The sequence below is a fragment of the Macaca mulatta genome, chromosome X (assembly GCF_049350105.2).
Source record: "Macaca mulatta isolate MMU2019108-1 chromosome X, T2T-MMU8v2.0, whole genome shotgun sequence".
NCBI classification, from domain to species: domain Eukaryota; kingdom Metazoa; phylum Chordata; class Mammalia; order Primates; family Cercopithecidae; genus Macaca; species Macaca mulatta.
Window position 1 is genome coordinate 83,718,939 of NC_133426.1, and position 576,716 is coordinate 84,295,654.

At 39.0% G+C, this 576,716-nt stretch overlaps 4 protein-coding genes, 4 long non-coding RNA genes, 1 other non-coding gene and 1 pseudogene across 57 annotated transcripts; 5 read left to right on the forward strand and 5 right to left on the reverse strand.

Annotated features, from left to right (window-relative positions):
- Nucleotides 1-246: 246 nt before the first annotated feature.
- Nucleotides 247-285,475, reverse strand: ATRX (ATRX chromatin remodeler). 37 transcript variants are annotated; one of them, XM_077989467.1, is made up of 37 exons: nucleotides 285,241-285,475; nucleotides 220,729-220,841; nucleotides 201,338-201,375; nucleotides 200,392-200,447; nucleotides 199,397-199,449; nucleotides 198,397-198,524; nucleotides 195,639-195,752; nucleotides 190,654-190,760; nucleotides 186,676-186,743; nucleotides 185,276-186,330; nucleotides 183,260-185,188; nucleotides 177,644-177,716; nucleotides 166,034-166,167; nucleotides 164,658-164,834; nucleotides 158,210-158,303; nucleotides 155,759-155,861; nucleotides 153,774-154,010; nucleotides 137,326-137,467; nucleotides 135,952-136,061; nucleotides 134,923-135,069; nucleotides 134,588-134,765; nucleotides 118,582-118,719; nucleotides 117,002-117,177; nucleotides 114,820-114,937; nucleotides 95,121-95,251; nucleotides 94,420-94,508; nucleotides 94,101-94,270; nucleotides 88,394-88,547; nucleotides 84,601-84,707; nucleotides 68,731-68,839; nucleotides 53,162-53,339; nucleotides 51,931-52,125; nucleotides 17,887-18,036; nucleotides 16,897-17,022; nucleotides 16,058-16,153; nucleotides 15,442-15,570; nucleotides 247-3,146 (listed from the first exon to the last, which is right to left on the reverse strand). In XM_077989467.1, exons 4-37 carry the CDS (start codon nucleotides 200,413-200,415, stop codon nucleotides 2,868-2,870), a joined length of 7,218 nt encoding a protein of 2,405 aa, XP_077845593.1. In that variant the 5' UTR covers nucleotides 200,416-200,447; nucleotides 201,338-201,375; nucleotides 220,729-220,841; nucleotides 285,241-285,475; the 3' UTR covers nucleotides 247-2,867. The 37 variants fall into 37 exon arrangements, with proteins under 37 accessions (XP_077845593.1, XP_077845591.1, XP_077845594.1 ...); XM_077989465.1 differs by having other exon boundaries at nucleotides 190,654-190,763; XM_077989468.1 differs by having other exon boundaries at nucleotides 285,104-285,475.
- LOC144338771 (uncharacterized) lies at nucleotides 171,232-273,949 on the forward strand. The gene is made up of 3 exons (XR_013413143.1): nucleotides 171,232-171,932; nucleotides 269,917-270,412; nucleotides 273,609-273,949. It is a non-coding gene; the product is annotated as an uncharacterized LOC144338771 (long non-coding RNA).
- A 43,000-nt stretch (nucleotides 285,476-328,475) lies between the features above and the next one.
- Nucleotides 328,476-389,593, reverse strand: MAGT1 (magnesium transporter 1). Of its 11 annotated transcripts, none has more exons than XM_028842515.2 (10): nucleotides 389,309-389,593; nucleotides 375,586-375,755; nucleotides 370,922-371,039; nucleotides 356,352-356,492; nucleotides 355,421-355,561; nucleotides 354,186-354,275; nucleotides 352,583-352,646; nucleotides 343,189-343,263; nucleotides 332,881-332,971; nucleotides 328,476-331,360 (listed from the first exon to the last, which is right to left on the reverse strand). In XM_028842515.2, the coding sequence occupies exons 1-10, from the start codon at nucleotides 389,504-389,506 to the stop codon at nucleotides 331,345-331,347; spliced, it is 1,104 nt and encodes a 367-aa protein (XP_028698348.1). In that variant the 5' UTR covers nucleotides 389,507-389,593; the 3' UTR covers nucleotides 328,476-331,344. The 11 variants fall into 11 exon arrangements, 4 of the variants coding, with proteins under 4 accessions (XP_028698348.1, XP_077845608.1, XP_077845611.1 ...); XM_077989482.1 differs by having other exon boundaries at nucleotides 328,476-331,383; nucleotides 332,854-332,971; XM_077989485.1 differs by having other exon boundaries at nucleotides 356,352-356,557; nucleotides 370,876-371,039; nucleotides 389,309-389,477.
- On the forward strand, nucleotides 338,891-338,993 carry LOC114675151 (U6 spliceosomal RNA). Its single transcript, XR_003726248.1, has one exon. It is a non-coding gene; the product is annotated as a U6 spliceosomal RNA (small nuclear RNA).
- LOC144338772 (uncharacterized) lies at nucleotides 364,546-369,267 on the reverse strand. Its single transcript, XR_013413152.1, has 3 exons — nucleotides 368,660-369,267; nucleotides 365,680-368,493; nucleotides 364,546-364,604 (listed from the first exon to the last, which is right to left on the reverse strand). It is a non-coding gene; the product is annotated as an uncharacterized LOC144338772 (long non-coding RNA).
- Nucleotides 389,594-393,465: 3,872 nt separating the features above from the next.
- On the forward strand, nucleotides 393,466-399,719 carry COX7B (cytochrome c oxidase subunit 7B). The gene is made up of 3 exons (NM_001258140.1): nucleotides 393,466-393,604; nucleotides 396,686-396,810; nucleotides 399,519-399,719. The coding sequence occupies exons 1-3, from the start codon at nucleotides 393,565-393,567 to the stop codon at nucleotides 399,594-399,596; spliced, it is 243 nt and encodes an 80-aa protein (NP_001245069.1). The 5' UTR covers nucleotides 393,466-393,564; the 3' UTR covers nucleotides 399,597-399,719.
- Nucleotides 394,289-399,863, reverse strand: LOC144338773 (uncharacterized). Its single transcript, XR_013413153.1, has 2 exons — nucleotides 398,955-399,863; nucleotides 394,289-396,520 (listed from the first exon to the last, which is right to left on the reverse strand). It is a non-coding gene; the product is annotated as an uncharacterized LOC144338773 (long non-coding RNA).
- A 5,618-nt stretch (nucleotides 399,864-405,481) lies between these two features.
- Nucleotides 405,482-549,327, forward strand: ATP7A (ATPase copper transporting alpha). 3 transcript variants are annotated; one of them, XM_015127720.3, is made up of 23 exons: nucleotides 405,482-405,752; nucleotides 470,313-470,453; nucleotides 487,522-488,011; nucleotides 488,517-489,242; nucleotides 497,965-498,171; nucleotides 502,908-503,071; nucleotides 508,883-509,044; nucleotides 510,916-510,992; nucleotides 511,196-511,421; nucleotides 512,606-512,839; nucleotides 514,375-514,466; nucleotides 515,473-515,600; nucleotides 519,618-519,772; nucleotides 520,313-520,447; nucleotides 528,621-528,815; nucleotides 530,694-530,876; nucleotides 532,910-533,126; nucleotides 538,113-538,259; nucleotides 539,980-540,122; nucleotides 541,963-542,166; nucleotides 542,690-542,807; nucleotides 544,861-544,963; nucleotides 545,691-549,327. In XM_015127720.3, exons 2-23 carry the CDS (start codon nucleotides 470,334-470,336, stop codon nucleotides 545,965-545,967), a joined length of 4,503 nt encoding a protein of 1,500 aa, XP_014983206.3. In that variant the 5' UTR covers nucleotides 405,482-405,752; nucleotides 470,313-470,333; the 3' UTR covers nucleotides 545,968-549,327. The 3 variants fall into 3 exon arrangements, with proteins under 3 accessions (XP_014983206.3, XP_077845612.1, XP_077845613.1); XM_077989486.1 differs by lacking the exon at nucleotides 512,606-512,839; XM_077989487.1 differs by lacking the exons at nucleotides 510,916-510,992; nucleotides 511,196-511,421; nucleotides 512,606-512,839.
- Nucleotides 405,607-409,164, reverse strand: LOC144338774 (uncharacterized). Its single transcript, XR_013413154.1, has 2 exons — nucleotides 408,882-409,164; nucleotides 405,607-408,576 (listed from the first exon to the last, which is right to left on the reverse strand). It is a non-coding gene; the product is annotated as an uncharacterized LOC144338774 (long non-coding RNA).
- Nucleotides 459,928-463,288, forward strand: LOC100425044 (uncharacterized protein C4orf46 homolog pseudogene; annotated as a pseudogene).
- Nucleotides 549,328-576,716: the final 27,389 nt, after the last annotated feature.

Genomic DNA, 576,716 nt, shown 5'->3' on the forward strand with positions numbered 1-576,716 from the left:
AAGACATCCAAAACTAACACAAACACACATGGGCTTCCTGGTATGTAAATTCTCTTTGAGATTAGAGATCTCCCTTTACAGAATTTAGTATAACAGATTCAATAACCAAACTTTGTGACCTCTCAATATTAAATAACTAAATGTGCAAAAGAACCACCATTATATAGGATAACAAAAGCTATACATTTTCTATGAAACATGTGCACATATTTTCAAAGCTGTGAAAATACAATAAAGAGCACAACACATTTTGGTCACTTTATTAAATGACATTAAATAGTTTAAGTTTCAACTACTAAACAGCACTTTGAATGGTGAAAACACAGATAGTATATTGTCATACTTGAATGCTTTTCTTTAAAAACACAATTCCAGTCCTTATATATATTACAAAACAGCCTTAAAGGAAGAAGTGACATCTTTTCTACAGTACTTAAGATACTCAATACAGAACTGAAAAGCAGTCTAACAGAAACAAAGGCAAGTCTTCACAGCTGTATGATTTCAGCAGCCAAAGCTGGATGATGGACTGAAACATTACTATACAACTGGGACAAAACATATACAATATCACAATACTAAGCAAAAACGCTTTACACCCAAAGAAATAAAACAGGTTACAAAATGTGGAGAATTTAGCAGGCAAAACTGTATTACAAGCAACATTTTAAATCATCATTTTTAATCCATTGCAACTATTTAAAACATCTAAAACAAATATAAAAATGAGCCTTTTAGTATTTTATTGACGTGATTTTTTTGTCTTTAAATATTTGTTAAAGCTTGATGTTATACTCAAAGTACATATTATGTAGCTAAAATGTCAAGTGAGAAGAGTGTATACAAAGTGGTCCAAGTTTTATTTCAAACTCTGATTTCCAATTAATCCTTCTAAGTATTATTCTTTAAGTTATAGTTTCATCCATGGTGAAAAAGGTTTAGAAGGTTGCCTAAAATTTTCACATCTATGTCTTTGAGTAAATAATTAGACCGTGTTGAAAATTCCCAGGTCTAGTAAATCAGGTTTAAAATATTCTGAACTTGTAGAAATACCAACTGATAACAGTTGGCCAGAGTGTACTGCCTTCAAATATTTCTCATAAATCTTGTCTTTTTCATTATTTCTAAAGTAAATACACACCTGCCCCACCCAATTAAATAAATCTGATTACATGGCTAGCATAATATCTAAATATACAGAATTTATTAGTGATATTTCATCATGGGAAGGTGGGGGGGAGGGGCGTGGATCCACCAAACCTCACAAATTCTGTATCACAATCCTAGTGCTCTTGGATGTTTTACCACTAGTTCTTCCAAGATAAAAATGGCAATCTCTTAATCATCCAAACAACTCAAAGCAGTTTTAGCTAATGTTAAACTCATTCTAATCCAGTGATACCTAAAGCAAAGCCTACACCCAGTTTTCTTTTTTTTTTTTTTTTTCTGGAATTCTTAAGCTGTTTCACTACCTGTTATATCATCATCTCAAAATGGTTTTGCCATGTTGAGTTGACTCCCATAGTCAAAAACAATGTTTTCTTTAAGAATTCAAGTAATCAAAATTGTACATGAATAAAATTATAGGTCATTTTTACAGAACTGGATTAAGAAAAAATAAAATGTAATACATTTTCTAGTAAAACTTCTAGTAAAGGGGTATTGGATGAATTAATTTTGATTTAATAATTGCCTCATGATCTAAAGAAAAAACAACTCTGACACAATTTTTAAAAATGTAAGGAAACTGGGGTAAAAGAACATGATGAGAGAAAAGAAGCGCATAGAAGCCAGTGATTCTTATCTTTCAGAGGAATTATTTCGCAATACTGATAGTACTGGGAATTGTTAAAGCACATTCCTCATGTGAACTTAAAGTCAGCAATGGTTCTGCCATTTTGATGTTGTTTATAAAACAGGGTGTGAACCTAACAACCACAACTTCAGTGTTAACCTCCTAAAATGCTAGAACTTGATTTTCTAAGTCCACATCCCACTGCCAGCAACAGGATGAAGCACTAGCACTGGCACCATGCAGTTAAGAGATGTGCTTTATATTCGTGCCAGGAGAGAGAAAATTCATGTGTGGAAGATAATCCACAACCCTGAAATTTTACCAGTAATTATTTCAGCACATATAACTGAAAATAAAAAATGGCAGAAGGACTAAAGAAGAAAAAGGAATTCTCTTCTTAGGCTATACTTAAGGCTGTTTATACAATGCTAAGATAACTGTAAGACTCCTCCAACTTTTAGAGCAGTAGTATTTAAGAATATTGCACACAATTCTGTGTCAAAGAAAACCCTCAGTTTCTAACTTTCAGTCACAGAGACAATAAAAAGCAGGAGCCCAGTTTCAGACTTCAGTCAAAAGAACATTAAAACCATTTCAATCACTTTAATCAAGAAATGGATTAAGTACAAAAGTATTTCATAACTTGAGGAATCAACTCTAAGAACTCAGCTGTGTGTTTTTCTATGTAAAGAATGAATATATAAATCTTTATTCTTTCCTAAATTTATTAACTTTATGACAATTTTATGGTTGCTAAAAGCAGGCATAAAAATTTAGAGAGGAAATCTGTGGAGCTGTTACTATTATGGAAGAAGGATTTGTTTTCACTGAAAACAATTTGAAATATCTTCTGTACTCAATGTGTGTAAGAAGATTCTAGGCAACATCACTGACAAATGTCAGGAAGAAATGGTATGCCCTATTTTTTAAAAAAAAGTAAAACTAATATGGAAGATTGGCATTTAAGGGGACCAAACTATTTATACAGTTGAGTTCTGTTAAGTCATTGATTCCTAAAAAAATAAAAGATCTTTCTATGATTTTAACAATCCATTAAGCTTTTAGTGCAAAATCACATTGATTTCCCTTGGGAAGGTCCTGGATTTTTGCTTCTCATTGGGGGTGGTGCACGCTGTAATGGTGGTGGCTGCATACCACCAGCCACTGGCTGATACATTCCTCTCATATCAATCTGCTGGTAGTTAGAAGGATTCATGATCAAATTTGGAGGCTTTGGCATCATGAGGTGACCCAGTGTTGCTTGTTGATAAGTCATTTGTTGCTGTTGCTGCTGATTGTACTGCTGCTGGAGCCTTCTGTTCATAAGTATTCGCTGAACACAGCTGATTAACTATAGAGAAAAAATGGGAGTCGTTACAAGTGCATGACCTGTCTCAAAAGAGGTATCAAGTTTTGACTTAAAATCAATTTGTTAAGGGGGTACCATACCAAAAGGAAAATACATTATTGTTATCACCATTACTAATTTGATGGCATTCACAGGACCATTACTGTAGAAACCAGTTAGTAAGACCATTTAGGGCTAAATTCTCTTAATGTCTTGACTATTATATTGCAAGCAGCATTTAGGTTAGTTGCCGTAGTAATGTGTTCTGTACTGTGAGTAGTCTCAAGTATTAGTTACAACACTTTTTGTTAAGACTCCTTTCTTTGTCATTCTTTTGAGTATTTCACATGATGACAGACAAACATTTTAGTGACAAACACCAAAGGGAAAGGCACTTGCAGTAGGAATAATTCTGACCTGGAATGTCTCAAGTTTCCTAATATAATGTAAAACCACATAACCCTGCAGTACCTTCTAAGTAAAACATATGCCACAGAAATAGATTCCCTGGTGTCAACAGTTGAAATTTCCAGGTATAAGGCAGAAGGCTGGCAAACAACTGTGTTGGGAAACATTATCAAGGATCCTGGAATACGGTACCCTTTTAAAGAATTATATAGCTTAGTTAGCTCTACTTTTTATTCTCAAATTAAACACACTGATAAGTGTACTACTGTTTCGAGGTTGTTTAACAATGCCAAATGTGACTGGAGGCAGAGCAAGATGGCCGAATAGAAGCCTCCACTAATCGTCCTCTCTGAAGGAACTCCCAATTCAAAAACTATCTGCAATAAAATCACCTTCATGAGAACCAAAAATCAGGTAAGCAATCACTGTACCAGATTTTAACTTCATATCACTGAAAGAGGCACTAAAGAGGTTAGGAAAGACAGTCTTTAACTGCCAATGCCAACCCTCACTCATCCCCTGGCAGCAGGCGCGTGGCAGGGAGAGAGAATCTGTGTGCTTGCAGGACAGAGTACAGTGATTGTGGGACTGCACTGGAACTCAGTGCTGCCCTGTCACAGTGAAAAGAAACATCAGGCAGAACTCAGCCGGCACCCACAGAGGGAGCATTTACACCAGCCACAGCCAGAGGGAAATCACCTATCCCAGCAGGCAGAACCTGAGTTCCGACAAGCTTTGCCACTGTGGACTAAAGAGTTCTGGGGGCCTAAATAAACCTGAAAGGCAATCTAGGCCACCAAGACTCCAAGTCCTGTGCTGGGCTGAAAGCCAGTGGACTTGGGGGGCACATGACCTAGTGAGACAACAGCCAGGGTGGCCAGAAGATTCCTTCTGCCACACCTTCGCAAACCCCGGGCAGCACAGCTCACAGCTCCAGGACAGACTCTTTCCTTTTGCTTGAGGAGAGGAGAGGGAAGAGTAAAGAAGACTTTGTCTTGCAGCTTGAATATCACCTCAGCCACAGTAGGATAGGGCACCAGGCAGAGTCCTGAGGCCCCTGTTTCAGGCCCTAGCTCCTGGATGACATTTCCAGACATACCCTGGGCCAGAGGAAACTCGTTCTCTTGAAGGAAATGACTCAATCCTGGCAGGATTCAACATCTGTTGTCTAAAGAGCCCTTTTGGGCCCTGAATAATCAGCAGTGGTACCCAGACAGTACTTGCAGTGGGTCTTCAGTGAGACTCAGAGACATGCTATCTTCAGGTGTGACATAGCACATTCCCAGCTGTGGACACTATGGGAAGAGACTTCTGCTTGAGAAAAGAAGAGGAAATAGTAAAGAGGACTTTGACATACAGCTTAGGTACCAGCTCAGCCACAGTGGGCTAGGGTACCAAGCAGACCCTCGGGGACCCTAATTCCAGGCCTTGGCTTTTGGATGGCATTTCTGGACCTTCCCTGGGCTGAAGGGGAGCCCACTGCCCAGAAGAGAGAGACATAGTCCTGGTAGCATTTACCACAAGCTGACTGAAGAGCCCTTGGACCCTGAGTGAACATCAGCAATAGCCAGGTAATACCTGCTGTGGGCCTGGGATACTAGTGATCACAGGGACAGACTCCTTTGCTTGTGGAAAGGGGAGGGAAGGGTAGAAAGGATTTTGTCTTATGGCTTGGGTGCCAGCTCAGCTGAAGTAGAATAGAGCTCCAGGCAGATTCCTAAACATTCTGACTCCAGGCCCTGGATCTTGGATAGCATCTTGGGACAGGCCTAGGGCTGGGGGAAATTTGCAGCCCAGAAGGGAAGAACACAAGAGCTTTGCCACCTGCTGAATGTGGAGCCTTAGAGCCTTGAGCAAACAAAGGCGGAGGCCAGGCAGTAGTTACTGTGGATCTTGGGTGAGACCCACTGCTATGCAGGTTTCAGGTCTAACCCAGTGTGGTCCCCGTGAAGGGAACCAGAGGGGTGGTTGTGTCACCTCTCCACCAGCTTTCCAGACAGCTTAGCACAGACAGAGAGAGATTCTGTTTGGGAGAAAGTAAGGGAAGAGAACAAGAATCTCTGCCTGGTAATCCAGACAGTTCTTCCAGATCTTATCGAAGACCACCAAGGCGGTAGCTCTATGAGTCTACAAGACTACAACAGTCATAGCATTACCCAGTTTGGGATGCCTTCCAATGCAGATACAGATGGAGTGACCAAGAACTTAGATCACAATATCTATCTCCCTTTGAATACCTAGAAAGCCTTCCCAGGAAGGATGGGTACAAACAAGGCTAGATTACAAAGATTATAATAAATACCTAACTCTTCAATGCCCAGACACGAATCAATGTCCACAACCATCAAGACCATCCAGGAAACACGACATCACCAAACGAACTAAATAAGTCCTAAGGGACCAATCCTGGAGAGACAGATACATGTGAATATATGTGACAGAGAATTCAAAATAGGTGTCTTGAGGAAATTCATGAAACTCAAGATAATATGGAGAAGAAACTGATAATCCCATCAGATAAATTTCATAAAGATATTGAAATAATTTAAAAGAATCAAGTAGAAATCCTGGAGTCAAAAAATGCAATTGACATACTAAAGAATGTATTAAGAGTCTCTTAATAGCAGAACTGATCAAGGAGAAGAAAGAATTAGTGAGCTTGAAGACAGGTTATTTGAAAATGTACCATCAGAAGAGACTAAAGAAAAATGAACAAAAAACAATGAAGCACATCTACAAGATCTAGAAAATAGCCTCAAATGGGTAAATCTAAGAGTTATTGGCCTTAAAGAGGAGGCAGAGAGACAGATAGGGTATAAAGTTTATTCAAAAGGATAACAACAGAGAATTTCCCAAACCTAGAGAAAACTATCAATATTCAAGAAAAAGAAGGTTATGCAACACCAAGCACATTTAACCCAATGAAGACTACCTCCCACCATTTAATAATCAAACTCTCAACGGTCAAGGATAAAGAAAGGATCCTAAATGCAGCAAGAGAAAGGAAACAACATACAAAGGAGCTCCAATACATCTGGCAGTAGACTTTTCAGTAGAAAACTTACAGTCCAGGAGAGAGTGACATGAGATATTTAAAGGGGTAAAGGAACAAACAAACAAACAAACAACTTTTAACCTAGAAGAATATATCTGGTGAAAATATCCTTCAAAAGCGAAGGAGAAATAAAGACCTTCCCACACAAACAGAAACTGAGGAATTTCAATACCAAACCTGTCCTACAAGAAATACTAAAGGGAGTTTCTCAGTCTGAAAAAAAGGATGTTAATGAACAATGAAAAATTACATGAAGGTATAAAACTCACTGGCAAAAGAACATTAGTTTTCTCTTTGTTTGTACTTTATTTGCTTGTTTATGCAATCAGTGTTATCATCAGCTTAAAATGATGTATTATATTATTTGCAAGCCTCATGGGAACTTCAAATAAACAAACATACAACAGATAAACAAAAAACTATCAGCAAGAAATCATACCAGGTGCGGTGGCTCAGGCCTGTGATCCCAGCACTTTGGGAGGCCAAGGTGGGCGGATCACCTGAGGTCACGAGTTCAAGACCAGCCTGGTCAACATGGTGAAACCCTGTCTCTAGTAAAGATGCAAAAATTAGCTGCGCGTGGTGGCGGGTGCTTATAATTCCAGCTACTTAGGAGGCTAAGGCAGGAGAATTGCTCAAACCCCGGAAGGCAGAGATTGCAGTAAGCTGAGATCACGCCACTGCACTCCAGCCTGGGTGACACAGTGAAACTCCATCTCAAAATAATAATAATAAAAAGAAACTAAAACATAGAACCACAGAAAATTGCCTTAACTAAAAGGAAGACAGGAAGGAAGAAAAGAAGGAAGAGAGGGATCACAAAACAACCAGAAAACAAATAACAAAATGGCAGGAGTAAGTCCTAACTTATCAAGAATAATGGGGTTGGAGGCTGGGCGCAGTGGCTCACGCCTGTAATCCCAGCACTTTGGGACGCCGAGCGGGAGGATCACAGGTCAGGAGATTGAGACCATCCTGGTTAACATGGTGAAACCCCGTCTCTACTAAAAATACAAAAAATTAGCCCGGTGTAGTGGTGGGTGCCTGTAGTCCCAGCTACTCGGGAGGCTGAGGGAGGAGAATGGTGTGAACCTGGGAGGCGGAGCTTGCAGTGAGCCCAGATTGCACCACTGTACTCCAGCCTGGGTGACAGAGTGAGACTCTGTTTCCAAAAAAAAAAAAAAAAAAGAAGAATGGGGTTGGGCAAGATGGATGACTAGATGCATCAAGGTGGAAAAGCTGCCACCGAAAGACAACGATGACTGGCACACTCCTAACAGATCTTCAGAGACAAGGCAATGAGAGTGGATGGAGGGAAGACACAGAAGCTTGGTTGAAGGAGGAGGAAGCTGGGAATCCTGAATGGGGCTACTGCACACCAGGACTGGTTCCTGGCCCACAAGAACTCCAGGGGAATGAGTGAGTTGAACTGGCAAGAAGCAACTGGCTCTTGCCTCGGGCCTCTGGAATTCCGGCAGGAGACCCACAGCCAACATTATAATGAATGGGCAAAAGCTGCAAATATTCCTCTTGAAAACTGGCACAAGACAAGGATGCCCTCTATCACCACTCCTATTCAACATAGTATTAGAAGTCCTGGGCAGAGCAATCAGGTGACAGAAAGAAATAAAGGTCATCCAAATAGGAAGAGAGAAAGTCAAACTATCACAGTATGCAAATGACATCATTCTGTATCTAGAAAACTCTAGTCTTGGCCCAAAAAGCTTCGTAAGCTGATAAACAACTTCAGCAATATCGCAGGGTACAAAATCAATGTACAAAAATCAGTAGCATTCCTACACACCAACAAAAGTCAAGTAAAGAGGCAAATCAGGCATGCAATCCCATTCACAACCGCCACAAAAAGAATAAAATACCTAGGAATACAGCTAACCAGGGAGGTAAAAGGTCTCTACAGTCTTTTGGAGTACAAGACTCCAAAGAAATTAGAGATGACAAAACAAATGGAAAAACATTCCATGCTCACGGATAGGAAGAATCAATATTGCTGAAATGGTCATATTGCCCAAAGCAATTTATACATTCAATGCTATTCCTATCAAACTACTAATGATATTCTTCATAAACTAGACAAAATTATTTTAAAATTCATATGGAACAACAACAACAAAAAAGGCTGAATAGCCAAGGCAATCCTAAGCAAAATGAACAAAGCTGGAGGCATTATGCTATACAACTTCAAACTATACTACAGAGCTACAGTAACCAAAACAGTGTGGTACTGGTACAAAAAACACACACAGACCAATGGAACTGAATAGGGAGCTCAGAAATAAGGCCACACACCTACAACCATCTGATCTTTGACAAAGCTGACAAAAACAAGTAATGGGGAAAGGACTCCCTTTTCAATAAACAGTGCTGGGATAATTGGCTAGCCATAAACTGGACCCCCTCCTTACGCCATATACAAATTATCAACTCAAGATGCATTAAAGACTTAAATGTAAACCCCAAAACTATAAAAACCCTGGAAGACAACCTAAGCAATATAATTCTGGATATAGGAACGGGCAAAGATTTCATGATGAAGATGCCAAAAACAATTGCAACAAAAGCAAAAATGGACAAATGAGATCCAACTAAACTAAAGAGCTTCTGCACAGCAAAGGAAACCATTGACAGAGTAGAGAGACAACCTACAGATTTGCAGAAAAGTTTCGCAAACTATCCATCTAACAACTAATAACCATTATCTATAAGGAACTTAAAGAAATATACAGGAAAATAACAACCACATTAAAAAGTGGGCAAAGGACATAAACAGACACTTTGCAAAAGAAAACACGCACATGGCCAACAATCATATGAAAAAAAGCTCAACATCACTGATCATTAGAGAAATGCAAATCAAAACCACAATGAGATACCTTACACCAGTCAGAATGGCCATTATTAAAAAGTCAAAAGATGCTGGTGAGTTGTAGAGAAAAAGTTATGCTTATACACTGTTGGTGGGAGTGTTAATTAGTTCATCCATTGTGGAAAGCAGTGTGGCAGTTCCTCAAAGAGCTAAAAACAGAACTACCATTCAACCCTGCAATCCTATTACTGGGTATAAACTCAAAGGAATATACATTGTTCTATTATAATGACACTGTATATGTTCATTGCAGCACTATCCACAAAAGCAAAAACATGGAATAAAGCTAAATGCCTATCAATGGTAGACTGGATAAAGAAAATGTGGAAATAAAAAATAAAAATAAAGAAAAAGTTCAGGAGGGGTAAAAAAAAAAATCCATGTGTGTAAAGGTGTATTCTAAATGTGCCTTTCTTCCTGATACCTACAGTGACTGAAGCTCTAGATACATGTGCCCTCTGCCTACTCGTACTCATGTCCCCTTATAAGGCATTCATTATGGAATGCCCTATTATCAAGTTCCACAGCAAAAATTGAGATGTTGCATCCTGTGATTTCCAAACCTCAGCTAGCAGAGCCATAGCCTGCTACTACTGCCTCTGCATTTGGTTTATTGAATGCAGCTCATCACAAAGAGTCTGACAAATTCAACATGTTATAGACAACTAGAGCTTTTCGTATTCCAACAGCAGCTGACTCAACTATTAGAAATCTCAGAGATCAAAAATCTACTTTCTAACTCTCGGTTAGAGCCCAGACCTCAGCACACATCTTCAAGACTGCTGTCAATCTATTTATTTAATTTTATTAATATACTTTATAAACCTAACAATAAGTACAAGATCATGTCCTCTGCAGGAACATGGATGGAGCTGGAGGCCATTATCCTTAGCAAACTAATGCAGGAACAGGAAACCAAATACCATATGTTTTCACTAATAAGTGGGAGCTAAATGATGAGAACACATGAACACATAGAGGGCAATAACAGACACTGGTGCTGACCAGAGGTTGGAGGCTGAGAGGAGGGAGATGATCAGGAAAAATAACTTATGGGTGCTAGGATTAATTACCTGGGTGACAAAATAATCTGCACAACAAACCCATGACACAGATTTACCTATATAACAAACCTGTACATGTATCCATGAACTTAAAATGAAAGTTTAAAAAAAGAATAACAGTGAATATAAATGGACTAAACTCTACAATCAAAAGACATATAGTACCTGAATGGATTTTTAAAAAAGACCCAACCATCTGTTTCCTATAAGAAATACATTGTACCTATAAAGACACATATAAAGTTAAAATAAAGGGATGAAAAAAGATATTTCATGAAAATGGAAACCAAAAAAGAGCAGGACTAGCAATACTTACATCAGACAAAATAGATTTCAAGACAAAAAATATAAACAGAGACAAAGATGGTCATTTGTAAATATATGTGTACCCAACACTGGAGCACCAGATATAAAAAAGCAAATATTATTAGAGCTGAATAGAGAGACAGACCCCAAAATAATAATAGCTGAAGACGTCGACACCTCAACTTTACACATTGGACAGATCATCCAGACAGAAAATCAACAAAAAAACCAATGGACTTATTCTGCACTATAGACCAAATAGATATTTACAGGATTTTTCATTCAATGGTCACAGAATATACATTCTTTTCCTTGGCACATAAATCATTCTCAAGGAAAGACCATATATTAGGCCACAAAACAAGTCTTAAAACATTCAAACAAATGAAATCATATCAAGTTTCTTCTCTGACCACATGGAATAAAACTAGAAAACAACAACAAGAGGAATTTTTGAAACTATATAAACACATGAAAATTGAACAATATGCTCCTGAATGACCAGTGGGTCAAATAAGACATTAAGAGGAAAATTGAAAATTTTCTTAAAACAAATGATAAAGGAAACACAACATACAAAAACCTATGGGATACAGCAAAGGCATTACTAAGAGAAAAGTTTACAGCTCTAAGTGCGTACATCAGAAAAGAAAAAAAACTTCAATTAAACACCTACCAACGCATCTTAAAAAGAACTAGAAAAACAAAAGAAAACAAAACCCCAGATTAGTAAAATAAATAATAAAGATCAGTGCAGAAATAAATACAAAGTTGGTTTTTTTGAGAAGATAAACAAAATGGACAAACCATTAGCCAGACTAAGAAAAAGAAGGGGCTGGGCGCAGTGGCTCATGCCTGTAATGCCAGCACTTTGGGAGGCTGAGGCGGGCGGATCACGAGGTCAGGAGATCGAGACCATCCTGGCTAACATGGTGAAACCCGTCTCTACTAAAAATACAAAAAATTAGCCGGGCGTGGTGGCGGGTGCCTGTAGTCCCAGCTCTCGAGAGGCCGAGGCAGGAGAATGGTGTGAACCCAGGAGGTGGAGCTTGCAGTGAGCCGAGATCGGGCCACTGCACTCCAGCTTGGACGATAGAGCGAGACTCCGTCTCAAAAAAAAAGAAGATTCAAATAAATAAAATCAGAGATCAAAAAGTAGATATTAAAACTGATACCAAAGAAATTCAAAGGAGCATTAGAGGGTCCTATGACAAACTACATGCAAACAATTGGAAAACCTAGAAGAAATGGATAAATTCCAAGACACATACAATCTACCAAGATTGAAACACTAAGAAATCCAAAATCTGAAACAGACCAGTAACAAGTTGCGAGATTAGAGCTGTAATAAAAAGTCTTGCAGCAAAGAAAAGCCTGGAAACCAATATCTTCACTGCTGAATTTTACCAAACGTTTAAAGAAGAACTAATACCAATCTTCCTCAAACTACTGTGACAAGGAGAGGAGGAGGGAATACTTCAAACACATTCTATAAGGCCAGTAACACCCTGATACCAAAATCAGACAGACACATCAAAAAAAGAAAACTACAGGGCAATATCTGAGATAAACATTCATGCAAAAATCCGCAACAAAATACTAGTAAACACAATTCAATAACACATTAAAAAGGTGTTGAACATGACCAAGTGGGATTTATCCAAGGGCTTCAAGGATGACTTAACATATGCAAATCAATCAACGTGATACATCAAATAACAGAATGAAGGACAAAAACCATATGATAATTTCAACTGATGCTGAAAAAACATTTGATAATATTCAACATCCCTTCATGATATAAATCCTCAAAAAACCGGTTATAGAAGGAACATACCTCAACACAATAAAACCCATATATTGACAGATTCACAGCCAGTATCATACTCAATGGGGAAAAAAGTGAAAGGTTTCCTCTAAAAATTGGAACACAACAAGGACGCCAGCTTTTACCACTGTTATTCAACATAGTTCTGGAAGTCATAGCTAGAGCAATCAGACAAGAGAAAGAAATAAAGGGCATTCCAGTTGGAAAAGAAGTCAAATTATCCTGTTTGCAAATGATATGATCTGGTATTCGGAAAAACCTAAAGACTACACCAAAAATATTTTAGAACTGATAAACAAACTTAGTAAAGTGGCAGCATACAAAATCAGCAGCATTTCTAAATGCCAGCAGTGAATAATCTGAAAAAGAAATTGAGAAAATAATTCTATTTACAGTAGCCACAGTCAAAATTAAATATCTAGGAATAAACTTAACGAAAGTGAAAGATGTCTACAACGAAAACTACACAATGCTGATGAAAGAAATGGAAGAGGGTACAAAAAAATGAGAAGATATTCCATGTTCATGAATTGGATAAATTAACATTGTTAAAATGTCCATATACCCAAAGCAATCTATAGATACAATGCAATCCCTCTCAATATACCAATGACATTCTTCACAGAAATAAAAAAAAAAATCCTGAAATTTTCATGGAACCACAAAAGACCCAGAATAGGCAAAGCTGTAGTGAGCAAAAAGAACAAAACTGGGGGAATCATATTACCTGACTTCAAATTATACTATAGAGCTACAGTAACCAAAACAGCATGGTACTGGCATACAAACAGACACACAGACCAAGAGAACAGAAGACAGAACCCAGAAACAAATCCACACACCAGTGAACTCATTTGTGGCACAGGTGCCATGAACATGCATTGGAGATAGGACAGTCTCATTCATAAATGGTGCTGTGGAAGCTGGATATCCATACACAGAACAATGAAAAAAGACCCCTATCTCTTGCCATATACAACATTCAAATCAAAATGAATTAAAGACTTAAATCTGAGACCTCAAACTATGAATCCGCTACAGAAAAACATTGGGCAAACTGTCCAGGACACTGAACTGGCAAGGATTTCTTGAGTAATATCTCACAAGTACAGGCAACCAAAGAAAAAATGGACAAACAGGATACCATTAAGTTAAAAAGCTTCTGCATAGCAAAGGAAACAATCAACAATGCGAAGAGACAACCCACAGAATGCGAGAAAATATTTGCAAGCCTTCCAATTGACAAGGGATTAATAACCAGAATATATAAGGAGCTCAAACAACTGCATAGAAAAAGAAATCTAATAATCAGATTTAAAAATGGGCAAACATTTCTCAAAAGAAGACATATGAATGGCAAACAGGCACAAGAAAAGGTACTCAACATCATCAATCATTAGATAATGCAAATCAACACTACAATGAGAGGCTGGGCATGGTCCTCACACCTGTAATGCAAACACTTTGGGAGGCTGAGGTGGAGGATTGCTTAAGACCAAGAGTTTGAGACCAGCCTGGGAAATATAGTGAGACCTTGTCTCTAGAAAACCAACCAACCAAACAAACAAAAAAGACAATGAAATATCATCTTACCCCAGTTAAAATGGCCTTTATCCAAAAGACAGGCAATAATTAATATTGGTGAGGATGTGGAGAAAAGGGAATTTGCGTACACTGTTGTTAGCAACGTATATTAATACAAGCACTATGGAGAACAGTTTGGAGGTTCCTCAGAAAACTAAAAATAGAGGTACTATATGATTCACCAATCCCACTGCTAGGTCTATACCCCAAAGAAAGGAAATCAGTATATTGAAGAGGTATCTGCACTCTCATGTTTATTGTAGCACTGTTTACAATATTAAGACTTGGAAGCAACCTAAGTATCAACCAACAGATGAATGAACAAAGAATACATGGTACATATACACAATGGAGTACTATTCAGCCATAAAAAAGAACGAGGTACTGCCATTTGCAATAACATGCATGGAACTGGAGATCATTATGTTAAGTGAAATAAGCCAGGCATAGAAAGACAAAGTTCACATGTTCTCACTTATTTCTGGAAGCTAAAAACTAAAACAATTGAATGGGGATAGAAAATAGAATGGCTGCGAAGGGTAGCAGGGACTGGGGTAATGGGGGATGGTTAGTTAATAGGTACAAAAGTATAGTTAGAATGAATAAGATCTAGTATTTGATACCACAACAGGGTAACTACAGTCAAAAATAATTTATTGCACATTTAAAAATAACTAGAAGAGTATAACTGGATTGTTTATAACACAAAGAAAGGATAAATGCTTGAGGTGATAGATATCCTTTACCCTGATGTGATTATTATGCACTGTATACCTGTATCAATATACCTTATGTGCCCCAAAAATATATATACCTATTATATACTCACAAAAATTAAAAGTTAAATAAAATACAAATGGCAAATGTGGTAAAACTCTGGCAAAAATTCCTATGTAGATGTTCAGAATATATGAGAAATAAAATTATATGGACTAGATCCTATGTAAACTTCAAGGATTCCCATTTAGGTAGCTGTTGCATTTTTGTAACAAAATATATTACTTTTACTTGACATTCCTGGGTTTTTTACATTTCTTCCAGAATTATCAATGACTATCCATCCCTCCATAGCAGGAATAATTACTGATGTAGATGTCATACAAACTTATTATTATAAATTCAAGAAAATTAAACATAACCTAGAAATAGTCAGAAGTCAGAATTCTTACCATCTGTTGTTTTGTCAATACATCATTGTAGATTGCTTCTCTTCGTTTAACATCAAGCTCCTGGCTGGCTTGTCTACTTAATGCTAACGCCTGTACTTGGGCCTCTGAGAGATTCATGTTCTCCTTCCACTAAAAGAAAAATTTTCTATTTACTCCTTATTACTGTACAATTGAAGAAAAAATAATTAAAGTATTTTAAGATATTTGGGATTTTCCAAGGTCCCCCCCGCTTTCCTTTATTCTTTTCTAAAGAAAAGCATGATGCAAAACAGGGTATTAAGTTGTTCACTGCTATACCTGGGCTGGCTATCTCTGGAATGAAACAATAATTTAGATTTAATTTGTGCAATTGGTAATTAAAATGTTTATGTAAACAATGCATACATTTCCATGTTTGATTTCTCAATTCTTACATTTTATCCATTTCTCTTTTGTGCCAACATCTATGTAAAATTGCTGGGTTACCGTTTGGCACTATTATCCATCCATTTTACCAGTATTTTACTATTGCAAATCAATTTATAAGATGGAAACAATTAAAAATTTTTAAAAATGGCAGTAGGGGGTAGAGGGCACAAATTTGAGGTTGGAATAAGACAATTGCCAATTAGCTTACTACAGCTGAAATTATATCTTCAAGAGGTTGAATCCTCACTGCTGTCACACTGTTTGTTGCTTCTACAACTTTTTCTCTTCCTTGATTAATGAGGTCCTAGAAGAATGCAAGAAATAAGTTATATAAGGCAGAAAGACAGCATAGTGTTAAAGTATAGGAATCCTTCCATTTGCCAATTTATAGCAGTTGGTTTTAAAACTCTTTAAATAATTGAAGAGAACAGAAAAATTCAGTATCAATAAAGTGGAATAAAACATACCAATGCTCAAAGAGTCTTGTTAGGAAGATTAAAAGTTTGAGTTTTATCACACCAATAATTTAATAATTTAGATGAATCCATAAGCACATTTTATAATGTGTTTCAGATTCAATTAAGTCATTATTGGTATAATAAAAATCCAATCTTTCCTATTTAATTTACAATTGATTCTAGCTTTAAATCATTTATTTCATAATATTGGGCATTATATATTTAATTGTACATCTATAATGCACTTGAATAGAAATTAATGAGTATATTTATCTTACTTTCAAACAGTAAGATAGCAATTTATTATAAATATTTTATAACTGAAGAAGGTGCTACTTCCCAAGCCAGTCAGCAGCCCTATTGTTTCTTAATTAAAATAATTCAAACTACATTAATTCACCAACTGATTCCTTTGTGCTCTGAACAAACCACATTTTACAACATTATGTTGGTTCAAAACAGTCAACAAATAAAATAAAAATTTATTGGTCTATTCAGGGGTAATCTTTTGGAGAATGAACCCTCAACAACAAGGCACTTGAAACTGCCTTTAATTCATGTTAAACTACTTTTGTACTTCACAACTCACCTCCAGCTGTTGATTACTCATTGCTGACAGGGCTCCCAAATTGAAAGGAATATAAGGAGTTTGAGAGTTGAAACTGACAGGGGGTAAATTGGTCCCAGTTGGTATGTTGAAACGCATGGTCAGTCCCTAAAAACAAAAAAATTACGCACTTTTCACATTGTGATTTAAAACTTGAAATTCTACATCACCTACTGGTTTAGAAAAGAATCCACATTCTCAGATCCAGGAAATTATTAACACTCTTCCACACACAAACAAAACACCCTTTTCACCCGAAACCAAGATCTTATTACATGGAAAGTTTTAACCCCTAAAGGTGTACTTTTTTTTTATGATAATTCCCACAGAATGGGGGCAACTCAAAAGAATTCTGATGAGACTCTGAACATCACATTAATGTTAAAGAGGTTTGGTACAATAAGTTAGGAGTTTGAAAAGGATTCAGGTATTAGGATAAGGTTTCTCATGCTCAGGCACACTTTTGCTCAAGTGGGTTGATGTTTAAAACAGACATAGAAGGATCTTAAATAAAGCTGCTGCTGGAGCAAATGGCATTAATTTCTAATAATGAAATATTTTTGTGTTCTGATATTCAGCCAAAATTTAGATTTCATGGTATACATGCAAAGCTACATTTACTACAACCTCCAAACACTAAGCTCCTATATGTTTGTTACTACAGAGAGGGTACTGATGGGAGGTTCGTGGTGCTAAATATATGGATTCCCACTCATCTCTCAATTCAACAAATACTAATCACAAATGGGGTTACTACTCTTTAAGTGTAAACTGTTTTCTTCTGTCTCCTCCTCCTACTCTACCACCAAAGGTAGCTGAAACCAGCCCATAAAGGGATTCTTGTAACTGGGGACTGTGTTCCTAAAACCCACTATATTATTATTACCTGTTTCAAATGTGACCCTTTTCTTCTTCATTGCTCTTTCAAATCACTAACATAACAAAAACGAAAACGCATTTTGCATCAACTACCTTCTTCTCTGCTTCATACTCAGCCCAAGCTGCTTTTCTTTCTTCTTCAGTCAACTCTTCTTCTTCTTTGTGGTCCAAAAGAGAATCATGTTCATGATATCCTACAATGTGTTCCTTATGTATCTGAAGGAGTTCTGCAAGTATGGTATCCTGTTTAGAGGGGTTGAAATAAGAGACAATTATTTTTCCCCTCTGGATAGTATAATACCTCCATAGTTCTATGGTCAACTGTACTAGAAACTAAAACCTGATTGCTACATATATATTTCTGATATATATGACAGATTACCTAAAAAACAGCAACAAAACATGTAACACCAGTCTCTTATGTAAGACTTTCATGTTTATACAGTATGTTTTAGGCATTCAATTTTTTTTTAATTACTAGTTTTCAGATTTCAAGGTCCTTCCACCAACTTAACATTTTTTTTTCACATGCATTTTATTTTGTGCTTAATTCTGAGTTGATAAATGCTAACATAAGTCTGCTTAAATTAGTGATGATATTGGATGCCTGTGCTAGAAATCAAGGCTACTCCTATTTATACATAATAAACAACTTTATTTTCACAATCATTTTAGCTGCCAACCACTATGTTAACAAAAATCTAATCTAAATTAATCTAAACAGTTATAGGACAGTTTAACTGAAACATATAGCCCTTATACTTCAACTGCAGGAAGGTCAAATGTTAAATTACACTGTAAAGACCCATGGGTCAAATTTAAATTGATACATTTTTTGATTTATTATCATAGTATATATATTTTAAAGAAATCATGGTATCTTAAGCCAATCTTTTAAGATTATAAAAAATTGGGATCATTTATATACTCAGTAAGAACACTAAACTCCTGCTCTGTGTAATTATGACTGTGAGAGTGAGACACAAAGATAGATGGGGTGGGGGTTTAACGTGAATTACAGATACGTTACTTTTAATAAATTTAAAATATTCACAAGTTGTTCATTAAGAAATCACATAAGAAAACCTGGATCTATAAAAGGCAAATTAATTCACTTTACAGAAGGATTTTCCATAGCTTTTAACAAGTTTTCCTAGAACACGCTTTCTAAATTGAGTGTGAATTTAGTGAAGGGACATAATTACTGATCAAATGAAGGTAGTGGAGGTACATATATAGCACACTGAATTCAAATTTAATCTGCATCTAGTGATGCTTAATGCACTCATAAATTTTTGCATAGACAAAGCCCACATTTGAAAATAATTATGCCTTTACACACGTTGAGTATAGGGTCCAAAAAGTGGTAGGAACTCAAATGTGTATTAAATAACTCAAGATGAAAAATTCAAATCATGAGGCCCTAAGTTTTTTTTTTCTATACAATAGCAAATACACTAATTCCAAATATTCTGATATTTAATATCTTGTAAACAACTTTTTATCTTGCTACCCCAATAAACATTTTTCAACAATTATTTCCTTTCTTAACAGAACTGATTTTCTTAATAGATATAACCATAATAGAGACTTTACAATTCTTGTTTATTTTATTTTATTTTTTTTAGATAGGGTCCCATGTTGTCACCCAAGCTGGAGTGCAGTGGTTTGATCACAGTTCACTGCTGCCTTGAACTCCTGGGCTCAAGTGATTCTCCTGCCTCAGCCTCCCGAGTAGCTAGGACTACAGGTGCACACCACTGTACCTGGCTAATTTTAAAAATTCTGTAGACATAGGATCTCAGTATGTTTCCCAGGCTGGTTTCAAATTCCTGGCCTCAAGTGATCCTCCCACCTTGATCTCCCAAAATACTGAGATTACAACAGGTATAATCCATTTTGAGATGTATGTGTGTGCTATTTCCCTTGTTGAAAACAAAAAACAATAAAAGACCATACAAATGAGAGGACCCAATAAAGTCTACTGGTAGAATACATGGATGCTAACAGGCTTAGTTACTTTGAAATTTGAAATGTTAACTAAATGCTTCTCTCTCACGCCAGTGTAGAAACCTGTGATCAAAGCTGACTTCTCTGGCTTATGCCACATACAATAGGTTTATCATCACTAGATCAATCTCCAAAGTCCACTGTTACTGACCAGGCAGGCAGGAAGACAGGCCAATATTCTACTAAAAGATAGGGCTTTCTTAAATGTGTAACTCCTACGCTCACTCCCCCAACACATACATGCCAAACACGACTCAAGAGACAGATAAAATAATAAAACCAGATAACATTGACTAACATTTTTAGTACATTTACCAAATACAATGAGAAAAGTCAGCTGTTCTACAACACACCAAATAAATTACAAGATTAAAATGTTCTATGGATAATCTCTAATTTTACTTCTGTGTAGCAATAAATGATCTTAATCATAGTCAGATCAGTTCATTTCTCTAAGAAAGCAATCTGGATGAGAGAAAGGCCAAGAAAACTGTATACTAGGAACTAATTCATTTCTATCTATGCCACTGATTCTTTCAATAACACTGGATAATAACTTAGTCTAGCTATGACTGTAAATTAAATATGGATGATACACTCTCTGCTCACGTGTGTAACAGGATGATATGAAAATAGCAGGAATAAACAAAAGCATGAAAACACCCAATTCTTTGGAAATAAACACTGTCAAGTGCGGTATTTATTTCTCAATTCTAAACACCACAATTTATAACATTAATTATGTCTTTAATGGTTGGAGGGAAGCCTTTCCAGAAACGCATATACACATAAACATATACACAAACTCATATACAGCCTTTTAAAAAATGTCTGAGATACCAGGAAAGCTTTATTAAGTCAGTCCTTAGCATTCTATAATTTCTAAGTCCAAATGTATCATCATGGAATTAGTAGAAATTGAAGCCCAGAGAGGCAAAGTAACTTTTTCCGATTACACAGCTAAGGACTACCTGGGACTGGAAACTAAATTTCCTGGCTCCTATGCAGTGATGATTCCATCACACCACAAAGAATGTCTGTTTTCTTTATAGTTCCTCTACTTCCCAGACCTATTCCCTTAGGTAAAAAAAGATAATTCACTGAAAGATTCCAGGGGAGGGGGAACTTACGTCTATTTTCTTACTTTTAGCACTTTTTAACTTTTATTTATTTATTTAGAGACAGAGTCTCGCTCTGTTGCGGGGCTGGAGTGCAGTGGTGCTCACTGCAACCTCCACCTCCCAGGTTCCAGCAATTCTCCTGCCTCAGCTTCCCGAGTAGCTGGGACTACAGGCACCCGCTACCATGCCTGACTAATTTTTGTATTTTTAGTAGAGATGGAGTTTCACCAAGTTGGCCAGGCTGGTCTCGAACTCCTGACCTCAAGTGATCCACCCGCCTCGGCTTCCCAAAGTGCTGGGATTACAGGCATGAGTCACTGAACCTGGCCTGCACTTTTGTACTTTTTGAACTTTTTAAAACAAGCATGTTAATTTAATGAAAGAAAACATAAAAACTGAAAAAACAAGTCTCAAGACAAACTTGTGAAAGGCCAGTTCATGCTTATACTATACCTGAAAATAATACCACGTACTGTTTTACCATTTGCATCTTCAGGAGATACTTATTTTTGAGAAACGTCATTTCTAAACCCCTTTAATGTATTCACTCCACTAATTCTAGATTTAAAACCTATCCTATCAAGTCAGACATGACTGTCTAAGGTCAGGTTATGGTGAAGGTTCAGCCTTTAACCATGCAATAACTTTCCTTTTGACTTGCTAGTCAACTGAAATGCCAATGTAAGTCACAGGAAAAGTACATGTAAATTTGTTTGTTTTCTATCCTAGAAAGTTTCAGATTTTTTGCCTAAAACATTACCTCCATCCTGGCTACTGTAATCCCTCTTTTCAAAGAACCAAACAAAACAAAATGCAAACAATACTAACATCCAATTACAAAACCAGGAAATAACTACCAGTAACATTTGTTATGTATTCCTCCACACATTTACACACACACACACCCCTTTGCATAAAAATGGAATTGGACAAATGGCAAGATGGCTGATGAGAAGCAGCTGTGGTCTGTGGCACTCACAGGGAGGCATGAAAAGGGGTGAATGAATCCAACACCTTCAAATGAAATATTCAGGTTCTTACATTGGGACTGAATAGGCAAAAAGCACAGAGAGCAAGGAGAAGGTGCGGGGGGGCTATGGCCCATCCAGGAGCCACGTGGAGCAAAAGGAACTCCCATCCCCAGCCAGGGAAGGCAGTGAGTGAGTGTGCAACCCGCTCAGGAAGCCAGGCTTCTCCGATGGATCTTTGCAACATGTGGAGCAGGAGATCCCCTTGTGAACCCATTCCACCAGGATCTTGGGTCTGATACACAGAGCTGTGTGGAGGCTCGGCAAAACAGCAGCTCAGGCGCACACAGAGACCCAGGAATTTTGCATACTCCTGCCACGGGATCCCTGCCAAGGCATAAAATCCATCCATATACATCCCTAGGAAGGGGTCTGAATACAGGGAGCCAAGCAGCATGGCTCGGCAGGCCCCATTTCCATCGCACCTCACAGACTTGGAATCCAGCTAGCCAACAGCAGAGGGCTGAAGTCCGCCTGAGACAAGACCAAGTTCCAGGGGGAGGGGCGGTCACCATCTCTGCAATTCAGGGGAAATAGCCAATCCAGCCTGCCAGCTGTGAAGAGTGGGCACAGCCCAGAGGAGGAGGGGCCGCCCATGGCACAGTGCAGTGGCCTTGCCAGATAAGGGGGCTAGACCGCTTCTTTAACCAGACGGACCCACTCCAAACTGAGTAGGACTTACTATGCAGGGTCAGAGATCTGATCTCTCGCTGGGAGGGAGCTGGGGGTAGCGGGGAGGGGCGGCTGATATCTCTGTGGTTTCTGGGGACTCAGTTGTTCCAGCCTGTCCGTTGTGGAGAGTGCAGATCACCCAGCCAGGAGCACCGCCCCCGCTCCCCACAAGGCATACTGCAGCCGCCTTGCCAGATTGTAGCCAGACTGTTTATGTGACAGGCCCCGACCCACTCCTGCAGACAGAGATCTGATATCTCCATGGGAGGGAGCTCCCCAGGGGAGGGCCAGCGGCCATCTCTGTGCTTCCGTTAAATCAGCCATTCCAGCTTGCTGGCTATGGAGAATAAAGGTGGTACAGAGGAAAAAACCCCAGTGCAACACACCTGCTCTACCAAGAAGCAACCAGACTGTTTCATTGGGTGGGTCCCTGATCCCATCCCTCCTGACTGGGTGAGATCTTCCAGTGCGGGTCGCCAGCCGCCTCCTGCAGGTGCGGGAGAGGCAGAAGAAACTGGGGTCTGGAGCAGACCCCCAGCTAACCACAGGAGCCCTACAGTAGAGTGGCGTGACTGTTAAAAGAAAAACAAACAAACAGAAAACAACAGCAATGTCAACAACAACCAAAAAAAAAAGGCCCCGGAAAAAAAAAAACCCATTCAAAGGGCAGCAACCTCAAGGATCAAAGGTAGATAAGCCCACAAAGATGAGAAACAATCAATGCAAAAACGCTGAAAACTCAAAAAGCCAGAGTGCCTTTTCTTCTGCAAATGACTGCAACACCTCTCCAGCAAGAGCACAGAACTGGGCTGAGGCTGAGAAGGATGAAGTAACAGAAATACGCTTCAGAAGGTGAGTAATAACAAATTTTGCTGGGCTAAAAAAGCATGTTTTAACCCAAGGCAAAGAAGCTACGTATCATGATAAATCAATACAGGAGCGTATAGCAAGAATAGTCAGTTTAGAGAGGAACATAACCAACCTGATGGAGCTGAAAAACACAACACGAGAACGTCACAATGCAATCAAACTTCACAATGCAATTAATAGCAGAAGAGACCAAGGTGAGGAAAGAATCTTAGAACTGGAAGACTATCTTTCTAAAATAAGACAGGCAGACAAGAATAGAGAAAAAAGAATGAAAAGGAATGAACAAAACTTCTGAGAATTATGGGATTATGTAAGGAGACCAAATCTACGACTGACTGGGGTCCCTAAAACTGACAGGGAGAATGGAACCAAGCTGGAAAACATACTTCAGGATATCATCGAGGAGAACTTCCACAACCTAGCAAGACAGGCCAAAATTCAAATTCAGGAAATGCAGAGAACCCCAGTAAGATATTCCATGAGAAGATCAACCCCAAGATACATAATCATCAGATTCTCCAAGGTCGAAATGAAAGAAAAAATGTTGAGGGCAGCCAGAGAGAAAGGCCAGGTCACTTACACAAAAGGAAGCCCATCAGACTAACAGCAGACCTCTTAGCGAAAAACCTGTAAGCCAGAAGAGATTAGGGGCCAATATTCAACATTCTTAAAGAAAAGAAATTCCAGCCCAGAATTTCATATCCAGCCAAACTAAGCTTCACAAGCAAAGGAGAAATAAGATCCTTTTTAGACAAGCAAATTCTGAGGGAATTCATCACTAGCAGGCCTGCCTTGCAAGCGGTCCTGAAGGAAGCACTAAATATGGAAAGAAAAAACCATTATCAGCCACTAAAAAATACACTGAAGTACACAGTCCAGTGACACTATGAAGCAACCACACAAACAAGTCTGCAAAATAACCAGCTAGCATCATGATGACAGGATCCAATTCACACATAACAGTACTAACTTAAAATGGAAATGGGCTAACTGCCCAAATTAAAAGACACAGAATGGCAAGTTGGATAAACAGTCAAGCCCCATTGGTATGGTGTCTTCAAGAGACCCATGTCATGTGCAAAGACACCCACAGGCTGAAAATAAAGGGACACAAGAAAATTTACCAAGCAAATGGAAAACAGGAAAAAGCAGGGGTAGCAATCCTAGTTTCTGACAAAACAGACTTTAATACAACAAAGATCAGAAAAGACAAAGACAGGCATTACATAATGGTAAAGGGTTCAATTCGTCAAGAAGAGCTAACTATCCTTAATATATACACACACAATATAGGAGCACCCAAATTCATAAAGCAAGTTCTTAGAGACCTATAAAGAGAATCAGACTCCCATACAATAATAGTGGGAGAGTTTAACACCCCTCTGACAATATTAGATCATTGAGACAGAAAATTAACAAAGATATTCAGGACCTGAACTCAGCTCTGTATCATGTGGACCGGATAGATACTTACAGAACTCTTCACCCAAAAACAACAGAATATACATTCTTCTCACTGCCACACAACACATACTCTAAAATTTATCACATAATAGGAAAATACTCCTCAGCAAATGCAAAAGAACTGAAATCATAACAGTCTCTTAGACCACAGCGCAAGCAAATTAGAACTCAAGAATAAGAAATCCACTCAAAACCATACAACTACATGGAAATTGAACAACCTGCTCCTTAATGACTCTTGGATAAATAATGAAATTAAGGTACAAATCAAGAAGATTTTTGAAATTAATGTGAACAAAGAGAAAACATATCAGAATCTCTAGGAGAGAAATTTATAGCACTAAAATGCCCACATCAAAAAGCTAGAAAGGCTGGGCGCAGTGGCTCATGCCTGTAATCCCTGCACTTTGGGAGGCCGAGGTGGGTGGATCACTTGAGGTCAGTAGTTTGAGACCAGCCTGACCAACATGGTGAAACCCCATCTCTACTAAAAATACAAAAAAATTAGCGAGGTGTGGTGGCAGGCGCCTGTAATCTCAGCTACTTGGGAGGCTGAGGCAGGAGAATCCCTTGAACCCAAGAGGCGGAGGTTGGAGTGAGCTGAGATCGTGCCATTATACTCTAGCCTGGGCAACAGAGCAAGACTCCATCTCAAAACAAACAAACAAAAAAACAAAACTAGAAAGATCTCAAGTTAACAACCTAACATCTCAACTAAAAGAACTAGAGAACCAAGAGAAATCAAACCCCAAAGCTAGCAGAAGACAAGAAATAACTAAGGTCAGAGCTGAGCTGAAGGAAACAGACACATGGAAAATCCATTAAAAAAAAAAAAATCAATGAATTCAGGAGGTGATTTCTTAAAAAAAATTAATAAAATAGATAGACTGCTAGCTAGGCTAATGAAGAAAAGAAAGAAGAATCAAATAAAATCAGAAACAAGGGGGACATCACCACTGACCCCACAGAAATGCAAACCACCATCAGAGAATAATATAAACACCTCTATGCACAAAAACTAGAAAATCCAAAAGAAACGGACAATTTCTTGGACAAACACACCCTCCAAGACTGAACCAGGAAGAAATTGAATCTCTGAATAGACTAGTAACATGTTCCAAAATTGAGGCAGTAATAAATAGCCTACCAGCCAAAAAAAGCCCAGGACCAGATGGATTCACAGCCGAATTCTACCACAGGTACAAAGAGGAGCTGAATACTGAAACTATTCCAAAAATTACAGAGGAAGGACTCCTCCATAACTCATTCTATGAGGCCAGCATCACCCTGATATGAAAACCTGGCAGAGATACAACAACAAAAAAAGAAAACTTCAGGCCAATATCCTTGATGAACATTGATGCAAAAAAATCCTCAATACAATACTGGCAAAATGCAACAAGCAGCACATCAAAAAGCTTATCTACCACGAGCAAGCTGGTGTCATGCCTGGATTGCAAGGTTGGTTCAACATACACAAATAAATAAATGTGATTCATCACATAAACAGAACTAAACACAAAAACCACATGGTTATCTCAATAGATGCAAAAAACTTCTTCAATAAAATTGAGCATGCCTTCATTGTTTAAAACTCTCAATAAACTAGGCATTGAAGGAACATACCTCAAAATAGTAAGAGCAATATACGACAAACCCATGGCCAATATCATACTGAATGGGCAAAAGCTGGAACCATTCCCCTTGAAAACTGGCACAAGACAAAGATGCCTTCTCTCACCACCCTTACTCAACATAGTATTGGAAGTCCTGGCCAGGGCAATCAGGCAAGAGAAAGAAATAAACCGTATTCAAATAGGAAGAGAGGAAGTCAAATTATCTTTGTTTGCATATGACATGTTCCTATGGCTAGAAAACCTCACTGTCTCAGCCCAAAAGCTTCTTAAGCTGATAAGAAACTTCAGCAAATTCTCAGGATATAAAATCAATGTGTAAAAATTACTAGCATTCCTATACACCAACAACAGGCAAGCAGAGAGCCAAATCATGAATAAACTCCCATTCACAATTGCTACAGAGAGAATAAAATACCTAGGAATACAGCTAGCAAGGGGGAAGCAAAGGACCTCTTCAAGGAGAACAACAAACCACTGCTCAGAGAAATCAGAGAGGATACAAGCAAATAAAGAAACATTCCATGCTCACAGATAGGAAGAATCAGTATTGTGAAAATGGCCATACTTCCCAAAGTAACTTACAGATTCAATGCTATTCCCATTAAACTACCACTGACAATTCTTCACAGGATTAGAAAGAAAAAAAAAAACTATTTGAAAATTCATATGGAACCAAAAAAGAGCCCAAATAGCCAATGAATCCTAAGCAAAAAGAACAAAGCTGGAGGCATCATGCTACCTGATTTTATCTATACCACAAGTCTACAGTAACCAAAACAGCATGGTACTTGTACAAAAACAGACACATCGACCAATGGATTAGAATAGAGAACCCAGAAATAAGACCACACACCTACGGCCATCTGCTCTTTGACAAACCTGACCAAAACGAGCAATGGGGAAAGGATTCCCTATTTAATAAGTGGTCATAGGAGAACAGGCAAGCCATATGCAGAAAACTGAAACCAGAACCCTTCCTTACACCATATACAAAGTTTAACTCAAGATGGATTACAGACTGAAATGTAAAACCCCGAACTATAAAAACCCCAGAAGAAAATCTAGGCAATACCATTCAGGATATAGGCATGGGCAAAAATTTCATGAGAAAAACACCAAAAGCAACTGCAACAGAAGCCAAAATTGACAAATGGGATCTAATTAAACTAAAAAGCTTCTGCACAACAAAAGAAACGATCATCAGAGTGAACAGACAACCTACAAAATGGAAGAAAACATTTGCAATCTATCCATATCACAAAGGTATAATATCCAGAATCTACAAGAAATTTAAACAAATCTATGAGAAAGAAACAAACAATGCCATTAAAAAGTAGGCAAAGGACATGAACAGATACTTCTCAAAAGAAGACATACTTGTGGCCAATAAACACATGAAAAAAAGCTCATCATCACTGATCGTTAGAGAAATGCAAATCAAAACCACAATGAGATACCATCTGATACCAATCAGAATGGCTATTATTAAAAAGTCAAAAAACAGCAGATGTTGGAAAGGTTGTGGAGAAAAAAGAACACTTTTATACTGTTGGTGTTCAACCATTGTGGAAGGCAGTGTGGCGATTCCTCAAAGACCGAGAGGCAGAAATAACATCTGACCCAGCAATCCCATTACTGGGTATATACCCAAAGGAATAGAAATCATTCTATTATAAAGATACGTGCATGCGTATGTTCACTGCAGCACAAAAGCAAAATCATGGAATCAACCTATATGCCCATCAATGATAGACTGGATAAAGAAACGGTGGTACATATATCAGATGGTACATATATACACTATGCAGCCATAAAAAGGAACAAGATCATGTCCCTGGCAGGGACATGGATGGAGATAGGAGCCATTATTCTCAGCAAACTAATGCAGGAACAGAAAACCAAACCCCACATGTTCTCACTTATAAAGTGGGACCTGATCGATGAGAACACATGGACACAAGGAGGGGGACAACACACACTTGGCAACTGTGGGGGGTTGGGTGAGGGAGGGCATCAGGAAGAATAGCTAATGGATGCTGAGCTTAATACCTGGGTGATGGGATGATCTGTGCAGTAAACCACCATGGCACATGTTTACCTATGTAACAAACCTGCACATGTATTCCGGAACTTAAAAGTTGAAAGAAAAAAAATGGAATTGAAGTATATGTAGTTTTGAAACATACTCTTATCTCTTAATACCTTTCCGAGGATATCATTTTACATCAAATCCAACCCTTCATCATTTCTAATAGCTGTACAGTGCTTATACAGTTACACTTTATCATCTATTTAATCATTCCCTTACTTAAGAGTTTATTAAAACATTAAGACTGCTTCCAGTTTATATTACCAAATCTGCAAACAAGGGTTAATGAATAAAGTTTAATGTATTTCAATCACTTATTTATATGATTACGCCAAAAATATTCAAAGACTCAGATAAGCATGCTTTCCATAATTTTCATTTTAACAAAGAAAAGACCAGGCAAATAAGTTAACTGGTTTTTTAAATTGGAAATCATTTATGTCGTTCATAAGCAGGAAGGCAGAAGTCTTTCTTTCCTCCAGAGTGCTATGTAAGACATGAATAAGAGAAAAAAGATAGCGGATTTGTGACACAAACCGTTTCTAAATCTTCCCCTTTTAATTAATAGCAGCATACCATCAATATAAGAAACAAATAATGAAATTAAGAGGATAAAAAAGTATTTGTAACAGAATCTTCAGATTATTTCTTTGGGAAAAAACAGTTTTGCAAAGTCCAGAGCAAGTTATAAAAGTTAATAAAGAAAATTTCTTCCCAATACACAACACAACTGGTGGAAAGGTTTTTGTTTTATCCTGTAAAAGCATGCATTTATATTAGTTGCTAGAGTAACACTATTATTGAAAACAATACTGGAACAGAATCTATAATCACTAGGCCAACAGTCATCAAAATGAGATTTAAATTACATCCAAATGTGTACCTTTACTTTTCTTTGTCTAAACTTTTTCCTGTTTAAGTGAAAAAGCTTATATACTGGGAAAAGCGAGGTCTATATTCTAGCTCACAATCTAAATTAGCTTAAGCTTTTAAAATGACTAGTTCAATTAATAAAACAAAATTAATGATAAATTAAAAGTTTAAGTTAATTTACTTAGAAGTTTAAAGTAGTTGGCAAGCTGACAAAAATTCCCATCTAATTAATTCTGAAATTCAACCTTGAAAATAAAATATCTAAAAAAATAATCAAGGCTTTGCCTGGGGGTAAGGGAGGGGGTTTGCCACGTTTCAAAAATATTTTGCTTGCCATTACTTTGAATTTGAGTTTTATAATATCTGGAAATAAAATCACCAGAATACTTAACTGCCACATGACCCACTCAAAAAGCTATGAAAAATTCCTTTTATTGCTTAAATAAATCTAGCTTCTTAGTAAAGAAATTTAATATTCCTGGTCAAAAAGCGTCTACTTTCAAATTTGAAGGCTCTTTCTTCCCAAACTACACTGGAAAAAATGCAGTGAATTTGATAAGTAACTAGAGAGCTTATTGAATGAAATTCTCATAACACCTTGTATCAGATTTTTTGGTCACAAGCACATAACCTTTGTCAAAGAGCATTTATAAATATATCCAGATTCCCAAATTGTTGGTATGAATAAGATAGTGACAACTACAGAACTTGTCACTTTAAATGAAAGAAAAGGCAGGCCTGCCAAACTGACTTAGGTGGAAGGTAAAAGCCTCCTTTGATAAGAATGTTTTCTCCTTAACACTTAAAGAACTAGATACTACATTTAGCAATTTACCTTTAAAAATTGGATATCCAAAAATTAGCCGGGCGCGGTGGCGGGCGCCTGTAGTCCCAGCTACTCAGGAGGCTGAGGCAGGAGAATGGCATAAACCCAGAAGGCGGAGCTTGCAGTGAGCCGAGATCGCGCCACTGCACTCCAGCCTGGGCGACAGAGCGAGATTCCGTCTCAAAAAAAAAAAAAAAAAAAAAAAAAAAAAATTGGATATCCATTACAACCATTACATATGCCACATGCCACTGAGGTAGAAAGTCATCATTCTAGATTTTATATGACTGCAGTGACATTCTAGAAGTTGCAGCTTTCCAAGGATAGCCTCGATCGAAACTCAATTTTCATTCTACACAATCTTGAGTTAACATTATTTCACAAACATTGTTACATTCTCTAACTCAACTATAGGTGCAATGTAAAAAGGAAACAGAAGATATGAAACAGGAATGAAAGCAGCTACTTAGCAGTTCAAATTATGTCTTTTTTTTTTTTTTTTTTTTTTTTTGAGACAGAGTCTCACTCTGTCACGCAGGCTGGAGTGCAGTGGCACAATCTCAGCTCATTGCAACCTCTGACTCCTGGGTACAAGCAATTATCTTGACTCAGCCTCCCAAGTAGCTGGAATTACAGGTGCCTGCCATCACCACATGCCTGGCTAATTTTTTTTTTTGTATTTTTTGTAGATACAGGGTTTTACCATGTTGTCCAGGCTGGTCTTGAACTCCTGACCTCAAGTGATCCGCCTGCCTCAGCCTCCCAAAGTGCTGGGATTACAGGTGTGAGCCACCATGCCTGTCCACATCTTTTGTTTTTTAAGAGACAGGGACTCACTATGTTGCCTAGGCTGGAGTGCAGTGGCTATTCATAGGTGTGATTATGTGTTGCATAGCCTCGAACCCCTGAGCTCAAACAATCCTCCTGCCTCAGTCTCTTGAGTAGCTGGGACTACAGGGGTGTGCCATCACACCTGGCTTTCAAATTATATCTTAGACAAAGAAAACATTAATAAAAGATAAGAAGTACAATAATAAAAAAGGAAATAAGGCCATCTAGTAATTCTTACACTGATCAAAATCTCTCTTGCAATTTATATTCCTTTAAGGGTCCAAAATAATAAATCTGATATAAAAAAACTTGGTCATGCAAACACTAGTAATGGAAGAGACGAAAGTGAGGTATTCACCTACTTAAGCCCTTAAAAGGATTATAGCTTCAATTTCTTGCTACTCTTACTCCAGGAGTGTTAAAAGACTTACATGTATGAATCAGTCAACCTAACCAATACAGTAACACCACTTTAGGATATTAATATACAGATACTGTGACACTCAAATATCTACATTAATTCAGAATCATTAATCATTCCAACGTGTTATGTTCTTCTGAACTGTAAATGAAAATGGGGGAAAAAATTGAAGGACATATAGCTTTGTTTCCCAGGTTTCTCTCTACAATGGATAATTTCACGAGCAGGTTGCCTGAAATGTAAACACCAAATAATCAACTTATTTGATAAAAAAGAAGATCTGTTCCAGCCTTTCGAATTTCAGAGGTAAATTTAATGGAATGATTTAAATTATATATACTTACACACACATGCACGCACACACACACACACCAAAAAAAAAGGTGGTAACTTTGTCAACTGGGAGGCTTTAGGTGTAGTGATTAGGATCATAGGCTCTGGAATACTGCTCTCTAATAGTACTCTCTGCAACGATGGAAATGTTCTGTGTTTGCACTATCCAAGAGAGTAGCTACAAGCCACATGCGACTACTGAGTATCTGAAGTGTGACTAATGTGACGGAGAAACTGATTTTTTAACTTAATTTTAATGTAAATGTAAATAGCCATATGGAGCTAGTGGCTCTTGTATTGAACAGTGAGTCTCAAGCAGATTTTAATCCTAGTTCCACCACTTATTAGCCCTTTCTCCTTGAGCAAGTTACCTCGCTGAACCTCAGTCTTCTGGTATATAAAACGGGCTACTAAGTATCTATTTCATGGGATTATTGTGGAGATTAAATACTACACATGAAGTGCTTCGCACAGTACCTGGTTTACCACTGACCTTTGTGTCACTAAATCTAATGGTCAATTCTCAGACCTGATCCTGTCTTACTCATCAGTAACATGTGACAGAATTTAATCACTCTCTTCATCAAAATACTCTCCTCTCTTGGTTGGCTTCTGGGAGAACTATACTGGTGTTATTTACCACTTTCTATTATTTCTAACACCTTTTCTAATAGTGTTAAAGCTGACCCTCACCTTAAAAAGAAAAAAAGAAAAGAAAAGAGCCCAGCATGGTGGTACACGCCTGTAGACTCAGCAACTTGGGAGGCTGAAGCAGGAAGATTGCTTGGGCTCAGGAATTCAAGACCAGCCTGGGCAACATAGTGAGACTCTATCTCTTTAAAAAAAACATATTTCTATACAGAGGCATTTTACACCCTAACCAAGTTTTTCTAATAAAAAATTGAGGAGATGTTTGACAGGACAAATTATCTGATATTGGAGTTGTCCAAGAAAATCCTAGATATATGGCTGTCATAACTTTAGAAAGACCAATAGTTATTACCTGTCCTGAAAATGTATATATGTATTTTTAAAAACTTAGCAGATACACAATAGCAAAGTCATGGAATCAGCCTAAGTGTCCACCAATGGATGATTGGATAAAGAAAATGTGGTATGCGCATGTTCTCACTTATAAGTGGGAGCTGAATGATGAGAACACATGAACACGCTGAGGGGAACAACACACAATGGGGACTGTCGGGGTGAGGGTTGAGGGGAGAGACAGCATCAGGAAGAATAGCTAATAGATGCTGGGCTTAATACCTAGGTGTTGAGGTGATCCATACAGCAAACCACCATGGCACACGTTTACCCATGTAAACCTGCACATCTTGCACATGTGACCCTGAACTTAAAAGTTGAAGGACAAGAAAAATGTGGTGTGTATACACACACGTGCACGCGCGCACACACACACACACACACACAAACACACCATGGAATACTACTCAGACATAAAAATAAATGAAATCATGTCTTTTACAACAACATTGGTGGAACTGGAGAGGCCATTATCTTAAGGAAGTAATTCAGAAATACAAAGTCAAATACTACATATTCTCACCTATAAGTGGGGGCTAAACAATGTGCACACATGGACAAACAGAATGAAATAATAGACACTGGAGACTCCAAAAGGCGGGAGGGTAGGAGGGAGATGAGGGATAAGAAATTATGTATTGCATACAATTAACACTATTCAGGTGATGGTTACGCTAAAAACCCAGACTTCACCACTGTGCAATATATCTGTTTAAAAACAATGCATTTGTACTCCCTGAATCTATAAAAATAAAGAAATTTTTAAATTAAAAAAGTTAGCTGATGCATAAAGAACACCTCTCATTACCTAAAATGAAAAACACAGCAAGCCTAAGCAATTTTGAGGATCAGATAATGTTGGAATTATAAGAAACTTCGGAATTAAGTTAATTTGCTGCTCTTATTTTACCAGAGACTGAGGCACAGACATTAAGTGATGTGTCAGTAATTTTTATGTTTATGTAAAGACAAAGGGCCTTGCTGGATTTTTTTCTTCTCTTTATGAATGCTAACTTTGCTCCTTTTTCTTTGAGACGGAGTCTCACTCTGTCACTAGGCTGGAGTGCAGTGGCGCGATTTGGCTCACCGCAACCTCCGCCTCCCGGGTTCAAGCAATTCTCCTGCTTCAGCCTCCCAAGTAGCTGGGACTACAGGCGAGCGCCACTACGCCCAGCTAATTTTTGTACTTTTAGTAGAGATGGGGTTTCACCATGTTGGCCAGAATGGTCTCGATCTCTTGACCTTGTGATCCACCAGCCTCGGCCTCCCAAAGTGCTGGGATTACAGGCGTGAGCCACCATGCCCAGCCACTTTACTCCTTAATGGTTGGGTGATCCTTTACTACAAAGGAATAATATCACCTATAGCTCAGAGCTACTGTAAGGAGTAAATGAGACAATGTGTTTAAAGGTACATAGTATAAGCACTCAATATATGTATTACTCCTTTTCCCATACCGGTTTTCAAAAAAATATTAACCCCTTTAAACATGTCATGCATAAAACATTCTTGCCAAAAATGTATGTCATGAATCTCATCAAGCCTTTACATCTAATTTCTGATTTCAAGTATACAGAATATATAAGAGGCAGAATAAGTTCAAACACTGTCAGGAAATAATCAAACAAATCCAGAATGGAGGGTGAGAAAATGAATGTGCTAAAATAAAAGAGACATAACAAAGAGAAACAACCACCACAGACTAACAGTGGATCTCTCTGCAGAAATCCTACAAGCCAGAAGAGAATGGGGGCCAATATTCAACATTCTTAAAGAAAATAATTTTCAACCCAGAATTTCATATCCAGCTAAACTAAGCTTCATAGGTGAAGGATAAATAAATTCCTTTACAGACAAGCAAATTCTGAGAGATTTTGTCACCACCAGGCCTGCCTTATAAGAGCTCCTGAAGGAAGCACTAAACATGGAAAGGAACAACCAGTACCAGACACTGTAAAAACACGCCAAATTGTAAAGACCATCGACGCTATGAAGAAACTACATCAACTAACGGGCAAAATAACCAGCTAGAATCACAATGACAGGATCAAATTCACACATAACAATATTAACCTTAAATGTAAATGGCCTAAATGACCCAATTAAAAGACACAGACTGGCAAATTGGATAAAGAGTCAACCCCATCAGTTTGCTGTATTCCGGAGACCCACCCCACTTGCAAAGACACACATGGGCTCAAAACAAAGGGATGGAGGAATAATTTACCAAGCAAATGGAAAACAAAAACAAGCAGGAGTTGCAATGCTAATCTCTGATAAAACAGACTTTAAACCAACAAAGATCAAAAGAGACCAAGAAGGGCATTACATAATGGTAAAAGGATCAATGCATCAAGAAGAGTTAACTATCCTAAATATATATGCACCCAATACAAGAGCACCCAGATTCGTAAAGCAAGTTCTTAAAGGCCTACTAAGAGACTCAGACTCCCACTCAATAATAGTGGGAGACTTTAACACCCCACTGTCAATATCAGACAGATCAATGAGAGAAAATTAACAAGGATATTCAGGACTTGAACTCAGCTCTGGACCAAGTGGACCTAATAGATATCTTCAGAACTCTCTACCCTAAATCAACAGAACAATGCATTCTACTCGGCAACTCCTTGCACTTATTCTAAAATTGACCACATACTTGGAAGTAAAACACCCCTCAGCAAATGCAAAAGAATGGAAATCATAACAGTCTCTCAGACCACAGAGCAATCAAATCAGAACTCGAGATTAAGAAACTCACTCAAAACTGCACAACTGCATGGAAACTGAACAACCTCCTCCTGAATGACTACTGGGTAAATAACAAAATTAAGGCAGAAATAAAGAAGTTCTTTGAAACCAATGAGAACAAAGAGACAACGTACCAGAATCTCTGGGACACATTTAAAGCAGTGTGTAGAGGGAAATTTATAGCACTAAATGCCCACAAGAGAAAGCAGGAAAGATCTAAAATCGACACCCTAACATCACAATTAAAAGAATTAGAGAAGCAAAAGCAAACAAATTCAAAAGCTAGCAGAAGACAAGAAATAACTAAGATCAGAGAAGAACCGAAAGAGATAGAGACACAAAAAAACCTTCAAAAAAAATCAATGAATCCAGGAGCTGGTTGTCTGAAAAGATCAACAAAATAGATAGACTGCTAGCCAGACTGATAAAAAAGAAAAGAGAGAAGAATCAAATAGATGCAATAAAAAAAGATAAAGGGGATATCACCACTGATCACACAGAAATAAAAACTACCATCAGAGAATACTAAAAATACCTCTGCACAAATAAACTAGAAAATTTAGAAGAGACTGATGAATTCCTGGACACATACACTCTCCCAAGTCTAAACAAGGAAGAAGTCGAATCCGTGAATAGACCAATAACAAGTTCTGAAATTGAGGCAGTAATAGCCTACAAACCAAAAAAAGTCCAGAACCAGATGGATTCACAGCCGAATTCTATCAGAGCTGGTACCATTCCTTTTGAAACTATTCCAAACAATAGAAAAAGAGGGAATTCTCCCTAACTCATTTTATGAGGCCAACATCATCCTGATACCAAAACCTGGCAGAGACACAACAAAAAAAGAAAATTTCAGGCCAATATTCTTGATGAACATCGATGAAATCCTCAGTAAAATACTGACCATCTGAATCTAGCAGCACATCAAAAAGCTTATCCACTACAATCAAGTTGGCTTCATCCCTGGGATGCAAGGCTGCTTCAACATACACAAATCAATAAACATAATCCATCACATAAACAGAACCAATGACAAAAACTATGATTATCTCAATAGATGCAGAAAAGACCTTCGATATAATTCAACACCCCTTCATGCTAAAAACTCGCAATAAATTAGGTATTGATGGAACGTATCTCAAAATAATAAGAGCTATTTATGACAAACCCACAGCCAATATCATACTGAATGGGCAAAAACTGAAAGCATTCCCTTTGAAAACCAGCACAAGACAAGGATGCCCTCTCTCACCACTCCTATTCAACATAGTATTGGAAGTTCTGCCCAGCGCAATCACGCAAGAGAAAGAAATAAAGGGTATTCAAATAGGAAAAGAGAAAGTCAAATTGTTTGCAGATGACATGACTGTATATTTAGAAAACTCCATCTCTCAGCCCAAAATCTCCTTAAGCTGATAAGCAACTTCAGCAGTCTCAGAATACAAAATCAATGTGCAAAAACCACAAGCATTCCTATACACCAATAACAGACAAACAGAGAGCCAAATCATGAGTGAACTCCCATTCACAATTACTACTAAGAGAATAAAATACCTAGGAATACAACTTACAAGGGATGTGAAAGACCTCTTCACGGAGAACTACAAACCACTGTTCAAGGAAATAAAGAGAGGACACAAACAAATGGAAAAACATTCCATGCTCAAAGACAGGAAGAATTAATATCATAAAAATGGCCATACTGCCCAAACTAATTTATAGATTCAATGTTGTCCCCATCAAGCTACCACTGACTTTATTCACAGAATTGGACAAAACTACTCTAAACTTCAAATGGAACCAGAAAAGAGCCTGCAAAGCCAAGACAATCCTAAGCAAAAAGAACAAAGCTGGAGGCATCATGCTACCTGACTTCAAACTATACTACAAGGCTCCAGTAACCAAAACAGCATGGTACTGGTACCAAAACAGAGATATAGACCAATGGAACAAAACAGAGGCCTCAGAAATAACACCACACATCTACAACCATCTGATCTTTGACAAACCTGACACAAACAAGCAATGGGGAAAGGATGCCCTATTTAATCAATGGTGTTGGGAAAACTGGTTAGCCATATGCAGAAAACTGAAACTGGACCCCCTCCTTACACCTTATACAAAAATTAACTCAAGATGGATTAAAGACTTAAACGTAAGACCTAAAACCATACTAAAAGAAAACCTAGGCAATACCATTCAGGACATGGGCAAAGACTTCACATCTAAAACACCAAAAGCAATGGCAACAAAAGCCAAAATTGACAAATGGGATGTAATTAAACTAAAAAGCCTATGCACACAGCAAAAGAAACGATCATCAGAGTGAACAGACAACCTACAGAATGGGAGAAAATTTTTGCAATCTATCCATCTGACAAAGGGCTAATATCCATAATCTACAGAGAATTTAAACAAATGTACAAGAAAAAAACAAACAACCCTATTAAAAAGTGGGCAAAGTACATGAACATAAATGTCTAATTCACATAAAATATTTAATTTTTCATAATAACTCTATGAAGCAAATACAATTATCATCCCCATATTATGGATGAAACTACTCACATGGCAAACCAGCATAGGCTGCTAGCTCCCGCCCTCAAAACCAACTCTGCAGAAACTATAGAAGGGAAAAGGAAATATGAATTCCAGAAACTTATAATGTGTGCATATGTGCATGTGCACACACACAGACATCCCTGGGGTATCAACTGGCATCATATGCTATCTGAAATACAGTTACTGAAACAGATGAAATAAGGGAAGATACTACCAACATGGAATTCAAACTAATTTAAGAGTCTAAATGAAATATTAGGAATTTTAAAAAAAAGTTGAAAAACTAACTCAGTATAAACAGCAGGAGGGGTACACTTGAATATCTTATTGAATTAAGAGATAAGACTGAGATACTCTTCCAGAAGATAGTAAGAAAGAATAAAGAAATAGGAATGCAAAAGAAAAACTAAAAGATATGGAGGCTAAAAGAGCAGGCATTCAGATAACAGTCTCAGAAAGAAACAAAAAATGGAAAGGATGGTATTTTTGAAGAACTAATGGACATACATTTCTCAGAAGTATAGATGAAAAAAATGAGGCACAGAAGTCAGATATTTTGACTAAGATTAAGATTCAAACGCTGGTCTTGCCCCAGGACCCCTGTTCTTAACCACTTTGCTACACTGACTTGGGGCTAAGGATAAGTAAGTTCAGCACCAAAGACAATTCAGGAGGACTAGGATCAGTTCTGACACCATAAGATTGTGTAGTAACTAGATGAAATCTGTACCTTCCCCAATATTATACACCCTGATAACATTGAATGTGCCTTTCCATAAACCCACAGTATTGATTAAAGCAGTGTAAAGTCATATCAAACCTCAATTTACTTCTCCACAAGCTTAATCATATAGAATATGAATGTCAGGATAGCATAGTGTAATGGTTAAAGAGTGTGGAAACTAGAGTCATAGCACTGAGTTCAAGCCCCAGTGCCACCACTTTCCATGTCATAATTTCATCAGAAAATAGAAAAATTTGTACCTGCTTTGTAAGGATTAAATAAGATAATGCTAGTAAAATCCTTAGCACAGTGCCTGTCATAAACTTTGCTCAATAAAGGTTAGATACTGTTTGTTTTTTTTAATTCAAAGATTTAGCTGATAACTATTGTAAAGTCAAATTATACTACTACATACCTTGTACACACAACAGTGGTGGACCTGGTCAAAAATAGATTCCCAAGGCCTACCTCCAGAAATTCTGATTCAGTAGGTCTTAGATGAAGCCAGGAATCTGCATTTTTTTTGAGACAGAGTCTCACTCTGTCACCCAGGCTGGAGTGTAGTGGTACAAACTTGGCTCACTGCAGCCTCGACCTTCTGGGTTCAAGGGATCCTCTCAACTCAGTCTCCCAAACAGCTGAGACTACAGGTGCATGCCACCAAGCCTGGCTAAGTTTTGTAGAGACAGAGTCTTGCCATGTTACCCAGGCTGATCTTGAACTCCTGGGTTCAAACAATCCTTCCAACCCGGCCTCCCAAAGTGCTGGGATTAGAGGTGTGTGCCACTGTGTTCGACTAGGAATCTGCATTTTTATCATGATTCTTGATGCATGTTAGTCCAAGAAGTACACACAAGGAAAAACACTATTTGAAAGGCATGTCAACTATTGCCTCACAACATTCAGCTTGCAATTTTAGCACAAAAATTCATTTGTTCACATAGCACATTTTTATTGAATACTTGCTATGTGCTATATTATGTATTATGCCAGGTATTGGGGATAGAGTGATGAAAATGCATTGATATAGTTCTTGCCCTCCTAGGCTAATAGGAAGTTTATATTCTAGAGAGAATATTTTAATTTGTCTATTAAGTAAAAAAGCTTACCATTTAATTCATTTATTAAATGAGCATTTACTAAATACAAACCTGGTATCTTAAATTTCAGGATTTCTATGATCTTAAGCAGCAAATATTTCTAGTACTTCCAGCTCTCCATAAGGAGACACTTTTTAAAGTCTATCCTAAACTCTCCCCAGTAGAATCCTGCATACCATCCCCAACTCTGCCCTCCACACCAACACTGCCAGCAAGGCTGCCTTATCTACATTGATGTTTCCACTGACAATTATTTGTAAGACAACTTGCCAGATTTAGGGAGGCTGCCATCTCAGGGTATCATTGGCTCCATGGTCTCTGTAACCCAAATGTTTTCCCTAAAAGGCTAGGTAAATGGCTCCTTAATAGTTTTTCTTGTGTCATAAGGTGGTACAATAAAAAATAAGACAAAACAGCACTATAAATAAAGTATGGTCAGTCTGTTAACAAGTATTTATTGTGTAGTTTGTGGAGGGAAAATAGAAGCATCTCTTTACTTTTGAAAATTACTACAGAAGCATCAGCTGGCTATAAGGTAGACTTTCTTCTAAAGTTGCCTATATTATTTAAGAAAAAAAAACCCTTTCCATGTTCTTTGTCAACCGTAGGCTAACTTTTTGAAAGTGAAGATCAATATCTAATAAATATTATATTCCTTCCTGATTACAATTGATCTCTGAGGGAATGCAAGCCTCAAATACCTATGTCTTCTACAGCTTAGCTGAGATGATCTCCTCTGGCTCCTAAATGTCTTTAGTTTTTTACTGATCTGTCATACATCAAGCTTAACTTTCTACTCAGGATCAGGACCTCACATGACTCCTCTGAAATTCCAAAAATGTGAGTCCATACGTATTTCAGAGAAATTAACCTAGTATAATGGTAATATTAATAACAATTATGGAAACAAAAACAGCAGCTAACATTTGAGCACTTACTATGCGCTAGGTAGCATGTTTACATGAATTACTTTCTCTGCGAGAGAAGTACTGGCACTATTCTTATCTTCTTCAGAAAAATGAGGCTTAGAAAGCTTACATGGTTTGCCTAAGATTACATCTGAAAAAGGGTGGTTGGCAAGTTATTTAGGAGAAGGCTTAAACAAACTGCTCTTTTTACTTGGCATCAACCACCCCAGCAAAAAATAGGAGACTTTTGTAATCTGCAAAGAAATGGTAGAATTCAAACAATTTTTCTGATGCTTGTTATTTTTTCTGGTGGTCTATTCATATTCAGATTAATAACAATCATTTTTCTACTAGTAAATACAAATATAGGAATAATATTCAAACTTGTTTTATTAAACAAAAAAAAAATCCTAAACCTGTGATTAAAAAAGGCAAAGAAGTAGGAGACAATGACATCAAACCTCATATATGCTTCAATTATGAGCATGGCTTCCTAGAGGTATATGACAACAAATATTAGGTTCACATACCACCATAGGTTCACACCCCATAGGCTACTAACACCTACCCTACAATTAAATGTGTCATTTTGAACCTTTATTCTCAAAAGTAAATGTATGCAGGTTAACAGAAAGTTCCTGATATAGGTGGATTAGCTATTTCATACTTTACATCAAATTATTTTAATGGAATGTATTTCACTCTGGTATTAAGAATGACTAAGATGAAACCTTATATTACCATCTGCCAGCTAATAAAACTGTATAATAACATCTCTGTTCAGTAAATTATGCTTTGAAGCATTAAAGTTTGAATACAGGACTAAAGAAAGGAGAGAACATTGCACACAAATTCAGCGTAGAGAAAGCAAACCTAAAGCCTCATTTAAGATACTTTAATTTAAATCCTCATTTTGTTCTCCCTGTAATCATCAAGTAGTTCACATTTAAAAAGGCATACATAGTACAGTGCTGGAAAAGGGAAGTATAAAAAAAATTCTATGCCAGTTTTACTGGCTTTTGTTTTCTTAAAAAAGGGTACAGAGTAGGCTGTGTATACTGTACTTAAGAGGAACAAAACACCCACTTAAGCATATTCTGAAATATAACCTTGGCTGCACATGGTGACTCATGCCTGTAATCTCCGCACTTTGGGAGGCCAGGAGTTCGAGACCAGCCTGGCCAACATGGCGAAACCCCGTCTCTACGAAAAATACAAAAATTGAGCCAGGCATGGTGGCACATGCCTATAATCCCAGCTACTCGGGTGGCTGAGGCATGAGAATCGCTTGAACCACAAGAGGCGGAGGTTGCAGGGAGCTGAGATTGCACCACTGCACTCCAGCCTGGGCGACAGAGTGAGACTGTCTCAAAATAAAATAAAACATGACCTTGACCAAGATTTTCGTCTCTGATATCTGTATAATTAGTAAGTTTATTACCAGAAAATGTACTTTCTCTAACATAATTTACATAAATGATAACAGGTTAGCTATCAATTTAGCATTTTAAACACAAGCCATTAAGAATAAGTTAACAAATCTAAATTGCTAGAAACTTGTGTTAAACTACTTATAAGTCTAGATCGTGCTACAGTTTCAAAATGGCTGAGAAACATTATCCTGAACAACTAAAGAGATGCACAGATACTTTTGGTAGAGATGATTCAGGAGGCCTTTAAATCAACTTATTAAAAAATAGGTTCGCAGGACTTCAAGGCTATTATATTTCCAAAAGGGAAAAGCGGTAACAGTAAGAATCCAATGAGGGGATTTAAAATAATAAAGTGAACAGGCGTAGTGGCTCATGCCTGTAATCCTAACACTTTGGGAGGCCGAGGCAGGAGGATCACTTGATGCCAGGAGTTCAAGACCAGCCTAGGCAACAGAACGAGATCTTGTCTCAAAAATGAAATGAAATGAAATAAAATAAAATAAAAATAATAAAGTAATAAGCAGAGTGGTGAATGAAGCCGACTAAGATAGCAAATTAAGCATATAACTGAAGATACAAATTAAAGCTCCAATTCTCTTCCTTCCACAAACCCACTGTGACAGACTAACCAATCTTCATCTCAATTTTACTGCTTGAAAAGTAAGTCTAATTCCAATACTGCTTTTCAATGATATATGAATCACTAAGGAACACCATAAAGGCAACTAGAATTTCAAAAGTCCAGATAAAAGTGCCAAGCATTGCATTATTCACTAAGGATAGTGAAGGAAGCACAGAATGCAGTTCTTGCCTTTAAAGAGGTACAAAGACAAAGACAAGGAAAATAGTCAAGTGGCTAATTACGTCTGAGGTATTAAATCAAATTAGAAGTAGAGAAGTGAAAACTGAACAAGAACAGAAATGGAGAAACAGGAATTAAGTAATAATGACCTAAAGAGGAAGTGATGAAGCAGAAAGAGATATAGTAATCACATATCAAGTAAGTTAAAAAGAAGTGCTTTTGGGACTACCACAAGACAAAAAACAAAACAAAACAAAAAAAACCTCGTAAAAGGCATGGAATTTAATTATTACTTAGATAACAGTAACTGAAAGGATGAAAATGTATCATTTTTAGCAGTCTTTCATCTTAAAAATCATGGACAAGAAGGAAGGTGTTTGCAATTGTACTATAATAACAGAAACCAACTTCAAAATACCTTGAATAAAAGCAGCTTCAAATACCAAAAAATCCCTCGCCATGAATATCAAAACGTACCAAGAAATCCCTCGCCATGAATATCAAAATGTACCCATTTCAGATGACCAATTTTCAAATTCTATTAAAATAGTGGCAATGTTACATGAAATTCTAATTATAAATCAAGGGAACATTAATATTTACTGAGTATCTACATTATGTCCAGTACTTCTCTGTCTCCATTGCTAACACCTCATTTCAGGCCTGCATTACCTCTCCCACCCGAATCATTTTAATAGCATCCTAACAAGTATCTTGATATCCATTTCTTTTCTCTGATCCATCCTCCACACTGATACATAAAATGATTTATTTCTAAAATGAAAATGTGACAGTAGTCTCTTGCTTAAAATTTTTGTTAAGTAGATACCACAACCTATAATACAATGTACAAACTAACTTCTATTATTTGATTCCCACCTACCTTTCCAGTCTTTTCTTTTATCTCTTCCCACACTCACCCTTACTTTACCACTATCTCCTTATACTCTTATTCATTTTTAACTACTTGAGGTTCTTCAAACTTATCATGCCATGTTATGCATGTTTCTTTTTTTCTATTCCCCATTTTGAAGGGCCTTTTGCTCTTCTGCCCTCTTAGCAATGCAGTTACCCAGTTCTACTTTCAACATCTGTTCAAGCATATCAATATCCATCCCCAACTTTCCAAGAAAGAAATGAATATTCCTTCCTTGGTGCCTCTACAGATTTGTTATAGGATCTGTAACTCTTACTATATTACTTGTTTAAGGTAAGCTTTTTAGACCATAGCTTCTTGGGAACAGAATCCTAGACTTATTTATCAGTGTATCCTTAGAGACCAGTACAATTGGCATATCATAGGCACCCCAAAAAGTTTTAAATCAATGAATGAATAACCAAGCTTCATTATTCAAGATAAAATTTTTCAGCTGGGCAAGGTGGCTCACACCTGCAATCCCAGCATTTTGGGAGGCCGAGGCAGGTGAATCACCTGAGGTTGGGAGTTTGAGACCAGCCTGGCCAACATGGTGAAACCCCATCTCTACTAAAAATATAAAAATTAGCTGGGTGTGGTGGCACATGTCTATAATCTCAGCTACTCAGGCTGAGGCACAAGAATCATTTCAACCCAGGAGGCGGAGGTTGCAGTGAGCCAAGATCACGCTGCTGCACTCCAGCCTGGGCAACAGAGCGAGACTTTGTCTCAAAGAAAAAAAATAATTTTCGCTGCCTATCCCTTTAAAAGCTAGTCTATTATCAGTTGAGTCCTACCATTTATTTTCATGAAATGTCTGATTGAGCCCAAAATAATCACTCCAGGCCAATTTTCTAAAAGCCCAGATTCATCATACAACAGTCCCATTCAAGAACTTATAGTAAACATTATTTTAAAGCGCAGTGCCTCCATTTGCCTTTCATGGTTTTCCTACTTATCTAACCTCCACTCTTCATCAATGCCAGGCCAATTTCATCATCCCTTAAGCCTGGTACATAAATTCTTACCTCTGCCCCTTTGCCCAAACTGTTCAATCTCTCATTCACACTTGATTCTTCCCTTTATCCAATTAAATATTAACCATCTTTTATAGGCCAACCAAGTCTGATTTTTCTCCCATCAAAATTGTATCTGAATGCTCCATCCTTCCCCTAACTATTATAAGCAAAGATACTCAGTACCAGTCATATCGGCACTTCATTCTTTCCCTTTTAAGAATGTTACTTTTTTTTCCCCAACCGGATTATCAGCTCCTTCAGGTATCTGATTGTACTCCCTTTATAGATCCCTCACAGTTTTTAGTTACTGTGATAGAAAGGCAACATGGCAAAGTGTTTTAAAAACTTTTTTTAAAAAAAGCAGGCATGTCCTCTCTTTGAATTAAATCTTATGTTGAAGTCCGATACATTAAAAAGATAAAAGAGGGGCTCTGACTGAAATGGGATGTGGGGATTAGAGTGTTGCTTGCCTGGCCCCTCTGTACTTGCTTAGCCACATGGTAGCAGTCCCTAAAGCATCTCCTGGGGTTCCCTGTAACACAGTTTGAAAACTACTGGGTTCACAATGAGATGCCATCTCACACCAGTTAGAATAACGATCATTTAAAAAGTCAGGAAACAACTGATGCTGGTGAGGATGTGGAGAAATAGGAATGGTTTTACACTGTTGGTGGGAGTGTAAATAAGTTCAACCATTGCGGAAGACAGTGTGGCGATTCCTCAAGGATCTAGAACTGGAAATATCATTTGACTCAGCAATCCCATTATAGGGAATATACCCAAAGGATTATAAATCATTCTACTATAAAGACATGCACACATATGTCTATTGCAGTACTATTTCCAATAGCAAAGACCTGGAACCAACCCAAATGCCCATCAATGACAGACTGGGTAAAGAAAATGTGGCACATACACACCAAGGAATACTATGCAGCCATAAAAATAACGAGTTCAAGTCCTTTGCAGGGACATGGATGAAGCTGGAAACCATCAACCACAGCAAACTAACACAAGAACAGAAAACCAAATACTGCATGCTCTCACTCATAAGTGGGAGTAGAACAATGAGAACACATGGACATAAGGAAGGTCACATCACACACTGGGGCCTGTCAGGGGGTGGGGGAAAGGGGAGGGAGAGCATTAGGACAAATACCTAATGCATGCAGGGCTAAAAATCTAGATGACAGGTTGATAGGTGCAGCAAACCACCATGGCACATGTATACCTATGTAAGAAACTGCATGTTCAGCACATGTATCCCAGATCTTAAAGTAAAAAAAAAAAAAAAAAAAAAAAAAAAGGACCGGGTGCAGTGGCTCACACCTGTAATCCCTGCACTTTGGGAGGCCAAGGCGGGTGGATCACGAGGTCAGGAGTTCAAGACCAGCCTGGCCAAGATGGTGAAACTCTGTCTCTACTAAAAAAACAAAAAATTTAGCCAGGCATGGTGGCAGGTGCCTGTAATTCCAGCCACTTGGAAGGCTGAGGCAGAGAATAGCTTGAACCCCGGAGGCGGAGGTTGCAGTAAGCTGAGATCACTCCACTGCACTCCAGCCTGGGCGATAGAGCGAGACTCGTCTCAAAAAAAAAAAAAAAAAGTTATAAAAGGAAATGTCCTCGACACAGTAAAGGCCATTTATGAAACCCCACAGGTCATATCACACTCCATGGGGAAAAATTAAAAGCTTTATCTCTAAGATCAGGAACAAGATAAGGATGCCCACCTCTCATCACTTCTCATTAACACAGTACTGGAAGTACTAACAAGAGCAATTAGACAAGAAAAACAAATAAAAGGCATCCAAATCAGAAATAAAGAATTAAAATCATCCTAGTTTGCAGAGGACATGATCCTATATATAGAAATCCCTAAGGACTCCACTAAAACACTATTAGAACTAATAAGTTCAGTAACATTGGAGGCTACGAAATCAACATACAAAACTCAGTTTCATTTTTTTACATGAAAATAATCAGAAAAAGAAATCAAGAAAACAATGCCATTTATAGTAGTATGAAAACAAACAAAATGCTTAGGAATAAATTTAACCAATGAAGTGAAAGATCTGTACACTGAAAACTGAAAAACACTGATGAAAGAAATTGAACACAAATAGTCTACGTTTTGTGTATTAGCAAAATTAATACTGTTAGAATGTACACACTACCCAAAGTGACATACAGATTCAACACAATCCCCATCAAAATTCCGAAGAAATTCAACTTGAAAAAAAGAAAAAGCAATCCTAAAATGTGTATGGAACCACAAAACACCCCAAATAGTGAATACAATTGTGACAAAGAAAATCAAAGGTGGAGGCATTTCCTGGTTTCAAATTATATTACAAAGCAAAGTAATTAAAACATTATGGTGGTCAGGTGCGGTGGCTCATGCCTGTAATCCCAGCACTTTGGCAGGCCAAGGCGCGTGGATTGGTTGAGGTCAGGAGTTTGAGACCAGCCTGGCCAACATGGTGAAACCCTGTCTCTACCAAAAATACAAAAATTAGCACTCCAGCCTGAGTGACATAGTAAGACTCTGTCTCAAAATAATAATAATAATAATAATAATAATAATAATAGGGGCCAGGTGCAGTGGCTCACGCCTGTAATCCCACCACTTTGGGAGGCTGAGGTGGGCCGATGACCTGAGGTCCTGAGTTTGAGACCAGCCTGGCCAACATGGCGAAACCCCATCTCTACTAAAAACACAAAAATTAGCTGGGCATGGTAGCATGTGCCTGTAATCCCAGCTACTTGGGAGGCTGAGGCAGGAGAATAGCTTGAGCCTGGGAGGCAGAGGTTGCGGTGAGCAGACTATGCCATTGCATTCCATCCTGGGCTACAGAACAAGACTGTGTCTTAATAATAATAATAATAATAATAATAATAACAAGAATAATAACATTGAATACAAATGGACTAAATTCTCCAATTGAAAAACACAGACTGGCCAAATGGATGCAAAAACAACGGCCATTGGTCAGTTGCCTACCAAGAAATACACTTCTCCTATAAAAACACACATAGACTAAAACAAAGAGATGAAAAAAAGATATATTCCATGCCAATGGAAACCGAAAAAGAGTCTATAAAAAAGTCACTATACTTAGACAAAATAGATTTCAAGATTAAAAACTGTAAGAAGAGACAAAAAAGGTCACTACATACTAATAAAGGGGTAAGTTCAGCAAGAGGATATAACTATTTTATTTATTTATTTAAAGATGGAGTCTCCCCTGTCGCCCAGGCTGCAGTGCAGTGGCGGGATCTTGGCTTACTGAAACCTCTGCCTCCCAGATTCAAGCGATTCTCCTGCCTCAGCCTCCAAAGTAGCTGCGATTATAGGGGCCCACCACCAACCCCGGTTAATTTTTGTATTTTTAGTAGAGACAGGGTTTCACCATGTTGGCCAGGCTAGTCTCAAACTTCTGACCCAAAGTGATCTGCCCACCTCAGCCTCCTGAAGTGCTGGGATTACAGGTGTGAGACACCATGCCCGGACAGGATATAATAATTTTAAATATATATGCACCCAACACTGGAGCAGCCAGATATACAAAGGAAACATTATTAGAGTGAGAGAGAGAGATAGGCCCCCAGTACAGTAATAGCTGGAGACTTCAACACCACAGTTTCAGTGTTGGACAGATAATCCAGACAGAAAATCAACAAAGAAATATCAGACTTAATCTGCACTATAGACCAAATACACAAAATAGATAATTTAAAGAATATTTCATTTAATGGCTGCATTATACATACTCTTCTCTCCAGCACATGGATCATTCTCAAGGAAACACCGTATGTTAAGCCAAAAACAGTATTTAAAATTCCAATAAACTGAAATCACATCAAGTATCTTCTCTGACCACAATGAATTAAAACTAGAAATCAGTAACAAGAGAAATTTTTGATATTCTGAACACACGAAAAGTAAACAATATACTCTTGAATAACCAGTGGGTTAGTGAAGAAATTGAAAAAGAAGTTAAAAATTTCTTGAAACAAATAATAATGGAAACACAACATACCAAAAACCTATGGGATACAGTGAAATCAGTACTCAGAGGGAAGTTCATAGCTGTAAGTACCAACATCAAAGAAAGTAGAAAAACTTTGAATAAACAACCTAACGATGCATCTTAAGGAAGTAAAAGCAAGAGAAGAAAAGTAGAAAAGATCAATGAAACAAACACTTGGTTTTTTGAAAAGATAAAGTCCACAAACCTTTAGCCAGACTTCTTAAGAAAAAAAAGAGAGAATACCCAAATAAATGAAATCAGAGATGGAAAAGGAGACATTAAAACTGATACCACAGAAATTTAAATGACCATTAGAGGCTACTATGACCAACTATATGCCAATAAATTGGAAAACCTAGAAGAAATGGACAAATTCCTAGACACATGCAATCTACTAAGATTGAACCAGGAAGAAATCCAAAACCCGAACAGACCAATAACAACTAATGAGATCAAAGTAATAATAAAAAGTCTCCAAAGCAAAGAAAACCTAGAGACCCCAATTTACCTAAATAATTTTCATTCTAGGTTCACGGGTACATGTGCGGGTAAATTTACCCCAATTTATGTGCACGTGTACCCCTGAACCTAAAATGAAAATGTAAAATAAAATAAACATATTATGGCATGTAAAGCCCCAACCCCACCCCCCAAAGAAAAATTAAAAAATGAAAAGCCAGGTACCTAATACCTTCACTGCTGAATTTTACCAAACATTCCAAGAAGTACTAATTCCAATCCTCCTCAAACTATTCTGAAAAATAGAGAAGGAATACTTCCAAATTCTTTCTGAGACCAGTATTACAACGATACTGAAACCAGACAAAGACACATCAAAAAAGGAAAACTACAGGCCAATATTCCTGATGATCATTCACACAAAAATCCTCAACAAAATACTAGCAAAACAAATTGAACAACACATTAAAAAGGTCATTCATCATGACCAAGTGGGATCTATCCTAGGGATGCAACGATGGCTCAGTTTATGGATATCAGCCGAGTGCGATGGCTCATACCAGTAGTCCCAGCACTTCGGGAGGTCGAGGTGGGAGGATCCCTTGAGCCCAGGAGTTCAAGACGAGCCTGGGCAACATAAAGAGACCTCACCTCTACAAACAAACAAACAAACCAGAAAAACACATACATACATACACACATATAAATATATACACACACACACACACACACACGGAAAATCAATGTGATACATCATATCAACAAAACGAAGGATAAAAACCATATAATCATTTCAATTCATGCTGGAAACGCATATGATAATATTCAACATCCCTTCATAATAAAAAGCCCTAAAAACTTGGGTATCAGAAGAACATACTTCAACATATTAAAACTATATACGACAGACCCACAGCTACTATCATACTGAATGGGAAAAAACTCCAAAGTCTTTGCTCTAAGATCTTGAACACAAGAAGGTTGCCCACTTTCAGTACTGTTATTTAACATCATACAGGAAGTCCTAGTAAGAGTAATCAAAGAAGACAAAGAAATAAAGCACATACAAATGGGAAAGGAAGAAGTCAAATTATCCTTGTTTGCAGATGACATGACCTTATATTTGGGGGAAAAACAACAACAACAAAAAAACTAAAGACTCCAGTGGGGAGCGGGAGGGCAGGGGAGTGGGGAGAGAAGAAAAGAGAAGAGAGAAAGAAAACTACTGGGTTCAAATTCTAGCTGTAACACTTACTGGTCATGTACCCTTGTGTAATCACAAACTCTAAGTCTCAGCTTCCTGAGATAATGTGTATGAGACAGGCCTTTATAAACCTTAAAGTTTTCCATAAATTTGAAGAATATTTAAACTTCACAAGACATAAGCTAAGCTGACTACATTATACCATCTTAACAGTTTTATCACACAATATTACTGATTGTGAAAGCATTCTGTATTTTAAAGTCCAGATTTATTTAAACTAAAATAAAGCATCCTAAATGTTATTCAATTCTGGAAATCCCAGGTCCTCGGCTTTGTTTCTTCTATTTGAAAATAACTTTCTAATCTCCATTTGGAGGACAAATATAATGATTAAGAGTAATGCTTTTGAGTTGGTCAGATATGATTTGAAGGCCAGCTTCATGATATGGTATGTAAACTCGGGTAAGTTCCCTAACATCTCTGAACCTCAATTTCCTCATCTTGAAAATGAAAACAGGACTATCTGCTTTTCAGTTGCTGCTGGATTGAGGGAGATAATCTGAACAATGTCTTGTTTTTCTTAGTATGCTCTCACAGTATACCTCTCAAAGTCAGCAAATAATAAATGTTTATAAAATTAATTGGTTTCTTGCAACCCGAAATTCACCATAAGAATAAATTCAAAGTAATTCCCCCTTTTCTAATTGGAAAATTTGTCTGCTACTTCTCATAAAAGTTGAAGTGTAAAGTATATTAGAAAATATGCTAATTAGATATATGTGGCAAAAAATATGTGTTTCAGAACATACTTTTTGTGGTGCTATATGGAGAATTGATCAAGCACCCTATCATTTATAATTTTCTAGACAAAATTCATTAAATATAATTTTATTCTCCTTGAAAAATTCTGAAATATAGCCTTAATCAGATGACTAACTTTCATATTAGTAGTAAAATTTCTTTAGTCCATGTTGGTTTGTTAAGCCAGTGATCTAAATATTTTTACCTTTGGCAGCATGGGAGTATCCCTCTTCTTCTTCTTTTCTGAATTAGGGTCATCTAATAAGTCTGGCTCAAAAGTATAAAGTTCAGTAAGCTCATTCATAGTAAAATGACGCTCCACCTGCTGCTGATCAACAACTCGAAAAGACAGTGACTGCTTAGTTACTTGCCGATCATAAATCTTATCTTCCATGGTTCCCTTTGTAAAAAGAAGGAAGAATATACAAAAAAATTAAATTTTGTAAGCATGAAACTTAATCAAGGATAAATACAGTTACTGGTTAATATGAAATGGTAAAACTTCATGGTAATATATTGCCATAAAGAAAAACTCATCAGCAATTTTGCTTAATTCATGAAAGATTTCATCTGTTTAGCATAGTTTACCATAACAAATAAAATTACATTACTGATAATTATTCTATATTATCTGACCAAAACGCATTCATGTGTTGCTTTATTTATTTCTGCACTCCGTAGAAGGAGGACAGCAGGCAGATACCAGAGTAAATAGAAATAAAGGGACAGACACAAAAAACATTTAGGTAAATATTGAAGTTAGAAGGCAAGAGAGCAGTTTGATTCCTTTTCAATGTAATATAATAAGCTATCAACAAACACCATAAACTGCCTTTATATCATCTTATTGTCTACGATTTCAAGACAGAAAACAAATATAAAACACCATATCCATTACACATAAACTACATTAATTAAATGTATACATATTATACTAAATGTATATTAAATATAAAAATTACATTATAAATGAGAATGTATAGAAGTTATAAGCAGGAAAGAAAAAATAAAAGAAAATTGAATAAATAAATAACAGGAAAGAGTTTACATAATGCTGTCAATCAACTTATATACTAAAGAAGATCAAATAAGCAAGGATCTACCAAAAAAAAAAAAAAAAAAAAAAAAACCAGTCTCTGGTTGAGAAGCCCAGATTTGGAGGCAGGTTGAGAGGGTTGCATCTGCTGTGGGTAGCATCCACTAAATCTGTTTACTCATGCAAAACAATCTCAACATGAGAAAGATGACATTACAGAAATGGATACACTACAAAACAGAAAATCAAGAAAAGCCAAAACTGACTTCTGCTGCTTTATGTACAGAAATGGTATTTCCAACTTTATTTCCCTCTCTGTAATACATATATGTTTCATACCTCTAAAATATTATCAGTTTCACATGAACTTTCAATATGAAAAAGAGAATTATAAACCTACCTGAGCTAAGAACCTATATACATAAACAGGCTTAGTTTGTCCAAAGCGATAAACTCTGAATATACTCTGGATGTCATAAGATGGATTCCAAGAAGCATCAAATATAATTACTCGATTAGCAGCTACCAGATTAATTCCTAGAGATCCTGCTTTAGTAGAAATGATAAATAATCGCCCTCTGAAAATGAAAATATAGAATGCTTCAGTAATTAGTACTTTACAAATATTTTAATTACAATATGACTTTTTGATACTTAGGCAGTTTTTTTTTTTAACTATCAAGAGTTCAGAGAATTCATTTCTTTCTTACTGAAGAAAATAAGATATTATATAAGGAGTCAGGATGATAATACATATGCCTAGGAAGAATCCTATTGTTGGAAAATAAAATAGTCTGATTTAGGAATAAAGATGAAATGAAAAATTAAATATTTACAATGTAGTCAAGGTTTTATTTACAGGTTTCTGAATAAATTTAGAGAATTTATATTTAACTTCAAAGTCTATATTGTATTGGGTACAGCTAGGGGCACTAAGTACATCAAAATGAAGGACAATGCAAAAGTAGGTGAATATGTAGGAGTGACTGAACATTTATAATACAGCATAATGAATATAAGGAGAGACGTTAGATAGATGCAAGGTACTGGGGTAGATAAAACAGGAGCAAGAAGACAGACACAGGGCTCCAGGAAGGGTGTGTCTAAAGAAAAAAAAAGAAACCGATAGATTACCTGATTTGTTGAAACACAAGCATTTATAGTTTTTTTCTCTTTTTTTTTTTTTTTTTTTTTTGAGACAGAGACTCGCTCTGTCAGCCAGGCTGGAGTGCAATGGCGCAGTCTCAACTCACTGCAACCTCCGCCTCCTAGGTTCAAGCGATTCTCCTGCCTCAGTCTCCTGAGCAGCTGGGATTACAGGCGCAACACCATGCCTGGTTAATTTTTGTATTTTCAGTAGAGATAGGGTTTCGCCATGTTGGCCAGGCTGGTCTTAAACTCCTGACCTAAGGTAATCTGCCCACCTCAGCCTCCCAAAGTGCTGGGATTACAGGTGTGTGCTACCATGCCTGGCCAAGATTTATAATATTTCTATAGTAGAATTTAGAAATGAATTGGTGATAGGTATATAGAATACTAAGCAAATGGTAAAAACAAATCACTACTTCAGCAAAATATAATAAATAAGTACACAAAAAAAGAAAAACACAGTATTCAAGTGGCTTACAAATATTTACATAGCCACAATAAAGAAGACACTGCAAATTAATTTAGGCAAATATTATGAAAAATTATACTGGGTAAACGAATGAGGAAAAGTGTGCATGTACTTGTGGTAAATTACTACCTTACACTTTAGAAAGGATGTAGGTAAGTAAGAATTACCAAGAGTTGAAGTTGGTTACCTCCAGAAAGTAGAAATCACAGGTAGAAAGAGATTTGGTCACGGGACTGGTTTTTATTTGAAGCCTTGTAAAACTATCTGTTTTTTAAAAATATGTAAATATATTACTTTGATATTAATGAAAATTTAATTTGAAAAAGATTAGATAAACACTTTTTGAAAATAAAAACAACTCTAAGGACAAAAATTCCTCAGTTCTACTCCCCAGAAACAACCTCCATTCAAATCATGATATATTTCCTATAGGTTTCTTTTTTTCTGAATATATACTTTTTAAATTTTGCAGTCAGGATAATATCTGTATATACAATATGTATTAAGAACAGTTCCCCAAATTTCTTGGTAAACATCATGCTTGGTAGCTGCATAGTATTGCATTGGATGACTGTACAATAATTTAATAATTTGCTCATTGCTGGTAACTTATAGAGTGACAAAAATCCCTGGAATATAATAAGCTCTCAATAATCAACACAAAATTTCTTTTCTTTCATGAAAGAAAATTAATTACTAAAATGCCATACTAATTACATTTATAGCATTCATTATACACTAGAATGCAAAGAAACTCTAAATTTAAATGATGGGGAAAAGTTTACAATTTAGTTTACCAATCATATTATATACTAAAGAAAAATCCTGGTATAAAATAAATAGAGATACTAAATTCATATTTTATGTCAATTTGGAACTACCACACATCTATGAATATAGACTACAGAAATTATCACAAAAGTTGACCAATTTTGAAGAAAATGTATTTATCACAGTGTTATTTTATAGCAGCATAAGGTTGAAAATTAAACAATATGTACAACATAGAGAACTAAATTACACTCTGGCTATGTTACCATTAAAAATCCAAATACTACATTATGTGGAAGAAAAGCAGAATATAGAGCCTTACTAAATACAATTGCAAATGCATTAAAAACAAAAACATATACACACAATGTTAACAGTGGTTCTCTGTGGTCAGTGGGATTATGATGACAAGTTTCATCTTTATACCTCTATAACACATATTCATTACAGAGAATAAACTGTAGCTTCTTTAATTAGAGGACACACTTGAAGGTATATGGGTAAATGCTTGTCCAAAATTATTCCAGTTATTAATATCTATCCCACATAAGCAAAAGATGGCATAGAGCTATACAAAAGAATCAAGCATATAGAATGGTATAAACTATGTAGGTTAAAAAACACACAGACATACATACACACACAACACACATGAAACCTTAAATAACTTCAATATGCAAGTCCATATTGAGATAAACTACCCAATACATTTTTTAGATATTCTTAATACTAAGTATTAGTATTAAAGTATATACTCAAAACAAACATAATTAAAATATAAAGGATTATTTGCACAGTGCTCATATAAACCATCTTATACATGTCTTTTGATAAAAGCATTTCTGTCAGGTACATATCTAAGAGTGGAATTGCTGAGTCATAGGGTATTTACATGCACTGCTAAACTGAACAAATAGTTCTGTAAAGTAGTTATTCCAATTCATATTCCCACCAGCAGTATATGAGGCTTCCAGTTGTTCAGGTCCTTGACAACTCATGGTACTGTCTTTTTGTTTTTATTATAACCTTCGAAAACAGTTTAAGGTTCACAAAAATTATACCAGTTGAGTTCCCATATATCCTTCACTCTCGGCTTCCAATGGTAACCTACAACTTATATAACAATACATTGTCAAAACCAGGAAATTGATGTTGGTATGAACTCAAGTACAGAGCTCATTTGGGTTTCATCAGTTTTTGTTTGATGTATAGTTCTACAAAATTTTATCATGCATGTAGAATCATGTAACCATTACCAAAGCAGGATACAGAACTGTTCTATTATCACAAAAAAAGAAACACCTTTCTTGTGTTATCCCTTCGTATTCATGCCCTTCCCCTAACCCTAAACCCTGTCAACTACAGATCTGTTCTTTATCATTATACTTCTGTCAAATTGCAAGGTTATATGACAAGTATGTTTAGTTTTGTTTTTTTGAACTGTCAAATTGTTTTCCAGAATGGTGGTTATCATTTTATATTCCCACTAGTAATGTAGGATAGATCTAGTTTCTCTATATCCTTACTAGCATTTAACGTTGTCACTATTTTTTATTTTAGCCATGTTGATAGGTGTGAAGTGACAACTCATGTGGTTTTAAATTACACTTTTCTTTTGTTTCTAGAGACAGGATCTCACTCTGTCTCCCCGGTTGGAGTGCAGTGGCACAATCACAGCTCACTGCAACCTTGAATTCCTGGGCTCAAGTGATCCTCCTGCCTCAGCTCCTAAGTAGCTATGACTATAGACATGTGCCACCATGCCCAGCTAATTGTATTTAATTTTTTGTAGATAGATTCTCACCATGTTGCCCAGGCTGGTCTTGAATCCGTGGCCTCAAGTGATACTCCCACCTCAGCCTCCCAAAGCCCTGGGATTGCAGGCCTGAGCCACCAGCCTCACCTAAATTACATTTCCCTAATGGCTAGTGATGCTATCTTTTCATATGCTTATTTGCATAGCCTTCCTCAGAGAACTGTCAGTTCAAGTCCTTTGCCCATTTACTAACTGGGTTGTTTTCTTTCTGAGAGTTCTTTACACATTCTGAATGATTCCTTTGTTAAATATGCAAATTGCAAATATTTTCTCCAAGTCTGTAAGTTGTCTTTTCCTTTCCCTAAGAGTCTTTCACAGCCAAAAGTTTTTAATTTTGATTAAGTCTAATTATTGATTTTTTATTTAATGGATTATATGCCTTTGGTATCATGACTAAGAACTCTGCCTAACCCTAGATGCAGAAGATTTTCTTCTGTTTTCTTATACAAGTATAATAGTTTTACATTAGATTTATGATGCATTTTGACTTGATTTTTTAAAATATGGGTAAGGCTTCAGTAAAGGTGTTTTTGGCCTATGAAAGTCTAATTGTTTCAATACCAGTTTTTGAAAAGGCTATGCTCTCTCCATTTAATTGCTTTTGCATCTTTTGTCAAAACCATTTTTAACTTGAATTTCTTTGATGATTAATAAGGATCACCATGCTTTCATACATTTACTGGCCATTCGGATATCATCTTTTGTAAAGTCCTGTTCAAGTTTTTGCCCATTTTTCTATTGGGTTGTCTAGTTTATCCTACTGATTTTTAAGAGTTCTTTATATATCCTGGATGAGACCTTTTTAGATGTATATATTGGGAACAGCTTCTCCAACTTCGTGACTTGCCTTTACACTCTTAATGTGAAATGACATTTGTATTAGTCAGGGTTTTCCAGAGAAACAGAACCAACAGGAGTTTAGAACTTCTGTGTACATGCGCGTGTATGTGTGTGTGTGCATGCGTGCAGACATATTACGAGATTTGCCTCACTGTGATTATGGAAGCTGCAAAGTGCTACAATGTGCTGTTCACAAGCTGCAAAACCAGGGAGCTAATTGTATAAATCCTGGTCCCAGTTCAAAGGACTGAAAATCAGGCAGCCCTAGGCTGTGGGTGGGGGCAGTTGGTATAAGTCCTAGTCTGTCTGAGTCTGAAGGCTGAAGAACCACGATTACCAATCTCCAAGGGCTTGATAAGATGGATGTCCCAGCTCAAAGAGAGAGAGAGAGCAAATCTGCCCTTCTTCTGCATTTTTGGTCAATTCAGGCCCTCAATGGATAGGATGATGCCCACTCACACTGATGAGGGCAATCTTCTTTACTCAGTCTACTAATTCAAATGCCCTTTCAGGAGCACCCTCACAGACATATCCAAAAGTGTTTTATCAGCTGCATGGGCATCTCTTAGCCCAGTCAAACTGACACATAAAATTAACTATCACACCTTTGGTGAACAGAAGTCCTTAATTTTAATGAAGCCCAAATTACCAATCTTATATATATACAAGGAACAGAAGGCAGCTCTGAAAAGTGAGAAGGATGAGGCAGATGGGTAGGGCCCTCAGGATATAAAGGATAATGTGGTACTGAGTTTCATGGGCTACCTTTTTATTTTTAAAATCTTATTTTTTTTGAGACAGGGTCTTGAATTGTCACCCACAATGGAGTGCAACTGCATGATCACAGCTCAATGCAGCCTTGACCTGCTGGGCTCAAGCACTCCTCTCACCTCAGCCTCCCAAGTAGCTGGGACTACAGAAATGCACTAATGCACCCAGCTAATTTTTAAATTTTTTGTGGAGACAGGGTCTCGCTATGTTGCCCAGGCTGGTTTTCAATTCCTGGGCTCAACTGATCCTCCTGCCTCGACTTCCCAAAATGCTGGGATTACACGTGTGAGCCACCGAGCCCAATGTTATAGACTTTCTTTCTGCCTCATGTATCCTAGATTGGTTGCTAAAGAACTCCAGAAGGTGCTGTCAAAAAAATCTCCAAGAAAAGCCAACCCTCCAGCCACAGGACCAGGAAAGGGGCAGCATAGCAAGACAGAACACGTTAGGATAACCACTCAATTGCAACCAAACAGTACAGCAAAAACTGTAGCTGAACCTCATCCTTCTACTGTAACCAAGTTATAACAAGGCACTGCCAGGGTGGGGTCAGAAAAGTCTGATTTAACAAGGTCCTCCCTATGATCTAACAGTGTCAATGAAGGCCATGTAGGGAAACAATACATCCACCCACACCCACGAGTTACAAGAAAACCCCTTCCCTTCCTACTGGAATTATACCACCATCCAGTAACTAATGAGTCACCCCCTGTGAGTGGAGGCCATCTGGAAAGAGGTAAACAGGTAATCTTGAGCCTCTGTCCCCCAACCCAGCCAAGGTAATACCAGTAGAGGCCTAGTGAGGAGACTGAACTCCCACTATCAACTGGCAAAAATGTGGTAGGGTACCTCAAGCTCTGCCAAAACATTTGTCAGAAGATGCCTACTATAACAAAAGATTTAAACAAAATCCAGCATCTCATGATATAGTAACCAATATGCCCAGTTTAAATAGAAGAACTTTTTCATAATAAGAACCAGAAAAATCTCAAGTTCAATGAGAAAAGACAATCAACAGACACCAACACTGAGATGACATAAATGTTAGAATTGTCTGACAAGGATTTTTAAAGTAGTCATTATAAAAATGCCTCATAAGCAATTATTAACATACCTGAGACAAATGAAACAAATATTCTCAGCAAAGAAACAGAAGACATAAAAAAAGAACCAAATGAAAATTTTAGGCTGGCCACGGCAGCTCAGGCCTGTAATCCCAGCACAGTGGGAGGCAAAGGCAGGCAGATTACTTGAGATCAGGAGTTCCAAACCAGTCTGGCCAACGTGGTGAAACCCTGTCTGTACTAAAAACACAAAAGTTAGCTGGGTGTGGTGGTGCATGCCTGTAATCCCAGCTACTTGGGTGGCTGAGGCATGAGAATTGCTTGAATCTGGAAGGTGGAGTCTGCAGTGAGCTGAGATCTTGCCAATGCACTCCAGCTTGGGCAAGAGTGAGACCCTGTCTCCAAAAAAAAAAAAAAAAAAAAATTAGAACTGAAAAATAAAACAGAAATTAAAAACTCAGAGTGAGTTGAGTAGAATGCAGAGAGCAGAAGATTTGGTGACTTTGAAGACTAAACAACAGAAATGGCCTAATCTGAACAACAGAGAAAAATGGAATGGAAAAGAAACTCAGGTATCCATGGGACTATAACAAAAGATTTAACATTTTTGTCATTAGAGTCCTAAAGGAAGAGGAGAAAGGAGGAGGGGCTGAAATTCAAAGAAATAATGACTGAAAATTACCAATATGCATTAAGAAACATAAATCTGCAGGTTTAAGTAGTTGAATGAACCACAAACAGGATAAACCCAAAATAATCCATGACAAGATATATCAGTCATCTTCTGAAAACGCAGAAAAATAATCTTGAAAGAAGAGAAAAACAACACCTTATCTAAGGGGAAAAAACAATTCAAACAGCAAGTTTCTCGTAAGAAACCAGGGAGGCAAGAAGGTAGTGACACATATTTTTCAAGTACTGAAAGGAAAGAATTGCCAACCCAGAAATCTACATCCAGCTGAAATACCATTCAAGAATGAAGGGGAGGCCGGGCGTGGTGGCTCAAGCCTGTAATCCCAGCACTTTGGGAGGCCGAGATGGGCGGATCACGAGGTCAGGAGATCGAGACCATCCTGGCTAACATGGTGAAACCCCATCTCTACTAAAAAAATACAAAAAAACTAGCCGGACGTGGTGGCGAGCGCCTGTAGTCCCAGCTACTCGGGAGGCTGAGGCAGGAGAATGGCGTGAACCCGGGAGGCGGAGCTTGCAGTGAGCTGAGATCCGGCCACTGCACTCCAGCCTGGGCAACACAGTGAGACTCCGTCTCAAAAAAAAAAAAAAAAAGAATGAAGGGGAAATCATTTGTTGCCAGCAGACTTGCTGTTAAAGAATGGCTAGGCCAGGCGTGGTGGCTCAGGCCTGTAATCTCAGCACTTTGGGAGGCCAAAGGAGGCGGATCACTTGAGCTCAGGAGTTCAAGACCAGCCTGGGAAACATGGTACAACCCCATCTCTACAAAAAATACAGAAATTAGCCAGGTGTGGTGGTGCGCACCTGTAGTCCCAGCTACTTGGGACGCTGAGGTGGGAGGATGGCTAGAGCCTGGGAGGTCAAGCTGCAGTGAGCCAAGATTGTACCACTGTATGCCAGCCTGAGTGACAGAGCAAGACCCTGCTTTAAAAAAAAAAAAAAAAAAAAAAATGGAATGGCTAAAATAAGTTCTGTAAATATAAAGGAAATGATAAAAGAAGGATTGCTGAAACGTTAGGGAGAAGTAACAATGAAAACAGCAAATAATAAATATGAGTCAATACAACACTTTCCTCCAGTTGTGTTTTCTAAATTATATTCTATGGTTGAAGAAAGAATAATTACACTGACTGATATGGTTAAACACTTGAGACAGTCATATTATAAAAAGGGAATCAAAAGGATATAAAGAGTTAAGGTTTCTACCAGTAGACTGTAATAAGTGTGTGTATATGTATGATGTAACACCTACAGCAACCACTATCAAAGCTATACAAAGAGAAACACTAAAAAAACTATAGATTAATCAAAATAGAATTTCAAAAATATAAAACTAACCCACAGGAAAGGAGGAAAAAGAAATCATAAACAAAAGAAAATAGAATGAAAGAGAACAAAGTGAGCAAAAAAATAAAATGGTAGACTGAAGCCCTACACTAAATATAAACGGTCCACATACATCATTTAAAAGAAAGATTGAGTGGATAAAAAATAAAACAAAAAACATGACCCAACCACATGCTGTTTACAAGAAACTCACTTCAAATAAAACAACATAGGTGAGTTGAAGTAAAAGGATGAAAAACTATATACCATGTAAACACCAATCAAAATAAAACAAGAGTGGTTATATCAGTATCAGATAAAATAGATTTCAGAGCAAAGAAGATTATGAGGGATAGAGAGGGGCACAGCAATACTAAACGTGCATAATAAACAACAGAGCTGAAAATATCAGAAGTAAAACCTGACAGAACTGAAGGAGAAACAGAAAAATCCACAATTATAGTTGGAGATTTCAGCCTTCCTCTCAAAAACTGATAACCATATAGACAAAAAAAATCAGCAAAAGTAAAGAAGAATACAAGAACCTTATCAAAGAACAAAATCTAATCAATATTTATAGAACACTCACCCAACAACAGCAGAGTACATATGCTCTTCAAGGGCCAGTCTACTCAGGGCATAAAACAAAGCACAACAAACTTAAAAGAATTGAAATTATACAGATTATATTTCCTGAACATAATTGAATTAAACTAGAAATCCACAAAAGAAAAATAATGGGAACCTCCAAATGCATGGAAATTAAACAACATGCTTCTAAGCTATGAGTCAAAGATGAATTCTAAAATAAAAATATACTGAACTAAATGAAAATATAACATATCGAAGTTTGTATAACTAAAGCAGTGCTGAAAGGGAAATTTGTAACACTAAATGCTTACATTAGAAAAGAAAAAAAGCCTCAAATCAAATTAGTAATCTAAGCTTCTACCTCCCAAAAGTAGAACAGTAAGAGCAAAACAAACCAAAAGCAAGATGAAATTAAAATAGGAAAAAAAAAAAAAAAAGAAAATCAAGGGAATAAAACACTAGTTATTTGTAACAATTAATGAAATTGACAAACCTCTAGCAAGACTAATAAAAAGAAAACACACAAATTACCAGTATCAGAAGTGAAACAGAAGCTATCACTATAGACCCTAAAGACATGAAAAGGATATTAAGAAAATGCTATGAACAATTCTACACATACATTTGAAATTACAATGAAATGAACCAACTCTTACAAAAGCACAAACTACCACAAGTCATTCAATATAAAATAGATCACTTGAATAATCCTAAAACTACTGAGGAAATTTAATTAGTGATTTCTAAACTCCTCAAAAAAGAAACCTTCAAGGCCAGAACTAGTTTCACTGGCAAATTTTACCAAACATTTAAGATTAACACAAATCCCCATAATCTTTGTCAGAAAATAGAAGAGAAAACAATTACTGACTTATGAGGTCAATATTAACCTGATACCAAAACCAGACAACGAAAACAACTGAATATATAACAGTAACTCTCATAAATATCTCTCAACAAAATATTAGCAAGCAGAACCAAGTACTATATAAAAACAATTATCCTTATGATCAAGTGGAGTTTTATTCCAGGCATGAAAGGTTGGTTCAGTATTCAAAAACCAATCTACATAGCATACCATATTAACAGATTAAGAAGACAAAACAGATGATACTGAGGCAGAAAAAGCATTTGACAAATGTAAACACCCATTCATCATAAAAACTCTGAGAAAATTAAGAATAGAGGGGAACCGCCTCAACTTGATGAAGAGTAATTACAAAAAAAGTACAGCATGGCTGTGCATTCCTACTCAAAGAGGCTGAGGCAGGAGGATCCCTTGAGCCTAGGAGTTTGAGGCTGCAGTGAGGTATGATCACACCACAGAACTCCACTCATGGTGACAGACAGAGACCTTGTCTCAAAACAAAAACAACCCCCCGACCCAAAAAAACAACCTTACAGCTAACAACATAGTTAATGAAGACAGAATGCTTTTCTCCTAAGATCAGGAAGAAGGTAAGGATATCCACTCTCACCATTGCTACTAACTATATTACTCTTAAGTTTTAACCAGTATGAGGTATAGGGAGGGACACAGCAATATTAAACGTACATAATAAACAGAGCTGAAAATATCAGAAGCAAAATCTGACATAACTTAAAGGAGAAACAGACAAATTCACAATTACAGTTAGAGACTTTTCTTGCAGTAAGACAAGAAAAGGAAACAAACAGCGTATAGATCATAAAAGAAGAAATAAAACTATCCCTACTTGCAGATAGTATAATGGTCTTAGAAAATCCCAAGAAATCTATAAAACAAACTCCTAGAACAAATCAAGTCAGCAAGTTTACAGACAAAAGATTAACACAAAAACCAACTGCATTTCTATATTTGAGCAATGGACACATGGAAACAAAAGTTAAAAATATAGTATCATTTACAAGAGCTAAAAAAAAGAGAAATATCTGGGTGTAAATCTAACAAAAGACCTACAGGACCTGTATACTGAAAACTACAAAACACTGATGGAAGGAATCAAAGATCAACATTAATGGAGACATACACTGAGTTCACTGATCAGAAAACTCAATAAAGTTATCAATTCTCTGCTGCTAAAAGTATTACAATCGAAAAACGATATCAATTCTCTCCAAATTAGTAACAGGCTTAATAAAATTCCTATTAAAATTATTGCAAAACTTTTGTAGATTTAGACAAGATTATTCTAAAATTCATATAAAAAATTAGCTAAAACAATCTGTGAAAGGTAGAACAAAGTGGGAAGAATCATTCAATGTGCTTACTACACAGCTATAGTAATCAAGACTATGTAGTAATGATGCAGAGAAAGACATATGGAATAAAGGAATAGAATAGCAAACTGAAAAACAGCTCAACACAAGGATAGCCAACTGATTTTTCACAAAGGTACAAAACCAATTCAGTAAAGGAAGGATGGTTTTTTCTTTGTTCTTTTTATTTATTTATTTTTTTTGAGACAGGGTCTTCCTCTGTCGCCCAGGCTGGAGTGAAGTGGCACAATCATGGCTCACTGCAGCCCCGACCTCCTGATCTCAAGTGATCCTCCCACATCAGCCTCCAGAGTAGCTGGGACTACTGGTGTGCATCACCATGCCTGGGTAATTTTTTTATTTTTGGAGACAGGGTCTCACTATGTTGCTTAGGCTGGTCTTGAATTCCTGGGTTCAGCCTCCCAAAGCACTAGGATTACAAGTATGAGCCACTGTGCACTACCACAGATAGCTTTTTTCAACAAATGATGCTGCAGCAATTGAACATCCACAGTCAAAAATAAGAATCTTTAAACTTCACACCTTATAAAAAATTAACACAATAAACCATGGACTTAAACATAAAAGGTAAAATTATAAAACTTGTAAAACACAACACAGGAGAAAATCTTCAAGACCTAGGGCTTTGAGGAAGAGTTCTTAGACTTGACACCAGAAGCATGATCAAAACAAAGAAACAAACATTGATAAACTAGATTTCATCAAAATTAAAATCTTTGTTCTCTGAAAGACCCTGTGAAGGGGATGAAAAAACAAGCCATAAACTGGCAGGAAATATTTGCAAACCATGTATCTGACAAAGGACGCATATCTAGATTATATAAAGAACTCTCAAAACCTACAATAAAAAAACAAGCAATCCAATAAGAAAATGGACAAAAAGACATAAAGGGATTTTCACCCAAGAGGATACACAATATCTGATGGCAAATAAACACATAAGATGCTCAATATAACTGGTTGTTAGGAAACTGCAAATTAAGACCACAATAAGATACTACTACATACCTACCAGAACACCTAAAATAAAAAATAGTGATAATACCAAATGCTGGTGAGGATGTAGAGAAACTTATTTCTCACACATTGCTGGTAAGACTATACAATGGTACGGTCATTCTAAATGAGAGTTTGGCAGTTTCCTAAAAAAGTAAGACATACTTACCATATGACCTAGCCACAGCACACCTGGGCACTTACCCTAGAGAAATGAAAACTTAGGTGCACATAAAAATCTGGAACACAGTGTTCACAGCAGCTTTATTTATAATAGCCAAACCTGGACAAAATGAAAATGTCCTGCAATAAGCGAATGATTAAACATCTGTGGTACATCCATTCCATGGAATACTACTCTGTAATAAAAAGGAACAAACTACTGATACATGTGATAACTTGGATGGAATTCAAGGGCATTAAGCTGAGTGAAAAAAGCCAATCTCAAGAGGTCACATATAGAGAATGATGCCATTTTTATGACAGTCTTAATATGACAAAATAATAGAGATGGAGCATAAATTAGTCATTGTCAGGGGTTAAGGTTAGTGACAAGGTTGGCAGTAAAAATGGCTGTGACTATAAAAGAGTAGTGAGAGACAGAGCTTTGTGGTGACGGCATATTTCTGTATCTTGATTGTGTACGTGTGGAAAAAAGATATATGCAAACATTGAAACACTGTCAACTACTTAGTTTTGATATTGAAATATAAGTACATAAGATTTAACCATTGGGGAAAATTAGGCAAAGGGTTCACAGGACCTCTCTGTACTTGCAAGTTCAGGTGAATCTATAATCATTTCTAAATTAAAAGTGAGACAAACAAACCAAAAATAGTATCAAGCTAACCAGGCACTCTGAGACGGCTGAAAACTACTTCCAGGTCACACAAAACAACGTTAGAAATGGTCACTATCTTAAAGTTTATTTTAATGTGTCTTTCAGATTGTTTTGGCATAAATAAGGATTATATTGATATCCTATTTATTGAAAATTACTGAGTCATGAAAAATTAGAATATACAGAGATATAATCTAAAACATTTGTGGATTTTTTCTTTGCTCTTTTCATTTTGTTTTTTGTTTCATTTTCTGTTTGTTTGTGGATTTTTAGAGACAGCATAACATTTGTGGGTTTCATGTGTATGGGTTCAGCTACTCAAGAGCAACTCCCCAAATCCATAATATACATGTACAGGTTGAGCATCCCAAATTCGTAAGTCTGAAATCCTAAATTCTCCAAAGAAAATGCTCATTGGGGCATTTTGTATTTTGGATTTTCAGATTTGGGATGCTCAACAGGTAAGAATATAATACAAATATTCAAAAATCTGACAAAAAAATCCCATATCTGAAATGCTTCTGGTCCCTAGCATCCCCAAGCATTTTGGATAAGAAATACTCAACCAGTATATGCCTGAAGCATGAATTTGAATGAGATGCTTTTTGGCATATGTTTAGGGGTAATTCACTAGTGAGTTAGCCAAGCTGACAGCTCAACATCTAAATTTCAATGTTTTTCCCTACTAGTCATCAAGTACAAATGTCATGTGACAGATTATATGCCACTGTCTTATTTTAAAATTTGGGAAACCGAGCAAGCCAAAGGTTTAGATTATGTTTGAAAAATTTGGGTTACTCAATAAAATTACTTCTTCACACTCATGCACAAATAATAATTTGTTTAAACATGGAAAACAGAATATAAAAATGTATTTATTCTTTAAGCAGTTATATAATCAATCATATACATTTATAATTTAACTGTATTCAAATCATCCCTTTGTAAGCTCTCTTAGGCTACAGGTTTTCAATAATTAATAATCTTTCTAAAATGTAACTGAAATTTCTCTAGCCTTAAGCCTAGGTTTAGTTCATGATGCTGCTAAAATTAAAACATGTTTTAAACAAACAGTATAATATTCTCCGTAGTTTAAAATATTTATTAAGGCATACTTCAGCCATCTTTCTATTAAACTAACCCCATCTCTTTTATCTTTTTCTTAAATGCCATGCTTTCTTACATTTGTGTATGTGTATATGTATGCGTATGTGCATATGTTTAGATGTATCTATAGTCATGTGCCACATAATGTTTTGGTCAATAACAGACAGCATATGCAAAGGCAATCTCATAAGATTATAATACATATTTTTACTGTATCTTTTCTATGTTTAGATATGTTACATACACAAATACCATTGTGTTCCAATTGCCTACAGTATTCAGTACAGTAACATGCCGTATAGTTTTGCAACCTAGGAGCAATAAGCTATATCACAGAAAGCCTACTGGTGTACAGTATACTCTGTGATATTTGCATAGTGACAAAATTGCCTAATGATGCATTTCTCAGAATGTATACTGGTTGTTAAGCAACATGTGACTATAGATAAAACTTTTCCTTTCCAAATGTAGTTTGATTTTGTCAATTAGTAACAGCTTAAAACAATATCAACAATACACACACAAAATGCCTTGTATCTACAGTTAACAACATTAAAATGGTCAATAAGCACATGAAAAGATGCTCAACATCATTTATCATTAGGGAACAGCAAATTAAAATCACAAGAGATACCATTACACATACATTAGAATGAGTAAAATAATTTTTTAAAAAAATGACAATACCACATACAGACAAGAATGTAAGGAAACTGGAACTCTCATACAACTGCTGGTGGGAATGCAAAATTTTACAGTCACTTTGGAAAACTGCTTGATAGTTTCTTACAAAGATAAATGTAAACTTAGTATATGACCCAGCAGTCACAATCCTAGGATTTCGTTTCATTTAAGTAAATACTTATGTTCACACAAAAACTTGAACATGAAAGCTTAGAGCAGCTTTGATTTTAATTCCAAAACCTGGAAACAACTCAAATGTCCCTCAAGCAGAAGTAGCTAAACAAACTGTGATATATCCCTATAATGGAAGACTATACAACAATTTTTAAAAAGTATTGGTATATGCAACAACGTAGGTGATCCTCAAATAAATTTCACTAAGTGAAAGAAATAAGACTCAAAAGGCTACAAGTTATATGATTCCATAAGTGAATTCAGTGGGTAGGGAGTGATGACACTGTTTTGCATCCTGACTGTATCTTGCATTTGCTAAAAACATTCAAATACACAATAAAAATATTGAAATTTACTGTATATAAATTTTAAAATTAATTATTTTAATGTTTCTATATATACAGAAGATTTTTCCTACCTCACATTAGTTTCATCGTTAAATTCTTCAGCCCACTTCTTCCTTGACTGTGCAGTAGTGGAACCATCTAAACGGTAATAGTCAATGTTTCGAAGCCACTTCCCCTCACCTGAAAATTTAACAAAAGAACACAAAAGGAATTTGATATATCACTCTGCTTACTAGTAAGAACAGATTTTCCACCTTGCTCATCATTTAAAAGTAGGTTATATACATTCTATTTGTATAGCAAAATACATTATATACTTTTCTTAATCAAGGAATAATTATATTACAAATAAATTCACCACAGATTTCATTCAAATAGATAGTGATGAGCACAGGTATTTTTAAAACCTATTTCATCTACACGAGAATTTCTTAAAAGGGTTTCCTTAATTAGAATCCATAAAACTGTCAAAAGAATATGATTAAACTTATATTTTGTTCATGAGGCATGCTTTTAGTTGTATCTGTAAATGGCCATGTTTTTCTCCTTATCAACAACTTGATAATGATCAAATAAAAATCAGAGATAAAGAATACCTTTATTCATTCACTGAACAAATACTTACTGAATGCCTACTATGTGCCAAAAATTATTCTATGGGGTATACACAAATTTCAGTGTATGTTTCCATTTCAAAAGTGGTGTGTGTGTATGTGTGTGTGTAAAGGAGTACGACTTTATGAGTTAACGATATGACATGACAATTTTAGACAGTGAGGGAAAGTTTTTTTTTGTTGTTTAATCTATACCAGGAAGAAGTGAGGTGAAATTTTACCCAAGACGTGCACTGATACTAAAATACCAAGAGATTAAGGGCATATGACATTTTTATATTTTATCATACGTAATTTCTATTCTAATTATTTAACTGTAAACACAATGCTACTATTTCCCATCCAAGCAAAATTCTATCATGCCCCAGAGCCTTAAAATAAAAGTTAACAAAACTGAGATTTATTTATGTCTTTCCAGCAAGCTCTTTAAATTTAGTACATTAGTCAAAAAAAAGATGCTTTTCCACATGTTTCTTACCTATATCTTCACTGTTACAGAAAATCCAGAATTTCCTTGTTAAAAATTCATTAATGCTTATGAAAGTCATTTTATTTATGTTTTTTTTTTCCAGTTAGAAAAAAAGGCATACACATCCAAGGAAAAAAGAATTTGAGATGGATAGTTGGATAAAAAGGTAAGAGGCTGGAGTCACATTTGCATTAATTGTTCACTTGAACAGGATAATTATTAAAACAAACAATCATAAATGAATGGAAAATGATATGACTATTTTAAAAAGCATTTCAACATACTCACCTTTTATTATAATGCAAATGAATATGTCTAATACCACCTCGATGAATCCAACACTTAAAAACTGATAGAGTCACTATAGGTTAGTAGTTAAGAACACAGACTTTGGAGTGACACTCCCTGAGTTTAATCTCAGTTTCACCATTTACTAACATTTTCACTTATGGCAAGTAATTAAACTCCTTGTGCCTCAGTTTCTTTATCTGTAAAATGAAGATAATCAGAGTACCTATTGCATAGGGTTGTTATGAGGATTAAATGAGATAATATTTTAAAAACTACTTAGAATGGTGCCTGTCACACGGTAATTAAAAGCTTACTGAGTACTTAATATTATCACTCAAGATCCCATGACAAATTACACCTGCCTCTATTACGGCACATAATATATGTGTCTGATCCTCTTCCACACCATGATTTCCTGTAGTACCCCTTAAATCTTGCTCAGTAATCAATACACAGTAGTAGTGGTAATGGTAGTGATAGTGGTAACAGTAGTAACTCGAAAGCAGACCAATCTGATAAGTAAACATTTGCTAAAGATAATTTACAAAATCAGAAATAAACTAGCAAGCATATAAAAAAAAGTACAACCCTATTAGTGGTCAAAAAATTATGGACGAAAACAATGACAACTGTTTTTACCCATGAAAGATGAAGAAAATGCAGTTACAATACACATTAAAATAAGCATTTTCCATTTATTGATGGTAGTATATTGGCATATTTTTGTAACATAGGTTTTTCAATAATGAAAAACTGCCAGAACATAGAATCTAATCAAATTTATAGTGATAATAGAAAAAAAATATATTTAAGCTTATATTTAACTACAGTCAAATGTAAAAATACACAAAAATATGTTAAAGATATGCCAATAAGTGACTCTAGAAACAAAGAAAGCGGGGCAATGAGAAAGATAAAAAGTGCAAGTATATACCTAGGAAAATGCCTAACTGGGGCATCATTCTCTGTATAAAAAAACTAGGGAAGATCCAGATAAGGGTAATTTATTTCCTTACCAGTTCAACAAGTATTTACTACGGACCTACTACATGTCTAGCTTGGTGCTAGACAAAGAGTATACAAAAATGGGTAGTAATGAACCTGTCTTCAATGATACAGATCTGTATGAGACAGACATAATTCCCATACAACATGGAGCACTCTGGGAAGTCCCGTGGAGTTATCTGTTCTCTCACACTCCCTATTTCCCCTTACCTACAGACCCTGGCAAACACCATTCTATTTTATGTCTCTACAAATTTCACTACTCTAGGAACCTCATAATAGGAATCAAGTAATATTTGTCCTTTTCAGACTGGCTTAGATCACTTAGCATATTGTCTTCAAGATTCATACATGTTCCACCATGTGTCAAAGTTTCCTTCCTTATTAAGGCTAAATTATGTTCCACTGTATGTATATGCCGCATTTTGTTTATCCACTTATCTGTCGATGGACACTTGACTTTCTTCCATGATTTGGTCATTATGAATAATGTTGCTATAATGTGGGTGTACAAATACAAATACTTCTCTAACACCCTGAACTCTATTCTTTTGGGTATATACCCAGAAGTGGTACTTCTGGATCTCATGGTAATACTATTTTTAATTTTTTGAGGAACACCACACTGTTTTCCACAGCAGCTATACCATTTTACATTCTAACCAACAGTACACAAGGGTTCCAATGTCTCCATATTCTCACCAACTCTCATTATTGTTTTTTCATAGTAGCCCATCCTAATTGGTATGTGGTGGTATCTCATTACAGTTTTCATTTGCATTTCCCTAAGGATTAGTGATGCTAGGCATCTTTTCATGTGCTTCTTGGCCATTTGTGTATTATTTTTAAAGAAATGTCTATCAACTCTTTTGCCCATATTTAAATCAGGTTATTTTTATTGTTGTGTTGTAGGAATCCTTCATGTATTTTTGACATTAACCCCTTACCAGATATATGATTTGCAAATATTTTTCCCATACGGTAGGTTGCCTTTTCACTCTGTCGAAATGGTAAATTTTATGTTATATATATATTTACCATACTACTAAAAAGAAAAAACTACCTATAAAAAGAGCCCAGGCCAAGATGGCTTCAACGCTGAATTCTAACAAACATTTAAAGAATAATTAAGCTCGATGCTTTACAAACAATTCCAAAAAAACAGAAACACGAACACACACCAACTCATTCAATCAGGGCAGTACTGGGGAAGGAGGTAGAATAAGATGGCTGAACAGAAGCTTCTACTGATCAACCTCCCAGCAGATATGGCAAATGTTATGACTATCTAAACAAAAAAGCACCGTCATAAGAAATAAAAATCAGGTGAGCAATTATAGTACCTGATCTTAACTTCATATCACTGAAAGAGGCACAGAAGGGGGAAAAACAATCTTGAATTGCCAATGCACCTGCTACCTCAACCCCCAGAAGTGGCCACGTAGCATGGGGAGAGAATCAGTGCACTTGGGTGCAGTGATCAGAGGGCTTTGAATTGGAACTCAGCCTACTCCCATGAAGGGAGCACATAAACCGCCCAAACCAGAAGGGAATCATCCATCATAGTGATCAGAACTTGAGTTTCGGTAAGTCACGCCATAGTGGGCGAAAGTGCACTGGGGTCCTAAATAAAACTGAAAGGCTATCTAGGCCAGAAGGACTGCAACTTCTGGGCAAGTCCTAGTGCTATAAAGGACTTGGAGCCAGTAAAATGGGGGCACTCGACCTAGTGAGATACCACTGGGGTGGCTAAGAGAGTACTTATGCCACCACTCCTCACTCCTCCAATTCCAGGCAGTGCAGCTTAGAACTTCAAAAGAGACCTCCGCTTTCTACTTGAGGAGAGAAGAGGGAAGAGAAAAAGCACTTTGTTTTGCAACTTGGATACCAGCTCAGTCACAGTAGGACAGGGCCCTACGCAGAATTGTGAGGCCCCCATTTCAGGCCCTAGCTCCCTGGGCCAGAAGGCAACCCATTGCCTTGAATCAAGGGACCTAGTCATGGCAGGATTCATCACCTGCTGACCAAAGAGCCTGAATAATCAGCAGCAATAACCAGGTAGTACACATTGTGGGCCATGGATTAGACTGCAATGTGTTAGGTTATGGTGAGACCCAGCATATTAAAAGTTGTGGTGGGTACAAAGAGAGACTCTTCCTGCTTGAGAAAAGGAGAGGGAAGAGTAAAGGGGACTTTATCTAGCAGTGTAGGTACCATGTCGGCCACAATGGGCAAAAGCAACAAATGGGCTCTTGGGGTCCCCAATTCCAGGCCTTAGCTCTTGAATGATATTTGTGGACTGAGCCTGGGGCAGAGTGGAGCCCACTTCCCTGAAGGATGAGTCTCTGGCCTGACAGCATTCACCAAAAGCTGACTAAACAGCCCTTAGGCCTTAAGTGAACACTGGTGGTACACTGGCAGTACTCTGTGGGCCTGTCCTGGTAGTGGCCATGAAGAGAGGCTCCTCTGCCTGAGGAAAAGAAAGAAAAGAGTAGGAAGGACTTTATTTTGTTACTTCCATGCCAGTTTAGCCACAGTAGAATAAAGCACCAAGTATATTTCTAACATTTCTGGCTCTCAGACAGCATCTCTATACCTGCCCAGGGACTGAGAAAATTCGTCAACGTGAAGGGAAAGACCCAATACTGGCAGGCTTCACCGCCTGCTGAATGTACAGCCCTTGGGCCTTGAGCAAACATAGGCTCAAGTAGTGGTTACAGTGGGCCTTGGGCAAGACCCACTGCTCTGCTGGCTTAAGATCTGACCAAGTGCTATACCAGCAGTGGTAGCCACAGGGGTGCTTGTGTCACCCACCCCCCCCCATCCCCAGCTCCAGGCAACTCAGCACAGAGAGACTCCATTTGTTTGGGAGAAAGTAAAGGAAGAGAATAAGAGTCTCCATCTGGTAATCCAGACAATTCTTTTGGATCTTACCCAAGACCATCAAAATGGTACCTCTACAAGGCTGCAAGAACTACAGCGTCACTGGCCTTAGGGTGACCCCTAATGTGGATACAGCTGCAGTGACCAAAAAGTTAGATCACAACACCCAAGTCCCTCCAAATACCTGGAAAGTCTTCCCAAGAATGACAGGTACAAACAAGCCCAGACTGCAAAGACTACAATAAATACCTAACTCTTCAATGCCCAGACACCAATGAAAATCCATAAGCATCAAGACCATTTAGAGAAATATGACCTCATCAAATGAACTAAACAGGGAATGGGGGAAAATCCAGGAAAGATAGAGATATGTGACCTTCCAGACAGAGAACACAAAATAGCTGATTTGAGGAAACAATGAAATTCAAGATAACACAGGAGGAATTCAGACTCCAATGAGATAAATTTAATGAAGAGGCTGAAATAATTAAAATGAATAAAGCAGACATTCTGGAGTCAAAAAAAAATGCAATTGACATACTAAAGAATACGTACGAGTCTCTTAATAGCAAAACCGATAAAACAAAAGAATTAGTGAGCTTGAAGATAAGCTACTTGAAAATACACAGTCACAGGAGACAAAAGAGAGAAGAACAAAAAAGAATAAAGCATGCCTACAAGGCCTAGAAAATCGCTATAAAAAAAAGCAAATCTAAGAGGTATCAGCCTTAAACAGGAGGTAGAGAGAAAGACTGGCATAGAAAGTTTATTCAAAGGGATCATAACAGAGAACATCCTAAATCTAGAGAAAGATACTAATATTCAAGTAGAAGAAGGTTATAGAATATCAAGCAGATCTAACCCAAAAAAGATTACTTCAAGGCACTTAATAAACTCCCAAACGTCAAGGATAAAGAAAGGATCCTAAAAGCAGCAAGAAAAAAGAAACAAGTAACATACAATGGATCTCCAATATGTCTGGCAGCAGACTTTTCAATGGAAATCCTTCAGGCCAGGAGAAGAGAGGCATGAAATATTTAAAGTGCTCAAGGAAAAAACTTTTACCCTAGAATAATATAAATGGATAAAATATCCTTCAAACATGAAAGAAAAATAAAAACTTCCCAGACAAACAAAAGCTTAGGGATCTCATCAACACCAAACCTGTCCTACAATAAAGGCTAAAGGAAGTAATTAATCAGAAACAAAAGGACATGAATGAGCAATAAGAAATCCTCTAAAGGTACAAAACTCACTAAAAACAGTAAGTACACAGAAAAATACAGAATATTATAATAGTGTAACTGTGGTGTATAAATTACTCTTATTATAAGTAGAAAGACTAAATGTTGAAGCAACAAAAATAATAACTTCGACAACATATCACGACATAGTACAGTAAGATATAAACAGAAACAACAGAAAGCTAAAAAGTGGGGGAACAAAGATAAAGTGTAGAATTTTTATTAGTTTTCTTTTTGCCTGTTTGTTTCTCTGTTTATAAAAATAGTGTAAAGTTATTATCAGCTTAAAATAATGAGAATATAAGAATTTCCAAGCCTCATGGGAGCCACAAACCAAAAAACATATAATGGATAAACAAACAAACAAAAAGGAAGAAACTACACCATACCACTAGAGAAAATCACCTTCATTAAAAGGAAGACAAGAAGGAAGGAAAGAAGACAAGCCCAAAACACAACCAGAAAACAAATAACAAAACGGCAGGAGTAGGTCCCTACTAATCAATAATAACATTTAGTGTAAATGGACTAAACTCTCCAATCAAAAGACAAAGTGGCTCAATGGATTTTAAAAAATACCCAATGATCTGATGCCTACAAGAACACACTTCACCTATAAAGATACACATAGACTGAAAATTAAGGGGTAAGAAAAGATATTCCATGCCAATGGAAATCAAAAAAGAGCAGTAACAGCTATACTTATATAGGACAAAATAGATTTCAAGACAAAAACTGTAAGAAGAGACAAAGAAGGATACTACATAATGATACAGTTCAATTCCACAAGAGGATATAACCATTTAAAATATATATGCACTCAACACTGGAGCACCCACATATATAAAGCAAATATTGTTAGAGCCAAAGAGAGAGATAGACGTCAATACAATACTAGCTGAAGACTTCAACACTACACATAGAAAATCAACTAAGAAACATCGCACTTCATCTACACTATAGACCAAATGGACCTGATACATATTTACAGAACATTTCATCCAACAGCTACAGAATACACATTCTTTCTCCTCAGCATGTGGATCATCCATATGTTAGGTCACAAAACAAGTCTTAAAACATCAAAAACAACTTGAAATAATATCAAGTATCTTCTCTTACCACAGTGGAATAGAAGGAGAAATTAATAACGAGGTATTTCAGAAACTATAGAAATACATAGAATTTAAACAACACATTCCTAAATGACCAGTAGGCCAATGAAGGAATTAAGAAGGAAATTGAAAATTTTCTTTAAAAAATGATAATGGAAACAGAACATACCAAAAAATATAAGACAGAGGGAAAGCAGTACTAAGAGGAAAGCTTATAGCTATAAATGCCTGTATCAAAAAAGTAGAAAAACTGAAAATGAACAGTATTAACAAGGCATCTTAAAGAATTAGAGGCTGGTCACAGTGACTCACGCCTGTAATGACAGCACTTTGGGAGGCCGAGGCGGGTGGATCACCTGAGGTCAGGAGTTTGAGACCAACCTGGCCAATATAGTGAAACCCTGTCTCTACTAAAAATACAAAAAGTAGTCGGGTGTGGCGGCAGGCGCCTGTAATCCCAGCTACTCAGGAAGCTGAGGCAGAAGAATCGTTTGAACCTGAGAGGCGGAGGTTGCAGTGAGCCAAGATTGTGCCACTATATTCCAGCCTGGGCGACAAAGCGAGACCTTGTCTCAAAAAAAAAAAAAAAAAAAAAAAAGAGAGAGAAGAGAAGAATTAGAAAAGCAAGAACAAACCAAGCCCAGAATTAGTAGAAGGAAAATAAAGATCAGAGCAGGAATAAATAAACTTGAAATAAAGAAAACAATACAAAAGATCAATGAAACAAAACACTGGCTTTTTGAAAAAAACAAATGAAATTGACAAACTTTTAGACAGACTAAGCAAAAAAGAGAGAAGACCCAAATAAGTAAAATCAGAGATGAAAATAAAGACATTACAACTGTTACCGCAGAAATTCAAAGAATCATTAGTTACTATTATCAGCAACTATATGCCAATAAATTGGAAAACCTAGAAGAAATGGATAAATTTCTAGACACTTACAACCTACCAAGTTTGAACCGTGAAGAAATCCAAAACTTGAACAGACCAATAAAAAGTAATGAGATTGAAGCCATAATAAAAAGTTACCCAGCAAAGAAAATCCCAGGACCCGACAGCTTCACTGCTGAATTCTATCAAACATTTAAATAAGAAATAAGACCAATCCTACTCAAAATATTCTGAAAAGTAGAGAAGAGAATACTTCCAAACTCATTTTACAAGGCCAGTATTACCCTGATAACAAAACCAGATAAACACACATAAAAAAAAAAATTTAAACTATATGCCAATATCACTGGTGAATACTGATGTAAAAATCCTGAACAAAACAGTAGCAAACTGAATTCAATAATGAAATGATCATCCATCATGACCAACTGGGGCTTATCCCAGGGATGCAAGAATGGTTCAACATATACAAATTGATGTGATACATCATATCAACAGAATGAAAGACAAAAACCATATGATCGGCTGGGCGTAGTAGCTCGCGTCTATAATCCCAGCACTCTGGGAGGCTGAGGCAGGTGGATCACTCGAGGTCAGGAGTTCAAGACCAGTCTGGCCAACATGGTGAAACCTTGTCTCTACTAAAAATGCAAAAATTAGCTGGGTACGGTGGCACACACCTATAATCCCAGCTACTCGGGAGGCTGAGGCAGGAGAATCACTTGAACCTGGAAGGCAGAGATTGCAGTGAGCCAAGATCACACCATTGCACTCCAGCCTGGGCAACAGAGCGAGACTCTGTCTCAAAAAACAAACAAAAAAAACAACAACAAAAAACAAAACCATATGATCATTTCAATTCATGTTAAAAAAGGGTTTGACAAAATTCAACATCCCTTTATGAAAAAACACTAAGTACATAAGGAACATACCTCAAAATAATAAAAACCATCTATGACAGACCCATAGCTAGTATCATACTAAAGAAAGAAAAATTAAAAGGCTTTCCTCTAAGTTCAAGAACATGACAAGGATGCCCCACTTCCATCACTGTTATTAAACACAGTAGTGGAAGTCCTAGGTAGAGTAATTAGACAAGAACAAGAAATAAGGGGTATCAAAATTGGAAAGAAAAAAATCAAATTATCCTTGTTTGCAGATGATCTGATCTTAACTTGGAAAAATCTGAAAACTCCGCCAGAAAACTATTAGAAATGATAAAGAGATTCTGTGAAGTGGCAGGATATAAACCCAATATATACAAATCAATAGCATTTCTATATACCAACAGCAAACAACCTGAAAGAGAAATAAACTTACAAATTAAAAAAAAAAAATTTTAAGACATCAAGAAAGTAATCCCATGTACGATAGCTATAAATTAAATACTTAGGAATTAATGAAAGAAGTGAAAGATCTCTACAGTGAAAACTATAAAACAATGCTGAAAGAAACTGAAGACACAAAATCATAAGAGATATTCCAGGTTCAGGGATTGGAAGAATCAATATTATTAAAATGTCCATACTACCCAAAGCAATCTACAGATTCAATACAATCTGTATAGAATACCAGTGACATTCTTCACAGAAATACAAAAACCAACTCTAAAATGTATATGGAAGCATAAAAGACCCAAAATAGCCAAAGCTATACTAGGCTAAAAGAACAAAACTGGAAGAATCACATTACCTGACTTTATACTACAGAACTGTAGTAACCAAAACACTATGGTACTGGCATAAAAACACATACATCAACACAATAGAGAACGCTGAGATAAATGCATATATCTGCAGTGAACTCATTTTTGACAAAGTTGCCGTGAGTATACCCTGGGGAAAAGACAGTCTATTCAGCAAATGGTGCTGGGAAAAATTGGATATCCATACACACGAGAACAAAACTAGACTCCTATCTCTCATCATATATAAAACTCAAGTCTAAATGGATTAAAGACCTAAATGGATTCAAGACCTTAGACCTCAAACTGTAAATCTACTACAAGAAAACATTGGGGAAACTCTCCAGGACATCGGACTAGGCAAAGATTTTTTGAGTAATACTCGACAAGCAGAGGCAACAAAAGCAAAAACGGACAAATGTGATTTCATCAAGTTAAAAAGCTTCTGCACAACAAAGGATACAGTCAACAAAGGGAAGAGACAACCCACAGGATGGGAGAAAATATATGCAAACTACCCATCTGACAAGCGATTAATAACCGGTATAAAGAACTCAAATAACTCTACAGGAAAAAAAATCTAATAATCTGGTTTTAAAATCGACAAAATAATAGTCATTTCTCAAAAGAAGGCATACCAATGGCAAACAGGTACAGGAAAAGGTGCTCAACATCATTTATCATCAGAAAAATGCAAATCAAACTATGAGATATCTTCCCACCCCAGTTAACTTGGCTTTTATCCAAAAGTCAGGGAGTAACAAATACTAGAGAGGACTTGGAGAAAAGGTAACTCTTGTACACTGTTGGTGGGAATATAAATTAGTAAAACCACTATGAAGAACAGTTCAGAGGTTCCTCAAAAAATTAAAAACAGAGCTACCATAGAATCTACCAATCCCGGTCAGACGCAGTGGCTCACTTCTGTAATCCTAGCACTTTGGGAGGCCAAGGCAGGCAGATAACCTGAGGTCAGGAGTTTGAGACCAGCCTGGCCAACATGGTGAAACCCTGTCTCTACCAAAAAATACAAAAATTAGCTGGGCATGGTAGTGCACGCCTGTAGTCCCAGCTACTGGGGAGGCTGAGGTGGGAGAATCCCTTGAACTCAGGAGGTGGAGGTTGCAGTGAGCCAAGATCACACCACTGTACTCCAGCCTAGGTGACAGAGCAAGGCCTTGTCTCCCCCAACCAAAAAAAAAAAAAAGAATCCAGCAATCCCACTCCTAGGTATATACCCAAAATAATGGAAATTGGTATATCGAAGACATATCTGCACTTTCATGTTTATTGTAGCACTATTCACAACAGCCAAGACTTGGAGACAACCTAAGTGTCCATCAACAGATGAATGGATAAGGAAAATGTGATACATACAATGGAGTAGTATATAGCAATAAAAGAGAAAGATCCTGTCATTTACAACAACATGGATGAACTGGAGGTCATTAAGTGAAATAAGCCAGGCAGAGAAAGACAAACTTTGTATGTTGTCATTTATTTGTGGGATCTAAAAATAAAAATAATTGAACTCATGGAGATATAGAGTAGAAGGATGGTTACCACAGGCTGGGAAGGGTAGTGGGTGGTTGGGGTGGAAGTACGGATGGTTAACAGGTACAAATATATAGTTGGAATGAATAAGAATTAGTATTTGTTAGCATAACAGGGTGACTACTGTCAAAAATAATTTAATTGTATATTTTTAAATAACTAAAAGAGTATAATTGGATTTTCTGTATCACAAAGGATAAATGTTTGAAATGACAGATATCCCATTTACCCTGATGTAATTATTATCCATTGCATGCATATATCAAAATATCTCATGTAACCCATGAATACGTAACACCTACCATGTACCCACAAAAATTACAAGGAAAAAATCAGACATATTATTGGAGTCAGGAGGAGGAAAGTCGGTACTGAGGAGTCTCACTGGACATGAAAGATGAAGAATGGATAGGAATTAATCAGGTGAAGAAGATAGTGTGGGTGGAGAGAGCATTGCAGGCAGACAGAAACATAGTCATCAGTCAGCAGTAAAAGCAAGAAGAGATTAGCAGACAATCTATGTTACTGGTTATAAAATAAATGCAAATTAAAACAAATACAAGATATCATTATTCACCTATTAAGAAAGGTTTTAGTTATTATGGCAACGGTGTAGTGATCATTCAAGGATTGCTACTAGGAGTACTAATCCAACTGTTCTGGAAAGTAAGTTGACAATGTTTCAAAAGGCCTAAAAAAGATCATACCTGTTGGTAAATGATTTCTCCTCTTAGGAATCTATCTTAAGCAAAAAAGTTTAAAACGCAGATATAAATTTATGTATAAAAATTTAAAATGTTAAAAAATTAGGCCAGATGTGGTAGCTCATGCCTGTAATTCCAGTGCTTTAAGAGGCCAAGGTGGGCGGATCACTTGAGGCCAGGAGTTCAAGACCTGGCCAACACGGCAAAAACCCCATCTCTACAAAAAATACAAAAATTAGCCAGGCGTGGTGGCACACACCTGTAATCCCAGCTACTCAGGAGGCTGAGGCACAAGAATCACTTGAACCCAGGAGGCAGAGGCTGCAGTGAGCCAAGACTGCTTGACTGCACTTCAGCTTGGGTGACAGAGTGAGACCCTGTCTCTTAAAAAAAAAAAAAAAAAGTTGAAAAATTAGAAAAAGCAATCAAATGATTAAGCAAGTTATGTACAGCCATATGATGGAATATTATACAGCCAATATTATATATGCAAGATATAATAATACTTTCATAATCAGTACAAATAAAAAAAGCCAATTAAAACATTCCATTGCCAACAACAAAAAACAATAGCAAACTGAATCCAGGACCATATAAAAAGAATTATACACCATGACAAGTGGGATTTATCCCAGGTATGAAAGGTTGGTTTAACAACTGAAAATCAAAGTAATACACTATGTTAATAGAATGGGGGAAAAAAAACCATGACATGATCATCTCAATAGCTGCAGAGAAATCAAGATAGTATGTCACACTCTTTCATGATAAACACATTCAACAAACTAGAAAGAGAAGACTATTTCCTCAACTTAACAGTATCTATGAAACTAACATCATACAAAATATTGAAAAACTGGATTCCTTCACACTATGATTAGAGACAAGACAAGGATGTCAGCTCTTGCCACTTTAACTCAACATTGTACTTGAGGTTTTAACCAGGGCAACTGGATAAGTGAACAAATAAAAGGCATTCAGATTAGAAAGGAAATTATCTGTAATTGCAGATGACATGATCTTGTATACAAAAATCCTAAAGAATTCACTAAGAACAAATTTCACTCAGCCTCAGAAATAAAATATGTACAAATACATTTAACAAAAGTGTAAAATGTATACTCTGCAAAATATAAAATATTGGTGAAATAAATAAAAGACCTAAATAAATGGCAAAACACCCTATATTCATGGATAAGACATAATATTATTAAGATGGCAGTACTTCCTAAAATTACCATACATTCAACACAATCCCTATTAGCATCTAAGCTGACTTCTTTGTAGAAATTTATAGGGGATTCTAAGGTTGATGTGGAATTCCAAGAGATCTGGAATAGCCACACTTTCCAATTTCAACATTACTTTCAAAGCGATGGTAATGAAATAGTGCAGTATTAGCACAGGGACTGACATATAGATCAATGGAATAGAATTGAGGGTTAGGAAACAAATACGTATCTCCATCATCAATTCCTTTTTTTTTTTTTTTTTTTTTTGAGACGGAGTCTCGCTCTGTCACCCAGGCTGGAGTGCAGTGGCCTGATCTCAGCTCACTGCAAGCTCCGCCTCCCGGGTTCACGCCATTCTCCTGCCTCAGCCTCCCGAGTAGCTGGGACTACAGGCGCCAGCCACCTCGCCCGGCTAAGTTTTTGTATTTTTAGTAGAGACGGGGTTTCACTGTGTTAGCCAGGATGGTCTCGATCTCCTGACCTCGTGATCCGCCCGTCTCGGCCTCCCAAAGTGCTGGGATTACAGGCTTGAGCCACCGCGCCCGGCCCATCAATTCCTTTTTAATGAGAGTGACAAAAGCCATTCAATAAAGAAAGAATATTTTTTTCAACAAACAGTCCTGGGACAAATGGATAACCACAGCAAAAGATTGAAGTTGAGCCTTTACCTCATATCATGCATAAAAATTAACTCAAAATGGATCAACGACCTAAGTGCAAGCACTAAAACTATAAAACTCTTTTAAGCAAACACAGGGGTTAAATCTTCACAACTTTTTATTTCGAAATGGTTTCTTAGATATGACACTAAAAGCACAAGCAACAAAAGAAAAAATAAATTGGAGGTCAACAAAATAAAATATTTTTGTGCATCAGAGGACACACCAAGAAATCAACAGATGGCCAGGTATGGTGGCTCACACCTGTAATCCTAGCACTGTGGGAGGCCAACGAGGGAGGACTGCTTGAGCCCAGGAGTTTAAGACCAGTCTGGGCAAATAGAGGGAGACCTCGTCTCTACAAAAAATTAAAAATAAATAAATAAAAGAAAGTGATACAGATCACAGGAACTTTTTTTTTTAATGAAAGCAAAAGACAACCCATAGAATGAGAGAAAATATTTGCAAATCATATATATAAGGGCCTAGTATGTAGAATATACGTTTTAAAACACTTACATTTCAACAACAAAAAGATAAACAATCCAATTCAAAAATGGGCAAAGGATCTGTATATCTATTTTTTCCAAAGAAGATAAAGAAATAGCCAACAAGTACATTAAAAGATGTTTAACATTATTAGTCATTGGAGAAATGAAAATTAAAATCATAAGATATCACTTCACAATCATTAGGATGGTTATAATAAAAACAAAAATGAAAAATAACAAGTGTTGATAAGAATGTGGAGAAACTGAAAGGCTTGTACATTGCTGGTAGGACTGAAATAGTACACGCAGTGTAGAAAAGTTTGGTATCACCATTTATTTAAATAAATGAAAACTTGTATAACAAATGTACACAACAGTACTATTCACAACAGCTGAAAGGTGAGAACAACCCTAATATCTATCAAGACCACATATTACATGTTTCCATTTATACGACTGGTCCAGAATATATCAATCTATTAGAAACATAAAGGAGATTAGTGGTTGCTTATGTGAGGCAGTTTTGGGCTAGGTAGGGGAGTACTAGTTAAAGGGTACAGAGTTTTATTTGGTAGTGATTAAAATGTTCAAAAACTGACTCTAGTGATGTTTGCACATCTCTGTGAATAGATATATTAAAACCATTGAGTTCCACACTTTAAATGGGTGAATTGTACAGGATGTGAATTATCTCTCAAAAAAACTGCTTTAGAAACCAAAAAATTTTAATTTATCCTACAATTTCAACATCAAAGACTACTGTATTAGGAATTTTTCTTAAGTTGATATTAGCTGCTCTTGTCATCAAAAAAACTATGAGAGATGATAGATATGTTCATTTGCTTCACTACAGTAACCATTATACTATCTATATGTATCCCATAACACCATGTTGTAAACCTCAAATATAGACAATACAATTTTATTTTGAAAAACGCTACACATATATATGGATAAGGACAAAGAGACATTGCAAAAAAATGTTGATATGTTAGTGTTGTGAGACTCTGGGTAGTTTTGTTTCTTTTGTTGTTAAAATGTTTGTATAGTATGTTTAAATCAGTATTTTAAAAATTACGATACAGAAATATTTGTAGCTCACCTTTATAAATAAGGGGTTTATCTTTATCTTCTGTCTTCTCTCTACTAGCTAATTCAAGAAAATCTTCAATCAAGTCCAGAGATATGAGGGACTGGCTGAAAACAAGGCTAAAAAAACAGATTAGTGTTTATGGATTAGAAGATTCCTAGTAAAGATATCACTTCTTCCTAAATCAATCTACAAATTTAACACAATTGTAACAAAAATTCCAGCAGGATTTTTTTGTAGACATTACATGGTGATTGTAAAATGTATATGAGAATGCCACATCAGAGGAGGGAAGAAATTCTGAAAAAGAAAAACAAAATTGGAGGGCTGACTCTTCATGATTTCAATACTTACAAGGTTACAGTAACCAAGACAGTGCAGTACCGGTAAAGGGACAGGCACAGATCAATAGAACGGAATAGAATCCAGATAGACAGCCACATAGTATAATTAATTGTAGGGCCCAGGCATTTCAATGGTAAAACGATAGTGTTTTAAACAATGGTCTTGGTAGCCGGGCGCGGTGGCTCACGCTTTTACAATCCCAGCACTTCGGGAGGCTGAGGCGGGTGGATCACAAGGTCAGGACATCAAGACCATCCTGGCTAACAAGGTGAAACCCCGTCTCTACTAAAAATGCAAAAAAATTAGCTGGGCGTGGTGGTGGGCGCCTGTAGTCCCAGCTACTCGGGAGGCTGAGGCAGGAGAATGGCGTGAACCCAGGAGGCAGACCTTGCAGTGAGCCAAGATTGCGCCACTGCACTCCAGCCTGGGCGACAAAGCGAGACTCTGTCTCAAAGAAAAAAAAAAAAAAAAAGGTCTTGGTAAAACTGAACATCCACATGAAAAAAAGCGAACTTCAACCTAAACTGCATACTTTTTGCAAAAAATAACTTAAAATGGAGCATAAATCTAACTGTAAAAACAAAGTTTAGAAGAACACAGAAGAAAATCTTCATAACATGGGTTAGGCAAAAAATTATTTACACATGACACAAAGTATGATTGCTTTAAAAGTTGATAAATTAGACTTCATCAAAATTTAAAACTTCTGCTCTACAAAAGACACTGTTTAGAGAATGTAAAAAGTTTTCCTATTACAAGTATTTTAGTAATTTAAAATTACATGCATTCTATAACACTTTGTCATCACATTTCAAATATGTCTGCAAATTCCTGATTCTCTGCCCTAGTAATTTTCTAACTCCTTTTTAGCCATGAAAACTATTTGTTCACATCAAGTTTTGTGTAGAGTTCAAATAAAATAAATTATAAAAGCAAGCTGTTTTAGGCATTGTGGGAGAAGGAGGAAAAATGTTACTGTGCCCTTACCCTCTCCTCTTGGTCATCAATTTGCAGGGGCTCTGAGAAATAGTTTTAAAATTATTATTCTAGTCTAACCCACTGGTGAGAATTTATAACATACTTATATACTAGAAAAGAAAAAAATCTCGAAAAAGAATATAAGAGGTCTTCTATTGTCCTTTATATATGCAAAGAAAGTAGATCAGTATACAAGAAACAATATACCTGTGGCAAGTATGCTTTAAGTTTTATTTTTATTCTAAAAGCTATACTACAGGAGATGAAGGTGCTTATGACTCTTGAAGATCCTTCAACATTCCCTGCTACATATCTTCAGAATTAGTAGAACAGAAAACTGAACCTATGAAACAGCTGTTGGAGTTAACCACATAAGTGTTTTCTATTGTATGACTTCCTGAGCTCCACATTGTCAGAGTCTAGTATCTCCCAGTTAACTACGTCTAGAATGCTGGTAAGAAAATGAATTGATTCCTAGTGCTCAGCTCAAATGACCAAGGCCTATGCTTTGACCCCTCAGTAGTTTATCTTTCCCAAAATAAAAAACATAATTGAATCAATTCTTTCTAAGCTACAAATTAAGTTCTTGAAAGTTCCTGTAAGTGAGAAACTTAAAGTCTTAGAAATACTAATTATTAAATTGGAATTAATCTGTAATCTGGGTTTCTATATTGGAAACAGGTTGATTTTAGTCAGTTAGTAATTAAGGCTGGTTCTGGGAACCACTGAACTCAGAGAAGTCTTACGGTGAAAAAGGAAAAAAGTTGTTAGGATTAAATGTCTATACGAATGGTTCTCTCTATTAACCTTTTCCAGTTGCAGACAACATGAAGAACTCTTTTGTTTCTGAGACCATATTTTGAGATTTTTTTTAAACATAAAAGATTATTTTAGCCTTATTTAAAAATTTTATTAAAAGCATCTCAAGCTGAGCGCGGTGGCTCATACCTGTAATCCCAGCATTTTGGGAGGCTGAGGCAGGTGGATCACCTGAGGTCAGGAGTTCAAGACCAGCCGGGCCAACATGGTGAAACCATGTCTCTATTAAAAATACAAAATTAGCTGGGCATGATGGTGTGTGCTTGTAATCCCAGCTACTCAGGAGGCAAGGCTGGAGAATCACTTGAACCCAGGAAACGGAGGTGATTTCAGTGAGCTGAGATTGCACTGCTGCACTCCAGCCTGGATAACAAGAGCAAAACTTTGTCTCAAAAAAAAAAAAAAAAAAAAAAAAAAAACCAAAAAAACAAAAAGCATCTCAGATACCTTTTAAAAATCATTTATAATCAGATGTTGGGACCTAGCAGCCTAGACAATAAGTCTGGTTCAAAACTTTAAAAATATGTTTTTGGAGGCCAGGCGTGGTGGCTCATGCCTGTAATCCCAGCACTTTGGGAGGCTGAGGCAGGCGGATCACCTGAGGTCAGGAGTTCGAGACCAGCCTGACCAACAAGAAGGAACCCTGTCTCTACTAAAAATAAAATTAGCTGGGCATGGTGGTGCGTGCGTGTAATCCCAGCTACTCAGGAGGCTGAGGCAGGAGAATCACTTGAACCTGGGAGGTGGAGGTTGCGGTGAGCCGAGATCGCACCATTGCACTCCAGCCTGGGCAACAACAGCAAAACTCCGTCTCAAAGGGGGGTGAAGATACAAAGAAGAGAATGGGCAAAAATGTTAGAAGTGGAACAAAAAACTAAGAATAAATGATAAAGAAAGAATAATTGGGCTGGGTGTGGTGGCTCACACGTGTAATCCCAGCCCTTTGGGAGGCTGAGGCACGCAGATTACTTGAGCTCAAGAGGTCAAGACCAGCCTGGGCAACACAGTGAAACCCTGTCCCTGCTAAAAATAAAAAAACTAGCTGGGTATGGTGGCATGTGCCTGTGGTCCCAGCTACTGGAGAGGCTGAGGTGGAAGGATCACCTGAGCCTGGGAGGTCAAGACTGCAGTAAGCCGTGATTGTGCCGCTGTACTCCAGCCTGGGCAACAGAGCAAGACTCTGTCTCATGATGAAGAGAAAAAAAAAAAAAAAAAAGAAGAAGAATAAAGAATAATCAAGCAGGTGAAATAAAATACAGCCTGAGAGATGTCCACTGGATTTGAGGATTAGAAGGTCACTAGTGACTTTACAGGGGGAAATCTCAGTACAGCAACAGGGTAGAAGCCACACTACATAAACCGAAAAATGATTTTGAAGATGGAGAAACACAAATTTCAACTAAGAGCTCTACCCAAGGAAATAAGTTCAAGTTGAAATAGCTAGAAGCAAAAATTTACACTGAAGAAATAACCTGAATATGCAATCAAAACTAGTGGCTTACAAAAAAGATAGTTGCTTGTATTGGCCTAGCACTACAATGATCAAATAAATCACATCTTTAGGAAGGAAGGAAAAGCAACAGATTTGTTCAAATACATTGTTTAAGCAATAAAAACATTATCAAAAGATTCATTTATATAATAAATATGGTAAAGCACTTACACTTTATCCCCAATTTCCTCTGCCATTCGAAGAATTTCAAAGAGAAGTACCATTTTTCCAGAATGCTCTAAAACCTCAGCATCAGCATCTGTAACAAAATCTTTGTACCAGTCTGGAGCTGGGCTGCTTGGATTAGAAGAGGAAGTAGCTTTACCTAAATAAGACAAATGGAACATAAGTAGGTAAATTAGAAAAGAAATGGAAAGAGAGCAAGAGAGACAGAAAAAGACCTACCCATGGGGAGAGTAAGAAACTGATGGGGACTTGGGAGAGGGGAGGGAAAAAAGACACAGGCAGGCACACACACACATACAGCACAGAAAGACAGAGACTATCCCAGAAGAGTGAGCTCTAGATAGAAAAAGGGAAAGGAAGGAGATGCCAAACAAGAGAACAAGCAAGAGATTGACTCTGAGAGAGTGCAAGTGTAAGAGACAAACCCTCGTGGTAGGAGTAGAGTTCAGAAAGACAGAGACCCAAAGAGATGAGAAACCACCCCTCCCACCAGGCCCTAAGAGAGTAAAACGCCCCCAAACATACTCCATGAGACAGCAATCAACAGAGATGGAAAGGCTCAGTCATCACGACAGAAAAGACCTCGGGGGTAGAAAACATTTCACTGTGCTACTAGGATCTGGAAACCGCCAACAAGAATTGACCCCAGAATGAGTATATCATAGTAAATGATTTTGTTCTTATATATTTTCCCCACAAACTTTGACTATGAAAGGTGGAAGGAGAAAGTAGCATAAAATAATGTATTAAAAGATTTCAACATAGTTTGATTCAAAATAAGAAATATGCAGGTTTAGCATGTTTATACACTTTCCCAATTGCTTTTTAATACAAAGTATTTTAAAATATATTTTTGTTACAAAAATTTAAATACTCAGAAAAGTATTTAAGAGATAAGAAACAAATGTGCTTCCACATTCCATCTTCATCAAATTTTAACACTGTTAAAAATTCGGATGAAGCTGAAGCCTAATAATCCGAAGCCTAATATAAGATCCTACATGATCCCATTCTCTTTCCTTCCTTCTTTTCCAATAGGTAACTAAACCCCTAAATTATATATTTACCCTTTTTTGCATGTGTTTTATGTTTTTTACTGCATGTGTATCACTAAACTATACAAATGGCTATACTGTTTGTAAAATCCTACAAATTACTTTTTCACTCAAAGCAAGACTTACTCATGCTTGTCATGGAGTTCCCGTTCAATCATTCTAACTACCATGCAGTATTCCACTGCATGAATACACTATCATTTATTAGTTCTCCTCATAGACATCTAGATTGTTTCTTGTTTTTGGCTGATATGAAATGACTGCAATGAATGCTAATTGCTGAGTATATTTTTCTTAAATACTGTGTATTTTAAGTTTTAAATTTTCTGGCATAAAGTTATGATTGGAATTTTAAAAATACCATTTTAGACATATGTATAGTCTTTATCAAATACTTCTATCATCAGAAGTTCTTGAGAATCTAATCATGCCATTTATTTTGTATGCTAACTTTCCTCAGGTTGACTACTAATACTTTCTGTTCCTAGCTTTTCCTAAGGTTATTTTCACAGGTGTAGCTACAATTTGTGAAATTTCTGGGTAGCCCTAGTTAATGTCATATTATTCCAGAGTGATTCTACATTTGCTTCTACCAGGTCTCTAGGGAATCACCAACTCAGAATTACTTGTGAAGTTAATATTTCAGCTTAGGATTTTTTAAGAATATATGAGTAACATAAATTCAAACCATAAAGTATGTGAGGTGAAGGTCATGACCGTAAATTCAATGAAACTATTTTTCCCAACCAAGAGCCCTGGCTGAAATAGATAAACTTCCGTGTCAACTCCCTGGATTGTCCATGGGATTGTAAACTTTAAAGGGATTCGGCTTTGAGAAGGGGTCACAGAACTCTCCAACTTACAGAGGGCTCGAAGCCTCAAATTCTGTCCCTGGATAAATGAAAATCAAAGCTGCTAGTCTCAAGACTAGCATCTCCCTAGGATTTCCATAGCATACCTTCTTCAATTTACCATTTAGGCTTATCAGTTCCCTCCTTATGTCTGGGCATATAGTAAGCACTTTATAAATATCTGTTGAGTGAATAAATATGGTATATTAGTACTAATATTATGGCTCTACATCATATACAAGGATTCTGTCACAAAAGTTTATATCTATGCAATTAATTACATGTTTTAAAATGCAAATGCTTACCAATGAAGCTTACTCTAAAAATACTTAATAATAAATCTACACTTTGAAGTAATTTACATAGTCATTTCGTGATCACAAACTCTCCTTCTAATAAAACATTTAAAACACAGAAATAGGGATGATGTAAGCTAAACTTAAATGACTCATTCAAGATGCTGCTTCTCAGAAAAATGAGAAAGCTACTACAAAAGGATTAAAGCAAACAGTAACTCTTTGACGTGAAAATAAAATATGTGGCAAAAATCATATTGTAGCACAATTATAGCTAGTTAATTATTTAATATCCATTTCAAATTCCAGGTACAACATTGTCAGCCCCTTAATACTTCCCTCAGATTATGAGACCGACGTGCTGTCTACTGCGCTAAGGAGGCAGACTAGCCCCTTAATACTTCTTATTCAGGTTTTCTTATATTTACTGTAAGAAAGTAATTTTTTAAAAGTTATACAGTACCAGCTATGTATGTCCATACATTATGATACACTCCGTTTTATATGGAGTTAACTCAGATGCAAAGAAAAAAATAAATTCTTATTATCTATTAGTTCTGGAGAATGCTTCTAATATACTATACAGGTACATAAGCTACAAAAATATATAAAATATATCCATATACAAATGACTTATATTTGATTGCACACAACTAAAATGAAACAAAAATCCTAGACAAGTGGTCAAAATTTGTCTTTTGGAACTGATGGCCTTCCCTGCATGTTTTCGGGCTCGTGACATGTAGCCTCCTACATTCTGCCCTCAGTGCTTTCCAACCCATTCACATTATGGCATATGTAAAAACTGTTAATGCTTATATAGTAGACCAGGAAAAATAGAAGAGACTACTCATTTATGGAGGCAAACCAGCTGCCTCAGATTCCAATTGTACTCCCAAGTGATGAAGGATCAACATCTCAGTACACTTAAAAAAAAAAAAATCTCAGTATACTCTTACGTAACCCATTTATAGCACAGGACAATGCACACTGACTGGTCTACTCTTCTGCTCCTCCTAGCCATAAGTTATGAGAAAAAAATTCAACAAGAGTATTTTAAGAAAATAATTTCCAGGAATATGTAAACTTTATATATTTTTAACTATGATATGAGAGACTGAGGAATTTATGTGGAAAAGGCAGATTGGGGCAGCAGTGAAGGAGATACAGGAACCTCTCACTGCCTTAAATTACACTATAATAATGTATTATTCTGATAAAAATATTCTTTATATCTATCCAGAAGATGAACACTGATAGTAAACTGCTTTTATGGGGTAACAGAAGAGAAGAATGAGAAGAGAAATTTTGTAGTTTAATTTTCACTATTCCCCTGATTTCTTAAGAGAAGTCAGAGTCTACTGTTAGACTGCCATCTGTCTATTACATGGAGGTACTGAAGAGAGAAATGTTTATAAAGAAATCACCAAGTTATAAAGAATTTATGACTAATTTCTCAAAAACAATTGCAATAGAAACAAAAAGTGACAACTAGGACCTAATTAAACTAAAGAGCTTCTGCACAGCAAAAACAAAAAACAAACAAAAAAACACAAAATAACAAAAAAAACTATCAACAGAGTAAACAGACAACCTACAGAATGAGAGAAAATACTCATAAACTATGTATCCAACAATGGTCTAATATCCAGAATCTATAAGGAACTTAATTCAACAGCAAAAAAACAAATAACTCCATTAAAAAGTGGGCAAAAGACAAGAACAGATACTTCTCAAAAGAGAACACACAAGCAGCCAACAAACATGAAAAAATGCTCATCATCATTAATCACAGGAGAAATGCAAATCCAAACCACAATGAGATACGATCTCACACCAGTCAGAATAGCTATTATTAAAAAGTCAAAAAACAGCAGATGCTGGAGAAGGGGCAAAGAAAAGGGAACATTTATGTTGTTGGGAATGTAAATTAGTTAATCACCTATGGAAGGCAGTTTAGAGATTTCTCAAAGAACTTAAAGCAGAACTGCAATTTGACCCAGCAATCTCATTACAAGTATAAAACAAAAGGAAAATAAATCTACCAAAAAGACACATGCACTCATATACAGCACTATTCACAATAGCAAAAACATGGAATCAACCTAGGTGCCCATCAACAGTGGATTGGATAAAGAAAATGTGGTACATATAAACCATGGAATATACACAGCCACAAAAAAGAACAAAATCATATCCTTTGCAGCAACAAGGATGCAGCTGGAGGCCATTATATACTAAGTGCATTAACACAGAAACAGAAAGCCAAATACTGCATGTTCTTACATATAAGTAAGAGCTAAACACTGGGTACACATGGATATAAAGAGGAGAGCGACAGACATAGAGGACTACTAGAGTGGGGAGAGAGAAAGGGGGCAAAGACTGAAAAACTAACTACTGAGTACTATGTTCAGTACCTGGGGATGGAATCAATCACACCCCAAAGCTAAGCATCATGCAATATACCCATGTTAACCAACTAGCATATGTACCCCTGAAAATAAAAGTTGAAATTATAAAAAATAAAATTAAAATAATTAATCACCAAGTTATTTCAGCTGTAGGCCTGAGACCAGCCAAGTTTATTTGATCACAGGATCACTAACCTAGTTAGCCCCCACAACTCTCTTCTCCTTACAGACAGTTAACTACTTTGCTCCACAACTCCCAAATGCCAAATATTTAAAGCCACTACCTTGTTCTCTCTTCACAGTATCTGCTATTTCAAATAGGCAGATATTTGGTCCCAGTTTTTAAGCTCCTAGACATACAGGCTGCACTAGTAGGATACAGTGTCTCAACACTAATCCTTCAACTCATATATAGGTAAAGACAACTTAAACCACTGCAGAGTTCAGTCTAAGACTTCACTTTCATGCACAAGAGAGACAGAAAGAAAACAAAGGAGGTGATACAAACTGTACATAATATACAGGAAACCTAAAGTAGATAATTGCAGATTATGAAGAATCACAAAGGAAAAAGACTAAATGCTTAAAATAGTTTTACTGTATAATACTGACTAAAACTTAACTACAATCACAACTGATCATCTGAAATGTTTCCATTTATTCCCATACAGTTAAGCGAAAATATTATGGTGACTTTGAGATTAGACATATCTAGGTCTGAATTCCAGTTCTCCTACTCATTTTTAAAACTATCAACTATACTGCAAGCCTGCTCAAGAATTCAGTTAGCTAACACATGTAGTTAAAATAATAGAGTTTAGGTATATACAAGTAAATAAACATTAGTTTTTCTTTTTACCTTTCCTCCCAAATACCAGAGAGCACAGAGTAGCTTGCTTATAAATTAAAGATTCATCAGATATTTACTGTAATTATGAGTACTTGATTAGACTCATCAATTGAGGAAAGAAATTCCATTGAGTCAATTAGTCAGGTAAGTGACTGAAAGAAGGACTAACGACATGACATTTTCCAAATCACTGTTCCATGATAAAGACAACATTCATTAGACTCACTTTCTTCCAGCTTTAAAGAAACAGAAGGATTGTTTCCTGTTTCATCCACATTTCCTTCACCACCTCCCCGAGATCTTGAATTCCACACCTTAATCACTTCAACATCATTGTCACTGCCACTTCCACTTGAGCTACTATCTTTTTTCCCCTTTTTCCCTTTTTTCTTCTTTCTAAAAACAAAAACAAAACAAAACAAAAAACCATTCAGATTGTTAGAAAAGCATAGGAAAGATATAAATGCCAATTATAAGAGGTCAATCAGCAAGTAGGGGTTTTAACTTTGTCAATACAGGAGAGCACGAAAAAGTATTCAATTTACTTTGTATAATCATCGGAGCTTAAACTCATGGAGGTTTCATCAGAATCTGAGGCTATAAATTCATCCATACTGTCTTCGTCAAAATAACCCTAGAGAAAAAAAAATGACCACTATTTTAATAGAATATCTCAACTTATATTGGAAGTTATAATGATGTTCATTTAAGAATAAGTTAATTGGCATGAGCTAAGGAAGGACTGAGGAACTATTATAGATTTTAGTAGACAAAGAAGACAGGACAGATACGCTTACTAAATGCAATAGGAGGTCCTAGATTGGATCATGGAAAACAAAAAAAGACATAAGTAAAAACATTGAAGAAATCCAAATAAAGTCTGCCATTTAGTTAACAGTATTGTACCAAAGTTAATTTCTTAGTTTTGATAACTTTACTAATGCAACATGCTGATATTAGAGGAAACCGGGTCAAAGGTATAGGGGAATTCTCACAACTATTTTTGCAACTTTTCTATAAGTATAAAATTATTTCAAAATAAAAAGTTTTTAAAAATGGGCTCAACAAAATAACATTTAACACTCCTTCTATAATCATAATACATGCAAGACATATAGAAGTTAGAAATAAGACATAGAATAGAACAAAGCAATAGAAAATTTGAATATATAGTCTGTAGGTCAATTATTCTTCTAAGTTTATTCTGCTTTGAATAGATGCCTTTAAACTAAGTTACCTGACTTACCTTATTTTCTTTGCTAATGTAGTCTAGCTGCAAACACCAAGGATGAGTCCATATTCTACTTAACATCTGAAAATCTTGGAAAAGCTTTGCACCTGCCTTTCCTCTTCCACCTTCACTATTATTGCCCACACCTGATCAAAAGAAATATGGTTAAAGACACAAAAATTGTCTATATCAACCAAGTTTCTAGATTAGGAGTTTTAATCTTGTGACATAAACCCTTTTGGCAGTGTAGAGAAGCTTATAAACTCTCTTTCTTAGAATATCGTTTTGAAACACGTAAAATAGGATTGCAAAAGAAACCCATCATATAGAAATTATCAAAACATTAAAGAACAAATTTGTACTACAGAAATATGTGCTTTGTAAAATTAGTGCATTAAGTAACAAAATATGCACAGGTTTAATAAATACCTAAAATTCTGAAGTAAACATAAATGATTTTGAGGTATCAGGAACAACATGTAAAAATAGTTCTGATTTCTATTGGTAACAAAGTCATGGTTATCACTAACACTACTATAGATTGCTGCCTCTATTCATCACTGGAAAAAATGCTGCTGCTTTAGCTAGAGGTTAAGGGAAATTAATACATAACTTTTTTCTTATCCAGGTACATATAATCACCTAAATTCTATCCATGGATCCTAGATTACAAACGCCTGTTATAAATAAACTTCGCTCCATGCAGATCATCCTTTACTGACTCTCGCCAACCATGCTCACTCAAAAAAATTACTCCTAGGGCAGTGACAGTAGCTCACACCTGTGATCACAGCACTTTGGGAGGCCGAGGCAGGAGGACCGCTTGAGGCCAGGAGTTCAAGACAGGCCTGGACAACACAGCGAGACTCCGTCTCTACCAAGAAAAAAAAACCCAAAAACATTAGCCAGGTATGATGGCACACAACTATAGCCCTAGATACCCTATATATTTGGGAGGCTGAAGTGGGATAATCACTTGAGCCCAGGAGTTTGAGGTTACAATGAGCTATGATTGCACCACTGCACTCCAGCCTGGGTGACAAAGCAAACCTTGTCTCAAAAAAAAAAACAAACAAACAAAAAAAAAAAACCAGACCTTCCAAAAATTATGCTTTTGATGTACATAAAATGTAAATATTAGCTTTGCTCTATCCAGAATAATTTCAACAGAATTATCATTTTCCTACAAAACATAAAGAAAATGAATGCACATTTCATTAATATAATAATATCAAGAAGGTAACATGCAAAAGAATAAAACCGATCAAAAGGAAAAAACAGCATTTAAGCAATAACATATTTTCCTATTCATGGTTTTAATCAATGTAAGTTGTTTAAATAATTAGCAAATTTTGCCTCCATGAGTGAATGATAGAAAATTTAGTAGTGATATGAAACACTAATAATGCATAAAAACCTGCCGATTATTATTTTGCCTGATAGAGGTATTTCTATTGTGTAACAGAAATCACTGCTATGAAAATGAGGTATATAATTTCTTGGCATACAGCTGTTGACAATATTCACTTATAATTCTTTTTATTTCTGTCAGGTAGGTAGTGATACTCTTTTATTCCTTACTTTAGGTCATTTTTCTGTTGTTTTTTTTTTTTTCTTTTTTGATACAGGGTCTTACACTGTCACCCAGGCTAGAGTGAAGTGGTGCAATCACAGCTTACTGCAACCTCGAACTCCTGCGGGCTCAAGCCATCTGCCTGCCTTAGCCTCCCAAAAGCTGGTACTACAGGTGCATGCCACTAGGTTTGGCTAATTTTTTTTTTTATTTTATTTTTTGTAGAGACAGGGTCTTGCTTTGTTGACCAGGCTGTTCTTAAACTCCTAGCTTTAAAGGATTGTTCTACCTTGGCCTCCCAAAAGGCTGGGGTTAACAGGCATGATTCACTGTAGCCAGCCCTTATTTTAGCTGTGCCTTTTTTTTTTTTTTCCATTACTTTGTAAGTGAAGGAAGGTTTGTCCATTATGTTAATCTTTTCAAAGAACCTACTTTTGGTTTCAATGATTTTCCCTACTGTTTTTCTGTTACCATATTTCTTTATTATTTCCTCCCTCCTGCTTGTTTTCGGTTTAATTTGCTCTTATTTTACTTTCTCAAAGTAGAAGGTTGGATTATAAATTTGAGATCCTTCTTCTTTTTTAATACAGGTATTTACCACCATACATTTCTCTCTAAGTATTACTTAAGTTATATCCCATATTCTAGAACCCTGTGTTTTTGTTTTCATTAACCTCTAAGCATTTTTCAATTTCCCTTGTGATTTCTTCTTTGGTCCATTGGTTACTTAGGTATATGTTGTTTAATTTACATGTATTTGTAAATTTTTAAACTTTCCTTCAGTTATTGGTTTCTAATTTCATTTGAATGTGGTTAAAGAAAATACTTTAGTAATAAAAGGAAAATTTTAATGATAAATGCCTACATTAAAAAAAAAAATCTCAAATAAGGAATCTATCTTTACACCTCTAGAAGCTAGAAAAAGAATAAGCTAAACCCAAAGCTTGCAGAAGGAAGGAAATAATTATCAAAGCATTAGTAAATCAAATAATAGATGATATAGAGAAAAAATCTGGTTTTTTGAAAAAAAAATAAGGCAAGCCAACAAACCCTTAGCCTATTAAGAAAAAAGTGAGAGGACTCAAATAAATAAAATAGACATGAACACATTACAATCCAATGCCTCAGAAATAAAGAAGGATCATAAAGAACTAGTATGAAAAATTATATACCAAGAAGTTGAATAATCTACAGGAAATAAATTCCTACAAACATACAATATATCAACACTGAATAAGAAAGAAACAGCCTCAACAGACCAATTACAAATAAAGAGACTGAGGCTACTGGGGCTCTTATTTGGTTCCATAAGACTTTTAGGATTTTTTTTTCTAATTATATAAAAAATGACATTGGTATTTTGATAGAAATAGGTTTGAATCTGTAGAATGCTTTGGGTAGTATGGTCATTTTAATAATATTAATTCTCTTTTTTTTTTTTTCCCTAGACGGAGTTTCGCTCCTTGTTGCCCAGGATGGAGTACAGGGGCACGATCTCGGCTCACTGCAACCTCAGCCTCATGGCTTCAAGCCATTCTCCTGCCTCAGGCTACCGATGGGACCACAGGTGCCTGCCACCATGCTTGGCTTATTATTTTTGTGTGTGTGTATTTTTAGTAGAGACGGGGTTTTGCCACGTTGGCCAGGCTGGTCTCGAACTCCTGGCCTCAAGTGGTCTGCCTGCCTCAGCCTCCCAAAGTGCTGGGATTACAGGCGTGAGCCACCATGCCTGGCCAATAATATTAATTCTTGAACAAAGCCGAAGGTATCACATTACTTGACTTCAAATTACCCTACAAGGCTACAGTAAACAAAACAGCATGGTACTGGTACAAAAACAGACACAAAGATCAATGGAACAGAGTACAGAACACAGAAATAGAGACACATACTGACAGTCAACTGACCTTTGACAAAGTCAACGAAAACATATACTCAGGAAAGGACACTCTTTTCAATAAATGGTTCTAAGAAAATTGGATTCCCACATGCAGAAGAATGAAACTGCACCATTATCTCTAACCACATGCAAAAATCAACACAAGATAGATTAAAGACTTAAATGTAAGAGCTGAAACAACAAAAATATTAGAAGTAAACCTAGAGAAATTCATTCTGGACATTGCTCTAGGCAAATAATTCATCACTAAGACCTCAAAAGCAAAGCCACAAAAACAAAAATACACAAATGGGACTTAAATAAAAAGCTTCCGTACAGCAAAACAAATAACTAACAGAGTGAACAGACAATCTGCAGAATGGGAGGAAATATTTCCAAACTATACACCCAACAGGGGACTGATATCTAGAATTTACAAGGAACTCAAACAACAACAAAAAACAAAACAAATAATTCCATTAAAAAGTGGGTAAAAGTCATAAATAGACATTTTTCAAAAGAAGATATAACAAATGGCCAACAAGCATATGAAAAAATTCTCAACATCACTAAACGTCGGAAAAATGCAAATCAAAACCACAATGACATATCTTCCCCAGTTAGAATGGCTATTATTTAAAAGTCAAAAAATAAATGCTGGCAAAGATGGGGAGGAAAGAGAATATGTTTACACTATTGGTGGGAATGTAAATTAGCACAAACTCCATGAAAAAACAGTATGGAGATTACTCAAAGAACTAAAAATAGAACTAACATTTGATCCAGCAATCCCACTACTAGGTATCTACCAAGAGAAAAAGAGATCATTATATCAAAAAGATTTTAAAAAAAGATACCTGCATTTATATGTTTATTGTAGCACTATTCACAATAGCAAAGCTATGGAATCAACCTAAGTGTCTATCAAAAGATCAATAAAGAACATGTAGTATATATACACAGTGGAATACTATTTGGCCATAAAAAAGAACAAAAGCATGTCTTCTGCAGTAACAAGGATGGAACTGGAGGCCATTATCTTAAGTGAAACAACTGAGACACAGAAAGATAAGTAGTGTCATGTTCTCCCTTATAAATGGGGCTAAATAATCTGAACACATGGATGTAGAGTGTGTAATGATACACAATGGAGACTTGGAAGGGTGGGGGAAAAGGAGAAGAGTGAATGAGAAACTACTTAATGGGTAGAATGTACATTATTCTGTGGGTACACTAAAAGCCCTGACTTCACCACTACATAATATATCCATGTAACAAAATTACACATGTACCCCATAAATTTATACCAACAAAATTAAGATGGCTCACGCCTGTAATCCCAACACTTTGGGAGGCCCAGGCAGGTGGATCACACGGTGTCAGGAGTTCGAGAACAGCCTGGCCAACATGGCAAAACCCCGTCTCTACTAAAAATACAAAAAATTAGCCAAGCATGGTGGTGGGCACCTGTAATCCCAGCTACTTGGGAGGCTGAGGCAGGAGAACTGCTTGAACCTGGGAGGCGGAGGCTGCAGCAAGCTGAGATCACGCCACTGCACTCCAGCCTGGGAGACAGAGCAATACTCTGTCTCAAATAAAATAGAATAAAATAATTAAATTAAAAATAAAATTAAGAAAAAAGAAATAAGTAGTAATAAAAAAAAAACCTGCCAACAAAAAAGAGCCCAGAACCAGATAGCTTCAAAACTGAATTCTACCAAACATTCAAAAAACAATGAATACCAATTCTTAAACTCTTCCAGAAAACAGAATTACAGGAAATACTTCCAAACTCTTTTTGCGAGGTAAGCATCACCCCGATACCAAAGGCAGACAAAGACACCGAAAGAAAAGAAAACTATAGGCCAATATCACTGATGAACATAGATATTAAAACCCTCAATAAAATACTAACTAACCCAATTCAACAACACATCAAAAAGTTTATACGCCAGGCCCAAGTGGGATTTATTCCTGGGATGTAAGGTTGTTTTAACACATGCAAAGTAGCCAATGTGATACATCACGTTAACAAAATAAAAGATGAAAACGACATAATCATCTCAATAGATGCAGAAAAAGCATTTGGCAAAGTTCAAAATCCTTTCATGATAAAACCTCTCAACAAAATAGTTACACAAGGCCGGGCACAGTGGCTCATGTCTGTAATATCAGCATTTTGGGAGGTCGAGGTGGGTGGATCACGAGGTCAGGAGTTCAAGACCAGCCTGGCCAAGATGGTGAAACTCTATCTCTAGTAAAAAAACAAAAAATTTAGCCAGGCATGGTGGCAGGTGCCTGTAATCCCAGCCACTCGGGAGGCTGAGGCAGAAAACTGCTTGAACTCCAGAGGTGGAGGTTGCAGTGAGCCGAGATCACACCACTGCACTCCAGCCTGGGCAATAGAGCGAGACTCGTCTCAAAAAAAAAAAAAAAAAAGAAAAAGAAAAAAGAAAAAAATAGTTACAGAAGGAAATTTCCTCGACATAATAAAGGCTATTTATGAAACCCCACAGGTCATATCACACTCCATGGGGAAAAATTAAAAGCTTTACCTCTAAGATCAGGAACAAGATAAGGATGCCCACCTCTCATCATTTCTCTTTAACACAGTACTGGAAGTACTACCAAAAGCAATTAGACAAGAAAAACAAATAAAAGGCATCCAAATCAGAAATAAAGAATTAAAATCATCCTAGTTTGCAGAGGACATGATCCTATATATAGAAATCCCTAAGGACTCCACTAAAAAACTGTTAGAACTAATAAGTTCAGTAACATTGGAGGCTATGAAATCAACATACAAAACTCAATTTCATTTCTTTACACGAAAATAATCAGAAAAAGAAATCAAGAAAACAATGCCATTTATAGTAGTATGAAAACAAACAAAATGCTTAGGAATAAATTTAACCAATGAAGTGAAAGATCTGTACACTGAAAACTGAAAAACACTGATGAAAGAAATTGAACAAAATAGTCTACGTTTTCTGTATTAGCAAAATTAATACTGTTAGAATGTACACACTACCCAAAGTGACATACAGATTCAACACAATCCCCATCAAAATTCCAAAGAAATTCACCTTGAAAAAAAGAAAAAGCAATCCTAAAATGTATATGGAACCACAAAACACCCCGAATAGTGAATACAATTGTGACAAAGAAAATCAAAGGTGGAGGCATTTCCTGGTTTCAAATTATATTACAAAGCAAAGTAATTAAAACATTATGGTTGTCAGGTGCGGTGGCTCATGCCTGTAATCCCAGCACTTTGGCAGGCCAAGGCGCGTGGATCGGTTGAGGTCAGGAGTTCGAGACCAGCCTGGCCAACATGGTGAAACCCTGTCTCTATCGAAAATACAAAAATTAGCACTCCAGCCTGAATGACATAGCAAGACTCAGTCTCAAAATAATAATAATAATAGGGGCCAGGCGTAGTGGCTCACGTCTGTAATCCCACCACTTTGGGAGGCTGAGATGGGCCGATGACCTGAGGTCCTGAGTTTGAGACCAGCCTGGCCAACATGGCGAAACCCCATCTCTACTAAAAACACAAAAATTAGCTGGGCATCGTGGAGTGTGCCTGTAATCCCAGCTACTTGGGAGGCTGAGGCAGGAGAATAGCTTGAGCCTGGGAGGCAGAGGTTGCAGTGAGCAGATACTGCGCCATTGCACTCCATCCTGGGCTACAGAAGGAGACTCTGTCTCAATAATAATAATAATAACAACAACAAGAACAATAACATTGAATACAAAAGGACTAGATTCTCCAATCAAAAAACACAGACTGGCCAAATGGATGTAAAAACAACAGCCATTGGTCAGTTGCCTACCAAGAAATACACTTCTCCTATAGAAACACACATATACTAAAGTAAAGGGATGAAAAAAAAATATTCCATGCCAATGGAAATCGAAAAAGAGCCTATAAAAAAGTCACTATACCTAGACAAAATAGATTTCAAGATAAAAACTGTAAGAAGAGACAAAAAAGGTCAGTATATACTAATAAAGAGGTAAGTTCAGCAAGAGGATATAACTATTTTATTTATTTATTTAAAGATGGAGTCTCCCCTGTCGCCCAGGCTGCAGTGCAGTGGCGGGATCTTGGCTTACTGAAACCTCTGCCTCCCAGATTCAAGCGATTCTCCTGCCTCAGCCTCCAGAGTAGCTGCAATTACAGGGGCCCACCACCAACCCCGGTTAATTTTTGTATTTTTAGTAGAGACAGGGTTTTACCATGTTGGCCAGGCTAGTCTCAAACTTCTGACCCAAAATCATCTGCCCACCTCGGTCTCCCGAAGTGCTGGGATTACAGGCGTGAGACACCATGCCCGGACAGGATATAATAATTTTAAATATATATGCACCCAACACTGGAGCAGCCAGATATACAAAGGAAACATTATTAGAGTGAGAGAGAGAGATAGGCCCCCAGTACAGTAATAGCTGGAGACTTCAACACCACAGTTTCAGTGTTGGACAGATAATCCAGACAGAAAATCAACAAAGAAATATCAGACTTAATCTGCACTACAGACCAAATACACAAAATAGATATTTAAAGAATATTTCATTTAATGGCTGTATTATACATACTCTTCTCTCCAGCACATGGATCATTCTCAAGGAGACATCGTATATTAAGCCAAAAAAAGTATTTAAAATTCCAACAAATTGAAATCATATCAAGTATCTTCTCTGACCACAATGAATTAAAACTAGAAATCAGTAACAAGAGAAATTTTTGATATTCTGAACACATGAAAAGTAAACAATATACTCTTGAATAACCAGTGGGTTAGTGAAGAAATTGAAAAAGAAATTAAAAATTTCTTGAAACAAATAATAATAGAAACACAACATACCAAAAACCTATGGGATACAGTGAAATCAGTACTCAGAGGGAAGTTTATAGCTGTAAGTACCAACATCAAAGAAAGTAGAAAAACTCTGAATAAACAACCTAACGATGCATCTTAAGGAAGTAAAAGCAAGAGAAGAAAAGTAGAAAAGATCAATGAAACACTTGGTTTTTTGAAAAGATAAAGTCCACAAACCTTTAGCCAGACTTCTTAAGAAAAAAAAAGAGAGAATACCCAAATAAATGAAATCAGAGATGGAAAAGGAGACATTAAAACTGATACCACAGAAATTTAATGACCATTAGAGGCTACTATGACCAACTATATGCCAATAAATTGGAAAACCTAGAAGAAATGGACAAATTCCTAGACACATGCAATCTACTAAGATTGAACCAGGAAGAAATCCAAAACCCGAACAGACCAATAACAACTAATGAGATCAAAGTAATAATAAAAAGTCTCCAAAGCAAAGAAAACCTAGAGACCCCAATTTACCTAAATAATTTTCATTTTAGGTTCACGGGTACATGTGCGGGTAAATTTACCCCAATTTATGTGCACGTGTACCCCTGAACCTAAAATGAAAATGTAAAATAAAATAAACATATTATGGCATGTAAAGCCCCAACCCCACCCCCCAAAGAAAAATTAAAAAATGAAAAGCCAGGTACCTAATACCTTCACTGCTGAATTTTACCAAACATTCCAAGAAGTACTAATTCCAATCCTCCTCAAACTATTCTGAAAAATAGAGAAGGAATACTTCCAAATTCTTTCTGAGACCAGTATTACAACGATACCGAAACCAGACAAAGACACATCAAAAAAGGAAAACTACAGGCCAATATTCCTGATGATCATTCACACAAAAATCCTCAACAAAATACTAGCAAAACAAATTGAACAACACATTAAAAAGGTCATTCATCATGACCAAGTGGGATCTATCCTAGGGATGCAACGATGGCTCAGTTTATGGATATCAGCCGAGTGCGATGGCTCATACCTGTAGTTCCAGCACTTCGGGAGGTCGAGGTGGGAGGATCCCTTGAGCCCAGGAGTTCAAGACGAGCCTGGGCAACATAAAGAGACCTCACCTCTACAAACAAACAAACAAACAAACCAGAAAAACACATACATACATACATACACACACACACATATAAATATACACACACACACACAGAAAATCAATGTGATACATCATATCAACAAAACGAAGGATAAAAACCATAACCTCAACTCTACAAAAAAAAAAAAAACATACATACATATATACACACATACACACATATAAATATATATATACACACACACATATGGAAATCAATCAATGTGATACATCATATCAACAAAATGAAGGATAAAAACCATATAATTATTTCAATTCATGTTGGAAACGCATGTGATAATATTCATCATCCCTTCATAATAAAAAGCCCTAAAAACCTGGGTATCAGAGGAACATACTTCAACATATTAAAACTATATACGACAGACCCACAGCTACTATCATACTGAATGGGAAAAAAACTGAAAGTCTTTGCTCTAAGATCTTGAACACTACAAGGATGCCCACTTTCACTACTGTTGTTCAACATCATACTGGAAGTCCTACTAAGAGTAATCAAAGAAGATAAAGAAACAAAGCGCATACAAATGGAAAAGGAAGAAGTCAAATTATCCTTGTTTGCAGATGACATGACCTTATATTTGGAAAAAGAAAAAACAAACAAACTAAAGACTCCACCAAAAAAACTATTCAAACTGATCAATAATTTCAGTTAAGTGGCAAGTAACAAAATCAATATACAAAAATCATTGGCATTTCTATATGCCAACAATGAACAATTTGAAGAAATCAAGCAAATAATCTTATTTACGATAGCTACAAATAAAATAAAATATTCAGAAATTAACTGAATTAAAGAAGTGAGGCAGGGCACAGTGGCTCATGCCTGTAATTCCAGCACTTTGGGAGACCAATGCGAGTGGATCACTTGAAGCCAGGAATTCAAGACCAGCCTGGCCAACATGGCAAAACTCTGCCTCTACTAAAAATACAAAAATTAGAGGAGTGTGGTGATGCACACCTTTAATCCCAGCTACTCAGGAGGCTGAGGCACAAGAATCACTAAAACCAGGAGGCAGAGGTTGCAGTGAGCCAAGATTGCACCACTGCACCCCAGCCTGGGTGACAGAATGAGACTCTGTCTCAAAAAAAAAAAAAAAAGAAAGAAGAAGAAAGAAGAAAGAAGAAGAAGGAGGTGGAGGAGGAGGAGGAGGAGAGGAAGAAGAAGAGGAAGAGGAGGAGGAGGAGGAGGAGGAGAAGAAGAAGAAGTAGTAGTAGTAGTAGTAAAAGAACTCTACAATGAAAAATATAAAACATCGATGGAAGAAATGGAAGAGGACACCAAAAAAATGGAAAGACATTCCACGTTCATGGATCAAAAGAATCAATATTGTTAAAATGTCCACACCACCCAAAACAATCTTCAGATTCAAAGCAATCCCTGTGAAATAAATACCAATGATATTCTTCACAGACATTGAAAAAACTATCCTGAAATTTATAAGGAACCATTAAAGACCCAGAACAGTGAAAGCCATCCTGAGCTAAATGAACAAAACTGGAGGAATCACATTACATAACTTCAAAGTACACTACAGAACTACTGTAATCAAAACAGCATGGTACTAGCATAAAAAAGACACATAGGCCAATGAAACAGAATAGTAAACCCAGAAACAAGTTCACACACTTACAGTGAATGCATACTCTACACAGGTGCCATGGACATGCATTGGGGAAAGGATAGTCTCTTCAGTAAATGGTGCTGGGAAAATTGGATATACGTATGCAGACGAATGAATCTGGACACGTATCTATTGTCATATTCAAATGGATTAAAAAGTTAAATCTAATACCTCAAACTATGAAATTACTAAGAGAAACCATTGGTGAAACTCTACAGGACACTGGATTGGGCAAAGATTTCTTGAGTAATACCTCAAAAGCAGAAGCAACCAACGCAAAAAAATGGACAAATGGGATCATATCAAGTTAAAAAGCTTCTGCACAGGAAAGAATACAATCCAACAAAGTGAAGAGACAACCCACAGGATGGGAGAAAATATCTGCAAACTACCCATCTGACAAGGGATTAATGACCACAATATATAAGGAGCTGAAACAAGTCAAATGGAAAAAAAAAACTCTAATAATCTAATTTAAAAATTGGCAAAAGATCTGAGTAGACATTTCTCAAAAGAAGACATGCAAATGGCAAATAGGTATAAGAAAAGGTAATAAGAAAAGGTACTCAACATCACTGATCATCTGAGAAATGCTAATCAAAACTACAATAAGATATCATCTCACCCATTAAAGTGGCTTTTATCCAAAAGACAAATGCTGGCGAGGAGGTGGAGAAAAGGGAACCCACATACACTGCTGGTGGCAATGTAAATTAGTACAACCATTATGGAGAAAAGTTTGGAGGTTCCTCAAAAAAGCAAAAATAGAGCTATCATATGACACAGCAATCCCACAGCTGGGTATATACTCAGAAGAAAGAAAATCAGTATATTGAAGAGATACTGGCACTCCTATGTTTGTTGCAGCACTGTTTACAACAGCCAAGATTTGGAAGCAACCCAAAGTTTATCAACAGATGAATGAATAAAGAAAATGTGGTAGATGTACACAATGGGGTACTATGCAGCCATAAAAGAGAATGAGATCCTGTGATTTGAAACCACATGAAACAGCAAGAAAGACAAATTTCACATATTCTCACTTATTTTGGGGAGCTAAGATTTTTTTTTTTTTTTTTTTTTGAGGCAGCTCTGTCACAAAGGCTGGAATGTAGTGGCATGATCACAGCTCACTGCAACCTCTGCCTCCCAGATTCAAGCGATTCTCCTGCTTCAGCCTCCTGAGTAGCCAGGATTATAGGCACATGCCACCACAACTTTTGCATTTTTTTGTATAGACAGGGTTTCACCATGTTGGCTAGGCTGGTCTCGAACTCCTGCCCTTAAGCCATCCACCTGCCCTGGCCTCCCAAAGTGCTGGGATAACAGGCCTGGGATTACAGGTGGGAGTCACCATACCCAGCCAGGAGCTAAAATTTAAAACAACTGAACTCACAGAGATAGAAAATAGAATAGTTAATAGAGGCTGAGAAGGGCAGTAGGGCAGGGGGAAAGGAGAGATGGTTATTAGGTACAAAAATATAGTTAGGTAGACTGAATAAGAGCTAGTATTTTATAGAACAGGGTGACTACAGGCAACAATAATTTATTGTACACTTTAAAATAAATAAAATATAAATTACTTGTTTGTAACACATTTAAGGATGAATGCTTGAGATGGATACCTCATTTACCCTGATGTGATTATTATGCATGGTATGGCTGCATTAAAATATCTCATGTACCCCATAAATGTATACACCTACTATGTACCCAAAAAACTTAAAACAATAATTTTTTTCTCTATATAATATCATGTCACTTGCAAATTGAAATAGTTTTACCCCTTCCATGACACTGTGGAATACTTTTAGTTTTCTGGTGTAATTGTCCTGGCCAGAACCTCTAGAAAATGTTAAATATAAGAGGCAAAAGTGACATCTTTGTTTTGTTCCTGACCTTAGGAGAAAGTCATTGAGTTTTACATTTCAATTAAATTCCTCTTAATAGCATAAGACACACATCCAAAGACAAAAACTACTTAGCTGGAAGATGTGTCAGAATATACTAACTTAATGCAGCAGAGTTAAAATGATCAGGAATATGGAAGAGATCTTAAGAGACATGGTTGATGGAGTAAGAAGAGCTGATAAATGTCATATCAAAACAGAGAGAAAGGGATAGAGCCAAATTTGAAGAGGTAATTTAATACATAATACACATTATAGACACAATTCTACTAATTTGAAAATATTAGAGTGAACACTAAAAAGTATTTTGTGGCATTATCTTTTTGATCACTTTGCTATGCATTTTCATACACATCCTTTTTATTTCACAGAAATGGGTACGATTTCATCTTTATTACATAATATACTTATTCTATATATTCCTAATTATTAACACACAATATTCCATGTTATAATATTTAATGTATCTTCCTGCATGGTATTAGATTATGGTGATATACCATAATATAAACTATCCCCAAAAGTTGAGGATTTGAGTTAATTTCCAATTTTTTGTTATTATAAATAATGCCACAACAGGTAACAGTTCACTTTAGGTCACAAGCTGGATAACATAATTCCAGCCATTAAAAAAAAAAATATATATATATATATACACACACACACAGTATATAAACACAATGTATATGTATTGTGTGTTTATGTAGTGTGTGTTTATGACATTTAAGTGTCACACATACATTTTAAAAACTGGAAAGCAAGATATCAAATATTAAATAAGTAGCGGTTCCAAATTCTAGTTTATGAGATTATAGGTAGTTTTTAATTGTATCAGTGCCTTTCAGTATTTCATATATATTTCACAATGAACACACATTGCTATTTCTGCAGCCAGAAAACTAAGCTTTGAAACAAACCCTGAGATTAACATCCTTTACTATAAATCTCTGCATACATTTCTGACCATTTCCTGTGGAAAAAAGCATACAATTGAAATTAATGGCCGGGCGCGGTGGCTCAAGCCTGTAATCCCAGCACTTTGGGAGGCCGAGGCGGGCGGATCACAAGGTCAGGAGATCGAGACCACAGTGAAACCCCGTCTCTACTAAAAATACAAAAAATTAGCCGGGCGCGGTGGCGGGCGCCTATAGTCCCAGCTACTCAGGAGGCTGAGGCAGGAGAATGGCGGGAACCCGGGAGGTGGAGCTTGCAGTGAGCCGAGATCGCGCCACTGCACTCCAGCCTGGGCAACAGCGTGAGACTCCGTCTCAAAAAAAAAAAAAAAAAAAAAAAAAAAAAAAAAAAAAAAAAAAAAAAAAAAAAAGAAATTAATTTTGAGGTCCCTTGCCAAATTACTGTCCAATTTATGCTACCATCAAGAGAGCTCATTTCTCTGTAGCCTCAACAACACTTAGTATCATTTTATCTTTGCCAGTTTAGGAGTGTTCTGCGTTTAATGGTGATTCTGACAGTACAACCACATTTGGAAATTACTATTATACATTATTTTCGCAGCTTGAAGTGCACTATTCCAATGTTAGTCATAATATTTTTAAACACTAAATTTAACTTAATATTTTTTTAAACTTATTGAAATAGCTAGATGAGGCCGAGCATGGTGGCTCACACCTGTAATCCCAGCACTTTGGGAGGCTGAGATGGGATATCACTTGAGCCCAGTAGTTCAAGATGAGAGCCTGGGCAACATAGCAAGACTCCATCTCTCTATATAAAAATGTTTAAATAAATATTTTTAATTAAAATAAATAAAATTTTAAAAAATAGCTAGAAGAGAGAATTTTGAATGTTCTCACCACAAAGCAATGACAATTAAAAGAAATAAAAATTTAAAAAATAGCTAGAAGAGAGAATTTTGAATGTTCTCACCACAAAGCAATGACAAGTGTTTGAAGTGACAGATACACTAAATTACCCTAATTTTATCATTACACAATGTATACATGTATCAAAATATTACTCTGGGCCTATTAATATGTACAATTAATGTGTCAATTAAAAACAAAATGAAACTTTAAAGTATTTTTCTGATTATGAAAGTTTTACATATATGTATATTTCTTGGATTTTGTGATTTTGCAGAAATGTATATAACAAGTAAAATACAAAAGAATTAATATTTCTACCACTTAGAGAAAATCACCAAAGTTAACACTTCAGTGTCATTTCTCCACGTTCCCCTTGTCTAGTTCACTCATCTCGGGTCTCAGCTCACCCCTTACCAAAGAAAAAAATTTGGAGCAATGGTTCTTAAGCTGATGGTCCATCAGAATCACCTGTAGGGCTCATAAAAATGCAGATGCATGGGCCCTCCTCCAGACCTTTTGAATCAATCTCTAAAGAGTGGCACTTGGGTCCATGTATTTTTAGAGACAAAAGCATATTACTGTGTTCCATTTGGGAGTACTTCTTAAATTATGGTAAAATATACATTTAAAAAATTTACTGTTTTAAATGAGAACACATGGACACAGGGAGGGGCACATCACACACTGGGGCCTATCGGGGGGTTGGGAGCAAGGAGAGGAAGACCATTAGGACAAATACCTAATGCATGTGGGGCTGAAAATGACAGCTTGATAGGTGCAGCAAACCACCATGGCACATGTATGCTTATGTAACAAACCTGCACGTTCTGCACACGTATCCCAGAACTTAAAGTAAAATAAAAATAAAATAAAATAAAAAATTTACTATTTAACCAGTTTTTAAGTACACAATTCAGTGGCATTAAGTATAATCACAATGTTGTACAAAAATCAGCACTCTTTATTTCTAGAACTTTTTCATCATTCCAGACAGACACTTAGTACTCATTAACAGTAACTTCCCATACCCTTCATCCCCCAGAACCTGGTAACCACGATTCTACTTTCTACTCATAGAGTTTGACTACTCTAGGTACCTTTAAGCAGAATTATACAGTATTTGCCTTTTTGTGTCTGATTTCTTTCACTTAGCATTAATTCTTCAAGCTTCATCTATGTGGTAGCAAATGTCGGAATTTCCCTCCTTTATGAGGCTGAGTAATATTCCACTGAAGTATGTCCATACCACATTTTGTTTATCCATTCATCCATCAGTGGACATTTGGGTTGCTTCCACCTTTTTTTGCCATTATGAACGATGCAACTATAAACATAAGTGTCTCAGTATCTGTTTGAGTTCCTGCTTTCAATTCTTTTGGGCATACCTATAAGTGGAACTATTAGATCAAATGGTATATATTTAACTTTCTGAGTTACTACTACAATGTTTTTCCACATCTGACATTCCTACTAGCAATGTACAGGGTTCCACTTTCTCCACATCCTCTTAAGCACTTATTTTCCTTTTTTTTTTTTCATAATGGCCACCACAATGGGTGTGAAATGGTATCTCACTGTAGTTTTGATTTGCATTCCTCTAATGAGGAGATATGTTGAGCATTGTATATCTTCTTTAGAGAAATTTGTATTCAAATCTTTTGCTTCTTTTTGAAACAGACTGTTTCTCTGTTGTTGAGTTGCAGGAATTCTTTACATACAGTTGACCCCTGTGCACCAAAGGTTTAAACCACATGGGTCCACTTATACACAGATTTTGTTTCAACCAAATGTTGATTGAAAATACAGTATTCACAGAATGTGAAACCCATGTTTGACTTTTCATATATGCAGGTTCTGCGGGATTTGTGTATGAGCAAATTTTGGTATACACAGGCAGGTCCTAGAACCAATCCCCCACATATACCATGGGACAACTATATTCTGCATGTGAATTCCTTATCAGATATATGTTTTGCAATATTTTTTCACATTCCATGGGCTATCTTTTCCTGTGTTCTATTTTTTTGCACAGTTGTCAAAATAAGACAGTGTGTGGATTTTAAGTTTAAAGCCAGACTAATATTTAGTTATTAAAAAACTAAGTATCCACATGCTTATAAAACCTTAAGTGTTTACTGAATTGCAGAGGCTTACATTTTATTATAAACTTCTGATACCTGACAATAAAAGGCAAACCATAGAATTACACTGAAAAAAAGAGAACTAAGAAAAATTAAGAGGATTTTAGATTTCCTCAATATTCTTTAACAGCCAGTCTCTTAGGACTTTCATTCTGCAAATATTAAACATATTACAAATTATCACTAAAATTAACATGAAACTGCTGTTAATGTTAAAAACAAAATTTGGGTGAACTTCTTAAAAGTAACCACAGTCTAAAAAAGCCTAATGTAGAAACAAAAAATTTCTGGAATATTTAACAGATAAAATACCAAACATTTTAAATGCAAGTAAAATAGGCAGGTGATATTTCAAGAGAAATACTGTGAAGATTTGTACTGAGAAACAAGACAAGAGTAGCCATTAATATAACCCACTTGGCCTTTTATGAATGTTTTTAAAAGGGGTTATTTAACTCAGGCTATTCTATTCTACAGGTAATATTGCATTTGGTAAGGGGGAACCCCACACCCTAAAACTTAAAGATTCATGGTACCAGATGATAATTTAACAATCGCATCTTTCAGATTTTAGCTATGGCAATTAGCGCTTTAGATATTTACTCCTATCAATGACAGTCACAAAGAATAAAGCAAAGCCCCCTAAATTCTTAAATAATTGCATTGTTCTCAAAAAGAGTAAGTTTTTAAAAAATTTTAAAAATTGATACATAATATTTATACATATTTTGGGAGTACATGTGATATTTTGTTACATGCATAGAATACGCAATGATCAAGTCAGGGTATTCAGGCTATCCATCACCTTGAGTATTTATCACTTTTATATGCTGGGAACATTTCGAGCCCCCTCTTCTAGCTATTTTGAAATATACAATGCATTGTTGTTAACTATAGTCACCCCATTCTGCCATCGAACAGTAGAACTTATTCCTTCTATCTAACTACATGTCTGTACCCATTAACCAATCTCTCTCTATCCCTCCCTCAACACACACATACTTCCCAGACTCGGGTATCTATCATTCTACTATCTACCTCCATGAGGTCAACTCAAAAGGGTAGAGCTTAACATCTATACCTGAGCTGTTAACATTTGTGATTGGTTGTTGTTGTTGCTGAGACAGGGTAGTGCTCTGTTGCCCAGGCTGAAATGCAGTGGCACAAGCATGGCTCACTGCCGTCTTGACCTCTCAGGCTCAAGCAAACCTCCTGCCTCAGCCTCCCAAGTAGCTGGACTACAGGTGTGCATTACCATACCTGGCTAATTTTTTGATTTTTTGTGGAGATGAGGTTTCACTATGCTGCCCAGGCTGGTTCTGAACTCCTGAGCTCAAGTCATCCTCCCATCTTGGCCTCCCAAAGTGCTGTGATTACAGGCATGAACCACCATGCCCAGCCTAAGATTGGTTATTAAAGACAGCCAATTCTATAAAATCTGAAAACACTATTGTGAGCATTTTCCCTAATATAAAACATTTTAAAAGGAAAAAATATTAAATGACCAAATTTATTACTCCTTATCACTCAGAGATTAATGAAAGACAGATCTGAACATCCCTCTCTTAAACTACACAGCAACTCTCTCATTGGGATAACTATTTGGTTATTTAATTATGCCTGCAATTTTTATTATTCAAAAAAGAATAGTATAGTAAATCTACCAGCTTCTGATAGATATACAAATGAAAATGTGTGCTTTATTAGAACTGATTTTCTTCCAAAAGTCAATACAAAAATTGTTTTTATAAGAGCAAAAAAGCAGTTCCATAAAATACTAAGATTCAAATACTGTTTTCCCCAGCAGAATGTTTCTTGAGAACCATCATCATATTACTCTCTAGGATGCACTGCTATTACAAAAAGAATACCACTTTAGCTATAATTATCATTTTAATATGTGTGTACATACTTCCATCCTCCTCTATTCTTTTGATCAATTACTGTATTCACAATGAGCCAAAAAGCACCCTCTAACCTGTATCTCCTAATTAAATATGTAATATCATTTGGGGAAATGTACCAGAATAAGTGACCAACAAGTAAGAAATCTCACTCCAGTCCAAAGGTTTTGTTGTGTGAAGACAGACATCTTCAGGCACAGAGGGACACAGACACACACACGCAAAAGCTTATTGATGGTAAAACAATAACTACTCATTGTATTTTTTTAAAGCATAGAAAAATACAAGAAATAAACTAGAAGGTCTTCATAACAAAAACACCCAGAAAACAACTTCTGTTAGCATTTTGTTGTATTTTAGGCATTTGTGTGCATTTTTATAATAACATGGAGTGCATAATAACATGGAGTGCATACTACATGCCTTGCCTTCCATGTTACCTTTTCTGCCTTCAACCTTTGTTAATTAAATAACTGAGAAACAAACTCATGAATTTAACTTACATGCCTTTTATTATTAATGTGGGTGAATACTTTTAAAAAAAATACTCTGGAATTTTGTATATCTTCTTTTATGGATTTATTCACATTCATAATTTTTCTGAAATAAAAGCTCTTTACAAATTAAGGGCATTATTCATATGTGCTGTATATCTTTTTCATCAGTTTGCTTCTTGATTTTAATTTTGACAGCATCAGTGTTTTTTAATTAGAAATATTTTATGCTTTTAAGCATACCCATTTTATTCAAATGGAAAACTGAAAAAGAACAGACATAGTAAGATGACTGGAATAATCTTTGGAAAAAGAATGTCTTTATAGAGAAGATGAAATCAGCAAGGTGTATTGGTTACCTGTTAAGTGATCTAAGTAGTACTGATAGAGCTTGCACTGAATAGGAGTCATTCTCACAGCTAACACATATTCGTGTTTTGGAGGCAAGAATTTTGTTAATGCTGTATAATCTTTCCTCTGTAATTAACAAGAAAGAGAATGAAAATTAGTCTAAATATTTAACAGGAATGAACTACAAATTCTCATTGCTTATAACTGAAATATACACATAAATAAATAGGCACTAAACATATAAGAAAACATTTTCTTAAATATATTTACCCTTCCTAAACCCACAATTTTCTACACAATGTATTTCATATGACTATACAATATGGTACACTGGTAAAAAGATACTGCAACACACCAGGTAGGTTTTAAATTGAAGCAGTCACATTGCCAAGTGAGCATTTAAGTTTTCGAAATAGTCTTCTCTGTACAGAAACAAAAATAACAAAAGATGTGGAGAGGATGTAGTAGGTAGTGTTAGCAAAATGACTTGCTTTAATCATATAGTAAAACCTAGGAATAAAAGTCTAATGCAGCCTGAGTTGGCTTCTGAGAAGGATATGCTAATACGTCAAACAATAACATATAATTTTAGAGGGACTATTTGCCCAATTAAGAAAGCAATCCATCTACAAGCACTCTTGAAACCATTTTATTATAAGAATAGAAAAATAGAACACCAGTGTGCTAAATAGAAATTACTACTTAAACCAGAAGGAAAAATGCTGCCTGGGTAGTAGCAGCAATACAGAAACACAGTACTTGCTAGCACGTGTAGCCAATCTGACCAAATGGAACAGCTACTCCTTATAATGATGGCAAGTACAGTCATCCCTCAGTATCTATGGGAGACTGGTTCCAGAACCCACCCCCACCTCCACAGATATCAAAATCCATGAAAGCTCAAGTCACTTATATAAATAATGTAGTGTTTGCATATAACCTATAAACATCCTCCCATTAAATCATCCCTAGATTACTTATAATGCCCAACACAATACAAATACTATGTAATACTTGTTATACTCTATTGTTTAGGCAATAATGACAAGAAAAAAGTCTGTACATGTTCAGTACAGACACAGTCATTCATTTTTTTCTTAATTATTTTCTTTCTTTTTTTTTAAGAGACAGGGTCTTACTCTGTTGAGGCTGAAGTGCAGTGGCATGATCTTAGCTCATTGCAGTCTTGAATTCCTGGGCTCTAGCAATCCTCCTGCCTCAGCCTCGCAAGAGACTGAGACTATAGGTGTGCACCACCGTGCCTGGCTAATTTTTTAAAACTTTTTTTTAGAGACAGGGTCTTGCTCTGCCATCCAGCCTGGAGTGCAGTGGCATGATCTTAGCTCACTGCAGCCCTGAACTCCTGGGCTCAAGTGATCCTCCCACCTTGGCCTCTTAAAGTGCTGGAATTACAGGTGTGCACCACTGTACCTAGCCTCTGTCCATTTTATCTATTTTTTAAAATATTTTTGATCCATGGTAGGTTGAATCCATGGATACAAAACCCGCAAATATGGAGGGCAAACTATATATCCAACCAAAAGAATAGCCTGTCTCATTTGTTAAAACATCTTTGAGGCTATCATTAGTACCTAACGTTTGCAGAGAAAGTGCATATCTTGAGATCTATTAACTGCCAGCTCAGTCTCTAGATATTTATCCATTCATTAATATAGATTCACTGAAAATCTGTATGTAAACGACACCACTAATCTGTTCAGGTTATTATATATAATTGAAAGCAACAAAACTGTTTCTCCAGGATTACTTTAAAAATGACTCCTCTCTTAATTCGTACTGGCCTTTCCTATAACCATTTCAAAAATGTGAAATTTATAATACTATACTATAGAATTAGGGTGAGCATAGGAACTTCATCATAATAGTTGTGTTCCTCTTAAGGAACTCCCTATCTTAAGGATGAAAAATCTAAACATTAACATAATAAGATATGAGGCTTTACACTTGGCAAATGAATTAACTATGTTTTAAACTTCTCAGCGGAACTTTTTTTAAAAGTTGAATGCAGCAGAAATTTTTGAAGACAATGCAAGGAGATATAACTGTAAAACTATCTACTGAAAGAGTGGGAAAGAAAACACAAAATTATTAAACTTTAAGCTCAGAAAATATGTCAGATTGTAATATTAAAAAGTAAGAATATTTTACCACTATGGAACATATCTGTACCTGAACACATCCAGCTAACATCTCATAGAGAATGTGAGCACGTTTTTTCATCACTCTGACATCTACCATGGTAGAATCTGCACACTGACCATTTTGAATTGGATTTATAAATCTATTCCTGAACTCCTTAATGGATCCAAGTAAATTTTCCTTGATAAAATTAACCATACAATGATCTAAGAGAGAAGACATTATTCATTAACAACATTAACAATGGTTGAAAAGACTCAGAAAAATTCCCCAATGAAATGTTCATGTCAAAAACACATGCATTAGAATTAAGCTACAAAAAAAGAATATCAAGCTAAGTATAGAATAAACATGGTTATAAGTCTGATCTACAAGTGAATTACCAAAACGAGAGAGAAAACTGAAGTAAAAACCATCCCTAAATACTAGACATGAATGTTTTTTAAAAATACCTAAGGACATTTTATTCAAGCTCACTATTCTTTATAAGAGATATGAAGTACAAAACATGTGGTCCATTAATCTAACCATGATTTATGGTCTGTGAGGCTATCTTGTGAAGAAAGGAGATACTAAGTCAAAACAATAAAAGGAGGTAATAAGCTACTATGCAAGTTAATTTATATTAACTGATTCATTTCCAGAATAATCAAATAATATTTGAGAGATCAAATAATAACAACTGTTATTCAGTATTCAGTTGGGGCTACACAAATAGTTAAAAATAAATTAATTACTAATGTATTTTGTAAGACTAACCCATTTTGTAAAAATTAACAGAGCTATCACTTGTCCCATACTATATAGGACCACAATATGAAACAGCATTTCTATAAATATGGTAATAGAACAGAAAAGAGGAAAACTGGAACAGATAAAAACAAACATAAAGTATAGGCTAAAGTGAAATGACTAGTATTACAAACGATAAAATAGCAAAAAGTTACCATAAATACACTAAAGGAATGTAACACAGAGAAAAATAACAAAAAGCCATTACAGTGGGAAAAAAAGTGAGCGATTACAACAGGAAATTTCAATTTGTTACTTGCTGAATAATCTCATGTTCCCTTCTTTAGTGTCACCACAGACATATGAAAATGAGGGAAATTCACAACTTACTTCCCTAGGTTTACATCAACTACCTTTAACCTCAGCAAATTGTCCTGCCATGGATTCAGCAAACCTCTCCTTCTCCCATCTCCACTTTACTGAAATGTTCACAGTTCCCATTTCTTCTTGATTTCTTAACAGTACGTGCCCCAAAACTGGAATATCTCCTTAAAATTATCTGGAGTAATCACATATGCTTATGTACTTTTTAAAGCAATCATTAAGAGTTCTGATACTCTTGCAATAAATCACATTCCATATTTATATATGAACATTCACAATGGCGTATCTCTTGACTGTCTTTTACCACTCATATTTATAAAACATCTCATTTGAAAAGTATGTTATTCTTTCACAGCAGACTAAGATGAACCTATGTAGATCATGGTCTAGGATTATACTAGAGTAAGCAGAAGAAAGGGCAAATGGTAAAGTTACAAACATATTATCCGAGGAAATACCGATATTATACTGCATAATCAGAGATATTAACTCACACTCAATTAGGTTATTTTGAAGTGGTGTTCCTGTTAAAATAATCCTCCTCCTTGATCGTATAGAATTCATAGCTTTAGAAACAGCAGATGCTTCATTTTTTAGAATGTGGCCTTCATCACAAACAACAAAATCAGGGCCTAAAAAAAAATACAGAAAAATAACACAATTAATATACAATAAAACTGAAAATGTGATCCATTTAAGTAAATAAAGTCAATCCCTTTAAAGTGCTGATCTTAAAGGAAGATAAAATGACATCACTGTAAGTATAAACATATTTTATCTGCTCCTGTATCTGGTTAATACAACACTAATTATACTAATTATATCCAAATGGTAGAGCATTGAAGTACTACTATAAATGGTACTCAAAGTCCTCTGAGTATACAAAAATAAGCAAAAATAAAAACAACAAGAGGGAAAAAGTTCCCCCTAATAGATATAGCTTATTTTTAAAAATGTCTTTTAAAATTGAAAAGTCTTTAAAGCTATTTCAGCATAAGTATATCAACTTAAACTATCAGCAAAGACTAAGAGCAATGTATATATACTTGAAAAGACAAATTTCAAAACTTACACTTTTAAGAATAATATATGTCACAATAGACCATATAATATTTCCCACTTAGTTCAAATAACATTCATTGCTGAGGAAAAATTTTAACTGATAAAAGAAAGTGAAACTAGTTGTTACATGGGTACAGAGGGTAGGGAGAACAGCTTTCTAGCTATAAAAGATCTTAAAAGCTTAAACTCAGAAAATATTTGGGATTGCAATATAAAAAAGCAACAATATTTTATTACTATGGAATACATTTGTAACTGAACAAATAAGTTCCACAGCATTTGTGGACTCTTTTAGAAAGGCTTATTTGTTAAAATAACAGATACATATATTTTTTCCTTTTTTTTTTTTTTATTTGAGATAGTGTCTCACTCTGTCGCCCAGGCTGTAGTACAGTGGCGCAATCTTGGGTCACTGCAACCTCCACCCCCTGGGTTCAGGTAATTCTCCTGTCTTAGCCTATCGAGTAGCTGGGATTACAGGTGCCTGCCACCACGCCTGGCTAATTTTTTGGTCTTTTTAGTAAAGATGAGGTTTCACCATGTTGGTCAGGCTGGTCTCGAACTCCTGACCTCAAGTGATCTGCCCGCCGTGGCCTCCCAAAGTGCTGGGATTACAGGCATAGGCCACCAGGCCCAGCTGATATATATTTTTTCCAGGGTATAATACATACTCATTTTGCTTGCTGGTTAACATATACACACATATTACTTAATTGTTGATTTCAACAAAGCAGCTGTCAAATTATCCCCCATCTGGTAAGCATTAGAGAAAATGTAACTTTTACATGACTTCAAAAGTAACTGCTTCAGTATGACAGACCAAATAATAACAACTGTTATTCAGTATGCAGTTAGGGCTACACAAATAGTAAAAAAAAAAAAAAAAAAAAAAAACCACTACTAATATTTTGTAAAACTAAAATCTCTAGCTTTGTATTTAAAAATTATGCATGCCTTACTTTGAATCTGAAAATATTTTCTACAGAGAAAATAATGCCTTTTACAGAAGTGATTTAAATGGTTTTACCACTTAATACTCCATATCCATGAGGATGCGTTGAAATGGGTACTCTCATACACTCTATGGGTGTCTAAATTAGTATCAAACATTTTGGAAGTCAATTTTACAATAACTATCAAAATGCAAAATGTACAAACCCTTTGACCCATATTTCAATTTCTAGGAATTGGTCCCAAAGATATTCTTCCACAGGCACCCAAAGATACACAAAAGAATGTTCTCCGTAGCACGGTTTGTTATGCAGGAAAATTGAAAACAACCTAAAAATTTTTCAGAGGGGATCTGGTAAATGGGGCTTAAACCATGGAATAATGGAATAAGTCACAGAGTTAAAATTAATGATGTAGACACACCCACACTGGCGAAGCTGAAGGTTTGTTTGCAGGAGAAATTCCCGACTTTACCTGGAGTTGAGTCAAGTTAGAGAGCCAAGCCAAGCGAAATACAGGGGTAGAGGAAGTAGCAGAAAGGCACTGGGAGCTCGCTGGATCCCCAAGCAGCCCATTCCTGCCTGGCAACACAGGGATCCATCAGGAGGGTGGCCATCAGAGCAGGGGATAAAACTCCACAGGAAGAAGGACTTCTGTAGCTGAACTTCTTAACAATTTGAATGGGGCAAGAAGCCTGGCGGCCAGAACTCCGGGGGAGGGTGCAAATCCAGATTGCAGACTTCACAGGTGGGGGATGAACTAAAGCCCTTTCTTTTGCAGCTTGGAGGTGGAAAGCCTCTGGCAAGTTTTCAAGGCAGACTCGCCCTCCCCGAGGAAACACAATCTGGGCTGTTTCGGTGGTGGGGCGGGGCGGAGGGGAGAGGTGCACGGTGGGAGTGAGACAGACCAGCCTTTCAGTTTGCGTGGGAGCTGGGTGAGGCCTGTGTGACTGCTGGCTTTCCCCCCACTTCCCTGACAAACTGCATGACTCAGCAGAGGCAACCATAATCCTTCTAGGTACACAACTCCAGTGACCTGGGAATCTCACCCCATCCCCCTCAGCAGCCTCAGCAAGACCCACCCAAGAAGAGGCTGAGCTCAGACACGCCTACCCCCGCCCCCACCTGATGGTCCTTCCCTAACTACCCTGATAGCAGAAAACAAAGAACAAATACTCTTTGGAGTTCTAGGGCCCCGCCTACCACCCACACTACTATAGCTGATGCATTCTGGAAAGCGCCACCTCCTGGCCGGAGGCCAACCAGCACAAAAACAGAGCATTAAACCAGCAAAGCCAAGGACTGGCATGGAGTCCATTGCATCCTGGGCCACCCCCACCAGTTCAGGCGCTAGTATCCATGGCTGACAGACCCATATACGGTTCACATTACAGGACACTGTGCAGACAAACCCCAGTACCAGCCTGGAGTCGGGTGGACTCGATGGGTGGCTAGACCCAGAAGAGAGACAACAATCACTGGAAGCCATATCCACAGGAAAAGGGGGAAAGTACTACATCTAGGGAACACCCTGTGGGACAAAACAATCTGAACAACAGGCTTCAGCCCTAGACCTTCCCTTTGACAGAGCCTACCCAAATGGGAAGGAACCAGAAAACCAACCCTAGTCATATGACAAAACAAGGCTCGTCAACACCCCCCAAAAATCACACTAGTTCACCAGCAATGGATCCAAACCAAGAAGAAAGCCCTGATTTACCTGAAAAAGAATTCAGGACATTAGTTATTAAGCTAATCAGGGAGGGACCAGAGAAAGGCAAAGCCCAATGCAAGGAAATCCAAAACATGATACAAGAAGTGAAGGGAGAAATAGTCAAGGAAACAGATAGCATAAACAAAAAACAATCAAAAATTCAGGAAACATTGGACACACTTTTAGAAATGCAAAATGCTCTGAAAAATCTCAGCAATAGAACTGATCAAGTAGAAGAAAGAAATTCAGAGCTCGAAGACAAGGTCTTCAAATTAACCCAATCCAACAAAGACAAAGAAAAAAGAATAAGAAAATACAAACAAAGCCTCTAAGAAGTCTGGAATTATGTTAAACGACCAAACCTAAGAATAATCAGTGTTCCTGAGGAAGAAGACAATTCTAAAAACTTGGAAAATATATTTGGGGGAATAATCAAGGAAAACTTCCCCGGCCTTGCTAGAGACCTAGACATGCATATACAGGAAGCGCAAAGAACACGTGAGAAATTCATTGCAAAAATATCTTCGCCTAGGCACACTGTCATCAGGTTATCCAAAGTTAAGGCGAAGGAAAGAATCTTAAGAGCTGTGAGACAGAGGCACCAGGTAACCTATAAAGGAAAACCTATCAGATTAATAGCATATTTCTCAGCAGAAACCCCCGCAAGCTAGAAGGGATTGGGGTCCTATTTTCATCCACTTCAAACAAAACAATTATCAGTTGAGAATTTTGTATCCAGCAAAACTAAGCATCATATATGAAGGAAAGATACAGTCATTTTCAGACAAACAAATGAGAGAATTTGCCATTACCAAGCCACCACTACAAGAACTGCTAAAAGGAGCTCAAAATCCTGAAACAAATGCTGGAAACACATCAAAACAGAACCTCTTTAAAGTATAAATCACACAGGACCTATAAAACAAAAATACAAGTTAAAAAACCAAACCAAAAAACAAAATGAAAAAACTAAAGTATGCAGGCAACAAGGCGCATAATGAATGCAATGGTAGCTCACATTTCCATACTAACATGGAATGTAAATGGCCTAAATGCACCACTTAAAAGATACAGAACCGCCGGGTGCGGTGGCTCATGCCTGTAATCCCAGCACTTTGGGCGGTGGATCGCGAGGTCAGGAGATCGAGACCATCCTGGCCAACATGGTGAAACTCTGTCTCTACTAAAAATACAAAAATTAGCTGGGTGTGGTGGCACGCACCTGTAATCCCAGCTACTCGGGAGGCTGAGGCAAGAGAATCGCCTGAACCCGGGAGTCGGAGGTTGCAGTGAGCCAAGATCGCCACTGCACTCCAGCCTGGTGACAGAACAAGACTCTGTCTCAAAAAATAATAATAATAATTAATAAATAAATAAATAAATAAAAGATCCAAAATGCATAAGAACTCACCAAACAACTATCTGCTGTCTTCAGGAGACTCACCTAACACATAAGGACTCACATAAACTTAAAGTAAAGGGGTGGGAAAAGACATTTAATGAAAATGGACACCAAAAGCGAGCAGGGGTACCTATCCTTATATCAGACGAAACAAACTTTAAAGCAACAGTGATTAAAAGAGACAAAGAGGGATATTATATAATGGCAAAAGGCCTGGTCCAACAGGAAAAGATCACAATCCTAAACATAGATGCAACTAACACTGGACCTCCCAAATTTACAAAACAATTACTAATAGGCCTAAGAAATCAGATAAAAAGCAACAAAATAATCAGGGGAGGGTTTCACTCCACTGACAGCACTAGACAGGTCATCAAGACTGAAAGTCAACAAAGAAACAAAGGATTTAAACTATAACCTGAAACAAATGGACTTAACAGATATATACTGAACATTTCATCCAACAACCGCAGAATATACAGTCTATCCAAGAGCCCATGGAAATTTCTCCAAGACAGACCATATGATAGGCCATAAAACGAGCCTCAATAAATTTAAGAAAACTGAAATTATATCAAACATTCTCTCAGGTCACAGTGGAATAAAACTGGAAATAAACTCCAAAAGGAACCTTCAAAACCACGCAAACACATGGAAAATAACCTGCTCCGGAATGAGCAGTGGGTCAAAAACAAAATCAAGATAGAAATTAAAAAATTCTTCGACCTGAATACAATAATGACAGAACCTATCAAAACCTCTGGGATACAGCTAAGGCACTGCTAAGAGGAAAGTTCATAGCCCTGAATGCCTACCTCAAAAAGTCCGAAAGAGCACAAACAGACCATGTAAGGTCACTAGGAACTAGAGAAACAAAAACAAACCAAACCCAAATTCAGCAGAAGAAAGGAAATAACCAAGACCAGAGCAGTACTAAATGAAATGGAAACAAAACAAAACAAAACAAAAAAATACAAAAAATAAATGAAACAAAAAGCTAGTTCCTTGAAAAGATAAATAAAATTGATATACCATTAGCAAGATTAACCAAGAAAAGAAGACAGAAAATCCAAATAAAGTCACTGAGAAACGAAACAGGAGATATTACAACTGACACTACTGAAATATAAAAGATCATTCAAGGCTATTATGAACACCTTTACGCACATAAACTAGAAAACCTACAAGAGATGGATAAATTCCAGGAAAAAATACAACCCTCCTAGCTTAAATCAGGAAGAATTAGATACCCTGAACAGACCAGTAACAAGCAGCGAGATTGGAATGGCAATTTAAAAATTACCAATAAAAAAAAGTCCAGGTCGGGCGCGGTGGCTCCGGCATGTAATACCAGCACTTTGGGAGACCGAGGTGGGTGGATCACCTGAGGTCGGGAGTTCGAGACCAGCCTGACCAACATGGAGAAAACCTCTCTACTAAAAATACAAAATTAGCTGCGCGTGGTGGTGCATGCCTGTAATCCCAGCTACTCGGGAGGCTGAGGCAAGAGAAGTGCTTGAACCCGGGAGGCGGAGGTTGCGGTGAGCCGAGATCATGCCATTGCACTCCAGTCTGGGCAACAAGAGTGAACTCCGTCTCAAAAAAAAAAGTCCAGGACAAGACCAAGTCACAGTAGAATTCCACCAGACAATCAAAGCATTGGTACCAATCCTTCTGACACTATCCCACAAGATAGAGAAAGAAGTAACCCTCCTTAAGAAGCCAGTATCACCCTAATAGCAAAATCAGGAAAGATCACAACCAAAAAAGAAAACTACAGACCAAAATCCTCGATGAACATAGATGCTAAAATCCTTAACAAAAATATTAGCTAGCTGAATCCAACAACATACCAAAAAGATAATCCACCATGATCAAGTGGGTTTCGTATCAGGGATGCAGGGATGGTTTAACATATCCAAGTAAATAAATGTGATACACCACATAAACAGAATTAAAAACAAAAAATCACATGATCATCTCAATAGATGCAGAAAAAGCACTCAATAAAATGCAGCATCCCTATATTATTAAAACCCTCAGCAAAATCGACATACAAGGGACACATCTTAATGTAATAAAAGCCATCTATGACAAACCCACAGCCAACATAATACTGAATGGGGAAAAGCTGAAAGCATTCCCTCTGAGAACAGAAACAACACAAGGATGCCTACCCTCACCACTCCTCTTCAAGATAGTACTGGAAGTCCCAGCCAGAGCAATAAACAGGATTCCAAATCAGTAAAGAGGAAGTCAAACCATCACTGTTCGTTGATGATATAATCATTTACCTTGAAAACCCTAAGGACTCCTCCACAAAGCTCTTAGAACTGATAAAAGAATTCAGCAAAGTTTCCGGATACAAGATTAATGTACACATATCAGTAGCTCTTCTATACACCAACAGCAACCAACTAGAGAATCAAATCAAGAACTCAACCCCTTTTATAATAGCTGCATACATACATACATACATACATATATACATAAATAAATAAGATAGGATATACCTAACAAAGGATTCAAAACACCTCTACAAGGAAAACTACAAAACACTGCTGAAAGAAATCACAGACGACACAAACAAATGGAAACACGTCCCATGCTCATGAATGGGTAGAATCAATATTGTGAAAATGACCATATTGCCAAAAGCGATCTACAAATTCAATGCAATCACCATCAAAATACCATAATCATTCTTCACAGAGTTAGAAAAAACAATTCTAAAATTCATATGGAACCAAAAAAGAACCCGCATAGCCAAAGCAAGACTAAGCAAAAAACAAAAACAAAAACAAAAAACAAAAAACAAAAAACAAATCTGGAGGCATCACACTACCTGATTTCAAACTATTCTGAAAGGCCACAGTCACCAAAATAGGCACACAGGCCAATGGAACAGAATAGAGAACCTAGAAATAAACCCAAATACTTACAGCCAACTAATCTTCGACAAAGCAAAGAAAAATATAAAGTGGGGAAAAAGCCACCCTTTTCAACAAATGGTGCTGGGATAATTGGCTACCCACATGTAGGAGAATTAAACTGCATCCTCATCTCTCACCTTATACAAAAATCACCTCATGATGGATTAAGGACTTAAACCTAAGACCTGAAACTATTAAAATTCTAGAAGATAGCATTAGAAAAACCCTTCTAGACATTGGCTTAGGCAAGGATTTCCTGATCAAGAACCCAAAAGCAAATGCAATAAAAACAAACATAAATAGCTGGGACCTAATTAAACTAAAGAGCTTTTGCATGGCAAAAGGAACAGTCAGCAGAGTAAACAGACAACCCACCAAGTGGGAGAAAATCTTCACCATCTATACATCTGACAAAGGACTAATATCCAGAATCTACAACGATCTCAAACAAATCAGTAAGAAAAAAACAAACAATCCCATCACAAAGTGGGCTAACAACATGAATAGACAATTCTCAAAAGAAAATATACAAATAGCCAACAAACATATGAAAAAATGCTCAACATTACTAATGATCAGGGAAATGCAAATCAAAACCACAATGCGATACCACCTTACTCCTGCAAGCATGGCCATAATCGAAAAACAATAGATGTTGGTGTGGATGCAGCGATCAGGAACACTTATACACTGCTGGTGGGAATGTAAACTAGTAGAGCCACTATGGAAAACAGTGTGGAGATTCCTTAAAGAACTAAAAGTAGAACTACCATTTGATCCAGCAATCCCACTACTGGGAATCTGCCCAGAGGAAAAGAAGTCATTATTCGAAAAAGATACTTGCACATGCATGTTTATAGCAGCACAATTCACAATTGCAAAATTGTGGAACCAGCCCAAATGTCCATCAATCAATGAGTGGATAAAGAAATTGTGGCATATATATACGATGGAATACTACTCAGCCATAAAAAGAAATAAATTAACAGCATTTGCAATTACCTGGATGAGACTTGGGACTATTATTCTAAGTGAAGTGACTCAGGAACGGAAAAGCAAACATCAAATGTTCTCACTGATATGTGGAAGCTAGGCTATGAGGACACAAAGGCATAAGAATGACACAATGGACTTTGGGGACTTGGGGGTAAGATTGGGAGGAGGGCGAGGGATAAAAGACAACATATATGGTGTAGTATATACTGCTCAGGTGATAGATGTACCAAGATCTCACAAATCACCGCTAAAGAACCTACTCATATAACCAAATACCACCTGTACCCCAATAACTTATAGAAAAATAAAATAAATAATAATCTGAAAAAAAGATGCGTATCTCTATGTGCAAACCTTGAAAGATATGACAAATCTATTATTAAATAAAAAGGAGTATGTTACAGAATAGTTGTCTATATTATGATCCTATTTGTGTATTTTTGCTGTAATAAATCATAACCATGAGTCTAATGGATTTTCTGAGTTCTGTGAGTCCTTCTAATGAGTTACTAAGCCTGAGGGTGGCTTTGAGGACCACCTAAATGTTGCAATACCAAATACATGCTTCTGTAAGCACAAAAAAATTCCTATAAGGATGTAAATGAAACAATAATGGGACTAGGAGGTAGGGAACTTTTACTTTTCAATATACAACATTTTCTTCTGTTTTTATTTTGCTTAAGGATATGTATTACTTTTATAATTTAACTTAAAAGAACTATTTGTTAGCATGGCAATGGAAGGAGAGTGGTAGCCCTATCGTTAGTAAGGATATCTGAAGAACTAGAAGAATTAAGAATAAAAGTAGGCCAGGTGCGGTGGCTCACACCTGTAATCCCAGCACTTTGGGAGGCCGAGACGGGCGGATCACAAGGTCAGGAGATTGAGACCATCCTGACTAACACGGTGAAACCCCATCTCTACTAAAAATTTTTTAAAAATTAGCTGGGTGTGGTTGTGGGCGCCTGTAGTCCCAGCTACTCGGGAGGCTGAGGCAGGAGAATGGCGTGAACCTGGGAGGCGGAGCTTGCAGTGAGCCGAGATCTTGCCACTCCAGCCTAGGCGACAGAGCGAGACTCCATCTCCAAAATAAAAAAAATTTTTAAAAATTAAAAAAAATAAAAATAAATAAAAAAAGGCTGTGCGCGGTGGCTCACGCCTGTAATCCCAGCACTTTGGGAGGCCGAGACGGGTGGATCACGAGGTCAGGCGATTGAGACCATCCTGGCTAACACAGTGAAACCCCGTCTCCACTAAAAAAACAACAACAACAACAACAAAAATAGCCAGGCGTGGTGGTGGGCGACTGTAGTCCCAGCTACTCAGGAGGCTGAGGCAGGAGAATGGCGTGAACTCGGGAGGCGGAGCTTGTAGTGAGCCAAGATCGCACCACTGAACTCCAGCCTGGGCGACACAGTGAGACTCTGCCTCGAAAAAATAAAAAAATAAATAAATAAAATAAAATAAAAGTAAATGCACTCATTAATAACCCTCAGTCAATGAAAAAGTTAAATTGTTATTCATATATCAAACATGTTATTCATCATATTAAATAGAATATGAATTATTATAAGATAGGAATGTATATAACATTTACTAACATAAAAAATTACAAATAAGTATTTTTAATGTTCGAAAAGAGTAAGTTTTAGCTGGCCGTGGTGGTTCACACCTGTAATGCCAGCTACTACTCAGAAGGCTGAGGCAGAAGGATTGCTTGAGGCCAGGAGACCAAGACCAACCTGAGCAACATAACAAGACCCTCATCTCCAAAAAATTAGTTGTGTGTCAGGAGTTCAAGACCAGCCAGAGTAACACAGTGAGATCCTTATCTCCAAATAATTATCTGGGTGTTGTCAGAAGTTCAAGACCAGCCTGGACAACACAGTAAGACTCTGTCTCTACCAAAAAAAAAAACAAATTTTAGTTGGGCATGGCGGCACACTCCTGTAGTCTTAGCTCCTCAGAAGACTGAACTGGGAGGATCACTTGAGCCCAGGATTTGAAGCTACAGTGAGCTATAATCATGCTACTGCACTCCAGCCTAGGTAACAGAATGAGATCCCCATCTCCCTGCCCTCTAAATACATATATACATACATACATACATACATACATACATACATACATAAAATACATAAAATGAAATGTTTTAGTTACCTTTTATACTTTCTAGAAAACTTCATTCCCAAACAATGACATATATATATCAGATAGGAGGGTTTCAAAATACCTACACTTAGAAATACTTATACAGAAACTACAGGGGGAATGGCAGTCATGAGGCTCTGGAGAGCAGAAGAACAGGAATTTAGAGAAAGACTTGAAGAGAATTTCTTCTGTTCAAAAAATCAAGTGTGACTAAAAGACTATGTTAACTTAAGATAGTTCAATACCCTATGGAAACTTGTCATTATTTTATAAAACTACATAGATCTATCTTATTTCTTAAAGCAAAGAGTACCTTGAATTAATATTGTGCATATGCACATTCACACATACACATAAAAATTATGTCCTCTCAAGCTACAAAATGTGGAACATTCTTCTAAAAACAGTAATGTGAATTAGAAAACTCCACCAGATCAGTTTAAGTACATTAAGTAGAAAAATATGCCTCAAAACAAATGGTAAATTAGGGAAGAAAGGTCAAATAAAGGTTTTGTCACATACTATTATAGTTAAATGTAAATTCTTTTTCAGTGTTACATTGCCACCTATTGGTGAATTTTTTACATAAAAAACCATAAAGAGAAAAGTTGATAAAATGTTTAGAACTGTCCAAGTAAACCTCTATTAAATCCCTGATCCAGTAGAAATAGGAAAGGTAACAAAATGTTGTCACTTTCTTGTTCAAGAAACTGGGTCTCACACGCCGTGATGATTACGATCTCCATGATCATAGTTCACTGCTTCCTTGAACTCCTGGACTCAAGCAATCATCCCATGTCAGTTTCCTGAATAGCTGAGACTACAGGTGTGTGCCACCACACCTGGTTAATTCTCTTATTATTTTTTTTTTTTTAGAATGGGGTCTCACTATGTTGCCCAGGCTGGCCTCAAACTCCCAGCTTCAAGCAATCCTCCTGCCTTGGCCTCCCAAAGTATTGGTATTACAGGTGTGAGCCATTGCACCCAGCTGATTCTTGTCACTTTAAGCTACTAAGGCTTGGGATAATTGTTATGCAGCAATAGATAACCAGAGCAGCTAAGTTCAAAGATGAACACTACTATCTTAACTCTGGTCAGCTCTAAATACTGTTTCCAATCCTAATACATACTCCCAATTTTCCAGGCTTCTGATCTAATAGCCTACCTTTTAAGTTTACGACCTCAGCTCATCCTTAAGAATCTCATACCCAAAACTGTCTGGTTCTGACATTTTGCTTCCATCTTGAACTTCAATTTAGACTTTTCTTTGACATTACACCCAAACTTCAGTCTTCACATACTCTGCTGCCATTTGTATGATTCTTCACTACCACTAATTTGTTCCAAATCAGAGAAAATAAATTGGGCAGAAAATGGAAAACATGTACTGGAAAATTAAGTGTTATACTTAACAGATCCCTTCTAATAAATTTAGAAGTACTTAACAGATCCTGACACTTTAGACTTCAGTGGCAAAGAAAATTATATCTAAATACTACCACTAAACAGATCCTGACACTTTAGACTTCGGTGGCAAAGAAAATTATATCTAAATACTACCACTAAACCTTAAAACTTACTACAGTTTTAATATATTCCATGTTATACATGATGGATATTAGAAGATTCTTGTTGTAGATGGTTACCCAGCTATGGCAGAGGAACTATCTCTAATACTCATATATACTCTGGAAAGGAAAATAGAAGTAGAGCTTCAGTTTCCTGAAGAACTTCCAAAAAAACCTAATGGAGAAACCAGCCCCGCTTAAGTTTTAACAAGGGTAATCTAGGTATTTATTTTTTTAATTATCAAAACAAACAAAAAATATAACTTACTCAACTTGATAAAAGACACCTATTAGAAATCCACAGCTAATGTCATACTTAATGGTGGAGAACTGAAAGCTTTCCCTGAGATAAAAAACATGACAACCAACTGCTCTCACCACTTACATTCAACATTATATGGAAATTTCTAAACAGGGCAATTATGCAAGAAAAAGAAGTTAAAGACATTCATATTGGAAAGGAAAAAGTAAAACTATTTCTACTCATCGACTGTATGATTTTCTTAATAGAAAACCCTAAATCACGTGCACACACACACACACACACACAACTATTAGAACCTATAAATGGACTCAGCTAAATTGCAGGATACAGAATCAGAATACAAAAATCTGTTGTATTTCTATATACTAACAAAGAACTATCTGAAAATAAAATTAAAACAATTTCAATTCCAATAGGCTCAAAAAGAATAAAATATTTAGTAATAAATTTAAGAAAATAAGTCCAAGACTTGTACGCTAAAGAAATTAAAAGACCTAAATAACATTTCATTACTAAAAGAAATTAAAGATCTAAATAAATGGACAGAAATTAGATGTTCATGGAGGGGAAGATTTAATATTGTTAAGATGGCAATATTCCTCAAATTAATCTACAGATTCAATGCAATATCTAACAGAATCCCAGCTAGCTTCTTTGAGGAAATTAAAATTTCAAGGAACCTCAAATAGCAAAACAACCTTGAGACAGAAAAATAAAGCTGTAGGACTTCCTCCTGATTGCAAAGCTTACCACAAAGCTACAGTAATTAAAACAATGTCACATTGGCATAAGGACAGACATACAGATCAATAAAATAGTATTGAGAGCCTAGAAATAAACACATACATCTATGGTCAATTGATTTTCAATAATGGTGTCAAGACTCTTCAATGAAGAAAGAATAGTCTTTTCAACAAATGTTGTTAGAACACCTGGATATCAAAATGCAAAAAATGAAGTTGGACTCCTACCTCATACCATATACAAAAATAAACTGAAAATAGATCATAAACATAAAATACAAGAGCTAGAATTATAAAATCAGAAAACATAGGTGAAAAAATTCATGACCTTTGATTAAGCAATGAATACGTGGATATGCATTAAATGCAAAAGCAACAAAAGAAAAAATAGGTAAATTAACTGTCATCAAAATTTTAAAGATTAGTACTAAAAAGATTATATAAAAAAGTAAAAAGACAACTCACAGAATGGAAGGATATATTTGCAAATTATATGGGTGTGTTTACATCTGTAAATGTCAATTTTCAATAAAAGGAATCATGATATCTTCAAGAAATGGCTGACTCTGGGGCCAGGACAACATAACATGAACCTGGAGCATCCTGTAATGCCAGAAAGTAATAAAGTGCTCAAAGCCAAAAGGATAGGGACATATCAAAGGGTAGAGGACCTAACCTTAAAAAAAGCTCCCAATGGCCAAGGTAAAACAATTTGAGCAAAAAAAAAAGTAGTAATGGTTTATAGTCCAATGCACAAACTAAAAATAGATGAGTATATAATTATATAAATCAAAGGCTAAAATAAATGGGTGAGAAAAGATAAATTTTTCTTTAAAAAATCCAAATTTGATGTGTAGATACTACCCACTATAGGAGATGGAGCTTAATTTCTACCATCCTTGCATTCAGGTGGGCTAGACCGAGTGACTGGATTCCAATGAACAGATGAGGGACAGGTAAAAGTAGCAGCTCTACAGGAGAGAAACCTGACAAACTCTACCCTAACCAAGTGATGAAAATTAACATCATCAGTGACAGCATGTGCTTATCATGTACCCCCGATATGAGGTATGATGTGACAAAAGGGTATGTCACCTCTGGCATATTCTTTCAAAACCTCAGTCTAATCTCAGTCTAATCACAAGAAAAACTATAAATTCAGATTAGTAAACACTCTACAGGATATCTACCTGGACGGTCCTCCTTAAGATTGATAAGATAATGAAAAAATAAAGATTGAGAAACTCTCATAGACCAGAAGACTGTTAGAGACATGGTAGCTAAATACAATGTAGTACCCCAGATAGAAAAACTGGTGCACTACAAATGCAGTTCAAGTTATTAATAATAATGTGTCAACAATGGGTCAATTTCTTAGTTTTGAAAAATCTACCATGGCAATGTAAGATGTTAACAATGGAGGAACCAGATGTTGGGTATATGGGAACCTTTTCAACTTTCATGTAAACAGAAAATTATTCCAAAATAAAAAGTTTTTTTTTTTTTTTTTTTTTTAGATGGAGTCTTGCTCTGTCACCCAGATGGGAGAGCAGTGGCACGATCTTGGCTCACTGGAACCTCCAGCTCCCAGGTTTGAGCGATTCTCCTGCCTCAGCCTCCCGAGTAGATGGGACTACAGGCGTGCAACACTATGCCCAGCCAAAATTTTTTTTAAATGTCACTAAATGATAAAACATGGCAATGACAAATGTTACCCTTCGTGTTAGAAGCTTTAATTTCTTTTTTTCTTTCATTTTTTCATGAACAAATAAGTACACTAAGCACCTGAAATTGTTATATTAAACAATTTCAAGGAAATCTTGTGGAAAAAATCTGCTACAATGATACTAGACACTAGCTTATAATAATTTTTCAACAATAAACCAGCCACAGGATTTTTAGACACCTATTTTAATCGTGGGAAAAAGATAAACTTATTATTAGGCCTTAGATTTGTGATGGCAGTTATTTTGCTATGTATTAACTACCTCATTATCTTTAAAAAAGAGGCAAAGCCATGGATTCTAAAGATTACTATCACTTTGACAATGACAATTACCCAGACTTTCTCAACAAAAATAAAACCTCAATAGTGTCTTAAAGTAATATGATATGACAAGATAAACATATGAAGAAAAAATTGCACAAATTAATAATCGTAGATTAAAAATTAATTTTAGTTTTGCAGACAGTACAACGTGTTGCTTTTCCAAGTGTCAAATATATCAACATCTGGCTCTCACATCAGATTACTATCACATAAGGACAGATAGTATTGAAAATACTAACCTTTCACACTGATGGCCCCTTAAAAGGAGATAAGCAAGCAGCAATTCTTCTAATGACATGAAGTTTGGAAAGACACAAACTGTTTTCAGGATATGGAGAGAGCTCTTGTTATCACCTAGTATTTGGATAGCTGGAAGAATCTTTGATTGCAACACAGGCATCTGATGCATTTTTAAGTGTTTACAAAGTATCCCCTAAAACCCTAAACACTTTCAGACTCAGCAAATAAATTCTTAACAGCTGGCGACATTAAGGGTGATTTTATCTTATTGAAATACTAAGAATTTTTTAAAAGGTAAAAACCTGAAGGATAACCAAAACAAAGACCAGATACTTAGTAGTGGTGCAATTAGTATTTGTTAAATAAAATATAAACACATCTTTGATTCAACTTGCTTCTTTATGTCACTCTCTATTAATACCTTACCTGGATCAACCAAAGCTTTGTTAAATATTTCTTTAAGTTTCCGACTCTTCACATTCCTTCCTTGAGCAAGATTTCTATACATCTCATAGCCTATGATCATAACACCACCATCTTCTTGCCACCTCTGCAGCATGTAGCTTCTCTCCTGAGGACGTTTCACAGTTGCTAATTCAGAAACCTTTTGTAGGGAAATAAAGATTTTTTTAAGTAGCTACTAAAAACATGTGAATACTAAATATTCCCATTGAAATATGCATCGCTAGTAATTAAAAACAGTTTACGATATGAATTTCATGTGACTATTTTAATAATAGAAAACATTTAAAATAAGTTACCTCAAGCTTCTCATCATCTTTTAATCCCTCTTGCCACTTCTCAAATTCATTCATCCAATTCAAAGCAGTATTAAGAGGACAAACCACTAACGCCGTGCTGAAATCCAGTTTGTCACACAAAAGAACTGTATGAAGAAAACTTACCACCTATAAGAAAACAGATTGTCACCTTCGTAAATATCCAGAAAAAACGTAATAAATTAAGCAATCTTACAATGTTATAGCTTTGTTTTGCTTTAAACAATAAAGCAACCAACCAAACTGCCAGAATTTCCAAACCAGGCAAGGCAGAGGGAAAGAGATAGTAAAATGCAGAAGTTCAAATAGATGATGTATCAGGCTCTCTATAAAGCTCCATGATTCTATGAGCAATGTGAATAGTATAAAATGATCCCATACCAATACTAAGTCCTAGGTCTCCATAAAATGTCCCTATAGTCTTTCAGAAAATACCATGGCTCATTTAGAAGAGAATCATGTTACATAATATTTTTCCACTTTAATGTGTTCTGACCCATTAAATCTATAATTACTTTATAGTTTAAAAGTACAAATACATTCACCAATTTTACATCTGTTACAACTCCTGCCATTTGGAAATGCAGTAATTTTAATAGTAAAAGATACTTTACATCATACTTTACTTTTCTCATTACTTTAACATCATAAGCCATTAAAAGTTGCAAAAAAAAAAAGTTAATTTCTACTTTAGAATCTTTGCAGTTGTTGGTCATACCTGAAACCCCACAGGCTCGCTTCATTAGGACCTCTGCTCAAACATTACCTCCTAAAAGATGCCTTTCCTAACTCAATATCCTCCCTTAACATTCATTTTCTGAAAGTACATATTTTTTATTTGATTAGCAGCTCTCTCCTCCACTAGAATATAAGCTCCTTGGAGACAGATCTTGTTATTCTTGTTCACTGCTTTATCTTCAGCCCCTACGACTGTGCCTGAAACATAATAGAATCCAATATATATTAATGAATCCACAAAAACAGGATACTTTCATATTCTTCAGCTCTTACCTGTAAAGTCTTACCAAGGCCCATACAGTGGGCAAGAATGCATCCTGAACCTGGAGATTTCTTTGTTTTTTTCACAGACTCACAGCAGCAATCCCACATAAACTGAACACCTAAAAATAACAGCTTCATTAAGTTAAATTTAAAGGTCCAAGTTAAAAACTTCCTTTATATAAACACATCAAAAACATAACCAAAACTTCCAAGAAACAGCATTAAGAAAACACTTAGCTAAAGAATTTCTTATACGTAAATGGGATTTTTTCCCACCAAAGTAAACCAGAAACAAGTTAACACAAATATAGGACAGGGGGACTTTCCTTCATCCTCTCTAAGCTATCCACAGCAGATGTTCTCTATTCCCTGAGATGGTTCAAAGAAACATAAGAATACTCTAAAAGAGAAACATGGCCGGGCACAGTAGCTCACGCCTGTAATCCAAGCACTTTGGGAAGCCAAGGCAGGTAGATCACTTGAGGTCAGGAGTTCGAGACCAGCCTGGCCAACATGGTGAAACCCTGTCTCTACTAAAACAAAAAATAAGCTAGGTGTGGTGGTGGTGTGCACCTGCAGTCCCAGCTACTCAGGAGGCTGAGTTGGGAGAATCACTTGAGGCCAGGAGGCAGAGATTGCAGTGAGCTGTTACAGCACCACTGTACTCTAGCCTGAGTGACAGAGTGAGACTCCATCTCAAAAAATAATAATAATAATTTTTGTAAAAAGAGGACAACTTTATCCAAAGACAGAATGGCTTCCTATCAAAAATACCTTTGAGTTTACTGAGTCAATCAGGAAAAAAAAAACCCAGGAGATAATTTCATCATCTTTTCCTTTATTCAATAGTAAACATTGAGAAAGAAAGGGGCCTAGCAACTCAAAAAGTAGGAACTACAGAACCTCCCTTACTAATTAATTCACATAAACACTCAAAACTGACTTACTGATTCAACTCTAATAAAGCAGAGGGTAGGAACAGTTTGGTATTGTTCTAATACAAATGTAGGAATATTATTTTAAAAATACCTGAAAATGGCTGAAATAGCATTTCTAAAACAGGCTTTTAGCTAGCTACAGCTCTTCCCAACCCCTAGCTGCCCTTAGGCCAATCTTCGCTAACTAGGTGAAACCCACTTGCTATATCTACCAATTTTTAAGCAGCACTTCTCTCCCTTTTTATAATACTCATTGTGTTTGCAATCACCCAATTTTTTTCTTCCTCATTTGTTTATGAGCTCCATAAAGGCAGGGGGATTGTGGATTACCCGCCCCAATCAACAATTTACCTCCAGCACTTAGCAGGATGTAAGGCAGCTGCCTCACATCCAAATATTGGTAAAATTTAACTAAAAATTATGGAATCATCTAATAGTTTCTTACCATCTACTTGATGGGGTTTCAATTTGATAACCATATTTCTGTGAACCTGCACTAAAGGTTCTTTGGTTTCTTCATCTTCATCTAAAACCAACTTGGTTGTTATTGGACACTTGGTGGGTGAAGCATCTTCAATTTCTATCACCTACAAGAAAAGGAGTTGTTGATAGGTAAGCTCAAAGAAATCATTCAAGCAATGGTCATTCTTACTAAGGGAGATTTTCCAAAATATAGACATATTTACTCCCATACCACAAATCCAATTGGTATGATTTGGATATGTGTACCCACCAAATCTCATGTCAATTGTAATCCCCAGTGTTGTAGGTGGAGCCTGGTGGGAGGTGGTCGGATCATGAAGGTGGATTTCTCACGAATGGTTTAACACCATCCCCTTTGGTGCTATTCTCGTGACAGTGAACGAGTTCTCACAAGATCCAGTTGTTTAAAAATGTGCAGCACCTCTCCCTCACTCTCTTGCTCCTGCTCCCACCATGTGAGGTGCCGCACTCCCCCTTTGCTTTCTGCCATGATTGGAAGCTTCCCGAGGCCTCCCCAGAAGCAGAAGCCACTATGTTTCCTGCACAGCCTGCAGAACTGTGAGTCAATGAAAACTCTTTTCTTTATAAATTACCCAATCTCAGGACTAATACACCACTATTTTGCTTCAGTAAAGCCAGGACAGAGCCCAGGGTTTTATGTCTTCTAAAATCAAAACTCTCCAAAAAATTTTAAATCACTTTGATAATGTCAGTAATTTAGCTCAACAGATCTCACCCTGGGTATTTCGACACACATTTATTACGCAGAGTTGTGAAAAAAGCAGTGTTCCCTGTTGCTGGTTACTATGCCAAAAACAAAAAAAAAAAAAAAAAAAAAAGAAGAAGAAGAAGAAGAAGAAAAAGAAATAAGAAAAAGAAGAAGAAGAAAAGAGGGAGGAGTGGGGAGGAGGAGGAGAACTCCAAACTAATCTACGGTAGTACCATTACAATTTGAATGAACATGTGGCTCCCAACAAAAGATAGTTCTATTCTTCTAGAGGATATTTGAAAATGTGCAATCGTATTTATGATTGTCATAATTATTGGTCAGAGCTGGTATTTAATGTAGGAGGAAGGGAAGGCAAATACAAACATTCTATAATGTGAAAGACAGTCCCAAACAAGAACTGTACGACTCAGGATGTCAACACGACTACCACTGAAAAACACTATGAATACATGGTGTGAAAAGAAAAAACATTTAGAAACACTGGTTTCGGAACCACAGGCTCAAAAATCATGATAGGAACATATAATACCTTCTAATTACAAAAAGGAAACAATTATCACAAGTTCCTTATTTAAAATAAAACTTAAGTAGATATAATATATGCACACAGGTAACAAGTGTATGCTTGCATATATTTTTTGCTGTCTTATCCTAATCTCTACCCATTACATAGTATATTCAGTAACTACATAAGATAGGTACAAGTATTACCATTTGACAGATGAAAGAACTGAGGGACAGAGAAGTTAAGTAACCTGCACAAGGTCATACAACTATTGAGTATCATGACACTGAGATTTACATAGAGGATTGATCCCCCGAGTCCATGCTCTTAAACATTACAAAATACTAGTTTAGTAAAAGAAATGCTTGTAATAAACAGTTTTATGGTTCCACTGAAAAAAAAATAGAAACTTGTGATTTTAAAATCACAAAAACATTACGCAGTTGGGTGCGGTAGCTCACTCCTATAACCCTAACACTTTGGTAGGCTGACGGGGGTGGATCGCCTGAGGTCAAGAGTTCAAGACCAGCCTGGCCAACATGGTGAAACTCTGTCTCTACAAAATATACAAAAATTAGCCAGGCTGGTGGTGGCTGCCTGTATTCCCAGCTACTCCAGAGGCTGAGGCCGGAGAATCGATTGAACCTGGCGGCAGAGGTTGCAATGAGCCGAGATCGTGCCACTTCACTCCAGCCTGGGTGAAAAAGCAAAAGCTCCATCTCAAAAAAAATAAACAAAAAAACTTAAAAAAATTTTAAAAACAAAAACATTACGATGGGGAAGAAATAAAATTTTAGGAACTTTTTTTCTTATTTACAATTGAAACTAGTAACAAATAAATTTGTTAAATGTTCAATATAGAAATTTTCAAAAAAGTAGATGGAAGATAATAATAAATCCTATTACCCATCACTCAGCTTCAAAAATTATCAACTTAAGGCCAGGCGCGGTGGCTCACACCTGTAATTCCAACACTTTAGGAGGCCGAGGTGGGCGGATCATGAGGTCAGGAGTTCGAGACCAGCCTGGCCAATATGGTGAAACCCCGTCTCTACTAAAAATACAACAACAACAAAAAAAATTAGCCAAGCGTGGTGGCGCGCACCTGTAGTCCCAGCTACTAAGGAGGCTAGGGCAGGAGAATTGCTTGAACCTGGGAGGTGGAGGTTGCAGTGAGCCATGATTGCACCACTGCACTCTAGCCTGGGTGACAGAGTGAGACTTCGTCTCAAAAGAAAAAAAAAATTATCAACTTAAGGCCAGTTTTGTTTACTGACAGCATCTTACCCATTGTCCAACTCCCCAGATCCCACAAATCATTTTGGAGCAAACACAAGAAAGTATGCAATATCATCTATAAAATGTTTGTAAATGTCTCTTTAAAAGGATACTTCCTCTTTGTAAAACCATAAGATCATTGTCACATCCAAAAAACTACAAACAAGTCACAGATTTGCAGTAAATTATCTGAATAGATATTGTACTTACATAAAATTGTGATATCCAAAACCAAGATTAACACTGAGAAATAGTGTGGTGAAGCAAAAATAGCATAGGCCATTTAGACCCAAATTCCGTTTCATCAAGCTATCTAAACCCTCTTAGCTTCTGTGTCTGAATCTGCAAACTGGGAACGATTATCAATAGTTTCCACAAGGTTGTTCTGGAGATTGAATAAGGCAATGTATGCAAAGTATCTGGCATAGGCTAAGTATTCACTAAATTATTACTGTGTCCTAACCTGATGTGTAGTAGCTTCATATTACTGGGGTAAAGCCATTATATAAAAATGGAAGATTCCCTAAATATCTTATCCTGTTTACAAGGTGTGGTACACAGAATCCTGAAGTGGCCCCAGAATTACCAACATCTGATATAAACACCTTGCATAATCCCCTCACCTTCTACTATGTGAGGTATGGTTGAGACCTGTAAATATAATTGGGCTATCATTCGCATAATTGGCCCACTAATAAGCTGACTCTGATTTAATCAAAAGGGAGATAGTCTAGGTGGGCCTGACCTAATCAAAGTGAGCCCTTTAAAAGACTGAAATGCTTTCCTATTGATCTCAAAGATGATGCAATCTGCCATGTTGTGGAGCGAGAACTCTAGTAGCTAAGGACCTAAGTGTAAGAACTGAAAGGAACTAAATTCTGCCAACAAGTGAACTGGAAAAGGATACAAAGTCTTACATGAAAGAAAAACTCGAGTTAACATCTTAATTTCAGCGTGGTGGGACACTAAGCAGAAAACCCAGTAGAGCCATGCTCAGCTAAGCCATTCCCAACTTCCTGACCTGTGAGACAAATCAATAAATTTGTCTTAAGAGGTTAAGTGTGTGGTACATTTTAATGCCGCAATAAAAAACTAATATACAAGGCTTTAATTAAGATTTCTGAACCATATATTAATCAGTGACTTGATGATACTTTTTTTATTAAGTGCTGTCTTCAGGATTGAGGATTAGTGTATCTTCATCCTAAATGTAAGAGGAAATAAGTTATAAAGAAATCATCTACCTATTAGTGACTAAGTAGATCTGTTTATGCACTCAAGCTACAATACAAGGAAACTTTATTTAACTAATAATACTGGGTATACACCCAAAGGAAAATAAATCATTCTTCCAAAAAGACACAAGTACTCTTATGTTCATGCCATGCTATTCACAATAGCAAAGACATGTAATCAGCCTAGGTGACCGTCAATGGTGGATTAGATAAACAAAATGTGGTACATATACACCACAGAATACTATGCAGCCATAAAGAAGAAAATCATGTCCTCTACAGCAACTTGGATGCAGCTAGAGGCTATAAATCTAAGCAAATTCACATAAGAACAGAAAACCAAATACCACATGTTCTCACAAGTGGGAACTAAACACTGAGCACACATGGACATCAACATGGGAACAACAGACACTGTGGACTACTGGAGGGGGAGGGAAGGAAGAGGGCATAGGCTGAACAACTATTGGGTACTATGTTCACTACCAAGGTGATGGGATTCACACCCCAAACCTGAGCATCACACAATACACCCAGTAACAAACCTGTACATGCACCCCCCACCCCGTATCTAAACTAGAAGCTGAAATTTAAAAAATAATAAATACACAGCAGTGAAACAGGAGAAAAACTTAGGACAAATAAGTAAAAATAAATACAGACATGAAATGTCTCCCATATCTGAATTGAAGGGAAAATAAAGGAAAAAAATCACCTGACCAAAATATTAAAAGGTTGAGCCAAACTTCTGCTTCCAGTCATGATAGTTTATTAGGAACCAGGTTTACCTTCCTGCTGTAATCAAGTAGAAAAGTGGGCAAAATATACGAAAAAAATTTTTTTCAGACATTGAATAACGACACCACAGGACCCTAATCCCTGAAAGTAGGAAAACCAACAAGAAGACCCCTATATTCCCCTTGAATTGGTGCCTAAAGGATCAGGGAAAAACGATTCCCAAGGAGAGCACTGTAGATATATTAAGTTGAAGAAACAAAGATCAGGCTGAGATGACTGAAGTTGCAGGGCAGACTACAAAGAAAAAAGAGCCACACAAAAAGAACTCAAAATCGAGACAGGATTCACTGTGAGTCATGGCTGAACATTAAAATGCACACATGAGGAGTGAAACTTTGTGAAGCCAGGCAGAGCAAGACCAAGAAGCTGTGAGCTAAACAGCTCCCAGCGATCACATGGTACTGGGAGGCATTTGATTTCAGAGGGGGCACAGTAGCCTCTTCATGTATAACCCAGGGCATTCAGTAGAGACCACAAAGGGACCAAACCTTAGCAGTGGGAGAAAGCAATTTGTAAATTAAAGAGTATTGAAGAAACGCATTAACCAGGCTTTTTTAAAAGCTTCAAAATTAAACTGAACTTTTAAATAAAACATTACTAGGTTTCTCAAGAAGAAAAAAAATATGAAGAATAACCAGGGAAAAAAAGAGTCAACAAAAATGGGCCAAGAAGTAACAGAAATAATGAAATAGGCAGACAAGTAAAGTGAGACAGCTGATTAAAAATGCCCAAATAGGCTGGGTGTGGTGGCTCACGCCTGTAATCTCAGCACTTTGGGAGGCAGAGGTAGGTGAATAGCTTGAGCTCAGGAGTTTGAGACCAGCCTGGGCAACATGGTGAAACCCCACCTCTACTAAAAATATACTAAAAATTAGCTGGGCATGGTGGCACACGCCTGTAGTCCCAGCTACTCGGGAGGCTGAGGCAGGAGAATCGCCTGAACCCAGAAGGCAGAGGTTGCAGTGAGCCAAGATCACACCACTGCACTCCAGCCTGGGTGACAGAGCGAGCCTCCATCTCAGAAAAAAAAAAAAAAAAAAAAAAAAAGTCCAAACACTGAAAATATGAACACAATGAAAACAAAAATAGAAGATATTTTTAAAAACTAAATGGAATTCCTAGTGATGAAAATTATGGTACACTGTAATTCACTAAGTGGATTAATATCATAATAGTGCAGAAGAAAAGATCAACAAAACTGAAGACAAAGCAAGAAAAACTATCCAAAATGAAATAGACGGGGGAAAATAAGAAACCTATGGAACAATATTGAAGAGCATAATATGTAAGTCTCAAAGAAAAACAGAACAGGAAAAAATTATTTGAAAAAAATAATGATGTGAACTTTCCAAAAAATTTGATAGAAGCTGGATGTGGTAGCTCACACCTGTAATCCAAGATCTTTGGGAGGCCAAGGTGTGAGGATCACTTGAGGTCACAAGTTTGAGGCCAGCCTGGGCAACATAGCAAGACCTTGTTTCTACGAAAAACTTTTAAAATTAGCAATAGGGCATGCCTCTAGTCCTAGCCACTCGGGAAGCTGAGGCAGGAGTATCTCTTGAGCCCAGGAGTTTGAGGTTACAGTGACCAATGATCATACCATTGCATTCCAGCCTGGGCAACAGAGTGAGACCCTGTCTCTAAAACGAACGAACAAAAGTTTGATGAAACTATAAATTCACAGATGCAACAAGTTCAAGGAACCCAGAGCAGGATAAACAAAGAAAATAAAAATCTTCAATTTCCGAAAGCCAGGCATTAAAAGAAAATCTTAAAATCACTGAAAAATCTTTTAAAACTATCTTTTCAAGAAATAAAAGGTGCATGCAGAGGAGCAAAGATGAAGGAAAAAGGAGAAAGATAACAAACAAAATGTCACAAAGAAGTAACATCTTTAAAGAGATTTCTTAAAAGTATCAATTTAGAATTCTATACCCAGGGAAAACAACTATCAAAAATGAAGAGATTAGCTTGCTCCTGTACTTTCAGCTACTCAGAAGGCTGAAGTGGGAGAATTGCTTGAGCCCAGGAATTCCAGGCTACAGTGATCATGTTTCTGCATCATTCCAAGCTGGGTGACAGAATAAGACTGTCTCCAAAAAAAAAGAAAGAAGGGAAAATGTAGATATCAACAAAACAATAGACTAGGAAGCTCCAAGCTCTAGTCACAACACAGAACTATTTTAGAAACAAGTAGAAACTTTCTGAACCAACTTTGTCAGAGTTCTGGAACATAGTCAAAGGTTTACAGCAACCAAGCAAATATCCAATCAAGAAAACAACATCTTAGCCAGGCATGGTGGTGAGCGCCTATAGTACAAACAAGTAGGCCTAGACAGGAGGATCACTTGAGCCCAAGAATTTGAGGCTAGCCCAGGCAACATAGCAAGACTGTGTCTCTAAAATAATGAAAAAGAAAAAAAGCCATCTTCAATACAATAGGAACGTTTTACAGCATTTTTACTTGCCCTTGCCCCACCACATACCAGAAGGTGACAGTTTTAGTCTCAAAGCAGCAGCACCCTGTTTTCCAATATCCTCCCACAAACCAGAGGGAGCAAAGCAGATGTTATTTACAAATTATTGTGTAAATGTCATCTAACCTGTCTGAAGGATACTTGAAGGACTGACATAAGGCTCTCATCTTTTCTTCACCTAACTCAGAGCTCTGGTGAGAAAGACAGCAAGAACAGCTTTAACACACATACACACAACAATTGCAACGTGATGACAGACCCATAGAGGCCTGGGGCAAGGCATTACAGGAGAACACACCCGAAACACCACCTAAGGCACAAATAGCTGGAGATAGGATACTTTTGGAATTTTTTTTCCCAAGATACAGGGTCTTGCTTTGTCACCAAGGCTGGAGTGCTGTAGTGTAATTATAGCTCACAGCAGCACTGAACTCCTGGGCTGAACTAATCCAGACACCTCAACCGATCCAGTCACCTCAACCTCCAAAGTAGCTGGGACTGTGGGTGTACACCACCAGACCCAACTAGTCTTTATTTTTGTAGAAACAGTGTCTCACAATGTTGCCCAGGCTGGTCTCACACAACCGGGCTCAAGCTATCCTCCTACCTCAGCCTCCAGAGTAGATGGGACTACAGGTGATGAGCCACCACACCCAGCTGCTTTTCAAATTTGGGACACTCAAAAGCAGCCAGGTATATAGGATAATTCAGAAAGCCATATGTATGTCCAGGCAAAATACATGCTCAGAAAAGGTCTTTATTAAAATCTTAAGTTATCCCCTCAGGCTTATCTTTAGGTTTAGTGGAAGCCTAGTTATGGATTAAAGGAGTGCACCAGCATAGTCAATCTACAAACAGAGAGAGCAGGCATTTTAAAAAAAAAACAAAACAAAACACCTTTTTTTTTTTTTTTTTTTGAGATGGAGTCTTGCTCTGTCGCCCAGCCTGGAGTGCAATGGCACAATCTTGGCTCACTGCAACCTCTGCCTCCGGGGTTCAAGCAATTCTCATGCCTCAGCCTCCCAAGTAGCTGGGATTACAGGCACGTGCCACCATGCCTGGCTAATTTTTTGTATTTTTAGTAGAAACAGGGTTTCACCATGTTGGCTAGGCTGGTCTCGAACTCCTAAGGCAGGTGATCTGCCTGCCTTAGCCTCCCAAAGTGCTGGGATTATGGGCACGAGCCACCACACCCAGCAGACATTCAAAAAAATCTTTCAAAACATTAGTTGAACATGAATGACAGGGACACAGACTTCAGTGATGACACACAACAAGAACACTCTTTGAAAAAATAATGTGGGGGAGTCTTAAAACAATAAGTCTACTACAATTTATATATATTTTAAAACCCCAGCAAACCCTTGAAAAGGGAGAGAACCTTATATGCAGAGTTACCAAGTTATAACAGTCAAATGCCCAATATGCAATTTTTAAAAAATCACACGAGTTGACGGGTGCAGCAAACCAACATGGCACATGTATACCTATGTAACAAAACTGCACATTGTGCACATGTACCCTAGAACTTAAAGTATTAAAAAAAAAAATCACAAATAGGAAAATGTGGCCCAATCAAAAGAGGATTAATAGCAGATTTGAGCAGGCAGAAGAATCAGCGAATATGAAGATATTAACTGAAATCATCAAGTCTGAAGATCAAAAAGGAAAAAAAAACTAAAGTGAAAAAAGAAAAAGGGATGCAAGGAAAACCATCACGAAGAACATCTTATGTATTATGAGAGTCACAGAAAGAGAAAAGAAAAAGAAAGAAGCAACAATTATTTGATGAAATAATTGTGGAAAACTTCCCAAATTGAAGGAGAGAGACTTAAATCTACAAATACAGGAATGAACTCAAACTGGAATAACTCAAATACATATAGATCAAAACACATTACACACAAACTGTCAAAGGCCAAAGACGAAGAGAATATTGAAAGCAGCAAGAGAGAAGCAAGTCAACACATACAAAACATCTTCAATAAGATCATCACCTAATTTCTCATCAAAAACTTAAGAGGTCAGAGGGCAGTGTGACAATATATTTCAAAGTGATGAATGAAAAAAAAAGTAGCTGAGAATTCTTTTTTCTTTTTTAAAAAATAGACACAGCATCTCACTCTGTCATCCAGGCTAGAGTGCAATGGCATAATCACAGCTTACTGTATCCTCGAACCCCTGGCTAAAGCAATCCTCCAACCTCCCAAGTAGCTTAGACTACGAGTGTGTGCCACCACATCCAGATAATTTTTTAATTTTTTGTAAAGACAAGGTCTCACTATGCTGCCCAGTCTGGTCTTCAACTCCTGGCCTCAAGTGATCCTCCTGCCTTGGTCTCCCAAAGTGCTGGGATTACAGGGGTGACCTACTGTGCCAGGCATCAGCTGAGGATTCTATAACCAACAAAATTATCCTTCAAAATAGAGGAACAAGTTAAGATAATCCTAAGCTGAATGAATTTATTAAAACTAGACCTGCCCTATAAAAAAATGCTTCCTAAAGGGAAGTCTTTGGGTTGAAATGAAAGGATGCTAGAAGTTAACTCAAAGTCATATAAAGAAATAAAGATCTCCTAGAAGATATACATACAGGGGCAAATACAAAACCTAGTATCACAAAATTTTGTTTCATAACCTCACTTTTTACTTTCTTTAGGATTTAAAAGACAAAATGATAAAATACAATTATGAATAAATGTCACCATTCACAACATGTATAAAAATGTGATTTGTGACATCAATAATTGTAACAGAGTCACCACATAATATGCAGGGGAATGGAACTGTGGAAGAGTAGAACTTTTGTATGCCACTGAAGTTGAGTTCATATCAATTCAAGTAAAACTCTCATAACTTTAGAATGTTACATGTAATCTCCATGGTAACCACAAAGAAAATACAGAATATACAAAAATGAAAGTGAGATGGAAATCAAAATATGTCACTGCAAAAAATTAACTAAACACAAAAGAAAGCCGTAATGGAGGAAATAATGAACAAAATAGTAGTAAGAAAACACAAAATGGCAGAAGTAAATCCTTATTTATCACTACTTACCTCAAGTGTAAATGAATTAAACGCCTGGATCAAAAAGACATAGACGGACATAATGATTAAAAAAAACATGATCCAAATACTGGTTATCTAAAAAAGATTCACTTTAGATCTAAAGACACAAATAGACTGAAAGTGAAAGAACGGTAAAAGACATTCCATGCAAATAACCACCAAAAGAGAGCTGAGATGACTATATAGACATCAGACAAAATAGACTTTAAGTCAAAAACTGTTACAATAGACAAATAGGAAATTATGTATTGATAATACAGCCAGGTTCTCAAAAAATATAATTATAAGCATATATACAACAAACAACAGAGCTCCAAGACATATGAAGAAAGCACTAAAAGAACTAAAAGGAGAAATATACATCAGTGTAGTGTGGGAAAACTAAAAAAAAGGGAGAAACAGTTGGAGACATAAATAGCTCAACATCAATAAATGCGTAAAACAAGTAGACAAAGATCATTAAGGAAATATCAGACTTGAATAACACTATAAACCAATTGGAGCTGGCCACAGTGTTTCATGCCTGTAATTCCACCACTTTGGGAAGCCAAGGCAGGAGGATCACTTGAGGCCAGGAGTTAAGACCAACCTAGGCAACACTGTGAGACCCTGCCTCTACAAAACAGTTTTAAAAAATTAGCTGGGGTGGTGGCATGCACCTATAGTCCCAGCTACTCAAGAGGCTGAGGCAGGAGTATCACTTGAGCCCAGGAGTTCGAGGCTACAGTGAGCTATGATCACGTCACTGCAGTCCGGCCTGAGCAACAGAGCAACAGAGCAAGACACTGTGTCTTTAAAAAAAAAAAAAAAAAAGACCTAACAGACATATAAAGAACACTCCACTCAACAATGGTAGACCATACATTTTCTCTCAAGTGCACCTTCTCAAGGACAGACCATATGATCAGGCACAAAAAAGCCTTAATAAATATAAAAAGACTGAAGTATCTTTTCCAATCGGAAGGGAATGCGACAAAAAATCCATAACAGAAGACAACTGGAAAAAACACAAATATGTGGAAATTAAATAAGTAACTAAAGGATCAAATAAGAGATCACAAGGGAAATTAGAAAACACCTTGAAACAAATGAAAGTTAAAACACAAAATACAAAACCTATGGGATGCAAAGAAAACAGTACTAAGAAGAGGATTTACAGTGATAAAGGTATACATTAGCAAAGAAGAAAGATCACAATCAAGAACCTAACTTTACACTTTAAGGAACCAGAAAAGGAAGCACAAACTAAACCCTAGCTAGAGAATAAAAGGAAATAATACAGATTAGAGCAGGGACAATTAAAATGGTTGATAGATGTATAGATAAAACAGATATGTAATAAAGCAAGTACAGCAACATGTTAAGAAATGAAGAAGCTACATGGTAGGTACATTCGTGTTCACGTTTATAATTCTCTCCATATATTTACAAATTTCATGATAAAATTGTGGGGGAACAAAATTACTAGAAAAAATGAGAAAATATATACCATGTATTATTCAAAAACAAATCTACACAAGATTTGTGCATTTCATTTTAAGTAAATTTCCTTTTACATAAAAAGGAAAACATAAATATTGAACTTTAGCTAATGATATACATGCTAAAGCATTTGAGATAAATGAAATGATGTATGGAACTTACTATGAAATGCATAAAAAGATGTACTGATGGATAAAGATTAGTACATAAATAGGAATGTAATAAGGCAAATATGAAAATGAAAAAAATCTAGGAAGTAAGTTTATGGGAAATCAATGAAATACTTTCAACCTGGCTGTAGAAATGAAACTTTTCCTAAGATGTTGGAAAAGAAAGATGATGTCGTTACATTATTATCAAATACAGCAGACTTCAGGTGAAAGAAAATTACCAGATAATACAGAGTCACATTATATGTTGTTAAAGGGGGAATTAACCAGAAAGATGTAATCCTAAATGTATATGTACCTAACAAAACAACTTCTAGCAAACATGAAGCAAAATCTGAGACCTACAAGGAAAAACAGATGAATTAACAATTATAGTTGGAGACATCAACACTCCTCTAATTGGAGAGAATACCATTAAAACTATAGAAGATCTGAATATAATCAACCATCAATATAATCTGATCAAAATTTATAGAATATGTCACCTAACAACAGCAGAATATAAACAATGAACATCCACCAAGACAGATCATATTCTGGCTCATAGAAATTAGAAAAGATTCAGAGCAGAGTAAAAATGAACACAAAATACCAAAATTTGTAAGATGCAGAGTTTAAACAGTATGCACAGTGGCAAATTTTATACCTTTAAAAATGCTATGTTAAAAAAGATCCAAAATCCACCTTAAGTAGCTAGAAAAAGAAGAGAAAATAAGTCCAAAGAAGGATAAACACAGTAAAAATAAGAATGAAAATCAATGAAATAGAAAAGGGTCAAACAATAGAAAAAAAATTAATAAAATCCAAAGCTAGGTTTTCTTTTTTGAGATAGTGAAATTGTGAAATTTTTGCACAGATTAATCAAGGAAAAAAAATGATAAAACACAAATTTCTAACAGACACAATAAATGACAGAACCCACAAAGTATAACGAAAGACTACAAACAAATTTACATAAATAATTTGACTACTTAAATGAAAAGGAAAAATTCCTTAAGGATGAAATTTACCAAAACAGACCTAAAGAAAAAGAAAAGATCTAAATAGTTCTACATGTATTAAAGAAATGGAATATGCCAGGTGTGGGGGCTCCCAACTATAATCACAGCCCTTTGGGAGGTTGATGGGAGAGGACCACTTGAGGCCAGCAGATCAAGACCAGCCTGGGTAGCATAATGAGACCCAATCTCTAAAACAAAAAATTAACCAGGTATGGTGGTACATGCCTGTTGTCCCAGCTACTTGGAAAGTGGAGGCAAGAGGATCGCTTGAGCCCAGGAGTTTGAGGCTGCAGTGAGCTATGATCACACTACAGCACTCTAGCCTGAGAGATAGAGGAGACCCTATGAAAGAAAGAAAGAAAGAAAGAGAGAGAGAGAGAGAAAAGAAAGAAAGAAAGAAAGAAAGAAAGAAAGAAAGAAAGAAAGAAAGAAAGAAAGAAAGAAAGAAAGAAAGAAAGAAAGAGAAAGAAAGAAAGATCAGCAAATGCAATACAATATATAAAAGGAGCAATACAACACGACTAAGCAAGGTTTATTCAAGGAATCCAAGACATTTTCTAGGTCACTCCAACAGACGCAATGAAAAGCATTTGAAGAAATTCACCATTTATAATTTAAAAAGAGAAATAAATGATAGATTGGAATGGAATTAGCAAAATAGTTTTTCTTCACAGACAACACAAACGTATACATGAAAGTCATAAAGAATTTATCAAAAAAGAGCTACTATAACAAGTAAGTAAATTTAGAGCTTAGGACACAAGGTCATTATGCCAACATTACTTGAAACTACATTTACTATATGATATGGCTTGGCTGTGTCCCCACCCAAATCTCATCTTGAATTCCCACATGTTGTGGGAGGGACCCAGTGGGAGGTAACTGAATCACGGGGGCAGGTCTTTCCTGTGCTGTTCTTGTGATAGTGAATAAGTCTCACAAGATCTATAGTTTTAAAAAGAGGAGTTTCCCCGCACAAGTTCTTGTCTGCCACAATGTGAGATGTGCCTTTTGCCTTCCACCATGATTGTGAGGCCTCCTCAAGCCACGTAGAACTATAAGTCCAATAAAACTCTTTGTTTTATAAATTGCCCAGTCTTGGGTATGTCTTTATCAGCAGCATGAAAATGGACTAATACAATAGAACATCAAAAACCATGAACTACTTGGGGTTAAATCTTTTAAAATATGTACTAGACCTATACAGTGAAAACTACAAAACATTCCTAAGAGAAATTAAAGAGAAGGTAAATAAATAGAGGTACACTATATTCATGTAATAGGAGACAAAACACTGTTAAGATGTCAATTCTGGCCACACTACAAGAAAGATTCAACAAAATTCCAATAGAAATTCCACAGGGAGTTTTGTAAAAACCAACAACATAATACTATGTGGAAATGCAAAGAACTGAGAATACCCAGAAAGATTCTGAAAAAGTGGAACAAAGTTAGAGGAGCTGTACCACAAAAAGGGGACAACCAGATTTAAAGTACCTCTTAAATGAGATGCAAAAGGAAGTACTATTACTGCCCATGAGTATTTCTACCAAAAAAAGAACTGAATCTAAATCTGCTCGGGACTCTAGATCCTATTACTAGTTTATAGGAAATATAGATGCCGCCGGGCGCGGTGGCTCACGCCTGTAATCCCAGCACTTTGGGAGGCCGAGGCGGGCGGATCACAAGGTCAGGAGATCGAGACCACGGTGAAACCCCGTCTCTACTAAAAATACAAAAAATTAGCCGGGCGCGGTTGTGGGCGCCTGTAGTCCCAGCTACTCGGGAGGCTGAGGCAGGAGAATGGCGTGAACCCGGAGGCGGAGCTTGCAGTGAGCAGAGATCGCGCCACTGCACTCCAGCCTGGGCGACAGAGCGAGACTCCGTCTCAAAAAAAAAAAAAAAAAAAAAAAAAAAAAAAGGAAATATAGATGCCAGTGAAACTGTACTACAGGGATGCAAATAACAAAACTCAGAATATAGAAAATTTTACAAAACTAATCTGTTTTCTTAAACAAATGAACTGTAAGAATGGGTAAAGAAAAAGAAAGAACCAAAGGGAAACTAGGTTAAAATTAGGTAAGAGATTTAGCATTCAAATACAACAGAATATGCAGATGGCCCTTGTTAAGACCTGATTCAAACCAACTATTTTTTTTTTTTTTTTTGAGACTGAGTTTCGTTCTTGTCACCCAGACTAAAGTGCAATGGTGAGACCTTGGCTCACTGCAAACTCTGCCTCCTGGGTTCAAGCAATTCTCCTATCTCAGCCTCCCAAGTAGCTGGGATCACAGGTGTGCACCACCATACCTGGCTAATTTTTTTGTATTTTTAGTAGAGATGGGATTTCACCATGTTAGCCAGGCTGGTCTCCACCATCTGACCTCAGGTGATCCACCCACCTCAGCCTCCCAAAGTGTTGGGATTACAGGCATGAGCCACCACGCCAGGCCCACACCAACTATTTTTTAAAACTACTATGTGAGGCAATGAGAGAATTCAGTGTAATAATGCTACTGTAGTAATGTTTAAAATACTATTATCTTTTAACAATACATTCCCAACTATTTATAAACAGAATATGATTTCTGAGATTTGCTCCAAAATAATCTGAAGGAAAAACGGCCGGGCGTGGTGGCACTCACTCCTGAGTATGTAATCTCACATACTCAGGAGGCTGAGACAGGAGAATCACTTGAACCCAGGAGGTGGAGGTTGCAGTGAGCCAAGATTGCGCCACTGCACTCCAGCCTGGGTGACAAGAGTGAAACTCCATCTCAAAAAAAAAAAAAAGATGAAACAAGACTTGTACTGTGTTAGTAACTGCTGAAACTGACTTCATAGATCCAGGGAGAATTATTACACCATTCTCTCCACCTGTGAATTTGAAAATTTTTGTAACATAAAGTCCATTTAAAAAACTGAAATCTTTTATGGATTTAAGAAGTAATTTTGAAACATTTCTCTACCCAAAATACAACATAACCATTTTGGTGATCATTCAAGAATCTCAATTCTTTCCATGCACTTAATTAAATCAATAAAGCTTAATGACTATTTTGAGTTGCATGAAATAGTGACAGTAGGAAAAATCAACTGCAACTAGAAATCCTGTGGTTGAGGCTGGTCACGGTGGCTCACACCTGTAATCCCAGCACTTTGGGAGGCCGAGGCGGACAGATTACTTGAGGTCAGGAGTGCAAGACCAGCCTGGTCAACATGGTGAAACCCCGACTCTACTAAAAAATACAAAAATTAGCTGGGTGTGGTAGTGCATGCCTGTAGTCCCGGCCACTTGGGAGGCTGAGGCACAAGAATTGCATGAACCCAGGAGGCAGAGGTTGCAGTGAGCTGAGATCATGCCACTGCAATCCAGCCTGGGTAACAGAGCCAGATTCCATCTAAAAAAGAAAGAGAAATCTGTGGTAGATTACAACATTCTACTCTTAAAATGCTGAAATATATTGAAGTCATATACCAAATAAAATAAATCATTAACAGAAATAAATTAAGGCTGGGTGTGTTGATTCACGCCTGTAATCCCAGCAGTTTGGGAGGTCAAGGTAGGAAGATCACTTGAGCCCAATAGTTCGAAGCCAGCCTGGGCAACATAGCGAGACCCTGTAGCTACAAAAGAAAAAGAAGAAGAAATAAATTAGTCACCTCTCTCAATTTTTCTCGCTCACGCTCCCTCTCAGCAATACGTTTTCGCCTCTCTTCTTCTTCCTTAAGAGCATTTTGTGTTTCTGTTCTCAGTTTATCATCTTTAAGAATCTTCCGAATTTTCTTTCTGCCTTTTCCAGGAGACTTGGAATCATCATTTTCATCTTCTTCTTCCTCCTCCTCCTCCTCCTCCTCCTCCTCCTCTTCTTTTTCCTCCTCTTCCTCCTCAGAATTACTCTAGGGAATTTAAACAATTAGAGGTAAATGGTACAAAGTCATTTAATTTATCCATTTCATATTCCATTAATTAATACACCAGGAAAAGGTGGAAGAAAACATGCTGAAAACCTTTAGAATTATATTTAGCAATAAAGAGTAGTATTTAAAAAAAAAAAAAAAAGTCTTCGGCCGGGCGCAGTGGCTCACACCTGCAATCCCAGCACTTTGGGAGGCCAAGATGGGCAGATCACAAGGTTAGGAGATCGAGACCATCCTGGCTAACACGGTGAAACCCCGTCTCTACTAAAAATACAAAAAAAAAAAAATTAGCCGGGCGTGGCGGTGTGCGCCTGTAGTCCCGGCTACTCAGAAGGCTGAGGCAGGAAGATGGCGTGAACCCGGGAGGTAGAGCTTGCAGTGAGCTGAGATCGTGCCACTGCACTCTAGCCCGGGCCACAGAGCAAGACTCTTTCTCAAAAAACAAAACAAAACAAAAACTCTTCAATACGTATTAAAAAAAAAAAAAAAAACTCAATTAAAAATGGGCTACCGACTAGAATAAACATTTCTCAAAAGAAGATATAAGCATATGAAAAGATGTTGAATATCACCAGTCATTAGGAAAATACAAAGAAAAACCACAATGAAATGCCACTTCCCACTCATTAGGATGTTTCTTGTTGAAAAAGAAAGAAAGAAAGAAAAAGAAACAAAGGAAGTGTTGGCAAAGATGCAGACAAATTGGAATCTTGGTTCATTGCTAATAGGAACGCCAAATGTTACAGACACTAGAGAAAAACAGTGTGGAGTTTTCCAAAAGTTAAACATACAACTACTACATGATGTAGCAATTCCATTTTTCCATATATACCCAGAATAATTAAAAACAGGGACCCAAACAGATATGTAAACACCCATATTCATAGCAGTATTATTCAAAATAGCCAAAAGGTAGAAACAACCCAAATGCCCATCAACAGATGACTGGGCTAACAAAATGTGGCACACACATACAATGGAATATTATTTGCCTTAAAAAGGGAATGACATTCTGATACATGCTACAACATGGATGAACCTAGAAAATATGTCAATGAAATAAGCCAGACACAAAAGGACAAATATTGCATGATTCAACTTATATATATGAGGTACTTAAAATACACAAATTCATGGAGACATAAATGAAAATAGAGGTTACCAGAGGATGGGGGATAGAAGGGAATGGAGTTAATGTTCAATGAGTGAAGAGATTCTGCTTGTGAATATAATTAAGGCCACTGAATTGTACACTTTAAAATATTTAACAAGTTAATTTTCAAAAGATAAATACCCCTCTGGAAGAGCACTGTTGTTGACAGAATCAAACATATTTCAGACCTTTTACTTTTTGTAAGCCTGCGTATATACAAAAAAACTCAAACTGGCTAATTTCACTACGTGATTTATTCCCATATAAGTCATCATTCAGGATAGTATTTTGTCTTCAGAAAACAGAACACTCACATCACTACAAATATAAAATCATGAATTAGAATGGCTTAAAATTCCATTAGAAATTAAGGAATAGGAAAAAAACTGATGTCAAATTAATACTTTTACATATATATATACACACACATACACAATAACCAATCCTTCCCAAGTGTAAAATGTAAATAAGCCAGTAGAATAAAATGAATGAATGGAACAGAGAGGTGACAGCATGATTACCATAGTCTACTGTACCAGTTATAATTCAAGCACGTGGTAAATGTCATTATTACCTTGTTTTCACTGGATGAATCTTCTTGAACCTTAATACGTCGCCTTTTCTTTTTCTGTTTATAGCTCCGCTGATTTTCTTCCAACTCTGCTTTCTTTGCAGACCTGAAGAAAATTTAAAACACAAAATAAACTATTTCATGATTAACTTCCATCAATAAGTTATGTACTATTTTAAAACTGTTCTACCTCTATATGCATTCCTAAAAACAAACAGGAAAAAAAAAATCAGTAGGTTAAAAATGGATATTCCAGCAGAAGCATAACCCTTCATTTTAATCCAATGATCAACAATTTACAGTATCCTGAGGGGAGGTTTGTTATATGAGTAAGAAGATGCATTAAAGGACAGTAAGACTATTCTTCTAGTCTAAAATACAAACAGCCAATAGACATACTAAAAAACATTCATCATCACTAAAAAAAGCAGATTACAAATTTGAACACTGTTTTCTTCATAACAGGCCACAGAGATTTAAAAACACAGTAACAACTTTTGGTGAGAAAAATATTTCTGGGTTTAGAAATTTGTACACAAAGCTACATTAATCCAGACAAAATAACTACTGTCAGTAAGGATGTGGAGAAAGTGAAACCCTGTTCACTATTAATGGAAATGTAAAATGGTGTAGCTGCTATTATGGCAGTTCGTCAAAAAATTAAAAATAGAATTACCATGCAATTCCTTTTCTGGGTATATACCGAAAAGAAATGAAAGCAGGAACTTGAAGAGATATTTCTACACCCATGTTCAAAGCAGCATTATTCATGACAGCCAAAAGGTTACAAATCAAATGTCCATCAACAAATAAACTGACAAACAAAATGTGGTATACAATGGAACATTAAGCTTTTAAAAGGAAGAAAATTCTGAAACATGACTCAATATACATGAACTTGGAACACATGATGTTAAGTGAAATAAGCCAGTCAAAAAAGACAAATACTGTATGATTCCACTTATATGAGGTTCCTAGAGTAGTGAAATTCATAGAGACAGAAAATAGAATGGTGGTTGCCAGGGGCTTCAGGGAAGAGGAAAAAGAAAGTGGTTTAATGAATAACATTTCAATTTTGCAAGGGGAAAAGGTTTTGGAGACTGGTTCAAAAAAAGTAAATGTACTTAACACTACTAAGCCATACACTTAAAAATGGTTAAGAGGAAAATAAAAATCCCCAGTAATACCATGAAAGAAAAAAAATGGTTAAGATGGTAAATGTTATGTGCATTTTACCACTATTAAAAATAATCATTAAGGAAAGAATGAAGTACTGATACAGGCTACAACATGGATGAACCTTGAAAACATTATACTAAGTGAAAAAAAAATCCATGAAAGGATATATATTATATGAATCTACTCATGCAAAATGTCCAGAACAGGCATATCCATAGAAAGTAGATTTTAGTGTTTATTAGAGTACGAGGGCATGGAGAATGGAAAATGACTGCTAATAAGTACAGGATTTTTTTCTTGGGTGATGGAAACGTTCAGAAATTACAGAGTGGTGTTTTTTGCACAACTTTGCAAATACTCTGAAGACCACTGTATTCCACAGTATAACATGTTGAATTATATCTTGGTTTAAAAAAAAACTCTCAACGTATCTTATCATTTTCATTTTATATTGACTTAAAGTATAATATATTGCTATACTCTAAGCACAACCTGGTAAGTATTAACCTAAAAAATCTCAAATGTTTTAAAACTTACAAATGCAGATAGACACCTTTGTAGACATATATACACAAACACACACAGATTGTTCATTTGATAAACTGTAGAAAGATTATGTTATTCTGGGGGAAATAAAGAAATTGTAGTAGTAGTATTATCTAACATACCATACTAAGAAGGAAGCCAAATTTTAAATTACAGGTAATCTAGATCAGTGACTGTTCATGTTACAAGACCAAGCATATCATTATTACTGTAGTACTCCTAAAACCGATAATTTATATATCGAGCACTTACTATTTGCCAGGTAGGTACTGTTATAAACCTTGTACATGTATTGTCTCATTTAATGCCCACAATAGTCAGTCAAGTATATTGTAATCCCCCACTTTACAGATGAGGAAACTGAAGCATAGAGTATTTATACAAATAGAAAGTAGAAAAGCCCAGAGTTAGACTGAGGCAGTTTTTCTATAAAGCCTCTTCACTATTACCCTACAATTTCCCCCATAACAATAAAAAACTGCAGCCACGAGTAGTTTTGCAGACTGAAAATCTACCCAGGTTAGAATACACAAAAATATGCTTAGAATACACTACACATAAAATATGCTTAGATTCTTTTTAAACTATTAAGTATAACAATTAGTTTCAAATCAAAATATTATATATTGCACTAACTTAACTTTATTGGTAACAGTAACCATACAAATCATTTGAAGGCATGGTCATTCAGATTAACTCCTAAAATTTTTAAAATATCAATTATAATACCTTGTTCTGGGCCGCTGTTCATCTTCAGATTCACTAACTTCTTCACTAACTCCTGATTCCTGAAAATCAGAATCTTCTGAATCTTCACTGCTCACTTGAATTTTAAAAAAATACATAAAATTATTAATCATTTTTTCAATAGAAACCCAATTCACTTAATTTACCAATGACTTGACATTAAAACAGAGCATTATAAGAACGTCAGAGGTATATATGTGAATGGATAATACATAATATAGAATATATCAGTTAATGCTTTACATGATATACATAAATAAAATTCAAACGTATTTCAAATGTAATTATAAAACTGTGGTTGTACATTAAAATATAAGTATCAATTGTATATGAATTGACAAAATAAGAATAAATTACCTGTCAATAAAATATATGTAATTACCAAAGGTAAATTAATGAAAAAGAAGTTTGGCTATTCAAAACAAGCAAGGTAGGCTGGCCAAGATGGAATAAGATTACAGATTCTCTCCTCCAATGATGACACAACCGAAGAACTCGAAAAGGGAAATAATAATAGGCAGATTGGAGACTGAAATCAAAACTTGAATAATGACCCCTCTACAATTGGTGGAGGGGAGACAGCTGTGAGTGCATATGGTTATTTTCTTTCTTTGTTTCCTGGTTTTGACCAGAAGGCAGGCTAAATTCCAAAGGTATGCAGAGAGTACTGACAACAAGACTGTGAAGAAAATCCCTATTTCTAGCCACAACACCAGGAAATCAGGTTCTACATGTGGAATCCTCAATTTTTTTTCTCACAATTAATGCAGTAATGGAAGCATATAAAACTCCAGGAGAAAACCTCTTTTTGGCCAGAGGAAGCAGGGCAGAAAAAATACAAGATAAGCTTAGAACATCTTATAGTGCCAGAAAATAAAGCAGTGTTCAAACATGGACAGGCACATGTTGAAAGGACACAAGATTCAACTTGAAGGAGCTCCCAACAACCAAAGCTAGAACAATTTGGGTAATAAAATAAATGGTACTATTGGATTATAATTGATAAAATAAAAATCTATAAGTCATATTGATATAAATAATGCAATAAATAAATAGGGGAAGACAACTCTTCCTTACAATTACTAAATGTGGAAGTAATGAAATAAACAGAAAATTACAACTAGGCAAATACCACAGTACTAACGGCTTCACCCAAGATGAATACTAAAATTAGTGGGCTTAAGTATGATAAGAAACAGAATATATGCATGGTCACAAAGTATCTCCCGATAAAATACTAAATATACACAGAAAAATAATGTCTTCTTTACAGTGGAAAAATACTAGCAGACACCAACTTAAGCAAGTAACAAAAGTTAATCGTGAGAGTAGTAAGACATATTGATGGCTGGGCATGGTGGCTCACCCCTGTAATCCCAGCACTTTGGGAGGCCAAGTTGAGAGGATCACTTGAGCCCAGGAATTTGAGACCAGCCTGGGCAACGTAGGGAGATTCTATCTCTACAAAAAAAAATTAAAAATTAGCCAGGCATGATGGTACACACCTGTGGTCCCAGCTTCTTGGGAGGCTGAAACGAGAGGATCACTTGAGCCCAGGAGGTTGAGGCTGCAGTGAGCCATGATCGCACCACTGTACTCCAACCTGGGCAACAGAGTGAGGTCTTCTCTCAAAAAAAAAAAAAAGACATACTGACATCATCTATTCTTGGTATCATGCACTGAAGACACAACATCACTTCTGTGGTATTCTGTCAAAATGCATAATAACCTCAATTCAATCATGAGAAAACATTAGACAAATACATATCAAGGAACAGTTGAGAAAATAAGGAATCAACACTCCACAAGTGTCAAGGTCATCAAAGGAAAGACTGAGGAATTGTCACAGACTGCAGTAGATTAAGGAGACATTATAATTCAATGCAATGTGAGATCCTAGATTGAATCCTAAAGCAGAAAGAAAACATTAGTGGGAAAACTAATCTCTGAATAAGATCTATAGTTTACTTCAGAGGTCATAAAACGGTTTATGTAAAAAGCTTGATAGTAAATATTTTTGACTTGTGGACAACATGGTCTCTGTTGCAACTACTCGTCTCTACTCTGCCATTGTACATATGTGAAAACAGTAAATTAATGAATATGGCTGTGTTTCAATAAAAAGCTTATTTATAAAAACAGGCAGAGGATCAGATGTGGCCCACAGGTGCAGTTTGTAAACCCCTGGCTTAGTTGATAGTATCGTACCAATGTTAATTTCCCGGTTTTGATCATTGTACTATGATAAGGTATTAAATCAGAGAAGCTAGGTGAAAGATACACAGAACTCTGCACTATCTGTGTAACATTTCTGTAAATATAGAATTGTTTCAAAATAATTTTTAAAAAATCTATCATAACCTGAGATCAGAATCAAAGTTCTATTCCAGTGAAAAAATGGGAGAACATAAATGCTAACAGAAATGCTATAAATGGGAGAACATAAATGCTATATAGAATATGTGGGGGGAGAAGGGAACAGAGTTATTGTTTAATGGTTAAAGAGATTCCATTTGGAATGATGACACGTTTTGGGGACAGATAGAAGTGATGGTTGCATAAAAATGTGAATGTACTTAATGTTACTGAATTGTACACTTAAAAATGGGTAAAATGGTAAATTTTATGTTATGTATATTTTACCACAATAAAAAAAACGAATAGTTAAGCAACTGGAAAGCTGGGAGAATATCAAAAACACACATATATCCCTGCATTCACACACAAAAAAATCCTGTAATTAAGTATAATTTTAAGCCTAGTATTAATTTTTCACCCAACAATTAAAAATTTTTGAAATCTACCAAAAATTTGAAAGAATTATTGAATGAACACTTGTATGCCTTATCCTAAATTCACTTATTATTAGCAGTTTACCACATTTGCTTTTTTCCCTCTCTCTACACACACACACACACACACACACACACACGCACACACCTTTTCTTACACTGAACCATGTGATATTAAATGCGGAGGATGACACTTTACCCCTACGCATAAGGATACTACCCTACATAACTAAATACCATGATCACATCTGAAAAAAAATTACTATCATCTAATAAAAAGGCAATATTTACAGTTTCAAATTGTCACTAAAATAATTTTGTAACATTTTTCTAATTTAGGAGAAAATTAGAGTTCATATGCTGCACTTTGTTCTTATGCCTCTTCAATGCATTTCAATTTAATTCAACTACATTTAATAAGTAGACTATTCACTATTGATTTTTCCCATCTCTCAATTCAAATTTCCAAATAATATAGGAACACCAGAATTTACAAAACTCAGAAAATCATGCAACTTCAACTATATATCAACCACTATGATCATAATCCATATTAGAAACACAAATATGATGGGATTTTAGAAGTTTACTCTCTCCTACACAAACAAAAAACAACAACAACAAAATCACCTGGGTAATAAATTACCCACAGAATCAGGCAGTAGAAACACAGATCATAGAAAATTCAGGTTTTAGGCCGGGCGCGGTGGCTCAAGCCTGTAATCCCAGCACTTTGGGAGGCCGAGACGGGTGGATCACGAGGTCAGGAGATCGAGACCATCCTGGCTAACATGGTGAAACCCCGTCTCTACTAAAAAAAAAATACAAAAAAACTAGCCGGGCGATGTGGCGGACGCCTGTAGTCCCAGCTACTCGGGAGGCTGAGGCAGGAGAATGGCGTGAACCCGGGAGGCGAAGCTTGCAGTGAGCTGAGATCCGGCCACTGCACTCCAGCCTGGGCGACAGAGTGAGACTCCATCTCAAAAAAAAAAAAAAAAAAAAAAAAAAAAAAAAAGAAAATTCAGGTTTTAATAAAGCAAATCTCAAATGTAATCATATATAATAAAAGGGTCTATATATTGAACTAAGCCTCAGAAGCAAAATCAATATTGCCCCTTTTGTTGAAGAGGCACAGGAATCCATGTTGTGATATATATAACATGTTAAATCACACAGTTCCTTTATAGAATCTGTAAGAGCTTGCAGCCATATTGCAAAGAACTTTATAAGACAGGCCGGGCGCAGTGGTTCACGCCTGTAATCTCAGCACTTTGGGAGGCCGATGCAGATGAATCACGAGGTCAGGAGATGGAGAACATCCTGGCTAACATGGTGAAACCCCGTTTCTACTAAAAATATAAAAAATTAGCCAGGTGTGATGGCGGGCGCCTGTAGTCCCAGCTACTCAAGAAGCTGAGGCAGGAGAATAGCGTGAACCCGGGAGGCGGAGCTTGCAGTGAGCTGAGATTGCGCCACTGCACTCCAGCCTGGGCGACAGATCGAGACTCCGACTCAAAAAAAAAAAAATACATAAAAAATAAAAATAAATAAATAATTTTTAAAAATGTATAAGACAAGTAGTCACAAAATGATGCACTATTATTTATTAACATGAAAATGTCCATAACATATATTAATTGTATATGCGTGTGGCAAGAACTTCTTCCTCCTCATCTTTAGTGAATAACTCTTGCCCAAAAGCCTTATAAATGTTTAGGATTCCAAGACTATGTCCTTAGCTTTCCATTTGTAAAACATTACAACTCCACTGAATAACCTCAACTATTTTTGTGATATTGTACATATACCATGAAAACTCTAAAAACCTGACACTCATTGTAGACTTTTCCCTTTCATATCAATTAAGAAGACCTAACAATTCAACCTCCTATAAGACTTAAGTCAATCTTCCTCTTCTCCAACAACCCCATTTGTTGTTATGTATATTTTACCACATCAACTACAGCAATACCTTCCAAACATTCAGTGCCTTCATTCTCACTGAATAATAAAGAACTAATCTAATCATATGATATCTTTGATTAAAATCTTTCAATAGGAAAAAAAGTGGTCATGCTGAGGTTGTGATTCTTGGGTGTTAGTAATCAACACCTTGTTCCTTGATCTCGGTGCCCTACGTTTTCACCAAGATGTCTACCTATTGATAACGTGCACTTCTTTGTACATATATTTCAAATAAAACATTTTTTAAAGTGGTGGTAATCCTCTATGATTATACTAAAAACTGCTAAATTGTATACTGTAAATGGGTGAACTGTGTGGTCTGTGAGTTATATCTCAATATAGCTGTTATACAAAAAGTTTAAAAATAAGACCAGTACAGTGGCCCACGCCTATAATCCCAGCACTTTGGGAGGCCAAGGTAGGTAGATCACCAGAGGTCCAGAGTTCAAAAATAAATACAGTAATTAAAAAAATACATTTTCAATGGCTCTGCATCCTTTAGAGCCTATTATATTTCCCAAACACTTGCAAAAATGCGTTCCTATTCCTAGGTGGCAAAAAAGAGTTCATCTGCCATCCGTGGGTTGGGTACTAACAATAGTCTTCAAAATTTACCCCTAGTCATCAAAAAGCCAAACAACAACAACAACAAAATTCTTTGTACTTTTTGTTACCCAAAATTCACAGGCAAAATTTACCCAAATTAATTGCAACTTCTACCCTTCTACAGGAAAGCACTATGTTTTTGCAGTTTTATATGCAATCTTATACTTTCTACATAATGTTTATTTTATTAAATCATATTTACTTTTCTTTATAATCTAAAGGTTAAAAATATTCTTTGTGTCATCTAAAGTTTCTGGTTTATCTTCCCACTCTAAATTATTACTTTTAATCTCATGTGATAGTATACCTGTTGCCAGTGTACTGACATTTGCTTAATATAGTTGGTCAATTGTTTGAGTAGATATGCTTAAATTTCTTTCTTTTTTTTTTTTTTTTTCTTGGAGACAGAGTCTCACTCTGGGGCCCAAGCTGGAGTGCAGTGGTGCTATCTCAGCTCACTGCAACCTCCGCCTCCCGGGTTCAAGTGATTCTCCTGCCTCAGCCTCTCGAGTAGCTAGAACTACAGGCGTGTGCCACCACACCCAGCTAATTTCTTGTATTTTTGTAGAGACAGGGTTTCACCATGTTATCCAGGATGGTCTCAATCTCCTGACCTTGTGATCCACCCGACTCAGCCCCACAAAGTGCTGGGATTACAGGTATGAGCCACCGTGCCTAGCCATATACTTAAATTTCATTACTATAATTAGTTTACAAAACCAGCATGGTTTTTTTGGTTTTTATTTTTGAGACAGGGTCTCACTCTGTCACCCAGGCTGCAATGCAGTGGTGCAATCACTGCTCACTACAGCCTTGACCTTTGGGGTTCAGGTGATCCTCCCACCTCAGCCTCCCAAGTAGCTGGGACTACAGGTGCACACCACCACGCCCAGCTATTTCTTCTATTTTTTGCAAAGATGGGGTTTCCCTATGTTGCCCAGGCTGGTCTTAAACTCCTGGGCTCAAGCAATCTGCCCACCTCAGCCTCCCAAAGTGCTAGGATTACAGGCATAAGCCACTGTGCCTGGTCCAATATGTTCTTTACATTCAGCATTAAAATGTCTTACCCTTTCTTCTGTTTCTGCCTTTGACTTCTTTATGCTCTTTAGGCTTTGTCTTTTTTTCTTCTCCAGATTCTCCATCACTCACAGTCAGTTTGTGCCTCAAAAGCCTATGTCTGTATCTTGGCTTCTTAGATTCTTCAGAATCTGAATCTGACTCAGAATTGATTTGATTTTTTGCTTCTAAATGAAGAAAATAAATCAATAAAACCTTCTTCAGTCTTTAAAATGTCTTGTAAATCTATCTGACTCAGAATTGATTTGATTTTTTGCTTCTAAATGAAGAAAATAAATCAATAAAACCTTCTCCAGTCTTTAAAATGTCTTATAAATCTATTTTGCCTGTTGACAACTACTGCAACTTACGAAAAAAATCAGAGTTATACACATACTTTGGTATCATTGGTGTTATCAGGTAATCTCACACATCAGACCTGACATATTACTATTATTAAATATTGACTAAATATCACCTATATATTTATAGAACCTTTTATAAGGTATAAAATATTTTGCTTTGAAAATCATCTGTTTAGGGCCTGGCGCGGTGGATCACGCCTATAATCCCAGCACTTTGGGAGGCCGAGGCAGGCAGATCACTTGAGTTCGGGAGATCAAGACCAGCCTGATCAACATGGAGAAACTCCGTCTCTACTAAAAACACAAAATTAGTAGGGTGTGGTGGCACAGGCCTGTAATTCCAGGTACTCGGGAGGCTGAGGCAGGAGAATCACTTGAACCTGGGAGGCAGAGGTTGCAGTGAGCCAAAATTGCGCTACTGCACCCCTGCCTGGGCAACAAGAGCAAAACTCTGTCTCAAAAAAAAAAAAACCAAAAACAAAAACAAAAAACAAAAAATATCTGTTTATTGGCAGTAACTGATAAAATTACAGTAACTTCCATAATTATTACAAGATATTCAAGAGAAGTCATGGTAACAAAGTTTTAAACATTTTCATGAACTCTAAATGCTTGTATTAAGAGATTTCTTTTTTTTCTTCTTCTTCTTCTTTTTGAGATGGAGTCTCGCTTTGTCACCCAGGCTGGAGTGCAGCAGCACAATCTCGGCTCACTGCAACCTCTGCCTCCCAGGTTCAAGCGATTCTCCTGCCTCAGCCTCCTGAGTCGCTGGGACTACAGGCACGCGCTACCACACCCAGCTATTTTTAGTAGAGACAGGGTTTCACCATGTTGGTCAGGCTGGTCTCAAACTCCTGACCTCAACTGATCCACTCGTTTTGGCCTCCCAAAGTCCTGAGATTACAGGCGTGAGCCACCACACTCAGCCATAGTAAGATATTTCTTGGTCAGATATTCTTCAAAGACTAAATTAGTCAAGGAATCAAACTATGACATTATAAACTTCTCTTTGGGGAGCTCACCCTCATCTCCTGGGTTTTCTTCATTTTGTTTTCCAGTTCTTTTTTTCCCTTCTTCTGGCTCATCATCTGAAGATCCATCCTCATCAGAGGAAAGATTGGCTTTAATTTCTTCTAAAAGCATCTTCTTGGCAATTCTTGAGAGTAAAAAAACAATAAAAAAAGAACTATATATCTGGGGGTGAAATATACCAAATTAAAAACAAAAGCAGACTTCTTGGCATCAAAATAGAAATAAATGTGCCAATAGATTTTATATTGTAAATAAACAATTAGCAAAACCATGTTTTAACCTAACCTATAAACAAAAACTTTTGAAAATGTTCTTTACACTTATTATTTCTCAATTTTATACAATTCTGCAATATACTGAAAACTCTGAAGGACATATTCTATTGACTATTTTTACTAATTGCAATTCGATGCTGGATAACCTTCCAATCCTCTATTTGCTTTGCTGACATCATCCTACAACTACAATGTCAGACAGGTCAACAATAGTAAATGAACTTGTTCAGATACATGGCATTCCAAGATAAAACTCCACGAGAGGTTTAATTCAACAGCAAAATATATTCTTGGAAAACCAATGTGTAATAAACCACTATATAATAACACCTTGCCTCAAACTAGAGGATGATAGTTTTGGACCTTAATTTCAATGTACTACATAAATTCTGTTAACCAGATGAAAGTATACACAAATGTTAAGTATTGCAGCAATAAATAATCTCTAATAATATTCAAGACAGGGGAAAGAAGGGACATGATTGCTATTAATTACATACATGGTAAAAAGAACACGAATTACCATAAATGGGTTACTTTAAAAAAAATAGTGCAGTTGTTTCACTCACAACAAAATTTTTCAAGATGCTCCTCAAAGACCAATTTGCTAATGGAAAAATCAATTACTAAAAGCATAAGAAAACACTACTTTTACTCCTACCATCATATGTTAAAATAAAATATATTCCTAGGAAATCTCCATGTTTGTAGTCAAGAAAAATAACTGAAAAAGTAAGATAAAAGCAATCATACAGCTTTTGTGCAAGACAAGATGTTTTGATAAGTCTGGGTATCCTTTCAATACAAATTCACAAATCACAGTAACAAGAAAATAGTTTATAGGAAAGTTCAAAAAGAAGATGGCATGATCCTGACAGTCTGCCATGAGCTAATCTGTATGGGATAAACATGTTCTCTGCAATCAGGACTGACTCTCTAGCTAAGTCAAAAACTTGTAGCTGGGATGATGGAACATTTGTTATTTCTGGATCTGAAACCCCTCTTTACACTTCTTAGCACACACCCACATTTCAATGAAGAATTCATTCAATGGCAGGAGATATTAATGCATGTTAGCTGCCTCCTAAATTTTATTTGACAGATAGATTGCTCATTACTATTCTTATTCAAAGATGCATAGCAAAGGCATCTAAATAGACTGAAGCAAAATAGCAATCACTTCCATAAATGTTTATTATATGCCTTTTGGTGCTTTCTCCCTCAAACAGATGGATCAGAAATATTTAGACAACACAGAGAATCATCAATTGCTAAAGGAAGCCACAGATGCGTTTGTTTTTCTAAGGATTTCTGCCCTGATTTGTATTTCAATAAAGTGAAGATTAGACCACACCAATTTAAATCTTACTAAAGTTGAGCTATAAAGTTTTGCTCTTACATTTCTAGATCAATGGTTTGCACACTGTAAGCTTTTCTAAAATGGGACAAATACAGGGTTGCCAACTTTTCATTTTGCCAAAAAAAGAAGTTTAAACCCAAATTCCATTTACTTTCATCATTTTATAAAATAAAGACTATTTACAACATACCCTCCCCAAATTAGGAAACAGTTTCAGAATAAAGGGAAACCCTTTAAATTGAAGAAATATATCTTTCTGGAAAAATTCTCTAAAATCATCTTTTTTTAAAAAATTTCAGCCAGGCGTAGTGGCTCACGCCTGTAATCCCTGCACCTTGGGAAGCAGAGGCGGGCAGATCACCTGAGGTCAGGGGTACGAGACTAGCCTGGCCAACATGGTGAAACCCTGTCTCTACTAAAAATACGAAAATTAGCTGGGTGTGGTGGCGCGCACCTGTAATCCCAGCTACTCAGGAGGCTCAGGCAGGAGAACTGCTTGAACCTGGGAGGCGGAGGTTGCAGTAAGCTGAGATCATTGCACTCCAACCTGGGCAACAAAATTCCGTCTCAAAAGAAAAAAAAATTTTCATGGATGTTTATTACAATGTTGTCTGCAATAGCAAAGGGTGAGAAAATGTTTAAACATTCAATATCAGAAACTGATTAAATAGTATTATCACATGATTATCCATAAGAGATAGAAATTAAAATGATACTCTAAATAAGATTAATATAGAAAATATTTATTAATATTAAGTGAAAAAGTAATTTATAAACCACAATATAGTTCTATTTTATATATAAAAAAAAAACTTCTAAAATTCGTATGTCCCTAAAAAAGACCAGAAGACTCTAAAATAAAATGTTAGCAGTAAATTTCTACGTCTGGCATAGCACTTTTTTTTTTCTGTTGGTATATATTAAAACCATCTTTAGTAATACTACACTGTCATTTCTCATGAACCAGAAGAAACTTCCTCAAACTAATATGAATAATGAATTTTGGGACGAATAAATATATGTGTGTGTGTGTGTGTGTGTGTGTGTGTAAAATATATCAAGCATTGAACACTAGATTAGAAATGGAAAAACATAGGTTACTTGCAAGTACAAGGAGATCTCATACCACTATTTGAGTTGAACACTAAACAGCCAACAAAAATACAATTCCTAATCTAGTTACTTGAAAGGCTAGTTCAACAACATGATTTCAGTTTGTGTTTACAAGTTCGAAAAAAGTCTTTAAAAAATTCTTATTAACTATAAAGATTTGGTTGTTAATAGTAGGAAATCACATAATTTTTCTTCTTTCAAATCCTAGTCTCCAAAGAATATGTCTACTAAAAAATGGAAGGTCACAATATGTAAACCTACTTAATGCATTCTCAAGTTCTGGATTGTCATTAGACTAAGAAATGTGATGTACATGAGATAAGATACAATTGCATACCTATTAATAAATCATATAAAGTGAAATCAGATCCACATACTGTAGAATTACAACTTAGCGACAACTTTCAATAAGATCATAACATATAGAACAATCATAGTACATTCAGAAGCCAAAAAATTACAAACTTCAGGTCATTTTTCTCCAAATCACAAATTATATACAGAGTGATGGAGACTACCTGGCTAAAGGTTTTATTTTTGCTCTTTTAACACCTTCTGTCCAAAGGAAAACTTAATTTATAGCTATGTAAATTAAGCCCTAAAAAGAATAAATTGAATCATTTTGCATAAGTTATTACTGAAGTCCAATATGTCAAAGACCCAGTCTACCATAAACCTAGCCTGTAACATAATAACCTACATTTCAAAATTAGAACTTAATTTAATGGACCTAAGGGCTGAGGCTGACCTTCAACCTGAGTAGTCAGCAAGCATGTTGAAGTGAGATGTGTCCCATCTACAAAGCCTGCTGTGAGATGCTTTAAAGGGAAACTCCACTACCTTAACTCTGGAGTCACGGGCCACAGAGACTTCAAGGATATCATCACTTGAGAACCAGCTGAGGCTGGCAAAGCATCATTTTGGAGGCCTCGGCTGGACCCATGCTGGTATGCATGTGATGGATGTATAGTCATGATCCCTAGTTGATTCTGTTTGCTCTGAAGTTTCCTTTCTTGAGGCTTTCCAGGACGATGTACTGCCCCTGGAATCTCAATGCTCAATATTACATCTTGGGGCAGGTGTAGCATCCAAAGCAGTCACGACTCTATCAGAAGCATTAGAGGCACAGGCCGTGCCACTCTTGTGGCAGAAAACCTGGGCAGAGCCAGAAGTAATGGAGCCACTCCTCCATTTTCCTGAAAGGGAGGGAAGGGAGAGGGGGAGAAAGCAAAACAATATGGGAGGAAGGGTAAAAAACCCACAAACAAACAATGATCGGAACTGGCGCATGAGAAAATAAATAGGACCCCAAAACCCACATATACTAAGTCTTCCAAAGTACATAATGAACACCAAGATAACACCATTACTAAAAGAAAGCACAAATAAAATAATAAGAAGTGAGCCCAACAACACAATGACAAACAAGCAATCGGAAAAAAAAAAAATAGGAGAAAGCCAAGAAAGCCTTTATTAACTCCAATCCTATCTAGAAAGGAAAAGAGTAATGTCTCTTGTTTAAGCACTCAAACAGGAAAGGAAAGTAAACCACCTCTTGCTGATAGGTAAATCAATAATTCAAAATATTGAGTTACTTAAAATGCAATCAAGAGAAGGACCTCTTGCACCAGGGAGCTTTTGAGCCATAATAAAAGCAATACAAAATATTAGAGCTAAAACGATGAACCTTAGAGTACAGCTTTGTCATTTTACAGACGATGAAACAGGCTTAGATACAGGAAATGACTCAGTCAAAGAAACAAAGCTAACTAGTGGCAAAGTCAGGAGTAGAACCTAAGATCCTAAATCCCAATCTGCTATTAATTTTACTGTGCCAGCACTATATCCTCTACTTGTTAACACTTGTACGCTAATGAGTGCCTGGGCAAATACAGATGATCCCTTTTTTTTAGACAGTCTTGTTCTGTCACCCAGGTTGGAGTGCAGTAGCGCGATCTCAACCTGGAGTGTGAGAGGCTCACTGCAACCTCCGTCTCACAGGTTCAAGCAATTCTCCTGCCTCAGCCTCCTGAGTACCTAGGACTATAGGTGCATGCCACCACACCCAGCTAATTTTTGTAGTTTTAGTAGAAACAGGCTTTCACCATGTTGACCAGGAAGGTCTCAAACTCCTGACCTCAGGTGATCCACCCACCTCAGCCTCCCAAAGCGCTGGGATTATAGGCGTAAGCCACGGCACGGGCACCCATTTTAAAAAATATGTGTATTTCGCATATTTCAAATTTGTGTATTCAGAAATGCAAGAATTCAAGCTTTAATTTTTATTTTATTTTAGAGACAGTCTTGCTCTGTTGCCCAGGCTAGAATGAAGTGGCACAAACACAGATCCTTGTAACCTTGAACTCCTGGGCTAAAGCAATCATTCTGCCTTGGTATCCTGAGTAGCTGGAGCTACAGGTATGTGCCACCATGCCCAGCTAATTTTTTTTTTTTTTTTTTTTTTTTTTTTTTAGTAGAGACAGGGTCTCACCATGTTGCCCAGGCTGGTCTTAAACTCCTGGCCTCAAGTGATCCTCCCACCACAGCCTCCCAAAGCATTGGGATTGCAAGTGTGAGCCACTGCACCCAGTTTGATTTTTTAAAGACTAAAAAGGAGTTTTAAACATATTTAATCCAGTATGCACTCTAAAATGCACTGATAGGCCATTTGAGATACATTCTACAATTACCATTTTATCTTTTAAGAGGTTCTGAGAACAGGTTTGAAGAAAATTGCTGGAAAAAAAATATATTTTTAGAAGGCCAAAATACTGGGCATCCATAAACAAGGTGATAAAATTTGCTTAAAAATTTTTTGTGTACAATATCATAATAGAGTACTTAATTAACAGAATTCTATATAAGATAATAGGTTTAAATGCATGCACTTTAGAGGTACCTAAGTATATGTAGTACTAAAGCATCACACCATATTTTAAAGTTTGATATGTAAAATAATTCAAAGGAATATAGCCAAGGAATGTTAAATATTTTAGTAGGGTGTGAGGCTTTGTTTTAATAAATGTCATATATCTAAGGGATAGGAATTAAAAAACAAAACATGTGGCCGGGCATGATGGCTCGCGCCTGTAATCCCAACAATTTGGGAGGCCAAGGCAGGCGAATAACCTGAGGTCAGGAGTTTGAGACCAGCCTGGCCAACATGGCAAAACCCCGTCTCTACTAAAACTACAAAAATTAGCCGGGCGTGGTGGCAGGCACCTGTAGTCCCAGCTACTCAGGAGGCTGAGGCAAGAGAATCGCCTGAACCCAGGAGGTGGAGGTTGCAGTGAGCGGAGATTGTGCCACTGCACTCCAGTCTGGGTGACAGAGTGAGACTCTGTCTCAAAAAAAAAAAAAAAAAAGTTATAGCATATGGAATTATTCAAAATTCATATTAGTATATATTTTAACTCAGGTTCAAAATTAGTATCAATATTAAGTTTTCTATTAAAAAATATGACTGGCCAGGAGTGGCGGCTCATGCCTGTAATCCCAGCACTTTGGCAGGCTGAGGCGGGCAGATCACTTGAGGTCAGGAGTTCAAGATCAGCCTGGCCAACGTGGTGATATCTCGTCTCTACTAAAAATTCAAAAATTAGCCAGGTATGGTGGTGGGCACCTGTAATCCCAGCTACTCAGGAGGCTGGGGCAGGAGGATTGCTTGAAACAGGGAAGTGAAGGTTGCAGTAAGCCGAGATCATGCCACTGCACTCCAGCCTGGGTAACAGAGCGAGGCTCTGTCTCAAAAAAAATATATATATATATTATATTTTTATATATATTACATATAATATATATTATATATTATATATAAATATTATGCATATATAAAAAAATTAAGGCACAAGGATCTGTACCCCAAAATGGTGGAATTCATGAGGTAATAATGAAGTCGCCAAATAATCAAAACGCTAAACAATGGTTTGAAACATTTTTTTTAGTCACAAATCCTGCAATGTGGGTAGTTAATTAAAAGCAGCTCTGTATCCTTTTTGGTGAGGGTACCAGGAAAATTAATATCAAATGACTTTTTAAAAAAATCTTGGGAGTAGAATAAAAACTATGAAATTAAGAACCCACAGTTATTAATAATTCATACAGACTCTTATGTTTCAATAGGCCTGAATTATTACATGTGTATTCCCTCATTTTATACAAAAATTTAAACCAGTTTTAGAGGCATTTTAACAAGAAAAAACATATTCAAATTAATATGGGAAATTTGATCATATTAAATAACTAGTTCAATATTTTTATACTTGAAAAATGAAAACACAGAATTTACTCATCTCAATTTATTTTGAAATTTCAAAGTTAAAGACAAAGGATATTAAGTCAGAAAAATGAATCACTTTTGCTAACACTAGCAATCCAAATTCTCTCCTTTTTCTTTTTTCTTTTTTTCTTTTTTGAGGAAGACCTATTTCTTATTTTCTGGAAGTTCCAATATCACCAAAGAACAGAGAACAAGAAAGAAACACTGGTTATAATGTTTAAATTTTGACCATAAAAGGACAAAGGTCACCACTACACATCATATGTCTTTCCTTACTTGGAATTCTAGTAGAAAAAAGAAAGCCAAAAACAACTACAGCCAGTTTAGATATCTACAAGTAGATCCTATCTACTGGCTGGACACCTGTGTTGTACTTAAATGACTTGCAATACTTACCTGCGCTATATAGACAAAGGAAATTGAAAAAAATTACCATAAAATTGCTAGATATTTAAATCTCTTACTCAAATGGAAAAACAAGTAAAATATTTAATTTAAAATGCCACCTTTGTCTTTCAAGTACAATAAAGGAGAATCAAAGAAGTTTTGCTAACGAAACAGAACTACCACAAAAAAAATCAGGAAAAAAATAATTCCAAATTTAGCAAATTTGCATAGAGAATAGACAACATGTGTAGGAGAGAGACATTTGAAAAAGTGTTTAAAATGAAAGCAAAGTGAACATCAAATGATTAAGGGACTTGTGATATACCCATGCCATTAACTGTGCTGAAATCAAGTAAACAATCATTAAATATCTTCTTAGGCATAAATAACATCCAGAAATCATTAGTTTCCTCCAAAAATATGCTAGATTAACAGTATAGAGCCTTCATCAACAGAATACCCACACCAAGCCAGTAGGAAAAAAAAATCATTAGCATATTTTCTAGTTTGAAATGCAAAATTATTATCAAATGATACAACAATAGTTAGTTGGAAATTTAAAATGCTATGGTCTTGTCCCAATATAATTAAATAGAACAATGGGGCAATTTTTTTTTAGCAATCTCCACATCAAATTTAGCTTCTATGAAAAAAAAAGCATTCAGTCGCACCCACAGAGAAATTATGAGAAAAAAATGTGGAGTATTACTAGACCCAATTAAGCACATTTCAACAATAAAATAAATGTGTTTGTTGGGGGAGCAGACATCCATGTAGAAATCTCAGCTCTTAGTCAAAGTTGTCAGGGAGAAAGAATGCTAATTTAGAAAAACCTAGCAATTTGGTCTCTTGCTCTCAAAAGTTCAACTGTAAATATTTTTCACATCCTGCAAAATAAACGAATAAAGAAATTTCAAAAGATAATTTTTGGGGGGATAAATGGTCTCTTCAGTGATTGTTCGGTATGCAGTCTCTAAAGACAAGCCTAGTTTAATGACCTCAAAACTAATACTGTTAACACTTGAACACACTACTATCTTATTACTTGAGGCTCATTCCCAGTACAGATATTAAATTAAAATATATGATATTATTAGAAAATGTTTGGTCAAAATATCCCCATTTATATTGAACATATAGGAATTATGATGTATTTTCAATGCCAGCCTAATTACTGAATTGAAATAAATTATATGAATGGATGTCTTTTCAAAGAAAGAACCAATTTAAAATCCAATTAACAAGTATTTGAAAGGCCAATGAAACCCTATCCTAATGGTACATTCAAATATATTACTTTAAAATTACGTGTATATATTTGAAAACCTCACAACCTATTTGGTATTATTATTCTGCCATTGAAAAACCACATAAAGCCTAAGCTCTAAAAATTTGAAATAAAATTTCAGTTATATAAAATTCAAAATATATGATTAGTCTACTTTTTTTATAAAAAGCTAAACCAGAAACATACAAGTGTAGATCAACCTATAATATTTTGTCCTTGTTCACTAAGTAAATGCAATTAAATAGTAATTAATTTACAGGTTAGACCACTCTGTCTCATAATAGTATACATTTACTTTCAAATATGAGTGATGCTACATAATAGTATGCTAAAACAGAAATTTATTCACATTTACTAAAATATTCAGGATATGACTAAGTTTTTTAAATGACCTCAAAAGCTATCATAGCTTTAAAACTGAAAAAGTAAATAGTTAAATCTATTGCAAAACTTCCACACAAATATATTTAAGTATGTATGTTAGGGGAATTAAAAGCATTTACGTCCTAAATTTCAAAATTTCAAAACTTCTTTGGCTACAAACTAGCCTATATATTGTAATAACAAATTACGTCAACTCTCATGATATAAAAAAGTAACATTATTAAAATTAAATGCTTGAACAAGAAAAAAGGTTTACAAAAATTTATTGCATCCAAATAGTTAACCATTTGCAATAATACACTATTTATCTCTTCATAAACACCAACACTGAAAATGTATTACAATACTGCTAAAAAGGCAAAGCATATAAGATTTATGCACAATTTATACACAATTGTGTACAAATTTACATACAATTACAATATGCTGTCTACCAAAATACAACCTACTAAAAAATTAGGAAGTTAGAAAAATAATTCTAAGACTTAATCGTGATCTGCAAATGAATTTTTTAAGTTGCTTAGTGCATATTCAACTATGCTCAAATATATAATCTATACTAAAATAGTGCAAGAAAGTATTTGTATCCCCATCATGACTACATAACCCATGGGTATTAGATCTCTCTTTGGTATAGTGAATATTAAACAAGTTAATGAATTGTATATTTTATGAAAACACATTAAACTGAGTATAGAGACAGGCTCAAGATAAAATTCAGTTCTTCTCAAAAGTACTCAACAGGGTTGTATTTTTTAATCACAAATTCAAGATGGAATTAAAGATACTTTCCAATAAAATACTTGCCAGTTACAAAGAGACATGATCAGGTAACTTAAAAGTTGAAAATGATATTTATATTTTGACAAGCTCTAACACACACACACAAAAATTATACCTTAACAACACTCTTATTTGGTGGTTGAATATGAAATTAAAGTAATCATTCACAGTTAAATTAAGATGCAGACTGTTTAAAACATTATTAGCCTTTGAATAACATCTGAGGCCTCATGATGTATAGAAAATCAAATAGTAGCAAATACAAATGAAGAAAGAGTAAAGTATCTTAAAAAAGAATAAAATTTTAAATGCTTTCAGTATCTGGCTGTGATGATGTAATATAAAACCCCTGATGAATAAATTGTATGCCCTTATTACTCCATTCTGGAACCTACCACCTATCCCACAAAATAAATGGATATACATTTTTAAATTTAAAAAAGTAGGCAAGCAGAATCTGAATCTTTGTGTCCACAATTAAGCTCTATTCAAAAGTGTAAAATAAAACTGTTCATTCACCTTAATAAAAACATTATTCTGTTAATTAGCAGAATGCTGACCTTTGCAACAGAGAAACCTAACAGCATCAGCAAGATATAAAAGAGTGAGACTAACAGTTGAACCCAGGGCATTTACTAACTCAATTCATTTCTTACAAAATTATGACATAAAATTACATGTGTATTTTTATGTTTTCTTAATGTTAGAACTTACTATTAGGAATAAATGAATGGTTAATGTAGTGCTCTTTAATGAAATCATCTCAAATCTATCATGGATTTTTTGGTACAAGAATTAGAGAAAATTTCGCCCAACTTTTTCTTCTTAAATATAGTAAATTTTTGACAAAAAGTAAAGTCACTTGCCCATGATGACACAGACAGTTGTTAAAAATGTTAGAAATCAGATACCCTTATGCCCATTATTCCAAAATTCCATGCACTATACCACACTATCTTCTTGTTGAAGATTATGAGCATGGGGTATGCCATTGTCCAGGAAGTGTTTAAAAGTTATGTTGAAACCTTATAGCTATATTCTTTAATACCGTTGTTTTCCTTATTCTTCACTATACTGACAGTGTCTTTTTTTTTCTTCACCCAGCCACTCCTTACTTAAGTATATCTGTATAGGCTACACTGTTGATATTTAAACCTATTAAGTCTTACTAAAGTAAATGCTCTCATACCGTGTGTTTCTATTTTATTTGAAAACTGGTTTAACTCAGTCTAGATACCTTGCAAATTTACACTTATTTTGAAAGCAATTTCTTAATCTTAAATATCTGAGTAATCTCTCCTTTTGTTTACTCTCAACAGGCCTTAATAAATAGGACCACCATATTCGATGGCAATTAACAATAGTCAAATATAGAGGAGATGTCTGTTGTTACCAATTTATTGAGATATGATTTACTTTCATCAATAATCTGTCAAAATAAATTATTCCAAAAAAATTATCGCAGTTTACACAGAAACATAAAATTGACAGTTCTGTATTTATAACACACCCTATGCTAGGTGTGTAAATAATATTACTTTCTCTTAAGGTTTCTGAGTTTTAGCCCATTTTCTGGCCTTTCTTTCAAACTTGCAGGAAGACTGTGAGCGAGTCTTTCTAAGGCAGGCACTCCTGGTTTTTACAACCTGCTTGCTGTTCCGTTGCTGCTGTTTGTGCCCATGCCTAGGGTGTGTTATAATCTTTTTAAAGTCCTTACAGATGGAATCATACCTATTCTCAGGATCATTGTCGTCATCATCATCATCCACTGTGACAGGCACTGATTTAGATAAGGCTTCATCTCCTTGAGGGAAAAAAGTGTACTTAAAATTAGCTTTAAATAAGCTATATAATTAAAACCATGTAAAATAAAACTGAAAGCCAAAAACTTTAAAGCAAACTAAGTGGGGTCTAAGCTCTGGACTCCAAAATATGAGTAAAAAGCATTCTTATAGAAAACATAACCGAGTATTTGTGAAGTGCCAACAGTAAAATGATAAATAGCTGGCCCTTATATATTTCAGAGTTCCTTCCCAGGGCACAATGCTTTTAAAGTCCACCCTTCTCAGTAATAATTCTGTATCAACAGTCATCATATTAGCACAAGTTTCTTGCCGCAATAACCTTTGTACTGATCCATTTTAATTTTGACATTAACAGGTGCTGTAACTTCGAGGAATAGCAAAACCGGTATTAATGTTTTGGTAGTAGCAAGTAATTTTAAAATGCAGTTGAATGTGTATGGTATTCGTGATCTGAGTTACCCAGTGATACAGTTCAGTACAGTAAAACTTATTTTCTTATAAAAAGCTACATTTCTATCTTCTGATTAAAAATCTAAAGAGGGCCAGGCAAGGTGGCTCATGCCTGTAATCCCAGCACCTTGGGAAGCCGAGGCAGGTGGATCACCTGAGGTCAGGAGTTCCAGACCAGCCTGGCCAACATGGCGAAATCCCGTCTCTACTAAAAACACAAAAATTAACCAGGCATGGTGGTGTACACCTGTAATCCCAGCTACCAGGGAGAAAGAGGCAGAAGAATCACCTGAACCCGGGAGGCGGAGATTGCAGTAAGCCGAGATTGCACCACTGCACTCCAGCCTGGGCAACAGAGTAAGACTCTATCACAAAAAAAAAAAAAATCTAAAGAGGTTAAGATTTGGGCATTTCATTCTACATAAATTTTACTTAAAAAGAAAAACAAACTGAAATATCAAACTGTAGGTTAATATTATGCATGCTTAAGTATTTCAGGAGAAGTATGCTGATGTGTACCATTTAATTTGAAATGCATCAAAGATTTTACGGGTATTATACTAAGTGAAAAAAGCCAATCTCAAAAGGTTATATACTTCATGATTCCATTTCAAAATAGCAAAATTACAGTGATGAAGAACAGATTACTAGTTGCCAGATGTCAGGAATGGAGGTAAGGACAGCAGTATCATTAGGGAGCCTTGTGATAATGGAACTGGTTTGATATCTTAGTTGTGGTGGTGATTATACAAAGATACACATGGGGTACAACTGCATTGAACTATACTTGCACACACACAAATGAGTGTATGTGAAACTGGTGAAATCTGAATAAATCTTCAGTTTTCTGGTTTTGACACTGTACTACAGTTACAAGATGTTACCCTTGAGGGAAACTAAGTGAAGTGTATCTGAGACCTCCCTGTATTTCTTATTTTTTTACAAATTCTTGTGGATTTATAATTATGCAAAATGAAAAGCTAAAAAGGCAAAAAAAAAATACACTGATGGATAGACAGAAGGATATATAGATATGTTATCAAGAAAATACAGTATAATATTAATGGTAGATGCTTTGATGTATACTTCAATGTTTTTCACAATAAAATGTTGAAGAGAAATGGAGGAAAAAAAATCTATAAAGAAAACAGACACCTACAGGCTCAGGATAGAAATACACTAAATAAGGCCAGGCATGGTGGCTGAAGCCTGTAATGCCAGCACTTTGGGAGGCTGAGGCGGGCAGATCACTTGAGGTCAGGAGTTCGAGGCCAGCCTGGCCAATATGGAGAAACCTCGTCTCTACTAAAAATACAAAACTTAGCCGGTGTGGTGGCATGTGCCTGTAATCTCAGCTACTCGGGAGCCTGAGGCACGAGAATTGCTTGAACCCAGAAGGCGGAGGTTGCAGTGAGCAGGGGTTGTAGTGAGTCGAGATTGTGTCCAGCCTGGGTGACAGAGTGAGACTTCAACTCAAAAAAAAAAAAAAAAGAGAGAGAGAGAAGAGATTTCATAACATCCCAGCAAACTCACAATAAATATCTCATCCAAACAGACCAATCTTCAAATGAAATATAATTAGCACTGTCACTCCCTCTTTACTACACCTTTCAAAATCTGACCTATCCTTTGAGGTTCAAATGCCAACTATTCTTCTACGTATTCCCCCAAATATTTAAATATCTCACTGCTATTTATTGTGTAGCCCCATTATAGACTGTCGTTGTTTTTGTTTTGAGACGGAGTCTCGCTCTGTTGCCCAGGCTGAAGTACAGTGGCGTGATCGCGGCTCACTGCACTCTCCATCTCCCGGGTTCAAGCCATTCTCCTGCTTCAGCCTCCCAAGTAGCTGGGATTACAGGTGTGTGCCACCACACGTGGCTAATTTTTTTGTATTTTTAGTAGAGATGGGGTTTCACCATGTTGGCCAGACTGGTTTCGAACTACTGACCTCAGATGATCCGCCCACCTTGGCCTCCCAAAGTGCTGGGATTACAGGCCCCAATCTAGTTTTATATCTTTCTTCTATTACCTTTTTTAATGATTTCTCTATGTCTGTCTTGCATTAAACTGCAATCTCCTAGGACCATGTTCTTCATCTTGGTTATTCATGCCATTACCAAGCCCATATTTCTAGGAATATACTGTAGCTGTAATATGATACCCAAATACTGCAAATAAACTGGAATCCTCTAAACTCAATAGGGGGCAGGGTTTTTGTTTTAACCTTCTAAAACTGTGACCTAAAATTAAGCTAGACAGAGGAGTACATAAATTCAGCATGCTTATATAAGCATGTAAGTAAATTCTGAAGGAATATCGTAACATTGGCTCACACACAAACTTATCTTTAAAAACAGAACTTTTTACACAGTGCTTATTTTCTTTTTTTTTTTTTTTTGAGACGGAGTCTCGCTCTGTCGCCCAGGCTGGAGTGCAGTGGCCAGATCTCAGCTCACTGCAAGCTCCGCCTCCCGGGTTCACGCCATTCTCCTGATTCAGCCTCCCGAGCAGTTGGGACTACAGGCGCCCGCCACCGCGCCCGGCTAGTTTTCTGTATTTTTTAGTAGAGACGGGGTTTCACCGTGTTAGCCAGGATGGTCTCGATCTCCTGACCTCATGATCCGCCCGTCTCGGCCTCCCAAAGTGCTGGGATTACAGGCTTGAGCCACCGCGCCCGGCCCACAGTGCTTATTTTCAAGGCACTCATATTCTATTCTACTTGTTTTTATTGACAAGGCCCCATTTTTGACAGGTTAAATTCCCTAACAAATTTATCTTCTTTCTTATTTCATCCCAAATAATCAGCTTAGCCCCCAAAAATATCCAGGGTAAAGAAAATCTCAACAAGGCATATTTCACCAAGGAGTTGAAGGATTGGCATTTGCTGAAGTAACAGATTCTCAAAGTTTCTCTTGATACACACCTCAGGAAAAGTTTACCTCCCCATCAGCCTATTTGTCCTTCAGATCAAAGTTAAATAAATCAAAATGGAACACAGTGATCTAGATCAGTGCTGAGATAAGTAATTATCAGGAGATGCATCAATTGAGTATTTGCCATATATCACCATCCCTTCTTAAGGCCTAATGAATGTATATTAATTATTACACCAAAAATTAATAATTCTCAACATGAGAGGTGTGTAATACTTTCATAGGTATCAATAAATCAAGTGAGATCTTGAGAAAGTAAAGTAGTAAAATACTTGAAATCAAACATATTGATTTCACCAGTGAAACTGTTTAATCACAGAAACCAATTTTCCAAAGTTTAAAATTAGCCATACTAAGAAAAAAAGAGAGAAGATCCAAATAAATAAAACCAGAAATAAAATTAGTTGTGACATATAATTTTTAATGGATTTTTAACTAAATTTTTAAACACCATTTATTATTCTTAAACTCTAATCCTTAATAAGGATTTTCACAGCTAACCTAACAACTAAAACATTGATTTGACATCAAAGTAACTATTAGATTCTGTATTTTTAATATAAGTCCATAATCCCTTATACATAATTTTGAAATCTAAAACACTCTCAAAACGGAAAGTTTCTGTAAGAGGGTACCAAAGACAATCTGGCAGCAAAACCTGTTCTAAACTGCTTATTCACATGAAGAAAACATGTGAATCTTCAAATGTTTTGCTGCAGAAATACTGTGTTTGATTATCTGGTGTTGCATCAGGCCGCACTGGGGCTTTTATAAAATATATAGTAACTGCTCTCTATTATTTTTCTAAAAGACAAAAAGTTGTAAATTCTGAAACACAATAGACCCCAAGAATTTCAGGTAAGAAACTGTGAACTTGAATTACAATAGCCACACAAACAGAGCTCCATCTAGTCATCCGATGCAGCAGAGCATTCAACTGAAGCACACACCATGCATATCACATGTGGTTTTCAAGTCAAGTCATAAGTACTCCATAAAAGAAATGAAAAGTTTTATTAAAAAAACAAGATTTTGCTGGGCACAGTAGCTCATGCCTGTAATTCCAACACTTTGGAAGGCCAAGGTGGAAGGATTGCTTGATGCCAGGAGTTCAAGACCAGCCTGGGTAACATAGCAAGACTTCATCTCTACAAAATTAAAAATTTAAATTTAAAAAATAGCCAAGATTCAAATTAATTCCATTAAAATCCAATTGGGATCAATTGAAAACTGTAACATAAGAACTGAAAGGAAAAATTTTTTAATTCTACCTATGTTGGAAATACAATTTTATGTAAAACCCACTTCATAAAAATTTTTAAATAAATTCTGAGTATCCATAGTTAACTGACAGGTCTTACTGACTAAAAAAAAAAAGACAAATGACCAATACACATGTATTATACAACTGATTTTTAAAGTAACTTTAATAATAAAAACCTCTTTTTAAAATTATTTTTCATAAATTTTTAAAGATTAATTTTAATTAATTCCTAAGAATATTTTTATTCACCAGCTGACCCAAACTTTAATGTTCCTAGTACTCTACCTCATCAGAGTAGGCTAATCCAGCTAATGTTTGGATTTTCGTCCTTCCTTTATTTTGACAGTGTTTTTAAAAGAAAAACGTCTGTTCATGTCATTAGAAACTAGTTAATAAGCACCAACAAAGGGTTTTAATTAGGTAAATTAAAATAATTAAAGGGAATTTCATAAGACACAAAGTTATCTGTTCAAACTTAAAAAGCCATATGCATGGCAGTTAAAATTTTGACACACCATGTCATACCAGTACCAAGGATTCACTTCCATTATATAAATAAATAGCTACTGAACCACTGGTACCAATCGCTTTTCCTTCATAAACTACTGCTCATTACTCTAGAGAAAAGCACTAAATATTGATAAAGAAATTTTGTCATTTACTCAACAAATTTGGGATCCCTGATACTGAATACTAGCGATGTTCAAAATATCTTCCAATGGCAGTAGAAAAATAAATGGGGAAATGTTTTTTTTAATAAACTCCTAAATAATTTTAAGTGGTATTCTCCTTAGTAACCCTAAATTTGATTAGCTTCAGGGAAAATTAAACAATGTAGTAATTCAAGAGGGGGAAAGTACAAATTATGAATTTTTTATTTATTTTTGCATACCTGAAGATTGGCAAAATCCAGTATGTGAAGACAGCACTAAATTTTCAGTCACGGGCTTAATTTTCTGTTCATCACTGCTTCCCTCGCCTATAGAATTCTGATCATCATCTTCTATATCAGAAGATGAGGATGTAATGTCGGCTTGCTTCCTTTTAGTGCTTGTTCTCAGGGAGTTTCTCTTTTTCTCCTTGACAATGACTGCCTTCTTTTTAGATGAAGTTCTTTGCTTCTTCTTTTTATTATCTTCAGAACTTTCCTCAGCATCAGATGATGATGAGCCACTTTGTATTTCCTTAGTATTTCTCTTTGAACTTAAATTTCTTCTTTCCCTCAATTCTATTCTTTTCAATCTCTTATCAGAAGAGTTACAACCATCTTCTTTCATGGAATATTTCTCAGTATCAGATGATGAACAATCTTGTCTCTTCCTTGAACTCTTTCCAAGCAACTTGCACCTTTTCTTCTCTCTACCATATGCTCCATTCTTACTCTTTTTATCCTCTGAAGAGTCACAACTATCTCCTTTCCCTGTTGATTTCTCAGCATAATCAGATAATTCATCCTTCTTTTTAGAAGTTTTCTCTCTTATTTTTTTACTTTTCTTTTCTCCATCAGTTGTTTCATTCTTATTTTGTTTTATGCCCTTAGGAAAATGACAAATTTCTTCTCGCTCAGGTAACTTCTCAGTGCCATCAGATGAAGATTCATACTGTTGTTCCATTTTAATTACTTTTTTCTTAAAGTCTGAAATTTCCTTTTTTTCTTCAGCTCCCTTTTTGCTCTGCTTTTTATCATCTTCAGAAGTTTCATCACTCTGGTCTTTCTTTAGGAATTTCTCAGCAATATCAGATAAGCCATCCTGTACTTTTTTACATGTTTTGGTTTTGAGATGCTTGCTCTTTTCTTTAGTTTCAGCAACTTTTCTGACATCCAAAGAAGTAAAACTCTCCTCTTTCCCAGAAAGCTTACTGACACCATCAGAGGAAGCACTTGCTTGCTGCTTCTTAGGAAGTCGATCTCTTAATTCCATGATGGTCGTGTCTTTATCAACTGTGCCTTCTGCTGAAGAGAAATTCTCTCTGTCTTGTTTCCTTTCAGCATCATCAGACGATCCTTCTTGCGAGGTCTTCAAACCTTTGTGCCCTTGATTATCCATTCCTTTTTTGCTGTGTTTTTCATCTTCGGAAGAGTCAAAATCCTTTGTATTTGGAATTCTTTTTTTGGTGGTTCTGGCAGCACCAATTTTACTCATGCTCTTTATCTCTTTTTCTAATTCTGAGTCATAATTAGAAGACTCAGACTGGGTTTGTCGTTTCTTTTTAGAAATTATAGCGCTCTTAGCTGATTTGCCTTTTTTAGTATCAAAATCTGAGCCAGATGTAGAACTTTTTCGTTTCCTTTTTCCTTTATCATCTTTCCCCGCCTGAGTCTTTAAATCATACAAAGTCTTATGGTTTGTATGGATTTCATTAACATCAGTATCTGAAGAAGAACTGTGACTCATCCTGCTTACCTCTTTCAGGATTGCTAGCATTTCATCAGAATCTGAATTTTGATCCACAGTCTCTGATTGCTTAGATTTTGGCAATTTATTAGGTTTAGGATTATCTATAGCACTGTCAGAAGAATTCCGCTTATCCTTTTTTCTCACTGGAACGGGTAGTTTTTGTTTCTCCTTAACTGTTTCATTACATTCTTCATCTGAATTAGATGTTACAGGGTTGGTTTCTGTCTGTCGCCTCAAGGGTGTGGTCTTTACACGTGGGGATCTTCGAAGATCAGATTCCTCTAAAAGTAATGAAACTTCATTTTCAACCAAATGCTCATTATCACTGTTTTCCTGTCCAAGTCCACATTTCTCTAACTTGGGGTTCAGACCACAACTTTTATAGCCATCTTTATCTTGTGGAACTTCCTGACAATCAGCACCTTTAATTGGGGAATTAGAAAGGGAAACAGGGGTGAGTTTAACATATAATTCTTTTGTTACTTTAGCTGTAGTTTTTGATTTAATACCTCCTCTGTTGTCTTTTGAAGAAATATTTAATTTTACAGATGCACTCTCCAGTTCTTGTTCAGTTCCACTGCTGCCATCCCCTTGATGATCAGCTGAACTCTGAACTTCCATTGCAGTCTCAAGATTCTCAAAAATGTCTTCTGGAACTGAGGAAGGAACAGACACAATATCCATGTCTAAGTCTTCCGAAGTGTTGGCAGGTTCATACTGAGGTTCTTCTTTTCTATCAGATTTCTTATGTTCACCACCGGTACTTTTATTTGCTCTTTGTTCCTCTGTTGGAACATTCTGATCCATGTGCTCACTATCTACCTGTTTTCTTGAAAGTTTAGCTTCTGACTTTGAAATATCCTTCCTTTCCAAAGCACAAGGTTTTTCTCCTTTTCGTGCTTTTGTTTCAAACTTAGCATCTATGACTTTATGCTCTTTGGTATTTTTCTCTTTATTTACAGCATCCAACGCTCGAAACTCTGAATTTAAGTCTTCTTCCAATGCAAGATGAGCTTTCTTGATATCAGCCAACACAGACTTAAAAGCTTTAAGCTGACGTAATTTTGTAGCAGAACTGATTTCTGAATTATCTGTTGCCTGCTTTAAAAATTTAACATAACTGGAATTCATGTTGGCTGTGGTCTCGATCAGTTTTTTTGCCTTCTTAATCATTTCTTTGGGCACAATTAGTGCGGAATAAGAGTAGGTTACAGAGCCAGAACAGGAATCATCTAATTTCTTTTCTTCTCCATTACAATTTGAACTAGTCTTCTTTGGAGAAAATCTGGATGTATGTTCATATACTTTATTACTCTTTTCACTGTCAACTTTTATCTTCTTCTTATTTTGCTGCAACAACTGTTCCAAATTCTCAAATACGCTGTTACATGCAGTGACCAAGTCCAACAAAGGCTCTGGGTGACAAATGTAGCAATACCATTGGTTGTTTTCATCCATTATTGTGGACAACTCCTTTCGACCAAGGTTGCGCAGAATGCATTTCTTGCAGAAAGCATTATGGCAAAAGTCACAACAAATCAAGTTTCCACCTTCTGCACACCATCTGAAATGTTTTAAAGATTAAAACATTATTCCCTTCTTTCAGGAAACTGAAAAGATAGGTAAAAAAATAAAAATAAACACTATTCCCAACAAAACTCATTTTAATCTCTTTGTTATAATGCGATTTAAATTTTACTCCCAGTAATTTTAGTAGTAATTTATGTCATCTGCTTATTCTTTACTAGAAACTTAAACTACACATAAACCTAGGGTTTGATAGAAAATAACAACCTTTCATTAAAGACATCAATGATGATACTATGAAAGACAAACCTCATAAAAGATTATGTAACAATTCCTCCCAAAAGTAGGAAACACTGAATGTTAGCTCATCTATATTACCTACCTACATTGTTCATCCATTCCATCTGAGTCACGGCTAATATCATCACTCATGTAATACTTAAAGCAATTCTATTAAAAGAAAAGAGGAAGGGGAAATTTAATTCAAAATTGATAGCATCATAAAGGACAAAAACTTTACTTTTTTAAGTAATTAAAAACACTGGGGAAAATCTCCAGAACACTGGTATGGGCAAAGATTTGTTGAGCAATATCACACAAGTTCAGGCAACCAAAGCGAAAATTGGCAAATGAGATCACATCAAGTTAAAACGCTTCTGCACAGCAAGGATACAATCAACAAAATGAAAAGACAACCCACAGAATGGGAGAACATTTTGCAAAGTGCCCATCTGACAATGGATTAATAACCACAATATATGAAGAGCTCCAACAATTCTATAGGAAAAAAATCAAATAATCCAATCAAAAAATAGGCAAAAGATTAGACTGGACATTTCTCCAAAGAAGACATACAAATGACAAATAGACATATGAAAAGCTGCTCACCATCACTGATTATCAGAGAAATGTTCATCAAAACTATAATAAGATATCATCTCACCCCAGTTTAAATGGCTTATATCCAAAAGACAGGCAATAACAAATGCTGGCAAGGATGTGGAGAAAAAGGAACCCTTGTGTACTGTTGGTAGGAATGTAAATGAATACAATCACTATAGAAAACAGTTTGGAGTTTCCTCAAAAATACTAAAAATTGAGATACCCAGCAATCCACCTGCTGGGTATATACACAAAAGAAAAGAAATGAGTTTATCAAAGAGATACTGGCACTCCTATGATTGTTGGGCCACTGTTTACAATAGCAAAGATCTGGAAGCAACCTAAGTGCCCATCAACAGATAAATAAATAAATAAATAAAATGCGATACATATACACAATGGAGTACTATTCAGTCATAAGAAAGAATGAGATCCCGTCATTTGTAACAACATGGATGGAACTGGAGATCATTATATTAAGTGAAATAAGCCAGGCACAGAAAGACAAACATTGCATGTTGTCACTTATAAGTGGGATCTAAAACTCAAAACAAATGAACTCATGGATGAACTAATGAAGGATGTCACGAAGGATGGTTACAAGAAGCTGGGAAAGGTAGTGAGGGGATAGGGAGGAGGTGGGGATGGTCAACGGGTACAAAAAAATACAAAGAATAAGACCTACTATTTAATAGCACAATAGGGTGACTACAGTCAATAGCAACTTAATTGTACATTTTTAAATAACTTAAAGAATATAATTAGATTGCTTGTAACTCAAAGGATAAATGCTTGAGGGGACAGATACCCCATTTTCCACGATGTACTTATTTTACATCACATGCCTGTATTAAAACATCTCATGTACGCCATAAATATATACACCTACCAAGAACCCACAAAAATTTTAAAAATAAAAACAATTTAAAAAAAAAAAAAAGGAGTATGTGTGCATGTTTCAGAGACTCAAAGCAAAAACACTGTACTACCCCAGCCGAGCACAGTAGCCCATGCCTATAATCCCAGCACTTTGGGAGGACGAGGAGGGTGGATCACCTGAGGTCAGGAGTTCAAGACCAGTCTGGCCAACATGGCGAAACCCAGTCTCTAAAAAAATACAAAAATTAGCCGGGCATGGTGGCAAACGCCTGCAATCCCAGCTATTCTAAAGGTTGGGGCAGGAGACTCACTTAAACCCAGAGGCGGAGGTTGCAGTAAGCCAAGATCACGTCATTGCACTCCAGCCTGGGCAACAGAATAAAACGCAGAAAAAAAAAAACAAAAAAAAAACAAAAAAAAAAAAACAAAAACAAACAAACAAACAAACAAAAACACTGCTACCCACTATCCAATGTCTGTATTGTACAGACATCTAACTATCTCAAGTCTCAAGAATTAATGCCTTGAAATAGATTTCCATACACTCAAGTACCACTATTCCTTATTTAAAAGTTTATAAAAGATTTTTGGCTGGGTGTGATGGCTCATGCCTGTAATCCCAGCACTTTGGGAGGCTGAGGTGGGTGGATCACTTGAGGTCAGGAGTTCAAGACCAGCCTGGCCAACAGGGTAAAACCCCGTCTCTACTAAAAATACAAAAATTAGCCAGGTGTGGTAGCGGGCACCTGTAATCCCAGCTACTCGGGAGGCTGAGGCAGGAGAATCGCTTGACCCAGAAGGTGGATGCTGCCGTGAGCCAAGATTGTGCCACCGCACTCCAGCCTGGGTAACAGGGCAAGACTCCATCTCAAAAACAAACCAAAAAAACAAAGTTTATAAAAGATTTTAGTAAAGCTAATTTCTGGTCTCATACAACTAGCTACTAAAGCTCTACATAAAAATGTATTAGATGTGGGTACTTAGCAATTTTAATAGCCACCATATACAAACAGCTACTATACATACAGCAAAAGAATTAATCCATATTATCTCTAAATATCGAAATACCTACCATGCAAGGTAGGACGTATTATGAGGCTAACTTTCATTAATACGTAAATAAATCTAAAGTCATACAACTAGTAAGAGGCAAAGCTGTTATTCAAATCCAAGTTTGACTGACTTCAAAGTCTTTCCAGTGGGACTGCAGAAAGGGAAAAGGTGCTCACTGATACAAACTACAGATGAGTGAAATGGCCTAGGCTCAACAGACTGGTTCTTGAAAAAAGACAATCATATAGGTAAGAAAACAGAAAGGCAAATATATGTCACAAATCCAGCAATATTAGATTCTACTGTCAAAATTTAAAATGAAACTCTCTAATACATACCCTAGATAGGCCCCTGCTGAACTGAATTCAAGGAAAGGAGGGATACGAATTGCTAAAGAACAAAGTACAGTTCATTTAAGCATGTCTGAATCTATCAAAAATTCATTCAAGAAAAGATCTAGAGCTAGAATTCCAAGGAAAACACGGCCTGCCACTGCATTTCAAAGGCAGCTTTTTATTGGGAAACAAACTAACATAGGATTAATCTTAGCAGGAATATGAGTTAAGAAAACCATAACCATGACATTTATAGGAAGGTAGGTAGTTACTGAGAGGAAGTTTTGCTCTTGTTGCCCAGGCTGGAATGCAATAGTGCAATCTTGACTCACAGCAACCTCCACCTCCCAGGTTCAAGCGATTCTCCTGCCTCAGCCTCCCAAGTAGCTGGGATTACAGGGACCCGCCATGCCCGGCTAATTTTTTGTATTTTTAGAGATGGGGTTTCACCACGTTAGCCAGGCTGGTCTCGAACTCCTAAGCTCAGGTGATTCACCAGCCTCGGCCTCTCAAAGTGCTAGGATTACAACCATGAGCCACCGTGCCAGGCCCACATTTATAGATATTTAAAATTAACTCCAAGGTATTACTAACAAAAATGTGGCACAGACCGTTAAAACTATAATCAACACATAAAAAACATTATTTTTTTATTATTATACTTTAAGTTCTAGGGTCCATGTGCATAACGTGCAGGTTTGTTACATATGTAAACATTTTTAATTCTATTATCTCCAAGTTACGTCAAAACCCTGCTCCACATAGATAGTTTACATTTGGGGAAGTAGGATATATAAGGGGAAAGATTATAAAACACAAACATTTACACACATCCACTCTTGAGATTTTCAAACACACCAACCTCTCCCTCAACTACCAGTATCTAAATACCATGTTGCCTCTTCCCAGAACATGATGAACCAATCTCACTTACCAGGCTAATTCTTATTCATATTTCACATATCACCTTTCCGCTAGAAAGCCATCCGACCCAAATCATATTTACACAGGCTTCCTGTGTGCTCCCATAATCACAGTATCTCCCCTATCATGACACTTAGGCTTTGTATGTCTATCTTCCTCACTACAATAGAAGTCTTCCAAGGGCAGATACCATTTCCATCTTTCTTCAAGACTGTGCCCTCAAAGGCCTGGTATATGGTAAGCATTCAAATATTTATGGCATGAAATATCAACAGATCATTACGTACCTTACAAATAAGAACTTGCAATGAAGGGTGTCTATAAATGGAATCTTTTTGAAAATGATTGACCTGTTGTCCACAAGCAGTGCAGCTCACAATTCCATGAAGCCCATCTTCTAGGAGAAAGGAGTGACTATTATTCACACATTTACACAAAGAAAAAGATATTTACTTTAGTCAGCATTTTGTAACTTTTGTATTAGAAATGAAATACCTCATAATCCTTAGAAAAAAATGGCATCTTGGATACAAGTAAAAAAAGGTTAATATTTTATCGACTTACTAAGCACATGACAACCTTGGCAAATTCCAAGTTACAAATCCTAATTGTTTCCTTTTATAGATGCAAATGCCATTTTTTACAACTCGAAATAACATTAAGAGAACCCACAAAAATTTCTAAAACTAGGGGCCAAGAGCTCTTTTTTATTATTGCTTTGCAAATAAATTCAGTATCAGTCCTTACAGAACAGGGAAGTAACATATATGGAACAGATTCTTTTGCAATCCTATACTTAAGTATGCCATAAAGGTTTTTATTCTCAAAGTGGAATTGTCTGCACAGATCCTATCAATATGGTATGTAAAAACTTGGTAATTTTATGATATTACCAATTTCCTTCCCAATATTTACTTCAACACTATCCATAATTGTCATTAACCTGCCTTTTTTCTATGTGTACTCCACTATCCACTCCATACCAACACTGTCAACTATTTTCAAATAAAGACAAACAAGATATTGCAAGTATATCTATTTTGGCAGCAAAACATCAGAACAACTAGGGGTAAAAGGCAGAGTCCCATTCTGTACTGTCCCCTGAAAAACAGACTGAAGAAAACCTACAGAAACCTCTCCAGCCTCCTACTTGTCCCTAGTTCTGCTAAGGCAGTGTTTCACACCCTGAGCTAAACATTAGAGTCATCTGAAGAACCTTTTTAAAAACAGCCATTCCCACCCCTAAACCACTGAATTAAAACTTCTCAGACATTTTCTTAAAGTTTCAAAGATGATCCTGATGTGCAACCAAGACCTTGATCAAAATAAGATGGTAGATTATAATTCAGAAGAAGCCACTCAAAATGCTTACATTCACAAATAAAAAGGAGACAACTAAAAAACAAATTGGCACCATACTTAAATAAAAAACAAAACATCACATATATTTCTCACCCTTTTAATTTTCTCTTTTGGGTTTCTATTAGGTTTAAGGTCCAAAGCACTATGGACCCAAATATTATCATGAATATTTTTATTTGTAAAAACTTTTTTAAAAATTTAAGAGCTAGAGCTCACTCTGTCACCTAGGCTGGAATGCAATGGTGCAAATTCAGCTCACTGCAGCCTCTACCTCCCAGGCTCAATCGATCCTCCTACCTCAGCCTCCTGAGTAGCTGGGACTACAGGCACACACCACCACACCTGGCTAATTCTTTGTAGAGACTGGGTCTCACTGTGTTGCCCAGGCTGGTCTCCAACTCCTGGGCTCAAGTAATCTTCTGGCCTCAGCCTCCCAAAGTGCTGGGATTACAGGTGTGAGTCACTACACCTAGCCAGAAGCTAAAAGTTTTAAAGTTTAAGAACACCATCATACTGTTTTAGAAGATAAAAGTAAACTTGAAGGTTTACTATTTATGTTGCTAAAATTTTTATTTATTTATTTTTTAATTTTAAAGATGTGGTCTCAGTGCATCACCCAGACTGGAGTACAATGGCACAATCACAAGTCACTGTAGCCTCAAATGCCTGAGCTCAAGCAATCCTCCCACCTCATCCTACCTAATAGCAGGTATTACAAGCCTAATTTATTATAATCACATTATTTACAAACTCCAGTTTGATCTTGGGTATTCATATATTCTGTATTCGTTTTAACAGAAACAAATACACCACAGCATACTTTTTCATTTCAAATAATTATTCCATTCAGATAAACTAACAAGATAAATAAAATGTAGAATCTGAATGTTCATCCAATGTTAAGTAATGCTTACTAAGCATCTTCTGTGTGCTTTGGTGCATATATCACTCAAGAATTAAACAAAACTAGGTAATTCTTTGGAGATTTTCTCCCACATGTGCACAAGGAATCAAATATAAGGATATTCACCACAGCACTAATTAGAAAATTAGAAAATGAAAAATTGGGAATAGCTTCCTATGCGGGAAATGAATAGTGACTTATTGATACCACATAATTCTATAGAGCAGTGAAAAATAAGCAAACTAGATGTACATTTACTGACATGAATACAATTCAAAAACAATGTTAAATGAAAAACGTTCCCAAATGATATATACAGCATATTATTTTGTTATATTTTTAAATGAAAAATGTTTTATGAATACATATATAAAAAACATAGAAAAACATGCACACACATGCACATGCATAAAACTTCAAGATAATCATTACCTGTGGGGTGGGAAGAAGGGGAAATGGATGAGAGTAGGACTGAACCAATATTTTACTTAAGTGAGATCTGAAGCAAATATGGTAAAATGTTGAAATGTTACTTTATGTACTTGTTGCTGTACACATGTTTAAATTTTTTATTTTTAGTTATGAAATATATTTAAAATTGTAACACAGGGTATAAATGAAAAAGAGGCATTTTCATTTCTGAGCTCAATACATTTTAATGGTTTTAAAGAGAACAAAATTATTGTGTCATGTAAAAAAGTTAGGTGTAAAATATACTTTCTAACAATTAAAACTGGGAAAAGAATGTCAAAACAGGGTATGATACTGAAATTTTTTTTTAAAAAAATCCGCTCCTGAAATGTTAACTTTAGCCATATCTTTGTGTTATAATATTATTCCAAATCAATATAAGACTTTGTATATAAAGTTTACATTCTTGACAGTTTCCTACGTTAGGCTTCAATTTTGGAACTAGCTTTCTTAAAAAGTTTAAATATTATCTACACCAATTCAGCATTTCAGATCACCAATTTATCTATATATGTGTATATAAAGTAAACCTAGTGTTAAATTTCCTGTGTGATTTCTGACAGCTTAAAAATGTAACAAATCATTAAGATGAAAATAGGCATGAAAGATTTAAGTGCTACTGATAGCTATAAATGTTATGTATTCCCTGAAGCGTGATACCAAAACATTCCTACACAGAACATTCAATAAAATGTTCCTGAAACTTATCAGCTGAGACCAAATGCCAGCAGCATACCAAAGTAGCACTAGGAATACCCTCATCAACAACAGTGGTTCTTTTATTCTTTCAGCCCTTATCCACATTTCAGACACTGACTGCTCCAGGGTCCCTTCCCAAAAAAACACCACTTAGACACTCTGTACACTAAGTGTACACAATGCAGAACACTTAGTTATTTGTCTTCTCTAGAGAACCTATGATCAGAGGAAAGAAACTCTTACTACTGATCTTTACCATCACTTTCTAATTGAGGATTCTCTTAAATTTTAAGACTACTACCTTAGCTTTAATGAGCTCTGTTGCTGCAATGGCAGTTTCCCTACTATGAACTAGAGTCTCAGAAAGATTCCTTATGCTCAAAAAGAGTTGACTACCCCTTTGTGGACAAAAGACTAAACACTATTTCCTTTATTTTTGCCAACAACCTTACAAATTATTTAATCTGACAATGAATATATATAACATTTTATAAGTATAGATATATTTTACTGGTTCCATCAAGATAATCATAGCATTAAAATAAAAATCCACACAAAAATTTCACCAATATAAGAGCTTCACTTTAATTTCACAATTATATAATCTGATCAATATTAAATGGATATGCTTTCACTACACTTCTACTTAGAAATTTAGTGTCATGTTCTATCATTTGGAGATTCATTCCTTTTATAGTTATGAATTCTGGCTCTGTTAAGCTGCCCCAAAATATATATACACACCATCTAAGAATCACACACAAACAAGTGGGACACATAGTCCACTATCATACATTTCTAAATAAATACAAACTTTTTATAGATGGTTAGCCAATATTGAGAGAGAGAGAGAGAGAGAAAGAGAGTGTGTGTGTGTGTGTGTGTGTGTGTGTGTGTGTATATGCATGTGTGTTAATTTTTTTGAGACAGGGTCTGACTCTGTCATCCAGGCTGCAGTGCAGTGGTACAATCACGGCTCACTGCAGCCTTGATCACCTGGGCTCAAGTGAGCCTCCCACCTCAGCCCCCAGAGTTGCTAGGACTACAGGCATGCGCCACTATGTCCAGCTGATATTTTTATTTTTTGTAGATATGGGGTCTCACCATATAGACCAAGCAGGTCTCGAACTCCAGGACTCAAGTAATCCTCCTGCCTTGCCTTCCTAAAGTGCTGGTATTACAGGTGTGAGCCACCACTCCCCACCGTTTGTGTGTTTAAGGGAGGATAGACAGACAAAGGGAGAGGCGCCTCCGGCAGACAGAGGGAGGGTTATCAGCTCTAGCTCCCTACTCCTTCCTACTTATGTCCATGTTGCTGTTCTTAGATTAATGGATCTGAAACTTCAGTGTACACAAACTGGGGTACATTCTTGACCTCATCAACAGAAATTCTAATTTGTGAGGAGTGGAGTCAAGGGACTTGCATTTATAATACCCCAACTAATACTAATGCAGATGTATGTCACTCTATGCAACTCTAACTATATATAAAGTTACCTGGAGGCCACAGACAAGATTTTGCATAAATCTAAAATTCTTTTAGGGTTGGGGGGGAAACATAGTATTATGGCATATATGTATTATAGAACATGTGGAAGAAGGAAATGCTAAGCTTCTTGAGATAACTTAATAGCCACTGAAGGCAAAGGTGTTTTGATAAATAGTGTTTAACCTTTTCTGCTTCAGAGCTCAGAGAGAAACAGAAGTTATATTTAAGTAGTGCTTTTAATAAACAAAAGGCAGAAAAGTGGAGGTATTTTTAGTAAGCACATCAGATTTTCCAATATGGTCATAAACAGCAATTTAAATTCATGTTTCATTTTCACTTGTATTTACCTCCGCGTTTTTTGAGATTTTCAGTTTTCATTTTACTTCTGCTTCTAAATTCAGGCCCTTTAAAATCATCTTTGTCTTCATTCAGCACTGGCTCTGGCTGTACAATCACTGTACCTAGAATGATTTCATTTAAAAAACCATTACACATATTAAATGTGCAAGTGAAGTACAAGACTTCAGTTCAGATAAAGCCAACATTGCTGGTACATAGTTTGTTTCTTTCAAGCTTTAGATATTGGTATAAGGACCTCACAAAAGTAAATAAAACAGGGAAATAGTATAAGGGCCAGGTGTCAACAATCAGTTTATTTGTTGAAATATAGTTCATAAAAACAGGAAAGGGAGGTATTATGGCGTGATTAAAAAAGAAATGTGTGAATCAAATAGAAAGCCTCAACCCAGTTCTGAATTTTTATAGTGCCTATCACAAAAGCTGTTATGAATATGAACATCTATGCTAACTTCCATAAAGAATTCATAAAATATGTGGTTCAGAGGGAAAAAATTTTTAAAGACATCCTATTTTCATAATCCAAATCATAAACTCAGAAAGATTTTTAAGGGTAGTTTTATACTGCAAGGGAGGGGTATTGGTGGGAGAAATGAAGTTCATTCTATTACTCCTGTATCTATTCTGCAGCATTTCCCAACTGGTATGTCAAAGCTTCAGTACTCTGTAAAGTCCTTAAAGAGTTTTTAGAGATTAAGATACTTTAGCTAAAGTACCCTGACAATAAATTGTAGAATGAGATCATTTGTTGATCCCTATGTTAATATTTTAGAAAGAATGTCCTTCCTTAACTATAAAACATGTGAATTGAGGAGAGAGGCTGTCGATTTAAGTTTTCATTAGTTCTCTCAAGAGCAAATAAGACAGGCATAGTAAAAAGGGTTTAGGTCTCAATGTTTACCTACATTACTTGGCTTAGTAACTGGCTATCATCGGCAACAATCAAGGAAGAAAAAGCAGGTAGTCGCCAGGGGCTTTCTCTGAAACATGGCTCTATGTTACTCAACAAGCAAATTTTGACAAGTTATAACATCTAGTTGGTAAATGAGTTTCTGAGTCTCTGAAAGGGTGTGGGGAGAGGACACAGAAGATTGAGATTTTAAAGATTGTAGTAAAATTAAATAATCCCCACCAAAAAAAGTTATTCACAGCAATCATTCCATGTATATACTCTCAGAGAAGCCCCAGCATTTGAAAAGAACTAAAGATTTTAAATTAACAACAACAACAACAACAACAAAAAAAAACCTGAATTCTCCCTAGAGATTCTTCTAGGGAGAATTGGAAGCAAAGCAGCAGAGTGAAAAGAGCACTCACTAGGCTTTGGATTCAAGCAGACCTGGGTTGAAATCTTAGCTTCTCAATTTAAAGCTGAAAAAGTTCCTTGGGTTCTGAATTTGTTCCTTTATCTCTACAAGCAAAATAATAACTACCTTACAGTGTTGTTTTGAGGATTAAAGGAGTTAATTTTGTAAGAGCCTGGTACTTATTATATATACTCAATAAATATTACAACAATAATATAAACACCCAAATTTAACCTTATGAAATGGGTTTGTTTTTGTTTTGGTCTGACAGAATTAGGCATAGTTCAGGTTAGTAACATCATATGCTGACTTTCTTCCACAGTACCATTAAAACAAAAGTTTGAATTCCTATTTCTTACATCATAAACACTCCCAGTGACAACCACTGAGAATGTAAAAATCCAAAGTAAGTCACCACCTATGGGACTTAGACTCCCATGTTAGTTGTTTCTGCCCTTGGCCACCAAAACCATTATGTAAAATTGTCATAAATGATTTGCAAAGCTAAGTAAGTGGTAGGCCCCTATCTCTCATCTTTCATTAATTTCCTTTCCTCATTTCATTTATCACCTTTTATAACTTCTAATTTATCCTAGTCAAGGAAAGTCCCATCCCTCCTACCTACCGTATTTTTTAAATTTCCATAATTTGAAAATGTGTCATAAAAACATAGGCAGGGAACAAGGTTTAATAAGCACTGCTATAAAAGATCTATGAGAATGAATTTGAAAACTCTGCCAAGAGACTACAACATATTATTTAACAAAGAAAAAAAAAATAAAATTTGACTCTTTGAACCAAGTCCCCTGTCATTCTCATCATCCAATTATATTGCTCTCAGATTTGAGCTATGAAGAGTCCAAGATACTCATGTGGCTTTTTCCCCCATTATTAACAAAGTTTTATGGTTAGAACTTCAACAGTTGAGAGGTATGTGACAAAGTTTTTTTAAAAAGATAACAGCAAGAAATACAACTAAATCTATCTATGATAGTTAACTTCAGCTTCTAGCCTTAGGGAATTTAAGAATGCAATAAGACTAAACTAGACTGTAAATGATTTTTAAGTTTTCAGGAACGGTCATTACATTTTTGTATAAAGCAGGCACATTAACATTGACTGAACCAAAACCTAATATAATAAATTTTTAAACTTGCTTACACATTGAAGTATAATTTGGAAACTAAAGCCCCTTGTCTAAAACTCGATGGAAAGAAAAAAATAGATTTCATTCTTTACAAAACTAACTGAATATTCCAAATTTTTAACTTCGATAACACACATTATCATCAGCATACAAATACATTTCTAGACAACCACTAGGAAAATGCCATGTTTGGTCTTTTGTACATAGCTAACAGTAATCAAGTTCCAATTTTATAAAAATGATGTTTAAAAATTCATTTCAACTTTAACTTCATGAAAAATTAACACACATTACCTTTTGGCAAGCTTTGCATAGTAATATCATTTTCTGAATTTTCATTAGATGCATCTTCATTTACAGTTTCGTCATCCAAAGGTTTTTCATCATCTGATTCTACATACTTTGTTACAATTGAAGGTTTCCTATGAAAGAATTAAGTTCATAGAATTATGAACATTTCTGACAACTGGAACAATACCCAAAGAACATAAATAACATGTTGAGATTGAGCAGTGGGTCTCAACCAGGAAGCATATCAGAATCACCTAGGGAAGCATGTGTGTCTACACTGTATCACTGAAGATTATGATTCAATAGGTCTGGAGTCAGACCTATTGAAGGCATACGCATTCTGAAAAAGCTACCAGGGAGACCTTGGAGGACACTCTTCTTTAAGAATCACTACTTTAGAGAATAAATTAATATCAAGCAAGCTTGGTTTTTAAGAGACATTCCCACTGCTTAGAAACAATGAAAGTCCAATAGACTAAGCGGCAAACTTCTAATAAGAATTATACTGCACAGTATATTGGGAATTATATTATGTTAGAAAATAGTTTCAGTTTTTATGTATGGCTTCACAATTTAGCAGAAAAAGGTGTTTTTTACCACTCTTTTTTCTCCTTGTAACTTACAACTATGATGACTAACTCCCCATCCTAGACAATTTCAAAAAACCCATTGTCTCATAAGGCATTCAAAAATTATTTTCTCCTTTTTCAAAGACATATATTGTCTAATGAAATAAACTACATATTGCAAGGGCCACTAATACATAATAAATCCTTTAAAAACCCTTTAAAATTCAAAGTTGGAATGAAAAATAATTGTTAAAATCAGGTGACAGATACAAAGGGATTCATTATATTATACTTATCATTTTTAAATATGTATATTTGTATAGAATAGTTAACTCAGAATAGTGCTTGACATGAGTTCAGAAAAAATTTGGTTCTAGAAACAGAAAATAACCTGAAAAAGAAAATAACTTTTTGTCCCTTCAACATCAACCAACCTCTTTGATCGTGACGATCCTGAAGACTTGGATTTTTCTGAAGAGCTAGTTCCCTAGATGTGAGACATAAATATAAAAGTGAATAAAACTCTCAAAACAGCACCCCTACAATTAGCTATTTCCCTATAGCAACTTCAATACAGGGATATAATGAGATGCTATTTATGTGCCTAGAATATTTTTCTAAAAGGAATTCCAAAAACTAATTATCTACCACATAAGGAACACAGATGCAAAAATAAAAATAAAAATAAAAACTAATTCTCATTGACTGCCAGGTTTCCTTGGCTGAAGATTAAATTTCTCGTTTTTCACATGGTTGCTGTCACATGCTGCAGGGGATACACTGCTGTAAAATGATCATGGCCCCAGTCAACAAAGACAAAACAAAGAAGCAGAAGTAATCAGATCTCAACAGAAGTAGGGAGTTTTAAGGCTCTAAATATGTTTCATTATTCTCTAAGCTAACATCTGGCATGAAGTAACTTCTACAACTTGCTTTGAGATACTAAACTTACCCTCATTTTGCCAGTATAATCAATATATTTTACTGGATTCAGTTTTTTTACAATAAGTAAAAATTTCCCAAAACCATAGTTGTAGACCTGTGTATCAGGCAAAGGACCTTGTTATGAGTTGCTAATAATAATGCTTAGCAGACTCTAGATACCAAGTTTTGAGAGATTTCACAACCATGAAGTTCATGCCCATAACATCCACCTCAAACACCTCTGGGGTAATATAAAGACAGTTAAATATCTATCTGTTGGAAAGTCTTCAGCTGTCTGACTTTAGGTCAACTGCTGAAGTGAACCACAACAATAACAGAAACAATGAACACCTTCTCAAACTGGAAAATAACGAAACTGAAGTATCATAATGACAACTGGGTATCAGTAGCCTTCAACACATACATGTGTCTAGAAGCAATCTAACGACATATGCTCTAGTCGGTTAATAGTAACTAACAAATATCTCTAAATAATTATCCTTACCTCTTCCTTGCTGTTTTCCATCATATCAGAGTTACTTCCAGAACCACTGATTTTATCTAAAAAAGAAGAAATAAAGAACATTATTTATCTCTTTGATGCATTATCAAATAGAACATCAATACTTATAACTCCATAAACCCATTCTCACACTATGAAGTCTGGCAGTATTGTTAACACACTACTCACATTAAAATATTCCTAGAAGAGTTCTTTCACTAGAATCACTCTCCTTTTGCATACTAACCCCTCCTTATAAAGCATGAAATCTCTATAAAGATTACTTTGATATAAAAACATTTCCAGTTGCAGTTTATAAATATTACAAGACATTTCCCAGTAGAAGAAAATTTAAACTATTACACTGAAAATAAAAAACATACTACCAATAAAGTATATTTCATTTCACCATAAAATACTGGGAAAATAACAGCAAACTAAACCAAAATCAAGGAGAAGGAAATAATAAAGATTATGGCAGAAATTCATGAAACGGATGAAATAGGAAATAGAAAAACAATAGGGGAAAAAAAAAAAATCAATAAAACCAAAGAGTAGTTCTTTTTCTTTTCCTCCTTTTCTTTTTTTTTTGGAGATAGGGTCTCACTCCATTGTCCATACTAGAGTGCAGAGGTGCTATCATGGTTCACTTTAGCCTCAACCTCCCAGGTTCAGGTGATCCTCCCCTCTAAGCCTCCCAGGTAGTTGGGACTACAGGTGCGCACCACCACACCCGGCTAATTTTTTGTGGAGATGGGGTTTCGTTATGTTGCCAGGTTGTTCTCTAACTCCTGGGTTCAAGTGGTCTGCCCACCTTGGCCTCCCAAAGTGCTGAGATTATGGGCATGAGCCACAGGCACCTGGCCAAAAACTAATTCTTTAAAAAGATGATCAAGCAGGAACTTGGCCATTCAAGTTGGAATCTGCTAGGGATTGTGTAACAACTTACCTGCGGGGGAAGAAAAGATGAACAAACTTTAGGCTAGACTGACCAAGAAAAAAAAGAAACAAGACTCAAGTTACTAGACTCAGAAATGAAAAAGAGGACATTACTACCAAACTTACTGAAATAAAGGGATTATAAAGGAATACTATGAACAACTGTATGCCAAAAAATTAAATAACTTACATGAAATGAACAAATTCCAAAACACAAACTACTAAAACTGACTCAAGAAGAAACAGTTGTGAATAGATCTGTAACAACTGATGAGATTAAATCAGCAATAAAAAGAGCTACCCATAAAGAAAAGGCCCAAACGTTCTCACCACTTAATTATAACAAACATTTAAAAAAGGACTAATACCAATTCTTCACAAACTCTTCAAAAAACAGAAAAGGAGGCAACATTTCCCAACTCATTTTATGAAACTAGTATTGCCCTGATATAAAAAATCACAAATAGAGAAAACTACAGGCAAGTATCACTTATGAATAAAGATGCAAAAGTCCACAAAATATTAGAAAACTTCAAATCAGAAGACAGGCTAGAGACTGGGAGAAAATCTTTACAAAGTAAACATCTGATAAAAGACAATTATCCAAACTCTACAAAGAATGCTTAAAACTCAACAATAATATAACAACATGATATTAAAGGAAAAAAAAAGAAACCTATGTGAACAGATACCTCACCAAAAAAGATATACAGACGCAAATAAGCACATGAAAAAATGCTCAACAATATATGTCATTAGGGAATTGCAAATTAAAACAATATACCCCTACACGCCTATTAGAATAGCCAAAATCCAGAACACTGACTATACCAAAACCTGCTGAGAAGGGTATGGAGCAAAAGAAACTCTCATTTATTGCTGGTGGGAATGTAAAATGGTACAGCCACTCAGGAAAACAGTTCAGCAATTCCTTACAAAACTAAGCATACCATACATAAAGCAGCAATCACACTCCTTGGCATTTATCCAAAGAAGCTGAAACCATATATCCACAAAATAACCTGCATGGAGATGTTTATAAACATCTTTATTTTATATAAACATCTTCGTTTACTTATATAAACATCTTTATAAGCAGCTTTATTCATAACTGCCAAAACTTGGAAGCAACCAAGATATCGTTTAGAAGATTAATGGATAAACAAACTGTAGTACATCCAGAAAATGGAATATTATTCGGCACTAGAAATAAATTAGTTACCAAGCTACAAAGAGACATGGAGGAAACAAATGCAGATTACTGTGTGAAAGAAGCCAGTCTGGAAAGGCTACATACATATGATTACAACTATGACAATCTGAAAAAGGCAAAACTATGGAGAAAGTAAAAAGATCAGTGGCTGCCAGTACTCACAGGGGAGAAAGGGATGAAGAAACAGGCACAGCACAGGAAATTTTTAGGGCAGTGAAACTATTCTGTATGATACCAGAAAATGTTGAATGCAGGTCATTATATATTTGTCAAAAATCTTTAAAATGTATAACACCAAGAGTAAACCTTAACGTAAACTATGCATTTGGGGTAATAATGACATGTCAATGTAGGTTCACCAATGTTATATAACAAATGTACAACTCTCTTACGGAATGCTGATAGTGGGAGATGCTGTGCATGTGTAGAAGCAGGGGCATATGGGAACTCACTGTACTCTTTGCTCAATTTTGCTATGAACCTAAAACAGCTCTTTAAAAATACCTTTTTTCTGGCTGGGTGTGGTGGCTCACGCCTGTAATCCTAGCACTTTGAAAGGCTGAGGCGGGCGGATCACCTGAGGTCAGGAGTTCGAGACCAGCTTGACCAATAAGATGAAACCCTGTTGCTACTAAAAATACAAAAATTAGCTGGGCATGGTGGCATGTACCTGTAAACCCAGCTACTCGGGAGGCGGAGACAGGAGAATCGCTTGAACCCAGGAGGTGGAGGTTGCAGTGAGCCAAGATCGCCCCATTGCACTCCAGCCTGGGCAACAAGAGCAAAACTCAGTCTCAAAAAAAAAAAAAAAAAAAAAAAAAAATTTCTAATAAATCAAGGAAGACAGGAAATTTAAAATCTACAAAAACCCACAGGTAGGTAATATCATACTTAATGGTGACAGACTGAATGCTTTCCCCCTTAAGATCAGAAACAAGGCAAGGAAATCTGCTCTCGTCATTTGTATTCAATTTTGCACTACGGATTCTACTCAGAGCATGCATGTTAAAAAAAAAAATTGAAAGGCATCAGTATTTAAAAGGAAGGTATGAAACTATCCCTATTAGAGGGCCAGGTGCGGTGGCTGATGCCTGTAATCCCAGCACTTTGGGAGGCTGAGGCAGGTGGATCACCTGAGGTCAGGAGCTCGAGACCAGACTAGCCAACATGGCAAAACCCCGTCTCTACTAAAAATACAGAAATTAGCCAGGTGTGGTGGCGTATCCCTGTAATCCCAGCTACTAGGGAGGCTGAGGCAGGAGAATCACTTGAACCCGGGAGGCAGACGTTGCCGTGAGCTGAGGTCACGCCATTGCACTCCACCCTGGGCAACAGAGTGAGACTCTGTCTCAAAAAAAATAAATAAATAAAACTATCCCTATTAGAATATGGCATGATCTCATACATAGAAGATGCTAAGGAATCCACTAAAGAATTATTGGAATAGGCTGGGCACAGTGGCTCACACCTGTAATCCCAACACTTTGGGAGGCCGAGGTGGGCGGATCACCAGAGGTCAGGAGTTCAAGACTAGCCTGGCCAACATGGCAAAACCCTGTCTCTACTAAAAATACAAAAATTAGCTGGGCGTAGTGGCAGGTGCCAGTAATCCCAGCTACTTGGTAGGCTGAGGCATGAGAATTGCTTGAACCTGGGAGGCGGAGGTTGCAGTGAGCCAAGATCACATCACTGCACTTCAGCCTGGGGAATAGAGCGAGACTATCTCAAATTAAAAAAAAAAAAAAAAAAAAAGAATCATGGGAATAAAATTAGTTCAGGAAGACTGATGGGTACAAGGACAATAAACAAAAATCAATGTTATGTCTATACACTTGCAATGAATAATCTCAAAATGAAACTAAGAAAAGAATTCCATTTATAACAGAAGGAAATAATTTACAAAAAAAAAAAAAAAAAGAAGTACAAAACATACTCTGAAAATTATAAAACGCCATTAAAGAAATTAAAGATCTAAATCAGTGGAAAAACACTTCATGTTCATGAATTAGAAGACAACTTTTTTTTTAAATTAGGGACAGAGTCTCACTCTACTGCCCAGGCTGGAGTGCAGTGGTGTAATTATAGCTCACTGCGGCCTCAAACTCCTGGGCTCAAGTGATCCTCCTGCCTCAGCATCCTGATTAGCTGGCACTACAGGCACATGCCACCATGCCTGGCTAATTTTTAAATGTTGTGTAGATGGGGTCTGGCTATGTTTTCCAGGCTGGTCTCAAATTCCTGTCCTCAAGTAATCCTCCCACCTCAGCCTCCCAAAATGCTGGAATTACAGGCATGAGTCATCGCACCTCGCCAGTGATAAAACATTAAACACCCTTGAGATACAATTTATATACCATACAATTTACCCATTTAAAGCACACAATTCCATCAGCCACCAGGCCAAGCCACAAGATTTATCATTCTTATGATGCCAATGTTACAGAATCTTTGGGGGTGTCACTTTTCTGGCCAGAAACATCTGTGGCTGGTGGCACCTGTGCCAGAGTTTTGCTCGGGCCTGCTGGGCTCGTCCCGCCTATTTGGCCTGGCCGGCTACACTTGGCTCATGCCACTGGCCTGTATCCTATGCTGGCCAAGGGAGACTGCATGAAGTAGCAAGGGGTATGTGAGCAAGTGTGGGGTCCAGCCACTGCGCAATCAGACATGCTAGGGGCTGCAGCAGGGCACGCAGCTCCAGGTGCCAGCATGGGCATCAGTTCTTTCTCTGTGAGGCTGCAGCTGGACCAGGAACACCACAAGCAGCATCCACAGCTGGCACCAGGGAACACGGTGGCACCCAGAAGGTTGGAGACACCAGGAACCGCAGAGAGAGTCACAGCCCTGGCTCGGGGCGCTCCCAGGTCTGGGCTCCCCAAAGGGCTGCAGCTCTTCTTTCCTTCTCTTTACCTGCAACAAGGTGAGCAAGGGGCATGTCTCAGCCCTGTTTGTGTTACAGCTCTTTTAGCCTCATTCAGCAGGTCCCAAGTTCTTGTCCTGCACCCAAGAAGAATGAGGTACACAGAAAAGTGGAGAGTAAGCAAGATAAAGAGGGGCTTTATTGAGCAATAGAACAGCTCAGAGGAAACCCAAAGGGACAACTCCTTTCCACAGTCAGGGTATCCCAACAAGTGCTCAGCTCCTAGCAGAGAGGGTGGCTCTTCTCTGCTAGGCAAGTCGTTACTACAAGTGTTCAGCTATCAGCAGAGAGGGTAGCTCCTCTCAGCAGCTGATCATCCCATCACCTGCACAGCTCTCAGTAGAGAGGAGGCCCTAGTATGGGTGGTACCTCTCTGCAGGAAGGTCATCCCATTGACTCCGCAGCTCTCAGCAAAGAGGAGGCCCTAGAGTGGGTGGCACCTCTTTGCAGGAAGGTCATCTTGTCATCTCTGCAGCTCACAGCAGAGAAGAGGTCCTAGAGTGGGTTGCTCCACTCTGCAGCTGGTTGCCTGACATCTGTTCAGCTCTGGCTGAGCCTGGGACTTTTATGGGCCTCAGAGGGGAGGATGTGCACACCAACTGGTCCGGGGCAGGCCGAGAAAAGGCACCACAAGTTCCCACTCTGATCCATGTGACTGGCAGCCCAACCCCCAGCCTTCAGGCTTTCCATGGCCTGAAGGTGGGAACTCACCAGGGACCCACCACCTTCTACTCAGGAACCTGTCCACCTCCTGCTGCTGTTCATGGCACCCAGGCTGTAGATGCAAGGGGGCACCTGCAAGTCAATGCTGAACTGCTCTCAGCCCTGCCTCAGCTTCCCTATGTTTGTCAGTACCCAAAGTCCGGAGGGGGCCAAGGCAGCAGGAGGCTGGCGTGTCAGCAGTTCCCCGAGCATGTGCACACCTGGCCAGGCTGCAATAGCATCCAGGCTCGGCCCCAACTTTGCCCCAAGATCACAGCAGGTGCCAACAGCAGGTAGAAGCCAGGCAGCAGGAGCAGGCACTTCCAAGCCTATGAGGGCAAGGCAGGGGCCTTCCCTGGCCCCAAGAGTGCAGAGACGCCTGGGTCTGCAGCCCCCCCATGATTTGGGTGGCTGCAGCTGCACCCAGTGGGGCAGGGCTCCTGCCTGCCCCATAAAGCAGGAGGCCCAGGTCTACACCCACGATTTGGGCAGCTATAGCTGTGCCCAGGAGGGCGGTACTCCAGCCTGCTCCATAAAGCGGGAGGACTGGATCTGCAGCCATGGTTTGGGTGGCTGTGGCTGCACCTGGGGCTCCTGCCTGCTTCGTGGAGCAGAAGGCCAGGGTCTGTAGCTGCAGTTTGGAAGACTGCAGCTGCACCCAGGAGGGTGGGTCTCCTGTCTGCTCCATGGAATGAGAGGCCTGGGACTGCAGTCATGGTTTGGCCAGCTGCAGCTGCACCTAGGAGGGTGGGGCTCCCGCCTGCTCCCAAGACTTAAGAGCACAGGGATGCCCAGGTCTACAGCCACGGCTTAGGCAGCTGCAGTAGGACCCAGGGAGCTCCCGCCCCAACTTGGAAGGGGCAGGGCTCCTGCTTGCCTCTGGCTCCCACCAACTCTATAGACCGTGCAGCCCTGGCCATGTCTCCCTGCTGCAGCCAGTGTGATGGCAGCAGCCACTCCAGACGGCCCACCACTGCCATCAGCAATACTCCACAAACTAATCTATAGATACACTGCAATCTCTGTCAGAATCCCAGCTGACTTCTTTGTAAAAACTGACAAGCTCATTCCAAAATTCATATGGACCAGGCATGGTGGCTCAGACCTTTAATCCCAGCACTTTGGGAGGCCAAGGTGGAAGGATCACTTGAGGACAGAAGTTTAAGAACAGTCTCAGAAACATGGTGAAAATCCATCTCTACCAAGAAAAAACAAAGAGTTAAAATTCATAGGGAATTGAAAACATTCAGAAAGGCAGATAATCTTGAAAAATGAAAAGTATGAAGACTCACACTTCCTGATTTTGCCAGTACTCTACAGTCTTGATTGCCATAGTTTTGTAAAACTACACAACAACTTTGGTGCAACTTTGCACAAAACTGTAAAACAATGCAATCAAGACCATGGAGTACTGGTAAAAGGACAAACAGATGAACAGAATAGAATTAAGAGTCCAGAAATAAACCCACATGTCTATGACCAGCTGATTTCTTTTTTTTTTTGAGACAGGATCTCACTCTGTCACCCAGGCTAGGGTGCAGTGGTACAATCATGGCTCACTGCAGCCTCAATCTCCTGGGCTCAAGTGATCCTTCTGCCTCAGCCTCCCAAGTAGCTGGGACTATAGGCACACACCACTAAGCCTGGCATTTTTGTTTTTTTTTAATAGAGATGGAGTCTCAATGTGTTGTCCAGGCTGGTCTGGAACTCCTGGGCCCGAGTACCCCTCCGGCCTCAGTCTCCCAAAGTGCTAGGATTACAGACATGAGCCACCATGCCCGGCAGGCCCACTGATTTCTGACAAAGGTGGCAAAACCATTCAACAAAGAAAGGATAGTCTTTCAACAAATGATGCTGAGACAACTGGATAGAAACCTACAAAAAATGAAGCTGGACCCCTACCTCACAATATATACAAAATATTAACTCAAAGTAGATCAAAGACCTAAATGTAAGAACTAAATCTATAAAACTTTTAGGAGAAAACATAGGGGTAAATCTTCATTACCTTTAATTTGGTAATGGATTCTTAAAGACACCAAAAGAATGAGCAACAAAAGGAAAAAGAGATAAATAAAAGTTCATCGAAATTAATAACTTTTATGCTTCAATTAAAGACAACCCAACTGGGTGCAGTGTCTCATGCCTGTAATCCCAGCTACTTGGGAGCCTGAGGTGAATCGCTTGAGGCCAGGAATTCAAGCTCAGCCAGGGCAACATGGTAAGACCTTATCTCTAAAAAATAAAAAAAAAAACACTAGCTGGACATGGTGGCACACAACTGTAGTCTCGTCTACTTGGGAGGCTGAGATGGGAGGATTGCTTGTACCCAGGAGTTCAAGGCTGCAGTGAACTATGATCTTGCCACTGCACCCCAGCCTGAGCAACAGAGCAACACCCTGTCTCTAAAAGTAAATAATGACAACTCAAAGAATAGGGGAAAATATTTCCAAATTATATATCTTATCCAAGTGTCCATTGAAGTATGAAGTATGAATGGATAAACAAAATGTGGTATATACATACAATGGAATGGTATTCAGACTTCAAAGGAAATGAAATTTTGAGATACACTACAAAATGGATAACCTTCAATACATTGCGCTAAGTAAAATATGTCAGAAGGACAAATATTGTAGGATTATACATATATAAAGTTCCTAGAGTAGTCAAATTCATAGGAAGAGAATGTAGAACGGTGTTTGCCAGGCTAAGGAGAGGGAAGATTGGGGAGTTAGTATGCAATGGGTACAGAGTTTCACTTGGGGAAGATGAAAAAGTTCTAGACATGGATGGTGGTGGTGAATGCACAACAATTTTACTTAATGTTACAGGACTGTACACTTAAAATTAGTTAAAATGGTAATTTTTATGTTACGCATATTTTACAATGAAAAAGGTACAATATATAAAGAATTCTTACAAATCAATAATGAAAGCATAAATACCCATTTAAAAACTGGGCAAAGGGGCTGGGCATGGTGGCTCACGCCTGTAATCTCAGCACTTTGGGAGGCCGAGGTGAGTGAATTGCTTAAGCACAGGAATTCAAGACCAGCTTGGACAACAAATTAAGACCCTGTCTCTATAAAAAATAAACAAAAATTAGCTGGGCACTGTGGCACACACCCATAGTCTTAGCTACTCGGGAGGTTGAGGTGGGAAGATCATTTGAGCCAGGGAGGTTGAGGGTGCAGTGAGCTGAGATCACGCCACTGCACTCCAGCCTGGGAAACAGAGCAGGACCCTGTCAAAAAAAAAAAAAAAAAAAAAAAACACTGGGCAGAGGGTTTGAATAAAAATTTCTCCAAGGAATATATACAAACTACAAATAATCACGTGAAATGATGTTCAACATCCTTAACCTTCAGACAGTTGAAAACTAAAATCACAATGAGATACTACTTCACATGCACTAGAATGGCTAGAATCAAAGTCTGTTATTAACAATGTTGGCCGGGCGCGATGGCTCAAGCCTGTAATCCCAGCACTTTGGGAGGCCGAGACCGGTGGATCACGAGGTCAGGAGATCGAGACCATCCTGGCTAACATGGTGAAACCCCGTCTCTACTAAAAAATACGAAAAACTAGCCGGGCGAGGTGGCGGGCGCCTGTAGTCCCAGCTACTCGGGAGGCTGAGGCAGGAGAATGGCGTGAACCTGGGAGGTGGAGCTTGCAGTGAGCTGAGATCTGGCCACTGCACTCCAGCCCGGGCGACAGAGTGAGACTCCGTCTCAAAAAAAAAAAAAAAAAACACTTAAACAATGTTTGGCATGGATGTGAAGAACTCACAATCTTTATATACTCCTGGTGGAAAAGTAAAATAGTATCTCCACTTTGGAAAGGACATTTTCTCACACAACTTAACATGGTTACCGTATAAATCCAGCAATTAAGATTCCTAGGTATATACACAAGATAAACAAAAATATATGGCTACACACAAAACTACATACCAATATTTACAGCCGCATTATTCCTAATAGCCAAAACATGGGAACAAGCCAAATGTCCATAAATGGATAAATGGATAAACAAATATGGTATACACATATAATGGAATATTATGTGGCCATAAAAAGGAATGGAGTACTAATACATGTTACAACAGATATCTTGAATACATTATGCTAAATGAAAGAAATCAGCCACAAAAACACATATTTATATGATGCCATTCATATGAAAGTCCAAAACAGGGAAATAGGCCAGGTGCAGTGGCTCATGCCTGCAATCCCACAACTCTGGGGACCTGAGGTGGGCAGATAACTTGAGGCCAGGAGTGTGAGACAAGCCTGGCCAACATGGAAAAACCCCATCTCTAATAAAAACTACAAAAATTAGCCGGGTTTGGTGGTGCACGCCTGTAATCCCAGCTACTTGGGAGGCCAAGGCACAAGAATCACTTGAACCTGGAAGGCAGAGGTTGCAATAAGCCAAGATAGCCACTGCACTCCAGCCTGGGCAACAGAACGAGACTCTGTCTCAAAAAAAAAAAAAAAACTCAAAACAGGGAAATATAAAAAATAAGAAAGTAGATTAGTGATTTCTTAGAGCTAGGGGGTGATAGCTAAAGGGTATGGAGTTTCTTTTTGAGGTGATAAAAATGTTCTAAAATTGACTGTGGTGATGGCTGCACATATGTGTAAATATTAAATATACTAAAAACCACTGAATTTTATACTTTAAATGGGTTAATTGTATGGCATGTATTTCAATAAGGATGTTTAATGTTTTATTACCAGCCAGGTACAGTGGCTGATGCCTGTAATCTAAATACTTTGGGAGGCCACAGTGGGAAGATCACTTGAGGCCAGAAGTCTGAGACCAGCCTGGGCAACAGAGCCAGGCCCCGTCTCTATGGAACATTAAAAAATTAGCTGGGTGTGGTGGCATGTGCCTGTAGTCTCGGCTACTCCAGAGGCTGAGGCAGTCTCAGCTACTCAAGAGGCTGAGGCAGGAGGATCACTTGAGCCTAGGAGTTTGAGGCTGCAGTGAGCTGTAATTGCACCACTGCACTCCAGCCTGGGCAACAGAGCAATATCCTGTTTCTTTTTAAAAAGAATTTATTACCCATTAAATAAATGCAAATTAAAACCACAATGAGATACCATAAATATCAAATGGCAAAAAGTTCAAAATAGTATTAACATCCAGTGTTAACAAGAATGTGGAGAAACTGGATCACTCATACATTGCTGTGGGAATATAAAACAGTACAACCATTCTGGAAAACAGTTCAAAAGTTTCTTTTAAAAACATGAACATGCAAGAGCAGAAAAGATAACTATTAGGTACTGGGCTTAATACCTAGATGATAAAATAATCTAAACAATAAACCCCAGTGATGCTACTTTACCTATGTGACAAACCTTCACAGGTACCCCTGAACCTAAAAGTTAAAATAAATAAATAAATATCAATAAATAAATAAATAAATGCACTGATAGAGTCCAATGGAGTAAAAAAAAAAAAAAAAAAAAAAAGAAATGCAAGCCAGGTGCAGTGATTACCTGAGGTCAGGAGTTCATAACAAGCCTGGCCAACATAGTGAGACTCTGTCTCTACCCAAAATAAAATAAAATGTAAATGTAGTTTAATTAATTTAATAAAAATAAATGTATAACCATCATATGAACTGCAAACTGCACTCCTGGCATTTATTGCAAAGAAATGAAAACATAAATTCATATAAAAACTTATATATAAATATTCACCACCAGCTTTAATTGTAACAACCGAAATCAGGAATTGGCCCAGATTTGCTTTAACAAATAAATGATTAAACAAACTACAGTACAGGCCAGGCACGGTGGCTCACACCTGTAATCCCAGCACTCTGGGAGGCCAAGGTGAGTGGATCACCTGAGGTCAGGAGTTTGAAACCATCCTGGCCAACATGGTGAAATCCCTCTCTACTAAAAATACAAAAATTAGCCAGGTGTGGTGGTGCGTGCCTGTAATCCCAGCTACTCTGTAGGCTGAGGCAGGAGAATCACTTGAACCTGGGAGGCGGAGGTTGCAGTGAGCCAAGATCATGCCACTGCCCTCCAGCCTGGGTGACAAAACGAGACTCTGTTTCAAAAAAAAAAAAACAACTGCAGTACAGGTTGCATATCCCTTATCCAAAATGCACAGGACCAGAAGTGTTTCAAATTTTGGATTTTTTCAGATTCTAGCATATTTGCACTATTCTGGTTTATTCACATTAGGAATTTAGCATCCCTAATCTGAAAATCCCAAATGCTCCAAAGAGCATTTCCTTTGAGTGTGTCACATCAGCACTCAAAAGTTTCCGATCTTGGAACATTTCAGATTTCTGATTCTGGGGTTAAGGATATTCAATCTGTATATCCATACCATGGAATATTACCCTGCAATTAAAAGGAAAGGACTGTTGATACATACAACAACATGAATGAATCTCCACATAATTATGCCAAGTGAAAACACTCCAAAACACCCCAAAAGATTATTTACTATATAACTCCTTAAACATATTTGAAATGACAAAATTTTCAAAATGGAAGACAGATTAGTGGTTGCCAGGTGTTAAGCATAGGCAGAGGTAGGGGGAGGGAAGTGTGTGTGATTATAAAATGCCAAGATGAGGAATCCTGTGTTGATGAACTATTCTGTATCTCAACTGTGGTGGCAGATGCATGAATCAACCCAGGTAAAAAAAAAATTGTATAGAACTTTTAACACACACACACACACACACACAAGTACAAGTAAAATGGATGAAATCTTGATTAATAGATTTTATCAATGTCAATATTCTGGTTGTGATATTGTATTCTAGTTTTATATGTTACCATTGGGGGAGACTGCCAAAGTGCATAAGAGTTCTCTTTATATTAGTTATTACAACTGCATGTAAATTTATAATTACAAATAGAAATTTAAGCTTAAAAAAATTCTCAGCAAACTAGGAATAGAGGGGAACTTCCTCAACTTGATAAAGAGCATTTACAAGAAACCTGTAAAGCAAACATACTTCACTGTGAAAGACTGAATGTTTTCCCACTAAAATTGGCAACACTAAGAAGATGTTTGGTATCATCATTATTCTTCAATGTAATACTGGAAAATACAGAAAATCCTAGCTAAAATAATGAAGCAAGAAAAGAAATTAAAAGGCATACAGATGGAAAGGAAAAAATAAAATTATCCCGGCCGGGCGCGGTGGCTCAAGCCTGTAATCCCAGCACTTTGGGAGGCCGAGACGGGCGGATCACAAGGTCAGGAGATCGAGACCAGCCTGGCTAATACGGTGAAACCCCGTCTCTACTAAAAAAATACAAAAAACTAGCCGGGTGAGGTGGCGGGTGCCTGTAGTCCCAGCTACTCGGGAGGCTGAGGCAGGAGAATGGCGTAGACCCGGGAGGCGGAGCTTGCAGTGAGCTGAGATGCGGCCACTGCACTCCAGCCTGGGCGACAGAGCAAGACTCTGTCTCAAAAAAATTAAATAAATAAGAAATAAAATAAAATAAAATAAAATTATCCCTATTTGCAGGTGACATAACTGTCTAAGTAGAAAATTCCAAAGAATCTACAAGAGGGGGGAAAATACTATTTAGAACTAATAAGTAAGTTCAGCAAGTTCGCAGGATACAAGGCCAACATAAAAAGTCAACTGGGCTGGGTGTGGTGGCTCACGCCTGTAATCCGAGCACTTTGGGAAGCCAAGGCAGGCGGATAACCTGAGGTCACGAGTTCAAGACCAGCCTGGCCAACATGGTGAAACCCTGTCTCTACTAAAAATACAAAAATTAGCTAGGCGTGGTGGCAGGCGCCTGTAATCCCAGCTATTCAGGAAGCTGAGGCACAAGAATCACTTGAACCCAGGAGGTGGAAGTTGCTGTGAGCTAAGATTGCATCACTGCTCTCCAGCCTGGACAACAAAAGCAAAACTCTATCTAAAGGAAAAAAAAAACAAACAAAAAGTCAACTGAATTTCTATATACCTGCAATGAATAAATGGAATCTGAAACTTTATTTTATTTTGATTTTATTTTTATTTTATTTCTAGTTGTTTTTTGTTTTTTTTTGTTTTTTTTTCTGAGACGGAGTTTTGCTCTTGTTGCCCAGGCTGGAGTGCAATGGCACGATCTCGGCTCACCACAACCTCCACCTCCTGGGCTCAAGCGATTCTCCTGCCTCAGCCTCCTGAGTAGCTGGCATTACAGGCATGTGCCACTACGCCTGTCTAATTTTGTATTTTTAGTAGAGACGGGGTTTCTCCATGTTGGTCAGGCTGGTCTCGAGCTCCCGACCTCAGGTGATCCGCCCGCCTCGGCCTCCCAAAGTGCTGGGATTACAGGTGTGAGCCACTGTGCCCGGCCCAGAATCTGAAACTTTAAAACAAAAGAATTTAAAACAGCACTCAAAAACTTGAACTACTTGGGTAAAATTCTCACAAAGTGTTTGCAAGATTAGTATACAGATAACTACAAACACTAGGCCAAGTGAGAGTTTCTGTTAACTCCTTTTCTTCCTGAGTATGGTTTAAACATTCCTATCCTTTACATGTGTTTGGTTGATAGCGATCCCGTTTTATAGTTGTTTCTTGGAGAAAGGATTCAAGTTTTTCTGTACACTTTTTAATATTTTCTGTTTTCTACTGGCTCTATTGGTCTATTAATCAATCATCAAATTCACTGACACTTCTACTGCTACCTTGCATGTCTTGTTAAGTACAATGATGTTATTCTGAACTTAGTAATTTATTCAGAAATTAAATTTTTCAGTTCTAGAATTTCAAAATGGTTTTTAACAGTTTCTATTTCTGCACTGAAATTTTCTACCTGTCCATTCATCATAAACATATTTGCCTTTTTGTACTCAAATATGACTATAATAGCTGCTTTAATATTCTTGTTGCTAATTTCAACAGATAAGTCAGTCTCTATTGATCCCTTTTCCCTTTGAGCATGGGTCACATTTCCTTTCTTCATCTATCTAGTATTTTGGACTGGACACTGGGCACTGTGAAAAATAAGACACTGCATTCTGTTAGATTCCTCCAAAGAGTTGACACTTTTGTTAAAACAGACAGTTGGCCAGGCTCAAGCCTGTAATCCCAGCACTTTGGGAGGCCAAGGCGAGTGGATTGCCTGAGGTCAGGAGTTCAAGACCAGCCTGGCCAACATGATGAAACCTCATCTCTATTAAAATACAAAAATTAGACAGGCACAGTAGTAGGTGCCTGTAATCCCAGCTACTAGGGAGGCTGAGGCAGGAGAATCGCTTGAACCCGGGAGGCAGAGGTTGCAGGGAGCTGAGATTGCGTCACGGCATACCAGCCTAGGCAACAGAGTAAGACCCTGTCTCAAAAAACAAACAAACAAACAGATAGTTAACTTACTTGAAATGAAACTCCAAACCCTTTCCACCCTGTAGTACCAAACAACTCAAAGCTTTAGTTCTGTTCTTTTAGTCCTAATCAGGCTGGTTGGAATCTGGGGTGCACTTAGGCAACTGGACCAGAGCTATCGGTAGAGTTTTCGTGCGACCTGGTTTTCCCATTCTGTGGTTCTTTTCTAGGTGGGATCTCTCTACTCATGTTACAGCTGCTGTGGTCTCACTAAATCTTTTCCTTGATTTCACATCCAATAAGACTATAGATTTTTATCCAAGTCTTAAGTGCCACAGATGGAGCTAAGTGGATCCTTGGCTGAGGAAAAAGGATTAATAATGGGGAATTCAGTCATTGCCACTTCTTTCTTCCATGTGTTAACTCCCCTCCAGTTTATCTACTTTGTTGATATCTAGCCTTCAGTATGCTGCCCAGAATTTATAATTGGTATTTGTGAGTGACATCTGTTTGTACAACTGGAGATACCACTACTGAAGGAGTTCCTCAACTAGTGAACACAGGACTCCAACAACATAACATTATTCTAAAGAGAAAAAGAACTTTAAACAAATACTGAACTATAGTTACATTTCTTTAATGTGATGGTATGGTTAACAATTCTGAAACTGTGGGTACAATGAGGACTAGACAAATGAATACAAATAAATTGGGGAAAGGCCGGGCTTGGTGGCTCACGCCTGTAATCAGAGCACTTTGGAGGCTGAGGCAGGTGGATCACCTAAGGTCAGGAGTTCCAGACCAGCCTGGCCAACATGGCAAAATCCCATCTCTACTAAAAATATAAAAATTAGCTGGGCACGGTGGTGCACACCTGTGGTCCCAGCTATTTAGGAGGCTGAGGCAGGAGAATCGCTTGAAACCAGGAGGCAGAGGTTGCAGTGAGCTGAGATGGTGCCACTGCACTCCAGCCTGGGTGATAGAACGAGACTCCATCTCAAGAAAATAAAAAATAAAAATAAATAAATAAATCGGGGATAGGCCAGGCGCAGTGGCTCACACTTGTAATCCCAGCACTTTGGGAGGTCGAGGCAGGCAGATCATGAAGTCAAGAGATCAAGACCATCCTGGCCAACATGGTGAAACCCCGACTCTACTAAAAATACAAAGATTAGCTGGGTGTGGTGGCGTGTGACTGTAGTCTCAGCTACTCGCTAGACTGAGGCAGGAGAATCGCTGGAACCTGGGAGGCGGAGGTTGCAGTGATCTGAGATCACACCACTGCACTCCAGCCTGGCAACAGAGTGAGACTCCATCTCAAAAATAAATAAATAAAAACATAAAAATAAATAAATTGGGGATAATAGGAACCAGGTTTCTTTCTGTTGGAGAAAGAAGTTAAAAATATGAAAAGGGGAAGTCTAGAAAGAAGACTGTGGAATTGAATTAAAATTAAAAGTATCAGTATCAACTCATGAAAATATAAAACATATTATTAGCTTTCTCTGTGAAAGAGCTTGGAAACAAAGACATCTTGGTGGCAATGAGCACATCACACACCCTGATCTTGATTTCCAAACACTATATCCCACTAAAAGAAATCAGAACTCCTGTGAAAAATAACTGATTCTGGGGCTGGGGAACAGCAAATGGAAAGCAAGCCTTGAATACTTTGAGGGGACAGAAAGAAAGAAAGTGTTCAAGAAATGATGAGGACTTGTAAAAAAGTCAGCAGGACCCATCCAGATGGGGTTCCTACTAGCCAAAACTGATACAATTTGAGCATCAAAATAAATAATGACAGAGAATATTCATGGAAAAATTGTAAGTACATACTGATACAAATAACTGAATAGGTTAGAACATGAACCCCTCCCTTACAATAATATATCAACTCATAAACACAGAAGGAAAGACAGATTAGAACATCATCATTTTGAACCCATCATAGGAATAAATTATTCAGCTAAGAATCACAAATGTGTGCTGTGATAAACAGACTTTCTAGGAATGGCCCACAAGATTCTACACCACTAATCCCCAGAAACGATCAATGTGATGACATATCACTCCCATAACTGTGTTATGTAATATAGCACAGTTGATCTTAAACTCGATAGATAACCAGGAGGAGATGAGAGGGAGGGGGACCTAATCTAATCACATGAATCCTTAAAAACAGAAAAATTTCTCCAGCTGGTATCAGGTGGCTGCAGAATTAGCAAGCAAAAAGCTAAGTCAAAGAGCTTCAAAGCTTGAGAGAGACTTGATGTGCTGTTGCCAGTTTTGAAGATGGAGGGCATCATGTGAGAAGAAATGAAGACACCTGAAAAGAGCTAGGAGGGGGTCCTGCCCAATAGTGAGTGAGAAAGAAGGACCTCCAACCTATCATCATAAGGAACTGAATTCTGCCAACAACCTGAATGAGCTTAGGAATGGATTTTTCTACAGTCTCCAGAAAGGAACCTAGTCCTACTAACATCTTGACTTTGACCTTGTGATACCCTGAGAAGGGTCCAGCAAGGCCCAAAGGACTCCGAACCTACAGAACTGTAAAATAACAAATCTGGGTTACTTTAAGCTGCAAAGTTTGTGGTCATTTGCAAAAGAAAACATAACTGAGTTAAGTTTTGATAATAAAAAGAATACCTTAGTAATCTCAAAGTGCCCCCATTAAATTAGTTATTAGTTACAATGGAATACATCATAACTTTATACTGGGTTTATCTAGCAAACACAACCATAACCAAACAACCTAAGTATATCACTAGTAAAGGAGCAAATCACATCATGTGCCATGTAATAGGATGCATGGAGAACAGAACATCACTTTATATAGTATTCCTGCCAAAAATATATAACCTGAATCTAATCATAACTAAACAGATAATCCCGAGGGCCATTCGACAAAGTAATACACCTATACATTTAAAAAAAAGTCATAGTCCCAAAAGGCAGACAAACTGCTTCAGATTTTTAAAAGACCAAAGAAACATGACTACTAAATCTTGAACTTGATCCTGAATTTAAGGGGGAAAAACTTATCTATGAACATTACTGGGGGAATTGATCACATAAGAACGGGGACTGTGGCTTAAATAACTTTATGTTATTTACTTTACCTACCTATTTAGCTTTCCCATTCTTATTCATTACTTCCTGTATTTTGGTGTTGCCATTTCAAATTATTTTCCTTCTCATTTCAGAAAACCTGTAATTTCCTCTAGTATAGTTATTCACTCTAGTGTAGGTTTGTTGACATCAAGTTCTCACTTTTTGTTTGCCCAGATATGGCTTGATTCCACCCTTCATTTATGAAAGATGTTTTCACTGAATATATAGTTCTATGCTGGCAATTACAATCACATGCTGCATAAAGACATTTCACTCAATGACTGACCACATATATACATCGGTGGTCCCATAAGATTGTAATACTGTATTTTTACTGTACCTTTTCTATGTTTCCATGTGTTTAGATACACAAATATTCACCATTGTGTTCCAATTACCTACAGTATTCAGTACAACAACATGCTGCACAGGTTTGTAGCCTATGAGCAACAGGCTATAACATATAGCCTACATGTGTAGTAGCCTATGTAAGTACACTCCATAATGTTTGCACAATGACAAAATCACCCAACAATGCTTTCTCAAAAAATCATATCCCCATAGTTAAGTGATGCATGACTGTATTTTTCTTTGACATTTTAAAGAAATCATTTCGTTTTCATCTGCTTTCTATCATTTCTGTTGTTAAGTGAGCTGCCAGTATTACTGTTATTCCTTTGAAAATAATATTTTTTTTTCCTCTGGCTACTTAAGAGATTTTTCTCTTGGTTTATGTTCTTTAGGAGTTTCGCTATGACATGCCTAGCTGTAGTTTTCTTTATATTTATCCTGCTCAGGGTTCACAAAACTTCTTGAATCTCTAGTTCGATGTCTTTCATCACTTTTTAGAAAATGCTCAGCCCGCATCTCTTCAAATTGGACTTTTAACCAATTTTCTTTCTTCCTTCTAGAACTCTAATTACACATATGATTGAACTTTTCACTATAACTCTCTTATACTTTTTTTGTACATATCGTGTGTGTCTGTGTGCATGTGTATTGTAGTTACCCTTGAAAACCTGAAAATGCTAACTGTTGCATGATACAAAATGTTTTTTAAAAAAGGGAACCAGGTACAATGGCTCTTGCTTATAATTTCAGCTACTCAGGAGGCTGAGGCAGGAGAATCATTTGAGGCTAGGAAGTTCAAGACCAGTCTGGACAACATAGCAAGACCATGTCTCTAAAAAATTTTTTTTGAAAATTAACCAGGCATGGTGGCACACACCCGTACTCCCAGCTACTGGGGAGGGTGAGGTGAGAAGATTGCTTGAGCCCAAGGAATTTGAGGCTGCAGTGAGCTATGATCACACCACTACACTCCAGTCTGGGTGACAGAGTAAGACCTCGTCTCTAAAAAAAAACAAAAAAATCTTTTTAAAGAGAGACAGAGACAGGGACGTAGAGAGGAGGTGTTAAGTGGTTTTATTTAAAAAAATAAATACACCAAATCTACTCAGGGATATTATCAAACAACATAAAAATTTAACTCTTATGTTGGGTGCGATGGCTCATGCCTGTTATCCTAGCACTTTGGGAGGCCAGTGAGGGCGGATCACTTGAGTTCCAGACCAGCTTGTACTAAAAATACAAAAATCAGTCGGACATGGTGGCAGATGCCTGTGATCCCAGCTACTCAGGAGGCTGAGGCAAGAGAACAGCTTGAGCCCAGGAGGCGGAAGTTGCAGTGAGTCAAGATCATGCCATTGTACTCCAGCCTGGGTGACAGAGCGAGACTCCATCACAAAAATAAAAATAAAAATTTAACTCCTAATACATGAATAATTGCTAGGATAAAACATTCCTGTACTACTCCTGCCTCTTCTAATATTATTTTTTCACCATCAACATTGACTAGCCATTCTATAACACATTTCCATTACAAATAAAACCATAAGTGCATCCTTTTCTAAGCTTTCTATAGTCATACTCACCAAAATTAAAATCTCCTATATCGGATATAGCTAAGATACATAATAGGGACTTCTATAAAGCTTGCTAATCTGTCATTTTTCACAAACTGTAATCTTCTAAAAGCTGCTCCCTGAATAAAATAAATGGTTACCTCCATAAGTGTAAAAAAAAAAAAAAATAGAAAAAAGACTAGAAGGTATAGCACATTCTTTTTCAATTTACCTGTGTTTTGATTCATTGCAAGTCGTGGAGGAGAACTTGTTTCTTCAGATTCTTCTGATGAGTGTGCAAGGAAGTCATGAAGCTTCTGCACCAATGTATTCAACTTGCTTTCACTATTAAAACAAAATTTAAAGAATTCCCTTAATTAGCCTTTCATGTTTTAAATTAATTGTAAAGCTCTAGCAAACTGAAAATATAGCCATACTGTAAGTCGTGTAAGAGTATGCACATTCAAAGCAAAAACTAAGGGAAATGTTACAGCTGTGGGTGTAGAAAGAAAAAATATTAAAGAAAACGAATTTTAGGCTGGGTGTGGTGGCTCATAATAGAGCACGGTGGCTCGTGCCTGTGGGTCTCAGCTACTCAGGAGGCTGAGGTGGGAGGATGGCTTGAGCCCTGTGAGGCAGAGGTAGCAGCGAGCTGAGATCATGCCACTGCACTCTAGCCAAGGCAACAGAGTCAGACACGGTCTCAAAAAAAAAAAACAAGAATTTTATTTCACTAAGGATATAAAATATGAGTAACACAACCTACCTGTACACTTACCTAGGATTAAAATATCATTTAAGGAAACTGCTATTACTTACTAAACATTTCGAAAATACTGAGGTCTTTCAATGTACTCTATATGCTGTTTTTAAACAGAAGTTAAACTTTGTGTTACTTTGTGTTACTTAAAAATGTATCAGAAAAATGCAACCCTTAAGTTAATTCTTAACAAACAATAAACCTACCTACCACAAAAGAATTTTAAAAGAAATCAAAAGAAAATTTGGGGGATTAAGCAGCAAAAAGGTATTCATATTTAAATTATATCCATTCCTATTTCACAACAAATAGCTGATCCTTATACTTATCTTGTCATATTATCATTAGGTACCTAAGTTATTATTTCCTCTCACTTGTATATAGCTTATATTTGGGAAATCCTTAGAAATCAAAACATAGATGTAGATTATCACTTCAAGAAAGATTTATACTAGCCAACACCCAGAAAAAGAGAGGTCAAGATTTTCCTTTCCATCATTTAATAAAAATAATTCAGTAATTTATCAAATACATTTACAGAACCTTACTCTCTGAAAGGCCTAAGCAGTGTTTTGGTTTATTATTCTATCCTCTGCTTGACACAAAAGAACTGTATAACTGACTGGCATAAAGATGAACAAAACATAGAAGAGGACTCGCAAGAGCTCCATCGCCCAGGGAAATATTTCCTTAACTAAGTTTTATAGCATCAACTCTTAAGTTACATAATAGATGTATCAGTAATTCAACAGGGTTTTAAGGAGTTAAAACTTTAAATAAGGAAAGTGTAAGTTTACCCCATTTTTTTTCCTTAGAGTTAGCCTCTTGCTCTGTCACACAAGCTTGAGCACAGTGGCGTGACCTTGACTCACTGAGGCCTCAAACTCTTGGGCTAAAGCGATCCTCCTGCCTCAGCATCTTGAGTACCTATGGCACACACCTATGCTCTTAGTTGAGGAATTGTGGCACACAACTATATTCTTAGCTAAACTTTTTCTTTAATTTTTTGTAGAGATGGGGTCCAGTTATGTTGCCCAGGATGATCTGAAACTCCTGGCCTCAAGAAATCCTCCCACCTCAGCCTCCCAAAGCATTGGGATGACAGGTGTGAGCAACCATGCCCAGGACCATTTTTAATAAAAGTCAAAACTTTTGCATGTCAAGGGGCACCATCAAGAAAGTGAAAAGACAATCAATACAATGAGAGAAAACGATTTTCAAATCCTATATCTCATGAGGGTCTGGTAACCAGAATACATAAAGAATTCTTACAATTAAACAACAAAAAGACAACTCAAATTTTAAAAGGGGTAAAAGACTTAGATATACATTTCTCAAAAGAATATATACAAACGACCAATAAGCACATGAAAAAATGCTCAAGATCATTAGTCATATCAGGGAAATGCAAATCAAAACCACAACAAGAAACCAATTTATACTCAGTAGGATGGATATAATAATTTTAAAAACAAATTAAAGACATACATAGGCTCAAAATAAAGGGATGGAGGAATATTTACCAAGCAAATGGAAAGCAAAAAAAAAAAACCAGGGGTTACAATTCTAGTCTCTGATAAAACAGACTTTAAACTAACAAAGATCAAAACAGACAAAGAAGAATGTTACATAATGGTAAAGGGATCAATGCAACAAGAAGAGCTAACTATCCCAAATATACATGTACCCAATACAGGAGCATCCAGAATCATAAAGCAAGTTCTTAGAGACCTACAAAGAAACTTAGACTCCCACACAATAATAGTGGGAGACTTTAATACTCCACTGTCAATATTAGACAGACGGACAAGACGGAAAATTAACAAGGATACACAAGACTTGAACTCACCTCTGGACCAAGCAGACCTAAGAGAACTCTCAACCCCAAAGCAACAGAACATATATTCTTATCAGCACCTCATCGCACTTATTCTAAAATTGACCATATAATTAGAAGTAAAATACCCCTAAGCAAATGCAAAAGAACAGAAATCACACCAGTCTCTCAGACTATAATGCAATCAAATTAGAACTCAGGGTTAAAAAACTCGTTCAAAACCGCACAACTACATGGAAACTAAACAACTTGCTCCTGAATGACTACTAGGTAAATAACGAAATTAAGGCAGAAATAAAGAAGTTCTTTGAAACCAATGAGAACAAACATACAACATACCAGAATCTCTGGGACACATTTAAAGCAGTGTGTAGAGGAAAATTTATAGCACTAAATGCCCACAAGAGAAAGCAGGAAACATTTAAAATCGACACCGTAACATCACAATTAAAAGAACTAGAGAAGCAAGAGCAAACAAATTCAAAAGCTAGCAGAAGACAAGAAATAACTAAGATCAGAGAAGAATTGAAGGAGACAGAGACAGGAAAAACCCTTCAAAATATCAATGAATTCAGGAGCTGATTTTTTGAGAAGATCAACAAAACAGACCACTATCCAGACTAATAAAGAACAAAAGAGAGAAGAATCAAATAGACGCAATAAAAAATGATAAAGGGGATATCACCACTGATCCCACAGAAATACAAACTACCATCAGAGAATACTATAAGCACCTCTATGCAAATAAACTAGAAAATCTAGAGGAAATGGATAAATTTCTGGACATATACACCCTCCCAAGACAAAACAAGGAAGAAGTTGAATCCCTGAATACACCAATAAAAAGTTCTGAAGCTGAGGCAGTAATTAATAGTCTACCAATCAAAACAAGTCCAGGACCAGACAGATTCAAAGCCAAATTCTACCAGAGGTACAATGAGGAGCTGGTACCATTCCTTGTGAAACTATTCCAATCAATAGAAAAGGAGGGAATCCTCCCTAACTCATTTTATGAGGCCATCATCATCCCGATACCAAAACCTGGCAGAGACAAAACAAATAAAGAAAATTTCAGGCCAATACCTCTGATGAACATCGATGTGAAAATCCTCAACAAAATACTGGCAAACCGAATCCAGCAGCATATCAAAAAGCTTATCCACCACGATCAAGTCGGCTTCATCCCTGCGATACATGGCTGGTTCAACATATGCAAATCAATAAACATAATCCATCACACAAACAGAACCAATGACAAAAACCACATGATTATCTCAATAGATGCAGAAAAGGCCTTCAGTGAAATGTAATACCCCTTCATACTAAAAACTCTCAATAAACTAGGTATTAATGGAACATATCTCAAAATAATAAGAGCTATTTATGACAAACCCACAGCCAATATCATACTGAATGGGCAAAAACTGCAGGCATTCCCTTTGGAAACCAGCACAAGACAAGGATGCCCTCTCTCACCTCTCCTATTCAAAGCAATATTGTAAGTTCTGGTCAGGGCATTAAGGCAACAGAAAGAAATAAGGGGTATTCAATCAGGAAAAGAGGAAGTCAAATTGTCTCTGTTTGCAGATGACATGATTGTATATTTAGAAAACCCCATTGTCTCAGCCCAAAATCTCCTTAAGCTGATAAGCAACTTCAGCAAAGTCTCAGGATACAAAATCAATGTGCAAAAATCACAAGTATACTTTTTTATTTTTTTTGAGACGAAGTCTTGCTCTGTCGCCCTGGCTGGAGTGCAGTGGCCGGATCTCGGCTCACTGCAAGCTTCGCCTCCTGGGTTTACGCCATTCTCCTGCCTCAGCCTCCCGAGTAGCTGGGACTACAGGCGCCCGCCACCTCGCCCGGCTAGTTTTTTGTATTTTTTAGTAGAGACGGGGTTTCACCGTGTTAGCCAGGATGTTCTCGATCTCCTGACCTCATGATCCGCCCGTCTCGGCCTCCCAAAGTGCTGGGATTACAGGCTTGAGCCACCGCGCCCGGCCACAAGTATTCTTATACACCAATAACAGACAAACAGAGAGCCAAATCATGAGTGAACTCCCATTCACAATTGCTACAAAGAGAATAAAATACCTAGGAATACAACTTACAAGGGATATGAAGGACCTCTTCCAGGAGAACTACAAACTACTGCTCAAGGAAATAAGAGAGGACACAAATGGAAAAACATTCTATACTCATGGATAGGAAGAATCAATATCATGAAAATGGCCATACTGCCCAAAGTAATGTATACATTCAATGCTATCCCCATCAAGCTACCACTGACTTTATTCACAGAATTGGAACAAACTACTTTAAATTTCATATGGAACCAAAAAGGAGCCTGCAGGGTCAAGACAATCCTAAGCAAACAGAACAAAGCTGGAGGCATGATGCTACCTGACTTCAAACTATACTGCAAGCCTACAGTAACAAAAACAGCATGGTACTGGTACCAAAACAGATATATAGACCACTGGAACAGAACTGAGGCCTCAGAAATAACACTACACATCTACAACCATCTGATCTTTGACAAACCTGACAAAAACAAGCAATGGAGAAAGGACTCCCTATATAATAAATGGTGTTTGGAAAACTGGCTAGCCATATGCAGAAAACTGAAGCTGGACCCCTTCCTTACACCTTAAACAAAAATCAACTCACGATGGATTAAAGACTTAAACGTAAGACCTAAAACCATAGAAACCCTGGAAGAAAACCTAGGCAATACCATTTAGGACATAAGCATGGGCAAAGACTTCACGATTAAAATATCAAAAGCAATGGCAGCAAAAGCCAAAATTGACAAATGGGATCTAATTAAACTAAAGAGCTTCTGCACAGCAAATAAATATACATATATATATATGTATGTGTGTGTATATATATATTAATAAAACATAATTTCTATAATATATATAAAATAGATACATATATAAAATCAGAGTGAACAGGCAACCTACAGAATGGGAGAAAATTTTTGCAATCTATGCATCTGACAAAGGGCTAATATCCAGAATCTACAAAGAACTTAAACAAATTTACAAGAAAAACACAAACAACCCTAACAAAAAGTAGGCAAAGGATATGAACAGACACTTCTCAAAAGAAGACATTTATGCAGCCAACAAACATATGAAACAAAAACTCATCGTCACTGGTCATTAGAGAAATGCAAATCAAAACCACAATGAGATAACATCTCACGCCAGTGAGAATGGTGATCATTAAAAAGTCAGGCAACAACAGATGCTGGAGAGGACGTGGAGAAACAGGAACACTTTTACACTGCTGGTGGGACTGTAAATTAGTTCAACCATTGTGGAAAACAGTGTGGCAATTCCTCGAGGATCTAGAACTAGAAATAACATTTGATCCAGCCATCCCATTATTGGGTATATACCCAAAGGATTATAAATTATGCTACTATAAAGACACACGCACACGTATGTTTACTGTGGCACTATTCACAATGGCAAAGACTTGGAACCAATCCAAATGTCCATCAATGATAGACTGGATAAAGAAAATGTGGCACATATACACCATGGAATACTATGCAGCCATAAAAAAGGATGAGTTCATGTCCTTTGTAGGGACATGGATGAAGCTGGAAACCATCATTCTCAGCAAACTATCACAAGAACAGAAAACCAAACACCACATGTTCTCACTCGTAAGTGGGAGTTGAACGATGAGAACACATGGACACAGGGAGGGGAACATCACACACCGGGGTCTGTCGTGGGGTAGAGGGAGGGGGGAGGGATAGCATTAGGAGATATACCTAATGTAAATGACGAGTTAATGGGTACAGCACAGCAACATGGCACATGCATACATATGTAACAAACCTGCATGTTGACAGCACATGTACCCTAGAACTTCAAGTATAATAATAAAAAAAACAAAAATCTCCATTAGAGAAACTTGGGTTCAGCCTTCAGTCTCACATTCGCATAACTACAACAGGAGCTTGATGCAGATGGCAGACTATGAGATCTGATCTGCCTATCTGCAACTGGGTCAAAAAAATAAATCTAAATCCTGATGTTAGCTAACTAAACAAACGACTAGGTTTCACACCAATGTTAAATCCTAATGTCACTTTAAAAAAAACAAAACCAAAACTATGGCCCACGATCATTACCATCAATGTTTGACTGCTTTTTTACCCATGAGGAATTGGGAAATTTAAAACATTATTAGTGTTTTTTAATACATCTGACAAAGGTCTGATATCCAGAATCTGCAAGGAACTTAAATTTACAGGAAAAAAACAAACAACTCTATCAAAAAGTGGGTGAAGGATATGAGCAGACACTTCTCAAAAGAAGACATTTATGTGACCAACAAACATGAAAAACAGCTCATCATCACTGGTCATTAGAGAAATGCAAATCAAAACCACAATGAGATAACATCTCAGGCCAATTAGAATGGCGAACATTAAAAAGTCAGGAAACAACAGACGCTGGAGAGGATGTGGAGAAATAGGAACACTTTTACACTGTTGGTGGGAGGATAAATTCGTTCAACCATTGTGGAAGATGGTGTGACAATTCCACAAGGATCTAGAATTAGAAATACCATTTGACCCAGCAATCCCATTACTGGGTATATACCCAAAGGATTATAAATCATTCTACTATAAAGACACATGCACACATATGTTTACTATAGCACTATTCACAATAGCAAAGACTTGGAAGCAACCCAAATGTCCATCAGTTATACACTGGATAAAGGAAACGTGGCACCTACACACCACGGAATACTACAGAGCCATAAAAAAGGATGAGTTCATGTCCTTTGCAGGGACATGGATGAAGACGGAAACCATCATTCCCAGCAAACTAACACAGGAACAGAAAACCAAACCCCACATGTTCTCACTCATAAGTGGGAGTTGAACAATGAGAACATACGGGCACGGGGAGGGGAACATCACACACTGGGGCCTGTCAGGGGGTTGGGGGCAAAGGGAAGGATAGCATTAGGAGAAACACCTAATGGAGATGATGGTTTGATGGGTGCAGCAAACCACCATAGCACATGTATACTTATATAACAAACCTGCACGTTCTGTTCACATATCCCAGAACTTAAAGTATAATAAAAAATAAAAAATAAAAAATTGAGAGTACTTTTAAAACAATAGTCTTCTTATAAACCGGAAAAGAAGTCTGAAGAAACAACAGATTATGGCAGACTGTCTACAAATTTACAAATGATGCATTGGTTCAACACCAGGAATGGGATGAGAAGGAAAGCACAATGAGAAAGGTGAAAGATGGAAAATTAATGGTAGAATGTGTTATGTACAATGCCACCTGTCCTCGAATCCACAAAAAGTATAATAAAAATTCCACTATTAAACCAGGTGTGGTGGCTCATGCCTATAATCCTAGCAATTTGAGAGGTGGAGATAGGAGGATCACTTGAGGCCAGGAGTTCGAGACCAGCCTGGTCAACATAGCGAGCCCCCATCTTTATTTAAAAAAAAAAAAAAAAAAAGTCATTATCACTTTGCACAAGGATTAGCTGAAAACAAGCTCAGGCCGGGCGCGGTGGCTCAAGCCTGTAATCCCAGCACTTTGGGAGGCCGAGACGGGCGGATCACGAGGTCAGGAGATCGAGACCATCCTGGCTAACACGGTGAAACCCCGCCTCTACTAAGAAATACAAAAAACTAGCCGGGCGAGGTGGCGGGCGCCTGTAGTCCCAGCTACTCGGGAGGCTGAGGCCGGAGAATGGCGTGAACCCGGGAGGCGGAGCTTGCAGTGAGCTGAGATCCGGCCACTGCACTCCAGCCTGGGCTACAGAGCGAGACTCCGTCTCAAAAAAAAAAAAAGAAAACAAGCTCAGTTTGATGAGCCAATTTCTGTAATACTTCTTTTCATTATTAAATTCAATTATCTCTATCATAGACATTTTACATGAAAATAATTCCAAGTTATTAGGATCATCCTTTTGGTCAGTAATTAAATTATGTTTGGTTAGCAAAATAAATAATGAAAAACACATTACTTTGCTCTCATTCCCTATAGAAACTTGTGAAAAAAAGTACACAAAATGCACGAAGAAATGAATATAAAACTGCAACTTCTTAAAGCCTATGAAGTGTTAAATGTGATAGTATTTTTTAACTTATCAAATATTTAGAGGTAAAATGACTATTCATTGTAGGCTAAGTTCCCGTGAAATAGACACTCTCATAGATAGCCTGTGGTGATACGTACATTTACAAAACAAATTGGCAAAAACCATCAAGAGACTTTGATCTAGTAATTCTATCTCTCTTTATCTACACAAAGAAAGTATTCCTTTTTTTCTTTTGAATCGGAGTCTTGCTCTGTCACCCAGGCTGGAGTACAGTGGTGCGATCTCGGCTCACTGCAACCTCTCCACCTCCCGAGTTCAAGCAATTTTCCTGCCTCAGCCTCCTGAGTAGCTGGGACTACAGGCGTGCACCACCATGCCCGGCTAATTTTTGTATTTTTAGTATAGAAGGGGTTTCACCATATTGGCCAGGTTGGTCTTGAACTCCTGACCTCATGATCCACCTGCCTCAGCCTCCCAAAGTGCTGGGATTATAGGCATGAGCCACCGCATCCGGCCCAAAGAAAATATCTCTACATAATAACTTTACTCAACAAAGGTATCTATCTGTGAGATACAGAAGAAAAAAAAACTGTAATCAATTAAAGTGTATAATAAAGACTAGGTGAACAAGGATGCAAACAAGTCATACAATATCATACCAACCATTAAATTTTAAAAGTTCAAATAATATGGAAAATAGCTCATACTACAATGCTAACCAAAAACAGCAGGCTATAAACTGTCTATGATGTATGACAACAATTATGTTTAAAATTGAATTAAAATATTGCTAATAAATATACCCCAAAATATCTATAGTAAGTAATATCTAGCTAGTATTACAGAAGATATTTTTCTTCTACCTTTTTGGTACATAATAAACTCATTGCTTTCATGCAGGAAAATTTTTATTTTCTTTTTTAATTCATAGACTTTTCTTTAAAATTTGATAAAGACATGTATGACTCAAACTAATTCAAAATTTAAAACATCACTTTTCTAAGATTATTCAAGGTAATTCAATTCCATTTAAGAAAATACTCACATGTGCGTATGTTTCTAGTTTCAAAATCGTCATGTTTAAAGTACATTATATGGCCCGGCATCCCAGCACTTTGGGAGGCCAAGGCAGGTGGATCACTTAAGGTCAGGAATTCGAGACCAGCCTGGGCAACATGGTGAAATCCCATCTCTACTTAAAATACAAAAAACTTAGCTGGGCGTGCCCGTGCATGCCTGTAGTCCCAGCTACTCGGGAGGCTGAGGCATGAAAATTGCTTGAACCTGGGAGGCGGAGGCTGCATTGAGCCAAGATCACACCACCGCACTCCAGCCTGGGCAACAGAGCAAGACTGTCTCAGAAAAATAAACACATTATAAAGCATACAGTTATTTGTTAATACCTGTAACTTCAGTTTTAAATTAAACAGTAATTAACGATTTTGACTTTTCACTAATTCAAGAGATTCTATTCATACCTGCTTTACTTACAAGTTTACTACTCACTTAAGTGTTGAAAACTTCCTAACACGTGTCCTTATCAAACATAATTATGACAAATATTTTCCAAAGCCAATGGAAACCAAAAAAGTGCAGAAGTGGCTATACTTACATAAGACAAAATAGATTTCAAGACAAAAACTATAAGAAAAGCCAAACAGGGTCACCATATAATGATAAAGCAGTCAATTCAGCAAGAGGACATAACCATTTTAAATATAAATGCACCCGACACTGGAGCACTCACATATATAAAGCAAGTATTATTAGAGCAAAAGGGAGAGACAGACTCCAATATGATAATACCTGGAGACTTCAATATCCCACTTTCAGCATTGGACAGACCTTCCTAAGAAAACCAACAACGAAACATCAGACTTAATGTGCATTACAGACCAAATGGACCTAATAGATATTTACAGAACATTTCATCCAAGGGCTGCAGAATACACATTCTTCTCCTCAGCCCATGGATTATTCTCAAGGACAGAACATGTATTAAGTAACAAAACAAGTCTTAAGATATTAAAATACTGAAATAATACCAAGCATCTCCTCTGATAACAGAATAAAACTAGAAATCAATGAGAAATTTTGAAAAATATACAAATATATGTAAATTAATATGTTCCTGAATGATCAGTAGGACAATGCAGAAATTAAGAAGAAAATTGGAAAATTCATTGAAACAAATGATACTGAAACACAACATACCAAAACTTATGGGATATAGCAAAAGCATTACTAAAAGGGAAATTTATAGCTGTAAGTGCCTACATCAAAAAAGAAGAAATACTTCAAATAAACCCTAACAACACATCTTAAAGAACAAGAAAAGCAAAAGTAAACCAACTCCAAAATCAGAAGAAATAGTAAAGATAAGAGTAAAACAAATGAAACTGAAATAAAGAAAACAATACAAAATATCAATAAAACAAAATGTTGGTTTTTGTAAAAGTTAAAAGAAGATTTAAAAACCTTTGGCCAGAGTGAAAAAAAGAGAAGATCCAAATATATAAATCAGAGATGAGAATGGAAACATTACAATTACAACCGATACTACAGAAATAAAAAAGTTCATTCCTGGCTACTATGAAAAACTATATGCTAATGCATTGGAAAACCTAGAAGAAATGGACAAATTCCTAGACACAACCTACCAAGATTGAACTATGAACAAATCTACAACCTGAACACAACTATAACAATGAGATTGTTGCCATAACAAAAATTCTCCCAGTAAATAAAAGCCTGGGACCTGATGGCTTCACTGCTGAATTCTACCAAATATTTAAAGAAGATCTAATACTGATAGGGGCAGGAGGCAGAGAAATTCTAGGAAGACAGGGGCAGTCCCTGGTGAAACTCCACGTTCAAGCCAAAAAGCCTGAAACCCAAGGCCCAAAGTGAAAACTTCTATTCCTGTTTGTCTGTTCTCTCCCGATTGGTTCTGTTTGAATAATTTCTCTTTACCAATAGAATGCTGCCTTTTCCAAAACTCCTACAGCCTGCCCCGTCCCCATCCTGTGCCTATAAAGACCCCAGATTCAGTTGGTATAGAGGAGAGAAATGGCTTAATTTCAGAGAAAAGATGGCCAAACTTTGGCAAAGGAGATGGCTTGACTTAGGGAAGAAACGGCCGGACTTCAGGTAAATCAGCCCTTCCCGTCCCCTCTCCAGCTCCCCTCTCCGCTGAGCCATTCCCACCGCTCAATAAAATTCTTCACCTTCACCATCCTTCAAGTGTCCACTCGACCTCATTCTTCTTGGATACCAGACAAGAACTCAGGACACACTGAGTGTGGGTACCCAAAAAAGACTGTCACACCGGCCCTTTGCCCTTGCCAGTAGAGGGCAGCCACCCCACATGACAAGGCAAGAGGCCATCTGAGCTGTTAACACACAGCCGTCGGCAGACAGCAGAACTAAAGGAGCACTGTTAATACAACCTTGGGGGCCTCGGGGTCACAGACACCACCCCCTTCCCCATCAACCTGGGTGCTGTGCCCACAACAGCCGGGTCCCACACTCACTCACTTGTGCCTGGTCTTGCCGTGGTCCCTGCACAGAGCTTGCTACCGTATCAGTGCCCGGACCAGTCGGCCAGGTCCCGGACTCACTCACTCACATGCACTCGCCAACAAGGGGTTGAGCACCGCAGGCTGAGTAAACATTTGCCCCTGTCACAAGTCCAACAAAGGGGCCGAGAAAATTCCTGCATCTATACTATACCTACTCAAACTATTCCAAAAAATAAAAGGAAGCAATACTTCCAAACACATTCTGTGAGGCCAGTATTACCCTGTTACCAAAACCAGACAAAAACACATCAAAAAAAGAAAATGACAGGCCAATATCTCTGATAAATATTGGTGCAAACATCCTCAACAAAATACTAGCAAACCAGATACATTAAAAAGATCATTCATCATAACCAAGTGGAGTTTACCCCTTGGATGCAAGAGGGGATCAATATATGCAAATCAGTGTGATACATCGTATCAACAGAATGAAGTACAAAACCCATATTCTATCAATTGATGCTTAAAAACCATTTGATAATATTCAACATTCCTTCATGATAAAAACCCTCAAAAAAATGGGCTTAGAAGGAACATACCTCAACATAATAAAAGCCATATACAACACACCCACAGCTAGTATCAAACTGAGGGGAAAAACTCAATGCCTTTCCTCTAAGATCCAGATCATGACAAGGATGCCCACTTCCAGCAGTTACTCAACAAAGTACTACTGGAAATCCTAGCTACAGCAACTAGACAAGAGAAAGAAATAAAGGGAAAGGAAGAACTCAAATTACCCTTATTTGCAGATTATATGATCTTATATTTAGAAAAACCTACACTCTACAAAAAAACTATTAGAACTGATAAATTCAGTAAACTCTCAGTATAAAAAATCACTATACAAGTATCAGCAGCATTTCTATATATCAACAGTGACCAATCTGAAAAGGAAATTGAATAAAATTGAAGAAGACACCAAAAAATGGAAAGATATTCCATGTTCATGGATTGGAAGAATCAATATTATTAAAATGTCCATACTACCCAAAGCAATCTACAGATTCAATGCAATCCCTATCAAAATGCCAATGACATTCTTCACAGAAATAGAAAAAACAATCCTAAAACTTACATGGAACCATAAAAGTTCCAGAATTTCCAAAGCTATACTAAGCAGAAAGAACAAAATGAAGAATCACATTATCAGACTTCAAATTATACCACAGAGTTATAGTAACCAAAACAGCATGACTCTGGCATAAAAGCAGACACATAAACCAATGAACAGAATACAGAACTGAGAAACAAATCCACACATCTACGGTAAACTCATTTTCTATTTTACAAAGGTGCCGAGAACATACACTGGGGAAAAGAAAGGCTCAATACATGATGCTGGGGGACAGTCACAGTGGCTCACGTCTGTAATCCCAGAACTTTGGAAGGCCAAAGCAGACGGATCACTTGAGGTCAGGAGTTTGAGACCAGCCTCGCCAACATGGTGAAACCCCATCTACACTAAAAATATAAAAATTAGCCAGTCATGGTGGCAGGCGCCTGTAATCCCAGCTACTTGGAAGGCTGAGGCAGAAGAATCACTTGAACCCAGGAGGCAGAGGTTGCAGTGAGGGGAGATAGCATCACTGCACTCCAGCCTGGGCGACACAGTGAGACTCACTCTCAAAAAAATAAATAAAATAAAATAAAGTAAAATAAAAGGTGCCAGGGCCAGGCACAGTGGCTCACACCTGTAATCCCAGCACTTTGGGAGGCCAAAGCGGAAGGATCACCTGAGGTCAGGAGTTCAAGACCAGTCTGGCCAACATGGTGAAACCCCGTCTCTACTAAAAATACAAAAATTAGCTGGGCATCATGGTGGGCGCCTGTAATCCCAGCTACTTGGGAGGCTGAGGCAGGAGAATCACTTGAACCTAGGAGGCAGAGGTTGCAGTAAGATGAGATAGCACCACTGCACTCCAGCCTGGGCAACACAGTGACACTCACTCTCAAAAAAATAAATTAATTAAAATTAAATGATGCTGGCCGGGCACAGGGGCTCATGCCTGTAATCCCAGTAATTTGGGAGGCCGAGGCAGGTGGATCATTTGAGGTCAGGAGTTCGAGATCAGCCTGGCCAACATGGTGAAACCCCATCTCTACTCAAAATATAAAAATTAGCCAGGCATGGTGGTACACGCCTGTAAACCCAGCTACTCGGGAGGCTGAGGCAGGAGAACTGCTTGAATCCAGGAGGTGGAGGTAGAAGTGAGCCTATATCATACCACTGCACTCCAGCCTGGGTGATGGAATGAGACTGTCTCAAAAAAAACAAAATAAATAAATATAAATAAATAAATGGTGCCAGGAAAACTGGATATCCATATACAGAAGAATGAAACTAAACTCCAGTCCAGGTACGGTGGCTCATACCTGTAATCTCAGCACTTTGGGAGGCCGAGATGGCCGGATCACCTGAGGTCAGGAGTTCGAGGCCAGCCTGGCCAACATGGCAAAATCTGGTCTCTATTAAAAGTACAAAAATTAGCCAGGCGTGGTGACTCACGCCTATAATCCCAGCACTTTAATCCAAGGCCAAGGCAGGCGGATCACAAGGTCAGGAGATTGAGACCATCCTGGCTACAGTGAAACCCTGTCTCTACTAAAAATACAAAAAATTAGCCAGGCGTGGTGGCAGGCGCCTGTAGTCCCAGCTACTCGGGAGGCTGAGGCAGGAGAATGGCGTGAACCCGGGAGGTGGAGCCTGCAGTGAGCTGAGATCGCACCACTGCACTCCAGCCTGGGCGACAGAATGAGACTCCGTTTCAAAAAATAATAATAAAAAATAAATAAAAATTTAAAAATACAAAAATTAAACGGGCATAGTGGTGGGCTCCTGTAATCCCAGCTACTCGGGACGCTGAGGCAGGAGAATTGCTTGAACCTGGAAGGCGGAGGTTGCAGTGAGCTGAGACCGTGCCATTGCACTCCAGTATGGGCAACAAGAGCCGAAACTCTATCTCAAAAAAAAAAAAAAGAAAGAAACTAGACTCCTATCTCTTGCTATATACATAAATAAAATCAAAATGGATTAAAGACTTTTATCTAAAACTTCAATTTATGAATCCTCTACAAGAAAACATTAGGGAAACTCTCTAGGCCATTAGTCTGGGTAAAATTTTCTTGAACAATATCCTACAAACACAGGTAACCAAACAAAAATGGACAAATGGGATCACATCAAGTTAAAAAGCTTTTGCACAACAAAGGAAACAATCAACAAAGTGAACAAACAATCCAAAGAATGGGAGAAAGTATTTGCAAACTATCCATCTAACAGGGGATTAATAACCAGAATATGTAAGGCGCTCAAACAACTCTACAGAAAAATCTAATAATCCAATCAAAAATGGGCAAAAAATGTGGATACACATTTCTCAAAAGAAGACGTACAAATTGCAAAGAGGCATACGAAAAAGCATTCTACATCACTGATCATCAGAGAAATGCAAATCAAAACTACCATATCATCTCACCTCAGTTAAAGTGGCTTATATCCAAAAGACAAGCAATAACAAATGTTGGCAATGATATAGAGAAAAGGAAACCCTCGTACACAGTTGGCGGGAACGTGAAATAGGACAACCACTACGAAGAACAGTTTGGAGGTTCCTTAAAAAACTAAAAATTGAGCTACCATATGATCCAGCAATCCAGTTGCTTGGGTATATACCAGAAAGAAAGCAAATCAGCATATCAAAGGGATACCTGCATTCCCATGTTTATTACAGCACTGTTCCCAATAGCCAAGATTTGGATGCAACCTAAGCATCCATCAAGAGATGAATGGATAAAGAAAACGTGGTTATTTACACAAAATGGAGTACTATTCAGCCATAAAAAAGAATGAGATCCTGTCATTTGCAACAACATGGATGGAACTAGAGGTTATTATGCTAAGTGAAATAAGCCAGGCACAGAAAGACCGACACTGCATATTCTCACTTATTTGTGGGATCTAAAAATCAAAGCAATTAAACTCATGGAGATACAGAGTAGAAGGATGGTTACCAGAGGCTGAAAAGAGTAAAGATGCGGTGACGTTTAATGGGAACAAAAAAAAAAAGTTGGAAAGCATGAGTAAGACCTAGTATTTGACCAGGTGCAGTGGCTCACACCTGGAATCCCAGCACTTTGGGAGGCCATGGCAGGCAGACCACGAGGTCAGGAGTTCGAGACCAGCCTGGCCAACATGGTGAAACCCTGTCTCTACTAAAAATACAAAAATTAGCTGGGCGTGGTGGTGGGCGCCTGTAATCCCAGCTACTCGGCAGGCTGAGGCAAGACAATCATTTGAACCCGGGAGGCGGAGGTTGCAGTGAGCCGAGATCGCGCCATTGCACTCCAGCCTGGGCGACAGGGAAAGACTCTGTCTCCCAAAACAAAACAAAAAAAAAACACAAAAAACAAAAGGCCTAGTATTTGATAGCACAACAGGGTATATACAATAAATAATAAATGAATTAATCCAATTAATCATGTGAGGTCAGGAGTTTGAGATCTAATTAATGTATTTACTGTATTAAATTAATTAATTGTACATTTTTTAATACCTGAAAGAGTAAAACTGGATTATTTTTTAACTCAAATGATACATGCTTGAGGGGATGGATAGCCCATTTTACATGATGTGATCAGTACACATTTCATGCCTGTCTCAAAATCTCATAAATCCCACAAATATATACACTGACTATGTACCCACAATTTTATTTTTTGTTTAAATTTCATGCCTTAATTTTACTCCCAAATGTGAGACAAGCCCATATACATTTCCTCCATGCCACCAAATTTCAACCACTGAAAAAGCATCTCTTAGGGTAAATGCTGGAATTCTTTGTAATGGGTCCACATGTCTTTGGTTTTCTTACTAACCTTACCAAATTCTAACATGTACATGTAATGCACACTGACCTGATTTAAAACATATAAAAACCTTATTACAGGAAACTGAGGCTCAGAAAGACATTTATTTGCTGAATGAAATAAAGGAGTTAAATAATTTGCACTTCCGGCTGCGTGCAGTGGCTCACACCTGTAATCCCAGCACCTAGGGAGGCTGAGGTGGGAGGATGATTGGAGCCCAAGAGTTCGAGACAAGCCTGAACAACATAGTGAGGTCCCATCTCTACAGAATTTTTTTAAATTAGACAGTGTGGTGGCATCTGCCTGTAGTCCCAGATACTCAGGAGGCTGAGGTGGGAAGATCGCTTGACCCTAGGAAGTCAAGGCTACAGTGAGCCAGGATCAAGCCACTGCACTCCAGCCTAGGCGATACAGTGACACCCTGTCTCCAAAATAATAGTAATAATAATAATAATAATAATAATTTGCACTTCTAAATACTAAGTGGAAAATCAGGAAGTCTATCTCCAATCAAAAGTCTACACTATACTGCATCCTTTCAGGGAAATCAAGGCACAGTCACTAATGGAATTTAATGAGTAGAAAAGTACTTACCCTAAGTAGATAATCATAAAAACTAACAATACCTTTTTTGTTGGTTTTTTTTTTTTTTTTTTTTTTTTTTGGTAGGGGGAGACAGAGTCTCACTCTGTTGCCCATGCTGGAGTTCAGTGGCACAATCTTGGCTCACTGCAACCTCCCCCTCCCAGGTTCAAGTGATTGTCCTGCCTCAGCCTCCTAAGTAGCTGGGATTACAGGCATGCGCCTCCACGCCCGGCTAATTTTTATATTTTCAGTAGAGACGGGTTTCACCATGTTGGCCAGGCTGGTCTCAAACTCCTGGTCTCAAGTAGTCTGCCTGCCTCAGCCTCCCAAGGTGCTGGGATTACAGGCATGTTCCTGGCTAAAACTAACAATAGTTAAATGGACTAAGGATAAGCTAAGATGTCCATAAAAGTACTTTTAGGTAATACCGCTTACTTTTTCATCTTTGTTCTTTGCCATCTTTGTTACTGTCATATTTACATTTGCATTTTTTTTTATTTTTTATTTCCACAGGCTTTTGGGGAATACGTGGTATCTGGTTACATGAGTAAGTTCTTTAGTAGTAATTTTTGAGATTTTTGTTGCACCCATCTCCCAAGCAGTATACATGAACCCAATTTGTAATCTTTTATCCCTCACCCCCTTCCTACCCTTTCCCTCTGAGTCCCCAAAGGCCACTGAGTCGTTCTTACGCCTTTGCATCCTTATAGCTTAGCTCCTACTTATAAGTGAGAACATACAATGTTTGGTTTTCCATTCCTGAGTTACTTCACTTAGAATAATAGTCTCCAATCCCATCCAGGTTACTGCAAGTGCCATTAATTCATTCGTTCTTACAGCTGAGTAGTATTCCATCACATATATAATCGGATATACATATATCAGTTTCTTTATCCACTAGTTTCTAATTATTTCTTAATTTTTAAATAAAACACTTTATAAACACATAAAATTATGAGATCTCTAGTTATATTTCTCATACCTAAGGCACTGTGCTTACCACACTATCCAAATAAGCACAGCAGCAACTAAATATAGGGTGCTAATAATAAGAAAAACAAATTATTTTAAAACTAATTCTTTTGTGTTTTTTGAGACGGCATCTCACTCCGTCGCCCAGGCTGGAGTGCAATGGCGTGATCTCGGCTCCCTGCAACCTCTGCCTCCCGGGTTCAAGCGATTCTCCTGCCTCAGCCTCCCGAGTAGCTGGGACTACAGGCGCCCGCCACCACGCCCTGCTAATTTTTATATTCTTAATAGGCACGGGGTTCCACCATGTTGGCCAGCATGGTCTCGATCTCCTGACCTCATGATCCACCCGCCTCGGCCTCCCAAAGTGCTGGGATTACAGGCGTGAGCCACCACGCCCGGACTTAAAACGAATTCTTAAAACATCCAATTGAAAGCAGAACCTGATCCTCACAAAGACTAAGACCTGGGAGGTATTTCACAAGAATTTCAAACAAAGGAGAACATCAAAAATAAGCCCACAGACACTTATGACAGTTTACGTGAGGTTATTTTTACTAAAAGCAAGGAAAAATGGGCCGGGCAAGGTGGCTCATGCCTGTAATCCCAGCACTTTAGGAGGCTGAGGCAGGTAGATCACCTGAGGCCAGGAGTTCGAGACCAGTCTGGCCAACATGACGAAACCCCGTCTCTACCAAAAATATAAAAAATTAGCCAGACGTAGTGGTGGGCGCCTGTAATCCCAGCTACATGGGAGGCTGAGGCAGGAGAATTGCTTGAACCTGGAAGGCAGAGGTTGCAGTGAGCGGAGATTGCGCAACTGCACTCCAGCCTGGGGAACAAGAGCGAAACTCGTCTCAAAAAAAAAAAAAGAAAAAAATGTTTTTTAAAGAAAAAGAAAAACCAAACAAAACTCACCAGGCAGCTACAATATGTAAGGATCTTAGAGGTCCTCACTTCTATCCTGACAAGAAAAAATGCTGAAAAAACTGAAAATCAGTAATTTATCTTAGATCAATCCAAAAACTGAGGTCATAAGGCAAACCGCCACCAAAAAAAAAACTAGAAAGACAGATACAGAGTATCACAGCTTTCCTAGAACAGGAACACTCAAGCAGAAACTGACGAACAACTTCTGGAGGCCAAATATGGATTAGTTTGAGAGTTTAAAAATCCTGGCATCCCAGTCTTAGAGGGGCCCCTACACTTTCCTAGGTTTTACCTCTAGGAATCCTACAAGGGTTTTAGTATGTTTTTCCTGCAAATATTTGAGGAAAATTTCCTTGTGCCTTGAGCAGGAGGAGGGCAAAGAAACTATATTGAAATAAGATCACACCATTATCTACCTAGAAGAAGGACAATTAGAAAACCCCTGAGGCTATATAGCCTTCCTGTCTCATCTAAGTGGGAGGGCAAGGGCTAAGAAACACTTCTGATAGTCACAATTCAGGGACTCCGGACCACTTAAAAAAAAAAAATGAGATTTAATAATGAGATTACAAAACACTTCCCCTCCCTAATTTCTTACCACTACATCAATAGGGTTCCAGTATAATAACAGTGAAAGACAACTGAAAGAGCAGCAAGACAGGTTCTTAGAGAAACTCAAAAGACAAATGGGGAGGAAAAAAATTAAAATAAAGAAACTAGGCGAGGCACAGTGAATCACGCCTATAATCCCAGCCCTTTGGGAGGCTGAGGCAGGTAGGACTGCTTGAGTTCAGAAGTTCAAGACCAGCTTGGGCCACATTATCAAGATCTCATCTCTACTACAAGTAAAAATAAAAGTGAGAGGATCACTTGAGCCCGGGAGGTCAAGACCAGTCTGAGCAACATAGTGAGACCCCGTCTCTACACACACACACAGACACACACACACACACACACACACGCACGCACGCACACACAAAGTCACATGTGGTAGTGTGAGTCTGTCATCCTAGCTACTCCGGAGACTGAGGTAGGAGAATCACTTGAGTCCGGGAGATGAAGGCTGCGGTAAGCCACAATCACACCACTGCACTCCAGCCCGAGCAACAGTGTAAGACTTTGTCTCAAAAAATTTAAATTTGAATTAAAAAAATAAAGTCATGGCTATTGAAGGCCTTTGTTCATTTCTTGAAGGCCTTTGTTCATTTCTTAATTGGGTTTTCTTTTTGCTGCTCAGCAAAAGTTCTTTACACATTCTGGATATTAAACCCTCATCAGTCATACGATTTGCAAATATTTTCTCCCATTTTGAGTTGCCTTTCTTTTCACTCTCTTGATAGTGACTTTATTTTTGGGGGGGTGGGGATTGCTTCATTTTGTTTGTTTGTTTTGAGATGGAGTCTTGCTCTCTCGCCCAGGTTGGAGTGCAGTGGCGTGATCTCAGCTCACTACAACCTCCACCTCCCACACTCAAGTGATTCTCCTGCCTCAGCTTCCCAAGTAGCTGGGATTACAGGTGTGCGCCACCACGCCCAGTTAATTTTCGTATTTTTAGTAGAGACAGGGTTTCACCATGTTGGTCAGGCTGGTCTCGAACTTCTGACCTCAAGTATCTGCCCGCCTCAGCCTCTCAAACAGCTGGGATTACAGGTGTGAGCCACGGTGCCCAGCCAATAGTGACCTCTGATGTAAAAAATTTTTAAATTTTTAATGAAGTCCAACTTACTTATTCTTTTGCTGCCTGTGCTTTCTACATTATATTTATGAAATCATTGCCAAATCCAAGGTCATGAAAATTAGCCCAAAGGTTTTCTGCTAAGAGTTTTATAATTTTAGCTGTTAACTTCAAGATCTTTGATGCATTTAACTGTTTTATATGGTGCAAGATAGGGGCCCAACTTCATTGTTCCATGTACATATAGAGGGTTTTATTTTTTGCATATAGAGTTTTACTGGGGATGATGAAAAAGTTTTGGGCATAGGTAGTAATGATCATGATACATTATAAATATATTTAATGCCACTGAATTGTACACTTAAAACTAATTAAAATGATAAATAGTAGACTAAGAAGAAAAGGCAGTAAGTTCTTCATTCTGATAGATAAGTCGAAAATAAACCAACAAACCCATCCATCAACTCTAATCCTCCTGAATCAAGACAAGTAGAGTAGTTCAAGTTTTCTAACCTAATGTTCTAACCTTTTCTAACCTTTATGTTGCTCCCTCAGCCCTAATTTTCTCTGCTATAAAATGCTCCACAGAACCACTTTAAGTAGCAATTCTAGTGGAAACCTCATCTGGGTGGACAAGGGAGAAGCAGGATTGGGCAGAAAGAAAACTGCCTTTCCCACATACAGGGGAACTGTGAGACCCTGGAGGAACCTGGGGAATGGGGCAGAAGAGACAAGATCAGGAAAAGATGGATGTCTGCAAGAATTTCAAACGTGCTTCATCCACGTACAAGAGCTAAAACTGTGTAGACAATGACACTTTGGATATATTATCCCAGAGGGAACACAGGAGTTCAACAGAAAAGCAACAGCAAAAACCAAAATCTAGGAAGCAAAAGGAAAACAGAGAGCCTGTGTGGCTGGGACCCGCAGGGAACCAGGAGTGATTCCCCAATATGGGAGAGGGTAAGTATTTTTCTGTGGTCCACTACCACATGGGAATTAGTACAATCCAGTCCTCAGTAGAGCACCCTGACCCTCTCAAGCCCTGAATCTAACTTAGGGAATGACTGGAAGACTGTGAGAAGGAACTGTTTCAGGGAGGGAACACGTTCTATGTCCCATGCCATTTTTGAAACCTAAGCAGCTATAACAAGACACGATGCAGGATCCCAGCTCCTAACTGTGAGCAGTACGGAGAAGCAACAGGGCCAGTCCTAGCCATTAGGGAAACCTGGGCTGCTGTTTGGAGAGGCAGAATGTGAGTAGGGGCGGGGATGGGGTGGCTCTGCCTGGTGTGGGATACAGCTACCACCAGTGCTAGAAAAAAACACCACCCCCAGGATTCGAGCACGATGAATTGCCCTGGAGGCTTAAGTCTTGAGCTGGATGGGCTCATACGACCCGACCCTGGGATGATTTCGGGACTAGGCAAGAACTTCAGAGTTCTGACTGAACAGCAGGGACAAGGGGAAGGAGCTCCACCTGGACTGGGGCATGAAAGGAACACAACTCGCTTCTGGGATCAGGCCCAACTTCCCCATGGCAGGATCTCAGCACAGTGGCACTCATCCCTCACCCAAGCATTTTGCCAGCAGCCTAAAGATCATTTCATCCCACCTATCACGACATTATACCACTGTGGGGGCCTGAGTGCAAGCTTTCCCAGTCCAACTCTACCAGGCTTTGACGTGGCCCCCGAGAAACAGTGCCAGATCCAGGTTACCAGGGAATTCCACAACCAAACCCACTACCTGAAACACTCCGAAACACCAGGGTACTTCTCCCAGGGGACAGAGGTCAGGAATAACACCCTACCAGTACAGCCTCAGCTGCCTCATACCTGCAAGTACCACCTTACTGGCCTGGATCCCATTGCAACCACTGCTAACACAAACGTAAAGTGCTCGGGACCCAGAAGAGTATCTCAACAAAACTACTACCACCATAAACTATGCCACGCCAGTTGCCCAGGAGCTAGAGAGCCAGCTCATCCACCTGGTACACTATTACAACAGCCATCTGAGAAAGTCACTCAGAAGCCCAAGAATCAGCCTATCCGGAACTGCCAAGACAGTTACCAGCACACGCTGCCCCAAGGCACATGGATAGACATGCTTAGCCCACCATCACTACCATTGAAACCTAAAGACAGGCCTATTAGGCATTCCAATCACCAGCACAACTTCAGCCTCCACCAAAAAACCCAAGCTAAGACATCAAGGAAACCACAGATACCATTAGTGCTATTTACAGCCAAAGAAATCATACAGAGACTTCACTACTGCGCGCACCCAGAAGCAAGACCAAAGGGCCCTGCCCAACCAACATTATAGTCACATCTTCAGGAAAAAAATCTCCCCTCACCATGAAAGTAAATTCAAAGATAAGAAGTGACTGTTACAACACATGCACAGAAATCAATGAAAAGACACAGGAAACATCAGAAAGCAAGGTAATATGACACTGTCAAAGGAACACAACGATTCTGCAGCAATAGATCTTAACCAAAATGAAATCCACAAAATCCCAGATAAAATATTCAAAATATTGATTTTAAGGGTCAATGAGATGCAAGAAAAATCTGAAAACCAATACAAGAAACTCAGAAAATCAATTCAAGATATGAATAAGAAATTTACAAAGGAGAAACCCTTAAAAAAAAAATTCTGACCAGGCACAGTGCCTTGTGCCTGCAATCCCAGCACTTTGAGACGCCAAGGCAGGAGGATCACTTGAGTCGAGGAGTTCGAGACCAGCCTAGACAACATGGTGAAACCCTGTCTCTACAAATAATTAAAAACTAGTTGGGTTAGCCAGTCACGGTGGTGGGCGCCTGTAATTCCAGCTACTTGGGAGGCTGAGGTAGGAGAATGGCTTGAACCGAGGAAACAGAATTGCAGTGCGCCAAGATCATGCCACTGCACTCCAGCCTGGGTGACAGAGTGAGACTCTGCCTCAACAACAACAACAACAAAAACCTAGCTGGGCATGGTGGTATGCGCCTATAGACCCAGCTACTTGGAAAGACTGAAGTGGGAGGATTGCCTAAGCCTGTGAGGTTGAGGCTGAAGTGAACCTCCGCCACTGCATTCCAGCCTGGGCAACAGAGTGAGACCCTGTCACAAAAATGAAAAAAAAAAAAAAACCTAAATAGAGAGCTACCATATAATCCAGCAATTCCACTGCTAAATATGTACCCCAAAGAAAGGAAATCAGTATATCAAAGAGTTATCTGCACTCCCATGATTACTGCAGCACTATTCACAATAACCAAGATTTGGAAGTAACCTGAGTGTCCATCAACAGACAAATGAATAAAGAAAATGTGGTACATATACACAATGGAGTCCTATTCAGCCCTTTAAAAAAGTATGAGATCTTGTCATTGCAACAACATGGATGGAACAGTAGGTCATTACGTTAAGTGGAATAATCTAGACACAGAAAAACAAACTTCACATGTTCTCACTTAATTGTGGTATGTAAAGATCAAAACAATTGAACTCATGGAAATACAGAGTAGAATGATGGTTACCAGAGGCTAGGAAGGATAGTGGGGGCCAGGGCACTAATGGGGATGGTGGCACAGTGGGGATGGCTAATATGTATAAAAATATAGTTAGACAGAATGAATAAGACCTAGCATTTGATAGCACAATGGGGTGACTACAGTCAATAATAATTCATTATGCATTCAGTTACCTGTGGTCAACTGCAGTCCAAAAATATTAAACGGAAAATTCCAGAAATAAACAATTGGTAAGTTTTAAACTGTACACCATTCTGAGTAGTGTGATAAAATCTTGCACTCTCCTGCTCTGTCCAGCCATGGACATGAGACATCCCTTTGTCCAGTGTATACATGCTATATACGCTGCCTGCCCATTAGTCAGGGACACTGTCTGCTCCTGACATCCAGCCATAGACATCATAAGGACATGATGATTCAGGACCACCCAAGCAGATGATCCTCCTTCTGGTGTAATGCCAGAAGGTCAATAGTAGCTTCACGCTACATTACAATGCCTAACATAATTCACCTACCTTCGTCTCATTACATAAGCATTTTATTATCTAACATCATCATCATAAGGGTGAGTACAGTACAATATTTCAAAACCAAATTCACATAAATGTTATTACAGTATATTGTTATAATTGTTCTATTTTATTACAGTTATTGTCAATCTCTCACTGTGCATAATTTATAAGTTAAACTTTATCATAAATATGAGTGTACAGGAAAAAACCATAAGTGTATATAGGATTCAGTACTACTCACAGTTTCAGGCATCGATTGGGGTCTTGAAAATTATCCCTTGTAAGGGGAGACTATGGTAGTATTAAATTTATTACACAAGCGAGGAAATCATCATGCCAGGGGCAAAAGATACACAAACATATAACACCACCTTTGAAAATGGAGTGTTTACTTTATCATTAGAATGTAATAAACTTGTTCTACATAATAGACACCTAAGGGAGGAGGTATAAACATATTTTATTAACATGCATAGTAACTTCCATATCTTTCTTTTTTTAACTTTATGATCTGAGATACATGTGCAGAACATGCAGGTTTGTTACACAGGTACAGATTTGCCATGGTGATTTGCTGCACCTATCAACCCATCATCTATGTTTTAAGCCCCACATACATTAGGTATTTATCCTAATGTACTCCCTCCCATTGCCCCCCACCCCCCCCACAGGCCCCGATGTGTGACGTTCCCCTCTCTGTGCCCATGTCTTCTCACTGTTTGATTTCCACTTATGAGTGAGAACATGCGGTGTTTGGTTTTCTTTTCCAGTGTTACTCTGCTGACAATGATGGCTTCTAGCTTCATCCATGTACCTGCAAAATACATGAACTCATTCTTTTTTATGGCTGCACAGTATTCCATGATGTATATGTGCCACATTTTCCTTATCCCGTCTATCATTGATAGGCATTTGAGTTGGTTCCAAGTCTTTGCTACTGTAAATAGTGCTGCAGTAAACATACATGTGCATGTGTCTTTATAGTAGAATGATTTATAATCCTTTGGGTATATACCCAGTAATGGGATTGCTGGGTCAAATGGTATTTCTGGTTCTAGATCCTTGAGGAATCGCCACACTGTCTTCCACAATGGTTGAACTAATTTACACTCCCACCAAAAGTGTAAAAGTGTTCCTATTTCTCCACATCCTCTCCAGCATCTGTTGTTTCCTGCTTTTAATAATAGCCATTCTAACTGGCGTGGGATGTTACCTCATTGTGGTTTTGATTTGCATTTCTCTAATGACCAGTGATGATGAGCTTTTTCTCATATGCTTGTTGGCCGCACAAATGTCTTCTTTTGAGAAATGTCTGTTCACATTCTTCGCCCACTTTTTGATGGGGTTTTTATTCTTGTAATTTAAGTTCCTTGTAGATTTGGGATATTAGCCCTTTGTCAGATGCATAGATTGCAAAAATTTTCTCACATTCCGTAGGTTGCCTGTTCACTCCAATGATAGTTTGTTCTGCTGTGCGGAAACTCTTTAGTTTAATTAGATCTCATTTGTCAATTTTGGCTTTCGTTGCCATTGCTTTTGGTGTTTTAGTCATGGAAGTCTTTGCCCATGCCTATGTCCTGAATGGTATTTCCTAGGTTTTCTTCTAGGGTTTTTACAGCTTTAGGTTTTACATTTAAGTCTTTAATCCATCTTGAGTTAATTTTTGTATAAGCTGTAAGGAAGGGGTCCAGTTTGTTTTCTGCGTATGGCTAGCCAGTTTTCCCAGCACCATTTATAAAATGGAATCCTTTCCCCATTGCTTGTCTTTGGCAGACTTGTCGAAGATCAGATGGTTGTAGATGTGTGGTGGTTATTTCTGAGGCCTCAGCTCTGTTCCATTGTTCTATATATCTGTTTTGGTACCAGTACCATGCTGTTTTGGTTACTGGAGCCTTGTAGTGTAGTTTGAGGTCAGGTAGCATGATGTCTCCAGCTTTGTTCTTTTTGCTTAGGATTGTTTTGGCTCTACAGGCTCTTTTTTGGTTACATATGAAATTTAAAGTTTTTGCTAGTTCCGTGAAGTAAGTCAATGGTAGCTTGATAGGAATAGCATTGACTCTATAAATTACTTTGGGCAGTATGGCCATTTTCACGATATTGATTCTTCCTATCCATGAGCATGGAATGTTTTTCCATTTGTGTCCTTATTTCCTCGAGCAGTGGTTTGTACTTCTCCTTGAAGAGGCCCTTCACACCCCTTGTAAGTTGTATTCCTAGGTATTTTATTCTCTTTGTAGTAATTGTGAAAGGCAGTTTGTTCATAATTTGGCTGTTTCTCTATTATTGGTGCATAGGAATGCTTGTGATTTTTGCACACTGATTTTGTATCCTAAGACTTTGCTGAAGTTGCTTATCAGCTTAAGGAGTTTTGGGGCTGAGACAATGGGATTTTCTAAATATACAATCATGTAATCTGCAGAGACAATTTGACTTCCTGTCTTGCTATTTGAATACCCTTTATTTCTTTATCTTGCCTTGCCAAAACTTCCAATACTATGTTGAATAGGAGTGGTGAGAGAGGGCATCCTTGTATTGTGCCAGTTTTCAAAAGGAATGCTTCCAACTTTTGCCCATTCAGTATGATACTGGCTATGGGTTTGTCATAAACAGCTCTTATTATTTTGAAATATGTTCCAACAATACCTAATTTATTGAGAGTTTCTAGCATGAAGGGGTGTTGAATTTTATCAAAGGCCTTTCCTGTATCTATTGAGACAATCACGTGGTTCTTGTCACTGGTTCCGTTTATGTGATGGATTACTTTTAGTGATTTGTGTATGCTGAACCAGCCTTGCATCACAGGGATGAAGCCGACTTGATCATGGTGGATAAGCTTTTTGATGTGCTGCTGGATTCTGTTTGCCAGTATTTTATTGGGGATTTTCACATCGATGGTCATCAGGGATATTGGCCTGAAATTTCCTTTTTTGGTTGTGTCTCTGCCAGGTTTTGGTATCAGGATGATGCTTGCCTCATAAAATGACTTAGGAAGGAATCCTTCTTTTTCTATTGTTTGGAATGGTTTCAGAGGGAATGGTATCAGCTCCTCTTTGTACCTCTGGTAGAATTCAGCTGTGAATCCATCTGCTCCTGGGCTTTTTTTGGTTGGTAGGCTATTAATTACTGCCTCAATTTCAGAACTCATTATTGGTCTATTCAGGGATTCGACTTCTTCCTGGTTTATTCTTGGGAGGGTGTATGTTTCCAGGAATTTATCAATTTCTTCTAGATTTTTAGTTTATTTGTATAGAGGTGTTTATAATATTCTCTGATGGCAGTCTGTATTTCTGTGGGACCACTGGTGATATCCCCTTTATCATTCTTTACTGTATCTATTTAATTCTCTCTTTTCTTCTTTATTAGTCTGGCTCATGGTCTATTTTGTTAATCTTCTCAAAAAACCAGCTCCTTGATTCATTGACTTTTGGAAAGGTTTTCATGTCTCTATCTCCTTCAGTTATTCTCTGATCTTAGTTATTTCTTGTCTTCTGCTGGCTTTTGAATTTGTTTGCTCTTTTTCTCTAGTTCTTTTCATTGTGATGTCAGGGTGTTCATTTTAGATCTTTCCTGCTTTCTGATGTGGGCATTCAGTGCTATAAATTTCCCTGTAAACACTGCTTTATCTGTGTCCCAGAGATTTCTGGTATGTTGTCTCTTTGTTCTCATTGGTTTCAAAGAACTTCTTTATTTCTGCCTTAATTTCATTATTTACCTAGTAGTCATTCAGGAGCAGGTTGTTCGGTTTCCAAGTAGTTGTGGGGTTTTGAGTGAGTAAGTGCGATGTGGTGCTGAGAAGAATGTATATTCTGTTGATTTGTGGTGGAGAGGTCTGTAGATTACTATTAGGTCCGCTTGGTCCAGAGCTGAGTTCATGTCCTGAATATTTCTGTTAATTTTCTGTCTCATTGATCTGTCTAATATTGACAGTGTGGTGTTAAAGTCTCCCACTATTATTGTGTGGGAATCTAAGTCTCTTTGTAGGTCTCTAAGATTTGCTTTATGAATCTGGGTGCTCCTGTATTGGCAGCATATATATTTAAAATAGCTCTTCTTGTTGCATTGATCCCTTAACCATTATGTAATGTCCTTCTTTGTCTTTTTTTGATCTTTGTTGGTTTAAAGTCTGTTTTATCAGAGACTAGGATTGCAACACCTGTTTTTGTTGTTGTTGTTTGCTTTCCATTTGCTTGGTTAATTTTCCTCCATCCCTTTATTTTGAGCCTATGTGTGTCTTTGCACATGAGATGGGTCTCCTGAATACAGCACACCAACGGGTCTTGACTCTTTATCCAATTTGCCAGTCTGTGTCTTTAATTGGGGCATTTAGCCCATTTACATTTAAGGTTCATATTATTATGTGTGAATTTGATCCTGTCATTATGATGCTAGCTGGTTATTTTGCCCATTAGTTGATGCAATTTCTTTATAGTGTCAATGGTCTTTACAATTTGGAATGTTTTTGCAGCAGCTGGTACTGGTTTTTCCTTTCCATATTTAGTGCTTCCTTCAGGAGCTCTTATAAGGCAGGTCTGGTGGTGACAAAATCTCTCAGTATTTGCTTGTCTGTAAAGGATTTTATTTCTCCTTCGCTTATGAAGCTTAGTTTGGCGGGATATGAAATTCTGGGTTGAAAATTTTTTTTTTTTAAGAATGTTGAATATTGGCCCCCACTCTCTTCTGGCTTGTAGGGTTTCTGCCCAGATATCCGCTGCTAGTCTGACGGGGTTCCCTTTGTGGGTAACCCAACCTTTCTCTCTGGCTGCCCTTAACATTTTTTCCTTCATTTCAACTTTGGTGAATCTGACAATTATGTGTCTTGGGGTTGATCTTCTCAAGGAGTATCTTTGTGGTGTTCTCTATATTTCCTGATTTGAATGTTGGTCTGTCTTGCTAGGCTGTGAAAGTTCTCCTGGATAATATCCTGAAGTGTGTTTTCCAACTTGGTTCCATTCTCCCCATCACTTTCAGGGACCCCAATCAATCGTAGGTTTGGTCTTTTCACATAGTCCCGTATTTCTTTTGAAGGCTTTGTTCGTTCCTTTTCAACCTTTTTTCTCTAATCTTGTCTTCAGGCCTTATTTCAGTAAGTTCATCTTCAATATCTGATATCCTTTCTTCTGCTTCACCGATTTGGCTATTGATACATGTGAGTGCTTCACAAAGTTCTTGTGCTGTGTTTTTCAGCTCCATCAGGTCACTTATGTTCTCTCAACTGGTTATTCTAGTTAGCAGTTACTGTAACCTTTAATAAAGGTTCTTAGCTTCCTTGCATTGGATTAGAACACGCTCCTTTAGCTCAGAGGAGTTTGTTATTACCCACCTTGTGAAGCCTAGTTCTTTCAATTCATCAAACTCATTCTCCGTCCAGTTTTGTGGTCTTGCTAGAGAGGAGCTGCAATCATTTGGAGGAGAAGAGGCATTCTGGTTTTTGGAATTTCCAGCATTTTTGCACTGGTTTTTCCTCATCTTTCGTAGATTTATCTACCTTTGATCTTTGAGGCTGATGACCTCTTCATGGGATTTTTGTGTGGGGGTCCTTTTTGTTGATGTTGATATTATTGCTTTCTATTTGTTAGTTTTTCATCTAACAGGCCCCTCTTATGCAAGTCTGCTGCAATTTGCTAACGGTCCACTCCTGACCCTGTTTGCCTGGGTATCACCAGCGGAGGCTGCAGAACAGCAAAGATTGCTGCCTGCTCCTTCCTCTGAGATCTTTGTCCCAGAAGGGCACCAGCCTGATGCCCACCAGAGTTCTCCTGTATGACATGTCTGTCAACCCCTGCTGGGAGGTCTCTCCCAGTCAGGAGGTACTGGGGTCAGGGACCCGCTTGAGGAGGCAGTCTGTCCCCTAGCAGAACTCGAGCGCTGTGCTAGGAGAATCCTCTTTGTCAGGATCCACTGCTCTCTTCAGATCTGGCAGGCAGGAACGTTTAAGTCCACTGAAGCTGTACCCACAGCTGCCCCTCCCCCAGGTTCTCTGTCCCAGGAAGATGGGAGTTTTATCTATAAGCCCCTGACTGGGGCTGCTGCCTTTCTTTCAGAGATGCCCTGCCCAGAGAGCAAGAATCTAGAGATGCAGTCTGGCCACAGCCACTTTGCCATGCTGTGGTGAGTTCTGCCCAGTCTGAACTTTCCAGCCTCCTTAGCGCTGTCAGGGGAAAACTACCTACTCAAGTCTCAGTAATGGCAGACGCCCTTCTCCCCACCAAGCTCAATCTTCGCAGGTCGGCTTCAGACTGCCGTGTTGGCAGTGAGAATTTCAAGTCAGTGGTTCTTAGCTTGCTGGGCTCCATGGGAGTGGGACCCACTGAGCAAGACCACTTAGCTCCCTGGCTTCAGGCCCCTTTCCAGGGGAGTGAACGGGTCTGTCTCACTGGGGTTTCAGGTACCACTGGGGTATGAAGAGGAAAAAAAAAAAAAATACCCCTGCAGCTAGCTTGGTGTCTGCCCAAACAGATGCCCAGTTTTGTGCTTGAAACCCAGGGCTGGTGGAGTCGGCACACTAGAGAATCTCCTGGTCTGCGGATTGCAAAAACCGTGGGAAAAGTGTAGTATCCATGGGAAAAATGTAGTATCTGTGCCAGATAGCATAGACTCACGGGTTCCATCGGCTTGGGGGAGGGAGATCCCTGGCTCCTTGCACTTCCGGGACAAGTGACGCCCCACCCTGCTTCTGCTCCCCTCCATGGGCTGCACCCACTGCCTAACCAGTCCCAATGAGATGAACTGGGTGCCTCAGTTGGAAATGAAGAAATCCGCCTTCTACATTTTGGTCTCATTGGGAGCTGCAGACCAGAGCTATTCCTATTCAACCATCTTCTTTGTTTTTGTGGTTTTTTTTTTTCTTTTATGGCGGAGTCTCACTCTGTCGCTCAGGCTGGAGTGCAGTGGCACAAAACTGGCTCACTGCAACTGCTGCCTCCTGGGTTCAAGCAATTCTCCTGCCTCAGCCTCCCAAGTAGCTAGGATTACATGCACACACCACCACACCTGGCTAATTTTTGTATTTTTAGTAGAGATGGGGTTTCACCATGTTGGGCCAGACTGGTCTCGAACTCCTGGCATCAAGTGATCCACCGGCCTCAACTTCCCAAAGTGCTGGGACTACAGGCGTAAGCCACCGCACCCAACCTATATCTTTTGATATATACATATCATGAAATTTATGCTCTTTTCATGAAATCCATACCCTAATAAATTCAGCATCTATTAAATGCATCCACTCGGAAAAATAGATGTCTACGCTAGACATCTCATGAAATCTTCGTTTTGGTATTATTGTCTCTACTGCACACATGAAGAAACAACTCAGATGCTGGGTAAATTTCCCAAGGTTACACAGCAAGAGAACTGGATTTGAACCCAAATCTGACACCACATCATGCAATTCCAAATTAAATCAAGTGGAGATTTTTATTCCAAAGGATTGGAGATGAATTCATTTCTCCACTATTTCCTTTCTCCAAAACTAAAAAATATCAGATGCAAATGTAACTGTTACTGAAGTTAAATGGCAATCTCTAAATGATGAATAATTTCTAAATAGATAATAAAATAATATCTAAATCAAAAAAATTCTTTGAAAAACTCCTCTAATGCTGGAAAAGCAATGGGTAAACAATAACAGTTTGGTTGGTTCCATTTGTAACTTAAGAAAAGCCTGAAATTCGCCGGGCGCGGTGGCTCAAGCCTGTAATCCCAGCACTTTGGGAGGCCGAGACGGGCGGATCACGAGGTCAGGAGATCGAGACCATCCTGGCTAACACAGTGAAACCCCGTCTCTACTAAAAATACAAAAACTTAGCCGGGCGAGGTGGCAGGCGCCTGTAGTCCCAGCTACTCGGGAGGCTGAGGCAGGAGAATGGCGTGAACCCGGGAGGCGGAGCTTGCAGTGAGCTGAGATCCGGCCACTGCACTCCAGCCTGGGTGACAGAGCGAGACTCCGTCTCAAAAAAAAAAAGAAAAGAAAAAAAAAAAAAAAAAAAAAAAAAGAAAGAAAAGCCTGAAATTCAATAGAAGGAAAGTTGGGTTTTTTTCTTTTTTTTGGTGGTGGGACAGAGTCTCACTGTATCACCCAGGCTGGAGTGCAGTGACACGATCTCAGTTCGCTGCAACCTCCACCCCCTGGGTTCAAGCGATTCTCCTGCCTCAGTCTCCCAAGTAACTGGGATTACAGGCCCCTGCCACCGCGCCCAGCTAATTTTTGTATTTTTAGTAGAGATGGGGTTTCTCCATATTGGCCAGGCTGGTCTTGAACTCCTGACCTCGTGATCTACCCGCCTCGGCCTCCCAATTAACTTATCTTTTTTTTTTTTTTTTTTTTTTGAGACGGAGTCTCGCTCTGTCGCCCAGGCTGGAGTGCAGTGGCCGGATCTCAGCTCACTGCAAGCTCCGCCTCCCGGGTTCACGCCATTCTCCTGCCTCAGCCTCCCGAGTAGCTGGGACTATAGGCGCCCGCCACCTCGCCTGGCTAGTTTTTTGTATTTTTTAGTAGAGACGGGGTTTCACCGTGTTAGCCAGGATGGTCTCGATCTCCTGACCTCGTGATCCGCCCGTCTCGGCCTCCCAAAGTGCTGGGATTACAGGCGTGAGCCACCGCGCCCGGCCTAATTAACTTATCTTTAAAAATGGGAACAATTACACCTCATTCAATCTCTTCTCTTTCCTATAATATTCCAACTATGGAAGTTTTAGGTTAAGAACTCTTCCCTTCTCCTTGCATTCCTCTTCCCTGGTAATAGTAAATCCAATACAGAAAATGAAATATTTAATGTGTGAAGTACAGGCTGGGCGCAGTGGCTCATGCCTGTAATTCCAGCACTTTGGGAGGCTGAGGAGGGTGGATCACTTGAGGTCAGGAATTCAAGACCAGCCTGGCCAACATGGTGAACCTCCGTCTCTACTAAAAATACCAAAAATTAGCCAGGAATGGTGGCAGGTGCCTGTAATCCCAGCTACTCTGGAGGCTGAGGCAGGAGAATCGCTTGAACCCGGGACGCGGAGGTTGTAGTGGGCCAAGATCACGCCATTGGACTCCAGCCTGGGCAACAAGAGCGATACTCCGTCTCAAGAAAAAAAAAAGTGTGAAGTACAATATAGAAGTCACCTACAATCTGACCATCCAGAGATAAGCATGTAAGGAAATGCCCGCTGGGCGCGGTGGCTCACGCCTGTAATCCCAGCACTTTGGGAGGCGAAGGCGGGTGGATCACTTGAGGTCAAGAGTTCAAGACCAGACTGGCCAACATCGTGAAACCCCGTCTCTACTAACAATACAAAAAAATTAGCCAGGCGTGATGGCATGCTCCTGTAATCCCAGCTACTAGGGAGGCTGAGACAGGAGAATCGCTTGAACTCGGGAGGTGGAAGTTGCAGTGAGCCGAGCTCACGTCACTGCACTTCAGCCTGGGTGATAGAGCAAGACTCCATCTCAAAAAAAAAAAAAAAAGTTAACATAGACCTGATTTTAACAAAATGAAATGGTTACTGCTTTATAACTTTTTCTCTCCATTAAGATGCTGTGAATATTTTTCTGCATCATTAAATATTCTTCTAAAACATCATTTTTAGTGGCAGCACAGTATTCCATGACGTAAAGTCGCCATTTCTTTTTCAAGCTAACAGAACTTAAAGACGGGATATTCTTTGGTTGCATAATTGCAGCTGCCTACTAACAGGACATATAACATGGCTGTTAAATTTTAAATTTATTTATGCAGATCATAAGTACTACAATAAAAACTGGGCAATGTGAGTTGACTATTACAAAAGATTCACTGAGAAAAATAAGCTGACACTTATTTTATATTCACTTAAAGAATTACCAATGCTTCCTTATGCTTTTGACTTAAGTATTAAATTAGAGTTGTCTACACAAAAACATTGACCAGGATGAAGAACTGCAGAACAAGAACATTCTCAAGCTGCCAGTGGAAGTATAAATCAGAAGAACCATTAGGGAGAAAGAAACTCTAGCATATGTGCAAAGAAGACCTGTTTAAGAATGTTCATGAGAACAGTTTTTAGTAGCACCAAATTAGAAAAAACAAAAAAATCCACCAGTAGCAAACTATTATCTATATAACTTAATACTAAACAGGAGTGAAGGCTGGGAGCAGTGGTTCACACCTGTAATCCCAGCACTTTGGGAGGCCGAGGCGGGTGGATCACTTGAGGTCAGGAGTTTGAGACCAGCCTGGCCAACATAGAGAAACCCCGTCTCTACTAAACATACAAAAATTAGCCGAGTGTGGTGGTACACACCTGTAATGACAGCTGCTTGGGAGGCTGAGGCACGAGAATTGCTTGAACCTGGGAGGTGGCAGCTGCAGTGAGCAGAGATTGCACCACTGCACTCCAGCCTGGGCGACAGAGCGAGACTCTGTCTCAAAAAATAAAAATAAAAATAAAATAATAATAAATAATAAATAAACAGGAATGAAAAGTGGGTAATATAGATCAGTGCTGCCCAACAGACATATAATGTAAGGCACAAATATATATTTAAATTTTCTAGTAGCCACATTTTTAAAAAGGAAAACACTGGTACAATTTTTATATTTTATTTGATCCAATCTATCCAAACTATTATCAGTTCAATAAGTGGTCAATATATCAGATTTTTTAAGATTTTAGAATATCTGCATTAAACCTTTGAGCATTTCCTTTGAGAGTCATGTCAGTGATCAAAAAATTTGGGGTTTTGGAGCATTTTCTATTTCAGATTCTTAGGGATACTAAACTTTTACTGAGATATTTTACATTCTTTTTTTAATACAAAATATTGAAATTCCATGTACAAATATATTTCCAGCACATCTCAATGTGGACTAGCTACATTTCAAGTGCTCAACAGCCCACAGATAGTTAGTGGCTATTGTATTGGACAGTGCAGATCTAGAGTTACATCAAAATCCTAAAAACAACATTGAGTAAAAAAAAAAAAAAAAAAAGTTGCAAAATAATATGTACTGAATGATACCACTTACATAAACTTATAAAACTGAAAAAATTCTAAATAAGGTTTATGTATATGGAAACATATTTATGTAGGAAACATATTAAAATAACCCATGAGGCTTCAACTCTATCTGTAATGTTTTAGTTCTTTAAAATAAATCTCAAGCAAATATGACATGATTTTAAAATATTTCCCAATTAAATAATAATAAAAATAGAATATGCTTGCTTCTGTTTACATTCAATTACTTCTGAAAATATGCTACAGAAATATTTAGTGTGTAAATTTCACATTTTACTTTGTACTACATAGGTACATAGCATCTTTCTGTTGTTCATGTATTAAGTTTGATGATAGAAGTTCAAGGAAAAGTTCAAAAAATTAAGGATAAAAACTGATGAATTTTGTCTTGTTTATTCAACAAGCATTTACTCTATGATTATTGTGCGTATTCAGGGAGTTCATAATGTGGTTAACAGCTTTTTGTTACAGCAGTCATATGGAGATGAAAGTATATTTTAGCACTACATAGAACACCACGATCAAAGTAAAAGAGCAAAATATTAAAACATTGAGTTTTGGCCCTGAGAATAATTGTTAAATGGAAAATTTTTGAAGGCATTCTACTTTTTATGTATATATTTAAAGGGTATAGCCAGGCACAGTGGCTTATATCTGTAATCCTAGCACTTTGGGAGGCAGAGGCGGGCAGATCGCTTGAGCTCAGGAGTTCAAGACCACCCTGGGCAACAAGGCAAAACCCATCTCTACAAAAAACTACAAAAATTAGCCAGGCATAGTAGCATACACCTGTAGTCCCAGCTACTTGGAGGGCTGAGGTGGGATGATCGCTTGAGCCTGGGAGGTCAAGCAGACAAGTGAACTGTGATCATGCCACTGCGCTCCAGCCGGGGCAACAGCACAAGACCCTGTCTCAATCAATCAATCAAGTGTACAACATGAATGTTTTGATATACATATACACAGTGAAATGTTTACTATGGTCAAGCAAATTAACATGTCCCATCTCCATATCTAGTTACCTTTTTCTGTGTGTGCTGAAAACACCTGAAATCTACTCTTTTAACAAATTTCCAGTATATGATACAGTATTATTAACTATAGTCTTTGTGCTGTACATTAGATCTCTAGACCTAGTCATCCTATATGATTCCAACTTTGTAACCTTTAACCAATACCTCCCCATTTCTCCCACCTTCCCACCCCTGTTTAACTACCTTTCTACTCTCTTCTTTTGCAGACTTGGCATTTTTAGATTCCACATGTAGGTTGAAGTCATGAAGTATTATTTTTTCCGTGTCTGGCTAACTTCACCTACCATAATGTCCTCCAGGTTCATCTATACTGTCACAAATGGCAAGCATATTAGTTTAGTGTACCATCTTAATATACACAATGACTCACTAGACGGGATTTTTTTTAGAGACTGGAATAAACACACAAGCAAACCCTCATTATTCATTCTACTTAGTTTTAGCTAAATACTGTATATATTACTTGTACATAGCTCTAAATATTCTAATAAAGGTTCACAGAACATGAAAGAAAAGTTCAAAATGGGAAGCACTGAAACCACAGAGACTATGAGTTGTCATAATGGGGGAACTTCAGATATAACAGTCTTTGAAAACAAGAAAAACAATTAGTTAAAAATATGACTTTAAAAACTGAACCTCAACTACACTAATATTTGTAATTTACTTTGAAATGAATAAGAAAATAAAATGAAATGTTACATCAATGGAGAGTTGGACAGATGGATCAATATGTGATAAAACAAGAAGAGTAAAATGTTAAAGGTAGACTCTAGGTGCTAATAATATTGGTGTTCAGTTTAGAATTCTTTAAGCTTTGCTGTAAGTTTTAAATTTTCATAATGTGTTTAAAAAATAAACTTTAATGTAAGGATAATAGCTTCTAAACTGCAATTATGATGTGTATTGGCACCAGAAGAAAAAAAATCAACTTATCTTTTTGCAAATAGTTCATTTTAGGTAAATACCCCATGGTATAGTTTGTTTAAAAAATACTTCAATACAATATGATTATGTCTGGAATTTAGTCTAGAATAATCCACCAAAGGGGAAATGTTAACCAAATTCAGCTAACTGCGTGATGATAATTATTGAAGCTGGGTGACAGGTACTTAGGGGGGGTTCATTTTATATATATATATATATAAATATATATATATAGAGAGAGAGAGAGAAAGAGAGAGAGAGTTGTTTTTTGTTTTTGTTTTTTTGAGATGCAGTCTCACTCTTGTTGCCCAGGCTGGACTGCAATGGCACAATCTTGGCTCACTGAACCTCCGCCTCCCAGGTTCAAGAGAGTCTCCTAACTCAGCATCCCACGTAGCTGGGATTACAGGTGTCTGCCACCATGCCCGGCTAATTTTTGTGTTTTTAGTAGAGACAAGATTTCACCATGTTGGCCAGGCTGGTCTTGAACTCCTGACCTCAGGTGATCCGCCCACCTTGGCCTCCCAAAGTGCTGGGATTACAGGCGTGAGCCATGGGACCCAACCCATTATACTATTTTCTTTTTTTCTTTTCTTTTTTTTAAAAAAAAAAAAGATGGCCGGGCGCGGTGGCTCACGCCTGTAATCCCAGCACTTTGGGAGGCCGAGACGGGCGGATCACAAGGTCAGGAGATCGAGACCATCCTGGCTAACACGGTGAAACCCCGTCTCTACTAAAAGTACAAAAAAAAACTAGCCGGGCGAGGTGGCGGGCGTCTGTAGTCCCAGCTACTCGGGAGGCTGAGGCAGGAGGATGGCGTAAACCCAGGAGGCGGAGCTTGTAGTGAGCCGAGTTCGTGCCACTGCACTCCAGCCTGGGCGACAGAGCAAAGACTCCGTCTCAAAATAAATAAATAAATAAATAAATTTAAAAAAAAAAAAAAAGATGGAGTCTTGCTCTGTCACCCAGGCTGGAGTGCAGTGGCGCGATCTCGGTTCACTGCAACCTCTGCCTCACTGGTTCAAGCAATTCTCCTGCCTCAGCCTCTCGAGTAGCTAGGATTACAGGTGCCCGCCACCACGCCTGGCTAATTTTTGTATTTTTAGTAGAGACGGGGTTTCACCATATTGGACAGGCTGGTCTCGAACTCCTGACCTCGTGATCAACCCGCCTCAGCCTCCCAAAATGCTGGGATTACAGGCATGAGCCACCACACCAGGCCCCGTTATACTATTTTCTTATTTCTGAATATGCTTGCAATTTTCCAGAATAAAAAAGTCAAATAGCCTGGACGCAGTGGTGCACACCTGTAATCCCAGCACTTTAGGAGGCTGAGGCAAGCGGATCACTTGAGCTTAGGGGTTTAAGACCAGCCTGGGCAACATGGTGAAACTCCATCTCAACAAAAAATACAAAAATGAGCCAGGTGTGGTGGCAAAGGCCTGGTGTCCCAGCTGAGGAGGCTAAGGTGGGAGAATCACTTGCGCCCAGGAGGTCTAGGCTGCAGTGAGCCAAGATCATGCCACTGTACTCGAGCCTGGGAGACAGAGTGAGACCCTGTCTCCAAAAAAGAGAGTTAAATATATAGAGAATGTTTTAATACCTAGCTCAGTATATTATAGCCTAGAACAGATAAAATAAGCTATTTCAATTTTTTATATTAAAGGTATAACTAATCCTGGCTCAACTTTAAATCACTATCTTGTAGAAACATACTGATCCTTGTTTTTATGAACAGTTACTTCTAAGTTTGCCAGATACCTCTGCATTCCTTGATCTACTATTGTATTGTACACTTAGGGTATTAAGAGAAGGGTCATGAACTTAGGGTATTAAGAGAAGTATCATGAGTTCCCTAAGTTTCTGGACTCTTCTCACTCTGATCAAAGAATTTAAGAGAATGTTACCTGTTCTACAGTCAACTTCTAACTTACTCCACATTTTTCACAACAAAAACCCACAAGTAATGAAGAAATGCCGATCCAAACTCCAATGCATATAGAAGACATATGATGCAAAAATCAAATAAGATATATTTTTCCTGTAGAAGGAGTAGAGACAGAAATTACTCAAATTTTACAGAAGACTGGAATTGGTTTACTCCTCACTTTCCTCCCACCACAGACTTCCTCCTAGTACAGTAAGCAGGACTGTTCTTTCTTTTTTTTTTTTTTTTTTTTTTTTTTTTGAGACGGAGTCTCGCTCTGTCGCCCAGGCTGGAGTGCAGTGGCCGGATCTCAGCTCACTGCAAGCTCCGCCTCCCGGGTTTACGCCATTCTCCTGCCTCAGCCTCCCGAGTAGCTGGGACTACAGGCGCCCGCCACCTCGCCCGGCTAAGTTTTTGTATTTTTTTTAGTAGAGACGGGGTTTCACCGTGTCAGCCAGGATGGTCTCGATCTCCTGACCTCGTGATCCGCCCGTCTCGGCCTCCCAAAGTGCTGGGATTACAGGCTTGAGCCACCGCGCCCGGCCAGGACTGTTCTTTCTAGTAAAGTTAACCTACTCTGACCTCTAACAAGTATACTACTAAGCTAGTTATTGAACTTAAAACAGTCAAAACTACAGACTACACAAATTCCATGTAGAAACTGCATTTCACAATAAAGAACAGATACAAGTTACTTTGAGATTAGGAAAATAAACTTTTCCAATCAAAAACAACTATGTTGGCAGGGCACGGTGGCTCATGCCTGTAATCCTCACAGGCTGAGGCAGGTGGATCACCTGAAGTCAAGAGTTCAAGACCAGCCTGGCCAACATGGTGAAACCCTGCCTCTATAAAAATTAGTCGGGTGTGGTGGCAGGCACCTGTAATCCCAGCTACTTTGGAGGCTGAGGCAGGAGAATTGCTTGAACCCAGGAGGTGGAGATTGCAATGAGCCGAGATCACGCCATTGCACTACAGCCTGGGCAACAGAGCAAAAACTCCATCTCAAAAACAAACAAAAACAAAAACAAACAAACAAAGTTATGTCAACGACTAATTGCATACTCTTAGAAAACCCCCTGCTCGTCTTCACTGGTCTGTTTCCTATTCTCCTGGAGGCCTAGTCTCTGAGGCCCTGTGACCTACAGGTACTGGGAGATCCACGGCTAAAACGCCAGGACCCCCTGAAAGCCTAGAAATGGTCTTCAGACAATCAGTAATAACAAACTCCTCCAAGTTAAAGGAGGATGTTCGAACCCATCTCAAAGAAGCTAAAAACATTGAAGAAATATTCGACAAATGGCTAACTGTAATAGACCGGGTAGAGAAGAGCTTCAGTGACTTGATGGAGCTAAAAACTATGACATAAGAACTACGTGATGCATATACAAGCTTCAGCAGCAAATCTGATCAAGTGGAAGAAAGGGTATCAGTGATTGAAGATCAAATGAATGAAATGAAGCAAGAAGAGAAGTTTAGAGAAAAAAAACTAAAAAGAAATGAACAAAGCCTTCAAGAAATATGGGACTATGTGAAAAGACCAAATATACATCTGATTGGTGTACCTGAAAGTGACGGGGAGAAAGGAACCAAGTTGGAAAACATTCTTCAGGATATTATCCAGGAGAACTTCCCCAACCTAGCAACGCAGGTCAACATTCAAATTCAGGAAATACAGAGAACACCACAAAGATACTCCTCAAGAAGAGCAACTCCAAGACACATAATTGTCAGATTCACCAAAGTTGAAATGAAGGAAAAAATGTTAAGGGCAGCCAGAGAGAAAGATCGGGTTACCCACAAAGGGAGGCCCACCAGACTAACAGCAGATCTCTCCGTGGAAACTTTACAAGCCAAAAGAGAGTGGGGACCAATATTCAACATTCTTAAAGAAAGGAATTTTCAACCCAGAATTTCATATCCAGCCAAACTAAGCTTCATTGGCAAAGGAGAAATAAAATCCTTTACAGACAAACAAATCCTGATCGATTTTGTCACCACCAGGCCTACCTTACAAGGACTCCTGAAGAAAGCACTAAACATGGAAAGGAACAACCGGTACCAGGCACTGCAAAAACATGCCAAATTGTAAAGACCATCAATGCTAGGAAGAAACTGCATCAACTAACAGGCAAAATAACCAGCTAACATCATAATGACAGGACCAAATTCACACATAACAATATTAACCTTAAATGTAAATGGGCTAAATGCCCCAATTAAAAGACACAGACTGGCAAACTGGATAAAGAGTCAAGACCCACCAGTGTGCTGTATTCAGGAGACCCATCTCACGTGTGGAGACACACATAGGCTCAAAATACAGGGATGGAGAAAGATCTCCCAAGCAAATGGAAAACAGAAAAAAAGCAGGGGTTGCAATCCTGGTCTCTGAAAAAACAGACTTTAAACCAACAAAGATCAGAAAAGACAAAGAAGGCCATTATATAATGGTTAAGGGATCAATTCAACAAGCAGAGCTAACTATCCTAAATAGATATGCATGCAATACAGGAGCACCCAGATTCATAAAGCAAGTCCTTAGAGACCTACAGAGACTTGGACTCCCATACAATAATAATGGGAGATTTTAACACTCCACTGTCAACATTAGACAGATCAATGAGACAGAAAGTTAACAAGGATATCCAGGAATTGAACTCAGCTCTGCACCAAGTAGACCTAATAGACATCTACAGAACTCTCTACCTCAAATCAACCAAATATACATTCTTCTCAGCACCACATCGCACTTATTCCAAAACTGACCACATAGTTGGAAGTAAAGTAGTCCTCAGCAAATGTAAAAGAACGGAAAGTATAACAAACTGTCTCTCAGACCACAGTGCAATCAAACTAGAAATCAGGATTAAGAAACTCACTAAAAACTGCTCAACTACATGGAAACTGAACAACCTGCTTCTGAACGACTACTGGGTACATAATGAAATGAAGGCAGAAATAAAGATGTTCTTTGAAACCAATGAGAACAAAGACACAACATACCAGAATCTCGGGGACACATTTAAAGCAGTATGTAGAGGGAAATTTATAGCACTAAATGCCCACAAGAGAAAGCAGGAAAGATCTAAAATTGACACCCTAACATCACAATTAAAAGAGTTAGAGAAGCAAGAGCAAACACATTCAAAAGCTAGCAAAAGGCAAGAAATAACTAAGCTCAGAGCTGATTTTTTTTAATGGGCTTTATTGATGTTATTGCAGAGAACATGATTTTTTTTTTTAATGGCCACAGAGTATTCCATGATGTTTATGTGCCATATTTTGGGGTTTTTTTGTTTGTTTTGTTTTTTACTAAATCTTTTATTTTATTTAAAAAAAAATCCCTTAGCCTCTGGGCTATACCATAATGATTTTAAACAGCAAGGAAACAGCTCTGAAGCACTGGAACGACAATACAAGTAATCAAGAAGATTCTAAATAATCTATTGTCACAACAATAGAACTGTAGCTAATTTACTTTCTTCAGATTATGGCATTGATAGAAAAACATAAAAATCACTTTAAGATACAACAGGTGTCCTTTATTGTATTTTCTCGAACAAGAGTTTTAACATACCTTAGAGAAAAATATTCTACTTTCTTACAGAAGTGTTATAAAATACACAGACGAGATCGCGCCACTGCACTCTAGCCTGGGCGACAGAGCGAGACTCCATCTCAAAAAAAAAAAAATAATAAAAAATAAATAAATAAATAAAATACACAGAAAACAACCTAACGGACTACTTAAAAACACAGTACTGCAGCAAGAACCTTGAACTGGGCATCAGATAACCTTGGTTCTAGTCCTAATTACTAATTAGATCTATGCTATTAAGAAAACTGCAACCGCGGGAGAGCTCAATTTTCTCATTTGTAAAATGAGAGAATTTTACTAGATGAATTAAAATGCTTTCCATCTATAAAATTTGCTTCTGGAAAAGACCATCTATCCAACATAATAGATTTTTTTTTTTTTAAGATGGAGTCCCGCTCTGTCACCCAGACTACAGTACAATGGCACAATCTCGGCTCACTGCAACCTCCACCTCCCGGGTTCAAGCAATTCTCCCACCTCAGCCTCCCAAGTAGCTGGAATTACAGGCACCCGCCATCATGCTCGGCAAATTTTTGTATTTTTGTAGAGACAGGGTTTCACCACATTGGCCAGGCTAGTCTTGAGCTCCTGACCTCAGGTAATCCGCCCACCTCAGCCTCCCAAAGTGCTGGGATTACAGGCATGAGCCCCAGTGCCCAGTCCCAACATAATAGATTTAAGAGTAGCTGCAGATCCACTCCTGGAAATAATAACCTTTTCCTCTGCAATATATTGATGCCCACATCCCTCAGCGTTTTATTCACACTATCTTCGGACCAAAGGAGAAGTCGGGATCACTTAAAGATTCCCAACCCCAAACTGTATTTCTGAAATGTTATTGCCTTCCTCTTCTTATCCAGGTTACCTGATACGATTGTTATGTAACTCATCAGGTCATTGAGATAAAATTTTAGAGCTAAAAGCAGTTTAAAATGAGAGACTGAACTAAAAGGTATCACTACAGATTAAAAGGAAAAAACTGAGGCTCAGGGTCACAGTTATCATGAGACCCAGAACTAAAAGTTACAGAAAGCATGATCCAGTGCTTTTTCAACACTCCATTCTATTAATAACACTATGTTCCATAACTTGAAAATATTGTGATTTAATTTCATGTTACCCGAGGTTTCAAAGTTATTTTATTTCATCAACTAAGTGAAAATCAAGTTATTATCGCTTAATGGAAGATATGTCATAACAAATCTACTTTACCTATCACACCACTGTTAATTTATCATCCTGTTTATAGCAGAAAACTCAACAGTCCTCACAGACATCTGGTCCCAGGGTAAGGAAAGACTTTTCCTTACCATATGTTTCCTACATTTTGAAAAGCATATAAAACAATAACAAAGATTATAGCATTACACAAATGAATACTGCTTTTAACAGTAATTTTTCTTGAAAAACTTATGAATAAAAGGAGATGTTTTAACTGTACAGCTGACTTTTTTAGTATATAAATTATCCTTTTATTTTCTATGTATTTATTCAACTGATTTTAAAAATTGGATCACAACGAAGCCATGCTACTCAAAACTAAGGAAATGTGAACCACACCCATGTTTCCTTAGAAGAAGACATTAAATACACATACAGAAAAAATTCTGCTCATAGGCAATTTTCTTACAAAATAGAGATAGAATACATAAGTGATATATACTAAAAGCATCTATGGAAATACTCCCAGCTACTTCTTAGAGGGCAAAATACTATGAATACCATTATCATAACATTAAAAACCATGAAAATCTCACTTCTGAAATCAATGTCAACGGTGTCCCTTTCAGAAATTCTGCTTTAAAGTAACAAAGTTTGGAGCCTTCTTTCAAATTTAACTTATCTGTGTTGTATTTATGTATCTAATGTTTGTTTGCATGGTAAACAAAAACACATTAAAGGCTCAGAGCTTGTAGCTTACCAACTTTTTCCTTCCCTACAAACCACCATCACAATCCAAAATTTTTACCCCAAAGGAAGAGAGGGGAACAACGGACAAAAATGGAAAAAGTAAGCAAGGCACTGTGGTGTGCACCTGCAGTCCCAGCTACTCAAGATGCTAAGGTCAGGAGTACGAGGCTGTAGTGTACTATGTTCACACCTGTGAAGAGCCACTGCACCCTAGCCTGGACAACATACTGAGACCCCATCTCAAATAAATACTTTTTTTTTTAATTTTCTAAATGGGAAAGGCAGCAAATTGTGTCACACACAAAGATTGTTTTTCCCACAAACTGTTCTTTTTTTTTTTTTTTTTGAGACGGAGTCTCACTCTGTAGTCCAGCTCAGGCTGGAGTGCAGTGGTGCTATCTCAGCTCACTGCAACCTCCACCTCCCAGGTCCTGGTCCAAGCAATTCTCCTGCCTCAGTCTCTCGAGTAACTGGGATTACAGGTGCATGCCACCATGCCCAGCTAATATTTTTATTTTTAGTAGAGACGGGGTTGCACCATGTTGGTCAGCCTGGTCTTGAAATCCTGACCTCAGGCCAGGCGCGGTGGCTCAAGCCTGTAATCCCAGCACTTTGGGAGGCCGAGACGGGCGGATCACGAGGTCAGGAGATCGAGACCATCCTGGCTAACACAGTGAAACCCTGTCTCTACTAAAATACACAAAAAATTAGCCGGGCGAGGTGGCGGGCGCCTGTAGTCCCAGCTACTCGGGAGGCTGAGGCAGGAGAATGGCGTGAACCCGGGAGGCGGGGCTTGCAGTGAGCTGAGATCCGGCCACTGCACTCCAGCCTGGGGGACAGAGCCAGACTCCGTCTCAAAAAAAAAAAAAAAAAAAGAAATCCTGACCTCATGATCCATCCGCCTCGGCCTCCCAAAGTGCTGGGATGACAGGCGTGAGCCACCGTGCCTGGCCCAAAAACTGTTCTTAAATGGATTGCAACAAACGGAAATAATCTGGGAGTTGTAGGCTTTAATACAATTTCCACAGACCTGTCCATATATGGATTTTTATTCTCTGTACTATATTATTTGACCCTCTCATTTGTTTCATTACATCAATTTATTTTCAAATATGAGAACCGCTATTGTTTTACACCATCCAATTCTCCATGATAATGTAACCGTTAAAAATATTTTTCAGGGCCAGGCGTGGTGGCTCACACCTGTAATCCCAACACTTTGGGAGGCTGAGGTGATCAGTGCTCTTGAGCTCAGGGGTTCAGCCCCTAGCCTGAGTAACATGGTGAAACTCTACTTCTACCAAAAAATACAAAAAGTAGCCGGGTGTGGTGGAACACACTACTTAGGAGGCTGAGGTGGGAGGATCACTTGAGCTCAGGAGGTTGAGGCTGCAGTGAGCTGAGATTGTGCCAATGCACTCCAGCCTAGGCAACAGAGCAAAACTATTTCAAAATAAAAATGGGAAATAATGATAAACTTTTTTTTTTTTTTTTTTTTTTTTTTTACATAGAGTCTCACTCTGTCACCCAGCCTGGAGTGCAGTGGCACAATCTCGGCTCACTGCAACCTCTGCCTTCAGAGTTCAAGTGATTCTCCTGCCTCAGCCTCCTGAGCAGCTGGGATTACAGACATATGCCACCATGCCTGGCTAATTTATGTATTTTTTTAGAGATGGGGCTTCACCATGTTGGCCAGGCTGGTCTCAAACTCCTGACCTCAAGTAATCTGCCCGCCTCAGCCTCCCAAAGTGCTGGCATTATAGGTGTGAGCCACCACACCCGGCCGGAAACGATAAACTTCACATAGAAAAATCTACTGGAAACTACCCAAGTGATTAAAATTACCATCATCAGTACTGGGACCAACCAATGTCATGCATCTCCTGTTACAGAGGCACTGAAAACAACATACCATCACTTCTGTGTTACTTCTGCCAAAAATGCATACCCTTCATCTAATCATAAGGAAGCATCACACAAACCCAAATAGAGATACATTCTAAAAAATAATTGTTCTATACTCTTCAAAAATGTCACGATCAGGACAGAAAAAGAGAGGCCACAGAACTGCTCCAAATTAAAAGGACATTATTAGCATAATGGAAATTCGAGTACAGATTTTTGCCCACTTCACTCCTGCTTTGAATACCAAAAATCTTCATAAATCTCCATCCCTTCCTATTTCCTACTTTACAGGCTAGAATTATCTTCTTGAGTTTAATATTCACCATTCACCATTTTTATCATTTCGCTGTATCACCGTTCTTTTAAAAAGCTGATCATATAACTCTATAGACTTTAAAAGTATCTGTTGATTTTCTATAATGAAAGGGGGAAAATGAAACATTTTAGCATAGCATAAAAAGCCTTTCCCGGCCAGGTGCAGCAGTTCACGCCTGTAAACCCAGCACTTTGGGAGGCCGAGGCGGGCAGATCACGAGGTCAGGAGTTCTGAGACTAGCCTGGCCAACATGGTGAAACCCCGTCTCTACTAAAAATACAAAATTAGCTGGAAGTGGTGGCATGCGCCTGTAATGCCAGCTACTCAGGAGGCTGAGGCAAAAGAATCACTTAAACCCAGAAGGCAGAGGTTGCAGTGAGCCGGGAGTGAGGCATTGCACGTTAGCCTGGGTGACAGGGCGAGACTCCATCTCAGAAAAAAAAAAAAAAAAAAAGTATTTCTCAAACCTGACCCCAACTAGCATCCTTCTTTCCAATCTACCTCCCATATTCTCTCCAATCATACTTAATACCTCATTTTTCTCAAAGCACCCAAAGGCTCTTCTACCATATCTCTAGACGTACCCTGTTCCACCACCTAGAATATTTCCCCCTCCTCACCACATTTCCCCCAACCATCCCCAATGACCCAAGTCAAAATTGCTGTCTCTCTTGGGAAAATACTTGCCATCAACTCCCTAAGGTAATTTTTTGCTATTTTTCCACATCTCTTGGTTTATAACTCTGTAACTGTACTTAACCATATAGTCTATTTCAACCATTTACTCCTCCACTTAGCTCAGTATTCATTATCTACAAATACTATTATCTAGAATAGTGGTTCTCAAACCCATACCACCCACAGGGAACATCTGGCAATTTCTGGAAATATTTTTGTTTGTCACAACTCAGGGTAGGGGTGTTACTGGTATCTAGTGGGTAGAGGTCGGGGTAAAATGCATTCACAGGACAGCCTCTAACAAAAAAATTTCTGGACAAAATATCTACAGTGCCAAGGTTGAGACAATCTATTCTAAAATAATACTTAGCTCATGTTAAGTCTTTTTTTTTTTTTTTTTGAGACGGAGTCTGGCTCTGTCGCCCGGGCTGGAGTGCAGTGGCCGGATCTCAGCTCACTGCAAGCTCCGCCCCCCGGGTTTATGCCATTCTCCTGCCTCAGCCTCCCGAGTAGCTGGGACTACAGGCGCCCGCCGCCTCGCCCGGCTAGTTTTTTGTATTTTTTAGTAGAGACGGGGTTTCACCGTGTTCGCCAGGATGGTCTCGATCTCCTGACCTCGTGATCCGCCCGTCTCGGCCTCCCAAAGTGCTGGGATTACAGGCTTGAGCCACTGCGCCCGGCCCATGTTAAGTCTTAAAGGTGTTTATCGGCCAGGCACAGTGGCTCATGCCTGTAATCCCAGCACTGTGAGAGGCCGAGGCGGGCGGATCACCTGAGGTTAGGAGTTTGAGACCATCCTGACCAACATGGGGAAAATCCGTCTCTACTAAAACTACAAAAAAATTAGCCGGGCATGATGGCATGCACCTGTAATCCTGGCTACTCAGGAGGCTGAGGCAGGAGTATCACCTGAACCCGGGAGGCAGAGAACTGGGAGGCAGAGGTGCAGTGAGCCAAGATTGCGCCACTGCACTCCAGCCTGGGTAACAGAGCAAGAATTCACCTCAAAAAAAAAAAAATGTTTATCAAAATAGAAAAATAAGGCCAGGTACAGTGGCTCACTCTTGTAATACTAGTACTTTGGGAGGCCAAAGCAAAAGGATTACTTGAGGCCAGGAGTTTGAGACCAGCCTGGATAACAAAGCGAGATCCCATCTCTCAAAAAAAATAGCTTTTTTTTGAGATGGAGTCTCGTTCTGTCTCTCACTGCAACCTCCACCTCCTGGGTTCAAGCGATTCTCCCACCTCAGCCTCCCAAGTAGCTGGGACTTCAGGCACGTGCCACCATGCCCAGCTAGTTTTCTTTGTATTTTTAGTAGAGACAGAGTTTCACCATTTTGGCCAGGCTGGTCTCCATCTCTTGACTTTGTGATCCATCCACTTCGGACTCCCAAAGTGCTGGGATTACTGAGATAACTCCCAAAGGCATGAGCCACCACGCCCGGCCAAAAACAAACTTTTTTAATGGTTAAAACACTAAATTTTGTGGTATGTGTACTTTACCACAAAAAAAAAAAAATTTGTTTTGAGAGATGGGGTCTGGTTCTGTCTCCCAGGCTACAGTACAGTGGTATAATCACAGCTCACTGCAGCCTCAAACTCCTGTGCTCAAATGACCCTCCCTCCTCAGCCTTCCAAGTATTTAGGACTACAGATGTGCACCACCACACCTGGCTAAGTTTTTTTTTTTTTTTTTTGAGACAGAGTCTCACTATGTTGCCCAGGCTGGAGAGACATTTTCCTGTGGCAAATTTCAGCTAAAACAAACAAAAAAAAAACCGAACTGAGATATTCAGCAAGCTACGTTAGATGCACTACAGTATAGTCAGCCTTTCATATGCTTAACAAGTAACAGGTCCAGTCACTTTAATACAAAACATTCACCCTTAATTCTCTGCTTTTAGCTAGATGTTCAGAATACAAAATGAAAATTCATAATCGGGGTGTTTGGTTTTGAACTTTGGGGATATCTGAGGAAGGTGAAAATGGAAAAAGCAAGAAAAATGAGAGGTGGGAAAATTCTCCCCAACTCTGTAGAAATTAACCAGGCCTAACTTCAAATCTCTAAATAAAATGGCAGAGAATGAGCTGATTAATAATTTTAGTATGAAAAGCAAAATCGGCCAGGCATGGTGGCTCACACTTGTAATCCCAGCACTTTGAAAGGCCAAAGCGGGCGGATCACGAGGTCAGGATATTGAGACCATCCTGACCAACACGGTGAAACCCCGTCTCTACTAAAAATACAAAAATTAGAGGCGGAGGCTGCAGTGAGCCAAGATCGCGCCTCTGCACACCAGACTGGGCGACAGAGCAAGACTCTGTCTCAAAAAAAAAAAAAAAAAGCAAAATCATTCTAAAACACAGTAAAAGCAAAAGCATTATGCACCTCCTGATAAAATGTGCTGTGAAGGACAAAACATCACTTCATAGAATTCCTACCAAAATATATAATCACGGGGAAACATCAGACAAATTCAAATCAACTGACCTGTGTTCTTTTAAAAATGGAGAAGAGGCCAGCGGCGGTGGCTCACATCTGTAATCCCATCATTTTGGGAGGCTGAGGCGGGCAGATCAGCTAAGTCCGGAGTTCAAGACCAGCCTGACCAATATGGTGAAATCCCATCTCTACTAAAAGTAGAAAATTAGCCGCGTGTGGTGGGGCATGTCTGTAGTCCCAGCTCCTGAGGCAGGAGAATTGCCTGAACCCGGGAGGTGGAGGTTGCAGTGAGCCAAGACTATGCCATTGCACTCCAGCCTGGGCAACAAGAGCGAAACTGTCTCAAAAAAAAAAAAAAAAAAAAAAAAAAAAAAAAAAAAAAAACGGCCGGGCGCGGTGGCTCAAGCCTGTAATCCCAGCACCTTGGGAGGCCGAGACGGGCGGATCACAAGGTCAGGAGATCGAGACTATCCTGGTTAACACGGTGAAACCCCGTCTCTACTAAAAAATACAAAAAACTAGCCGGGCGAGGTGGCGGCGCCTGTAGTCCCAGCTACTCGGGAGGCTGAGCCAGGAGAATGGCGTAAACCCAGGAGGCGGAGCTTGCAGTGAGCTGAGATCTGGCCACTGCACTCCAGCCTGGGCGACAGAGCTAGACTCCGTCTCAAAAAAAAAAAAAAAAAAAAAAAGGAGAAAAAAATGGCAAGGTGAGGTGTTCCAGATGACAATGAAATACAATGAGTGTTCTAGAATTAGATGGTAGATCAGAAAACAAGAACTTTTTGTCTTTCATCATGAAGGATGTCATGAAGCAATTGGTAAAATGTGAATAAGGTCTGTAGATTAAAAATGGTATTGTATCAGCCAGGCGCGGTGGCTCACGCCTGTAATCCCAGCACTGTGGAAGGCCGAGGCAGGCAGATCATGAGGTCAGGAGATTGAGACCATCCTGGCTAACACGGTGAAAACCCGTCTCAACTGAAAATACAAAAAATTAGCCGGGCGTGGTAGCGGGCGCCTGTAGTCCCAGCTACTCGGGAGGCTGAGGCAGGAAAATGGTGTGAACCCAGGAGGCGGAGCTTGCAGTGAGCCGAGATCGTGCCATTGCACTCCAGCCTGGGTGACAGTGTGAGACTCTGTCTCAAAAAACAAAAAAATGGTATTGTATCAATGCTAATCTCTCTTTTATTTTAAGAGATGGGGGTCTCACTCTGTCATTCACACTAGACTGCAGTGGCATGATCATAGTCCACGGCAGCCTGAAACTTCTGGGCTCAAGTGATCCTCCTGCCTCTAGCTTCCTGTATAGCTGGGACTCCACGCATGCTCCACACCGGGCTAATTTAGTGTGGTTTTTTTTGTTTGTTTTGGTTCTTTTTTTTGGTAGAGACAGGGTCTCACTATGTTGGAAAGACTGGTCTTGAACTCCTGGCCTCAAACAATCCTCCTGCCTCAGCCTCCCAAAGTGCTGGGATAACAGGTGTGGGAGGCCGCACCCAGCCTTAATGCTAATTTCTAATTTTGCTGACTATACTGGGATCATTTAAGAGAATATTCCTAGTTTCAAGAAATACATATTAAAGTATTTAGGAGTAAAGGGACATCATGTCTGCAATTTACTCTGAAACAATTCAGAAAAATAATAATAGAGGATGATAAAGTAAACATGGGAAAATATTACCACTTGCTGCAGCTGGATGAAGCACATCTGAGAATCTCTGTGCTATTTTTACAAATTTTCTACAAGTCTGAAATTATGTTTTTTAACCTTTTATACAGTAAAAAACGAAGGGATGATAACTCTTTATCTCCCTAAAGATAGACTGGATTCATCTCCTGAGGTTACAGTTACAAAAAAACAATCATGTGGCCAGGTGTGGTGGCTCATGCCTGTAATCCCAGCACTTTGGGAGGCCAAAGAGGGCAGATAGCTTGAGTACAGGAGTTCGATACCAGTCTGAGCAACATGGTAAAAACTCATCTCCACAAAAAATACGAAAATTAACTGGGCATGGTGGCATGCGCCTGTAGTCCCAGATATTCGGGAGGCTAAGGTGGGAGTATCACCTGCACCCAGGGAGGTGGAAGCTGCAGTGAGCCATGACCGCACCAATGCACTCCAGCCTGAGTGACAGAGTAACAGCCTGTCTCAGAAAAAAACAAACATTAAAAACAACAATTTTTTTTTTTTTTTTGAAATGGAGTCTCGTTCTGTCGCCCGGGCCAGAGTGCAGTGGTGAGATCTCGGCTCACTCCAACCTCTGCCTCCCAAGTTCAAGCAATTCTGCCTCAGCCTCCTGAGTAGCTGGGATTACAGGCATGCGCCACCACACCCGGCTAATTTTTGTATTTTTAGTAGAGACGAGGTTTCACCATGTTGGCCAGGCTGGTCTTGAATTCCTGACCTCAGGTGATCCACCTGCCTCGGCCTCCCAAAGTGCTGGGATTACAGGCGTGAACCACCACGCCAAGCCAAAAACAATAATTCAATAAAATATTATACCCTATCAATGAGACACGGCTGAGAAAGCTGTTTTAAGTGAAATGTCTTTGACTTGTGGATGAATCTTAAAATATTCTTTTTAGTAACAGCAAAACTTTTTATGGGGCAAGGGCTAGGTTATTAGCCAAAATGTATATTAATAGATTTTTTAAAATACAATGTAAGCTTCATGGAGACAGGTCCCTTATCTGTCTTGTTCATCAATGCACTACTTATTACAGTTCCTGACTTATGGTAATAGTAATCAGTAATAACTAACATTTGAGTAATAATAAAGACATAAGTGCTTTATGCCCATTTAACCCACTCAATATTCACATCACCCCAGAAATGTTTGGTGAATGAATTAGTACTTTTTGCAGGATGATAATTACAGTCAGTTCCTCAATAATGTAACATATGGGTTCCTAAAAACCACCAAACTATGTAAAATTGTACAATTAACACCATAGAACTCATAGGAAAAATGAGGTTAGAAGCACAACGCTCAAAAACTTCATCAGTGACACTTTTTTTAAAATAAAGAAACCAAAGAAAAATGGTAGCACAGTTAGACACATGTTAAGTAATTAATAAATGCTCAAATATAACAACAAATATGGCACTTTACTTTGAAAAAGACCTGAAGTTTGCTTGTGAAGTGGGCATCAAAAGGGTTGCAGTTCATGAATTATTGTGAAGGGGTAGAAGGAAGGTTATCTGAAATCGGATTGAAAATTGTAACAACAGATGTAGATGGTTGTGGTTTATAACCCAACTGGTAAAATGAGATAGCTGGTAGATGTCTGAAGTGTGTGCATCTATATGCATGTATTTTTATGCAGCTCTTTTTAGAAGGAAGTAGTATCCTGCATTCATCTAGCAAAATAATCAGCAAACTCTTTCAATACAGGCTCAGATAGTAAACATTTTAGGCTTCATGGGCTATTAGGTCTCTGCTGCAGCTATTCAACTCTGCAACTACAGTGCAAAAGCAGCCACAGACAATGTAAATAAATGGACACAGGTGTATTCCAATAGAACTTTATTTACATGGCTCATACTTATAATCCCTGCACTTTGGGAGGCAAAGGCAGGCAGATCACCTGAGGTCAGGAGTTCAAGACCAGCCAGGCCAACGTAGTAAAACCCTGTCTCTACTAAAAAAAAAAAAAAAACAAAATACAAAAATGAGCCAGGCATGGTGGCAAATGCCTGAAATTCCAGCTACTCACGAGGCTGAGGCACGAGAATCGCTTGAACCCGAGAGGCGGAGGTTGCAGTGAGCGGTCATCATGCCACCGCACTCCAGCCTGGGCGACAGAGCAAGACTCCATCTCGACAAAACAAAACAAAGATCAAAAACAAAAAAAAAAGAACTTTATTTACAAAAAACAGTCCACTAGTTGGTAGGCCACAGTTTGCTGATCCCTGATCTTGCAGATAAAATCCCCCATAAGCAAATGCAAATTTTGTCATATGCTTCTAATTGTTCCCTGAAATATCAACGCTGTTAGAAAAAAATCCACATTTTCAAAACAAGCATTATAGCAAAACTAAATCTGGAATGCTATCAAGTATACCAAAAACTAACTAATAAAATTCAAATAAGCAAAATAACAAATCCAGTATTACTCAGAAATAATTTATTTTAGGCCGGGCGCGGTGGCTCAAGCCTGTAATCCCAGCACTTCAGGAGGCCGAGACAGGCGGATCACGAGGTCAGGAGATCGAGACCATCCTGGCTAACCCGGTGAAACCCCGTCTCTACTAAAAAATACAAAAAAAAACTAGCCGGGCGTGGTGGCGGGCGCCTGTAGTCCCAGCTACTCGGGAGGCTGAGGCAGGAGAGTGGTGGGAACCCGGGAGGCGGAGCTTGCAGTGAGCTGAGATCCGGCCACTGCACTCCAGCCTGGGCGACAGCGAGACTCCGTCTCAAAAAAAAAAAAAAAAAAAGAAATAATTTATTTTAGATTTTATAAGTCAAATGTTACCCACCCAAAAGTCAACTGAGCACTTCAAATGAGCAAAATGAAGACAACTAAGGATGCATTTTGATCACAGTCATTCAAAATCTGTGCATTCTACACAATCTTATTTAAAAGTAGGTAATACTGGCCGGGTGCGGTGGCTCATGCCTGTAATCCCAGCACTTTGGGACGCTGAGGTGGGCGGATCACGAGGTCTAAGAGTTCGAGACCAGCCTGGCCAGTATGGTGACACCTCGTCTCTACTAAAAATACAAAAACTAGCCGGGCATGGTGGCTCACACCTATAGTCCCAGCTACTCGGGAGGCTGAGGCAGAAGAATCGCTTGAACCCAGGAGGCGGAGGTTGCAGTGAGCCAAGATGGTGCCACTGCACTCCAGCCCGGGTGACAGAGCGAGACTCTGTCTCAAAAAAAAAAAAAAAAAGTAGGTAATACTTTTGACAATTCTGAACTAAAAGTATCAGGCCCATTCACAAAGGCACATGTACCTTTTACAAGATCATCAAGTCACAAAAGCTACCATACAAAATGCACAATAGTAGCTGGGCATAGTGGCACATGCCTGTGGTCCCACCTACTCAGGAGGCTCAGGTGGGAGGATCACTTGAGCCCAGGAGTTCGAGGATGCAGTGAGCTATGAGCTACGATCACCCCACTGCACTCCAGGCTGGGCGACAGAGGAAGTTCCTGTCTCTTAAAAAAAGTACAATCAGCAAGGCACGGTGGCTCATGCCTGTAATCCCAGCACTTTGGGAGGCTGAGGCGGACGGATCATGAGGTCAGGAGATCAAGACCATCCTGGCCAACACAGTGAAACCCCATCTCTACTAAAAATACAAAAATTAGCTAGGCGTGGTGGCACACGCCTGTAGTCCAAGCTACTCGGGAAGATGAGGCAGGAGAAACGCTTGAATCCGGGAAGTGGAGGTTGTGGTGAGCCGAGATCGCGCCACTGCACTCCAGCCTGGGCGACAGAGCAAGACTACGTCTCAAAAAAAAAAAAAAAAAAAAAAGCCACAATAGTTAGACAGTATTTGCACAGAAATTAAGTTTAAAATTCTATGTTGACCTTCTTCCAAACAGAAAATGCTAATATACGCAACATTCCTTTGCTCAAGCTGCTACTCCTCACATCTGGAATTCTCCCAGTCTCCTTTGTCAAAACTGTACCTATACTCCAAGGATTAGATTCAAATACTATCTCTGTTTTTTTTTTTTTTTTTGAGACAGAGTCTCACTCTGTTGCCCAGACTAGAGTGCAGTGGCTCACTGCAAGCTCTGCCTCCTGGGTTCACGAAGTTCTCCTGCCTCAACCTCCCGAGCAGCTGGGACTACAGGGGCCCGCCACCACACCCGGCTATTTTTCTTTTTTTTTTTTTTTTTTTTTGTATTTTTAGTAGAGACGGGGTTTCACCATGTTAGCCAGGATGATCTCAATCTCCTGACCTTGTGATCCACCCGCCTCGGCCTCCCAAAGTGCTGGGATTACAGGTGTGAGCCATTGCACCCAGCAGTTAACTTTTAAGAGTGTAAAGAGGTGCTGTGACTAAATGGTTTGAGAACTGCTTGTATAAAGGAATGAATACTAAACTGTGAGCCAAGCCTTGGTTTTTTAGTCATAGCTCTGTTGCTTAACTGACTGTATGACTGTGGACAAATCGTTTATCCATTCCAGGCTGCTGCTTTGTCATTTGCAGAATGAACAAGACTAGATGGTCTGTAGCATTAATATTTTGGGGGACAAGGTCTCACTGTCACCCAGGCTGTAGTGCAGTGACGCTGAACATGGCTCACTGTAGCCCTGACCTCCTGGCTCAAGCAATCCTCCTGCTTCAGCCTCCCATGTAGCTGGGACCACAGGTGTGTCACCATGCCTGCTAATTTTTTTTATTTTTTTGTAGAGACAGTGGTCTCACTTTGTTGCCCAGTCTGGTCTTGAACTCCTGGACTTAAGCGATCCTCCTGTCTTGGCCTCCCAAAGTGCTGGAATTATAGGTGTAAACCACCGTACCCTGCTTAAAGTTATTTTTTAAAATATTCTGCTTATAGGCCAGGCACAGTGGCTCATGCCTGTAATCCCAACACATTGGGAGGCCGAGGCAGGTGGATCACGAGGTCAGGAGTTCAAGACCAGTCTGGCCAAGAAGGTGAAACCCCATCTCTACTAAAAACACACACACAAAAAAAAAAAATTAGCCAGGTGTGGTGGCCAGCACCTGTAATCCCAGCTACTAGGGAGGCTGAGGCAGAGAACTGCTTGAACTCAGGAGGCAGAGGTTGCAGTGAGCTGAGATCGTGCCACTGCAGCCTGGGTGACAGGGTGAGAGTCCGTCTCAAAATAAAAAAAAACAACAAACAAACAAACAAAAAATTCTGCTTATATGAATATTTATCATTTTCTTATCTGCTTTTTGTAGGTTAGGGAGAAGGGTAGTGGTGAGATAAAGTTTGTTTATTCAATGTATTTATATCTTTTTGCCTTAAAACTTACATGGTTAGGTTACAGGTGCTTTGTTGCTGATACTTTCAGAGTATCATGTATACCTGGTTGTACAAACATTTATTGGAAAAGAAAAAGCATTTTTGTTGAAAGTTTGGTAATTATTGTGGCTTAGCATATGTTCTATTTTGAAAGACTGCTATATCCAGTATATTTCTGCCCTTTTATGACTAAAGATGTATGTCTAAAAAGTGCTATGTTAGTTCTATCCGGTTGTTCTTTTTGCCCTGGGAAAAGTCTTTGAATTTTGCACTGTGGCTGCTATTTTCAGATCCTGTCTCTGAAACTTTGTCTCCCAGTTTTGGTTTGAAGTAGCCATTTCCAGTATCTGTAGTCCAGCACTCTTGTTAACTGTCCCATACAATATTTGTTAAGAAATTATTGTTCTGGCAGTAGTATTCACATGTATATATCCTGCACTCCATATTTTGGGGGAATGCTTTATTAGTTGATCAAATACTTAAGTATCAATTGGGGGCCAGGCATGGCACTGTGCTAGGGATATGCCAAAGGTAATAAAATTCCTGTCACCTTAAGGCATTCTTAGTCAAGTGAGGGAGACTGCTAAGTAAATGAGCAATTAGAAAGCAGTGCTAATATGGAAATATACTGATTGCACTAGGGATCAGAAATGAAAGAAAGCCTAATTTGGGGGATGTTTAGGAAGGTTTTGCAAAGGAGATGTTTTCTGTATTGAGTCTTGAATGAGTTAGCAGTTAAGGGTTGGCTGTGAGAGGTGAGTCCAGACAGACCCATTAGTATGGTTAAAGATTAGTCTCATTGGCCGGGCGCGGTGGCTCAAGCCTGTAATCCCAGCACTTTGGGAGGCCGAGACGGGTGGATCACGAGGTCAGGAGATCGAGACCATCCTGGCTAACACGGTGAAACCCCGTCTCTACTAAAAAATACAAAAAACTAGCCGGGCGCGGTGGCAGGCGCCTGTAGTCCCAGCTACTCGGGAGGCTGAGGCAGGAGAATGGCATAAACCCGGGAGGCGGAGCTTGCAGTGAGCTGAGATCTGGCCACTGCACTCCAGCCTGGGCGGCAGAGCGAGACTCCGTCTCAAAAAAAAAAAAAAAAAAAAAGATTAGTCTCATTTCCCATATATCAGAGGAAATAAGATGTGTACACAATTAGTTTTGACACAAGATATAAAGTGATAAATGCTGCATGACGTAAAAAGTAAAAGCTGCTGTGTGAGTTCAAAGTAGAAAGACATTTCTGGTGGGAACCAAGGAAAGCTTTATAGAGAGATAGCATTTGAGCAGGGCACTGTGGCTCACACCTGTAATCCCAGCACTTTGGGAGGCCGAGGTGGGCGGATCACAAAGATCACGAGGTCAGGAGATCGAGACCATCCTGGTTAACACGGTGAAACTCCATCTCTACTAAAAAATACAAAAAATTAGCTGGGCATGGTGGCTGGCGCCTGTAGTCCCAGTTACTTGGGAGGCTGAGGCAGGAGAATGGCATGAACCTGGGAAGCAGAGCTTGCGGTGAGCCGAGATCGTGCCACTGCACTTCAGCCTGGGCAACACAGCAAAACTCCCTCTCAAAAAAAAAAAAGAACCGGCCGGGCGCGGTGGCTCAAGCCTGTAATCCCAGCACTTTGGGAGGCCGAGACGGGTGGATCACAAGGTCAGGAGATCGAGACCATCCTGGCTAACCCGGTGAAACCCCGTCTCTACTAAAAAATACAAAAAACTAGCCGGGCGAGGTGGCGGGCGCCTGTAGTCCCAGCTACTCGGGAGGCTGAGGCAGGAGAATGGCGTGAACCCGGGAGGCGGAGCTTGCAGTGAGCTGAGATCTGGCCACTGCAGTCCAGCCTGGGTGACAGAGCGAGACCCCGTCTCAAAAAAAAAAAAAAAAAAAAAAAAAAAAAAAAGAACCATTGTTACAAACATGTTACCTCCTTCAGAATACCTTTAGACTTTATCAATATCCATTATTGATAAATATTGATATTTACTCCCTTTTACTCCCATTTGAGCTTACTCCTATTTTATAGATAGAAGTTAAACATCTTGCATGTCAGCTTCCAAGCAGATCATAAGACAAGCATTAGGATAAAATTAGAGAGACTGCTTAGACATTCCTTTCACTGCCCTGTTATATTCAACATTTCTAAAGGAAGATCTACGCATCAATTTTCACTGGCTTCAACTATTTAAATAGTTTATGATACCCAAAAAAAATTCACTGTCTGGGGGAGAGCACTTCACGTAAATTCAAGAATTGCCTGTATCCTATCACCCAACCCATAAGTTTATTCGGACCCCAAAAGTGAAAAAGACACATACAGTTATTTATGAAACAATTATTTCACACACCTACATCAATACTTAAAAGAAATATTATTTTAAATACTACCTTTATCTTATCTCTAGAAATACAATATATAACTGACAGCTCATGGTCAACTACGCCAAGGGTTGCCAATAATAAAACCGAGCCTGATAAAAATTAAGGTCACAAATGTCTTTCTTTCCACCCCAACCCATTACATAACCAAGCAATTGATATTTAAATGCTTTTTTAAAACCCTTCATAAAATTTGCATCTCCTCCCCCTCCAAGGGCCTGGTTTCATGCTTTTCACATAGTGGAAATGCAAGTATTTCACAGATAACATTTTTCAACAATTAGGTTACAATGTAACTGCTCGTTAACTACCACCTTAACAGATACTTTCTAAGACATTCAAAATCTCTCAATTTAGATAACTTCTGCCTTTTTATATTTAAGACCAATAACAATATAGCTGTCAGCTTTTCAAGTAATCAATTGCCATAAGGATTAGAATGACAAATTTCGGCCGGGCGCGGTGGCTCACGCCTGTAATTCCAGCACTTTGGGAGGCCGAGGCGGGTGGATCACAAGGTCAGGAGATCGAGACCACAGTGAAACCCCGTCTCTACTAAAAATACAAAAAATTAGCCGGGCGCGGTGGCAGGCGCCTGTAGTCCCAGCTACTCAGGAGGCTGAGGCAGGAGAATGGCGTAAACCCAGGAGGCGGAGCTTGCAGTGAGCCGAGATCGCGCCACTGCACTCCAGCCTGGGCGACAGAGCGAGACTCCGTCTCAAAAAACAAAAAAAAAAAAAAGAATGACAAATTTCACCAAATCTCCTAATACTGAAATCTTTATATGCAAATAAATTAAGGCCAAGCAGTGGTTCACACCTATAATCCCAGCACTTTGGGAGGCGGAGGCGGGCAGATCACCTGAGGTCAGGAGTTTGAGACCAGCCTGGCCAACATGGTGAAACCCCGTCTCTACTAAAAATACAAAAATTGGCCAGGCGTGGTGTGGTGGCATGTGCCTGTAATCCCAGCTATTTGGGAGGCTGAGGCAGGAGAATCACTTGAACCCAGGAGGTAGAGGTTGCAGCGAGCCAAGATGGTGCCACTGCACTCCAGCCTGGGCAACAGAGTGAGACTCCATCTCAAAAAAAAAAAAAGAAAGAAAATAAATTAAAGTTCATCAGTCATGAGGCCTCCATTCCAGGCCCTAGCTCCGGGATGACAATTCTAGACACATCCTGGGCCAGAAGGGAATCTGCTGCCTTGAAGGGAAGGACCCAGTCCTAGCAGCATACATCACCTGATAACTGAAGAGCCCTTGGGCCCTGAATAACCAGCAGAGAGCTGGGCGCGGTGGCTCACACCTGTAATCCCAGCACTTTGGGAGGCCAAGACAGGTGGATCACTTGAGTCCAGGAGTTCAAGACCAGTCTGGCCAACATGGTGAAACTCCCTCTCTACTAAAAATACAAAAATTAGCTGGGCGTGGTGGCATACACCTGTTAATCCCAGTTACTTGGGAGGCTGAGGCATGAGAATCACTTGAACCTGGGAGGCAGAGGCTGCAGTAAACCAAGATCATGCCACTTCACTGTAGCCGAGGCAACAAAGTGAGACTCTGTCTCAAAAAAATAAATTAAAAAATTAAAAAATAATCAGCAGTGATACCCAGGTACCCAAGTATTAATGGGCTTGGTGATTATAAAAGACCTTATCTTTTATAATGCCAGAATCAAGCCAATCTTATTTCAAACAATACAAACAACCAAAAACATCCTTTAAAAATAACAAAACCTTTAAAGACTGAGCCACTGATTAGTCAGTGTACGTTTTAGACAGGTCATTGGTTTATTTTCCTTCCTCTTGTCTTTTGGCCATTTTTCCACCACAGAATCCTAGAATATTACTTTTTTTAAAAAACACAAGTAAAAATTAGAACTAGTCTTTGTTCCTGCTTTTTAAGTGCTTGACAAAAGATGTGATAAAGAGAAAATCTGGAACTACTGTGTAAAATAATATTAACAATAATGCTCATATTATTTCTGCCTCACATTAGAAAAGACTCAAGAGGGATTTGGTACTGTGGGTTCAACTCAAGCATTACCTGTCAGATTCTCCTTTAACCATGATTATGCTTTAGGAGATCGATGACACTTTAGCCTGAGACAGTTCTGAACACCTACTTGGAGCTCTTTCGCAGTAAATCATCAGGGAGTGTCATACTTTTTAATTAATTCCCTACATTCACATATGCAGTTCTTTACTAGAGGTTTTTCATGTAGCTTAAGACTCTCCTAGCATTAAATGTTTCAGTTATCTCACTACGTAGTATATCTCGGCATAAAAGATGTAACATTATAAACAGTTACAAAATCATAGACCTGCAACAAATGAGAGTAGGTAATATGAACTTCTTTCATTGTAACACTTGGGCTAAATTTAAATGGTTATAATCAGGTTAGACCTGGCAGCTGCAGGGGGCATTAATGCCTTGTGGTTAAGAACATAAGCTGTGAAGTCAAGATGGGGTTCAATTCCAGCTCCAGCAATTACAAGCTGTATAACTTTGGTCAAGTTCTTGATCTCTCTCTGTCTCAGTTTCCTCCTCATCGGTAAATGGGCAAAACCAAGTACTTACCCCATAGGTTTGAGAACTAATCAAGATTATAAAAAACGACAATAAGCACTCAACTTAGTTATGATTATTACTCTTACCATCAAGATTTACAAAAATTCAAGACTAGTAAGAAAAACCGACCCTCGTGTAAAATTATTCTATTCAGAAATTCTATATATGTCATTTGTTCATTGTAAAGAAACTGAGAAGATCCGACTTCAAACTATAGTTTCAAATGTAGACTTTGTGAAACTTAGTAAAATCCAGAGGTCATAATTTAACTGTAAGGTACACCATCCATGCATATGAACATGAGTGCCTGGTAATTATAGGCCAACAAGTTACACTGGGTACCACTTACATGCCTAATACCCCACACATAAAGATTTATTGTAATTGAGCCAACTGACAAATTCAGAAACCTAGGCCACAATCGTGTATACAACTAGAGATCTGTAATCTAAGAACTGAAGCGTATCTTTCCCCAAGGTAAAGAAAATATAATCTATCTACTGCTTGTTCCTGCAGAAAAACAGACATACGTATCACAGGCTCATTGCCCACTTCTACATTCTAGCTAAAGTGCTCTAAAAACATATGCCAATCTAAGAGTTACTCAAAGGCACATTTCGCCAACTTGAAATGCAATTCTGACCCATGCTCCTTGTAATTTTATTTTGCCACTGGACGCCAAGGATACATCTCCGAGTAAAAAAAAAAAATTACTTAATTCACATCGTGGGATGAAAATTCAAATGTCAAACTGAAACGCCAGCCAGCCACCTGGGCAAAAGTGTATACATTTCATATTGACTACCCAAATTTTGAGACCCGTCAAGAGGCAAATCAGAAGCACACAGAAAAACAGCTTCAACCTAATAAACGTGCTTGATTGGTTAAGAGGAGGCCTGCCAGGCAGTTTCCCTTGCAATAAATCTTACTTCGCATCAGCCCACGTTAACCTGCCCTTCATCCTTCATGGAATAAATAAGTAAATAAAGATAGGGCCTAATTACTCCTCGAAATCTGCCCAAAAAGAGCGGAAACATTTGAGGTCCCATTAAGGTTGGACTTCACAAAAAGTAGTACACTAGGGTCCTCTGGAAGCAAAACCCTGTGTTAAGTCTCCCCTCGCCTAGAAATAAACCCAAGGATAATACCCTTCAGGATACGTAGTAGAAAAGATACCTAAATACCTGGAACGGCACCACATCCCAATCAAAAAAAGGTTTGTCTCCTGAGGCTGCAGGAAAAAAATCCCGCAGGGCCCGGGTGCTTCCCGTCTCCAGCAACCTAAACGCCTCTAAGTCGTCCTGGGATCTCACATCCTCGCGCCCGCCCACCCCTCCCCCTCTTCTCACCCTCCCCCCGCTTCTTCCCCACGCAGTTTCTAGGCCCAAAGATTAGGAAAAATGACCGGGATACCAAAGACCGCCTCCGACTTCGAGGTCTCAATACCACAGGCATCAAAGAATAAACAGAGGAGCCCTACCAAGCGTCACCGTTTAGTGGAGATTGCAAGAAGCGCCCCATACCCTAGGCCGCGCCCCCCCACCTCCCCCCACCCCCATCCCCACCCCCACCCCCACCCCCACCCCCGTCGGAGCCTTGCGCCGATACCCCAAACCCTTCTCACCTAAAGAGAAAACGATGCCTCTTTCGGCTAAGCAACACACAGGCCTAACCCACCAAGCGAACGCCTTCCCAAACACCCGACTCAGGCGGTGCCTGGGCCCAGACCGCTGGGGCCCATGAGACGGGATTGCGTTTTACCTCATGGGCTCAGCGGTCATGTTTTCGCTTGAACGCCTTGTCGGCTTCTGCGATTGCTGGGCGCCGATCTGCGCTCCCCCGCGCCCGGTTACGATAGAAATGCACTGGAGTCTTAGTCGTCACTGTAGCTGCTGCTGGAACCTCCCCACAGCTCAAAGGCCGCTACCACTGCTACCGCCGCAGGAGCCACGGAAACAAAGCGACACCGCTGCCGCCGCCATTTTGTTGGGCCGAGGCTCAGGCAGGAGAATTGGCGCGTCCTCCCTCTTTCTCTTTTCGTCATCCATTGGCTACCTCCTCCAAAGCACAGAGTTTTATTGGCTACGGAAATTCACCTTCTTTGGGGGCCTGTTGCTAAGGCGGTCGACGTCATTTGATCCCCTCCACCTTTTCGCAGGGGGTCCAATTTAGTCCCAATTGACCTGAAAGTGCTAGTGACATATTTTGACTTTATTTTGAAAATGCTCTCTTGGTCCAATCTCTTTTTTCTTAGACATATTAACGAAGCAATAACAGCAACTTACATTTATTGAGAGTTTACTATATGCTTGGCACTACACTAATCCTTTATCCAGGTTATCTCATTTAATCTTTACACTCTCTGAGGTAGACAAACCTACATTTTCCAGATGAGGAAACCGAGACACAAAGTCCCATAGTAGTGGAGCCGAGATTCACCAGACACTCTTAACCACTAATCTATATGGTCATCCTATGTAAGTATTTTCTTTCCTCTATGCTAGGCTATCATCAAGTTCTTTTCTTTCCTAGATGTTTTATACATAATATTTGGCACACCAACATGCTCGCAAATGTATATGTGTATAAGATACTTATATATATATGTATATGTGTGCAGATGACATAAGACCAACTTGAACGCCGCATAAAATTCTTTCCATATTGAATAAACTAAAGTGTCTCTTAGAATACACACACACACACGAGCCATTTCCCCAATTTGATGTAATGTTTAGCTCACAAACCAATCAATTTAGATCTGCTTCCTCCTCATTACAGAGGAAGCTTGGCTGGATGATCTCTAAATGCCTTTCCAGCTTTTATGATCTATAATTTGATTTTACATTGGTAATCTCTGCTAATCACAAACAAGTTTTCTAAAATCTAATCGCTTTGAAATTTATTTCCAAACTTATTCTGCCATGCGTGCTTTCGTTCATTCTATTTATTTTTCTTGAAATATGCAAGAGCTCCTGTTGGGGTTAGGTGATAGGGTTGCTGCTTTCTACTGGGATAGCAAGAGGTGAGCCTTTTTTGAATGAAACACTTTGAAAATCTGATAGACTCAGGCAACTTTTTTTTTTCCTGAGACAGGGTCTAGCTCTGTCACCCAGGCTGGAGTGCAGTGGCGTGACGCAGTTCACTGCAGCCTGGACCTCCTAGGCTCGAGCAATCCTCCCACCTCGCCTCTCAAGTAGCTGGGACTGCAGGCTCGCGCCATCAAGCCCAGCTAATTATGTATTTATGTATTGGTATAGATGAGGTCTCTTTGTTGCCCAGGCTGGTCTCAAACACCTGCGCTCAAGCCATCCTCCAACCTCGACCTCCCAAAGTGCTGGAATTACAGGGGTGAGCCACCGCGCCTGGCCTCAGGCAACTGTTTAATCAACAGACACCTGAACACATTGCAATTATATCTTTCAAATTGAGTTCAATTGGCAATTGTAGAAACCAGACCTCTGTGCCTGCTATACTGATTTTGTCTTGTACACATTAAATATCACTTCAACATACAATTTACAGGAGCCATTTTTTCTCTCCATGGTAAATGCAGTGAATTTGAATGATGTACTCCATCACAAGGCAGCACAGAAATATGCTTGCTGTCCAACTGACTTCATTATGAGAAAAATAGTAAATAGTCAACATGTTACCAGGTTCTTGGCGTTTTGAACAAAGAATTGGACAAAATGCACAAAGCAAGGAAAGAATGAAGCAACAAAAGCAGAGATATGTTGAAAATGAAAGTACACTCCACAAGAGTGCAGGAGCTGCCAGAACGCAGGGGCTCAAGACCCCCATCACAGAATTTTCCGGGATTTAAATACCCTCTAGAGGTTTCCCATTGGTTACTTGGTGTACACCCTATGTAAATGAAGTAGTGGCCTGCACTCGGAGGCTAAAGTGAAGTTACAAGGGTCACACCCTCTGCAAGCATCTAATTGGTTGTGGAAAGCAACCAATCAGAAGCTAAAGTGAAGTTACAAAGTTACACTCCTCTACAAACATCTGCGTTCTGCAACCAATCAGAGATACTTTCAGTTTTCCATCTGCCAAGCAGAAAAGGAAGAAGATTTGCAAAGGAAGTAGTCTTTTTGTTACTTAGGTGTGGCAAGTTGGGGTTTTCCTTTTGATTTAGTTCTAGGAAGTCAACTTTAATCAGCCTTAGGTTCCCTTCCTCCAGACCCTATTCTCCTGCCTCACATTATTTTTAAATGAATTGAAATTATTAAGGTAGAAACTAGCTGTTGCTGACGAGGCTTCTTAACACTAAACAGCTTTAAATGACAGATCTCACAAAAGAAACATTTTAATAATAAAACTATAATTACAATTTTTTTTTTTTTTCTTGAGATGGAGTCTCGCTCTTGTCACCCAGGTTGCAGGCTGGAGCGCAGTGGCACGATCTCGGCTCACTGCAACCTCTACCTCCCAGGTTCAAGCGATTTTCCTGCCTCAGCCTCCCGAGTAGCTGGGATTACAGGCACCTGCCACCACGCCTGACTAATTTTCTTATTTTTAGTAGAGACGGGGTTTCACCATGTTGGCCAAGCTGGTCTTGAACTCCTGACCTCAGGTAATCCACCTGCCTCGGCGTCCAAAAGCGCTGGGATTACAGTCATGAGCCACCATGCCTGGCAATCACAAATTTTTTTAATTTTAATTTTGTTTTGAGACAGGGCCTCACTTGGTCTCCCAAGCTGGAGCGTAATGTTGTGATCATGGATCACTGCAGCCTTGACCTCCCAGGCTCAAGCAATCCTCCCACCTCAGCCTCCCAAGTAGCTACAACTGCAGGCCTAAGCCACCACACCCCAGCTAATCCTACCTTTTTGTTTTTATTTTTTTAGAGAATAGGTCTTAAATGTTGCCCAGGCTCATGTCTCAAAGTCCAGAGCTCAAACTATCCTCCCACCATAACCTCCCAGTGCTTGAATTACAGGCGTGAGCCGCCATGCCCAGCAATAATCACATTTTAAAAATGAACAACATTTGTGAATATTGTTGTGAATAACAACTTGTGAATATGTTGTGAATAACAACTCACTATATTTGTGAAGCATAAGAGAATTCCTGAGCTGGACATGGTGGCTCATGCCTGTAATCCTGTAACTTTGGAAGGCCAAGAAGGGAGGATGGGTTAAACTCAGTAGTTCGAGACCAAACTGGGAAAAATAGTGAGGCCTCCTCTCTAAAAAAAAAATTTTTTTTTTTTTGTACTTAAAAAAAAAGAGGCCGGGCGCGGTGGCTCAAGCCTGTAATCCCAGCACTTTGGGAGGCCGAGACGGGCGGATCACGAGGTCAGGAGATCGAGACCATCCTGGCGAACACGGTGAAACCCCATCTCTACTAAAAAATACAAAAAACTAGCCGGGCGAGGTGGCGGGCGCCTGTAGTCCCAGCTACTCGGGAGACTGAGGCAGGAGAATGGCGTGAACCTGGGAGGCGGAGCTTGCAGTGAGCTGAGATCCGGCCACTGCACTCCAGCCTGGGCGACAGAGCGAGACTCCGTCTCAAAAAAAAAAAAAAAAAAAGAAAAAGGGGCCAGGCGCAGTGGCTCATGCCTGTAATCCCAGCACTTTGGGAGGCCAAGGCAGGTGGACCACCTGAGGTCACGAGTTCGAGACCAGCCTGGCCAACATGGCGAAACCCCATCTCTACTAAAAATATAAAAAATTAGCCAGGCGTGGTGGTGGGCATCTGTAATGCCAGCTACTGAGGAGGCTGAGGCAGGAGAATTGGTTGAATCCAGGAGGCGGAGGTTGCAGTGAACCGAGATTGCACCACTGCCCTCCAGCCTGGGCAACAAGAGTGAAACTCCATCTCTCCAAATAAAAAAAAAAAAAAAAGAAAGAAAGAAAGAAAGAAAAAGAATTCCTTTGTTAGTAAAGGATGGCCAACAAAGTTTTACTGATATACATATTGGTGTATCGCTTTCAGTTATGATTATCAATGGGTTCCCATCAACTATTTTAGAAGAAGTTTACTGGTACACATCTTCACATTTTTCTTCAAATTGCCACAGAAAGCAACCTAGACCTTTCTCTGACTCTTGACCATAAATGTGTAACTTGTGAATATGCTTATTTGTTTTGGAAGAAATAAAAGATAAAGTACCTGAAAGAGAGCAAACCAGCTGAGAAAATAGTTACTCTCATAATTTTTAATAAACAGCTTTGGCTGGGCTTGGTGGCTCAAGCCTGTAATTCCAGCACTTTGGGAGGCCAAGGTGAGTGGGTCACTTGAGCTCAGGAGTTCGAGATCAACCTGGCCAACATAGTAAAATCCTGTCTCTACCAAAAATACAAAAAAAAAAAAAATTAGCTGGGCGTGGTGGTGCATGCCTGTAATCCCAGCTACTTGGGAGGCTGAGGAGGAATTGCTTGAGCCTAGAAGGCAGAGGTTGCAGTGACTTGAGATTATGCCACTGCACTCCAGCCTGGGCAACGGATTGAGACTCCATCGCAAAATAAATAAATAAATAAGCAAACAAACAAACAGCTTCAAAACCCCTATTTTATGTAATAATCATAATTCTTGAGCAATATTTATGAAATTTTAAAATACATATATTATTTAACCCAGCCATTTAACTTCTAGCAATTTATCCAACAGATACACTTCACAGGGGCAAAATGAGATGTCTACAAGATTATTCACTGCAGCATCATTTGTAACATCAAAACACTGGATAGCTGGGCACAGTGGTGTGTGTCTGTAGTTCCAACTACTCAGGAGGCTGAGGTAGGAGGATTACTTAAGCCCAGAAGTTTAAGGCCAGCCTGAGCAACATAGTGAGACCCTATCTCGGGGGGAAAAAAAAAAAAAAAAACAGGCCAGCCAAGGGGGCTCACGCCTATATTCCCAGCACTTTGGGAGGCAGAGGTGGGAGGATTGCTTGAGCCCAGGAGTTCAAGACCATCCTGGGTAACATAGTAAGACACTGTCTCTATCAAAATAAATAAATATATATATAAATTAGAAACAACCCAGATGCTCCTCAACAGAAGACTGGTTAAATAAATTATGTTACATCCACATAGGAAATACCATATAGCTCCACAAGTTTTTTCCAAAAATCGGTTGCATTTCTATGTACTAACAATGACCAATCCAAAAAGCAAATTAAGGCCAGGCGTAGTGGCCCACACCTGTAATCCCAGCACTTTGGGAGGCCGAGGCAGGTGGATCACCTGAGGTCAGGGGTTCAAGACCAGCCTGGCCAACATGGTGAAACCCCGTCTCTACTAATAATACAAAAATTAGCCAGGCATGGTGCCATGTGCTTGCAGTCCCAGCTACTTGGGAGGCTGAAGCAGGAGAATCGCTTGAACCCGGGAGGCAGAGGTTACAGTGAGCCAAGATTGCGCCACTGCACTCCAGCCTGAGCGACAGAGCAAGACCCTGTCAAAAAAAAGAAAATTAAGAAAACAAAACAATCCCATTTACTATAGTATCAAATAAGATAAAATGTTTAAAATAAACTTAACCAAGGAGGTAAAAGCCTCACACACTAAAAACTCCAAAACATAGCTAAAAGAAATCAAAGAAGATACAAATAAATAGAAGGATAGCCCATGCTGATGAATTAGAGGACTTAATGTTGTAAAAATGTCCATACTACTCAAAGGAATCTACAGATTAAATGCAATCCCTGTCAAAATCCCAGTGGCATTCTTTGCAGAGAAAAGCTCATCCTAAAATTTACATGGGATCTCAAAGAATACTGAAACGCTAAAACAATCTTAAAAAAAAAAAAAAAAAACAGCAAAGCTGGGGGCCACAAATTTGCTGATTAGTAAACAAGATGGTGTGGTATTGGCTTAAAAATGATATATAGACCAATGAAACAGAATAATAAACCCTTGCATATATGGCCAAATGATTTGATTCTTTCTTTCTTTCTTTCTTTCTTTCTTTCTTTCTTTCTTTCTTTCTTTCTTTCTTCCTTTCTTTTTTTTTTTTCTTGAGACGAGGTCTCTCTCCCTGTCTGTCACCCAGGCTGGAGTGCAGTGGCACAATCACGGCTCACTGCAGCCTCCACCTCCTGGGCTCAAGTGATCCTCCCACCTCAGCCTCTCAAGTAGCTGGGACCACAGGTGTGTGCCACCTCGCCCGGCTAATTACTGTATTTTTTGTAGAGATGGGTTTTCACCGTGTTGCCGAGGCTGTTCTCGAACTCCTGAGCTCATGTGATCAACCCACCTCAGTCTCTCAAAGTGCTGGAATTACAGGCATGAGCCACTGCACCTGCCCAGTGGTCAAATGATTTTCGACAAGGATTCCAAAACTACACAATGAGAAAGGACGGTTTCTTCAATAAATGGTGTTAGAAGTACTAGATATCCACATGTAAAAGAAAGAAGTTGGACCCTTATCTGACACCACATACAAAAATTAACTCAAAGCAGATTAAAAAACTAAACATAAGACATAAAACTATAAAACTCCTGGAAGAAAACATAGAAGAAAAGCTTCAGGACATTATATTTGGCAATTATTTATTGGATATGACACCAAAAGCACAAGCAACACAAGCATAAAAAGACAAGTGAGGCTGTATCAAACTTGAAAACTTATTCACATAAAAAGAAACTATCAACCGAGTGAAGAGACAACCTATGAAATGGGAGAAAATATTTGTAAGTCATATATCTGTTAAGGGGTTAATATCCAGAATATAAAAGGGACTTCTAAAAATAAAAACAAAAAAATTCAAAAACGTGCAAAGGACTTGAATGGACAATTCTCTAAAGAAAATGTAAATTGGCCATTAAGCATGTGAAAAGATGCTCAACATCACTAATCATAAAAGAAATGCAGCTGGTTGCGGTGGCTGCCGCCTATAATCCCAACACTTTGGGAGGGGAGGCGGGCGGATCACGAGGTCAGGGTGGCTAGCACGGTGAAAGCCCGTCTCTACTAAACATACAAAAAATTAGCCGGGCGTGGTGGTGGGCGCCTGTGGTCCCAGCTGCTCAAGAGGCTGAGGCAGGAGAATGGCATGAACCCGGTAGGCAGAGGTTGCAGTGAGCCGAGATCGCGCCACTGCACTCCAGCCTGGGTGACAGAGCGAGACTCCGTCTTAAAAAAAAAAAAAAAAAAGAAAAAAGAAAACAAAACAAAAAAGAAAAAAAAGAAAGAAATGCAAATTAAAACCACAATCAGTCTAGGCGCGGTGGCTCACGCCTGTAATCCCAGCACTTTGGGAGGCCAAGGTGGGAGGATCACGAGGTCAGGAGATCGAGACCATCCTGGCTAACAGGGTGAAACCCCGTCTCTACTAAAAATTCGAAAAATTAGCTGGGCGTAGTAGCGGGCACCTGTAGTCCCAGCTGCTCGGGAGGCTGAGGCAGGAGAATGGTGTGAACCCGGGGGAGGCGGAGCTTGCAGTGAGCCGAGATCGCACCACTGCACTCCGGCCTGGGCAACAGAGAGAGACTCCGTCTCAAAATAAAAAAACACAGTCAGATATCACTGCTCACCCTTTAGGATGGATGCTAACAAAAGAACAGAAAATAGCAAATGTCAGCAAAATGGAGGAGAAAGTAGAATCCATGTGCACTGTTAGTGGGAGTGTAAAATGGTCCAGCCATTATGGAAAAAAGTATGGAGATTCTTTAAAAAGTTAAAAATGGGGCCGGGCGCGGTGGCTCAAGCCTGTAATCCCAGCACTTTGGGAGGCCGAGACGGGCGAATCACGAGGTCTGGAGATCCAGACCATCCTGGCTAACACGGTGAAACCCCGTCTCTACTAAAAAATACAAAAAACTGGCAGGTGCTTGTAATCCCAGCTACTCGGGAGGCTGAGGCAGGAGAATGGCGTGAACCCGGGAGGCGGAGCTTGCAGTGAGCTGAGATCCGGCCATTGCACTCCAGCCTGGGCGACAGAGCGAGACTCCGTCTCAAAAAAAAAAAAAAAAAAAAAAGTTAAAAATGGAATTATCATGTGATTCAGTAATCCTATTTCTGGGTGTATATCCAAAACAATTCAAATTTGTATATTAGAAAGATATCTGCACACCTATGTTCACTGTAGCATTATTATTTATTTTTTTATTTTGAGACAGAATCTCACTTTGTCACCCAGGATAGAGTGCAGTGGCATGATCTCAGCTCACTGCAACATCTGCCTCCCAGGTTCAAGCTATTCTCCTGTCTCAGCCTCCCAAGTAGCTGAGATTACAGGCGTACACCACCACACCCGGCTAATTTTTGTATTTTTTAGTAGAGATGGAGTTTTGCCATGTTGGCCAGGCTGGTCTCGAACTCCTGACCTCAAGTGATCCGTCCGCCTCAGTCTCCCAAAGTGCTGGGATTACAGGCATGATCCACCACGCCTGACCCACCTGTACCATTATTTACCATAGCCAAGAGGTAGATTCAATCCAAATGTCCATTGAAAGATGAATGGATAAAGAAAACGTGGTGTATACATACATTGGAATTGTATGCAACCTTAAAAAAGAAGGATATCTTTCTTCTTTTTTTTTTTTTTTTTTTTTTTAACACGGGTGATACCCTAAGGATACTACGTTAAGCAAGATAAACCAGTCACAAAAGGATAAATAGTGTATGATTCCACTTGAAGTATCTAAAGTAGTCAAAATCATAGAAACAAAAAGTAGAAAGGTGGTTAACAAAGTTTGAGGGAGAGGATTTAGTGTTTAGTGGATACAGAGTTTCAGTTTTGCAACATAAAAAGATTCTACAGATCTGTTGTGCAACAATGTGAGAATACTTAACAGCACTAGGCTGTATACTTAAAAATAGATATAATGAGGCCAGGCATGGTGACTCACACCTGTAATCCCAGCACTTCCGGAGGCCCAGGCAGGCGGATCACTTGAAGCCAGGAGTTCGAGAACAGCCTGTACAACATGGTGAAACCCCATCTCTATTAAAAATACAAAAATAAGTGGGGAAAAGGGTGTTGGCAAACATCTCTAGTCCCAGCTAGTCGGGAGGCTGAGGCAGGAGAATCTCATGAACCTGTGAGACAGAGGTTGCAGTGAGCTGAGATTGCACCACTGCACTGTAGCCTGGGTGATAGAGTGAGACCCTGTCTCAAAAAAAAATAAAATAAAATAAAAATAAAGCTTTTCACCAGGCTTGGTGGCTCATACCTGCAATCCCAGCACTTTGGGAGGCTGAGGTGGGAGGATCATTTGAGGCCAGGAGTACGAGACAAGCCTGGCCAACATGACAAAACTGTGTCTGTACTAAAATATACAAAAATTAGCCAGGTGTGGTGGCACACACCTGTAGTCCTAGCATTCAGGAGGCTGAGGTGAAAGAATTGCTTGAATTCAGGAAGCAGAGGTTGCAATGAGCTGAGATGGCACCACTGCACTCCAACATGGGCAACAGAGCAAGACCATGTCTCAACAAAAAAAAAGGAAAAGAAAAAGAAAAGGGTATAATGTACATTATTTGGGTGATGGACATTATAAAAGCCCTGACTTCACCACTATGCAATCTATGCATGTAACAAAATTGTACTTATACATCGTAAATTTATAGACAATTTTTTAAATATTTAAGAGGTAAATTTAATGTTGCATATTTTTTAACCACAATAAAAAAAATTTTTAAAGAGGCAGGTCTAGATGTACAGATATGGGATGATTTCCTAGTTATATTGTTAAACTAAAAAAGCAAGTTGCATAACACTGTGCATAGTATTTTAATATCTGTGTTAGATAAGAGATGGAGAGAGAAGATAAAAGGTAAAATAACTCTGAAAGAATGAAAATTAAATTTGATAATAGTAGTTGCCTAAAGAAGATAATCTGGTAGGTGGGGACGAGGGCAGGAGGGAAACTTTTCACTATATATTCTTTTTTACCTTTTATAGTTGATAACATCTTAGTGTATATCCTATTCAAAACATGAATGTAATTTAAAAATTCAAATGTTATTGGTGAAAGAATAGACAAATAGATCAAAGGAATAGAATAGAGAGACCAGAAATAGACCCACAGGAATCTAGTCAACTGATTTCTGACAAAGAAACGAAAAAATAAAAAATAAAAAAAGACTCTAAACATAGACTTTACACTTTTCACAAAAATTAATTCAAAATGGATCATAGACCTAAATTTAAAACATAAAGCTATAAAATCCCTAGAAGACAGCACAGGAGAAAATCTAGATGACCTTGGGTTTGACAATGACTTCTTAGGTATAACACAAAAAGTATGATCCATAAGAGAAAAAAATTGATGTTGTATTTTATTCAAATGGAAAACTTGGGGCCGGATGCAGTGGCTCACGCCTGTAATTCCAGCACTTTGGGAGACCGAGATGAGCGGATCACGAGGTCAGGGGTTCGAGCCAGCCTGACCAACATGGTAAAACCCCATCTCTACTAAAAATAGAAAAATTAGCTGGGCATGGTGGCGGGCGCCTGTAATCCCAGCTACTCAGGAGGCTGAGGCAGGAGAATCGCTTGAACCCGCGTGGGGGAAGTTGCAGTGAGCCGAGATCACGCCACTGCACTCCAGCCTGGGTGACAGAGTGAAAAACTTGGCCGGGCGCGGGACTCACGCCTGTAATCCCAGCACTTTGGGAGACCGAGATGAGCGGATCACTTGAGGTCGGGAGTTTGAGACCAGCCTGCCAAAAATGGTGAAATTCCATCTCTACTAAAAATACAAAAATTAGCCGGGTGTGGTAGCGCGTACCTGTAATCCCATGTACTCCGGAAGCTAAGGCAGGAGAATAGCTTGAACCTGGGAGGCAGATGTTGTGGTGAGCCAAGATCGTGCCACTGCACTTCAGCCTGGGAGAAAGAGGGAGACTCATCCTCAAAAAAATAAAAAGGAATTGTGAATTAAAACAACAATATGATACCACTGCATACCTATTAGAATGGCTAAAATCCACAACAGTGATAATACAAAATGCTGACAAGATGTAGAGGAACAGGAGCTCTCATTCATTGCTGCATGAAATGCAAAATAGTACAGCCACTTTGAAAAGACGTTTGGCCAATTCTTACAATGCTAAACGTACTCTCTTTTTTGTTTGTTTTGTTTTGTTTTTTTCTTTAGTAGAGACAGGCTTTCACCATGTTGGCCATGCTGGTCTTGAACTCCTGAGCTCAAGTGATCCACCTGCCTTGATCTCCCAAGTGCTGGGATTACATGCATGAGCCACTGCACCCAGCCACTAAACATACCCTTATCATTTATCCCACCATTGCATTCCTTGGTTACATGAGTTGAAATTTTTACATCTACACAAAACCCTGAAGTGAATGTTTATAGTAGCTTTATTAACAACTGCCAAAACTTGGAACCAACCAAGATGTCCTTCAATATATGAATGGATAAACTGTGGTACATCCATACAATGGAATATTATTTGGTAATAAAAATAAATGAGCTATCAAGTCATGAAAAGACATGGAGGAACCTTAGATGTATATTGCTAAGATAAGGAAGCCAACCTAGTTCCAGAACAGTGGCTCACACCTGTAATCCCAACGCTTTGGGAGGCCGAGGCAGAAGGGATTGCTTGAGCCCAGGAGTTCAAGACCACACCGGGCAACATGGAGAAACCCTGTCTCTACAAAAAAATACAAAAATTATCCAGGTGTGGTGGTGCATGCCTGTGGTCCCAGCCACTTGAGAGGCTGAGGTGAAAAAAAAAAGAACAGTCTAAAAAGGCAACATACTGTATGATTCCAAATTGTATAACATTTTAGAAAAGCCAATACTATGGCCGGGCGCGGTGGCTCACGCCTGTAATCCCAGCACTTTGGGAGGCCGAGGCGGGCGGATCACAAGGTCAGGAGATCGAGACCACGGTGAAACCCCGTCTCTACTAAAAATACAAAAAATTAGCCGGGCGCGGTTGTGGGCGCCTGTAGTCCCAGCTACTCGGGAGGCCGAGGCAGGAGAATGGCGTGAACCCGGGAGGCGGAGCTTGCAGTGAGCCGAGATCGCGCCACTGCACTCCAGCCTGGGCGACAGAGCCAGACTCCGTCTCAAAAAAAAAAAAAAAAAAAAAAAGAAAAGCCAATACTATGGAACCAGTAAAATGATTAGTGATTTCCAGGGGTCGAGGGGACATGGCAAGGAGGGAAAGTGATAAATTGGTAGACCACAGGGAATTTTTGGGCGGTGAAACTATTCTGTTTGATACTAGAATGGTGAATATATGTCATTATACATTTGTCAAAACCCGTAGAATGTACTACAAAAACTCTTATGTACTGTGAACTCTTACGTAAACTGTGAACTTTAATCAACCCAAATGTCCATCAGTGACAGACTGGATTAAGAAAATGTGGCACATATACACCATGGAATACTATGCAGCCATAAAAAAGGATGAGTTTGTGTCCTTTGTAGGGACATGGATGCAGCTGGAAACCATCATTCTTAGCAAACTATCACAAGAACAGAAAACCAAACACCGCATGTTCTCACTCATAGGTGGGAACTGAACAATGAGATCACTTGGACTCGGGAAGGGGAACATCACATACCGGGGCCTATCATGGGGAGGGGGGAGGGGGGAGGGATTGCATTGGGAGTTATACCTGATGTAAATGACGAGTTGATGGGTGCTGACGAGTTGATGGGTGCAGCACAGCAACATGGCACAAGTATACATATGTAACAAACCTGCACGTTATGCACATGTACCCTAGAACTTAAAGTATAATAATAATAATAAAAAAAAAACATTGTGGGAAAATAAGAGAGTAGAAATATTCCTAATCACTAATATGTTATTTATGAAAATTATTATCACTTTTGCTGAAGTGTCACTTCACTTATGGCATCACAAAATAAAGAAGTCAAAATCAAAAAAAAAAAACATGTCAATTATAACAAATGAACCATACTAATGCAATTTTTTTTGAGACAGTCTCACTCTGTTGCCCAGGCTGGAGTACAGTGATGCAAGCACAGCTTACTGAACTTTGTTCAAGCAATCCTCCTGCCTCAGCCTGCCAAGTAGCTGGGACAACAGACACTCACCACCACACCAGTGTTTTTTTTGTTTTTGTTGTTGTTGTTGTTGTTGTTGTTGTTTAATAGAGAGGGCAAGCCGGTTGCGGTGGCTCACACCTGTAATTCCAGTACTTTGGGAAGCCGAGGCGGGCGGATCACTTGAGGTCAGGAGTTCCAGACCAGCCTTTCCAACACGGTGAAATCCCATCTCTACTAAAAATACAAAAAAATTTAGCAGGGCGTGGTGGTGAGCGCCTGTAATCTCAGCTACTCGGGAGACTGAGTTGGAAGAATCACTTGAACCCGGGAGGCGGGGGTTGCAGTAAACCGAGATCGCATCACTGCACTCCAGCCTGGGTGACAGAGCAGGACTCCATCTTAAATAAATAAATAAATAAATAAATAAATAAATAAATAAGGTGTCTCACTGTGTTGCCTACGCTAGTCTCAAAATCCTGGACTCAAGCAATCCTCTCATCTCAGCCTCCCAAAGTACAGGGATTACAGGTGTGAGCCACCATGCTTGACCACAGTCTTTAACAGTAAATCAAACAAGCTTAATCTGATAGCCCCAAACCAGATGTTTCCTGTTCATAAACCAGTGAAAGTTCAATTAATAATGCAATAGTTCTTAAATATTCTAAACTTAAGGAAATCTTATATTTAAGGTGTTTACTCTCCAAATTGTGTAATCTTTCAAAGAGTTACTAAAAGGAAAATAAAAGATCAGGCATATTTGAAAATGAACCAGACAGAAATCCTAATTACAAATAGAGTGAAGTAAAAACCTCAATAGACATACTGAAGAAGAAAACAAGATAAGGAATTTTAAGAAGCTATCTATGACAAAATAAGACATTTTCTAGTTTGTGGGAACATCAAGAAAAGTATGTATTTAAATTATAAATGTCATTAACATATACTAAGTTATTACAATAATGCTTCATTTTTCAGATTACCAAAATCAAGGTTATGTTCAGAAGAAGAAAGCAAGTCAGATGATGTGTTATAAGAGAAAAAAAGGCCTGGAGGACACATCCAACAGTGTAAAGATATCTTCGGGTGATATGTCTGAGTAATTTTTTCCTGCATTGTACTTTCCATTTTTCCAGATTTCCTATAATGAGAATATATTATAAAGATGATGAGAGAAATGAAATAATTTTAATCATTGTAAGCAGTAACAGGGCTATTTTCTGCCAGCATATGTGAATCCAGATAGCAATTATATCCACACAAATCTTAGCTCAATATTATTTTAAAAGGTACTTTCCTAGATTTCAATACAATAGTTAGGCTTTCTGAGCTTTCTACCTCAAAATCTTAGTAGTAGGATTTTTTTAAAATATATACTTTAAGTTCTGGAGTACATGTGCGAAATCTGCAGGTTTGTTACATAGGTATACACTTGCCATGGTGGTTTGCTGCACCCATCAACCATTCATCTACATTAGGTATTTCTCCTAATGCTATCCCTCCCCTAGTCCTCCGCCCCCTGACAGGCCCCAGTGTGTGATGTTCTCCTCCCTGTGTCCGTGTGTTCTCATTGTTCAACTCCCACTTATGAGCGAGAACATGCGGTGTTTGGTTTTCTGTTCTTGTGTTAGTTTGCTGAAAATGATGGTTTCCAGCTTCATCCATATCCCTGCAAAGGATATGAACTCATCCTTTTTTATGGCTGCATAGTATTCCATGGTGTATATGTGCCACGTTTTCTTTATTCAGCCTATCATTAATGGGCATTTGGGTTGGTTCCAAGTCTTTGCTGTTGTGAATAGCACCGCAATAAACATATGTGTGTATGTGTCATTATAGTAGAATGATTTATAATCCTTTGGGTATATACCCAGTAGTGAAATTGCTGTGTCAAATGGTATTTCTAATTCTAGATCCTTGAGGAATCTCCACACTGTCTTCCATAATGGTTGAACTAATTTACACTCCCACCAGCAGTGTAAAAGTGTTTCTATTTCTCCACATCCTCTCCAGCATCTGTTGTTTCCTGACTTCTTAATGATTGCCATTCTAACTGGCATGAGATGGTATCTCATTGTGGTTTTGATTTGCATTTCTCTAATGACCAGTGATGATGAGTTTTTTTAATATGTTTGTTGGCCGCATGAATTTCTTCTTTTGAGGAGTGTCTGTTCATATCCTTCCACCACTTTTTGATAGGGTTGTTTTTCTCTTGTAAATTTGTTTAAGTTCTTTGTAGATATGGGATATCAGCCCTTTGTCAGATGGATAGGTTGCAAAATTTTCTCCCATTTTCTAGGTTGCCTGTTCACTCCCATGATAGTTTCTTTTGCTGTGCAGAAGCTCTTTAGTTTGATTAGATCCCATTTGTCAATTTTGGCTTCTGTTGCCATTGCTTTTTAGTCATGAAGTCTTTGCCCATGCCTATGTCCTGAATGGTATTGCCTAGGCTTTCTTCTAGGGTTTTTATGGTTTTAGGTCTTACATTTAAGACTTTAATCCATCTTGAGTTAATTTTTGTATAAGGTGTAAAGAGGGGGTCCAGTTTCAGTTTTCTGCATATGGCTAACCAGTTTTCCCAACACCATTTATTAAATAGGGAATCCTTTCCCATTGCTTGCTTTTGTCAGGTTTGTCAAAGATCAGATGGTTGTAGATGTGTGGTGTTATTTCTGATAACCTCTGTTCTGTTCCATTGGTCTATATATGTGTTTTGGTACCAGTACCATGCTGTTTCGGTTACTGTAGCCTTGTAGTACTTGTAGGATTTCTTTTTTTTATTTTTTATTTTTTTGAGACGGAGTTTTGCTCTTATTGCCCAGGCTAGAGTGCAGTGGCGCAATCTCGGCTCACGGCAACCTCCGCCTTCTGGTTTTTAGCGATTCTCCTGCCTCAGCCTCCCAAGTCTCTGGGATTACAGGCACCCACTACCACACCCAGCTAATTTTTTTTGTGTGTGTGTATTTTTAGTAGAGATGGGGTTTCACCATGTTGGTCAGGCTGGTCTCAAACTGCTGACCTCGTGATCCACCCGCCTCGGCCTCCCAAAGTGCTGGGATTACAGGCATGAGCCACTGCGCCCGGCAGTTGTGGAATTTTTATAAATGTCTTTTATCAGGTTGAGGAGATTCCCTTCTATTCCTACTTCCCTAAGTATTTTTTGTTTTTTTTTTAATCATGAAACGTATTGGATTTTGTTCTGCATCTATTGAGATGATCGTGTAGTTTCTTTTCCTTCATTCTATTAACATGTTGCATCACATTGATTTCTTTTTGTATCACTTTTGCATTCCTGGGATAAATCCCACTTGGTTATGGTGTGTAGTCCTTTTTTTTTTTTTTTTTTTGAGACAGAGTGTCGCTCTGTCGCCCAGGCTGGAGTGCAGTGGCACAATGTCAGCTCACTGCAACCTCCGCCTCCTAGGTTGAAGCAATTCTCCTGCCTCAGCCTTCCAAGTATCTGGGACTATAGGCACACGCCACCACACCTGGCTAATTTTTGTATTTTTTTTTTTTAGTAGAGACGAGGTTTCACCAAATTGGTCAGGCTGGTCTTGAACTCCTGACCTCAGGTGATCCACCCACCTTGGTCTCCCAAAGTGCTGGGATTACAGGTGTGAGCCACCGAGCCCGGCCTTGTAACCTTTTAATATGCTATTGAATTTTGCTCTTCTTTTCTAGTTCCTTAAGCTGTAAAGTTGGGTCATTGTTTTGAAATCTTTTGTGTGTGTGTGTGTGTGTGACAGGGTCTTGCTCTGTCACTCAGGCTGGAGTGCAGTGGCATGATCTTGACTCACTGCAACCCCTGCCTCCCAGGTTAAAGCGATTCTCCTGCCTCAGCCTCCCAAGTACCTGGGACTACAGGCAATTGCCACCACGCCCAGCTAGTTTTTGTATTTTTAGTAGAGATGGAGGTTTCATCATGTTGGCCAGGCTGGTCTCGAACTCCTGACCTCAAGGGATCCACCCGTCTCAGCCTCCCAAAGTGCTGGGATTACACGCATTTTATTCCATTCTGATCAGAGAAGATACTTCACATGATTTCAATCTTTTCAAATTTATTAAGCCTTGTTTATGGCTTAACGTATGGTCTAACTTGGAGAATGTTCCATGGGCACCTGACAAAAATGTAAATTTTGCTCAGGTTGGTTGAAGTGTTCTGTATATATTTGTCGGTATATATTTGTATATGTTTGTCAGTCTAGTTGGCTCATAGTGTTGCATATATTTGTCAGTCTAGTTGGCTCATAGTGTGGTTCAAGCCTTCTATCACCTTATTTACCTTTCTGGTTGTATTCATTATCAAAAATGGGATATTGAAGTCTCCAATTATTATTGTAGAATGATCTAGCTCTCCCTTCTATTCTATCAATGTTTGATTTGCATATTTTGGGGCAATATTGGTAAGTGTGTCTATGTTTATAACTATTATATTCTCTTGATTAATTGTCATTTTTTCAATATATAGTATCCTTTGTCTCTTATAACAATTTTTGACTTCAAGTCTATTTTGTCTGATATTAGTATAGCTACCCCACTCTCTTTTGATTACTGTTTGCATGGAATTTTTTTTATTCTTTCATTTTCAATCTACTTGTGTCTTTCCATCAAAAGTGTCTCTTGTTGACAGCATATAGTTTGATTGGGGTTTTGCTTTTTAAATCTCTTTTATTATTCTCTGCCTTTTAACTGGGAAGTTTAATCCACTCACATTAAAAGTAATAACTGTTAAGGAATGGCTGACTTCTGCCGTTATGCTATTTGTTTACTATATGTCTTTTATATTTTTTTGAGACACAGTTTCACTCTGTTGCCCAGGCTCGAATGCAGTGATATGATCTTGGCTCACTGCAAACTCAGCCTCCCAGGTTCAAGCAATTCTTCTGCCTCAGCCTCCTGAGTAGCTAGGATTACAGGCGCACACCACCATGCCCAGCTAATTTGTGTATTATTAGTAGAGGTGGGGTTTCACCGTGTTGGCCACGCTGGTCTTGAACTCCTGACCTCAAGTGATCTGTCCGCCTTGGCATCCTAAAGTGCTGGGATTACAGGCGTGAGCCACCGTGCCCAGCCTATTTACTATGTGTCTTATGTGTACTTTGTTCTTCATTTCCTCTATTACTGCCCACTTTTGTGTTTAAGTAATTCTTTTGTAATGTGCCATTTTGATTTCCTTCTTATTTCCTTTTCTGCAAACATGCAATAAATGTCTTTCTGTATATTTTTAATTTTTTTCATGATTATCCTGGCAATTACCATAAATATGTTAAATTTGTAACAGTCTAGTTTGAATTGATAGCAATGTAACTTCAGTAGTATATACAAATTGTGATCCTATGCAGCTCTGTCCTTCCCCCTTTATATTGTCATTGTCATGATTTATGCCTTTATGCATTGGAAGCCCATGAATATAGATTTATGATTATTGTTTTATGTATGTCTATAAATTATATAAGAAATTAAAGAGTAGTTACGAAACAAAAATGTAATAATATTTGCTTTTTTTTTTATATCTAATTCTTTTTTTTTTTTTTTTTTTTTTTTTTTTGAGACGGAGTCTCGCTCTGTCACCCAGGCTGGAGTGCAGTGGCGCAATCTCGGCTCACTGCAAGCTCCGCCTCCCGGGTTCACGCCATTCTCCTGCCTCAGCCTCCCGAGTAGCTGGGACTACAGGCGCCCGCCACTGCGCCCGGCTAATTTTTTTCTATTTTTAGTAGAGACGGGGTTTCACCGTGGTCTCGATCTCCTGACCTTGTGATCCGCCCGCCTCGGCCTTCCAAAGTGCTGGGATTACAGGCGTGAGCCACTGCGCCCGGCCACTAATTCTTCTTTTTTTATTATACTTTAAGTTCTAGGGTACATGTGCACAACGAGCAGGTTTGTTACATATGTATACAAGTGCCATGTTGGTGTGCTGCACCCATCAACTTGTCAGCACCCATCAACTCGTAATTTACATCAAGTATAACTCCCAATGCCATCCCTCTCCCCTCCCCCCTCGCCACAATAGGCCCCAGTGTGTGATGTTCCCCTTCCAGAGTCCAGGTGATCTCATTGTTCAATTCCCACCTATGAGTGAGAACATGCGGTGTTTGGTTTTCTGTTCTTGTGATAGTTTGCTGAGAATGATGGTTTCCAGCTGCATCCATGTCCCTACAAAGGACACGAACTCATCCTTTTTTATGGCTGCATAGTATTCCATGGTGTATATGTGCCACATTTTCTTAATCCAGTCTGTCACTGATGGACATTTGGGTTGATTTCAAGTCTTTGCTATTGTGAATAGTGCCACAATAAACATATGTGTGCATGTGTCTTTTTTTTTTTTTTTTTTTTTGAGACGGAGTCTGGCTCTGTGGCCCAGGCTGGAGTGCAGTGGCCGGATCTCAGCTCACTGCAAGCTCCGCCTCCTGGGTTCACGCCATTCTCCTGCCTCAGCCCCCCAAGTAGCTGGGACTACAGGCGCCCGCCATCTCGCCCGGCTAGTTTTTTGTATTTTTTTTAGTAGAGACGGGGTTTCACCAAGTTAGCCAGGATGGTCTCGATCTCCTGACCTCGTGATCCGCCCGTCTCGGCCTCCCAAAGTGCTGGGATTACAGGCTTGAGCCACCGCGCCCGGCCGGCTAATTTTGTATTTTTAGTAGAGACGGGGTTTCTCCATGTTGGTCAGGCTATTCTAGGAACTCCCAACCTCAGGTGATCCGCCCGCATCGGCCTCCCAAAGTGTTGGGATTACAGGTGTGAGCCACCGCAACCGGCCAATATTTGCTTTTATATTTACCTAGGTAGTTACATTTACTAGTGTTCTTTATTTCTTCACATGGTTTCAAGCTACAATGTAGTGTACTTTTGTTTAGGCATGAAGGATTCACTTTAGCATTTCTTCTAGGGCAAGGCTACCTGAAACAAACTCAACTTTTGTTTATCTGGCAATGTCTTATTGTTTCCTTCATTTTTGAAGGATTGTTGTGCCAGATACGGAATTTTTGATTGGCTTTTCCTTTCAGCACATGAAATATGTCATCCCACTGCTTTCTAATGTTCGTGATTTGTAACGAGAAATTGGCTGTTAATTTTACAGAGGATCCCTTGTAAATGATTAATCAATCACTTCTCTATTGCTACTTTCAAGATTCTCTCTCTGTCTTTCTCTCTGTTTCTCTGGCTTCCAACAGTTTGATTATAATGTGACTTGGTGTGGACCTCTTTGTGCTTATTTTACTTGGAGTTTGTTGAGCTTCTTAGATGTCTATAATCACATCTTTTATGACATTTGAGCCACTTTATTTATTTATTTATTTATTTTTTTTTTTTTTTTTGAGACGGAGTCTTGCTCTGTCGCCCAGGCTGGAGTGCAGTGGCGTGATCTCGGCTCACTGCAAGCTCCGCCTCCCGGGTTCACGCCATTCTCCTGCCTCAGCCTCCCGAGTAGCTGGGACTACAGGCGCCCACAACCGCGCCCGGCTAATTTTTTGTATTTTTAGTAGAGACGGGGTTTCACCGTGGTCTCGATCTCCTGACCTTGTGATCCGCCCGCCTCGGCCTCCCAAAGTGCTGGGATTACAGGCGTGAGCCACCGCGCCCGGCCGAGCCACTTTATTTATATATATTTCTGCCTTTTCTTTTCTCTCCTGGGATTCTCATTACATGTGTATTCTATGCTTCATGGTTTCCCATGGGTCTCTTGGGTTCTGTTCACTTTTCTTCATTCTTTTTTATTTTGCTTCTCAGACTGAATAATTTCTTTCTTCTTTTTCATAGGTATAAACTTATTTGATACATGTGCAGTTGTGTTACATGCATAGGTTATGTAGTAGTGAAGCCAGGGCTTTTAGTGTATCCATCCTCTGAATAACATACATGGTTCCCATTAAGTAATTAAGTAGTTTCTCATCCTCCTCCTTCCTTCTACCCTCTCACTCTTCTGAGTCTCCATTTTATTTTTTCTTTTCTTTTCTTTTCTTTTTTTTTCAGACAGAGTCTCATTCTGTCTCTCAGGCTGGAGTGCAGTGGCACGATCTCAGCTCACTGCAACTTCTGCCTCCTGGGTTCAAGCGATTCTCATGCCTCAGCCTCCCGAGTAGCTGGGATTACAGGCGTGTGCCACCATGCCTGGCTAATTTTTGTACTTTTACTAGAGACATGGTTTCACCATGTTGGCCAGGCTGGTCTTGAACTCCTTACCTCAAGTGATCCACCCACCTTGGCCTCCCAAAGTGGTGGGATTACAGGCATGAGCCATTGTGCCCAGCCTCAGTCCCCATTTTCTCTTTTTCCACCTTATACATCCATGTGAACACATTTTTTTTAGGACCCACTTATGAGTGAGAACATGTGATAAACGTGTTTCTGTGCCTGGATTGTCTCATGTAAGATAATGATATCCAGTTCCATTCATGTTGCTGTAAAGGACATTATTTCATTCTTTTTTTTTTTTTTTTTTGGAGACGGAGTCTCGCTCTGTCATCAGGTGGCTCACTGCAACCTCTACCTCCCGGGTTCAAGTGATTCTTCTGCCTCAGTCTCCTGAGTAGCTGGGACTAAAGGTGCAAGCCACGCCTGGATAATTTTTTGTATTTTAGTAGAGAGGGGCTTTCACTGTGTTACTCAGGCTGGTCTCGAATTCCTGAGCTCAGATGATCCATCCGCTTCGGCCTTCCAAAGTGCTAGGATTACAGGCATGAGCCACCATGCCCAGTGATTTCATTTTTTTTATGGCTGAATAGTATTCTATTGTGTATATATACCCTACATTTTCTTTATCCAATCATCTGTTGATGGACACTTAGGTTGATTCCATATCTTCGCTACTGTGAATAGTGCTGTGATAAACTATGATTGTGGGTATCTTTTTGATATACAGATTTATTTTCCTTTGGGTAGATACCCAATAGTGGAATTGCTGAATTGAATGGTAGTTCTTTATTTTATTTTATTTTATTTTTATTTTTTTGAGACAGAGTCTCGCTCTGTCACCCAGGCTGGAGTGCAGTGGTGCAATCTCAGCTCAGTGCAACTTCCACCTCCTTGGTTTAAGTGATTCTCATGCCTCAGCCTCCCAGGTAACTGGGATTACAGGCATGGGTCACCATGCCTGGCTAATTTTTTTTGTATTTTTAGTGGAGATGGGGTTTCGCCGCGTTGGCCAGACTGGTCTCGAACTGGCCTCAAGTGATCCACCCTCCTCAGCCTCCCGATTTGCTAGGATTACAGGTGTGAGTCACTGCGCCTAACCTCGAATGGTAGTTCTATTTTTAGATTTTTTTAATTTTGAGACAAAGTCTCACTCTTTCACCCAGGCTGGAGTGCAATGGCGTGATTTCTGCTCACTGCAACCTTTGCCTCCCAGGCTTAAGCAATCTTCCTGCCTCAGCCTCCCAAGTAGCTGGGACTTTAGGTGTGTGCCACCATACCCAGCTAATTTTTGTATCTTTTATAGAGATGAGGTTTTGCCATGCTGCCCAGACTGGTCTCAAACTCCTGGCCTCAAGTGATCCACCAACTTTGACCTCCCAAAGTGCTGGAATTATAGGTGTGAGCCACCACACAGCCTATTTTTAGTTTTTTGAACAATCTCTGTACTGTTTTCCATATTGGCTGCATTAATTTACATTCCCACCAACAGTAAATAAGAGTTCCCTTTTCTTGGCCGGGCACAGGGGCTCGTGCCTGTAATCCTAGCACTTTGGGAGGCTGAGGCGGGCAGATCCCTTGAGGTCAGGAGTTTGAGACCAGCCTGGCCAGCATGGTGAAAACCTGTCTCTATTAAAAATACAAAAATTAGCGGAGCATGGTGGTGGGCACCTGTAATCCCAGTTACTCAGGAGACTGAGGCACGAGAATCGCTTGAACCCAGGAGGCAGAGTTTGCAGTGAGCCGAGATCACGCCACTGCACTCCAGCCTGGGCGACAAAGTGAGACTCAGTCTCAATAAATAAATAAATAAATAAACTAATAAATAAATAGAGTTCCCTTTTCTCTGCATCCTCACCAACATCTGTTATTTTTTTCTTTTTAATAATAGTCATTCTGAATGGGGTAAAATGATACTTCATTGTAGTTTTGATTTGTGCTTCTAATAAATATTTTTACATATGCTCGTTGGTCATTTGCATATGTAGTTTTTCTTTTTCTTTTTTCTTTTTTTTTTTTTTTTTTGAGACGGAGTCTCGCTCTGTAGCCCAGGCTGGAGTACAGTGGTCGGATCTCAGCTCACTGCAAGCTCCGCCTCCCAGGTTCAGGCCATTCTCCTGCCCTCAGCCTCCCAAGTAGCTGGGACTACAGGCGCCCACCACCTCGCCCGGCTAGTTTTTTGTATTTTTTAGTAGAGACGGGGTTTCACCGTGTTAGCCAGGATGGTCTCGATCTCCTGACCTCGTGATCCACCCGTCTCGGCCTCCCAAGGTGCTGGGATTACAGGCTTGAGTCACCGTGCCTGGCCTTTTTTTTTTTTTTTTTTTTTTTTGAGACAGAGTCTCACTCTGTCACCCAGGCTGATGTGCAGTGGCGCAATGATGGCTCACTGCAGCCTCAGCCTCAACCTCCTGGGCTCAAGCAATTCTCCCACTTCAGACTCTCAAGTAGCTGGGAATACAGGCACATGCCACCATGCCCAGCTAATTTTATGATTATTTGTAGAAATAGGGTCTCCCCACATTGCCCAGACTAGTCTCCAACTCCTGAGCTCAACCGACTATCCTGTCGTGGCCTCCCAAAGTCCTGGGATTACAGCCACAAGCTGTATGTCATCTTTTGAGGAATGTCGATTCATGTCCTTTGCCCACTTTTTTATGGAATTGTTTGGTTTTGTTGTTGTTGTTGAGCTGTTTGAGTTCCTTGTATATTCTGAATATTTGTCTTCCCTTGGATAAATAGTTTGTAAATACTTTCTCCCATTCAACAGGTTTTCTGTTCACTCTGTTATTTCTTTTGCTGCGCAAAACCTTTTTAGTTTAGTATAGCCCCATTTGTAAATTTTTGTTTTTGTTGCCTGTGCTTTTGAGGTCTTAGTCATGAATTCTTTGCCTAGACAAATGTTGAGGAGGGTTTTTCCTAGGCTGTGTGTCTTACATTTAAGTCTTTAATCTTTAATCTAAGGCTGGGCACAGTGTCTCATGCCTGTAATCCCAGAACTTTGGGAAGCTGAGACACAAGGATCACATGAGGCCAGGATTTTGAGACCAGCCTGGGCAACATAGTGAAGTAGCTAGGTATGGTGGCACACACCTGTAGTCCCAGCTATTCTGGAGGCTGAGGCAGGAGGATCCCTTGAGCCTAGGAGTTCAAAGTTGCAATGAGCTGTGATCTCGCTATGGCACTCCAGCCTGGTTGACAGAGCAAGACTCTGTCTCGGGAAAAAAAAAAAGAAAAGAAAAAGTGAATGCATTTTTAGTTGATTTTTGTGTGTGGTGAGAGATAAGAGATTAGACTGGATAATGTCAATTGACATATTCATGTTCGTTATTTCTTTTTATTTTTTATTTATTTTATTTTATTTTATTTATTATTTTTTTTTTTGAGACGGAGTCTCGCTCTGTCGCCCAGGCTGGAGTGCAGTGGCCGGATCTCAGCTCACTGCAAGCTCTGACTCCCAGGTTCACGCCATTCTCCTGTCTCAGCCTCCCGAGTAGCTGGGACTACAGGCGCCTGCCACCTCGCCCGGCTAGTTTTTTGTATTTTTTAGTAGAGACGGGGTTTCACCGTATTAGCCAGGATGGTCTCGATCTCCTGACCTCGTGATCCGCCCGTCTCGGCCTCCCAAAGTGCTGGGATTACAGGCTTGAGCCACCGCGCCCGGCTATTTTATTTTATTTTATTTTATTTTATTTTTATTTTATTTTTTTTGAGACGGAGTCTCGCTCTGTCGCCCAGGCTGGAGTGCAGTGGCCGGATCTCAGCTCACTGCAAGCTCCGCCTCCTGGGTTCACGCCATTCTCCGGCCTCAGCCTCCCGAGTAGCTGGGACTACAGGCGCCCGCCACCTCGCCCGGCTAGTTTTTTGTATTTCTTAATAGAGACGGGGTTTCACCGTGTTAGCCAGGATGGTTTCGATCTCCTGACCTCGTGATCCGCCCGTCTCGGCCTCCCAAAGTGCTGGGATTACAGGCTTGAGCCACCGCGCCCGGCCTATTTTATTTTTTAATAGTTGTGTGAGAATAGGTAGTTTTTGGTTACATGGAGAAGTTCTTTAGTGGTGATTTCTGAGTTTGGAGCACTCATCACCTGAGCAGTGTACACTGTACCCAGTGTGTAGCCTTTTACCCCCATCCCTCTCCCATCCTTTCCCCTGAGTCCCCAAAGTCTGTTATATCAGTCTTATGCCTTTGCATCCTCCTAGCTTAGCTTCCACTTATAAGTGAGCACATACAATATTTGGTTTTCCATTCCTTAGTTACTTCCCTCAGAATAATAGTCTCCAACTCCATTCAGGTTGCTGTGAATGCCCTTCTGCCTCTTTTCCTTCCTTCCTTTCCTTCCTTCTTTCCTTCCTTCCTTTCCTTCCTTCCTTCTTTCCTTCTTTCTTTCCTTCCTTTCTTTTCTTTTCTTTTTTCTTTTCTTTTCTTTTCTTTTCCTTTTCTTTTCTTTCTTAGATGGAGTTTCCCTCTCGTCGCCCAGGCTGGAGTGCAATGGCGCGATCTCGGCTCACTGCAACCTCTGCCTCCCGGGTTCAAGCAATTCTTCTGCCTCAGCCTCCCAATTATCTGGGATTACAGGCATGTGCCACCACGTCCAGCTAATTTTTTTCTATTTTTAGTAGAGACGGGGTTTCTCCCTGTTGGTCAGGCTGGTCTCAAACTCCCGATCTCAGGTGATCCACCCGCCTCAGCCTCCCAAAGTACTGGGATTACAGGCGTGAGCCACCATGCCCTGTTCTTTCTTTTTCTTTCTTCTTTCCTGTTTTTCTGAGACGGGTCTCACTTTGTCCCCCTGGCTGGAGTACAGTGGCACCATCTCTGCTCACTGCAGTCTTGACCTCCCAGGCTCAAGCAATTCTCCCACCTCAGCCCCTCAAGTAGCTGGAATTACAGGCATGTGCCACCATGCCCAGCTAATTTTTGTATTTTTATTAGTGATGGGGTTTTGCTATGTTGCCCGGGCTGGTCTCAAACTCCTGAGCTCAAGCGTCTGCCTTCCTGACCTCCCAAAGTGTTGAGATTACAGATGTGAGCCACTGTGCCCAGCCAGAATGCCATTATTTCATTCCTTTTTATGGATAAGTAGTATTCCATGGTGTATATATATCACATCTCCTTTATCCACTCATTGGTCAATCTGTATTTAGTCCGGTTCCATGTTTTTGTAGTTGTGAATTGTGCTGCTATAAACGTGTGTGAAAGTGTCTTTTTCATATAATGACTTCTTTTCCTTTGGGTAGATAGCAGTAGTGGGATTGCTGGATCGAATGGTGATTCTACTTTTAGTTATTTAAGGAATCTCCATACTGTTTTCTGTACTGGTTGTACTAGTTTACATTCCCACCAGCAGTGTAAAAGTGTTCCCTTTTCACCACATCCTTGCCAACATCTATTGTTTTCTGGCTTTTTAATTATGGCCATTCTTGCAGGAGGAAGGTGGTATCTCATTGTGGCTTGAATTTGCATTTCCCTGATAATTAGTGATGTTGAGCATTTTTTCACGTTTGTTGGCCATTTGTATATCTTCTTTTGGGAATTCTCTATTCACATCCTTGGCCCACTTTTTGATGGGATTATTGGTTTTTTTCTTGCTGATTTGAGCTCCTTGCAGATTCTAGATATTGGCTCTTTGTGAATATTTTCTTCCACTCTGGGTTGTCTGTTTACTCTGCTGATTGTTTCTTTTGCTGTGCAGAAGCATTTTAGGTCCCATCTTTTTACTTTTGTTTTCGTCACATTTGCTTTTGAGTTCTTGGTCATGAACTCTTTGCCTAAGCCAATGTCTAGAAGAGTTTTTCTGATGTTATCTTCTAGAATTTTTATGGTTTCAGGTCTTAGAGTTAAGTCTTTGATCTATCTTGAGTTGATTTTTGCATAAGATGAGAGATAAGGATCTGGTTTAATTCTACATGTTGCTAGCCAATTATTCCAGCACCATTTGTTGAATAGGATGTCCTTTCCCCACTTTATGTTTTTGTCTGCTTTGTCAAAAATAAGTTGGCTATAAGCATTTGGCTTTATTTCTGGGCTCTCTATTCTGTTCCATTGGCCTATATGCCTTTTTTTTTTTTTTTTTTTTTTGGTGGAGTCTTGCTCTGTTGCCCAGGCTGGAGTGCAATGGCGAGATCTTGGCCCACTGCAACTTCTGCCTCCTGGTTTCAAGCGATTCTCCTGCTTCAGCCTCCCAAGTAGCTGAGATTAGAGGCACCTGCCACCACGCCTGGCTAATTTTTGTATTTCAGTAGAGACGGGGTTTCACCATGTTGGTCAGGCTGGTCTGAAACTCCTGATCTCAAATGATCCGCCTGCCTCAGCCTCCCAAAGTGCTGGGATTACAGGCGTGAGCCACTGCACCTGGCCTACATGCCTATTTTTATATCATTACCATGCTGTTTTGGTAACTATAGCCTCGTAGTATGGTTTGAAGTCAGGTAATGTGATGCCCCCAGATTTGTTCTTTTTATTTGGTATTGCTTTGGCTATGTGGGCTCTTTTTTTAGTTCCATATGAATTTTAGGGTTTTCTTTTTAAATTATGTGAAGAATGATGATGGAATTTTGATGGAAATTGCATTGAATACGTAGATAGCTTTTGGCAATTATTTCAAGATATTGGTCATTTTCACTATATTTGTTTCACCCATTCGTGAGCATGGGATGTGTTTCCATTTGTTTGTGTCATCTTGTTTTGTCAGCAGTGTATTGTAGTTTTCCTTGTAGAAATCTTTCGCCTCCTTTGTTAAGTATATTCCTAAGTATTTTTATTTGGAGCTGTTGTCAAAGGGGTTGAGTTCTTGATATGATTCTCAGCTTGGTCATCATTGGTGTACAGCAGTGCTACTGATTTACATATATTGATTTTGTGTCCTGAAACCTTACAGAATTTATTTACCAGATCTAGGAGCTTTTTGGATGAGTCTTTACAGTTTTCTAGGTATATAATTGTATCACTGGCAAACAGCGAGTTTGACTTCTGCTTTATAGATTTGGATGCCCTTTATTTCTTTCTCTTGTCTGATTGCTCTGGCCAGGACTTCAATACTATGTTGAATAGAAGTGGCTAAAGTGGTCATCTTTGCCTTGTTCCAGTTCTCAGGGGGAATGCTTTAAACTTTTCCCTGTTCAGTATGATATTGGTTTTTTTTTTTTTTTTTTTTTTTTTTGAGACGGAGTCTCGCTGTGTCTCCCAGGCTGGAGTGCAGTGGCGTGATCTCGGCTCACTGCAAGCTCTGCCTCCCGGGTTCACACCATTCTCCTGCCTCAGCCTCCCGAGTAGCTGGGACTACAGGCACCCGCCACCACGCCCGGTTAGTTTTTTGTATTTTTAGTAGAGACGGGGTTTCACCATGTTAGCCAGGATAGTCTCGATCTCCTGACCTCGTGATCCACCCGCCTCGGCCTCCCAAAGTGCTGGGATTACAGGCTTGAGCCACCGCGCCCGGCCCAGTATGATATTGGATGTAGGTTTGTCATAGATGGCTTTTACTACCTGGAGGTATGGCCCTTCTATGCCAGTTTTGCTGAGGCTTTTTATCATAAAGCAGTGCTGAATTTTATCAAATGCTTTTGCTGCATCTATCGACGTGATCTTTTTTTTTTTTTTTTTTTTTTTTTTTTTTTTTTAGACGGGGTCTTGCTGTGTCACCCAGGCTGGAGTGCAGTTGCCAGATCTCAGCTCACTGCAAGCTCCGCCTCCGGGGTTCACGCCATTCTCCTGGCTCAGCCTCCCGAGTAGCTGGGACTACAGGCGCCTGCCACCTCGCCCGGCTAGTTTTTTGTATTTTTTAGTAGAGACGGGGTTTCACCGGGTTCGCCAGGATGGTCTCGATCTCCTGACCTTGTGATCCGCCCGTCTCGGCCTCCCAAAGTGCTGGGATTACAGGCTTGAGCCACCGCGCCCGGCCTTTTTTTTTTTTTTTTTTTTTTTTTTTTTTTTTTTGAGACAGTCTCCCTCCGTCACCCAGGCTGGAGTGCAGTGGCGCGATCTCGGCTCACTGCAAGCTCTGCCTCCTGGGTTCACACTGTTTTCCTGCCTCAGTCTCCCGAGTAGCTGGGACTTCAGGCACCCACCACCATGCCCGGCTAATTTTTTTGTATTTTTTTAGTAGAGACGGGGTTTCACTGTGTTAGCCAGGATGATCTGGATCTCCTGACCTTGTGATCTATCTGCCTCGGCCTCCCAAAGTGCTGGGATTAAAAGCGTGAGCCACCGTGCCTGGCCTAATTTTTGTATTTTTAGTAGAGACAGAGTTTCACCATGTTGGCCATGCTGGTTTCAAACTCTTGACTTCAGGTGATCCACCCGCCTCGGCCTCCCAAAGTGCTGGGATTACAGGTGTGAGCCACCGTGCCCAGTCTAAGTTGTTTTTTTGTTTGTTTGTTTGTTTGTTTTGAGACTGAGTCTTGCTCTGTCGCCCAGGCTGGACTGCAGTAGTGTGATCTTGGCTCACTGCAACCTCTGGCTCCTGGGTTCTCTTGCCTCAGCCTCCAAATTAGCTGGGATTGCAGGCATGTGACACCACACCTGGCTAAATTTTTTTTCTTTTTTCTTTTTTGTATTTTTTTGTATTTGTAGTAGAGACGGGGTTTCACTTTGTTAGCCAGGCTGGTCTCAATCTCCTGACCTCGTGATCTGCCTGCCTCGGCCTTCCAAAGTGTAGCGATTACAAGTGTGAGCCACTGTGCCCGGCCGATGTATTATCTTTTTGATATGCTGTTGGATTCAATTAGCTAGTATTTTGTTGTGGTTTTTCGCATCTATTTTCATCAGGGATATTCTTCTGTAGTTTTCTTTTTTTGTTATGTCCTTTCCTGGTTTTGGTATTAGGGTGATACTGGCTTCATAGAATGAGTTATGGAAGATTCTCTCTTTCTCTCTCTTTTGAAATAGTTTCAGTAGGATTGGTAGCAATTATTTGAATGTCTGATAGAATTCAGCTGTGAATCCATCTGGTTCTGAACTTTTTTTGTTGGCATTTTTTTTTTTCTTTTGAGACGGAGTCTCGCTCTGTTGCCCAGGCTGGAATGCAGTGGCACGATCTCGGCTCACTGCAAGCTCCGCCTCCCGGGTTCACGCCATTCTTCTGCCTCAGCCTCCCGAGTAGCCGGGACTATAGGCACCTGCCACCACGCCTGGCTAATTTTTTGTATTTTTAGTACAGACGGAATTTCACTCTGTTAGCCAGGATGGTCTCGATCTCCTGACCTCATGATCTGCCTGTTGTGGCCTCCCAAAGTGCTGGGATTACAGGTGTAAGCCACCATGCCCGGCCATTGGTGGCAATTCTTAAATTACTGTTTCAATCTCACTACTTGTTATTGGTCTGCTCAGAGTTTCTACTTCTTCATGATTTAATCTAGGAAGCTTATATATTTCTAGGAATTTATCCATCTCCTCTAGATTTTCTAGTTTGTGAACAAAGAAGTACAAAAGATCATTCTTGTTTGCTATTTCTTTCTTCTGCCTTCTCAAATATGCTTTTGAAACCCTCTAAGGATTTTTTTTTATTATTGTATTTTTCAGCTCAAGAGTTTCTATGTGGTTGTGTTTTACATCCATCTCTCTATTGATATTCTGTATTTGGCGAGACATGGTTTACTGTGTTTTATTTAGTTTATTGGACATGGTTTTCTTTAGCTCTCTAAACATAGTTTAAATATATGATTTAATGTCTATTTCTAGTAAGTCCAATGTGTGGGCTTCCTGAGGTATAGTTTCTGTTCATCTTTTCCCCCATGAAGGGGCTAAACTTTCTTGTTTCTTTACATGTCTCATAATTTTTTTGTTGAAAACTGGAAAATTTGAATATTATAATATGGCAACTCTGGAAATTAGATTCTCCTCATTCCTCAGGGTTCTTTGTTGCTGCTCATTGTGGGTTGTAGTTGTTGCTTAGTGACGTTTCTAAACTAGTTTTGGGAAGACTGTATTCTTTGTTATGTGTCATGGACACTGAAGTCTCTGCTCCACCAGCTTAGTGGTGAGCTAGTGATTTACCAGAAATTTCCTTAAACATCTGGAGACAAAAAAATAATAATAAAATTTTAAAAAATAAAATTTAAAAAAAAACTACAAACATTTTGTAGATTAGCACTGTGTTGGTGCACACCTTCAACACTTACCCGGTCAGTTCACAAACTTTTAGCCTTCACTTACTGCTTGCACTGAACATAAAGATCAGCTGGAGCTGAAAGCTTAGAGACCACTCAAGTCTTTTCTGAGCACGCATCATCCTGCTGGGTGTATGAAGCTTGTTCCTCAAGGCTCCACAAAGTAAGTCTCTTCTCACCTTTTCCTCCCAGATATTTTTTTTTTTTTTTTTTTTTTTTTTTTGAGACGGAGTTTCGCTCTTGTCCCACAGGCTAGAGTGCAACGGCACGATCTCGGCTCACTGCAACCTCTGCCTCCCAGGTTCAAGAGATTCTCCTGCCTCAGCCTCCCAAGTAACTGGGATTACAGCCACACACCACCATGCCTGGCTAATTATTGTATTTTTAGTAGAGATGGGGGTTTCATCATGTTGGCTAGGCTGGTCTTGAACTCCTGACCTCAAGTGATCTGCCCACCTCGAACTTCCAAAGTGCTGGGATTACAGGGATGAGCCACCACGTCCGGCCTTCCTCCCAGACTTTTGACATGTCTATTTATTGACCCAAATGCAATGTTTTGACCCAAGCAGCAGCAGCTTGTTTATTTGCCTGTCAATGTTTTCAAGGAATACCCTATGCATAGCTGCTTTTATGCCCTGAGAGTTCAGAGTTAGTCAAAACTAAGGCAATCCTCTTGTGTCATTCCTTCACTCTTATCCCCTCTGCAGACAAGTCAAACAGATAAACACAATTTTCTGAGAACAAGGTCTGCTCTGCCCTCTCTGGGACCAGGTACTCACACTGAGAACACAGACTGCCATCTTTCAGACTCCTGCCACACTAAAGTTGGTGGGGGTAAGGCTGAGGGAAAATACCACAAAGCTCTCCTACTGCACTTAAGTCATCATTTTCTTGATTCAGCATTTGTTTGAAACTTTGGCTATTTTCTAGAGACTGACAAAGTTGATTCTGACCATCTTTGCTCATTTTTTCATATTTCTATGCAAGAACAGGCCCTTGGAGCTTCTTACTCTGCAATTTTCTTTTTCTTTTTTCTTTTTGAGACAGGCTCTTGCTCTGTTGTCCAGAATGTACTACAGTAGTACAATCATAGCTCACTGCAGTCTCGAACTCCTGGGCTCAAGTGATCCTCCCACCCTCAGACTCCTGAGTAGCTGGGACTACAGGCACATGCCACCATGCCCAGCTAATTTTTTAATTTTTATTTTGTGTAGAGACAGTATCTTCCTATGTTGCCCAGGCTGGTCTCAAACTCATGGCCTCAAGTGATCCTTCTGCCTTGGCCTCCCAAAGCACTGGGATTACAGTTGTAAGCCACTATGCCTGACTCAAAGAATATTTTTTGATTTAGAGATTATTTTATTTATTTATTACTTATTTAGAGATTATTCATCATTTAGAGATTGCCATTTAACTTCAGTAAGAGTTCCATTTGCATGTGATATTTTTTAGTTTTGGAGAAAGGAAATAGTGGAAAAATGGATTCATCTCCAATCCTTTGGACTAAAATTCAGATAGTTTAAACTCTAGTCTCAACTTCATTTAATTTGGAACTGCATGATGTGGTGTCAGATTTGGGTTCAAATCCAGTTCTCTTGCTGTGTAACCTTGGGAAATTTACCCAGCATCTGAGTTGTTTCTTCATGTGTGCAGTGGAGACGGTAATACCAAGATGAAGATTTCATGAGATGTCTGGCGTAGACAACTCTTTCTCAGAGTGGATGCAGTTAACAGTTGGATGCTGAATTTACAAGAGTATGGATTTCATAAAAAGAGCATACATTTCATTATATGATCTATATTCCAGAAGATATAGGCCGGGCGCGATGGCTCACGCCTGTAATCCCAGCACTTTGGGAAGCTAAGGTGGATCACTTGAGGTCAGGCGTTCGAGACCAACCTGGCAAACATGGTGAAACCCTGTCTCTATTAAAAATACAAAAATTAGCCAGGCGTGGTGGTGGGTGCCTGTAATCCCAGCTCCTTGGGAGGCTGAGGCACGAGAATCACTTGAACCCAGGAGGCAGAAGTTGCAGTGAGCGGATATCGTGCCACTGCACTCCAGCCTGGGTGACAGAGTGAGACTCCGTCCCAAAAAAAATAAAAAAAGAAAAGAAAAGAAAATGTACTGAACATGTACTATGCAGGCATGTTAGAAAGTGAGCATCGAAAGATGAGTAAGACAGTGCCCCTCTTCTCAAGTGGGAGATAGGACAATTACAAGATGGAGTAACGAAGATCAACATGTACTGAGGAACAGAGGGAGGGTATAGTACCCAAACTGGGAAGTCAGGAAAGCTTCCCAGAAGTTGTGTTTAAGCTATGTTTGAAGGGGGAGAAAGCATTTCATTGATTTTGTTTGAAAAACATTGAAAAAACCCCTTCAAACCCTAAGTTCTGTAGCTGCCTCTGTTACAGGAAAGGGGTCCCAATCCAGACCTCAAGAGAGGGTTCTTGGATTTTATGCAAGAAAGAAGTTAGGGCGAGTCTGCAGTGCAAAATAAAAGCAAGTTTATTAAGAAAGTAAAGTGGTGAAAGTACAACTACTACATAGGCAGAGTAGGGCGCTCCTGAAAGTAAGAGGAGGAATGCGTCCACCCTAGGTACAATGCTTGTATATATAGGGAGATGTGCTCTGCTACAAGAGTTTGTGATAAAGGATTAATTTTCTTTTTATATATGTGTGTGTATATGTATATGTGTGTGTGTGTATATATATGTGTGTGTATGTATATATATATATATAGAGAGAGAGAGTTGGAGTCTTGCTCTGTTGCCTAGGCTGGAGTGCAGTGGCACGATCTTGGCTCACTGCAACTTCCGCCTCCCAGATCCAAGCGATTCTATTGTCTCACCCTCCTGAGTAGCTGGGATTACAGGCGCCCACCACCATGTCCAGCTAATTTTTGTATTTTTAGTAGAGACAGGATTTCGCCTTGTTGGCCAGGCTGGTCTTGAACTCCTGACCTCAGGTGATCCGCCCACCTAGGCCTCACAAAGTGCTGGGATTACAGGCATGAGCCACCGCGCCTGGCCTTAATTACTATATTTTGCAAGAATCAATATTATTATTATTATTATTATTATTATTATTTTTTTTGAGATGGAGTCTGGCTCTGTCGCCCAGGCTGGGGTGCAGTGGCCGGATCTCAGCTCACTGCAAGCTCCGCCTCCCGGGTTTACACGATTCTCCTGCCTCAGTCTCCCAAGTAGCTGGGACTACAGGCGCCCGCCACCTCGCCCAGGTAGTTTTTTGTATTTTTTAGTAGAGACGGGGTTTTACCGTGTTAGCCAGGATGGTCTCGATTTCCTGACCTCGTGATCCGCCCGTCTCGGCCTCCCAAAGTGCTGGGATTACAGGCTTGAGCCACCGCGCCCGGCCTAAGAATCAATATTATTATCTTTAAAGCAAAATTAGGAATTCCTTCGTTCTCCAGATACCGGGATATCTGGAAACTCCCAAGTCTGGGTGTGCTTAGTAAACATTATTAATTTGTTCCCTTAACCTTAAACATCTAGAAGCTAGGAATACCTTAATTTCTGGGAATGCAGCCCAGCAAACCCCAGCCTCATTTTCCTAGCCCTCATTCAAAATGGAGTCGCTCTGGTTCAAACACCTCTGACATATCTCCCCCCTCCCTTTACAAGAGGACCCTTAATCCTAAGGGTTGCAGAGGGACCAAGATCCATATTCTGTAACTTCTTCAGGCTGAATAGGGGCAATGATATTCCTGCTTAAATGTTAGGGTCTCTTGCATTTAGGGTAGAGTGAAGCTCAGTCAGAAAGTGTTGGTATGGTGAAGGTCATTCATAACTCCAAGTTCTGATGAAAGGTGATATCTGGAAGATTAATACGTGTCCAATTTAAGAAAGCATTGAGTGAGCTTATCTTGCATTCCTACACAAAGAGTACAACCGCAATATATTCCACAACAGCAAAGCAAAATAAGTAAAATCATTCCAAGTAAACTAAACAGGAAGGCTGTCCAAGAATTGGGCAGTTGTTGGAACCAAGCCAATATAGGGTCGCCTAACATTACATCAATGGCAGATATGAGTGTCTAAAGCTTTCATAGCCTGGGTAATATTACATGAATAGTCTGGAACATACATACAACATTTGGTTTTGATCAAAGCACAAGGTCCCTCTTGGGCAGCTGTTAAAATGTCCACACACCCAATAGTTTGTTTGATTATGTAGAGAGGCAAAGTCTGTGCCCACTCAGTAAATCAGTTACTCACTCCATAATTCCAACTTAAACCCAAAAGTAGAATGCCAATCCGTATCTTTATGTTACCCATCCCTTTCATATCCTCTGAACAGTAGTCGGAGGTCAGTGATTGGCTCACACGAATAAACAGGATCAGTCTCTTGTGTTCTGTCGGCTTGTGGGACTTCATAAGAGACAGGTTTGGCCGGGCGCAGTGGCTCAAGCCTGTAATCCCAGCACTTTGGGAGGCTGAGACAGGTGGATCACAAGGTCAGGAGATCGAGACCATCCTGGCTAACATGGTGAAACCCCGTCTCTACTAAAAAATACAAAAAACTAGCCGGGCATGGTGGCGGGCGCCTATAGTCCCAGCTACTCGGACTGAGGCTGAGGCAGGAGAATGGCGTGAACCCTGGAGGCGGAGCTTGCAGTGAGCTGAGACCCGGCCACTGCACTCCAGCCTGGGCAACAGAGCGAGACTCCGTCTCAAAAAAAAAAAAAAAAAAAAAAAAAAAAAACAGAGACAGGTTTAATTCGAGATAGGTGAACCCAGCTGCTTATTCCCAGAAGTTTAACTGCAGTTGGGGTACTAAGGAGACTTTGATAGGGTCCTTTCCATTTTGGGGAAAGTTGATCTGCTGGGAATCCTTCCTTCCAAGTTTATAATAGGACCCAATCTCCCAACTGAGTTGTAACAAAATTCTCTTCCTTAGTGGGGGAAGGGAGTCTTTGATTTCCACATTCAAGGAGTGCCTTTTGCACTTGCCCTAACACAATTCTGTTGCTTGAAAGTATCTATACCTATTAGGAAGTCAGTAGTTAAGAAAAGCCTTCCATACATTATTTCAAAAATGACTGAGTTGCAGATTTCCCTTAGGGGTCAGTCCAGCTTGTAATAAAGCTACAGGTAATAAAGACAGCCAGGTTTCTGATGTTTCTTGGAATAGTTTAGAAAGAGTCCTTTTTAGAGTTTGATTAACTCTTTCTACTTTCCCTAAGACTGTGGTCTCCACGCTGAGTGAAGGCGGTACTGAATTCCTAGGGCTGAAGATATGTTTTGGGTAACTGTCGCTGTGAAAGATGGGCCATTATCGCTCTGTAAACTCTTAGGCAGCCCAAATCTAGGAATTATTCCCTTTAGTAGGAGTTTAGAAATGCCTCTGACACATCTACTGGACACAAAGCCATGAGCAGGCACGATAAGCTGGAAGGTTTAGACCAAATGGATCATTTCTGAGCCTGGATATTGGATGGAGCCAACACATCTTAATGAGATTTTCCCAGCTGGATGTCATTATTTATGAAGCATTCATTGGAATATATTAATACAAATAATCACTGATGCTGTAAGCAAGGTTTAGTCAAATGTGCTTAAACTATCACCCAAAAGTGGCTGAAGACCATCTCTCAACTTTTCCAACATGAGTCATACTCTATTCAGCTGTATTCATATTTTAAGGACCCATATGAAAGAACAAATACAAGGTGGTGTCAGTGGAGATGTACCAATACAGGTTTGGGGCCCAGGCATTGGTATTAACAAATAATAATTGTAGTAAAGTACACATACAATTTATCATTCTAACTTTTTTGTTTTGTTTTGTTTTTTTGGTTTTTAGGAGATGGGGATCTTGCTATGCTGCCCAGACTGGAGTGCAGCAGCTATTCACAAACAGGATAATAGCACACTGCAGCCTTGAACTTCTGGGCTCAAACGATCCTCCTGCCTCAGCGGGACTAAGATGCACACCACTGTGCTCAGCTTGACCATTTAAAAATATATATTCAGTAGTGTTAAGTGCATTCACATTGTTGTGCAACCAATTTCCAGAACTCTTTCCATCTTGCAAAACTGAAACTCTATACCCATTAAACAACTCCCCAATCCCCCTTCTCCCCAGCCCCTGGCAACCACCTTTCTTCTTTCTGTCTCTATGCATTTGACTACTCTAGATACCTAATATAAGTGGAATCATACAGTATTTGTCTTTTTGTGACTGGCTTATTTCACTTAGCATCATGTCCTCAAGGTTCCTCCATGTTGTAGAATGAACTTTCTTCTTTAAGGTTGAATAATGTCCCACTGTAGGTATATACCACATTTTGTTTATCTATTCTTCTGTGGATGGACACTTGGGTTGCTTCCACCTTTCGGCTATTGTGAATAATGCTACTATGAACATGAGCATACAAGCATCTTTTCAAGTCTCTGCTTTCAATTCCTTTGAGTATATGCCCTAAAGTGGAATTGGTGGACTCTATGGTAATTTGATTTTAAATTTTTTGAGGCAATTCTAGATTGTTTTCTATAGTGGCTACACCATTTTACATTTCCACCAAGAGTACACAAGGGTTACAATTTCTCTATATCCTTGCCAACATTTTCTTTTCTGTTTTTTTGTTTTAGAGACAGGGTATCGCTCTGTTGCTCAGGCTGGAGTGCAGTGGCGTGATCATAGCTCACTGTAACCTCAAACTCCTGGGCCAAGCAATCCTCCTGCCTCAGACTCCTGAGTAGCTAGGACTACAGGTGACTGGTTTTTTGACAGTAGCCATCTTAATGGTATGAGGTGGTATCTCATTCTGGTTTTGATTTGCATTTCCCTTATTATTAGTGATAGGCAGTCATAATTAACTCCTTTATTATGCACAGGCCAAGTTGAGAACACAGTTTAAGGGATGTACAAACACAAAGTTCTGAACAGTAATCTCTAGGCGACAGTTCCTGCCTCCCTTCTAAATAAAAGTCTGTCTCTGTGATGACATTATTATTATTATACTTTAAGTTCTGGGGTACATGTGCAGAATGTGCAGGTTTGTTACATAGGTATACATGTGCCATGGTGGTTTGCTGCACCCATCAACTTGTCATCTATATTAGGTATTTCTCCTAATGCTATCCCTCCCCCAACCTCCCACCCCCGACAGGCCCCAGTGTGTGATGCTCCCCTCCCTGTGTCCATGTGTTCTCATTTTTCAACTCTCATTTAGGAGTGAGAAGATGCAGTGTTTGATTTTCTGTTTCTGTGTTAGTTTGCTGAGAATGATGGTTTCCAGCTTCATCCATGTCCCTGGAAAGGACATGAACTGATCCTTTTTGATGGCTGCATTGTATTCCATGGTGTATATGTGCCACATTTTCCTTATCCAGTCTATCACTGATGGGCATTTGGGTTCATTCCAAGTCTTTGCCATTTCTTTTCTTTCTTTCTTTTTTTTTTTTTTTGAGACGGAGTTTCGCTCTGTCGCCCAGGCTGGAGTGCAGTGGCACCATCTCGGCTCACTGCAAGCTCCACCTCCTGGGTTCACGCCATTCTCCTGCCTCAGTCTCCTGAGTAGCTGGGACTGCAGGTGCCCGCCACCACGCCCGGCTAATTTTTTGTATTTTTAGTAGAGACGGGGTTTCACCGTGTTAGCCAGGATGGTCTCGATCTCCTGACCTCGTGATCCACCTGCCTCAGCCTCTCAAAGTGCTGGGATTACAGGCGTGAGCCACCGTGCCCGGCCTTGCCATTTCTTTAAGAATGTTGAATATTGTCCCCACTCTCTTCTGGCTTGTAGGGTTTCTGCTGAGAGATCCGCTGTTAGTCTGATGGGCTTCCCTTTGTAGGTAACCCGACCTTTCTCCTGGCTGTCCTTAACATTTTTTTCTTCATTTCAACCTTGGTGAATCTGACAATTGTGTGTCTTGAGGTTGCTCTTCTTGAGGAATATCTTTGTGGTGTTCTCTGTATTTCCTGAATTTGAATGTTGGTCTGTCTTGGTAGGTTGGGGAAGTTCTCCTGGATAATATCCTGAAGAGTGTTTTCCAACTTGGTTCCAGTCTCCCTGTCACTTTCAGGTACACCAATCAAATACAGATTTGGTCTTTTCACATAGTCCCATATTTCTTGGAGGCTTTGTTCGTTTCTTTTCACTCCTTTTTTCTCTAATCATGTCTTCTCGCTTTATGTCATTGAGTTGATCTTCCATCTCTGATATCCTTTCTTCTGCTTGATTGATTTGGCTATTGATACTTGTGTATGCTTCACAAAGTTCTTGTGCTGTGTTTTTCAGCTCCATCAGGTCATTTATGTTCTTCTCTAAGCTGGTTATTCCAGTTAGCAATTCGTCTTTTTTTCCAGGTTCTTAGCTTCCTTGCATTGCGTTAGAACACGCTCCTTTAGCTCGGAGGAGTTTGTTATTACCCACCTTCTGAAGCCTACTTCTGTCAATTCATCAAACTCATTCTCCATCCAGTTTTGTTCCCTTGCTGGCGAGGAGTTGTGATCCTTTGGAAGAGAAGAGGTTCTGGTTTTTGGAGTTTTCAGCCTTTTTGCGCTGGTTTCTCCCTATCTTCGTGGATTTATCTACCTTTGGTCTTTGATGTTGGTGATGTTAATACTATTCCTTTCTGTTTGTTAGTTTTCCTTCTAACAGTCAGGGCCCTCTGCTACAGGTCTGCTGGAGTTTGCTGGAGGTCCACTCCACACCCTGCTTGCCTGGGTATCACCAGCGGAGGTTCAGTTGGAAATGCAGGAATCACCTCCCTTCTGCGTTGATCTCGCTGGGAGCTGCAGATTGGAGCTGTTCCGATTTCGCCATCTTGCCAGCTACCTCCCTCTGTGATGATTGAGTGTCAACTTGATTGGATTGAAGGATGCAAAGTATTGTTCCCGGGTGTGTCTGTGAGAGTGTTGCCAACAATACCCTCCATTTGAGTCAGTGGACTGGGAGAGGCAGACCCACCCTCAATCTCGGTGGGCACCATTTAATCTGCTGCCAGCATGGCTAGAATAAAGCAGGCAGAAGAACGTGGAAGGACGTCACTTCCTGAGTCTTCTGGCCTTCATCTTTCTCCTGTGCTGGATGCTTCCTGCCCTGGAACATTGGACTTGGTTCTTCAGCTTTTAGACTCTTGGACTTTGGCCACATTGAAGGCTGCACTGTTGGCTTCCCAACTTTTGAGGTTTTGGGACATGGGCTGACTTCCTTGCTCCTCAGCTTGCAGATGGTCTATTGTGGGACTTCATCTTTTGATCGTGTGAGTCAATATTCCTTAATAAACTCCCCCTCCCCCTTTTTTTTGAGACAGAGTCTTGCTCTGCTGCCCAGGCTGGAGTGCAGTGGCTCGATCTCGGCTCACTGCAATCTCCGCCTCCCGGGTTCAAGTGATTCTCCTGCCTCAGCCTCCCGAGTAGCTGGGATTACAGGTGCATGCCACACCACCATGCCCGGCTAATTTTTGTATTTTTAGTAGAGACAGGGTTTCATGTTGGCCAGGCTGGTGTTGAACTCCTGGCCTCAAAGTGATCTACCCACCTGGGCCTCCCAAAGTGCTGGGATTATAGGTGTGAGCTACTGTGCCCAGCCTAAACTCCCCTTCATATACACATCTATCCTATTAGTTCTGTTCCTCTACAGAACCCTAATATACAGTGTCCCCACCTAAATTCTACATTCACAGATTAAAGGTAGATTAAACTCCTTCCTCTTTAGGAAGTCTGCTCAGCTCCTCTAGGGAAGTATCTCTCTCATTAGGACTCTTCTCCAAGCAATCTAGATGTCAGGAAGCAAACCTAGTGAGCACGAACTACAGCAGGGGTGTCCAATCTTTTGGTTTCCCTGGGCCACATTGGAAGAATTGTCTTGGGCCACCCATAAAGTACCCTAACACTAATGATAGCTGATGGGCTAAAAAATGATCAGAAAAAAACTCATAATGTTTTAATTAAGTTTATGAATTTGTGTTTGGCTGCATTCAAAGCCATCTTGGGTTGCATGCGGCCCATGGGCTGCGGGTTGGATAAGCTTGAACTACAGTATGGTTTCAAGGGAGTAATTTGCATCTACACTTGAAATGTAATCCATAGGGAATTTGCAGCTAAATAGGAAACCTGTAGGCACGACCCTGGAATAAACTTCAGTAAATTGCTTCACTTTTCTATGGCAGGTTTCTTCAGCAGTCAAAATGAAGGGGCTGATTTAAATGGTACCTAAGGTCCTTTTGGCTTTGACTTTCTGTTGTAACAGCATACTATTATAGTTGCTGACCTCATTCTTGCTCAGAATTGGGCTGAACCCATGTAAATCAAGACCTCGAGGCTGGGCACGGCGGCTCACGCCTGTAATCCCAGCACAAGACAGGTGGATCACCTGAGGTCAGGAATTTGAGACCAGGCTTGTCAACGTGGTGAAACCCTGTCTATACTAAAAATACAAGAATTAGCCAGGCGTGGGGTGGCATTTGCCTGTAGTCTCAGCTACTCGGGAGGCTGAGACATGAGAATCGCTTGGACTCGGGAGGTAGAGGCTGCAGTGAGCCAAGACTGCCCCACTGCACTTCAGCCTGGGCGACAATGCAAGACTCCGTCTCAAAAAAAAAAAAAAAAAATCTTATTAACATATTGGTTCCGATATGGTTTGGATCTTTGTCCCCACCCAAATCTCATGTTCAATTGTAATTCCCAATGTTGGAGGTGGGGCCTGGTGTGAAATGACTGGATGGGGGCAGGTTTCTCATGAATGGTTTAGTACCATCCCTTTGGCACTGTCCTTGCGATAGTGAGTTATCGTGAGATCTGATCATTGAAAAGTGTGTGGCAACTCCCCTAGCCTTTTTGCTCCTGCTCTGGCCATGTAATGTGCTTGCTCCCCCTTTGCCTTCCACCATGATTGTAAGTTTCCTGAGGCCTCCCCAAAAGCTGAGCAGATGCCAGCATCATGCTTCCTGTACACCCTGCAGAACTGTGAGCCAATTAAATCCCTCTTCTTTATAAATTACCCAATCTCAGGTATTTCTTTACAGCAATGCAAGAACGGTCTAATAGAGTTCTAAGTGCATCCTTTCTAAAAAATATTTCAATGCATATTAAGCAATTTGTAGTTATAATGGCCTCCACCAGCATTTCCTAGCTTCTTCAGAAATCTGACTGCAGAACATCCTCCATTTCAACTGATTTTAGTTCACCACCAAATCCAGATATAAAAATATTATCTACTCAAATTTAAGTACATCTTTAATATTTTGCATAATAGAACAATACAGCAGGAAAGACTACTAAGGTAATTTAGTCTAATACACTCTACTTAGTATAAAGAAATATGTTCAGAGAGGTTCAGGTGACACCTATGGTCATATAGTTAGACAGAAACAGAGCAAGGGCTAAGTGTCAGATCTCTTTACTCCCTGTGCAGTGTTTCTACTCCACGTTTGCAAATGAGCTGCTGTCTAGTTTCATATAACTTGATAATCTGCCAGGGTAATTTTCAAATCAAGTTTTTATTACCAAAAGGAAATTACCTAGTCAAGGAATGTTCACTGTCTGGGACGAAAGGTAGATCAATTGTTGCAAACAGTCATTTATCTACTCATCTTGGTTGTTTTGACTCACCTAATGGGTAACATTAAGGATGAGGGACCATGTATAGATTCCTAGAAGAATATATCCCAATCCAGAAATACTTAAAGAAACTGTCCCATCAAACTGTCCTTAGGATAATATGAAATTTAAATGAATTTAACTATAACTTCAAAATGGAATATCCTAATTTTGCAATTCTAGTTTAGTGTTTAAAACTCACTCCTCTTTAGATGGTAATCAAAAACTCAGAATTTAGATTGTAAAAGTTTATTGATATGGTCAAAAAGCAAACAGCCAGACATTTGGTTATCTTTGCCACTACAATGTGTCTTTCTGAATTGTATCTTAAAAATGCATAACAAATGATATTTAAACCATTACTAGAAAAGTAAATGAAGAGTCTACTTAAGGCACTTCATATGAAAGCTAATTCAAAATTTTCACAAAAGTAACACTATTTTATAAGTGTAGTAAATTAGCTTTCCACACATTTTAGCCAGAATGCTGCCTTTCTCCTTACAGAAGAATGTGCTCTTAAAGGGAGAAAAAGCAAATACAAAAAACTGTCATTCTGTCAATGTTCATGTCAAATTATCTGGAACTATACAGATTACATGGCAGTAGTATTCCTGTGGTGAATCTGTACAAATCAGGGCATCTTCATACAAGTCTCATAAGAACCATAGCATAGATTTGGCCTGAGACAAGTACAAGAATAGCAGGTAAGGAATTCAGAATCTCACAATTTACAGGTGAGTAATTAACAAAAAGTGGCTGCTCCATTAAAGAGTAAAAGGTCAACCATATCCCCTCATCCATGAAATCTAGTAATGAAAAACAAAAAAACCCACATAAAATATTTCTTCTAAGGCTACTATATCCATCTCTTTCTGCAAACCACATGGCAGGGTTATTAGAAGGTAAATAGCAGGTGGCAGTCATAGTATCTTTTTAATGTAATACTTGTAAGATTTCCTTAAAATTATTTTTTCACAATTACAATTATCCTATTTCCACAACAGTGGCATTTCAGGTTACTCTTCACAACTATGGGGAGGTTATAGTTAGATATAATGATAACCATGAAAACATTCTTCACAGAAATTTGGTTAGCACATATGGTTACTTCCACCGACAAAAAAAAAAAAAAAAAAGACAAAATTAAAAAAAAAATCCCTTCAAATTTGTACTTTGTTTCTCCACCTAAAGGAAGAGAATAAAGACAAAATAACAGCAAAACACAGAACAGCTTTCGAGAAACGCTTAATTTCTATATACAGGCAACACCTCAGTATTTTATGATTTTCCTTTCCCATTCTAAGGGAGTCCTTTTCTTTCTTTTTTTTTGAGATGGAGTTTCGCTCTATTGCCAGGCTGGAGTGCAGTGGTGTGATCTTGGCTCACTGCAACTTCCATCTCCTGAGTTCAAGTGATTCTCGTGCCTCAGCCTCCCGTGTAGCTGGGATTACAGGCGCCCACCACCACACCCAGCTAATTTTTGTACTTTTAGTAGAGATGGGGTTTCACCATGTTGGCCAGGATAGTCTTGAACTTCTGACCTCATGATCCGCCTGCCTCAGCCTCCCAAAGTGCTGAGATTACAGGCGTAAGCCACCACACCTGGCCAGGGAGTCCTTTTCTAACTGAGCCTATTTTTCTCTTAGGTACAAATGGAATAAGTGACAAACTCTAATTTGCAGAAACATTTTAGACCATGTATAAGTCACACCGATTTTAGCACTAAGTTATATTTTTATCACAGATGGGTCACCTTAAAAGAAAACTAAGGAGATGGGATGAATCTGAAATCTTTCTAAATACAAGGTAGTTAACACCATACTCAAGCAGAAATCATAATCCTGTATTTAGAGATACTTTTTTTTTTTTCTGAGACAGAATCTCACTCTGTCACTCAGGCTGGAGTGCAGTAGCATGATCTTGGCTCACTGCAATCTCCGCCTCCCAGGTTTAAGCAAGTCTCGTGCCTCAGCCTCCCAAGTAGCTAGGATTACAGGCATGAGCCACCAAGCCCAGCTAATTTTCATATTTTTAGTAGAGATGGGGTTTTGCCTTGTTGGCCAGGCTGGTCTCTAACTCTTGGCCTCAAGCAATCCACCTGCCTTGGCCTCCCAATAGATGTCCTTTTTCATGTTCACAGCTATCGAGAAGTATAGACATTGCTGGTGTGGTAGCTCACACATGTCATCCTCGCACTTTGGGAGACTGAGGTGGGCAGATCACTTGAGCCCAGGAGTTCAAAACCAGCCTGAACAACTTGGCGAAACCCTGTCTCTACTAAAAATCCAAAAATTAGCCTGACATGGTGGTGCACACCTGTAAATCCCAGCTACTTGGGAAGCTGAGGCAGGAGAATCGCTTAAACCTGGGAGGCAGAGTTTGCAGTCAGCCGAGCTCACGCCACTGCACTTCAACCTGTGTGACACAGCGAGACCCTGTCTCAAAAAAACAACAAAACAAAACAAAACAAAAAATCACAGCACTGTATTTCAGTAGGAAATAGGCAAGGAGGAGGAGAAATGACTGTCTTTTCGAGGGCTAGACGTGTGCTCTAAAGAATGGTGTTCCATTTTCAGAAGACCACGTGGCACATATAATTTCTCTACCCAAAAGGAAAGATGCGTAAAGTATACACATCCACGCAAAGATGGAAAAGCTAAGAATGAATTCCTGATGTAGTTACCTGTAACAGGCATATGTGGGAACACCTGGTCAGGACTTACTTTCCCCATCTTTGGATAAGGCAATATAAAATCAGATGACCAAGTTAACTGAAGTAGTTTTGAGCTTTGTGCTAACTAAAACAAAGTAGTAGTTTTACAATTTTTATAATATACTTAATTCTACTAAATTAAATGTTCCATAAAGTTCACTGGGAAGAGAAGGTTAAGAGGATAATCATTTTCAAATACCTCATGATTTTGACAGAGAATTGTTTGTTAAGGCACTACACATCTTCTTTGGTTAAATGATTAACTATTTAAATCACTTGAAAAAAAGAGGTAATACAAAATACACAAGTTGCATTCTTCTTTTCAAACACACACAGTTTTCATTTTTCAATTTCCAGTACTCCAGTGTCAACATATCTCTGGGACCTTTTTAACTCATCAGAAAGCTGAAACAAAAATATATACCAATCTATTAGTCTCTGAAAGAAAAGTAGGCTTTACTTTTAATCAATAAGCAGTATGTTGGTTTTAACAGATAAAAGAGCATTTTGGTACGTACGAGATAATCTTTGGGTATCAATAACAAAAAGTGAGAAACACTGAGAGACCCATTAGTCTTATGACAAAACGAAATAGAACAACCCTCAAGCTAAACTATCTCCCGAAAAGAGACACTAACTAATAATTTTATTTTTTTGTTTTTTTTAGAGATGGGGTCTCACTATGTTGCCCAGTCTGGTCTGGGACTCCCAGGCTCAAGTGATCATCCTGCCTTAGCCTTCTGAGTAGCTGGGACTACAGGCACACAACACTGCTACTGAATCAACGCTGCTGATCAAATAATTAACAGAAGTCCCAGCAAAATTACCCTCACATCCCAATTAGTATTCTGTAGAGGATAAATTATTATAATTATTATTTTTGAGATGGGGTCTCACTCTATTACTCAGACTGGAGTGCAGTGGCACTCTATTTCTTAAAAAAAGTAGAGGTGAGAAGTTTTTAAAAACATTTTAAAAAATCATTTCTTCTTCAAAAGGAAGTATAGTATACAGACAAGGAGCTATGTGAATAAATAATGGCATAAAATGTTCTAATCATTATGTATTATAGAGATATCTAGAATCAACTAGGTATGGCAAAATAAACCTAAAAGATGTTCCTGAGAAATCACATACTAATATTGTCCATTATACTATAATTAATTTTTATATGGAACATATCTGAATTACAGCTATCTGGGCATGGTGGCTGGCTAATGCCTATAATCCCAGCCCTCTGGGAGGCTGAGCAGGAGAACCGCTTGAGGCCAGAAGTTCAAGACCAGCCTGGATAACATAGCAAGACCCTGTCTTTACAAAAAATAAAAATATTAGCTGGGTGTAGTCATGTGCAACTGTAGTCCTAGCCTCTTGGGAAGCTGAGGTGAAATGATGGCTTGAGCTCAGGAGTTCAAGGTTACAATGAGCTATGAACACATCATTACACTTCGGCCTGAGTGACAGAGTGAGACCCTGTCTCTGAAAATAAATGAATAGGCCGGGCTCAGTGGCTCGCGCCTATAATCCCAGCACTTTGGAAGGATGAGGCAGGTGGATCACTTGAGGTCAGGAGTTTGAGACCTGATCAACATGGTGAAACCCTGTTGATACTAAAAATACAAAATTAGCCGGGTATGGTGGCACACGCCTGTAATCTCAGCTACTTGGTAGGCTGAGGCAGGAGAATTGCTTGAACCCGGGAAGCAGAGGTTGTAGTGAGTCGAGATTGCGCCATTGCACTCCAGTCTGGGCAACAAGAACAAAACTCCATCTCAAAAATAAATAAATAATAAATAAAAAAATAGATGAATAGAAGATAAAATAGTTTGGAAGCAAAGCAAAAAGAACAATATTATAAAGCAATATCAACTCTAATCATTCCAAGTATTGGTAATCACTATATAAATAAAAAAGAAGAATCATACCTGTATGGGTAGCCATGATATTTAGATCTAAAAATAGAGAGCATCCAACTGAAGAATAATACAACGAGTCCAATACCAGCCACACACATTACTGCAGAAAAATAAAAGGAGAGTAAAATGAGCAGGTTGAATATAATAAATAACCAGGGCAGTCTACACTTTCAGAGAGTGAAAAGGAAGGGGTATACATTATTGATAAATCTAAACTTTTCAACAATTTTCATCGCCATTTCTTGATCTTCAGGAATCTGCCTTCCCCTTTAATTTGCTCCATTACAATGTAATAGAGTAACTCCTTCACATAATTATGCAATTCAAATGTATGGAATAATGAATTCCTTTAAAGCCATCACACTGAAGGGTTTACTGTTAGAAACACTGTCTTACTATTGACAAGAAAATCACCCATTTTGTTTTTTGGGTTTTTTTTTTTTTTTTTTTTTGAGACAGGGTCTTGCTCTGTTGCCCAGACTGAAGTGCAGTGGCACAATCACAGCTCACTGCAGTCTCAACCTCCTGGGCTCAAGCACTCCTCCCACTATAGCCTCTCGAGTAGCTGGGACTACAGATGTGTGCCACCATGCCTGGCTAATTTTTTAATTTTTTTGAGAAAATGGTCTCACTACATTGCCCAGGCTGGTGTTGATTTCCTGGGCTCAAGTGATCTTCCTGCTTCAGCCTCCCAAAGAGCTGGGATTACAGGCATAAACCACTGTGCCTGGCTTACTTATTTATTGAACTTTAAAACCCCTAAAAGTGGCCTTGTAGTATTATTGATAAATATTAACTTAAACATCTGATGACTTCACTGTGATAGCCTCACTTGAAAATACTTTATTCACGCACAGGTAACTACACAGCCTTATATTATGTAACTCAATCAACATGGATTTCTTATTTGAATAATGAGAAAAAAAAATGTGATCCCAAACCCTAGATTCATAGCTCTCTCCACTAATCCCACATGTCATGTTCTACATTAGCACAGCAGTTATTAAAGTGAACTACAAATACTAATCCCCAAATGCTCAAGTATGGATTGCCATGACGTGAGGCTCTTTGACTCCCTGGACTAAAAATGGCTAAGAAATATAGAGATAGGGATGTAGGAAAGCATGTGTCCAACAGCAAAGGAAGCTCTAGGGCGGGGTGTCCAATCTTTTGGCTTCCCAGGGCCGCACTGGAAGAAGAGCTGTCCTGGGCCACACACAAAATACACTAATACTAATGAAAACTGATGAGCTGCAAAAAAAAAAAAAAAAAAATCGCAAAAAAAACCACCTCATAATGTTTTAAGGAAGTTTACAAATTTGTGTTGGGCCGCATGTGGCCCACAGACTGGACAAGCTTGTTCTAGGGAAACTTACTTAGTGAATGATAAGAAAATCAACTTTCGGTCGGGTGCTGTGGCTCACGCCTGTAATTCCAGCACTTTGGGAGGCCGAGGCAGGTGGATCACGAGGTCAGGAGTTCAAGACCAGCCTGGCCAAGATGATGAAGCCCTGTCTCTACTAAAAACTACGAAAAAAATTAACCAGGCATGGTGGCAGGCACCTGTAATCCCAGCTACTTGGGAGGCTGATGCAGCAGAATCGCTTGAACCTGGGCGGCAAAGCTTGCAGTGAGCCAAGATCACGCCACTGCACTCCAGACTGGGCGAAAAAGTGAGAGTCTGTCTCAAAAAAAAAAAAAAAAGAAAAAAAAAAAGAAAAGAAAAGAAAATCAACTTTCAGTTTTGTTTTACTTATGGAACAATTCTTTTGCCTTTTCTAATTTTCACACAATATGACTAGGGGCTAATGTGTAAATGTTAAACAATATTTCTCTAATTCTTTTCCCATTTACAAAAAAGAAGTGCAGCTTGCTGCCAATGCTCATTTAATTTTACATAATCATGCTCTTTGAGGCCGAAGTAAATCTGATTTTCCTTTTTTTTTTTTTTTTTTGAGACGGAGTCTCGCTCTGTCGCCCAGGCTGGAGTGCAGTGGCCGCATCTCAGCTCACTGCAAGCTCCGCCTCCCGGGTCTACGCCATTCTCCTGCCTCAGCCTCCCGAGTAGCTGGGACTACAGGCGCCCGCCACCTCACCCGGCTAGTTTTTTGTATTTTTTAGTAGAGACGGGGTTTCACCGTATTAGCCAGGCTGGTCTCGATCTCCTGACCTTGTGATCCGCCCGTCTCGGCCTCCCAAAGTGCTGGGATTACAGGCTTGAGCCACCGCGCCCGGCCGTAAATCTGATTTTCAATGTTAAAACAGAAAAACTGTTGTTGGAGTTATTACTAAACAGAACATCAGAATCATCTGAATCATCAGAATTGTCTATTTCAGAAAAATTGAATTCATCAAATGAATCTCTGGCCAACAACTGTTCGAGAATGGTGTAAACATTACACGTGGAATGCTACATTTTCTAGGATTTGACATTTTCAGTGATCAATAATTACTATATTTTATAAATGGAAATACCACTATAATAGAAATACAAATGGAATGATATCTAGTATATTACTCTATTTACAGCAATCTGTTTTCAGTAGTGGTAGTGGATCACTTGAACCCAGTGATATCTGACATATCAATTTTATTTCCAAAGTTGATATACTAGAGTGGATGTGAAAATAATAATTAAAGCAAGATATTTTGTGGCAGAGTTATCTCAGGGTAAACACTGCAGCCACAAGCACTGCTGGTGAGTATTCTCAGGGCAAATGGGAAAAGGGTTAACTTAACCAAAGAAGTGAAAGAACTCTATGATGAAAACTATAAAACACTGCTGAAAGAAATTGAAGAGGACATCAAAAAATGGAAAGATGTTCCATGTTCATGGACTGGAAGAATCGATGTTGTTAAGATGTCCATACTATCCAAAGCAATCTACAGATTCAATGCAATCCCTATCAAAATACCAATGATAACTTCACAGAAATAGAAAAAATAAAATTTATATGAAATCACAAAAGACCAATAGTCAAAGCGATCCTAAGCAAAAAGAACAAAACTGGAGGAATCATATTACTTGACTTCAAATTATACTATAGAGTTACAGTAACCAAAACAGCATGGTACTGGCATAAAAACAGACATACAGACCAATGGGAGAGGAGAGAGAACTCAGAAACAAACCCATACACCTACAGTGAACTCATTTTCGACAAAGGTGCCAAGAACATACACTGGGGAAAACACAGTCTCTTCAATAAAAGGTGCCAGGAGAACTGGATATCCATAGGCAGAACAAAACTAGACCCCTATCTCTTGCCATATAGAAAAATCAAGTCAAAATGGATTAAAGACTTAAATCTAAGACTGTAAACCATATATATATTTAATATATATTTATTTATATATTTATATATTTAATATATATTTATTTATATATTAATATATATATATATTTAAAGACAGATTTTTGCTCTGTTGCTCAGGCTGGAGTGCAGTGGCATGATCTTGGCTCACTGCAACGTCCACTTCCTGGGTCAAGCGATCCTCCTGCCTCAGCCTCCCAAGTAGCTGGGACTACAGGCACATGCCACCACGCCCGGCTAATTTTTGTATTTTTAGTAGAGACAGGGTTTCACCATGTTGGCCAGGCTGGTCTCAAACTCCTGGCCTCAAGTGATCTGCCCGCCTTGGCCTCCCAAAGCGTTGGGATTACAGGCAATCTACACATTGTCCAGCCTAAGATTGCAAACTATTAATATGAAACAACTACAAGAAAATATTGGGGAAACTCTCCAGGACATTAGTCTGGTAAAAAATTCCTTGAATAACACCCCAGAAGCACAGGCAACCAAAGCAAAAATGGACAAATGAGATCACATCAAGTTTAAAAGCTGCTGCAGAGCAAAGGATACAATCAACAAAGTGAGGAGTCAATCCACAGAATGGGAGAAAATATTTGCACAGTACTCATCTGACAAGGGGTTAATAACCAGAATATAAAAGGAGCTCAAACAACTCTACAGGAAAAAAATCTAATAACCTGATAAAAAAAAAAAAAAAACAAAATAATTCAATAGACGTTTCTCAAAAGAAGACATACAAATGGCAAATAGGCATAAAAAAGCTACTCAACATCACTGATCATCAGAGAAATGCAAATAAAAACTGCAATGAGATATCTATCATCTCACCCCAGCTAAAATGGCTTATATCCAAAAGACAAGCAATAATAAATGCTGGTGAGGATGTGGAAAAAAGGGAACCCTTGTACACCGTTGGTGGGAATGTAAGTTAGTACAACCGCTAAGGAGAACAGTTTGGAGGTTCCTCAAAAAACTAAAAATTGAGCTACCATATGATCCAGCAATCCCACTACTTGGGTATATACCCATAGAAAAATAAATCAGTATACCAAAGAGATATCTGTACTCCCATGTTTGTTGCAGCACTGTTCCCAATAGCCAACATTTTGAAGCAACCTAAGTGTCCATCAACAGATGAACGGATAAAGAAAACGTGGTACATATATAAAATGGAGTACTATTCAGTCATAAAAAAATAAGATCCTGTCACGTGCAATAACAGGGAACTGGAAATTATTATTATTACTGAGATGGAGTCTCGTTCTGTCACCCAGGCTGGAGTGCAGTGGCACCAGCTCATCTTACTGCAACCTCTGCCTTCCAGGTTCAAACAATTCTCCTGCCTCAGCCTCCCAAGTAGCTGGGATTACAGGCATGCACCACTACGCCCAGCTAATCTTTGTATTTTAGTAGATACAGGGTTTTACCACGTTGGCCAGGGTAGTCTAGAACTTCTGACCTCAAATAATCTGCCCACCTTGGTCTCCCAAAGTGCTGGGATTACAGGAGTGAGCCATCATGCCCAGCCTTGGAAATCATTAAGTGAAATAATTCAGGTACAGAAAAAAAAAATCACATGTTCTCACTTATTTGTGGGATCAAAAAATCAAAACAATTGAACTCATGGACACAGAGAGTAGAAGGATGGTTACCAGAGGCTGGGAAGGGTAGTTGGGGAATGCCGGGGGAGGTATGAATGGCTAATGTGTACAAAAAAAATAGAATAAATAAGACCTACTATTTGATAGCACAACAGGATAACTACAGTCAATAAAAATTTAATTGTACATTTTGAAATAACTAAAAAAGTATAATTGGATTGTTTATGACACAAAGGATAAATACTTGAAGGATGGATACCGCAGTCTCCGTGATGTGACTATTACACATTGCATGACTATATCAAAACATCTCATGTACTCCATAAATATATACACCGAGTATGTACCCACAAAAATTAAAATATTTTTTCTGAGTATTAACACATGCTCAGTGTAGACAAGTTAGCCTTTTATTCTCTAAGAAAATGTACTCATAGACTGGGTGTGATAGCTCATGCCTATAAATCACAGCATTTGGGGAGGCCAAGGCAGAAGGATTGCTTGAGCCCAGGAGTTCAGGACCAGCCTGGACAATGTAGCGAGGCCCCATTTCTACCAAAAATTACCCAGGTGTGGAGGTGCATGCCTGTAGTCCCACCAGTAGGGAGGCTGAGGTGGGAGGATCACCTGAGCCAGGGAGGTCAAAGCTGCAGTGAGTTATGATCTCTCCACAGCACTCCAGCATGGGCGACAGAGTGAGACCCTGTCTCAAATTTAAAAAAAAGAAAAAGAAAATGTGCACATACATATATATAGCATCACTCTGTATATATTTGTATCCTCCTCTTTTCAAACATCTAAAAGTGCTTAGAGCAGTTCCCAGAACATGCTAAAGAAACATCTATTAATTTGTGATCATTTTGTTAGGTAAGAAATTTAGATCAAATTGTCACTATTTCAGTATATGTTGCCAAAGTGTTTAACAATTTAAGTTCATGTCAGCAGTGTACTTTGATGGCCTTTTCCCAAGAATAAACACTGAAACAGGCAATTTTTTAAAAGTCAGGCAGAGTCTACAGCCATAGCACCCTGAATGCGCCTGATCTCGTAAAAAGTCAGGCAGTGAAAGGATGTATACTGACTGGATTAAAAACTGATAAAGTCTTGCTTTGGCAGCATATATACTAAAACTGGAATCATAGAGAGAAGATTAGCATGGCCCCTGTGCAAGGATGACATGCAAATTCGTGAAGTGTTCCATATTTAAAAAAAAAATTTAAAAACTGATATTTTTCTAATATGTAAAAATTCATTAATTTATGCTTTTAGAGATTGAGTCTCGCTCTGCTGCCCAGACTGAAGTGCAGTGGTGTGATCATAGCTCACTGACCTCAAGCCATCCTCCTGTACCAGCCTCACAAGTAGCTGGGATACAAGTGTGTGGCACCACATCCAGCTAAAAAAAATTTATTTTAATTGAGCAAAACAAGTACTTCTCAAATTTGAAGTTCAGTATCTTCATCTTTTTTCTAGAAGTTAAAGTAAATATTAGACTTTATTTAGGTAGGGTAATTTTGATGACATTTAACATTTTTATTTTTATTTTTTTGAGATGAAGTCTCGCTCTGTCACCCAGGCTGGAGTGCAGTAGTGCTATCTTGGCTCACTGCAACTTCCACCTCCTGGGTTCAAGCGATTCTCATGCCTCAACCTCCTGAGTAGCTGGGATTACAGGCACATGACACCATGCCTGGCTAATTTTTGCTTTTTTAGAGATGGGGTTTCGCCATGATGGCCAGGCTGGTCTCAAACTCCTGACCTCAGGTGATCGATCCACCCGCCTCGGCCTCCCAAAGTGCTGGGATTTACAGGTGTGAGCCACCATGCCTGGTTGACATTTAACTTTTTAATCATAAAAGGAAAATCTTGACCTATACTTATTTCAAGAAAGTAAAACCAAATTACATTGTTAGCTTCTCTCTGTAACAGACAACAATGTGTGAATATTCTAATATATAAAAAGTTCATGCAGGCTGGGCATGGTGGTTCATGCCTGTAATCTTAGCACTTTGGGAGGCCAAAGTGGGAAAGGTTGCTTGAGCACAGGAGATACAGACCAGCCTGGGCAACAAAGTGAGACCCCATCTCTACAAAAAATAAAATGAAATTAAGTGGGAGTGGTAGCATGAGCCTGTGGTCATAGCTACCTGGGAAGCTGAGGCAGTAGGATTGTTTGAGCCCGGGAGTTCGACACTACAGTGAGTCATTATTGCGGCACTGCACTCCAGCCTGGGCAACAGAGTAAGGTCTTGCCTTGAAAAAAAAAAAAAAAAAAAAGTCTGGCCGGGCAGGGTGGCTCACGCCTGTAATCCCAGCACTTTAGGAGGCCGAGGCAGGCAGATCATGAGGTCAGGAGTTCGAGACCAGCCTGGCTAACATGGTGAAATCCCATCTCTACTAAAAATACAAAAATTAGCTGGGCGTGGTGGCGTGCACCTGTAATCCCAGCTACATGGGAGGCTGAGGCAGGAGAACTGCTTAAACCCGGGAGGCGGAGGTTGCAGTAAGTCAAGATCGCACCACTGCACTCCAGCCTGGGAGACAGAGCAAGACTCCGTCTCGAAAATAAAAAAAAAAATTCCTTGCAAACCAAATAAAAGGGCTAAGACTCTAACATATAAATGGAAAAGATAAAAGGACAATTTATAGAAGGAAAAACATAAACACAAATGACTAATAAACATTTAGGAAAATATTTGACCTTATAACAATAAAAGTAGTACAAAATAATATATTTCCACCTTATCTGATTAGCAAATCTATATGTATCTATAAAACAGATACATATTTATGAGATTAATGTTGATAAAATTACAATGAAACGGCCAGCGCGGTGGCCCATGACTGTAATCCCAGCACTTTGGGAGACTGAGACGGGTGGATCACGAGGTCAGGAGATCGAGACCATCCTGGATAACACGGTGCAACTCTGTCTCTACTAAAAATACAAAAAATTAGCCGGGCATGGTAGCGGGCGCCTGTAGTCCCAGCTACTTGTGGGAGGCTGAGGCAGGAGAATGGCATGAACCCGGGAGGCAGAGCTTGCAGTGAACCGAGATCGCACCACTGCACTCCAGCCTGGGCGACAAGTGTTTTGAGACTCCGTCTCAAAAAAAAAAAAAAAAAAATGAAACATTATTATCCTTCTTTATTATTATTAATTTTTAAGATGAAGTTTCACTCTTGTAGCCCAGGCTGGAGTGCAATGGCGCGATTTCAGCTCACTGCAACCTCCGCCTCCCAGGTTCAAGTGATTCTCCTGCCTTGCCTTCCAAGTAACTGGGATTACAGGTATGCGCCACAATGCCTGGCTAATTTTTTTTTGTTGTTTGCTGTTTGAGATGGAGTCTTGCTTTGTCACCCAGGCTGGAGTGCAATGGTGCGATCTTGGCTCACTGCAACCTCCACCTCCTGGGTTCAAGCGATTCTCCTGCCTCAGCCTCCTAAGTAGCTGAGATTAACACGCACATGCCACCACGCCTGGCTAATTTTTGTATTTTTAGTAGAGACGGGGGTTTCACCAGGTTGGCCAGGCTGGTCTCGAACTCCTGACCTCATGATCCACCTGCCTTGGCCTCCCAAAGTGCTGGGATTACAGGCGTGAGCCACCGTGCCTGGCCAAATTTTTGTACTTTTAGTAGAGACGGGGTTTCACCATGGTTGTTTTTTTTTTTTTTTGAGACAGAGTCGCTCTGTCGCCCAGGCTAGAGTGCAGTGGCAAGATCTCAGCTTACTGCAAGCTCCGCCTCCCGGGTTCACACCATTCTCCTGCCCCAGCTTCCCAAGTAGCTGGGACTACAGGTGCCTGCCATTACGCCCGGCTAATTTTTTTTTGTATTTTTAGTAGAGATGGGGTTTCACCATGGTCTCGATCTCCTGACCTCGTGATCCACCAGCCTCAGCCTCTCAAAGTGCTGGGGTTACAGGCATGAGTCACCATGCCCGGCAAGGTTTCACCATGTTGATCAGGCTTGATGGCCTCTAACTCCTGACCTCAAGTGATCCACCCGCCTCGGCCTCCCAAAGTGCTGGGATTACAGGCATAAGCCACTGTGCCCGGCTGAAACAAACATTCTTAAATACCAGTAGTAGAAATCTAAATTATTTTAACTTGCCAAAGTAATCTCTAATGATTAAAACATCAAGAGAATTGAAAATAGACAGAGGATCACACAGTTATTCTTCTTCTAGGAATCTACCTGAAGGAAACAACGTAAAATAAGAATGATGGCTGGGCTCGGTGGCTCATGCCTGTAATCCCAGCACTTCGGGAGGCCGAGGCGAGTGGATCACCTGAGGTCGGGAGTTTGAGACCAGCGTGGCCAACATGGTGAAACACCATCTCTATGAAAACTACAAAAAACAAAAAAAAAACACAAAAAAAGCACAAAACCAAAAAACAAAAAAACTAGCTGGGCGTGGTGGTTGGTGCCTGTAATCCTAGCTACTCAGGAGGCTGAGGCAGGAGAATCTCTTGAACCTGGGAGGCAGAGGATGCAGTGAGCCGAGATTGCACCACTGCACTCCAGCCTGGGTAATAAGAGCGAAACTCCATCTCAAAAAAAAAAAAATAAATAAATAAAAATAAAAGATGCTTAATGTATCATGATAGTTACGGAAGAATAATTATAATTGAAATTAGGAAAAAACTAAACATTGAAAAAAATTGGAATACTTAAATTACAATATAGAGTATAAGTCGGCCAGGCACGGCAGCTCACGCATGTAATTCCAACACTTTGGGAGGCTGAGGTGGGAAGATCACTTGAGTCCAGGGGTTTGAGGCCAGCCTGGGCAAAGTGGCAAAACCCCATCACTACAAAAAGTACAAAATATTAGCTGGGCATGGTGGCACATGCCTGTAGTCCCAGCTATTACGGAAGTTGAGGTGTGAGGACAGCTTGAGCCTAGGGGTGGAGGTTACAGTGAGCTATGATTATGCCACTGCACTCCAGCCTGAGTGACAGAGTGGGACCCTGTCTTAAAACAAACAAAAACAGAGTATAAGTTTAAAATTACGTATATAGAAAAAGTTATTAGTTATTTAACTCCAGTTTAAAAGGGGGGTGTGAAGTGTCAAAATTTTATATATATAGTTTTTAAGATGTTTTTATAAGTGCAAAGAAATATATTTCAGTTTACAAATAATTAGTTTTTCAGTGGTGGAATAAATGCTTCATGCTTCTGTTTTTTTTTTATTTTTATTTTTTTACATTTTCTATAGAGCATATACTACTTTTATAATAGTAAAGGGGTTTAATAACAGACACGACATTTAAAGAAAAAATAGTAAAGGGGTAAAATAATCTACTTATCCTATAGGTAAGAGGAAAAGTGATTAAGAGATCACTCTTTTTCCATATTACAGGCAGCACTGTTACATTTTGAGTAAGGTGACTTACTCTTTCGCTTTCCAATATCCATGTCAGAGGTAGCAGCTTCACATAAAAGCACCATTCCTAAGGTAACTCCACCATCTTAGAAAAATTGTTTAAGGAGAAATTCGCACAGACATAAAAGACATCCCATTTTACCATTTCCAATTTCTCATGAAGAAAATTAAAATATATAAACCTTCAACTCTTCATTATAAAAAACCAAAACAAGGAATCTTGTATCTATACAGCATGACGATTATTTCCTCTGAAGATATAAAAAATTAAAATTGGAAGATCACTTCATTTGCACAAAGAAAAACTGATACTTTAAACAAATGTCCCACCATAACTTACAGATGAAATATGAGTTTTCCCAAAATTGTACTTTGAAATAACTTGTCTGGACATTCAGTTATTGCCCTGACCTCAAACACATTTAAAAATATTAAATATTGCCGGGCGCGGTGGCTCAAGCCTGTAATCCCAGCACTTTGGGAGGCCGAGATGGGCGGATCACGAGGTCAGGAGATCGAGACCATCCTGGCTAACACGGTGAAACCCCGTCTCTACTAAAAAATACAAAAAGCTAGCCGGGCAAGGTGGCGGGCGTCTGTAGTCCCAGCTACTCAGGAGGCTGAGGCAGGAGAATGGCGTAAACCCGGGAGGCAGAGCTTGCAGTGAGCGGAGATCCGGCCACTGCACTCCAGCCTGGGCGACAGAGCGAGACTCCGTCTCAAAAAAAAAAAAAAAAAAAAATTAAATAGCTTTTTTTTTTTTTTGAGACAGGGTCTGGCTCTGTCACCCAGGCTGGAGTGCAGTGATGCAATCTCAGCTCACTACAACCTCCACCTCCCGGGCTCAAGCCACCCTCCCACCTCAGCCTCCTGAGTAGCTGCAACTACAGGTGCTCACCACCACGCCCAGCTAAATTTTGTAATTTTTTTTTTTTTTTTTTGGTAGAGGTAGGATTTTGCCACTTTGCACAGGCTGGTCTTGACCTCTTGACCTCAAGCAATCCACCTGCCTCGGCCTCCCAAAGTGCTGGGATTACATGTGCGAACCACCATGCCCAGCCCTAAATAGCCATTTTGAATATTTCACCCACCTCCCTAAAGAACACATTTGAAATATATATCATTTAGGGAGAACAGTAATACTTCTTATTTGAAAATTAATTTCTCAAAAATTTCTCCTGGCCTAGTTTAGCGGTTCACACCTGTAATCCTAACAGTTTTGGGAGGCCGAGGTGGGCGGACTGCTTAAGTCTGGGAGTTCGAAACCAGCCGAGGCAACATGGTGAGACCCTGTCTCTACCAAAAAGTATAAAAAATTGGCCAGGCATGGTGGCACACACCTGTAGTCCTCACTACTTGGGAGGCTGAGGTAGGAGGATTGCTTGAGCCTGGTAGGTTGAGGCTGCAGTTAGCCGTGATCATACCACTGCACTCTAGCCTGCGTGACAGAACTAGACCGTGTGTCAAAAAAAAAAAATTCTCCATAGTTTCAATACTTTATTTTTAATTTTTTCCCCATGCCAAGATGCCAAGTGCATCAATAATTAGCCTTTAAAGCACAAATTACTACTAACCTATCGAATTTTATCCTATTCCAATAAAAAAGAAAAATCCCAGCCGTGCTCACGCCTGTACTCCCAGCACTTTGGGAGGCACAGGCAGGCGGACCTGAAGTCAGCAGTTCAAGACTAGCCTGGCCAACATGGCAAAAACCCGTTTCTACTAAAAATACAGAAATTAGCCAGGCGTGGTGGCAGGCGCCTGTAATCCCACCTACTCGGGAGGCTGAGGCAGGAGAATCACTTGAACCCAGGAGGCAGAGGTTGCAGTGAGCCGAGATGGCACCACTACACTCCAGCCTGGGTAACAGGACGAGACTTTGTCTCAAAAAAAGAAAAAAGGAAAAATCCCACATGTGCCATGACCACACTTTTATTCACCTTAATAGGAGCTGCATAAATACAAAATAGAACTAACCACACAAATAGGTAACAGATGGCATGGTTGAATGTTAAAATAAGCAAATTCAAATTTTAAAGCAAATAGAATGTATTTTAGTAGAAAAGACTGACAGATCCACCCTGAAGTTTAGGGAATACTAACAGCAGTAAAACACTCCCAAATCAATTACACATACGTACATATATGTCGTATGTTACCACATGTGGGTATCATTAAGCAGAAAGGGAAAAACATGTGTTTAATGAGGCCTGAATTTATAATTGGCTCTATGTCTGAATTTATAATTGGCTCTAAAATTTGACTTTTCATCCCTTCATTACCATCTTGCATTCTTTTAAAAAATTTTTTATTTTATTTATTTATTTGAGACAGGGTCTCACTCTGTCACCCAGGCTGGAGTGCAGTGGCACAATAACAACTCACTGCAACCTCCACCTCCCAGACTCAAGAGATTCTCCTGCCTCAGCCTCCTGAGTAGCTAGGACTACAGGTGCATGCCACCATGCCAGGTTTGTTTTGTTGATTTTTTTTTTGTAGAGATGGGGTCTCACTATGTTGCCCAGGCCGGTCTCAAACTCCTGGGCTCAAGCAATTCTCTAGCCTCGGCCTCCCAAAGTGCTGGAATTACAGGCGTGAACCAATGTGCCTGTGCCCCATCTTGCGTTCTTTCTTCAATAGCCTCTTGTTAGGGATGATGCCCATTCATCATGTTTTCAGTTGTTCAGCCAAGTCTCTTCTCTAGCAATTTTTTCTGAGTTATTTATCTGCAAGTTTGTGTAAAGATTGATTCTTTCTTTCTTTCCTTTCTTTCTCTTTTTTTTTTTTTTTTTTTTTTGGAGTTTTGCTCTGTCACTCAGGCTGGGGTGCAGTGGCACCATCTCGGCTCACTGCAACCTCTGCCTCCCGGGTTCAATAAATTCTCCTTCTTCCGCCTCCCGAGTAGCTGGGATTATAGACGCATGCCACCACGCCTGGCTAATTTTTGTATTTTGAGTAGAGACTGGGTTTCGCCATGTTGGCCGGGCTGGTCTCGAACTCCTGACCACAGGTGATCCACTCACCTCGGCTTCTCAAAGTACTGGGGTTACAGGCATGAGCCACCATGCCCGGCCAAAGATTGATCATTTCTATAGGCTTTGATTACTGGGTACTCTCTGATTAATGATCGAGACTTGTTCTGGGGAAAGCTTGTCTTTGTATCATGGTTTATGTGCTTTTGCTTTGAATGAGCTTTCCATTGGTCTTTTGTGTACTCTTCTTAGCTGTCAACAGCTATGATGCACTTCAGTGTATACTGTTTTATTTCATTTATTGCATCTTTAAATTTTTACTAACACTGCCTACTATATGGCAGGCACTATAAAGTGTTGGAAATAAAAACTTGAACAAAATAAAGATCCTACCATGAAGAAGATTACACTCTAGTGAGGAATACAAACAATGAAATACATACATTACACAGTCCTGATTAAATGTTACTCCAGGAGAACTGAGCAGAAATAGAGACAGTATTCCATTAACATACAACAACTAGGCTATTAAAAGCTACTAGAAGGCCAGGTGTGGTGGCTCACGCTTGTAATTCTAGCAGTTTGGGAGGCCAAGGCGGGTGGATCACCTGAGGTCAAGAGTTCAAGACCAGCCTGGGCAACATGGATATGATATATCCATTATATAAATATTAAGAATATTGACTACTTTTCTTTTTCTTTGTATTTTCAGATTTCTTTGTAATTTTTATGTATTTTTATAAATATAAAGGCCATACAACATAGAAAATGCTTATATTAAGATAGCAAACTCCATGCAAAACATGTCTATAAGTATAAAACATGAACACCCTTAACATGAAACATTCATACAGAAATGAATGCAAGAGAATATGCAAAAGTAAACGTAGTTTATACCATTAAGGTTTCAGGTTAAAGGTGAACATTTTCCATACTGCTACTTTATTTTAAAAATTCAGGAGGCCAAGGTACGAGGATTGTTTGAGCCCAGGAGATTGAGACCAGGATGGATGACAGGGCGAGACTCCGTCTCTAGAAAAAATACAAAAATTAGCTAGGTGCAGTAGTGCACACCTATAGTCCCAGCTACTTGGGAGGCTGATGTGGGAGGACTGCTTGATTCTGGGAGGTTGAGGTTACAGCAAGCTGTGGTGACCCCACTGCACTCCAGCCTGGGCAACACAACCTCTTTAAATCTCTTAAAAAATAATAATTAAAAAAAATCCAAATACATTTATTGTGGGATTCCATTTACTGTGTTTGCTTTCTTTCTTTCTTTCTTTCTTTTTTTTTTTCTTTGTATTTTGAGACTAGGTCTGGCTCTATCAGCCAGGCTGGAATGCAGTGGTGCGATCTCAGCTCACTGCAACCTCCACCTCCTGGACTTGAGCCACCCTCCTGCCTCAGCCTCGTAGTTGGGACTACAGGCATGCAGCACCACACTCAGTTAATTTATGTATTATTTTTTTACTAGAGAAAGGGTTTCGCCATGTTGGCCAGGCTGCTCTCGAACTCCTGGCCTCAGGTGATCTGCCCAACTCGGCCTCCCAAAGTGCCGGGATTACAGGCATGAGCCACCACACCCAGTCCTGTAGGATTCCATTTATGTAAGTTAACAAAAATAGGTAAAATAAACCCATAGTGTTAGCAGTCAGGATAGCAGTTACTTCTGGGTGGGAAGGTGGCAATCAGGAGGAATGATGATGGAGAATGCTCTGAGATGTGGGTAAAATTTTATTTATTGATGTGAGTTCTGGTTACATAAGTGTGTTCATTCTGCGAAAATTCCTCAAACTGGGCTGGGCACCGTGGCTCACGCCTGTAATTCTTGCACTTTGGGAGGCCGAGGCGGGCGGATCAGTAGAGCTCAGGAGTTCGAAACCAGCCTGGCCAACATGGTAAAACCCCGTCTCTACTAAAAATACCAAAAAAACTTAGCCAGGCGTGGTGGCAGGTGCCTGTAATTCTAGCTACTCCAGAGGCAGAGGCAGGAGAATCGCTTGAACCTGGGAAGTGGAGGTTGCAGTGAGCTGGGATCACACCATTGCACTCTAGCCTGGGCAACAGAGCAAGACTCCATCTCAAAAACAAACAAAAAAAACCAAACAAACAAAAAAGGAAATTCATCAAACTGTAAACTTTTGTAAACTTTTCTGTATAATTGCAACACTTAAAATGTAATTTTAAAGGTTGCTTAGATCAGGCAACTGATTATATAGTCTGCTTTATTAATCATGCAATAAATTGTACAACATTAAACTAATAATAAACATGTGAATATTTTCCAAAATCATAACTACTACTGAGAGGTGGCCTCAGTCTATTAATTCTTATCAACCTGGAAGCTGTAAACAATGTTACTGGTCTTGAGGTTTCATATTTACTTTAAAAGAAAGTGGGGGCCGGGTGCGGTGGCTCACGCCTGAAATGCCAGCACTTTGGGAGGCCGAGGCGGGTGGATCACCTGAGGTCAGGAGTTCAAGACCAGCCTGGCCAACCTGGTGAAACCCTGTCTCTACTAAAAATAAAGAAATTAGCCGGGTTTGGTGGTGCACGCCTGTAATCCCAGCTACTCAGGAGGCTGAGGCAGGAGGATCGCTTGAACCCAGGAGGTGGAGGTTGCAGTGAGCTGGGATCATGCCACTGCACTCCACCCTGGGCAACAGTGTGACTCCGTCTCAAAACAAAAAACTAACTAAATAAATAAATAAAAAAGAAAGAGGGGTCAGGCGTGGTGGTACACGTCTGTAATCCCAGGTACTCGGGAGGCTGAGGCAGGAGGATTGCTTGAATCCAGGAGGTGGAGGTTGCAGTGAACCAAGATGGTGCCACTGCACTCCAGTTGGGGCAACAGAGCGAGACTCCACTCAAAAAAAAAAGGGGGTTGGGGAGTGGTTAAGCCTTCCCTAATATTCCTTACTTCTGACAAAATTATTCATTTTCTCACTATTTCTGGTACACAGCACTTAAGTCACTGTCTTACAATCTGTATATATGTCTGACCCTGAAAAAAGTTCACTTTTTGCATCCTAATAACCAAACACAAGACATTCTATGTCCCAACAGGCTTGCAATCTGTTCCAAATGTATACGAAACCTTAGGCTAATGCTCAATCTTTAGGGAGAGGTAAAATGACAATTTTCTAATTTCTTAAACTTCTTATATATTTAAAAGTTTAAGACAAAGCTAAAAGACGAACAAAACCCAAATCAACTAATTAATATTTTACAATTTTAATTGCTCTTTTGCTCCATTATTCAATTTCAAAGTAGTAGTGAGACGAATTGATTCAAGACCCGGAAAATTTCCAAGGTGTAATAATTTGTTAATCCATCAAACCAATAATTTGTTAGTCCATCAAACCATACTTTTCTGTTCTTTTTTTTCCCTTTGAGACAGAGTCTCACTCTGTTGCCCAGGCTGGAGTGCAGTGGCAGTCTTGGCTTACTGCAACCTCCACCTCCTGGGTTCAAGCAATTCCCATGCCTCAGCCTCCTGAGTAGATGGAATTACAGGTGCACACCACCGTTCCTGGCTAATTTTTGTATTTCTTGTGGAGATAAGGTTTCGCCATGTTGGCCAGGCTGAATTCATCAAACTATAAATGAACATTTTCTTTCTTTTTTTTCTTTTGAGACAGTCTCACTCTGTCATCCAGGCTGGAGTGCAGTGGCACCATCTCGGCTCACTGCAACTTCCGCCTCCCAGGTTCAAGCAATTCTCTGGCCTCAGCCTCCCCAGTAGCTGGGATTACAGGCGTGCACCACCATGCCCAGCTAATTTTTGTATTTTTAATAGAGACAGGGTTTCACCATGTTGGCCAGGCTGGTCTTGAACTCCTGATCTCAGGTGATCTGCCTGCCTCGGCCTCCCAAAGTGCTGGGATTACAGGTGTGAGGCAGCACGCCTGGCCGCCTGGCTAAGTTTTATATTTTTGGTAGAGACGGGCTTTCACCATGTCGGCCAGGCTGGCCTCAAATTCCTGACCTCAAACGATCTGCCTGCCTCCACCTCCCAGAGTGCTGGGATTACAGGTGTGAGCCACCAAGCCCAGTCCATAAACGAACATTTTCAAGTAAATTTCAGGATTAAAAAAATAAAGTTTGGGTAATATTTTTCTTTCAGTCTTTTTTTACCCCCTGAGATGGAGTTTCACTCTTATTGCCCAGGCTGGAGAGCAATCACACAATCTCTGCTCACTTCAACCCCCGCCTCCCAGGTTCAAGAGATTCTCCTGCCTCAGCCTCCTGAGTAACTGGGATTACAGGCACCCGCCACCAGTGGGTTCAGCAATTTTTTTTTTTTTTTTGAGACGGAGTCTTGCTCTGTCGCCCAGGCTGGAGTGCAGTGGCCAGATCTCAACTCACTGCAAGCTCCGCCTCCCAGGTTCCCGCCATTCTCCTGCCTCAGCCTCCCGAGTAGCTGGGACTACAGGCGCCGCCACTGCGCCCGGCTAATTTTTTGTATTTTTAGTAGAGATGGGGTTTCACCGTGTTAGCCAGGATGGTCTCGATCTCCTGACCTTGTGATCTGCCTGCCTCGGCCTCCCAAAGTGCTGGGATTACAGGCGTGAGCCACCGCACCTGGCCAGCAAATTTTTTTTGTATTTTTAGTAGAGATGGGGTTTCATCATGTTGGCCAGGCTGGTCTTGAACTCCTGATCTCAGGTGATCTACCTGCCTTGGCCTCCCAAAGTGCTGGGATTACAGCATGAGCCACCGCGCCTGGTCTCAGTCTTCTTTCTTCTCATATGGACTAGGTATATATTGTTAATCTTTCAGCTCACCATTTCATGGTTGAATAGATTAACTCTCCTAGGTTTGGGCTGGATGTTAAGCAGTAAGTATATTTTCCACGGTGCATAAGAATATTTTCCCAAATATCCTTCAATTAAAATCAGTTAAAATCAAAAGCTCAATTTTTTTTTAGAATGTTTTCCTTAAAATCTCTAATCATCAACATAGTATAATAAAACTGGGAAAGACATACACAAACATTTACTAAAGACAGAATTTTCAGTGATTTTGAATTTTTTTCTTTATACTTATTTGTATTTTCTAAATTTTCTTTAATCTGTATTCCTTTTGCAATCAGAAAAAATATATATTTAATTTTCATTTTTTTTTTTCTTTTTATTAGAGACAGGGTCTCACTGTGTCATCCAGGCTGGAGTGCAGTGGTGTGATATCGGCTCACTGTTGCCTTGACCTCCTGGGCTCAAGCGATCCTCCCACCTCAGCCTCCCTGGTAGCTGGGACCATAGGCATGCATCACCATACTTGGCTAATTTTCTTGTGTGCATTGTTTTGTAGAGATGAGGTTTTGCCATGTTGCCCAGGCTGGTCTTAAACTCCAGGGCTCAAGCAATCTACCTATCACAGCCTCCCAAAGTGCTAGGATTACAGGTGTGAGCCACCACGCCCAGCTGATTCTAGTATATCAATGTCAGGACACCCTGGCTGAGAAGCACAATTCCAGGAACATTACATTTGTTCGCCTTGTTGATTTGTTTCAGAGTCAGTGCTTATGTATTCAGGTGGGTAAACTATGTTTAGCAATATTATGAAATTTAGATTCTTACTTATCTGACATTGCTTTTACCTGTCTTTGCAGCTTACAGAGGCATCCACTTTTAGATGTAAGAAAATAAAAATTAGCTCGGGCCAAGAAAGTAAAAATATTCCCTGTCATTCAAGAGGATGGAACAACACACACATAAAGCAGCTGCAAAGTCCACAGGAAGAATTTTTCCCTAGCACACACTTCAGCTGTAAAATGTCAAAATATCCCCCATCTCTGAGTAACTACTGTTTTCTTACTGAGGAATATTGGTCTTTAAATAGACTTCTTGCAATTATGTGAGTAAAAATGAAATATTCTTGCTTGGCAGATCTAAGTCACTCAATTTACAAGTATAATTTCTAAGTAGCCTCAATTTACAACCAAGGTATAGAGCTTCAAAGAAGAAGTTTTTGAAGACAAAAATTCCACATTTATGTTAACTTTGTAGTTTCCAAGAAAACAGAACCCTGGGTCTGCTTCACAGTTCAGACCTGATGTTGACCCCTTTACACAGTCTTACACTGCTTTTAGCCTATCAAAACAATGCTTTGTTTAAATTTCATATAAACTCCACTATTCTCCCAAATCCTATTACAACTCTATCTTTTCTTTGTTAAGATGTTCCATGGTTCTTCTAATGTACAGTCGTCCTTGTATTAATAAGCCAATAAACCTGGCCCTATCAGACTACAGATTTGTTCCTAGTAGTCTTTAGTTTTTTGGGCTGGAGAGGATGACACAGTAATGATTTTCAAAGGATATCGTGACCTGCATTAAGAGAACAGCCCCAGCCGAATGCTGTAGAGAGAATACTAGACTGTGAGAAAACAGACAAAATACAGTAAGAAAGACTTATTGTAAAAGGATACTAAACAGAAGAACAATGTGTGTTTCAGCTACAAACTGGGCTTGACTGCTTCCATGGATATAATTCTAGGAGGGAAAACAGACAAAATGGAATCTTTAGGTATACGTTAAATGTTGGTATGCTAACCCTAAAACGGGATATTTTAAACTATGAAATTATTAATTCACCTGATAAACCATGTGACATACTCTGGGTCTCTGGCATTCATCAGTAAGTTTGGTTACTATAAAGCTATTTTTGTATTATCTCTTCTCTATTTGTCTTTTCATTGTACTAATACTATGTTTATTTTTGAGACAAGGTCTTGCTCTGCTGCCCAGGCTGGAGTGCAGTAGCATGATCATAGCTCATTGCAACCCCAAAGTCCTGGCTCCGGCGATCCTCCTGCCTCAGCATCCCAAGTAGATGGGACTACAAGTATGTACCACCATGCCTGCTCAGCTAATTTTTAAATTTTTATTAGAAATGAGATCTTGCTATGTTGGCCAGGCTGGTCTCAAACTCCTGGGCTCAAGCAATCCTCCCACCTCAGCCTCCCAAATGCTTGGATATTGTACTTACATTTTCAACAATAGAATATGTTAGAAAACTAGTTGTTTTTCTCTTTTCTTTTTTGTTTTTCATAGAGATGGCATCTCACTATGCTGCCCAAGTTGGTCTTGAACTCCTGGCCTCAAGTGGTCCTCCTGCCTCACTCTCCCAAAGTGCCAGGATTACAGGTATTAGTCACCACATCTGGCCTTGTTTTTTTTTTTTTTTTTTTTTTTTTTTTAAAGGAGATGGATCTTGCTATGTTGTTCAGGCTGGGCTAGAACTCCTGGATTCAAGTCATCCTCCTGCCTCAGCCTCCCAAGTAGCTGGGACTACAAATGCAAAACACTGCACCTGGGTGGGAAAACTAGTATTTAAGCGTACAAGACCATGAGGTACAATAATGTAGGCTCCATGAAGACAGGGATCACGTTTTTCTTGTTTATCACTATATTTAATAACACTTAGCACAGTGCTTAGAAACAGAGGATGCTCAGGTACTTGATGAAATTTTCTATTTAGTTGAAGGCTGTCTTTCATTCTTAGCCAGCTTGGTTAGAAGGATTCACCAAATGGGAAAGGAATTTCCCACTTTTAAAAGCACTGCGGCCGGGTGCAGTGGCTCATGCCTGCAGGCCTATATTCCCAGCACTTTGGGAGGCTGAGGCAGGTGGATCACCTGAGGTTGGGAGTTTGAGACCAGCCTGACCAACATGGAGAAACCCTGTCTCTACTAAAAATACAAAATTAGCTGGGCGTGGTGGCGCATGCCTGTAATCCCAGCTACTCAGGAGGCTGAGGCAGGAGAATTACTTGAACCAGGGAGGTGGAGGGTGCAGTGAGCCGAGATTATGCCATTGCACTCCAGCCTGGGCAACAAGAGCGAAACTCCGTCTCAAAAAAAAAAAAAAAAGCACTGCATGGTCTTATCAGTGATGGAAGCTTGTTAACACAGAGACTGAAAAGTGAAGACTAAATCCAGCTCCTTCATATGCTGGCACTGTTTTCACAGTGTAATAATCATTGAGTTAACTTTGGTCTACAAAAGGAAAGAAATCCCAGACTTCCCTTACCACATGTCCTGTGTGGGGATTCTTATGGGCATATGGTGGTCCTCTTATATGGTTCCACATTTGACCAGATGTCATAGCAAGCACAAAACACTAGGAAACAAAAAATAATAAAATATTCATGGTCAAACTGTCCTTGTCTTGATTAGATAACAGGAATATGAAAATGTGCATCTGTTTAGATAAGACATAGAATTTTTTGCAGATAAATGAATTATTGATTAAGGCTTATATTTCATCCCAAGGATCACAATTCGGTAATACTTCAAAGGAAAACACCATATACATATATATATTTTTTGAGATGCAGTCTCACTCTGTCGGCAGGCTGGAGTGTAGTGGCACGATCTCGGCTCACTGCAACCTCCACCTCCCAAGTTTAAGCGATTCTCCTGCCTCAGCTTCCCGAGTAGCTGGGACTACAGATGCACGCCACCACGCCCAGCTAATTTTTGTATTTTTAGTACAGAGGGCTTTCACCATGTTGGCCAGGTTCATCTCGGTCTCTTGACCTTGTGATCCGCCCGCCTCAGCCTCCCAAAGTGCTGGGATTATAGGCGTGAGCCACCGTGCCAGACCAGGAAAACACTATTTAAAAATTATAACTATGCAGACACAAGTTTCAAAATTGAACAGTGAAAAGGCGTTTTAGAGTAATATTTTCAGGCTGGACATGGTGGCTCATGCCTGTAACCCCAGCACTTTGGGAGGCCAAGGTGGGCAGAGCACCTGAGGTCAGGAGTTCAAGACCAGCCTGGCCAACAGGATGAAACCCCGTCTGTACTAAAAATACAAAAAAATTAGCTGGGCGTGGTGGCACGCACCTGTAATCCCAGCTACTCGAGAGAGGATGAGGCAGGAGAATCGCTTGAGCCCAGGAAGCAGAGGTTGCAGTGAGCCGAGATGGCACCACTGCACTCCAGCCTGGGCGACAGACCAAGACTCCGTCTCAGAAAAAAAAAGAATAATATTTCCAGAACAACTAGAGATTTTCATAGAGATGACAGTCTGTCATTTAGGTTGAATAAAAGGCAGGTATAATCAGTTCCTTGAAGTTCTGGCCATCCTAATGAGATAATGAATGAAACAAAATGATTTTAAGACAGAAAATAAAAATACATAAAACTATTTTCCTCAGGTAAGAAATAAAATGCTACTTCTCATATAAATAAAAGTTTATCTAAAAATACATTATTAGTTTTATTCAAATAATTTTTTGTCTTCTAAAATTCACTCACCAAAGCTGCAAAAGCCCATCCAGTTTTATTAAAGAGAAATTCCATATTGCTTCTTCGAAGATACACAAGTCCACCAATAACAGCCAAAAGCAATCCCAACATAAGGGGACCAGCATAATTTGGGGGTCTAATCACTCTAATCTAATGGAAAGGAGAGAAAAACATGTTAAAGTATAAAATTTTTTACGGCCGGGCGCGGTGGCTCAAGCCTGTAATCCCAGCACTTTGGGAGGCCGAGGCGGGTGGATCACGAGGTCAGGAGATCGAGACTATCCTGGCTAACATGGTGAAACCCCATCTCTACTAAAAATACAAAAAACTAGCCGGGCGTGGTGGCGGGCGCCTGTAGTCTCAGCTACTTGGGAGGCTGAGGCGGGAGAATGGCGTGAACCCGGGAGGCGGAGCTTGCAGTGAGCCGAGATCATGCCACTGCACTCCAGCCTGGGAGACAGAGCGAGACTCCGTCTCAAAAAAAAAAAAAAAAAAATTTTTTTTACTAGTTATATGGGTCAAAATAAAATCTGAAGTGAAAGCAATCAAAATTAGTGTGGTTACTTTCAGAAAAATGATTCTTTTTATTTTATCCCAATCAAAATAGTCTATAATGTAACCTAAAATAGGACAGAATAGGTACAATATTCTATTTAACCACAACATAACATCTTTTAGATTAAGAAGGATTCGCCAGGTGCAACTAGATAACCCACGGACTTAAGAAGATCGAAAGAGTGGTTTCCATGTTGAATAGGGTAACAGAGAGTGTTTTGCAATTTCACTCATTCATCAAGATGATTCTGTTCAATGCTACTTATGAAGGGACTGACAAACTAGTGCCACCTCAGTGATATGGGGACAAGACTAATTAGGGCCTCCCAGTAAGATTCAAAGGGGATAATGGCCAAGAAACAGTCTACAAAGTTGGGAAACTTACATTGACATCAGTTCTGTCGGCGATCCACCGGGCAATCTGCTCAGCTGAAAAACCCCGCACCTGTAACTCATATGTATCACCCCGTTTGGGTTTCCCTTTTGCCGGAAAGTTGATGAAAGTTGGAGCTGAATTCATGTTTAGCTGAATAAAAAGGAGCCCATGAAAATATACATTATCAGGAAAATAATCTTAATTGCAGTTAACATCTTGAAATTTAGGCATTTTACAAAGACGAGAGGCCTGGGTTTAGGTAGGTTAAGTGATTTGGTTCACCCAAGGAAAGCGGTAAGTGGTGGAGCAGGCTTTAAAAACAAAGCTGCCTGTGACCTTAAGCATTACCCACTACTCACCAAATATACATTCCTAGCTAAGAAACCTATATTTTACTCCACTAGAATGGAAACTTTGCCATACCACAGATATTTTAATCTGTTCAGAGATTATGCAAAATGAATACATTTATGAGCACTAAAATAATCTTATGTAGCTGAGTAAGCTCCAAATAGAGTGCATTCTCAATCTGGAGGAACCAAGATAATAAAATAATGCTCTAAAACGGCAGTGAAAAACAATACAAAATGGAGGCTACATGCAGAAATAGTCAATTCCAAAAAGGTTCATAAATGTTTACTGATGAGCATCACATTTCTCTATTCTCCATCATGACATCATGATATATTTGAGAAGACAACACTGTAAATACTAAGGTAAAGAAACCATAACCCTCTCAATCTGCATTATATCATTTTTTATTTTTTTGAGATGGAGTCTCACTCTGTTACCCAGGTTGGTGACAATCTTATAGAGATTGGCTTGCACAAACCAATATTTATTTATTTATGAGATGGAGTCTCACTCTGTTGCCCAAGCTGAAGTGCAGTGGCATGATCTTGGTTCACTGCAACCTGTGCCTCCCAGGTTCAAGCGATTCTCCTGCCTCAGCCTCCCAAGGAGCTGGGATTACAGGTGTGCACCACCACACCCAGCTAATTTTTGTATTTTTAGTAGAGACAGGGGTTCACCATGTTGGCCAGGCTGGTGTTGAACTCCTGACTGCAAATGATCCACCGGCCTCAGCCTCCCAAAGTGCTGGGTTTATAAGCATAAGCCACCGTGCCCGGCCTTACAATTATAATTTTAAAATCTCAGCTAATAAAATAATCCAACTCCCATGCTTTGATTTCTTTAGTTAAAATCCTTCTAACAGTAAGTTTTTAGACTTTCCCATAAGGTGAGAGCATGTACTGACTACTGCTTATCATTATTTTGGTCTCTTTGCCTGTATAATATGGTAAATTAATGAATTAATAGATAACTCCTTCCATTACCAATGGCCATAGATTGATATGCCTCGGTCAGTAGGCACAAAATCCCTAGAGGTAAATAAATTCTGGTTATCCTGTTAAAATTCAATTTCTGTGATTGCAAAGCTAAGAACCAAATCTTACACAATGTTCAGTCTACCAAATGCTGCCCAAATTTTAGGTCAAACTCTTTCTTCAATATTTGTTTAGTTACACCACCTTTACATTTTTGAAAATGTGTATAAAAAATTAAAAACTGGCCGGGCATGGTGGCTCACGCTTATAATCCCAGCACTCTGGGAGGCTGAGGTGGGTGGATCATGAGGTCAGGAGTTCGAGACCAGCCTGACCAAGACAGTGAAACCCCGTCTGTACTAAAAATAAAAAAATTAGCTGGGCGTGGTGGTGGGCACCTGTAATCCCAGCTACTCGGGAGGCTGAGGCAGGAGAATTGCTTGAACCCGGGAGGCGGAAGTTGCAGTGAGCTGAGATTGTGTCACTGCACTCCAGCCTGGGCGACAGAGCTAGACTCTTGTCTCTAAATAAATAAATAAACAAATAAAAAATAAAAACTAAGTAACATATAAACACATTTATCTTGTAAAAACTATTTTTAAAAACATTATATGGTTATAAGGATCAATTCTAGTGCATTCTGGCAGCCACAGTTACCATTTCCAGATCTTTTTGAATTTATTAATGTTAATAATCTGGTGTTTATACTACCAGAAAACATATAATATTGCTTTCTGTTTTAACATAAATGGTATCATATTAATGGCATTTTTCTAGTTGTTTTCCTTTTTACCAACTAAAAATAATGTTGCAGTGAACATCCTTGCACATATCTCCCTATACCCATGTGAAAGTGATTCCTAGCAATGGGATTGTTAGGTCATAGGATAGAAATATTTTTTAATTAAAATGGATATAGTGGCCAGGCAAGGTGGCTCACGCCTGCAATCCCAGCACTTTGGGAGGCCGAGGCAGGTGGATCACTTGAGGTCAGGAGTTTGAGACCAGTCTGGCCAACATGGTAAAACCTCATCTCTACTAAAAATACAAAAAATAGCTGGGCATGGTGGTGGGTGCCTGTAATCCTAGTTACTCAGGAGGCTGAGGCAAAAGAATCACTTGAACCTGGGAGGCAGAGGTTGCAGAGAGCCGTGATCGTGCCACTGCATTCCAGCCTGGGCGACAGAGTAAGATTCTGGCTTAAAAAAAAAAAAAAAATGGATATAGCCAAATTGCCCTCCAAAGTGGCTGTGCCAAGATATACTTCTACCTAACAATGCAGTAATGTATCCATTTCCCTACATACTTGCCAAAAGTTGATCTGATGAATGAAGGCTGTACTTTATCATTATCATACTATTAATTTGTGCTTCCCTGCTTACTAATAAAATATCTTTACAACAACTTAGTTAATCCGAAAACATCTTTTTTTTCTTTTGTTTGAGAAGGAGTCTCACTCTGTTGTCCAGGCTGGAGTGCACTGGTGCAGTCTTGGCTCACCACAACCTCTGCTTCCTGGGTTCAAGCGATCTTCCTGCCTTACCCTCCCAAGTAGCTGGGATTACAGGCATGCACCATGATGCCCAACTACTTTTTTTTTTTTTGTATTTTTAGTAGAGACAAGGTTTTGCCATGTTGGCCAAGGTGGTCTCGAACTCATGACCGCAAGTGATCTTCCTGCCTCAGCCTCCCAAAGTGCTGGGATTACAGGCATGAGTCACCATGCCCGACCTGAAAATATCTTGTAGCCCAATGACACAATCAACAGAGTAAAAAGAAAACCTGTGGAATGGGAGGAATTATCTGCAAATCATTTATCTAATAAGGAGTTAGTATTCAGAATAGTCTGGGCATGGTAGCTCATGCCTGTAATCCTAGCATTTGGGAGGCCAAGGCAGGTCTATCACTTGAGGCCAGGAGTTTGAGACCAGTCTGGCCAACATGGCGAAATCATGTCTCTACTAAAAATACAAAAAATAGCCAGGTTTGGTGGCGCATGCCTGTAATTCCAACTACTTGGGTGGCTGAGACACGAGAATTGCTTGAACCCGGGAGGCAGAGGTTGCAGGGAGCCAAGATTGTGCCACTGCGCTCCAGCCTGGGTGACAGAGTGAGACTCTGTCTCAAAAAACAAACAAACAAAAACAAAATAAAAACAACATCAAAATTTAGAATATATAAAGACCTCCTACAACTCAACAACAAAAAACAACTTGATTTAAAAAATGGGCAACACGGGTGGGCACAGTGGCTCATGCCTGTAATCCCAGCACTTTGGGAGGCCGAGGCGGGTGGATCACCTGAGGTCGGGAGTCTGCGACCAGCCTGACCAACATGGAGAAACCCCGTCTCTACTAAAAATACGAGAAAAGTAGCTGGGCATGGTGACGCATGCCTGTAATCCCAGCAACTCGGGAGGCCGAGGCAGGAGAATCGCTTGAACCTGGGAGGTGGAGGTTACGGTGAGCCGAGATCGCACCATTGCACTCCAGCCTGGGCAACAAAAGTGAAACTCTGTCTCAAAGAAAAAAAAAAAAGAAAAGAAAAGCCACACACACACACAATGGGCAAAGAACTTGACGTCTCTCCAAAGAAGACATACAAATGGCCAACAAACACATGAAAAGATGTTCAATATTACTAATCATTATGGAAATAAAAACCACAACCACAATGAGATACCACCTCACACTCATTAAGATGGCTATTATCCAAAACAAATGAACAAAAAACCCCAGAAAAGAACAAGTGGTTGCGAGCATGTGGAGAAACTAGAACTCTTGTGCACCATTGGTGGAAAAGTAAAATGGTGTATCTGCTACGGAAAACAGCATGGAGGTTCCCCAAAAGAGTAAAAATAGAATTACCATATGATCTAGCAATTCTACTTCTAAGTATATAACCAAAAGAACTGAAAGCAGGGTCTTGAAGAGATTATTTGAACACTCATGTTCATAGCAGCATTATTCACAATAGCCAAAAACTGGAAGCAACCTAAGTATTCACTGACAGATGTATGGGTAGACAAAATAAGGTGTACACATACAATACAATATTATTCAGCTTTGAAAAGGAAGTTCTGACACATGCTATAACATGGATGAACATTGAGGATATAATGCTAAGTGAAATAAGCTAGTCACAAGTAGAAAAATACTATATAATTCCACTTATATTAGGTACCTAGTAGAATGGTGGTTGTCAGGGACTGGGGGAGTGGGGAAATGAAGTTGTTTAATAGCTATAAAGTTTCAGTTTTGGAAGATGAAAGAATTCTGGAGATTGGCTGTACAACAATGCGAATGTACCTAACACTACTGACCTGTACATTAAAAAAATGGTAAACGCCGGGCGCGGTGGCTCAAGCCTGTAATCCCAGCACTTTGGGAGGCCGAGACGGGCGGATCACGAGGTCAGGAGATCGAGACCATCCTGGCTAACATGGTGAAACCCCGTCTCTACTAAAATATACAAAAAACTAGCCGGGCGCGGTGGCAAGCGCCTGTAGTCCCAGCTACTCGGGAGGCTGAGGCAGGAGAATGGTGTGAACCCGGGAGGCGGAGCTTGCAGTGAGCTGAGATCCGGCCACTGCACTCCAGCCTGGGCGGCAGAGCGAGACTCCGTCTCAAAAAAAAAAAAAAAAAAAAGGTAAACATAATAAATTAATTATATATATTTTGCCACTACTAAAAATTACCAAAAAACCCCACCAAAACCCCTTGTAGACTCTGAAATTCCTTGGAGGTTAATGAGCCAAAAGAAGATACAGTATTCTTAGTAAGTATCAGTTTTCACACATGCTTAGCTTTTGCATACTGTGGCATATGACACTATTACTTAGAGAAAGATCTGAATCTCTTCCACAGATGGACACGCTACCATCCTTATACCTTTGGCTCTAAAATCTAGCTCTAAAATAGAGTAATGGAAATTAATATTAAAAACTATTCAAGGTACAAAACTGTAGGTAACAAAAACAAAAATAGACAAATAGGTCTATATTAAGCTAAAAAGCTTCTGCAAAGCAAAGGAAACAATCAACAAAGTGAAGAGACAATCTGTTGAATGGGTGAAAATATTTACAAACTATTCATTCAACAAGGAACTAATGTCCAGAATATACAAAAAATTCAAACAACTCTAAAAAGAAAACAACTCTAAAAAGAAAACTAAAATAGAAACAAAAAAAAATTCAAATCACTCAACAGTAAAAAAGCAAATAATCCCATTAAAAAGTGGGCAAAGGACATGAATAGCCATTTCTCAAAAGAATACACACACGGCCAACAGGTGTATGAAAAAATGCTCAACATCACTAATCATCAGGGAAACGCAAATCAAAACCACAGTGAGATATCATCTTCTCCCAGTTAGGATGGCCACTATCATTATCATTATTATGATTAGAAAAGCTCCTTTTCTGCTCGCCTGTCTGTTGCCTCCTTGCAATGTGTTTTCCTACTTTCTCTAATAAATCTGCCTTTCTTTTTTTTATTTTATTTTATTTATTTATTTATTTATTTAATTTATTTATTTTTATTATTATTTTTATACTTTAAGTTCTAGGGTACATGTGCATAAGGTGCAGGTTTGTTACATATGTACACTTGTGCCATGTTGGTGTGCTGCACCCATCAACTCGTCAGCACCCATCAACTCGTCATTTACATCAGGTATAACTCCCAATGCAATCCCTCCCCCCTCCCCCCTCCCCATGATAGGACCCGGTGTGTGATGTTCCCCTTCCCGAGTCCAAGTGATAAGACTTGGAATCAACCCAAATGTCCATCAGTGACAGACTGGATTAAGAAAATGTGGCACATATGCACCATGGAATACTATGCAGCCATAAAAAAGGATGAGTTTGTGTCCTTTGTAGGGACATGGATGCAGCTGGAAACCATCATTCTTAGCAAACTATCACAAGAACAGAAAACCAAACACCGCATGTTCTCATTCTTAGGTGGGAACTGAACAATCAAATCTGCCTTTCTTTACCTTAAACAAACAAACAAAAACAGATGCAAGGATATGGAGAAAAGGGAACTCATGGCCAGGCATGGTGGCTCATTCCTGTAATCCCAACACTTTGGGAGGCCGAGGCGGGTGGATCACCTGAGGTCAGGAGTTCAAGATCAGCCTGGTCAACATGGTGAAACCCCGTCTCCACTAAAAATACAAAAATTAGCTGGGTGTGGTGGTGTGCGCCTGTAATCCCAGCTGCTTGGGAAGCTGAGGCAGGAGAATCGCTTGAACCCAGGAGGCGGAGGTTGCAGTGAGCTGAGAACTGCACTCTGGCCTGGGCAACAGAGAAAGACTCCATCTCAAAAAAAAAAAAAAAAAAAAAAAGGGAACTCATACACTGTTGGTGGGAAATTAAATTAGTATAGCCATTATGAAAAACAGTATGAAGATTTCCCAAGAAACTAAAAATAGAACCAGCATTTGATCCAGCAATGCCACTACTGGATATGTATCCAAAGGAAAGGAAATCAGTATATCAAAGGGATACTTGCACCCCCATGTTTACTGCAGCACAATAGCAAAGATATGGAATCAACCTAAGCATCCATCAACAGACGAACAGATCAAGAAAATGTGGTATTGGGCCAGGCTCAGTGGCTCACGCCTGTAATCCTAGCACTTTGGGAGGCCGCGGCAGGTGGATCAGTTGAGCTCAGGAGTTGGAGACCAGCCCGGCCAACATGATGAAACCCCATCTCTACTAAAAATACAAACCAATTAGCCAGGCAGGGTGGTGTACGCCTGTAATCCCAGCTATTCAACACACTGAGGCAGGAGAATCGCTTGAACCTGGGAGGTTACAGTCAGCCAAGATCGTGCCACTGCACTCTAGCCTGGGCAACAGAGCAAGACTCCATCTCAAAGAAAAAGAAAATGTGGTGTATATACACAATGGAATTATGTGGAATACTCCACCATAAAAAAGAATGAAATCATGTTATTTGCAGAAATATGGAACTGGAGGTTATTTTGTGAAATAAGCCAGGCACAGAAAGACAAATATGGCATGTTCTCATATGTGGGAGCTAAAAAGTTGAACTCATGCAGGTACAGAGTAGAATGGCAGATACCAGAGGCTGGGAAGAGTGTATGTGTGTGTGTTGTGGTGGGGGGGTGTGGGGGGAGAGGGGTGCGGGAGTGGGCAATGAAGAGAGGTTGGTTAATGGGTACAATCATACAGTTAGAAGGAGAAAGATCTAATGTTCGATAGAATAGGGTGACTGTAATTAACAACAATGTATTATATTACAAAACAGCTATAAGAGAGGACTTGAAATGTTCCCAACATATAGAAATGATAAATTCTCAACGTGATGGATACTCCAACTATCCTGACTTGATCATTCTATGAATGTAACAAAATATCACATGTACCCCATAAATATGTACAAATATTATGTTATCAGTAAAAAAACTAAGGTCGAAAAAAATTGGGTTTTCTGTTTTTATAAATCACTAACAGAAAGTATGTTATCTTGCTAAAATAAATGAAATTAAAAATTGTAATTTCCAAAAATACTCGCAGCCTAAATAGTAGAGAATTAAAAAGCATTTTTTGTTTTTTTAGATAAAGTCTAGCTCTGTCACCCAGGCTGGAGTGCAGTGGTACGATCTTGGCTCACTAAAACCTCCGTCTCCTGGGTTAAAGCGATTCTCCTGTCTCAGCCTCCCAAGTAGCTGGGATTAAAGGTGCCCAACACCATGCCTGGCTAATCTTTGTATTTTTAGTAGAGACGGGATTTCACCATGCTGGCCAGGCTGGTGTCGAACTCCTGACCTCAAGTTATCCCCACACCTTGGCCTCCCAAAGTGCTGGGATTACAGGTGTGAGCCACCACGGCCGGCCTCAATTTCTTTTTTCTTTTTTTTTTTTTTTTTTCTGAGGCGGAGTCTCGCTCTGTCGCCCAGGCTGGAGTGCAGTGGCGCGATCTCGGCTCACTGCAAGCTCCGCCTCCCGGGTTCACGCCATTCTCCTGCCTCAGCCTCCCGAGTAGCTGGGACTACAGGCGCCGCCACCACGCCCGGCTAATTTTTTTGTATTTTTAGTGGAGACGGGGTTTCATTGTGTTAGCCAGGATGGTCTCGATCTCCTGACCTCGTGATCCGCCCGTCTCGGCCTCCCAAAGTGCTGGGATTACAGGCTTGAGCCACCGCGCCCGGCCTCAATTTCTTAAACTCTAGAAATTGTTTCCTTTGGTCTAATAAATCCTAAATGCACTAACCTTTTAGGTTACAATATTTTTATAAATGCACTGATTTTGATTTATGGTAATGGCTATGTGAGACTGGAATATGAATAGCACAATGAATGATATACTGTAAAATGGAAACATTAAGCCGTTTTTTTCAACATTTACTGAATACCTGTTATGTGCTTAGCACCAACAGCTATAGGATATGGCTCTGCCATTAACTAAGTAGTAACTATATTCTAAGGGAGACTGTCAAACAACTACAGAGCTAACTCTACTGTAAGACAAAATGTGGATAAATGTATAACAGAAATTTAAGGCAAGTAGTATAACAATACAAGAAAAGGAGTGACTCATTTTTTATTTGGAGAAGTTGAGAAAGCTTACAGGGAGTATCTGAAACAAGGCTTAAAATGTAAGCAGAATTTTGAGAGTGGAGAGAAAGCAGACAGGGAAGAAAGGATGCTTCACGTTGTTGTAAACCAACAATCAACAGTGCTGACATACGAGAGTGAATCAGGCCAGGCGTGGTGTCTCATGCCTGTAATTCCAGCACTTTGGGAGGCCAAGGCAGGCAGATCACTCGAGGTCAGGGGTTCGAGACCAGCCTGGCCAACATGGTGAAACCCCCGTCTCTACTAAAAATAAAAAAATTAGCCAGGCATGGTGGCGTATGCCTGTAATCCCAGATAGTACAGAGGCTGAGGCACAAGAATCTCTTGAACCCGGCGGCACAGGCTGGCAGTGAGCCAAGACCGCACCACCGCACTCCAGCCTGGGTGACAGCAAGACTCCATCTCAACAACAACAAAAAAAAGAGTGCATCAAAGAATATGATTATGGGAAAGGTGTGACTGGAGTAGAGTACATGAAGTTAGGACTAAGGAATTCTGGCTTCAGTCTATACACTACTCCTTTCAAAAACGTGTTCCATGGAATCTAGCCAAATGCTCCATTAAGTGGTCCGATATGAGAAATTCTGTATATTAGAGCCCCCATTGGAAAGTATAACACGTATCAGCATCAGCATGTTAATGTCTCTGACCTCTCAAAAGCTGTGTTGGAAGACAATTCTTCACGAGTTTCTCATGTTTCGGCACATCTTGTGGACAAGGGCCCTAACTGACTTGGTCCTGGACAATCTTCTCAAGGATATTTGTATATCTTTGGAAGATAGTTGAAACAGTCTTTGCAAAATTATGACTGAGACAGGGAAAGAGATCTAACTTAACTGACTCCAACTTGGTTCTAACCTCCAGGCTGTCCTTGCTCATTCCTGGTCATAGGCTGAACTAACTTTAGGAGAAATTTATAGTTTATAGTTTAAACAAAGACGGTGACAGTCCTTTCCCAAAGCAGACCTCCTTCTTGCCTGAGAACTAGATTGCCTTTGTAGCACTAACATTAGCCACAAGATGAAAAATTATGGTTTAGGAGTCATGCAGCTAGAGGCTACAAGATTCTGACCCTCCCTAAACTGCTCCTAAGATCAGCGCTTGAGATATTTTGCAGACCCTGCACTTGATGGATCAGCTGACATCACCCAGATCAATAAACTGGCTCATCTGATCTTGTGGCCCCCTCCCAGGAACTGACTCAGAACAATAAGACAGCTTTAACTCCCTATGATTTAATCTCTGAGCAATCAGCACTCCTGGCTCACTGGCTTCCCCCCACCCACCAAGCTATTCTTAAAAACCCTGCTCCCCGAATGCTCGGGGAGATTGATTTGAGTAATCATAAAACTCCGGTCCCCCACAAAGCTGCCTGTGCATGAATTACTTTCTCTATTGCAATTCCTCTGTCTTGATGAATTGGCTCTGTCTAGGCAGCAGCAAAGTGAACCCCTTGGGCGGTTACACAGTCTCCCTCCATAGCAAAGGGGAGGCACACTTACTATCCATTACAGAAAATGTGGGTTCCCAGAGCTTGGTATTCCTCTCCCATAATGCAGCCCACTGGCCGGCCCTCTTTGTTGTTGTTTTTTTAAGAGTTGAGGTCTGGCTCTGCTGCTCAGGCTAGAGTGCAGAGGCACAATCACAGCTCACTGCAGCCTCAAATTCCTGATCTCAAGCAATCCTCCTGACCCAGCCTTCCGAGTAGCTGACCACTGGCCCTCTTTGGATTGCCCTATGGGAAATGGGGCTTGGGGAACCTATGACGTTTTGGCTACTTGTTGTGAGTAGTAAAGTCCTTTAACTTGAGCCAGGCATGGTGGCACAAGCCTGTAATCCCAGCTACTCAGGAGGTTAAGGTGGGAGGATTACTTGAGCCCAGGAGTTCAAGACTAGCCTGGGCAACATAGCAAGACCCAATCTCAAAAACAAACAGCAGAAAGTCCTTTGCTGGACTCTGACTCAGGAGTGTCATATTTTCTGCCAGCATCCATGAAACTGTGGCAGGCTAAGTTGTTAGCTTGCAAGTAGGGTAAGAACTTAGACCCTTCCCAGTTTTTGAACCCTGAAGTAAAAAGGAAACTTAATTTTGTTTAAACTAGGGTTTCCCAAATTTATTTTTTTCCAAGAATTCTTATTAATACCATGTAGAAAAAACTCTAGGAAATGTTATAGCAGGCAATATGGAGAGAGCGCTAAATGGAAGGTAAGTAGACCAGTTAAAAGGCTACCGCATTAGCTTGAATGAGAGATGAATGTGGGCCTTGGAAAGTCAAGGGGGTATGGCTATGACACATGTTGTACAAGAAAATGAAGATGACAAAGAAGTGTCATTGGCTGGGTGCAGTGGCTCACGCCTGTAATCCCAGCACTTTGGGAGGCCGAGGCAGGCAGATCACGAGGTCAAGAGATCGAGACCATCCTGGCTAACACGGTGAAACCCCGTCTCTACTAAAAAAAAATACAAAAAATTAGCCGGGCTTGATGGTGGGCGCCTGCAGTCCCAGCTACTCAGGAGGCTGAGGCAGGAGAATGGTGTGAACCCAGGAGGCGGAGCTTGCAGTGAGCGGAGATCGAGTCACTGAACTCCAGCCTGGGCGACAGAGTGAGACTCCATCTCAAAAACAAAAAAAAGAAGTGTCATTAATGATACAGAACATAAGATGAAGTTTGGGTGAAAGTGGAAGAGAAAGGAGTCTAATTTGGGACATAATAAATTTTTAGATTGGGAAGTCATTCATGTGAAGATGTATAGCAAGGCGTTATATCCAGCTTTTTCCTTTTATATTTTATACAATTGAGTAAAATGTGTTCAAATACATGAATTAGACACATTTATAAACAAAGACAAAATTGAATCTGTCCTTAAGTATTTATATGCAAGGGGAAAGAACTAGTAGAGAGGCTGAAGTTAAAAATAGGCCAGGGACGGTGGCTCACGCCTGTAATCCCAGCACTTTGGGAAGCCAAGGTGGGTGGATCACCTGAGGTCAGGAGTTCGAGACCAGCCTGGCCAACATGGCGAAATCCCATCTGTACTCAAAATACAAAAAATGGCCGGGAGCGGTGGCTCACGCCTGTAATCCCAGCACTTTAGGAGGCAGAGGTGGGTGGATCACGAGGTCAGGAGATCGAGACCATTCTGGCTAACACGGTGAAACCCCATCTCTACTAAAAATACAAAAAGTTAGCCGGGCGTGGTGGCAGGCGCCTGTAGTCCCAGCTACTCAGGAGGCTGAGGCAGGAGAATGGCGTGAACCTGGGAGGCGGAGCTTGCAGTGAGCCGAGATTGTGCCACTGCACTCCAGCCTGGGTGACAGAGTGAGACTCCGTCTCAGAAAAAAAAAAAAAAATTAGCAAGGCGTGGTGGCGGGCACCTGTAATTCCAGCTATTCAGGAGGCTGAGGCAGAAGAATCACCTGAATCCAGGAGGCAGAGGTTGCAGTGAGCTGAGATCGAGCCACTGCACTCTAGTCTGGGCAACAGAGTGCAACTCCATCTCAAAAAAACTAAAACTAAAAAGAAAAATAAAAAAACTAGCCAGGCGTGGTGGCAAGCACCTGTAATCCCAGCTACTTGGGAGGCTGAGGCGGAAAATTGCTTGAACCCAAAAAGGCAGAGGCTGCCAGTGAGCCGAGATTGTGCCATTGCACTTCAGCCTGGGCAACAGAGCAAGACTCTGTCTCAAAAACAAAAAATAGTTGTGAGGGGTCATGATTGACAGAGCAGGTGGGTATGTGATCCAGGGCCCAGGAAACAGGTTCAGTTTCAAACAAGAAAAGATCTACTTTTCTACTAAGACTAGAGGTAAGGGGACAAAAAAATCAACTCATGATGGACCAGAAACTTAAATCTAAGACCTGAAACCACAAAAATTCTAGAAGATAACATTGTAAAAACTCTTTTTTTTGAGACTGAGTCTCACTCTATTGCCCAGGCTGGCTATCTCGGCTCACTGTAACCTCCGCCTCCTGGGTTCAAGCGATTCTCATGCCTCAGCATCCCGAGTAGCTGGGATTACGGGCACCCGCCACCACACCCGGCTAATTTTTGTATTTTAGTAGAGACGGGGTTTCACCATGTTGGCCAGGCTTGTATTGAACTCCTGACCTCGAGTGATCCGACCACCTCAGCCTCCCAAAGCGCTGGGATTACAGGCGTGACCCACCACGCCCAGCTGAAAAACTCTTCTAGACATTCGCTTAGGCAAAGAATTCATGGCTAAGACCCCAAAAGCAAATGCAGCAAAAACAAAAATGAATAAATGGGACCTAATTAAACTAAAAAGCTTCTGCACAGCAAAAGGAATAATCTGCAGAGTAAACCAACAACCCACAGAGTGGGAGAAAATATTTGCAAACTGTGCATCTGACAAAGGACTAATATCCAGAATCTACAAAGGACTCAAATCAGCAAGAGGAAAACATACAATCCCATCAAAAAATGGGTAAAGGACAAAAATAGACATTTCTCAAAAGAAGATATACAAATGGCCAACATCTTATCAGGGAAATGCAAATCAAAAGTGAAATACTACTTTACACCTGCAAGAATGGCCATAATTAAAGTCAAAAAACAATAGATGTTGGCGTGGATGTAGTGAAAAGGGAATACTTTTAACACTGTTGGTGGGAATGTAAACTAGTACAACCACTATGGAAAACAGTATAGAAATTCCTTAAAGAACTCAAAGTAGAACTACTATTTCACCCAGCAATCCCACTACTGGATATCTACCCAAAGGAAAAAAAGTCATTATATGAAAAAGACACATACACACGCATATTTATAGCAGCACAATTCACAATTGCAAAGATATGGAACCAACCTAAGTGTCCATCAACCAATGAGTGGATAAAGAAAATGTGGTATACATAAATCATGGAATACTACTCAGTCATAAGAAGGAATGAAATAATGTATTTTGCAGCAACTTGGATGGAGCAGGAGGTCATTATTCTAAGTGAAGTAACTTAGGAATGGAAAACCAAGTATCGTTATATTCTCACTTATGAGTAGGAACTAAACTATGAGGATGCAAAGGCATAAGATTGATATAATGGACATTGGGAACTTTGTGGGGAAAGAGTCAGAGAGGGATGAAGGATTAAAGACTACATATTTGGGTACACTGTACACTGCTCGGGGGATGGGTGTGCCAAAATCTCAGAAATCACCACTAAAGAACTTATCCATGTAACCAAAAACCACCTGTTGCCCCAAAACTATTGAAATAAAAATAAAAATTTTTAAAAAGAGGTAAGGGTTATAAAGATATCTATAGTATAGATAGCTATACTAAAGACTTCAATATTACATAATGGTGGGACTCGTGCTGTGATTTAAAAAATTCCTTAATACATTATATACTTAAAATGGTTAAAGTGATAAAGTTTGTTTTATATATTTTACTACAATAAAAATATATGTTATCTAAATACTACCCAATTTCCATATTCTAGTAGGTTAGCATTGATAACTACATTTTATGGTTAGCTCAAGTTTAGCTTTTAGTTTGCTACTCTAGATCTTACGTAAGAGCAATCCCATTTAATGTCTTATAGCCACCGAAAAAAATGTATTCCACTTTCACTATATTTTACCTATTTTTACATAGCAGAATAAACCAAAGATCTTACCATTTGAAATACATCAGAGCCTTCATCAAAATCCACCATGGCAAAAAATATCCTGTTGGTGAATGCACTGGAGTATCGCCAGGAGTTTGCCAGGATCTGAAATTCTTCATCAGCTTGCCTGGATGCAATGAGATTTGTGAAGACAACATATAAAACAATTTTTGAAAGCAATCTCGTTTATCACCAGTAAAACAGGTCCAAGCAAGCAATAGCAGTTTTTCCAAAGGGAGAAACAATAAAAAACACTGACAAGTAGGTCAGACTCTGCTGACAGGGTTAAGACAAACCTTGTTTTGGCATAAGAGAAGCCTTATCCAAAGTTAGGGATTTCATGAGAAGTAGTAATTACCTGACTCCGCCTCATACTTTGTGCCTGTCTCTTATCCCAAAACTCTTTCAACAATCACTGGAAATATATAACTAATTGTCTCTACAGTAACTTTCAATACCCTAAATTACTTCTAACAGTTCAAAGACAAGACAGAAGTGTATTCCCTAAAGAAAGCAGAAATACAACATTAATCCATTTTTAAAAATCTAAAGTGCAAAAGCTACTCAGTAAATAACACAATCAGATAAATTGTTAGGATGAAAGATAAGAAGAGTCTAGGAATTGAAATTAATTGAGGCCAGCTCACACCTGTAATCCCAGCACTTTGGGAGGCTGAGGTGGGTGGATCACCTGAGTTCAGGAGTTCAAGACAAGCCTGGTCAACATGGCAAAACCCTGTCTCTATTAAAAATACAAAAATTAGGCCAGGCGTGGTGGCTCATGCCTGTAATCCCACCATGTTAGGAGGCCGAGGCGGGCGGATCACAAGGTCAGAAGTTCGAGACCAGCCTGGCCAATATGGTGAAACCCCATCTCTACCAAAAATAAAAAAAATTAACAGAGTATGGCGGTGGGCACCTGTAGTCTCACCTATTCGGGAGGCTGAGGCAGGAGCGTCGCTTGAACCTGGGAGGTGGAGACTGCAGTGAGCCGAGATCACACCACTGCACTCCAGCCTGGGTGGCAGAGCGAGACCCCATCTCAAACGAAATTTAAAAAAAAAAAAAAAAGAAATGATTGAAACCTCAAGTCATCTTTGCATTTTTCCATATCTCCTATATGCTTTTAGTTCTCATGATCTGTCAATTCTTATTTGTGATAAAATTTTCACTCCATACCCTCTTGTCTATTTTTATTGCTATCATCTAAGGTCAGATCTTTGTTATCTAATAGTAGGATATTTAAAAATATTGACTCTGGTTTCTCCTTCTCCAATCCTTCCTTTTTTTTTTGAGACGGAGTCTCACTCTGTGGCCCAGGCTGGAGTGCAGTGGCGCCATCTTGGCTAACTGCAACCTCTGCCTCCCAGTCTCAAGCAATTCTCCTGCCTCAGCCTCCTAAGTAGCTGGGATTACAGCATCCACCACCATGCCCAGCTAATTTTTGGATTTTTAGTAGAGACAGGGTTTCACCATGTTGGCCAGGCTGGTCTCGAACTCCTGACCTCAGGTGATCCGCTTGCCTCAGCCTCCCAAAGTGCTGGGATTACAGGTGTGAGTCACCATGCCCAGCCCTCCTCCAATCCTTACACTGCAACATACATCCATATTCCTAAATTACTACTTTCCTGAAACATTTCTCAGAAATCACTGTTGTTTTCTTATTACCTTCAGAATACATTCTTTAACCTCCTTTACTAGTTATTGAAGGTTCTTTATCACATAGCTTCAAACAATACATCTAGTTTTTATCTAGTCTTACTACTAATCAATATCAAACAGTAACCTTTAATCCCAATATTTTATTTACTCCTATCCCTGTACCCTTGTGTACATCATGCTTCTAACCAGAATATCCTGTCCGTATCAACATCTTATCCATTTGTCTAGCCCTAACACAAATCTTATTTCCTCCATTAGGCCAATCCAAATCACTCCTATTAACTTTCTTTCCTGAAATTTTACAGTATTTATTATATGTACAGTTGATCTGGTACTTAATCACAAATTGCCTTATATTGCCATCTAAATTTTCATATGTGTAACTCATTTCCTTAACCGGATGATAAGGGTAGGGTATCTATTTTACAATTCTCATCCCAATAGCACCACAAATACAGTATTATTCATGTTGCTGTTGCTTAATTTTTATTTGTTGAATGAGTGTAGAAAATTTTGAGTTAATATTAAATTTGGTCTTATAGAAAGTAAGATGACAGTAAAAGCTTAGGTTAGTAAGAATTCCATTAATTTGCATTTAAGAGAATTATGAAGGAGTTTGTGTTTGTTCCCTGCCATTTTTGTATACTCTTGATTCCTACTGAGTGAACTGATGGAACTAGAAATAATTCTATATTTCAAGTTTATTCAGTTATTACTTATGATTCCTTTTTCTTCTATTTATTTTTAATTTATATTCAGCATATACTCCACAAAATAGGCACTATGGAACCAAATACCTTGACTATACCCTAGCTCCCGGGAGAAAATCGTTAAAGAAAAGTTATCAAGGCTTGGGGTGGCAGAACACACCATTCTGAAACAAGCTGTCTATTCCTTTGCATGACTCTCAGACTGTCAGAATCTGGAGAACCTCCGAGTTTTTACTAAACCAATTATTCATACAGTAGCTTTGTCATTTTATTTAAAGTTAATTACCAAATCAGATACACTGATCTAAAAATATGAGTAAAAAGACACTAAAAAGCAAAAGGTATTTTATTTTTTAGTATCCACCATTTTGAATTGTTCATGGCGCTTTTATTTAAAAAGAAATAGCAATCTTTGCTCCTAAGATCATCAAGAAACAATAAAATAAAATCAAGAAACCACTGTTTGATGAAAACTTAAGCAAGACTAGTCTCTATCTCCAAAGTTTACAATCACTATAAAACAATTGGGAAATTAGAAACATCCCTAAATCATGGATCTTTGGGATTAAAAAAATAATTAATATACCCACCACCTTACCTATTTATTATTTTTTGGTGATGAGAATATTTAAAATGTTTTTAGCAATTTCAAAATCTACAATACATTAACTATGGTCACCATGCTGCGCAATAGATCACCAGAACTTACTCCTCTCATCTAACTAAAACTTGGTACACTTTCCCCACTGTCCTCTCCCAAGCCTCTGAAAACCACAATTCTACTCTGCTTCTAGGAGTTCAACCTTTTCAGATTTCACATGAGATCCCATGCATCTTTGTTTTTTTGTTGGCTTGTTTTTGAGACAGGGTCTTGGTCTGTCACCCAGGCTGGAGTGCAGTGGGATGATTACAGCTTTCTGCACTTTTGACCTCCCAGGGTCAAGTGATCCTCCCACCTCAGCCTCCAGAGTAGCTGGGACTACAGGCACATCACCACACCCAGCTAATTTTGTTTATTTTTATAGATACAAATTTTCACTATGTTGCCCAGTCTGGTCTCCAATGCCTGGGCCCAGGTGATCCTCCTGCCTCAGCCTCCCAAAGTGCTGAGATTACAGACTGCGCTACCACACCCAGCTGCATCTTTAAAAAAAAAAAAAAAAATTACCAACCGGGTGTGGTGGCTCACACCTGTAATCCCAGCACTTTGGGAGGCCGAAGTGGGTGGATCATGAGGTCAAAAGATCGAGTCCATCCTGGCCAATGTGGTGAAACCCTGTCTCTACTAAAAATACAAAAATTAGCTTGACATGGTGATGTGCACTTGCAGTCTCAGCTACTCGGGAGGCTGAGGCAGGAGAACTGCTTGAACCCGGGAGGTGGAGATTGAAGTGAGTCAAGATCACGCCACCGCACTCCAGCCTGGGTGACAGAGCAAGACTTTGTTTCCAAAAAAAAAAAAGAAAAGAAAAGAAAAGAAAATTACCAGTTTTCTCGAATTCCAAACTTGGATGAAGCCACCATTATTACATTAGTAAGCATCTCAAGTATTGGCATTGGGTAGACCAGTTAAAATTCTGGAGCCTGTTTCTTCCAAAAATGGTAGGATATTTGCTTTACCTACCTTTTGGGATTTTGACAATACAAGAGCATGAAGTTGAAAGCACTTATAAATAATAATAAAATACTACATCAATGTTACTGGCATACAGTCACATAAGTTGATACTATTTTTTTTTTTTTTTTTGAGACAGTCTCGCTGTGTTGCCCAGGCTGGAGTGCAGTGGCGCGACCTTGGCTCACTGCAACCTCTGCCTCCCGGGTTCAAGCGATTATCCTGCCTCGGCCTCCCAAATATCTGGGACTGCAGGCAGGCACCACAATGCCTAGCTAATTTTTGTATTTTTTTTTTTTTTTTTTAGTAGAGACGGGGTTTCACCATGTTGGCTGGGCCGGTCTTGAACTCCTGACCTCAGAAGATCCACCTGCCTCGACCTCCCAAAGCGTTGGGATTACAGGCGTGAGCCCCCATGCCCGGCCAAGTTGATACTAATTTATAAGATGACTGATCTTTAAGTTACTTTTATGATAGCTACCACAATTATTTATCCATGCTTCCCCCGCTAATGTGGATAATCAAGAATTGACTATAAAAGAGCAGTAGTATTGCTACCATAGACATCCTGAGTAAGGTATATACATTATTTAACTACCTACTGCACTGATTTGGCTCTTCTGGGATTGAGAAATGGTTAACGTTATATGAGTTATTTAATTTTAAAGTGTAGTTGAAGTTCATACTTGCAAACGACACACTGTCTATGAAGTTGGAGAGCAGTGAACATGACAATAACGGAGTAATTTCTCGGTGGGGCTTTCACAAGGCGACGGAACTTGTCTCCATTCATTCTTATTACAGGTCTTTTGTTAGTCCATTCCATCAGCTGACTAACCTTTTCAGATAACACCATCTAAAAAAGACAAAGTGAGCATGCTATTAATATACTCAACTTGGCATTTAAGTTCTTTTAATTAGGCAACTTACTTAAAACCAATACTAACAAGCTGAGGTATACAGAAAATGTGAGACCTAAAATCAAAATTTGGTAGTTGGGCTGGATAATTATTCTTAAAATACATTATTTCATAATATTTAGTCAGACATTACACTTTTGAAGTAATGAATTATGAATGAATGAATGAACGAATGAATGACACTGTCTCACTCTGTCATCCAGGCTGGAGTGCAGTGGCACAATCAGGGCTCACTGCAGCCTTGACCTCCTGGCCTCAAGGGATCCTCCCAACTCAGCCTCCCAAGTGCTTGCAATACACACATGTTCCACCACGCTCAGCTGATTTTTGTATTTTTTGTAGAGATGGGGCTTCTCCATGTTGCCCAGGCAGGTCTTGAACTCCTGGACTTAAGCAATCTGCCTGCCTCGGCCTCTGACAGTACTGGGATTACAGGCGTGAGCCACCACACCTGGCCTTTATGTATATTTATTTATTTTTGTAGAGACGGGGGTGTCACTATGTTGCTCAGGCTAGTGTTGAGCTCCTGGGCTCACATGATCCTCCCACCTCGGCCTCCCAAGTATTGGCATTACAGTCATGAGCCACTGCACCCAGCCAGAATTATTATTTACTAATAACATAAGACAAAAATAACAAAACCTTTCATTGGCCAAAAATTCCAAAGAATGTTGAGTTAAACCAATGACCAGTTTTATATACAATTTTACTTCTCTAAAAAAAAAATACAGTGAAAATCTTGAAAACGAAGAGTAACGTGGGAGGAATCACTATTGAATTTTAAGGTTTACTATGTAGCCACAATAATCAGGACAGTGTGATACTGATGAAGGGATAGGATCACAGAACAACAGAACAAATAAACAACCCAGAAATAAAACCATACAAGTGTAGCCAAATGATTTTGCACAAAGGTGCAAAAACAACTCAGTGGAGGAAGAATAGCCTTTTCAACAAATGGTGCAGAAGCAATTGATCATCCATAGCCAAAAATATGAACTTCACACCTTATATAAAAACTAACTCGGCTGGGCATAGTGACTCACGCCTGCAATCCCAGCACTTTGGGAAGCTGAGGCGGGTGGATAACCTGAGGTTGGGAGTTCGAGACCAGCCTGACCAACATGGAGAAACCCCATCTCTACTAAAAATACAAAATTACCCTACCCAGGCGTGGTGGCACATGCCTGTAATCCCAGCTACTTGGGAGGCTGAGACAGGAGAATTGCTCGAACCTGGGAGGCAGAGGTTGCAGTGAGCTGAGATCATGCCATTGCACTCCAGCCTGGGCAACAAGAGCAAAACTTCATCTCAAAAAAAAAGAAAAAAAAAAAAAAGAAACTAACACAAAATAGATCATATACTTAACTGTAAAACTATAAAACTTTTACGAAAATAAATAGGAGAAAATATTCAGAAGCTAGGGGTGCGCAAAGGGTTCTTAGGCCTGACAACAAAAGCAGGATCCAAAAAAAGAGAAAAAATTATATACTGGACCTCATCAAAATTCAGCCGGGTGTGGTGGCTCATGCCTGTAATCCCAGCACTTTGGAAGGCTGAGGCGGGCGGATCACTTGAGACTAGGAGTTCGAGACCAGCCTGGCCAACATGGCGAAACCCAGTCTCTACTAAAAATACAAAAATTAGCTGAGCATGGTAGCACATGCCTAAAATGCCAAAATCCCAGCTGCTCAGGAGACTGAGGCATGAGAATCGCTTGAGACCGGGAGGCAGAGGTTGCAAAGTGAGCCAAGATTACACCACTGCACTCCAGCTTGGGTGACACAACAAGACTCTGTCTCAAAAAAAAAAAAAAAAAAAAAAAAAAAATTAAAAAATTTTACTCTCTGCGCCGGGCACAGTGGTTCACACCTATAATCTCAGCACTTTGGGAGCCTGAGATGGGTGGATCACTAGAGGTCAGGAGTTCGAGAACAGCCTGGCCAACAGGTGAAATCCCGTCTCTAATAAAAATATAAAAATTAGCCGGGCACGGTGGCAGGCGCCTGTAATCCCAGCTACTCGGGAGGCTGAGACAGGAGAATCGCTTGAACCTGGGAGGCGGAGGTTGTGGTGAGCCAAGATTGCACCACTGCGCTCCAGCCTGGGCAACAGAGTAAGACTCTGTCTCAAAATAAAATAAAACAAAATATACTGACAATATCAAATGCTGCTGAGGATATGGAGAAACCGGATCTCTCATACATCACTAGTGGGAATGTACTGTGGTACAGCCACTTTGGAAAACAGTTTGGTAGTCTTAAAAAATCAAGCAACTGGCTGGGTGCAGTGGCTCACACCAGTAATCCCAGCACTTTGGGAGGCCGAGGCCGGTGGATCGCTTGAGGTCAGGAGTTCAAGACCAGCCTGGCTAGCATGTTGAAACCACATCTCTACTAAAAAAAAAATACAGGTCAGGTGCGGTGGCTCACGCCTGTAATCCCAGCACTTTCGGAGGCTGAGGCGGGAGGATCACAAGGTCAGGAGATCGAGACCATCCTGGCTAACACAGTGAAACCCCGTCCTACTAAAAATACAAAAAATTAGCTGGGCGTGGTGTGGTGGGCGCCTGTAGTCCCGGCTACTTGGGAGGCTGAGGCAGGAGAATGGCATGAACCCGGGAGGCGGAGCTTGCAGTGAGCTGAGATCATGCCACTGCACTCTAGCCTGGGCGACACAGTGAGACTCTGTATCAAAAAAAAAAAAAAATTAGCTGGGCATGGTGGCATATGCCTGTAATCCCAGGTACTCAGGAGGCTGAGGCATGACAATCACTTGAATCTGGGAGACGGAGGTTGCAGTGAGCCAAGATCACGTCATTGCATTCCAATCTGGGCGACAAGAGCAAAACCCCATCACAAAAAAAAAAAAAAAAAATTTAGCCAGGAATGGTGGTGCGCACCTGTAATCTCAGGTACTTGGGAGGCTGAGGCAGAGAACCCAGGAGGTAGAGGTTGCAGTGAGCTGAGATTGCGCCACTGCACTCCAGCCTGGGTGACAGAGTGAGACTCTGTCTCAAAAAAAAAAAAAAAAAAAAAAAAAAAAAGCCAGGTGCAGTGGCTCATGCTTGTAATCCCAGCACTTTAGGAGGCCAAGGCGGGTGGATCATCTGAGGTCAGGAGTTCGAGACCAGCCTGGCCTACATGATAAAATCCTGTCTCTACTAAAAATACAAAAAATTAGCTGGGTGTGGTGGCGGGCGCCTGTAATCCCAGCTACTCAGGAGGCTGAGGCAGGAGAATCTCTTGAACCTGGGAAAGTGGAGGTTGCAGTGAGCCGAGATCACACCACTGCACTCCAGCCTGGGCAACAAGAGTGAAACTCCATCTCAAAAAAAAAAAAAAAAAAATCAGGCAACTAAAGATACATTTACCATACAACCCATCAACCACATTATTTGGCATTTGTCCTATAGTAATGAAAATTTATGTCTACACACAAAAAAGAGCTAATTTGTTTGTTCCTTTTTAGCTAATCATCATGAGGCCATGGAAGAAAAGCATGGTTAGTTAACAGGATTTAAGTTTGAAATTAAATGCCATCATATTTATCATTCCCCTCATCTTCACCCTCAATGTTTTCTTTTTCTTTTTTCTTTCTTTTTTTTCTCGAGACAGAGTCTTGCTCTGTTGCCCAGAGTGGAGTGCAGCGGCACCGTCTCACCTCACTGCAACCTAGCCCTCCTGAGTTCAAGCAATTCGCCTGCCTCAGCCTTCCAAGTAGCTGGGATTACAGGCACACACTGCCACGCCTGGCTGATTTTTGAATTCTTTTTTTTTTTTTTTTTTTGAGACAGAGTCTCGCTCTGCCGCCCAGGCTGGAGTGCAGTGGCCGGATCTCAGCTCACTGCACGCTCCGCCTCCCGGGTTCACGCCATTCTCCTGCCTCAGCCTCCCGAGTAGTTGGGACTACAGGCGCCCGCCACCGCGCCCGGCTAGTTTTTTGTATTTTTTAGTAGAGACGGGGTTTCACCGTGTTAGCCAGGATGGTCTCGATCTCCTGACCTCGTGATCCGCCCGTCTCGGCCTCCCAAAGTGCTGGGATTACAGGCTTGAGCCACCGCGCCCGGCCGATTTTTGAATTCTTAGTAGAGACAGGGTTTCACCAAGTTGGCCAGGCTGGTCTCGAACTCTTGACTTTGTGATCCGTCTGCCTTGGCCTCTCAAAGTGCTGGGATTACAGGTGTGAATCACTGTGCCCAGCCCCACCCTCAATGTTTAATCCTTGCCTTGAGTAGTAAGAAGGCAGGAAGAGCTAACAAAGAAAACAAGAATCTCAATGTAGAGTTAATGCTAATTTATGATTTTGCTCATCTTTATAGAGATGTGTCTAGAAAAAGCTGGGAAATCATGGAGTGGTTCATCATTCAGAAGCATTTGACCAGTTATATTTCCCATTACCTATATTCTAGCACTTACCATTTTAAGACACTTTGACATTTGATTCCTTTTCTAGACTATTAGCTACAATAGAACAGAGACCCACAACTCTTTACCATACAGTAGGCACTCAGTGTGTACTAAATTTCTAATTAATGAAATTTAACTAGGAATTGACTGACTTGCTTACATTAACATGTAAGAAAGAAATGATAATTGTACACATTAAACACTTACATAGAAACAAAACTTTTTTTCACTTTAGAAAGTAACATGGATTCTAAAAATGCATGATTTGCCTGTTTTTTTTTGTTTTTTTTTTTTTTTTTCTGAGACAGAGTCTCACTCTGTCATGCCCAGGGTGAAGTGTGGCGGCATGATCTGGGCTCACTGCAACCTCTGACTCCCAGGTTCAAGTGATTCTCGTGCCTCAGCCTCCAAAGTAGCTGGGATTACAGGAACGCACTACCACTCCCGGCTAATTTTTATATTTTTAGTAGGGACGGGGTTTGAACATGTTGGCCAGGCTGGTCTTGAACTCCTGGCCTCAAATGATCCACTCGCCTCGGCCTCCCAAAGCGCTGGGATTACAGGTGTGAGCCACCATGCCCAGCCTGATTTGCCTTTAAACATATCTGAATTCATCTAATACTGACCACAACTTTATGTCACAAGTATATCTCTATGAATGATGGAAAAAGGCTGTATAAAAAATAGTTTTGTAGGCTGGGCGCGGTGGCTCACGCCTGTAATCTCAGCACTTTCGGAGGCCAAGGAGGGCGGATCACGAAGTCAGGAGTTCAAGACCAGCCTGGTCAACATGGTGAAACCCCGTCTCTACTAAAAACACAAAAAATAAGCTGGGCGTGATGGTGGGTGCCTATAATCCCAGCTACTCGGGAGGCTGAGGCAGGAGAATTGCTTGAATCCGGGAGGTGGAGGTTGCAGTGAGCCGAAGGTTGCAGTGAGCCGAGATCGCACTACTGCACTCCAGTCTGGGTGACAGAGTGACACTCAGTCTCAAAAAAAAAAAAAAAAAAAAAATTAGTTTTGTAGCAGATACGAAAAAATTCTGGTAAGGGCCACAAAATGAATATGCCACACATGGAAAACCGAACACACTCTAAACCCACAGAAAAATATATACACTCTTGAAAGATTGGTTATAACAGGTTAGGTGCAGTGGCTCACGCCTGTAATCCCAGCACTGAAGTGGGTTGATCACTTGACGTCAGGAATTTGAGACGAGCCTGGCTAACATGGCAAAACCTTGTCTCTACTAAAAATATAAAAGTTAGGGTGGCACACGTTTATAGTCCCAGCTACTGGGAGGCTGAGGCACTAGAACCGCTTGAACCCAGGAGGGGGAGGTTGCAGTGAGCAAAGATGGCACCACTGTACTCCAGCCTGGGCGACAAAGTGAGACTCTTTCTCAAAAAAAAAAAAAAAAAAAAAAGAAAGAAAGAAAGAAAGACTGGTTATAACAAATAATTAACAAGACTGTGGAACAATGAAACAAGTATTTGGTAAAGGCTGTGCGAGAGAGTGAACCAGGAAGATCGGGAATATTTGATTTAAATTAAGACTGCATAGATCAAATTTTTTCAGTTTTTCCAACAAAATGAATTGCTATTATTTGATACTGTTTTAATGATTATCACAGCACAGACAATATCGGTTCACATTTTAAAATATACAATCTATATTTAGAAGCAATCATTAATTTTGCCATATTTTCGAATTAAACTTGACAGTTACCAGCAAATACAAATATGATTTAGCTATTTTATTCAGGGTGACTACATAATCCGTATGGGGCTGAGAAAAACAAGTGTGAAGCAGTAACAGGTATTTACATAGTTTTACATCCTCCTATCTCTCTCTTTTTTTTTTTTTTTTTGAGACGGAGTCTCGCTGTGTCGCCCAGGCTGGAGTGCAGTGGCGTGATCTCGGCTCACTGCAAGCTCCGCCTCCCGGGTTCACACCATTCTCCTGCCTCAGCCTCCCGAGTAGCTGGGACTACAGGCGCCTGCCACCACATCCGGCTAGTTTTTTGTATTTTTAGTAGAGACGGGGTTTCACCATGTTAGCCAGGATGGTCTCGATCTCCTGACCTCCTGATCCACCCACCTCCGCCTCCCAAAGTGCTGGGATTACAGGTTTGAGCCACCACGCCTGGCCCACATCCTCCTATCTCTATTCAACCATATAGATATATAATCATGCCAACAAAAGAAATATATGTACTTTGAATTAGTTATAAATATGTGGAGTTTTCTTACACAAAAATTCTTGAATAAACTTTTTCAAGCAGGTCTACATAAAAAATTTATGGCCAGGCAAGGTGGCTCAAGCCTGTAATCCCAGCACTTTGGGAGGCTAGGGAGTGAGGACTGCTTGAGCCGTGGAGTTCAAGACCAGCCTGGTCAACATAGCGAGACCTACTTAGTACAAAATATTATAAAATTGGTCGGGTGTGGTGGCATGTGCCTGTAGTCCCAGATACTCAGGAGGCTGAGACAGGAGGATCACTTAAGCCCAGGAGTTCAAGGCTGCAGTGAGCTCCGATCACATGTCACTGAACTCTAGGGGGGACAACAGAGCAATACCCTGTCTCTAATATATATATATATAAAATAGAGGAATTATAATCCTTATTCACAATGACCTCTAATATATATATGTATAAGCATATTTGAATTCATCTAATACTGACCACAACTTTGTCACATGTATATCTCTATGAATGATATATATATATATATTTATGAGGTACATGAGATGTTTTGATACAGGCATGCAATATGTACTCATCACATCATGTAAAATGAGATATCCATCTCCTCAAGCATTTATCCTTTGTGTTACAAACAATCCAATTATACTCTTAATTTTTTAAATCTACAATTAAATTATCATTGACTATAGTCACTCCATTGTGCTATCAAACAGTAGGTCTTATTCATTCCGTTTTTTTTTTTTTTTGTACTCATAAAGAATCCCCCCTCCCCCCACCACCCCCAGCTTCTGGTAGCTATCATTCTACACTCTATCTCCATGAGTTCCAGTGTTTTCATTTTTAGCTCCCACAAATAAGTGACAACATGCAATGTTTGTCTTTCCGTGCTCAGCTTATTTCACTTAGTATAATGACCTCTAGTTCCATCCATGTTGTTACAAATGATAGGATCTCATTCTTTTTTTTTTTTTTTTTTTTTTTTTTTTTTTTTTTTTTGAGACAGAGTCTCGCTTAGTCGCCCAGGCTGGAGTGCGGTGGCGCGATCTAGGCTCACTGCAAGCTCCGCCTCCCGGGTTCACGCCATTCTCCTGCCTCAGCCTCCCGAGTAGCTGGGACTACAGGCGCCCGCCGCCTCGCCCGGCTAATTTTTTGCATTTTTAGTAGAGACGGGGTTTCACAGTGTTAGCCAGGATGGTCTCGATCTCCTGACCTTGTGATCCGCCCGCCTCGGCCTCCCAAAGTGCTGGGATTACAGGCGTGAGCCACCGCGCCCGGCCAGGATCTCATTCTTTTTTATGGCTGAATAGTACTCCCAAAACTTATTCGTGTCTTTGTTCTAACCATCAGGGTTTATTCATAAAAATTCTTCATATTTTCAGCTTTCTTAATCATCTACCAGTCCTCAGGTGTTAGTATGAAGTAGAACGAAACAAATTCTTAGTTAAGGTATACATTTCCAGCTCCCTCCTTAAATTAAGAGATCTGGAACAGATCTGGAAATATAACTGGCAGATAATTACTGAAGAAGACAGTGAACAGAGAAGCGAGCATTTTTAATCCTTAAATGCCATCTGCTCCATTATCAGTTCACCTACTTCCTGGATAGGGTTAAAATCTATGGTTGTCCCCTTTCCTTAGTTTTTTATTTTTTGGTGGTATCTCCATTTATTTGTTCTGCAATTGCTACTAAGCCTATTTCTCTGTAATCAGATATTTTCTAGAGAACTGCGGGGTTTTTTGCACATGTGATACCTTCAAGTGTCAGTTCTCACAGCAAAGTTTTTCCAATGATAGCCTGCCTTGTTAAACATCCCAAAAAGATCAACTGGAAAACATTTACCACCCAGAGGAATCTCACTTTATTTTCTAACATTTACTTAACGTCTTTCTAACATTACCTAACGTCTTCTATATGCCAGGTACTGCATTAGGTACCTTACAGCCCTCATCTCATTTAATTTTCACAATAGCCAAAGAAATCAGCATTTTTTCCATTCTTCTGATGAGGAAAATGAGACTCAGAGTAACTTGTTAAACATCATTGGGGGTGGATTAAAGCATATCCTTTTTAAAACTACAGACTTTTTTGGAAAATTGGGGAGGGAGACCCATCTGCCATCCTAGCATTATGATGACCAGTTTTATTATGCTTCAGTATGCATTGCGTGTTCATCACTTTCCACGTTTCATATTATTTATTTATTATTATAGATTCCCAGAAGAAATATGAATAATTTTATCAAAGACCATGCTTTTTCATTTTTATCATGCTGCCTAAGATAACACCAGATGCGAGGACGAACAACTTCCCTTCCACAAAAAGGGGAAAGGATTCACCATAAAATAAAACCAGTCGCTGCAAAAACAAGCCTTTGTTGCCTAGCAGAAAACATAGGCTTTGGAACTAGACAGACCAGTGTGGGATCTCAGCTCAATTTCTTAGAGTTGTGCTTCTCTGAGCAAGCCCCCAACCTCCCTCTTACTTACTGTCAGCTCCCTTATCTATCTATCTACCTATCTATCTATCTATCTACCTACCTACATGGGGTGGACAGAGACGAGCCTGGCTATATTGTTCAGGCTGGTCTCAAACTCTTGGCCTCAAGGGATCCTGCCACCTCAGCTTCCCAAAGTTCTGGGATTATAGGCATGAGCCACCATGCCTGGCCAGTCCCCTCATCTTTCAAGTCCCATCATCTTCCAAAGGGGGTTGCTTACTCTGCAATGTTAATGTGTGGATTATAGATAATGAGTATAAACTATGGTGCCTGGCATGTAGAATGCATTCGACAAATATCAGAGAATAAATGGCTGGGCTCAGCGGCTCACGTCTGTAATTCTGTCACTTTAGGAGGCCAAAGCAGGAGGACTGCTGGAGGCCAGGAGTTTGAAACCAGCCTGGTCAACATAGTGAGATCCCGTCTCTACAAAACATTTTTAAAAATGTGAAAAGGAGAATAAGGCCATGTTCCAATGAAAGCATTGTTAAAAGGTATGAATAATAAGCAGGCTAGCATTCCATTTAACAACAGACAACTATGAGGAACTTGAGTGATTTTTAATCATATTCATTTAGGGGAGGTATCTTTCAAAAATAACATATATACACACACACACACACTTTTTTTTTTTTTGAGACAGAGTCTCACTCTCTCATTCAAGCAATTCTCATGCCTCAGCCTCCTGAGTAGCGGGGACCACAGGCATGTGCCACCATGGCCGGCTATTTTTTTTTTGTATTTTTAGTAGAGAGGGAGTTTCCCCAAGTTGGCCGGCCTGGTCTTGAACTCCTGACCTCAAGTGATCCACCTGCCTCGGCCTCCCAAAGTACTGGGATTACAGGCATGAGCCACTGCACCCGGCAAAAAAATAGATTTTAAGATCAGACAATATCCTATTATTTAAAGTCAAGTTTACTATAGTAGATAGACCTGGAATTTTTTTAAAATAGTGTTTTCAAAAATGGACAAAAAAAATGTTCTGCAACAGAACACCCATATTTTGAAACTGTGTCTAAGGAGTACCATAGTAATCTTTTTAAAAACAGCCTAAACCATTCTCAGAGAGGGAAGGAGGAAAAACTAAATCATCTTTAGCAGCCTATATAAATTACATGCTTACTGATGAGAAAATCCAATTTTATGTTGTGAAATCTAAGAAAACCTACAACTGAGAGAACGGATTCCTGGCTGAACACAGTGGCTCATGCCTGTAATCCCAGCACTTTGGGAAGCCAAGGTGGGTGGATCACTTGAGCCCAGGAGTTCAAGACCAGCCTGGACAACACGGCAAAACCCCATCTCTACAAAAAATACAAAAAATAACTAGGCATGGTGGCACATGTCTGTAGTCCCAGCTGGGAAGGCTTAGGTGGGAGGATCACCTGAGCCCAGTGAGGTCATAAGGCTGTACTGAGCTACGATCATTCCACTACACTCCAGCCTTGGCAACAGAGTGAGACCCTGTCTGAAAAAAAAAAAAAAAAAAAAAAAAATATATATATATATATATATATATATATATTTATAAAAAGAAAGAACAGATTCCTGATTTTATGTAAGTACACAGTTAATTCGATGTTTGTTGAGGACATTTTGACAATGCTGGATATGAGGTAAAGAAAAATTAATTAAGAAGTTTCAGCATTCAAGATGCTTACAGTGTTAGGGCAAAGACTGGCATATAAACAAGGACAATACAGGTCAGGCACGGAGGTTCACTCCTGTAATCTTAGCACTTTGGGAGGCCAAGGTGGGAGGATCACTTGGCCCCAGGAAGTAGAGGCTGCAATGAGTCATGATAGTGCCACTGCACAGCATGCAGCCTGTGTAAGAGGTCCTGTCTCAAAATACATACATACATACCTACAATAACTATATGATGTGCTGAATTCATCTCAGTTCACCTGGAGGCACCAAGAAAACTTTAGCCGAGGAAGAAAGAAGATACTGTTTGAGCTAAGACTTGAAGAGCAGGAATCTTCCGGTGAATGAAAGGGTGGGGTAAGAGAAAAGGAAGATATTCTCGCATAAGTCCTGTACATGCATGAAAAGCGTGAATGTACTTCCAAGAGAATACAGAAGGATCAAGGAAGGCATGTCATCTATTGCCTTAACATCAAATTCACATAACATAAAATTCACCATATTGACCATTTTAAACTATACAATTCAGTGCTGATTCCTTAAAAAAAAAAAAAAAAAAAAAAAAAAAACCAACCTATTTTCAGCTAGGCCATTCTGCTTCCAATTCAGTGAGTCAATGAATAAATTTAATTTCACTGGTAGAAATGTTAAGTTTTAAAAAGCCTTCACTTTTTTTTTTTTTTTTTGAGACGGAGTCTTGCTCAGTCGCCCAGGCTGGAGTGCGGTGGCGCGGTCTTGGCTCACTGCAAGCTTCGCCTCCCGGGTTCACGCCATTCTCCTGCCTGAGCCTCCCGAGTAGCTGGGACTACAGGCGCCCGCCACTAGGCCCCGCTAGTGTGTGGTTTTTTTTTTGTATTTTTAGTAGAGACGGGGTTTCACCGTGTTAGCCAGGATGGTCTCGATCTCCTGACCTCATGATCTGCCCGTCTCGGCCTCCCAAAGTGCTGGGATTACAGCATGAGCCACCGCGCCCGGCCAAGCCTTCACTTTTTAATTAAAAAGAACAAATGCACTAGGCACAGTGGCTCACACCTGTAATCCCAACACTTTGGGAGACCAAGGCGGAAGCAACACTTGAGCCCAGGAGTTCGAGACTAGCCTGGCAACACAGAGAGACTCCGTCTCTACGAAAAGATAAAAAAGTAGCCGGGGATATTGTGGCACATGCTGGTAGTCCCAGATATTCGGGAGGTGGAGGTGAGAGGATCATTAGGGCCCAGGAAGTCGAGGCTGCAGTGAGCCATGATCCCGCCACTGAACTTCGGCCTGGGTAACAGAGCAAGACCCTGTCTCAAAAAAAAAAAAAAAAAGAAAGAAAAGAAAAAGAAAAAAAAATTGTGGTCATTGTGGAAAATCAGGTAATACCAGCAATACCAGCATGTAAAGTAAAAAGTGAAAACGTTCCGCTCATAGACAGTCCCAACTGCCCAGAGATAGCCACTGTTAAGGTACTGTCATGTATCCTTACAGAGATTTCTCTATACATACACATATATTTATATATAGGGGATGCTGTTGTTTTCAGCATAAAAAATTTGTAAGACATAAAATTATGTATTGCTCTGCATCTTGTTTTCCACATAATAGCTTAGGATCCTCCCAAAGAAGGACATCAATTTCTAGTTTCAGTGTCTGAGCCTGCTCACTTCATGATATTTTTGACAATTGTATATTTTTATTGTACTCTTTGCCAATCTAATAAGCAACTCATTAAGTTTAATTTCCTAGCTTAGTTTTTCTTCTTATGTAATAGTTCGAATACTTAGAAACATAGAGAAGATAGCTTTCTTTCTTAATTCAGTTCAAGTAGAACAAGTATCTGAAGTGCTTAACTGGTATTTTTAAAGTATGTGTACAGTTCTTCTGTAACAGAGGAAGCACAGAATATACAGGAAATAGCGTTAGAATGACTGAAGTAGGGTTTGAGTCCTTGTTCATTTTCTAAATTTAAGACTCTATTTTTCTCATCTATAAAATTAGAGGGTATAAATAATTGCTAGTAGTCTTAAAGTTCTAAGAGTATATGACTCCAAATTACGAACGTTTGAAAACACACTGTTAAAATTCCTCTACTTGAATTGCTTAATGGTGAGAATACTGTATCTCCTCCATTTCCCAAAGCCTATAAATTCCACAAGATCTTAGTTTTGTTCATTTATGTATACCAAGCGCCTAGAACATTGCTTAGCATGCTTACATTTGTGGAATGATTGAAAATGGTTAGGAGCTTTCAATCTGGTAAATTGTCTTGAAACAATTATTTGGACAAAATAATAAATCTAGCATAATTTCACTCTTCGGTCTAACTCTCACACTCCTGAAATGAAAATGCTACAAAATAGAGAACTCTTATACATCATTCAGGGAGTTACATCTGCCAACAGTAGAGAGTCTCAGATATTCTACTCCCGGGATCTAAGTCGAACTCCCCACCCCCAACACCTGACGGGGCCCACACTCAAAAGTGTCAAAACTCATAGCTATGCAGATTCACAAGCCTATAGAAGTCGGGCTGTCACCTACCCTACCCCACTCTCAAACTCTACATCCCCAGAAGACGAAGAGTTACAGTTCCTTCTCTCACGAATTCCACAACTCCGAAAACCGCGGAATTGAAGCCATCAGGCATAGAAGCGGCAGGGAAAGGGGGTTGGGATGAGGCAAACAGACCCTCTCAAGCCCCAGTCATTGGGAAAAGTCCATGTCGCTGGAAACCGCGTCCTCACCTCCTTCTTTCTTTGGGCAGAGGCCGAGGGAACGTCGTAAACGATGAGTAGCGCCACCGCCATGGTCAGAGAGACACACCAAACCCACCAACGCGCTGCCATGTTCGCTCCTCTCCCTTCTATAAGCGAAACTTTGCTCCGGCTAGGTCTGAGGGTGGGGCGTGAGAACAGGCAAATCGACCCCTTGCCTTTCCTCATTGGTCCAGCTCAGCCCTGCCAGGCGACCCCTCACATTACGTCACAGTGCCCTGGCGCTACACGCCAGCTAACAGACGGTTGATTTCTAACTGGCCCCGGCAGGCCAATAGAAAAAGGATAATCTGGAGGTTTTTCATTGGTCCGCTAAAGATAATGACCCGCCCCTTCCTCGATACGTATACATCTAGCGCGCTGCCGCTTTCCAAGCACGCATGCGCAGTTGTGAACTATTGCGGCGTTACTGAGTCCAAAATGGCTTGAAGTCGCTAGAACGGAATAGTTCACCCAAAGGCTCATTTAGAAGTCCTTGGAATTCGCTTCCTTCATGTAATATTTTAGAAAAATGGGACCTAGCCAAGCGAGGGATAAGAGCTATCTAGTCCGTGATCCTGCCTCCAAAGTACTTCAAAGTGAAAAAATAAAAGTAGGAAAGCAAAAATATACCTAATATCACTGAGGGAAATTTAAAAATGTAAATATGAACAAGAGCTTGTTGAATACCTATTGTGTTCTAGAAACTGTGCCGGGGCGCTGAAAAAAGAGGACGTCCAAGATTATTTTTAAAAGTTTTTATTTATGGCTTTTTTTGAGATGGAGTTTCGCTCTTGTAGCCAAGGCTGGAGTGCAGTGGCGCGATCTCGGCTCACTGCAACCTCCTCCTCCCGGGTTCAAGCGATTCTCCTGCCTCAGCCTCCCGAGTAGCTGGGATTACAGGCGCCCACCATCACGCCCGGCTAATTTTTCGTATTTTAGTAGAGACGGGGTTTCGCCATGTTGGGGCAGGCTGGTCTCGAACTCCTGACCTCAGGTGATCTGCCCGCCTCGGCCTCCCAAAGTTCTGGGATTACAGGCGTGAGCTACCGCGCCGGCCGGCTGCATTTTTATTTTTATTTTTTTAAAAATCAGTTAAACTCCTTGACTTCACTATTTAAAGCACCAACAAGGACTTTAATTGCAGGGTACAGACAGCAAATTCCTTCCTTTTATTCATTATTTTGTTTGGGGGATGGGTGCAAAAGTAAGGTTGTAAAGAAGAAAAACACCAACAAGATAAAATCAATCTGCCTGCAATTTGGATTCATTTTGATGGTGTGGAAAATATTATATGACTTATTTTAGGCGCTACTGGAAAAAAAAAACAGGAAATTAATTTCAGTATGTTGGAGAGACAAGGAGATGGGATGGAAAGAAAAATAGCTGGTTCTTAAGTGAAGAGATGCGAAGTAGAGATGTGAAAAAAATTAAATTATTTATGGAAACTTATATTAAGAAAACGCAGGCCGGGTGCGGTGGCTCATGCCTGTAATCCCAGCATTTTGGGAGGCCGAGGTGGGTGGATCACCTGAGGTCGGGAGTTCGAGACCAGCCTGACCAACATGGCAAAACCCCTGTCTCTACTAAAAATATAAAAATTAGCCGGCCATGGTGGCGCAGGCCTGTAATCCCAGCTACATAGGAGGCTGAGGCAGAAGACTCGCTTGAACCCCGGAGGCGGCGGTTGCAGTGAGCTGAAATCGTGTTATCACACTCCAGCCTCGGCAACAAGAGTGAAACTCTGTATATATACACACACACAAAAAAAGAAAATGTAAAATAAAAGTACACTGAGACAAACTGTGTGATTCAATTTATATGACATATCACATTCTGGAAAAGGCAAACTCATTGGTACATAGAACAGATTAGTGACTGCCAGGGGCTAGGTTTAGGGAAAGGGGTTGATTACAAAGAGGTCAAACAAGGGTGTTTTTATGATGCTAGAACTATTCTGTCCTTAATTGTGGTGGTGGTGACATAATTGTATGCATTTGTCAAAACGCATAGAACTGTACACTAAAAAGTGAATTTTACTGTGTGTATGTTTTAAAAATAAAAATTTTAAAGTTTAAAAGGGATATCTTACCTATCATATTGACAAAAATCCAAAAGCTTGACACTACATGCTATTAGCAAGGCTGTGGGGAGACAGGCACCCTTTATATTAATACATTGCTGGCGGGAAGGCAAAATGTTACATCTATAATTTGGCGATATCTAACATAACTACACATATATTTATCCTTTAATCCAGCAATCCCACTTCTAGTAACCTACCTTGGAGAGATACATCCAGCAATATGAAAATATGTGTGCACAAAGTTACTCATTTCAGCACTATTGAAACTGAAATATTCTTGAAACTACCTAAATGTTCCAACATAGGAGATTGATTGAATATACTATAGCACATATACACCACAGATTTTGCAGCTGTAAAAAAGGAATGAGGAAGACTTACGTAAAACGATAGTGGATTTTTATGCTACATTTGTATAAAATAGAGAAATAAAACATACAGGTATTTGCCTATTTTTGCAAAAGGAAACACATGAAAGATAAACCAGAAAGTAATGAAATTGGTTACCCATAGGAATTGGTGGAAATGAAATGCAACAGTTGGGAGGGAATGACACTTCTCTAAGTACACTAGTCTGTTTAGTTTTGACTTTTGGAATAATGTTAATATTTTCAATAGTCAAAATGTATTATCAAATCATTTAGTTTTACAAGATGAAAAAGTCTTAGAGAGATGGATAATGGTGATAGTTGCACAACAATGTGAATGCCATTAATGCCACTGAACTGTATGTATTTTGCTTTTTGTTTTGAGACAGGTCTCAGGCTAGAGTGCAGCGGTGCGATCTTGGCTCACCCTAACCTCCGCCTCCCTGGTTCAAGCAAGTCTCATGCCTCAGCCTCCCGAGTAGCTGGGATTACTAGCGTGTGCCACCACGCCCAGCTAATGTTTTTGTGTATTAGTAGAGAAGGGGTTTTGCCATGTAGTCTTTTCTTTTGTTTCTTTCTTTCTTTTTCTTTTCTTTTTTTTTTTTTTTTTTGAGACGGAATCTTGCTCTGTTGCCAGACTGGAGTGCAGTGATGCGATCTCAGCTCACTGCAACCTCCGACTTCCTGGTTCAAGCGATTCTGCCGCCTCAGCCTACAGAGTAGCTGGGATTACAAGCACACGCCACCACGCCCAGCTAATTGTTTGTATTTTTAGTAGAGACGGGGTTTCACCATGTTGGCCAGGATGGTCTCGACTCCTGACCTCGTGATCCACCCACCTCGGCCTCCCAAAGTGCTGGGATTACAGGCGTGAGCCACCGCGCCCGGCCTAACAGCTTTCTTTTCTTTTCTTTTTTTTTTTTTGAGACGGAGTCTCGCTCTGTCGCCCAGGCTGGAGTCCAGTGGCACAATCTCGGCTCACTGCAACCTCCGCCTCCTGGGTTCAAGCGATTATTCTGCCTCAGCCTCCTGAGTAGCTGGGACGACAGGCGCGCGCCACCACGCTTGGCTAATTTTTGTATTTTTAGTAGAGACGGGGGTTTCACCATCGTGGCCAGGCTGGTCTTGAACTCCTGACCTCGTGATCCGCCCACCTTGGCCTCTCAAAGTGCTGGGATTACAGGCGTGAGCCACCGCGCCCGGCCAATAGCTTTCTAAATTTGTTTTATCACATATTTATCTACATATTACAATAGTTTTTACTATTCTTGCAACTTTTCTCTAAACTTGAAGTTATTTGAAAACTAAAAGCTAAGCCAATTAGTATAGTAGTAATAGCAGACCAAAAAAAAATATGACAGAAGTAAAGGAAGTTTTGGAGGAACAGAAAGAAGAAAGAGCTAGTGTGGAGATACCAAACCGAAGCTTGTGGAACTTTAACACCATTTTGAACCTAGTTTCTTAAATGATTCCGCCGAAGATCAGTGTCTCTGCTGCCCTCTATAGAGCTCTAAACCTAGCTTAGAGGAGTTCTTTCATTCTTCATTAACCACCACCCACCGTACGTCATTTTATAAAGCCGGAAACTACATTTCCCAAAAGGCCATTTTTTTCTTCGCGGTAAAAAGGCTTGCAATTACTATAGGTTTTACAGATCTCGCGAGATTGCACCAAATGCCATTAAGAATCCCGGCTGAAAGCCATTTTGTTTTTCAGCTCTGTTCAAGGGTACCTGAAGCGAATTTGCACCAAAGCAGCAGCTCCATTGTCGCAGTTCTAGCTTCACCTTCACGATGTTTCCCTTGGTCAAAAACGCACTAAATCGTCTCCAAGGTGAGCAAAAATTATGACAAATCATTTACAACAACCTTATATCAATTTATCCTCGCAGCCTCGTATCCTTTCCCTCTACCAACATCTCGGCCTTCTAATCCTGAATGCTGTCTCCCATCTTGTCCCAAGTTATTGGGATGATGTCGTTAGCATTGGCTTTATCACCCAGTCTTTCTGTTTCGGTTTCCTGCTCTCTTTGTGTTATCGGAGTGATAGTCTAGCTCTGCTTTTTAATTCTTCAGTAACCTATGATTTCAGGGAAGGACACTCTTGGTAGACACCTCGTTCCTTAAGTGATGTCCTACATTTTAGCTTTGGGGATATGTTTACTCCTAACCCTGTATAGAAGAATATCTTCTCCAATTCCTATTACTGCAATAGACGGAAACTGTAAATCTAGCTCTTCACATGTTTTAATTGCAGGGAAACAACCTAAATGGTATCGATGCAGCTTTGAAGTTATTTGTGGATTAACAATGTTAGCTGGCCAAGCGCGGTGGCTCATGCTTGTAATCCCAGAACTTTGGGAGGCCGAGGCGGGCGGATCACCTGAGGTCAGGAGTTCGAGACCAGCCTGACCAACATGGTGAAGCCCTATTTCTACTAAAAATACAAAAATTAGCCCGGCGTGGTGGCGGGCGCCTGTCAATCCCAGCTATCTGGGAGGCTGAGGCAAGAGAATCGCTTGAACCCGGGAGGCGGAGGTTGCAGTGAGCCAAGACTGCCACTGCACTCCAGCCTGGGCAACAAGAGCGGGACTCCGTCTCGGGGGGGGAAAAAAAAAAAAAAACAATGTTAGCTGTCCTGAAAGTAATCGTGTTCATTTTTTTTCTCATTAAAAGGTTGGGCAGGTACAGGGAGTTTTGAGACCAGCATTATGTAGTGAAAATGCAGTAGACTGAGGAGAACAAATTAATTTTCATACTTGATTTGGGCAGAAGGTGACCTTCAGTAACGTGGGCAGTTGTTACAAAATGAAGGTGACCCTGAATTACTATTTAGTTTAGCCATCTTTTGATTTTCACTTAACAGAATCATTGGAGGATATTACTAGATTGTCTTCTAAACACGTAAGCAACTTTGAAAATAACTACAAAATATTAGCTGGACTATTTTCATATTCCAAAAGTAGCATTTATTATCTCTTTTACTTTGGGCATATGATTTAGCCTTTTTCAACCTCAGTTTCCTTCTTTGTAAAATAAGTAATTTGTAAATAATGCCTAAATTATAAATTGTAAATAATACCTATTTCATGGGGTTGTTGAGGATTTTATGAGATCACCAATGTATGGTAATTAAACAGTTGTCACAGAGGAGAGGGCTAATGAAATCCACCAGAGTTACATGAGTGTGTTGAAGTTATGAGATGTTGCAGAATTTTTTGGTAGTCTTAATTTCTTTGCTTTTTGAGCAAATAGGGCCACCTTGTACCTCAGGAAATGTTTTTTATTTTTTTTCAGTGTGGAATTCACATGCCCACTTCTTATCTTTTCTGGAGCAGAATATATTATGAAATATTTGTAAATTTGCCTATCCCAGTGTGACTAAAAGATGAAAAGGGAAAGCTATGTAAGACAATTAGAAGATCCAATAATGGTCAGATAACTATCTTGAAGTAACCCATTACACCACGTAGAAATATTAATTGCTAGTGAATGGGCAACATTGCAATTTCTTTTTTTTTGGAGACAAAGTTTCGCTCTTGTTGCCCAGGCTGGAGTGCAGTGGCTCAATCTCGACTCACTGCAATCTCAGCCTCCCAGGTTTAAGTAATTCTTCTGCTTCAGGTTCCCTAACTTTTCATTATATATATAAGTACCTTTTGAGGCTCTTTAAAACAATAAGGACCTGCTACTTAAATTGGACAGGAAGGAAAAAAAAAAAACAGCTAGAAACAAGCTTTTTCCAGTCTCGGCTGTTTCCGAAGCCCTCCTTTTTAGTTCCTCCAGGGTCCATTTGGAAACTTTTTTGTTCTCTTTCTACTAGTATAATAGTAACAGCAAAGTTTATCATTCTGCTCAAAAACTAACTCCTTAGCTAATTCTGCTTCCTTGTACGATACTGATTTTTATCTACATGTGTAATCCTCTAGACTGGAAGTTACTTGAGGACAGAATCTCTGTCTTACACTTTTTTATGTACCCCATTTCTCATTTTTATTTTTAGGGACAGAGAATTGCTCTGTTACTCAGGCTGGAGTGTAGTGGTGTGATCATAGCTCACTGCATCCTCTAACTCCTGGACTCAAGTCATCGTCCAGCTACAGCCTCCTGAGTAGCTGGGACTACAGGTGTACGTGCACCACCATGCCGGGCTAATTTTTAATTTTCAATTTTTTTGTAGAGACAGAGTCTCACTGTGTTTCCCACATGGTCTGAAACTCCTGGCCTCAAGCGATCCTCCTACCTTGGCCTCCAAAAGTATTGGGATTACTCTGAAAGTACTGGGATTACTGGGCCACTGTGCCCAGCCCACTAATTTTTTAAAAATCAAGATTACTCTAGTTTTGGTGAATATTTTTGTTACTGTAGTAATTTTATAATCATAAGCATTTAGTGTGCTTTAATTTGAAGTTCATTTGAGTTCGTTCACCCTTGTATGTTGTAAGTTGTTGGGCTCTGTTAGTAAACTTTAATGAAAATTTAAGTCATAAGTATTCGAATTAATCAATGGGAGCCAAAATTTCACGGGTTATGTAAATACCACTTTGTAGAGAATGTTACTGACATCATTCGTTCTTTGCTTTTTTCCCAATACTATTATGAAAACTCTGAGGCATACAGAAAAGTTGGAAGAATTGTATGAACACCCATATACCCACCACAAAGATTCTACAGTTAACATTTTGCTATGTTTTATCACGTATCTGTCCATCTGTCAATTCATCTTCTTTTTGATGCATTTCAAAGTACACTGCTTTGCTTTGATTAATAGCTACCATGTGTTTTAACATTTTATTGAACTACATAATACTGTAAAATTAACTTCCTTGGCTTTCCTGATTGGCAGTATCAATCACATATGTTTTCTTTTCCTGACAATTGATAATATGCTTCTGTAATTTTTTTTTCCTGTAAGTTCGAAGCATTCAGCAAACAATGGCAAGGCAGAGCCACCAGAAACGTACACCTGATTTTCATGACAAATACGGTAATGCTGTATTAGCTGGTGGAGCCACTTTCTGTATTGCTACATGGACATATGTAAGTACTATTGATTAATAATTTCTATTTTAGATGTTTTTCATTCTCATTTAGTCTGTGCATTCAAAGTGTCTTAACATAGTAGTGTACATTTCTAGTTAGGAGGGACTTGAGAGATTCTGTAATCTAATTACCTACCCAGTACAGAGGTTTTTTTATCGCAGCATTCATCTGTCTTCTGTTCTTAACATTCCCGGTAATAAATTGCTTACTGGATCACAAGGCAGCCCTTTCCATATTATGTAGCTGTTTTTTGTTTGTTTGTTTGTTTTTTTAGAAGGAGTCTCTCTCTGTCCCCCAGGCTGGAGTGCAGTGGTATGATCTTGGCTCACTGCAACCTCTGCCTCCCTGGTTCAAACAATTCTTCTGCCTCAGGCTCCCGAGTAGCTGGGACTACAGGCGCACGCCACCATACCTGGCTAATTTTGGTTTTGTTTTTTACTTATTTATTTTTTTTGAGACGGAGTCTCACTCTGTTGCCCAGGCTGGAGTGCAGTGGCGTGATCTCAGGTCACTGCATCCTCTGCCTCCTGGGTTCTAGGGATTCTCCTGCCTCAGCCTCCCAACTAGCGGGATTACAGGCACCCTCCAGTATGCCCGGCTAATTTTTGTATTTTTAGTAGAGATGGGGTTTCACCATGTTAGTCAGGCTGGTCTTGAACTCCTGACCTCAGGTGATCCGCCCACCTTAGCTTCCCAAAGTGCTGGGATTACAGGTGTGAGCCACCGCGCCCAGCCTTGTGTGGCTGTTAAAAGGATCGTATGGTGAGTTAAAAATCTGCCTTTTTCCTATGCTAACCATCGTTCATTGCAACACAGAAATTCTGATCCACTTCCATATAACAGCCATCAGATAATAGAAAATTGCTATCATATCTCCTGAATTTTCTTTTTCAAATTAAACATCCTTAGTTTTATCAGTAATTTTTTTGTTCATGGTTTCCAGGATTTTTACTACCTTGGATCACCTTCGTGGACATAACTCCACTTAACAATTTTTCTTTTAAAATTTTGCGCTCAGGCCGGGCGCGGTGGCTCAAGCCTGTAATCCCAGCACTTTGGGAGGCCGAGACGGGCGGATCACGAGGTCAGGAGATCAAGACCATCCTGGCTGGCACGGTGAAACCCCGTCTCTACTAAAAAATACAAAAAACTAGCCGGGCGAGGTGGCGGGCGCCTGTAGTCCCAGCTACTCGGGAGGCTGAGGCAGGAGAATGGCGTGAACCCTGGAGGCGGAGCTTGCAGTGAGCTGAGATCCGGCCACTGCACTCCAGCCTGGGTGGCAGACCGAGACTCCGTCTCAAAAAAAAAAAAAAAAAAAAAATTTTGCGCTCAGAACTTAGCACAATATTCCTGACAGATGAGATGTAATACAACTTTTTATATTTTAGTTTCTTTACATTTTACATTTAACAGTCTGTTTTTCAGTCACTGTACTTACTGGCAAAAAGTAGGAGTCCTGAAGTCTTTTTTTTTTTTTTTTTTTTTTGAGACAGAGTCTCGCTCTGTCACCCAGGCTGGAGTGTAGTGGCATGATCTTGGCTCGCTTCAAGTTCCGCCTCCTGGGTTCATGCCATTCTCCTGCCTCAGCCTCCCGAGTAGCTGGGACTACAGGCGCCCACCACCACGCCCGGCTAATTTTTTGTATTTTTAGTAGAGATGGGGTTTCACCGTGTTAGCCAGGATGGTCTCGATCTCCTGACCTCTTGATCTGCCTGCCTTGGCTTCCCAAAGTGCTGGGATTGTAAGTGTGAGCCACTGTGCACGGCCTGAAGTCTTAATAAATACATAAGTTGGTTTCAAAAGATACAAATTAACCCTTACCGTAATAATCTTTATTTAAATAAATAGGCCTTTTTAATTTTTGTTTTGATTTTCCTGAAATCAAATATTAAGATGTGTGCCTAGGCTGGGCATGGTAGCTCACGCCTGTAGTCCCAGCACTTTGGGAGGCCCTGGCAGGTAGATCACCTGAGGTCAGGAGTTTAGTACTAGCATGGTGAAACCCCATTTCTACTAAAAATACAAAAAGTAGCCGGGCGTGGTGGTGGGCGCCTGTAAGCCCGGCTACTTGGGAGGCTGAGGCAGGAGAATCGCTTGAACTTGGAGGGGGTGGAGGTTGCAGTGAGTCGAGATCGTGCCACTGCATTCTAGCCTGGGCGACAAAGCGAGACTGTCTCAAAAAAAAAAAAAGTATCCTTAATTAGAAGGATAAACAGATGTTGAACAAATGTTTGATCAGAGGAGCTGTTGGAGGTGAAATATTCCTTAGTGATACAGAGAATACAAAACACTCTTTAGCAGTTACTAGGTAGTCGTGGTTGAGGGAATCAGTGTTTTGAGTGGGTAGTATAGAAATGTGAAGTATAAATTTGAGTTAAATACAATTTAAAAATTCATTTCCTCAGTGATACTAGTCACATTCCAGGTGACCAGTAACCACATGTAGCTAGTGACTACTGTTTGGGACAGTGAAGATCTAGAACATTTCCTTCAGCTCAAGAAGTTCTATTGAACAATAGCACTGCACTAGAAAATTAGGACAGCAATCAGGTTTGGCCTATATGGAGGGTATTAGATCTACCCAGGTGAGTTTCTGTGTATTTTTAACCTATAGAGCAGAATATCTGTCATTTTCAAGAAATAGTCTCTAAGGGAGAGTATACTCTGTTTTAAGCATGTAACTGACAGCATTTTAATTCTTACAGGTAGCAACACAAATCGGAATAGAATGGAACCTGTCCCCTGTTGGCAGAGTTACCCCAAAGGAGTGGAGAAATCAGTAATCATCCCAGCTGGTGTAATAATGAATTGTTTAAAAAACAGCTCATAATTGATGCCAAATTATAGCACTGTGTACCCATTAAGATATGGCATTACTGAAGAAATAAAGTACATTTGAAACCTTCATTGTAGGTTTTGTTTCTTTGTAAATGAAACCAAGCTTGATCACTTTAGCCTTTATGTTAAAGTCAAATGCTGCGCAACTGCTTAAATAGGTTTTTGTTTTTTGAGACGAAGTCACACTCTGTCCCCCAGGCTGGAGTGCAGTGGCGCCATCTCGGCTCACTGCGACCTCTGCCTCCCGGGTTCAAGCGATTCTCCTGTCTCAGCCTCCTGAGTAGCTGAGATTACAGGCACGCACCACCAGGCCCAGCTTATTTTTGTATTTTTAGTAGAGATGGGGTTTCACCATGTTGGTCAGGCTGGTCTCGAACTCTTGACCTCGTGATCCACCTACCTCGGTCTCCCAAAGTGCTGGGATTACAGACTTGAGCCACAGCGCCTGGCAATTTTTGTATTTTTAGTAGAGACAAGGTTTTGCCATATTGGTCAGGCTGGTTTCGAACTCCTGACCTCAGGTGATCCGCCTGCCTCAGCCTCCCAAAGTGCTAGGATTACAGGTGTGAGCCACGGTACCCAGCCCTTAAATGGCTTTTATGAGGTAATGTAAAAGGAAAATTTGCCTTTGACCTGGAAGTCAACTTTATAGTAAGCTGAAATTATGTTTATAAATAACTGATCACAGAACTATTGTAGATCACCTTTGAGCCAAAAATTTGGCCTGGATTTTGGTTATGCCTACTACCATGTGACTCTCATTTGTATTTATACTTGGAATTGGCATTATTAACTCCTTTTCACTCCTGCCTAGAAAACTTAGAAGTGCCACCAGACCCAAGGGAGGAGTGGTCCTATAAAAGAAACTCCTAGCCTGTCTGAAGACTAGCTACTAGCTCCTTGGCTGTTTTGCATATTCAATTTTTTTTTTTTTTGGAGACGGAGTCTTGCTCTGTCGCCAGGTTGGAGTGCAGTGGCATGATCTCGGCTCACTGCAACCTCTGCCTCCTGGGTTCAAGTGATTCTCCTACCTCAGCCTCCCGAGTAGCTGGGATTACAGGCATGCCGCCACCATGCCCAGCTAATTTTTGTATTTTTAGTAGAAACGGGGTTTCACCGTGTTGGCCAGAATGATCTCGATCTCTTGACCTCGTGATCCGCCTGCCTCGGCCTCCCTAAGTGCTCGGGCATATTCATCTTGATTATAGCTCTTGGTTTTTCATCATATTTATTATTAGGAATGTTTATGATATTAAAGAAAATCTTCGGGCTGGGCGCGGTGGCTCAAGCCTGTAATCCCAGCACTTTGGGAGGCCGAGACGGGCGGATCACGAGGTCAGGAGATCGAGACCATCCTGGCTAACACTGTGAAACCCCGTCTCTGCTAAAAAAATACGAAAAACTAGCCGGGCGTGGTGGCGGGCGTCTATAGTCCCAGCTACTTGGGAGGCTAAGGCAGGAGAATGGCATGAACCCAGGAGGCGGAGCTTGCAGTGAGCTGAGATCCGGCCACTGCACTCCAGCCTGGGCGACAGAGCGAGACTCTGTCTCAAAAAAAAAAAAAAAAAAAAAAAGAAAATCTTGTCAAATGCAATCTGTTCCCCGTTATCTACTATCAGTCACCTGTTGACTTGCTATAATTATTAACAATGTTTGGATTTGTGGATTATTATTTTAGTACATAACATTGGATTTTATGTATGTTACCTGAAGAAAAACAGTATCTGCAGCACATATTTCTTTGTTTTTCTTTTTTGAAATGGAGTCCCACTCTGTTGCCCAGGCTTGAGTGCACTGGCACGATCTCGACTCACTGCAACCTTTGCCTCCCGGATTCAAGCAATTCTCCTGCCTCAGCCTCCCTAGTAGCTGGGATTACAGGCGCCTGCCACCGTGCCTGGCTAATTGTTTGTGTTTTTAGTGGAGATGAGGTTTCACCATGTTGGCCAGGATGGTCTTGAACTCCTGACCTCAGGCAATCCGCTCACCTCAGCCTCCCAAAGTGCTAGGCTTACAGGTGTGAGCCACCGTGCCCAGCTTATATATCATTACTTTCTTGGCTAAGAGCTGTAATCGGTGGTGTTTTTTTTGTTTGTTTGTTTGTTTGTTTGTTTTGTAGTAGTTTTCTTGATAGTGATCAAGTCAGCAGAAAGTAGAATTTCAGTCAAGTAACCTGTCTATATTAGCTAAATTATTTTTTGCTTATTACTTAGAGTGCTGGAAGTATGCTGTCATGGGATATGTCCTAGTTTCTCATCAAATGGGCCAAAGTCAGTGATTTTATTTGAAGAGGAAAAATTGAAAGTCATTATAAATTAAGTTGCGAGTTTAGTAAACATATTGTATCACTATTTGATAAATTTGAATGCTTTATGGTATTTCATATTTAGAATGTTCAAAATAGTACTGAAGTATTCAGATACATATAACCCTGAGAGATATTGAAGTAAAATAAACATGCATTTAAGGAAGTGTCAACCTTCAATTATATACCTTTTTGTCACTGAATTAACACTATTTCTTAAGACGTGGAGGCAGTTTCAGTATGGTTTGTACTAAGCTAAGTGATAGTTGTCATCTATATGACAATTTAGAATGTTTTCTGTGTCCATTTGCGACCAAAATTATATGTTGCTTTGTGTGATAAAACCTGGTGGTGGTAGTATCTTTGAACACACTTTTTGAACTTAGTTTTGTAGTTATCTTGTCCTATGAGTAATTCTAAAACTATTATGGCCACTACTAGAAATGAAGCAGTGTGTGTGTGTGTGTGTGTGTGTCATCACAATATATACTGACCTTGGAGTTTTCCTAGCGCTCTCAGAGCCAAGAAAATATCCTTTCACACAAATTTTCTCAATGTACCTGTAACATCACTTTGAGTTTTAGTTACACCTAGAGTTGGAAAGTCATCAAATTAGTCTTCTGTCCTCAAGTATCTGTATGTCTGAAGAATTTAGGTAAGTTACTTACCTTTAAAGCATTGCCAATCCTTTATTTGGATGGCTATGAAATATTTTAACATGAGTGTGAATGTCATAAATCCCATTCTTTTTTTTTGAGACAGAGTCTTGCTCTGTCACCCAGGCTGGAGTGCAGTGGTGTGATCTTGGCTCACTGCAACCTCCGTCTCCTGGGTTCAAGGGTCTCCTGGGTTCAAGGAATTCTCCTGCCTCAGCCTCCCAAGTAGCTGGGATTACAGGCGCCCACCACCACACCTGGTTAATTTTTGTGTTTTTAGTAGAGACAGGGTTTTGTCATGTTGACCAGCTGGTCTCAAACTCCTGACCTCAGGCGATCCACCTGCCTCAGCCTCCCAAAGTGCTGGGATTACAGTCATGAGCCACGGCGCCCAATCTCATAAATCCCATTCTTAATTTCACTCTAGGACAGAATTATTTTAGCACCTGTGTTCTGTTATTTTAGATTCATTTAACTTACCTAGAAATAGGTACTGTGGTAGTTGTAGAGGTACAGATGTTGAGTTCCCATCCTGGCTTAACATCATTGGGGTTATTAATACACTTCATAAGCATTTTAGGGATACCTGCTATCTGATACCCCAGCAAACCTGATTATTTCTTGAAGACATTCCCTTCTATGCTTGTGCATTGGTAAGGAGGATTAGGGATGATGCATTTAAAGACAAGAGTTTTAGTCTGGGCCTGGTGGCTCATATCTGTAATCCCAGCACTTTGGGTGGCTGAGGTGGGAGGATCATTTGAGGCTAGGTGTTCGAGACCAGCCTGGGCAATGAAGGGAGACTCCCATCTCCACACACACGAAAACAAAAATTAGCCAGGTGTGGTAGTGTGTGCCCATAGTTCCAACTACTTGGGAGGCTGAGGTGCAAGGATCGCTTTAGCCCCAGAGTTTAAGGTTACAAGGACCTATGATCACACTTCTGCACTCCAGCCTGGGTGACAGCAAGACTCTCAAAACCAAACAAACAACAACAACGAAATATATACATAGCTCTCTAGGTTTTTACGTTAGAGTGCCTAAGAATGTACATGGTTGGCAGAGGATCTTGCAGCTCATAGTGATAAACTTTAATATTTACATAAAAATACTAGATAGCTAGTAGATTCAATATTCTGCTTCTGATAAAGCTATATTTTTGGTTTTGCCTTTTAGTGAATTTCTTTTGGATGCTTAACACAATGTTAATATAGTTACAAACCAACTTGCTAATATTTGGAAACCCACTTAAAAGCTATCTTAATTTCCTATGATGTGATTTTTAAGATTTTAAATTTGGGGCTGAGTTTGTATCGTAATTAAGGCTGCACACATTGATAACTACAAAATAATGCCTGGGAAGATGAGTCCTGAGGCTAATTTTATATTTATGTGGATGAGTGTAGAGGGGAAGAATAGCCGGGCGCGGTGGCTCACGCCTGTAATCCCAGCACTTTGGGAGGCCGAGGCGGGCGGATCACTGGGTCAGGAGATCGAGACCATCCTGGCTAACATGGTGAAACCCTGTCTCTACTAAAAATACAAAAAATTAGCCGGGCGTGGCGGTGGGCGCCTGTAGTCCCAGCTACTCGGGAGGCTGAGGCAGGAGAATGGTGTGAACCTGGGAGGCGGAGCTTGCAGTGAGCAGAGATTGTGCCATTGCATTCCAGCCTGGGCGACAGAGTGAGACTCCGTCTCAAGGAAAAAAAAAGAAAAAGAAAAAAAGAGGGGGAGAATAATTCTGAAATACTTAATCACAGACCTAAAATGTAGATCTATGGGTAATTTTAAATGTTGCCTGTCAAGGCTTAATAGGGACTTGACAACAGGTAGGATGGAAATTATTTCAACACTTAAATATGCTTACTTTGTGCCGGATGCTGTTCTAAGTCTTTTACAAATATTTACTTGATATTTGTATTTTGTGTACTATTTTGATTTCTGCAACATTATTAGACTTCATACTCTTCTGTGGGAACTGGGTTCAAATGGTTCCAGATGAAAATACAAATAGCCCTGTGATTAGTTTTGTTCTACATCTTATGACAGATACTTCATGAAAGGAAATATGAAAAGGCCACATCTTGCTTTGAAATAAGTGAGATGGAGCCTCTCCCTCTTTTTACTGTTAATGTTCAGAGTTTCAAAAATCCTAGAATTTTGCTGCTTTTTAAAATGTCAAGTTGGAAAACAAATAAAATAATACCCTTTTCTCAAATGTTTTCTGTACCATTTATTGCATTGTTTACATTTTATGCATCTCATCTCTTTATGAACTCATGGTAATAGAGACTAACATTTTTGCATCACTGGAATCTTCTAGGTGTTTAAAATGAGGGACGAGTGAATGAATAAATGGGAGAGTGGTTCAGAGCTTGGAATGGCACTATGAAGATGGTTAAGTGACGTCCTACCCCCTCAACACACATATAAAAATTATGAATTTATAAACGTTTTCCTCTTGGTGTCATTTTTCAATGGAGGAAAGAGGGCAAATTCATAGTTCTGGTATTTACATCTGGAATTAGGCTACACAGTCTACAGGAAGCAAGTTAACACAGTCTAACAGATGCACGTGAATTTCATGCTGGGCAAAGATGAACTATGTGGAAGATGACTTATAAGGAACTTTTATGTTACATCTTGGCCTGAGGTTAGGAAACTAAAGATGACAAAGGCACTGTTTTAGTATGGGTTTTCTGGTTTTGTTTTTGTCGTGGGGGCGGGGTGGGGTAGCGGACTTGTACCCTAACAAAGACCCACCCGAGGCTGCGTGTCTGCCCGGGGGCAGCAGGGGGCGGGAGAAGCTTGGCTCTAGACCACGCGTTCCTTGTCACGTGACCTGTCGCTCTCTTTCCCGTGGCGGCCCAGCTTCCGGCAGGGGCATCACCCGGAAGTGGGGGTAGTCAAGGGAGGGAGGGATAAAGGCGTCTGGCCGCGGCGGGCTGGGGGTGGGAAAAGAGAAGCAGAGGGAGGAGTTGCTGCTGCCGCCGCCGCAGGAGTTGCTGCTGCCGCCGCCGCAGCCACGGCTACTGTGACTTCTCCGATTGTGTGAGCTTTGTTGGAGCCTGCGTACGTGGATTTATCGCTGCCACGGTCTGCGTAGCTCCAGAGGTTTAACCATAGGATAGAGAAACCAGGTAAGTCCTACACTGGCTTCCCATCGTCCTTTCTCCTGCAGGGAGTCTTGTGTGCTGTCAGTTTGTACTACGAGTGTGGCGAGAAGGTCATGTTAGTCTGGGGCAGTCTCGAAAGTCTCACTTATTCACAATTCAGATATTACTACACTTATGTTTTACCTCCCCTAACAGGGGATAGAGGAGGGGAAATTAAATCCTGACCTGTGTCACTTTCTTGTACCCTCTTGGAGAGAGTGTCTTGATCATCTATGGCCTACGTTACCCAATTAATTGAGGGTACAAGAAAGTTTGTGTTTGGCATTGGAAGTCACATGGACTGGGGTCTTTGCTTAGTGACACCTCTTTATACTTTGGAAGCTAAGGTTACTAAAATGACCATAATTGATGAAATAATAATTGAAAAATAGATATTTGGCTTCTTGTCTTGCTCTGGGAGCGTAAGGTATATACTGAGAGAACACTCTTGTTTCCACTTAGTTTTGTTCATTGTGCCCCCTTTCCAGTAAAGTTACTCTCCATTGTCCACCCCTGTGGCATCTTATCTTTGACACTTTTCTTCGTTGTAGACGTTGAGATTATCTGAAGCACAAACTCTTACTGGTTCACAATTCAGCGTTTTTCCAGGATCTGATCTTTATTTTAATCCGAGACTCTTCATCTACAATAGTATGGCTTTGTACTGAGAATATGTGTAGAACATTGAATTAGATGATACTGAGGTTATTAATTTTTTTTTTTTTTTTGGCCGGGGGCGGGGGCGGGGGAGGGGGCGATGCACGAGAAATAAGACAGAGTTCCTGGCCTCAAAAGCGTTTACATCCAATAGGCCGAGCGCAGTGGCCCACAGGCCTGTAATACCAACACTTTGGGAGGGTGGATCACTTGAGGTCAGGAGTTCGAGACCAGCCTGGCCATCATGGCGAAACCCTGTCTCTACTAAAAATACAAAAATTAGCTGGGCGTGGTGGCGGGCGCCTGTAATCCCAGCTACTCGGGAGACTGAGGCAGGAGGATCGCTTGAACCTGGAAGGCGGATGTTGCGGTGAGCCGAGATCTCTCCACTGCACTCCAGCCTGGGCTACCAGAGCGAAACTCTGTCTCCAAAAAAGAAGGAAAAAAAAAAAAAAAGAGTTTACATACAATTGAGTCCTAATTGAGTCAGTTGAAATCAGCTATGAAGACAACGGTCGGTTTCTAGCAGCCCCACTGACTGAATTACTACGATGCTTATTGCATCCTTTTTAATGGTTATTTTTGAACTGGCATTTTATTATATTTAACATTTTCTTGTGTCTAAGGTCATGACATGAGAGAGTTTTTTTGTACTTGAGGGTCTCAATGTAGTAGGAAAGATATACGATTACCTAAACATTTAAAAAATCTCACGAACATTCTATAGTAGAAACAGGAAGTGTTATGAGAGTGCAGGGAAGGGAGCATGTGAACTGGGCTTTGAAAAATAGATAGGATTTGGCTTTGCAGGAATGGAGGAAAAGGAAGACATCTATCTGGACTGATAGATAGAAGAAATAATGTGAGCAAAGCCGTGGGGGTCTGGAAAGTTGCCCGACATCCAGTAACACACTGTATGTCAATGTCCCTACTTCTAACAGCCACATCTTCCAAGATGTCACTGATTAAAATTAGAAAAAAATATAGAATACAAAACTAGTCAGCTCACAGACATATCCAACTGCCCTTCAGCCAACAAAAAAAGCTTATATAGAGAAAAAAATACACGGACATGACAAAAACAATGTTAATGTATGAGGCTTAATTCTGATGTAAACTCAAATCTAAAAGAGAAAAATGTAAAACTTGCTAGCTATACTTTAATTCTGATTGAGTGTTGTGCCTTAAATATAATTTGGAATCATTTTTTAAATTGTTGGGAATGAATAACATTTTCTGAAGTGAGCAGCTGTTCCAGGTTTTCCCCAAGGAGACTCTGCTTTTCCTTTTTTCCTCTAAATTGATTTCTCTCTATTGGTCTTCTTAACTTGATAGGAACATTTCTTTTCGATCATAGCCTTAGAAAGATCTTGATTCCTGCCCTCAAGATAAGGTTAAACACTAATCCCTCCGAAGGATAGGTTAACATCTCTGTTCTCTAAAGCAGAAGATTGATTTTCTTTGAAAAATGCATGCAGAAGCAGTAAAATTTGCTTACAAAACAACAGAGAGAGAGAAAAAAGAGTGCAAAAATAACCCCAGCTAACACTCTACAACCTTCACTTCTGTGAGGGTGCTAAAGGAAATACATTTTAAAAAAATAAATTCCTGTTATAACTCCTTTTATCTATATATATTTAAAAGCTCTTGGCAAACTTTATTAATCAAGACTTTGGACATCTTGATGAGTGAAAATAATCTTCATTTGCCAGTTGGGAAAGTAAATTGCCAGGAGAGATTTTTGTGTGAACTCATACAAGCACTAGCATAGATGAGAATAGTATTTGGGAGTTTTGTCTCAAAATTCCTTCTATTCATCTTTGTTAAAGGGCAGTTCAGGTTTTACAGTGTTTTGTTTTTTAGACAACAATATTTCTTAGGATATAACTCAACATGGGGCCGGGGCAAGAGTGTTGGGGGACTGGGGGACAGACGAGTGATAGGCAATGGCTAGGCAGAGTATTTTAGTTCAGTCTACCATCCCAGCAATCATGTTTTTCCCTCTTAAATCTCAGTCTTCAGGTCGATTTAATGTGACATTACTTGCTTAACTTGCTGAGATAGTTTGGCAAGAAAAATATCAAAATTCCTTTAGAATGTGTTTCATTAAAGTAAAAGGGTCCTGTGTTTCTGGTTTCCTAAAATGTTCTTACTTTTTTTTTTTTTTTTTTTTGAGACGGAGTCTCACGCTGTTGCCCAGGCTGGAGTGCAGTGGCGCGATCTCGGCTCACTGCAAGCTCCGCCTCCCGGGTTCCCGCCATTCTCCTGCCTCAGCCTCCTGAGTAGCTGGGACTACAGGCGCCCGCCACCGCGCCCGGCTCATTTTTTTTGTATTTTTTAGTAGAGACGGGGTTTCACTGTGGTCTCGATCTCCTGACCTTGTGATCCGCCCGCCTCGGCCTCCCAAAGTGCTGGGATTACAGGCTTGAGCCACCGCGCCCGGCCAAATGTTCTTACTTTTTGCAGCACTGTTTGCAAATTGAAGTGATTTCCTAATCTTTGTGTTCCCAAATGTATAAGATATTGGTAGACTACATCAGTTTTCACAGATACCTCTTTCCTTGAAGGAAGTGAGGGTAAAATACCCCATTTTGAGCCAGTTATGTGTACTTTGTACCATATTTTTTGTCCGCATTTAGAATTGTACAGCTATGTCACAAGGATGAAAAAAGAGTTTTGCTTATTTTTACTATTAAACTCTAGTGTAAAAGTCCAGTTTTTCAGACCTATGATCAGGAGTGCATTTTTAACAATTTACCAGTTGAAATAAATGGGTTATTTCACATTGTAGGGATATTGTTTTAGATTGACCATTAACCTTATTTTATTTTATTTTTATTTTAAAAGATGTTATTGTTATTATTTATCTATGTATTTATTTATTTTTAGAGACAGGGCCTCGCTCTGTGGCCCAGGCTAGGGTGCAGTGGTACAATCATATCTCACTGCAGCCTTAATCTCCCGGGCTCAAATGATCCTCTGGCTTCTCAAGTAGCTGGAACCACAGGTGCATGCCACCATGCCTAGCTACTTAATTAATTAATTATTATTATTATTTTTAAGAGATGGGGTCTTGCTCTGTCACCTAGGCTAGAGTACAGCGGCGCCCTTATAGCTCACTGCAGCCTCGATCTCCCAGGCTCAAGCAATCCTCCTACCTTAGCCTGCTGAGTAGCTGGGACTACAGGTGTGTGCCACCACTCCCAGCTAATTTTTAAATTTTGTGTAGAGACAGCATCATGCTGTGTTGTCCAGGCTGGTCTCAAACTCCTGGCCTCAAGCAATCCTCCTGCCTCAGCCTCCCAAAGTGTTGAGATTACAGGTGTGAGCCACAGAGCTTAGTTGAGATTACAGGTGTGAGCCAGACCCTTAGTTGATTTTGTTTGTAAAAAGGTAAGGTGTTTTCTCCATCTGACTTCAGACCAGCCCGAGAACAGAGCAGAACCTCCTACAGACACCCATTGCCCTGCTGCTGTACACTTCAACAGCTTGCACAAGGGAACTCACTTGGAGAAATTGTGTAGTTTAAAAATGTATTTTGTATAAAATAACTTGCTCTGCTATAAACCACCATTAAAAACCAGTGTTTTGATTTGGCACTTAAATATTTTTGGAGTGAAAATTATCACTAAAGTGACATATGACTCCAACAAAAAATATGGTTTTATTATGTTAAAGAGTACTGTATTGATTTGCCAAAGTTTTGTAACTTAATAAAGATATTAACTTCCTTGGATTTGTAGTTTGTGATTTAGTATGCTGTACTGTGAGCGGGTTATGTTAACTGAAAAAATAAAGTCATTACCTGGAAAAAAAAGTTAATGTGTTTTGTTTTGTGCCATTGTAATTGCTGCTGATCCTGCATGTGCAATTGATGTCTCAATAAAAGCAGATAGGGAGGGAAGAATATCTGAATTACTTCCCTTCCGTACTCCCACTTGAGAGTTTGCAGAGCGCTCACTGTATACTTCTTGGAATTGTGGAGAAAATGGTTTCTGCTTTGTTGAGTGTGCTACCTGAAGTGTGCTACCTGCCACTCAGGAGAGTAAAGCATTAAAAGAACTTCTATTAAGACCTGAGAAACTGTCAACAGAGATATAAGAACAGAGAGAAAAAAGTTAAAAGTGGGAAGCCCTCTAAAGAAAATTATCAGAACTATTCAGGATAAACTTGTAGCTGACCTACAGTGTCATGAGGATACTTAAGAGTTGATCCTTGAGCTAACAAAAACTTAAGGAGAGCTTAGTTGTTAAAGAATTCCAAGTGTAATATCCTTTGTTGTGGTAGGCATAAAAGAAGATATCTAACTTTTTTGATGATGATAAAATTGTTTGCTCTAAGACTTCTTATTAATTATAAATTTATTAAGTTAATATATTTTAATTATTAATATAAATTATTAAATATATGTATTAATTATTAATAGATTGTATTATTAAAACAATATTATATTAAATTATTTGCATACAGCCAGTTTCTTTTTTCTGTTTTTTGAGACAGGGTCTTGCTCTCTTTCCCAGCCTGGAGTTCTACAGTGGCATGATCTCAGCTCACTGCAACCTCTGCCTCCTGGGCTCAGGTGATCCTCCTATGTTAGCTCTTGAGTAGCTGGGACTATGGCACGGGCCACCATGCTCTGCTAATTTTTTTTTTTTTTTATATTTTTAGTAGAGACTGTGTTTCACTATGTTACTTAGGCTGGTCTTGAATTCCTGAACTCAAGCAATCTGCCTGCCTTACCCTCCCAAAGTACTGGGATTACAGGAGTGAGCCACTGCTCCCAGCCTACTTTCTTTAAAAAACTTTACACCATTGGCCTGAAGGAAAAGCCAGCTTCATTTTGACCAATAAATGCTTTCTTCTATTTTGCTGTTAATTCTAAATGTTACTTTTTACTTCAGATTTTATCCACAATATCTTGTTATTAATTTCTAATCACACCTGTAAGTGCATTTTTATGTTCTTAGTAATCAGATTGGTGTCATATATCTTCACGTATTGTTCATCTAAAGCAAAGTGTTTATTTTGCACATCTGTTTCTGCCTAGGTGATAATAGGATTAATTTTGATCACAAAAATCTTTAAAACCTTCAGATAGTTTTAAAGCCTTAAGTTCTTTGAGTGATGATGGGAAAAAGGAGATATATATATATATGTATATATGTATATATGTATGTATATTTAAGACAGAGTCTCGCTCTGTTGCCCAAGCTGGGGTGCAATGGCACGATCTCGGCTCACTGCAACCTCCGCCTCCCGGGTTCAAGTGATTCTCCCTGCCTCAGCCTCCTGAGTAGCTGGGATTACAGGCACCCGCCACCACACCCGGCTAATTTTTGTGTTTTTAGTAGAGATGGGGTTTTGCCATGTTGGCCAGGCTGGTCTCGAATTCCTGACCTTAGGTGATCTGCCCACCTCTGCCTCCTAAAGTGCTGGGATTACAGGCATGAACCACCATGCCTGGCTGAAGGATAATTTATTTAGTACAGTATATTATTTGACCTTGAGTGCCAAGGTATGATTAGAATTGCTTAAGAGTTTGTCCACTGTGTTTATTGCAAAAATAACCCACAGATTCCTCTTTCTTTAGGGCAAGTAATAAGTCATGGGATCTTGACTCTTACTATTTTTTTTGGATGCAAATAAGTGAAGGTGACCAGAATTTTTCCTCTGTCTGGTGTGGAAAATAGATCTGGTACTTTATTGTTTGCATTTTGCTAAGAGTACACATACTCTTTCATAGGGCCAAATTTTATTCCCAGACCTAGCAGGTGGTTAAACTGGGATTTAAATCCAGTCAGTTTTGGCTTCAGAACCTGTGCTCTTACCTAACATAAAGGAACTGTGTTTTTAAAAGTACATAGACATTTGAGCAAAGTAGGTATATTCAAATTAAGTTCCTTGTTTGTCTTAAAATGGGAAATACTCATTTGTCGTTTAATGTGCGAATGAGCAAATTGATTTTGTGATTAAATGATTAAGATATTGGTAGCTCATAATTTCCTTGGTAATTTAAAACTAATCTCAAAAGTAGGGAACCATAATTTTGTTTTTAGCTAATTATGTTATTTAAAGATATGCTGGGCCAGGCACTGTGGCTCATGCCTGTAATCCCAGTACTTTGAGAGGCCGAGGTGGGTGGATCACTTGAAGTCAGCAGTTCAAGACAAGCCTGGGCAACATGGTGAAACCCCATCTCTCCTACAAATACAAAAATTAACCAGACGTAGTGGTGTATACCTGTAATCCTAGCTACTCGGGAAGCTGAGGCAGAAGGATGGGTAAAGCCCAGGAGGCAGAGGTTGTAAGGTTGTAGTGAGCCAAGATTGCACCATTGCACTCTAGCCTGGGTGATGGGGAGTAAAACCATGTCTTAAAAAAAAAATACTAAAACACCTAATGTTTATTTTTGTTTATTTCTTTATTTTCGAGATGGAGTCTGGCTCTGTCACCTAGGCTGGAGTGCAATGGTGCCATCTCGGCTCACTGCAACCTCCGCCTCCTGGGTTCTAGCGATTCTCTTGTCTCAGCCTCCCAAGTATCGGGGACTACATGTGTACACCACCATGCCTGGTTAGTTTTTGTACTTTGGTAGAGAAGGGGTTTTGCCATGTTGGTCAGGCTGGTATCAAACTCCTGACTGACCTCAAGTGATCCACCCGCCTCGGCCTCCCAAAGTGCTGGGATTACAGGCTTGAGCTACCGCTCCCGGCCCTGCCACCATGCCCAGCCTAATACTTAATTTCTAAGTTACACCATAGAAAATTGGCTTGCGCGGTGGCTCATGCTTGTAATCCCAGCACTTTGGGAGGCCTAGGTGGGTAGATTGCTTGAACTCAGGAGTTCTAGACCAACCTGGGCAACAAGGTGAAACCCCATCTCTACAAAAATTGCAAAAAATAGCCAGGCGTGGTGACGTGCGCCTGTAGTCCCGGCTACTGGGGAGGCTAAAGTAGGGGGATTGCTTGAGCCTGGGAGGTTGAGGCTGCAGTGAGCTGAGATCATGCCACTGCACTCCAGCCTGGGCGACAGAGTGAGACCCTGTCTCAAAAAAAAAAAAAAAAAAGAGAGAGAGAAAGAAAATGGAAAACTCAGATTGAGAGGGTCCCCCGGTAGCCTATAGTACACCTACATATGCTAACATGGCATCTTAAAGCTCATTATGACAGCTGGCAGATCAAATCACTGTGATGTGCTCATCCTGTTTCCCTATCAAGGAAACTCATAACAATCTACTTCTGTAATTAGTGAGCCACAGACTCTAGGCCATCGAGATTTTCCACATTCCCTAATTGTCAAATGCTGAACCATACTTGTACTGAATAAGTTGTGATACAGTGTAAGCAAGGGAAAAGGCCTTATGTATGTCTCACCTACTCTGCAAATAGCTGCATTCTTACAGAGTTGTATGTAAATTGAAGTTTTACAAAGCATGTCAGCACTTCGATTAGTACATTTTTATTGTGTGCTTATTGCATATTCAGTGTTTACTGTGAGCTATACAAATAAGTATAAGGCATATGTTCCAGTGTCTAGCAAGAGAAAGAAGTTTAATACCAAGCAGAGAGAAATCAGGTACTACTAAACTATGAAACTGATTCCAGGGTATTCGGAATTTAAAAAGAAAGTAGCTAGGAGTATTTGACATGATTTTTCATGAACGAGGTGGGACTTCATTTCTTACTCAACAGTGATTTATTGAGTATCCACCATGTTCAATGGTGGTATGATAGTGAACATAGCACATATGGTCCTGCTTTTGTGGAGTTTACAGTCTAGTGAAGTAATAGAACTTAAATATGTGCAAGAAAACATTCTAGGTGAGGGGACCAGTTCTAAACAAAGTCATAGAAATAAATGATAAGAGCATGGACTGCATGGCAGTCAGTGAAGGGACTTGCCTGATTGTAGTAGAGATTTTATGTTGGGGAGGAGCATTGCAAGTGACAGATGCAGACCATCTTTTGAATGCTTTGAAGAACTATTTAAGTCTGTCGAAAAGTCCTTTGGATACACTGTTCCGGAGAGAGTTTGGGGCTTTGGGGTCATACTGCCTTGGTTTGATCTCATCTCCACTCTAATTTGTTTAAGTTTAGAATTTTATAGTAAGTTTTCTCAGTGACCCAACTCTACAGGCAATAAAATGATATTTACAGAGTGGCTGGGGTCAGTAACCCTTGTATCAGTTAAGCAATGTACACATGAAGTGCCAGTAGGAAGTCCAAGGAAAGGTTGGGAGAAATAAAAGGAGGTTAGTCAAGGAAAGAGAAATACATTCTGTGATGGTTGGTAGAATGTCATCAGAAATGTCTTCAAGCAAAACAGTACATTTGCCTGTCTTTGTTTCTAGTTGCGTTTAACGGTACTGTGTTTTCCTTGTCTAAATATGAAGAAGAGAAACTAAACTGCAGCTATTTGACTTGGGCATCTGAGAGCTACCAATAGTTGGCTTAGGTTATGTTCTACATTTGAAGCATCTGGTCAATTTTAGATTGTCTTCTATACTTGAAGCATCTGGCTAGACCAGTTGTGTCCCAGTTTTGTATTTTACCTAAACTCAACTTGGTCAGAAGCTTATGTAGTAAGTATTGTTTGTAACCTGTGTTAGTACTCTCTTAACATGGCTTAAGGCGTGAATGGATTGCCAAATGAATACCTGTTATGACCTGTATTTTTTCTTGTTACCTTTGGATTTAATGTAAGTATAATAATGCTCCAAGAACATTTGACAGTATTGTTCAGGCACTGTTTTTTTTTTTTTTTTTTTTTTTGAGAGAGGATCTGGCTTTATTGCCTAGGCTGGAGTGCAGTGGCACGATCACAGCTCACTGCAGCCTCAAACTCCTGGGCTCAAGCGATCCTCCTACTTCAGCATTCCAAGTAGATAGGACCACAGGCATGTGCCACCATGCCTGGCTAGTTTTTAATTTTTTTTTTTTTTTTTTTGTAGAGACGTGATCTTACTTTGTTGCCCAGGCTGGTCTTGCACCCCTGGGTTCAAGTGATTCTCCTGTCTCAGCCTCCCCAAAGTGCTGGGAGTACACAGGCATGAGCCATCATGCATAGCTGCTTATTCAGGTGCCTTTAAGAAATTTTTTCCACCAGAAAAGTAGAAATGATCGTACCAGACTACCTTTGTCTCCTCCCAATCTTTTATTATGGTGATGTCTAACCTTGTTATAAGGAGGAGCTTCTTTTAATCTCAGAGTCATGAGATCAGGGCAGATACTGACAGTGTAGTTCCTGAGAAGTAGTTGCTGGCTGTGCTGTTCTTCCTTTCACACTGGAAATCTTAGCTGAGACATGTAGCAGAGAGAAGACATTATGGGGAACCAGCATAAAGCTTTATAGGAGATGAGGTGTCTAGATCTACCAGTAGATCCCGATTTGCAGGTTTGAGACTCCTACCTTATTTCATCCGTAGCTGTTGCATTATACAGATCTAGTGGGCAGCAGCCACAGTCTGTAAAAATTATGACATGGACTTACGCAATGTGGCAGCCCTGGAAGCTACCCAAACCACTTCTATTTCTAGTCCTATATTCCCTTCAATACCTCCTACATCCAGCAGCCATGATAGTCCCAACACGTTTATCATTTGAGTATCTTTGCTTCCCACTTTAAGGCTCCCCTTTAATCCAACAGATAAAATTTACATCTTTGTCTAAGGATTTCAAGGAGTTGCATAAGTTTTCTTATTCTCTTTAAGTATACTCATCAAGAAAATAATACCTGCCTCGTCTAATTCATAGGGTGTTATCAGTATCAAGTGGAATAATGTATGCAAAAACACTTCATAAATTAAAGAATACTACACAAACATAATATTCTTTTTGAATGTATTGTGTTGTGGAAAGAACACTGAATTTGAATCAGATGTCTGGCATCTCAGTTCTTTCTGCTGTTAATGAACTGTGACTTTGGACAAAGTACTTTGTGCTTTGGGGACTTTGTTTCCTTACCTATAAAAGGAAACTAATAATGCCACTCTTATCTACCCAGAAACCTAAGAGCTACTTTTTCTTCACCTCCACATTCAGTCACCAAATTTGTTGTCTAGTTCTTAAAATTTCTTAAATTGGTCCTCTCCTCTCTATCTCCGTTCAGTTCCTAATCACTTCCCTTTTGAGCAGTAGCCTGTTAAAAAAAAATTGTGGTAAAATATGCATAATATAATATTGACTTTCTTAACCCTTTTTTTTTTTTTTTTTTGAGATGAAGTCTCACTCTGTCGCCCAGGATGGAGTGCAGTGGTGTGATCTCTGCTCACTGCAGCCTCCACCTCCCAGGCTGAAACAATTCTCCTGCCTCAGCCCCCTGAGTAACTGGGATTACGGGCACATGCCACCCCTGGCTAATTTTTGTATTTTTTTTTTTTTTTTGAGATGGAGTCTTGCTCTGTCGCCCAGGCTAGAGTGCAGTGGCACCATCTTGGCTCACTGCAAGCTCCACCTCCCGAGTTCATGCCATTCTCCTGCCTTAGCCTCCCGAGTAGCTGGGACTACAGGTGCCCGCCACCACGCCCAGTTATTTTTTTGTATTTTTAGTAGAGACGGCATTTCACCGTGTTAGCCAGGATGGTCTTCATCTCCTGACCTCGTGATCCGCCTGCCTCGGCCTCCCAAAGTGCTGGGATTACAGGCATGAGCCACTGCGCCTGGCCTAATTTATGTATTTTTAGCGGAGATGGGGTTCCACCATGTTGGCCAGGCTGGTTTCAAACTCCTGACCTCAAATGATCCACCCACCTTGGCCTCCCAAAGTGCTGAGATTACAGGCATGAGCCACTGTGCCTGGCCCTATTTTAACCATTTTTAAAGGTACAAGTCAGTGGCATTGAGTGCATTCTTAATGTTGTACAATCATCACTGTTATGCATTTCTAGATTTTTTTCATCATCCCAAACTGAAACTCTGTACCCATTAAATAATAGCTTCTCATTCTGCCTTCTCTCACCCCCTGATAACCTCATTCTCCTTTCTGTGTCTATGAATTTACCTATTCTAGGTACTTTTTGAAAAATAATTTCAATATTTATTTTTGATTCAGAGGGTACATGTGCAGGCTTATTACCTGGGTATATTGCATGATGCTGAGGTAGGGATACAATTGATACCGGCAACCAGGTACTGAGCAGAGTACACAATAGTTTTTCAACCCTTGCCCCACTCCCTCCCCACCGAGTAGTCCCCAGGATCTATTGCTGCCATCTTTATGTCTATGAGTACCCATTGTTTAGCTACCACTTATAAGGGAGAACTTATGGTATTTGGTTTTCTGTTCTGCGTTAGTTTGCTTAGGATAATGGCCTCCAGCTGATTCCACGTTGCTTCAAAGGACATGATTTTGTTCTTTTTTTAATGGCCATAGTATTTCATGGTGTATATGTACAACATTTTCTTTATCCAATCCATCATCGATGGGCACCTAGGTTGATTCTATGTCTTTGCTATTGTAAATAGTGCTGCAATAAACATACAAGTGCATGTCTCTTTTTGGTAGGACAATTTATTGTCTTTTGGATGTATACTCAGTAATGGGATTACTGGGTTGAACTGTAGTTCTGTTTTAAGTTCTTTGAGAAATCTCCAAACTGCTTTCCACCGTGGCTGAACTAATTTACATTCCCACCAACAGTATATAAGCATTTCTAGGTACTTTTAATAAATGGAATAATACAATATTTGCCCTTTTATGTCTGGCTTATTTTACCTAGCATAATGTCTCAAAGTTTCATCCACGTTGTAGTATGGGTGAGAATTTCATTCCTTTTTATGGCTGAATAATATTCCATTGTTGGGTAATAATATTTTAACTGGTCCTCCTAACTCCAGGCTTCGCTCTATCAAATTTGTCCTTCATGATCTGACCTTACTTACCTTTACAATCTCCTTATTGTTAAAGTTCATGCCATATGCCTCAGCCATACCAACGGTAGTCCTTAAATATGCCATGCTGTTTGACAACTCTGTAACTTTATTCATGGCTCTTTTATCTGAAATTTATTTCCATTCTTCTGGAGAACTCCTACTCAATCTTCAAGACCCGGTTTACCTAACAATAGTGGATGGGTTAAATTATGATATGTTCATATAGTGGACTTCTAGTCAGCCTTTTAAAATTATGGCATATATATTAGTGGTTAAAAGCACAGACTCTGGACCAGGCTTACTGGGATCAAATTTCAAATCTGTCACTTACTAACTATGTGACCTTGGGAAAGTTCCTTACCCTCTCTGTATCTCAATTTTTTCGTCTATAAAACAGGGATAGTAATTGTATCTATCCCATCAGGTTGCTGTAAACATTTAATTACTTAGAAGTATTAGCTAGGCCGGGCACAGTGCCTCATGCCTGTAATCCCAGCACTTTGGGAGCCCGAGGCGGATGGATCACTTGAGGTCAGGAGTTCGACACCAGCCTGGCCAACATGGTGAAACCCTGTCTCTACTAAAAAATATATAAAAATTAGCCAGGCTTGGTGGTGGGCACCTGTAATCCTAGCTACTTGGGAGACTGAGGCAGGAGAATCACTTGAATCCAGGAGGCGGAGGCTGTGGTGAGCTGAGATCACGCTACTGCACTCTAGCCTGGGCAACAGAGCTAGATTCTGCCTCAAAAAAATAAAAATAAAAATATTAGCTATTATGTTTTCTTTTATTTATTTTTTAGTTTTTAAATTTTTTGTAGAGACGGGGTCTCGCTATGTTGCTCAGGCTGATCTTGAACTCCTGGCCTCAAGGAGTCCTCCTGCTTTGGCCTCTCAAAGTGCTGGGATTACAGGCGTGAGTCACTGTGCTCGGCCAAAAGTATTAGCTATTGTTATATATTAATATTTACTGTCATAGAAAAGTGTTTATTATATAGTGTTAAATGAAAAGAAACATGCTGTAAACCAGAATAGTATATCATTTTTGTTTAAAATGTGTGTGTTGTTGGGTGTGGTGGCTCATGCCTGTAATCCCAACACTTTGGGAGGACCAGGCAGGAGGGTTACTTGAGGCCGGGAGTTTGAGAACAGCTTGGGCTATATTGGGAGAACTAAGCTCTACAAAAAATACAAAATTAGCTGGGCATGTGGTACATGCCTTGAGTCCCAGCTACTCAGGAGGCTGAGGTGAGAGGATTGCTTGAGCCTAGGAGGTCAAGGCTGCAGTGAGCTATTACTATGCCATTGCACTCCAGCCTGGGCAACAGAGTCAGACACTGTCTCAAAAAAATGTGTGTTTATATGTATACACATATATAATATCCTCCTAGGCTTACATACATCCCCCACCACACACACACAACCCTCAACATGTTAGTCTTCGTTATTTCTCAGTGATAGACCAATTGGTTGTTTATTTTTTATATTTGCTCATCTATATTTTCTGTTTTTCTCCATTTGACATTTATTTCTTACATTGGAGAGAGTGAAAAAAGACACAATTAAAGCATCTATTCTGTGAAGGCTTCCCTGATTTCCCTTCCTTCATCCTTTAGGGCACCAGAATACCCTGCATTCCTGAACTCCTTAAAGCCTGTGTTATATTCATTTACCTTTTAATCCCCAACTGGGACTAGTGCAGAGCCTAAAAATTACATGCACTTAGCCATATTAGTAAGGTGAAAATGGAATTATGTGCAAGCACTTTACACATGTTATCTCATGTACATCACTCAGCAGTCCCATGAGTAAGAGTTATATGTATTTTTCAGATGAGGAAACTGAGCATCAGAAGAGACCAAACAATTTGCTGAAGGTATACAACAGTAAGCAACAGAATTTGGATTCAAATCCAAGTCTGTTTGATGCCAAAGGTGGTCTTTTCAATGTATATTGAATGACTGAATGATCTAATGAATGTATCTGCTGTCTCAGATGACATAATTTATGAAAGACTTATTGATAAATAAATATGCTATATGGATGTAAAGATATGTTGTTATTTTCTGCTGTATTTTCATCTGCACCCTAGATTCTGACAAGGCAAACCAGCTTTCCTTCTCCCCATGCACAATTTTTTCCCTCTATTAGTCTAAATTGGCAATTTTGGCTCTCCATTTGTCTTTTTATACTGCCCATGCTCTTTACACTCTTTAGGAACCTGACTCATAATTATGATATTAAGCTTTTCAGATTAATCTAGCCACGTCCATCAGATTTACTGTTGTGTGTGCATGTTGAGGAAACTCATTGGAAAGTATCTGGCCAGATATAATTTGTTTCAGTGATGCCAAAGTATGGTAATTCCTAGTTTAATGTGTTTACCTTTTTCTTTTTTCTTTTCTTTTTTTTTTTTTTGAGACAGAGCCTATTTTCCTTTTTTTCATGTGCTGATATGTCCACATTTAATTTCCTACATTCATACTCATACCGCTTTCAAAAGAAGGTGTTGTCAATGATAAAACATTAGACAGAAATAGTTTTTAGACATAGGATGTTAATTAATAAGTTCAGCCTATGGCTTATTTAGGTTTATGTTTTTGTGTGTATGTGTACATAGCCTTCATCATTTAAGTTTATGTTTTGTGTGTATGTGTGTGCAGCCTTCATCAAAAGAAAAAAGGGGGATAGTCAAGAGGCATTTTAATAATTTATTTCACAGCTACAACAGAATATACTAAACGAAAATTTAGAATTTGATTATAGCTTGACTCCCTACAATTTTTTCAGAATTAAAAATTTGAATCCCCTTTAAAGCCAACTAACTGAAGGGAAGCATCTACTTTGTGAAAATTGCCTATCTAAAATGGGGGGGAATAACCCCCTTTTAAGTACAGCATGTTTTTTATTCTACCAGAACCAGGTTTCTAAAGATTTCAACCTATTTTTATAATCTCAGTTTTTTGAGATGATAAAGTTCATTTTAGTGATTTCCAACTAAGAAAGCACAATCCACAGAACTGAAGAATGGATTCTGGAAAGGGAAACTTCCTGCAAATTATGATGAATTTATAGAAATAGTAAATATTTAAATTACATAAATAGTAAATATTGTTGGTAGTTATTTGTCTTGATTTCTGTTCAACAAGTGTGCATTTGAATTAGCACACAATTTATTTTATTCCTAGCAATTCAGTATATTTTTCATAGCCATCAATATTTGGGATTCTGCTTGCTTATAATTACAAATCACTTGAAACCTGCCAGTTGAAAACTCTCAAGGGTGTGAAATGATATGGGCCTTCTGTGAATTCATTCCCCTTTATCTGTATAAAATACCTGGCCAACCAGTTGTCTTTGACAATTTTAAAGTACTGTTTCCTTTCTTAAAAACTTCTTTCCAGAAGCTGGTCTCCCACACATTTCCAGTACATAATATATATATATATATATATATATATATATATATATATATATATTTTTTTTTTTTTTTTTTTGAGACGGAGTCTCGCTCTGTCGCCCAGGCTGGAGTGCAGTGGCGCGATCTCGGCTCACTGCAAGCTCCGCCTCCCGGGTTCACGCCATTCTCCTGCCTCAGCCTCCCGAGTAGCTGGGACTACAGGCGCCCACAACCGCGCCCGGCTAATTTTTTGTATTTTTAGTAGAGACGGGGTTTCACCGTGGTCTCGATCTCCTGACCTTGTGATCCGCCCGCCTCGGCCTCCCAAAGTGCTGGGATTACAGGCGTGAGCCACCGCGCCCGGCCAGTACATAATTTTTCATCCGTATCTGTCCTGACAGTGATTCAGCTTTGAAAAGGAGAGAATGTAACCAGATTTTCACCCTTATTGGCCTAAGTCTTTATTTTTTGAGACAGAGTCTTGCTCTGTCACCTAAACTGGAGTGCAGTGGCATGATCTCGGCTCACTGCAACTTCCGCCTCCCGGGTTCAAGTGATTCTCCTGCCTCAGCCTCCCGAGTAGCTGGGACTACAGGCACGTGCCACCATGCCCAGCTGATTTTTGTATTTTGGGTGGAGACGGGGTTTCACCATGTTGGCCAGGCTGATCTCGAACTCCTGACCTCAGGTGATCCACCCGCCTCGGCCTCCCAAAGTGCTGGAATTACAGGCATGAGCCAACACGTCCAGCCAGCCTAAGTCTTTAAAACAGGACTTGAAAGAAATTGAAGGGTTGGATATGGGTGGGGATGTAGATCTAGACTATATTTCTGGAATGTTTGCTTCCTTCGTGCTGAAAATTGTTCTTTGGACCTTGGTATGAAAAGAGAAAATATATGAAAAACAAGAATGTTATGAAAAGTCTAAGTATTCTGAAAAATACATCAGTATACTACTTTGTAATCATACCATATAAATATTTCAGCTATAAAAATTATGACAAAATAAATTTTCTCCCAATATGTTAACTGCTTTAAAAAAAGTATTGGCAAGATTGATTATATTCTATTCTAAGAGGAAAGATAACTTTGCATAATCACCAAGATGGTTTACCAACATACACCACATATGCTGGGTATTACAGTCTTCACCAACATGAGTCAAATGCTAGCGTGAATAGGGTTGGTAGTATAAACCTACCTGGTACCTTTTTGGTTTTGCTGATTAAATGGTGCTAATGAAGCCAGGGTTATAGACTTCATCTCTGTGGGAGTCACTTGTCCTTTGAAGTCATTAGGTATGCCACTAACTCTACTCCACAGTTTTCCGAATGCAGTTTGTTCATTCAGAAAGGGAGGCTAGTACAGAGTAAAAATAGCTCAACAAAAAGCCATCATCAGTACCCATGCCCTTATCCTCCTGATGGGGGGAGGAGGGTCTGTAATGTCCAGGCTTTCAAACTCACATATACATTTTTATTATTAATCAATGGAGGCTGCACTTAGAAATTTATTTCTTTGGACTTCTGCAATATTCTGCTTATGAAGTGTTTCTGTGGTTCCCTCTTTGCCTTTATCTCCAGACTCATTTGTCTCAAAACTTTACGGTCTCAGAGAACTAAGAAAAGACATGGCTCACTATATGCATTTGCAGAAAGTAATAAGGCTTTTGTTTTTTATCTCCATAAAGTGATCTCAACAAATTTCTCTAGAGTGACAAATCCACAGTTTCAGAATTGAAACTAAACAATTCTTTTGGGGTTTATTAGACTCCTCTATATTAAGTAGAGCAGTTTTAGGTGAGCCTCTGGGAATCTCATGAAACTGAGCTTCCAGTGTGACTCATAGTCTTTTGTAATCTATACAAATCTATAGTATCTTTTATTGAGTATCATTAAAGAATGAGGTATTTTGCAGAAGTGAATTTCAAAATAACTGAAGTATACCCTTTACATTTTTGTCATTCAGAGATCTTAAAGGGGGATCTGATGCATGCATCCTACAAAGGTATCCTTGAAATATGTTAACTTTCCAAAATAAAAATACTTTTATTTCTGATTAGAACATTGATAAATGGTCAATGTAAAAACAAAATCCAGTCAGTATTTATTTATTTATTTATTTGAGACAGAGTCTCATTCTGTTGCCCAGGCAGTGGGGGCAATCTCAGCCCACTGCAACCTCTGCCTCCCAGGTTCAAATGATTCTCCTGCCTCAGCCTCTTGAGTAGCTGGGCCTACAGGTGTCCACCACCACACCTGGTTAATTTTTGTGTTTTTAGTAGAGACGGGGTTTCACCATGTTGGCCAGGCTGGTCTCAATTTCCTGACCTCAAGTCATCCACCCGCCTCGGCCTCCCAAAATGCTGGGATTTTAGGCGTGAGCCACCGCGCCCAGCCCCAGTCAATATTTAGATATCTCTCCTTTCTGAGATTTATTTTTTCTTACAGCATTTATCACTACCTGACTTTTGCTTTTTTTTTTTTTTTTTTTTTTTTTGAGATAGAGTCTTGCTCTGTCACCCAGGCTGGAATGCAGTGGTGCAATCTCAGCTCACTACAACCTCCACCTCCCCGGTTCAAGTGATTTTCCTGCCTCAGCCCACCGAGTAGCTGGGATTACAGGTGCACACCACCATACCCGGCTAATTTTTGTGTTTTCAGTAGAGACAGCGTGTCACCATGTTGACCAGGCTGGTCTTGAACTCCTGACTTCAAGTGATCCTCCCGCCTCAGCCTCCCAAAGTTCTGGGATTACAGGCATGAGCCACTGTGCCTGGTTCACTACTTGATTTTATACATTCCTTTGTTTGCTTATCGTCCATCTCCCTCACGAGAATGTGAGCCCCATGAAAGAAGAGACAGTGCTCCTCTTCACTGCTGTATCACCAGCACGTAGCTTAGTACCTGAAACATAATGGGACTTCAATAAATATGTGCTGACTAAATGAAGAAAGTAGAAATCACTCTTAATTCCACCATCCAGGGATTAGCCACTGTTAAGATTCTGGTATAATTTCTTTCTTCTTTTTTGGGGGGGATTTCTTTTTTTTTTATTATTATTCTTTAAGTTCTAGGGTACATGTGCACAACATGCAGGTTTATTACATATGTATACTTGTGCCATGTTGGTGTGCTGCACCCATCAACTCGTCAGCACCCATCAACTCATCATTTACCTCAGGTATAACTCCCAATGCCATCCCTCCCCCCGCCCCCTCCCCATAATAGGCCCCGGTGTGTGATGTTCCCCTTCCCAAGTTCAAGTGATCTCATTGTTCAATTCCCACCTATGAGTGAGAACATGGGGTGTTTGGTTTTCTGTTCTTGCGATAGTTTGCTGAGAATGATGGTCTCCAGCTGCATCCATGTCCCTACAAAGGATACAAACTCATCCTTTTTTATGGCTGCATAGTATTCCATGGTGTATATGTGCCACATTTTCTTAATCCAGTCTGTCACTGATGGACATTTGGGTTGATTCCAAGTCTTTGCTATTGTGAATATTGCTGCAATAAACATACGTGTGCATGTGTCTTTATAGCAGCATGGTTTATAATCCTTTGGGTATATCCCCAGTAATGGGATGGCTGGGTCATATGGTATTTCTAGTTCTCAGTCCTTGAAGAATCGCCATACTGTTTTCCACAATGGTTGAACTAGTTTACAATCCATCTAGTTTACACCAGCAGTGTAAAGGTGTTCCTATTTCTCCACATCCTCTCCAGCACCTGTTGTTTCCTGACTTGGGCAAAGGATATGAACAGACATTTCTCAAAAGAAGACATTCATACAGCCAACAGACACATGAAAAAATGCTCGTCATCACTGGCAATCAGAGAAATGCAAATCAAAACAACAATGAGATACCATCTCACACCAGTTAGAATGGCAATCATTTTTTTTCTTTTTTGAAGAGCAACCCTATTAACTGATCTGGTATGATTTCTAACAAAAGTATTTTTCTTTTACATACACATTCTCATGTGTATATATACATTTATACAACATTTTAATAAAAATAGGACTATCGTCAATTGTTTGTAGCCTTTTTTCACTTTACTCATCACAGACATGATGTCATTAAGCCAACAACTCTGTGTTTTTAATGGAGATATGATAATGTATTGGACCAATTCCATATTGATGTTTAGGTTGGTTCCAGTTTTTCAATCACATAAACAACCTTGTGATAAGCATCCTTAGCCATACATCTTAGTACAGTTGTCTGTACCTTTCCTCCCCTTTGAATATATTCTTAGAACTGGAATTTCTTGGTTAAAGGGTATGCATATTTTAAGACTTTTCTTTGAGACAGGGTCTCACTCTGTCAACCAGACTGGAGTGCAGAGGTGCAAACGCGGTTCACTGCAGCCTCAAGTGATCCTCCCACCTCAGCCTCATGAGTAGCTGGGACTACAGGTGTGCACCACCACACCCGGCTAATTTTAAAATTTCTTTGTAGAGACAGGGTCTTACTGTATTGCCCAGGCTGCCTATTTTAAGACTTTTGATAAATATTACCAACTTGTCTTTTGGAAACTCTGTCAGGATTGGTGTTAGTTTATACTACTCTCAGCAGTATATCATAGTTTGTTAACTCAAAACTATTTTGATATTAATGATTTTGGAAAAAAAAAGACTTTCTAGAACACATTAAGTATTTTTAGTGCTTTATTGCTTTTCTAGGCAGAATATCTGTACCTGATTTAATTGTGACACACACACACACACACACACTCACTCATATATATATGGCCTGACATGTGCTCGACCTGTTATTGCTCACTGTCCTTGAGTTGAGAGTAGTGTTCTTCCTTCTACCACTGCCTCAGGAAAGGGGCATAGAGGTCCTTTCCAGAGCTGAGAATGTCAGTAAGAGATATATGTTCCTTGGCATCTTGACTTCCTAATTGGAATTTACTATATGTTTCCCCACATGAAACAGTGTTATAGCACTATTAATGTATAGCCCAGCTGCACTATTGTCTCAACTCCTAAAAGTGGGCCTTTGAAACTAGCCATCATGTATAAAGTTCTTCCTATGAGAAAACATGTTTCATCTTCAACATTGAGAAACAACTGTTCAAGAAACCCATTTTTAAATTGAAGGTACTCATTCAGTAAGTACATATTGAGGGCTTATTGTATGTGTGAAGATAAATGTGCTAGGCCCTCAATGGGTAATTCTTTTCTTGACGATGCAGTGTTAAGGTACCCCTACTCCCTAGTCGTTGTTTTGGTCAGGTCAGGACAACCAGTTACAATTGTAACCCAGGGAGAAAATATTACTGGAGTGTGTTTGCTAGGCAGGGGACCACTTACAAGGGTTTCTGCAGAACTTTGGAGGCCAGGGTTAAAGGAATAGCTGCTCAGAAGAAGTAGAAGAGAAAAACATATAGGAAATGGTAAGGAAGTGGGAAAGTTGGAAAGATTAATGTGTTTCTTTTAGATTAAGGGGAGAAGAGGGTACTGTTTGTCTTCTCAAGATGAGTGAGGATGGACATTCAGGCTGACATTCGGCCATCAAAATGCCTTGTGTAGGAATATTAGTCTTTGCATATACCTTTACAAAGCTGACCTGTCATTGTTCTCTTTTTGCTTGAGGATGGTGCCACACTGCTGCTGCCGTATACCCAAAGAATTGCTTGAACCCATCCCCTTCATTACTTCAACTCTAATGACCATTACTTTTCATTAATTTAGGCTGTATTCTTTTCAGACAACATAAGGTAGGGGAAAAGAGCATAGTTTTTGGAATCTCTGACGCCTGAGTTAGAGTCAGATTCTATCATTCATTAACTTATTTGTATTAGGCAAAGGGGCTCTTATTATCTCTTCAAACTTGAATCTTCTCTAGAAGGAGAAAAGTTTTATGTGATTACTAGGATTAAAGTGTTTAAAATGTCTGGAGTAGTGATAGGAACTAAATAAATTTTAATTTGTTTCTTTTTTTTTTTTTTTTTTTTTTTTGAGACAGGGTCTCATTATGTTGCCCAGGCTGGTCTTGAACTCCTGGACTACAAGCAATCCTCCTGCCTTGGCCTCCCAAATTTCTGTGATTACAGGCATGAGCCACTGTGCTCAGCTAAATCTTAATTTCTTTTAGTCTCCTCTCCTCCACCTCATTTTCTACCCACTACCAGAATCATCTTCTATTTTAAAAATCTGCGTCTGAAAGAATACCATTATAAAAGTAGTATATGAGGTTAAACATGGCCACCTGGCCATGTGTTTAGCTCTTGTCCTTCACAAAACTCCATTAATGTGACAGTGAAAAGATTTTAAAAAGGTTACACCTGCAAGGAAAAGAAAACAGGAGAGCTAAATCAGCAGAGAGATGAATTTAATATATTTTTGGAAGATAGGAAGCACATGAAGAGGGAGAACCTTCCTGCAGAGGATATTAATGAGAAGTGAGCTCTTTAATCTCACATTACCCATGATAGGCTCAGAATTTGAAGGTAAGTTGTTTTTCCTGAAAGGTGAAGAAGAGACCCAGGGCTGAAAATAAGGGAAGTGTTTTAAAAACTGCACAGGAAGGGATTGGACCTCTTAGTTTTTCTCAGGAGACCAGGAGTATAGTCTCAGTACTAAGTGAATCTGAAAGACTCTGAGCTCCTGGACAGTGGGGCAGAGTGGAGGATACTAAAGCATTGGGTTGAGAACAGGGAAATTCAGTGGAAGTCTGCATACTGTGTGGTCAGCTCTTTCCCCACACCTTGCTCCCAAATATAGCAGCAAATATAGCTTGCTTTGCAGATGGGAGATTGGAGAATTATTTTCTTGGAAAATGAATGATCCCAGAGAAAAGAATTCCAGATGGTAACATGATAGGGTTCCGCAATGAAAAAGCTAGCTAGCTGCCATTCACTTGATACTGAAATGCATAGTGGTTAAAGGCATGGGCTCTAGAGTTAGGCTTCCTGAATTTGAACTCAGACTTAACTACTTACCAGCTATATGACCTTGGGCAAGTTACTTAACCTATTTGTTCCTCAGTGTTCCCATCTTTAGGATGGGGAAAATTATGTTTACCTCAAGGTTGTTGCAAAGGTTAAATGAGTTAACAAAGCACTGCTGATGGTAAGCTCTGGTAAATGTTAGCTGAGGAAGGAGGAAGTACCCAGGGGGACTTCCTTAGTTGTCAGAGGCAGCTCTGGACTTTAGATCATGCCCCATGGTGACCAGCAGTCTTTTCTACTTAGGTAGTACATGGGGTCTGAACCGGGGCTTTGACCCCACAGAAGACACCTTTCCTCAGTCCCTCTCTCTCATTCTTAACTCTGTCTTTTAGGAACATTCTTAAGACTGTCTCCAACTGGAGCATTGAACTCTTACTGTTCATTTATTCAATAAATGTTTATTAGGTGCCTACTCTGTGCAAGTACTGCTCAAGCTGCTGGAATAACAGCAGTGAACCAGGTCTGTAATAATAGCTAACATTTACTGAATGCTTACTGTGTGCTTTACATGTGTTAAGTTGTTGAATTCTCGAAACAACCCTCTGAAACAGATGCTGTTATGATCTCTATTTGCAGATAAGGAAACTGAGGCACAGAGATTAAATAACTTGCCAAGGTCACACAGCTAGCAAGCAGCAGAGATAGGAATCAAATCCAGACAGTCTGGTTCTTGAGTCTGTTTAAAAAAAAAATTGTAGAAACAGGGGTCTCGCTGTGTTACCCAGGCTGGACTGGAACTTGAGTCTATGTTTTTAACCATTTTGCCTCCCTGTTCTCATGGAGCTTATGTTCTGGAAGTGGGAGACTGACAGTAAATAAGTAAACCAAGAAAATAGAGACCAAGTAGCAATAGGCAGTACCAATTGAGTATCCGTTATCAGAAATGCTTAGGACCGGAAGTGTTTCGGATTTCAGAATTTTTGGATTTTGGAATATTTGCATATATGTAATGAGATATCTTGGGGATAGGACTCAGGTTTAAACATGAAATTCATTTATGTTTCATCTATAACTTGTACACATAGCCTGAAGTTAATTTTATTATTTTAAATAATTTTGTGCATGAAACAAAGTGTGTACAATATACCATTAGAAAGCAAAGGTGTCACTATCTCAGCCACCCATGTGGACAATCTGTGATCAGCCTAACCATTGTTCCTGACTCTGAATTTATATGCTACTGGTAAGCAATCATTTTCTTGCACTTATTCACATACCTGTAAATTTTAATCAATTAAAAAACATGACATACCATTAATACAGTGAAAAACAAGGTATTCAGGGTAGTTAAGCAGCACAATAGCATCACCAGAATTCCTTTTTTAGCTGTTAAACCACAGCAACAAACAACAACAAGTTTTCAGTCTCTACTTATGATACTGTGTTTTGATTAAAAGATTACTGTATACTATATTTTATGTTTTTAGGTGAAAAGAAACATTAGAAATAGGTGAAGGACCAGAAAATGGGTCCTCTAGGGATGAGGAGGCATTCTGCTGCATGGCTTTTAAAAATGTCTCTTCTAGAAATACAAAAAACTAGCCGGGCGAGGTGGCGGGCGCCTGTAGTCCCAGCTACTCGGGAGGCTGAGGCAGGAGAATGGCGTGAACCCGGGAGGCGGAGCTTGCAGTGAGCTGAGATCCGGCCACTGCACTCCAGCCTGGGCTACAGAGCGAGACTCCGTCTCAAAAAAAAAAAAAAAAAAAAAAAAATGTCTCTTCTAGGCCAGGCGTGATGGCTCATGTCTGTAGTCCCAGCACTTTGGGGGGTCAAGGCAGGAGGATTGCTTGAGCTCAGGAGGTCGAGACCAGCCTGGGCAACATAGCAAGACCTCGTCTCTACTAAACATTTAACAAAAAATTAGCTGGGCGTGGTGGCACACACCTGTAGTCCCAGCTACTTGGGATGCTGAGGTGGGAGGATTGATAGAGCCCAGAAATTTGAGGCTGCAGTGAGCTATGATAACACCACTGTACTCCAGCCTGGGCAACAGAGCAAGAACCTGTCTCCAAAAAAACCCTAAAGTTTCCTCAGGAGTCTTCTGCCTCATTAACAATGGTTTTTTCTTAGAAGTCTCTCTTTGATATTTTGGACAGATATGATTTCTTACTCTGTTATGAATGCACGCAGGTACGTTGCAGCTGAAGGGAGCTGGGAGGGCCTTTTTTTTTTTCCCCTTAGGGATGCTGAATAAACTGTTGTGTGCCTGCATTTTGATTGCAACCCATCACATGAGGTCAGGGGTGGAATTTCTCAACTCGTGGTATCATGTTGGCACTCTAAAAGTTTCAGATTTTGGAGCATTTAAGGTTTCGGATTTTCTTTTTATTTTATTTTATTTTATTTATTTTATTTTTTTAAGTGATCTTTTTTTTAAATTTTATTTTATTTTTTTATTATTATACTTTAAGTTCTAGGGTACATGTGCATAACGTGCAGGTTTGTTACATATGTATACTTGTGCCATTTTGGCATGCTGCACCCATCAACTCGTCAGCACCCATCAACTCGTCATTTACATCAGATTTTCAAATTAGGAATGCTCAACCTATCTGATAACATATAAAACAAGGATCATGATACAGAGGGACTGGCAGAGGGTAGCTTTAGTTGGGGTGGTCAATGTTTATGAGCACCAAGTGAGATAAGTTATAGTTCTTTTTTTTTTTTTTTTTTTTTAAATAGTCTTACTCTGTCGCACAAACTGGAGTGCAGTGGTGTGATCTCGCATCAGCCCCCAGAGTAACTGGGACTACAGGTGTGCACCACCACACCTGGTTTTTGTGTGTGTGTGTGTCTTTTGTAGAGATGGCATTTTACCATGTTGCCCAGGCTGGTCTTGAACTACTGCGCTTGAGCAATCCACCTGCGTTGGCCTCCCAAATGCAGGATTACAGGAGTGAGCCACCAGGCTTGGCTGAGTTCTTTAAGAATTAATTACTTAGAGTATTGCTGTCTCTGCAGATTTGCAAAATGCCCTGTCTATGATTTGATTTATAATGCTACCCCCACACATTTTAATATTACTAATAAAAAGCAGGAATAGTTCATGTGCACTGGTGTCTTACTGTGTGTGAGGGACTATACTAAGCAATTTATATAGAATGTTTCATTTTATGCTCATAGCAATGCTATAATAATTCTTTTCTTTTTCAGTCATGGAAAACTAAAGCTTCAGGAGACAAGTGACAGGCCCAGGGCTTTAAATTTAGGAAGTGACAGAGCCAGGATTTGAACAGCGGTAGCCTGATTCCAGAACCACTGCTGTTAAATACTTAACCATTTTATCGATGAAGTGATTTGTGCAAGGTAATTCTTTTTATAAAAAAAAGCCAACTTTTATAGAGATATAAAATATTCTAAGCATTACTGGGTCTTCACAGTAACAGTGAAGCTTACCTATATTTTGGAGGCTTCAAGATAGGACATAAATAACACATTTTGAGTAAAGAAGCTTCTAGGGTTGTATGATTTTATCACCCCAAATTAGCAATTTTGTTCATATGAACTAAGATGCATAAGATTCTTTAGCACAAAGCCAGAGCCAGGATTTGACACCAGGCCGTTTGACTTAAGATGTACAGCCACTCCACTGCAGAGTAACTGATAACATGTAACTTATCTTTGTTCAACATACTGTGGGAAACCAGTCTAGTGAAATTACATTTTAACAGTACCCAAGGAATGTTTGTTAAATAATTTTTAGTTTTCTAAACCTTCTAAATTTCTCACAACAAAAGCTGAGTGAAGGCAGTTTTATTTTACAGACTTGGAGATAGTGTAGAGCAGTGGCCCAGAGTGAGAGTTCTTGGGTCAGATTGTCTGGTGGCTTCTGCTAATTTTCACTTCTTGATTTAACTGATCCAAGTATTAATATAACTTTGAATAGGCAACCTTGCCCTCCAAGCCTTAGTTCCCTTAATTGTGAAAGAAGCTAATATAGTATCTTCCTCACAGGATAAGTATGAGGACTAAATGAGACAACCTGTCTACAAAGTGCTAGGCATGATGCCTTTTGACCAGCCATCTCTTATCTTGGAAATGGACCCCTCATTCATCATTCATGAATCCAAAGTGAAGTTTTGGCTCCATTGCCTTGTTTATCAGTGCCTGAAATATTCTTCTGACAAATAGTGTGCATGAACTTAGAGTATAGACTTCCCTGACGTATTTTTATTGCTCAGTGCCAAGTTTTAAAAACTTATGGTAAAATACACATACCACAAAATTTACCATTTAAACCATGTTTAACTGTACCGGTTCTATGGCATTAAGTATAGCCACATTGTCGTGCAACCATCCCTACCATCCACCTCCACCTCCACCTTTCTTCATCTTCCCAAACTGAAACTCTGTACCCATTAAACAACACTAGTGGCAGTTTTTGCTTATTATTCTTTTTGACTGAGGCTGCTAGTTAGGAGAAATGTTACTCTGTTTGTACAAAGAAAGACTTTAAAAGAAATGTGATTAGAAATCTATATTATCCCAAAAGCATAATCCATAAATAAAAAATGGATATACTGGACTTAATTAAAATGAAAGCTTTTGCTCTGTAAAAGAAAATGAAAAGACAAGTCATAAACTAGGAGAAGATATTTTAAGTCAAATTTTTGTTTAAGAGATGCAGTCTGTGTTCTCCAGGCTGGACTTGAACTCCTGGCCTCAAGTCATCCTCCTACCTCAGCCTCCTGAATAGCTGGGACTACAGGTATGTGCCACTGTGCCCAGCTGCAAATCACATTTTTGACAAAGATTTGTATCCATAATAAACTTTTAAAACCCTCCAAATGTAACAATGAGGAAACAACCAAATAACAAAATGGGCAAGAGATGTGAATAGAGACTTCACCTAGAAGATATGAAAATAGCAAATAAAGGAAATGCAGATTAGGCAGATGAAAATTAAAACCAAAATGACAATTATAACAAATGTACCACTCTGGTATGTGATGTTGCTAACGAGGGAGGTTGTACGTATATGGTGGTAGGAGGTATTTGGTAAATCTCTGTACTTTCTGCTCAATTTTGTTGTGATCCTAAACATCATCTGTAAATAAAGTTAAAGTGAGATACCACTGTACACTTATTTTTAGAAGGTCTGGAAAAAACAAAAGTGGCAATCCTAATTGTTGGCAGGTGTGCAGAACAACTGGAACTTTTATACGTTGCTGATGGGAATACAAAATGACACAGCCACTTTGGAAAACAGTTTGCCAGCAGTTTCTTATGAAATTAAACCTATATCTCCAATATGACTCAGCAATCCTACTTCTAGATATCTCTCCAAGAGAAGTGAAAACCTGTGTTTACACAAAAACCTGTATATGAATGTTTATACTAGCATTGTTCAGCATTAGTCAACAAAAATTGGAAACAACCCAGTTATTTCAACTGGTGAAAAAGATGAATAGATTGTTGTATATTTATACCATAGAATACACTCTTTGATTCATGCAATAACATAGATTAATCTTAAAATGCATTTTGCTATGTGAAAGAGACCAGATACAAAAGGCTATGTATCATTTCATTTATCCACTTATATGAATAATCATTCTGTGTATATGAAAATCTGAAAAAGCAAAACTATAGGGAGGAAAACAGTGGATGCCAAGGTTTGGGGGTAAGGGAAGTATTGCTTATAAAGTAAAGGCATGGCATGAGGGAATTTTGGACGTCATGGGATGGTTCTCTCTCTCTCTCTCACACACACACATACACACACACACACACACACACACACACACACACACCCCCCACTACCTCTCTCTCTCTCACCAACTGTCACCAAATTGATGGGCATGTTGTTAGTTTTAATATTTGGTCTGGTGTACTAATTATCACCCTCCCCCAAAATCTATATTATCAGCTTGGTAGTATATATAGTACGGTTTCATTAAAGAAAATAAATGATGATTTATTAACTAATACGTCATATGAAAAGTCATAGAAGCGTGTTTTTTAGTTTAAAAATATGGGTATGGGGATATACACACACACATTTATTTATCATAAACTTCTTACTTCACTGGAATTTGCTGGTTATACCAGATAAACTTTTTCCACTGCTTGAGCTTTCGGTAGACCATTGTGCAAGTTAATGATAAATTTCACGGGCATAACACCTACTTAAGTTTCTCAGACTCTGTTACAGAAAAGCATTTATCTTGCGGTTCAGGCAGCCTGGGATGGAAGGTAAATGCTTTCTTTTTATAAGTATCCTGAAATCTCAAGTGTAATAGGGAACACGATATTAACATACATTTTCAAAACGCCTCATTCAGTTCTAGTTCCTTTTTTTTCCTTACAAACTTAAATCTCTTCATAACCATCAGACGCCATACCACCCTTGTGAAACAGCCTGCTAGAACTAGACATGTCTCGGGATTCTTAGAGGACTGGGCTAACCAAAGTGGGATTTGAACTTGTTTGAGGAATAAACATGGGTAGTGAGCTGAACCTCTTAATTCCTAGAATTTATGGGTTTAACACTACAAGGGTTGTCACCCTGTTTATTCCTGTAAATAATTAAGGCATGTTTATTGTAGAAAACTTCACAATGCACAGCAGAGATTATAAGAGTACTACCATAATTATTACTCCTAAGATAGCTGTTCATTTAGTCTTACAAATTTTGCTATGTAGGTATATACATGTGTGTCTGTCCATGTCTCCTTTTAAAAACAACCAAAAAACCCTCATTTTAATATTTAATATATTATTGATTGTCTTTGTATGTCAAAAAATTTGAATATAATAGTTGTGTATTCTACTGAATATTTGGAATATTATTTATTTTACCAATTCCCATTTTATTAGTCTTTTAACTTATATCCACTTGTTTTGGCTGGGCGTGGTGGCTCACACCTGTAATCCTAGCACTTTGGGAGGCCGAGACAAGTGGACCACTTGAGTCCAGGAGTTCGAGACCAGCCTGGCCAACATGGCAAAACCCCGTCTCTACTAAAAATACAGAGAATTAACCGGGTGTGGTGGTGTGCGCTTGTAATCCCAGCTACTCAGGAGGCTGAGGCACGTGAATTGCTTGAACTTGGGAGGCGGAAGTTGCAGTGAACTGAGATTGTACCACTGCACTCCAGCCTGGGTGACAGAGCAAGACACTGTCTCAAAAAAAAAAAAAAAAAAAATTACATATATCCACTTATTTTTGCTCTGATGAATATTGCTATATTAGTATCTTTGAGTATCTCTCCATTATCCCTCCATTTATTCCTGAAAGCAGTATGGCCAGGTCAGAGAGTGGCACTTTTTTTTTTTTTTTTTTTTTTTGAGAGTCTCCCTCTGTGGCCCAGGCTGGAGTGCAGTGGCGCGATCTCGGCTCACTGCAAGCTCCGCCTCCCAGTTTCATGCCATTCTCCTGCCTCAGCCTCCTGAGTAGCTGGGACTATAGGTGCCCGCCACCATGCCTGGTTAATTTTTTCTATTTTTTACTGGAGACGGGGTTTCACCGTGTCAGCCAGGATAGTCTCAATCTCCTGACCTCGTGATCCGCCCGCCTCAGTCTTCCAAAGTGCTGGGATTACAGGCGTGAGCCACTGTGCCCGGCCGGCACTTTTTAAAAACTTATTTTTTATTATCAAAGTAGTACATATGCTCATAGTAATGAGAAGACACAAGGTGCAAAAAGGTATAAGGTTAACAGTAAAATGCTCTGACTTAACAGTTCCCCTCTCAGAGGAACTGTAAAATAAACAGATATAAATTTACGTTAATTTATACATTCTGTAGAAAATTCATGTGTGTTAGATGATATATTTGTTTTCTTGAAACATCTACTCTAATTACAGAGTTTACTAAGGTTGAGTTAATATAGAGAGGTATTAGAGAGTTTAATAAGGTTGGCAGTTAAATATATCAAAATTATGCAGTTACACAATTATATCACGTATACACCAACAATAATCATCTAGAAAATATAATGAAAAAAATCTCTTATTCATATATATCTTCTTATTAAGTTTATTTCTTTAGTTTGTTTTTGTTTTTGTTTTTTGGGGGGGGACCCCAAAAATACTAAAGAATAAACTTAAGAAATGTGTAGTAAGATTCAATATTGTAAAAAGAGATTAACTATTTAAGTTAGTCTATAAATTTAAGAGATTTTGATGGAGGGAGGATCTGACACAATGACGTTAAGGTTCATATGAAAGAGTAAATATTTGAAAACACACAGACAAATTCTGAAAAAGAAGGATGACAAGGGGGATGTGCCTTATTAGACCAAAAATGCATTAAAATGTACAACAGTTTTAAAAGTTAACATTGTACCTAATATGTTGTACACTTAAAAATGTGTTAAGAGGGTAACTCTCATGGTAAGTGTTTTTACTCCAATAAATAAAATTTTAAAGAATTTCTTCATTCCCCCCCCCAAAAGTACTGGCACCAAAATAGAATAACAGATCAAGGGAAGAAAACATCCCAAAAGAGACCCCTGAATAAAAATTTAGTGTACTGTATATTTAATAGTGGTAGCTTTTCAGGTAGATGAGGAAAGAGTGGCTTACTTAACAAATGGCATTGGGACAATCAGTTAATGATTTTGAAGAAAAAAAGTTAGTTTCTTATGTTATATACTTAAACTGAAATAAATTCTAGATGAGTTAAGGATTTAAATGTAAAGTACAAAAGGTACTAGAAGAGAATATAAATTGAGGTAAGAAAGGCCTTCCAAAGCCTGACACCAAAGGCATGGTACTTAAAAATTTAAAAACCCCACAAACAGATAAAAGATAAACAAGAAACTTAAAAAAGACTAACAATATATGACAGGTAAATGATGAATATCTTTAATATGCAAAGATCTCTTACCTATCTGTAACAAAAAAGGTAAACAAAAGAAAAATGCACAATGGAAGTAAACAGGCAATTCACAAATGAAGAATATAAATGGTCAAAAAAATCTCACAAAGTTATTGGAGATAAAAAACAGATGATCATTTTTCACATAACAGATTGACAAAGCTTAAAAAGAATTTTCATAGTACCTGATAAAAGTGTGGCTAGACACTCTCCTATACTGCTAGTGTAAGTGTGAAATGATATCTTTCCAGAGGGTGATTTACAGTATGCCTTAAGAAGTACTATTTATATTTAGAACATGTGGAAAAAAAAATAAATAAGTACTATTTATATATGTCATTAGTGAGTGTATAAATTGATACAGTTTTTCTGGAGGGCAGTTTGGAACTATTTATCAAAGTTTAGAACGTACATGCCCTTTGTCCTAGCAATTACACTTCCAGGAATTTTATCTAAAAGATATGCTCATGAAGATGTATATACAAGGATATTCATTGAAGCAGGGTTTATAATAGCACAGAACTGAAAACAACCTAAATGTTAATCAAAAAGGAACTAATTAAATAAAATATAGCATATCCACACAATGGAATATTACAACCATTTTATAAAATGGTAGGTCTATCTATTTTCTTTGGGGATAGTTCAGTTTTGTTTTTTATTGTGGAGGTCTGTATGTCCTTAAAAATTTTTTTTCTCTTTTTAATAATTAGAGATGAGGTCTCACTATGTTGCCCAGGCTGGTCTTGAACTCCTGGCCTCAAGTGATCCTTGGCCTCTCAAAGTGCTGCAATTACAGGCATGAGTCACTGCACCTTGCAGGAGGTCTATGTCTTGATACAAGATGTAAAAGATGTGTTAAATGGAAAATGCAAGGTGCAAAATAGTACATATAGTATGATCCCATGTGTGTAAAGAAGAAAAAATAGGAAAGATGGGCATTACGGAGGCTTTAAAATGCACTGGGAATAATAAAGTTTTCATTTTTATCTTTAGAGTATAATTCGTGAGTGAATTCTTTTCAATTTTTTTCCCAGTTGACTTAAAAGCTCTGCTGATTGTGGATCTGAGAACTAACATCACATGCTCTAAAATCCAAATAGAAAATATCTTTAAATTATTAGACAATGTAAAGCTTATGAGACTATAAGAATAAAATTACTGCATTCCTTTGCTTATTAATTAAGTATAGCACACTAACAGAATTTATTTCTATAGGAACAATGTTAACTCATAGGCCCCAAATGGAAATTATATGCCAGGGTAGAGATTCAGATCTTTGAGCCTTTTGGCAGATTTTTCTCAGAAAAAGAAAGACATTCTCGCAGGTTTACTATTTTTAGGAGATTGAGATGACCATGATGTCTCAGTTATCCAGGCAGTCTGACCTCTAAAGTTATTTTGCCCAATGCAGATTGATTGGTATTTGTTATTGAACTGAGTCTAAAAAAGAATATTTTCTCAACTCCAAGTCATCATATTATCTTCTAATATCAAAATCTTCATTTAACATACTAACTTCTGTAATTGCTCATCCATGGGGTTTTAATGTAACTTACCCATGTCTTGTTCCTAATTTGATAAATTTTCTATGTTACTAGTTTTGGAGTAGAAGATTTAATTCAAATGTTACCAAATTCCTTTGTCCCAAATCTATCCCCAAAGTCAGAATAGAACATGCTGTTTTCCTCAACCAGTTTAGGAACTCCTTTTTTTGTGGGGGATGGGGGTTGGGGGTACAGTGTCTCGCTCTGTTACCCAGGCTGAAGTGCAGTGGGGCGAGCATGGCTCACTGCAGCCTTGACCTGGTCCCAAGTGATCCTCCTTTCTCAGCCTCCTGTGTAGCTGGGACCACAGTCACGTGCCACCATGCCTGGCTAATTTTTAAAATTTTATTGTAGAGACGGGGGTCTCATTTTGTTGCCCAGGCTGGTCTTGAACACCTGTGCTCAAGCAGTTCTCTCACCTTGGCCTCCCAAAGTGTTGGGATTACAGGTATGAGCCACCGCATCCAGCCCTCTTTCTCTGAGAGTATTATTTTCTTTTCACAAATGGATTTTTCTAGGCTTTTGTTTTTTGTTTATTATTTATTTTTTGAGACACAGTCTTGCTCTGTCACCCAGGCTGGAGAGCAGCGGCATGATCTTGGCTCACTGCAAACACCGCCTCCCGGTTTCAAGCGATTCTCGATTCTCGTGCCTCAGTCTCCCGAGTAGCTGGGATTACAGGCAAGCACCCCCATACCTAGCAACTTTGTGTATTTTTAGTAGCAATGGGGTTTCACCATGGCCAGGCTGGTCTTGAACTCCTGACCTCAGGTGATCCACCTGCCTTGGGGCCTCCCAAAGTGCTGGGATTACAGGCATGAGTCACTGTGCCCTGCCTTCTAAGCTTTTAAACTAATTGTAGTGAGACTTGTTGGTGCTGCTTTTTAAAAATTATCCTTTTGTGATTGAAGAAAACTGTTTTTCTTTTTGATTCTCTTACAAATTTAAGATTAAATAATCTTACAAATTTGAAAATTAAAGAATCGCATTCTGCTAATTATTTTAGTGCCCAGCACTAAAAGAATTCCTTTTTTGGTATGTTTTCTATCAGCCTTCTCTTACTGTTGTTTTCTTCACTTCCTTAATTGCAGTTTCCTCTTTGTTATCTTTAACCTTTGCCCATTTCTGCTTTTAAACGGGAACTGTATATGACCTGCTTACTCTTGGGTTTGGGAAAAAGCTATCTACAAATGTCCAAAGCTATAGAAGACAATAAATGCATCCAATTCAGGCAAAGAAAATGTTTGGCTAATTTCCGCATTTTCTTTGTTATTTTCCTGAATAGTAAAGTAATAAATGCAAAAAAAAAAAAAATAAGAAATTTAAAAAATAAATAATACATGCTTGTTTTAATGAAACTAAAGTAATATAGAATTACATAAAGTAAAAAGAGAGTCACTCCCTCAAAGGGTAATCACTATTAATAGCTTGTATTTTTCTAGACCCTTTACTAGTCACAGATATGCTTCCATGTCAGTATATGCAGATTTAACTTGCTGTTCTTAACTGCTGTATAGTATTCTATAGTATGAATGCACCATAATTTATTTATCTATTTCCTAATTGATAGGCATTTAGAGAGTCTCCAAATTTTAACTATTTTAGATATGCTTACACCTATAACTTTATACATCTGTGTAAGTATTTTTGTAGCTAGATTCTTTTAAGTAAAATTGCTGAGTCAAGTTATGTACACGTCATATGTTGATAAGTATTGCAAAATTGCCTTTCAAAAAAGGCCATAGCAGGCTGGGCGCGGTGGCTCAAGCCTGTAATCCCAGCACTTTGGGAGGCCGAGACGGGCGGATCATGAGGTCAGGAGATCAAGACCATCCTGGCTAACATGTGAAACCGCGTCTCTACTAAAAAATACGAAAAACTAGCCGGGCGAGGTGGTGGGCGCCTGTAGTCCCAGCTACTGGGAGGCTGAGGCAGGAGAATGGCGTAAACCTGGGAGGTGGAGCTTGCAGTGAGCCGAGATCCGGCCACTGCACTCCAGCCTGGGCGACAGAGCAAGACTCCGTCTCAAAAACAAAACAAAACAAAACAAAACAAAACAAAAAAGGCCATAGTGATTTACACTTCATTAACAGTAAGATAAAATATTTTTCTATACCCTTGACCATCCTTGATAGATAGATACGTAAGTCTTCTAAATTTTTGCCAACATCATAAGAAAAAAACACGATGTCATTGTTTTAGTTCGTATTTAAATTTCTCAAATTTGTGTTTTTAACTAGTTTAGTTGAACATCTTTTCACAGCTACATTATATGTCAAATAAAAAAGTTTGTAAATTAGATCGTATGCTATAAACCTTCAGCAAGAAAAAAGTGTACACAGAAAAAAGTGTGTAATTGTTTACCCCTCTTTTTTTGCATATGTTTGAAATAAAGTAACATAGTATATGAACTGATCATCTTTTCAGGTGCCTATAAAGAACTCCCAACTGGTAGACTTTAGCATCCGTTGGGATGATAGGCCAAGTGATATTTTTAATTTAAAATTTTTTTAGAGACAGGATCTCTATAGCTCAGGCTGGAGTGCAGTGACATGATCATAGCTCACGGTAACCTCGAACTCCTGGGCTCAGGTGATCCTTCTACAGCCTCTTGAGTAGTTGGGACTACAGGTGCACTACCATGCTCAGCTAATTATTTTTTTAAAGTTTATTTAAAGACGGGACCTTTCTATGTTGCCCAGGCTGATCTTGAACGCCAATCCTCAAGTGATCCTCCTGTGCTCGGTCCCAAGTGGCTCTTTTCTACCCTGCTATCTCACTTGTTATCTGACTGAACAGGCTCAAGTCTGCCAGTGAGAGTGACTTAGTTTTGTGGACAGTTTTGTCATTCCTCAGTATGGTATGTATGTATGTGTGTGTGTATGTATGTATGTATTTATGACAGAGTATCTTGTTGCCTAGGCTGGAGTGCACTGGCACAATCTTGGTTCACTGCAACCTCCGCCTCCCAGATTCAAGCAATTCTCTTGCCTCAGCTTCCCAAGTAGTTGGGATTACAGGCGCCTGCCACCACATCCAGCTAATTTTTGTATTTTTAATTGAAATAGGGTTTCACCATGTTGGCCAGGCTGGTCTTGAACTCCTGACTTCAGGTGATCTGCCTGCCTCAGCCTCCCAAAGTGCTGGGACTATAGGCATAAGCCACCACATCCGGCCCAGGATGTTATTTAATGTTTTGTTGAGACAAGATCTGACTCTGTCGCCCAGGCTGGAGTGCAGTGGTGCCATTTTGGCTCACTGCAACCACTGCCTGCCTGGCTCAGGTGATCCTCCCACCTCAGCCTCCTGAATAGCTGGGACCACAGTCATACACTACCACACCCAAGTAACTTTTTTATGTTTTTTTGTAGAGGCAGTGTTTCGCCATGTTGCCCCAGCTGGTCTCAAATTCCTGGACTCAAGCGATCTGCCCACTTTGGCCTCCCAAAGTGCTGGGTTTACAGGTGTGAGCCACCACGCCTGGCCTGGCAATTATCTTTAACTTTATAAATCTTTCTTATATTTTAGATAGCTGATGTAGCTCACTATTTAACGTTTATCTGCCTTGATAACTCTTTATGTTGTGTTTATAGACCAGAGTCCCTGTAGACATATGTACTAATTGACCAGAATTACACAATAAAATTGCAGAGCTACATAGTAGCAGAATTGTAATTTGCCAGATTATTTTAATAGGTCAATACTGAAAGGATAATATTATTTGCTGACTTTTATTAAGACCTATATTAAGATTCTATAGTATTATATTTATAAGGTTACAAGTTTTTTCAAGAATAAAAATATATGTTTAATTATGAGGTTTACTGTTCATCCAAAGGTGTGATGTAAAATAAATTTACAGGTGTGATAAGATGGATTGAGTTACAATTTTTTAACCTCAGGATCTTTGATGGCTAGTTCCCAGCCCTAAGGTCATCTTATGTGTTCATATGCGGTAATGCTTTTTTCATTAGATTTTGCATTTTAATCACAGACATATTTGTCAAAAAAGATGAGGTAGGCTGGACACCATGACTCACACCTGTAATCCCAGCACTTTGGGAGACCGAAGTGGGAGGATTGCTTGAGTCCAGGAATCTGATGCCAGCCTGGGCAACATAGTGAGACCCCATCTCTACAAAAAAATTCAAAACTTAGCAAGGTGTGGTAGCATATATCTGCAATCCCAGCTACTCAGGAGGCTGAGGCAGGAGAATCGCTTGAACCCGAGAGGTGGAGGTTGCAGTGAGCCGAGATTGTGCCACTGCACTCCAGCCTGGGCGACAGGGCGAGACTCTGTCTCAAAAAAAAAAAAATCCCATTTTCTTTTTTATATCCACTCTAAAAATAAGCATATGATGAGCCAAGAACATCCACTAATGACCAGTTGTTACATCCTTTTATCTTGATGCCTTTGAACTCATTCCAAGTTATTGTGCTAACCTATTAAGCTGATTGTTCATGAAATAGAAATCAAAGCCAAGTATTTCACATTTTAAGTATATATTACAACCAGTTCTTGCCAGAAAATCAGAAGAGAGGGGATATGATATAGTCAAGAAAAATTATAAGAATACATTATAAATGAAATAAATAACAAGGAAATGACTGACAATGAAATGTATCTTTCCATTTATTCATAGTTAATTTTGATTCTTCAATTCTTCATTGAAATTTCTGAAATAAAAAAAATAAGTGTTACCACTTCACATCCACTAGGATGGCTATTACTAAAAAAAAAACAAAAAACAAAAAACAAAAAACAAAACCTCAGAAAATATCAAGTGTTGGCAAGAAACTGGAACTCTTGTGCATTGTTGATGAAATGTAAAATGGTTCAGTCATGGTGGAAAACAGTATGGTGGTTCCTAAAAATATTAAATATAGAATTACCACATGATCTAGCAACTCCACTTCCGGATGTATACCCAAAACAATAAACAATTTGAAGTAGGGATTTCAACAGATATTTGTATACCAGTGTTCATTGCAGCATTGTTCATAGTAGCCCAAAGGGTAGCAGCCCAAATGTCCATCAACAGATGCATGAATAAACACAATGCAGTATGAACATATATATATATATGATATAATAGAACATTAGCTTTAAAAAGGAATGAAATTCTGACACATGATACTACATGGGTGAACTTTGAATGTGTTATGCTAAATGAAATAAGCCAGCCACAATAGGACAAATATTGTATGGGTTTACTTATGTGGAGTACCTAGGGTAGTTAAAATCATAGAGATATAAAGTAGTACCGTGGTTACCAGGGTCTGAGGGGGAGGGAGAATAGGGAGTTATTTTTTAATAGGTATAGAGTTTGAATTTGGGAAGATGAAAAAGTTCTGAAGATAGATGGTGGCGACGGTTGCACAACAATGTGTATATACTTAATTCCACTAAATTTTACATATAAAAATGGTTAAAATGGTAAATTTTATGTTATGTGTATTTTACCACAATTTTTTTTTTTTTTTGAGACAGAGTCTTGCTCTTATAGCCCAGGCTGGAGGGCAATGCCACAATCTCGGCTCACTGCAACCTCCGCCTCCCAGGTTCAAGTGATTCTCCTGCTTCGGCCTCCTGAGTAGCTGGGATTACAGGCGCCAATCACCACACCCGGCTAATTTTTGTATTTTTAGTAGAGACAGGGTTTCGCCATGTTGGCCAGGCTGGTCTTGAACTCCTGACCTCGTGATCTGCCTGCCTCGGCCTCCCAAAATGCTGGGATTACAGGTATGAGCTACCATGCCCGGCCAATTTTTTTTTTTTTTTTTTGAGACAGAGTTTTGCTCTTATTGCCCAAGCTGGAGTGCAATGGTACGATCTCGGCTCACTGCAACCTCTGTCTCCTGTGTTCAAGTGATTCTCCTGCCTCAGCCTCCCAAGTAGCTGGGATTACAGGTATGCGCCACCATGCCTGGCTAATTTTTTTGTATTTTTAGTAGAAACGGGGTTTTACCGTGTTAGCTAGGCTGATTTGGAACTCCTGACCTCAGGTGATCGCCCGCCTCAGCCTCCCTGAGTGCTGGGATTACAGGTGTGAGCCACTGTGCCCGGCCATTTTACCACAATTTAAAAAATGTTATTTATTTATTTAAGAATTTATTTATTAAGATGGAGTCTCACTCTGTCACCCAGGCTGGAGTGCAGTGGCACGATCTCGACTCACTGCAAGCTCCACCCCCCAGGTTCACGCCATTCTCCTGCCTTAGCCTCCTGAATAGCTGGGACTACAGGTGCCCACCACCATGCCCAGCTAATTTTTTTGTATTTTTAGTAGAGACAGGGTTTCACCAGGTTAGCCAGGATGGTCTCGATCTCCTGACCTTGTGATCCACCCGCCTCGGCCTCCCAAAATGCTAGGATAACAGGTGTGAGCCACTGTGCCTGGCTAAGAAATCTTTTTTTAAAAAGTGTCTGCCTTTCTCAGAAAATAGTCATTTTGCTATAGCCCATACATATTTTGAGAGAAAAGACAAATGTATAAAACTATGTGTGAGGAAAATCATCTCTGACTTCTACTGAGTATTCTGAACTTAAAGAATACAACTTAAAGAATAGCAGCAAAACTTATTGGACATATCCATTTATAATAGGACATTGCAGCCATGACTTTATAGGGCAAACACTGGAGAAAATTCAATGATGGGAAGAACAAAGTGGAAGTCGATAGTTTTTCTTCTTTGTTCTGTGATATGGTCCAGACTCTTTCCTCACAGACAATGGAAACATGGTAGAAACTGTCTACCATGGTTGGTCAGTTGAAGAAGGGAATCATAAAAATTATGTAAATATAGCCTAGTCATTTTTTTTTTATTTTATTTTATTTTATTTTTTTTTTTTTTTTTGAGACGGAGTCTCGCTCTGTCACCCAGGCTGGAGTGCTGTGGCCGGATCTCAGCTCACTGCAAGCTCCGCCTCCCGGGTTCACGCCATTCTCCTGCCTCAGCCTCCTGAGTAGCTGGGATTACAGGCGCCCGCCACCTCACCCGGCTAGTTTTTTTGTATTTTTTAGTAGAGACAGGGTTTCACCGTGTTAGCCAGGATGGTCTCGATCTCCTGACCTCGTGATCCGCCCGTCTCGGCCTCCCAAAGTGCTGGGATTACAGGCTTGAGCCACCGCGCCCGGCCCATTTTTTTTTTAAAACCTAAAACATATGTTCATTTATTCTCCAGTATTTATTTGTATTTATTTTATGCTTATTTTTATTTTTTTGGAGATGGAGTCTTGCTTTGTTGCCCAGGCTGGAGTGCAGTGGCGTGATCTTGTCTCACTGCAACCTCTGCCTCCCGGCTTCAAGCAATTCTCCTGCCTTAGCGTCCCGAGTAGCTCGGACCACAGACGAACGCTGCCACGCCCAGCTAATTGTTTGTATTTTAATAGAGACAGGGTTTCACCGTGTTGCCCAGACTGGCCTCGAACTCCTGAACTCAGGCAGTCTGCCACCTTGGCCTCTCAAAGTGCTAGGATTACAGGCGTGATCCACTGTGCCTGGCCTTATTCTCCAATATTTACATGTAGGGCCACAACCTTTTCTATGCGTATGGGTCCTTTGGAATTCTTCCTCTCCTTCCTTGTATAAACCACACACATACTGCTTAATTCTAGATTTCTAATTTCTAGTTTGGCTTTATTAAAATAGAGAACAAATTTAAGAAATGAGAATTCTTTTAGGTTTTTATTATTACCCCCCAATCTTTTAAAGTTGCTTCATGTACAGCTATTTTAGCAGTAACTTTGCTACTCACCTTATCGAACATTCCTAATGCATTCAACTTTGTTTTCATAGAGAGAACAACTCTACTTCATGCTGTTATTTAATCAGTGTATGTAATATTTAATTAAATCACTTGGCCATGAGAAGTTCAGTGGACATAAACAGCTTGAGGGCAAACACAGCTGAATCACCAACAATTCTACTGGTGGGAACAAGAAGTGTGCATCTAAGTGCTAAGCGTGCTGTGGGCATCTCAATATTTTAGTGATAGAAAAGAGACCATCAGTTAACCCATTGGAGGTTGGTTAAGATAACTTTTTGCAGAGTGTAAAATATGCTTTTTCTTAATGTATCCTAACATTTTTCTTGTCTGAAAATGGAGATCTACATCGTTGTTTTTAATGGCCACATGGTATTTATTATACATGCATTAGGCTGGGTTCTTACTTGAACACAACATAAAGCAGTTCTGGCTCGCTTAACCAGAAATGGAATTTATTGGTTAGGCTATTTGGATTGCTTATAGAGACAACAGAAGTCAATCAGAGTCAGCCAGGCTTAGAAAATAGGAAGGAACACAATGAGACTAAAACAGGCCAAGGACGTGCCCCAAGAAGTCTAGTGAGGACCTCTTCACTGGCATTGGCTTTCTCAGGACTTTTGCCAGTGCCACTGCTGGCATCTTGACTGTGTTCTTGCCTGTGCTGAGAATTATCTCTATCTGTCCTTGTGTATTCATGTCACTTTCTAATGATTCAAAATCCTGGGCAGAAGTGTCTGACTAGCCAAGTCTAGAATCATTTAGCAGCATCTCAGCTTCAAGGGGACAGGGAAAAGGAATATCTGTCTCCTCCCTTCTCCCTTCCTCCCACAACACACACACTTCGGCTTTAATAATGGGAGTCAGGATTGTACTGTTTATTTCCAAGACGCTTGCGGTGGGGGCATTTTCTTGACATGGGATGTGTGTTTGAATGCTGCGTAGCCAAAAATATGGCAACTGTTATACTGTGATGCACTAGAGTTTAATTAATATCCTATTGTAAAAAATTTAGATCGTTTCCAGTTTTGTTCTGTTTAAAGCCACATAGTAATGGACATGTGAGCAATCTACTAGGGGGAATAAGGTATCTTAGCTGTTTTAATTATTATTTTAATTGTAATTTTAACTGTTTTAATTTAGATTTTAAAAGTTATTAGTGAGGTGGAGTAACTTCATGTGTATTGGAATTTTGGTTTTCTTATTTTGTCAATTGTCTGGCATATATATTTTTTGAGATATAATTTAACATACCATAAATTCATTATTTAAAAAATGTCGTCCGGGCGCAGTGGCTCACGCCTGTAATCCCAGCATTTTGGGAGGCTGAGGCTGGTGGATCACGAGGTCGGGAGATTGAGACCATCCTGGACAACATGGTGAAACCGCGTCTCTACTAAAAATACAAAAATTAGCCCGGTGTGGAGGTGCACGCCTATAGTCCCAGCTACTTGGGAGGCTGAAGCAGGAGAATCACTTGAACCTGAGAGGCAGAGGTTGCAGTGAGCCAAGATCACGCCACTGCACTCCAGCCTGGTGACAGAGCGAGACTCTGTCTCAAAAAAGAAAAAAATTTAAAAAAAATTTTAAAAGGTCAAATTCAGTGATTTCTAGTATGTTCACAAACTTGTTTAACTATCATCACTATCTAATTACAGAATATTGTTATTACTCCAAAAAGAAACTCCGTGCATATTTTTTTTCGATAGGTCTACTTTTATTCAATCTGTTTCTTTAAAGCTAATATTAAGGTTTCAGGAAGTTACTCTGCAGGTGGTATTAGGGTATATGTAAGGCTTCTCTGATTAACCCTTTGGCTTTTATTAGTTATACTTTTAAGTTCTAGGGTACATGTGCACAATGTGCAGGTTTGTTACATATGTATACATGTGCCATGTTGGTGTGCTGCACCCATTAACTCATCATTTACATTAGGTATATCTCCTAATGCTATCCCTCCCCACTCCCCTGACCCCACGACAGGCCCCAGTGTGTGATGTTCCCCTTCCTGTGTCCAAGTATTCTCATTGTTCAATTCCCACCTATGAGTGAGAACATGTGGTGTTTGGTTTTTTTGTCCTTGTGATAGTTTGCTGAGAATGATGGTTTCCAGCTGCATCCATGTCCCTACAAACGACATGAACTCATCCTTTTTTATGGCAGCATAGTATTCCATGGTGTATATGTGCCACATTTTCTTAATCCAGTCTATCATTGATGGACATTTGGGTTGGTTCCAAGTCTGCTATTGTGAATAGTGCCGCAGTAAACATACGTGTGCATGTGTCTTTATAGCAGCGTGATTTATAATCCTTTGGGTGTATACTCAGTAATGGGATGGCTGGATCAAATAGTATTTCTAGTTCTAGATCCTTGAGAAATCGCCACACTGTCTTCCACAATGCTTGAACTAGTTTACAGTCCCACCAGCAGTGTAAAAGTGTTCCTATTTCTCCACATCCTCTCCAGCACCTGTTGTTTTCTGATTTTTTAATGATCACCATTCTAAGTGGTGTGAGATGGTATCTCATTGTGGTTTTGATTTGCTTTTCTCTGATGGCCAATGATGAGCATTTTTTCATGTGTCTGTTGGCTGCATAAATGTCTTCTTTTGAGAAGTGTCTGTTCATAACCTTTGCCCACTTTTTGATGGGGTTTTTTTTTCTTGTAAATTTGTTTGAGTTCTCTGTAGATTCTGGATATTAGCCCTTTGTCAGATGAGTAGATTGCAAAAATTTTCTCCCATTCTGTAGGTTGCCTGTTCACTCTGATGGTAGTTTCTTTTGCTGTGCAGAAGCTCTTTAGTTTAATGAGATCCCATTTGTCAATTTTGGCTTTTGTTGCCATTGCTTTTGGTGTTTTAGACATGCCCATGCCTATGTCCTGAATGGTATTGCCTAGGTTTTCTTCTGGGGTTTTTATGGTTTTAGGTCTAACATTTAAGTCTTTAATCCATGTTGAATTAATTTTTGTATAAGATGTAAGGAAGGGATCCAGTTTCAGCTTTCTACTTATGGCTAGCCAGTTTTCCCAGCACCATTTATTAAATAGGGAATCCTTTCCGCATTTCTTGTTTTTGTTAAGTTTGTCAAAGATCAGATGGTTGTAGATGTGTGGTATTATTTCTGAGGGCTCTGTTCTGTTCTATTGGTCTATATCTCTGTTTTGGTACCAGTACCATGCTGTTTTGGTTACTGTAGTCTTGTATTATAGTTTGAAGTCAGGTAGCATGATGCCTCCAGCTTTGTTCTTTTGACTTAGGATTGTCTTGGCAATGCGAGCTCTTTTTTGGTTCCATATGAACTTTAAAGTGGTTTTTTCCAATTCTGTGAAGAAACTCATTGGTAGCTTGATGGGGATGGCATTGAATCTATAAATTACCTTGGGCAGTATGGCCATTTTCATGATATTGATTCTTCCTATCCATGAGCATGGTATGTTCTTCCATTTGTTTGTGTCCTCTTTTATTTCGTTGAGCAGTGTTTGTAATTATTCTTGAAGAGGTCCTTCACATCCTTTGTAAGTTGGATTCCTAGGTATTTTATTCTCTCTGAAACAATTGTGAATGGGAGTTCACTCATGATTTGCCTCTCTGTTTGTCTGTTATTGGTGTATATGAATGCTTGTGATTTTTGCACATTAATTTTGTATCCTGAGACTTTGCTGAAGTTGCTTATCAGCTTAAGCAGATTTTGGGCAGAGATGATGGGGTTTTCTAAATATACAATCATGTCATCTGCAAACAGGGACAATTTAACTTCCTCTTTTCCTAATTGAATACCCTTTATTTCTTTCTCCTGACTGATTGCCCTGGCCAGAACTTCCAACACTATGTTGAACAGGAGTGGTGAGAGAGGGCATCCCTGTCTTGTGCCAGTTTTCAAAGGGAATGCTTCCAATTTTTGCCCATTCAGTATGATATTGACTGTGGGTTTGTCATAAATAGCTGTTATTATTTTGAGAGACATCCCATCAATCCCTAATTTATTGAGCGTTTTTAGCATGAAGGGCTGTGGAATTTTGTCAAAGACCTTTTCTTCGTCTATTGAGAGAATCATGTGGTTTTTGTCTTTGGTTCTGTTTATAAGCTGGATTATGTTTATTGATTTGCATATGTTGAACCAGCCTTGCATCCCAGGGATAAAGCCCACTTGATCATGGTGGATAAGCTTTTTGATGTGCTACTGGATCCGGTTTGCCAGTATTTTATTGAGTATTTTTGCATCGATGTTCATCAGGGATATTGATCTGAAATTCTCTTTTTTTGTTGTGTCTCTGCCAGGCTTTGGTATCAGGATGATGTTGGCCTCATCAAATGAGTTAGGGAGGATTCCCTCTTTTTCTATTGATTGGAATAGTTTCAGAAGGAATGGTACCAGCTCCTGCTTGTACCTCTGGTAGAATTTGGCTGTGAATCCTTCTGGTCCTGGACTTTTTTTGGTTGGTAGGCTATTAATGATTGCCTCAATTTCAGAGCCTGCTATTGGTCTGTTCAGGAATTCAACTTCTTCCTGGTTTAGTCCTTGTGATAGTTTTCTGGTTTGTGTGTGTGCCCAGGAATTTATTGATTTCTTCTAGATTTTCTAGTTTATTTGCATAGATGTGTTTATAGTATTCTCTGATGGTAGTTTGTATTTCTGTGGGATCAGTGGTGATATCCCCTTTATCATTTTTTATTGCATCCATTTTATTCTTCTGTCTTTATATGTTTTTGCAGTTTGTTTACATGGTGGTTTTGCCACACAAAATTTTAAAATTTCATTTAATTACATTTTAATCTCTTTTCCTTTACAGTTTCTGTTTTGGCTTGCTTAGAAATGCTTTCCCTACCCCATGTTTTGTTGTTGTTAGGTAATATTTATTTTTATATTTTCTAGTATTTTTTACTTTTTATTTTTACATCTTGTTCTTTAACTTGAAGTTAATTTAAAGATTATAAGATGGGTTCTAAAAATGTTCACAATTATTAAATGTTTAGCGTATTATCCCAGCACCACTTACTGATTTCCTCAGTGATTTGAATTGCTGCCCTTGTTATATACTGAATTCTTATATACACACATATGTACGTTTCTGGAACTTTCTGTTCTGTTGCAAGGATGTTTCTGTTCTGACATCAGCACAAGACCTTTTTTTTTTTTTTTGAGATGGAGTGTCTCTGTGTTACCCAGGAGTGCGGTGTCGCAGTCTCAGCTCACTGTACCCTCTGCCTCCCAGGTTCAAGTGATTCTCCTGCCTCAGCCTTCCAAGTAGCTTGGACTACAGGCATGCACCACCATGCCCAGCTAATTTTGTATTTTTTAGGTAGAGACGGGTTTCGCCATGTTGGCCAGGCTGGTCTCGAACTCCTGACCTCAGGCAATCCGCCCACCTTGGCCTCCCAAAGTGCTGGGATTATAGGCGTGAGCCTGGCCAATACTTTTTTTTAATAAACTATTTTTTAGTGTAATTTTAGGTCCACAGCAAAATTGAGCAGAAGGTACGGTATGTAGCCTTTTCAGATTGGCTTCTTTCACTTAGTAATGCACATTTAAGTTTCCTCCATTGATAGCTCATCTTTAATGAGTGTACTGAATAATATTTGATTGCCTTGCTGCACTACAGTTTATTTATCCATTCACCTACTAAAGGGTATCTTGGTGGCTTCCAAGTGTCAGCAATTTTGAATAAAGTTGCTATAAACATCTGTGTGTGGTTTTGGTGTAGACATAAGTTTTCAACTCTTTTGGGCAGATACCAAGCAGTGCAATTGCTGGATTGTATGGTAAATTATATTTAGTTCTGTAAGTAACTGCCCAACTGTCTTCCAAAGTGGCTGTACTATTTTGCCTTTCCACTAGCATTAAATGAGCATTCCTAATGCTCCACATCCTCTTCAGCATTTGGTGTTGTCAGCATTCTGGATTTTGGCCATTCTGCTAATAATAGATATGTAGCAGTGTCTCATCATTGTTTTAATTTTCATTTCCCTGATGACATACGATGTGAGGCGTCTTTTCATATGCTTATATATTATCTGTGTATCTTCTTTGGTGAATTGTCTTTTAAGGTCCTTAGCCCATAACATCAGGTTGTTTTCTTAGCACAAGACTTTTTAATAATTAAAACTTTTAAAGACTCTTTTAATGTCTGGTTGGGTAATTAGCATTTAGCATCATTATTTTTTAGTAATGACTTTTATAAAATTAATGGTATACTCGAAATGTTTGGCGAAACTGAGTTGTCCTTTTGAGCCTCACCAAACTTTTATTGTTTTCTTGTAGTTTACTTTTAACAAGTTATGACAGATATAAAATAAGTGTTTTTTCTTTTTCCTTTTTTTTTTTTTTTTTTTTTTTGATAGTCTCGCTCTGTTGCCCAGGCTGGAGTGCAGTGGCCTGATCTCGGCGCACTGCAACGTCTGCCTACTAGGCTCAAGTGATCCTCCCACCTCAGCCTCCTGAGTAGCTGGGACTACAGGGGTGCACCACCGTGCTCAGCTAATTTTTGTATTTTTTGTGGAGACACGGTTTCACTATGTTTCCCAGGCTGGTCTCGAACTCCTGGGCTCAAGCACTCCACCCACCTCAACCTCCCAAAGTGCTTGGATTACAGGCATGAGCCACCATGTCTAGGCTGTCTTTTCAACTTATTCTACATAAGTGGTTAAATACTGACAGTTATTTTAGTTTTCATAGGCATTTAATGTTTTTGCATTTGTTAGTTTTGGCACTATTTTGCCTTAGAAGTAAAATCGTAAGATGGATGTTTCCCTATGAATAAAGCAATAACATTACAGGCAGTTCTTGATTTAGACATAGATTGTGTCTGACAAGTTGAATCAGGTGATTTAAAAATAAATTTTCTTTTCTTTTTAATATTTTTACATTTGGTGGTACGTGTGATTGTTTGTTACATGGGTATTACATGTGTAATCAGGTGATTGTTTTGATGAGGGAGAAGAGGCATTCCAATCACCAAATAGCCTTCAGAGACTCTAAGATTCCTGCACCAAGACCATATTTAACACATAACATTGTTGAAAAGCAACTGATTCATTTGTAATTTCAAATAGTTGAATTCTACTTCCCCATTCCTTCCTGAGATAATGATAACTGCCTTGCAAGAAAAGTTCCGCACACACTAAAAACATGTTTCTACCTTTTGTCTGTTATTGACATGGCAGCACTTGCTTAGCCCCTGTTGGAAAGGGACATAGATACTTGAGGCATATTTCTGACTTTTGGGGAACCTGTTTCTACCTGTGTTTATTGCAGGGTATCGGTATTTTTCAAGCATTCTCTCCACACCACTCTCACCTTTGGCTGGTTTTACTTCATGACTTTTGCAAACCTTGCCCTGTTAAGTTAATCCTTTTGAGGTTATTGTTATCTTTGGACTCCAGTCTGAATTGACTGTATGAACATAGGTAAGTTTCAGCTTTAGCTTCCTTAATTTTAAAAGATTATGATTCTATTTACATAGCAGGATTGTTGTGAGATGCATGCAGTGCTATAGAAATCTGAAGTATCTGTATTGTTATCATAGGACAGCTTATTTGTAGAGATGCTATGACTAGTCTAGGAGTCACAAAAATGGCCAGTGAAGTACGTTGCCTTTTAATTTGAATGTTCTGTTCTTTTTCGACCTTATTAATGTGTTTAAGTATTGCTACCTTATCTTTTAGGAATGGTCAAATGAAAAAAACTGTTATTTATTTTATTTATTTTTCCCGAGATGGAGTCTCACTGTGTCGCCCAGGCTGGGATGCAGTCGCGTGATTTTGGCTCACTGCAACCTCTGCCTCCCGGGTTCAAGCAATTCTTCTGCCTCACTCTCCGAGTAGCTGGGATTACAGGCATGTGCCACCACGCCTGGCTAATTTTTGTATTTTTAGTAGAGACGGGGTTTCACCATATTGGCCAGGCTGGTCTCGAACTCCTGATGTGGTGATCTGCCCACTTTGGCCTCCCAAAGTGCTGGGATTACAGGTGTGAGCAACTGTGCCTGGCAAGAACTGTTATTTTTTAATATATACCTGCCTACTTCAGCTGTTTCATCTGGAATCTTAGTCCTCTGTTTATATAATACTGGTTGTTTGATGAAAGAAATTAGACACTCAGTATTTTGGAAACAGGTTAATAAGATTAATTTTCATTTTAAAGGTTTATACAATTTAAAAGAAAAGGATGCATTATATAAAATAATAGAGAAGCTAATGCTTTCCCCTTTTGTTTTCATTTTAGAGGTGGTAGTGATTTTAAATAAAAGTGAATGGGTAGGAAAAAAATTAATTGATCTGGAAATATTATATAGATACCTTGAAGACAACTAGTTGAATGTTATTTGCATAGCTAGAAATCATCTATTTATTAATAAAATAGGCATGTTTTTATAGCCTCGGTATAATAAAACAGGTTATTTGGGCTTTTTATATATGTGAATTTATCATTGGTCTTACTTATTGAATTATTTCAGTTTCAGTAACTTTTCTCTTAATTTCTGCATACTTCCTATTTTTTTTTCTTTTTCATTTCCCATTAAAATGAGAAAATGAGCTGGCTTTATGAGATGAAATAATTTAGGCCTACAATGAGTATAGGTAGTACTATAACATACCTGTATATTCACTACCCAGCCTAAGAAGTTAAACATTGAATATATAGTTGCATTTCCCCTTTGTGCTCCTCTTAAGTCGCTCCTCTCCTCTCTCCCACCTCAGTCTATTGAATTTGGAGTTTATCATGTCTGTGCACATTTTTGTATTTTTACTATTTTATATTTTCACAACTATATATGTATGCATACAAAAACAATGTATAACATTGTTTTATGTTTTTAAACCTTTGTATCCTTTTTTTGGACATAACATCAACATTTTATTTTATTTTTTATTCATAAACATTGTTTTATTTTGTCTTGCATATTTTAAAATGTATTAGATGGTGTCAAACTATCACTTTGTCATTTGCGTTTTTCTTAGAACATTGTTTTCTTAGAACAATGTTTCTTAGAACATTTTTCTTAGAACATTGTTTTCTTAGAACATGCATTTTTGTATCAACATATATTGATACATAAAAATACTTCTAGTTCATTTGTTTTTAAAATTATTTTTATGGCACATTATAATTATTCATATTTATGGGGGACAATTTGATGTTTTGATACATCTACATGTTGTACAAAGATCAAATCAGGGTATTTAGTATATCTATCACCTTATACATTTATCAGTGCTTTGTGATGAGAACATTCAAAAGCCTCTCATCTAGCTATTTTGTAATGTATAATACCTTAATGTTAACCATCCTCAACCTACTGTGCAATAAAAACACCAGAACTTATTCCTTCTATCTAAATGTGACCTTGTACCCATTTACCAACCTCTTTCCATCCATCCCTTCCCGTCCTTCCCTCTGGTAACCACTGTTCTACTCTATGACATCAATCTTTTTTTTTTTTTTTTGAAATTCCACATGAGCAAGATCATGTGGTATTTGTCTTTTTGTGTTTGGCTTATTTCACTTAACATGATGTCTTCCAGGTCCATCCATGTTGTGACAGATGGCAGAATTTTATTCTTTTTTATGGCTGAATAATATTCCATGTATATATATACACCACATTTTGTTTATCCATTTATCCATTGTTGGACATGGATCGATTCCATATTTTGGCTATTGTAAATACTGCTGCAATAAACATGGAAGTGCAGATAATCTCTTCACCATAACAATTTCATTTCCTTTGAATAAATACCCAGTAGTAGGATTGCTGGATCATATGGTAGTTCAATTTTCAATTTTTTGAGGAATCACCATACTGTTTCCCATAGTGGCCATACTAATTTACAATCCCACCAACTGTGTATAAGCGTTCCCTTTTTTTCCGTATCATCACCACCCCTCTTTTCTTTTGTTATTTTGATAGTAACCATTCTAACTGGAGTGAGTTGGTATCTCCTTGTGGTTTTCGTTTGCATTTTCCTGGTGATCAGTGGTATGGATTGGATCTGTGTCCTGGCCAAATCTCATGTTAAAATGTAATCCCCAGTGTTGGAGGTGGAGCCCAGTGGGAAGGGTTTGGAACATGGGGGCATATCCCTCATGAATGGCTTTGCACTATCCCCTTGGGGATAAGTGAGTTCACATGGGTTGTTTAAAAGTGTGTGGCACCTCCCATTCTCTCTCTCTTGCTCCCACATCACCTTCCACCATGAACAAAAGCTCCTTGAGGCTTCACTGGAAGCTGAGCAGATGCTGACACCATGCTTGTACAGCCTGCAGAACTGTGTGTCAATTAAACCTCTTTTCTTTATCAATTACCCAGTCTCAGTTATTTCTTAGTTTTCTTTTCTTTTTTTTTTTTTTAACGGACACAGGGTCTTGCTCTTTCACCTAGGCTGGAGTGCAGTGGCCCAGTCACAGCTCACCAGAGCCTTGACCTCTTGGGCTTACGTGATCCTCCCACCTCAATCCCCGGGTAGCTGGGAATACAGGTGTATGCCACTACACCTGGCTAACTTGTATTTTTTGTAGAGACGGAGTTTTGTCATGTTGCCCAGGCTTATCTCAAACTCCAGGGCTCAGGCATTCTGCCTGCTTTGGCATTCCAAAGTAGTAGGATTACAGGTGTGAGCCACTGCCCCTGGCCAGGTATTTCTTTATCGCAATACAAGAGCCGCCTCACACAATTAGTGATGTTGAGTGTTTTTTCATGTGCTTATTGGGTATTTGTATGTCTTCTTTTGAGAAATGTCTATTAAGGTCTTTTGGTCATTTTTTAGTTGGGTTATTTTGCGTTAAGTTCTTTATATATTCTGGATATTAACCCCTTGATAAATGTATAGTTTGTAAATATTTTCTCCCATTCTGTAGATTGTCTCTTTACTTTGTTAATTGTTTGTTAATTGTTTCCTTTGCTGTGCAAAAGCTTTTCAGTTTTATGTAATCCCATTTGTCTACTTTTGATTTGTTGTCTGTGCTTTTGAGGTCCATTCAAAACTTCCTTGCTAAGCCCAATGCTGTAAAGTATTTCCTCTGTTTTCTTCTAGTAGTTTCATAGTTTCAGATTTTATATTTAAGCATTGAATCCATTTTGAGTAGATTTTTGTATGTGGTGAGAGGTAGGGGTCTAGTCTCATTCTTCTGCATGTGGCTGTTCAATTTTCTCAGCACCACTTATTGAAGAGAGCAGTGGTGTTTGATATGGTTTGAATGTTTGTCCTTTCCAAATCTCATGTTGAAATGTGATTCCCAATGTTGGAGGTGGGACTTGTGAGAGGCAATTGGATCATGGGGGAAAATCCTTCATGACTGGTTTGGTTGGCACCATCTCCTTGGTGATAAGCAACATATTGTGTGCTTTTTTTTTTTTTTTTTTTTTTTTTCCATCTCTTACAGGAAGGAGAAATCTGGTTGTTTAAAAGATTCTGGGACCTCCCCCTGGTCTCTCTTGCTCATTCTCTTGCCATGTGACATGCTGGCATACCTTCGCCTTCTGCCATAATTGTAAGCTTCCTGAGGCCCTCACAAGAAGCAAATGCCAGCATCATGCTTCTGTATAGCCGGTACAACCATGAGCCCAAATAAATTTTCTTTTCTTTATAAATTGCCCAGTCTCAGGTATTTCCTTATAGTGATGCAAAAATGGACTAACAGTATTCTTAGTACCTTTTTTTGAAAATCAGATGGCTGTAGGTGCATGAATTTATTTTTGGGCTCTATTCTGTTCCATTGTGTATGTGCCTGTTTTTATACCAGTACTATGCTGCTTTGATTACTATAGCCTTGCAACATATTTTCAAGTCAGCTAGTGTGATTCCTCCAGGCTTGTTCTTTTTGCTTCAGATCACCTTGGCTATTTGGGGACTTTTGTCATTCCATATGAATTTTAGGATAGTTTTTTCCTATGTGAAGACTGTCATTGATATTTTTATAGGGATTACTTTGGGTAGTATGGCCATTTTAAAAATATTAATTCTTCCAATCCATGAACGTGGGATAGCTTTTCATTTGTTTGTGTCATCTTCAATTTCTTTCATCGACATTTTTTAGTGGTTTTTTTTTTTTTTTTTTTTTTTTGGAGACAGTCTCACTCTGTCACCCAGGCTGGAATGCAATGGCACGATCTCAGCTCACTGCAATCTCTGCCTCCAGGGTTCAAGTGATTCTCCTGCCTTAGCCTCCCAAATAGCTAGGATTACAGGCATGCACCATCATGCCCAGCTAATTTTGTATTTTTAGTAGAGATGGGGTTTCTCCATGTTGGCCAGGCTGGTCTCGAACTGACCTCAGGTGATCTGCTCACCTCAGCCTCCCAAGATGCTGGGATTACAGGCGTGAGCCACTGCACCCAGCCAGTGTTTTATAGCTTTTAGTGTAGAGGTATTTCGCCTCCTTGGTTAAGTTTATTCCTAAGTATCTTTTTTTTTTTATAGCAATTGTAAATGGAATTTTTTTTTTTCAGGTGGTTTGCTATTAGCATATAGAAACACTGCTGATTTTAATAAGTTAATTTTGTATCTGTAACTTTACCAAATTTATTTTTTTATTTGATTATTATTTTCTTTTCTTTTCTTTTCTTTTTTTTTGAGACGGAGTCTCACTGTGTCACCCAGGCTGGAGTGCAGTGGCGCGATCTCAGCTCACTGCAAGCTCCGCCTCCCAGGTTCACGCCATTCTCCTGCCTCAGCCTCCTGAGTAGCTGGGACTACAGGCGCCCACCACCATGCCCGGCTGATTTTTTGTATTTTTAGTAGAGATGGGGTTTCACTGTGTCCTAGGATGGTCTCCATCTCCTGACCTCGTGATCCACCCACCTCGGCCTCCCAAAGTACTGGAATTACAGGTGTGAGCCACCGCGCCCGGCCCCAAATTTATTTTTTAGTTATGTCTTTCAGTAGATATTTTAGAGTTTTCTTTATATAAGATCATGCCACCTGCAAACAGGGACAATTTGACTTTCTTCTGAAACTTTTTTTTCTAAACTATGTTTATGGGATTTATCCTTGTTGCTACTTGTAGTTCTGCTTCAAGCTTTCTCATTCTCAGTGCTATAGACATTTGGGGCCAGACAATTCTTTGTTGTGAGGGACTTTCTTGTCCATTACAGGATGATTGGCAGTATCCATGGCCTCTATGAACTAGATGCCGGTAGTACTCCCTTGCTGCACTCTGAGTTGTGACAACCAAAAGTGTCTCCAGGCATTTTGAAATGTCCTGTTGGTGGTGACATCACCCCTTTTCTCAGTGGGAATCACAACTCTAGTTCATTCATTTTAACTTCTATATCATGTTTCATTATAAATATACCACAACCAGTTTTTTCATTTCCTTGTTGGTGGACATCTAGATTACTTCCAAAGTTTTATCTATTAGCAACATTGTTGCAATGAGCATTTTTGTTCTTGTTTCCTTGTGCACATGTGTGAGACTCTATCTAGGGTACTATGCTTAGGAGAGAAAATGTTGAGTTTTAGTATATGCATATTTTCAACTGTACCAGCTATCACGAGGCAGTTTCCATAATTGTACTAATTTATACTCTAACCAGTGGAACAAGAGAGATCCCATTTCTCCATATCCTCACCAACACTTGGTATTGTCAGATTTTGAGATTTTTATCTACCTGATGGAGGTGCATTATATTCATTGTGGTGTTAATTTGAATTTCCTTGATTACCACAAGGATCACAAATTGTGCAGATAGAGTTGTATCCAAAAAAGAATTAAGGCTGGGCATGGTGGCTCATGCCTGTAATCCCAGCACTTTGGGAGGCCGAGGCGGGTGGACCACTTGAGGTCAGGAGTTCAAGATCAGCTTGGCCAACATGGTGAAACCCCATCTCTAGTAAAAATACAAAAATTACCCGGGCCTGGTGGCATGTGCTTTTAGTCCCAGCTACTCAGGAGGCTGAGGCAGGAGAATCACTTGAACCTGGGACGTGGAGGTTGCAGTGAGCTGAGACTGTGCCACTGCACTCCAGCCTGGGTGACAGAACAAGACTCTGTATCAAGAAACAAAAACAAAAACAACAGCAAAAAAAAAAAAAAAAATTAAATCTTACTGCATGATTATTGAGAATACAGGAGCCTTTCCCAAATTATAAGTGCTGATTATTTTAGGGGAATTTTAGAATGATGTTTGCGCTTCTGTGACCAGCTTTAAGAAGTGGTTTTGAACAATCAGACTTCATATGTGCCATGTTTTGTACTCAATTTCTGTAGTTTGTTTCCAAACCAGAGATGATCATCTAGTCATAATATTGTACTTCCTCTTAGAAAATGATATTACTAATGGTGATTACCATCTCTGCTTAGGGAGTGGCTCAAAACATAGTAATAACTTGAAGTTATTTCCCTCAGTGTTGTTGGATGCTTTTGTTCTCAGAGTCACTCATCACTAATAGCTGGATGCCAATTTTGTCTCTTTGATACTGTGGTTTCCCAGAAGCCTGCATTTTTTTTCCATACCATATGAAACTGTTTATGATCTTACTCTGTTTTCCGAGTCATTTTGCTGAATGCAATGGGATGTTACAAAAGATATTCCTGGTTTCGTACCTATGTTTAAGACATTTAAAATGAAAAAGATGGACATAAAATATATAACAAAGTCAATTAGAGTTGTGTGTAAATGTAATAAAGTAGTGAGAGTGAGATGGAATTCCTCTGAGGTTTCACATGTAAAGTCCAATTTAAGTAGAGTTATAAAAAAATCAATGCAGGGGAATTACGAAAGCAGAAATAAATATGTATTCAGAGTTGATATGACTTAAATTAAGATGTAGTGGGAAAAGTGGCTTCATTAATATAATTTTTGTTTGTGCTCACACATTGTGGATTTCTCAATACTTACTTCCTGGGTGAATGATCCAGTGCCTTTCTGCCTGACTCATCTCTCTTAGTTCCTCAGTAAGCCTGAGAGTTAGTCCAGTGCTTTGCTCTGGGACATACCCCATGATAAAACTGTATTTCAATCTTACATTCCTAAACAGGTAAACTAGCCTTCACCTACCAAAGGTATTGTCTTCTAAAAGTTTGTTGCCAATTCTGTTTGTTGAATCTGATGTTTTCCCATAAAACGATTTAGTCAACTCTGGTAATCTTGCTAGATCAGCCCTCACAAGCCCCGTTTGACCCATAAGATACAGGAGCAAGTTTGAGTTCTGTGTTCTGGAGGTAGACAGTCAAAGCTATAAGAACAATAAGGAAGAGTTTCCTTTTTTAGGCTCAGGACTATCCTTAGATAAAATTTTGATAGGATCTATTTGTTTTAGACATTCTTCTACTTCCATTTTTATACCCTTGTACTGCTTCCCACTGACCCCCTCCCAGGTCCCTAATACCTTCATGCTTGCCTTAAGTACTCCATCTTGGACTCACCACCTGAACTCATCCTATTTGTCCTTTGCTCCCAAACCTGCCTTTCCTGTCCTATCTGGGCTTTTGTTCTCTTGTAGTAACTGACCTTACGTAGGTATTAAGAGAGATAATTCCAACTATCATCCCCCTGATTATCAAAAAAGAGTTTATATTTTAAAAAGAAGATACAATGGATGTTAAGACAACTGACCTTCAAAAAGTCACTTCATGGGGGAAAAGAGATATGGAAGGAGCTATTCTAGATTAAATGAGGCAAAAGAGACATAAAACCAAATGCAGTGTGTGAACCTTGTGAGGGTCCTGAATAGTAAAATTGGACTTCTTCCTACTTGAAAACTTATACACAAAAGGCACTATCAAGAGAATGGAGGATTTGGGTATAAGCGGTTGAAAGATGGTTTGGATGCTCTGGGCGGATTCTGCCGTCCCAGTGAGGCTGGAAAATAGGGTCTGGAGGCAGGAACATAAGGCTGATTCACACTTCAGCTATGACAGGAAATATCCTCCCATAAGAGCATAGGCCAAGTAAATGACTTTGTAACTTTACTTCATCCTCTCCTTTTACATAGGGTGTACTCCAAGTAGAGGGTATTTAAACTCACAAAAACTCTTTAAGAGGGCCTTTTGAGCCCCTGTGCTCAGGCCTGCTCCCATACTGTGGAGTGTACTTTCATTTTCAATAAATCCCTTCATTCCTTCCTTGCTTTGTTTGTGCGTTTTGTCCAATTCTTTGTTTAAGACGCCAAGAACCTGGACACCCTCCACCGTTAACACCAGCCCTTCCCTGTGGCTGACCCTGAGGTGTTGTTTCTTCACAACCCTGCTTCCTCTCTCTTCTCCCTCATTTTCAGACCCCTCTTCAGCATCTTCCCTGGGAATTGCTGTGAGTTTAGGCCGGCTCGTTTTGAGCAGGAGCAGCAGCTGAACAGTAGACCTGCTGGAGGAAGTGGGGCTGCAGATTGGAGACACAGCATTTTTGTTAACCAAACTTCTTGAAGCCCTATCTACAGTGTCAGCTCAAGTGGAAGAGCTTGCCATCAAATGTCCGGAAAATGCACGTTTCCTTAAAGCATGATGGGACCTCTTGAAAGAACGCTGTGATTCTTGGAAACCTGACAATTGATTTGGCATACTTAGCTGTTTGATAGTGACTGTGTAATAATTTATACTCCCTCATATGTGATCATTTCACATGTGCCACATATATAGGATAATATCTAGCAGTTCTCTATATCTTCAGAATGAAATTTTTCTTGGTTTTCTTGACCTTTGTAAGAGCAGAATACTGATTCTATTTTTGATGTTGATCAGTACTTGTTTATTCTTACACTTTCTGCCCTTCAAACTTTCATAGAATCCTTTACAAAATTTAATTTTATCAGTAGATGGTTAATATTAATTGTGCCACAGTGCTACCAGTAGCAAACTAAGTGAACCATTATTTGTTGTGCAGTAACATGCCGAGCATGGCAGAGTTAGAAGTTGAGCTTCATCTTATGGACCAAGGGAGGTAACTTTAAGGTTGCCAATGGTAGTTTCAGCTCCATTAGGCTAAGTTCTCTAGAGCAAATGATTGTCTTACTTACTTCGGTATCCCCAGCACCTAAAACAGTGTCACACAGCATTCACTAAATGTTTATTGAAAAGAAGAGTTGACTAACATTAAAAAAGCTATTTTTTCTTCCTGTATTTAGTAGGAAGAGTATAGTTGTTTCTCTAAAAAATGTATGAATCAGGACTTTGTTGACTTGAAGGAAAATGTTATCTTTTTCACAGAGATTTTAACTTTGATGATAGCTTTTAAAAACGTGATAAATACTTTTATCCTGCTATGATTATTTTTAAAAGTCTTTTTTTTTTTTTTTTTTTTTTTTTTGTTTGAGACACGGTTTCATTCTGTCTCCCAGGCTGGAGTGCAGTGGTGCGATCTTGGCTCACTGCAATCTCCGCCTCCTGGGTTCAAATGATTCTCCTGCCTCAGCCTCCCCAGTAGCTGGGATTATAGGTGTGTGCCACCATACCTGGCTAATTTTTTGTATTTTTAGTAGAGACAAGGTTTCACCATGTTGACCAGGCTGGTCTCGAACTCCTGACCTCAAGTGATCCATCTGCCTCGGACTCCCAAAGTGCTGGGATTACAGGCATGAGCCACTGCGCCCAGCCTAAGAAGTCTTTATTTCAGAAAATGAAAGACTGTCTAGAAAGAATGAATTTTTTTCCTATTTATTTCTATGGTTACTGCTTTTACACTTAATATTTTTTGTTTTTGTATTTTTATATGTTTGATTGCTGTCTTTAAAGTGCCTTATCAGATTTATGGCTCTGTACTGTGACTTTTGGAGCTTTACAAGTTATTTACATAATTCTAACTAAGTTACTTTGCTTCCAATACGTCAAATTTAAATAGCATGATTGTTTTGATATTATTTGACCTTAGTGACAATGTCCTATTTTGTTTGTTCTGTATCTTATGTCGCTTTTTGGTAGTTTGTATTATGTTTCAATGATCAAGCCATCTAATTCTGTACCATATATGACTTCTGGATATCTTTGATATGACATCTTAATTCTTTGTAGATATGGTGATGCGTACAGAATGATATTCTGAAGCTCCACAATGGTGCAGTGAAAGGCTGCAGATGGAAGGGTAAAGAATAGTTTTGTTTAGCATATTAGGTCTGGTTCTGAACTTTCTTTTTTATACTTTAAGTTTTGGGGTACATGTACAGAACATGCAGTTTTGTTACATAGGTATACACGTGCCGTGGTGGTTTGCTGCAGCCATCAACCCATCACCTACATTAGGTATTTCTCCCAATGTTATCCCTCGCCTAACCCCCACCCCCTGACAGTCCCCAGTGTATGATGCTTCCCTCCCTATGTCCATGTGTTCTCATTGTTCAAATCCCACTTATGAGTGAGAACATGCAGTGTTTGGTTTTCCGTTCATGTGATACTTTGCTGAGAATGATGGTTTCCAGCTTCATCCATGTCCCTGCAAAGGACATCAACTCATCCTTTTTTATGGCTACATAGTATTCCATGGTGTATATGTGCCACATTTTCTTTATCCAGTCTGTTATTGATGGACATTTGGGTTGGTTCCAAGTCTTTGCTATTGTGAATAGTGCCACAGTAAACATACATGTGCATGTGTCTTTATAGTAGAATGATTTTTAATTCTTTGGGTATATATCCAGTAATGGGATTGCTTCTAGTTCTAGATCCTTGAGGAATCACCACACTGTCTTCCACAATGGTTGAACTAATTTACACTCCAACCAACAGTGTAAAAGCGCTGCACTTTTTTTTTTTTAAGTTAAAGATTGCACATAGGGTGTGATTTCTATACCAAAGATATGCTTATTTCAGTATTAGGAAAAATATTTTTCTTACATGTCCTGAAAATTGCAATTTTAAAAATATAAAAAATAAATTTTTATTAAAAGCAAATTTTATTTCCAAAAAAAAAAAAAAGAATGAAAGACAACGAACCAGATAGAAGAAACTATTTGAAAGTCTTATATCTGATAAGGGATTAATATCCAAGAATATAAAGAACTCTTACAACTCAACAACAGCAACAAAACAATCTTATTAAAAATTGGGTAGAGTGCTTGAATAGACGTTTCTTCAAATATATACAAATACCCAATAAGCACATGAAAAGATGTTTGTCATCATTAGTAATCAGAGAAATGTGAATCAAAGCCACAATGAGATACTGCTTCACACCTGCTAGGATGGGTAGAATAAAAAAGATCATAGGTATTGGAGGTGGAACAATTGGGGCCCTCATATACTGCTGATGGGAGAATAAATGGTACAGTCCCTTTGGAAAACAGTCTGGCAGATCCTCAAACAATTAAACGTAGAGTTATATGACCCAGCAAGTCTACTGTTAGGTATTACCAAAGAGAAATGAAAACACAAAAGTTTGTACATGAATGTTTATAGCAGCATTATTCATAATAGCCAAAAGATGGAAACAACCCAAATGTTCATCAACTGACAAATAGATAAAATATGGTATATCTATGCAGTGGAATATTATTCAGCCATAAAAAGGAATTATGTACTGATATGTACTGTAACATGAATGAACACTGAACATATGCTACATGAAAGGAGCCAGTCACGAAAGACCACATATTACATGATTCCATTCATATGAAATGTCCAGAAGAGGAAAATCTATACAAAGTAGAATAGTGGTTGCCTAGGACAGAAGACTGAGGAGATGATGACTGATAGCCAAGGGGTATGTTTTGTTGTTGTTATTGTTGTTTTTAGGTGAAAAACATGTTCTGAAATTGCCTGTGGTGATGGTTGCACATGTCTGTGAATATACTAACAACTATTGAATTCTACGCTTTAAATGTGTGAATTATGTAATATGTGAACTACATCTCAAGAATGTTTTAAAACTGATGTTGGGAAAACAGGACATCTACATGTAAAACAATGTATGTTAGATCCTTACCATACACCATGTACAACAATTAACTCAAAATGGATTAAAGTCCTAAATATGAGAGCCAAAACTACAAAAACTCTTAGAAGAAAACATAGCAGTAAATGTTCATAACTTTGAATGTGGCGATGGTTTCTTATATATGACACAAAAAACACAAAAGAAGAAAGATAACTTGGACTTCACAAATTAAAAGCTTTTGTGATTCAATGGACACCATCAAGAAAGTGAAAAGAATGGAATACTGATACATTTTACACATCAATGTACCTTGAAAACGTTATGCTAAGTGAAAGCATCCAGACACACAAGGGCACATATTGAATGAATCCATTTATTTGAAATGACCGTACAGGCAAATTCATAGAGATAGGAAATAAATTAGTGTTTGCCAAGGACTGTGAGTAGAGAGGAATGGGGAGTGTTGCTACTGGGCATGGGATTTCTTTTTGGAGTAATGAAAATGTTCTGCAACTACATAGTCATTACGGTTGCACATCCTTGTGAATGTACTAAAAAGTACTGAATTGGGTGTCTTAAAAGGCTGAATTTTTTTCATTTCTTCTAAAAAAAACCCAGGATAGATGTGCAGAATGTGCAGGTTTGTTACATAGGTTTATGTGTGCTATGGTGGTTTGCTACATCTATTGACCCGTCCTTTAAGTTTCCTCCCCTCAACCCCCACCCCACAACAGGCCCAGTGTGTGATGTTCCCCTCCTTGTGTCCATCCATGTGTTCTCATTGTTCAGCTCCCACTTATGAGTGAGAACATGCAGTGTTTGGTTTTCTGTTCCTGTGTTAGTCTGCTGAGGATGATGGTTTCCAGCTTCATTCATATCCCTGCAAAGGACATGATCTCATTCCTTTTTATGGCTGCATAGTATTCCATGGTGTATATGTACCACATTTTCTTTATCCAGTCTATCATTGATGGGCATTTGGTTTGGTTCCAAGTCTTTTCTATTGTAAATAGTGCTGCAATAAACATACGTGTGAACGTGTCTTTATAGTAGAATGATTTATATTCCTCTGGGTATATACCCAGTAATGGGTTGCTGGGTCAAATGGTATTTCTGGTTCTAGATCCTCGAGGAATCACCATACTGTCTTCCACAATAGTTGAACTAATTCAGATTCCCACCAACAGTGTAAAAGCATTCCTATTTCTCCACAGCCTCGCCAGCATCTATTGTTTCCTGACTTTTTAATAATTGCCGCTCTGGTGTGAGATGGTATCTCAATGTGGTTTTGATTTGCATTTCTCTGATGATCTGTGATGTTGAGCTTTGTTTCATATGTTTGTTGGCTGCATAAATGTCTTCTTTTGAGAAATGTCTATTCATATCCTTTGCCCACTTTTTGATGGTTTTTGTTTGTTTAAGTTCCTTGTAGATTCTGGATGTTAGACCTCTGTCAGATGGGTAGATTGCAAAATTTTTTCTCCCATTCTGTAGGTTAAAAGGCTGAATTTTAAAGCATGTGAATTATATCCCAATTTTAAAAAGAATGCATATGTCTTAGTTCAGGCTTCTATAACATAATACCATAGACTGGGTGGTCTAATTGTTCAAAGCTCCACAGAAACTAGTTGGAGAAGTTACAAGAGTCCATTAATCATCTTGCTTTGTTAGTAGCAGTGGGCATGGTTCAGCATTTTCTGTTAAAGTTTCTCTGAGCTCACCAAAACTAAAATGATGTAGTAATACGTTTTATACCATTTGAAGTAAAAGGTACAAAAGGTTATACACTGAAAATTCTTTTTCCCACCCTTGTTCCCTAACCACTCATTTCCCCTCATCAGAGGAACCACTGTTTCCATGGTATATATTAGATTGATTTATGTGAAATTGCCAGTGTTTGACTATGATGATTTTAGGTGGTTCAGCCTAATATCAGTGAAAAAACAGTCCTATCTTAATGGAGTTTTTATTCTAGTGGGAAATGTATTACTTAATTATTGCATTGTAACAAATAACCCCAAAATTTAGTGGCTTAAAGCAACAAACATTTATTATCTGACTTCCTATGACTCAGTAATTTGGGAGCAGCTTAGATGGGTGGTTCTGGCTCAGGGTGTCTCATGAAGTTTTAGTCGATGTGGTGTCTAGGGATGCAGTAGTTTAAAGGCTTAACTTGGGTCTGAAGGAGCAGTTTCCAAGGTGGTTCACTTACCTGGATATTGGCAGGAGGCCTTAGATCTTTGCTGGTTTTTGACATGAGGCCTCAGTTCCTCGCCATATGAACCTCTCCATAAGGCTGCTTGTATGTCTTCATGCATGGTAGGTGGCTTCCCCCAGATTGCATGATTCAGGAGAGAGGACAACAAGGAAAACACAATGCTTTTTTCTCCTCTTGCAATGTTTTTTATGACCTAGTCTTGGAAGCTACACCTTGTCACTTCTATCTTAGTCTATTCATTAGAAACAAGTCATTAGGCTGGGTGTGGTGGCTCAAGCCTGTAATCCCAGCACTTTGGGAGGGTGAGGCCGGTGGATCACTTGAGGTCAGGCATTTGAGACCAGCCTGGTCAACATGGTAAAACCTTGTCTCTACTTAAAATACAAAAAATTAACTGGATGTGGTGGCATGCGCCTGTAATCCCAGCTACTGGGGAGGCTGATGCAGGAGAATCACTTCAATCTGGGAGGCGGAAGTTGCAGTGAGCTATCGTGCCACAGCACTCCAGCCTGTGAGACAGAATGAGACCCTGTCTCAAAACAAAACAAAACAAGACAAGACAAAAAAAACAGAACAACAACAAAAACCAAAAAACAAGTCATTAAGTTCAGGCACACTGAAGGGGAAAGGATTAAATTCCACCTCTTGAAGGAAGCAGTAGCAAAGAATTTGTGGGCATATGTTAAAACCACCACAGGAAGGCAGACAATAAGCAATAAACAGAATAAAGCAGCAAATTATGGAGTATGTTAGCAGGTGGTAAGTTCTATGAAAGCAAAAGAAAAAGCAGAGGTAAGGGGAATCAGAGTATGTTTGTGTGGAAGGGATGTAGGTTGCAGTTTTAAATAGGATGGTCAGCATAGTCCTCATTAAGGTTAGATTCGAACAAAGACTTGCAGACAAAGAAGTTAGCCAAGCAGTTATCTGGAAGAAGAAAGTCCCAAAGCAAGAGAATAGCTAAAATGAAGGCCTTGAGTGAGGAGTCATCCTTGCATGAGTAACAGCCAGGAGGCCAGTATGACTGGCACAGAGAAGGGTTTGGTGAGTGGTAGAAGAGGAGGTCAGGTAAATTCGAGGGGGACAGGCATGGGAAATCATGTGGGACGTCACTGGCTGTTGTAAGGATTTGGGGCATTTTTGGTTAGTTCTTAATTTCTACTTACAAATGTTAAATGAGATTATGTATAGGAAACTTTAGTAATCAGGAAAGCACTCTATGAAAGCTAGTTACTTGTATTAAAGTATTGAAATTTTTATTTTTAGTTATCATAGCCGTAGAAACAACTTTCCTTTACTTCATCAAAGGTAATGAGAATTTTTTTTTCTAAGCAAGAAGAATGCTTACCATATTTTATTACTAGCAGATTTTAATTTTTTAAACATGACACTTGAGCATATATAAAATATAGCATATTTTTAATTGGGGAGGTGGGGGAAAAGTTAAGGAAAGATTATTTGCATGGCTGAAATTAATGGGTTTATTGTTTCTAACAGGAATGTAAAGAGGAAATCAAAATGGATCCAAGTATGGGTGTGAATTCTGTTACCATTTCTGTTGAGGGTATGACTTGCAATTCCTGTGTTTGGACCATTGAGCAGCAGATTGGAAAAGTGAATGGCGTGCATCACATTAAGGTAAGTTACTCTTTGGAAACTGACGTCAAATGCCATGGAAGAGAATTCTACTAGAAATTACTTCTAACACTGAGTTAGAAGCAGAGACACTGACACATTTGGCAATAAAAACTATTGTTTTTCTTATCTTGAAGCTAAATAAGTTTTCTTTGACCTATTCCTCTTCTGAAGAAAAAAGATATATTTTCAATTTAAAAACATCTGAACATGGAATCTTGATATTGTGGTTGTATATTTACAGATTTATATTATATTATAAGTATATGAGTATTTATATACTGCTTATTACTCTGAATATCATACTGAACTAAAATATATGTTCTCAGGCAATGGGTTGAGGTTTTCTTTTTCTTTTATAACATGGTGATTATTTTGCAATTAAAAATTGAAGAGAAAATGTCTAGAGAATGACTAGTATACTTTGGTTTTTATTTTTAATTTTTTTTTTTTTCAGACAGGATCTTGCTCTGTCACCCAGGCTGGAGTGCAGTAGCAAAATCACAGCTCACTGCAGCCTAGATTTCCCAGGCTCAAGCAATCCTCCCATCTCAGCCTCCCAAGTACCTAGGACCACAGGCGTGCACCACCATGCCAGCTAATTTTTTTTTTTTTTAAGGTGGAGTTTTGCTCTTCTTGCCCAGGCTGGAGTGCAATGGCGCGATCTCAGCTCAGCACAACCTCCGCCTCCCGGTTTCAAGCAATTCTCCTGCCTCAGCCTTCCGAGTAGCTGGGATTACAGGCATGTGCCACCACGCCCAGCTAATTTTGTATTTTTAGTAGAGACAGGGTTTCTCCATGTTGGTCAGGCTGGTCTCGAACTCCCGACCTCAGGTCATTCGCCCGCCTCAGCCTCTCAAACTGCTGGGATTACAGCGTGAGCCACTGCGCCCAGCTGCATGCCAGCTAATTTTTTAATTTATTTTTTGTAGCGATGGGGATCTCACTGTGTTGCCCAGGCTGATCTCAAACTCCTGGACTCAAGTGATCCTCCCACCTGGGCCTCCCAGAGTGTGGGGATTACAGGTGTAAGCCACCATGCCCAGCCAAAATTATTAGTACACCTTGTATGATATGCCTAAGAAAGACTCTATTATTGGTTTTTCTGTTTGTTTTTTTCAGACTCTTGGACTTTAAGTTGAAGACGCTATTATTGTTTAACATTCCTTGAGCATCAACAACATTCTAGATACACTGTGGTTAAAGATGTAGTTCAGGTTATAAAAAAGCCTTCTGAATACTGCATGAAGTACCTATGGTTATCATAAGAAACTTCATGCATATATGGCAGGGACTGGAAAATGATGATCTGCAGGTCAAACCCAGTTTGCCAACTGCTTTCATATGGCTCATAAGCTAAGAATACCTTTTACATTTTTACATGGTTGAAAAAAAATAAAAAAAAATATTTAGGAACTTTTGAAAAGCATGTGAAATTCAAATTTTTGTGTCTATAAGTAAAGTTTTAGTAATGTAAAGTTTTATTAGAACACAGCCACACTCATTCATTTACGTATTGTGTACAGCCCTTTTTTTCACTACCACAGAGTTGAATAGTTGTGACAGAGCCCATATGTGGTGTCCTCATTGGTAAGTGATATACTGCCAAATGATTTACCACAGTAGAAATACCATTTTGTCTTCCCACCAGCAATGTTTGTGTTCCACTTTGAAAGTGTTCCATTTTCTCCACATTCTCTCCAACAATTTGTATTGTCAGTCTTTTAAATTACAGACATTCTAATGGGTATGTAATATTATGTCACTAATTCTCATTTCCTTAATGGCTAATGATGTTGAGCATCTTTTCATGTGCTTATTAGGCATTTGTATACCTTCTTTGGTGAAATGTGTGTTAAACCCTTTGGCCAAATTTTTAGTTGGGTTTTCTTTGTTTTCTTGTTACTGAATTTTGATTATATATTCTGAATATAAGTCTTCTGTCAGATATGTGTTCTACAAATACTTTTTTCCAGTCTGTGGCTTGTCTTTTCAGTCTCTTAAAAAGTGTCTTTTGCAGAGCAGAAGTTTTTATTTTTGACGAATTCCAGTTTATCCACCTTTTTTCCTTTTATGCCTTATGCTTTAGTATATCTAAGAAATCATGGCCTAACTCAAGGTCACAAAGATTTTTCTCCTATGTCTTTTTCTAAAGACTTTATGATTTTAGGTTTAATGTTTAGGTCTATGATCCATTTTGAATTAACTTGTATACATTGTTAGATACTGGTTGAAGTTAATTTTTTTTTCGGATATGAATATCCATTTTTCCCAGCATCATTTGTTAAAAAGTTTGTTCTCTCTCCATTGAATTGCCTGTGAACCTTTGTTGAAAATCAATTGACCATATATTTATTGGTTTATTTCTTTCTGCGCTATTCTGTTCCATTGATCTGTATGTCTGTCCTTTGGCCAATACCACACAGTTTTGGTTATTGTAGCTTTATAATAAGTATTAAAATAAGCATTAAAATCAGATACTGTGATTCCTTAACTCTTTCTTCTTTTTCAAAATTGTTTTGGTTAGTCTAGGCCCTTTTCCTTTCCATATAAATTTTAGAATCTTATATGGATTCTAAATCTTATAGGAATTTTAGAATCTTGTATGGATTCTAAAGTTTGTAAGTTTCTATAAAAATATCTGCTGGGATTTTCATTGAGATTGTGTTTTTTCTACAGATCCATTTGGACAGAAGTAACATCTTAACAATATTGAGTTTTCCAATCCATGCACATAGTATATGTCTATTTATGTTGGTATTCTTTGATTTCTTTTATCAGCAATCTGTAGTTTTCAGCATGCAGTTTCTGTACATATTTTGTTAGATTTATTTTTAAGTACTTTATGTTTTTGAATGCTGTTATACATGGTACTGTTTTTAAAATTTTAAATTTAAGTTTAATTTCAGTTGTTCATTATGAGGTTTTTGTATGTTGACTTTGTATCCTGGAACCTAGCTAAACTGACTTATCAAACCTACTAGCTTTTTTGTAGATTTCTTGGGATTTTCTATGTAATTATGTCATCAAGGTATATAAATAGTTTTTCTTGTTGTTGTTTGTTTGTTTGTTTGTTTTAAGATAGAGTCTCACTCTGTGACCCAGGCTGGAGTACAATGGCACAATGTTGGCTCACTGCAACCTCCACCTCCTGGGTTCAAGTGATTCTCATGCCTCAGCCACCCAAGTAGCTGGGACTACAGGCACATGCCACCACACCGGGCTAATTTTTGTATTTTTAGTAGAGTTGGGGTTTCGCCGTGTTGGCCAGGGTGGCCTTGAACTCCTGGCCTTGAGTGATCTGTCCACCTCGGCCTCTTAAAGTGCTGTGATTGCAGGTGTGAGCCACCGCGCCTGGTCACATAGTTTTATTTCTTCCTTTGTAGTCTGTATATCTTTTATTTTTTCCCTTGTATTATCAAACCTTCATTACAATTTTGATTAGGAGTGGTGAGAGTGAATGATGGTGGGGGGAAACATTCAGTCATTTACTGTTAGCATTGTGTTAGTTGTAGAGTTTTGTAGATGCTATTTGTCAGATTAATGAAGTTATTTCTATTACTAGTTTGCTGAGGGTTTTTTTAAACATCATGAATGGATGTTGAATTTTGTCAAGTGCTTTTTCTGTATATAGAGATGATCATATGATTTTTCTCCTTTAGTCTGTTAAGATGGTGAATTACACTGATTGATTTTCAAATGTTGAACCAGCCATGCATTCCCAGGATAAGCCTCACTTGGTCAAAGAAGACTTACTTTTCATTAAAAATTTCAAACATACACAAAGGTGGAGAAACTATTAATAGTACAAGGATCTACCCTATACCCATCACCTAGAAAAATCCTTGCTATTTATTTGCATGCCATTCTTATCAGTTGAAGTTAATAATGTGTTTTGCGGATGGTCCTAAGAGTTGGTCTAGGCCTTCCTGCCTGTTGTATTCTGTTAAGGTAGATGTCTCTGACTAGTAGATTGGAACTTCGTAGTATATCTCCATACCAGTTGCCATTTCTAAGCCTTTCGGCCACCCCCTGCCACCACCCCTACCCGCCCCTTTCCCTTGTCACTCTTCGCAATTCTCAGCCCTAATTGTAGTATATATAATTTCAGTACTCTTTCCCATGCTTTATTTAGTTTGTTTTTGAACATATTTTTTTCCTATTTCTCTCCAACTTGTATCTCAGGATCCAAAGAATTAACAGTATCTCATGCCAAAAGCTTGAGGATTCCTACTGTATTGACAATAACATACAGAAGCTTTTGCTTAAATATTATGCTTACTTTTTTTTTTTTTTTTTTTAAAGACAGAATCTCACTCTATCGCCCAGGCTGGAGTGCAGTGGCACCATCTCAGCTCACTGTAACCTCTGGCTCCTGGGTTCAAGCGATTCTTGTGCCTCAGCCTCCCAAGTAGCTGGGACTACAGGTGCACGTCACCATTCCTGGGTAATTTTTTGTATTTTTAGTAGAAATGGGGTTTCACCATGTTGGCCAGGCTGGCCTGGAACTCCTGACCTCAGGTGATCCTCCCGCCTCGACCTCCCACAGTGTTGGGATTACAGGCATGAGCCACCACACCCGGCCTGAATTACTTACTCTTAAACATGTTTATTTTTACTGCCAGGCCTTAATGAGTCAGTATTGGATGTGTCATTTTAGCTGAGTTGTATTCTCATTTGTGTAATATACTTATCATTTTAATGTTATTTTGTCATTAAAACAACTTTATATTGGTGGTAATTCTATTTGCTGGAGGTTCTCTGTAATTTTGCTTTTATGCAATGTTCATTACAGTAATAGCGGGAAGTTAATGCCCCTTTGGAATTTGATCAGCTTGCATCAATACCAGAATGGTTTTCCTATGACTAGTTGAGATTCACATGCAATACATTTTTTTGACATACTACCAGGAGCAGATGTTTACATTATAATGAAAGCTTTGTCCAACTGGACATCAGATTTAGCACAAAATTCAAAATTAGGGACATGATGGATTCTTTCTAATTATCAGAAGCTCATTATATTTTTAAGGGCATGAATGATTACATTGGAACTACAATATTTTGTGTCTCCAGATCAGATACTTGTGACAGCTCTACTTTTTAACTATTCTTGATCTAAACATTAATTTTTACCATTTATTTTTCAGAGATTTCAAAATAGTCTTGGCTCTTTAGTGAAATACAGAATTTATACTTTATCTCTGCAGTATTCTTATCTAAAATTCTGATTTCTCATAAGATCTTGAGTAGATTGGTTTCAGTTTGCCTTGTTTTTATTACCCAAAATTGGCTGATTAGCCCATCATTACTCTCTATGAAGTCTGATACATTTCCTTAATTCAAGAGTCCTATGAAGTGTGGTGCTAATATGTGGACAATTCTTCTCTTCCTAATCTGAAACTGTAGGTGATTTTTTCCATGTCTAAGTTTTATATTCATCTTGGCCAGAGAGTAAACTTTGGATCCACATTACTATTTGTGTGAGGGAAAATGCAGTATTTCTCATTTCTTGACTCTACACTCTGATTAGCTAAGACTATGTTGATAGCTGTGGCTAGAAAAGTTTTATTTGCATAGTATGTATTCCTTCTCCTAAGTTTTCTGTACTGTTGACATCCATGTGAATACTTAGATAGGAACTTTCCATTTTCACATGCTCCAAAGGTAGAGTTTTTTTGTTTTGTTTTGTTTTTTGTTTTGTATTCACCATCTACCATGGCATAACTCCAGTCTTAGAGGCTCCCACATTGCTTCTTCCCAGCAACATCCCCGAACAGGGATACAGTTGCCTTTAATGATCTTTGGGGAAAGAGCCAAGTTGGAAAAGCTGAGAGATGACAGGTAATTATTTTATGTATTTATCTTCAAAATATTCAAATTTATATAAAAATATTTTCCCCTAATCATATCTATGCAAAAGTTAAAGGCATATTTTGCAGTTTGTTGATTAGGAAAGAGAATAGCAAAAGTAGCTCTGCAACCTCAGTGCTAACGCTTTAAAAATGAGTCGCTTAATTTCAATGAGTAATAAGTATGACACATGCATTTGATTTATCCTCAAATGAAACTAATTAAACCTCCTCCACTTGATCTAAGGTGGGGCTGGTGTTGAGGGCCAGAACAGAAGCTGAACCTTACTAATTATATAGTAGTGTCTGCTAATTGCAGTAAAGCTGTTTTAACCATTTGGAAACTAGTTCATGTAATTTTTTGCCAAGTGACTTAGGTACTTATTGTCTACTGACAGCTAAAGTATTTTCCAAAACCCTCAACTCTCTGTCTAGTAAACTATTGTAGGTGAATATTTGTCTCTGCCAACATATCCATGCATAACTATAAAACTAGATTCTGCTTTGATATTTGCAAATACATTCTTGCTTCCCAAAACAGCCTGTTTGCATCACAGTCATATATAAGATGACTATTTCCACTGCATCTTCCCAAAGTTCACCACTGCTTAATAAGATCTGTTTAAGGTCAAACAAATGCAATTGAATTTTGATTACATTGAAAATGAAGAATAGCAGCAATATAATATGAAAGCACTTTGTGTTGTCAGCAGTGATTTATACAAATCCCGGTGACAGATACTCAAGACTACTTTCCAGGGCACATTCATAATTTCATTGCTAAAAATAAAAGAAAATACACTTATTCTGCCTTTTTCAACTCTGCCTCTCTTCTTTCAGTCAAAAGCCCTTATGTTAGTAACCTTTATTCTTTTTTTTCTTTTTTTAAAAAATATTTTACTAAGTGTGAAGTCTTCGAGGGCCAGAGACAGATTTCCTGTGAAGTTAATGAAGCTTAAGTTTCAGAGCTCCTCATTTGCATTGACCTTCTAAGACTCTAGAAGGAGTATCAGCAGTGTGTTTACATGGTCATGTGTTTTTGTACAATTTGAAAAAGTAAAAAAAATTTAACCACAGCCCTTCAAGACCATTGTCCATTTCTACTTCGATGACTCTTCTGTTAGACCTCCCCTTTGTGTTAGCGTGATATTGGAGTGGCCATGAGCATTTTGGGGATGTGACTAAGGGGAGGTTGAGTTGGGGATATGTTTAGTTCGGGGTTAGTAGGCTATTTGACTATATAGGTGATTCTTTGTCACTTCTGTGTATAGTGGAGTTTTTGCAAGGAATTCTGATATAGGGATGGCTTCTTGGAACACCCCTACTACTCATGGTGCCAACTCACTAAGCATCATGACATGAAGGTGTGGGGCTCAGTGTAAAACTGGTAAATGAATGTTACCAGTTCAAAGAATATGTAAGATTAGTCACTTCACAAGTAAATTTGAAATGCCCTGAAGTCTTACAGCTCATATATGAAAGAAACTCTTTTCTCAAATTTGACAGCAGCTCTAAAAATTTATCAATGCCTAGTTGTTATGTTGAAAGGAACATTTCTAAACTATCATTAATTTAAAAAAATTTTATCTAGAGAAAATATTTAACTATTTTTATTTTCTTTATATACAAGTGATTTTATAAAGTCGTCAAATGAAGCGCTAAAGAATATACAGCCAAAAATATAGGAAAAGAAAGTATCAGAGAGGTATATCAGGCATTATTAATAAAAATGTTTTTGTTATGGATTTTTATGATATTTGTTAGCTTTAAAAACTTATAACTCGTGATTTAAATTTTTTTTTTTTTTTTTTTTTTTTTTTTGAGACAGAGTCTTGCTCTGTCGTCTGGACTGGAATGCGATGGTGCGATCTCGGCTCACTGCAACCTTCGCCCTCCTGGGTTCAAGCAATTCTCCTGTCTCAGCCTCCTGAGTAGCTGGCATTACAGGCACGCGGCGCCATGCCCGGCTAATTTTTGTATTTTTAGTAGAGATGGGGTTTCACCATGTTGGCCAGGCTAGTCTCAAACTCAGATGATCCGCCCCCCTCCGGCTTCCGGAGTGCTGGGATTACAGGTGTGAACCACTGCACCCGGCCATATAACTTATGATTTTTGTTATGCGCTCGGAATATTTTCTTTGGTACAAAATTTTGTTGTTTATGGTTTTGTATTCTTTTTTTTAAAGAAGGCCCTTCAAATTGTTTAAGTTTCAGACGCCACAAAGTGTGAATTCCTCTCTTTCTAGACATCATATAGAAAACTGTCTTTGCCCAAACATAATTTATAGTCAGAATGTAGTTCAACATGATCATACATAAATATTGATTACTTTTTAAAGAATGTTAAAGCTTAAAATTTCTGCAAATAATTAATGGGAACCAGGCTTAATACCTGGGTGACAGAATAATCTGTACAACAAACCTCTATGATACAAGTTTACCTATATCACAAACCTGCACATGTACCCCTGAACTTAAAATAAAAGTTAAAAAAGAAATGTACACAAAAAATAATATTTCTGTATCATAACTTCTAGGATTATAATTAAGCCTGAGATGCAGTTCATTTAGAAACCAGATTTGGAGAGAAGAGTGTTTCAACTAAGTCAAGGAGCTCTTGGTAGTGTTTGGAATGAAGTAATATAATTGTGATATTAAATTGAGTAAGTTGTTTTATTGTAAAATGCAACAGCAGAACAGATTAGAGCTTTAATTAACAGAATTCAAAGAGAGTGAATAGTCAGGAAATCTCTAATTTTGGAATAAATAGAATATGACTGTTTGCCTTTGCAACTTTAGAATTTAAATACATTTTGGAAATTATGTCCTAAGTTATACAGTACATAAATGTAATCTTCTTGTTTGTCCTGCCAGTGTTAAGACTGTAGACTTTAAAGGGATTAACCTGAAGTTTAATTTAATCACCCCGGTAGTCTGTTCAAAGGAAAAGTAAAATAGGCAGATAATGTGAAGATCTTTCTCTGGGGTTGTTTGGCCTTTTTGAAAGTAGAAATGTAAAAACAAATTTAATAAGATATAAGTACTGAATGATTCCAAAGGTTAATGCTTTATTAACAAATTAGTTTGTCCCTGAAACTTACAATGCTAACTTTTTAAGTGCTTTTCCCCTTTGATTAGATAAAGGCTATAGTCCATTCTCTTAATATAGACTATCCTTTAGAAAAATGACCACATCACGGATCACGAGGTCAGGAGTTCGAGACCAGCCTGACCAACATGTTGAAACCCCATCTCTACTTAAAATACAAAACTTTAGCCGGGCGTGGTGTCGTGCGCCTGTAATCCCAGCTACTCAGGAGGCCAAGGCAGGGTAATCGCTGGAACCCTGGAGGCAGAGGTTGCAGTGAGCTGAGATCATGCCACTGCACTCCAGCCTGGGCAACAGAGCAAGACTCCAACTCAATAAATAAATAAATAAATAAAATAAAATAAAATGAAAATGACTACATAAATGCTAGCAGTTACTAAATTCCTCCTTTGGATCAATAAATACATTCGTTACTCCCCTTACAATTAATTGGTGTTTTTATTATTGAAAAAGTAACACATATACAGAGTAAAATTCCTCTCCCAAGGAAAACCAGTTGTCCTATGTATATGTATCCTTCCAGAAAGACTATTAATATAAAAAAATTTTTTTTTTAATTTTTTGAGATGGAATCTCTCGCTCTTGTCGCCCAGGCTGGAGTGCAGTGGTGTGATCTCGGCTCACTACAACCTCTGCCACCCGGGTTCAAGTGATTGTCCTGCCTCAGCCTCCTGAGTAGCTGGGATTACAGGTGCCTGCCACCATGCCTGGCTAATTTTTGTACTTTTAGTAGAGACGGGTTTTGTGCCATGTTGACCAGGCTGGTCTCGAACTCCTGACCTCAGGTGATCCGCCTGCCTCAGCCTCCCAAAGTGCTGGGATTACAGGCGTGAACCACCGTGCCTGGCCAAAACTGTTTACATGTACATCAGTATATATACTTGATGTGTGTGTGTCCACTTTTTCTAAAAATGGAAGCATACTATGCACATCATTCTGCACCTTGCTTTTTTTTTAAATTAGCAAATATATCTTAGATATTGTTCCACATCAATATATAGAGACCCATCTAATATTTTTTCTTTCTATGTGGGACTCTTTTTTTGGCTTCTTAGCTTTTTCTATGGCAAATGACAGTGCATTGAATATTCTGTTTTTCAAACTGGTGCTCTGTCACCAATACTATATTAGGGTAACATAGGCATTTTTATTATTATACATTAGTAGGTAATAATCATTTATCTATGAAGATGTAGAATCAGCTTCAAAGAGGATTAGGTTTCTGATTTAGTTGAACTCTATTCTGAGGATCAGGGGAAGGTCAAATCCAAGATAAAAAAATTAGTAGTGAAGGAATGGTGTAAAGAGGGACTTTCACTATTTCTTTTGTATATTTTTGTATTTATATTTTTATAGCAAACAATCATACATTTGTTGTATAATTTTTGAAGCAAAGTGAAAATACATTAGAAATGGCCAGGCATAGTGGTTCATGCTGTAATCCCAGTATTTTGGGAGGCCAAGGTGGGAGGATTGCTTGAGAACAGGAGTTTGAGAACAGCCTAGGCAACATAGCAAGACCCTGTCTTTTAAAAAGAGAGAGAAAGAAAGCGAGAGGGAGAGAATGAGAATATATTAGAAATGAGAATTCTGACAAAGTACTCAGTTTAAAGATAGTTTAGTTCGTGAAAAGCAATGCTACAACGTAATAAAAACTAACAGAATATGCATCTTTTTCATCTTAAAATATTTGATTTTTGAAGTTTTAGATTGATTTTGAACTATTATTTAGTTTTTAAGAATTGTCTTTTTCTAGTTTATAATCTGATTTAAAAGTTTTAAAGTGGTAACCTTTATTTAAGTTACTCAAATAGGATAAATGTTAATGGAGCTTGATGGCTTCCTCTTATGATATTTTAATTTTCAATATTCTATATTGAAATATCAAATAGAGTGTTGCCCTATTAATGTAAACACATTTTATTTTTCAACAAACCATAATGTAATTTGTATTGAGACTGTATGTATTATAAATGAGGATCGTTTTGTTTATTATAAATAGTTTTTAGTTGATTCAAAAGTATATTATGGGTGGTGAATCAAACATATTAGACATTCAGGATAATTGATTAATCATCTCACTTTTCTGATTTCAGTCTCCACATCTATAAAATAACAATCCTTTCAAGCTGTGAAAAATCTCTTATTACCTTTATGTTGAGTTGTTATATGAAAGTGTAAGAAAGTAAGCTTTAAACTATCTGAAGACTCCCACACTGAGCAGCATGCTAACCTGAATTTATTATGATCGTGTATAAATTGATTCCTGGGGGATTAAAAGGAATTTCAATGTGCTAAAACTTGAGCTAAGTTATTTTCCCATAGTGACTTTTAAAAATGTGGAAATATTAGAATGTTCTGATTGTCAGTTCTGTTAAAAACTCAAATATGTTTTAAAACCATTTCAAATTTAAACTAGCATGGGAGAATATGTGAAATGTGAGGGGAAAAAACAACTAAAATTTGGTTCAAACACTAGAAATATTGTATACTGTTCAGATTATTTATAAGCCATACATTGCTCAAACATAGACATAGAATTTTAGTTTTCCAAGGAAATTGTAGATTATCTAGCCTAATCATTTATAGATGGAAAGAGTGTAGATTTTGGAGTTACATACACCTGCATTTGAACCCTAGCTCTTTCATTTTCTTGTTGGGTTCCTTGGGCAATTTATTCAATTTCCTGGCCTTCATATAGGAACCTGGATCACCTTTGTCTTATTCTGTTCAGGCTCCTATAAGAAAATACCATAAAGTGGGTGGCTTATAAACAACAGAAATGTGTTTCTCACAATTCTGGAAGCTGGGAAGTCCAAAATCAAGGTGCTGGCAAATTTGGTGTCTGGTGAGGATTGACTTCCTGGTTCATGTATGGCACACCTTCTCCCTGTGTCCTCACATGGTGGAAGGGACAGGATAGCTCTCTCGGACCTCTTTTATTAGGGCACAAATCCCAGTCTTGAGGGCTCTGTCTTCATTATCTAATCACCTCCCAGAGGCCCTCCCACCAATATTATCACCTTGGGAATTCGGATTTCAACATATGAATTTTTGAGGGACATTTTCAGATTATAGCACCTTTCCTTATCAAATAAGAAAGAATACAGAAGAGAAAACATGTACTGATGACAACCTAAGAAGTGGCAGTAACATAGTTTTTTAGTTTTTATAGAAAGTTAGAACTGAAAAGATTATTTTATCTAGTCTCAGGAAACTGAAGCCCTCAGAGGTAGGGTGATTTGTTTAAGGTTCTAGCTTTCATATTGCCTAAGAATAGAAGATGCAGTCTTTGTGGGTTTATGCAAATTATACAGAAATCATATGCAAATAAAGTATACTGTGCCTGAATTTCATGTTTGACATTTCAAGAGACACAGAACACCACAAAGATTAAAATAAAGGATCTTTACAATCCCTGTGACAGCACTCTACACCACCATTAATACTATGAAGGCCACACAGTACGTTTGGTATATTTTACTTTTTTCTCTCCCACTACTGCCTTTATCAAAATAACAGAGAATAGTCCTCCATCGTCAGTCTTTCCTATAAGCTATATTTATAATTTGTAGGCTGTTACATTTATTTTCAGAGGAACTTTTTTTTTTTTTTTCCTGAGACAGAGTTTTACTCTCTTGCCCAGGCTGGAGTGCAGTGGCGCGACCTCCGCCTCCGGGTTCAAGCGATTCTTGTGCCTCAGCCTCTTGAGTAGCTGGGATTACAGGCGCCCACCACCATGCCCAGATAATTTCTATATTTTTAGTAGAGATGGGGTTTCACCATGTTGACCAGGCTGGTCTTGAACCCCTGGTCTCAAGTGATCCACCCACCTTGGCCTCCCAAAGTGCTGGGATTACAGGCATGAGTCACCACTCTGGCCCAGAGGAACGATTGATATAATGGAAAAATAGTTCCTCTGAAAATAAAAATAACAGCCTTGGTTCCTAAAAAAGATTATGAGAAAAAGACAAGCTGTTGAAATATTGGAGCAATGTGGGGAATGAGGAAGGTGGGATAGGGCAGAGAAGGGAGATTATTTTTGGAGCAGGGGTTGGGGTTAGAGGACGTATGAAAGGAGAGCAGCACAGACCCAGAATCAGACTGCCGCCAGCACTTTCCAGCTGTATGGAGTTTGCCTGGAAATGCTCACCATACTGCCGGCACATAATGAGCATTCAGTAAATATTTGTTGAATACGTACTAAATATTTGTTGAATACGTAAGTACCTTTTTTTTTTTTTTTTTTTTTTGAAACGAAGTCTTGCTTTGCCGCCAAGCCTGCAGTGCAGTGGCGCAATCTTGGCTCACTGCGACCTCCGCCTCCCGGGTTCAAGTGATTCTCCTGGCCCAGCCTCTCGAGTAGCTGGGATTACAGGCATGCGCCACCACGCCCAGCTAATTTTTGTATTTTTGGTAGAGACGGGTTTCCCTGCGTTGGCCAGGCTGGCCTCAAACTGTGATCTCAAGTGATCCACCCGCCTCAGCCTCCCAAAGTGCTGGGATTACAGGTGTGAGCCACCGTGCCTGGCCTATAAGTACCATTTTGACTTCCTGCTCAAAGATTTAGCACCCAGAGCTGTACTGTGAATTTGTTTCCTTTGAGACCTTAGGTTTGAAAAGTCTCTTTGCTATCTAACATTCAGAGGAAAAGTTGAGTGCTGTTAACCCTGAAGACGGATACTTTTGTTTGTGCTGAGTGTGGTTGGTCAGTTTTTAAAACAGAAATAGAATTTACTAAAGGAAGTGTTTTCTCATCTGCAGCGTGCAAATAGCATAGGGTACTCTGACTTCTCTTTTGTATAGAATTTTATGCATAGTTTTCTTATGCCTTTTATAAATAAAAGATAGGCTAAAGCAGTTAGAAAGTATAGCAAACCATCCAGTGACAAAGTGATTTTTTTTTTTTTTTTTGAGACAGAGCCACACTCTGTCACCCAGGCTGGAGTGCAGTGGCACGATTTTGGCTCACTGCAGCCTTGACGTTCGGCCTCAGGCAATCCTCCCACCTCAGCCCCTTGAGTAGCTAGGACTACAGGAGTGTGCCACCATGCCTGGGTAATTTTTGTACTTTTTGTAGAGACAGGGTTCCACCATGTTGCCCAGACTGGTCTGGAATTCCTGAGCTCAAGCTATCTGCCCAACTACCTTAGCATCCCAAAGTGCTAGGATTACAGGCGTGTGCCACCCGGCCTGACGAAATGATTTTTGCTTTTAAAATGAGAACAATTTCTGACTGGCTATGTTGGTAAATTGATATTTTCGGGGAGCGGGTGGGTACAGGGGAACCAGGTCTTGTTTAAGATGTGCCAGATACAACGTATTTGAAGGGCAAGAATCCTTTACCTTGGTACTTTATCAGAAAAAGTATAGTAGTACCTAGAGCAATACCACCCAAGAATGGTCTGTGATGATGGAAATACTGTGTATCCGCCCTGTCTGGTAGGGCTAAGCACATTGTCCAATGAGCACTTGAAATTTGGCTAGTGCAACCGAGGAACTGAATTTTTAATCTTATTTAATAATTTTTTTGTTTAAAAAATAATCATCTGGTAAAATAGACTTTTTTGGGTATATAGTTCTATGAATTTTTTGTTTTAGTTTTGTGAATGTTAACACATGTATAGATTTGTTTGACACCAACACAATCAGGACATAGTGCAGCCCTGTTACCCCTAAAAAACTCCCTCTTGCTACCATTTTCCCTACTTCTAACCCCTGGAAACTACTGTTCTGTTCTCCATCTTCCCCTTTAGTCAGAAAGTTTAAATTATTTACAGTCATTTTCTTAATCCTAAAATCACCTCAGGGGAGTGAAATTAAAGTTTAAAAGAGGCCCTCTAAAAACACAAGGACACAAAAGCCTTCATTTGATGGTGGCTACTGTTATATTGCATCTCTTTCAGTAGTATATGTCTCAACTATACGTGGTTTGACTATTCTGCGTTTTTTTTTCATGGAAAATGTTATATAGTATAATCCAAAACCAAATATAAATTATTTCTCCACTTCTGTTTTGGATCATTTATGCTAGTGATTTCCTCCATCCCTAAGAACCAACTAGCCAAGTAGAATTATCAGAGTCTTAGAAACTTTCCATGCCATGGGTACATTTCACATTTTCACCCAAATACACAGTCATCAATTATCAAGCTAAAGGAAAAAATAAAAATATGTTCATTAAAATAAGTAAAAGATTTAACTAACTATTGTAGACAATTTTAAGAGATATTTTCTATGCTGAATTACTTATATCTTTGAGTTTTTATTTTATAGAGCAAGGCTTTTCACTAGAAATTAATAACACTCATATTTAACTGCTTTTTGAATATTAATATCCTACTGCCATCTCAAAAATCAATAGGTCCAGCACTGAATTTATCATCTCTCCTTTCCCTCCACTTTAACTTCTTAATTTCTTCCTGATTTCCTCCTCTCTTTCTGATATCAGTTAATGGCACCACCATCTATCTATCCACTGTCCCAAACCAGATACCTTTAAGTCATTCAAGTCACCTCCTTTACCCTATACATCTTGTTAGGAGGCCCTATCCTCCTAAATGTATCTTGGAGCTGCCTCTTTTCTCTTTGTCCCCAATATTCATGTCTTAATTCAGACCCTCTATTGCACTACTATTGCAGTAGCCTCCTAGCTGATAGTCCTCCCTCCTGTATCACTCCACCCTATTCCACTGTCATCTTCCACATTGCCTCCAGAATGATCGTTCTCTAAAATGAAAATCTAATCACATAATTCTCTGCTTAACTTTTCCATGGCTTTCTATTACCTATAGGATAAATCACAACCATAATTGGCATATAGAACCCCATAATAGAGCAGTTGCTGAATTCTCAAGCCTCTTACCTTTCTCTACTTTTTTGTTTCCATTCGTCTGAAATTCCCTGCCTCATATATCCTTGCTGATTCCTGTTTGTCCTTTAACACTCAGGTATTATCTCTCCTAAGAAGACTTTTCTGACCCCTATTCCCAGGGATGAATGGGTATCCCTTTTCTGTATTCTCTGTCCTATTGTTCCTGTGACATGTTCAGCTTTGTATCCTGAGAATCCCAGTTCCTGACACACATAATAAGTTGCTCAATAAATAGTAGTTGCTCAATGTTTAATTTTATAAATTCACTGCTGTTACAAAGAACTTTCCTATCTATTTACTCATATGATCCTTATAATAGCCCTGGAAGATAATAGGACATATTTTCTCATTTTTCAGATGGTAGAACTAATAAGTGTGGTTAGCTAATAAGTGGAGAATTGATGCTGGAATTTAAATGTTTTGACTCCCAACCGGATATTTGTGTGTGTGTCTGTGTGTGTGTGTGTGTGTGTTTATGTATCTTCATCATGAATCTTTGTAAGATGTCAGCCAAAGAGATGCAGTCATGACAGTAGTTAAATTATATGCAGTAACTAAGCTTTAAGAATATAATAATTGTTTTATCATCTAATTGGGCAAAACAATAAAGATGTTCTTATTTTGAACAAAATTAATAGTATGCTCTAGTGACTTAGGGGGATATAGGAGTATATGCTATAAAATCCTATGAATACTGCCTTCACTCATAAACTGGCATGTTTATACTTTTTCTTGCCAACAAAGTTATCCTAATTGAACATTATTTTTATTTTTTAAAAATGATATATAATAGTTATACATATTTTTAGGAAATTGAACATTTTAAAAGATTAAACTTTATATTACCTTTTGTTTTTCTGGAGCTGATCCTGTTTCATGTATAACCTTTTCAGTTGGTAGAGTGTGAAGTGTTGGAGTAATTTATGAAAGGAGGTGGAAGGAAAGAGTAGCTTGTACTCTGTTGTGAAATTCTAGGGTGTGTTTGTCAATATACATGTTTCAAATGCCTGATAGGTACCATAGTCACATATGTCTGCATATATAACTTTACCATTCTTGTAGGTACACAAGACATTTTATGTTTCTTTCTAACAAGAAGAGTAAAAATGAAAACTAATAGGGAAACTCCATTAGACTGAGTTGTCTCACTCTTCTTGAATGTGGTGTGATGATTGATATTTTAAATCCTATGTGATAGAATTTAATTAAACTGACTTTTGGAATTTCCTTCCAAAAGGTATCACTGGAAGAAAAAAATGCAACTATTATTTATGACCCTAAACTACAGACTCCAAAGACCCTACAGGAAGCTATTGAGGACATGGGCTTTGATGCTGTTCTCCATAATCCTGACCCTCTCCCTGTTTTAACTGACACCTTGTTTCTGACTGTTACGGCTTCACTGGCTTTGCCATGGGACCATATCCAAAGCACATTGCTCAAGACCAAGGGTGTGACACACATTAAAATTTACCCTCAGCAAAGAGCTGTAGCAGTGACAATAATCCCTTCTATAGTGAATGCCAATCAGATAAAAGAGCTAGTTCCAGATCTCAGTTTAGATACTGGAACACTGGAGAAAAAGTCAGGAGCTTGTGAAGATCATAGTATGGCTCAAGCTGGTGAAGTCATGCTGAAGATGAAAGTGGAAGGGATGACCTGCCATTCATGTACTAGCACCATTGAAGGAAAGATTGGGAAACTGCAAGGTGTTCAGCGAATTAAAGGTAATGTGTCTGGTGTTGTTTGATTGTTTTGTAAGGCTTAGGTGTCTGTTTTGATCTTTTAACTTTTTCCTTTCTTCTTAAGCATGAGTTTTGAATCCATGGGACTAGAGTGCTTGCTGTATCATTGAGGTACAGCATATTCCCAGGATTAATGTCAGGAAAGTAATGATTATAATTAAAGGTTACATAAACCTTGAACTGAAGAAAAGGCAGCTGGGTTGGCAATTCATGGAATTCAGGATTCTTAACACAACATGACTAGTGTACTCTTTACCTCTAATATATTTTACTCAGGCATGGAGAAACTTGGAGACCATAGCTACAGTGGTCCTATCTCTTACTTGTTTCTAGTCTATGCCAATAACATTTTCTGAAAAAAAAAATTAAGAAAAGATGATGACAAGAATGAGAAAGAAACAATTACTTGTGGTTATTTAGAAAACAGGATGTTTTCTGAAGTAGCCCAGGAATAACTAAATTAATTATGTTTCTTTTTATTAACTAGTCTCCCTGGACAATCAAGAAGCTACCATTGTTTATCAACCTCATCTTATCTCAGTAGAAGAAATGAAAAAACAGATTGAAGCTATGGGCTTTCCAGCATTTGTCAAAAAGCAGCCCAAGTACCTCAAATTGGGAGCTATTGATGTAGAACGTCTAAAGAACACACCAGTTAAATCCTCAGAAGGTTCACAGCAAAGGAGCCCATCATATACCAATAATTCAACAGCCACTTTCATCATTGATGGCATGCATTGTAAATCATGTGTGTCAAATATTGAAAGTACTTTATCTGCACTCCAATATGTAAGCAGCATAGTAGTTTCTCTAGAGAATAGGTCTGCCATTGTGAAGTATAATGCAAGCTCAGTCACTCCAGAATCCCTGAGAAAAGCAATAGAGGCTGTATCACCAGGGCAATATAGAGTTAGTATCGCAAGTGAAGTTGAGAGTACCTCAAACTCTCCCTCCAGCTCATCTCTTCAGAAGACTCATTTGAATGTAGTTAGCCAGCCTCTGACACAAGAAACTGTGATAAACATTGATGGCATGACTTGTAATTCCTGTGTGCAGTCTATTGAGGGTGTCATATCAAAAAAGCCAGGTGTAAAATCCATACGAGTCTCCCTTGCAAATAGCAATGGGACTGTTGAGTATGATCCTTTACTAACGTCTCCAGAAACCTTGAGAGGAGCAATAGAAGACATGGGATTTGATGCTACCTTGTCAGGTAATTATCATTTTTTCTTTGATTACCCTAATGTTCTTTTACTTCCATTTTGCGCTGCTTTAGGCATTTATCAATGAGAGATGATTCTTAGGCACTGTAATTCCACTTTTGCAAATAAGTCCTATGGAGGTAGCCAACAGTGTATACAAAGATGCATAAGGATGTTTGTATAATTGCTTATGATATTTAAAAACTGGAAACAATAAATAACTCATGGTACAACTATAAATAACTCATGATGACATGCTATGAAGTCATAAAACATTATGGCATTAAAGATAATTAATGCCACAGGAAGCTGTCTGAGATATTTTGTCAAATGAAAAAAAAAGCTGAAAAGCTATATATATACTGTGATCAACATTTTATAAAGAAATGTATCTGAACTTATACCATGTATATATTGTTTATGTATATGAATAAGATTCCTGGTAGGACATGAACCAGAATTTTAACAGTGATTATCTTTGGGTGGTAGGATAAATGTGATTTTTGTTTCCATTGTGCTTTCCTGGGTTTATAAGTTGTTTTTACAATAAGAATGTATGTATGTAGCTATGTATTTATATAATGGGGAAAACCAGTGCTCTTTTAAAAACAAAAGTAATTGAAATAAGTAATAGGATTTTAACTATAATTTTATATTTAGGCATTCAAATTAAACTGACTCCAGAGCCGTCACAAAGTTTTCGTATTTCCTGACAGCTCTTACCTTTGAATTGAAACAAAAACTGTATTCAATGGAATTTAATTATGTGAAATTGTTCTTTTGAACCAGAATTGAACCTGGCCTTGAATTAAACTGGAAAATGCCCAGATGAAATTTTTTGCTTGAAATAACAATTGAAAAGTTTTACAACCAATTTCTAGACAATATAATTAATCTTTGCTATCCTGATTAGAATGAAAGATATCAAATAGTAATATTCCCTTTTTAGACTCCCTGAAGCTGAGTAAAAGATTTTACTAAACACATGTCTAAATTGTTATGGTAGATTAATGTCAGTGAGAGAGGACTCAGAGGTATACCATTATTAATTTTTAGTTCTTAACTTTTGTATTGATGACAAATGGTAGAAATTATACAATTCTCACTTTTTAAATTATACTTTAAGTTCTAGGGTACATGTGCACAGTGTGCAGGTTTGTTACATATGTATACATGTGCCATGTTGGTGTGCTGCACCCATTAACTCATCATTTACATTAGGTATATCTCCTAATGCTATCCCTCCCCGCTCCCCGCACCCCACGACAGGCCCCAGTGTGTGATGTTCCCCTTCCTGTGTCCAAGTGTTCACATTGTTCAATTCCCACCTATGAGTGAGAATTCTCACTTTTAAAAATTGACACATAGTTCACGTACCATAAAATTTGCCCATTTAAGGTACACAACCCAGTGGTTGTTAGTATATTTACAGAGTTTTCCAGCCATCATCACTATATAATTTTAGAACTTTTTTATCACTCCCAAAAGAAATCACATGCCCATTAGCAGTCATTGCCCATTTCTTCTTCCCCTCCCCAAGCTCCTGATAACAACTGTTCAACTTTCTGTCTCTGAATCTGACTATTCTAGGTACCTCATTTAAGTGGAATCATACAACATTTGTCCTTTTGTGCCTGGATTCTTTTATTCAGCATAATGTTTTCAAGGTCCATCCATGTTGTAGTATGTATTAGAACATCATTCCTTTTTATTGCTGAATGTTATTCCATTGTATGGATATATCACATTTTTGTTTCTTCATTCACCAGTTGATGGGAATTTGGATTGTCTCCACTCTCTTGCCTATTATGTATAATACTGCTATGAACAATTTGAGTTCAAATTTTTGTATGAACATATGTTTTTATTTCTCCTAGGTATATACCTAGGAGTGGAATTGCTGGGTCCTATGGCAACTAAACTTTTTGAGGGACTGCCAGACTGTTTTTCAAAGTAGCTGTGCCATTTTACATTACCATCTGAAATTCTCAGAATCTGGCCAGGTACGGTGGCTCACACCTGTAATCCTAGCACTTTTGGAGGCTGAGGCAGGCAGACCACTTGAGCGCAGAAGTTCGAGACCAGCCTGCGTAACATGATGAAACCCCGTCCCTACAAAAAATACAAAAATCAGCTGGGCATGGTGACACACACCTATAGTCCCAGCTACTCAGGAGGCTAAGATGGGAGGATCGCTTAAGCCTGGAAGTCAAGGCTGCAGTGAGCCGTGATCATGTCACTGTACTCCAGCCTGGGTGACAGAACAAGACCCTGTCTTTAAAAAAAAATAGATTTTAGATTAGAATCTAATCTTAAAAAATAGATTCTTTTTTTGTTTTTTGTTTTGTTTTGTTTTTGAGACGGAATCTTGTTCTGTCGTCCAGGCTAGAGTGCAGTGGCATGATCTCGGCTCACTGCAACCTCCACCTCCCAGGTTCAAACAATTTTCCTGCCTCAGCCTCCTGAGTAGCTGGGATTATAGGTGTCTGACACCATGCCTGGCTAATTTTTGTATTTTTAGTGGAGATGGGGTTTCACCATCTTGGTCAGGCTGGTCTCGAGCTCCTGACCTCGTGATCCACTGGCCTCTGCCTCCCAAAGTGTTGGAATTACAGGCGTGAGCCACCATGCCTGGCCTTTAGATTCTTTTGCTCTAAAAATGAGATACATAGTTCTCTATCAGAAAATTCATATAGAACACTAAAATGTTAAAGAGACTCTAGTACCAAAAGCCTGAACAAAGTATAGGAAATCCATAATTGCAAAAGGAAATAATTATGAAACCAGAAGAAAAATTTAAGTTGGAAATAAGTGCAGTTATATCAGGGAGTCATAAAAATAACTGAAATTAGTTTCAGCAAACTTTTGTTTTACCTGTCACCACTTAATTTTTTTTTTCCTTCTTTTTGAGACAGAGTCTTGCTCTGTCACCCAGGCTGAAGTGCAATGGCGCGATCTTGGCTCACTACAACCTCTGCGCCCCGGGTTCAAGCGATTCTCCTGCCTCAGTCTCCCAAGTAGCTGGGGTTACAGGTGCGCGACACCATGCCCAGCTGATTTTTTTGTATTTTTAGTAGAGACAGGGTTTCACCGTGTTGGTAAGTCTGGTCTCGAACTCCTGACCTCTGGTGATCTGCCTGCCTTGGCCTCCCAGAGTGCTGGGATTACAGGCGTGAGCCACCGTGTCTGGCCCACTTACATTTTTTAAAATTTTTGAAAATGACAGTGTTTGAAATTATATTGATTCACATTTCACTACTTCATAATGTTGGATTATTTCTCAGAGCTTCTATTAAATTAAAATACTTTGATATGCATAAGGGATTATGTTGTCAATAATGAACACCACATAAATTAGTTTATATCAGTATCACCAAAACAAGTTACTTACATTGTAATATTCCTATGCCTCTGACATATAGGAACCCAAATATAATCTTATATCACATGGTATAAAACTGAAATATTTTTCATGTTCACATATGGTATCTGTCATTACAGTAAGCAAGGGCATCATAAACTTTCAGATAGGACTCAAAAACAGAATTTTTTCTATTCAGTTGGGTTTATATTTTTGCGACTTACATTTTTACAAGTGTGGTTCACAGACCAGCAGCACCTGGGACCTTGTTAGAAATCAGACTCTGGCCCTACTGCAGACCCAGTAAATCAAATTCTCCATTTTAATTTTAATGAGCTTTCCAGGTAATCCATTTGCGCATTAAAATTTGAGAACACTGATCTACATAATGCGATGCATTGACCTTTAAATCTCTAAGTTAAATCTATAATAACTTTGTTTACATAAACAAGTCCAGAAATTTGACTGAAGGCAATAGTAATATCAGTCGTAACAACATTTCGATCAACAATGGACCACATAGACGATGGTGGTCCCATAAGATTATAATGGAGCATATATAGAAACCTCATATAAGGCATTTGATATTGGCATAGCAGATCAAGCAGGAGAAATGATATTCATTAATGGTGCTGGGACATTTGGTGTTCCATCTGAAAAAATATATATAAATACAAAGAGCATCTAGCTTTGTGTAAGTACACTCTGTGATGTTCACACAATGATGAAATTGCCTAAAGCATTTTTCAGAACATATTCCCATCATTTAAGTGACTCATGACTGTATAATATTAAATATTATAATTTAAAATAGCTTTTTTTTTTTTAGGAGAAAAGGCATATAAATTTGTTTGATCATAGTTTTACATGACATGGGAGCCTTCAGAATGAAGACTCAAAGATACAGGAGAAACTGCCCATTTCGGTGCTTAGATTTAACACAATATGGATAGCTAAAATAGCTAGCATTTTATTATTATTATTATTATTATTATTATTATTGTTATTATTGGAGACAGTTGACACTCTGTTGTCCAGGCTGGAGTGCAATGGTGTGATCTCGGCTCACTGCAACCTCTGCCTCCCAGGTTCAAGCAATTCTCTTGCATCAACCTCCCGAGTTGCTGGGATTACAGGTGCATGCCACCATGCCCTATTTTTGTATTTTTAGTAGAGACGGGGTTTCGCCATGTTGGCCAGGCTGGTCTTGAGCTCCTGACCTCAGGTGATCCGCCTGCCTCGGCCTTCCAAAATGCTGGGATTACAGGTGTGAGCCACCACACCCAGCCAAAATAGCTAGCATTTTATGAGGGTTTATATAACAGATGTGAGCAGAGTAAAAGCAACTTTTTAATTACCTTAGGTGATCAAACTAGTAAATGGAATTCAGGAGTATTTGAACATTCTCTGGCACCATGTATAGCATCTACCTACTCCTTAGGAACTATGACTGCAGCATGTTCACTAACTTTTTTTTTTTTTTTTTGAGACACAATCTCGCTCTGTTGCCCAGGCTGGAGTGCAGTGGCATGATCACGGCTCACTGCAGCCTTGACTTCGGGGCTTAAGCTATCTTCCCACCTAAGCCTCTTGAGTAGCTGGGACTATAGGCATGTACCACCACACCCGGCTAATTTTTTTGTATTTTTTGTAGAGATGGAGTCTCACTTTGTTGCTTAGGCTGTTCTCAAACTCCTGGGCTCAAGCAGTCCACCCACCTTGGCCTCCCAAAGTGCTGGGATTACAGGTTTGGGCCACCATGCCTGGCCTCAGTAACTTTTAGCAATGTCTTTTACCTCAACCTACTATTGTTAAGGGCCCCGGGAATCAATTATTCAACAAATGATTACCAGGAGCCAGTTATATGCCCTGCATCTGTTAGGGCTTATAACATACATACTAATGGCCATGATGGGTAGGTAAAAAAACCTTGGCATAGTGAGTGTCATCATAAAATAATTGATAGAGCTTAACTACAGTGACCCATATTATCGGGACAAAAGGTTGATATGAAATGATTGCATTCTGTGATTCTGCTAGAGATTAGAGTTTAAGATTTCACCAGAATTGTAACTACCCATTTTTTTAAGTGTAAGTGTCAGTGCTGATCCAGGTCTCACAGTCTACCTCTGCAACCCATTCTCATACAGAAGGATTGACACATTTTGCCTTTGTATCATACTAGTCCTAGGTGAGCTATAAATCTTAAAAGAGGTACTGAGAGGCCAGACGCAGTGGCTCACACCTGTAATCTCACAACTTTGGGAGGCCGAGGCGGGTGGATCACCTGAGGTCAGGAGTTCAAGACCAGCCTGGCTAACATGGTGAAACCCCGTCTCTACTAAAAATGCAAAAATTAGCTGGGCGTGGTGGTGGGCGCCTGTAATCCCAGCTACTTGGGAGGGAGGCTGAGGCAGGAGAAACACTTGAACCTGGGAGGCGGAGGTGGCAGTAAGCCGAGATTGCGCCACTGCACTGCAGCTGGGTGACAAGAGCAAGATTCCATCTCAAAAAAAAAAAAAATAGAGATAGAAAAATGGGAGATGCCTTTTATCCTGACTATCTATATCATCATTTCCTTAAAGTAAAAAGGCATAATATATGAAGTAATCACTAACCAATTAAAGCAATCTAAATACTTGATTAAATTCCTTCCTTTTTGTGCCTTTTTATTTTTGTTTGTTTGTTTGTTTTGAGAAGGAGTCTTGCTCTGTCACGCAGGCTGGAGTGCAGTGGCACAATCTTGGCTCACTGCAACCTCTGCCTCCTGGGTTCAAGCGATTCTCCTGCCTCAGCCTCCCAAGTAGCTGAGATTACAGGCTCACGCCACCATGCTCGGCTAATTTTGGTGTTTTTTTTTAGTAGAGACGGGGTTTCACCATGTTAGCCAGGCTGGTCTCAAACTCCTGACCTTGTGATCCACCCGCCTTGGCCTCTCAAAGTGCTGGGATTACAGGCGTGAGCCACCACGCCCGGCTGTGACTTTTTATTTTTAACTAATTTCAAGCTTACAAAAAACTTCAAGAAGTAGTAGAGAATTCCTGTTTACCAATTTCATGCAGGTTCCACAGTTAATATTTTACATCGCTTATCATTCTCTCTTAATAGATAGATATACATTTATATATATACACACACATACATACATTTTTTTCTGAACTATTTGAGAGTAAGCTGCAGACATGATGTTTATAATTATTTTAAAGCCATTTTTAGATTATTTATTTATTCTTCACATTACACCAGAGGCTGAACTTCACATCAGTTTTGAGTATCAGATTGGAAATCCTTTCTTGAAATATTTGGAATAGTTTGTAATTGTTGCCTCAAGTGCGGGAAAATCAACTTTCCTTTGAATTTATTTAAATTTTAAGTAGTGTTGTTACAGCCTGTAGAAAAATTAATTAAAAGAAACCAGGCATTTTATTCATTGTGACCTTTTAACACCCTTGTTGTCTCTGTGGAGGATGGAGAAGCCTTTGCTTTTTTGCTTGCCACACTCACAGAGCTAAAGGATACAATTTTATGGATCTTTGTTTAGAGGTCATGCTAAGGTAGCTAAAAGAGACTACCTCTGTGACTTATTTTAATATAACACTGTACTTCCAGAGTGTGAAAATTGCAGACGGTATTCTAGGTTACCTCTGGTACCTAAAATAATGAAATTGCTCTGGAACAACAGGTAAAGTGATGGACAGAAGAAACTTTATTTTCATTGTCCAAGTTCATAATTAAATCTCAATAGTAATTATGAGAGAATGAAGGAACCTTCTGGTTGGATTAAAATAATGGTTTTATTCAAAACCAAAGCGATTTCTTTTTGGCTACTGAGCCTCCTTTTTGTTTTTCTTTGGTTTTTTAAAAAACGTAACAGCAGTACTATTTGGTAAATTTCACAGTCTATGTTCTAAATAATGTTCTCACAATCTGAATCAGTATCTTTCTAGAGTGATTCAATTAAGACCGGAGATGGGCTAATTAAGGAACACTGTACTGTTCAAAGTGTCCTTTGCTGGAATCATCCAAAATCCAAACCTCAGTGTCATGCGGTGTTCCCATGTGACAGACTTGTACACATACCCCCTGAATCTAAAATAAAAGTTGAAAATTTTTTTTTAAGTGTCCTTTGCTATACTCAGACCTAGGCTGGCAGCACTGCCATCACCTCAGAGCTTGGTAGAAATGGAGAATCTCAGACCCCACCTTAGATGTACTGAGCCAGAACTTGCATTTTAACAAGCTCCCCCAGGTGATTGTATATGCATTCAGATTTAAGAGGCATTAATATACTTATTTGAGAAGTCTACATTATTCTGTAGGGAAATGGTCAGGCTTTTGTTAAAGTTTCTTCCAAACATGCTCATCTTCAACATCCTGCAAACCAACTCTTCTGTGCAGGGGTTCCTTTGTGTCCTAGCTAAATAGACATGAGCTGGTGTTTTGTCTAAGGACAAGAATGAACAAATTAGATAGGCTAGTGGAAATTTGCTCTTTTCTTCCTTTTCTCTATGAGGGAGGAGAAAATCTTTGGCTTTTATTTTTTATTCAGGTGCAGGGATGTGTTAGAATAATTTCTCCTTTCTTGGGAGGTAATTAATACTGCAGTGGATAAACTAAAACAAAATAGCAGAATTTCAGAGACTTCAGGGGAGCTTCTGGGATGATATGAGCTTCCACAGTCCATAAATATTCTCCGAATACTCCATTGTGCAAAATAGATTTTTTGCTGACTTATTCCTTGCCTCTTCTTCCACTGTCCACAGACATTTAAAAATTTTTAAATATTATATATGTATGTTAAAAATTCAAAAAATATAGAAGTATAGATAGAGGAAATTTATTCATCTGTCTGTGGTTATATTCCTGCCACTGTTAATAGTTTGGTATGTAACCCCTCAGCCTTTCTTATGCATGTTCTCATCTATGCATACACTAAAAGTTTTTTTAAAATATCAGCACACTGCAGTGCTGTTTTTGCAAATTGCTTTTTGTTCCACTTAATATATTGTGAATTGCTTCGATGCCAGTATGCCGATCATCAACATGATGGTCAAATTTCATTATAAAAATAAGAACTATCCATTAACAAACTACTCTCTCTCTGTGATTGGGAGTAGAGATAATGGCTAGAAGAAAAAAAGTTTTGTTTATTCAGGTAACTCAGATTTTCCTGGGAATTGGGATGGGAAGTATTGACATAGGAAGTCACTGCAGAGAAAAGTGTAGAGATAACTTAATGCTAATGGATAGTAGGAACTTGCTGGTTTTAAAAGAATAGATTGTCAGTGCCTGGAGGTATGGATTGTGAGTGAGGCAATGATGCAGTTGAATGATCAATACTGCAAATGAAAAGAATCTTTCCCTTTCCACAGACACGAATGAGCCGTTGGTAGTAATAGCTCAGCCTTCATCGGAAATGCCACTTTTGACTTCAACTAATGAATTTTATACTAAAGGGATGACACCAGTTCAAGACAAGGAGGAAGCAAAGACTTCATCTAAGTGTTACGTACAGGTCACTGGCATGACTTGTGCTTCCTGTGTAGCAAACATTGAACGGAATTTAAGACGGGAAGAAGGTGAGACACTCTTGAAGCTTGTTATTTTATGTGCTAGTTTGGGAACTCCATCTTTTTTGTTCTCTTACATGTTTTGTAACTATGTTTATGATTCTTGGTATAAGGCCTCATAAAAATTTTCATTTTCAGTAATGTGTGGGACAACCCTGATGTCCCGGAAGCCAGTTTTTGTTAGTGTTTTGTTCCCTTAGATAAAGTTCCTCTCTTGTTTACCTCATGATCACATTTGTATATCTATGAAATTCGTAAAAAAAATGGCAGAAAGAAATACACGAGATTACTATATTTTATAGATCATGGTTGTGTTGGATTTAAAGGAACATAATATTTTTTTTTTTTTTGAGACTGAGTCTTGCTCTGTCGCCCAGGCTGGAGTGGAGTGGCGCGATCTCAACTCACTGCAACCTCTGCCTCCTGGGTTTAAGTGATCCTTCTGCCTCAGCCTCCCAAGTAGATGGGACTACAGGCGCGTACCGCCACGCCCGGCTAATTTTTGTATTTTCAGTAGAGACGGGGTTTCACCATGTTGACCAGGCTGATCTCAAACTCCTGACCTCAGGTGATCCACCCACCTCGGGCTCCCAAAGTGCTGGGATTACAGGCGTAAGCCACCACACCCGGCCCATAAATTTTCTTCTAAAGCTATGCCTAAAACTGACAACTAGAATATTTAAGAGTTTCATTATTACTATACCCAGACCAAGCACCAGACCAAAAACAAGTTTGTTTAGAATTACATTGTTCTCTTTGCTTGTGGTAAAAATGTTCACAAGTTACTTAATATTGTATACAAGTGTTAATTTTAGGCTACAAATCTTAGAAAATGTATACCACAGTTTTTAAAATTCAGTCACATTCAGATGTTTTGGCTTATTAATTTGCACTCATATTTATAGACTTCCCAGTATAGCACAGTAGATTTGTTAACCATAAAGATATGTGATGATGGCCAGGCACAGTGACTCACACCTGTAATCCCAGCACTTTGGGAGGCCGAGGTGGGCAGATCGCCTGAGGTCAGGAATTCAAGACCAGCCTGGCCAACATGGTGAAACCCTATCTCTACTAAAAATGCAAAAATTAGCCAGGTGTAGTGCCACATGTCTGGAGTCCCAGCTACTCGGGAGGCTGAGGCAGGAGAATCGCTTGAACCTGAGAGGCAGAGGTTGCAGTGAGCTGAGATTGTGCCAGCTACTGCACTCCAGCCTGTGCGACAGGTCAAGACTTCATCTCAAAAAAAAAAAAAAAAAAAAAAAAGAAAGAAAGAAAAAAAGATATGTGATGAGTTTTCATGAGATCAAAGTCATAGATTTGGTACTTTGGCTGCCCTAGCGCTAGGTGTCTTAATGATACATATGGTTAGTCACAGAGCTAAATAAAGAAGTATGGACTAGTATAAGCTTATCCCCACTATTAAGAACATTACTGAAAATGTATATAGTAATCACCTCACCTCATATATTAATATTAAGGGCAGAACATTGTTATAACAAAATGTATGGTATACAGAGCCATCTTCAGTTCAATATTACCTTGTCTGCATTCTATGATTTCTGCTTCAGTTTAGCCTCCATTCTTTCTAACTGGGATGCACTCAAGGCTAAAGCTTCTATTATTCTTTTTTAGATTAATTTAAAAAGAAAAGGAGGGAGGTTGCCAAGCAAATGAAAGCAAAAAGAAGCATTCAAGGTTTCTATTTAATTTAAGAACCAACTATTTTGGGGCAATTCAGAAATAACCTTCTTCATGAGACAAGCAATGCTTATGCCAGTTACAATTTTTTTTTTAAGTCTGTTAAGCTGATTCTTCTAATTACTTCCATATTATCCCTTTTACAACCTCTTAGCCCAGTTAGAAATAACTTTAGCCTAGGTGGAGTCACTACATTCACTTTTTTTTTTTTGACTAAGTAGCATTGGTCTTCTCTCAATTTAGTCTGCATTATACATATATATATATTTATAATATATGTTATATATAAATATATAAATGTATATTAATATAATATAGAAATATATGAAATATATATGTAATTTATATTTTGAGACAAGTCTCACTCTGTTGCCCAGGCTGGAGTACAATGGGACCATCTCGGCTCACTGCAACCTCTGCCTCCTGGGTTCAAGCGATTTTCCTGCCTTAGCCTCCCTAATAGCTGGGACTACAGGTGTGTGCCACCATGCCTGGCTAATTTTTGTATTTTTAGTAGAGACAGAGTTTTACTATGTTGGCCAGGCTGGTCTTGAACTCCTGACCTCGATCCACCCACCTGGGCCTCCCAAAGTGCTAGGATTACAGGCATGAGCCACTGTACCTGGCCCTGCATTATATTTTAAGAAATGAATAGAAAGAGTTCTTATGATCGTTTGAAGAGTTTTTTAAACTATCTGCAATTTACATAAGTATTCAACTTATGTTTTCGGCATTTGAAAAATCAAATTTTCCCTTCTATTTCTGTTTGCCCATAGATTACATTCAGCTGAAGCAAAAAGATTTTTTCCTACTTTCTCTATACCTTTCCCATATTACTGACACTTCCCCATGAACTGATCACCTGAATTGTTTGATACCAGCAAAGCCCAAAATGTAAGCACTTTATATAGAAAAATTAGATTATATTAGGTATTTTGTTTTCTTTTTTTCACCGTGTATACGTTTATCTATTTTTTTAATTTTTAATTTTTGTGAGTATATAGTAGGTGTGTATATTTATAGGGTACATGAGATGTTTTGATACAAACATACAATGCATAATAATCACATCATGGAAAATGGGGTATCCATCCCTTCAAGCATTTATCCTTTGTGTTATAAACAATTCAGTTATACTCTGTTACTTTTAAATGTACAATTAAATTATGATTGACTATAGTCACACTGTTGTGCTATCAAATACTAGGTCCTATTCGTTCTTTTTCTTTGTACCCATTAACCATCCCCACTTCCCCTTACACCCTCCACTATTCTGTTTACTTATTTAAAGCTATTAAATTAATATTTAATCATTTTTTCTTTTTTATCAAACCTCAGACTTGACCTATGGACTGTTGATCACCATTTCCTGCAGGTAGCCATCAAATGCCACAGATTCCTAGAAAGAGCTTTATTTTTGCTATGTAGAATTAATTTTCTTCCTGGCAATGGCAGCATTAGCTGGCCTAGAAAAGTGGAATGGTTGTTAAAAAAAAGGTTTGCACTAGTGAACAGCATGACTGCCATAAAATGAACTCCTTTTTTTGGTTAGCAAGTTGCGTGGGACTTTTTTTCTAGGAATAAGAGCTTTTTAGATTACTGTGTGTCAGACACTAAAACCTGATAATTTAAATAAATGACTATTATTTGATAGTATTATAATGTGTATGTTGGTATATTTTTGGATTCTTTGCTACAATTATGATTTCATAAGTGCATGAACTCCTTTCTCTATTTTTTTTTTTTTTTTGAGACAGGATCCTACTCCGTCACACATGGTGCATTGCAGTGGCATGAACACTGCTTACTGCAGCCTCGACCTCCCAGGCTCAAGTGATCTTCCCACCTCAGCTTCCTGAGTAGCTGAGACCACAGGCATGCACCACCATGCCCAGCTAATTTTTGTATTTTTTTGTAGAGACAGGATTTTGCCATATTGCGCAGGCTGGTGTCAAACTCCTGGACTCAAGCGATCCGCCCTTCTCGGCCTCCCGAAGTTCTGGGATTGCAGGCATGAGCAGTCATGCCCAGCCGAGTCCCTTTCTCTAGTACTCTGTCTTATTAATTTCTAAAAATGCTTTATATGTACAAGATACAGTCTCAAGCAATTGCAATTCATAGGCCTTATTTGGATCCAAGTCAAAGAAAAAACTGTTAAACTAGTAAACAGTTATAAGACAATTGTAAAAATGTGAATACTGGCCGGGTGCGGTGGCTCAAGCCTGTAATTCCAGCACTTTGGGAGGCCGAGACGGGCGGATCACGAGGTCAGGAGATCGAGACCATCCTGGCTAACACGGTGAAACCCCGTCTCTACTAAAAAAAAATACAAAAAGCTAGCTGGGTGAGGTGGCGGACGCCTGTAGTCCTAGCTACTCGGGAGGCTGAGGCAGGAGAATGGCGTGAACCCGGGAGGCGGAGCTTGCAGTGAGCTGAGATCCGGCCACTGCATTCCAGCCTGGGTGATAGAGCGACACTTCGTCTCAAAAAAAAAAAAAAAAAAAAAAAGTGAATACTGCCTGGATATTTGATGATATTGAATAATTATTTTAGGTGTGAAAATGGTATTTTGATTTTTTAAAAAGAGTCTGTATTTTTTAGAGGTACATATTTAAATATTTACACATGAAATGATGTGATGTCTGGGACTTGCTTCAGCATAATCTGGGTAGAGGGCAGTTAGTGGTGGGTGTAAGAATGTATATGAAATAAGATTAGCCAAGTATTATGAAGCAAGGTGATAGGTACATCAAGTTTATTATGTTCTTATACACACACACACACACACACACACACACACACACATAATTGAAAATTTCCATAATAAAAAGTTTAAGAAAAATGAGGCGATCTTTTGGAATAGTTCTAATTGCTTGGGGTCAAGACTGGTATAAAAGTTAAATAATAAATTTCTCCAGATTCACTTTAATCCTTTCATACTTAAGAGAAATCCTTTCATATTTGAGAATATTAAAAGGTAATTATAACATTACTCTTTTTAAAAAGAATGTTACCTGTATTGTTTTTCTTATCAATGCTCTTAGGAATATATTCTATACTTGTGGCCCTGATGGCTGGCAAGGCAGAAGTAAGGTATAATCCTACTGTTATACAACCCCCAATGATAGCAGAGTTCATCCGAGAGCTTGGATTTGGAGCCACTGTGATAGAAAATGCTGATGAAGGAGATGGTGTTTTGGAACTTGTTGTAAGTAAGAATTTTTGTGTGATTAATAAAATTTCCAGAAAAAAACTTGGTAAGGTTCAGAGAAGAGTTGTGAAGATAATTAAAGGTGGGGAAAATAAGATATGATTAAAATTAAGGAAACTGGAAAATGGAAGGATAAGGTATGATTTAATGGTACTCTTCAAGCATGGAATGTAAAAAGATAATTGTCATATCTCTATTAACCAAAAAAGAATTGGGTTTGAATGAATAAATGAAAATTAACTTTTAAAATACAGTATAATTCCTATCTAGTAGCATGTAATTGAATAAATTCCAGATGCATTAAAGACTCAAATTTTATAAAGTCTTAAAACCCGGTGTAAGGCATATTGATTTAAATTGATCACTTTCTCCAACCCAGCAAATCAGCTGCTAGGATTCTTTCCTGTGGAAATATGATCATATATGGCTGGGCAGGGTGGCTCACACCTGTAATCCCAGCACTTTGGGAGGCTGAGGTGGGTGGATTACTTGAGGTCAGGAGTTCGAGACCAGCCCAGTCAACATGGTGAAACCCCATCTCTATGAAAAATACAAAAATTAGCCAGGTGTGATGGTGTGCTACTGTAGTCCCAGCTACTCTGGAGGCTGAGGCATGAGAATCACTTAAACCCAGGCGGCGGAGGCTGCAGTGAGCTGAGATCACACCACTGCACTCCAGCGTGGGTGACAGAATGAGACTTTGTTTTTTTTAAAAAAAGGAATATGAACATTCATAAGATTATATTTATTATATAATTTTAAGAGCAAAAATTTAGAACCAATCTATATTAAATGTCCTTTAATAGGGAATGTTTAAATAAATTATGTATAGACATATTGTAGAATACAATACATATGTTAAAAGAGTAAAATAAATCAATATTAACTGACAAGTAAAGATTTCTAGGACCTATTATTTACTTAAGCAAAACAAGTTGCAGTGTAATACTTGTGGCATAATCCCATTTAGTAAAAAATGCAAAACTACATGTATATGTACTTATGTATGTATATAAACACCTAGAGAAAAGACTAGTGTATACACATGATTAACAGTGTTTATCTCAGGAAGAGAATGGGATTGAGGGAGAAGAGCAAAGAGAAACTTGCATCGTTTCAACACTGAAAATTTTACAGCTAGAATGTATTTATTTGTATAATTAAAAAAATTAACCTTGTACCAAAATAAGTTCCAGTTTAAGCAAAAATTTGAATGTAGGCTGGGTGTGGTGGCTCACGCCTGTAATCTCAGCATTTTGGGAGGTTGAGGTGGGAGGATCACTTGAGCCCAGGAGTTCACGACCAGCCCAGGCAACAGGTAAAACCCCACCTCTACAAAAAGTAAAAATTTAGGCCAGTCGTGGTGGCTCATGCTTGTAATCCCAGCACTTTGGGAGGCCGAGGTGGGTAGATCACCTGAGGTCAGGAGTTCAAGACCAGCCTGACCAACATGGTGAAACCCCTCTCTACTAAAAATACAAAAATTAACTGGGTGTGGTGGCGTGCGCCTGTAATCTCAGCTATTCGGGAGGCTGAGGTGTGAGAATTGTTTGAACCTGGGAGGTGGAAGTTGCACTGAGCCAAGACTGTGCCACTGCACTCCAGCCTGGGCGACACAGTGGGATTCTATCTCAAAAAATTAAAAAATAAAAATAAGAATAAAAATTAAGTAAAACTTTAGCGAGATGTGGTGGCATGTACCTGTAGTCCCAGCTACTCGGGAAGCAGAGGTGGGAGGATTGCTTGAGCCTGGGAGGTTGAGGCTGCAGTGAGCTGTGTTCATGCCACTGCACTCCAGCCTAGGGGACGGAGCAAGACTTTGCCCGCCTCCCAAAATTGAATGTAAATAATGAAATCATGAAATTACTAGAAGAAATATTTGGAGCATTTTTTTTTCAATATTATGAAACTTTCAGACATACAGAAAAGTCAGAAGAATTGTACAGTAGATACCCTATATATACCAGCTAGATTCTACAATTAATATTTTACTGTATTTGCTTTATCATACATCAATCCATCAATTCATCACTGAAATACTTTTAGACTCACAAGGAAGTACAAAAATAGTACAGAAAATTTCCATGTAGCCTTCATCTAGCTTTTCCCAATGATAACATCTAATTCATTTATACAACAATATTAGAGGCCGGGCGCAGTGGCTCATGCCTGTAATCCCAGCACTTTGGGAGGCCGAGGTGGGTAGATCACCTGAGGTCAGGAGTTCAAGACCAGCCTGGCCAACATGGTGAAATCCTGTCTCTACTAAAAATACAAAAAATTAGCCAGGCATGGTGGCATGCGCCTATAATCCCAGATACTCAGGAAGCTGAGGCAGGAGAATTGCTTGAACCTGGGAGGCGGAGGTTGCAGTGGGCCAAGATCATGCCATTGCACTCCAACCTGGGCAACAACAGTGAAACTCCTTCTCACCAAAAAAAAAAAAAAAAAAAAAAAAAAATTGGAGTAGGAAGCGTTTTTCTAAAATATGATACAAAACCGATAAAAGAAAAGATTAATAGATTGATGAATTCAGATACCTAAACATTTCTTCTTGGGAGGAAAACACTGAATGGAAAGTCAAAAGGCAATTAAAATAATTATAATTCATATCATAGATGAAGGTTAATTTTCTTCATATATGAAGAACTTTTATACATCAATAAGACAAACGTCATCAACCCAAAATTTCTTTTTGATGATAAAGGATATGAACTGACAGTTCACAGAAAAGCAAAAACGATACCTCTTGAAGATGTTCAACTTCATTTGTAATGAGTAAAGCAAATTAAAATGGCACTGAAGTACCATTTTCACCTATTGGATTGGTAAAGTTAACAATTTTGTTAACACTGTGTTTTTGATCTCTCATGTATTGCTGGTGGAGTGTACATTGATACAAGCTGCCAATATCTGTCAAAGGTGAAATTGCACACAGCCTTTGCCTCAGAGGTTCCACTTGTAGAAATTTATCCAACAGACATGTTTGCATATGTATGAAATGATATATATACAAAGATGTTCATTATAGTATTGTTTACAATAGCAAAAGATAGGGAAAAACTAAATTTCAGTCATTAGGGACTAAATACATTATGATACATCCATATCATGGGATACTGAGTAGATATTAAAAAGAATGATGAAGAATGAGTAGGCTTTTATATGTTTTTAAGGATTGAAAAATAATAGCTTTTTTGAAATACCATAAAACTCACCTTTTTAAAGTGTACAACCCAGTACATTTTAGTATATTCACAGACTGTGCAACTATCACCACTATCTGATTTCAAAACATTTTCATCCCCATTAAAATAAAACTCATTAGTAGTCATTCTTTAGTCCTAATCTCTTATCTGTACTGGTTCTGCTCTCTCTGCCCTAGGCAACCACTAATCTACTTTATATTTGTATAGATTTGCCTATTCTGGACATTTCATATAAATGGAATAATATAATATGTGGTCCTTTGTAACCGACTTCTTTTATTTACCATAGTGTATTCATGGTTGATCCGTGTTCTAGCGTGTATCATTACTGCATTCCTTTGTATTACCAAATAATATTCTGGTGTATGAATATACTGCATTTTGTTGATTTATTCATCAGTTTATGGACAATTGGGTTGTTTCCACTTTATGAATATTGCAGCTATTGTAAGTAATGCTGCTATGAACATTCATGTACAAGTTTTTGTGTGAACTTATGTTTTTAATTCCCTTGGGGATATACCTAGAAGTGGAATTACTAAGTCATCTAGTAACTCTATATTTAGCCTTTTAAGGGACTGCCAAACTTTTTCTAAAGCAGCTGTATCATTTCGTATCCCCACCAACATTGTATTGACGTTCCAATTGTTCCATATGCATGTCAACACTTGCTATTACCTTTTTATTATAGCCATCTCAGTGGAAGCGAACTGGTATCTCATTTTGGTTTTGATTTGCATTTCCCTGATGACTAATGATGTTGAGTATCTCTTCTTGTGCTTATTGGCCTTTCATAAATGTTCTTTGGAGAAACAATTCGAATTTTTGCCTTTTTTTTTTTTTTGAGACGGAGCCTCGCTCTGTCGCCCAGGCTGGAGTGCAATGGTGCGATCTCGGCTCACTGCAAGCTCCGCCTCCCAGGTTCACACCATTCTCCTGCCTCAGCCTCCCGAGTAGCTGGGACTACAGACGCCCGCTGCCACGCCCAGCTAATTTTTTTGTATTTTTAGTAGAGACGGGGGTTTCACCATGCTGCCAGGATGGTCTCGATCTCCTGACCTTATGATCCACCCGCCTCAGCCTCCCAAAGTGCTGGGATTACTGGCGTGAGCCACCGCGCCTGACCATTTTTGCCCATTTTTAATTGGATTGTTTGTCTTTTTATTACTGAGTTGTAAGAATATATATTCTAGATACAAGTCCCTTATCTGATATATGATTTTCAAATATTTTCTCCCATTCTGGTATTGTCTCTTTACTTCCTTGGTGGTGTTGTTTAGAACACAGAAGTTTTCTGGGTACAGCGTAGGTGCATGTGCATATATTTATGAGGTATATGAGATGTTTTGATCCACGCATGCAATGAGTAACAAACACATATAAAATGGGGTATCCATCCCCTCAAGCATTTATCCTTTGTGTTACAGATAATCCATTTATACTCTTTTAGTTATTTTTAAATGTATGATTAAGTTATTATTACTATATTCATCCTGTTGTGCTATGAAATACTATGTCTTATTCATTCTATTTTTTTGTACTCCATCTTGTTTTCTTGAATAAATGCTTCCTAGATTGCTGCAAACTTTTGTTTGATTTCCAGATTTCTGGAAAAAGATGGTTCTTACAATTTCTGCCCGTTTTCTCATGGCTTTTACAGAGAGAATTTTAGAGGTCTTACTGCACCATTTGCACTGATATCCCTTCAGCAGATATTCTTGAATAAATCCTTCTTAATTTGTGGTATGCCCTTTGGTCAATTTCCAGAGTATTTCAATGGCTATTTTTTGATACTTTTGTCAGTTTTATCATTGCTTTTTGAGGAAAGGATTGCTGAGCTCCTCACACAGTCATTCTAGAAGTCATGCCCATCCATCTTAGAATTTAATGCCCAGCTAAACTATAACCCCACTCAAGATATAGGGAAAAATACATTTTTTAGACATAAATAGTCAAAACACTTTTGCCATCCATTAACTTCACTAAAAGTTATACTAGTGGTTATATACTTTAGCAGGATGAAAAAAAAAAATCCAGAGGGAAGCAAGACTTTGGATACAAGAAACAATAATAAATGTCAAATCCTCTATCACTAAGTAGTAGTGACAGGAATTGGGAGACTTTTAATGAGATCCTTTTCTATCTGGGACCATATATTTGTTGAATGTGGTATAAAAATGATATCCTAATGATCATATCTAAAGCATACTAGTAGTGCAATTAAGATCTTGTGTGGCAATCCCATGAGTCCTTTTGTGAAAAGTGGTAACTCGGGCTGGGCACAGTGGATCACTTGAGGTCAGGAGTTCAAGACCAGCCTGGCCAACATGGTGAAACCCCGTCTCTACAAAAAAGACAAAAGAATTAGCCGGGCATGGTAGAACATGCCTGTAACCCCAGCTACTTAAGAGGCTGAGGCAGGAGAATCACTTGAACCTGGGAGGCTGAGGTTGCAGTGAGCCGAGATTGCGCCGCTGTATTCCAGCCTGGGTGACAGAGCAAGAGCCTCTGTCTGGAAAAAAAAAAAAAAAAAAAGATAACTCATGTTTAATGGTGGAAAAAGTATATTCCTGAATAATAAATGCTTTGTCTTTAACAGGTGAGAGGAATGACGTGTGCCTCCTGCGTACATAAAATAGAGTCGAGTCTCACAAATCACAGAGGGATCCTGTACTGCTCCGTGGCTTTGGCAACCAACAAAGCACATATTAAATATGACCCAGAAATTATTGGTCCCAGAGATATTATCCATACAATTGAAGTAAGTGCCAAGAATTTATGTTTCTGTGTTCTTACCTATTTAATCAGCATTCCCGTGAATCATTTCTGGTTTGCATCAGATAGAGGCAATGAAAAAAAAAATCTAACTCCTTTGAATACTTCAAACAAGATCTGTCTCAAAATTTAATGTAAATGTGTCTGCTTTTTTTTTTTTTTTGGTCTTTTTCAGGAAAAGTTAGGCAAAGGTACATTTACACTATTAATCAGGAGCAAACAAGTTAGAACCACAAAACACGCAAAATATTTAGAAAATGAAAATAAAGTATAATTTGTTATAAATAAGATTCATAGTAGTTACTAAGAAAGTGAAGAATCCTGCTTGATGGCTTTTTGTTTGTTAGGTCAAAACAAAAGACCTATTTTTAAGTTAAAGTAAGAAATTTAAAAGACCAAACCCAGCTGGACGTGGTGGCTCATGCCTATAATCTCAGCATTTTGGGAGGCCTAGACGGCAGAATCACTTGAGGCCAGGAGTTCAAGACCATCCTGGGCAACATAGTGAGACCCTGTCTCTGCAACAAAAATGAAAATAATTAGCCAGGTGTGGCGCCACGCACCCATAGTGTTAGTCACATGAGAAGCAGAGGTAGGAAGATTGCTTAAGCCCGGGAGTTCAAGGTTACCATGAGAGAGACCCTGTCTCTAAAACAAACAACACAACCCTTTCTTTGTGACAGATTCATCCTGTGTTCTTCAATAAATCTTAAGTGGTAATACATGTGAATGTATTTTAAAAGTTTCAGTATGCTATAGAATTGGTGTTCAAGTGATTTAAAGCATCTTAATGGTTCAATTAAGATCCTATTAGTATAGATGACATTACCATTACCATTTTTGTGAAACTAGTGTTACTGAGTACCTACTATGTGCCGGTTACCAAGACTGCAAAGCTTCAACCCTTAATTGCCACAGCAATGTGGTCATACTCATTATGGAGGTGAGGAAACCCAGATTAAGAGAAGTTAAGTTACTTACCAGAGTCACATAGCTAGTAACTGTCATAACTGGGATTTGAGCCTAATTACTCTGACTCCAAAGCTCATGCTTGTTCTATTCACTGTGCACTGCCAACAAATGTAAGATGGCAGCATTTCCCCTAGCAGTTGGAAATATAATGTGTATTACTATCTATGGTCAGATAAGTCTTGCTTAGGGGTAGTTTCCTTTTTATACTTTGTTTTATTGGGGAAAATGATTTTTGTTCATGTTCTTTTTCTGATAAAACAAGAATAAATACTGCATATGCAAGGCCTTGAATAATCTATTTAGTATGGTGCTAGCTTTTATTTTTTTTTTCCTGAGACAGAGTCTCACTCTGTTGCCCAGGCTGGAGTGCAGTAGCGCGATCTCAGCTCACTGCAACCTCTGCCTCCTGGGTTCAAGTGATTCTCCTGCCTCAGCTTCCCGAGTAGCTGGGATTACAGGCGCCTGCCCCTACGCCCAGCTAATTTTTTGTATTTTTAGTAGAGACTGGTGCTCTCGAACTCCTGACCTTGTGATTTGCCTGCCTCGGCCTCCCAAAGTGCTGGGATTACAGGCATGAGCCACCATGCCCAGCCTGGTGCTAGCTTTTATGGCCTATTAATGAGAACCTCTACTGAGGACAGTTGTACTTGAGTTAAACTGTTATATATAGGATAGGTATTAACTAGAATTAAGGAAATATTCACTTCTTTGATGAAAGTTTGGAAATAAAGGCAATCAAGAACAGGAAGCACATCTTCATCTTTGTATTCCCCAGAGTGACTTGCCCTCAGTAATGGAACTGTTCTTAATGACAATACCATGGCTTAGAATTTCTGTACCCAACGTATGTTCACTGAAATAATTTTTTCTCATGAATTTCCTTAGAGCTTAGGTTTTGAAGCTTCTTTGGTCAAGAAGGATCGGTCAGCAAGTCACCTAGATCATAAACGAGAAATAAGACAGTAAGTACTTTTAGAGTGTCAGTAAGAAACAAATTTTGACTCCTTATTACAAGTTTAACATCCTTTTTGCATGTCAGTTTTTATAATATCATCCTTATACTGGATGAAATGGTCACAATGTGTATCTCTCTATAGTACATAGAATCTTTACCTGTTAGCTATTTATGACCATTATTTTTCTTTTTTTATTTTTTCCATATAAGATGGAGGCGGTCTTTTGTTGTGAGTCTGTTTTTTTGTATTCCTGTAATGGGACTGATGATATATATGATGGTTATGGACCACCACTTTGCAACTCTTCACCATAGTCAAAACATGAGTAAAGAAGAAATGATCAACCTTCATTCTTCTATGTTCCTGGAGCGCCAGATTCTTCCAGGATTGTCCATTATGAATTTGCTGTCCTTTTTATTGTGTGTACCTGTACAGGCAAGTGAATTGTTAGCAAATATATTTGTTAATAATGAAAAATAAGCAAAATTTGGCAGGCAAGGTTTTATTTTCAACTGCAAAACTGATGTTAGCCAGAAGTCTGATCATTTTATGCCATATGCTTTACAGAAATAATCTTCAACTGAGTAGTTATTTAAGTAGATAATAGACGCCATTTATCCCCTAAGAAAGAGGTCAAGTTTTTTGGATTTCGTATTTATATCTACTACTGTATATAACGTTATTTTATTTTTAAATTTTTATTTATCTATTTTTTTTTTAGAGATGGGGTTTTGCTCTGTCACCCAGGCTGGAATGCAGTGGTACAAGCACAGCTCACTGCAGTCTTGAACTCCTGGGCTGAAGCAGTCCTTCTGCCTCAGCCTTCTGAGTAGCTGGGACTTACAGGCACTAGCCACTGCACCCAGCTCAATGACTTTATTTTTGTTATTTCTTCCTGGCACTTCAGTTCATTACTTTCTGTATGTTTTAAACTCTTTTTTCAAGATAAACTTTTACTGAGGAATAGAATACTTCTATCAAATAAATATTTTCCTTTATCTGATCCTTATAAAAGGCAATAATGATTTTTAAAAAAATCTTAAGTTTCTCTGTTTTAATGAAATAAGCTTTCCAGTTATATTTACCAACAAAAACAGCCAACAGATTTCATAGCTTGTGATACACCACTTAGTTTGAGTTTTGGAAAGATGGGTGAGTTTTATACAAAAAAAAGTAATTCCTTTCCTAGTTCCTGTTTTTGCTGGCCTCAGAAAGAAAAATCTGCTTGGTGTGATGGCTCATGCCTGTAATCCCAGCTACTTGGGAGGCCGAGGCAGGAGGGTTGCTTGAGGCCAGGAGTTTGAGACCAGCCTGGGCAACATAGCAAGACCGTCTCTTAAAAAAAAAAAAAAAAAAAAAAGGAAGAAACATCTGATTTTCCTTGTATTATGGAATATCCATTGGACCGTAGATGATAGCCCCCACAGGCTTATGCAGCAATTTGAATACCTCCCTCTGCATGTACATCTATTGAAATACAAATATGATTGTTTTGGCTTAATCTCCTTTTAATGTTTATGGGTTAGCTAAAAGCCAAAGAAAATGACTATTGATACTTTAAGTTGTTGATATATATATGAATTTTTAAAAATTCATTGATTATCATTCCTATATTGCAGTTTTTCGGAGGCTGGTACTTCTACATTCAGGCTTATAAAGCACTGAAGCATAAGACAGCAAATATGGACGTACTGATTGTGCTGGCAACCACCATTGCATTTGCCTACTCTTTGGTTATTCTTCTAGTTGCAATGTATGAAAGAGCCAAAGTGAACCCTATTACTTTCTTTGACACACCCCCTATGCTGTTTGTGTTTATTGCACTAGGCCGATGGCTGGAACATATAGCAAAGGTAAAGTAAGAAAGGGTGACATTTGTTAAAATGTTGGGTGGATAAATGACCATAGTATTTTTTAGGCCAATCATTGGAAATACATGTTTTTATGTAGTTAACCATTTACTGAAAGACGTATTTTCATTTTGGCAATATTTTAAGTTAAATATCCATTTAGAAGATTTACCAAATATGGAATTAATACTGTAGATTGTACAGTATGTCTGTTTATTTTAAGAGAGACAAATGAGAAATACTTATCACTTGTTTACTTACATCACATTATTAATTGAAAATTGACATGACCACATGGTTTAAAATAATGATAGAAAAAATTCACCCATATTCCCTTGCTATAATGTAAATCATTTTCTAATTCCATTCTACATACCTTTCTATTTAACAGAGTTGCAAATGTAGTATTCATGCTACTTTGTACCCTTAACACTGTAAAGTTTTTCCCCATTTTTGCAGTCTAGATAATTATCTAATATTTCTGACTAAGTCTGTCATGTCAGTTTGCTTTAATTTACTAAACCATTCAGGTATTTTTCACCATTAGATTGTTTCTAATTTTTTATTTTTAGATAATCCTGCATTGAACATATTCATGTCTAATAGTCATTTCCATTGAGCTAATATCTTGGAAGACATTACAGAGGATGTGATTACTGGGTTAAAGGGCATAAATATTTCTCTGGTTCATGCTACAAGTTGTAACAGTTTTTGCCAGCAGGGGTACATCAGTGAAGTATTTTTACTACAACTTCACCAGCATTGCATCCCCCCCAAATTCTTGCTAAGTTAATAGACATTAAATGGTATTACAGGGTTACTTTAGTTTGTGTTTCTTCCATTAATGGTAGGGATAAACATTTTTTCATCATCGGATGTTTATATTCCTTTTGAATGATTTGCCTGTATATGTCCTTTGCCTGTGTGTTTATTGGGTTCCTCATGTTTTTCTTATTAATTTATATAATTTCTTCATAAATTATCCCTAATAATACTTTTAAAAATATTTTGTGTACTTTTAGGCTGGGCGTAGTGGCTCATGCCTGTAATCCCAGCACTTTGGGAAGCCGAGGTGGGCAGATCACAATGTCAGGAGTTTGAGACCAGCCTGGCCAACATGGTGAACCCCATCTCTACTAAAAATACAAAAATTAGCCAGGCGTGTAATCTCAGCTACTCGGGAGGCTGAGGCAGGAGAATTGCTTGAACCCAGGAGGCAGAGATTGCAGTGAGCCGAGATCACGCTACTGTACTGCATCCTGGGTAACAGAGTGAGACTCTGTCTCAAAAAAATAAATAAATAAAAAATAAAATATTTTGTGTACTTTATCTTTTTGAAGTGAAACATTTTCTAGTGAAACATTTTGAAGTAAAACATTCAAACATTTTGAAGTGAAACATTTTCATATTAATTTTTGAACAAATTAATATTCCTAAAGCTGTCTTTTGGGTAAATGCTAAAGATTGTATTTTTATTTTAGTTAAGACTTGAACTTTTTCTTCCTTAGCATTTTCAATGTGTTTGTTTTAATTTATAGGGCAAAACATCAGAGGCTCTTGCAAAGCTAATTTCACTACAAGCTACAGAAGCAACTATTGTAACTCTTGATTCTGATAATATCCTCCTCAGGTATTTATCTTCCCTCTTCCCTCTTCTCTTTTTTTAACTTCTTAAGAAAAATTTCAGATATACACAGAAGTAAAAAAAGGACTATCATGAATTCACATAATCTGTCTCCCAGATATAAAAATTATCCACATTTTGCCATGCTTCATCTATCCATTTTATCTTTCTTTCTTGTTGCAGTAGTATTAAACCAAATGTCAGTCATATTGTTTTACTGCTAAATAGTCTGTATTATCTCTAAAAAGGATATATTCTGATATAACTATACTACCATATTGTACCTAACAAAATGAACATTAATTCCTTAATGTCACCTAAGACCCAATTCATATTCATGTTTCTCCTGTTGTCTCCAAAATGTTTTAAGTCTCTTTGCCTGAAATAGAATTCAAACAAGATCCATGCATCATCGCATTTGACTATCATATGACTTATGTTCTTTTAATCTAAAACAGTACCTCCCTTCTTTCTTTTCATTCTCCTTCCTTCCCTCCTGCCCCCAAAACAATTGACTTGTTGAAGAAATAGCCATCAGTTGTTCTGTAGAATATCCCACAATCTGAATTTATCTCTTTGCTTCCTTTTGGTTTCATTTAACTTGTTCTATAACTCCTGTGTTACTTGTAAATTGGAAGATAAAGCTAAAGACTTGATTAGATTTCAATCTTTTGTATTCCTCATTTTTATACTCATAAAATTGTTTAGGCAAAGTTACATAATAAATAAAGTTTTAGTTAAATGAAACCTATTACATTATTTTTTAAAACTTTCATTTTTTAACAATGACTGTTCAAAAAAATATTTAGAGTGCCTACTTTGTGCTAGCTACTGTACTGTTCATTAACAGTAAGCAAGACTGACATACTAGTTCCTAGCTTAAATGTTGGTTCTAGCTTCCATTGGTAGTAATTATGGAGCCACAAGCTTGACGTGAACTAAAGAGCTTGCATGGAGAGGTCAGGGTAGGAAGCATATTATAATGGTGCTTTTTATGTTAACTTATATCCAGTGAAGAACAAGTGGATGTAGAACTTGTACAACGTGGAGATATCATTAAAGTAGTTCCAGGAGGCAAATTTCCAGTGGATGGTCGTGTTATTGAAGGACATTCTATGGTAGATGAGTCCCTCATCACAGGTATGTTCTTTCAAAGGATCATGACCAAAATGTTAAGAAGAATAGACATGAAAGATGAAGCACTTTTTGTCGAAGCTATGAATACATAAATTATGAACAAAGAAAATAAGTTCTTTTAAGACTGTATTAAATCAGTTTCCTCAGATTTACTTTGTGGCTTTAGTTATGCTATTAGTCCATTTTCACATTGCTATGAAGAAATACCTGAAACTGGGTAATTTATAAAACAAAGAAGTTTAATTGACTCACAGTTCCACATGTCTGGGGAGGCCTCAGGAAACTTGTAATCATGGTGGAGGAAAAGGGGAAGCAAGGACCTTCTTTACAAGGCAGCAGGAGAGAGAAGTGCTAGCAGGGGAAATGCCAGATGCTTATAAAACCATAAGGTTTCATGAGAACTCACTATCATGAGAACAACATAGGGGAAACTGCCCCCATGATTCAATCACCTCCCCTCCTCGACATGTGGGGATTACAATTTGAGATGAGATTTGGGTGGGGACACAGAGCCAAACCATATCATGCCACCCTTGACCCCTCCCAAATGTCATGTCTTTTCACATTTCAAAACCAATCATGCCTTCCCAACAGTCCCCCAAAGTCTTATTTCAGCATTAACTCAAAAGTCCACAATCTAAACTCTCATCTGAGACAAGTCAAGTCCCTTCCACCTATGAGACTGTAAAATCAAAAACTATTTCCTTCCAAGATACAATGTGAGTACAGGCATTAGATAAATGCTCTCATTCCAAATGGGAGAAATTGGCCAAAACAAAGGGGCTACAGGCCCCATGCAAGTCTAAAATCCATTGGGGCAGTCATTAAATCTTAATAAATCTTAAAGCTCCAAAATGATCTCCTTTGACTTCATGTCTCACATCCAGGTCATGCTGATGCAAGAAGTAGGCTCCCAAGGTCTTGGTCAGATCCACCCCTGTGGCTTTGCAGGGTACAGCCCCCCCAAAATGGCTGGTTTCACAGGCTGGTGTTGAGTGTCTGTGGCTTTTCCAGGTGCACAGTACAAGCTGTTGGTGAATCTCTACCATTCTGTGGTCTGGAGGATAGTGGCCCTCTTCTCACAGCTCCACTAGGCAGTGCCCCATTGGGGACTCTGTGTAGGGGCTCCAGACTCACATTTCCCTTCTGTACTGCCCTAGCAGAGGTTTTCCATGATGGCTCCTCCCCTGCAGCAGACTTCTGCCTGGACATCCAGGCATTTCCATACATCCTCTGAAATCTAGGCAGAGATTCCCAAACTTCAGTTCTTTACTTCTGTGTACCTGCAGGCCCAACACCACATGGAAGCTGCCAAGGCTTGGGGCTTGCACCCTCTGAAGCAATGGCCTGAGTTTTACCTTGACCCCTTTTAGCCCTGACTAGAGCTGAAGCTGCTGGGATGCAGGATACCATGTCACTGAGGCTGCACAGAGCATCAGAGGCCCTGGTTCCCAGCCCACAAAATCATTTTTTCTCCTAGGCCTCAGGGCCTGTGATGGGAGGGGCTACTGCCAAGATCTCTGACATGTCCTGGAGATGTTTTTCCCATTGTCTTGGTGATTAACATTTGGCTCCTCATTACTTATGCAAATTTCTGCAGCCAGCTTGAATTTCTCCCCAGAAAATGGGTTTTTCTTTTCTATTGCATTGTCAGGCTGCAAATTTTCGAAGCCTTTATGCTCTGCTTCCCTTTTAAACGTAAGTTCCAGTTTCAAACCATCTCTTTGTGAACACATAAAACTGAATGCTTTCAGAATAATGCAGGTCACATCTTGAATGCTTTGCTGCTGAAAAAATTTCTTCTGCCAGGTATCATAAATCATCTCTCTCAAGTTCACTATTCCACAGATCTCTAGGGTGGGGGCAAAATGCCACCCGTCTCTTTTCTAAAGCATAGCATGAGGGACCTTTACTCCAGTTCCCAATAAGTTCCTCATCTCCATCTGAGACCACCTCAGCCTGAACTTCATTGTTCACATGACTATCAGCATTTTGATCAAAACCATTCAACAAGTTTGGCTGGGTGCAGTGGCTCATGCCTGTAATCCCAGCACTTTTGGGAGGCCGAGGCTGGTGGATCACTTAAGGTCAGGAATTTGAGACCAGCCTGACTAACATGGTGAAACCCCTTCTCTACTAAAAATATAAAATTAGCTGGGTTTGGTGGAGCATGCCTGTAATCCCAGCTACTTGGGAGGATGGGGCAGAAGAATCACTTGAACTCAAGAAGCAGGGGTGGCAGTGAGCCGAGATTGCGCCATTGCACTCCAGCCTGGGCAAGAAGTGCGAAACTCTGTTACAGAAACAAAAAACAAAAAACAAAAGCCAAAACCATTCACCAAGTTTCTATGAAGTTCCAAACTTTCCCACATTTTCCTGTCTTTTTCTGAGCCCTCCAAACTGTTCCAGCCTCTGCCCATTACCCAGTTCCAAAGTCGCTTCCACATTTTCAAGTATCTTTATAGCAGTGCCCTACTCCCTGTGGTAACAACTTACTCCATTTACTACATTAGTCGGTTTTCACACTGCTCTAAAGAAATATCCAACACTGGGTAATTTATGAAGGAAGGGGGTTTAATTGATTCACAGTTCTGCATGACTGGGAAGGCCTCAGGAAACTTAAAATCTTGGCAGAAGGTGAAAGGGGCAATGACCTTCTTCATAAGGCAACAGAGAGAAGTGCCAGCAGGGGAAATGCCAGACACTTACAAAACCATCAGATCTCGTGAAAACTCACTCATCACAAGAATAGCATGGGGGAAATGGCACCCCATGACTCAATCACCTCCCTCCCTTGACATGTGGGGATTATAGGTCCCTCCCTCAACATGTGGGGATTATAATTAGAGATGAAACTTGGGTGGGGACACAGAGCCAAACCATATCAGCTATTGAAGGCTTTTATCACTGGAGATTATTAGCTACTAGAATGCATAACCAAAGGAAGTTGTCTCAGTTTCCTGTACACCTGATGGACTTTGGCAAATTTTCCTGGGCAAATACCTATTCTGTCTTTCTGCTGTAAAGACTGGTCTAATCTGAGCTATGATACGAGTCCAGGTTTTCCACATCAGGGTCTACTCTAAGGGAATAAGCCTGGCATAGTTTTAGAAATCTTAGGTAAAATCTGAAGCAGAACCAAAATGATACCTTTCCCATCTCAACTCTCTGATAGTCCTAGAAGAAACTCAGTTTATGAACCATGTGGAAGTAATGTGGGACTGTGTGTTTCTTCCTTTATTTTATTTTGTTTATTTTGAGACAGGGTCTTACCCTGTCACCCAAGCTGGAGTACAGTGGCACAATCTCGACTCATGGTATCCTCTGCCTCCTGGGCTCAATCCTCCCACCTCAGCCTCCCGTGTACCTGGGACTACAGGCGCATGCCACCATGCCTGGCTAACTTTTGTATTTTTTTTGTACAGATAGGGTTTTGCCATGTTGCCCAGGCTGGACTTGAACTGCTGAGCTCAAGCCATCTGTCTGCCTCAGCCTCCCAAAGTGCTAGGATTACAGGCATGAGCCACTGTGCCCAACGAGACTGTGTGCTTCTCTATAGGGGTGCTATTGCCAGTTTGGATGGAGCAATTCTTAGTTCTGGGGGACTCTCTTACACACTGTAGTACAATTCAGTGTCCCTGACCCTGGCACTGGCACACTAAATCGAAGTAGTAGCACCCCTTTCCCCATCCCGTGCAGTCATTATTACAAACAAAAACTCCCTCCTACATTTCTAAATGTTCCTTGAGAACAGGTTAAGAACCGATGTTCTAGAACTAGGGTGAAACTCTAAAAGTATCTGCCAACAAGAGCTACCATACAGGTTTTTCCCGTTCAAGGTTTATATTCCTGGCTTTGGCCTAGGGAATTGATACAAGGGAAAGGGGAAAGCAACTTTTACCTAGGCATTTGTTCAGATTCTATTTTATATCTAGATATTTTTGGCAAGTAACAAATAATGATATGTTTCATGATAGTGATCATTTATGCTCCTTAAATGTATCTCTACTCTCCATACAGGGGAGGCAATGCCTGTGGCTAAGAAACCTGGCAGCACAGTGATTGCTGGTTCCATTAACCAGAATGGGTCGCTGCTTATCCGTGCAACTCATGTTGGAGCAGACACAACCCTTTCTCAAATTGTCAAACTTGTGGAAGAGGCACAAACATCAAAGGTAACTTAACTCGCTAGGAGAAACAAACTATTTTCTTTAAAGCCTTCTCAGTATAAATCTTCACCTAGTTTTTACGTTTTCCGATAAAAATTTTAGTTGCATTAATATGGAGTTTGTTTGTTTTTGCTTTGAGACAGGGTCTCAGTCTGTTGCCCAGGCTGGAGTGCAGTGGTACCATCATGGCTCACTGCACTTGACCTCCTAAATTCAAGCAATCCTTCTGCCTCAGCCTCCCGAGTAGCTGGGACTGTGTGTGGGCACATGCCCGCACACCCAGCTAATTTTAAAAAAAATTTTTTTATACAAACAGGGTCTCCCTAAGTTGCCCAGGATGGTCTCAAACTCCTGGACTCAAGCTATCATCCTGCCTTAGTCTCTCAAAGTGTTGGGATTACAGGTGTGAGCCACTACACCTGGCCATTAACATGAAGTTTGTTAAAATATTTCTATTTGTGCTAACTACTAAATATACTCTGCATTCAGTATCAGAAAAGACTTTGATATGCTTCTTCTTATTATTGTTGTTATTTTTAATTCTAGGCTCCTATCCAGCAGTTTGCAGACAAACTCAGTGGCTATTTTGTTCCTTTTATTGTTTTTGTTTCCATTGCCACCCTCTTGGTATGGATTGTAATTGGATTTCTGAATTTTGAAATTGTGGAAACCTACTTTCCTGTAAGTGACTTGTAATAACTCTTTACTATATGCAGAACAATTTGTGAGTCTTTTGCATTAGTAATTCAGTGGAAATAACTTTAATAATTACCAGGACCTTTAAAGGTTTGGAGTGGGAGGGTGATAAGAATAATATTTGCATTTTCATAAATATAAAAAATTTCCTTTTGGAGAAAAATTTTTATTATGACTTGTGATTTTTCAAAAACAAATACCAAACTTTTACATGTTATGCTTAGTCTCATTTCTGACATGGTTTTGCTTTCACAAAGGACTATAGATATATTGAGGAAAACCTCAGGATTTCAGCTCCGTCATTTACTGTCAATGTGATCTTAGACTACTTAATTGCTCTCTGAGCTTCAGTTTCCTCAACTATAAAGTGAAGTTTTAGTAATACCCATTTTGTGTAACTTAAGATTGTTGTGAAGGTTAAATAAGATAATAGAAATAATTTGTAATTTATTAAATGCTTTACAAATATAGGCTATTATTAGTGTCTGCTCATCTAGTTCTCTGATGCTCTCTATGGTGTTGTAAAGTGGTAAAGTAGTAGAACTGGACTGTGCCTCAAATTAGATATATAAACTTTAAGTCATGTAACTTTTACTATCCTCAGTTCTCTTATCTGTAAAATAGGGAAAATAATACCTAAGATACAGGATTGGAATTAGTATAGGTGAAAGCATCTAACATATTGACAGATGCAGGTGACAGCCAAGGGTCCCCCAGTGAAACCCCTGAAGGTTGAAAACCTTTAAGCCTAAAACATCCTGAAGGTTGAAACACCAGACTGCTGGTCCCAGATGAAGCCTGCCCTACCCCCCAACGCCCCACTGATTCTTTCTAAATAATGTCCACCTATGCACTGGGAGGATGGGGTGGGGCCCCGGGAAGTTCACCCCGTTTGTATAGGAGAGGAGTCTGACCTGTCCTGTTCCTGGGTGGTACCGGGGGTTCAGTCGGTGAGGTGGAGAGCCTGTTAACAGGACTCAATCTCATTTTGCTGAGTTGTTTTTCCTTTTTCCGTTTTGGCCAACAAATTCCCTTCCCCCTCACCCTTCAAAGTGTCTGCAAACCTAATCTTTCCTGGCCTTGTGACAAGCATCTGTTCTTTTTCTACAACAACATGTGTACATCTATGAAGTTTATGGAAGCATAAGCCTAGAAATACGTGAAAGCCCCTTCCAGCTGTGTTTCTATATCCATCTGTAACTCTTGGATAAATATTGAAGTATTTGAGAACTTAATAAGAACCTAACACTGTAAAACTATTACTGATAAGAGCTGCAGTGAGCCATGATTTCACTACTGTACTACAGCCTGAGCAACAGAGAGAGACTCCTACTCACAGTAAATAAAGCCTTAGTTTGTTGTGTTTATTTATTTTATTTTTTATTCAGGAGGTACATGTTCAGGTTTGTTTGTTTGTTTGTTATTTATTTATTGAGACAGAGTCTTGCTCTGTCACCCAGGCTGGAGTGCAGTGGCACGATCTCGGCTCACTGCAACTTCCACCTCCCAGGTTCAAATGATTCTCATGCCTCAGCCTCCCGAGTAGCTGGGATTACAGGCTTATGCCACCATGCCCAGCTAATTTTTGTATTTTTAGTAGAGATGGGGTTTCGCCATGTTGGTCAGGGTGATCTCAAATTCCTGACCTCAGGTGATCCACTTGCCTCGGCCTCCCAGAGTGCTGGGATAACAGGCGTGATCCACCGTGCCCGGCCCATGGGTGTATTGTTTATTACATGAGTATATTGGGTGATGCTGGAGTTTAGGCTTATGGTGACCCCATATCCCAAATAGTGAACATGGTACTCAATAAGTAGTTTTTCATCCCTTGTCCCCCTCCCTTCTTCTCACCTTTTGGAGGCCCCACTGCTCATTGATTCCCATCTTTATGTCCATGTGTAACCATTGTTTAGCTTCCGCTTATAAGTGAGAATATGTGGTATTTGATTTTCTGTTCCTACATTAAGTCACTTAGGATAATGACCTCCAGCTTCACCCATGCTACGCAAAGGACATGATTTCATTCTTTTTTTATGGCTGCATAGTATTCCATGGTGTATATGTACCACATTTCCTTTATCCAGTCCATCAATGATGGGCACCTGGGTGACTCCAAGTCTTTGCTATTGTGAAGAGTGCTGTGATAAACACACACGTGCAGTTGTCTTTTTGATAAAACAATTTAAAATAAATAAAGGAAAATCCTTTGAGTAGATATCCAGTAGTGGGATTGCTGGGTTGAATGGTAGTTCTATTTTAAGTTCTTGGAGAAATCTCCAGACTGTTTTCCATAGAGGTTGAACTGATTTACATTCCCACCAATAGTATATAAGTATTCCCTTTTCTCTGCATCATTGCCAACGTCTTGTTATTTTTTGACTTTTTAATTATAGCCATTCTGACTGGTGTGAAGGGGTATTTCATTGTGGTTTTAATTTGCATTTTCCTGATGATTAGTGATGTTGAGTAGTTTTTCATGTGTTTTTTGATAAGTTGTATGTCTTCTTTTGAGAAGTGTCTATTTATGCCCTTTGCCCACTTTTAAATAGGGTTGTTTTATCCTTATTGATTTGATTTGTTTAAGTTTCATATAGAGCCTAGATATTAGTCCTTTGTTGGATGCATACTTAGGAAATATTTTCTCCCATTCTGTATGTCTGTACGTTCTGTGCTTATTCTGTTGATTGTTTCTTTTGTTGTGTAGAAGCTCTTTAGTTTAATTAAATCTCCTTTATTAATTTTTGTTTTTGTTGCAATTGCTTTTCAGGTCTTAGTCATAAATTCTTTCCCTAGGATAATGTCCAGAAGAGTTTTTCCTAGGTTTTCTTGGGGTTTTCATAGTTTGAGTTTTTACATTTAAGTCTTCAATCTATCCTTAGTTAATTTTTATATATGGTGAGAGATATGAGTACAGTTTCATTCTTCTGCACATGGCTAGGTAGTTTTCCCAGCACCATATATTGAATAGGGTGTCCTTTCCCCATTGTTTGTTTTTGTCAACTTTGTTGAATATCAGTTGGTTGTAGATGTGTGGCTTTATTTCTGGGCTCTCTATTTTATGCAATTGATTTACGTGGCTATTTTCGTATCAATACCATGCTGTTTTGATTACTATAATCTTTTAGTATAATTTGAAGTTGGGTAATGTGATGCCTCTAGTTTTATTCTTTTTGCTTAGGATTGCTTCGGCTATTTAGGTTCTTTTTCCATATGAAATTTAGGATTGCTTTTTAAATTCTGTGACAGAAGACAGTAGTAGTTTTATAGGAATTGTGTTCAATCTATAGATTGCTTTGGACAGGATGGTAGTTAGGGTTAGGGTTAGACATGGAGAGAAGATCATCTCCTGCCAAACCCTTTCCCCACACCTACAGTGCTACAGATGCAGCAGTGGTATTTCCCACCAGGAGCCAGCTAACGCACACTTGGACAAAGCATATTTCATGCTTTACATGGTGGCTCCAGCCCTACTACAAGTGAGTCACATGCTGCTTGGGCTTTATCCAAGGGCAAGGCTCAACTTCTTCTCCCGACAGAGTGGCACTGTCCCAGCAAGGAGGGACAGACAAATCACTGAGTTGCCTGCTTTGGTCTGGGGGAAAAGACTAACCCAAACCCATTTTAGTGGTAGCTATCGGAGGGGCATACTCATGGGAACCAAAGGACAAAGTCCTTATGAAGTGAAAGTCAGGAGCCCTACAACAAGGGCACAAAAGAGAAGCTGATCATGTTCTTGCCAGCACAGGATCAGGAATGGGAGTGCACCCTAATGTAATCTCTTCCCACCATCCCTGCATCAGGGCAGGTACTTCCACCTGACACCAACCTACCTGCTGTCTCTTACTTTTGAGTGCCATCTACTGGTCTGTATCCTGAACTGCATCATAAAATTTAAAATCTGCTAAGAGAAAGGCTTAATTCTAGCCCTTAAGATAAGTCCACAGGGACCTCTGCACCCTAAACCCTACAGGAGATTGTCAGCTCTAATGGCTAATACCTCACTACAAAAAGCAGCATCTGAGAAAGCTACAGCATAGAAGCTATCCACAACCAAGGAATCAGTACAGCACCTTGGCCCCCTAAAAGTACCAAAAACAAAGCTAAATAATCATACACAACATGTACCACAGTAAAGCACCCAAAGGAAAGAAAAAGTCCCATGGAAATGATAGCAAATTCAAAAATAGGAAGCAAAAGTTCCCTTGGATGAGAAAGAATTAGTGCAAGAACTCCAGCAGTACAAAAAGTGTTTTCACAACACCAAAGGATTGTTATAGCTCTCTAGCAATGGCTCCTAAGCAGACTGAAATGTCTGGAATGACAGATAAGTAATTTAAAATATGGATTGCAAGGAAACCTCAATGAGATCCAAATGAAAGTTGAAATCCAGTATAAAGAAACCAGAAAAACGATTCAGGATATGCAAGATGAGGTAGCCATATTAAGAAAAAAAAAAAAAAAAAATGGAACTGCTGGAACTGAAAAATTCACTAAAGGAATTTCAAATCCAGAGAACTCCTGCAAAACATTATAGAAGATGACCATCCCCAAGGCACATAGGCATTAGAATATTCAAAGTCAATGCAAAAGAAAAAAGTCTTAAAGGCAGCTACAGAAAAGGGCCAAATTACCTACAGAGAAAACCTATCAGGCTAACCACAGACTTCTCAGTGGAAATGTTACAAAGCTGGAAGTGATTGGGAGCCTATTTTTAGTTTCCCTAAAGAAAAAAAAATTGGCAACCAGGAATTTCATATACTGCCAAATTAAGCTTCATACATGGAGTAGAAACAAAGTCTTCCCCCAGACAAGCAAACAGTAAGGAAATTCGTCACCACCAGACCAGAGCTATAAGAAAGGTTCAGAGGAGTTCTGAACATGGAAACAAAAGAATGATACTTGTCACCACAAAAACATGTATAAATACAAAGCTCACAGACCCTATAAAGCAATTACACAATTGAGACTACAAAGAAACTAGCAAACACCACCATGAGGAACAAAACCTCATATATCAATATTAAACTTGAATGTAAATGGCCTAAATACTACACTTAAAAGACATAGATAGAGTGGCAAATTGGAATAAAAAAACAAGATCCATCCTTTTGCTGTCATCAAGAGACCCATCTCACAGGTAATAACTCATAGGCTCAAGGTGAAGGGATAGAGAAAGATCTGTCATGCAAATGGAAAACAAAGAGCAGGGGTTGCTATTCTTGTGTTAGATAAAACAGAGTTTAAACCAACAATAGTTTTTAAAAAGGCAAAGAAGGGCACTACAAAATGATAAAGGTCTCAATTCAACAAGAAGATTTAACTATCTTAAATACATATGCACCCAACATTGGAGCATCTAGATTTATAAAACAAATACTGCTAGACCTACAAAAAGAGGTAGACTGCCATACAATAATAGTGGAGGACTTCAGTACCCCACTGACAGCACTAGAGAGATCATCAAGGACAAAAAGTAGCAAAGAAATTCTGCACTTAAATTGAATTCTCAACCAAGTGGACCTAATAGATATCTACAGAATACTCCACTCAATAATCACAGAATATACATTCCTCTTATATGAACATGGAACATTCCCTAACATTGACCATAGTCTTGGTCATAAAGCAAGTCTCAATAAATTAAAAAACAACTAGATCAGATCAGGCATCTTCCTACACTACAGTGGAATAAAATTAGAAATCAATACCAAGAGGAACTCGAAAACCCACACAAGTACAGGGAGACTAAACAACCAACCCCTGAATAAATTTTGGGTAAACAATGAAGTTAATGCATTTCTGCCGGGTGTGGTGGCTCATGCCTGTAATCCCAGCACTTTTGGGAGGCCGAGGCAGGTGGATCACCTGAGGTCGGGAGTTCAAGACCAGCCTGGCCAACATGGTGAAACCCTGTCTCTACTAAAAATACAAAAATTAGCTGGGCATGGTGGTGCATGCCTGTAATCCCAGCTACTTGGGAGGCTGAGGCAGGAGAATCACTTGAACCCAGGAGGGGGAGGTTTCACTGAGCCTAGATTGCACCGTTGCACTGCAGCCTGGGCAACAAGAAGAAAACTCCATCTTGAAAAAAAAAAAATTATCTCTATTCCTGATGACATGATTCTATACCTAGAAAACCATAAAGATTTCTCCAAAAGACTCTCAGACCAGATAAACTACTTCAGTAAAGTTTCAGGATATAAAATCAACATACAAAAATTATTAACATTTCTATACACCAACAGTGTCCAACTTGAGAACCAAATCAAGAACTCAATCCCATTTACAATAGTCACACACAAAACATACCTAGGAATACATTTAACCAAGGAGGTGAAAGATCTCTACAAAGAGAACCATAAAAAACTGATGAAAGAAACTGAAGAGGACACAAATGGAAAAACATTCCGTGCCCATGGATTGGAAGCATTAATATTATTTAAACTACCATACTGTCCAAAGCAATCTATAGATTCAACACAATTCATATAAAACTAATGTCCTCTGTCACAGAATTAAAAAAGCAATCCTAAAATTAATATGGAAAAAGAACCTAAATAGCCGAAGCAATCCTAAGCAAAAAGAATAAAACTAGAGGCATCACATTACCTGACTTCAAATTATACTAAAAGGCTATAGTAATCAAAACAGCATGGTACTGATACAAGAATAGACATGTAAATCAATTGAACAAAATAGAGAACCCAGAAATAAAGCCACACACCTACAACCAACTGATCTTCAACAAAGTTGACAAAAACAAACAATGGGGAAAGGACACCCTATTCAATATATGGTATTATTATATGGGATTACAGACATGAGCCACCATGTCCAACCCATTACTGTAATATTAAAAAGTTTCTTTAAATGATTTATGTCTGTTTAGTACACACTGAACAAAAGGATTGTTGAGAAGGTTTGTTTTTTTTGTTTGTTTGTTTTGAGACAGGGTCTTGCTCTGTTGCCCCAGCAGTAATGCAGTGGTGCAATCATGGCTCACTGCAGCCTCAAACTTCTGGGCTTAAGCGATTCTCTTACCTTAGCCTCCCGAGTAGCTGTGACTACAGGCATGCACCACCATCCCTGGCTAATGTTTTGTGTTTTTTTGTTTTTTGAGATCGAGTTTTGTTCTTGTCGCCCAGGCTGGAGTGCAGTGGCATGATCTCGGCTCACTGCAACCTCTGCCTTCCAGGTTCAAGCAATTCTTGTGCCTCACCCTCCCAAGTAGCTGGGATTACAGGCATGTGTCACCATGCCCAGCTAATTTTTGCATTTTTAATAGAGGTGAGGTTTCACCATGTTGGCCAGGCAGGTCTTGAACTCCTGACCTCAGGTGATCCACCCGCCTTGGCCTCCCAAAGTGCTGGGATTACAGGCGTGAGCCACCATGCCCGGCCATGCCTGACTAAAAAAAAAAATTTTTTTGTAGAGATGAGGTCTTACCATGTTGCCCAGGGTGGTCTCACACTCCTGGCCTCAAATGATCCTCCTGCCTTAACCTCCAAAAGCACTGGGATTACAGATATGAGCCAGTGCACAGGCCGGCAAGTAGCTTGGAATGTGTTTCCTTCAGGAATTTTTCTCATGAGTTCAGGATGTCTGAGATTTCTTCTAAAACTACCAATTATATTTTTCCCACATGAGCGAACACTGAACGTCACTAAGAGTTTAATTAGCAGATATAGTTGATTTACATTGTTATGTCCAAAAGGATTTTGTTGAAATATGACTAAGGTCCCTTTGCATGCCATGTGATTCTTTTTCATTGTCTTTCAAGAATAGTGTGAAAGGCAGATTTATGGTTTTACTATACAGAGATTGAGACTTCTGTTTATTCAGTATCAAATTTTTTGAAAATTATGTTTCACATTTGCAGCTATTTCTGAAGATCTCTAATAAACACATTCATTCTCAATATGGAGCCCTTATATTCAGTCCATAGTTTGTAATTCTAGAATCTCAGTATGTCCTAATTTCTTATGTTCATAAAAGAAAGAAAGTGTTTTCTTACCTGTAACTAAAAAATATATGTAGGTAGCTAGGTAGGATATGTCACTTTTTAAATTGTGGTTTTATTTAAATAATGTTAAGTTTTGTTTCTTTTGTTTTGTACAGCTCTAAATTAATAATGAAAATTTATGCCTTTCTTCTAAAGGGCTACAATAGAAGTATCTCCCGAACAGAAACGATAATACGATTTGCTTTCCAAGCCTCTATCACAGTTCTGTGTATTGCATGTCCCTGTTCACTGGGACTGGCCACTCCAACTGCTGTGATGGTGGGTACAGGAGTAGGTGCTCAAAATGGCATACTAATAAAAGGTGGAGAGCCATTGGAGATGGCTCATAAGGTAAGACAGTCCCCAGAACTAAAACTTGTCCCACCAAACTATCAGTATCACCCCTGTTGAGAAACACATACTCCTAAATTATGTCTCTGTGGTCCATGAGCTGAGTTGCTTCTAGGACTATCCAGAGATTTGAGGCAGGAAAGGTGTTATTTTGGTTCTGCTCCAGATTGGCCTTAGTTGCCTAAGATCCCTAAAACTACTCCAGGCCTATTCTATTAGAGCAGACCCTAATATGGAAAACCTGGACTCCTATCCTAGCTCAGACTAGACTAGTCTTTATGGCAGAAAGACAGAATAGGTATTTGCCCAGGAAAATTTGCCAAACTCTAGCAGCCTTCTTATTTGTGTGTGACTTGTTTTCTTCACTGGGACCTTCAATTACAGTGCCATTTCTTTGCCTTTGCTGCCACCAGCCGACAGTTTGCAGCTATCACTTTAGGAATATAATCCTATCTCTGATCTCATATTACGCTTTCCATAATCATCGCAAGGCTACATGACTTCAACTAAAACCATGTTTCTACCAGTATGTTCTTATTATGAGAATGTAAGCTATATACATAGGTATGTAGTAAACATAGAACATATCTTAGAACAAATCTGGAAACTCACCTAGCCAGAGAATACAGGCTAGTAATTTTTATAGACATTTTAAATTTTGATATAATTTCAAAATTAAAAGTTGCAAGACTAGCCTGGTGCAGTGGCTCATACCTGTAATCCCAGCACTTTGGGAGGCTGAGGCAGGCGGATCACGAGGTCAGGAGTTTGAGACCAGCCTGACCAACATGGTGAAACCCCGTCTCTACTAAAAATACAAAAATTAGCTGGGCGAGGTAGCATGCCTGTAATCCCAACTACTCAGGAGACTGAGGCAGGAGAATAGCTTGAACCCGGGAGGCGGGGGTTGCAGTGAGCCGAGATAGCTATTTTTTCCCCTGTCCAGAATCATACTTTGTTGGTTTATTTTTCTTTTCTTTTCTTTTCTTTTCTTTTCTTTTCTTTTCTTTTCTTTTCTTTCTTTCTTTCTTTCTTTCTTTCTTTCTTTCTTTCTTTCTTTCTTTCTTTTTCTTTCTTTCTCTCTTTCTTTCTTTCTCTCTCTTTCCTTCCTTCCTTCCTTCTTTCCTTCCTTCCTTCCTTCCTTCCTTCTTTCTTTCTTTCTCTTTCTTTCTTTCCTTTTTTTTTTTTTCATGAAGTCTCGCTCTGTGGCCCAGGCTGGAGTGCAGTGGTGCGATCTCAGCTTACTGCAAGCTCCACCCACTAAGTTCCAGCGATTCTCCTGCCTCAGCCTCCTGAGTAGCTGGGATTACAGGCATGCACCACCACGCCCAGCTAACTTTTTATTATTGGTAGAGATGGGGTTTCACCATGTTGGCCAGGCTGGTCTCGATCTCCTGACCTCAGGTGATCCATCCACCTCGGCCTCTGAAAGTGCTGGTATTATAGGCTTGAACCACTACACCTGGCCTTTTACCTTTATTCTTATAATCATTTCCCTACTGCCTAGATTTTCCCATCAGATCTATAATTCATTAGTATTGAAAGCCTTTCTTTTTTACCTTGAGGCACCAGAGGCGTCTCTTAATTACCTGTTAACAGTCAACCCTTAAAAATTAGCTCTGGTTGTTTAACATATATTCACAGTCATTCAGTATGAACAAACAGTTCAACATTGGCAGAGGAGAGCTATTATGTATAACTAAGAGTATTTCTTCTTTTATTTTCCCAAAGATCATCAGTTTTTTAAGTCAAATTAAGTCAAAGGTCAGTTTACTAAGAAACTAAATAGTCATCTGTTTGTCAAAACAGACCTTTTTCTTATTTCTGGAAAGGTGATGTGGAGGATCATCAAGTCATTGTATCTTAATTTTCTTACAGGTAAAGGTAGTGGTATTTGATAAGACTGGAACCATTACTCATGGAACCCCAGTAGTGAATCAAGTAAAGCTTCTAATGGAAAGTAACAGAATATCACACCATAAAATCTTGGCCATTGTGGGAACTGCTGAAAGTAACAGTGAACACCCTCTAGGAGCAGCCATAACCAAATACTGCAAACAGGTACATTTTTTCCTCTTGTTTATTAATGTAGTTATCTCCTGTAGGAATTCCCCGGATCAAATCCAGACTGGTGTTTGATTTGCATGTATGGTTGGTATGAGACTAAAAAGACCTGTATTTTCTCATTTAATTGTATGTAACTCATTTCTTCATACAGACAAGTATACAGATGAAAACAAATGAACTATAATCCTATCACACAGATAACTCCTGTTGACCAAAAAATTAAAATAGAAGTTGTACATATTTGTGGAAGGACAATTCAGATAGTTCAGAGAATTACATATTGAAAATTGTAAACCTCATTCCCTGCCCCCTTCCATAATTCCTTTCTCCAAAGTTTAACAACTATTAACCTATTAAGTCTTTTAAAATGACAGCTTTATTGAAATATAATTCATGTACTATAAAGTTCACATTTCTAAAGTGTATAATTCAATAATTTTAGTATAGTCATAAAGGTGTGCATCTGTTAACAGTTTTTAATGCATATAGCCACATATATGTATTTATCATATTTTAAACTTTATACAGAAAGGTCATACAATGATCAATCTTTGTTACCTTGCTTTTTTATTTTATTAAGTGAATTTTCCTATCAGGAAATGCAGATCTGCCTCATTGTTTTTAATGGCTATATTATACTCTATAATGTGATTGTTTGGTTTTTTTGGCTTTTACAGTATACACTCGACATCCTTATCAGTTTTTGCAAGTCTGTCTCTACATTAAATGCCTATCAATGCAATTGCTAAGTCAAAGGAGTATGCAGTTAAATTTTGATGAATCTTACCAATACCCATATGATGAGGATTACCAATACCCATGAGGGGTTATACCAATTTATACCTGCACCAAAAATTATGAGTGCTCATTTCCCCACATTCTTACCGACACTTTATTTTTATTTTCTCAATGTAATAGGTGAAAAACTATTTACTTGATGGTTTGCTTTGCATTTCCTTAATTATGAATAAGGTTGAGCATCTTTTTATATATTTATTGGCTATTTGAATTTCTTTTCCTCTAACCTGTTTGTATTTGTGACCTATTTTTCCACAGAATTGTTTGTCTTTTTCTTATTCATTTGCATGAGTTCTTTATGAATTGTCTCACACTAATTTTATACTTAAAATGTGGCAGTTTCGACCATTGGTGTTGCCATTCATTTATTTGTTCTTTCCCTTTTACCTATTACCTGATCTGGCTTCCTTACACCAAAATCAAACAGCAGAGAGGATGAAGCTATAAAGAGCTAGGAAACAATGAGGGCCCCCAGAACTTTTCGGCTTACTAAAGACGTAGACTAGAGAGCAGATGGAGAGCCCCTAGTAACTAAAGGCCCTATATATACTTTGTTACCCTTTGTTGCCCTGTGTTGAATAGAAAACCTGACTTGACTACAGAATTAAAATTTTAATTTGTAATTATCTACTGGAAAGATCAGAGAATACTGATAAGCTTTCCATGTTTTCTATAAATTTTAGAGAGTGGGATTAAAACAAAGATTTTTTTTTTTTTTTTTTGAGACAGAGTCTCTCTCTGTCACCCAGGCTGGAGTGCAATAGCGCAATCTCGGCTCATTGCAACTTCCACCTCCTGGGTTCAAGCGATTCTCCCACCTCAGCCTCCCTAGTAGCTGAGATTACAGGTGTGCACCACCACACCTGGCTAATTTTTTTCTGTACTTTTAGTAGAGACAGGGTTTCACCATGTTGGCCAGCCTGGTCCCAAACTCTTGACCTCAGGTAATCTGCCCACCTTGGCTTCCTAGCCGGCTTCTTCGGCTAGAATTACAGGTGTGAGCCACTGTGCCTGGCCAAAACAAAGATTTTGAGGCACTTCTGTAACTTTGATTATTATGTTTGATGCTCTATTCCTTTGTCCTTATCAAAATCCACTGTCAAGTAGGCAATAAGTGACAATTTTATTACAAACATTTAGAATTAACTTGGTGTTATCTTTTATTGTGCTAATAAATGACCTTGCATTATCAGAACAGTAGAGGAAATCCTTTTGTTTCTGTTTGTTAGGAACTGGACACTGAAACCTTGGGTACCTGCATAGATTTCCAGGTTGTGCCAGGCTGTGGTATTAGCTGTAAAGTCACCAATATTGAAGGCTTGCTACATAAGAATAACTGGAATATAGAGGACAATAATATTAAAAATGCATCCCTGGTTCAAATTGATGCCAGTAATGAACAGTCATCAACTTCGTCTTCCATGATTATTGATGCCCAGATCTCAAGTAAGCTAATTTTCTTTGTAGTACCAGTTATGGGGCAATTATGAACATATGGCTAACTTTATAACCCTGAACTGTTATAGAAGAAACAAAAATTGGCATCATAATTTCTTGTCCTCAAGTCAGTTTTACCCTATGCCTTCTGATCATTCAAATTAGTCAAGAACATTTCCCAACTGTGGTCATTAACACCACCATAGGGTGATGAGGTCTAGCCTTAGCTGATTATCCATGATCATTCTTTTTTCACTACAACTGCTCCAAACCTTTTCTATCTTTCACAAGATCCTGCGACCCTCTCCTTTGTCCCCTCTGCAAATTATCTTATTTTTTATATAGAAAATTATGGTTCTTGGTCATGTGTTCTTACATATTTTTGCCCAGAATCATTCCTTTTTTCAGGCAAAGCAGTATCCTTCATCTTGCCTAATGAATCCCTTCATCTAGATCCCACCCTCTCTTGATTCATCAGGGACCTCCCTCTTTCTGTTAGGTCTCCTTGCTTCTTCATTTTTCATCTCTTTCTGTTTTAGTTTCTTCTCCTAAACATATAAATATTTCTTCCATCAAAATAACTATATTCCCATCTAGATTTTGTCCTTTCCCATCTATATTCCCATATAGATTCTGTCTTTTTCTTTTATATCAAATTTCTAGAAAGGGTAATCTAGGTTTGTTGAATTCACTTACTCCACAGTCAGGCCTCAGTTCATTGCAGTCTGGCCTCTCCCCCATCCATACTACTGAATCCATTCTTTCTAAGTTAACTGATGATTGTTGACCTCAGTGCTCTCTCCAGTGGTCACTTTTCAGTCCTCATCCTGCACGACCTCATTAAGATATTTGACAATGTTGACCATCCCTTCCTTCCTAAGGGATGATTCCATGACCCTGCTTTGTTTAGATTCTCCTCTCACCTCCCTGGCTGTTCTTTTTTTTCGAAAAGGGGTCTTGCTCTGTCACCCAGGCTGGAGTGCAGTGGTACGATCTCAGCTCACTGCAACCTCTGCCTCCTGGATTCAAGCAGTTCTCCTGCCTCAGCCCCCAAGAAGCTGGGATTACAAGTGCATGCCGCCACGCCTGGCTAATTTTTTGTATTTTTGGTAGAGATGGGGTTTCACCATGTTAGCCAGGCTGGTCTCAAACTCCTGACCTCAAGTGATCCACCCACCTCAGCCTCTCAAAGTGCTAGAATGACAGGTGTAAGCCACTGCACCCCTGGCTGTTCCTTTTAATTGTCCTTTGGTTCCTCATTTCTCTTGCTTTCAAATGTAGAGTATGTTGTCAGGGTTTTGTTCTTTGTCTTTTTCTCATTTTATAATACATACTCTCTCTGTACAATCTTATTCATGCTCATCACTTATTCTACCACCCACAGACTTCCACTATCACTCCAAAATCCATATCTTTAGCCAAGTCCTGTTTCCTTGGCTCCATGCTGATCTATCCATCTGCCCCCAAAACATGATCTACCCAACTAAGTGTTCCAATACCTCCCTCCCCATTCGTGCCTGAGTGATTTTACTAACATGCAAATCTAGTCATATCACTTTCTGATCAATACCTTTGATTACAGTGGTTTATAAGCTGTTTTTGAGCCATAGACCTTTGGAGGAATATGATGAAAGCTATGGGCCCACCCCTCAGAAAATTTTTGTTTCAAGAGATGCACATGTATCCTGAAACCCATCCACGGGTCTCTGTTAAGGATCCCAGCTTGAATGGTTCTCTCTCTCCTACTGGACAAAGTCCAGTCTCTCTGTACTTTGTTTAAGATCTGTTCCCCATGATATGTCTCCTGCCTCCCTGCATCACTCATCTTGTCTTTTTCCACTACTGCATATGTACTCCATGTTCCATCCCTACCTAACTACTTACAGTTCTTCCTTATGGTGTGTCATTTCCTGCTTATTAGATCATTTCATTTACCATTTTCTCTATGTAATGTTCTTGTTCACAAATGGAATCTACCTCGTGAACTTATGCTTATCTTTCAAGACCCAGTTTATGTCTCTCTCTTCAGTGACGCCTTCATTGACTGACATGTATTGGCAGAGGTATTTGCTCTTCTTCCTGAATCATAACTGTACTTAATCTCTGTTATTGTATTAGGACAGTGTATGATAATTATTTATTTACCTGCCTATTTCTACTAGTCTGTGACTTCTTTATTATTTGTCTATGAACTTCTAGTATCAAGCACACTGACAAATAGGAAATTCATTTGACAGCTTTTATTGAGCACCTACTGTGTATCATGCACTGTTCAAGGCACTAAAGAATCAGCAGTAAACAAGATAAACTAAGTTCTTATTTCATGGAGCTTACATTCTTGGTGGAAGAACACAAGAGAGTGAGCAAATAAATAAGAAAATATAATAAGTCCAGTGGAGATAGTGCTATGGAGAAAAATTAAGTGAGGCAAGGGGTATAGGGGTGCTGGGAGTAGTGGGTTCTGCTTCATATAGGGTGATCAGGGTAGGCCTCACTGACAAGGTAGTGTTTGAACGAAGATCTGAGGGGATGAGAGAAAAAGCTATGTGGATTTCTGTGGCAAGAACATTCCAGGCAGGAGAAATAGTAAGTACCAAAGCCTGTAGTCAGGAATGTGCTTGACTTGTTTGAGGAATGGAAAGGAGAACAGTGTGACAAGTGCAGAGTAAATGGGTGGGCAAGGGGTATAAGACAAGGTCATAGAGGTGGTTTGGGACTAGATATGTAAGGACAAAACCAATCTGATGGTTTTGAGTAGAAGAAGGACAAAATCAATCTGACTTAACATTTTAAAAGTAAACCAGGTGCAGTGACTCATGCCTGTAATCCCGGCACTTTGGGAGGCTGAGGCGGGTGGATCACTTGAGGTCAGGAGTTCAAGACCAACCTGGCCAACATGGTGAAACCCCGTGTCTACTAAAAATATAAAAATTAGTCGGGCGTGGTAGCAGGCACCTGTAATCCCAGCTACTCAGGAGGCTGAGGCAGGAGAGAATCTTGTGGGGATGGGGGGCAAGGGCAGAAGCAGGGAGATGAGTTGGTGGATGTTGTCATAATCGAGGTGAAACATAATGGTAGCTTGGACCAGTATAGTAGAGGTTGTAAGAAATGGTAGAATTCTAGATGTGTCTTAAAAGGAGAGCCACAGATTTTTCTCATGGGTTGGATATATATGGTGTATGAGAGAAACAGGAGTCAGGAATTATGCCAAGGTTTGTGGCCTAAGCAGAAGGATGGAGTTATCATTTAAATAAGATGGGGGATCCCATAGGAGGGACAGTATTGGGAAAAAGATCAGGAGTTCAGTTTTGTACATGTTAAGTTTGAGTACCTATTAGAGATATCCCAAGTGGAGATATCATATAAATGGAAATACCAAGTAAGCAGTTGGCTACAGAAGTTTGGAGTTCCAGGAAACAGACTGGATCAGAGAGGTAGATTTGGGAGTCCTCTGCTTATAGGTCTGTGGTGTCTAGGAAAATAGCCACTAACTACATGTGACTCTTTAAATTAGTTAATTTACATTTAATTTAATTTAAAATTCATCTTTCAGTCATACTAGCCCCATTTCAGTGCTCAGTAGCCACATCTCTGTGTTGGTGGCTATTGTATTAAACATAGCAGCTACAGAACATTTCTAATATCACAGAAAGTTATCTTGGACTGCAGTGGTATAGATGGTATTTAAAGCCATGAGACTGGATTAGAACCCCAAGGTGTGAGAGTAGATAAAGGGAAAGAAAGAGCTAAGTACTGAATCCTGCAGCACTATAAATTAAGAAGTTAGTGAGATGAGGAGGGATGGGCAAAGAAGGCCAAGAAGTGGCCAATGAGGAGGTAACCCCTAAGAATGTGGTATCCTAGAAGCCAAATGAAGAAAGTATTTCCAGGAGGGAGTGAACAGCTGTGTTAAATTCTGCTAATAGGACAAGTAAGATGAGGACTGAGAATTAAAGTAAAGATCACTGGCTGTAATAATTCACTGGAGTACTTAGAGTCAAAAGCATAAAGCTTTTGACTACCCCAATAAATGGAGTAGGTTCACAAGAGAATGGGAAGATATTTATTGAAGACAGCCAATAGAGATACTTTTGGGAAGTTTTGCTGTGTACAGAAGCAGATAAATGTGGTAGCTACAGAGGTGGGTGAGATCAAGAGAGGTTTTATTTTTTTTTTAAGTTAGGACAGTGTACAGCAGAAAAAAGTTGTGTAGGAGTGGACAGGGAGAATTATTGGAGAGGTGTTCTAGAATAGGCAAAGGAGGCGGGTGTCTAGTGCACAAGTAGAAAGGTTGGCCTTAAATTAGGAGCAGAATCAGTTTATAATAACAGAAGGGAAGCTAGATACACAGACACAGGAGGCACAGGTAGTTGAGTGAATGTGGCAATGAGAGCTGTGGAAGTTCTTTTCTGATTGCTTCTATTTTCTTTCTGAAGTAGGAAGCAGAGTCATCATCTGGTATTAGGATGGGGCAGGAGAAGTTGGAGATTTGAAGGGAGATGAGAAGGTATGAAATAGCCATCTAGAAGAAATGGAGAATGAATGGACTAGGGAAATATAGTCAAGTTGCCAGATAGCACTAAGGGCCCACTTAAAGAAAATGAGATGTCAGCATGATTATACATGTTCATCTAGCCACATTCAGCTCCTGATGCACAGTATTTTTAAATTTGATTGAATCGTTGTGGAAGGTCGAAGGGAAAGCCTCACCAGAAAGTAATATTTGAACTGGCTCTTGAAGAAATGTGATGGAGTTTCCTGTCTGGAGAGGAGGGATAAGGACATTTCAGATGAAGGCAGCAATGTGTGCAAAGGCCCAGAGGCATGGAAGAGCAGAGTATGTTCTCAGAAAATTTGAACATCACTGTTGGAGGCTATGTTCTAGGAACAATACAATGTAGTGACTGTGCAAGATTAGACAGGAAGAACTTGCTTCATGGGTTTTTATAAAGATTAATTGAACTTACTAAATGTTATTTCTCTGTCTACTTTCAGATGCTCTTAATGCTCAACAGTATAAAGTCCTCATTGGTAACCGGGAGTGGATGATTAGAAATGGTCTTGTCATTAGTAACAATGTAGATGATTTCATGACTGAACATGAGAAAAAAGGTCGGACTGCTGTATTAGTAGCAGTTGATGGTAAGGTTTTCCATAAGTATGCTATAACTCAATGTTATCATTTGTTATTTTATTAATTTATATATTTTCGAGAGACCTCTGAACTATGAGGGTTATTCAAAAGTGTCTTGAATGCAAAGTGAAAATGTCAACAACACATGATTATTACTGATTAATTTAAAATTATCTTGCATTTGCCTGCCTTTGTTACTTTCTTCCCTAGCCTATATTTTAAATAAAGGCTAATCAAGGATTTTTTAAAACCTAAAAATAACAACAGTAAAATAATAGCAAAGTAAAATAATATTCATAATCCCATCATCCTAACACAATATCAGGTTTTTTGTTTGTTTGTTTCTTTGTTTTTTGTTTGTTTGTTTGTTTGTTTTTGAGACGGAGTTTCGCTCTTGTTGCCCAAGCTGGAATGTAATAGTGCGATCTCGGCTCACTGCAACCTCCACCTCCTGGGTTCAAGCGATTCTCCTGCCTTAGCCTCCTGAGTAGCTGGGATTACAGGCGTGCGCCACCACGCCCTGCTAATTGTTTGTATTTTTAGTGGACACGGGGTTTCACCATGTTAGCCAGGCTGATCTTGACCTCCTGACCTCAGGCGATCCGCCCACCTTGGCCTCCCAGAGTGCTGGGATTACAGGCGTGAGCCACCACGCCCGGCACACAATGTCAGTTTTAATTTTGTATATTCCATTCCTAGTTGTCTTGAAATGTGTGTGTGTCCAACATGGCACATGTATACATATGTAACACACTTGCACGTTGTGCACATGTACCCTAGAACTTAAAGTATAATAATAATAATAACAAAATTTTTAAAAAAGAAAGAAATGTGCGTGTGTTTGCAGAATTACAGTGTTAGTACATATACCATTTTTTACTGGGTAGATTTTATTGTAAGTAAATTTTACCTCAGTAAAGTTAAAATCACTTGTACACATACGATTTTATTATGCTTTATTTTACTTAATGCTTTCTAATGTTGCTATATAATTTTATTATAATACTGCATAATATATCAATCTTACACGCTATAATCATTCCCCTCTTGTTGGAAATTTAGACTATTCCTTCACTATTGTAAATGATGCTACAATAAATATCTTTGAGGTTGTATGTGCTTTATTTTGTTCAATTATTTCTTAAGGTAAATTTCTATTTGTGAGATTAATTCCACTCAACGTTTACGTTTGCTAAGTATGAAGGCAGTATTTTACTATGGCCTTTTTAGGTCTGGGAAGAAGCATAGAATACCATTTTACTTTTGTAAATAGAATAAAATAATAAAATTTATGGTAATATTTTTCCCACTATAAAGTACCCATTTTGTCTCTCTCTGCCCACCCTTTACCTTAAAAAGAAAAAAAGTATTAGTCTTCAGTTTCATTTGCCTTTAAATTAGATAAAGTGTTTGAGGCTATTGGCAAATACCTTTCTAAGGAACAAAAAGGGTCTTCTAATATCCAGTAAGGTCTCTCTTTATATTTTCCTATGATTACTTTATTAGTAACCCCTACCTCACTCTGAAATTTTCATAACCAAATGTGGAGACTTGTTACAGAGTTTGTAGTATAAATCTGTGTGGGCTCAGAGATATTTTAAGTTAAGCCATGCCCCCCTGAACAACTTTACTTAAGAAAATTCATTTCATTCTGAAATTTCAAGTCAGAATGTTATTCTGCTTTCACCATATTCCAAGTTCTCTTATTTTGTGCTGCCCCTATATTAGATGAGCTGTGTGGCTTGATAGCCATTGCAGACACAGTGAAGCCGGAAGCAGAACTGGCTGTCCATATTCTGAAATCTATGGGCTTAGAAGTAGTTCTGATGACTGGAGACAACAGCAAAACAGCTAGATCTATTGCTTCTCAGGTAATTGATAGGGGTATGTGAAATTATTGATATACATTTTATGTCTTGCCTTCAAATGCTAAGAAATTTACATTACCTACTATTTTCATTATCACTGAGTTGTCCTATCTAGTTCCTTTGAGAAAATTTACCATGCTTTGCTGGAAGGACTTTGGGCTTTGTGTGTTGCTGTTATAAGTAAAAAGGTATTTGCTTGGCTCATGGGATGCTTGCGTGACACTGTACATCAGTTTCTGTTGATGCGTCCTTTGAAATGTTGCTCATATTCTTTACCAGTGCTGCCAGCCTAAGCTGGGCTCTCCTGATCTCATGGCTGAAACACAGCAATAGCTCCACACACATCCTTCTCTAGTCCATCCTAAACACTACCAATGGAACTATTTTCCTAATGTGCCACTTTGACGTACTATTTTTCTGCTTCTGACTCCCACATTTGCCTTACCTCTAACATTTTTCAATCTTTTTATCTTTGGAATGCCTTCTCCACTCTTCTAATAAATAATGCAAGTAATCTTTTAATACATTCTTTTTTTTTTTTTCTTGAGACAGAGTTTCACTCTCGTTGCCCAGGCTGAAGTGCAATGGCATAATCTCGGCTCACTGCAACCTCTGCCTCCTGGGTTCAAGCGATTCTCTTGCCTCAGCCTCTCGAGTAGCTAGGATTACATGCATGTGCCACCACGCCTGGCTAATTTTGTATTTTTAGTAGAGACAGTGTTTCTCCATGTTGGTCAAGCTGGTCGCGAACTTCTGACCTCAGGTGATCTGCCTTCTTGGCCTCCCAAAGTGCGGGGATTATAGGTGTGAGCCACCACACCCATCCTATTAACACCTTCTTATGTAAAAAATACAGAAGGATATAAAGTAAAAATGTTGTCCTCTTTTCCCCATGCTCCCCGTCCAGTCCTACTGCCCCCCACACTGCCACTTTTTCATCTGCATATATGTGCATCTACAGAGTACATATACAGTATAATTCTGGTCTTTTCAACATCCGTTAGATCATTTTGAACAGATTATTCAGTAGTTTGCTTTTTTTACATAACAATATACTTTGGAGCTTCATCCATATCTGAACATAAAAAGTTATTTTGGCTGAGTGCATTGGTTCACACCTGTAATCCCAGCACTTTGGGAGGCTGAAGCCGGCAGATACATGAGGTAGGGAGTTTGAGAACAGCCTGGCCAACATGGTAGGACCTTGTCTCTACTAAAAATACAAAAATTAGCTGGGTGTGGTGGCACATGCCTGTAATCCCAGCTACTCAGGAGGCTGAGGCAGGAGAATTGCTTGAACTCAGGAGGCGGAGGTTGCAGTGAGCTGAGATCGCACCATTGCACTCCAGCCTGGGTGACAGCAAGACTCTCTCTCAAAAAAAAAAAAAAAAAAAAAAAAAAGTTACTTTATTCTTTCTATACTGAATTCCATGGTATGAATGTATCATAATTTAATTAACCATTTCCCTAATGATGGACATTTGGGTGGTTTTGAAAATTTTCTTTTTGCAAACAAGGCAATAATGGACATCTTTGGACATGTATCTTTCTGTACATGTACAAGTTTGTCCAAAATAGAGTTAGACGTGGAATTGCTAGACCAAATGATGCTCACATTTTGATAGATGCTGCCAGATGCCCTCCAAAAAGAGTCGCCATTTACGCACCAGCCACCGGTGTATAAAAGCTCATTTCTCCACATCCTTGCTATCACTAGATATTATCAGTCTTTTAAAATGTGGACATCTTGTGGGTGAAAACTGATGGCTTGTTATTGCTCAGTTATGTTTCAGGTACTCATTATTATTTTTTGAAATGAATTGAGTTTATTTTTATCACATAGGTTGGCATTACTAAGGTGTTTGCTGAAGTTCTACCTTCTCACAAGGTTGCTAAAGTGAAGCAACTTCAAGAGGAGGGGAAACGGGTAGCAATGGTGGGAGATGGAATCAATGACTCCCCAGCTCTGGCAATGGCTAATGTGGGAATTGCCATTGGCACAGGCACAGATGTAGCCATTGAAGCAGCTGATGTGGTTTTGATAAGGGTAAGTGCCATGGCTTGACCTTTGAGGAGTATGAGACTGCCCTTCATGGTCAATGATAGTGTCATAAAGTATATTGAGCACAACAATTCTGTCTTAAGTTCCATGCTATCGGCCATTAAGAGTTTGAGAATATGGAGTGGGATTATGGGAAGTCATGCTAATTTACCCCCTGACTTTCTCAACCCTGCTAATAAGCAAGTGAGAATTATAAGTTTCTAAAGTGAAGACGATTAAAGAGGATTTGGAATAAAATGATCTTCAACAAATAGTTGCTGAGATTATTTTAAGTAGATTTAATCCTTGTACCAGCATACACCCCTAAAAGTGTTTTCAGAACCCTGAGGAAAATTTTTGAAAAACACCTTCGGAAGCTGAGTCCAAGTTTTAGCATTATCTGAGATTTGCAGTTAATTCACATATTACCCTAAGGTAGACGTAATCTTCAATATATACAATATCAAATGTAAAAGTTACTGGTTAAGTTAGAGTCTCTTACTAATATCACAAATATTTCTGTTCCCAGAATGATCTTCTGGATGTAGTGGCAAGTATTGACTTATCAAGAAAGACAGTCAAGAGGATTCGGATAAATTTTGTCTTTGCTCTAATTTATAATCTGGTTGGAATTCCCATAGCTGCTGGTATGTGACTCTTAACTAGTATTGCTTTTTCCACTAAAGTCATTAGAGACCTAACATATTGGAAGCCTGTCTTCTTACTATTAGTTTTGAGCTTAGTGTTTGTTTCTAGCTTACTGGTATGGTGAGAGGTAATGTTAAAATCAATCATTTTAATTTTCAGTAATGTTTCTTATAGCTTAAGAATATATAAGCATTTTTTTTTTCCTCCAAGTTTTTTTTTTTTTTTTTTTTTTTTTTTTTGAGACAGAATCTCACTCTGCTGCCCAGGCTGGAGTGCAGTGGTACAAAATCTCGGCTCACTGCAACCTCCACCTCCTGGGTTCAAGCAGTTCTCCTGCCTCAGCCTCCTGAGTAACTGGGACTATAGGTGCCCGCCACAACACCCTACTAATTTTTGTATTTTTAGTATAGACGGGGTTTCACTATGTTGGCCAGGCTGGTCTCGAACTCCTGACCTCAGGTAATCCACCTGCCTCGGCCTCCCAAAGTGTTGGGATTACAGGTGTGAGCCACCGCTCCCAGCCTTCAACTTTGTATTTTGAAAAATTTCAAACTTCATGCCTGTAATCCCAGCACTTTGGGAGGCCGAGGTGGGTGGATCACCTGAGGTTGGGAGTTCGAGACCAGCCTGACCAACATGGAGAAACCCCGTTTCTACTAAAAATACAAAATTAGCCAGGCGTGGTGGCACATGTGTGTAATTTCAGCTACTCGGAAGGCTGAGGCAGTAGAATCGCTCGAACCCAGGAGGCGGAGGTTGTGGTGAGCCAAGATTGTGCCATTGTACTTCAGCCTGGGCAACAAGAGCGAAACTCTGTCTCAAAAAAAAAAAAAAAAAAAAAAAAAAAAAAAAATTCAAACCTACGAAAACATTGAAAAAAATGGTACAATGAAAATCTGTATGCCTTTCGCCTAAACTCACCAACTGATAGTATTTTGTCACATTGCTTCATCTCTTTCTCCATATATTTGCACAGAGATATGTATTTGTTTGCTTATTAATTAATTTTTTTCTAAACAGATTTACCTTTAATCTGACTACCCAAACACAAACATTGTTAGCAAGATTAATTCATGGAGCAAATGATTTTTAAAGAATTATACAAGTATATTTTCCTCTAGTCTTTTTTTTATTCTGCATCAGTTTTTGTCTTGTTACATAGTGGTGATTGTAGCACACAGAGAATTTTCTGCTCTTCACTTAATATTCTATTATAGTCAGGTGGTATTTTTTTAGGTTGAGAGACCAGATGAGAGAGAGAGAGTGAACAAAGGAATATAACTGAGAAAAAATAATTTAGTTATTTAATAAGCGTCTGAGAATCTCCTAAACTTAGGGACCTGGTAGGAGTTAGTAATGATGACATAAAAGAAATAATTATCGTTTTCTTCTTGTTCTCTCTGGTTTGAGGGCCAAGGAAAGACATGAAATGACATGAGAACAATTACAAAACTGTTTATCAGCAAGGACACACAAATACTGAGAGAACAAAGAGCTAAAGAACAGTCTAAGTCATGTAAGATTAATTCATGGAGCAAGTAATTTTTAAATAATTATACAAGTAATACATGATCACCATAGAAAAAGTAAAAAAATATAGAGAAGCACATTAAAAGTTAAAAGTATAAGTCTATTTCATCCTCATCATATGAGCAAACATTCTTATGTCTGTCAAAACCAAGTGTGGGTGAGTTTGTAGAACATGAACTCCCATACGCTATTGGTTGGATTATGAATCACTAAAACCACTTTGGAGAACAACTGAGGAGTATCCACATAAAGTTGAAGATGTGCCCATGTTATGACCCAGTAATTTCACCCCTAGGTATATACCCCACGGAAACTCTCAGACATGGGCACGTGGAGACATGTACAAGAATGTTAACTGCAACACTCTATTAGTGAAAAAATGGCAACAACAAAAATCTCCACCACCAAGGGGATAAATGCTGAAGAAATATCAAATAAAGAAATGATTTGTGTATATGTTAGAAACACATTGATAATCTGTTTAGTATTATCTACTCTAACTAATCTATACTTGTTTCTTAGGAGTTTTTATGCCCATTGGTTTGGTTTTGCAGCCCTGGATGGGATCTGCGGCAATGGCTGCTTCATCTGTTTCTGTAGTACTTTCTTCTCTCTTCCTTAAACTGTAAGTATGATAGCTTGCTCACATTTGTATTTTGTATTCCTTTTATCATCTAGTCATTCTTGGTAGGTTTTATTCTTGTATTGATCAATGATAAGCCCAAACCATTCTTAATGAGAATTATTATTAGCGGCCAGGCGTGGTGGCTCGCACCTGTAATCCCAGCACTTTGGGAGGCCGAGGTGGGCAGATCACCTGAGGTCAGTAATTTGAGACCAGCCTGGCCAATATGGTGAAACCCCGTCTGTACTAAAAATACAAAAATTAGCTGGGCGTGGTGTGGTGGTGGACGCCTGTAATCCCAGCTACTCAGGAGGCTGAGGCAGGAGAATCACTTGAACCTGAGAGGTGGAGGTGGAGGTTGCAGTGAGCTGAGATTGTGCCACTGCACTCCAGCATAGGCAACAGAGCGAGATTCTGTCTCAAAAAATATATATATTATTATTAGGTAACAGTAATAATTAGCTATGTAATTGTTACCTCGTGTACTTTATGCATAGCAACCACAAGCACTGAGTGGGATAAAATATAGTACACTAACTCTGATAAGTAGGATTTCTGATGATGTGACTCCACACAGTTCATTTCAACTATTTTCCTACCAGTGATCACTTGTATACATTTCATACCAAAACCAAGTGTGGATGAGCAAATCTTTCTTTTGCGCATGTAGCAAGCGTCTCATTTACTTTTGGTTATTTCAAACTAATGTAATTTTGCATGTGTCCAGTTACAGGAAACCAACTTATGAGAATTATGAACTGCCTGCCCGGAGCCAGATAGGACAGAAGAGTCCTTCAGAAATCAGCGTTCATGTTGGGATAGATGATACTTCAAGGAATTCTCCTAAACTGGGTTTGCTGGACCGGATTGTTAATTATAGCAGAGCCTCTATAAACTCACTACTGTCTGATAAACGCTCCCTAAACAGCGTTGTTACCAGTGAACCTGACAAGCACTCACTCCTGGTGGGAGACTTCAGGGAAGATGATGACACTGCATTATAAAAGGCCATGGAGAGTGCTGCCAGTTTAACTTGTCATGCACTGACACAGCATTCATGATGTTACCTTCACTTTTCAAAATATTGTAGAAGGATTTTATGTTGGTCTCATGCTCTTATATTAGGGATTCTATTTGAGTTGCGTTTATCTATTGGCAAAAATATCTTTTTCAAGGTATCAGCTCTGAACCTAGCTTTATTTAAACTTGAATTTCCAGTATATTTTTGTTTTCACTAACAACAGATAAGGTAGAGCAGTGAGGTTTACAAGCCCTACAATTAGAGATTGCTGAACTGCTGCTAAAGTAATATATTTTTTTTATTTGACCAAAAAAAAAAAATAGCCCAAGAAGAAGATAATGAAAAATTTGAAGGTTTGAGAGCATGAAGATATTCATGCTTTTGAATTCAAGATACTGAAGATACTCTCAAGCCTGTATCCCTGCCCCGTTGGGGAGCAATGACTTTCAAAGCACTGTGTATAAAACATCTAGTTTTAGAAGGGAAACAGTTGAAGCTGTTTAAAAATAGATGTGCCTTATTTATTGCAGGCTTTCTTTCCCCCATTCTCCCTGCGTCCTTGTCCTTGCAGTTGCTTTTTTAGATGCTCCAGTATGTCTTCTTTTGTTATTTTCTTTCGAGCTAACCAAGTTTAGGTGGTTTTTCATTGATTAAAAATAACTGACAACTGTTCTAATATTTTGCTCCTTTTTAAATGTTGTGGCTCAAAAGACCTTAAAGGTCTGTAGGGTTCCCTGCTCCCCATCTTTCCACTGTTGTAAAAAGTAGATCAAATTATTCCTTCAAGTTTCCTAGCTCTGTGCTCAGTTTCAGTTCACTCCTGCCGAGTTGGGCTCTAAGTTGTTCTTCATGTAGTCTGTTGATCTCAGTCCGGAAACTTAACATTATGAGCCTCTTCTGCTCAAAAAATTTTCAAAGATTAACACTATTATACATATACAGGTCATATAGAATTACCTGGATTCACTAAATTTGTTTCTTGTTGTTGTTTTTGTTGAGACAGAGACTCGTTGAGACAGTCTCGTAGCCCAGGCTGGAGTGCAGTGGCACCATCTTGGCTTACTGCAACCTCTGCCTACCTGATTCAAGGAATTCTCCCTGCCTTGGCCTCCCAAGTAGCTGGGATTACAGGCGCCTACTACCACACCTGGCTAATTTTCATATTTTTTAGTAGACGGGGTTTCGCCACATTGGCTAGGCTGGTCTTAAACTCCTGACCTCAGGTGATCTGCCCACCTTGGCCTCCCAAAGTGCTGGGATTACAGGCGTGAGCCACCATGCCCAGCCTAAATTTGTATTTTTTGAATTGAGTATAATCACTTTGCTAGTATATATAATTTAATAGATTTTATTTATCTTTTAGTGTTTCAGATAACCTCTCAAACATACTTTAAAATAATGCTATTACACAAAGGTACATTTGCCAAAAATACAGTAAAATCATAATACAGAAACTAAAATTTCCCTAGGTTATGATGCTTTTTAGCTAAATATATACTTTTCTCCAGTTTAAAACATTTGAACTTGCCTAGTTGGTGTGGTTGACAAATTTAGGAGCTTGTTCCCATTGCCAAATGAATTTAGAAATTCCCTTGTGAGTGCCTGGTAGCTAATACACTGGTCAGAGATCTGGTACTTGTAAGACTATTTAAATTTCTTTGTTAGTTGCAAGATGAATTTCATATGCAGGATATGTCAATGAAGAGGACTCATAAGTAAATTCCTAACATTTTGTTCCCATTACCATAAGCAGAGCTGCTGCTAACCCAACATCTGGCACATAGGTTTTGTACTCCGTAAATGTTGGTTCTTTTCTCCCCTTGAGGTCAGTAATAAATACAAAAAATCATTTTTCTAGAGCAGACTCTTAAAATCAGGTGGGGGTAGGGGATGGAGTTCTTCCTTTCCTACCCCTTTTCTCTTTTATCCTTTCATATTATACACATTCAAAGTTTACAATCTTATTCCATGCTGTCTTTCAGATTTAGAAAAGATCTAATTTCTGTCTCAGCTGTCTAAAAGAGAGAACTGAAGCTTTTGATGAAGGTGCTATTAATCTAGAAAGACAAACCCATTTCACTGAAATATCAATGAGTTTGTATATCTAGGCCCCTTTTTTAGACCAATGCCTATGCCATCCTCCATGCTTTCAGTTTGAGTTTTATTATTTATTAATTCAAGTGACCCATCTTATAACTCAACTTGTTTCTTCTAGAAGACACAGCTGATAGGCAAATGTTGAAAAAAGAAGCATCCCTCCTTCTCCCTCCCACCCACCTCAAGCAGTTGAACACAGCCAGTTACTCTTCCATTATTATGTGTACCTTTGAGTCATCCTCTTGGTCTTGTATTCATATTGTGGGACAGTGGGAAGAGCAGCTTATAGTATTGAAATAATCAAATAGATAATTTCAGCCCTTACAACAAGAATAGAAAACATGCTATTTAGAAAGGGTCCTGCTTTAAGTAATATGTAACCACATTTAAATTCTCTACCATAAGTCTTTTTTGCAATCTTGAACTTTCATTAGCTTCAAAGAGAAGCTGTATTTACAGGAGAAAGAGCTGATTATGGAGGGAATAAAAAATATTGCTTTCAGTTAGTAGCTAGCTTTAAGTCAGGAGTTACTAATGAGAAATTTTATAAATGTGTGTTTGTGTATATTCACATATATATATACACACACATATATATGTACATACACATACATATTACCATACTGAGGGGAAATGGATTTATATTTGAATTTGATATTTGAAGTTCTCTATTTGTATTTCATTTATCATTCTTCTGTGTTCACTCAGCAACCATGCCCATAGTCTGAAGATAACAAGGATACTTTAATATCCAGTGCTGGTTCAGACTCACCTATGGGGCACCTTAAACTTAAATATCCAAAGATGCCTTTTGAATTTCAAAGATTAAAACACAACTAGAGTAGTAGCATTGTAGTCTCAAGATGTATGGTGTGTCATTTGTGAAAATAGCAATGTTATTTTTCCTAGTTTAGTATCAACATTTTAGAATGTCAAATTTGATGTCTTGTGAACAAGTAATTTTATATTGTGCTTTACTTTTTAAAAAGTATTCTTTACTCATATGTATAGAATGCTTAAAATAGCACTGTAGACAAGATGTTTCCAAAACTTTAAATGCACATATCTTTTGTGTATACAGCTTAAAATCAAAAATGTATGTTAAGAGAATTTTTTCTATTACTTATGGATCATGCTTTAAAATGATTTTTCTTGATATTTATTTTACTCCATTTTGTTTTTTTCTCTGGGTGAGGCATCTGGTTACTGGTTATTTTAAAAAGAATAAAGACATTCCTGGAATCACTCCTTTTGGGTTTTTGTTTGTTTTGTTTCTTTTCTACATTTTTAAGTATTGTTTTACAAAATAGAAAAAATACAGATTCTTGCCAAATTATTACCTGTTTTTACACTAACTTTCTGCAGTCCCTCCATCTGGTATGAGTAACCAGATAGAGCACAAAGCACGAGTTCTTGTTCTTCAGTTAAAAGAGCTTCTTTCACAGTGTTGATAACAAATGCCTTTTGTAGCCAAAACCAGGCGTCTCAACCTTATGTTTTTAGTTAAAGAAATGTTCAGCTAAACGTTGTTAAACATTGATTGTTTGGTGCCCAAAACAGCAGTGGACGATGTTGTGCAATATCCATCTACTGTAGTTAAGATATTCAGTAGTTTGTTTTTAATAAGCATGTAATTGATCATATTTCTGCCAAGGATGTGCCTTCAACTTTATAATTATAGTGTTATAAAATTTTTTTGTCTGTCTCTTTTGTTAAATCATCCAACCCCCTCTATCAGCAGTTCTGAACTACCTTTGTTATGTTTTTAGATTTTTTTTCAACTGTTCATCTATGATGGGAGTGGATTATAGGCATCACTACACTTTTGGTAAGGATGGGAGGAAAGAAATCTATTTTCCTTCGGACTCCACTACACCTGCCATATCATTCAGTGAGGATGAGAAATGAAGGAAGGAATATTATTGTCCTCCTTTCCTTTGTAGTCTCTAATACATTCTTAATAGAATGTCTACTCCAAATGAGCTAAACAGAGAAAAGAGATTTTCTCGCCATTGGGGAGCCCTATACAGAGTGTTTGAAGTTCCCACCCAAGATACATTCCCATACCCAAACACTCCTCTTTGAGTTAAGGAAAGCATTGTAAACTTACTTGTGAGGAAAAACTAATTTTCATTTCCCCCAGAATCCTTGGGGTTACTCAGGGTGAGGAGATAAGATGGGAAATGGCAATATAGGAGTAAAATCCCCAAGGCATCCACTCAGCTTGCCAGCTTCCCTTTCTTATTGGTATCCTGACCTCAGAGAAGGATGTGCAATGATGGCTCCCTCCCAGGTGAGCCTTCAAAACCTTCCAGATCAACAAAACAAAACAAAAACCTTTCTGTTTGAGAATTCTTGCTAGGTTAAAGCATCAAAGTCCCTGCTCAAATTAAAAAGAAATAGAGCTGCCTCTTTCACAAATTTGACTAGGGCCAGCCAGCCCTACTCGTTTAACAGCTTCACCTTCCTAGGTGCGACCCCTGGTTGTACAAATGACATGAGATATAAAAGGCAAGGCTTTTGAAGATGAGGTTTAAGTGAAGTTGCTAGTATAAAGAGGGTCTTGTGCAGTATAAGAAATTTGAAAACATCTGTACGGTCAGTCACCCACTGGAAAGTTTGAAATAGATTGAGTAGTCTTTGGCATACTGTAACTATTGGCCTCAATGACCCCAAGCTTTTCATTGTCATCATCTTCTCTGCCCACTAAGGCCTGCCTGTAAACTGAAGTGCTGCCAATACTTCAAAATTATTTGCTTCACCTCACCCAATCAAAACTCCAATTTCTTTTTAAAAAAATCTTAATTGGGCCGGGCATGGTGGCTCATGCCTGTAATCCCAGCACTTTGGGAGGCTGAGGCAGGCAGATCATGAGGTCAGGAGATCGAGACCATCCTGGCTAACATGGTGAAACCCTGTCTACTAAAAATACAAAAAATTAGCAAGGCATGGTGGCGGGTGCTTGTAGTCCCAGCTACTTGGGAGGCTGAGGCAGGAGAATGGCGTGAACCTGGGAGGTGGAGCATGCAGTCAGCCGAGATCGCACCACTGCACTCCAGCCTGGGCAACAGAGCAAGACTCTGTCTCAAAAAAAACAAAAAAAACAAAACAAAAAAAAAATTGTGCGTATTATGGGATACAATTCAGTGTTTTGATACATGTATACATTGCATAATGATCAAATCAGGGCAGTTAGCATATCCATCACCTCATGCATTTATTATTTCTTTGTGGTGAAAGCATTCAAAAGTCTCTCTTCTAGCTATTTGGTAATATACAATTACCTCACTGTTAACCATAGTCACCCTACTGTGCAATAGAACACCAGAACTTATTCCTCCTTTCTAATTGTAACTTTGTACCTGTTGACCAACCTCTCTCCATCATCCCCTCTCTTCACCCCTACCCAGCCTCTGGTAACCACTGTTTTACTCTCTGCTTCTATGAGATCAACTTTTTTTTAGATTCTGCAAATGAGTGAGATCATGTAGTATTTGTCTTCCTATGTCTGGCTTATTTCACTTAATGACATCCTCCAGGATTATCCATCTTGTCTCAAATGACAGGATGTCATTCTTTTTATTGCTGAATAGTATTCCATTGTGTAGATATACCACATTTTCTTCAACCATTCATCTGTTATCGGGCATTTAGGTTGATTTCAAGTCTTGGCTGTTGTGAATAGTGCTGCAGTAAACATGGAAGTGCAGATATCTGTGATGTACTGATTTTGTTTCCTTTGGAAATACACCCACTAGTGGGGCTTCTGGATCATATGGTAGTTCTATTTTTAATGTTTTCAGGGACATCCGTACTGTTTTCTGTAGTGGCTGTATTATATTCCCACCAGCAATGCGTAAGCATTTCCCTTTTTTGCCACATCCTTACCAACACTTATTTTTTTAATAATAGCCATTCTAAATTAACAGTGAAGAGACAACCTACATAATGGGAGAAAGTATTTGCAAACTATACATCTAACAAGGGGTTAATATTCAGAATATATAAGGAATATATAAAGAAATTCAAAAAACCCTATTAAAAATGGGCAAAAGATGTTAACAGACATTTCTCAAAAAGAAAACATACAAATGGCCAACAGGTATATGAAAAAATGCTCAACATCACTAATCATCAGGAAAATACAAATCAAAATCACAATGAAATACCATCTCATTCCAGTTAGGATGACTATTATCAAAACTCCAATTTATTCATTGAAGTTAATAATCACCGAGTATAGGAGAAAAACTGAGATTAACTCAATACATCCTAAAGTGCCATTGACCTTTGGATCTTGCCAGAGGTATTTGCAATAATTTGAAAAGAGTGCTTTTGAACCCAAATGACTTCATGATTATTGACATGAAAAACATCAGGCCATATGGAAGAAGTTATTTGAAGGCAAGTATAACCCATTATCAGCACTCCTACACTCTTCTTGCTTTTTACAGCCATTGCCTTCCACTTTTGAATCCACAGTTTCTTTAAAACCACCACATCCCCATGGATGGAAAGAGCGCTGATTTTGGAATCCATCACACCTATTTGCAAGATACCAACTCTGCTACTTACCAGCTGGGTAACTGACTATGTTAGTTTCTTATTGCTATTGTAACAAATTACAGCAGACATAGTGTGTTAAAACCAACTTATTATCTTACAGTTTTGAAGGTTAAAAGTCTGAAATGGGCTGAGATGGGAGGATTGCTTATGGCCAGGAGTTCAAGACCAGCCTGGAAAACATAGTGAGACTCTCTCTATAAAAATTTTTAAAAATTAGCTGCATGTGATAGTGCATACTGTATTCCTAGCAACTCAGGAGGCTGAGGTGGGAGAATCACTTGAGCCCAGAAGTTCAAGACTGCAGTAAACTATGATTGCACCACTACACCACTGCACTCCAGCCTGGGTGGCAGAGCAAGACACTATCTCTGAAAAAGAAAAGGAAAAAAATAAAGTATATTAGTCCATTGTTGCATTGCTATAAAGAACTGCCTGAGACTGGGTAATTTGTAAAGAAAAGAGGTTTAATTGACTCACAGTTCTGCAGGCTATACAGGAAGCATGACTGGGGAGGCCTCAGGGAACTTACAATCATGACGGAAGGCAAAGAGGAAGCAGGCACATCTTACACGGCATAAGCAGGTGAAAGAGAGTGAAAGGGGAGGTGCTACACACTTTTAAACAACCAGATCTCATGAGAATACACTATCATGAAAACAGCAAGGAGGAAGTCTGTCCCCATGATCCAATCACCTCCTCCAACATTGGAGATTACAATTCATACGTGAGATTTGGGTGGGGACACAAATCCAAACCATATCATTCCACCCTTGCCCCCTCCCAAATCTCATGTTCTTCTCAGGTTGCAAAATACAATCATCCCTTCTCCATAGTCTCCCAAAATCTGAATTCATTTCAACATTAACTCAAAAGTCTACAGTCCAAAGTCTCATCTGAGACGAGTCAAGTACCTTCCACCTATGAGCCTGTAAAATCAAAACCAAGTTAGTTACTTCCAAGATACAGCGGGGGTACAGGCATTGGGTAAATACATCTGTTCCAAAAGGGAGAAATTGGCCAAAACAAAGAGGCTACAAGCCCCATGCAAATCCAAAACTCAGCAGGCCAGTCATTAAATCTTAAAGCTCCAAAATAATCTCCTTTGAGTCCATGTCTCACATCCAGGCAACACTGATGCAAGTGGGATCCCAAGGCCTTGGGCATCTCTGCCCCTGTGGCTCTTTAGAGAACAGTCCACAAAGCTGCTTTCACGGGCTGGCATTGAATGCCTGCAGCTTTTCAAAGTACACAGTGCAAGCTATCAGAGAATCTACTGGGGTCTGAGGATGGTGACCTTCTTCTCATGGTTCCACTAGGCAGTGCCCCAATGGGGACTTTATGTGGGGGCTGCAACCCCACATTTCCCGTTTGCACTGCCCTAGTAGAGGTTCTCCATGAGAGTTCCACCCCTGCAGCAGACTTCTGCCTGGACATCCAGGCATTTCCATACATCCTCTGAAATCTAGGCAGAGGCTGCCAAGCCTCAACTCTTTCCCACTATGCATCTGCAAGCCTAACACCACATAGAAGTGACCAAGGCTTGAGGCTTGTACCCTCTGAAGCAACAGCCTGAGCTGCACCTTGGCACCTTTTATCTATGGCTGGAGCTAGAATGACCACAATGCAGAGTGCCATGTCCTGAGGCTGCACAGTGCAACGAGGTCCTGGGCCTGGCTCACAAGACCATTTTTCCCCTCCTAGGCATCCAGGTCTGTGAGGGGAGGGGCTGCTGCAAAGGTCTCTGAAACGTTTTCAAGGCATTTTCCCCATTTTCTTGGATATTGACATTCAGCTTCTCCTTACTTATGCAAATTTCTGCAGCTGGCTTGAATTCCTCCCCAGAAAATGGGTTTTTCTTTTCTACCACATGGTCAGGCTGCAAATTTTCCAAACTTTTATGCTCTGCTTTCTTTTTTTTTTTTTTTTTTTGAGACGGAGTCTCACGCTGTTGCCCAGGCTGGAGTGCAGTGGCGCGATCTCGGCTCACTGCAAGCTCCGCCTCCTGGGTTCACGCCATTCTCCTGCCTCAGCCTCCTGAGTAGCTAGGACTACAGGCGCCCGCCACCGCGCCCGGCTAATTTTTTGTATTTTTAGTAGAGACGGGGTTTCACTGTGGTCTCGATCTCCTGACCTTGTGATCCACCCGCCTCGGCCTCCCAAAGTGCTGGGATTACAGGCTTGAGCCACCGCGCCCGGCCTATGCTCTGCTTTCTTTTTAAATATGTTCCAATTTCAGATTATCTCTTTGGTCATGCATATGACCATATGCTGTTAGAAGGAGCCAGGCCAAATTAATATGGTTTGGCTGTGTCCCCACCCAAATCTCATCTTGAATTATAATCCCATCAAAATCCCCACATGTCATGGGAGGGACCAGGTGGGAGGTAACTGAATCATGGGATGGTTCCCCCATGCTGTTCTCATGATAGTGAGTGAGTTCTCATGAGATCTGATGGTTTTATAAATGTTTGGCATTTTCTCTGCTGGCACTCATTCCTTTTCCTGCTGCCTTGTGAAGAGGTGCCTCCCATCATGATTGTAAGTTTCCTGAGGCCTCCCTAGCCATGTGAAACTGTGAATCAATTAAACCTCTTTTCTTTATAAATTACTCAGTCTCAGGTATTTATTCATAGCAGCATGAGGATGGACTAATACACGCATCTTGAACATTTTGCTGCTTAGAAATTTCTTCTGCCAGACACCCTAAATCATCGCTTTCAAGGTCAAAGTTCCACAGATTCCTAGAACAGGGACACAATGTCACCAGTCTCTTTGCTAAAGCATAGCAGGAGTGACCTTTGTTCCAGTTCCCAGTAAGTTCCTCTTCTCTATCTGAGACCAACTCAGCCTGAACTTCATTGTCCATATCACTGTCAGCAGTTTGGTCACAACAATTTAACAAGTCTCTAGGAAGTTCCAAACTTTCCCTCATCATTCTGTCTTCTTCTGAGCCCTCCAAACTGTTCCAACCTCTGCCCATTACCCAGCTCCAAAGCCACTTCCACATTTTCAGGTATCTATAGCAATGCCTCACTCCTGGGTACCAATTTTTTGTATTAGTCCATTCTCACATTGCTATAAAGAACTACCTGAGACTGGGTAATTTGTAAAGAAGAGAGGTTTAATTGACTCACGGTTCCACAGGCTGTACAGGAAGCATGGTTGGGGAAGCCTCAGGAAACTTACAATTATGGTGGAAGGTGAAGAGAAAGCAAGCATGTCTTACATGGTGGGAGCATGAGAAAGAGAGTAAAGAGGGAGGCGCTACACACTTTTAAACAACCACATCTCATTAGAACTCACTTTCACGAGAACAGCAAAGGGGAGGTCCATTCCTATGATCCAATCACCTCTCACCAGGTTCCTCCTCCAACACTGGGAATTACAACTTGGACGTGAGATTTGGGTGGGGACACAAATCCAAAGCATATCAGAAAGCAAAAGAGCCTTACTTCTGATATGGAGAAAATTTGAATATTTTAGTTGTCTGGATAAAAGATCAAACTAGCCACAACAACCCCTTAAGCCAAAGCCTAATCCACAGCAAGACCCTAACTCACTTCAGTTCCATAAAGGCTGAGAGAGGTAAGGAATCTGCAGAAAAAAAATTGAAAGCTATCCAAGGTTGATTCATGAAGTTTGAGGAAATAAGTCATCTCTATAACATAAAAGTGCAAGGTGAGGCAGCAAGTGCTGATGAAGAAGCTGCAGTAAGTTATCCAGAAGATGATGAAAGTGAATACACTAAACAACAGGTTTTCAATGTACACAAAACGGCCTTCTATTGGAAGAAGATGCCATCTAGGACTTTCATAGCTAGAGAGGAGAAATCAATCCCTGGCTTTAAAGCTTTAAAGCGAGAGTCTTACTCAATTGTTGGGTGATAAAATGTAGCTGGTGACTTTAAACTGAAGCCAATGCTCGTTTACCATTCTGAAATCCTAGGGTTCTTAAGAATTATGCTAAATCTACTCTGTGCTCTATCAATAGAATTACAAAGCCTGGATGACAGCACATCTGTTTATAGCATGGTTTACTGAATATTTTAAGCCCACTGTTCAGACCTGCTGCTCAGAAAAATAGATTCCTTTCAAAATATTATTGTTTCTTGACAATGCATGTAGCCACGTAAGAGCTCTGACAGAGAAGTACAAGGAGATTAATGGATTGGTGTGAGATGCAATATACAACAGAAAGTATTTGGTTCTACTAGCTTTCACACATGTAAACAACACCATAATGAGTATACAAAACAGTTCTATCACCCCAACATCTCCCTGATGTTATCCCTCTGTCACACCCTTCCTTTATATGTAACCTCTGGTAATCACTGATCTGTTTTCTGGCCTTATAGTTTTATCATTTCAAGAATGTCCTATAAATAGAATTATACAGTGTGTGTAATGTTTTGAGGCTAACTTATTTAACTCAGCATAATGCTCTTTAAATTTGTTATGCCTATTTAATGCTCCATTAAATTTGTTATGCCTATTAATGGCTCTTTCCTTTTTACTGCTGAGTGTTAATTCATTGAATAGATTTCCACCATTTGTTTAGCCATTTGCTCACTGAAGGACATTTGGGTCGTTTCCAGTTTTTGGCAATTATGATTAAAACTCCTATAAACATTGGGTAACAGGTTTTTTTCTGAAGATAAGTTTTCATTTTTCTAGGGATGTGGTTCTTCACTGGGGACTATTTTGCCCCCACCAAGGGATGTTTGACAATATCTGGAGACTTGGGGTAGGGGAAGTGCTACTGGCATCTAGTGGATAGAGGCTAGAGATGCTGCTAAACATTCTACGATGCACGGGTCTGTGTATTAGTCTGTTCTTACAGTGCTATAAAGAAATATCTGAGACTGGGTAATTTATAAAGGAAAGAGGTTTTTTTTTTTTTTTTTTTTTTTTTTGAGACAGAGTCTCACTCTGTCAACCAGGCTGGAGTGCAGTGGCATTGGCTCACTGCAAGCTCCACCTCCCAGGTTCATGCCATTCTCCTGCCTCAGCCTCCCGAGTAGCTGGGACTACAGGCACCCACCACCACGCCTGGCTAATGTTTTGTATTTTTAGTAGAGACAGGGTTTCACCGTGTTAGCCAGGATGGTCTCGATCTCCTGACCTCGTGATCCACCCGCCTCGGCCTCCCGAAGTGCTTGGATTACAATCCAAAGTGCTTGGATTACAGGCGTGAGCCACTGTGCCTGGCGGAAAGAGGTTTAATTGACTCACAGTTCAGCATGACTGGGGAGGCCTCAGGAAACTTACAATCATGGTAGAAGGCGAAGGGGAAGCAGGTACATCTTACAAGGCAGAAGGCAAAGGGGAAGCAAGACACCTTCTTCACAAGGTGAAGGAAAGTAGGTAGGAAGGAAAAGGACCACAGGAGGAACTACCTAGCACTTATAAAACCATCAGATCTTGTGAGAACTCACTATCATGAGAACAGCATGGGGGTGTGAACCCTGAAAATTTGAGACAGGTCTCAGTTAATTTAGAAAGTTTATTTTGCCAGGGTTCAGGACGCACCTGTGACACAGCCTCAGGAAGTCCCGATGACATGTGCCCAAGGTGGTCAGGGAACAGCTTGGTTTTATACATTTAGGGAGAAAAGAGACATCAATCAATTTACGTAAGAAGTACATTGGTTCTGTCTGGAAAGGCGGGACAACTTGAAGCAAAGGCAGGAGGACTGGAAGAGGGGAGGGAGCTTCCAGGTGACAGGTAGGTGATACACAAATGGTTATATTCTTTTGAGTTTCTGATGAGCCTTTCCAAAGGAGGCAAATCAGAGATATACATCTATCTCAGTGAGCAGAGGAATGACTTCGAATAGAATGGGAGGCAGGTTTCCCCTAAGCATTTTCTAGCTTGAGTTTTCCTTAGTGATCCTGGGGGCCCAGGATATTTTTCTTTCACAGGGGAAACTGCCCCATGATTCAGTTACCTCCAGCTGGCCTCTCCCTTGCCACGCAGGGATTATAAGGACTATGGGGACTACAATTCAAGATAAGATTTTGGGTGGGGACACAGCCAAACCTTATCAGTCTGCCTCCCACAACAATGAATTAGCCGGCCTGAGATGTCAGCGGTGCCAAGATTGAGAAACCCTGGGTAAATACCAAGGAGTACAATTGCTAGATCACATGGAAAGCATATGTTTATAAGAAACAGCCAAATTGTTTTTCAGGGTGGCTGTACCATTTTACCTTTCCACCAGTGCTATAGAAGAGTTCTAGTTGCTTCACATCTTTACCAGCAGACTAAGACGTTTTAAATAGATGTGTAGCAGTATCTTATTTGTGCCACTTTTTAAGAGTAAGGAAACATTCCCAGAAGCCCAAGAATAATCTACCTGGTGTCTTATTGGTCAGAATCACATCACATACCTATTCCTAAACCAATCACGAGCAAGGAGAATGGAATTATTATTCACCATCTAGAGGACATGCTGTCTGGGGCTTCCTATCTACTTTCTTTATGCCTTCCCTTTATTTTCTCATGAAATAAAATAAAAAAGTACTACCTACAAGAAATCCCATACCTTGACCCTGTTCTTGAAAGACCACGCAGTGACACCTTCATTGTCAGTGGATTCAATAGGGGAGAAGTAAAGAAGAGGCCATTTCCCGCACCCATTTCTGTTTCCAGGAAGAGTTATTGCAGTACCATAAACAAATCAATCCTCAATCTGCCATTTTCCCTTCTTCTTCCTCCCTCCAGGTATTTCTCCAGTAGGGCAGACTGGGAAATTAGATGGCCTCATCTCAGACCCAGGAGAGGGCGGAGGGAGTCGTGTACTGATTTAAGAAAAGCATCTGACAAAAATAGAATTCCTTTTATTGTTTTAGGGAGATAAAAACAGTGCATACAAATAAATGTTTCTTCTTTGTGGCATCAGACTTCATTGGTTTATAGGCTGTGCTTGGTTGGAAGAATGTGCAATTCTGAGAGTGTCCAGTTCAGCATTCTGGTATATTCACCTACAAAAAACAGCACTTACTAGCACTTGAAGTTATTTCATAAATTACTTACAAAATGAGCTAAAGTATGGCTTTCACTTTACCTTTCTTGGTAACTTAATTGGGAGAACTAAGCACAAATGGTTTCTGGAAGGAAATTCGTAAAGAAGCCGTTTCTGAGTAGCAAAGAAGGAGAGGATATCTTACCGGTCAGCTTCTTTTTTTTTTTTTGAGACGGAGTCTCGCTCTGCCGCCCAGGCTGGAGTGCCGTGACTGGATCTCAGCTCACTGCAAGCTCCGCCTCCCGGGTCACGCCATTCTCCTGCCTCAGCCTCCCGAGTAGCTGGAACTACAGGCGCCCGCCACCTCGCCCGGCTAGTTTTTCGTATTTTTCAGTAGAGACGGGGTTTCACCGTGTTAGCCAGGATGGTCTCGATCTCCTGACCTCGCGATCCGCCCGTCTCGGCCTCCCAAAGTGCTGGGATTACAGGCTTGAGCCACCACGCCCGGCCCTTACCGGTAAGCTTCTAAAGACCTTTTTTATGAAGGAAAATCTGATAGGAAATAGTATTTCCAGAAAAATTAATGAAAAGACAGTTTTAGGAGTGGTATCACTTAGTGTGACTGTTATTTTTTTTTTTAATTTTTGTGGTTTTCTAAATTGTCTCAGCCAAAACAAGTAATTTTTTTTTAAGGCCCAGGCCTCGAAGCATATCCAGGGTGTTCAGAAAAGCTGGCAGTGCCATGAGCAAGAGAGATCCAGGATCCCAAAATGAAGAAGGCAGTAGCCTAACCCACCAGCAGACAGTACATTGGATCAACAGAAGCCACAATGGAGCTTGGACGAATGGGGCTTGCCGTAACAGCTCTGCTCCTCACTGGCTGGGTGGCCTTGAGCCACTTAATCATTCCATGCCTCCATTTCTTCATCTAAAAACTGAGACAATGATAATATTTACCACATAGAGTTGCTTGTTACCTGGGTAAATGCATATAAAGCACTTATTACAATGTCTGGCACATGATATATGTGCTATAATTTTCACTATTAACTATTATAATTATTAGAAAACAAGAGAGGATACATAGTATCAGCAAGAGTGTTAAAAAGTTAAAAGAGAGTCCCCCTCCCACCCCTAATGAGGACACTGCCACAAATCTCATGAATCCTGGTAGAGAATGTCTCCTTATCTACAAAAAAAAGACCTTGTCTGGGGGTAGCTCACCTCCTCTCCATTATGAAGTTATTGCAGAATATATGATTCCATCTTTATCTCTTTCTTTGAACTACATCTTTACTAAAACCTTGTGGTTCTAGTGCTTAAAAGTGGGCTGGGCACAGTGGCTCACACCTGTTATCCCAGCACTTTGGGAGGCTGAGACGGGTGGATCACCTGAGGTTAGGAGCTCGAGACCAGCCTGGCCTACATGGTGAAACCCCATCTCTACAAAAAATACAAAAATTAGCCGGGCATGGTGGTGAGCGCCTATAATCCCAGCTACTTGGGAGGCTGAGGCAGGAGAATCACTTGAACCCGTGAGGCAGAGGTTGCAGTGAGCCGAGATGGCGCCGTTGCACTCCAGCCTGGGTAACAAGAGCAAAACTCTCAAAAACAAAAACAAAAACAAAACAAAGCAAACAAACAAAAAACCAGGCCGGGTGCAGTGGCTCACGCCTGTAATCTCAGCACTTTGGGAGGCCGAGACGAGCAGATCACCTGAGGTCAGGAGTTCAAGACCAGCCCGGTCAACATGGTGAAACTCTGTCTCTACTTAAAAAATAAATAAATAAATAATAGCTGGGTGTGGTGGTCGGTACCTGTAATGCCAGCTACTTGGGAGGCTGAGGCAGGAGAATCACTTGAACCCAGGAGGCGGGGCTTGCAGTGAGCCAAGATTGTCCACTGCACTCCAGCCTGGGAGACAGAGTGAGACTCTGTCTAAAAAAAACAAAAAATGTGAAGAGCACTGGGCTATCAAAGGGAGGTGCATCCCCAAGTTTCTGGAGTGTGACATGCCTGGTAGAAGGCAATTTTGGTCCCTGATACACTAGAGATATGTGAAGGTTAAACTACCAAGACCTGGCTAGAAATTTCTCAGTTCTGCCAAGGGCTGGCCCCGAAACTGGGTTTTTGTGTGTTTCTTCTTCCCTCTGTCTAGTAGTTGTCTCAAATCAGTTGTTGATTGCATGGCAGTTTAAGGATTCAGTCTCCTCGCAAGCTTCTCTTGGGGATCATTTTAGGGGAAAAACAAATTCTGTACCCTAAACCAAACTAAATGCAGGACAAAATGGAAAATCTCTTCAGATAGGCAGCCAAGTTTGTGGTAGAATTAAAGGGTCAGAGGGGAAGAAAGTAGGGTGAGACAGCCTGGTCACAAGACTTGAACATAGCTGGAACCTAGAGGTAAAAGCAGTACGCTGGTTTCAGGAAGGAAAGAGAGGAAGACAGGCCTCTCTCTACCAGTCAACTGTGCAATTCTAGTCACATTTGCTGCAACTGCTCCCATAACAGGGCCTGAACCAGCTGAGCAACCCCAAGAGCTTCCAGGGAGCAAGAAATGTGGAGCAATCTGTAATGCGCAGAAGGTGAAATCTCATTAGAAACCTGTTCGCTTTTGTAACACATGACAAGCAGGATTTTGACACTTGTGAAGAAGCTCCCCAGAGCCCGGAGAAAAAGATGAATTCTGAAAAGGAAGAGAATGCTTCTGGCTTTTGGCCACATGTCCTGAGAGGTGTCTGAAGAGATATGTGAACAATCATCTTGATTGCTGATTGGTATGTGAGAGCAACCATCATAAAGTTTTAAAGATTCCCAAGAGAAGGTCCTTATTTTAGAAAAAATCTGACTACAGAAGGAGGAACAACAGGAACGTGTACCAAGTGTACTGTATTAGTCAGGGTTCCCTAGAGGGACAGAACTAATAGGATATATATATGAGATATACATACACACACACATATATATATGAGATATATATATACACACACACATATATATATGAGATATATATACACACACACATATATATGAGATATATATATTTGTATTATAATATAAATATATATACAAATATATCACATATATATGAGATATATATATGTGTGTGTGTATATGTGTGTGTATATATATGTGTGTGTATATATGTGTGTGTGTGTGTATATGTGTGTATATATATATGTGTGTGTATATATATGTGTGTGTGTGTGTATATATATATATGAGTTTATTAACTTACATGATCACAAGGTCTCACAATAGGCTGTCTGGAAGCTTGAGGAGGAAGGAGAGCCAGTCTTAGTCTCAAAACCAAAGAACCTGGAGTCCGATGTTTGAGGGCAGGAAGCATCAAACACAGGAGAAAGATGTAGGCTGGGACACTAGACCAGTCTCGCCTTTTCACATTTCTCTGCCTGCTTTGTATTCGCTGGCAGCTGATTAGATTGTGTCTACCAGATTAAGGGTGGGTCTGCCTTCCACAGCCCACTGATTCAAATGTTAATGTGCTTTGGCAGCACCCTCACAGACACACCCAGGATCGATACTTTGCCTCCTTCAATCCAATCAAGTTGACACTTAGTATTAACCATCACATGTACCAAGAGCTTCTCACAGGTATGTTGTTTTCCTTGACTCTTGATTTCATCCCAGCAATATACAGGGCATTATGGGAAGAAGTCCTTGGTTTCTCAGAATGGTACCAAGAAATAGATAGCATTGCTAGAGACTGAGGGATCAAGAAAAAATAATTTTTTCTTCAAAGTAACTTACTTCAGAAATTCCACCATAGACACTGGCATTACATAGAGGCAGACAAGCATTTATTTTAATATTGCCCAATAAGCCTCTGATCCCTGATGCTTATACCTTTCTGCCCATAGCCAGCAGCTTAAGCAGTTCTTAAGAGTTTGAGATTCTCACATACATCCCAAGATGGGTGTTGCCGTAACTACTGTGCAAAATCTGCTATGCAAGTTATTATAATGCTTTAAAAATGTAATTCCATGTTCAGTCTAATAAACTCTCTAAGACAGCATATACAAGTTTAGGGTTAATTTTCATTTTGACCACTGCAGTGGTTCTTGATTGGGTTTCACCACACTTCAGATGTGCCAGGAGCAGGCAGTTAGAAGGAGCAGGTAGAATTCTAGACAGAACTCTGGGCTCATATTACCCACCGTCTATGCAGTAGCCTTTGGGGAACAGGCATCAAGGTCTGTTTTGTACCACCTCTGCTGAGGTGCTAAGAGCACTGGATTTGAGGTCAGGAGGCTTGGATTTGAATTTCAGTCATACATACCCTCTTGGTAACTGGGTTCTTGTCAAGTGTCTGGGAAGAATCAGGTCACACGAACTTGAAGGATGGTGAATGTGAAGACTTTATTAAGCAGTGGAAGTGGCCCTCAGCAGAAGGGGAGCTGAAAGGGGGATAGTGCAGGAAGAAGGCCAGGCTTCAGGAAAGTCATTTGTCCACAGACGACAACTGCTAAAAGAGCATTATTTATAACACACATCTTCTGGGGCTCCAGAGGTCACGGGCAACTGCTAGACACTGTCACAAGCTGATACAGGATTTGTTCCTGCCAGCACTCGACCTGGCTCCTGCACGCACTCACCTGCATGCTCCCCCTCCCTCTAGGGGTTTGAGTTCAATTTGAGCAAAATGAGTCCCCGCTACCTACACCCTTGCAAGTATCTCGAGGGAGTCAGGGAACTCTCCCGTCCTCCAGTGTCACTACTTCTCTGGGCCTCCTTTTCTCTTCTGTAAAACTTCATGGAAAATCATGTGACAAGACTGAAAATTGTCAATGCTAAGCAATTCCGAAGTGCTTTTTCTGGGCACCAAGTTCCATTAGATCCCTTAGACTAGAGTATGTACCCTGGGTCACCTCCTCCCTCATTTCCTCCATTCCCACACTAATGCTCAAATAGTAGCACTGTCAAAAAACTGCCAAGGGTAGAAGCATCCATTCCTTCCACTTCCACAGAGAAAGCCTAGAATATTTTTTTAAAAATAAGCTATTTACACTTTATAGCAAGCTTTTTTTTGAGATAGAGTCTTGCTCTGTTGCCCAGGCTGGAGTGCAGTGGCACAATTTCAGCTCACTGCAACCTCCACCTCCCGGGTTCAAGCAGTTCTCCTGCCTCAGTCTCCCAGGTAGCTGGGATTACAGGCACCCACCATCATGCCAGGCTATGTTTTTGTATTTTTAGTAGAAATGGGATTTTGCCATGTTGGCCAGGCTGGTCTTGAACTCCTGACCTCAGGTGATCCACCCACCTCTGCCTCCCAAAGTACTGGGATTACAGGCATGAGCCTCTGTGCCCGACCTATAACAAGCTTTTGACTGAGACTCTTAGAGTGCCTTTTCACAGATGGTATAGGGCGTTATTTGAAGGAATGTCACACTCCTCATGAGAGTGAGTCATGAGTTCCATATGAGTCATGGCTTTTTTTTTTTAAACTCTCACTATGACTCCATTCCACATTTTGAGCTTTCCATAGACCCTTATTCTCTGCCCCTATCTACAAGTTCAGCAATGCCTTTGAAGGATGCTGGCAAAAGCAATGGGGTCATCAGCCTTGGAAAGAAACTCAGAAGTTCTTGTGAAGTATGATAAACCTTGTAAGTGTGACAAGATTAGGTTTCTGATCTCAGAATTAAGTTTATCTCCTGCTGGAAAAGTGTTTACTTTGGCTGCGGATACATCTGTGCATTCTGTATTATGTAGGCTCCAGTGAAAGAGTGAGGTCAAAGACTGCTATTCCCTGATGGGCCAGCCCTCCTCTTCAGAAGCCAGTTGTGAAGGTTTCACTGTTGAGGGGAAAATTCAGCTTGAGAGTATATATGTGTGTGTGTCCCTCTGCTTAAGTTGTGGTGACCTTGGGAGGGTTGTGAACTGATTATTTTCTGTAGTGATACACAAGGTAAAGACTGACTTGATAACTGAGGTTTGGGGTTAGTTCTAACATCCTCAGCAATGATTTGGTGCAGGGGCAAACTGAGGAGGAGGCCATAGGAATTCTTAGAAATCAAGGCCGGGCCAGGCACAGTGGCTCATGCCTGCAATCCTAGCACTCTGGGAGGCCAAGGCAGGCAGATCACTTGAGGCCAGGAGTTCGAGACCAGCCTGGCCAACACAGTGAAAAACTGTCTCTACTAAAAATATTACTTTTAATGGCAAAAGCCACAATTACTTTTGCACCAACCTAATACAAAAATTAGCTGGGCATGGTGGTGCATGCCTGTAATCCCAGCTACTAGCTGAGGCATGAGACTTGCTTGAACCTGGGAAATGGAGGTTTCAGTGAACCAAGATCATGCCATGGCACTCCAGCCTGGGCAACAGAGTGAGACTCTGTCTAAAACAGAAAGGAAAAGAAAGAAAAGAAAAGAAAAGAAAACAAGAAAAAAGAAAAGAAAAGAAAAAAGAAAAGAAAAGAAAAAAGAAATAAAGGCCAAACTCTGATAGGTTATGCCAGTTGTTTGCAGAGTGTGGTCTCTGGAACCAGTAACATCAACATCACCTGGGAAATTGATGAAAATTCAAGTTCTTGGGCTGCTCTCCAGACACGTGAATCTACAACTGCTATGATGGGGCCTACCAATTCACAGTTTAACGTGCCTTCCAGGTGATTCTGATTCATGCTATTGTTTGAGAACTACTGGGTTAAGAGCTTTAGTTTTCAACCCGGGCTGCATACCCAAGTTGTTTGTTTTAAAATAGAAATTCTGGGATGGGGCCCAGTATCCCCAGATAACTCTGATGTTCGGGCAGGATTGAGAACCACAAGCACATTCTCTCCTTAGGGGCAAGTTACTTGGGATTATGGGAAGTTTTTGTCACGAACGTTCCATCTCCTTGTTGGGATTGTAGGTTGGAGTTTTAGGATTATATGGCGTTTCCTGGCCCAAGGCCTGTCTCTGTGATGGAATTGAGGCCTAGCTAGAGAGTGATGGCTATGCTTCTTGTTAGAGAAATCAGGGTCTGTCTGACTATTGGTCCCCCATCTCTTTCCTCCCTTAACAATCTAGGCTGGGCGCAGTGGCTCACGCCTATAATCCCAGCACTTTGCGGGGCTAAGGTGGGCAGATCAAGAGGTCAGGAGACCAGCCTGGCCAACATGGTGAAACCCTGTCTCTACTATAAATACAAAAATCAGCCAGGCTACTGGTAGCATGCACCTGTAGTCCCAGCTACATGGGGGGCTGAGGCAGGAGAATCACTTGAACATGGGAGGCAAAGGCTGCAGTGAGCCGAGATCATGCCACTGCACTCCAGCCTGGGCAACAGAGTGAGACTCTATCTCAAAAGAGGAAGAAGAAGAAGAAGAAGAAGGAGAAGGAGGAGGAGGAGGAGGAGGAGGAGGAGGAGGAGGAGGAAGAGGAGGAAGAAGAGGAGGAAGAAGAAGAAGAAGAAGAAGAAGAAGAAGAAGAAGAAGAAGAAGAAGAAGAAGAAGAAGAAGAGGAAGAAGAAGAAGAAAGAAGAAGAAGAAAAGCTCCCTCAAATCAGGCATATCCAAGTTCAAATCCTGGTTCTGCCTGACATTGTGTCTCCTTGGGGAAGTCACATCACATGAAGCTCAGTCTTATCTGTAAAAGGCAATAAGAATCTCACAAGATTTTTGTAAGGATTAAATATAGTGAGATAAGTAATGTAAATGTCTAGCACATAGTCCTGCAGTTAATGTTACCATATTTATCTGTATTCAATATACTTTCTGCCAAATGTATATATACATTACTCAGTGTCTATAGCATACTCTTATGACAGGAAGCCAAGAGAAGGAGATATGAAATAACAGATCGGCTTAACTGCAAAGAAAAGTTTGTATTATCTCACCACTGCTCCAGAATTCAATATTTAAATGAATGAACTAAATTTTGCCTCTGAAAAACACTATTAAATCACTTTTAAAACAAGTAGGATAAAGAGTTGAGACCCCCCAACACACACACACACACACACACACACACACACACACACACACACACACACATTCACTGTGTAGTGGAGATGGTTTTACTGTCTTGTGCATCTTAAACATTGACAAATGTAAGTAGTCTCCACTCATTGGTCCTTCCCTCATCTCTGCCTGTCCTCTTAACATTTTGAGTGATAACAGGCATTGGTTCTGTTCTAAAATGGAGAAATGAAAGCAAAAGAAGCCCAAGGTCATAGACCACATGTCTAATGGAGTTGGGCATAATAGGGAGAAGATGAAAGAACTAAAATAACTAGAGATGCCTCGTTTGAAATAGAGAAAGTTTGGGGGCTAACATAACTATATCTTGGCAACCGTCATCTACTATTCACTATTTCTGCAAAACGTCTTCTTCCAGGCTTCTGTACAAGGAAGGCCAACTGCTTCTTCTAGATTTTTATTTATTTTTTATTTTTAATTAATTAATTATTGAGATAACGCTTCACTCTGTTGGCCAGGTTGTAGTGCAGCGATGCGATCTCAGCTCACTGCAGTCTCTGCCTCCCAAGTTCAAGCAATTCTCCTGCCTCAGCCTCCCGAGTAGCTGGGATCGCAGGTGTGTGCGACCATGTCCAGCAACCATGTCGCCCAGGCTGGAGTGAAATGGCATGATATCAGTTCACTGCAATCTCCGCCTCCTGGCTTCAAGTAATTCTCCTACCTCAGCCTCCCAAGTGGCTGGGATTACAGGCATGAGCCACTATGCCTGGCTAATTTTTGTATTTTTAGTACAGACAAGGTTTTGCCATGTTGGCCAGGTTGGTCTCGAACTCCTACCTTCAGATGACCCACCCACTTTGGCCTCCCAAAGTTTTGGGATTAGGCATGAGCCACTGTGAATGGCCTATTTCTTCTTATATGATCACCAGAGTTGTTGTCACTTCCCTAAACCTCACATTAATGCTGTTGGTTATGAAAGCCAGCCAAGCTGAAGTGAGATCCTTCTGATGGGCATATCAATACAGGGCAAATAAAGGATTTGCTCCAGATGACTCACTAAAGCTAAGACTGGAATCTGGTTTTCTTGACCATCTGCCAAACCAGAAAGTACATCTTAGATCAAAAGATGGGGGAGCCTCTTCTTGCTGTGTAGCAGGATGAGCCACAGACAAACTCCCTCAGACACTGGGTTAAAGAAGGAAGAGGCTTTATTCAGCCAGGAGCATCGGCAGACTTGTGTCTCAAGAACCAAGCTCCCCGAAGAAAGAGTTCCTGGTCCTTTTAAAGGCTTACAACTCTAAGGGGTCCATGTGAAAGGGTCATGAAAGATTGAGCAAGGATGGGGTACATGACTAGGTGAGGGTGGTAAGCAAGGCAAGCATTTCACCATACCATTGTCTGTGATCTATAGATAGCACAAGTGGTTAGGGTGGGGGTTAATCTTTAACCTACAGGCCTGGCCAGTGGCCCTGATCAGTCTGTGATTTTTCAGTTTTTACTTCCTCCTTTTCTTTGGAGACGGGGGAGAGTAGGAGAAATGGCCTCTCTCCTCAGCTGCAGCAACACAGACACTGACCAAGAAAATAAGAAAGGGGTTAGCATGTCTCCCCTTCTCCTTGGGTTCTGAAATAGGATCCTAACATTTCGGATTGGTGAAAGAAGGTCCTTGCAAAGCTTTTCAAATAGCAAGAATGATATGGGTCACATTATCAGAGACAATAGCTACTGGAGTTGGGAATTCAGCTTTCTTTGGGCTATACTTTTGTCCAGGTTTTTTAAAGCTTCAGCTTTGGATTTCAAAATATAAGTGGACAAAGTTAAGGGGGCAGGAAAGCAATCATAAATATATTTATTTATTTGAAAAACTTTTACATAGTTCTTACTTTGTGCTAGGTGCTGTTCTAAATATTTTACCTATATTAACTCATTTAATCCTCATAACAATGTTTTTCAGTGGGTACAATTATTATCTCCATTTTACAGATGAAAATATTGAGGCTCTGAGAGGTGAAATGTTTACCCAAGGCTACAAAGTCAGTAAGTGGCAGAGCCCAGAGTTAAACCTTTGCAATCTAGCTCCAGACCCCATACTTTCAGCCATAATACTGTGCTGCCTCTTGAGGCTACAAGCAGAATTCTAAAACCACAGATTCAGAGTTGGAAAGGCAATTAATGGAGTTTTAGTCCAACCTTCCAATCACTAGAGGAATCCTTTCTATGCCCTCCCTGCCCCACTTGAAAATTTTCAGTGTCGGGAGCTTGGTATCTCAAAAGTAGATCATTCCAATATGGATTGTCTCTGATTGTTAAGAAGTTTAACTTGGCCGGGCGCGGTGGCTCAAGCCTGTAATCCCAGCACTTTGGGAGGCCGAGACGGGCGGATCACGAGGTCAGGAGATCGAGACCATCCTGGCTAACACGGTGAAACCCCGTCTCTACTAAAAAATACAAAAAACTAGCCGGGCGAGGTGGCGGGCGCCTGTAGTCCCAGCTACTCGGGAGGCTGAGGCAAGAGAATGGCGTAAACCCGGGAGGCGGAGCTTGCAGTGAGCCAAGATCGCGCCACTGCACTCCAGCCTGGGTGACAGAGCGAGACTCCGTCTCAAAAAAAAAAAAAAAAAAAGAAGTTTAACTTAACAATAAACTGGGGAAGCTGGGGAAGAAAATATTCTTAGCTCATGTTTGCTGAACTTGTATTACGTTCAAATCATTCTATTTGGTATATACAAAGAAACGGATATACCCAATACCTTACAGACTCTTTAAATAAATAAACATTCATATAATGGCTAGTATACATGGCAGACTGTGCTACGTGCTATAATGTGAATACAGTCATGCATCACTTAACAATGAGGATATGTTCTGAAAATGCATTATTATGTGATTTTGCCCTTGTGTAACATTATGAGTGTACTTACACAAACCTAGATGGTATAGCCTGCCATACACCTAGCCTACATACCATAGTCTATTGATCCTAGGCTACAAACCTTTACAGCAGGTGACTGTACTGGATACTGTAGACAATTGGAACACAATGGTCAGTGTTTGTGTATCTAAACATATCCTAAATATAGAAAACATACAGTAAAAATATAGTATAGAAGACAAAAAATGGTACACCTGTATAGGGCACTTACCCTGAATGGAGCCTGCAGGACTGGAAGTTGATCTGGCTGAGTCAGTGAGTGGTGAGTGAACATGAAGGCCTGGGACATTACTGTACATTACTGTAGACTTTATACACACTGTACATTTAGGCTTTGCTAAATTTATTTTTAAAATTTTATTTATTCAATAATAAATGAGGCTGGGTGTGGTAGCTTGTTCCCGGACCAAACCAAGGGTCGAGCTGCTTATTCTCGTGGCCTAACGAGATGCAGATGAGGGAAAGGAGGGAGTTTTTATCTCTGTAACCGGTTACAGAAAAGGCCTAGAAAATATCTCCAGATCAACTCAAAATTAGAGTTTTCCAGCGCTTATATAACTTCTAAGCTGTATGTCTACATGTAAGTGTGCATTTATCTAAAGAAATAAGTGATTAACTTCTTTTAATTTATAACTAAGGTCTGAGTCCTGAAGACCTTCCTCTGGAACCTCAGTAAATTTATTCAGTCTAAATGGGTCCAGGTGCTGGAGTGATTACCCTTATTTTGTCTCCAGCTAAATCATGGAGATTTGGGGAGTTCCTTCAGACCCCCAGTAAACTTGTTTGTGGAGGTCTGGGGAGTTTCTTCAGACCCCCAATAAAACTTGTTTAATCCTAAACAGGTTCTGTTAAGAATTCCTTCATTATTTTGTCATGCTTCAAGGCCCAGGAGGGCCTAGGCAAAACTCTTGGTGGACTTTTGTTACATCCCAGTCTTTGTATAAGAGCACTGGCTCTTTCAGCTTTTAATATTTAACTTAACCACTCAGTCAGTGCTGAAACAGTTGTTAAGGAGGCCTGTGTTAGTGAGACCTGGCCTGCCACACACTCACACTTGTAATTCCAGCATTTAGGGAGGCTGAAGCATGAGGATCACTAGAGGTCAGGAGTTCGAGACCAGCCTAGACAACATAGTGAGACCCTGTCTCTACAAAAAAATGTTTTTAAATATCTGGGTGCCTGTAGTCCAGGCCACTCGGGAAGCTGAGGTGGGAGGATTGCTTGAGCCCAGGAGTTTGAGGTTACTGTGAGCTGATCATGCCATTGCACTCCAGCATGGGCAACAGAGTAAGTCTCTTTTAAATGATCATAATAATAATTATAAATTAACCTTAGCTTATTGTAACTTTTTAACTTTATAAATGTTTAAATATTTTTCACTTTTGACCCTTTTTTACTAATGCTTAGCTTAAAACACAAACACCTTGTACAGCGCTACAAAATATTTGATATTTTCTTTCCTCTTCTTTTTTTTTTTTTTTTTTTTTTGAGACAGACTCTCACTGTGTCACCCAGGCTGGAGTGCAATGGCGTGATCTCGGCTCACTGCAACCTCTGCCTCCTGGATTCAAGTGATTCTCCTTCCTCAGCCTCCCAAGTAACTGGGACTACAGGCACCCACCACCATGCCCAGCTAATTTTTGTAATTTTAGTAGAGATAGGGTTTCACTATGTTGGCCAGACTAAGGTCTTGAACTCCTGACCTTGTGATCTGCCTGCCTCAGCCTCCCAAAGTTCTGGAATTACAGGTGTGAGCCACTGCGCCCAGCAATATTTTCTTTCTATATATCTTTATTCTATAAGCTTCTTTCTATTTTAAAATATTTTATTTTATTTTTACTTTTTAAACTTTTTTGTTAAAAACAAAGACACAAGGCCGAGGCAGGTGGATCACTTGAGGTCAGGAGTTCAAGACCAGCCTGACCAATATGGTGAAACCCTGTCTCTACTAAAAAAAAGTACAAAAATTAGCCAGGCGTGGTGGTGGGCACCTGGAATCCCAGCCACTCAGGAGGCTGAGGCAGGAGAATTACTTGAACCAGGGAGGCAGAGGTTGCAATGAGCCAAGATCAGGTCACTGCACTCCAGCCTGGGCGACAGAGTAAGACTGTCTAATAAAAAAAAAAAAGACACACACACATTAGGCTAGGCCTACACAGGGTCAGGATCATCAATATCACTGTCTTCTGCCTTCACATCTTGTCCCACTGGAAGGTCTTTGGGGGCAAAATAACATGCATGGAGCTGTCACCTACTTTGATAAAAATGCCTTCTTCTCCAATACCTACTGTAATACTGCCTGTGGCTGTGTTACAGTTAACTTTTTTATATATAAGTAGAAGGAGTACACTTTAAAATAATGACGGAAAGGACAGTACAGTAAATACATGAACCAGTAACATAGTTGTCTATCATCATTATCAACTAATATGTACCGTGTAAGATGGTATGTGCAAACCTACTGGCAGCACAGTAGGTTTGTTTACTTCAGCATCACCACAAACACGTGAGTAATGCATTGTGCTATTGTGTCCGGAATTGGTTCCTTCTGGTGGGTTCTGGGTCTTGATGACTTCAAGAATGAAGCCGCAGACCCTCACGGTGAGTGTTACAGTTCTTAATGTTCGGATGTGTCTGGAGTTTCTTCCTTCCAGTGGGTTTGTGGTCTTGCTGACTTCAGGAGTGAAGCCGCAGACCTTCACAGTGAGTGTTACAGCTCTTAAAGGTGGCGTGTCTGGAGTTGTTTGTTCCTCCCGTGGGTTCGTGGTCTTGCTGACTTCAGGAATGAAGCCACAGACCTTTGCAGTGAGTGTTACAGCTCCTAAAGGTAGTGCAGACCCAAAGAGTGAGCAGCAGCAAGATTTATTGTGATGAGCAAAAGAACAAAGCTTCCACAGCATGCAAGGGGACCCGAGCAGGTTGCCACTGCTGGCTGGGATAGCCAGCTTTTATTCTCTTATTTGGCCCTGACCACATCCTGCTGATTGGTCCATTTTACAGAGCACTGATTGGTGCATTTACAATCCTTTAGCTAGACACAGAATGCTGATTGGTGCAACTTTACAGAGTGCTGATTGGTGCGTTTACAGTCGTTTAGCTAGACACAGAGTGTTGATTGGTGCATTTGCAATACTTTAGCTAGACACAAAAGTTCTCTAAGTCCCCATCCGACTGAGAAGCTCAGCTGGCTTCACCTCTTGCCATGATGTTATGATAGCTATGACATCTCTAAGTGATAGGAATTTTTCAGCTTCATTATTATCCTATGGGACCACCATAATATATGTGGTCTGTTGTTGACTGAATTGGTGTTATGCAGTGCATGACTGTACAAAGTTGAACTGCAGGAGTACAGAAGAAAGTGAAACTAATTCCAAGAAAGGTGGTTTAGGTAAAGTATCCTAAAGACAGTAACAGCTGTACCTTGAAGCTTGGATAAGATTTCAATAAGCACAGCTGAAGCAGAAAGATAGAAATGAAACATCAGATAAGCACAGAGGTATTCTCTTTCTTTTTTTTTTTTTTTTTTGGACACAGAGTCTCGCTCTGTCGCCCAGGCTGGAGTGCAGTGGCCGGATCTCAGCTCACTGCAAGCTCCGCCTCCCGGGTTCACGCCATTCTCCTGCCTCAGCCTCCCGAGTAGCTGGGACTACAGGCGCCTGCCACCTCGCCCGGCTAGTTTTTTGTATTTTTTTTAGTAGAGACGGGGTTTCCCCGTGTTAGCCAGGATGGTCTCGATCTCCTGACCTCGTGATCCGCCCGTCTCGGCCTCCCAAAGTGCTGGGATTACAGGCGTAAGCCACCGCGCCCGGCCTCAGAGGTATTCTCTTTCTATGGCCACCCTTTGGCTAGCTGAAGAAAGCCAGCATGATGCTCCGAGTCCGTCTTTCTCTTGTCCCCTTAGCTGGTTTGCTTTTCATATAAAGGTTGAGAGTATCGGTTCTGCATTTGGATCCCAGTTTGGCCACACATTAAGGGCCACATTATAACTTTTGTAGAATGTGGGCCCACTTTTACCTTTGTGGGCCCCTTCCTTCTTTAAAAACAAAAACAAAAACAAACTGGCCAGGCACAGTGGCTCACGCCTGTAATCCCAGCACTTTGGGAGACCGAGGCGTGTGGATCACTTGAGGTGGGAATTTGAGACTGGCCTGACCAACATGCTGAAACCCCATCTCCACTAAAAATACAAAAATTAACTGGGCGTGGTGGTGCATACCTGTAACCCCAGCTACTTGGGAGGCTGAGGTAGAAGAATTGCTTGAACCTGGGAGGCAGAGGTTGCAGTGAGCCGAGATCACGCCATTGTACTCCAGCCTGGGAGACAGAGCAAGATACTGTCTTAATAAAAAAAAAAAAAAAAAAAAAAAAGAAGAAGAAGGCAAGGCGCAGTGGCTCACGCCTGCTATCCCAGCACTTTGGGAGGCTGAGGCAGGCAGATTTGACTTGAGATCAGGAGTTCAAGACTAGCCTGACCAACATGGTGAAACCCTGTCTCTACTAAAAATACAAAAATTAGCCAGGCATGGTGGCACACACCTGTAATCCCAGCTACTCGGGAGACTGAGGCATGAGAATCGCCTGAACCCAGAAGGTGGAGGCTGCAGTGAGCCCATATCACGCCACTGCACTCCAGCCTGGGAGACAGAGTTAGACTCCTCAAAAAAAAAAAAGAATGAAAAGGGGGAAGGGTAGTTTGTATTTCTGTGGGATTGGTGGTGATATCTCCTTTATCATTTTTTATTGTATTTATTTGATTCTTCTCTCTTTTCCTCTTTATTAGTCTTGCTAGCGGTCTATCAATTTTGTTGATTTTTTCAAAAAACCAGCTCCTGGATTCATTGATTTTTTGAAGGGTTTTTTTGTGTCATGAAGCTGAACCTGCCGACTGGTATTCCTATTGTCTATGAATTGGATAAGAACTTGAAGTTCATCAAGCCCATGCAGTTCCTGGGGCATGAAGAGACTGTGTAAAGCCATGGAAACGGTGGCTGTCCAGCACAAGGCCAAGAAGTGAAGGCCAGTGGGCAGATTACTATCCCAAGGAGCACCCTCCCTGCCTATCACATTCTTCTGCACCACCTCCCTCCTGCACATGTCACACTGACCACATCTGTAGGCATCTTAAGTTGTGACTGTAGATGGGGACCAGTGGCTCCCATTTTCATTTTAGCCATTTTGTCTCCCGCACCCATGCTCTTCATACAATCTAGTGAGAATAGCACTTCTAGTGCAAGCCGAGGAAAAGCTCTCCTTGCCCAAGAGAGTTCAAAGGTAATGACTTGGGGTTTTGCCAGTGCTTTATTCACTACGGACTTGTGGGGAGGATCCATGCTAAGCCATGACCAGTGAGGAGAAACAAGAGAGCCTGTCTATCCCCAGGAGCCAGTCCTGTGCTTTTCTGTAGTCAAGCCACTGCCTGGGAGCTCCAGTCATCCCAGTAGAAGATAAATGTAACCTGCAAGGGGATGTGAAAAACAACTGTTTCTTCCCTGACCCCAGAGGAGCTGGCTCTAGAAGGCTGAGATCAATCCTGAATTTAGTTTGTGTGTTACATTTACAAAAAAAAAAAAAAAAAAGTATATATAAATAATACAAAACAGAAATCCTTCTGGGGTTTCTTGTGGCCATTGAAATAGTCCCACATGTGATCATCAGAAAATAAGCCATTCTGGCCAGGCGTGGCGGCTCATGCATGTAATCCCAGTACTTTAGGAGGCTGAAGTGGGTGGATCACCTGAGGTCAAGAGTTCGAGACCAGCCTGGCCAACATGGTAAAACTCTGTCACTACTGAAAATACAAAAATTAGCCAGGTGCGGTGGCGGGCGCCTGTAGTCCCAGCTACTTGGGAGGCTGAGGCAGGAGAATCACTTGTACCCAGGAGGGGGAGGTTGCAGTGAGCCAAGATCACACCACTGCATTCCAGCCTGGGTGACAGAGTGAGACTCTGTGTCAAGAAAAAAAAAAAAAAAAAAGGCCAGGCGCGGTGGCTCACTCCTGTAATCCCAGCACTTTGGGAGGCCGAGATGGGCGGATCACGAGGTCAGGAGATCGAGACCATCCTGGCTAACACGATGAAACCCCGTCTCTACTAAAAATACAAAAATTAGCTGGGCGCGGTGGCGGGCGCCTGTAGTCCCAGCCACACGGGAGGCTGAGGCAGGAGAATGGCGTGAACCCGGGAGGCGGAGCTTGCAGTGAGTGGAGATCGCGCCACCGCACTCCAGCCTGGGAGACAGAGCGAGA

What these genes read in the sequence shown, in the direction of transcription:
- COX7B (NM_001258140.1), top strand. Translation starts at nt 393,565, where the DNA reads ATGTTTCCCTTGGTCAAAAACGCACTAAATCGTCTCCAAG. An exon ending in CGCACTAAATCGTCTCCAAG is followed by an intron (nt 393,605 to 396,685) that starts GTGAGCAAAAAT and finishes TTTTCCTGTAAG; the next exon opens with TTCGAAGCATTCAGCAAACA. An exon ending in GTATTGCTACATGGACATAT is followed by an intron (nt 396,811 to 399,518) that starts GTAAGTACTATT and finishes TAATTCTTACAG; the next exon opens with GTAGCAACACAAATCGGAAT.
- ATRX (XM_001099874.5), bottom strand. Translation starts at nt 285,260, where the DNA reads ATGACCGCTGAGCCCATGAG. An exon ending in ATGACCGCTGAGCCCATGAG is followed by an intron (nt 220,842 to 285,240) that starts GTAAAACGCAAT and finishes TTGTTTTAATAG; the next exon opens with TGAAAGCAAGTTGAATACAT. An exon ending in AGAAAACCCAGGAGATGAGG is followed by an intron (nt 164,835 to 166,033) that starts GTGAGCTCCCCA and finishes TTCTTCATTTAG; the next exon opens with AAGCAAAAAATCAAATCAAT.
- ATP7A (XM_015127720.3), top strand. Translation starts at nt 470,334, where the DNA reads ATGGATCCAAGTATGGGTGTGAATTCTGTTACCATTTCTGTTGAGGGT. An exon ending in TGGAATTCCCATAGCTGCTG is followed by an intron (nt 542,808 to 544,860) that starts GTATGTGACTCT and finishes CTTGTTTCTTAG; the next exon opens with GAGTTTTTATGCCCATTGGT. An exon ending in TCTTCTCTCTTCCTTAAACT is followed by an intron (nt 544,964 to 545,690) that starts GTAAGTATGATA and finishes GCATGTGTCCAG; the next exon opens with TTACAGGAAACCAACTTATG.
- MAGT1 (XM_077989482.1), bottom strand. Translation starts at nt 389,506, where the DNA reads ATGAGGAAAGGCAAGGGGTCGATTTGCCTGTTCTCACGCCCCACCCTC. An exon ending in GCTCTGATGTATTTCAAATG is followed by an intron (nt 356,493 to 370,921) that starts GTAAGATCTTTG and finishes CTTTTTATTCAG; the next exon opens with CTAAACATGAATTCAGCTCC. An exon ending in CCGACAGAACTGATGTCAAT is followed by an intron (nt 355,562 to 356,351) that starts GTAAGTTTCCCA and finishes CCTTTCCATTAG; the next exon opens with ATTAGAGTGATTAGACCCCC.